Source organism: Pelodiscus sinensis, chromosome 9, assembly GCF_049634645.1.
Source record: "Pelodiscus sinensis isolate JC-2024 chromosome 9, ASM4963464v1, whole genome shotgun sequence".
NCBI lineage: Eukaryota > Metazoa > Chordata > Testudines > Trionychidae > Pelodiscus > Pelodiscus sinensis.
Window position 1 is genome coordinate 34064956 of NC_134719.1, and position 576716 is coordinate 34641671.

The 576716-nt window shown below is 42.4% G+C and overlaps 8 protein-coding genes and 3 long non-coding RNA genes across 28 annotated transcripts in view; 7 read left to right on the forward strand and 4 right to left on the reverse strand.

Annotated features, from left to right (window-relative positions):
• Positions 1 to 27106: 27106 nt before the first annotated feature.
• On the forward strand, positions 27107 to 89484 carry BRDT (bromodomain testis associated). Its single transcript, XM_075936524.1, has 20 exons — positions 27107 to 28151; positions 37248 to 37490; positions 44518 to 44655; positions 45799 to 45928; positions 49980 to 50158; positions 51010 to 51372; positions 52658 to 52786; positions 53011 to 53181; positions 55691 to 55872; positions 55944 to 56233; positions 56324 to 56437; positions 64203 to 64340; positions 66901 to 66962; positions 69475 to 69667; positions 70355 to 70467; positions 72055 to 72178; positions 77385 to 77449; positions 81384 to 81589; positions 85270 to 85450; positions 88586 to 89484. The coding sequence occupies exons 2-20, from the start codon at positions 37299 to 37301 to the stop codon at positions 88652 to 88654; spliced, it is 3039 nt and encodes a 1012-aa protein (XP_075792639.1). The 5' UTR covers positions 27107 to 28151; positions 37248 to 37298; the 3' UTR covers positions 88655 to 89484.
• A 1054-nt stretch (positions 89485 to 90538) lies between these two features.
• Positions 90539 to 129742, forward strand: EPHX4 (epoxide hydrolase 4). 2 transcript variants are annotated; one of them, XM_075936525.1, is made up of 8 exons: positions 90539 to 90740; positions 91195 to 91396; positions 99899 to 99984; positions 109727 to 109884; positions 112598 to 112726; positions 116583 to 116686; positions 119031 to 119179; positions 128645 to 129742. In XM_075936525.1, the coding sequence occupies exons 2-8, from the start codon at positions 91199 to 91201 to the stop codon at positions 128877 to 128879; spliced, it is 1059 nt and encodes a 352-aa protein (XP_075792640.1). In that variant the 5' UTR covers positions 90539 to 90740; positions 91195 to 91198; the 3' UTR covers positions 128880 to 129742. The 2 variants fall into 2 exon arrangements, with proteins under 2 accessions (XP_075792640.1, XP_006137385.2); XM_006137323.4 differs by having other exon boundaries at positions 90539 to 91396.
• Positions 129743 to 134818: 5076 nt separating this feature from the next.
• On the forward strand, positions 134819 to 214498 carry BTBD8 (BTB domain containing 8). Of its 2 annotated transcripts, XM_075936526.1 has the most exons (18): positions 134820 to 135512; positions 136861 to 137058; positions 156698 to 156978; positions 157856 to 157973; positions 171181 to 171270; positions 173981 to 174061; positions 176178 to 176274; positions 182941 to 183029; positions 183246 to 183348; positions 188575 to 188757; positions 189502 to 189639; positions 190676 to 190805; positions 204787 to 204848; positions 205929 to 206565; positions 206895 to 206979; positions 208279 to 208418; positions 210281 to 212671; positions 213998 to 214498. In XM_075936526.1, the coding sequence occupies exons 1-18, from the start codon at positions 135379 to 135381 to the stop codon at positions 214465 to 214467; spliced, it is 5427 nt and encodes a 1808-aa protein (XP_075792641.1). In that variant the 5' UTR covers positions 134820 to 135378; the 3' UTR covers positions 214468 to 214498. The 2 variants fall into 2 exon arrangements, with proteins under 2 accessions (XP_075792642.1, XP_075792641.1); XM_075936527.1 differs by lacking the exons at positions 156698 to 156978; positions 157856 to 157973 and having other exon boundaries at positions 134819 to 135512.
• LOC142830583 (uncharacterized) lies at positions 194904 to 203464 on the reverse strand. 2 transcript variants are annotated; one of them, XR_012905956.1, is made up of 4 exons: positions 201532 to 203464; positions 200527 to 200681; positions 195705 to 196029; positions 194904 to 195153 (listed from the first exon to the last, which is right to left on the reverse strand). It is a non-coding gene; the product is annotated as an uncharacterized LOC142830583 (long non-coding RNA). The 2 variants fall into 2 exon arrangements; XR_012905955.1 differs by having other exon boundaries at positions 194904 to 196029.
• An 11551-nt stretch (positions 214499 to 226049) lies between the features above and the next one.
• On the forward strand, positions 226050 to 238469 carry C9H1orf146 (chromosome 9 C1orf146 homolog). Its single transcript, XM_075936528.1, has 5 exons — positions 226050 to 226641; positions 229126 to 229219; positions 231793 to 231961; positions 236580 to 236658; positions 238200 to 238469. Exons 1-5 carry the CDS (start codon positions 226558 to 226560, stop codon positions 238317 to 238319), a joined length of 546 nt encoding a protein of 181 aa, XP_075792643.1. The 5' UTR covers positions 226050 to 226557; the 3' UTR covers positions 238320 to 238469.
• Positions 238470 to 239895: 1426 nt separating this feature from the next.
• GLMN (glomulin, FKBP associated protein) lies at positions 239896 to 285143 on the reverse strand. Of its 2 annotated transcripts, none has more exons than XM_075936533.1 (19): positions 285006 to 285143; positions 281740 to 281814; positions 280358 to 280483; positions 274460 to 274579; positions 273536 to 273644; positions 270395 to 270641; positions 269578 to 269680; positions 266547 to 266734; positions 265970 to 266023; positions 264642 to 264672; positions 264242 to 264331; positions 259952 to 259993; positions 259678 to 259751; positions 258204 to 258288; positions 253599 to 253708; positions 250492 to 250555; positions 243662 to 243785; positions 240836 to 240918; positions 239896 to 240690 (listed from the first exon to the last, which is right to left on the reverse strand). In XM_075936533.1, the coding sequence occupies exons 2-19, from the start codon at positions 281803 to 281805 to the stop codon at positions 240556 to 240558; spliced, it is 1851 nt and encodes a 616-aa protein (XP_075792648.1). In that variant the 5' UTR covers positions 281806 to 281814; positions 285006 to 285143; the 3' UTR covers positions 239896 to 240555. The 2 variants fall into 2 exon arrangements, with proteins under 2 accessions (XP_075792648.1, XP_075792649.1); XM_075936534.1 differs by having other exon boundaries at positions 285010 to 285056.
• On the forward strand, positions 285043 to 353928 carry RPAP2 (RNA polymerase II associated protein 2). 5 transcript variants are annotated; one of them, XM_075936530.1, is made up of 13 exons: positions 285043 to 285184; positions 288704 to 288749; positions 293092 to 293206; positions 294671 to 294769; positions 296725 to 296790; positions 299393 to 299481; positions 304504 to 304539; positions 305663 to 306620; positions 308514 to 308608; positions 309841 to 309921; positions 326194 to 326262; positions 352563 to 352712; positions 353211 to 353928. In XM_075936530.1, coding segments are annotated over exons 1-13 (1863 nt in total). In that variant the 5' UTR covers positions 285043 to 285126; the 3' UTR covers positions 353212 to 353928. The 5 variants fall into 5 exon arrangements, with proteins under 5 accessions (XP_075792645.1, XP_075792644.1, XP_075792647.1 ...); XM_006114167.4 differs by lacking the exon at positions 285043 to 285184 and adding an exon at positions 285212 to 285409; XM_075936529.1 differs by lacking the exon at positions 353211 to 353928 and having other exon boundaries at positions 352563 to 353165.
• Positions 353929 to 400765: 46837 nt separating this feature from the next.
• GFI1 (growth factor independent 1 transcriptional repressor) lies at positions 400766 to 417087 on the reverse strand. Of its 3 annotated transcripts, none has more exons than XM_075936535.1 (7): positions 416951 to 417087; positions 413085 to 413308; positions 412528 to 412734; positions 406177 to 406592; positions 405953 to 406090; positions 403582 to 403747; positions 400766 to 402154 (listed from the first exon to the last, which is right to left on the reverse strand). In XM_075936535.1, exons 2-7 carry the CDS (start codon positions 413197 to 413199, stop codon positions 401976 to 401978), a joined length of 1221 nt encoding a protein of 406 aa, XP_075792650.1. In that variant the 5' UTR covers positions 413200 to 413308; positions 416951 to 417087; the 3' UTR covers positions 400766 to 401975. The 3 variants fall into 3 exon arrangements, with proteins under 3 accessions (XP_075792650.1, XP_075792651.1, XP_075792652.1); XM_075936536.1 differs by lacking the exon at positions 416951 to 417087 and adding an exon at positions 416698 to 416939; XM_075936537.1 differs by lacking the exon at positions 403582 to 403747.
• A 17440-nt stretch (positions 417088 to 434527) lies between these two features.
• EVI5 (ecotropic viral integration site 5) lies at positions 434528 to 573202 on the reverse strand. 8 transcript variants are annotated; one of them, XM_075936541.1, is made up of 21 exons: positions 573019 to 573202; positions 569189 to 569267; positions 548080 to 548309; positions 544995 to 545184; positions 537266 to 537490; positions 533720 to 533794; positions 532727 to 532852; positions 532022 to 532165; positions 529567 to 529656; positions 529368 to 529465; positions 527921 to 527981; positions 524684 to 524737; positions 522114 to 522146; positions 521395 to 521541; positions 512461 to 512595; positions 509351 to 509491; positions 507820 to 507978; positions 500433 to 500579; positions 491907 to 492002; positions 465775 to 465870; positions 434528 to 435805 (listed from the first exon to the last, which is right to left on the reverse strand). In XM_075936541.1, the coding sequence occupies exons 3-21, from the start codon at positions 548226 to 548228 to the stop codon at positions 435494 to 435496; spliced, it is 2478 nt and encodes an 825-aa protein (XP_075792656.1). In that variant the 5' UTR covers positions 548229 to 548309; positions 569189 to 569267; positions 573019 to 573202; the 3' UTR covers positions 434528 to 435493. The 8 variants fall into 8 exon arrangements, 7 of the variants coding, with proteins under 7 accessions (XP_075792656.1, XP_075792653.1, XP_075792654.1 ...); XR_012905957.1 differs by lacking the exon at positions 569189 to 569267 and adding an exon at positions 462002 to 462157 and having other exon boundaries at positions 435681 to 435805; positions 573019 to 573151; XM_075936538.1 differs by lacking the exon at positions 569189 to 569267 and having other exon boundaries at positions 573019 to 573151.
• LOC112544285 (uncharacterized) lies at positions 446875 to 456081 on the forward strand. The gene is made up of 3 exons (XR_003087616.2): positions 446875 to 447009; positions 448391 to 448446; positions 455944 to 456081. It is a non-coding gene; the product is annotated as an uncharacterized LOC112544285 (long non-coding RNA).
• The window catches only part of LOC142830584 (uncharacterized), a 101354-nt gene continuing 31759 nt past the window's right edge, over positions 507122 to 576716 (forward strand). Inside the window, exon 1 of the long non-coding RNA XR_012905958.1 lies at positions 507122 to 507244. This is a non-coding gene — a long non-coding RNA (uncharacterized LOC142830584). The remainder of the gene's footprint in view (positions 507245 to 576716) is intronic.

A 576716-nucleotide genomic window follows, 5' to 3' on the forward strand; every position in this document is an offset into this window, starting at 1 on the left:
CAATATAGAAGTAGCTGCTAATATGATTCTTTTTTGTGCTAAGATGGAGGTGTTTTCTCAGGGAAGAGTGGGCTATAATTCAAATATATTTTTCTTTCATCATTGTGAAAAGGTCCCTTCAGTCCGAGCCTCTAGTCACTGCCCCCCCCCCCCCATCGGCTGCTGCAAATACTGCTCTTGTTACCTCAGATAAGGCGCCTTGGAGAAGAGGAAGGGGGACTTAGGCCCGCCTTCTCTCCGAGTCCCGATCCTGGGCCCTAAGGTTGAGGGAGCGTCATGGCTCCCATGAATGACCTGACTGGTGGGGCATACCTCCTTAACTCACCAGTCTGCGGGCTTACCTCTCTTGCCCTGCCCTGGCCCGCTTCCTCCCCCTCTTGTTTCACTGAGTTCCACCTCCGCACGGTGTTCTCCCTCCAGCGGCCGAGGCTTGCCATGGCCTTTTTATCCGGGCTCACTCTCTCCCCAGACGCTTCTGGTCCCACTCCCTTTCTAAGTCCACCTTCCCTCCTTTCCCTATTCTCTTCCTCTCTTGTCATGTCTTCCACCCCCTCTTGTATCTCCTCCCTTCCTCCTTTTATCCCCCCGTCCTCCACCCCAAGATGCCCTGTGACTCCTCCATTGACGTCACCTGACCTGCAGCAGGCCAGCCCGGCAACCCTGGACAAGGTGGCCCCTGGTGCAGCGCCGCTGCTGCCCACATCTCCCCGGCCGGCCTTACGCATGCCGGGCCCATCAGCTAGGATGGTGTCTAGTTGCCCAGCAACCCCGGGCTAACTGGTCCATGGCGCGGCACCACTGGCGCATGCGCCGTCCAGACGCTCTGGCATTGCCTCGCAAGGTGACGGCTGGCACCCCACCATGTCCTGCGGCTCATCCCCCGATGGGGGGGAGAGCTGCAAGTGCAGGGCTCTGCTGCCCCATCACACACCTCCCCCCCCTTAAGTTCACTCCCCTCTTGTCTTTTTCCCGGTGTGATAACCAGTCTGCATTCTGGTGGATCCTTCCTGGTCGGTGGGTCATCTCGAATCGATAAGGCTGTAGTGCAAGGTACCATCATGTCAAGTGGGATTTGTACCCTTCATAGACTGGAGCCCATTTCACAGCCAGGGCTTCTTTCTGAATGGTAGCGTAATTACGTTCTCTTGGGAATAGTTTTCTGTTTACATACAGTATAAGGTGTTCCTCTCCTCCCACCTCCTGGGACAACAATGCCCCCAGTCCTGACTCCAAAGCGTCCGTTTGGACCACAAAAGGTTTTGTGAAGTGTGGCTGTACTAATACGTGCACATTAACTAACCGGTCCTTCAGCGCCTGAAAAGCCCTGATGGCGGCCTCTGTCCATTTAACTTTCTGGGGTTGCCTCTTCTGCATCATATCCGTCAGGGGAGCCACTATAGCCGCAAAGTTCATCACAAATCGGTGATAGTACCCCACCAGCCTGAGAAATTGGCGTACCTGTCTTTTTGTACTCGGTCTTGGATAGTCCAGTACAGCACTTATTTTGTCGGCGAGGGGTTTCAGCTGTCCTCGCCCGACTGTGTAGCCTAAGTACGTCACCTCTTTCTGTCCAAACTTGCACTTCTTGGGGTTTGCTGTCAACCCTGCCTCTTTAAGGGCCCGCAACACTGCCTCCACATGGTTCTTATGCTCCGGCCATGTTTCACTAAATATGCTGATATTGTTGATGTACGCTGCTGTATAACTTTGGTGTCGTTGCAATATCCAGTCCATCAGCCTCTAGAAAGTGGCGGCGGCCCCATGGAGTCCAAAGGGCATAGTAACAAAGTGGCAGAGGCCGAATGGGTTCGCGAAGGCAGTTTTCTCTCTGGCATCCAGATTCAAGGGTATCTACCAGTACCCCTTGTTGAGGTCCAAGGTAGAAAGGTACTGGGAGTGCCCTAGCCGTTCTAGCAGTTCATCGATCTGGGGCATTGGGTAGGCGTCAAAACGCGAGTTTGCATTGACTTTCTGGGTGAGAGCCGCAAGTGCGGGGCTCTGCTGCCCCGTTACAATCATCCTTTATAAAAGAAAAACAATGTGAAGGTAAAGAAATGGATGAAAGATATAGATGGAGAAGAGCAGTTACGGTAGGATTCTGTTTACAAAGGGCAGCTAAGATATTAGTGATTGAGCAGTTCTCTTTTGTGACTACAACAAATGTATTTAACATTTAAGACAAGTATTACAAGTAAAAACTTAAGCCCCAACAGGCTTTGTGTATTTGGGTTGCTTTTCTAATTTAAAAAAAATACATATTCTGCACTTTTAATAGAATTTCTATGTTCCAATTCCAGTTTTTGAAATGTGGGTGTTTTACTGCTGCAAACTAAGTCCATGGTATCTATTAGTATTTTATTAACTATTCCTATATATACATTTTTACTGTAACCATATACATTTCCCATGGGGACATAAGCTAGGGAGCATGCTTAGCTCATGCTTGTTTTCCATATGCAGCTGCACATATGGTGAACATCTGTGTAAGTTGTAAGATTGTCTTTATATATTGCACATACTGTAAAGTATTATATGCACACAAATGTGTGTGAAACAAGATCTGAAGCACTTTTTTTAAAAAACATACACGTACAGATTAGGTTTTTGGTAAATAAAACCAGATACTTCCCTATAAAACCTAATATTTTGTTTAAAAGAAAGCAAATTATTCAGAAATACAGGTCTATCAGACCACAGTACGAGCAAACAATTTAACTAACCATTATCAAACTTCACAATCATCCTCTGTCAAAAGAAAATCAGTAATGGAACTTTGACTATGGTGTCATGACCAATTCCACCAGTGTGAAATACAGAAATGGAAAAGCAGACTTAGAGAAACAAAGATTGGAGAAAATAAATTCAATAAATAAAAATTAATGCCAGTGGAATCTGTGTCATAATTCAAGAGAAAAATAAGTACTTTATGTCTTTAAATCATGATTTGAGGATTTTGGTAACTCAGAGGGCATGTCAACACTACAGCGCTAATTCGAACTAAGCTAATTCGAATTAGCGCAGCTAGACTTAAAAACTAGTTTGAATTAGCGTTTTGCTAATTCGAACTAGCATGTCCACATTGAGTGGACCCTGAACAGAGGTTAAGGATGGCCGGAAGCAGTACCGGCAGGGCATCAGATGAGGACTTAGAGCGTGGAGCTGCTGTCTCAGGCTAGCCGAGGGCTGTGCTTAAAGGGACCCAACTCCCACCCCGGACAGACAGTTCTCAGGGTTCCCTGCTTGCAAAGCAGTCCTGGCTTGGAGTGCCCTGAGTGCCCACACTGGGCACATCACAGCACTCGGCCATCAGCCCGGTTGCACTTCCGGCCATCCTTAACCTCTGTTCAGGGTCCACTCAATGTGGACATGCTAGTTCGAATTAGCAAAACGCTAATTCAAACTAGTTTTTAGGTCTAGCTGCGCTAATTCGAATTAGCTTAGTTCGAATTAACTAATTCGAACTAAGTTAGTTCGAACTAGCGCTGTAGTGTAGACATACCCTGAGGGGGGATATGATAGAGGTCTATAAAAGCACGAGTGGTGTGGAGAGGGTGCATAAAGAAAAGTTCTTCATTAGTTCCCATAATAGAAGGACTAGAGGACACCAAATGAAATGAATGGGTAGCAGGCTTCAAACTAATAACAGAAAGTTCTTCTTCACAAAGCAAATAGTCAGCCTGTGGAACTCCTTGCTGCAGGAGGCTGTGAAGGCTAGAACTATAACAGAGTTTAAAGAGAAGTGAGATAAAGTCATGGAGGTTGGGTCCATGGAGTGGTATTAGCCAGGGGGTAGAAATGGTGTCCCTGACCTCTGTTTGTTGAAGGCTGGAGATGGATGGCACGAGACAAATGGCTTGGTCATTGTTTCGGTCCATCTCCTCCTGGGTCCCTAGTGTTGGCCACTGTCTGCAGACAGGCTATTGGGCTAGATGGACCTTTGGTCTGACCCAGTACGGCCATTCTAAGCTCAGGGCTCAGGGTCGGGGGGTCTCACTGGACCACCCTGATTTTCATGCACACCTGCTCCTGGGTGGCCAGGCTGGCAGCTTTTCTGCCCTAGATGGCCACTTTCCTGTGCCTAGTGCAGAGGTCGTGGATGAGGTCCACGATGTCCGCACTAGACCAGGTGGGCGCTCGCCTCTTGTGGACCCGTGCAGGCTCCCGGGAGCCGCCAGCCTGGTCCCGGGAAGAGGCGGAGGGCTGGGTAGCAACGGGTGGCTGGCTTGAGCCATGCCAGGTTCAGGGTCTGCTGGCTGGGTGCTGGCAGGCTTGCACCTGGCACGGGCACCGTAGCCAGCCCGTGCCCCTTTAAGGGCTCCGAGGCCGGGAGGGGGGCAGAAGAGTTTCCCTGGTGGTGCCCAGAGTGGCCACCAGGGCAAGCTGGGGAGGGCTAGCCTCCCACTAATTCGAATTAAGTGGCTACACAGCCCTTAATTCGAACTAGTTAATTCGAACTAGGCGTTAGTCCTCGTAGAATGAGGTTTACCTAGTTCGAATTAAGCGCACCGCTAGTTCAAATTAAGTTTGAACTAGCGGTTTGCATGTGTAGCGCCTATCAAAGTTAATTCGAACTAACGTCTGTTAGTTTGAATTAACTTTGTAGTGTAGACATACCCAGATAGAGGTTAGGGGTACAGGAGTGGGTATGTGAAGTTCTGTGGTCTGCAATGTGCAGGCAGTCAAAGTAGATGATCATGATGGTTCCTACAGGCCTTAAAGTCCAGGGCTATGTCTACACTGGCAGCTTCTTGCACAAGAACAGCTGTTCTTGCGCAAAAACTTGCCTGCTGTCTAAACTGCATGTGCATTCTTGCACAAGTAGATTTACAGTACAGCGCTGTAAAACAGGGCTTCTTCTGGAAGAATTATTCTTCTCCCCATGATAAATAAGCCCTCTTGCGTAAGAGCTCTTCCACAAGAGGGCAGTATAGACAGGCAACATGAATTTCTTTTGCAAGAAGCCCCTATGGTTAAAATGGCCACCAAGCTTTCTTGCGCAAGAGAGTGTTCCCACTGCCATGGATGCTCTTGCGTAAAAGCACATCTCTTGCACAAAAGCACATGCCAGTGTAGATGCACTCGTGTGGAAGACTTTTTGGCAAGAACTTTTCCACAAAACAGTTCTTGCACAAGAGGTCAGTGTAGACGTAGCCTATGAGTCTATGATAGTAAGAGTCTGATGTGCTGGAGGGAATATTTGGGGCTCAGAGGAGTCCCTGCTTTGTTAATACCAATAAACTATCTCTGATGGAAGTTTATGCTTTTTCTGGATACCAGCTATGTCATTCCTGCAAGAAATATCTTATATCCAAGGCTCATTAAATGTATTTGGAGAGTGAGTTGTTGGCATTTGGAATGGCCCACGCTGCACCATATAGGTTCTCTTTAAAAAAAGAAAGAAAGAAAAAAGCATTCCCTTGGTGGGTATTCTCAAATCCAACTAAGATGTCTTCAGAGCCACTACAAAAGACCAAAACATTTAATCCCATAGATCACATCTGATAAAGTGGGTTAGTCTTTAAGGTGCCATAGGACTTCTCATTGTTTTTGTGGATACAGACTAATATGGCTACCCCTCTGATACTAATCCTATAAATAATATTAGTATGTTATTCTCAAAATCAAAGGCTGGAGATCAGATATATGTAAATCAGACCAAAATAAGAAAAATATAAATTGATTTGCACAGTACATGAGTCCCAATTCTGCCAGTCTTCTTTATTGAGACCAATCAAATACCATTCAAAATGACTAAGGATGACAAAATCAGCTTTTTGAGAGCAAAGAATTCCCATTTTAAAATGTCTACGTGTTCATTTTTTATTAATGAACTAGTTTATTTAACCATTGCTGATTGCTTGAAGAGCCCTCTTCTTTCCACTCTCGGAGGATTTTCTCTAAGCTATCAAAATATCAGAATCAATTTTTGTAAATACATCGGCATTAGATTTTCTTCCTGCAGTCCTGACAGACAGATTGGGGTGGGCTGGAGAAATTAATATACTAAGAATATAACATGCAATAATGACTTAGAGATGTCAGATATTTCTATCATTCTTGCTCCAAAACTTTCATTTGCAACACTAGCAGCATGAAAGCTCTAAGAACAAGACTATAAAAAAGCTTCTAGTCTTCCTCAATCATTTGATTTAACAGCGTTAAACCAATCTCCAGTATTGAAAAAATTACTAATATATTTAATGTTGCATGTTAAAGTGTTTTCTTGTGATTTTATCACTGTTAAAGCAGTTTGGAAGTTTGGTGGGGAAATCAGGGCACGCTGAGGGGCAGGAACGACAGGAATTCCCCTGCCCACTGGTGGTGGTGGCACTGATACCCACCTCCCTGCCAGTTCAGGAGCCAGCCAGTTCTTGCCATGAACAAAGCTGACTGGACACTGCCAGATCCCATATTTGACTGGACTTCCTAATTAAAACCCTGGAAACCCCGTTTCATTACTCGGCATCTTGTCTGTTGGGAAACATCAGGAATGGATGTGGAGGAATAAGCTGCCTGCACATCGATGGTTTGCTGAGTGGGGAATAGGTGGGCAAGGGAAAAAGCATACCAGGAATCTCATCTCAAGCACAATCATATCAGAGGCAACCAGAATGTGGACCTAGCACACACCCTGGACTATTAAGCTGTTGGACCAGTCAGCAAACCTGTGCATCTCACCTCTAACAGGGTATAGTCAGCAGAGATGGGGGACCCTCAGGCAAGGAGGAATGAACACTGCATCTTCTCAAAGTTCTTAAGCCCTTAAGAGGTGCAGTGTGTGGGAGCTACATAGTTAATTACGTTACTGGGAGATACCTCAGTCTCACTCATCTCTTTGAAAAATTATGGCCAGCTGATTATAAGAAAAAATTAATGTTTTTCCTTTGAGTTGACATTAAGCTACAATGTCCCCATTTTCTGTAGTTATAAGATTAACTGATATAATTATATTTCCCCACCACCTCATGATAGAAGCCCAATTATCAAACTTGAATATCTAAGTTAAGTTGTCCAATTCTATGTTTGGATGCTCAAGTCAGTATGTAGTTAGTTAGAATGGGTATATGGTAGGAATGTTAACTTATGTGTTTTTGTGTAAATGTGTAACTGCTGGATTTTTTTAGTGGTTACACATTTACTCACAGGAAGGGGGGGGGCAGGAGCCAGTGCTTGCAGGACCCAGCTTTAAAGCTGGCTTCCCACAAGCACCGCTGCCTTGGATAAAGGCTGGATTTCCACAGGCACCAGCTTCTGTCTTCTTTCTTCCCTTCCCCCTCTCCCTCCCGCCCCACCCCCCCCCCCCACCTCTGATACAGAGGCAGCAAGGGGAGTGCATATAGTCATTAGGATAAGTCCAGGCTTGGTTAATCATGTAAGCAACTAACATCGCTATATATGGATACCTAATTGCTGATTTTAGGATCTAAATGTGGATGTGTGTCCCCTTAGGAGCCCAAATTTCAAAACGGAAAATTTTTGAATTTCCCTCCACATTCCATATGATGCATTTTGGTGAAGTTCAGAAAGTATTCTTTTAAAATAAGGTCTTATAAAAGAAATTCAGTTAAGACAGCAAGAATTGAACTATTTTTTGACATTCAGCAATTGTTTACCAGTCTGTTCCTGATATTCTATCCTTGATTTAATTTTTCACTTTGTAACAACCCCACCAGGAACAGCTGAGTGGAAGTTATGAGCACAGTCCAAAAAGCAGGTCCCCAAAAAAGGGGACAGAGTTCTACTCTCAGCCAAAGAGAAATAAACCATTCACAGGATAGGTCTTGTGCTCACCAGTCCAAATAAAACAGAACAAACACACAGACATTTCCTTCCACCTGGCACAGTTGCCACAACCACAGGGCTGCTTCCTTCAGCCAAGGATCCACTTGAAAAACAAAACAAAATAGAAGTGGTTCTGACTGTAGTCTGGCAATAGAACAGTCTTTCTCAATTAATTTCCCAGTCCCTCCTCTGTCTTTAACAGGGCTTGATTCAGTACAGAATAAAAAAGAGACTTGTAGATCTACTCTGCTCCCCTCTCTTCCTAAGGAATTCCCCTCAACTCTCCCCCATCAGACACCTCTAATTTTACCTCCAACTTCACCCAGCTAGGAAACAGAGTTGTCAGTTCCACCATCCAACATCTAACAAGACACAGACACTAGCTCCTTATTTTAGGTCTGGCAGCTCAAATCAGTCTTCAGGTCTTATCTGCCTCCTTTCTGTTCAGCACAGGGTTTCTCAAAAGTTTAACAAATGGAGAAGGGATACCAAAGATGCTCCTCACTGGGGTGCCATTTAGTCTATGGCCAGCCTGAGGCTATGTCTACACTGCGCTGGTCTTGCACAAGAAATATGCAAATGAGGCTAAGAGTAGCTAAGAATATCACCGAGCCTCATTTGCATAATTAACGAGTGGCCACTTTTTGCACAAGAGGCTTTTACGCAAAAAGGAGCCATCTACACGGCTCCTCCTTGCGCAAAACCCCCCTCTTGCACAAGATCCATTCTTCCTGAAAAAACGCAGAAGAACATCTCTTGTGCAAGAGGGGGGTTTTGCGCAGGAAGGAGCCATGTAGATGGCTCCTTTTTGCGCAAAAGCCTCTTGCGCACAAAGCGGCCACTCCTTAATTATGCAAATGAGGCTCAGCAATATTCCACGCTTAGCCTCATTTGCATAATTCTTGCACAAAACCAGCGCAGTGTAGACATTGCCCCAGTGAGAACTGAGAACTATGAATTTCTGGGGGGGTTACTATGTTGCCCAAATATAAAAAGATTCACTGTTATAAAGAATATATTAGATTTATGCCAGCAGAACACTAGAGGTTCTCAAAGTCTTTGAAGCTGATGATGTTCACAACATGCAATATTTGATGGCAGCAAGTGAAATTATCTCCAATGAAAACAATCAGTGTACTGTTTCATTGTGCTGCAGAGACAATTTTGCTGTTATATCATGGCAGTAATAGGACTGGGAATGGGTACATAGGAAGTGCCACACTAGATCTGATCAGTCATCCATGTGGTGCAGAATACTGTCACAGAGTGACCAGAGGTTTCATAGGAAAGGGCAAGAAAATTTTCAGTAAGCACTTACGGAGTAACTTGTCCTAGGGAAAATTTCTTCTTAGTTCCATATGTTAGAGGTTGGTTTATGCCAGGAAGTATTAGGATTTATATCTCTTTCTTTTTTATTTTCTTAATATTTATCATTACAATTATGGAAAATTTAGTTATCAGTATTAACATTGTGATAGGGAGTGGTCACAGAGGATCCCTTGGGATTATTCCTTGGTGTGCTGATTATGCCATTGATACCTACATTCTTGCTCTCTGGAGTGCCACACCACACTGTCCTGCTGGACCAGATCCTCTGGTCTCTCCCAAAACAAGGCACAGAGTTGGGGTTACCAACCTCCTGAAGAGCAATCCAGGCACTGAACCACTTCAGCTCTGGGAGAATGCAGTTCTAGGGCATAGCACCCAGGAAATCAATGTCTTATTCTGTGTAAAAGTTTTATACAAGGAAAGCCCATGAGGATGTTCAGCCTCTTTACTAATGACAGAGAGTTATGCACACTGGTTGTTCCCCCCAAGTAACAGTTATTTACACTGGGTCTGATAATAAACAAAAGTGTTTTTATTCAATACAAACAGTAGTATTTAATTAGTTGCAAGTAAAAACAGATAGATCAAAGTAAGTTACTAAGTTAAAATGAAAAAACATAGCTAGTGTCACTAAAAAAATGTATTGCATGTGTGGTGGAGAAACTGCCCCCACACTGGCCAGAAGGGGTTAATGCAGGCTGGAGGTAGTCTGCACAGAACCCTGGCCAATGCGGGAGAGGCTTTCAGCAAACCAATCAGGGTGTAGCTTGCAGAGGCAGCCGTGTATATAAGGAACTGCCCAGCAGAAAAAGACAGTTAGACCCTGACTGGGAAGGTACAGGGCCTGGTTCTGGAGAAGCATCTTTGACAGAGCAGTGCTGGGCAGGCTCAGGGGGATTAGCAAGGGAGGCTCCTGCCTGAGACCTGGCAGGCTGCTGGCCTTGGCACTAGGGTCAGGAAGGTGCAAAGGGCCCAGGGAACAGAAGGCAGCAGAAGGGAGTACAGGAGGGCAGTTCAAGGCTGCTACCAGAGTGTTCATGGGTCAGGACCCAGAGTAGTGGGCAGGCCTGGGTCCTCCCCTTCCCTCTTGCATGTCTAGTCACTGTTGTTTTGTGGCCTGGAAGGACTGTGGCTTGCCCCTGAAGTGAGAGGGTAGGCTTTGAGGTCACTGTCAGCCACTATGGCAGCAGAGTCACAGGACTGCTGATCAACCCCCGGAAGGGGGATGAGAGATCATTGTTGTGAGCACTGCTGGAGGACAGCGTCCTGCAGAGGATGCTGTGGTCAGGGAGCAACATGGGTCTGGAACAGGAGTATGGAGTGAAGATGGGGGAGACACCAGCCAGAGGGAGTTGCTCTGCAGACAATGGAACTAATATCTAGTGTAACCACCAGTAAGCATTTTGGTGGTGAGTCCTATCCATGGCAGCAAGAAAATTCTTACCCTAAGTAGCTGTTCTAGTCCTAGGCATAATCTTCAGAAACTCTTTTGTCTTGACTTGGGTATCCAGCCTTTTATATATTTTAGGGGGTTTTCCAGGCCAAAGACAAAGGGCTGTTAGCTTCCCATTTCTTAGTCTTTCCCTCAGGCGAGAACCTTTTGTTCTATATCCTCCATTCCATGGAAATCTACCAGGGTCAAAAATGTAATCTCAGTAGCAGGCAGTATGGTCATATGTATTACTAGTCCAATCACCATTGGACTTACAGGACAAACAAGGCTGTTTACAAGTTGCTAGGTTGACCACCAACTTGTTAAGGCTTCCGGGGCAAGAGGAGTAACCACTAATAGCTCTCATTAGCACATTTAAAATTATAAACAGTCTCATACTTTATATTTTAACTTTTCATACAAGAAGGCACCAAAATAGGATACAAGATCCATCAGACTGTAACATTAAAAATGATAGGTTACATGAGGTACTTTGTCCAAAGCATCTCTGAGTTACGCATATTCATATTCATAAGTCAATTTTCATAAATCATGGGAGGGACTCTGACAAATATATACTCATTTTTAAAATCTTGCTAAGCTCTTGGCCTCAGTGATATCTCACCCTGCTCCTTCCTCCTGAGGCTCTGTCCCCTCCAGGAGCATGGCGCCACCCCTCAGTCAGTATGTTGGCTCGCCTGGGTGCATACTGCTATTAGTCCACCTGGCTATGTCTACACTGGCAGTTTGTTGCGCCAGAAGTATGCAAATGAGGCTAAGCGTAGAATATTGCTGAGCCTCATTTGCATACCTAATGAGCCACCATTTTTGCGGAAGAAGCTCTTGCGCTAGAAGGAGCTGTCTACACTGCCCCTTCTTGCGCAAGAAAAACCCTCTTGCGCAATGCCACTATGCTGATTCTTTTCAGGAATAATGGCATTGCACAAGAGGGTTTTTCTTGAGCAAGAAGGGGCAGTGTAGACAGCTCCTTCTAGCGCAAGAGCTTCTTCTGCAAAAATGGTGGCTCATTAGGTATGCAAATGAGGCTTGGTGATATTCCACGTTTAGCCTCATTTGCATACTTCTGGCACAACAACCCGCCAGTGTAGACATAGCCCCTGAGTCTGAACTACAGGGTATTGTAGGCATGCCAATAGACAGAACTACAGTTCCTATTCTGAAATAAATATTGCAGCAAAAAGAGGGCCAAAGTGTGTTTTTTCCCTGAAAATACACATAAGTATTCATTCTAGCTCCTCCCCAATAATATCTAGAACATCTGCTACAACTGGAACATTCAGTTATAGTTAGAAAATAGAAATATAGGCTCACAGTGGCACATTAAATCATTTTGTTTATACTGCTAACCCCAGAGCTCAACTGGATAATAATCAATTACAGTAATTTGATATCTTATATTTCTATTAGTTTGCATGTTAGCTGAAATTTTAGAATAAAAAATGTTAATGAAGTGACCTCTACTTTTCTGTTTCAGCAGTTTTCTTACTGAAAGAAACAGCAAACCAAGATCTACAAATAACATTTGGTATTTGGCTAATTGAAAAGGGTTTACTAAAGCAAGTTTTATCATGTTGAAGCTACCCAGAAATTATTTTCTCCAAATAATGAGTAAATTTTATGGCCTACATTTGTCCATTTTACTTCACATTCAATATTACTTTTACCTGAGTAAGGACTATAGGAAATCATAGGTCTGAACCTGCACCTATTATCTTTAGCGAGAGATACATTTCTTCCTTTCTCTCAGGTAGTGCCTGTGCTTTCCTAGAGACAGAGACACTTTTTTTTTCAAATTCTGCTATTTTAGCACCTTTCACAAACGCTGCACTATTTTTAATTTAAGAAAAGCAAAAAATAGTTTATCTGTGCCAAATATGGGAATGGATTATGAAGCAAATATATTATAGGGTTATCGCCTGCTTTTTTTTTAAATACAAGACTGATCCTGAGAAACATTGACCCCCTACAACTGTCATTGTGATCAAGAAGTTGCGGATATTCAGCATTTTTTGGGATCAAAGCCTAAGGCATGTAAGATTAATTTATCATATGTCTATTATTTCGTCTCTGTCACTAGCATTTGATGAGATATTAAATGGCAATAGCTACCAGAATAACTGAAAATATATTAAGCACTGAGCCAAATTCTGTGTGTGTGTGTGGGGGGGGGGGTTCTGCTACACAGGTACCAGAGGCAGTGGAACTGCAGTATTGCACTAATATAATGGAGTCAAATTTATCTTCTTGCATACAATGCTTCTTGTTCATTGTGCTAACGGTCACAGCATGCTAATAAGTCACATCAATTCCCCTCTTCACAGCCACATTTAGATCATTCTAATTTTGGATGAATATTATAGTGGATTTACGTTTGGATGAATCACCTACAAAAGGTAGAAGAAGAAAATGAAAATGAGTTGCACAGTTTGTTACTCATAGAGGAAGAAAAGCTGTCTAGAGCAATTTACTCTTAATGGCTATGTTAGCTCAAAAGAAGCCCTGAAGTGAAGAATAAACAAACTGTCAGAGCAGAATGGAGAGATAGTCTCTTAAGATCAGGGTTAAGGTTCATTGGTACAACAGCTCTGAGGCAAAACATTACCAGATCTTGGATTAATCCTGGCATGGAGATAAATGTAAAGGTACAGCAGTAGTGCACACAGTGCCTTTTGTGTAACTGCTGCACTTACACTTATCTCTATATGCTTAAAAGAAGAAACCGTGGAAATGAAAGATGAGTTTTGAATGTATTAAAATGTAGTTTCTAAAATCTGATAAATATAGAACAGTATACAATAAGTAGATGAACCTTTCCCAAATAGCATAACTCTTATTTGTGTTAATGTAAGTTTGGCTTGAACAGAGACTCCAAGCTAATACCTCACCTCACAAAAAATAGCCATTTTCTGTAGACAGCATAGCAATTTCTTTCCCTTCTAATATTTTATTTTTGGTTTAAACAGGTCTATTTGCCATGTTAGGATTCTTCCCACAAATAAAACCTCGTGTGCATTGTGCAACAGTGTTTTGAAGAGACAGCTTAAAGAATCAAAGAACATGTATATGTTGCCTTTCTCGTATTTGTGCACAGACTGCATTCATGAATGTATCCTTTAATATTTAATTAAACCTTATTTTAACACAGCTTTTACAGCAAACATTCAGTTCAGCATTAGATAAAATATAAGCCATTGAAATATCTGGCTTTCTCTTTTTTAATATCATTTAATGCACAAGAGGCTAAGCTGTCCTCTTCTGGCGTAGGTATGAAATCAGAATGGGAGCATCAGCTGTACATCTTGATCTTTGAATCCATTGAGCTGCAGCTAGTGAGACACGCTCTTGGATGCCATCATCAGAGAGTCAGAGATATTTCAAATAGGTCTGATACAATGAGGTGCTGCAAATCCTCAACTCTCTTTCTACCTGCTCCCATTTGTATTTGAAAGTTCATCATTACTTAGTATTATTCTGTTTACAGTTCTGATATACTTTGCAATGCAATGTTACAATAATATTTGACAATGAGCAGAGAAACAGGCAAAGGAGAAAAATAGCCATCTGCAGTTTGAATACATGGTGAGGTGATGAATTGGAGAGATGCATGAAGTCTATTCTCAATGGTAGCTTGGAAGGCTTTCATACGAACATAGGAAGCTTGAGTGAAAGGACAAAAAAAGGAAGACTAATGCTTGAAGAGCTTGTGAATGAGGAAGGTGAAAGGTGGTATAGAGGGAGGGAGAAACATTCTCTCTGTCCTCATTCACTTCTTTTCTGCTGCTCAGGTAACACAAAGTAAATGGATACCTCCTGGCTCTCCTTTTCAGGATACCCCTTGCGTAAGGATAACATTGGGAGTCTGTGATGGATTCAGTCATAATGATTCCCTTGAGATTGTCACTTGATGGGCTGATCATACCTCTGAGCCCACCTGTCTGCTCTCTGCAGCACTCCCCCAGCAAAGGCACAGAGCTGGCCTTACAGTCAACAGCAGAGCAACAGACACTGAGAGCAGCTCAGCTCTGGGAAGGCTCAGTCACAGAGAGCTGACACAGCAAGTTCACTGCCACAGTAGCACCAGAACTCCAGAGAAAGCCATCTTACTATACATAAAAGTTTTACATGGAGCAAGCTTATAAGTTCGGTCCTTTCATCAATGAAAGAGAGAAATAAACAACTGTTGCCTCCCCTTCCTGAAGGTAACAATTATTTACTTTGGGTTAATAATAAACAAAAGTGATGTTATTAAGTATAGGAATAGGATTTAAGAGGTTGCAAGTGATAACAGACAAATCAAAGCAAGTTACTAAGCCAAAATAAAACAAAACATGCCAGCTAAGCTTAATACTAGTTGAAACTAGTTACATGTAATTCCTCACCAAAACCATAGTTTTAATTATCTTTTCTCACAAGCCAGGCTTGGGCTCAATCCTCCCTTCAGTCTTAGAGGTTTCCAACAGTCATCTTGGTGGTAAGCAGAGAGTGTCTTGGTGTCTCACAACTGCCAACTCCTTTTTTGTCTGGTTCCCTACCTAGGAATAGATTTTGTGCAAGGTGGGAATCCTTTGCATTCAGCTTCAAACCCATACCCCATGGAAAAAGTATAGCATTCAAAATGGGTTTCACCATCAGGTGGCATGGTTATATGTCTTTGTAGAACAAATCCTAGTCCAGGCTTAAAGGAAAAACAAGGCTGTCATAGTCTTGAGAACCAGCACATTAAGTTCCTTGAGTACTGCTAATGGCCTTCACTAGCACATCCTGCTATATAAAATGGGTTTATATTTCATATTTCTAACTTCACATACACGAATGATACATACATACAAAGAGAATATACAAAGCAGATTACAAGTTTTTCAATGACAGGTTACATGCCACATTTTGCATCAAGCATATTTTAAGTATCAGGGGGGTAGCTGTGTTAGTCTGAATCTGCAAAAGCGGTGAGGAGTCCTGTGGCACCTTATAGACTAACTGAAGTGTAGGAGCATAAGCTTTCGTGGGCAAAGACCCACTTCGTTAGATGCATGTAGTGGAAATTTCCAGAGGCAGGTATAAATATGCAGGCCAGGATCAGGCTGGAGATGACGAGGTGGATCCAATCAAGGAGGATGAGGCCCACTTCTAGCAGCTGATCTGGAGGTGTGAATTCCAAGAGAGGAGAAGCTGCTTTTGTAGTTAGCAAGCCATTCACAGTCTTTGTTTAATCCAGAGTTGATTGTGTCAAACTTGAAGATGAACTGTAGCTCAGCAATTTCTCTTTGAAGTCTGCTCCTGAAGTTTTTTTGCTGCAGGATGGCTACTTTTAGATCTGCAATTGTGTGTCCAGGAAGATTGAAGTGTTCCCCTACAGGTTTTTGTATGTTGCCATTCCTAATATCAGATTTGTGTCCATTGATTCTTTTACATAGGGACTGTCCAGTTTGGCCGATGTATATAGCAGTGGGGCATTGTTGGCACATGATGGCATATATTACGTTGGTAGATGTGCAGGAGAACGTACCAGTGACAGTATGGCTGATCTGGTTAGGTCCTGTGATGGTGTTGTTGGTGTATATATGTGGGCAGAGTTGGCACCGAGATTTGTTGCAAGGATTGGTTCCTGAGTTCGAGTTATTATGGTGCGGTGTGTAGTTGCTGGTGAGAATATGCTTCAGGTTGGCGGGTTGTCTGTGGGCAAGGACCAGCCTACCTCCCAAGGCCTGTGAAAGCGAGGGATCATTGTCCAGGATGGGTTGTAGATCACTAATGATGCGTGGGAGAGGTTTTAGCTGGGGACTGTAGGTGATGGCCAGTGGTGTTCTGTTGGTTTCTTTCTTGGGCTTGTCCCATAGCAGGAGGCTTCTGGGTACACGTCTGGCTCTGTCAATCTGTCTCCTCACTTCCTCGTGTGGGTATCGCAGTTTACAGAATGCTTGTTGAAGAATTAGCATTTTGCTAATTCGAACTAGCATGTCCACATTAAGTGGACTCTGAACAGAGGTTAAGGATGGCCGGAAGCAGTGCCGGCAGGGCATCAGATGAGGACTTAGAGCGTGGAGCTGCTGTCTCAGGCTAGCCGAGGGCTGTGCTTAAAGGGACCCGAACCCCAGGGAAGAGGGGAAGGGCTGGGGGGCATCGGGTGGCTGGCTCGAGCCGTGCCAGGTGCAGGGTCTGCTGGCTGGGTGCTGGCAGGCTTGCACCTGGCACGGGCACCGTAGCCAGCCTGTGCCCCTTTAAGGGATCCAGGGCCGGGAGGGGGGCAGAAGAGTTTCCCTGGTGTTGGCCAGAGTGGCCACCAGGGAAAGCTGGGGAGGGCTAGCCTCCCACTAGTTCAAATTAAGGGGCTACACACCCCTTAATTCGAACTAGTAAGTTCGAACTAGGCTTAGTCCTTGTACAATGAGGTTTGCCTAGTTCAAACTAAGTGCTCCGCTAGTTCGAATTAAGTTCGAACTAGCGGAGCGCTAGTGTAGCGCCTATCAAAGTTAATTCGAATTAACGTTGTAGTGTAGCCATACCCTAACGGATGTGGCTAGCCCACCCCCCCGTTTCTTTCAGTTTTCCTCAGTTTCTCCACCGCTTCCCTTTTGTTCGCTGTGTCAATCTCGGTTTCCTCGCGAATGGGGAACAGAGGGGTCCGGGCCCACCCTCTCTCCCGGACCCCAGCCCAGGGCCCTAAGGACAGGATCACTGGATCCTGTCCTGCCAGTGGGGCGCTGGCCCGAAACTCACCAGCACACAGGCATCCTTTCCCTGCCCAGGGCTGCTTCCTATTCCCCTCTTTCCGCGCCGACCCTCCGTCTCCAGTTCCCCCATGACTCCTGTCTCGGTCCCAGACGTGTGGGTCCGTCCGCTCTCCTCCCTCGCCTGTTCCCACTACCACCTCCACTCTCTCGTCCTCCGTACCATCTCTCCCTACTCCTACCCCTGCTAGGTTTTAAATGTCCGCGCCGGCGTTCCGACGTGATGACGTCGGCCGCCGCGCAGGTTAGCTCCACCTCTTCCTCCATCCCCCAGCTCTCTGTCGGCAGCGGGCCTATCGCGCCGCTCCGCAGTTGGGCGGCCACGGCTGAGCATGCGCCGCACGTTGCCCTTACTCCTCGGGCTGTCCCGAGGAGCGTTAGGGCGACTGCGGGTTCAGTGTGGGGTGGGTCCGCGTCCGCGGGGTGGAGGCGGTCCGCCCCGTCACACGCCTCCCCCCTTAAGGTTCGCCCCGCCCTGCCTTGAGTCTCTTGTACTTCACCGGTCATTCTGGAAAAGAAGTCCGCATTCCCGTGGGCTTTTCCCACCCGGTGGCTGACCTCAAAACGATAAGGTTGCAGAGCCAGATACTACCTCAGGATGCGAGGGTTGGAGTCCTTCATGGCCAGGAGCCATCAAAGGGGGGCGTGGTCGGTCACCACCTTGAACGCGCTGCCTAGGAGATAATATCTTAATACGTCAATGGCCCACTTAACTGCTAATGCCTCCTTCTCTATTGTAGAGTATTTTTGTTCCAGCGGAAGCAGCTTACGGCTCACATATACAATTGGGTGTTCCTCCCCTCCTTCCCCCTGAGACAGTACGGCGCTGAGCCCCCGCTCGGAGGCATCTGTCTGCAAAACAAAGGGTTTGGTAAAATCGGGCTGTGCTAGTACTGGGGTCTGTGTCAGTTGCTGCTTTAATGCCTTGAAAGCCCTTTCGCATTCTGGGTCCCATCGTACCTTTCTTGGGGCTGCATTCCGGGTTAGGTCCGTTAGTGGGGCCGCCAGGTTTGCGAAGTCCGGCACGAATCGCCGGTAGTAGCTGGCGAGTCCTAAAAATTGCCAGACCTGACGTTTTGTAGTCGGGGCTGGGTAATCTCGTAAGGCCTCGATTTTTCCTATCCGTGGTTGTATTCGGCCCCCTCCTACCGTATATCCTAGGTACGAGACTTCTCATTGGCCGAAGTGACATTTTGCCGGGTTGGCGGTCAGCCCGGTGTCCCGCAATGAGGATAATACTGCCTCTATTCGCTGCAGATGCTCGGACCACGTTGGACTAAATATGATTATGTCATCTATATAGGCCGCCGCATATGATTCGAGGGGCCGAAGTACTCGGTCCATCAGCCTCTGGAACATCGCAGCGGCCCCATGGAGTCCGAAGGACATCCGTTTAAACTGGTACAAGCCAAAGGGTGTGGAGAATGCTGTCTTCTCGCAGGCATCTTCCATCAGTGGGATCTGCCAGTATCCTTTTGATAAATCAATCGTAGATAAGTATCGGGCCGCTCCCAGTCTTTCCAACAGTTCATCTATTCGGGGCAACGGGTAGGCGTCGAACACGGATATGGCGTTGACTTTCCGGAAGTCGATACAGAACCGGATGGTGCCATCACTGTTGGGGACCAGCACGATGGGACTCCGCCATGCGCTGTGAGATTCTTCTATCACTCCCCAGCACAGCATTTTGCCCAACTCTTCACGCACCGTCCCCCATAACTTCTGGGGAAGCGGCCTGACCTGGTCCCTTACCTGGCGGCCAGGTTCGGTCACAATGGGGTGGCTGACTACGCTAGTCTGCCCTGGTGTTTCTGTTAGGACCTGAGGGAAACTGTCCAGGATACCCTGGAGTTCCTTACCCTGTTCTACCGTAAGGCTTGGGCCCAGATGGGGTCCGGTGGTCACCCCTCCATCCCTAGGTTCTCCGGTCCACCCCACCAGAGCCTCCCATGCCCGCCAGGCCTTAAGTAGGTTAACATGGTAAATGTTGGTGGCTTTCCTTTTACCGGGCATCCTAATCTCGTAATTTACCTCCCCTACCCTCTGAGTCACCTCGAAAGGACCTTGCCACTGGGCTAATAATTTGGACGACTGTTCGGGTAACAACAGGAGGACCCTATCCCCTGGCTGAAAAATGTGCAATTGGGTATTCTGGTTGTAATGCCGGGTTTGTCGCTCCTGTGCTTCTTGTAAATTTCATTTGGTGAATTCCCCCACTTGCCGTAACCTTTCCCTTTGCTTAAGGATATATCGTACTGTCCCCTGTACCCGAGTCTCCTGTTCCTCCCAGGCCTCCCTCACTACATCCAAAATCCCCCGGGGTTGCCTACCGTACAGGAGCTCAAATGGCGAGAACCCCGTACAGGCTTGGGGTACTTCCCTTACTGCGAACATTAGCGCTGGCAGGGCTCGGTCCCATTCTTTGGGTTCCTCTTCCACGAACTTCTTGAGCATCCCTTTGAGCGTCCAGTTAAATCTTTCAACGAGGCCATCGGTTTGGGGATGATAGACCGATGTCCGCAGGGTCCTTACCTGCGGTAGGCGGCATGGTTCCTTCATGAATGTTGAGGTGAAGTTTGTTCCTTGGTCCATGAGGATTTCTTTGGGTAAGCCTACTCGCGAAAAAATCTTAATCAATTCTTCCGCCAGGGTGGGGGCGGTGGTATTCCGGAGCAGTATGGCCTCCGGATAGCGGGTCGCGTAGTCGACTACTATGAGGATATACTGGTATTGGTTCTTTGTCCATTCTAGCAGGCCGACTAAGTCCATTGCTGTCCTTTGGAACGGGACGTCCACTACTGGCATCGGGATTAGCGGTGCTTTGGGTACCCGCCCTGGCCCCATCCTCTGACACTTGGGACAGGAGTCACAGAAAATCTTTACCGCATGATAAATACCAGGCCAATAGAATCTTTGTAATAAGCGGCGCACGGTTTTTTCGTACCCCAGGTGCCCTGCCCAGGGGTTACTGTGAGCCAACTCCATCAACCGCCGGTGGTATTTACCCGGCACTACCAGCTGGGTAACCACCTCACCATCTTCCCGCCCCTCGTTGATTCTATAGAGGCAGTCGTCTTGAATCTCAAAGTGCAGGTAGGGCGCGCCCCTCCTAGCGGCTCCCTCTACGTCTGCCTCCCCGCCCGCATTTTCCCAGGCCTGTTGCAGGCGGGGATCCTCCCTTTGTTCGCGCACAAAGTCAGGGGGCCATTCCTCCTCCTCCCAGACCTGGTCTTCTCCTCGTGTCCCCCTTGCTTCCCCCGGAGTAGTCCCCACGGGGTCAGTGGCCAAGACTGCCTTCCGCCCTTGCCAGTCACGGAGGGCTTGTTCAAACCCTTGCCAGTCTCGGCCGAGGAGAACGGGGTATACTAGCCCCGGGACAAGAGATACGTAGGCCTACCCCTCCGAGTCTCCGTCCCTAAGATGTACCCACGCTGTGGGGTACGGTTCTACCCGCCCATGAACGCATTGAACGAGTACGGGTGGTCCCCGAGGTTCCCCTGCTGTCACTAGGTCCGCCTGCACCAAGGTCTGGCCGCACCCTGAATCCACTAGGGCAGTGACTACCCGGCCTTCTACTTCTACCTCCCTCAGTATCCTCCCGGCTGCCGATGACCCGGCCTCGCTTTGTCCCACCATTCCCTGGCTATAGGAGCAGTCCATATACGGACAGTCGCGTTTGAAGTGCCCCTCCTGGCCGCATTGGTAACACGCTCCGCTGGGGGTCCGCGACGGGAGTGGGCTATCCTTCCGTTCCTCCCGGATCACTGGTCGTGGCGTGAGGTCTTCCCTCGCGGGCCTACTCCATACAGGGGCTAAGCGCCTCATCCCGCCTTTCCCTGGGCTGGGAGGGGCAGCCAGGGTCCAGGGTTCCCCTTGTCACGGGAGGGGTTGGGCTCCCCTCTCTACCCCCACGGGGTGTTCCTTTCGGGACCCGCTCACTTCCCTGCCCCCTTCGGCTGTCAAATAATCTTCCATTAGAGTTACTGCCTCACCTAGCGATGTGGGGCGGTGCCGCCGTACCCACCGCTGCCCTTCCCCTGGAAGGATGTGAATACATTGCTCTAGCACCACCTTCTCCGCCACTTGGGGCCCTGTTTGCTGGTCTGGCTCCAGCCAATGCCAGCCGGCCTCTCTCAGCCACTGGGCCATCGCCCGAGGCCGAGCCCCGGGGAGGTACTTTTCCTGCTGGAACCGCTGGTGATACATCTCCGGCGTGACCCCTAACTGGTCTAGGATAGCCTCTTTTACTTTAAAATAACATAGGGCGTCTCATGGGTCTAGACTCCGGTAAGCCAGCTGAGCTGGGCCCGTGAGGTACGGAGCTAGCAGCGTGGCCCAATGTTGCTCTGGCCACCGGGCGGCAGTGGCCACCCTTTCAAAAGTGACCAAAAATGCCTCCGGGTCATCTGTGGGGCCCATTTTGGTCAGTCTCATGGGGAGTTGGGCCAGGGCCCCGCCTTCCGCCCCTTCCCCCCCGGGTGCCAGGGCCAGGCCTCTCCCCATGCTCCCCCATTGTCTCACCCAGCGGTCCTGTTGTGCTTGGAATTGCTCTGTCACATCTCGCAGAAGTTGGGCCTGCTGGTCTCGTTGTTGGGCGGCCAGTTGTTGGATAAGGGCCGTCTATTGTTGTTGCTGCTGGTGCTGATTGTCCGACAACCATTTGAATACGTCAGCCGCATCCATCGTTCCGGGGGTCTGCACCTTCTGTCCACTCAGCGGGTCAGCTCGTTCTGACCCGCTCTCCGCCCGCCTCTTCCTTTTCACCTTTTCCAGTTTTTCTGTGTGTGTGTGTGTGTGTGTGTGTGTGTGCGCGCGCGCGCGCGCAGGTAACTGGGGTTCAAAACGCTGCCCATGTTCTCCACCACGTGTAACAGATGTGGCTAGCTCGCCTCCCCGTTTCTTTCAGTTTTCTTCAGTTTCTCCACCGCTTCCCTTTAGTTCGCTGTGTCAATCTCGGTTTCCTCGCGAATGGGGAACAGGGGGGTCCGGGCCCACCCTCTCTCCCGGACCCCAGCCCAGGGCCCTAAGGACAGGATCACCGGATCCTGTCCTGCCAGTGGGGCGCTGGCCCGAAACTCACCAGCACACAGGCATCCTTGGCCTGCCCTGGGCTGCTTCCTATTCCCCTCTCTCCACGCCGACCCTCCATCTCCGGTTCCCCCGTGACTCCTGTCCCGGTCCCAGACACGTGGGTCCGTCCGCTCTCCTCCCTCGCCTGTTCCTGCTACCGCCTCCACTCTCTCATCTTCCGTACTCCCTCTCCCTACTCCTAGCCCCGCTAGGTTTTAAATGTCCGCGCCGGCGTTCCGACGTGATGACGTCGGCCGCCGCGCAGGTTAGCTCCGCCTCTTCCCCCAGCTCCTTGTCAGCAGCGGTCCTATCGCGCCGCTCCGCAGTTGGGCGGCCATGGCTGAGCATGCGCCGCACGTTGCCCTTACTCCTCGGGCCGTCCCGAGGAGCGTTAGGGCGACCGCGGGTTCAGTGCGGGGTGAGTCCGCGTCCGCGGGGTGGAGGCGGCCCGCCCCGTCACAGGGACCAACACAAAAAAACTGGTGCACATGAGAGTATGCAGCTTCGCACAACAGCTCCACATCATCCCTAGTAGAGAAATAAGCCCTAAAAGCACCTGCATGGTGCTCTGGCAGTAAACGGAATCTGCAAAGGGGCTAGTAACCCCAACGGAAGAATTGTTCCAGTGCAGGAATTGCATACAGCCAATATATGCCAATAGGCACTACATTGCCCCATCACAGTCTTTAATACAGAAGTCCAGGAGTATTGTGGATAGGAAGAGGAGAAGCTATAGTACTCGGCGCTACAGCAACATGCATGTGGCTATAGGGAGGCTACCTTAAGTTAGTACCTCACTCTGGGCAGAGTGCATACTGTCTTGAAAAATTCCATTGCCTTGAAACGCTAATCTAGGCAGCAAGCCCTGGCATCTGAGTATGCAGGACTGGGCCTAGCATCCAATTTTTCAAAAGTGCTCTTAAGGTTACACTTATATAAGAAGTAGTACTACCTGATGAACGTAGTTTGTTTTTCTATCAAACCTCAGTTCAATTTGAAGTACCCCTCTTTTTGGAAGAAACTGTAAAACTAATTATAATGTTATGTTTCTAATACCAATACCATGTTCACTGATACTTGGATCAAAAAGATACAAAGTGAATCCTGATTGATTTATTTTAATTACTTTCCAAATGAGCGAAAAGGAGTTAGAACAGTTATGAGCTGACATCTACTGGTAGAACATTGTAAGTTTATGGTCAATCTATTTTACTGAGCTTCTCTGAGTGAAATCTGGTTAACTGAATTAGATGCACATGGAACAACCCAAATGTCAAAGAAAGCAAGGCCTAAATTTTTCAAAGGAGTCATTAGTTTTGATGCCTGAAGTCTAACTTGAGACACCTAAAACATAATTTGCAAGGATGCTGAACACCCATGAAAATCAGGTTTTATTATTAGGTAGGCGTAGTGGTATCTGAAATGAAGTAACTAACAGGTCTAATCTTCAACAATTAAATGTTCTTTCCTTTACTCATTTAAACAAACAAAATCTTTGGCCTTGTCCACATGTGATTTTTGAATCAATGTAGTTAAACTGGTGCAAAAGGCTATTTGTGGATGCTTTTCTTTCCATATTAGCCAGGCTATCTTTTATTTTGGTTTAGTTTAAATAATTGAGGAAAAAGAGCATCCATATTGGGTGAGGTCAATGGTCCATCTAGCCCAGTATCCTCTCTTCCGGTAGTAGCCAGTGCCAGATACTTAAGAGGAAATTAAGAAAAACAGGCTATCTTTTCAGTCCTCTTTAGGGCACAGAACTCCCCTGGAATCTGAGCACAGGTTTAATGTCAATGTAGAGATCTAGCAGTGCTCCCGGAGCAGCATGAAGTGCTCAAGCAGGAATCAGAGAGAGTGAGGAGCCAGACGGATTTTGAGAAGGCAGAAGATGTGTAATATGGTGCAGAGGGCAAAAGGAGGAGTTTGATAGGGCTAAAGATAGAACGGGGGAGCATGTAGCCTGGCAGTGGGGAGAGTTAGCTAGGAGCTGGACCTATCTACTTGCCACTACTACTAAAAATGGCCCTAAGCTATCACTGGTGGGCACTCAAAATTTGGTACACACTAGGCAAGTGGACAACTTTGAAAGAGTTGCTTAAGTAGGCATTGATGAAGAGCTCAGGAAACAGGCTTTATTTCAAGTGTGAAGTAAAGGAGGCATTGGAAGGGATGCTACCTGCTCAGTTTCCAGATAATAACAAACTGGTGTGTGGACGCTGAGCTATTGAGGAAGGGACAATTTGTTTAGTTGGTTGATTGTCAGAAATTATTGTGAATGTGGCAAAGCTGATTTTAGAAGTATGTTTTCAGAAAGCAAGCTATCTACTTGCCACTCCCACCACTCCCACTAACAATGGCCCTCAGCTGTCACTTGTGGGCACTCAAAACTTGGTACACACCAAGCCAGCAGATAACTTTGGAAGAGTTGTTTAAGCAGGCATTGATGAAGGGCTCAGGAAACAGGGTGAGAGAATATAGTGGAAAGTGGTTGACTTACATTTGTCACATGACTGGTGATTTACTGGTGTGTGGTAAGAAGTCATCCTGCTTCTTTGTAAGATTTCATATTTTTTTCACACCCACTTGGTGGTGTTTTTAAACCACTGGGGCTATTTCTACACTTGTGTCTTCTTGCGTGAGAAATATGCAAATGAGGCTAAGCGTGGAATATCACTGAGCCTCATTTGCATACCTAATGAGCCGCCATTTTTGCAGAAAAGGCTCTTGCGCCAGAAGGAGCTGTCTACACTACCCCTTCTTGCTCAAGAAAAACCCTTTTGCGCAATGCCGCCACCGATTATTTTTAGGAATTTCTTGCACAAGTAGGGGCAGTGTAGACAGCTCCTTCTTGTGCAAGAGCCTCTTTTGCAAAAACGGTGGCTCATTAGGTATGTAAATGAGGTTCAGCGATATTCCACATTTTGCCTCATTTGCATATTTCTTGCGCAAGAAGCCGTGAGTGTAGACATAGCCTTGGAGTTTTATTTGCACTCTGGTGTGGAATCTTGGTTAGATTAAAATCTACATAAATAAAATATATTTTTACAAATAGCTGGAATATGTTTTAATACTTTCTTTCATTCAATGCTCATGTAAATTCAAAGCAACAAATGCTGAAGTCATAGGCGTTATTTACATTGGCGTACGTGAAAGTCAACATTTTTTAGGACAAAGTCTATGAAAGAAACAGAAAATTTCAGCCCTGGTGTAACTCAGTGTCACAAAGCATTTATCTTTGTTCGATGCTTTTGAAAGGATAGCATACATTTTAAGATGAAAGGTTTTAGGTGGCTCATTCTGCCCTCAGTTACACCAGTGTTACCACAAAATGACTTTGTGGAACTTAAAGGATGTGTAATTTCCAATCCCCATGAAAAAAAACCCCTAAATTTGGCCTTTAACAATCTTAGTTCACACATCCACAGGTTTTCAAGTTTGCTAGCTAACTTCTCCACAGATTCCATCTATACTAGGCATTCTCCCACCTGTGAATAGGCTGATAATGTGCCATCTCCACATAGTTAGGGTGCATCTAGACAGCGGCGCTATTTCTGGGTACTTTGGGTATCACAAAATACCGTTTTCCACATCTTGACAATGCCTGTTATTTCAAAATAGCTTTTGGAATAATGAGCGTGCTATTCCAACATCCCTGTAAACCTCATTGAATAAGGATTAAGGGACATTTTGGAATAGAGGTTTATTTTCAAATTTGGTACTGTGTAGGGGGGAGGAGGAAGGGATGAATATTAAGTAAAATACAAATCCAGCACAATGAATAAAGATATAACCAAAAGGTGTTTTGTTGCTGTAAACCAAGTAGCAGCAGCATTCTGCCAGCCCAGCATATGAGAAATACAAAAAACATTTTAAGCCCTGTTCTCAATATGTTTAACTGAAAACAAGTATTATTGCAATATTGTCCTAGTTAACCCTCTTTTAACATCAACAGTACATCAAAGCCATTATAATTTCAAAATACAGTTTTCCCAGTGACTGTAAATAAACCAGTATGATTTTCAAGTACAGTGTTTCCATAGTCACAGAATGGCCTGGCAAACTAAGCTGACTAAAGACAAACACAAGCAATTACAAAATGGAAAACTTGAGGGCAAAAGCTTAGTGAGAAACTCGAAAAGGTCCCTTCCTTTGAGGGCAACTTGTCTCTGGTGTAACCATTGAGAAAGTTTCTCCTTCTTACCTCAATGACAAGAGATTAATTTCTAAGTCTCTGCCAATGAGGGAGCCTTGCTCTCCACTACCAGGGAGAGTTTCTATCTTACTCCAATTATAAAAATCCCTCAGACCCACAGTTCCACTGCACCTTGCCACTTATAAAGTTTTATAATAGTGCTTATCTTTTTTATATAGCACTTCTCACCAGTAGATTTCTAAGGACTTCAAAATATGTAAGGGAATTCCCTATGTTACAGGGTATTGTGAGGTAAGTGTGATTATTTCTATTTTTACAGATGCAGGAGAGCTGAGGCACAGAAGCTAAGTGACTTGCCTAAGGCCATGCAGGAAGTATGTGGCAGAGCAGAAGACTGAATCTCGGCTGGTGCTCTAAACACTGGGAGGATTGCCACCCTTCTCATTGAGGCAGACTTCTTCCTTTCCCCTCTTTTTCAGAAGTGGAAATCTCTGACACCCTAAAGAGGGACTCTCCTTGGACCATGCCCTCCTGCTGCCTCTAAAAGATTCTCCCTTATTTCTTCAGCCCCATTCCAGTAAGATCTTTGCAGGGGCAGCAACTCTCAGCCATTTCACCTTACCTATCTACCTGCCTGCTTTGAAAAGATCACACTGATTGTGATCAGAGTAAAAGCCAGGATATTGCTGGATCCTGTAGCTTTTTAAGTTCAATCTGCATAGTTGTAATGTCAAAATGGAGAAAAAGTTCAACTTCCCTTACAGCCTAAGTAACTCAGTAACTCAGACACTGACACACTCCTGTGCAGCAGAGTAGCAAGAACACAGACCCAGTACTTAGTTTTTTCTGGATCTAGGGACTTTTTTACCCCAAACCCCAAAACAGTCAAATGCAAATAGATACAGAAGACACATTTTAATTTTTGCAACTTTCTAAAACCATAGTGTGTTGGGGCCAGATATTTTTAGGTGCAGCATTAGAAGCAGTAGTTGTTCTTTAGTTTCATTTACAATTGCTGGCTCTTTAGCCAAATTTTGGAAGGATCCAGATACTAGATCTGATAGCATTGTTGTTTTAGGATCTACATTTTTAAGAAGACAGCTAAACTTGTTCTTTATTCAGGCTATAGATTTTGAAGGATTGGGGGCAAAAACTGGCTAGATACAGCAGGGTCCAGATGCTGGATCTAGGTTTTTTCTGCTCTGTTCTACCAGGATGCATCATGATTCAGGTTTAATTGATGGGAAAAGGAGCAAGTTTTCTCAGGCATTAGTTTGGAGAGGTAGGATATAAAAATTGTCTGACTCCAGATTTTACTTTTTCCAGTTAGTTTGTGGCCAGCTAATGACTGGATGGGCCTGAGTATAAACAAACAGGTGGTGACCATTGCCTCCTTCCAGCTGCTTCCATTTTATAATGATAAATGCCTCATTAGGAATGCTGTTGGAATAGAGATGAATGCTCTATTCTGGGTTAGGCTGGGGAACCGATCCCTTTACTTTATATGAGTGATTATATCACAGAAATAAAGCAGCTGTGGGAAGAATTAAATAGCCTCCCCCTCCCTGCTCTGAGGTTCTGGTCTTCCTCTGTAAGCAGGGAGGTGCTGAATTGAGGCTACTTCCCTGGGGCCAAGGTAAATGGATGTCTAGTTTAAGAGAGGTTGCACTCAGGCTTTAAGTTGGCAAGTGGGGATGGTTTTGGGTCTGGCTTATCTCTGAGAGTAGATGTATGTTGGTGCCATTTCAGAGCTAACATGTCTATGGTTAGCTTTGCTGGCTGATGTTTAGTGAGCTAATGGTTTTGATGATAATATAACAAGCCTTTTGAGAAAGGAGTCTAATCTACTGATGGAGATTGGGGAGGCTTTGAGTCCTACTTTAGATGTGTGTTTTTAAGTACTTGGGTAAACATTTTTAACAATGAGCATCAAGAACATAATACCTCCTTGTTGGTTGGAGGGACTAATGCTGCTTCTGAACACAAATCTTGGCAGCCTATCTGTGTTCACATTCTTGAGTAGCAGCATGCTACAGGGTACAGAAGCCCGTATGTCCTAACATTCCTATTCATTTTATAAAGGGACCCTTCTATCTTTCCCATACTCCTTCTAGCAGATAACTGTTACCTGTGAAATAACCTATAAGTTAACATCTCATGTGACTGTTTCAATCTTATGACTTTATTCTGACTCTTGCTATATCTTTCTTAAAGCACCAGCTCATGGAGTGATGTGATTATGTGAGAAGCTCAGTCTTCACTTGAACAAAACCTTACTATTTTCTAAAATCTCATGACTTTTGAGGGTTTGCCTCCTGAACTTTTGATTGCTTGGGGGCGGACAAGAATTAAATTTCAAATAACTTGCTTGGATAGAAATTGCTAAACTCTTTGGTTTTGTGTACATAGACAGGAACTTAGTTTAAAATAGGGAAAGGGCTGTTTTTAAAAACTTTTGTCTTTCAAGTGAATGGTTAAACTGTCTTCTGTTTCTACTAGCTGTGCAGATGTGGAAGTTGGGGATCCCACAGTATTCTCCCAAATGATGAGTATTAGCTACCATTCCTTTAATTAAAACATTCTAGGTCTCAAGTGCCATATAAACAATTGTAAAGCTGTCCTGATGAATTGCTTACTCTGGTACTGCTACTTAATTTTTTCTGCATTTTATAACCTTAACCGTCAAATACTTCAAATTAAATTTTATCAAGTTTCCTACACAATCTTGTAATTCTTACCATCTACAAGTTTTCCTCTTATTTTTTTAACCTATATTCTCTGGTTTCCATGCCTAATCCAAAACCTACCTACCAATTTTAAATGGTTCATACTCCAATTAATTTTAAAAATTAAAGGGAAAGGAATTACACCACTTCTAAAAAATGGCTTTTATACCAGTGGCTGAAAAACAATACTCTGCTTAACATTGCCTCACAGCAGAAAGATTGCTAAGAAATGGCATTTGGCTGAAGCCTGTTAGGCTAGGACTGAAAAGCTTTCTTTTTTATTTTATCCTCAGCTCTGTCACGTGCTTCCTAGTTGACCTTGGCTAAATGCCTTTATCTGTTTACTCATTTTGAGCTCTTCTAATGCTATAGCAGTTATGTATTATTAATGGAACTATCCTAATGAACACTTCTTGTAAATACTAGTCTGAAGTTCAATTTAAATTATGCAATGGGTAATAATTCTGTCTTTATCTATAAATTATGATTGGTGGTACTGGGCTATACTAGCATTCAGTGCTAGAAACTTGATACTCAAAGCAGCATGCCCTCCGTTCTACATTGTTTATGTAGCAAGCAACCGAGACTCCTAAAACGTGCTCTGTCCTTCCTGTCCACTGCTTCTTATGTACTAAGATGTCTGATCCTTCTATGCTGTGCACATTGCACTCAGCTGCCATCTTTTCCTCTTGTGTGGAGTGCAGAGTAAATTCCCATGTACCCTTCAAGGAACTGGACCTTAGAAGTTAAAGTTGCAAAAAAGCTGAGGTACAGAAGGTCTGCAGCAAGTTCAGGTAAACTAATTTGAAGCTTCTAATAAATCAATAATAATTAATCCTTAATGAAGTCAATGATTTGACCCAAGAATAGAGCAGTTAAAGGCTAAGAGTTCAAGCTACTGCTACTCTTTTGGCTCCTGACTAAAGTCAGAATGCAAGGATAGAGCAGTGAGACTCATAGAATACTAGGACTGGAAGGGATCTTGAGAGGTTGAGTCCAGTCCCCTGCCCTCATGGCAGGACTGAATACTGTCTAAACCATCCCTGATAGACATTTATCTAACCTAGTCTTAAATAGCTCCAGAGATGGGGATTCCACCACCTCCCTGGGCAATTTATTCCAGTGTTTGACTACCCTGACAGTTAGGAACTTTTTCCTAATGTCCCACCTAAACCTCCCTTGCTGTAGTTTAAGCCCTTTTGCTTCTTGCTGTATTCTCAGAGGCCAAGCTGAACAAGTTTTCTCCCTCCTCCTTATGACACCCTTTTAGATACCTGAGAACTGTTATGTCCCCCCTCAGTCTTCTCTTTTCTAAACTAAACAGACCCAATTCTTTCAGTCTCTTCTTTCATAGGTCATTTTCTCGAGACCTTTAATCATTCTTGTTCTTTTCTGGACCCTCTCCAATGTCTCCATCTTTCTTGAAATGCGGTGCCCAGAACTGGACACAATACTCCAACTGAGGCCTAACTAGCGCAGAGTAGAGCGGAAGAATGACTTCTTGTGTCTTGCTCCCAGCACACCTGTTAATGCACCCCAGAATTGTTTTTTTTTTCTTTTCAACAGCATCACACTGACTCCTATTCAGCTTGTGGTCCACTATAACCCCTAGATCCTTTTCTGCCGTACTCTTTCCTAGACAGTCACTTCCCATTCTGTATGTGTGAAACTGATTTTTCCTTCCGAAGTGGAGCACTTTGCATTTGTCTTTATTAAACTTCATCCTGTTTACCTCAGACCACTTCTCCAATTTGTCCAGATCATTTTGAATTATGACCCTATCCTCCAGATTAGTCGCAACTCCTCCCAGCTTGGTATCATCGGCAAACTTAATAAGCGTACTTTCTATGCCAATATCTAAACCGTTGATAAAGATATTGCAGAGAGCCGGTCCCAAAACTGACCTCTGTGGAACCCCATTTGTTATACATGTCCAGCAGGATTGTGAACCATTAATAACTACTCTGAGTATGGTTATCCAGCCAGTTATGCATCCATCTAAGTTGTATTTGCCTAGTTTATTGATAATATCATGCAAGACGGTATCAAATGGCTTACTAAAGTCTAGGTATACCACATCCACAGCTTCTCCCTTATCCACAAGACTCGTTATCCTATCAAAGAAAGCTATCAGATTGGTTTGACATGATTTGTTCTTTACAAATCCATACTGGCTGTTCCCTATCACCTTGCTACCTTCCAAGTGTTTACAGATGACTTTTCATATACATGGAGTAAAAATCAAAACCCAATAAATTACACCTGGCATGACTTCTGATATTAATTCCTCTCCAATAAAAGAATGACCTGTTGCAAAGTCCAGATATCAACCATTCTTGGTTCGGGCAAAAATATTAAACCCAATTTATTTTATGCTTTCCTATTCTTTCAGTGTACATAATGCAACCTTAGGTCACGTCTACACAGTAGGGCTAAAGTTGAAAAGCTATGCAACTTAAGTTACACAATTGATGTAGCTCGAGTCAAAATGGCTTACTTCGGCTTTTGGTGCTGTCTATACTGCAGGAAGTCTGATGGAGCACTTTTCTTCTAACTTCACTTTACTCTTGTCATGAGTTCCCCCACCCATTGTGGGGTCGGGCACCCCGACTGAACCGGGATTTTGAGTGTCTTTACACGGCCCCTGGTTAGTCTGACCCAGACTGGGCCGCCTGCCGTGAGTGATCCTTTTATTCCTCCTCCACTTGCGGCAGGAGAGAGGGGAAGGGGGTCCGGGCCCACCCTCGCTCCGGACCCCGACCCAGGGCCCTAAGGTGAGGTCAGTGTCCTCACACAATGGAGGGGGTATCTAACCCCAAATCCTCCATTCACAGGTTTTGTGGCCCTGCCCTGGGCCACTTCTTCCCCTCCTGTGGGCAGAGACTCTAGCCTCCTGGTCCCTGCCCGTTGGAGTCCCTTACCCGGCTCGGCCTCCGTTGGCCACCTCCGTCTCCCTCCGTGCCTTCTCCTGAGGGCCTCCCCAGCCCTCTTTTAAATTACCCGCCGTCTGCCTCTGGCTCCGCCCCCCGCACAGCGTCCTTGGCATCCGGTGGCCCCGCCTCCGGCATGGAGACATCAGTGACGTCATCAGCCGGCGCCGGGGTTTGTTCTCCCCATTCTTCCCCGCCTGTGCCAGCGTTGCTCCCGCCCGTCCGCATCTCCGGGGTCGGTCAGAGTGCGGGGCGCGGCCGCGCCGGACGCCGCCCCATCACAACTCTTCATTAAAAAGAGGCTTTCAGGAGTTGGAGTAACAAGTCTTCCAGCCCGACATTATTTTGACAGTAAGTCAAGATAATGGCTTGCTGTGTAGACAAGGAGTATGTCAGAAATTATTCTGAAATAATGCTGCTGTGTAGATGTTCCTTTAGTGCCAAACACCAAGGTGTTTTGAGGGCAGGGCAAAGCTTGAAGTGTTGACTGTATGGGACGCAACTGGGGATTTAACACACAGGAAAGAGGCTTATGGTGCCTTTCATTTTTTGGGGGGATATATAGAAGATGAGGATTAATTTTCGTGGCCTCCCAAACTTTTCCATGGAGTAGTATGGCTTTACAATCTGAATGCTTTTGCTACCTCCACCATTCAACGCTTGACAGCAATTGAGTATTCAGCTCCATGCTAACAAATATAGCCAAAAGCTCTGAATAAACTTCTGCTAAGTTGGTCAGCTGTGATTATGGTCAACACATCTGTCAATCTTCAGAGTTTACATGGGGTTGAGATAAATGCGGCGGTTCACATCTTTCTTAGAGATACTCGCTCAGGATATGTCTACACAGCAGAATTATACCAAAATAACTGATGTTATTTTGAAATAACAGTGCATATCTACACAGCAAGGCATTATTTCAAAATAATGGTGAGCTGGAGGACTTCTTACTTGACATGAAATGTGGGTTACAGTAGTCAGAGTAAGGGAAGTCGAAGAAAGAGTGTTCTTCCTGCTGTGTAGACAGCACCAGAAGCGAATTAAGCTATGCAATTGACGTAGCTGAAGTTACATAGCTTAATTGACTTTTGCCTTGCTGTGTAGACGTACCCTCAGGCTGTCTGCAGCAAGCCTCAATCAGTTCAATTTAAAGATGGAATGTTTAAGAAAACTAGATGCCCAGCTTCCCACTGGCTTTCAGTAGTTGCTTTACAATAAGCCGAGATAGACACTATGGAATACAGGTTTTCTAGAGAAACTAAACACGTTATTCCACATTTTAAAGGGAATTATGTAGGTACTTCAATAGCTGCATAATCACATCTAAAGGATTCTTATACCTAGGCATAAAATATAAATTTTCCCTTTTAAATTTGTACAGTAAATTTGTACAGCATTGCTCAGAAAAATAAATACAAACATTTTACAGGTATTTTTTTTTCAATTATCATTATTGGATCTGTTTGTAAAATCTATAGATCATTGTTTAGCCTGACAAAGATTATCAGCTTGTCTATTAAAATGCTTGACTAAAAAGTAAATTGAAATAGAGTATATTTTGACATTCTAGCTCTTGAATGAACAAGCTTGCAAGTTTTGTGTATTTACGCAATTTCTGACTGGGTACAATTGGCTGATGTGAACATGGCTAGGCTAACTCCTTAGTTGTAAGAAATCAGCTGAAGAAACTGTTTTGGATATTATTGGCATTAACCTATTACAAAATTATCTGATATGTAAATAGATGGGAGAGAAATCAGAACCGTCTTGTATCTACAAGCATAGCTATAGAGGACGTTTCTTCTTAAATGGAAAATTAAAATAACAGATCAAAATGTAAGATGTAATATTTCATGTCTGACAAGATGCTGTGCTAATTATAAGAGTTTAAGATGTTAGACTTATTTTAATTAATTTGAAGTTAAAAATTGTGCATTTTATTTCTTTAAAATTTCACTGTGCACAGTATGATCAAAAGTATAGGGTTTTTTGTTTCTCTTGGTTTACAAATAAATTGGGTAGGATTATTTTAAACCAAACATTTACTTTAGCAAGGTTAGCAGAAAATGCCAGGCTATAGTTCCTAATATTACTCGTGTTGTAACTTAAAATCTAGCTTCTTCTTGGGTAAAGCCATTTATAACGTTTATGGTCTAATTTCATTTTCTAACAATTATCTGGCAATATTAAGAAATAAGCACCTTAAGTAAAAAAAGAAAAGATTGAACTCCTGTTTCAAGTATATTCTCAGCTCTAAACTTCCGGTAACTTATACTACACAACACTTTTAAAAGAACCTTTTAGTCCTACTCTTAAGAGAATTCATATTTGCCTTCTAATATGCCTAAGACTGATCAACTTTATCACAACAGCAGTGTCTACTGGAAGAAGTCAAATGGTGACTAGCAACTTCTAGTAATGTCCTTAATTGATTTCATATGTCTTAAAATGATGTCAAGGTAGCATTCCACAAATCTGTTGCATCCTTGTTTGTATGTAGAAAGATAATATAAAGATACAAATAATTATCTTGTGCATATGGCCAAGTTTGAAAAACAGGTAATCCAAATTCAGGTTTTATTTTAATATGCAACTTGATATGGTTTTCAGTGTCAATCTTTGTCACTTCTGTGCCAAACCACTTCAGTTATTAGGCCTATTCTTATATTCTGGGTCAAACCAACACATCTATGAAGCTGCACCTTACTGTCCTATAGAAATGTCAAACTAGTGTCCTGAAAATCTTGATCTGGCTACACTAAAAATCTGTACAGGCAGTCCCCGAGTTACACGGATCCGACTTATGCCGGATCCGCACTTACGAACTGGGCTTTTCTCGCCCCGGAGGATGCAGGCGGCGGGACCACCCAGACGCGCCGAGGTCCCGCCGCCCTCGTCCTCTGGGGCGAGAAAAGCTGCTCTGCATCTCCTTGGTCTGCTGGGGGGAGGGGAGGCCCTAGCAGACCAGGGAGACGCGGAGAAAAGTCGCGGAGGACCCAGGCGGCGGGACCGCAGCGTGTCTCGGTCCCGCTGCCCGTGTCTCTGTGGTCTGTTGGGGGCGGGGGACTGCAGCTAGTGCACCCCCACATCTCCCAGCAGACCAGGCTTTTCTTGGGACTCCTGGGGCAGAGCAGCTGGGGCGCTGCCAGTTGGTCCCGCAGTGCTGCTCCTCGGCGCTACTGAACCAACCCGGCAGCACCTCAGCTGCTCTGCCCCAGGAGTCCTGATTCAGCCGCTGCTGATCAGTTTCAGCAGCAGCTGACTTGGGGACACCTGGGGTAGAGCACCTGGGGTGCTGCCGGGTTGGTCCCCGCAGTGCTGAGGTGCGGTGCTGCGGAGACCTACCCAGCAGTGCCCCAGCTGCTCTGTCCCAGGCGTCCAGATTCAGCTGCTGTTGAAACTGATCAGCAGCTGATTTCAGGAAGCCCGGGGCAGAGAAACTCTGCCTCAGGCTTCCTGTAGTCAGCCGCTGGTCAGTTTCAGCAGCGGCTGAATCTGGATGCCAGTTCCAACTTAAATACAAATTCGACTTAAGTACAAACCTACAGTCCCTATCTTGTACGTAACCCGGGGACTGCCTGTGTTGCATATCAGCTGAGATTTCTAACCTGAGCTTCCAATCTAGGAGAACATCTCCAACTCCCTTTGAATGGAGGTATGCAGTGCTGTAGCCATGTTGGTACCATGATATTAGAGACAAGGTATGTGAGGTAGTATCTATCTTATTGGCCCAAATTCTGTTTTTGAGACACAAGCTGTTGAGGTTATACAGACCTGGAGAAAAGCTCTGTGTAAGTGTGAAAGCTTGTCTTTTGCACCAATAGAAATTGGGCCAATGAATGAGTAGAAAACTAGATGTCTGAGTTATCCAGACCATTAACTGAAGGTTTTTCCAGTATTCTGTCTGTCCATGGCTTTGTAAATACTCTTTTGTGCAAGAACAGCTGTTCTTGCGCAAAAGTTGCAGAGTGTCTACACTGCACGTGTGTTCTTGCGCAAGTAGATTTACAGTAAAGCATTGAAAAACAGGAGGAATAAGCCCTCTTGCACAAGAGCTCTTCCACAAGAAGGCAGTGTAGACAGGCAACAGGGGTTTCTTGTGCAAGAAAGCCCTATGGCTAAAATGGCCATCAATGCTTTCTCGCACAAGAGTGTGTCCACGCTGCCATGTGCTTTTGTGGAAGAGATGTAATTTTGTGCAAGATCGTCCATGGCACAAAATTACATCTCTTCCACAAAAGCACATGGCAGCGTGGACACACTCTTGTGGAAGACCTTTTGCACAAGAACTCTTGTGCAAAATGGTTCTTGTGCAAGTAGCCTGCAGTGTAGACGTAGCCTTCATGCATAACAGCACTTGTAGACTAAAGAAAAATGCCAGTGACTTTTAATGGCTTTTTGCCTGAGACATTAATGTTATAAAATGTCACTTCTCTGATCTCAAGTATGCCTTATATCCCCATTAGAAATGCAACCAGTGAACTGATTCATTAAAGGCACTAAAACCCAATGGGTGCGTCTAGACTGGCAAGTGGCTACTTTTGCGCAAAATCTTGCGAGCTGTCTAAACTGGCCACGAGAATTTGCGCAAGGAACACTGACTATCTAATGTAAGATTGTCAGTGTTCTTGCGCAAGAACTCTGATGCTCCAGCTCGGGGGGGGGGAAAAAGCCCTCTTGCACAAGTGTTCTTGCGCAAGAGGGCCAGTGTAGACACGGACAGGAATTTTTTGTGTAAGAAAGCTCTGATGGTGAAAATGGCCGCTGGAGCTTTCTTGCGCAAAACCGTGTCTATACTGGGCACAGATGCTTTTGCGCAAAAGCAAATCTTTTGCACAAAGGCACTTGCCAATATAGACGCTCTTTTGCAGAAATACTTTTAACAGGAAAAACTTTTCCATTAATAGGATTTCGGCAAAATCATGCCAGTCTAGACGCAGCCAATGTGTTTAGTATTTCATGTAGCAGTCTTTCATCTTCTATATTGAAAGCTTATACTTTTCCTGACCTGGTTTGTCCCACAATATTTACAATATAATATATATTAAAATTTGTTTATATTTTTTTTCTTCACAGGTTGATGCTAGAACAGACGTTGGAACATGTAGCTATAGAAACTTACTGAAGATGTCTCTTCCAAACAAACAGCGTCAAACTATTGTTAATCCTCCTCCACCAGAATATATCAATCTTAAAAAAACTGGCTGTTTAACAAATCAGCTTCAATATTTACTGAGGGTGGTCATGAAAGCTATGTGGAGGCACAACTTTTCCTGGCCATTTCACCAGCCTGTAGATGCTGCAGCACTAAACCTTCCTGTAAGACTCCAATTGGGTATTGTATGAAAACCTTATAATATGTTGAAGAAGCAAGTGAGATCTTAAAGGTGAACTGAAATTCTGGTTTTAAAAAACTTAATCTGCAGCGGTTATGGGCAGTACTGCACTTTAGGCCTCCAGCACTGTCTAAGTTATGCCAGAAATATCTCCGCCCCCAAAGCAGCTCAGGAGTGGGAGAGTTTAAAGGGGTCTTAAATCCCTTCATCTACCCATGAGCTACAAGTTTTGGACTGAATTTTTAGAGGGGTAGCAAAGAGTCATAGCCCAAGCCTTTACTCCTTCAACACTGTAGTATGATACGATTTGTCAGGAAATGTTTGTAAATGTGCTTTTTTTTTTTTTTTTTTTTTTTTTTTTTCTTAAAAAAAAAAGTGCTAGTACTCCGGGGGGAAAAAGTTGTTGAGCTCTGACTGGAGGTGCTGGTACTGCATCTGGAGGTGCCGGTACTGTGTACCAGGCAGTACCATCACCAAGTCATGCCAAACTAATCTGATAGCTTTCTTTGATAAGATAACGAGCCTTGTGGATAAGGGAGAAGCGGTGGATGTCATATACCTAGACTTTAGTAAGGCATTTGATACGGTCTCACATGATATTCTTATTGATAAACTAGGCAAATATAACTTAGATAGGGCCACGATAAGATGGGTGCATAATTGGCTGGATAACCGTAGTCAGAGAGTTGTTGTTAACGGTTCTAAATCCTGCTGGAAAGGGATAACAAGTGGAGTTCCTCAAGGGTCTGTTTTGGGATCCGTACTGTTCAATATCTTCATCAATGATGTAGATATTGGGATAGAGAGTACGCTTATTAAGTTTGCAGATGATACCAAACTGGGTGGGGTTGCAACTTCTTTGGAGGATAGGGACATAATTCAAAATGACCTTAGCAAGTTAGAGAAATGGTCAGAGGTAAACAGGATGAGGTTTAATAAAGAGAAATGCAAAGTGCTCCACTTAGGAAGGAACAATCAGTTCCATACATACAAGATGGGAAGCGACTGTCTAGGAAGGAGCATGGCAGAAAGGGATCTAGGGGTCATAGTGGACCACAAGTTGAATATAAGTCAACAGTGTGATGCTGTTGCAAAAAAAGCAAATATGATTCTAGGTTGTATCAACAGGTGTGTTGTAAGCAAAACTCGTGAAGTCATTCTGCCGCTCTACTCTGCACTCGTTAGGCCTCAGCTGGAGTACTGTGTCCAGTTCTGGGCGCCACATTTCAAGAAAGATGTGGAGAAATTGGAAAGGGTACAGAGAAGAGCTACAAGAATGATGAAAGGTTTAGAGAACATGACCTATGAAGCCAGGCTTCATGAACTGGGCTTGTTTAGTTTGGAAAAAAGAAGATTAAGGGGGGACATGATAGCGGTTTTCAAATATCTAAAAGGGTGTCACAAGGAGGAAGGAGAAAATTTGTTCCTCTTGGTTTCTGAGGACAGGACAAGGAGTAATGGGCTTAAAGTGCAGCAGGGGAGGTTTAGATTGGACATTAGGAAAAAATTCCTAACTGTCAGGGTGGTCAAATATTGGAATAAATTGCCAAGGGAGGTGGTGGAATCTCCCTCTCTGGAGATATTTAAGAACAGGTTAGATAGACATCTGTCAGGGATGGTGTAGATGGAGCTTGGTCCTGCCTTGAGGGCGGTGGGCTGGACTCGATGACCTCTTGAGGTCCCTTCCAGTCCTATTATTCTATGATTCTATGATCACAAAAAAAGCACTGGTTGTAAATATTATTGTTCCCAATAAGTAATTATCAGGTCTGAGATCTTGCAGTTACTTTCTCCAGAGTAGAGAAAATAGTTTCTACCACTTGAAATCCGATGCAGTTTAACATTAAATCAGGATGGTATCTTGATATGTAAGGACTTGTTTGAGTTTCTTGTGGGAATGCTTCAGTGACCTGATGTGCCCAAGAGGAATGTTGGGGGGGGGGGGACCCACAGATTTCCCATTAGAATAAGCTTTCTTTTGGGGCATGCAAGTAGGGTACCCTTCTAAAGACATCTGCTCTTAAAATAGTAGTTTCCTGACCCCTCTCAAACTGTTTATAGAGCATTATGTGGCCATTCAAACTTTAGTTCATGCTTCAAAGAATAGTGTCAACACAACTAATGCATCCCCAAGAAGTTGATGCTTCATAATCTGAAAGTCCGCCTTTTGGAACATTCAGCTCGTATCTCTAATTTAAATCTGCTATGTTGATTTTTCCTGCATGGAATGCAGGCATTGAGATTTAGAAAATGTAGACTTTATTGAAGATATATTTCAGAGACTACTTTTTGACAATTGCTCTTGTTTGTGAAATAGCAAAGCAATTAACCCTTTATATCACTAAATAGTTTCATCACCTTCCTGTTTGAGAGATGTGGTGATTAGTGGGGGGGGGAGGAGTAAACCAACTAATCATAAACTTCTTTCTCTAATAACTGAAGTGATCCACAATCCGCTACACTGAAGACACCAATTTTTTTTCCTACACTGCAGAGAAGATGAATACAAATACTAAGGTTTGGTTTATAAAAAAAAAAAAAAACCTCATGAGACTTCCTCAACACCAGATGCCTCCTGTAGGACTGTCCCTCACTCTTCTGATGTAGGAGTAAGCTGACAATTGTTAACAAGTGGAGAAAGAATAAAGAATGTGTGGTCACTTTCTCACTAAGCTCTGGCATATACAAGGTAATTATTTGAAAATAACTCCCCTTAATTCAAAATAACAAGCAGAACAACCAAGCCCATTATTTCAAAATAAGGAACTGTTTATTCTGAAAACTCCTGCTTTCCTTGGGGAAAAAGTTTATTTTGGGAGTTATTTCAAAAAAACTTAGGTTGAAATAATTTCCTTTTGTAGACATACCATAGTCCACACTAGGATAGTATAGTTTGGTTTCTGCCTATCTGTCCCATGGGAAAAACTCCTGTTCAAACACTAAACATTATTAGTTGACCAGAATAACTCATTATAATAATTCTAAAATTGTCTTGATTTTTAAGTGACTGAACTCTTAATATTGTCTTTTTTTCCTATAAAGTGCTACAATTTAATAGCAGGCCCCTTTAAATAATCTTTAAGAAACTTAAAAAGGCAATACAGGCAGTCCCCGGGTTACGTACAAGATAGGGACTGTAGGTTTGTTCTTAAGTTGAATCTGTATGTAAGTTGGAACTGGTGTCCAGATTCAGCTGCTGCTGAAACTGATCAGCGGCTGATTCCAGGAAGCCCAGGGCAGGGGCTTCCTGTAGTCAGCCACTGGTCAGTTTCAGCAGCGGCTGACTTGGGGACGCCTGGGGCAGAGCAGCTGGGGTGCTGCTGGGTTGGTCCAGTAGCGCCGCCGCTCCTCGGCGCTACTGGACCAACCCAGCAGCACCCAAGCTGCTCTGCCCCAGGCGGCCTGATTCAGCCGCTGCTGAATCTGACCAGCAGTGGCTGAATCAGGACGCCTGGGGCAGAACAGCTGGGGTGCTGCCCGGTTGGTCCAGTAGCGCCCAGAGCGGCGCTACGGGACCAACTGGCAGCGCCCCAGCTGCTGTACCACAGGTGTCCGGAGCAAAGCCATGGAGCACAGGGGCAGCGGGACAGCCCAGACGCGCCGTGGCTGTCCTGCTGCCCTCTGGCTCCGTGGCTTTGCTCTGCTTTGCTCCCCGTCCCCCTGGTCTGCAGACCAGGAGGATGGGGGGGGCGGCAAAGCAGAGCCAAGCCGCGGAGGAGCAGGAGGGGGGGGGGGCAAAGCAGAGCCAAGCCTCGGAGTGCGTGGGCAGCGGACAGCCCTGTCCGCTGCCCACGTGTTCCGCCGCTTTGCTTCCTCTCCCTGGTCTGCTGGAGACCACGTATAAACATATGCATTCTCCATAAAAGAAGGCTAACCACAATTCTCAGCCTGGAAGTCCTGGAGATATGAAGGGTTATTTCTAAAGATGTGGTTCATGCTTATATTATAAACTCCATCTCGAGTACATTCATGTCCAGTCACAGAATACCCAGTAGCCCAGGGCTAAGGTTGCTCAGTTGGAATGTGGGAGACCTAGATTTGAATGCCCACTCTACTTGATTTGCAGCAGGGATTTGAACCAAGTGTCTCAGGAAAGTGCCCTAAATGCTGGGTTATAGTGTCAATCTCTCTCTAGACCAACTGAATACTTGCAGGAAAAAAAAATTAAATTGGAAACTAACTAGGCCTAACCCCTTTCTAATATCTTGCCAAAGAAGATTCAGAAACATAGCCCCCTGCCTTAGCCTCACTGTGGCTCTGAGGCCACAAATGGAGTATTGTGTCCAGTTCTGGGGACCCCATTATAGAAAGGATGTGGATGCATTGGAGAGGGTCCAGCAGAGGACCCCCCAAATGATTAGGGGGCTGGAGCACATGTCCTGTGAGGAGAGGCTGAGGGATTTGGGTTTGTTTAGTCTGCAGAAGAGAAGAGTGAGGGGGGGATTTGATAGAAGCCTTCAACTTCCTGAAGGGAGGTTCCAAAGAGGATGGAGAGAGGCAGTTCTCAGTAGTGATGGATGGCAGAACAAGGAGCAACGGCCTCAAGTTACAGTGGGGAAGGTCTAGGTTGGATATTAGGAAAAACTATTTCATTAGGAGGGTGGTGAAGCGCTTGGATGGGTTACCTAGGGAGGTGGTGGAATCTCCATCCCTAGAGGTTTTAAGTCTCTGCTTGACAAAGCCCTGGCTGAGCTGATTTAGTTGGGATTGGTCCTGCTTTGGGGCAGGGAGCTGAACTTGATGACCTCCTGAGGCCTCTTCCAGCAAGGACTCTAAGAATCTATTTAACATTACCAGTGTGACATGCATAGAATCATATAGGTGTAACAAACCCTGACGTGATTATGGGATCATTGTCCCCAAAGAAAGCTTTCTCCTAACTCTAAATAGGTTTTGGCATATGCACTGAAGTGGCCCCCAAAAAGGGGCAGGAAGGAGGTGGGGCAAGTGTGTTTGGGTTTGAGGTAGATCCTGGATCTTACTTAAATTCAAAAAGTTATCTCATGCTTAAAAAGGTTGGAGACCACTGCAGTAGGGTCTGTATGAATGCTGCTGTATCTCTTTAAGGGGGTGAGAGGAGTGGAGTATGTATTAATCTAGTCTTGTCAAGGAACGGGGCTTCCACCACAACTGCCTTAAGACTTTCAGTATGCTGAAAGATGTTGCTCTCAAGTTTATAATGTCTTAATTCTGTCAAGTTTCTCCTGGTCATATGATTGGATTACTCTTAAACTTGCCACTCATTAGTCCTCAATTTAGAAATTGTTTCCTCTCTGTTACTTAACCAACCTCTGTTATAAATGCTTGGCTCTTCTAACATTTTTCTCATAAATCAGTCCCTCCAGACAATTGGTTTTATTTGGAGCAGCAGACAAAACCCTTTATCCATATCTGTTTCTCTTGACAAACTCATTTGGTCAGCATATCCAAAAGCACTGTCAAAGTGACTGTCGTCTGTGTTTTGTTTTTGTTCTTTGGAGAAACTGTCACTTAAGGTTAATATTGTAGGTTGTTCATTCAGAGTTGTGACAACAATTGTAGTTAGCCTTAGGACAGTTCTGCCTCTTCATATTTCTAAGGCAGCCACTTAGAATTTAACACATACTCTCAAATAGTGCAGCTTCAACCTTTGCATAATCAACGGCAAATTCTGTCTGTCTTCATTACAAGGACAGTGAGTATCTAACTTCCCTCTTCTGACACGGAAAGGGGACAGGAGGTGGCGGAAGAGATCAGTATTTTGACAATAGCTTTTATTTTTAGCTATGCAGTTCAAATGTTCTTCTAGTCATACTGTTGAACAGACACTTAAAAACATTGTTGTGTTGTAGCTTTCTGTTCTAACTAAAGTGGATAAGTTGCTCTAATTAGGGGCGCTTCAGAGGTAGTCATTACTAATTTAGGGTATGTCTACACAGCAACATTATTTTGGAATAATTAGTGTTCTTTCAAAATAACTTAGTCTGTGTCTACATAGCAGTCAGTTATTTCAAAATAATGTTGAAATACTGACAAGCTGGAGGACTTGTTACTCCTCACCCAATGAGGGCTCCTGGAGTCAGAGGAAAAGTGCTCTTTTTGGAAATAAGTGCTGTGTAGACACTCTGAATTTTGAAATAAGCTACGCAATTGATGTAGCTCAATTTGCATAGTTTTTTTAGTTAAGCCCTGCTCTGTAGATGTGCCCTTACATATTCTTCAGATATGTAACCTAGTTATTGGGGTGTAAAAACTACCGAATGCTTCTGATTTCTTCTAACCTAGAGATTGTCTGCTAATCCCTAGAGGTGGAAGTAAGCAATTCTACTAGGATTCTTTTAATTGGTCAATTAGCTAGTCTTTAGGGGAGCACCTTGGCCTAATGGAAAAAACAAGGAGTCCTGTTTCACCTAAAAGGCTAATTTTAGCCTTTAAGATGCCACAGGACTCCTTATTTGTTTTTGTGGATACAGATTAACACAGCTCCCTCTCTAATATATGATCTAATGAATAGTGTCCTGGACAGATATCAAGAGGACTAGACTCTCTTCCCAGCTCTGCCTGCAATTTTATGAGTCTCTCTGCTTCCATTTCTCCATCTGGGAAATGGGAATGCTTATTTTCACTTGTAAATTGCTTTAAGATTAACAGATGAAAACTGCTATACAAGAGAACTATTATTCCTAGTACAAGTGCCACTTAGCCACATGGTACTAATACTACTGAAATGAATATCTTAAAAAAAAAAAATCTGTTCATGCAAGGGGAGGAATACAAAGAAAGTAATTTCCATAATACCTCTGATGTTGCACTTAAGATGCTTTTACTGGTAACTTTAAACCTGAAGGTAAGCTTTCTTTTCATGGAATATTCCTATTCCAAATTCAGCAACACAGTAATTCTATTCTCCTGTAAAATTTAACAAGTTGTTCTCAAATGTACAAGAGTACTCAGGTGCTAGTAACACTTATTTATCTTTCATTAAATTAACAAATTATATGGCTTTTAACCATCTCTTTTCAAAATTGCAGGATTATTATAGTATCATTAAGAAACCCATGGACTTGAGCACGATTAAAAAGCGTTTGGAACATAATTATTACACAAAAGCTACAGACTGCATTGAAGACTTCAAAACTATGTTCACAAACTGCTATGTATATAACAAGGTATGTAGAATCTAAAAAGAGAGTATTGCAATCTAAAAGAGAGGATGTGTCTGTTCAGTAGGCCATATACCCAATTCTGAAAGTACCTGTTACAAGCAACAAAATGCATCAACAGAAAACAAGTAACCGAAAGTGTCTCTGAATATTAGTTGAAAACATGCAATTAAATAGGCTACTAATATTTGCTCAAATTTACAAAAAATCATCTAGCCAACCTCTAGCCATCTGTACAATTCATTGAAAGAGTAAATGTCCCCACACAAGGATTCTAACAACAAAGTCATTAAAACACTACAAAAGAGCCTCTGTAGTGATACAGCACACTCATATAACAATTAAAAGGTAAAAATAAAAATTGTAAGTAAGTGGGCATCTACATAGCAACACTATTTCAAAATCACTAGTTATTTCAAAATTTAGTCTGCATCAAAATATTGTTAAACTGGAGTAACTCTCATTGTACGATGAGTAAGGGGAAGTTGATGAAGAGAGCTCCATTTTGAAATAAGTGCTGTGTAGCTGCTCCCAATTTCAAAATAAGCTATTTTAAAAAAAGTTACGCAATTGATGTAGCTCAATTTGCATAGCTTATTTCGAGGTAAGCCCGGCTGTGTCTACACAGCCTAAGACACACACCCCCTACTCCTGATTATCCTGAATCCTACACTCCACTCCTCCAGGAAAATGGATGAATAGATGAGCTTTGCAATGTATAATGACGGACAAAATGTGTGACAGATGAAGGGAAGAAGCAACTTTTAAAATGTTTCTTTTATGTGGCAGACTCAAGTGGGTTTTGTTCTAATTCTTGAATGTCGTTCCCTCTGGAGTTGAAGGTTGCTAGAGTGAATGGCTTAAAATTTCTCAGTGTACGGGTGAGATGTTTGTGGAAAGAAGAAATAGAGAATGGGACATTTAACCTTGTTGTGGAACAGGTGGGGTGGGTTATGTAACCCTTTTTAAGGTTGAACTGTAATAAGATTGTTTAGAAACTCTGGTCTGACATCAGATTGGTAGTAAGCTTGTAATGCCTGATAACACACCCATGTTCTGTGGCATAATGCTACATGAACTTAATATTCTTGAATTACTGATTTATATTGCCTATATTTTGTGGCTTACAAAAATTATTATATCGTGTAGCCAGGTGATGACATTGTTTTTATGGCAGAAGAATTAGAAAAAGTATTTATGCAGAAAGTGGCACAAATGCCTCCAGAAGAGAAAATCGTGATCGTTAATAAAGGGAAAAGAAAAGGAAAGAAACAAGAAGGTAAATATTAGACTATATTCCATGTTAATATATTAACTTGTTAACCATTCAAATTCTAATTACAAGATTTTTGTAAACATCAGATTGTGGGAAAGATGTATTCTTGATAAGCCTGTAGAATGGTAACATTTTATGATCATTGGAAGCAATTTACTACTTAGACTAAAACCTAATGCTACTAAATCAGGGCTTGGCAAGATATGGCCTGGAGGTCAGATGCAACCTGCCTAACACTTGAATCCAGCCTAAGGACTACATCTCGCTACTTTCTATTTATATCCTGCTTCCCGTGCCGCTGAATTTCCAAGTGGTGGTGGCTCAGGCAGCAGGATCCTATTTAAATGGTTGTGAAAATTATTTCCCACCCCTGTACTAAACAGTGCTGTGAAGAAGTTGGCGTCAGGGTTCTTGGTTTTACAACATGACAACTGCCTCTTGATTTTCCTGGGCTTCTGCAGACAGGCAAAAAATCCTTGCTTTGAGGCTTAAGCAGTTTCAGTGTGCCAATATTACCTCTCAAGTTCTAGCTGATTTACCATTTTTAGTCCAGTTTTGACATGACTGTTAGGTTTAGCTCATTCTCTGCATTAACAGTTATCAGCTATAGGTAAAATCATTTATCCATCTGATGTAAGCTGCTACCGAAAAGGAGCAGAAGTACAATGTATTCCCATTTTTTTAAACACCGAAACTAAACTAACTAGTATACTTTTAAATTAGTAAGTTACAAGTAAAATATTAAGTAGTTGAATGGGAAATGCAAGTCTGTGCTTCAGCAAAGGTGTGCAGATCAGGAGCTATACGTTTTTCTATTCCTGTCACTAAATTGGTGCTCATCATTAATAAAATTGTTTAGTATTCTTGTACTTCAGCTTCTCTATCAAATAAGATGCTTCTGAGCACTTCACAGAAGTGTCATCTGTTGACTAAATTTTTCATAAATGTTAAACATTCTAATATCTTAGGGAGGTAGGCACTAGCCCAATCTTAAACATGAGTAAAGGAAGATAGAGTAGCTTATTTGCTTACATAAATACACAATAACCTGTCCCTCATTCCCTTGCACAAAGATATAAATTTTAGTCATGAACTGGATATCCTTTTGGAGACCTGATTGTCTCAAAATAGCATCATGCTAATCAAATAAGTCCCCTCCCCCCCCCCCCCCCCCAACTGTACTTACCTTGAGCTTGAGAGAGACCTTTTTAAAATGTTGTACATAATGTTTATCGCTGTTTAAGGCGTTTGCTTGCCTGTTTTCAAATGGCTGTACATAGCCAGAGATGCACATTTATCAGGAAAGATCAGCAAGAATATTTACTCCCAAGTAAATTATGTTGAATTTGCATTGAAACTACAAGTTAAACACATGATGAGACAGGTGACAATGCTTAAGTCTGTGCACTTGGCAGCAGACCAGTAGTCTTGAGCTGTTACCTCTGACAAAGAATGCTGTGTGCTCCCTTTATAGGAGCAGCAGTACCCTATACCCAGTTGCCTCCAATGATCTTTTTGCTTCAGACTGTAAAGGGGCACAGCTGTCAGTTGCTCCTACAGTATCACCCTGTTTGCTTGATGGCTTTCTACCATAACTTGTGTATATTTGTCATTGGGGTCCACTGTCTTGGCTGACTTCTTTTTTTAAAAAAATATTCCATTCCTGCTGTACTTATCGGGTAGGCCTCATGGCTCCATGGTCGAAAACTAGTCTTCTGTCAAACACTTTGCTTTCCTTTTCAAAGGAGTAAGACTTGAGTTTTTCCCAGTTTTTCCTTTTTTCTCAGGTATTTCTGAGAAATATTCCAAAGAGAGGACCTAGCTGTTCTAATGCCTGGCCCTGTTGCAACCTACCCCTTGAGCAGCTGAGCCAAAAATGAAAAGGTCAAGCTAATTGGGAGCACAGCCCAAAAAAAACCCCCACAAGTAGCACTGCATTTTGGCATGTCCAAGGTGACTGCCCTATATGCCCATTCCAAGAATTGACTCTAAGCACCCCTGTGGTGTCTTTAAAGCCTCATGTAAAGATCCATTGTTTTGCTTCACTACATTGAGTGTCTACATGGATGCCACACTTCTCCGCTTCCCCAAATGTATGTGCCACCACGCTTGGCTATCACCTAACCTAGATACTAAGTGTCCTTGGAACACTTAGATATGTAAACTTTATGGTACATTTCTCTCCCACTTGTGCTGAGGACACTGATGAACTTGCTACAAATGGAGTTAATGCTGCCCAAGCAAGCATGATAGCATCAGCATTGATCTGCCCCTGCCTTACAAAAAGGGGGCATCAGGTAGGGATGCCATTCAGGATTATTATTTTTTATTCTTGTTTTCATCTTAGCTGGATAGAAAGATAACCAGTGATTCTTGTTCCTCTATGAACTTCCCTAAGAAAAAGGTTAGTTTCTCTTTAAGAATAGCTTATTCTGATTTTTGGTACTGAATAGCCAGGGAGGCCAACAGACTTGCTGGGCCCTTAGGCAAAGTGGGGTGGGGGGGGGGGGGGGAGCGGTGGCACTTCTATGCTCCTGGAAAAGGTGGGGCCTCGGGCAGAGCTGGGGCAGCTAGCCCTCAGCGCCACTCAGTGCATATGGTGCTCACCTTGGCCACCTGGAGCATACCACACAGCACTCTGACTATTTAAAGGCTCTGGCCACTGCAGCAGTCAGGAACCCTGGATGCTTTTGAATCTCTGGACTCGAGCAGAGCAACTGTCTTTCATGACTCCCTCTCCCCTCCTGTCAACAGGCCTATGAGTAGGGCATCTTGAAATGCTTAGATAGGACTAGGGTAGCAGTGAAAAATCACCATTGTTGGCAGTAGTCTCGCTATCTTGGCAGTCTATACTAGTGGTGGCTAGGAAGAAAGTTGGCTTCTAGGGATAATTCCAGCTTTTGTTTCCATCCTATTGGAGAAGATTGACTCATATTCCTGCACTATTTTGTGTACATAAATGATTCCATCTTATATTAAATTCTTCATCAATGGAGTGATATTATAAATACATCTTACTACTTTCAGAGCGGTGGTGTCAAGCTACAATTTCAATATTATTCGTACACCTGTATCCCCATCCCATGGAGGTTCTCTTCTACAGTTTGTTTAAAATTAAGGATTTCATGTGAAATAACTAATGTCATGTGATAAGCTACTTGACCTTTCTTGCCAATTACTACAGAATATGTCTGAAAACCATACCTTAATGTTTGTCCGAGTGAATATTTTATTGTCACATCTCTGGCAGGCCTTTGGTGTGTGGGTTTTTTTTTTTTAAGAAGGGTCACATTAAAGGTGTGTTTCCTTCCACAGTTCTAGGTACATAATTATAAATCACTGCTTGGCTCAAGTTAATTATTAACTTGCGGAACCATTTTTCCAAGTTGAGTGACTAAGCTCTTCTCCAAATTGGTAAACTAGTCTTTAGAATATGGAGCTCTTAATAGAACTTAATATTAATAGAGAGGATGTGTATTGTCATTCTTTCTATGTTCAGTACTACTTCTATTTCCATTTTTTAGCTCAAAATGGAGAAATTCCCTTTCTGAGAATAGGGACCTGAAAAGATAATATACCTCTAACTATTGCTTTCAAAGATAACTTGTTCAGATTTTTTGCCAAGGCATTAATTTGGCTGAGGACTCTTGAGGGCACTATGGGTCTGCTGATGAACTAGCCTTCAGATCTGAACTAAGCAAATCCCCACCAGGGCTTCCATTAGAGGCATGGATGCAAGAATGGTAATTGTTGCACTTATTCATGGCTTCAGAAAACGCCAATTGCAAGTAAGTGTCTGGCCAACTGAAAGTTAGACAATGTACCCTTTGGGGCTCTGAATAGGAGCTTTGTGAAAGGAAGTGTTATGGCAGTAATGTGAAGACCGTTTGATACATTAATCCTATGAGATTATGGGTGGGATGCCTGCATTAACAGGAGACAGGACTAGATGACGTTGGAGATCTCTTCTGTAAGATCATAAAACTGGAATTGTTGGGGCACCAAAATATACATCTCCATGTAAAGTGGGTTGATTTTTTTTTTTTTTTAATAGGAGCTCAGCAGCCTGACATAGATGTTTGTACCACTAAGCAAAATCAACTGCAGAAGCAACTTGAAAGCATTGCTAAGCAGCCTCATGCAATGACTCCACTACCACAGCAGGCTGTGCTAGCCCCTCAGTCAATGGCTCAGTCAACTACCTTAATGGCAGCCACGCTACCTGTAACAAAAGTAAGTTACCTCTTAAATAATGGCTTCTAGATGAAAGTAGGTTGATTTTTTTTTTAATATCTCTAAGGTGCTGCAAGACTATTCATTATTTAAGTTTTTTTTTTTTCCATGTATAGGGAGGATCTGTAATGGGGCATCTGCCCTGCACTGGCCCTTCAAGGGTTAATCGCAGCTCTAGGGAGGCTGTACTGCAGGAAGCCAATAGGGGTCAGACCTGAGGAACAGCCAATCGGAGCCAAGCAAGCTCTGTATAAAAGAAGCAGCAGGTTGTGGGGAACTCAGAGCCCAGGGAAATGGAACTAGATGCCAGTAGAGGCAGCCGTGGTGGGCAGTTAGGGAACTGGTGGACAAGTGTCCAGAGGCAAGGGCAGGGACGGTGTTAGGGGCTACAACAGGAAGTGGCTCAGGAAAACAGAAAGGAGGGAAGAGATAAAGGGAGGCTGCTTCTAGAGGCTTCGGTGTCTGGGCTCCCAGTAACAGGTGAACTTGCCCACTCCCCTTCTCTCCACACTTGCCAAGAATGGCCTCAAATTAAGACTCAATATTAGAGTGAAGCAATCTACCTATTCACTTGTGACTTTTATGTGAACTTGATGATTTTTTCGAAATTTTACCATAGATAAGTAACAGATTAAACTGTAGTACGCTTTCCTTCCAGCTCTAAAGGAGACAACCTTAAACTGGATGCTAGATTGTAATAATTTGCAGTTTTATATTAATGAGTCCTTCACTTCTGAAGGAAAAAATGCAGAAGCTTTTCTTTCAAAAACTACACATTTCTCTGTTGCTGTTTTATACTGGAATTGTGCCATTCTAGTCAGTTGAAATATTCTCTGTAATTTTTTTTCTAGGTTAAAAATGGTGTGAAAAGGAAGGCTGATACTACTACAATATTCACAGGAAGCTCTGAGTCCTCTCCAGCACTTAATGATCCCAAAGTTGCTAAAATATTATGTAGAGAAGAAAGTAAACGTAGTCTACCAGAAAGTCATCCAAAAAAAGATTTACCAGATTCTCAACAGCCACCTGAAGCTGCCAAAAATGTTGAATTATCAGAACAACTAAAGCATTGCAGTGATATCCTTAAAGAAATGTTTGCAAAGAAACATGCATCATATGCTTGGCCTTTCTACAAATCTGTAGACATTAGCGCTTCGGGGCTCAATGACCACCCCGATGCTATGAAATGCCCTATAGACCTGATAACTATTAAGGTAAGGAGTCTTAGCTAGATTCACAAATGATTTATTCTCATATTTAGGGAATTTAAGTCCTAAATTAAATACCTTTTTAAATGGAACCTGAAAAGATCATGAAGACTCTGTTTAAAGAAAATCAGCATAAAGACTTCATATCTTGCTGTATATAGTATCCTATGGGTTTTTTTAAATTTCCAGTTATCGATTAAATGGTAAAGTAATGAGTTTATTGCACTGCACCTACAGCAAGCAATCTCAAATTAGTAGCTTGCTTGAGTTAAAGTCTTAAGCCCACTTGTAGTTGTGGAACAACCTTTTTAAGTTTCTAGTCTGTTTCTGTTATAAACCCATTTGAGCACATGTCAAAGTACATTTTGGGTTGCTTTTTATATATGCTGACAGTTTAGTATATAAACAAGTGATGGTCTCTAACACTTTCCCAGTACTTAAGCATCACTATAGTCATTCAAGGCTCAGTCTCATGATGCCATCTGAAACCTCAAACCAAAATGTCTCAACCGTGTGAGCGCCCTACCTTGGCATAAACTTAACTGTTTCCCTGCCTTCAGTGATAGGGCCATAATTCATCTTTTGTCTCCATTATAAGAAATAAGTCCTTAAGATAGTGTAGCCAATGACTGACAAAATGGATACTTAACTTGTTGATTCCTAATGCTGGGTTCCCAGATCTAATTAAGGTACCTAAAGAAGTGGCTTTAGAAAAACTGAGCACCTAATGTCTCCAATTGACTTCAGTGAAGCTGTCAGTTCTTTTGCAAATTAGGCCATTTATTTAGATAGCTAAATTAGGATCTGGAAACTCAACTTTAAGTGCTCATATTTATCCTTTAACTTTCAAAATCTTTGTCCTGTATTGACTTAAGAGTATTTCAGTCCTCTATTTGAGTTACAGTACAAATTAAATTAAAGAAGAGACTCATGTAGAATAAATGCAGATTCCTTGTAATCTGTAACTAAACATTAGTAAAGGTTTTTAGCTGTATAGCAGACAGTTTAGTTATTCAAACCTGTTATTATCCATAGCTTTATTTCAATAAAGTTATATTGCTGACAGTAGATACTTAGAACATACATACTAGAGTCTCCTCCGTTGCGTCTGTGTTTTAAATAATGGTTTTGGAGCTTCTGCAATAGGGTAACCTTACTGTCCCATATTTATTCTGATGCTGGGAGTTTCCCTTCCTCAACTTCTGTATTTTTGGCAGAAGTTCTACATAAATACTCTGTAGCTTAAAACTTACACAATCTAAAATCATCTTCATTTTTCTGTTATCCATAGAAGAAAATGGATAATTATGAATATAAAGATATACAAGAGTTTGCTGCAGACATTAGATTGATGTTTATAAATTGCTACAAGTACAACTCTCCTGACCATGAAGTGGTTGCTATGGCAAGAAAACTGCAGGTGAGTTACCACTTAAAAAATGAAACTGAATTACCTAAGGTTCCCACTGTGCAGCGGTTCTGGTAAGCTCTTGGAGAATTACCTTGTAAGAGAGGAGCAATCATTGGATGCTAGGTGATCTGTAATCACTCCTATGACATCTAGATCAATAAAAAGGGTATTATAGGTTGTGAAATTCTTTTACTCTCCTTTGCAACCTCTTTCATAACTTTTTATTTTTTTAGGATATCTTTGAGATGCAATTTGCCAAAATTCCAGATGAACCCAAGTCACAGCCCAGAACAGAAATAGCAAGCACTCTTTCTAGTGAAAGCAGCAGTGATGACTCCTCTGAAGAAAGATCTGAAGATTCAGAAGAGGAAAGAGCAAGGCGCCTTGCAAAGCTTCAGGAGCAGGTAAGCAGCAGTGCTCTGCAAAGTACATGACTATTACAGCTTTAGATGGCTCATTCACACATCTCTTCCATTCTAGAACCAGGAGCTGTCTGTAAATGTTTTAAATGTGTATACAAAAGTGTGCATTCAGAATTCTTTTCCTGAGTGGTAGCCTACTGAGCTGTGGTTACACTGTGGGAAATGACAAATTCTCTAACAGCAGGCTTCACTTTCTACATACTGGCAGTGGCTTCAGAGCCTTGAGTAGGCAGATGTTGTATAGCATCTGCTACCTGTTTTTAAATGCATTGGCTAAAACTTCCACCAGTGCCTAAATGCAGTTGGTATAGCCTTGTTCTGAAGCACTAATCCCATTGGGTGCTTTGCACCTCTTAAGTAGCTGAAAAGGTAGCCACTTAACATTTAAGACCAGTCACTTAATTTCTTTTGTTCGCTCTCCTACCCTTATGGGGCTGTGGTTCTGTCTCTGGCTACTCAATTACACCTTCCTTTTTTAACTGTGTCCTTCCCAGGACTCTTTCTTCATGGATACCCTTGCTGCTTTTATGTGCCTTTTTTAGATTCTCTCAAAGATCCTTCACTTCACAAATTATCACTCTCCTATGTTAACTACTTTCTGAGAGTACTGACTTGGACTCTTAAATGCCTAACATAATACTGATAGAAATGTAGCCGTGTTAGTCTGGGGTAGTTGAAGCAAAATGCAGGACAATGTAGCACTTTAAAGACTAACAAGATGGTTTATTAGCTGATGAGCTTTCGTGGGCCAGACCCACTTCCTCAGATCAAATAGTGGAAGAAAGTAGTCACAACCATATATACCAAAGGATACAATTAAAAAAATGAACAAATATGAAAAGGACAAATCACATGTCCTGCATTTTGCTTTAACATAATACTGAAACTCCTTCATGCTTTCATTCCTATTATAAGTCTACCCTTTATTTATATAATATAACTATTCAGATATATGTTGGGAAAATAACACAGCTGGGCACAGACTAGCCAATAAGTTCTTGGACTGCATTGGAGACAACTTTTTTGAAAAAGCTACTGGGAGGGGAAGCTGTTTTAGATTTGATCCTAACGAATAGGGAGGAACTGGTTGAGAATTTGGAAGTGGAAGGCAGCTTGGGTGAAAGTGATCATGGAAATCATAGAGTTCACAATTCTAAGGAAGGGCAGAAGGGAGAACAGCAAAATAGAGACAATGGATTTCAGGAAGGTGGATTTTGGTAAGCTCAGAGAGCTGATAGGTAAGGTCCCAGGGGAATCAAGACTGAGGGGGAAAACAACTGAGGAGAGTTGGCAGGTTTTAAAAGGGACATTAAGGGCCCAAAAGCAAGCTATTCCGCTGTGTCGGAAAGATAGAAAATATGGCAAAAGACTGCCTTGGCTAAACCACAAGATCTGCAGCCCCCTCTGATTACCTGTTAATTGGAATTGGTAAGCTTAATCTTTTAAGAGGACTAAGGAAGATGTCCATAAAATTGTGGGATAGTTCTGTATGACTTCCAGGCTGCATCTACACTGAAAAATAATAGGCCTTAGATCCTTGATCTCATCTTGAATTAAGGTTGGACCCCTAGTGCTGCAGTGTCCTGAGACCCTAGGTCTGGGATCAGGATTAAGGTAATTGCAGTATAGTTGCATGGGGGGCTTCTATAGTTCCCAAACCCATCCCTATTGGTAGAGGACAGTGGGAGGAGTTCAGAGGAGTCACATGACACCCTTTATTTCCAGTCACATGTACGTCTTGACCCCAGAAGTACTACTCCCAGGGGAGGGACTTCCTCTGGCAGGTGAGTGGGGCCTACCGGGCCAGGGGGCATAGCTAGCAGTGTTAAGGGGCCTGGTTAAGGTGTCCCTATTTTTAGTTTAAAAAATATGGTCACTGTACACGTCTCAATGTAGGCAGCTTAACCATCCTTTCCTTTCTTAATCTCCCTAATGTGAACTGGTCCCTTTTTTGTTGGACAAAACACGAGTGTCTCTGCAGGTGTTCTATAGTTCAGATGATCATAATGAAGTCAGCACTTTTTTGTCTTTGTTTCAAGATAATGGTCTAGCCAGATTCCAAGACTTAACACAAGTTCCAACTATTTTAGAAGATTCTGTCTCCATTCTCTCTAGACTGCCTCGCACAGAACCTTCTCATTGGAGGTGGGCAAGTGGTGCACTGGGACACTTGAGCCCCAAGTTCCTCATGCTAAAGAAGAGCTTTGGGATCCTCCTGCAGGAAGGAAGACCTGCCATCCTCCTCCCAGACTTGGAGGAAAAAAATGCAGTTCTCTCTCTGTGCATGTGTTACAAATGTCCCCACTCCCTAAATGCAAGCTCCCATTTTCCAAACCTCCTCTCATCCTGTCCTACTTTCTTGTTATACCACTGAGTACTCTGTCCATCCCTGCCAAAACTCTCCCATAGCCTTCAGGACCAGTTTCTCCCTACCTAATATTTTCTCCTGTAATGACTATCAAGATTCTTAGTGTCTTCTCTTCTTTCATAGCTTAAAGCTGTTCACCAACAGTTGAGGGCTTTGGCCAAAACTACCTTGCCCAAGCTGAGGAAGAAAAAAGGAAAGTCTAAAAAGGAGGAAAGAGGCAGAGAAAAATCCAAACACAAATGTGTGAATCAAAAGAAGAAAAAGCTAAAACAAAAAAAGTCAAAGAAAAAATGGTCTTTAAACACGTAAGTGAGAGTTATGTGGGTGACAAACTATTTTACATTGCTCTCAATGAAGTAAACTCTCTCTTTTGTAGCCAGTCAAAGAAAACTAAGCAGCAAGTGTCACTGACACATAAGTCAGAAGATGAGGATAGTGCCAAGCCTATGAATTATGATGAAAAAAGGCAGTTGAGTTTGGACATAAACAAACTTCCTGGAGATAAGCTTGGAAAAGTAGTATATATAATACAGTCAAGAGAGCCTTCCCTGAGAAACTCTAATCCTGATGAGATAGAAATAGACTTTGAAACTTTAAAAGCATCGACGCTTAGAGAATTAGAGAAATACGTGATGGCTTGTTTAAGGAAAAGACGAAGAAAACATGGTGTGTATAAACTCTACACAATATGTTTAGCCAGATCTATTTTGGATTTGGGGGTAACTTTGTCTTTTTTTTTTTTTTTTTTCTATACAGCGAAGAAACCAGAGAAGTCAAAAGAAGAACTTAATTTTCAGAAAAAACAAGCTTTGGAAAAGAGGCTGCTGGATGTCAATGGGCAGTTAAATCCTAAAAAGCAAAACACTAAATGTAAAGTGACCATTAGTTGCACTGCTCTGTTCTCTATAGTGAGATTTCCTCCTGACATCTGCACTCTGATGTGACTGCTGAGATTTCTCTCTTAAACTGTTAGAGAGACTAGAAGTTTCCAGCCATTAGCATTGTCTTACCTGTGAGAATAAGGACTCTCTCGTCAGTATTGGCAAACCATGAGTTTTGGTGTAGTTGAAACTAGGGATGTTAAATTTTGATTGATCAGCTAATTGCTTTGATTAATCACTTGCTATCCCGGCTGTGGCTCTGCCTTTGAAATGTAGCAAGAGCCACGGGCAGCTCTTGTTACCTTGGCTGCGCCTGTGCCTTTGAAATGTAGTAACAAGAGCTGCCTGTGGCTCTTGCTACATTTCAAAGGCAGAGGCACATCAGGGAACCCACTTGCACAGTTTCCCACTCCGCCTTTGCTTCCCCTACCATACACCCTGTCCCCTGCAGAGACCGTGCTGGGGGGAACCTGCTCTTAAGCTGGCTCCCCCCCCAGCTCCTGCTCCTTTCCCTTGCTGCCTCTGTATCAGGGGAGTGACTAGTTAACTTGACTACCCCGTAAGCCTATGCTTATCAGGTAGTTGACTAGTCACTTATATCCCTAGTTGAAACCAACTATCTCTTTCTTCTGTCAAGACTATATCTGTTACATAACCTTTTCTGTAGCTTTTGTTAATATTTTTAGAAATGTTTGTGCTTTGGGGGGTTAGCATCTCTCTCAGGCAATATAGGGTGTTAGCCAGACCACAGTAATTGTCAGTTGCACTAGATTCAACCTCTTTGTTGTGTGGCATCCTACATCTGATAATGGCTAATAGCAAACTGTAGGGAATAATACCGGACACACTGGGTGCAGGTGAAAACAAGCAGAGGATTTATTGGTTCACAGCGCTGGTGGAGTACCCATCAGGTGGTTAGCCTGGTGAGCATTAACTTACACTAGATTATATAGGTAGCAGATGGACGGAGGAGAAGTGATTTGATAGGTCTAGCAGTGGAAGTAAGAGATGCACATAAGGCAATGAACTACAAGAGTTATACAGTATCTCCACCCATTGCCAATTAAACATGTTATCACTAATATAGGTAGAATAGTGATAGAAATGTAGCCATGTTAGTCTGGTGTAGCTGAAACATAGTAGTATGCAGTGCTACATATGTAGTGCTACATAGTCCTGTTTTTTGTTTCTAATACAGGTAGTTATTCCTAATGAGCTAAATGTGCCAACATAAACAGGATGGAAGCCCCAAAATGGCTAATTGATCATTTATGTTGCTGAAATTGTGATGTCTACTGTGAGATGACTCCTTCCTTGTGTTTGCACAGTCCTTGGGATCCAAGCTGATTAATCTGAAATTAAAGGAAACAGTGAGAAAATCTCACAGCCTGGCTGGTACCAGCCAGGCCTTATCAGAGTGAGGCCCTTTTGGAATGTAGTTGCCAGGGGAACCAGAGTCATGGTAACTGTCTGTGTGCTTCCCAGGCCTACCCTAATAATTTCGGATTTGAGTTGTCAGTTCTCAGCAAGATACCATGGACTGCCTCAGTTTACCGTACACAAATGCTTCAGAAAAAATTTCACATAACCATGTGTTTTTTTTTAAATCCTATTCTGTTTTGGTGGTGTGCATATTGAATTTCTTTTCCATCTTCATCTCTTCTTTCACTATGGTAAAGACACAGGCAAGTACCTGCAAAAAGTGTGCAGTTAAAGGCCTCTAAGAAATATCTTGATCATTATCTGTACCCAGCAGTCTCACAGCATTGGGGTCCATGGAGAGGGCATGAGGCTCTCTTGAACACCAGTGTCAATGGATTAAATTCAATAGGAAACGCTGCTCTACAGCCAAAATGCTTCAGAAATAAATGTAGCCAAACTTTACTAATTCTGGGTCACTGAGAACTAAAATGATGCATAAAATTGTTGATTGGCTCTAGTTTTCAAGATATGCTATTGGGTCAGTATATACAACCCTTGACTTGCGAATGGCGGAGGATAAGTGAGTTATAAAGGTAAGGGATCTCAATTTAAACCAGAAATGACTAAAATACATCTTTGACTGGATCTATGAATAAATCTGACTGGGTTTGGACAGTACTTGCTTTTTAGGCAAAACAATGAAGGATGCAATCTGAAGCTGGTATTGCGTCATACATGATATGAATTTCATCATGTTATTCCTAGAAGTCATGGATGATGCAATCATAATGAAGCTTACATCACTCTGCTGAACAAATTGCCCTATATCCGCTCTAGAAATCATACAGTGTCGTGCTCTCTTATTTGTCAATATTTAATTTTGCAAAGGGACACATTTCTGTTTAGCCAAAGTGAGCAGAGATGCCTCGTACTTGTGTGAACAGTGCAGATAACTTCTGCTATGTTTGTGGTGAAGTGACTTTTGCACCACAAAAGTGCAGTATAACCACTATGGTTAAGAAATCCCATCACCTTTATTTTGGCTGCGAAATTGGAGATCAGGACAAGAGGTGGGCCCCACACATATGCTGCAACACTTGTGGAAAAAATCTTCGCCAGTGCTTTACCAGGAAAAGGAAATCTATGCCTTTTGCAGTGCCAATGATTTGGAGAGATCCAACAGATCATACCAGCAATTGCTACTTCTGCATGGTGCCTCCAGTTGTGAAAGGTGTGTCGAAGAAAAAGTGGACTGTGCATTATCCAAACATTCCATCAGCTATACACCCAGTATCCTACAGAGAAGGACTGCTGGTTCCTGCTGCACCAGAATCATTCTCACTTGAGTCAGACGAGGAAGAGGATGAAACTTCTGGTCCTGAACCATCAATGTCACAGGACCCACATTTTCTCCCATCCTCCTCCTCTGAACCACACCTCCTAACACAAGGTGAACTGAATGACCTTGTCAGGGATTTGGAACTACTCAGAGTAAGGCAGAGCTGTTGGGCTCCAGACTACAGCAGTGGAATCTCCTGGCAGGTGGTGATAGGGTTTCCATGTTCCGTGACCGTCAAAAGGATCTTGTCCCATTCTTCTTCATGGAAGGTGATCTTGTAGCCTGCAACAACATCGATGGTGTGATGGCAGCCCTTAACATCGTTCACAATCCAGATGAGTGGAGACTGTTCATTGATTCATCGAAGACGAGTCTTAAAGCTGTTTTGCTGCATAATGGCAATGTTTTGCCATCAATTCCAGTTGGTCACGCAGTCCATATGAAGGAAACCTATGACAACATGAAACAACTTTTGAGGTTCATAAACTATGACCAACATCAGTGGCAGCTTTGTGGTGATTTGAGGGTTGTTGCTCTCTTGCTTGGTCTGCAGACTGGATACACAAAGAACCGCTGTTTTCTCTGCGAATGGGATAGTCGTTGTCAGCCGATGGTCAGGGCTGTGTGTGTGTGTGTGTGTGTGTATGTGTGTGTGTGTGTGTGTGTATATATATATATACTTAAAGGACCACATCCAGGTAAAATTTTTACCCCCTTCTGTGCCTCTCGACTCCAGCGTGTCAGGCCAGGGTCGGTCCCTCAATTCCTCGGAAAGACGAATACGAGGTGGGCGTCCCCTCTGGAACCTCGGGAGGTCAAACACCAAACCCGACCAGCAGATAGGTGGTAGATTGACACACAGAGTAGGTGTGCTGCTGGACTCATCTTTATACCCCTGGGGGCCCGTATTCTCTTTCTTATCTTAAGAGGCCAAATTGTACTGGTCCGTTTTGTGGCACCAGTTCTTAAAAACAAATTTCAAGTTAATTTACACTTGTAAGAGAGGAAGATAGCTAAATTAGGAGTGCCGGATATTCTTGTTGGGTGGGAGATTCCTCCCCCTGCGAACTGCTGTGCGTTCGTATCAATATGGATTAAGTCAAGGGCACTTTTGTGCAGCCTCTTAGTTTGACCACCCTCTTATCTCTGCTTACAGTTGTCCATGGTCACTGAGCCAGCATATCTGAACCTCCTGCTCCAAGGTTTTCAAAGATCATGCTGTTTTTCTGCTTTGTGTGCCCTGCATGCTTTCAGGCAGACAAAAATGGATGTTAAAATGGGGGTTCAGGTCTGGCTACAGTAGTGCAAGAGATTCCCACTACATCAAGACAGATTGGCCACTCCGACAGTCATTGGAGCCTGGGAGGAAAAGTGTTCAGCGTCCACCACTTGTTGAATCAAGGAAGATATTGTTACCCCCCTTACACATCAAGCTGGGTCTGATGAAGAACTTTGTCATGGCCATGGACAAAACACAAGCAGTTTTCAAGTACCTCCATGGAAAATTTCCAAAGTTAAGTGAAGCTAAGATGAAGGTGTCTTTGTTGGTCCTCAGATTTGTGAACTTCTTCGAGATGATGCATTTGACCGTGCACTGTGTGGCAAGGAAAAAACAGCATGGAAAGCCTTCCAGTTAGTGGCAATAAATTTTCTCAGAAACAACAAGGCAGACAACAACTACAGGTTGTTGGTGGGAAAACCTCCTCAAGGCCTACAAAAGCCTTGGTTGCAACATGTCACTAAAGATACATTTTTTTGCACTCTCATCTAGATTTTTTTTTTTTCCTCCACCAAACTGCGGAGCAGTGAGCGAGCACGGCGAGTGATTTCACCAGGACATTGCAACAATGGAGAAATGCTATCCGGGCAAATGGAGCCCATCGATGCTTGCAGACTATTGCTGGACAGTGACAAGAGATGCTCCATTTAATAAATACAAGAGACAAGCCAAGAAGCGCCAAGTAGACACTGAATAGGACTAAACTATGTACATAATAGTTTTTTGCCTTATTTCATTATTATTTATATAACCCTTTTGCTGATTTTTTTTTAAAGTGTTACATGAACAGGACAGGTGAAATATTTTCATGTGTTAATGGTTGCTTTACATGATAAGACCTAGGTTTACAATTTATGATTAAAACTATCTACACAATATACATAGATGTAAAAACTTAAATATCTTGGAAACAGCCAATCAGTTGTTTTAATTGTCATATTTTAATTCAGTACATCAAAATCCATAATAAATAACACATTTTATCTCCGAAGCAGACGACTTCTAAAAAATTGTAGACCAGTAAAATCGGCACAGAGGGTCTAATGCTTCTGGAATGCATTGATCAGAGGCCATGGCTTGGGCAAGGGTACATCTAAGCTTATAGCCCTGCAGGGCACTGCTACAGTACTCTATGAAGACTATAACTAGGCTGACAAGTGCTTTTCCAGTTGTCCACCTCTTGGGGAGGTGGAGTATGTCCATGGAGAAGCCAGTCTAAGCCGGGAGTTAGGTCATTATAATTGCGTTGCCCAGAGGTGTGGGGTTTCCATCTCCCTGAGAAATGTAACCATTCTGGCATAAATTAGTAGTATAGACCAATCTGCATCAATGCCAGGCTCTCTAGCACACAGTGCTGGATTTGGTTGGAGTTATGTGTTGATCCCTGCAAAGCACTAAGCTATGTCAGTTATGTAGGATGTGACCAGATGCTCTGAGGCACTTGCTACTTTGAGGTGAGGTAAACTCTATTGAAATTCTGCATCTAAGATGAGACCTCTAAACCCTCAGTAAAATACACTTCAGGGCATGAGTAAAGAAACTCTTGCTTAGCAGTCCTGAGCAAGGAAGAGCTAAAAGGGGGGAGGGGTTATCCAGAGGTGCCAATCAACTTTCACTCAGTTTTTTACAGTACTGTGATGAACATAGCACTGCTGGTTCTGTCTCTGGTTTTGAGGCATTATCCTAGCATAATTAATACAGAACTTCTACACTGTGTGGAATGACACCAAGCCTATATCTTAGTCTTCAGCACCTTCTTTTTTCCAGAAGAGCCAGAGATTATGCCTAGTCTATCATGGCTCGCTTTGAGGCAAATCCCTTTTTAAGACTAGGTAAACCATGACTGTATAGCCAATTGGGGAAAAGTATAGGAACACTCCTGCACCAGAAATGGCCAGGGTAAGTAATGTATACCCCGGTGGTTGCTTATAGTGACTCAGGTCTTGCTATACAACTCTCTTATGGAAATTCAGCTACATTAGAAGCAAAAAAAAATCAGTATACACAGTCCTGCTTCTTCTTCCCCAAACCCTCATTTTAGATAATGTGGAATGTACCGTCTTCCCATTTAACATGTCTTCTGTGTGCTGCTTGCATTGCAGACTATAAGTCCCATAGTACAAACACCACAAATGAAACTCTCTATAGCTTACTGCATGGGAGATGAGGAGACTTTCCAGTTTAGCGTCCAACAGCGAGACAACCATGAGACCGATTTCTTGAGCATGGCAGCAATTAAAAAGCATGATAGAATAAGAACATATGCTTTTTTTAAACTTGGTTTTCAAGTTCACTCTAAATCTTGATTTCCCCCCCCCCCCCCCCTTCCTGGATTCTGTAGAGAAAGACTGCATAGTACAAAATCAGTGCACACTCTGAATCTTGTATTTTGGAAAAAGGGTAATGAACTCTGGAGAAGAAAAAGAACCATGAAATCTCTGATCAATTTACTTCAATGGCCCTTTACTGGTTCCTGGAAGAGGGAGACAAGCCTATTTGCATTCACTTCGGAAAGTGCAATATGATTTTCTTCCTTATTTTAAGAGTGGAAGAAAACATTAAATATGGTTAGATTTTATTATTTATTATTAAAAAGGGTTGTGTCACTCTGCATAGTCTAGTGGAAGAAAACCAATACCTGAACTGGAATTCTGTTGTGTGGCTGGCTATTTTTGTTCTTTACCTTGATGTGTCTTCTGTCCAGGAACACTCTTACAAACTTAGGGAAATCTAAATTGCCGTACCGGACTGGTGGTCGGTCTAATCTAGGATCCTGTTTGACTGGCTTCAGTACCAAATGTGACCGAGGTGTAATAATTTCTGTAATAGAAATGTGTATCTCACATCTACCTTGGGGGCTATTTCATGCTTTTGCTTGTGTATCTTATTCTGTGAGAATATGTATGGTATGCAGACACACATTTTTCCCCAAAATCTATTGCTGATGGTGCCATATCTAGCCGGTAATTGCAGCTTTCTCCTTAAAATAGTTATTCAGGAGTTTCAGCCTGCTAAAACAAGGACTGTTGTCAAACTCTCTCCAAGTCTTTATCAACTGAGCTAAGTTGTTCTTCCCATCCTTTTTAATACCAAAAAGATATTTCTACTACCCTAAGGAGAGAGTAGGCTGTCTCTAGACTGGCATGATTTTGTGTGAATACTTTTAACAGAAAAGTTTTTCCATTAAGTATTTGCGCAAGAGAGCGTCTATACTGGCATGTGCCGTTGCACAAAAGATTTGCTTTTGCGCAAAAGCGTCCGTGTAGACGCTCTTTTGTGCAAGAAAGTTCCGATGGCCATTTCATGCTCTCTTACACAAGAAATTAGCGTTGCTGTCTACATTGGCAAGAATACTTGCGCAAGAGGGCTTATCCCTGAGCGGGACTGTCAGAGTATTTGCGCAAGAACCACTGATTTTTGTATATTACAAAGTCAGTGTTCTTGCACAAATACTCATGGCCAGTGTAGACAGGCAGCAAGATTTTACGCAAAATCATTCCAGTCTAAATGCAGCCCAAGGGGCCAGAGTTCCCAAAGCAATGTCAGACACAGATTATTCTCCTTGAAGAGTGAATAGATTTAGCAAAGGTTGTCCTTCCTGACAGTCACTCAGCTGGAGCAAAGACCTGAATGTAGCAATCTTAATCTTAACATTTATATTCATAAGACTTTCAGGGCTCTATGTATTTTTAACTTCCTTTTCTCATCTTGTAGCTGAAGATAACGCTGTACCAAAGATGATTGGCAGACCAAGCCGATTGAGTGAGAGTAGCCCCAGTAGCTCCTCTTCAGACTCTGGCAGTAGCAGTAGCAGTGATTCTAGCTCCTCAGATACCAGTGACTCGGAATCAGGTCAGATAACCTCACTGTATAGCATCTGTCTCTTCAGATACAGGACCTCATTCTTCAGCTGTTACAAAGACGTTTCAGTTTTCATATTTCTTGCCCTGCTGACTTATTACATGTTCCAGGATGCCATCGTCTGATTGAATGCTATGAAGTAGAAATACCTGAAACACTTTTTCTAAAGAAGTTTTAGCTGTAAAATACATTTATAAAAATAATTGAAATTAGGAATGAAACATTTTGCTACTAGAAGTTGTCTGCATTGGAGCTTGTCATAAACTATACACTAGGTTATTTAATACCTTGAAGTACTTTTAAAAGCCTACTATCATCTCATTCATATCGGTCTAAAAACAGCCTTGCCTAAGTGTTGGTAACAGCATGATGATTATTATCATCAGCGCTATAGAAATATTTTATTTGTGTGTAGGCCTACCACACAGCAGCAAAATTCTTTTTAAGAAATAGAAAAATAAATTGATATGGCGGGATAAGGTCAAATGTAGAATCTAAAACTCTTACCCATAGAATTTCTAATGCTCCTACTTCAAGTTGTTAAAAACTCTTTAGTATAAATGTATATGATGGGATTGTCAAACTCTAGCAAAAGCATAGCTCAATATTTAGGGCCTGTTTACATTAGGGAAAAATAACACTTGTAATCTTTTCTCCAATGATGCACGTTTTAGCATCTTACATAGAAGGGAGGGTTATCCTTATGGTAGGAGTTACCATAGCTCATTCTTCCCCCTTGCCTTACGCTTTCTCAGCACACTGATTTGTAGAACTAACTAATAATTATTCCCAGACCAACTAGCTACAGTATTTCATCTTACAGCTAAAATTAAATGTAGGAGTTAGGTATCTGTCACTAATTTAAATGTCTAATTTCATATATACTGAATTACCATCTTTAAGTAAAAATAGAAGTATTCTAAAATCATACAGAATGTATTCTGAACTTGGAATCATGGTGTTTGAAAACTGACATGAGGCTTACTGGTACAACAAGTTTTTCTGTTAGAAATACAGCTGCTTTTCACTTAGTTTCATACATTAATTTTAACTTGATTTAGTATAGGTGTTTTAAATCATTGGCAGCATATTAAATATTTATCTGCTTTTGTAATGTTTAGTATATGTTCACCTACCATTTCAGATTAAATAAAAATATGAATGTAGTTAATGAAAACTAAGGGCATATCTATACTTTGAGCTGGAGATGATCTAGCTCAAGGAAACATTCCTGTGCTAACTCTGAGCTAGTGCACTAAAAACAGAACATACCTATAGTAGCAGGAGAGGCTACCTCTCCTGAATATGTACCTATGGTCTTGTATTGGTGTGTACTGAGACAGCTAGCTGTATAGGACTGATTTAAGTTCATATTAGGGGCTGTTCCAGACACAGGAGCATGTCAGGATACCATAACTTATCTTTAACTTTGTGAACAGGAGTAAAATCTCTGGGACAGGGAGGTCTGTCTGTTCAGTGCATATAATAAAAGGTGCTACTGCCCAGATCCAGCAAAGGGCTCAGGGTGATTTAAAACAGTGTGTGGGGGGGCTGCTGTAGACCTCAGTACAGTAAGGCTAGACAGGCTTCTTGCCTGTCACTCCTGGAAGTGGCTGGTAGGTCGCTGTGGTCCTCAAGACCTTCCCCACCCCAGGGTCTCCATGTGCTACCCCTTCCTCAAGTGCAGACTCTAAAGCTTCCTATTGGCTGGGAACTACAGCCAATGGGAAGTGTGAAGGAGGTGCCTGCATGCAGTAGTGTGCAGAGACCCCCCTGGCTCCACCTAGGAACTGCTGCCAAACAGATGTCAGTCACTTTTTGGGAGCTTCCCTAGGTAAGCACTGATATACACACGCACGCACACACGCCTTGTACTTCAACACTCAGCCCAGAGCCTGTGCCCTCTCCAGTGCCCCAATGGTGAGACTTTGAGGGAACAAGTGTTAGAGGGAGGAGTTATAGTGACTGGATGTGGGGCCTTGGAGAAGGGACATGGCCTCAGGGAAGGTGTCGCGCCAGAGGTAGGGCCAGGGTCTTTGGGTTTGCACAGGGCTGGATTACCCAATAGGCAGACTAAGCATGTGCTTGGGGCACCAAAAAAAAAGGAGATTTTTACAGTATAGTATTTTTATTTTGAATTGCATATCGGGGGGGGGGACGCCACCATAATCTTTTCAGTGCTTAGGGCCTCTAAAGGTCTTAATCCGGCCCTGGGTTTGCATGATTACAGTCGGCAACCCTGCCAGGTGGCCATGTGGAAGATCTGGCTGTGCTGGTTAACAGCGCCTAGTCGTGCAGCTGGCATCTTGTTGGGTACTAGCCAGCACAGGCGCAGCACCACCCAAATATCAGCAGACTGTGTCCATGTGGGCACAACTTGTGAGTGCCTGGGAGGGATGGGGGGCCCATTTACTGTTCTGCCTTTGGGCCCAGAATTGCTGTTGGCAAGCCTGCTACTGCAACACCAATTTAAAAAAAAAAAATCCTAATGTGAATCGTACAAAAGATGTGAATACCTGACTTTTCATTTCACTTTATTTATGATTTATAGAAATAAGCTCAAAACCAAATGGAACCAGACAGAACAGCCTGACTTCCAAAGAACAAATGGAGGTAAATTCCTATTTCTCTTGAAGCTGTAAAGTTATATGTATTCTAACATTTAAAAGACATGCCGTTGACTTTTGCTGAAATCACTTACATAACTTTATTCTCCAGCTAGCAAACAAAAAAATCTTGAACATTTCAATTTGATTCTAATTTGGTTGACCTCGCCCCTAGGGAGGAACAAAGTTTGTTTGCTGCGGAAATTCAAAGTTAAGATATTGCTGAAATCTATCCCAGCTACTGGGGTGGGAACAGCATTTGGGAATCCTCTTAGTTCACTGCAGATGGCGGAGGGGAATATCGGGGGCTTAGGAGAAATATGGACACAACACTTAACCTTGTTAACCATTACTTTATTTTTAAGGTATTTTAGCTCAATATCCGCATTCATACCCTTTACACTGAGAGCTAAGCCCCCCAGATCCACCTCTCTGCATGCCCTGCCTCTGCTTTGCACTCCACTCAGTGAAGCCTCTTACCTGAGGTTACAACCTCCTCTCAGACGATGCACCCCATCCTTCCCCAGGTTACAACCCCTCCCAGACACTGTACTCCAGGGGTGAGCAAGACAGACTTTGTTGGCCGGATCCAGCCCGCCCACCCTCTAACTTAAGAATGTTAAATACTGATGAATTTACTAGTCAATTACTTGATGGAAATTCCATCAACTAGTGGATAGGCATTTCCTCATTTCAAAGTTGGAACTCCACGTACAGCCCAGAGTCAGTGGGACTTCCCGCTGGCCCCAGGCTGAACGTGGTATACCGGCTTTGAAACGTACAAGAGTCCCTGGCAGGGGCTCTTGTGCACGTCAAAGCGGAAGTGCCTGCATGGAGTCTGGGGTCAGTGAGAGATTCCCCAACTGATCCTGGGCTCTGTGCGGCATTTCCATAGAACTCGGGGTCAGCTGACCCCGGGCTCCACACAGAGCTGCCCCTTTGAAATGCCACAGCTGCATTTCAAAGCAGCAGCACTGCACGGAGCCTGTACCCGGTGCTGCCATTTTTGGGGAAAAAAAACCCTTTCCTCTCTGCCCCCTTTGCTGCGGCTATCTGATAGAGGTAGAAAGGAGGTGGGGGAAGTGACTAATCGACTAGTCCTTAACATCCTTACTCTGATCCAATCCGCTGCCACTCTGCTGCTCCCCCGCTCCCAGGCCAATGGAGACCTGGGAATGGGGGAGTGTGCAAGGTCTTTTCCCCACTGCCATGGGGGCATGGCACTGGAGGGAACCGCCAGCTGTTCAAAACAGCTGTTGGTTCTCTCTAAGCATTGTGCACCCCTGGCAGGGCAGGGGTGGGGGCCAAAGACTTCACATGCTCCCCTGCCCCCAGACCAATCAGGGTCAGTGGGCAGGGGAACACACAAAGTCTACCCCTTCTGGGGTGGCCCATGACCATTTCTGAAATTCATGAAGTGGCCCCCTTCCCCCTTCAAAAATTATTGCCCACCCCTTCTTTACACACTAAAGTGAATCAACCTAATCAACCATGCTACTAAGCACGTTAAGATTTCAACTTTGCTGTAAGCGACTTGTATGTCTGCACACATCTTAAAATATTCAGTCAAATATAGTGACAGATGTGGGAAGTATGTAAAAAGTTACACACACTATGAAAAAGGAGCAAAATTTTAAGAGGAAATAGTTCTATATATTTAATTTCATATTAGGCTCTTTTTTGCTCTTTTCCGATAAATAAAGCATTTACTCCACTTCTGTGAATACCCATTTTACTGTGAATACCCATTTTACTGTATATACCTGTGCAACTGGTTGCCCATTCTGCAATATGTACTCTGAAAGATCCCAGATGGGAGGTGAGGAGAGGTGGCAGCTAGTATTTCAAAGTATGTAATCAAGAAAGAGTTCATTGTGGGCATTGGAAGCTGTTTCTCTTCCTCACCTCCCCTTCGCCCGCCTCCCCCCCCCCCCCCCCAAAAAAAAACTTTCCTGGAAGAGTTTGAGTAGTGCTCCTGTGCTTCAAATATACTGCTCCTCCTTTCAGAGCAGAAAGCTTAGCCGGATAGAAAAATCAGGTGGCACGGTTAACTGTCCATCTTGATTCAACTGCTGTTTGTTTGCCCACCATTGTAGAGGGATTATGCAAGACCTCTTATTTGGAATATGCCTTGCACCAGGTTGGGTCTTAACTTTAAATCTGGCTTGATGTCTCTACAATTTTCCTATAATACACTTGTTAGCTTAGTCAGAATATAGTGTATTTACCAAAGTATGTACCAGACAGCAGGAGTTAATGCCACTTAAGTTTAAATTGTGAGTCACTGTGAATTTAACAAGTACAATTTTCTGTTAGAGAACTAAAAAAAAAAACCACAAAAAAACCCTACTATAGGCACTAGCAACAATGGATATTCTTTGTACTGCATTTTGAAGTAGAGTAAATCCACTTCCAAATGCCTAGGTAGAAAGGAGAGGACTTGTACAGGTATAAGGAGGCTACTTTATAAAGTAAAGGGAAATACTTTAAAAAAAATGACATTTTAAATCTTCCAGCAGCAAATACCTCTGTCTTCACAAAAGCCATCGTGCAATGCTGTTCCTGAAGTGCAGACCTCCTTTTCTTTTACTAGTAGCTTACACAATCAAAGATCATCAGAAATCCAGCCTTCTCATAAAGTGCTACAATGGCCTCAGCTTTTGCAAGATAGTCCACTTAATCTACCAGACCAAAGTATGCTGTTACCTTCAGGTAAAATCTTTACACCAGAAAATGAAATAGCTGCTCTTGATATGAGGCTATCGTACCATAGGAAGAAAATTATTTCTTAGAAAATTCCTGGTTTGGTTTTTGGAGTTTGCTGGAAGAGGGGATGGGAGAAATGTTTAAGTTAAAAGCCTGCACTAGCTTCCCTGTGTAGTGTTGTTGTGCACCCTTTCTTCTGGGTCATCATGGCAGTCGAGAGACAGCAGAATGCTGGTTGAAGTGTTGGCGGACTGCATTCCAGCAGACACTGCAGTTTTTAATAAGTGTCGTTTTACTATTCACAAGCAGCAAAACATAAGAATCATTTGACTATAACAAGAGACTCAAGATTGAAACACAAGGGTGTAATGCTGCATTGGTAAAACTAAATTTAAAGGAAGGAAGATTGAGTCTCTCACCTTAAAGCTATATTGCAAATATTTAATCATATTCCTAACAAAGTCTAAAAGTTCATCATCCTTCTCAGCTGTGGTGTAAAATTGAATGAGCTGCCACTGATTATCCAGATGGGAAGCTAACTAAAAAGATAACTGTCCCCAAAACTAGTTGTAATGTACACTTGGCTATTCTCAGTCTTAAAATATTGTTGAGCTAAATTTGAGAAAAGCATACATGTTTGCTAACTGTATTAGGAGTTACACATTTTAATTTACTCTTTTTTTCTTTGCTCAGGTGTAATTACAGTCATCTCTCCACTGCATTCCACACCATTACAGCAAAGACCACAAAATATTCCAAAGACATGCCAGCCTTCTGGCAGCCAGCCTACTTGTGTTGCCACAGAGGTAAATAGTCCTTATTCTAATTTATCTACAAATAGATTTCTCAAGTATCTTCATCTAATTAACCTTTTGTCCCTTAGAATAAGTAGCTTTAGTATCATAACAAATTAGGCTTCTATTCATTACAATACTGGAGCAATATAGTCTGTGTTCCTGAAAATGGTATTTGAGCATGATTAGCACTTCAGAAGTTCTGTATTAATCTGATCCCCACTAATCAAATAGTGACTTAATTTCCTTTAATGGCAGTTGAATTGTGCTTTTTATGCCATAATGAAAAGATTTGCAACTGTAGGGGGTCTCTAGAATAACTGTCTCTCAGTGACTGTTAGAGTGTACATATTAAAGTATAAAACTGTCAGAATCACTTTCACTTACAGAAGGCAAAGAAGCACTTTGATATAATCATAATATCATCTTCATCTAGTTCTTATTTTGCTTCTTCCCCTGGAAATAGCCATGTTGGTCCCTGCATATTAGAGAGAAAAGGTGGGTGAGGTAATAGCTTTTATTGGACCTGTGTGAGAAAAGCTTGCAAGCCACTTAGAACTCTTTCTTCAGGTTTGGGAAAGGAACTCCCAACATCACAGTTAATTACATTGTCCCTCTTCTGAGCTGGCTTTTTGTTCTTGGACATACGTTCCCTTTCTCTCCTTGGACATACGTTCCCTTTCTCTCCTGCACTGAGTCTGGTGCATGGTCAGTAATACCTTCTCTTATTCAGTGCATTTGTGAAAACCCCGGCACAGTGTAGGGGGCTGCTTTATCTTCTGCCAGTTTGACCTCTACAGAAACATAGCTGTGAATGAAGGTAGTGCAGATATGCTCCATCCTGCCTCTTACTCTGGGGTGGGTTAGTCTCTTAGGAGCCAGTGAAACACTTTATACAAGGCCAGCTGAGCTCCCTGTGCTGGGTGAGTTTTCTGGTGGCCAGTTAGGGCTTGATTCTACCACTTAGTGTCACTCGGGTGGAGCAAATTTCTGAAACAGGAAGAGGGACTCTGAGCCAGAGTCACACAGCCACTCACTTGATTTCTTTCAGCTGTACTTGGCGCAGTCCCAGTACCTGTTTATGTAGAACAGGGCCACTCAGCTTTGGAAGCCCTTGGGGACACAATTATACCCACAGCACATGCGGAGGGCTGCAACTTAAAGTATAGTTGCATATACATGCAAATATATATGCAAATAGCTTATCACATTGACAGGAATGAATAGAAAGATTAAGGCAAGACTACACAACACACAGGCCCCATTTAAGTCCGTTCTACTAATATTAATAAATTGTAATATTTACCCAATTTCCACCCATATGACAGCATTTTTAATGAGCAATGAAAATCCAGGAATTTAACTACTAAAATACATATCAATATTATATTGACTACTTTTTTGTTTGGGCTCTCACCCCCTGGCCGCAAAGAAAAGGTCCACATGTTGAGTAGCCTGATGTAGAATTTACTTTAGATGCCCACAGTATGGAAAGAATCTGTTGCTGCAATTCCTCTTTTTCTGTTACATAAATATTATAGCACACTGCACATAGTCTTCAAAATGTACTCATCAGTTAATATCTTAATTCTCTCCTAGGCATCCAATTTATCTTCCCTGAATATGTCAATGAGTGATGGCAAAGAACCTGAAAAATTAAATATTCTTCAGAACAATGTCGTTGGGGGAGTTGCTGACTCAAAATCCATAAATCAAGAACAAAGTATGTATAGTCTTATTAGAAATGTAACTGAGATCAGGGGCATGCACTTGGAATAAATGTATGTGAAAACTTTCAGATTATACTGGTCAAAATAAAGTGTTACTAAATGTAATATTTGTTTACAAGTGAATATCTAAATAGTATTAGTGTAACTATTTTTCCTTTACTCTTTTGTTGTTGTTGTTGTTCTTTGATTCACTTTTCTATTTGCATTCAGCTAAGTAAAATGGATGTCCTCTTCTAGTTGTATCTGATACCAAGACTGCACAAAGCCAATGACTTCAAATTTGAAAAGGCTTAGCTTTCCCTGCATTTTACTTGTGGGATAGAATAGTTAGACGGCATTAATGCCATATTACATAATAGCAAAACTTGGCTGTACTTTAAAAGGATTCTGTACTGATGTTCCCTGGAATGTCTCCAGGTGGCTGCTTCTTTACTTCCCCTCCCCTTAAGCCAGATAACAGATTTGTCAAAACAGATGCCAAAAAAATTCCCTACTGTAAAAACAAATTTGAGAAAATACTGCTTCAATCTTGCATAACTATTGCAATAGCAGGGACTACAGGATGCAGTGGTACATTTATTCCTTTCTAAAATTCTGCAATGCAGCCATGAGTAAGGGATTCTGCTATAAAGGGTGATCTGAAGGCTGCCAATTTCCTTGAGCAATATATTAAAAGTAACGCATACACCCAGGCCTGCTGATAGGAGTAAAGGGGCAATTGACCCAGAACCTGGAGATTTGAGGGGGTTGGAACTCTTAGCTGCTGCCACAGTGGTAGCCTGGAGCCCGGGGCCCCTCTGAAGTGCCACGGGAGTGTCTCTGAGGGCTGGGGGAAGGTACACTGTGGTCTGGGCAGAGGTAAGGGCTGACTGCCATAGGCCCTGTTCCTTCCACCTGAGGCCCAGCCCCTTTAGAGGGGCACAGAGGTGCCCCACACCCATCTCACCAGGGGCTGGTGGTGGCTGTTGGCCCCAATACATAGACCACTGAACAATTAGTATGGTAGAATTAATGGAGGGTCCTGCTAAAGAGGTCTGGAAATAACCTGTCACTAGAACATAATTACATTTCAGGCTTTCCAATAGTTAAGCTAGGTATCCGTTCTCTCTGCAGCATGTGGTTTAACATCTCTTGAACTGAGTCCCCACTACAGTCCCTGCTTCACCCTCCCTAGAGCACCAATCCACCTCCCTTGCAGCTAACTACTTCAAGATCAAAGCCTTGACCTAGACCTGTTTGTGTGGGAACAAGAGTTGAGCTAGGGGTAACCCTTGAGTTGAAACCCCATGCTAACAATGCAGTGATCACACTCTCTCAGGATCTTCTCTTCCTATTTTGTCTGGCTTACATTGGTTTGAACACAGATAAAACAAATCTCAAAACGGCATGGAAACTGAAAAGCATACTTACTTCCAAACTCTTAACAATTAACAGTGAAGGTTGTTAATGAACAGTGTTGGAAATTTAGGGTTAACTATTAAACTTAGCAAAACGATTCTTTCAACCTGAAGTCTTAACTCAACCCTTCTGTACTGCAACATTTATTTAGTACCAGTAACATAGTAGGTTCTTTCTAGTGTACATAAAGCATTTGCAACACCTGGTATCTGTTTGATATGAATTACAATTCGGAACAATCTTGACTTCTTGTTCTTTAATTATTGCATACTGTTTTGCCTGTAAACTTCAAGGTAAGCACCTTGCTTTAAATGCATTTCAAAGTGACAGGTACACCTATAGCAATCTCTAAATATTATTGGGAAAACATTGGTTGGTCTTTCTCTCCTTCCATTCCTGTTCCCATCTTTTCTTTGTCTGAATGGTTTGTTCTTCCTTTTTCCTGCCTATCTCCCTACTTTTTCTCTCTTCTTCTTAGTTCTGTCCTCTTCAATCCTTCACTTGGTAAATGGGAGGGGGTGGTGGGATGGTTCCTCTCATCTCTAGTGTTGATATCACCAGAGTTGGGATGCTCCATGCCTGGCCCTAACAAGGGAGCAATAAAGCTGGAATTCTTGTACATAACATGGTTGCTGCAGGAAGAATCTTAAGACTAAAGGTAAGAGAAGGTTTTTGCTCTAGGGCGTATTATGAGTTACTTGGCCTCTGAGCCATGGTGCATGCATTAGTTTGCACTCTGCTTATGTCTCTTCAGGTTTGTGTTTATTTAAAAAAAAAAAAGTTGCTTGGAGGAGTGACTGGCATGGGAGCTGTTTTCCCAGTCACCTGCTTACTAAGACAATGAAACTTCATTTTTTTTTATTACTAAAACTTGGGGGGAAAATGGTTTTTCTTGAATAAAAGAAGGAACTTAGACAAGCTTTTGTGTGTGACTTAATCCTCAGATGAAAGAGGCTATATAAGTTCTAAGAACTACTATGGGCTTCTTTACTGAGCTCCTTAGACCTAAAACTTGCTTTAAAAAATTGCATTCTTGACTAAACCACTCATCAAGATCTTGCAGAAAAGCAAATTGAATTAGGAATTCTTGTATGGTCAATGATTTCTTAGAAATACTTAACCACTTTCCTGTGCTCCAAGATTGTACTCACACCGCGCTGGTTGCTGCCTTGTTGGCTATTCTATAGGCCTAGTGGAACTGCCTCATAATGTACATGAGCACTCCACACTACTGAGTACAAAGTACTGGGCTCCTGAATGCACTTGTGGCCTGGGACTCATGAGACTTGTTGGTAATGAGATTCAGCCCCTCTGCTCTCCTGACCATGGCAGGAAATGCCAAGTGGGAGCCAGCAGCTCAATCTGTAGTCCCTGACAGCAAGCAGTTTGCTTTGTTACAAAGCCTGAGTTTCACCATCATACGTTCGTGCTCTGAAAGTGGAACAGAAGATGGCTTCTTGGTGCCTAGTCACTGCCACAAACCCCTCCTGTCTGCTTTGTGAAAATCCTCACTGCCCATCATAAGTCTTGCCAAAGCTTTCAGGATTGTCAATTACTTTGTGCCAAGACAAATGCCTAAAAGTAAACACTCTTGTGCATGGCATGCTGCTTTAGGCTTCAGGCATCCTATCCCCTTGACCATTTTAGCCACTTTTATGGGACAGGAGTCAGCAACATGTCCAACCATGGACTCTCATGCCTGTGGTTATAAAAAAAAAATTGAGGTCCATAGTAATTTTGTCTCACAACTGAATGACCTAACTCCCTCTCCTCCCCCTTAATATCCATCACTATATATGGTCAGCTTGTGAAGTGTCCATTATGCAATGGTACTGACCCCTGGTGTGGGGGCAAGGTGAAGAACAGGGTGAGGGACACAGTGGGATTGAGAGGAACTGTAGGAACACCTAAATGCCAAATAAATCTCCATGCAGCAGAAGCGTGGAGGTTGAGAAGTAGAAAAAGGTCACTTAGAAGCTGTCCAAACAAGTCTGAGTTGAAATGGGTACAAAAATTTACAAGGGTCATCAGTGAGACATACCAGGGCTCAGACCCCTAATCATGTGGCTGCCTTTACTTGTTATACTATTTTATGTGACTAGTCAAAACTCTTGCTCACTTTAAACAATTACATGCTCCTTTTTGTGACCTGTTTGTAAAGATTACTTGTGATGCCTGCCTCCTATAAGTTGCTTTTGGAAAATCTCACCTGCAGATTAGTTTAACATTTCAGAGGCGCTTCAGTGTCTTAATGTGTTCTCTATGTTTGTGAGCTGGGGATACTCATGTAACTGCTTGCATAATATTTTATTCTGTAGCTATCAAATCTGTTAACCATTGAGAAAAATAATGTTGAACCCTAGTTTAGTAACCCGGAGTAGATGATGGTGAAGTTTTGTCACAAAGGTACAAGAGTACTATACCTGTCCCGTGCTAGATCAAAGTCTAAAGCAGTATTTTGGGGGGAGGAGGAGAAAGCTTTAGCTTCCATCCCCAAAGCACTCTACAATCTAGATATACAAATATTTTCTGAGCACTAAAAGGCAGTGATATCTGGGATAAAAGCAGCATAACACTACATAATGCTTTTGTTACTATGTGGTAATTCTGCCTATTGTTTCAGTATGTTTTGCCTGAAATAATGGAAGATTTATAGTTATTTGCAATGCCAGATACTTGTAAAGATTTCTATTACTCTAAGTCAGGGATGGGCAATAAAAACACTGCAGCTTGCAGGGTTATCCCTGACAGCCTGCTGCTGCTACATTTACCTGCACCTTTGCAGGTATCAGAGAATCGCAGCTCTGGTTGGCCACGAATGGCGATTCATGGCTAATGAGAATTGTAATAATTTGGTACCTGCAGAGGCACAGGCAAACGCTGAAGTGGGGGGCCTACTAGGGACTAATCCTGTTGACCGGAGCTGGCCCATGGGCTGGAATTTGCCCACTCCTACTCTAAGTGCACAATTAAAGTTTTTGGCAGAAACATAGATGAAATTGAGGTTGTGGTTTTTTTGTGTTTTTTTTTTTTTTCTCTTGCAGTGTGTGTGGGTGTACATACATAAAATATTCATTCCTCTTAACTATATAAAATGTTGAAATGAATGCTATTGAAATGGAATTTCTAGTTTGCCTTTCAGATGAATTTTATCATCAGTGTTACAAATAAGATGATCACATATATTATTTCTTAAATATCCTGTACCCTGGAGCTACTGGAAGTGGCAATGGGTTTATGCGGCCAGAAGACCTTACTGACTGACCTACTTGTTTAAAAAGGTGGAAACTGGCAGGAGAAATGCACTTATGCAGTATGTGAGGTTACTAAGTAACTGACTCCTCCCTCTCTCTAGAGGAGGCTGAGAACAGCACAGGAGGGATGTGGCTCAGTCAATCTTCTTTAAGAGGGGGAGGGGAAAGGAGATGAGTAATGCAGGGGTGGGTTTTTCCATGCCAGTAACTAGAAATAGAAAGTACTGCAGGGCTTTCTAAGAGGTTTTCTTGTCTTGCCTACATTAATTTTCTACAGGGAAAGTAGGGGCTCTAGAGAGCCTTCACAAAATAAAGAATGGTGGAACAAAACCTACAAACCTTATTCAAACTATTTAACTCGGAAGTGAGAGCATTTTAGGTGTATTTTTCTTAGTGGGGACTGCTGAATTCAGGAGCTCCTCTGCCACAATGATAAAAGCAGAGATCAGCTTGTAAAGGATTTTTTTCAGTGGGTTTGCATTTGAGAAATTGAAGCTTCTTTCAGATGGTCAACACTTTACTCATAAAGTTCATTCTACTCCAACAGGTTATTCTGACAGCACCGATGGTAAAAACACACTAGATCTTAAACTTCAAATTCTTCCTGAAAAGGTAGGAATTCTGTCTTTCTGGGTGTTCCTCTTAACACTTCAGAAAATAATTTTGCATATCTTATTTGAAGATATTTACAGCTCATTATAAAGCAGGAACACCTGATCTCAGGAACTTCTCTTGCTTATGCATTCATTGTGTCTCAGACCTTGGGAGCTATTGAAATCCATCTCCTAAAGATTCATGCATATGTTTTTCTATTGGTTTGTGCTGTTCTATGTCCTCTTGTACTGTGACCAGATGCTTAATACTATTAATGTTCACAACAAAGTGGAAAGATCTCAAGCTGGGATAGGGAAAGGACATACTAAGGTAAGATAGATCTATTCAAGTAAGCAGGGCCTCATGAAATTCACCCCAGAGTATTTCCTTATCTTGGAGAGCTCATGAAGGACAGAAGAGGCCCCAGAGAACTGGAGAAGGACAAACATCTCACTTCAACAAAAATGTAGAAAAGGAGGCCCTGGGCAATTAGACAAGTCATCCTAATTGCCATATCCAGAAAGATACTGCAACATTGCTTAAATTACTTATTCAAACCTAGAGTGTAACTGAGTGATGAATAACTGCTAGAGATTTGTCAAGAACAAATCATGTCAACCCCATCTAATTCCTTTCTTTGACAGTGTAACTGCCCTAGTGGCTTAAAGGGGAAGCAGCAGCTGATATGCATCTGGACTCTAGTAAAGCTGTTGACACAATCCCACGTGATAGTCTCATAAGTAATATATAGTAATGCCATTTAACTATATTTCTTTAAAGCAGGTTCATGGCTAAATTGAGAGTAATTGTCAAAATTGGTATATGTACAAGAAGTGGTCTGTCCAGAGTCAGATAAGAATGTTACAATGTCCATACTGGATCTGACCAAAGATCCCTCTAGCCCAATATCCTGTCTTCTGACTCTGGCCAATGCCAGGCGCAGTAGAGAGAATGAACAGACTAAGCAATCAAGTGATCCATTCCCAGCTTCTGACAAACAGGGACTAGGGACCGCATCCCTGCTCATCCTGGCTAATAGTCATTGATGGACCTATCCTCCATGAATTTAACAGTGTTCAAAAAAGAACTTAAGTCTTGGCATTAACACCTTGCAGCAGTCTCAACAATTACTGTATTATGTGGGGGGGAAAAATACAGTAAACTTCCTATAATCTGGCACCTTTAGGACCCAGGGTGTACCAGATTATCAAATATGCCAGACTATCGGAAGGGGGGGCTATGAGGGGTCTGGGGTGGAGTGGGGGGATGCATCCCTTGGCGTTCCGGGACCAACCTGGCAGCACCCCAGCTGCTGTGCCCCAGGCGTCCCCAAGTCAGCTGCTGGTCAGTTTCAGCAGTGGCTGAATCTGGGAAGCCGGGGGCAGAGCAGCTCCAATTGTCCGGCTGCCCAGAGCACTTCGGGGTTCCAGATGGTGCCAGATCATCAGGAGTGCCAGATCATTGGATGCTGGACCACTGGAGTTTTACTGTACTTCCTTTTTGGTCTAACCTGCTGTCTATTAATTTCATTTAGTGACCCTTAGCTCTTGTTTTATAAGACATTACTTATCTTGCTTTTCTACTTTCCCCACACCAGTTATGATTTTATACACCTCTATCATATACCCCAGTAGCTGCCTCTTTTCCAAGCTGAAAAGTTTGTTTTATTACTCTCCTCATATGGCAGCTGTTCCATACCCCAAACCCTTTTTGTTGCTCTTATGAATCTTTTCCAGTTCTATAGATCTTCACACAGTATTCAAGATGTGGATGTGCTCTGGATTTATACAGAGGCAATGTAGAATCATAGAAGATTGGATTGGAAGAAATCTCAGGAGGTCATTTAGAGCAGTCTCCTGCTTGAAGGATCAACCCTAACCAAATCATACTGATGTTTTGTGTTCTATCCCTTTCTTAATTTCCAACAATATTTGCTTTTTTTTCTTTACTGCCCTGCACGTTGAGTGGATGCTTATAGATAACTAGAAGCTTCGGGGGTAGCTGAGTTAGTCTGTACAGGATAAACTTAAAACAACAAAACCTGGTCTGGTAGCGCTTTATAGATTAACAAAACATCTAGATGCTATCACGAGCTTTTGTGGGCACAGCCCACTTCTTCAGATGACTAGAGTTTTGAGTTGAGGTTGTGCAGACCCAAAATAAATAGGGGAGAAGAGGGTGGGGGGGGGGGGGGGGGAAAGAAGGGGGTGTGGGGAAACAAGGAGCAGAGGTTATGAAAAAATCAAAGGGAACATAACCTCTGCTCCTCATTTCCCTCCCGCTTCTCCCCTAGTTAGGTTGTACAGACCCAAAATAAACTCAAAACTCCAGTCAACTGAAGAAGTGGACTGTGCCCACGAAAGCTCATGATCACATGTTTTGTTAGTCTATAAAGTGCTACCAGACCAGTTTTTGTTTAAGTTTATAGATAACTAGTCACACACATTCCTGGATATTTATTGAAAGATAACATCTCATTTCAACCCCATTAGTTGATATGTATAGTATGATTGTTTTCTAATGTGCTTTATTGTGCATTTATCAACCTGAATTTTATTTGCCATTTTGGTGCCCCATCACTCCATTGTGTGAGATCCGTATATTGCTCTTTGCAATCTGCTTGAGACTTAACTATTGAGTAGTTCTGTATCTGCAAAATTTGCCATCTCAGTTTATCCAATTTATGAATGTGTTGAATAGGACTGGTCCCAGTACAGACCCCTGAGGAACACCATTATTTACCTCTCTCCAACCCGAACTGACCATTATTCCTACCATTTGTTTCTTAACTTTTAACCTGTTACCAATACCACAAGAGTTACTATGTTTAAGAGCCTCTGGTGAGGGACCTTATCAAAAGCATTCAGAAAACATCTAAAAGCACTACACCTACTGGATCCCCCTTGTCCATTAAGCTGGGCATGTTGCAAGGACTTTTGTGGAGAGGATTAGAATTCTAAATAACTTTGACCAATAACTAGTCTAAAATCGATAGTATTATATTCAGCAAAGAATAGTACAGATGCCCAACTATATAATGGGGAATAAGTGGCTAGGCAGCAGTATTGGTTATAGTGGATCACGCACAGATTGCAAGTCGTCAATGTAATGCTATTGCAAAAAAGCAAATGTAATTTTAGGGGATATTTTAAAAGACTCTGATAAGGAGGTAATTGCTACATTCCCTCTAGCACTGGTTAGGCTTCAGCTGGAATATTCCAGCCTATTTTGGGTACCACACTCCAGGAAAGATGTGGACAAATTCGGGGGATGAGGGGAGACAGCAGAAAATAGTAACAAATGGATCCATTCTGATTCAATTAGCATTTATGTCAAATATCCACTTCTGTCTTTTATTATTATTATTTTTTCCTCTTCAGCACCTGAGGTGGTGAGTGGTAGCTCAGAAAAACTTATGTACTAATAAATTTGTTAATCTTTTAAAGTGCATTGACTAAATTCCCTCTGAGAGAACAAGGATATCTCTCACATCCACAAGCACCTACCCACTTCTCCTTTTTACTATTTTTAGAAAATTGCAGGGCTGATTGGAGATATAAAGGAGGAAAAAATTGCCAATATGCTGGGAGGGGGGGGGGGGGGTTTGAATGCATCTTTCTGTGTCTAGAAAATCTGATGCATACATCCTAAAATTGAGGATCTAGGTCCGATATTTAACAGATATATTGGTGATCCATTTTTTTTTTTATAATGTGGTATTACTTGATAAAGGAACACTTAGAATATCTGCAACAATTTTGAAGGGTTATCATTTAAAATATTCCTATTGGGAAAACCACACTGAAAAAATTATGGGCTTGTAGCTGAGTGAAAGTATGTCCCACGAAAACAAAGTGTTTTCTGAGTATAAGGACTAAGTGACTTATTTACAAAAAATGCAATTTAATACCACAAATTATTTTTTGAATTACGATCATTTCTTAAATTTCAGGATCGCCAAGTCAAGAATGCAGACTCCTGGATAACTTTGTGTAAAAAGATGGCAGTTCCAGTTCCCATAAAGGCATCTCTGGAGAACTTCCAACAGTTCAGGAAAGCAGCACTAGAAAAGGAAAAAAATGAGCGAGCACAAGAATTAAGGCGACAACTGGAACAAGCACAGAAGAAGGGGAAAAATCCCTGTCAAGAAAAAGAAAGGTTTGATATTCCTTTTAATTGAGAGGGAGAAATGAAGTAGTTTTGTATGTCCACTTTATTTATATCAAGTGTTGTCTTTGTCTTTTTGGATGTTTGTGTAGAATTAAGTTAATTTCTATTTTAAAAAATACTTAAACCAGTAAGGAATCAGTTTATTGATTAAAACATCACATGACTGCTTTGAAATATGCAATGTTGGCTTGTCCATGAAAGTGTGAGGCACCATGAAAGTGTGAGGCACCAAAGTCATTAGATAAGAAGATGAAACAGTTATTTAAGTATATGCAATGAGCAAATGCATAAGAGAATCAGTTAAAACAATTTAGTACTTGTCTATATTGCGGGACCTATATGGAATAGTGGATGTATTTTATTTTGGAATAAGAGCATCCATGCATGGGGTTAATCAAGAATAGCTAATCTGCTTTAAATCTGGGACAACTGTATTTTTGTACTTACACTGCTGTAACAGAAAACAACCTGTAGGCAGAGCTGTAACGAATTTCTATTACATTATAATTTTATAAAGGTTAAATACAAATTTTTGATTGCCTTTTTGTAAAATCCTGAACAGAAGTGAGAAACCCACACACGCATCTCTCTGTCTGTGTCTCATTCCCTCAACATTTGTTGTTATTTTAAACGTACTACTGCAGGACTGCAGTGCAAACAAAACACTCTACATTGCAATGAGAACTCTATCTGTAGAATACAGAATGGGACTTGGTTTGCAGTCTATCAATGTCTCAAATGGCCAGAGGAATAAGCCAGTGTTTGAATTTGGTATTCAGGAAGCAGTTCATGCACATATGTCGCCTTCATTTTTAAAAGACACATTCTTATTGTTGCCCCTTTGGCTTAAGCAGCTAGCCAAAATTCAGAGCAGGATTGATTATTAAAAAAAAAAAAAAAAATCAGAAAATGGTGAAATGATCTATGTGTATTTTTGTATAATCTTGTTTATCCACCAAAATGTATATGGTAGAAATAAGCATACCTCTTCATGCTTGCCCTGTGCCCAAGTTCTCTCATTACTTCCTCTCAGCTTCACACTCACACTATCTTCTGCTGCCTTGCTCCCTTTTGTGATCACAGCCTATTGCCAATAGCCGAACCTCCTGCATCTGTTAGCAGGAAAACTTCAGTCTGTATAGTCTACTCCCTTGCACAGTATCCCCATTGACTGCAACTGTTGTTACTAAATAAAGGGGTTTCACTTTTTTTCTTCCTCAATCCTAAAAGTGTTTGGCATGCCCATTGGCTTTAATGAGAACTGTAAGGCTCTGTCTACACTCACGGCTTCTTGCACAAGAACATCTTGTGCAAGAACTCTTGTGCAAGAAAACATCCACACTGCCATGTGCGCGATGTTCTTTTGCGCAAGAGTGCCCATGGCAGTGTGGACGCTTTCTTGTGCAAGAAATCCCTGCTGATCATCCACACTACCCTCTTGTGCAAGAGGGCTTATACCACGCTCTTTTTTGACATCTCTTGCGCAAGGAGCCTTCTCTTACCACGCTGTACTGTAAATTTACTTGCGCAAGAGCGGGCGGGCAGTGTGGACGCTCTGCAGATTCTTGCGCAAGAACGACTGTACTTGCACAAGAAGCTGCAAGTGTAGACATAGCCTAATTGTTTTTGAATTAGCCCTTTCCCCTCAATGGCAACTACAAGCACCTCACAGCATGAAACTGTATTAAATATGTGCTAATGCAAGGCTACTCAACTTTGGAAGCCCTGGGGGCCACCATGATACTCACGGCACATGTTGAGGGCCCTAACTTAAATGTGGTTGAGGGCCCTAACTTAAATGTGGTTGAGGGCCCTAACTTAAATGTGGTTGCATATATATGCAAATAGCTTCTTTCACACTGGTGGGCATGACTAGAAAGATTAAGGCAAGACTACACAACACACAGGCCCCATTTAAGTCAGTTCTGCTGATATTAATAAAATGCAATATTTACCTGATTTCCACCCATAAGACAGCACTTTTAATGAGCAATGACAGTCCAGGAATTTAATTACTAAAACGCATATCAACAGAAGACCATTATATTGACTTTTTTTTTTCTCCCACCCACATGTTGATTCCCACGTAAACCCAAACTGTACCACAGGCCACATGTTGAGTAGCCTTGTGCTAATGCAATGCAACTATCTACTTGTGAGGCTGTCATTAAATAAATAATCCAACAATCAAGTGAAAAATCAATACTACTATTCTTACTTTGCCTGTTTGGCTTTCCAGAAAACTTTCTCTTTTAAAAACTTCTAGTGTCTGATTTCATTTTTTTTAAGAAGTGTTACTGCTTTGATTTTCTTCTGAGGTAGTGGTGAAGTCCTCTGAATAATGTCTTTTTCTTTCTGCTTGTAGCATTTTAAATTTATTGGAAAGGGGATGGTATTTGTGGGATAATTATTTAACCTGTTAAAGTAGAATGCAACATTCAAAGCAGTCTCCATCGCTGCCAGGTTTGTCCCTCTTCCCCCCAGCCCCCCCACATTCCCTAGTCAGTGAGGAATGCAGCAAAGTATGTTCTTCATCTTTGTCAGGGAATAAGGGGAAACCGGTAGCAGTGTCCCCGTACAAACTGGGGTGGGGAAGATTCAACCTCCCACCTTTCCTAAAAGTGCCTGGGAGGGGAAGGAAGGCTCAGGGCTAGGGCAGAACTGGATGAAATGGGGGTATGCCCCAGCCAACCTCTTCCACCTGCCTAGTGAGTCTGACTCTGCTTCTCATAAAATCATACAGAAAATTCTCATTCTGGGCATATCCTGTTTTCCTGGCACAACCAACCCTTAGCAGTGCTTTATCTTATAAGAGGAAGCTATATACCAAATTTGGGGGTCCTAGCTCTTACTATTTAGGAGGCGTTCTTGAACACAAACTCTCAAATATATAGTAGAAAACTTGCCTCCACATGATTGTTGCAGTTGATTTTTTTTGTAGAGGCAACACAGTCAATGTAACTTGCTCCTAAAATGTCTAGGAGTAAGTTCTGCATCTCCATTGAATCTGTGCCAGTGCTTTGCATCCCTCTTAACATGCAATCAGTGCGTTGTCAACTCTAGACAGCTGACAGCACTGTTGGCAATCCTCCCTAATTTATGGGCCGACAACTTCTCTCCCCTATCTGCCCCTCAAAATGCCTCTCTCCAGTTCTGCAAATCCTCAAATAACAAGCCACTGACTGGATAAGACTGTCTACCCCTTGCCATATCACTCCCTTCCAGTAGTAGAAGAGAGGAATTAGTGGGATAAGTTGTTGGCGTGCCCTATTTTAGGTGGCAGAGAATCATTTGATAGTTTTTTCTATCGGATGAGCAAGTCAGAGGAAAAGTGCAGAAGCCGTGTCTCCTAGACTGGCTTATATCATCTCCTTTACCTTACTTACAGGTAAGCTATTTTATATCCTTGGTTTACTAAACTTAACTTTTTAGAAGAAATATAAAGTCACTTGTATAGGATTCTGGTGGGGAATGTTAAAGGCTTATCCTGCTGCTACCCATTTAAGAAAAAAAAAAGGCCAAAAAATGCTTATATAAAGCTTCCCCCAGTATAATTGACTGTAGGTGTATAATACATATTTTGTGTGTGCTTTTGTCCAGTTGATATGTGTAAAAGCTACAGGGATAATGCTGAAGAAAAGAATCAGACATTTAATTTTAATTTTAAGGACCTATGAAGGAGTAGAACCGCAATCTACTGGGATGGAAATCCATGAAGAGCCACAAAAAGAAAGGCCAACTAATGAACAGCAACAACCACCAGAAGTTCAACAAAATACGCAGGAAGGTCTTGTCAAAGACCGTAACCTAGCTAGAAAAATGGAGCAAGAGCGCAGGAGGAAAGAAGCTGTAAGTTGTGGAACCTTTTTCAACTATTAACTTTGCTTTACTTTCAGTTGGCACAAATTTGCTGCAGGATCATAACACATAAGAAGGAGAAGACAGAGGGAACATAGCGGTTTTCAGATATCTAAAAGGGTGTCACAAGGAAGAGGAAGACAAATTTTTCTCCTTGGCCTCTGATAGGACAAGAAGCAATGGGCTTAAACTGCAGCAAGGAAGGTTTAGGTTGGACATTAGGAAAAACTCCCTAACTATAAGGGTGGTTAAACACTGGTATAAGTTGCTCAGGGAGGTTGTGGAATCTCCATCTCTGGAGATATTTAAGATCAGGTTAGATAGACATCTATTTAGGATGGTCCAGAGAGTACTGGGTCCTGCCATGAGGGCAGGGGACTGAACTCGATGACCTCTTGAGGTCCCTTTCAGTTCTAGTGTTCTATGATTCTATGAAATTGACTAGATCCTCAAATGGCAAAAATCAGTATGGATTAATTTGAAGACAGTGGGGTTACACTGACTTAAAATAGTTGAGGATCTGGTTCAGTAAATAAAATCTGGGATTTAAGATTCTGGGCTACATCTCAGGGAGGGTATGACACAGGAAAAGTTAATGGGGAAAGAGGTCAGAGGATCAAAGGTGGCTTATGGTACTTTAGTTGCTTTCCAATTTTGGATTTGTCCAGAGACTCGTGGTAAACACGGGGGCTGCCTATAGGTTACTCTGTTGCCCACAGCAGCAAGAAATACCCATAGTATTTTGTGCCATGGGGATTCTCTTCCTCCCCACTCCAGCTTTCCTGCCTATCCCCAGGATTATGCCTATCCCTCCCCTAGCTGGTTATGGTGCTTTTATGGTAACATACAGGGCTCACAGCAAGTGGGTGAATTTTCTACTTACTGTTCTTTTGCATCCTAAAGTAAACTGACTATAGTTGATCCAAGAACTGAAATTGCTTTTACCTCTAGGGTACACTTAATTTACTCTTAGCTTTCACTTATCATGGAACAATAAACGTGATTGATTTAGGATATTTGTCAGTGCTGTTAATCTCATTCATAACTTGGCCTCTGCTGACTATTATTTCTTGAAATGCTTCAGAGGGGAAGCTGAGTTAGTCTGTAAGTGGAAAAACTTACAAAACAATGAATAGTCTAGCAGCACCTTAAAGACTAACACAACATATAGATCAGGGCTTCTCAACACATGGCCAGCAGTGCAGTTTGTGTTTACATGGGGCTCAACATGTGGCCTGCAGTGGGATCCATTGAACATGGCCTGCAGTGGGAACATGCTCCACAACAGTGAGGCATCTCCCAGGCAGGGTGAGCACTGAAAGACACAAGCAGACAGGCTGGCTGGAACAGACAGGTACAGGGTGTTGGTGTTTCTAGCCCCCAGGGAGTAGGTGACAGGCGCGCTGGGGCATTGTGGGAAGTGATGGCTGCTTAGCCTTGTGGGTAGAGCCTGAGAGATGCTGACTGGCTTACACTGGTCATATTTGCATCTGGCACTGCAGCTTAAAGCTTAGTCTTTGTATTCATGCCCCTCAGTGTGAAAGAAGCTATTTGCATATATTGTTGCATGTATATGAAACCGCACTTAAGTTGCAACCCTTGGCACGTGCTGTGAGTATCATGATACCATCTACATGTCTAGCACCACCTTAAAGACTAACAAAACTATTCATTGTTTTTTAGAAGTTTTTCCTCTTACCTCTTGAGATGGTCACTCAGAATACATTGAGTCACCCAGGAAGCCATAAAAGCTTATGCAGCTGCTGCCCATGCAAAGTTCCTGTTCCAAAGAATGTGCTTCATAAACACTTATCAGCTCTAAAAATAGAAACACTCTATCTGGCATGCTTGAGTTAGCACTACATTAATTTACAATTTAAGTAACCTATTTGCAAAGTTTTTCAAAATTGGAGCCTAGATCTTCGTTACATGATAGAAGTTCTGTCAGGATATATTACTTTTCAGTCACTAACTCTGTGATTTTAAAAAAAAAAATCCGTTTAGAAAAAATGTAGCTTGGTTATACCACAGCTGACATTCCTATCTGCGAAATGCTTTTCTCTAAATTTGGCATTGCGTCAATATTTCAATGAAGTTTTGGATAAGGTGATGTCACTTAATCTTTTTCTTAAAGGCAAATGTCATTAGTCTCGTTTTGAGAGCCTTTTCCAAAGACAACTGAAGTTGATGGAAAGATGACTCCTATTGACTACAATGGTCTTTGGATCAGTCCCTTGGTATCTGTCAAAATTCAAGAGTTTCCAGATTAGTAGTTGTACCTATTCCAGACTAGTTCCCAGGGTAAATGCTCTAATTCTGGAATAAGTGTGTCCTTCTCTAATTTAGGTTAATCCAAAGCAAATTAGTGTGTCCACAGGGAAAACTACTCTGGAATAGGGTGTGAATATAATCTGAAATTTACAAATGTTGACAGTCATCAGACTCTTAAAGGAGATCACATGAACCTACATGCACAAAGCAGACAATGACATCAATGACTGGGGGAGGGGAGATAACTTTCCCCATAGCTGAAGATGTGTGTACATATACCATACAGTGCCCATCAGACCAGACTATTGAGGCAGCAGAATTAAGGTTACAAGACTTCTGCTCAGATATTTAAAGATTAGAATTCTTGTAAGTTGTCGCTTTATGCTACCTTAATATGTATGTTTTGATCTGTAATACCAAACATAGTCTGCTTTTTAAAAAAGAGAGATTCCCTCAAATCTTATATTAAAGTAAGTAAATAACCATCTTGTCTTTTTCTCCCATCACCACTGGTTATACATGTCTTTCTAATTTGTAAGTGCTTGCCTTTTTCAACTTATGTCAAACTATCAGATTCTTTAAAAATAATGCAATCTCATGAAGTGATTGGCAAACTATGGGATTTAGGCTGACTTTTTAAAGTTGACCTGCAACGATGAGAAAAGGAAGTGGACAAGTTACTTAAAATCCCTTTTAATGCAATCTGGATAGTGCCTATTGCTACCAATGTGGATGCCACTATTTATAAGCAATAGGTGTGCTGTTTCTTTAATTTAGAAAAGGTGACTTTTCATTATGATATTCCTTTTGTCTGTGATACTCAATTACAAAACCTGTTAAATCATTTCCCTATAGATGATCCATACCATTGACATGAACCTGCAGAGTGATATAATGGCAACTTTTGAGGAAAACCTTTTGTGAAATTTTGGACACTGGAAAAAGTTACAATCTCATAATAGTCCTTGAGTGACATTGTATTAAATGCAATGTACAGTAAACTGGACACAAGTGCTAAATACATATGTGCTACTCATGTATCAGCAGTGTATTGTTTAGACCACTTTGAAGAGCCTGTAAACTGTTTAATTTGCATAGCATTGTTAAATATTAAAATTATGCATTGACACATAAGATAATGGTATTTTTGTTACTTGCATTCATAATGTCAAATCTACTTGTTAGCTAGTCATAAGCAAAGTCATGTTTGCATATACATGTGACTTCTTAAAATACACTGTAGTGCTTGGAATAGCTGTGTATTAATTTAGAACTTTTAAAAAGCAATTATCTTTCAGAACCATTCTAGAACCTTTATCTAAAATATACTGGTCTAAGATTTCTTGTTTTCACTTGCTGTTTCTGGTTAAACACTGCATTTACATGGTGTTTAACTAATACTTTGGAGAAATTATCCAAACAATAATAACCTTTTGAAAGTCTTTTTTGAAAAGTGTTTTATTTTGATTAGTGAAGATATCACTTTTTAAATTAACACATGTGGTATTTAATAAAACTTGACTGTGCAAACACCTTGTAATAGTGACGATATATACTATCTAAATACAAATTAATTTCCAGGGGTAATCACATTTGGAACTTCTTTCATTTTCTGTACTTGACCTATACTTTCATTTGCCAAATTCTCTCCATTTAAAATGTTTAACCAAGTAGAGGCAGGGTAATTTTTTCTTCATATATGTTGATGGTACAGATTGCTTGAAAGAGTAAGTAAACGGGTGTTTTCTTTATTATTCATATGTTGTATGTGAAATTATTTTGAACTAAAACACTTGCCTTTTCTGGGTAGCATTTAAAATTGGTATTCTACCAATCTACTCTATCATAACCTTTAAAATATTCTGGTTCATTTAAGTGTGCCCTACTCAGGATCAGAGTATGATGGTATTATTTTAAGTCATTTCCCCTCCTCCTCCCCCCCCCCCCATGCACCTTCATTTGTACAATCTAAATCAGTAGTTCCCAAACTTTTTGACCCCTTTTTGATTTTTGAGAGAGCCTACCCCCCTCCCCTCCCCCCAAGAGCAATAAAACTTGTTGAGCAAAAGAGAGAAAAGGAACTGACCAAAAAACAAAAATAGCAGCAAAAATTGAGCCAGGGGGAGGGAACTTTAGTCACCTCATTCCCCCTCGAATTTCTTCATGCTCCCCAGTTTGGGAACCCATGATCAACTGTTTACGAAGTTGCTATTAGAATTTAGAAGGTAGTATCTTTCACCAGCCTCTACCTGTGTCTGCTCTAGCAAACCACACACTCAGGTAGGGAGCTGATACCTATTCTGTCATTATGGACCCACTGTCTCATTGCTCCTATTTACCAGTAGTTATTGTTTCAGATTTCAGGTTTAATATCACATTCAGATGAATGCAGAGCAGCTCCCTTACTTGAGGCTGCAATTAAATAAGAGTTCTGTTCTCCCAGTACTTTATGGACCATATATTCATTACAGCTAGGTTGGGCATTTTAATATCTTAATGAAATTAAATTAGCAGACCTATAACCATTTACAATCCTCTGCACGCTGATGCAGTAACTGCTGCTTCTGTGTTCTAATCCGAGCCATGCTTGCTTGCTGCACGGAGCTGTAACGCAAAGGTGCTGCGGGCTTGGGGGTGGCTAAAGCACATCCAGGAGTGGGAGAGTGAAGTCAATTTCCATCTCTGCCACTGAGTGTCTGCGTGACCTAGCTAAGGTCACTTAATGCCGCAGCTCCGCCGCTGAGGCTCGAAGATAATACTTACCCTGCCTCAGCAGGGGGGTGCAGGTGGGATGCTCAGCCTAGGGGGGAGGGGTGACTCGACTGAGGTAGTTCTTTGCAGCTGCCCTAGCCTAGATGAGCCCCCTAGTCCAGCCTGGGGGCTCGGGGCGGAGCTGTCCTCTGGCGCTGGGTGTATAAAACCCTGCACTTACCCGCCTGGGCTTGAGCGCTGCCCGCTCGGCAGACAGGGGCTGGGGGGCAGGAGGTGGGGTCGGGCTGCCTCTGGCCAGGTAGCTGCGCAGCGGCTGGGCCCGGGCGGGCTGGGTTGTGTCGGGCCGGGGGCTGCAGGGAGGCCTCTGCGCCATTCCCACTGTAAGGGCCGAGGCTCCCCGCTCCCGGGCTGCCCACCCCAGGGGCGCAGGGGGGGAGCCGGGCCACCTCCCCCCGCCATCTCCCTCCCCCCTCCGGCGCGTAGTGCTGGGAGCAGGGGGCTGCCCTGCCTGGTTGCTCTGGGTCACGCCGGCGGCTCTGGCCGGTCCCGGCTCCCTGCGCCGGCGTGAGGCAGACGCGCCGGCCTCTCTTCGCCCGGGCTGGGCTCCCGGCGCTCCGGGCTCCTGCCGGGTGCCGCGCTGCTCCTCCTGCCGCGGAGCCCATCCCCTGACGCTGACGGGGAGGGCGGATTGCGAGGAGCAGCCGCCGCCTAATGGCGAGCCCCGCTGATTGTTTACCGTGGCTCCCGGGCAGGTTCATGGTGAGGGTCAGGGCTCTGCTCTTCTGGGCGCTGGTGTACGGCTACTGCGCGCTCTGCGCCTGCATAGAGCTGCTCAAACTTTTGTGGAGCATAGGAAGGAGTCCGGGCAAGACCTTCCAGCGGGTCATCCGGGAGAACCCCCCAGCCTGCCTCAGCGATCCCTCCTTGGGCACCCACTGCTACGTGCGAATTAAGGTACCGGCTGTGGGCGTCTGTGCGGGGCGGGAGGGGGGAACCTGGCTGCCACTAAACGTAAATAACAATGCAGCGACTCGGTCTCTGTGCCTGTCAGACCCGAGGGAGTGGGGTGGGGACTGGCTGGTCTCCTCCGCTCGTCTTTTCTCTGCTCTCGGAAGAGCTGCGCTAGAGCTGTTTTGTGCCTGGGTTGGTGCTGAAGGGAAAGCAGCTGAGTGTAGTTGTTTCATTCACACGAAGAGGGATGGACCTGGCTCTCTCTTGGTTTCAATGGGCGCTGGGTAGTCACATTTCGAACCCGTTCTGCGTGCAGCACAAAGATGGGGCGTGCAAACGGTAATCCATTTTGAACAGTCACGTTGTGTGCATGTCGGGTCTTTTGTTTCTCTTTGCTCCTATTTATTTGTTGCTTCATGGATTTTTCTGTGCAAACCACACAGAATCCTTGCAGGTCACCTTCTTTCTTAGGGTGATCCGCTCGCCCTGCGTAAATCACTTCTGTTCAATACAGTGAACGGTCTAACCTCTACAGCCAAAGCTGTAGCTAGTGGGGAGGGGATTCGGAAATTTTATGCAAATAACCATTGTGTATGATGAGCCAGGTGATGTGTGTCAGAGTGTTGAGGGAATTAAACTTACGCCACCATTAGCCATTACTTTCAGAAAGTCATGGAACACTAGAAGGAAGTGGAAAACCATGAGAAATTGAAGGTAGCACTAATCCCTGTTCTTTTTCAACTGCTCCTTCAAACGTTTCACCGGCATGCCCAAGGCTAACTGGTGTGATCAATCATAGAACACTAGAACTGGAAGGGACCTTGAAAGGTCATCGAGTCCAGTGCCCGGCCCTCATGGCAGGATCCAATACCGTCTAGACCATCCCTGATAGATGTCTATCTAATCTGCTCTCAAATATCTCCAGAGATGGAGATTCCACAGCCTCCCTAGGCAATTTACTCCAGTGTTTAACCACCCTGACCGTTAGGAAGTTTTTCCTAATGTCCAATCTAAATCTCCCGTGCGGCAGTTTAAGCCCATTGCTTCCTGTCCTATCCTCAGAGACCAAGAAGAACAATTTTTCTCCCTACTCCATGTGATGCGCTTTTAGATACTTGAAAACTGCTGTCATGCCCCCTCTCAGTCTTCTCCTTTCCAAACTAAACAAGACCAATTCTTTCAGTCTTCCTTCATAGGTCATGTTCTCTAGACCTTTAATCATTCTTGTTGCTCTTCTCTGGACTCTTGCCAACTTCTCCACATCTTTTTTTGAAATGTGGTGCCCAGAACTGGACACAGTACTCCAACTGAGGCCTAATTAGCGCAGAGTAGAAAGGAAGAATGACTTCTCTTGTCTTGCTCACAACACACCTGTTAATGCATCCCAGAATCATATTTGCTTTTTTTGCAACAACGTCACTATGTTGGTTCATATTTACTTTGTGGTCCACTATGACCCCTAGATCCGTTTCGGCAGTACTCCTTCCTAGATAGTCGCTTCCCATTCTGTATGTGTGTAACTGATTGTTCCTTCCTAAGTGGAGCATTTTGCATTTGTCCTTATTAAAATTCATCCTATTTACCTCAGACCATTTCTCCAATTTGAATAGATCATTTTGAATTATACCCCATCCTCCAAAGTAGATGCAATCCTCCCAGCTTCGTATCCTCTGCAAACTTAATAAGCGTACCCTCTATGCCAGTATCTAAATCGTTGATGAAGATATTGAACAGAACAGAACCCTGGGCAACCCCACTTGTTCTGCCCTTCTAGCAGGATTGTGAACCATTAATAACTACTCTCTGAGAATGGTTATCCTGTCAGTTGTGCACCTGCCTTATAGTAACCCCATCTAGGTTATATTTGCCTACTTTATTGATAAAATATCATGTGGGACCGTATCAAATGCCTTACTAAAGTCTAGGTATATCACATCTACCACTTCTCTATTATCCAGAAGATTTGTTATCCTATCAAAGAAAGCTATCAGATTGGTTTGGCATGATTTGTTCTTTACAAATCTATGCTAGCTGTTACCTATCATCTTATTACTTTCCAGGTGTTTGCAGATGAATTCCTTAGTTACTTGCTCCATTATCTTTTCTGGCACAAGTTAAACTGACTGGTCTGTAGTTTCCTGGTATGTTCTTATTTCCCTTTTTATAGATGGGCACTATATTTTCCCCTTTCAAGTTTTCTGGAATCTCTCCCATCTTTCATGATTTTTCAGAGATGATCACTAAAGGCTCAGATACCTCCTCTATCAGCTCCTTGAGAATTCTAGGATGCATTTCATCAGGCCCTGATGACTTCCAGACATCTAACTTTTCTAAGTGATTTTTAACTACTTCTTTTATTTTGTCTTGTAAACTTACCCCATTCTCAGTAGTATTCTCTATATTAGGCATTCCTTTATCATCAGACTTCTTGGTGAAGTCAAACAAAGAAATCATTAAGCACCTCTGCCATTTCCAAATTTCCGGTTACTGTTTCTCCCTCCTCATTGAGCAATGGGCCTACCTTGTCCTTGGTATTCCTTTTGCTTCTAATATATTTATAGAAAGTCTTGTTACCCTTTATATCTGTAGCTAGTTTGAGCTCATTTTGTGCCTTTGCCTTTCTAATCTTGCCCCTGCAATAATTTATATGACTCCTTTTTTATTTTTATATCATGCAAGATCGCCTGGTTAAGGCAATGTGGTCTTTTGTCATACTTTCTATCTTTTCCATGCAGTGGAATAGCTTTCTTTTGTGCCCTTAATAATGCCCCTTTGAAAAACTGCCAACTCTTCATTTGTTTTCCCCCTTAGTCTTGGTTCCCGTGGGAGCTTACCTACCAGCTCTCACCAAAATCTGCCTTCCTGAAATTCATTGTCACTATCTCTATCATGCCTATTGTATAGTTGTGCACTGTTGAGGATTCCAGAGACAACTCCATCGGCAGACTGTTGTTAACTCTCCACTTTACCAGGATCTGAAGCTAACTGTTGCCAGGTGAGAACAGAACTGAGATAAATTGGCTGATTGTGCCCCACCAGGATGGCAAGACTTGTTCAGCAGCTGGGCTATCATTGTCCTTTATCATTAGCCTAATTTGCCCACATGAACGATGGGATCTGAGGCTGATGGAATTCCTCCCACTGCTTTCTGAACGTTGGAGATATCCTGCCATTCACGGTAAAAAGAACCATCTTGTTCATCTCTGAGAGACAGCATTGTTCTTGCTGTCTGCCAGTAGGTTGGTGGGCTAAATGGTGTCTCCTGAAGACACATGAATCAAATTCTGGATAGGTCTGAGATGTGATTGTATAGTCCTATCTCCTGGAAACCTCATCTGAGTTAAAGGTAGAATCTCCTGTTCAGTAGTCATTGGGTTGCTGGGCTCTCCAGGTCTCCAATATGGTGGTAATAGTTTTTATTCTTCTCTGCCATCTTTTTTTCTTCTTACTTTATCCTACTTTGTGCAACATGCCTCATCTTTCTCCAGCTCTCCTTCCCATTTTTTCCTCTGTTATTGTTATTACTGTTTGAGTAGGAATGCCTAGGAGCTCCAGTCACAGATCAGGACCGTATTTTCTTAAGTGCCTCACAAACATAAAACAAAACAACAACAAAACAGTCCCTGCACCCAAAAAAGCTTACAATCTAAGTCATTTTTTTAAAAATCTCTCTTACCTCTGGTGACTGTCCTTCTGTGGTGCATTTGTCTAATAAATAAGCAAATGAAATAATATAGAAATGGTTCAGTGTACAGTAAGTGCATAGAAGATGTATGATGAGTTTCATATTTAATAAAGCATTAGACTTAGTTGACTTATTTTGCTATTTGTAGGTAGTATTTTGAAAACGGGCAATATTCACTAAGTGTAATCTCAGACTCTTGTAAAATAATGGAAAAAATACTGAGAAGAAACTGGTAAGCATCTAGAGCAGTGGTTCTGAACTCGTGGGCTGTTTGCAGCCTAATCAGCACAATGCTGAAGCCCACTTAACCTCTTCAGGGGCATAGAATGAGTGAGAGTGTGAGTATGTGTATTCCTTGGTGGGGAGAGATCATCCATATCGTACACAGAGAGCTGCATATATGCCCCCCCATGGTGAATAGGTTGAGAACCACTAGTATAGAGAATAACAGAAACACAAGTAATAAACCACATAATATCAATAGAGACTAATACTGGCAAATACACTTCATCACTTCTTTTTAGTTAGAATTTGAAAATACATTTCTACAAAAGAGATAATTAATCAACAATACAAACAGTATATGACCAGTATAAATCTCAGTTAATATATTCCTTTAAATCATGTATTCAGCTGGTGAATTAAATATCTGAAAGCCTTTGACAACTCCAATGAAAGTAAAATATTTATATTTAATTTATCATTAAGGAGAAAATGTATATGTGGAGAAACTTTTAAATTCAGTTACAGTGTAAAAGAGTTGGTTTGACTCTTCAAATATAAAGGTTACTTTCTTGTACTAGTTAATATTAAGGGAGTTACAATTTGTAACATGTTTTTCTAGGTTATTTACAAATATTTTATCTTCTTTCTCAAGAGACAGTCTGTCATTCTGATCTAAAAGCTTCCATGCCACTTTAAAATAAAATACATGGTTGACAACTAATAATAAATGGAAACATTTCTGTGAAAAATACAGAAATTTGTGTTCCAATCAATACCGATGCAGATTTTTAAGGATTCCAGTTTCTTTTATCTGAGTTGTTTTACTTACTTCATCTAGGTCATGAAACATGTGAATTCTTTATACCCATACTAGAAGACTTACCTGGTGTTGAGTGGGTCCTTCAGGGCAGGGGGCTAACAGGGAGGACTGGTGGGATCTTTCACCGTCCCCCGCACCTCCTCCCAAGGTTTGGGTGGCTAGTAGGATCTTTCACCCTTCCCCCGCTTTCCCCTCCTGGGGCGGGAGGGGCCTCCCTCTCTAGCTCCTTCCAAGGTGGGAGGGGACCAGCATGGGCTATCCTCCTCTCCCCTTTAGGGCATGGGGGCCAGCGAGGTATGTCTCCGAGGCATGTGGGCCCCACTTACCAGGTCTGGTGGCAGGCAAGATGGGAAGCCCCAACCCTGCTGGCCATTCTGTTGGTGGGATGGGTGCTTGCAGTCACTCTGCAGTATTGATCTTATCTCACTGCCCCCAGGGGTGACTTTTGAGTATCACATCCCTCCTCTTTTTGCCTCCTCCCTTTCCATGTTATGGAAAATAGTCCCATTCCCAGCACTTACCTTTTTTCTCACTCATCTAAACCCCGACCTTGCTTTAAGTCAGGAGAAGAGGAAGCTGCATACCAAATTTAGTGCTACTAGCTCTTATAGTTTAGGAGCAGTTCCTGAACAAATGGACTCCCAGACGGACAGATAGACAGATGCAGATTTCTAAAATATATAGATATAACATTTTCCCCCATTATATCAATACCGTATTTGAACTGGCCATGCTGGAGAGGAGGTAATCATTGCAGTAAAAATATTGTGGGACAAATGAAATAATTGACTATATCTTGAATGTCCATTTCTCTCAAGAAATTGGAACACCTTTTCAGTCAATAACAGAAGGCTATATAAATGTATTATTGTTGTGATCAGTATTAGAGTATTGCTTACCAGTACCAAGTAAAATGGCAAAGATGAAAATCTGGATCTTGAAATATTGTGATAAAAGGGGCAACATTTCAACACAGCCTGGATGTGCAACTTGCTGAGGCCCCAATTACAGTTTGGAGGACTGTGCAGATGATGTCAACAGACACCGAAAAAGAGGGGAGAAGAGAGGGCTCAAGAAGGTAGATGAGATGCTTAGTTTGGGGCATATTAAGTTTAAACAGCCGCATGAACATCACTTAGATCATTTCAGGGAGACAGGACAGTTTTGGATGAAGAAAGAGAGGTCAGGAAAAGAGAGGTAAATATAAGAGTCATCCGCATACAGATGAAGATTGAAGGTGTGTGACTGGGATATTGTATGAGAGAGAGAGGGAGAGACAGATGAAGAATTTGAAGACAAAACCCTATGAGTCATCCATTGAAAGAGAGGAAAGGAGGAGGACTCGCTAAACAAGACATTGAAGAGAGCAAGGAGGGAAAGGAGTCAAAAATAAAAAGAGGGTGTGATTTTTGAGACATATAAATGGGTATAAGACAGCAATGCTCAAAGTGCACCATGGGCCTGCTTTTGGAAAGCCTCTAGCGGGTTGCTCTGCCTTGTTTATCTAAAGGCTCCATAGCCATGGAGCCTCACAGCTCCCATTGGTTCCAGTTTGCCATTTCCAGCTGAAGGGAGTCGCGAGGCTCTGTGGCTATGGAGGCTTTAGATAAACATAGTGACATGTCCCGTTAGCGATTTTTCCAAAGCAGACCAGCAGCCCACTTTCAGAAACACTAGCATAAGAGACAATGGTGGCCAAGATAGGGTTGCCAGATGGTTTAGCCAAAAATACCAACCACCACCCCTGCTCAAAAAAAAAAAAATCACCAGGAAAATTTCTGTTGAGGGGAAAAAAAGGGGGAGACCAAAGTTGCTGACCAAAAAAAAAAAAAAAAAAAAGGACCCTGACAGCAGTTATAAAGCATGACAAAAAAACAAACAAACACCCCAAACTTAAAAATCAGCATGGCCCCTTTAAGAAGAGACTTTTTTGCTGGCAGCCATTTTGTTTTTATGTTCCAGCCACAAGACAAGCCCCTGTGGAACCAGGTAACGGGGAGGGCTGGCAGGGGGGTCCGAAAGGTCCAGAGGAGTCCGGGGGCTGGGCCTCAGTTGTTGTGTGTGTCATAGGGTTGCCATGTGTCCAGTATTTTCACTTCGTGGCAGAGGAAAAAACACAGAAAATACCAGACATTTTAGGTGTCCAGTATTTTCTGAATTTTTTTTACTGGACAGGAGGCGAAAATACCAGACTGTCCAGGTCAATACCGGACACCTGGCAACTCTAGGCCAAGATGATATCAAGGATGGTGAGGTTGGAAGAAATGCCCTGAGCTCTGACTAGGAAGAGGCCATTAGAGACTTTAGATAATGTCACAAATAATTTCTGAATACTACTCCCTGAACTTCATGCTTCTAAACTTTCTTGAATTCATTTTCTGTCCTCTCTGGAGTGATAGTGGATAAAAGTAGTGTAATAGGAGGGGGAAATCAGGCCTAAATTCTTCATAAAATCCATAATGAGTATGAAAAAGAAAAATATTTATCTTCTAGAGTCTTGGTGCTAATAAAGCAGTTGATGCCTTTTCAGCTCAAGGAAGTTCAAGCAGAAACAGCCGGGAAGATCTAGCTACTATATTTTCACCATCATGGAGCGCATCAGCCCTTGAACCAAAAGCAAAAGCATTAATTGGTCAGGCTGTAAAGAGAAGGCAGTTATGGCTCTGTTTAATCTAAAAAGAAATACACTCTTTCCTCATCTGACACCCAACCAACAGACTAATTCTTCAAGCCAACTCTTTTCAAAGTCCCATATCCCCTTGTCTCAGAAAGATCTTCCCCAGCTGTATCTCCTCAGATCTACCATACAACTGCTTTCTATGTGAAGACATTGTACAATCTCATAGGCAATATCAAAGTATATTAGTTAGCTCTTTACCTGTAACCTTTTGGATCACTCTCAAGTCCATGGCTGAGCATTAATTTTCCACATTAGGGAGGCTGGAACCCATCGAATCTATTTGGCTATCATGTCAGCCCATTTAAATTCTAATCAATCTAACCTTCAGTTGGTGTATCTCAGCATAGCTCTGTTAATTTAAATAGAGCTATGTTAATTTACACTGACTCAGCTTCTGGCCTACTGACAATAAAAACCTGGTAATTTTCATGATGATGATAATTCTGAAGGGGCTCATGACTGAGCCAGTTACAGTAAATAAAGATGGGTAGGAGACAACAGACACATTAACAGACTTCGTTTCCAATCTCTCTGAGAAATAAAAATGTTTTAAACCTTGTGGCATGCATAAAGGACAAAAATATATTTTTTACAACCTTGATTAATTGTGATGAATTTTCATTTTTAAAATAAGGTCTGCCAGCTCTATACCTGTTTTCAATGTGATATACTTTTAAATAACTGAGAATAGCATCATCTGACTCACAAGATGTACAATGGATATAAATTACTCTTGTCGTGATACTTTTTATCTGGTGGTTGTTTGGTGCTCTATGTGAACTGAGTAGGTGCTAGTCCTTAGGCCTAGTCGAATTCATATTACCTGGGCATCAGCCAGTTAGTGGTCTTGTTGGAAATCTCAGCAGAATCACATGACTACACAGGCACAGAAATTGAACCACCTTATCACCTGTTTGGAGGCCCTTCCAGAATACAGTTGTGGCACACTGGGGTAATTGAAGTTTGTACGCTACCTCTGCCACTTATATCATCTCTTAGAATACCTTTGAAAATCATATTAATATTCAGATTCTCATTGCAGCAGTACTGGGCAGCAATCAGGTCACAATACTTGTATTTTTCTTTCCCTTCCAGGATTCAGGGTTAAGATTTCACTATGTAGCTGCTGGAGAACGGGGTAAACCACTCATGTTGCTGCTTCATGGCTTTCCAGAATTCTGGTAATACTCTCCACTTGTTCTTATTTCATTACATAGTTTATATATTATTTAAATATATTCTGCTATCCTCCATAAGTATGTTCATATAGCCCAGAAAGGGTAGGTTTCAGGACTGAACAAACCGCTGCAATTGAGCATGCATTTATTTTTTTCCAATTGTACCATCCAGAAAATAATCTCTAAATGTTCATCTAACCCCAAATACCTCCCCTTTCATTCTAGTTCTTCCTGTGTATAAATTTTTTCAGCTAACTATCAGTAGTGTCATTTCAGGGTTGTCAAAGAATAAACATTTAGAATGAGTTCAGATGGTATGGTACGGGGCATCTACAAGAACCTAGGCAGATTTTTAAGTGCAAAATGTATCATATACTTATTAATAAATAATAGCATAGCATACTATATATTTTAAGAAATACAAGGAGGGAAATATTCATTTTTAAAGGCTTAGAGTCTATTGAGTAGCTTAACTACTATCAAGAATCACTACAGCAGGGATTGGGCACCTATTGGTCAGATCCAGCACCCTGGCTTACTTGGATCTGGCCTGCGGTGAGACTTCAGGCTTTCCCTTGCAGTGGGGCAAACTAGTGCTTATGCTCCAGCCCTGTGGCAAGTCTCTGAGCCTTGGCAATCTCCCTTGGGGCTGGAGTGTGAATTCCAACTCATCCCACTTCAGGGGCAAGTCCTGAGGTTACTGGGAGCAAGGTTGAGTGAGGTTTTGTTTGTTTGCGGGATGAGGTTTTTTTTATTTTTGCTTCTCACTTGTTTGTGGCCCCAGGGGTGGCCCGTGAGCCTAGGCAGACTAGGCGGTCGCTAGAGTGCCGCTGACCCGAGCACCCCGTGATTATGTCATGGCCATTGACGGCTGTGCAGGCGGGGGCGCCAATCGCGCCTTCTGCCTGGGGCGCCAACTACTACAGCCGGCCTCAGGCCGCTCCTGTGTGGCCCCCAACTAATTTTTCTGTGGGCCAGTGGCCTCTGACCAAAAAAATGTTCCCTACCCCTTCACTAGGGGAAAAAGGCTCTATTATTAGTTCACCTATGGTCACCATATTTCCCTATGCTGAATACAAGACACTAGGTAAAATTATTCAAATTAAAGCAAATTCAATGGCAGCTATGTACTGTTCAGTACAAATTGTGACGGACCCGGCGGGGTCCGCACTTGAACCTGCGGGGGAAACTGGAGCCGAGAGCGGGAGGTGGGGCAGAACACGAGCGGCTAGGAAGCGGCCGCCCCTGCCGCCCCGGCTGATGCTCCAGCGGAGGGCCCGGGAGTACGCCGGGACAGCTGCGAAGGGAGAGGCGCGGTGGGGGCGGAGCTTACCGCCCCGACGTCATCCCTCGGGGACCATAAAGGCCGGGAGCGTCCCGGCAAGAGGGGGAAGAGTGCAGCGGCAGGCGCCCTGGCGTCCAGGAGCACCAAAACCCCAGCCCTTGGGGCAACCCGGCGAGACGGGCTCGGCAGCTAGCAGCTCGCCCTGGGACGCGCTCGACGACTTCGGCGGGGTGAGTGACCCCAACCTTGTTCCGCCAGAGGAGCAAGGCAGAGGGGAGTGGAAGGAGCCCGAGGCGGGACCCTTTTGGCGCCCGTGGGTGGACGAGTTGAGGGCCACAGCCCCGTCCGCCGTGGAGGGCGACTACAGGTTGCCGACCTCCGCTTAGGGCCTCGGGCTGAGACCCGGAGGTGAGGGAGGGCCCGGGTCCCCCCACTCCCCTCCCTTTCTCCCACCGCAACCCTCTTCTACCCTGCCAAATCGAGGAGAAGGGAAGGCGGACGAAGGGGCCGCCGAGCCCCCTCAGTGCTTTGGGGGGGGCTGAGGGGTGATCGCCCCCGCAACCAGACACTACTACTAAGACCCCGGGTGGGGCGGCCGAAGAGCTCAATCCAGACGGTGGGTTCGCTGGGTCCCCCCCCCCCCCTCCGGACTGGGACCGGGATCGGCGGAGGGGAGGGGGCGCGAGGTGCTCGCACCCGTAAATCCCGTCACACAAATGTTCAAATTAATATCCAATTGAGTGTGCTCCCATTAAAAAGAAATACTGCATAGCTGGAGTTTTTTTATTTACTGCTTATCTTCAAGGCTTTAGGGTTCACAAAGGAAGGGATGACACACACACACACACACACACACACACACACACACACACACACACACTCCCCCATATACCTCTCTCACACAGGCTGATCCTCCCTGCTCAGCACTCTCCACCCTGCATGCCTGGCAGGGACCTGCGCCTCGTAGTACTTGGCACCGCCTTTTCCCAAGGCAACACATGAGGGGATGCAAGGTCACATTCCTCCCCCTCAATTTCTGCCAGAGTTACTTCCAGCCACAGGGAAGGAAGGGAGGGATGACCTGACCCATGTCTTTTCAGAGTTCATTTCTTCTTCCACCTCACCTACCCCATCCCTTCGGGACTGGAAGCAGGTTGTCCCTTCCTGCTGACACAGTGTTGAAAGGCAGGTAATATCTTGTAATGGACAGGAGGAGTGCTGACCAGCACCTGGCGACTAAGGGTTAAACTCAACTAGCTAGCAAAGGTTGGCCGGGAGAACCAATTGAGATAGTGTTGAAATTTGAATTGGATATAGATTCCTTTCCTGCTTTCTTTGTGTGGGAGAGTAAAACTAGGAGTTGAGAGACACAGAATGATTTAAGCACAAGCAGTACTATCATGCCTCCTGGAAATTCAGGGCGTGGAAGTGGATGGAACCAAGAAAAGATTGGAAAGTATGTAAAGGGGGGAAAAGTGAATCTAGTCACGTGCAGGGTATTTTTTCTTTATTTTGTAGTGTGGTTTGAACTGCTGTGTGTGAATCTATGCCTCCCTTCCCCATTTACCATCTAGTGTTGTGCCCAGAGACTTTTCTCTGTGTTTTAATTTGTTCTCCTTAGCTGCTTTGTAACATCTAGCAACTAAGTATGCTTTATAAAGTTTATCTTTTGATTTGTAATAAAAATCATTTTTTAAAGGTGATGATTTCATTCTTGTGTCCTAGAAGGTCTGTCTGTTAGGGTATGTCTACACTACAACGTTAATTTGAACTAACTTAGTTCGAATTAGTTAATTCGAACTAAGCTAATTCGAACTAACGGATTCAGACTAAAAAACTAGTTCGAATTAGCGTTTTGCTAATTCGAACTAGCATGTCCACATTAAGTGGACCCTGAACCAGGCTTAAGGATGGCCGGAAGCAGTGCCGGCAGGGCATCAGAGGATGACTTAGAGCGTGGAGATGCTGTCTCAGGCTAGCCGAGGGCTGTGCTTAAAGGGTCCCGACCCCCCACCCCGGACAGACAGTTCTCAGGGGTGCCCCGCTTACAAAGAAGTCCTGGCTTGGAGTGCCCTGAGTGCCCACACTGGGCACATCACTGCACTCGGCCATCAGACCGGCTGCACTTGCCGCAGGCTGCCATCTGGGGAGAGGGGGCAATTGGGGGGCTGCAGGAGAACTTCCGCCCCCAGAAGCCCGCAGAGCCAGCCCAGTCCTCCCCATCGGGGGCTCGTACCCCATTCCTCCCTCACCTCCTTCCACTTACCCTTCCCTAGCCCCTCTTCTTGATTAACAAAATAAAGATAACGTGTCTTCCAAAATGGAATCTGTCTTTATTGAACAAAACTGGGGGAGACTGGGAAAAGGAGGTGGGAGAGAAGAAGAGAGAGGCTGGGAGAGGGGAGGGCAACTAAAATGATCAGGGGTTGGGAACAGGTCCCATATCAAGAGAGGCTAAAGAGACTGGGACTTTTCAGCTTAGAAAAGAGGAGACGGAGGGGGGACAGGATAGAGGTCTCTAAAAGCAGGAGTTGGGTGGAGAGGGTGCATAAAGAAAAGTTCTCCATTAGTTCCCATAAAGAAGGACTAGAGGACACCAAAGGAAAGGAATGGGTAGTGGGCTTCAAACTAGTAACAGAAAGTTGTTCTTCACAAAGCAAAGAGTCAACCTGTGGAACTCCTTGCTGCAGGAGGCTGTGAAGGCTAGAACTAGAACAGAGTTTAAAGGGAAGTGAGATAAAGTGATGGAGGTTGGGTCCATGGAGTGCTATTAGCCAGGGGGTAGGAGTGGTGTCCTTGGCCAAGGTTTGTGGAAGGCTGGAGAGGGATGGCATGAGACAAATGGCTTGGTCACTGTCTTCGGTCCATCGCCTCCAGGGTCCCTAGGGTTGGCCACTGTCGGCAGACAGGCTACTGGGCTAGATGGACCTTTGGTCTGACCCAGGACAGCCATTGTAAGCTCAGGGCTCAGGTTTGGGGGTCTCAGTGGACCCCCTTGATTCTCTTGCACACCTGCTCCTGGGTGGCCAGGCTGGCAGCTCTCCTGCCCTAGCCGGCCACTTTCCTGTGCCTAGTGCGGAGATCGTGGACAAGGTCCACGATGTCTACACTTGCCCAGGAGGATGCCCACCTCTTGCGGTCCCGGGCAAGCTCCTGGGAGCCGCCAGCCTGGTCCCGGGAAGAGGGGGAGGGCTGGGGGGCATCGGGTGGGTGGCTCGATCCGTGCCAGGTGCAGGGTCTGCTGGCTGGGTGCTGGCAGGCTTGCACCTGGCACGGGCACCGTAGCCAGCCCGTGCCCCTTTAAGGGGTCCGGGGCCGGGAGGGGGGCAGACGAGTTTCCCTGGTGTTGGCCAGAGTGGCCACCAGGGCAAGCTGGGGAGGGCTAGCCTCCCACTAGTTCGAACTAGGCTTAATCCTCGTAAAATGAGGTTTTCCTAGTTCGAACTAAGCGCTCCGCTAGTTCGAATTAAGTTCGAATTAGCGGAGCACTAGTGTAGCGCCTATGAAAGTTAATTCGAACTAACATCCGTTAGTTCGAATTAACTTTGTAGTGTAGACATACCCTAAGTGTGTATCTGCATGCCTCTAATTGGGAGGTCAGCTACTAGAGACTGCAGCTTGTTTTCCCTTTTTCAAGCTCTTTTAGGGCAAAAGAGCTTGGGGTACCCTGGAGATGGGTTTGAGTATTCACCCCTGTTTTTTTAGGGATAAAAATCACTTGACAGTGACAGCAATCCCCCCAAATCCATGTATTGTGATTCTGGGGGAAGGTTTTTGTAACCAGTGCCTGTAGAGACAAGTTTTTTAAGCACTCTTGCAGGCCCTCACCTTCTGTACTCGGTGTGCCAGAGTGGGGAACAGCCCTGATATACCTCCAGGCTGCTGTTGTCTGCCAACATAACACAGCCACCTCCTGTCCCCCTGGCTACCGTGCTCGCAGGAAGGGGGTTAAGCCCAAGGAACCATTGTGTACCAGGGCCCAGGGAACCTGGCTGCAGGGGTGTCAGCACCAATGGACCAGCAAGGGAAGCGGTTGAGCCCCTTTGCTGCAACTTCACCCTGTCACCAATCTTGCACATCCACTTCCATTGTTGACCACTAGAGCCCACCCTCCTGCTCACCACTGGATACCCCTCACTGTTCACCAGTACAAAAGGATGACTGGTGAGCAGGGATCCAGCCAGCCGTTGGACCTGCCAATACTGATGGGGGGTGGGGGGGAGAGACCGAAAATATGGGACAGTTTGCCCTTTTTAAAGAAAAAGTTGGAACTCCTGCAGGAGGGTTTAAATATAGGACTATCCCTTTAAAAATGGGATGTCTGATCACCCTAGTTTACCAGGAGATACATGACAACATCTGCAGGCACACGAAGAAGTCTTGTGGATCAAAAGAAAACAAACCTTAATATGTTTATTTAAAAATGATGGAAGGACCAAGTTTCTAACATTTTGGCCATATCATTTAGGCTATGATTGCCAGATTTAAGCTAATGAGGGGTGATCCCACACACAGTATTGAGAGAATATGCATCCAAAGAACAACTAGGTAATTCACAACAGACGTTGTGCTCTTGGCAATGCAGTAACTCTCTCAAATATATAGTAGATGAATAGTCAAGAAAATTGAATATTATTTTAGTAATCACTTGCTAATTTAATTGGATAAAGAAATATAAACAAAGAACAAAATCAGCTGATTGGATAAAATATACATCTTTAATTTGTGCATATTCTAGTCTAGTTAGATATTTGAGACTGTGGAAACCTTCCCAACTAACCGCCTATTAGTGTGAGTGTTTTTTTTTTTAGAGTTACAGATTAGTGACAATTGATAAAGTAGGAATAATTTGCAAAGTTTATAATTTTAATATTAATTAGAAAATTGTGGGCATCTTCTATTTAAAGCCTCTAGAGTTTTATTAAATCAAAATTGACAAGCCTTTCTGCAGTTACTAAAATCTTTGTAGATCATGCAACATTTGTTAGCAACTTTCTGTGTATTTTCTGACTATTCAAATGGAATGGAATATTGTAAAAAAAAACAAAACAAAACCTGCTAGATAGGTCATTGTTAACACCAATAATAATAAGCTTATACCTGCTGATTTTAAAAGCAGACAACAGTAAAGAAATGCTTGAGAATAAAATATGTACACAACAAATATAATAGTTGGCTTGTTCTAAATCTATTCAAAATTTTATGAATGAGCTGAGATTTTCTTTTCAAAGTGGGAGATAAAATAATAACAATTTTAAGAGTAGTTTAAAGCAGCAGCACACCTGTACTTTTAAGACAGTAATAGGAATGGAAGTAACCTCCACTATTCTATTACAAAGCTTAGTTGCAAAATCCACTAGCTTCCAATATCTCATGGTTATAACTAGGACACGTGAAATAACCAGTCAGTGCTGACCTTAGTGAGTAACTGAGGGTGTATATTGACAAACGGTCAATCAAGATATATATAATGCACCACTGACATTAAGTTTCTTGTATGCAAAAAATATTAAAAATTGGACTAAGGTGTTCAGATAGCTGATATGTGTGAGCTGCTGATTTTTGTATAAACTGCCTTTCTGTATAAACAGAAATAATATAATCAGAAAAACCCAGACTAGCTCCAGTTATTCAGCCTTGAGAAAACAAAGGTGTTTACTAATATTGCAAAATGCTTCCCACAAAGCAGATGTCTCATTAGAATCTTGTGACTAGATAAATACTTTAGACATAATAAAAGGTATTGTATGCAAAGACCAGCAATACATATTGAACTTACAGAAGTTGGTGACAGGATATTTTTATTGGATGGTCCATGCCTCTGAGATCTGCTTCTTTTGGTGGTCTTCTGAGGCTACAGTTCGGCAAGCATCAGGGTGCTGTGCAAGACCTATCTTTCATCAAGCCTTTAACTGATAGATGGACCACCATGACAGCAGGGAAAGAGAATAGAAAAGTGCTGTGTCATTCAAAAACAAAATATTTACTGTGTCATGCTGTTTCACTTCAATGAGGTATTTGTGATAGCCCATAATAGTTACCATGGTAAACCTGACTTACTGGGTTGTGTAGTTGAAATTTTTAAAAAATAAGTCATTTATAGAGGCCTGTATTTATTAAATCTTGTATTTATTTGCATTAATGTAGGGCACCCAGGTGGAAGTGTGATGGGTGTTACGATATTTGACTCCCAAATGCTTCATTTATGTTGTTTATTTAAGAACTTTGCAATAGGGCTACTAGTAAATGTTAGCAAGCAGGAGTCCGTTTTATATTATATGTGGTTAAAAGGATCATAACATTGTTCATATTTCCTTACTTACCTTAAAGGAAATTATATTAGAATATAGGAACTAAGCTCTTCCCTTGTTAATGCTCAGTCCAATCACTGAGGCAGTTTTTTCTAGTGTTGCGACCTTTTCTTCCATGCTTTCATGTTGGTGTGAAAGGAGGGCGACATCGTCAGCAAAATCAATGTCCTCTAGCTGTTTGAAAAGTGTCCACTGAATGCCCCAATGATGACTATCTGTTGTCCTGCTTATAATCCAGTCCATTGTGATCAAGAACAGGAAAGGGACAATAGGCACCCTTGTCGTACTCCTGAGAGTATGCTGAAGGATTCTGTCAAGACACCATTGTGAACAACTTGGCATGTCAAAGGTTCATAAATTGAATGGATCAGGTTAATAATTTTGGATGGGATGCCATGGTAATGCCACGGTGTACCATGAAAGCATGGAAGAAAAGGTTGCAACACTAGAAAAAACTTCCCCAATGATTGGGCTGAGCATTAACAAGGGAAAGACCAAGACAATGAATATCAACCAGTCCAACAACAACACCATCACACTGGGAGGGGATGACCTGGAAGATGTGGAGCAGTTCATCTACTTGAGTAGTATTATGGGCAGAGACGGAGGAACAGACAAGGATATCAATGCTAGGATAGGGAAAGCAACAGCTGTATTCAAGACTCTTCGTGCCATTATGGAGTTCACAAATAATATCTGCGAAGACGAAACTGTGAATCTTCAACACAAATGTGAAGAGTGTGCTCTTGTATGGCATCCTAAAAAGAGAGACCTGGCATCCTAAAAAGTCTTCAAATCACAAGCTACAGACATTCATAAACAGATGCCTGAGGTACATTTTTCACATCAAATGGCAAGACTTTGTCAAAAATAATGAGCTTTGGAACAGAGCGGGACAAGAACCACTTGACGTTCAAATCAAGAGAAGAAAGTGGCTAGGCCCCATTCTCAGAAAACCATCATCTAGCATAGTCTGTCAAGCTCTCACATGGAATTCGCAAGGAAAACGCAAGAGAGGAAGACCTCGGACAATGTGGAGAAGATCTACTGAGACTGAAAGACAACAACTGGGGTACTCCTAGAGTCAGCTAGAAGTTTTGTCTCAAGACAGAGTGAAGTGGAGGAGACTTGTAGATGACCTATGCTCCACTTGGTGTACAAGAGTTTAAGAAGAAGATAGAACCTAAGCACCCCCTAGAAGGTGTTGAATACCCTCAATGTAAATTGATTTTGATGAGTGGAGGGGTAGGTAGCACCTTTCAGAATAATGTCCGCAGTCTTTATTCACTTTATATCATTTTTATCCAGTTATAATCTATTATTTCTAAACCCAAGAATAACCCAAATCTGTCTCTTAATGCTTATTAAACTCTTCCTCACTCTAGATTTCCTTTTAAAGTAAGTAATTTCTATCTTTATTCTCCATAGAAACGCAAGCAGTGAAATACCATGTACAGTACTGATGCACTGACAGCTGTTAATCTTCATTGTTCTGCAAAGTTTAGAGTGACTGAATAAGGACACATTGATAAATATAGCACAGAGGAATAAGACATAGAACATCAGTTGATCAAATTAACTTGTAACATATTTTATTAATCCTTTGCTTTACATAGTGAATGAGTTATCATTCTTCCTCCCCTCCCCAAGAAACCTAAAGCTGTTCATCTTGTCATTTGAAGCATAACTTGCTGCTCCATTCCAGCCCTACCTGGTGTAGGAAAACGGTGACGAAACATACATTCTGAGATCAGTTGTGCCTTCAGAATTTCGACAATCTGAGAGATGTTCTCATTTTTGACAGCTATTTATGGTACCAAAGAGTCATTCCATAAATCATGAATAACAAGATCATAGAGACAGTCTGGTTAAACCTACATTCCCGTGGCTATGCTCCCTATCTTAGGGGTTTCGAGAATATGGCTGTGTAGAATCACTCATGTGAGCTCATTTCCCCACTTCAGATTCCCTTTCTAGTGGGAATTCCTAGCCAGACAGAATCACCATGCTATGGCAAAAAGGGGCCAACCATAACAGAATATCAAGCCAACAGAATTTAACATCACCTCATCATAGAGACAGTACTACTCATTGAATTCTAACATTCTTCAATGTAACCTTTAATTAAAACTTTTTTCTCCTTTATTAGGTATTCTTGGCGCCATCAATTGCGTGAATTTAAAAGTGAATATCGAGTTGTGGCACTGGATTTGAGAGGTTATGGAGAAACAGATGCTCCTCCTCAACAGGAGAACTACAAGTTAGATTGCCTAATTACAGATATAAAGGATATTTTGGAATCTCTAGGTGTGTTAGCAGAAGCTAAATTGCCAAAGTTGTTAATTTTTTTCCATTTGTCGCAGAATTATGACGAGCTATCCTTAGATTAAAAACAATCTGAGATGATTGGTTTTCTTTTATTATAAGTAGATAGCTGTGGATACTGTCTAAGTAATTTTGATTCAAATACATTTTGCTTATTTTATGAATTTTTCGCCTGATCCTGTAAACCTCATTTTACAAGGCATAAGGGATCAGCCGACAAAGGCTTTCTTTGTCGCCTGATCCCCATCTTGACAGCCGCTTTTTGCCGACAAACTGCTGACTTGGCAAAATGCAGTAGCCATTTTTATCCAAATGACGCACGAGAGATTTAAATCCCCGCTTCATTTGCAATGTGGTTATGTCTAATTTACATCCATCTAGCGTCATTATCCCTCCCAAACTGCAGTCAGAGCAATGCAGGAAACACTGGGCAAATTGTAAAACGATAATCTAGCCCTATAGTTTTAATTTAGAGCTGGTCTGAAAATTCTGAATCCCATCAAAAGACAGGGCATGGTATCACAAACTTCGTTATTAAACTCCCTGACAATGCCATAGTTGTGCTCTGTGAAGGTCTGCACGCTCTATTATAAGTCCTGCTTCACAAATGGCTACGTCTAGACTGCAAGCCTCTTTCGAAAGAGGCTTTTTTCGAAAGATACTTTCGAAAAAGCTTCTTTCGGAAAAGATCATCAAGACTACAATCAATACTTTTGGAAAAGCAAGCTGCTTTTTCGAAAGAGCACCCAGGAAGACTGGATGCTCTCTTTTGAAAAAGCACAGTTTGCATTACATAGCGCCTTTTTTCGAAAGAGCACTTTTGAAAAAAGGCGTTATTCCTCGTGAAATGAGGAGTACCGCCGTCGAAAGAAAAGCTGCATTCTTTGATTTAATTTCGAAAGAACGCAGCTGTAGTCTAGACGCAGGTGAAGTTTTTTCGAAAAAAGGCTATATATTTTTTTAAAAAACCCTGCAATCTAGACACAGCCAAAGGGACTTAAAAGTTTCTAGAAAAAATTACTTCCTCGGCTCAAATTTCATCTGCTTGTTCTTACTCAAGAGATGAATTATTTTGGCAAGTCGGCTAAATCAAAATTGGCCAGTAGATAAAAGGTGTTTGTCAGTCTTCAACATTTCTCTCTTGCTTTCTGTCAAAGAATCCAAATTAATTTGAATCTTACACATCTGACTTGGCATGTATGTAGAGTGCTTTGTAAATAAGCAGGGATTTTCCAATGTAGGACTGCCTAGATTACGGAATAAAAGGTGAAATTTCCAAAAGTACAGTCTTGGACTAGGTCTTCTGTGAATCAGTGGTCAAATTCCTACTGATATCAGTGGAAGCGGAGTTGGGCCAATGCTTAGCACTTTTGAAATTCCCACCTAAGGAGAATATGAATCAGAAGTGTTCTGAGCCTGTGCAGTACACCATCATCCCTATCTGTTTTAAATATACAGTAAGTTTAGCTATCTGAGTATATAATTCCACCTTTATAATGATGTAGTATTACAATTTTGAACACAATGTGGCCAACTTAGCCACATTGTACATAGGTATTAGAAGACATAAATGATCTCATACAGTACCATGACGTATGTCACATATGCGGGGGCGAGGGGCAGGGAAACCATTACTTGTAATTAACTGTTAAAATTTCAAGCATAACACTCACTGATCTCCTTTTAGTGTTTAATGAAGGAAGTGTTACCACGTTTTTCATAGAATACTAGGACTGGAAGGGACCTCAAGAGGTCATCGAGTCCAGTCCCCTGTCCCCATGGCAGGACCAAATACTGTCTTCTACCATCCCTGATAGACATTTATCTAACCAACTCTTAAATATCTCCAGAGATGGGAATTCCACAACCTCCCTGGGCAATTTATTCCAGTGTTTCACTACTCTGACAGTTAGGAACTTTTTCCTAATGTCCAACCTAAACCTGCCTTGCTGCAGTTTAAGCCCATTGCTTCTTGTTCTATCCTCAGAGGCCAAGATGAACAAGTTTTCTCCCTCCTCCTTATGACACCCTTTTAGATACCTGAAAACTGCTATCATGTCCCCACTCAATCTTCTCTTTTCTAAACTAAACATACCCAATTCTTTCAGCCTTGCTTCATAGGTCATGTTCTCTAGACCTTTAATCGTTCTTGTTGCTCTTCTCTGGACCTTCTCCAATTTCTCCACATCTTTTTTGAAATGCGGTGCCCAGAACTTGACACATACTCCAACTGAGGCCTAACTAGCAAAGAGTAGAGCGGAAGATGACTTCCCGTGTCTTGCTCACAACACCTGTTAATGCATCCCAGAATCATGTTTGCTTTTTTTGCAACAGCATCACACTGCTGACTCATATTCCTTCCTAGACAGTCGCTTCCCATTCTGTATGTGTGAAACTGATTGTTCCTTCCTAAGTGGAGCACTTTACATTTGTCTTTATTAAACTTCATCCTGTTTACCTCAGACCGTTTCTCCAATTTGTCCAGATCATTTTGAATTATGACCCTATCCTCCATTTTATTTACATTTTATTATGGCAATGTAAAAAATTCACTAAGAAAAAGTGAAGAAGCTGGAGTACTATTAACAAATACGTTGGGACATTTATTTTTGTTTAACTGTCGTTACTTTATGTGATAATTCATTTTCATATACCTGTCAGTAGGCAAATGTAAAAATCTGTTTTTATGTGGCAGGGTACAATAAGTGTATGCTGATTGGCCATGACTGGGGTGGAATGATTGCTTGGTTAGTTGCTATTTGTTACCCGGAAATGGTGACCAAGCTTATTGTGATTAATTTCCCTCATCCCTCTGTATTTACAGGTGAGTTTTATGATATTTTTATATTAACCCCAAATATTCACATTTTCATTAAGTAGGCAGATTTGGTGCTTATTTAAGGGTACATCTGGGGAGGCACTACACACCTAGATACATAAGGGGTGCCATGAGAAAATTACAAGCACTTCTTGGAATTTGTCCCATATTTAAATGAAAGCCAAAGCTGTCATATTTTTCATTAAAATATAATTTTGCAATATTCATGAGGATTCTAGCCTGCAGATATATTGGCCTGATTTTCATTTACACTCAGGCTGCTTTACATGACTCTGGCAGTTCAAAGGTGACTTAAGGTGGAGGTAAATGACCTATTAACACTGCCATAGTTGTGTAAAACAAGAGGTGGATTATGATTTTTTAGGACCCTGGGCCTGAGAAAGTAGGGACTGCTCCCCACCCTTCTGCCTGAGGTACCCCCTTCTACCCGCTAGATTTCCTTGCCGGGTGCAGGGGTTTGCACAACTCCACCTGCCCAGCACTCCTCCTGGGGAGTGGGGTGCAGGGATTTCCCCCAGTGCCAGATGGGCGAAGGGGGGCAAATCTCCACACCCCAACCTTGCCCAGTCCAAACAAGGTCCCTTTACCCAGCACTATACCCCTTGATATATTGCTTTTTCCTTTCCCTTCTCTAGTCATTGCGCATTGGCTGAGCCTCTCTGTTCTCCCCTGACTAAGGACATTTATCCCTGTTTCAGTCTCTGCTCTCTGAGGATACAGGGCGTGGCCTCCCATAAACAACCTGCACTGAGGATGGAGACCATAGCTCTCAGTGACCCTTTGTTGGCCAAGGACAGGTGTGTGGCTCAGTTTTCTCCAGTTCTCCTAAGACACATACTGTTGGTCCCAGCCCACCTTCATGGTTGTTGAGCTTTGGAGTTGCCATGGTAATGCCCTTCTGACATATTGGGCACCTGCTATTGTTCCCATAGTGCTCTAGGACAATGAAAGCCCTGCCAGCACCACAAAGGGAGTAGTCATGTCTGTAATCAGGGTCCCAGATATGACCATGATCCACTCACATCAGCTCGGAGGGGCCTGGAAATGCCTGGACTCTGCCAACCGCTGAGGAACAGGGCCACACTAATTCAGAGATGCCTGTGGCTCTTCAGACCTCTGTGGAATGGCAAGACTTATTGGTGACCTGCAGCTTCTTTGTGGAATTGGGGCGTGTTGATGTGGAGAAGTGGGAGCCATTAAAGCCCTTTGTGGGTGGGGCAAGCTTTCCCCACGTGCCTCCCAGTGCTCCTGCTATGGAATGTGGAAAGCCACAGCACTGTGACTCAGGCAGGCATAGCATAGCAAGACACTCTGCCCCAAACTTGCTTCCTGACAGGAACACTGGGCAGGTAGATCAGGGCAAGCTCCTGCAACCCAACCAGACTCCCCGGCAGGAGTGCCAAGTGGGAAGAGCAGGTATGGGCACAGGCGCAGCCATTTGTCCTGGGCCCTTAGGCATAAACTAACATTGTGCAAAGCAGCCTGTATGTAAATGAAAATCAAGCACCTACAAACTAATCCTCATTTAGGCAACAAGTGAAATTGAGTTTTATGATATTATATACAGTAGGCCACATTGTAATAAAACTGCTTAATAGAGGCCCGTGACTGTAATAGCATAGAGTTGAAGGTAAGGATATCGGTGGATTTGTAGAATTGTGTGGTGAGGCATGCACAAGAAATATCTGCTATATACTTGGCTCTAACCAGTGCTTCTTGCGTTATACTCTCCTGTTCGTTAAATGCACATACAATTTTTAAATGCCCATTAGCGTCCTATTACATTTCTTTAATTGCAGATCTGTTTTTGTTTTCCATTCAGAATCTTATGGTCTCAACATACTCCTTTAGAAATATTTAACGGAAGAGTACTTAATAAAGGCTTGATTTTTATCCCAATTGCTGTGAACAAGTTTAAGTCAGTAAAGTAACACTGGTGTAAAACCAGCATAAATGAAATCAGATCCAAGCCCTAAAACATAATTATTCTTACAAAGTATATACTCAAGTAGTATTTCTATACTACTAAAGGTTATTTTAATGAATTATAAACCACACTTACAAAAATAAGGGCTTATCTTGTACCATTGGAGCCAATTCAAGCTTCATCAGTAATTCCCTTTGGAGCAGGAGACAGCCTCTGTAATAAAATACACTTTGTGATGCCATAGATTTTTTGATATGTGTATTTGTCTGCTTGCTTAGTAGTTCACACAATCCACTCTGTAATTTTCAGTGGCCTTGCCCCAGTCAATAGCACGAATTAATTAAGTTCGCCTGTGCACTGAATAAAAATGTTCAAATTATAAATCAAGCGTTCTGTTAGCCATAAGCATCGTTGTAATGCCCAGTACGTGAAAAGTCTGACATCTTCCTCACATTTTTATTCATAAATTGTATTAGATACCAGTAAGATACTCTGAACCATGCATTTCTAAGGAACTTTCAGGCTTGTGCTATATAATCTGGACTTGCTATAATAACTTCATCACGTACTGCATACCATTTATTGTTAAGTAATAGCAATAAGAGATATTTGGCAGTTCCCCAAAGTTTGACTTCCCATAGCATTCACATGTCCCAACATCAGAGGACTAAAAGTACTACTAATGATTAGTGCTGAAGTCTGCCTATTATAAAATGTTAACTTTTTTTCCAATATTGATCAGATCTCTAAAGTCCTCCTTGTAAAATTATAATATTTAAATTTAAACTTTAGCGATCAGTCAATACTGAAAATATGTTAGCTTACCGTTGATTTATATGGCTGAAAGGTCAGGTGACTTGTCAAACAAAAACATAAGAGGTGATAGAATTTTAGAATTTACAAAATAAGAATGTCTGAAAAGATTATTTGGGACTTTAGCCATTAAATACAATTAGTCTTGTTTTAAGAGCAATCCCTATTCATTTATAGTGACTGATATTCATAGATGAGCTCCAATTTTTTAGATACAGTTTTGCATCTCTAAATAATTGTGTATGTAATGTTACATCTACAATTGATAACCTTTAGATTTTTACCCAGGCCTGCTGACTGGTGGGTGTGGGTGAGGCAAAGGGAGCAACTGCTGTGGGGCTCAGTGATTCTATAGGACCCAGGAGCTGAGCCTTTCTAGACCCTTTAAATCACTGCTAGAGCCCCAGGCAGTGCACTCTGGGCAGTGATAAGGGATAATTTGTACTTGCAACTCATTACAGACATAGAGTTGCACCTGCAAAAAATGGAGTCTTGCTTAAGATCCATAATATTAAGTCAGTTATATTGTTTTCTTTGCTGTGTGTATTTCCAATGTGCTACGGAAGAGACTATGCACTATTTTTGTTACAATTTTTGTAACAGCTAAGAAAAACAACTATTCAACAGTTTAATCCTTTCATTAATAGAATTGATGCTATATTTAAAAACATAATTAAATTTTTGTCTACAGTATTTGTATACAGCACATTTGTAAGAGGAGAAATATTTTAAGAGGAGAAATGTTCTTTTAAAATTGTTTTTGTAAAATTAAAAGATCTGTTTTTATTAGTCAAAACTCATTTTAATTAAAATGATCCAAATACTGAAATCCTCGATTTTTTTTTTAAATCCCCTTTTCTTAGCTTTTTATTAGGTCTTATTTTTGTTGCCTACTTAAGATATACGTAAGAAGAAATTGCAATAATCACATTTTAATGTCCAGTACATATGCTCAAATACTTACTTTTAAACTGTATTCATTCCTTGTCACATAACACTCTCTAAATTAATACTTTTAAAACATTCCTTAAATTTTTAAAAATATTGATGACAGTAATTTTATCAGCTTTCATTTTTAATTCATGGGCATTTTTGTTTCAGAATACATTCTGCGACATCCTTCACAATTGATTAAATCTGGAAACTACTTCTTTTTCCAAATGCCCTGGTTTCCTGAATTCATATTTACAGTAAATGATTTCAAGGTAAGCAAAATGAATACTCTTATTTATGTTTAATGTGCTAATGATGGAAAAACTGCCACCTGTGTTGATCCATTCTGACAGTATGATGGTTATGGAAACATTAAGAATAATTTGCCTATAATTCTGGCTTTTATGTTGCTTTATTTTAGGGCTAGTATTTAATAGACTAGAGGTCAAACAAACATCATGAGTCAGACTGAAAAAACATTTTAAAAACAGAAGACTACATTATGGGTTCTTGGTCTATCTTCTAATGTTTTTTTGAACTCCCACTGCCTATCCTCAGTGTTTTTTGACAATGTTGCCAAAGGTGATTTTGGCCACTGCTAAAATCACATTGTCTGGCCAAAATAATGAAACTGGTGAAAAAAATGTTACATTTGGCAACAGAGAGAGTTGGGGTTGTGTACACAAAGTTATTTACATAAGTTTCAGCCTTGCTCTTGGCTTTCAGGTAGGCACTTCAATATCTCTTGACACTGGTTACTTCCAGTGCCATAGTATACATAAAAGTGTGACTGCAACTCATGTAGACATACCGAAGCTAGCTAGGTGAATACAGCTTGGGTATGTTTATATGTACTGCAGGCACACACCCTAATTGCACAAACCCACCCTGGGCCAATAGCCAGATTCTTTGCACCCAGAACACCCACTGCACACATAAATGTCCATGGAAGTCAATGGAACTAGGGTTGCCAGGTGTTCAGTAGTGACCTGGACAGTCCAGTATTTTTGCCTCCTGTCTGGTAAAAAAAAATTCAGAAAATACTGGACACCTAAAATGTCTAGTATTTTCTGATTTTTTTTCCCTGCCAAGAGGCAAAAATACTGGACACCTGGCAACCCTACGACACAGTCAGCAACCAGGCCCAAACCCCGCCCCCCCCACCCCACTTACCTGGTTCCGCAGGGGCTTGTCTTGTGGCTGGAAATAAAAACAAAATGGCTGCCTGCAAAAAAGCTGCTTCTTAAAGGGGCCATGCTGATTTTTAATTTTTTACAGTTTTTTTGCTTAATAATTGCTGTTGCGGTCTTTCTCTCTCTCTCTCTCTCTCTCTCAACAGCTTTGGTCCCCCCCCCCCCTCCTGTTTTTTCCCCTCAACAGAATTTTTTCCCGGTGGTTTTTTTTTGGGGGGGGGGGTGTCGGTATTTTTGGTTAAACCATCTGGCAACCCCAAATGGAACATCCTCAGAAATGTTAGCCTTTTCTCCCCTATGATCCAAAGACAAAATATTGATAGTTTAACTTCTTTCAATTACAGAACAGTAGCCTCTAAAGAAGTGTGATCATTTGAAAGCAAGAACTTCTGATAGCCTGGAATATGGAATGTTTTCCTGTAGATGTGCGCTTCCTAAATAACCTATAAAGTCAGACCTAAAAAACAAAAACAAAATAAATTTCAATTAGTTTAAAGGAAACTTAAAAAAACAGTGAATAGTCTATCAGCACCTTAAAGACTAACAAAACATGTAGATGGTATCATGAGCTTTCGAGGGCACAACCTACTTCTTCAGATGACACTTCTTCAAACTAACTCAGCTACCCCTCTGAAGCTTTTAAAGGAAACGTAATACTGTCTTTGAATCAATTTATTGCATTTAAAAATGTTTTCCCTCTATGGCAGTAGAAATCTGCATCTGGAGTTTGTGTTTGCTTATGACAGTATAAAGGCCCACTTTGAAGGAATCTTGCCTTATTTACATATATTTTAATACTCTGAAATGAGATCTCACCAGAAATAAGAATGTTCTATATTTCATTATTTATAGTTGCCTATAAATAATGGCTTAACCATTTATCACACTTCAAAGGGCAAAATAGCATTATCACTGAGGCTACGTCAACACTACATGTTTCTTGCGCAAGAGGCCTTTTGTGCAAATTTTTGCACAAAAACTTCTTGTGCAAGAGCATATCCACACTTCAAAGCACATCGCAAAAGTGATGTGCTTTTGCACAAGAGAGCATCCACACTGCATGGATGCTCTTGCACAAGAAAACTCTGATGGCCATTCTGTGAATGGCCATCAGAGCACCTGTGCTTTTTCCTGTAGGGGTTTCTGGTGCATGAAACCCCTCTGGAGCATCCACACCTGCCTTCTTGTGCAATAGCTGTAGCGCTAAAAGCAGTTATGCCACGTAAAAGGACGGTTTACTTAACGGCAGAAAAAGCCCTCTCTTCTGCTGTTTAACTGTTGATTTACTTGCACAAAAGCGCATTTGAGATGTGGGCGCGCCATGGGTTTTTGCACAAAAACCTTGTAGTGTATATGTAGCCTACTATTTTGCTATCCAGAACATCTAGATATTGTAGATACTTTCTCTCTTTTTTTTTGGTAGATTCTGAAAAACTTATTTACTAGTCGGACTACTGGAATCGGAAGGAAAGGCTGTCGGTTAACAGCAGAGGACATTGAAGCTTACCTTTACATCTTTTCTCAACCTGGGGCACTCACTGGACCCATTAACCACTACAGAAATATTTTCAGGTCAGTATAATGTTCATAAACCAAGTAAAACATCTCAGACAAATCTTTGGAATCCAACTATATTATTTTATCTTATTATATTATTGCTCCCACGGCAGAAGAACAGGTAAATCTGTTCTCAAACCAAGCTCCTTTAGCAGGCAATACCACTGATTCAGCGTCAGTGTGATGTAATATAAATCACATAGCATGGTCATACAATGGAATCAAACAGCGAACTTATTATGGAGGAAAATCTTTATGTCTAAAGCTGATAAAATTTTTCTCCCAATAATGATAGGCATGGCAAACCAAAGATTTAGCCTTTCTATGGAATATTAATGATATCATAAAAGCATAGTATCATACAAATATAGTACTAGAAGGGATTTTGATAGGTCATCTAGTTCAGTGTTTCTCAACCAGTGGTATGAATACCCTCAGGGGTACTCAAGAGAAGTCTGGGGGGTACATCAACACAACTGAAATTTGGAGAAAACGGAATTTTTGTTTTAAGTTTTTTGTTTTAAGTTTTACAGCACTTTATTATTTTTGTACTTTTTATACCCAAAAACTTCATTGCCCACCCAGCTATGATTAAGTTGTTTAAACAAACAGTAGAAAAAAAGGGTGTGTGCATGAAAACTGTAGGTACTGGGGGTACTTACTTTTTTTTTAAAAAAAAGGGGTACTTTATAAAAAAAAAAAAGATTGAGAAACACTTAACTAGTTTAGTCCCCTGCACTGAGGCAGGACTAAGTATTATCTAGCCCAGTGGTTCCCAACCATTTTTATAGCACGGACCAGCAAACTCATTCAAAAACTTTTGGTGGACCAGCACTGAAGGATTTGCATACTGAATATGGTAATTAATTTATTTGCATATTTGCATAATTATAGTAATTGATTTTAAGCGGTCATGTTTTATTTTACATTGCTCCTGTATATATATATATATATACACACACACACACACACACACACACACACACAAAAGTATGGGCAGTGCTTTCTTGTCAAAAAACATTAATGACAGCACAGGATGGTCCTCATGTCAGCAGCATCCAGCCAGGGAAAGAAATGAAACAGTAGTATGAATGCATGCATAAATGAGTGACAGCTTTGCAGATCCTGGGTTGACAGGGCTGGGATAGTCATGTGGACTTTATCAGAGGAATAAAGATGGTGAAATCTTGAATTATAATGTCAATATAATGAGCTCTTCAAATATACAAAATGCAGATGTTGGGATAATTAAAATAAATGTAAAATGCATGTCAAAGACAAGGAAGTGACTTGCTTTTTGGATTTCTTGAACCCTGTTTTCCCTTACTTCCTATACATGAGAAGCCCCGAAGAGAGAAAACAGTTTTTTCCCCAGAGAAAAACTATTTCCAGGCAATAAAAACTGAGGAAATTGCAGGTGGCAGCACTAGCAAGACTATTAAAATGTGACTAAAGCCTCACTGACTCAGCTTCTAAAGTTTTTTTTAAAAAATAATCATTTTCTGCAATACCAGCATTTGTTTTTTGGTTTATCAGACTCCCATTTACTCATGAGAAAATGTGGATTCCTGACCCTTAGCCAGCAGCTGAGTTTCCCCATCAGTTAGGGAACCCTATCATAGCAAAGACCTTCACTATGACTTCAATGTTTCCTGGATTCACTATCCTTCAGAGCAGAAGGGTATTGATTGCCTTGGTTATTTGCATCAGCTGCCACTGTACATTTCACCACTCCAAGCTGATTCCCAACTGACTGGTAGATGTCTGGCATTGCAATCTTCCACAGGGCAATTGCCATTTACTTCTCTGCCATCAGAACGGATCTCATTCTGGTATTCTTGCACTTCAAGGCAAGGGACAACAATTTGCAAACTTCCATGAAAGTAGCTTACACATGCAAAAGTTTTCCAGACACTGCTGATTATCCCATAGCAACTTTACTATGTGGTCCTGTGAGAACCAGTGTTCTGCTGTGTCCAAAGGGTCAAATGCTGGCAGCATTTGCCAGTTGCTCAACTCAAGTGCTGCACAGAAGACTATGTTCATGGCTTCCCAATATTCTTCCTCATTCCAGCAGACTCTGGGATACATTCTGGATATACTCCAGCATAAGGCACACCATGGTTAATATGATTGCCATAATATTTTTATGCTGAATGGCTTCCAGGGTTTTATGCGTACCCTGCTATGGTGTGTACGTGGAGGACCAAGGGAAAAAAGGGTGCAAAAAGACTGTTTGCCATTGCTTTCAAACAGAGGAAGAGGGAGGAGATTAATGCTTTATGGGATGCTGATGACATGTACCCAGAAGCACCTGCTGCCCCGTTTTAGTTTTGGGGAGCATAACCGAGAATGCAAAGGGATGCAGGAACTGTGGGATAGGCTATGTCTAGACTGCAGAGCTTTTCTGGGATACCAGAGGTATCCCGGAAAAGCTCTGCCACATCCAAGGAACACATCCACTTTTTTGGAATAGTTTCTGAAAAAGTGGACATATTCTTTCAGCATCTCTGTATTCCTCTCGGCGAGGAATAAGAGATGTTCTGAAAGAGGACTTTTTTTCTGAAATTTGGCCCCGTGTAGATGGGCCAAATTTCAGAAAAAGCTCTTTTAGGAAAAAGAAATAAGAAAAAGATATGTAAATTACAGTTTGCAATTTGCGTATCTTTTTCTGACTTCTCAGCAGTCTAGACATAGCCTTAACTACCCACAGTGCATCTCTCTTAAAGCAGTAACTGGGGTGCACTATGTCGAATTCTTATGCACTTTCAGCTTAACAAAATTGGGTGCTGAAAAGTCAGCTTAATAAATTTGACCTTATTTCTCAGTGTAGACAAGGCAACAAATCTTTATAAGGAGAAAAAAGCAATAATTCCATAAACTGCACTTAAACACAATCTTTTTTTGAAATATATTTTAGCTTGGTAGTTACTTGACTTCTAGTATATACTGCTTAGGAGTGATATACTGACAGGCTGTCAAAGTGAACTTTTGAATTTGAGTTTGTGGCACATTGTACTTTGTGTACAAGCCTGTTGTATCTTCTTTCAAAACATGAGGTTTTTTCCCTCTTATATTGGCTGGAAAATGTTTCAGCATTTTGTATGCGAGCAAAATTGCTGTGGATGATATTGGATCTCCTTTTCAAAAAGTATTGACTTCACACCGTGAACTTCCTTTTCTAGATTGCAAATCTGCATGCTAATCTTTGTTAAAAAAATTATTTTCTATTTGGAACCTTGAAGCACAATGATACATACAATGTTTCTCATGCAGAATATATTCTAGTTTCTAAAGGTCAAAAATGTTTCTGACTAATCAAATCTCCAAAATAACCATTATCTAACTGGGCTTGAGAGTAATATATTGATTAAAGACAGTGAAATAAGTAAAGAAACTCAGTTTTCAATTATGATGATGATTAAATTATGCATATGCATAAACGAGTAAGAAATCCCAAAGAATTTTCATAATCAAGGCTACAAATGTTTAAAAGTAAAATAAGAAAAATTTGCATTAGTGAAAAAGCATAGTTTATAGATTATGAAGAGATCATGCAAGCTAGCAAAGTGTCGCACTGAATGAATTGAATCCTCATCAGATTACCAATACTGAAATAATACTATAAATAACCTTTAGTTCATTGAAGGTCTGTCAGTGAACGTAAGTGTGTAAAGAGAAAGTGGATCTAAAACCAGTGCCATAAATTACACTCTAGATTTTTCTAGTTCATCACTTGAATTGGAAGTAGCGGAGTATATCATCATCTTTGCTTCTACACCGCTAGAAATACCAAATATTAAGAATTCATCTTAAAAACCAGTTCAATCTCAGGAAAGTCTGCCAACCAAAAAAGCATCAGTAACATAATTAAAATTAAACAGTTTTCCTTTCACAAAACAAACATGGTATGGAGAGTCAAAAAGTGTTGTGGAATTAATAAGTATTAGAAAACTTCATAGCACCATTGCATAACTTCATAGCATGTTCCAAGAGTCCATTCCTGTCTGGCATGTTGTTCAGTATAGTCCTTTGAACCCCTGGGTCTCATATCCATCATATTTCCCATTACATGCAATCCAGTTCTCAAAAATGCATAAATAGTTAATTTAATACCATTAACCCCAAAGATTTGTAAACTTAATTCAATAAGCTCTCTTCAAGAATACTGCAGGATATTGCCATGTCTGTTACAAATACAGCCATTGAAAACACACATTTTTTCCCCCATCAAGATCCATTCATGGCTTGCAACTCCTGTGTTCTGATGCAGCAATATGCAGTATAGGCCTATATGGATATGTCTACACTGGAATTATTTCGGGATACCGGAAGTAGTATAGTATTCTGCATCTATTGACGCATCCCATTATTTCAAAATATATTTCGAAATAATGGGTAGTTTATTCCGGCATCCCGGTAACCCTCATTCAAAAGGGGAATTTTGGAATAGCAAGTTATTTCAAAATTTGGCGCAGTATAGACAGCATCAAATGATGAAATAACCAATCTCAAAATAGCATTGAAATAAGATATGCAATTTGTGTAGCTCGAATTGCACATGTTATTTCAAATTATGGTGCAGTGTAGATATACCCTAAGAGGTCAGCATTAAAAGTAAATGTTATTTTATTACCTCTATGGTACAGTTTTGAAAAGCAGCATATAAAATTATAATAAGGAAATGTATAAAATCACACCACAGAGATGCAAAAAGAAACACCACTTTTTGGAACTCTTCCTTCCCTCAAAGAGGCCAGATACTACAGTGGGGTTCTATGACAGCTATGAAATCATCAGCATGAGAACCAAAACCTGATGGACCTCAAAACACTTCACAAGCTGCAGGCCTGCTCTTACAAAAAACCCACTATGGAATCGTTAATGTCCATTGTGATGCGACAGACCCTCTACTTTTAAGATTTCATCTAAAGAAGTATTCTAAAGTATTGATTCCAGGTTTGCCCATACATCACTGGCAGTCCACAAAGACATCACTGGTCACATGATGTGGGCTAGCTTACACTCCTTAATTTAGCTGCTTCTCCAGGTGTTCAGGCTCTTCATTGCAGGAGGGATGTTGAAGTCCTAGAAGTGAAGCTGGAAACAAAGGGCAGGATATCGCCTAGTTGTCATTACTGTGTATGCTCTTTGGGACAGGAACCATCTTTTTATTCTGCATTTGTACAGAGCCTGAGGAATCCTGGTCCATGATTAGGATTCCCAGATGCTAATACAATGCAAATAATAAATAATAATAATAGGAGGAGAAAGGGAAAGAATAGATGGTGTCAGGGGTTGGAATCACTATCCAAACAGGAAGTCCAGGGAAGAAGGGACTGAAGGTCCTGAAGGGCCTGTCCAAGGGAGTAAGCAGTCAAGAGATGTTGTATTGAAATTCACTTACTCAGCTGATGACTAGCAAATCTTTATTAAGTCAAAACACTCAGGAAGTAGTGCTCAATTATTCACAAATAGGAAACTCATCAAGACAATCTCATCACAGTCACCACCACACCTCCAGGCAATATAGCTTCTACCTGCCTTTGTTATACATATTTATCACTTTTTTTATCTTTTATATAGGTATGTATTAGTCTCTTATTTCCTTGTTAACTGTCGTCCTGTGCCAGTAGAGGATTAGTATTATTTAAGCCTGGTCTTTTCTAGCTTTACAGTTAACTTTATCTTTTCTTTTTCTCACACACATGATTACTCTGCAATTCCTTATACAGACACTATTCTGCTTATTTTTATGCTGCTAAACATTATCAGAACAAACTTGTAAAATCTACACCAGGCGTCTTTCTTTCAGGCCTAAATATTTCTTCACTCCCAACAAGAGGTGGAGAAATATGCCCAGGATAAGAAAGAGAGAGACATAACAGATTTTATTCTGATTTATAAATATCTGGAGAGAGGGAAAACAAAATGAAGAGCAGAAGTGAAGAGTTTAATGTATGTCAAAAAAGCAAAATATATTAAAGGCAACTTAAATGCCTAAGAAGTGTACTTTTCCATGTAAGCAATTGTTGTAGCTGCCACAGAGATATGAAATTACTGATTGGAGAGAAATGGACTTTGTAATGGTGAGTAGGAAAGGGAGATTTATAAGATGTAGTCCATCCTGCAGTAACATTTGGAAAAGCCTATGCTAGATAGGAAACTATTCCCACTTCCCCGTGCAATATTCTTCTGTATTTTGTCGTGTAATAATTTCACTCAAATTAACCTTTATTTTATCACTCAGGGTGCATCTACACTGCACCCTTATTTTGAGATAACTAGCGTTATTTTGAAATAACAATGCAAGTGTCTACACAGCCATTCTGTTATTTTGAAATAATTTTGAAATAATGGATGGCTTATTCTGAAATTTATAAACTTCATTCTATGAGGAATAATGCCTATTCTTAAATAGCTATTTCAAAATAAGGTACTCCTCACCAGGGCCATTCTAAGTTATTCCTCCCCAGTGCCTCCTGGGGCTTTAAATCAACATTAGTGAAGCCTGCCTCAGACTAATTTTGAGGCTTCCTTGCAGTGTAGATGTGCTATTTTGTAATAACTATTCTGGAATAGTTTATTTCTAAATAAGCGTGCAGTGTAGACATACCTTCAGTGAACAATAAAACCAAGAAAGGACAGAGAGAAACTCTCCCTGAGGATATGTCTTCACGATACAGAAGATCAAAGCTGCCACTGTCAATCTTTCAGACTTCAAATTAATGTTTCTAGTGAAGACACACTTATTCGAATTGAGAGGGCACTCCGGTTGATGCTGGTAGTTCTGCTTCCACAAGAAGTAAGGGAAGTCAAAGAGGTTGAAGCGAGAGTGTTCTCCCTTCAACTTCCTGCAGTGTGGACAATGCCAAAAGTCTATTTAAGGTACTTCAACTTCAGCTACACACAATTAATGGAGCTGAAACTGCGTATCTTAATTTGACCTTATCCTGTATGTAGTGTAGACATAACCTGAGAGTGCAAAGTATGGGCTTCCTCTGTTAGCAGAGTCCCGAGAACAACAAAATGGTTGCTGAAAACTGTATGCCCAGAGTGCTAAGAAATTTAAAACTGCAGTAAAAATACACAATAAAAGGCAGCCATTTTTCTAGCCACTCTACGTACAAACCATCAAAATCTATATGGGTTTATAATTGCTTTTTTGTTAAGACTTTGATAGGGCTACTTATAACTGGAGGTAACACTCTCAAATTCCCCATCTCTCCCTCTCAAACAAAACTTGTCAGCACCACAATCTTCCTTGTCTTCACTGGTCTAGGATGTGGGAGTCCTCAAAGCAACTCCTAAGGTTCCATCCCATGCTGTTTGCTCATAAAAGCTTGTCTAAATAAAACTATTACAAATATTCTATTGGTTTTAAAGAATCATATTACATTATTGTTAACTGATTAAATGTCAGTGTACCTTGGTGGCTGTTTTTGAGCAACTGGAGTTAATTTGTAGTGCTATATGCAACAGTTTAAACTTAAACATAAGCATGGATGAGCTGGTCAGCATCTATTTGAAAAAGGATGATTTGAAAAAAATTCTGATGGGTTAATAATGCATACATTCAAACAATTTTCTCACATCTGTCTACCATCTGTCATGGCTTACTTTTGTAACTTACAGTTCTATTAATATCAATAAAAATCATTTCAATATTCAGAAATATTTAATATAAAATCAGTTGTATAAAGAAATATTTTATGTATAAGGTTATGCAAATTTAAGTGGGTCATTTAAATGTTATGAAACTTTTAACCATTTTACTTTTTCGAGTGTCTTTTTCAATGTGCTAACAAAGTGTTTGAAAATATTTTCCCTCTTTTAAATCTCTTGGAAATTTTTCCAAAGCCCTGAGTTCTGATGTTGAGGATTTAAGCAATTTTTACCCAGTGCTATGCAAATTTGGGGTAATATTCATCTCTCAGTGCATAGAGATATATGTATGTAGCTCCTAGTACTTATACAAGTAACTGTACCCCTTTGTACTGTGAATTCTGCTGTTTTTTAATGTTTTTCTGCATTCTGCAGATCTCTTTGAATGTAACTGATTAGATTCGGCATTACAGAGATCAATATTCAATTGAAAGCCTTTCTACATATTTTACTTATAGCTGTTATGTACATTCGTTTTTCAGTAAGTCTGTTGCTGCTCATCTTACACAGTGTTTATGAAAAAACAAAAGGAAATAAATTGTAATCTATTGGCATCATTTTAAAATGCAGTTTGGCCAACCAAATGTTTAGATACTTGGAAAATATAATTTTAATCATGGTATAAAGTACCATATTTCAATTTAGCGTAGTTACAATTAAAGTCACAGACAGAAACTTGAGACGGCATTCATCAATACAGGAAAATACATCAGCCTGTAAGGTACAGATTCTTTTTTTATTGTTGTAACTGAACTCCTACGAGTAGATCAAGGGGAAACACTATTTAAATGCAAGAAGGAAAATATCCTTTTCAACTTTTTCCAGAATCACTGGTACAGCTGTACATTAAAACAGAGCAATGTAACACAAAACATTCAGACACACAGCTGTAGAGCCACATTCTCAGCAGTCCCATGCACCAGTTCAAACATCCATGGATTGCTGGAGTGCACAAGCCTATCAGTCCCACTTCTTTTTTTCTGAGCGCACTCCCATGCTGGGTTCCAGGAAAGACATTTTCCATCTCTGTGCCTCCTGTAAATCTGTTTTTCACCAGAGAACTACTGCAAAGATAACTTAATGGGATTTAGAATCTGACTCGGCCTCATGTTACTTCCTTCTGCTAATTTCTTATGTGCTCAAACACATTTTTACAATAGGGATATAATTAGAGTTGCCAGGTGTCCAGTTTTGAACCGGACAGTCCAATATTTGAGCTTTCTGTCCGGGAAACATATTGAGAAACTATAAATGAGAAAATATAAATGAGATGTAATGTAGATTGTGATGTAATGTCAAGTGTGTCCAGTGTTTTTGTTGAAACCATCTGGCAACCCTAGATAGTGATAGTTCATATAAAACAAATATGTTCACATAAAACAAAAGCCATTTAGAAATTATCTGCAAATACCTCCTGCAGAGTCCATAATCTATTATGTAAATATGAACAAACTCAGATATCAATGTTGAAAAACTGACAATGTTACCTTCTTTTTTTTTTTAATAACAAATGAGGCCCAAATGTGCAGGCCTGCAGTATTGTTTCAATGAGTTTTGTCTGAAAAAGCAACTGCAGGATTTGAACTATAGTAAATTCCATGTTAGCATAAAGATACTTTCAGAGGACATTGCTGATATGAGATAAATGAGAAGGCTTCAGTGATAATTAGTAATTTCTTGGTAATATAGTGAATAGGTTGGATCATAGAAATCATGCAACTAATCCATAATGTATTTTGAATTGGAAAGTTAAATGTACTGATATCTGACATGATGACCTTTAAAAATAATTAAACATGTATTTTATTTTTTAAGTTGCCTTCCTCTGCAGCACCATGAGGTCACCATGCCTACCTTGTTGTTATGGGGAGAAAGAGATGCATTTATGGAAGTTGAGATGGCAGAAATTACTCGGATTTATGTTAAAAATCACTTCAGATTAACTATTTTGTCTGAAGCCAGTCACTGGCTCCAGCAGGATCAACCTGACATAGTGAATAAGTTGATATGGACCTTTCTAAAGGAAGAGACAATAAAAAAAAGAGAGTGACTTTTCCTACATGTTGTTTTAAAGATCTACATAAAAGCGCTTATATTTTAAAAACTAATTATTAGCAGGACCATATTTCCAGCCAATCTTCTAATTTGGGTTCTGTTAGAAGTGTTTTCAATGTACTGTACGTATTGACACTGATGTTATTACTAAATGAAGAAGATAGTGAGAAATGTTAACATTGGTTTTACATGTATTCTTGTATTTTGCACATAAAAACGCCTGCCTTAAAATGTATGTGTTTGTACAGTAAGGAAATCATGGAACATTACTTGGTTCTGGTTTCTCACTTGCTTTACAACTGTAATATATGGTGCCTTTCACAAATTTATAATTAAACACTGGCGGGTTGCAGATGAAAAGGAAGCCAGGTATCAGTTGGACTATCAATTTTCATTCAGCCAATTTTTTGATGTATTGCACCATTAAAAAAATTACCAAGCATTTTATTGTTTACATTTTATCCGTATAAAGAAAAGACATTTCTGGGCATATCTGTAGTCTTCAAGTGATCACACATACCTTGTACTGTGAAATTACAGCTGTCCTATGTGGTATATTTTCTTCTTAATTGAAACTGAAAAAAAATAATTGAAAAATAGGGATCTGTCCATACGTAACATGTCTGGACAAGAAGAATAGAAAATGAAGAGCTATATATTCATGATTTATATATGAAATCCACTCCTATCTAATAAAATGTAATTGAAATTGTGCCCTCTAACTGACTCTGTACAAAGATATTTGTTACTGCAGCTGAATACCAGTTTTGAAAAGTGATGTGTCCATTTTGATTGTGCAGCCTCCCTCATGCTAGCACTGTTGAGATTTTTTGCAAATAAAGCCATTCATTCATCCTCTCATTTGGCAGTTATTCTTCCCTCCAGGAAATAGTGCCAGGTCCCTATGCATAGTGGAGAAGAAAGACTCAATAACTGACAACCCAGAAGAGAGCAGCTGTTTGAAGATGGATTTCACAAGCTATGGGGAGGTTAGAGAGAACAACAGGCTGTAGGTTGCTAGCAAAGGAAAAGATGACATTTGAAATTGGGATGTCCAGCATTACAAGGGAGAAGGAAGTTACCTCCATATACAGCTCTTTCTTGAAGACCTTCTTTTCAAAGTGAAGACCTTCTACCTTCACTCTCATTTTATAGCATAGCATTTCCGCAAGAAGCACTGATTTCAGACAGTAGGAAGTCAGTGTTCTTGTGGAAATTCAAGCGGCCAGTGTAGACAGCTGGCAAGTTTTTCCGCAAAAGCAGCTGCTTTTGTGGAAAAACTTGCCAGTCTAGACACAGCCTAGGAGAAAAGTACAAGGGGAGGTAAACATGTCATGAAATGTGCAAGATGATACCTAAGGTGTATCACAGATTGTCTAAGTCTATAAATGTTGGGATACCTTGACTATACCTTTGTCCAGCCGAGGGGGCAGTGGAAAATCTCACCATCAACTGAGCTGAGTCCATTGTAAAAAGCCTTCCTTTGTTAGTGTACCTATAACCATTGAGCCAGGACACTAGGGATGTACTTCATTGACCATAAATCTGGCATGAGTGCCTTCATATCTTATCTGATCTTGTGGACCCTGGGGTTCTCTTGGAATCTACTGTAGATATAGACTTGAAAGAATTTTGATTTTTTAAAAATATTTTTGAGAGAGATTGATATTTATTTTAAGATTAATTTGAATTAAGTTTGCACTTGTGTGTAAGGTTATGGGGTTTGAACATTTTTAAATTGGTCTAGAAATTTAAAATTTCACAGGTTCAGTAAATTACTTAATGACCATAAACACTGAGGTTCAAAAAGTTAAAACTTTATAAATTATTAAAATAAAAATTGTAAAAATCGCATGACAATATATGCAAAATAAATATCCTTAAATCCACAAATTATATGTTTTTACTGTTCACCCACTAGTACATTTGTTACAAGCCTGATTCAGACTTTTGAGTATTGATCTTGAATCTAACAGGCTATCAAGCAGCATTTTTATTTGCCTAACTGTAAGTTTCTATTATTAATGGAAATTTTTGTGACCATATATATATGTGGTGAAATCAAACTTTCTGACACTTTCCAAAATATAGCTAATCCTTATAATCCTGAATATATACAATTGATGGAAACTGTGATTAAAAATAAACTTTCCACCAACTACTTAGTATTGCTTATGGACAAGTGGAAAAGCTCTTAAGAAATGATTAAATGTTACCTATTATATTGCCATTCAAAGCTAGAGGCATATAGATTATCTTTATATAAACATATGTGACTCTGGTCATAAGAAAAGAGGCCCAATTTTATGACTACAACTTCCTTAAAAACCCTTTAGGCCTCACAAATAAGAGATATAAGTAATTAAAAGAATAAAATAAAGAGTTTTTAAAAAAATTGAGAGGATTTAGTCACAAGTCAGAAGAATGCTGAAAGGTCAAGAAAACCTGCCTTGTAATAAGGAGTTAAACAGTAAGGGGTAGCCCGTGTTAGTCTGTAACAGAAAACAAAAACAAAAATTGGGTTCAGTGGGTATCTAATGCCATCTTCCAAAGCAGATACATTCTAGAAAACAAGTTCTTTACCTTCTAAGTATATAAAGCTTGAATATGTTTTGGGGGAAATTGTCCCTTGTGATTCATAAACCAGTTATGGATGACAAAGGCAGGATCAATGCTAAAGTCACCTACTCTGCATTTGCCCCCAATTATGTGGGTATGAATGACATATGTTATGTTCAAAACAGATTTCTTCCTTATTAGGTTAGTTTTGTTTATTCTCAAGATACATCTGCATTATTGTATATTTATATTATTTATTACAATAGAGAAAAATGGAAAGAGAAAGCTAAGTTAAATTAATCTATTTCATATTACCAGTGAACAGAAGTTCAGCTGCAGCTTAAATTGTAGTTGAAGCTATGAGATCCAGTTTTGCTGGATCCTCTGGGCCTTGCTCTTCCTATTTTGTTGCTCTTTTATGTCTACTTCATGTAGAGATTTTTTTTTACTGTAGTTTACTGACAAAATCAAATTTATAAAAAAGGCTTGTTCTTGGGCATTCTTTCCTTCAGTGTTTTCAGACCTGTTCTCAATAGAGGGATCTAAGTCTCCTTCTTTGCTCCCCAAAGTACTATTTGAGTTTGATATGTGACCCTCATACAAAGAAAAAGAGAACATAACTCATTTCTATTGATGGCTAAAACAGTGCTAACTACAATAACTACATTTATTTAAGAATAACTGGAGAACTCTCAGTACTAGGTTCCTGCTGCCTGAAACCAAATATATGGCCATCCTTAGCTTTTTCATAGTTCTGTGTGAAGAAAGATGTGTACATACTTCAAGCTTTCTTATTTCCATGAAAAGTACAGCACAATTGCAAAGAGGAGACATATCAGTCTACTTGTCATGGCTGGATAAAGGGAAACCACAGAAGGATTTTATGAGAAGTCTAATATGCTTGTCATTAAGGGAAGTAACTGGGAAGATCAGTTTCATCCTTCAAAGCGGAAAGTTGGAATCATATTTAGGAAAATGTTGGGAGTAAGCAGGATCCCAAAAGTACACAACCCTGTTTTGCTGCACATTTGGCACATGAGAGAACAGACTGATATTTGGAGCCTAGAAGGAATGAGGTCTATTTTAACATAGATCTTGTATGTGAACTAAAGGTGGGTGGACTGATAGTAGGCAATTTATCTATTTCAACAAGAAAAAAAATTAAATTCTGTTTTTAGAACCACAGATTTCTGCCATGGCAACTGTCAAGGTGAATGCTCATCCTGAAGGCTGTACAAAACCACTGTAACCTGTTTAACTTTTTATTGTATAGGAAAGACGCAGAACAAGATGTTCCTGACAGATATTGATTGTGACTGCTGCATGAACTAGACATGTAGTGGTGATTCAATTCTCAAGCAACTCAAGTCTTTATCCTAATAACGCTAGTGCACCTCTGTATTGCATGATGCTTTCTTATGGCCCTAGAAATAAATTAGGGAATTTATTTATTTGACATTGTTTTCTGAGAGTTGTGGCTACACAAAATCAAACTCTTTAAAACCATTTAAATCTGTGGCATGCAAGAAAAAAACACCCCTATGTCACACCGTTGTGTTTATTATGCCCCAAATGCTGATGCAACATGTCTCAACAGGTTCCTTTTTGGGAACGCAGCAGAGGTAAAAGTAATGTGGTCCCAGTGCACCTAAAACCTGACTGGGGGTGCAATGCGGCAGATGCGTCGCTTGTGGTGCTCTTTCCCAGTCCAGGCTCCCACAAGATCTCCTGCTGCAGATTGGCGGCCCTGTATGCCAGTGTAAGTGGCAGCCAGGATGGTGTGAAAGGGGGTCCCTGGGAGTGTACAACAGATGTGCACAGTCCCAGCCAGATTCTTGGTGTGCCTGTCCTATTGCATTTTTTACTGGATACTGGGCAGCACACATGCAGTTCCTGGTATGCACTGCTGCCAGTGGCCCCAGGAAGAAGCCAGGGGAAGGAAACAGCATCCCAGGGCATCTCTCACGCTGCTACTGCACATTTACCTAAAGCAGCAGGCCCGCACACAGTAATTTCAGGGTGTGCACGCTTTTTTGTCAGTGTGGACTGCGAGGATGTGAATACACCCTCTTGGTCCTCCAGGTAAGCCCCAGCCTTCCCGAACATGCTTACTTGGAGGAACCATGGGGGTTGCTTTCAAACCCTTTGCATCTTCTCTGCATAGGGGCCTAAGCAGTGCACCAACCTTGGTACTGAACAGGAGCTGCAGGCCATGAACCAGTCCACCAGTCTCTGTAACCCAGCCTCAAGCCCCCTCCCCACACACTCCCTCAGCCTCCTGTTCTGAACACTGTACCTCCCCTTAACCCCACAGCCCCCTACCCCGAGTCTCTTCCCAGGTCTTCAGCCTCCTTAGGGTTGCTAGGTTCCGGTTTTGAACCAGACAGTCTGGTATTTGAGGGGTCTGTCCGGGAAAAAAATTAAGAAAATACCAACACATAAAATATCTGGTATTTTCTAATTAGGTAAGTTTTATTATTATTAGGAGTATCAGTACATAGTTGCATACTGCCTGGCTGGTAGACATGCTCACACTGCGTGAGTGTTTATTCCAGCTAGGCAGTACGCAACTACGCAAGGGGGGGGAGCGGGACTGGGGCGGGAAGGAATCCCTGGGGCTAGACTCGCTCGTGCTTTGCTGGGACCGTGCACGGGACAGGCAGTGCCCCGGGATCTGCGTGCGCCTGGGTCAGTCCCACTCCTCGCCGGCCAATTCTCTCTCCCACTCCTCCCCGAGCCAGCCCTTGGCTCCCTCCCGGCCAGACCTGCTTCCCACTGGCTGGTCTCCCCTCTCTCATGGCCCCCGCTGCCCCCGACTCCGCCGCCAGCCCTGCTTCCCGCCAGCCGGTTCCCCACACCCCTCCTCCCCCACATCCTCCCAGCCAGCCCTGTTCCCGGTATTTTTTTAAGCCACCTGGTAACCATAGCTTCTTGCCTTAAGCCCCCCATCCCACATTTTGATTTCTTACAGGTACTGTTTTATGGCAACCCCCACCCTGAGCCCCTCCCAAACGGCTGTGTGTGTTTAACAATACAACAGTACCTGTAAGAAATGAGTTACTTATACCCTCCCTCCCCTCTCCCCCCCCCGTTCTGGGATTGATGGGCCCAAGCACAGAACTAGGGTTGCCAGGTGTCCAGTATTGACCCAGACAGTACGGTATTTTTGCCTCCTGTCCAGTTAAAAAAAAACAGAAAATACTGGACACCTAAAATTTCCAGTATTATTTGATTTTTTCCCAGCCAGGGTGCAAAAATCCCAGGCGGTTACCTGGCTCCACAGGGGAGCTGTCTGGCCAGGAGCAGGAAGACAAGACAGTGGGCCAAAAAGCCACAAAAGGATTTCTTAAAGGGGCCACAGTTTTGTTATTTAATTTTTTTTCCTTATAGCTCTCAGGGTCCTTTTTTTTCCCTCAATAACATTGGTCTCCCCTTTTTTTTCCCCAACAGAATTTGTTCCCCATTTTTGGGGAGGAAAGGGGGGTGTTTGGTATTTTTGGTTAAACCATCTGGCACAGAACAGCTAGCGGCCACTGAGGTGGTTACAAGCCGCAGCCTCGCACAACGTGGTCAAAGCCGCCTCTCCAGGCTACAGCCCACGTGCCCCTTGGCCCCGCTGCAGCCGGCTCTCAGAGGCTGAGCCCGCGCAGCCACCACTCCGCCCTCCACCTGACCGGGTAAACAGGAGGAGGCGGGGCGGAGTGTGCAGAAGAGCAACTTCGATTGGTCAAGGTCGTTTCCGGCCGCCCAATGGGAGGAGGGAAGGGCGACGCTTCGTCCAATCCGCCGAGGTTTCCGGTGTGCAGCGGGCGCCCGACAAGTTGTTTGGCGAGTCCCTGGGCGGGCGCCGAGAGCAGCAGCGGTGTCCTGGAGGCTGCGTAGGGGCCGGCTGTCAATCATCGGCGCTGCCGCCTCAGGGGCAGTGGCCCCGGCACATGGCGCGGTGTGCGGGGGCCGTTGCCTCGCAAGGACCCGGCGCGGCCCCGCCGGCAGGTGGAGGGAGGGGGGCGTGGGAGCGGCGCAGGCTGAAGGAGATGGTGGCTGAGCAGCTCCGTCAGGATCTCGGCAGGTAGGGCGGGGGTCAGAGCGTGGGTATGGGGAGCGGTGGGGACCCTCGGGACAGCGGCCCGCCCCGGCGCTATCCCGGTACTCGGCAGGGGGGCGGGGGTCCAGGCACAGCATTGCCATGGTGCCTCACCCCCCCCCCCCCCGAAATGTGAAACAATCGCTGCCATGAAACTGACAAGCATGTCAATTTCACTGCTGCTAGGGACAGGGAGAGGTCTCCCACTGGGAGCGCTGTGTGGAGTTTACAGCCAACAGCATGTGAGTATTGAAGTTTCTGCACAGATACACTCTGTTGCCCTAACTACATTGATTTTTTTTATGCATAATACTTCTTGGGGAGGTGTAGCCCTTCAAGACAGGGACATCTGTTATAATTTGTTTTAGTATGCCCAGTGGTTACTATTGGGGATCTGCCCAGTCCTACTCAACATTCAGCCCTGTAAGTTGATGTCTGGATACTGCAATTGAGTGTAAGCAGATCTTGGATAGAAAATGTGTCACTTTTATGAAGCACCATACCTTTTTCATGTCTGCTGGAGCTGGTATGTGTCTGTTTTGATCCCGTTGGGATCTGCTTTCAATCCCTTTGCTGTAAGCAGATGTCCTGTATGTGTCGCCTCATGTTACTGAGTTGTATTTATGTATTTGGGGCCTGGCAGGGCCCATGGCAGGTGGGGAGCTGCTACAGCCCCTACCAGTTAACCAGAACCAGTAAGTATGGCCCATTAAGCCCCTGTGATGTGTCTCAGGTTTTGTTCTGCTTTGGGGAGCAATAGTTCCCCAGAGCTCTTAGTATTGCTGGTGAGCCTTGGGGTGGTGCAGACCTCTCTTCTTATTCCTCAGTAAGGTAAAATAATATTTTGGCTTTCCTGCTATTGTTATGCTATTGCATGACCAGCTCTCTACAGCTCTAAATCCTCCTTTAGCTGGGTCCATCATTGGACTGTTTGTGTCTGCAAAATCTGGAGCTTTGTGGGAGCTTCAGACCACATTTCATGGCTCATTTTGCAATCTGCTGCCCTTCAGAAAGCTAACAGCTCAGCTGTTGCCATCATGTTTCATTTTTAGACTGAAATTGCAAGACTAAGCTGAACAAATGGAACTTTATTAAATGCTATCCACTCTGTCCAGGTGTCTGAATGCTTATAGCCTAGCTTCCTGCTTTTCCTGGTGCTACCTTAATAACAGTCCTTCTAGGGAACATGAGCCCTTTGAGTACTTCCACTAATCATGATGCAGTAATAGCATCACCAGCTACGGGTCTGTATGCCATAGCAGTGTATCACAGTATTTAGAGTGGGTCTTCTAGATCTGAATTTAATTTTATAATGATTCCTGTCCTCTAACAGGCTTCTTAAAGAAGAAATCTGTGCAGATGTCACTTTTTGTGTTGGTCATACCCTATTCAGAGCACATAAATCAGTGCTTTTAGCAAGAGTTCCAGAGTTCTTCATATACAGTACTGGAAAACAGTCAAGTAATCTGAAAGACCATGAAACTTTTCATCTGGAGAACTTCGAACCCTCTGAATTTAAAACATTTCTGCAGTAAGTTTTTCATTATCTTTCTTTGTATTTTACTGTCTAAAAATTAAAATGGCGTTTTAGTCAACAGTTTTTGTGCATATTCTATATTGTCTTGGGAAAGAATTTATTCTACAAAACTTTAGGTCCTGCTTAAAGTTATTGGATCTAATAGTGTTCCAATTAGCATTAATGGATTTCAATAGGAGCAAGACTGGGCCCTTTGTTTAGGGGAGAGAGTTGCCAGATGGCTTCAACAGAAATACCAGACACACTTGACAGTACATCACAATCTACATTACATCTTATTTAGAAAATACTGGACATTTATATTTTCTCAATTTGTTTCCCGAACAGAAAGCTCAAACACTGGACTGTCTGGTTCAGAACCGAACACCTGGCAACCCTAAGAGGAGTTTGGGACAGGAGAATATTTAATACTATATCTTAAATAATTAACCCACCCCTACCTACTCATACTAATTAATCCGTTCTTGGATGATACAATTAACTGTCCTCTAAGCTGAAATGAACATTTTGAAATAAATCCCTTGTTTTATGGGCTCTCTGGTTGCTAAATGCCAGTGTGGTTTACTGTGGCTGCTTAACATATCATCTGGTAAAGACTAAGTCATAACAGAAATGGGAAGTAATAATCTCCTCAGTGTTTATTTGTAAAGAAATAGGCTGCTTGCACTGACTACCTGTTGGTGGTTCATTATGGAAACATTTTCTATTTTAAAGGGCTAGTAATTAGCTTTCAGATTTGTAAATTTAAAACATCAAGGGTATGTCTACACTAGCCACCCTAGTGTGAACAAGGGTGGCTAATGTAGTCATTTTACTTGCAAGTGAAGCCCGGGATTTAAATGAGGAGTAACGATAGTTCGAATTAGGAGCTTTAATTTGAACTACCTAGCCCATGCCACGTGTAGCTGCGGGCAGGTAGTTCGAACTACTGGGCATAAAATGGCGGCTCCCGGGAACATGCAAATGAAGCCCGGGATATTTAAATCCTGGGCTTCACTTGCAAGTTCGAATGACTACATTAGCCACCCTAGTTTGAACTAGGGTGGCAGTGTAGACATACCCCAACAGATCTTAGACAAGGGTGATGTAATATCTTTGAGATCTTTCATCAACAGACTTGCTCCAATAAAAGGACTCGCTGTCCTATCAGTTACATGGAAAAATTGTTATATAGCATCTAGGAAAGAGGTCCTAATGGTGAAAATATTGAAATGTCTTTGTATGGTATAAAAGCTAGCGGCTGACTCACTGAATTTAATACTAGGCTGCCACCCTTAAGGTCTCCTTTTTTGGGGATGACTGTAACCTATAGGGTGAAAGTATGGGCAGATGGTTGAAAACAGATAATTAATTTGCTGTAAATCACTAATTAGTATGGAAGCAGAAGATTCTTTTAAAAAAAATCCAGAAAATATCGTTTAAAACATGGTATTTATGGGACACTGCTGTTTATAATGCAGTGTAGGATTTATCATTTTCCTACCAAGATGTTAACAGTATTATCTTCAAAATAATATAGTACTGTTTGTAATACTTCAATGACAACTTTCATTGAGAGTATATTTAAAAAATACTTTACTCAAAGTAAAGTATATGCATTCTAATTGTGCATCAAAACAATAATAGTGTGAGTTAGTCATGGTGCAGTAGGTTCTCATACTGAAGCATAACTTCCCGTGTCTTTTAATTAAACATTTGGACTTATTACTTACTGTTTAGAAAACAAAGGCTCATATACCTAGAATTCATGGCTGTGTATCACTTGCTTTCCAATGAACATGAGTTAATTCAGAACAAGTAAAAATCCTAAGGGTCCAGCAGGCTCCCCAAGGAAAAATATATGGTAGTCTTACAAACAACTCCTTCAGTTTCAAAACTCTGGGTATGTCTAGTCTACGTGCCTCTGCTATAAATTAGATATACCGACATAGTCAATGAAGTGGTGATTTAAATATTCTCCGCTTCATTAAAATAAGAATGGCCTCCGTTTTGTGCCGGCTCAGCTGATCATCAGCAGAGCGCGGCAGTCAAGACGCGGATCGGTTGACAGGGAACGCCTTTGTCGTCTGCTCCCTTATGCCTTGTGAAGCTACATAAAGGAGAGGTTGACAAAGGTATTCCCTGTCGACCGATCCACGTCTTGACTGCCGCACTGTGCTGACGATCAGCTGAGCTGGCACAACGCAACAGCCATTTTTATTTTAATGAAGCAGGGGATATTTAAATTCCCACTTCTTTGACTATGTCGGTATGTCTAATTGACATACCTCTGTCAGCAGAGGCATGTAGTCCAGACATACCCTCTATGTCTAATGTAAATCATTATCTGCACCTCTCTGTTTTTTAGATTATGTATGAATGCATCTGGGGGAGAGGGGAGAAACCCCACCTCTGCTTTAGTGCTGAAAGACTAAACAATTGAATGTATAGCCTCCTAATCTTCCATCTTATCAAAAGTCTGGAAAAACAGATGGCTTTTAAAAGGCAGTAGAGGTTTACAGCCCTGAACTTTATTGGACCAAGTGAGGTAAGCAATATTCAGAGCTGAGCAGCTCTTCACTGAACAGCATTCAAGCAGTCCCCTGTCAGTTAAAGACAGAATGTGTCAGGTTGAGTGCCTCCACTAATCTCAATGATAGAGGTTTCACATGGGGAAGAAGTGGTCTTTCTGTTAGTCAGGACTGAAACTAGTTAGGATTGTCTAGATCAGAAACAATGTTTTGAATTATACCTAGAAATGATATGTTGTAGGTCTTGGTGCACAGATATAATGTGGTCCCTGCATGAAGCTCTGGTAAGTAAGGGTGGGGCTGCACTGTACATTAGATAAAGTTCTGGATTGTCCTCCAATGTAGCACTATGTAAAGTGCATTTACTCTGGAGTAACAAATATATGGATAGACGTATTATACCTAACATCTGAAAAGTAAGGTTGTTGTCTCTTAGCCAAGCCCAAATTGAAATAAGCACATCTGGTCATTGATGAAGCCTGGATGTCTAGAAACTGCTAAGGACCCTCAGTTGCAATCGTGTGTGATAAGTAGTAAATTGCCCTCCAATAAAGATAACTGACCCAGCTTTCCCGTAACAACCCAGAAGTCTTCTTCAAAATTAGAAATGGTCCCTCAGCCTATCTGCAATGAGTTTCAGCCAGATGTACTTCCAATCCACAATCTTATTTCAGCAGAGTCAGTGAACTCCTGAATAGGGCAGATGAGCTGGAGAAATAAAACTGGGTATAATTTGCATACTGAACACAATCAGCTCATAAGTCTCAGTAATCCTCCTAATAGCTTTGTATAAAGTTTGAGCCTGAAGGATGACAAGATGAATTCTACTTGAGAGAAACATTTAAACAAATGAGCCGTTGCCCAGTACTACCTGTGGTATCATTTAATCGTCATCTTATCTACAGCTGCTAACGTCTGCCAGGAATGTGCTAACATCTGTCACAAAGACACCCTCAACTGATACAGCCATTCCATTCTCTGTACTTTGGGTACAGAATAAGGCTCACGAAGACATAAAGAAGCCACAGTTTCATGTGCTTTTTTTTTTTTTTATCTCCATCATCTCTCTGGCAGAAACATGGACCATGAACAACTCAGTGGAATTCTCATAAGTATTGCTAATACAGGACCCATGATTCTTCTGTGTTTGCAGACCCTGAACAAGTGAAGAATATGTGGAGATATTCAAGCACAATAACTGGATGCTGATTGATACAGGAGGGGAAAAAAATGCCAGGTTGCTGTTGGCATTCACAGAGAAGCGTCATGTGATGGATTGCTGCATCGGGCCAGAAGTGAGAACTGATTGGTGGGATTGCATTGTAATGAAAATTTGGGATGACAAGCAGTGTCTGCAGAACTTCTGGATGCAAAAGGCCACATCGCTGGATCTGTGTGCCACCCCTTCAGAGATGCCAAACAGAGAGCTGCATTGGGGGTGGAGAAACAAATAACGATCATAATCTGGAAGCCTGCAAAACTAGATTGTTGCCAGAGTGTGGGCAATCTGTTTGGAATTAGGGAAAACCCACAATGGAAGTGGGTGTGATCCACACATGTGAGTTGTAAAGCTATTAATCATTTCCAGTTATGCAGGATTGTGACTCTGGATTGGCAGCAGTGGGATTCCTGAACTGTGGTGTAGTGTGATAGCTGATGCACACATCCCTGTACTGGCCTTGCTATTGAATACATCAACAAAAAAGGATATTTTCTCATTGTTTTGTAAGTATTGGCGAATTGCTATGGATGTTTCACTGACATTAGTGTAGGCTGGTTGGGGAAGGTGTGTGATGCTTGCACTTGTAGGAATGCAGGATTTTTTTTTCAGGAGCTGCAAGCAGGGTCAGTCTTCCCTGAACTACATATTACCAATGGTGGCATTGAAATGCCACTAGTGTTTCTGGGGACACAACCTACTTTTTGTCCCTGGCTCATGAAACTCTACAATGGCCATCTTGAGAGCAACAAAGCAAGATTGTTATCCGCTCAGAAGGTACAGAATGATTGAATGTGCTTTTGGTAGATCTAAGTATTCCTGGACATTACTATTGGCTAGATTGCATCTCAGCAAGACTAACATCACTTACTGTTATGTAGTTCACAGCATGCAACTGCAACATCTGTGAAGCAAAGGGAGAAAAATGGCTGCTACAAGGTAGGGGCGAGATGGACCATGTTGTCCAAGGAACACTTTTTATGAAACAGTGTTTATGGGTCAGTGCCAACTTTTCTGAATCTGTACTGATTGCACGGATAAAGATACTCCGTTTCCAAAATCAGAACTTGTTTGTTCCTTGTTTCTTTGTACACGAAGTGCAAAAATAGGTTAAAATAGTCTAGCAACACTATAACTGAGTGAACCATCCTTTAATAACCTAAAAACAAAAAGGAAATAAACACAAGTATTGTCTGATCTGGTGGCTTTTCATAGGTTCATATATGTGTGGATGTTTTCTTACTTTTCCTTGATATCGGGTGGCAGGGGTGTGTATGTGATGCCACTTGTGTATGAGGTGGTATAGGAAATAGTGACCATGGAGCTCTTTGAAGGTTGGAAAAGTTAGAGTCAATAATCTCTCGGCAGATAGGTCAGTCACGTACTGCAGCATTGGTTTTTTGCCTGACCAAACTCATGATGCTTTGATGCATTTCTCAGTGCATCTCTCAGTCCTTCCCCTTCCCACTTTTTTTACAATAGATAGTTCTTCCATTCTTGGTTCTTATCTATGATTGTGATCATATGGCCCCCTCCAATCTCCCTCTCTGAGAACATAGGGGAGAGGGAGATCTCACTGAACATATTCTCTTCTTTTTCCTTCTGATGAGAGTAAGATGCGGTGGGGACCGCTCAAGGCAGTCATATCAGAGGCTACTGACTTAATATAGACAGATACACCATTATATTTAGTCACAATGGAAGGGGAAAGATAAGATTCAAAACTCTTTTATTAGTCCCATAAATACTTTTAATAAGAAATGCTAATGGTCACTTTAGCCTTGGAGAACCTTGTCACATCCTTGCTCTGTAGCTCAAGCCCTGGTGAGTACAGCTTGGATACAGGGAGGAGGAGGTTTTCTGTTGCCTTGTAGCCTTAAAAGCTGGATATGAATATAGGGCAAGTGCAATTATATTAGCAATATTTTCTCAGGGTGGAATGATCTTGGCTATATGAGGGTGATCAAGACACAGAACCAGCTGCTACTGGTATCCCAAAGCTGCCTGGTCCCATATGCTGCTTATCCCTTCACTACAATGGTGCCGGTGGAACTCATCACAGAGTGGCATAGGAAATTCTCCTAGTGCAGGAAGAAACAAAGCTACTATGTGTATACAAATGCAGGAGAGAATTGCACCATATTTTCATGAAAGTTTCATCAAGATCTCTCAAGAACAAAAGGGACATCCCTATTTAGAAAAATGAAGTGCTCTGCGTGACTCGCTGCCAAGCTGGAAAAACCAAAGAATTGAAAAGCAGAGGCTGTCTGCACCTTTGTTTCATCTACCTCCACCTGAGCACAGGATACTGATCTGATGTGGATTGTGTAACTAGATTACCATACTGTTGTTTGAATTTATTCTCTATTGGCATAACGTTAAGACAAAATATTTTAAAAAAAAGTCAGTGCCTCTGTTCTCTAAAGTTGTGGATGGCATGGCATCATTTTAAATATGTAATGTTGTGCTCACAGCATGATTTAAGTCCTTTGCTGTGTACTCTCCTTCCTCTTCTTTTTCACTGTTAGCAGCAGTCTTTGCTTTGGGCTCCTGCAAAGTGTCCACAGTTGTAGATGGGTGCTGCTGGGAACTCTACCAAGAACTGTGTGCAGTTCATTGTAAAAATGGCAGGTTTGTGAGGCAGCACTAGATTTCTTGTTATCCTGCCTCACCTTTTGGTATGTCTGATGGAGTTCCTTTTGCTTTCTTGCAGCACTGCTGCTGAGCCCCGTTGTGCTTCTTTGCCCCATGCAGTCTTCTTGCAGATGTCAATATTTCTATGGCTGGCCTGTAGCTTTGCTTGCAAAGCCTCTTCGCCCACAGGTTGAGGAAATCCAATACTTTTTGCCTGCTCCAGGCAGTTATGTATGTATGGGTGGGACCATGGTCTGGTTCCCTTGGGACCTGAGTGGTGCCAAACCACAGAGTTTGCTGGACCAGGGGAAGTCACAGCCAAGTGGGGAGCCTTAAGTTCTGTTGCTGGCGAAAGCTGCACTCCCTACCTTTGGCCCCTCTGCCTCTAGCTCTCCTCTATGCTATTTTTGGCATGGGCTGCGCCTCCCCCTCCTCCCACTGCACCAGCCCCATCTGGGAGCCAGTCCTGCTGTCTCCAGCCTCTGCTGGGGCTGCGCCTCCTACTGCCAGCCCTGGTTGTGGCTGAACCCCCCCCCCTCCCCATGGTGCCGGACTAGGCTGTGTGCCCAGTCACCAGCCCTGCTACCTCCAGCCCCAGCTGAGCATGCAGTCCCCACCACACCAGCCTGGCCCAGGCTGCACTTCTGAACCTGGCCAACCGGGGCGCTCTGGTCCAGCAGTATCCATGGACCTGCTTGACTACAGCTGTTGCTGTAACTCAGAACCCACGTTAACAGAGATGCAAAAAAATTAATCAATTTTTAAAGCAAATTTGATTAAGCAGACTTCAGACACATCTTATGTTGCTTGCTTTTTTTCCCTTTCATTTCATTTACTCTCTCAAAACCCTCTCATTTTCACTGATACATTTCTTTACAGACTGAGAGAATTTTCCTTTTGTGTTCTCCATCTTCATCCATTTGTCTTGATCTTTTTCTGTCTTTTCTCCCTTGCTCTCTCCTTTTTTCTTCTCTTTGATTTCCTTTCTTTGCTTTTCTACTGTTCATGTTCATTCAGGTATTGTTTTGTTTATCAAATACCCAATTTATATTGAAGCACCTAAAGGGAATTTAAAAATCTAGAATTGATAAATGATGAAACTTCTCATTACCAGGTTGTTAACATTATGAATAAATGAATCTCCTTGCCTGTTTATATTAATTTGAGTAATTTTGTTGTTAATAAGCTTTTTTCTATCATATGCGCTTTGATCACAACATGAAAAATATTGCCTTGTCTTTTTTGCCCTGTGATAGTGCTGTTTCCAACCATTTCAACATGACTTTAATGCCATGCTATTTTGGTATTCATTTTTACAATGGAAAAACCATAGGTTTATTGAGACTGGAAAGGAGAGCTTATAAAGAACCAGACCAGTGGTTCCCAAACTTTTTGAGCATACAGACGCATTTTCAGTCTATTAAAATTTCACAGACCCCCACATGATCCATTTTTGCTAGCCCACTTAAACCCTTCCCACTACCCTAATAGCTTTGAATGATTAGAGCAGGGTGATGGATTCAAAAGAGGAAAAAACAGTAAAAAGTGAGTGCTGTATTTATAAACTGATTCCAGAGCACAGTCGCAGCATCTCAGCTTCAGCGAGGGCTAAGGGATATGCAGATTGCAGTGCACGGAGCTTTTCATGTCCCATCAGCTGCTGCCTGTTGCGCTCTGGATTGCGGCTTGCTTTTGATCCTGTTCCCCAGATGCTAAGGAGTGAGGGGAAAGCGCTTGCATCCTGTGCATGACTCACACGCCAGCCAGGCAGGAGAGGCATGCATGGCGTGCAAGCACTTTCCCCATGCTCCCTTAGCTACTGGAGAATGGGATCAAAAGGAAGTCGCATCCCAGCGCTCATGGCTGCTGCCCTCTCATGCTTTGGGAAGGTGGAGGGGGAGAAGAAAAGAAAAATAAGGATGGTCCCTATCTTTACTTCTAAAAACTTTCTATAGCCCTCCTAAAGTACCTTGGTGGACCCTCAGGGGTCCACGGGCTACAGGTTGGGAATCACTGAACTAGACTGATGGATTGTTCTAGATAAGGGTTGGCAACCTATGGCTCGCAAGCCATGTATGGCTCACTTAGGAGCCAAATATGGCTTGCTGCACGAGTTCAGCTCCCCACTTCGCTCCCTCTCCCCCTGCAATGGGGAGTCCGTGCTGCTGCTGCTACAGCTTCGTGTCCCTTGTAAGATTGGAGCCAGCGCTGGCTTCCTGCAGGGGTGGGATGTGCGTGTGTGGAAAAAGCCCTGAACCTCGCTGCACGATTGGTGAAAGAGCTGGAGCCACCGCACATTCTCCCTCTCCTCCAGCTGGAGGAACAAAGAAGTGCACAGATTTGCTGCCTGCAGGCTTTTTCTGCTGCTCCATTGGCTAGAATCCAGCCAGTGGAAAGGAGAAGGGGAAAGCCATGCTTGAGACAGGGAGCATGAGAGCAACGCGGGGCTCAAAAGCAGACCCAGCCACCGTCTTGCCCATGAAGGACCGGCTGTTGCCATGGCCGTGCCCCCCCCAAGCACGCCAAACACTCGTACCCTATGGAGAGGCCCATAGGTCTGAGTACCTTCTCCCTGGTGCCAGAGGGCTGGATCCTGGCCAACCTGCCTAGACCTGCCAGCTGGACTCCCTGTGCTTCGGGCAAGGAGTGGGCTCCATTCCACACTTGGCCCATGGGCCACTAACTTATTCTATGACCTGTGTGGAGCTGCCACTTGGGAATGACGGTTACAAGGAATACACCCTGTTACAGACTGGGGGGGGGGGGGGGAGGAAGTAAGTGCTGTCCAGACCCGGCACCCCCTGGTCCCCTTCCACACTGAGACCCTGCCTCTCCTCCTCCTGGCCAGACACCTAAGCACATCCTGCTCCTGCACCCTACCTCCCACCCGGAACTTGTACTCCCATCCCTATGCTGCTCACTGGCCTCTCTTTCCTGCACACTGGACCCCTCATTTTTGGCTGTACCCCAGAGCCTAGAGAGGGCCCACAAAATCCACTACTCCTGGAACCGCAGAAAAGTTAATCTGGCCTGAGGCATTGAACCTTAGTCTTCCCTGCCCCTCACCTCCACAGGGGGCTGGAGCACCAGGGGAGTAAAGGTGTCTCGGGGTTAAGTCAGTGAGTGTTGGGGCTTTTTGGAGAGGTTGGGTTTTTTTTACTTCTCACTTGTATGGTCCCTGACTGATTTTTCTGTGGGGCATTGGCCTTTGACCCAAAAAAGGTTCCCCACCCCTGCCATAAATAAAGACAATGTTGAGACCTTTTGTGTTGGGCATAATATTTTACTTTATTTAAAAATAAAGCTGGGCCAACAAGCCCCCAATTGGGGCCCAGCCCCCATAACACTCCTGCACTCCCCCCAGTCCTAAGCCCATAATACACGTGAACCCCTGCTCTGAGCCCCTCATGCCCCCACATCCCCAAAGTCCTGCACCCCCATATCCCCAGCCTCATGCCATAAGATTGACACAAGACAACCTGAGTGTATGCAAGCTCAATTTGACCAGTTGATGTAAACTTCAAAGAAATGTGTGAAAAGATGCAGCACCAGAAGTCCCATTAAATCAAGTCTGTGAGTACAATGTTTCATTTATGCTATTATTAATCATTATGTCAATTATCAATAATATTACAGTGTATATTTTCAGTCATGCAAATGAACATTCTTATATGACTCTACTGAATTTTGATGTAGTTTATCTCTTTGGTTTGAAAAGGTTGCCAATTCCTGCTCTAGATACATGAAGTTCCTGTTCCCTTTTTCTTAAGCCCCATTAAGTGAAATATGGGTATTGAAAGCCATTATCATTGAAATTAACGGGCAATAAATTTAGATCAGATAGAAGGAAACTCTATTGGCATTGTGAAACTCCTCACCTCTATTGGCATTGTGACACTTTCTATCATGGGTGTTTGAACCGGATTCTGATGCTAGATGAAAATACATGGATTAGTAGGTTGATTTTTCTATTGCAAATGTTGTTCTTAGGGGCCTTCATCCAGCATAAGGACACAAAATCTAGTATATAATTGGAGGCAGTAACTCCCTGAAATGAAATTTCTCCCCCCAACCATGGGCTAGAGTTAGCTAATCTTTTGGATACTGTAGTCCTAGGACAATCTGTCTCTTTTTGTAAAATTGGCATCAGGCTACTGCTACTAACTTAGAGAAATTGCCCTACAGCATCACTCAGATTTCATTATCCATCAATTCTTATTGTACACACACCTTTTCAGTTCACTCTTCATGCCTTTCCTAACCTTCCTTGTGCAGAGGAAAAAATAAAACAACCACAAGGTGGAGTGTCTGTCAAAACTACAGACCATTAGATTGATATTACAGAAGATGAAAATTGTCTCTGTTTTTGGATTTAGCTAACATTCCCTTTTGCTGCGCACATTTTTGAAAGGTAGTTGTAGCAAATGTAGCACATCCAGAACTGCTTGTGAAAACTTGGATTTAAGGACTGAATATTTTAAAATAGCAGAAGTCCTAACTATCAATTCCCGTTCAGTACATTTTGGATTATAAAAGAAGTATTATTGCAATTTAACAGATTTCCCATTTTCACTGTTATCTTGAAGAATTAGTGTGTAAAATGGTTTAATTGCATATAACTTAATAACTCTTAGTAGCCAATAGGTTAGTCTGATAGAGAGGCATATCTGTTTTTAAACAAAATAAATCCTCCACGGATGTCCTTGTAATATTCACAAAGCCAATATTTTAGAGTGTCTATTCATGGAGTCAGGTATCAGAGGGGTAACCGTGTTAGTCTAAATCTGCAAAAGCGGCGAGGAGTCCTGTGGAATTTTCCACTACATGCATCTGAAGAAGTGGGTCTTTGCCCACGAAAGCTTATGCTCCAACACTTCAGTTAGTCTATAAGGTGTCACAGGACTCCTCGCCACTTATTCATAGAGTATAGGTTTTAATATTTCTCTTTCTGGTGGTAATAGTTAACAATCCAGGCTGTTGTATATGAGAGGGAATAATGTATTTGGACCAGTTTGAGGAGATAGGACAAGGAAATCTTACTGTATATTTTAGAAATGTGCATCTGTCTGTGAGTCTGTTTGTTCAAGAACTCCTCTAAAACAGTAAGAGCTAGGACCACCACATTTGGTATGCAGCGTCCTCTTATCATAACTGAAAGCAAGATAAGGATTTGGTTTGCCAGGACAATAGGATGTGCCTGAAATTTGATTGTTTCTTATAAAATGGAGAGGGATCTGGCAGGAGGGACAATTATACTGCAGAATGACCACAGGGCAGCAGCAATGGGACAGAGAGAAAGACCAGGATGGAGTGGGGGGATGTGGCGCAGGAGTGGAGAAAGGGACAGCTATTTACTATATACTTTGGATAGTGTGTCTGTTTGTGTATCTGTCCCCCAGCTGGGGGATATGCACCTCCTCGCCTGGCTGTGCCCGCTGCAGTGGCCATGAACAAGTCTGGGGTTGTCCCCTCATCCCAGGGCAGCCTGAATACTGAACCCCTCATCCTCAGTCCTGCCCCTAGAATAATTATTTAAATGAAGAAAAACAAAATTTATATGAAAGCAGCACCAGATAAATCTTCTAGTGGGTTACAAGAAGCGCTGGGAGGTGGTGAGTCCTTTCCCTTCTCCTGTCCTGTCTTTGTGCTTATTTAGCTACTAATGCAAGAGAGCAGGATGCATCTTTTTAAGTATTATCAGTTCAAGTTACCCAGATATTAACTCTGTTTAAACATTTACCATGCACAATTCGCTCAGGCTTTTGCACTTCTGCAGTATTTCTGCTTTGGTGCTGATCTCTTTTTCTCACTGTTAGGATTGTATTGGGTTATGAGCTGAGGTAAGAAATCTGCAGTGCAGTACTAAATCATGTGGTGGGGTATCACACCAGTGCTGCATGCTGTTTTCTATTATTTGTAGTTTGTTTAGTTGGCATGTGAACAACCTAATCCTATTGCCATTAGATTAGTACAGCAGTTACTGTTACAGTGCTCAGACACAAAAAGAGAAGCTGCATTGATCTCAACTGCTGTTTACTAATCTATTTGACTACAAAAGAAATGATGCAGTGGCCATGTTCTCAATAAGGTGCAATAATTCAGAAGATCCCGTGCAAGTACAAACTACAAATTACTTAGGGTATTATTAAGCAGTCTGTCTGCATTTTGTTTTGGAGTAAATGCTGGTATCAATTATTTTTCTTTCTCTGCACAACTCCCGTTTTTTCTTTTTCTCCTTGCTTTTGTACTCTCAATAGTTGTTTCAGAATGGCAGATAAGCACTTTACTTAATACTGTGAGATTCTAAAATTATGAACTTTGTGGATACTTTATATTTAATCACTGTCAAATGTTATAGAAGTAGAAAAGAGCCTAAAATTAATTTGAATCTTCTGATATCATTGCTGAAAACATTCTTCTTGCTTCTAAATAATTTTGTGTGGTTGGTTAACACAAACTGCTTTATGAATATGGGGTGGTTAAACTTTAAAACCTCATTCCATTCTTATTGATTTTTTTTTTGAAGTCAAACCATTATATAGACAGTGTTAACTGAAAAATGGGGAAAATGAGAAATTAAATTATCTATCATAAAAGGGGAAATCGGGTTATTTTGACATAAGGTGTAATGTGTGTTTTTAAACTATCTTTTCAGAAGCTTTGATAGCAAGCTTAACCAAACTCCTTTAAAAAGGGGAGAAATATGAGAAACTGTACGGAGCTTGGATTTGCTGTAAAGTGTCTAATAAAAAAGCTTTTGGCTCTTTTCTTAAAGAAAATAAACTTTTTAAAATAAATGGCCTTTTAAAATGAGTACAGAATGCCTAATTTTGTGAGATGAGAACATCTCTGTTCTATTTGCACGTAGGCAGATCTATAAGGAAAATATTAATTTGCTTTTCTTCCGTGCTAGAATTGTCTATCTTATATATTTACTTCATGAAAAATAAACATGTGGATTTAAACATATAAAAAAAAGGGAGTGTAATAGAAAGATTTGTTGTTAAAGCTTCATATTTACACTTTTGTATTTGAAATACTCCCGATTTTTGAACTGAGCAGTATACATATGACATTAAAGTTTTGTTTGGGAAAATTCAGTGACTCAGTGTCATAGGATTATTGAAGAGATACTATAAAGAATCCATAGACTTGTAATAAAAATATTAGAAATTGACAGAAATGTTTCACTGGGAAAGTGGGCTAGAGGTTGCTCAAGGGCTGAATCTTATACCATTTGTTTCAGTGGGAGTAACTCATACTGATTTCATTGAGAATTGAACTCAAACCCAAGTGAGGAATAGAGGCAGCTGTTGTCTCATATTATTTAGTGAGAAGGAATTTGAAGAACACTTATAAGAAGTCAGACTGTCCTCTGAGCCATAAAAGCTGGCCAAGTGGCCAGTGGCTCCTTTTAGTGTACTGTAGCAGGGTCTACAGTAGGACTTTACATCCTACCTACCTTTACAGTAACTTTTAGTGTACACAGAAAATGTTAAAATTGATTTTGGTTGGCAACTGGATAATGTGCACTAGAAAAAGTTTGCTGGTATAGCTGTTTCTGCAGACTATACTAGCAAAGCAGAGCTTTTTCTGGTTTAGCTTACACTGGATCACCAAGAGAAATATCTACTGCAAAAAAATGCTTTCATGTTTATATAACTATATCTACAATATGACTTTTACTGGCATAAAAATGACTTTAAAGAATTCACCCTTCACATTACCGTACTAGTAAAAGTTAAGTGTAGAGCTGGCCTCCGTATCAGACCCCCCGCGAATAGGGGCTGCTGCCACCCCACACTGCTGCCTCTGTATTTAGCTCCTTCCTGTAGACTGGCTGGCTGCTGCTCCAGGCTGTGGAGGATCCGAGCTCCCTGAGGACAGAGATTGCTCTGTGGATCGTGATAGTCATAATCTCAACATTAATGCAATCAAAAGATCACTGTTTTAATTATATTCTACCTGTTTCAAAATTGCAAGAAAATAAGACAAACCAAGGCATATGCGTGACACATAAAACATAGACTAGTTCTCTTAAAAGACAAAATGTGACCCTTGAACTTAGTAACTTAAAGCAATAAACATTCTAAACATCTGCCCATGCAGGGACTGACTGCTCACTTACACTAAGGTATTTTTATTTATTTTGACACAATCACCCCTGATACTCACTAGTGTAAGAACAAAATGGGGCACTTTGTGTGTTAAGATGTAATATGTTGATGGTGTATTCTACATCATTCCATAACTAGGTCAACCATAAGTTGCCTTGCTTTGACCTAGCTATGGAAGCATCTTCACTTAAATTTGGTTCCCACCAACATAATTTACCCTCTATGCCAATTTAGCAACTTCATCTTCCCAAGTAGTGTAAAATCATGTTAATGGAATTTAAAATGTCTAGTTTGATGCAGTGTAAACAATGCAGTCACCTAATGTCAGTCGACGGTCAGGGCAGTGAGTCCCTTATGACCGGCTGAAGTTCTTTTAAATTGTGCTTGGTTCTGTTACAGCAACTGAAGGAGTCAGGTTAAAGCTTAAACAGTTACTATTTTATTGTTACAGGGTAAACTTAGTTGTTAAATGCTACTGCTGTGTTACAGATAACACAGACACTACGAAGGACAGGACAGAAATTACACTAATAAGTCACTTACAGGTACCATGAAACCCTTTTGGTTCTCTGAGCTCTTATTAAATGCATGCAAAATAGACACATAGCAGGTATATATTCTCACCCCTGCGTTCCAGACTTGGCGTGGCCAGCGTCTTTCTCTCAATCCCTCGGGAAGAAGTAGGGCGAGGTTGGGCGTCCCACAGACCTCGGGAGACAATCAATACCTGCCAGCAGGTATAGATGATTGGAGCTCAAATTGGGCGGGCTGCTGAACCTCTTTTTATACCCCTTGGGTCATGTAGGCTTCTTCTTGGTTTCAAGTGGCCAATTAGGAAAAATGGCTTTGAATGCCAAGTTTCCCACGAAGGGTGCAAAGCATAATTTACACCTGGGAAAATGCAGACAATGGGCACCTCTGGTATGTGATGGGCGAAGATTCCTCTCCTGGGACAGTGCAGGCGTGTCAATTACTGGTACTAGCCATCAGGGCGACGGGAGGCCCCGGGTCATCAGCTAGCCCATTTACTGTCTGGTTTCTGTTTATGGTAGAGTCAGGGACAGGCAGCAAACCTGTGTTCCCAGGGCATCAAAGGCTGACTGCCTTTCTCTTGCTCTCTGGGGGGGGGGGGGAATAAGATGGGGCTCGTGGAAAAACAAGATGGGGTTTTTGTGTCTGGCTACACCTAAGCAATGTTACTAGCGTGCAGGAACCCTCCCATAGTACCCCATGCTCAGAGTGGAATCATATAAGTGCTCCTAGTGAATACCGGTTCACACAAATGATTTAACTACAGTGGTATCAGAATTTTGTAGTCTAGACATGGCCTACATTTTAAAAATGCAATATCAATTAGTTTATGACTACAGGCAGTCCCCGGGTTACGTACAAGATAGGAACCGTAGGTCTGTTCTTAAGTTGAATTTGTATATAAGTCGGAACTGGTACATATTGTAGGGGAAACTCTAGCCAAACATTTCTCCAGAGCTCAGTTTTATTCTCCCACACCTCACTTCCCTCCGTCCTTTATTCTCAAGCTGAGGTGTCTGCTGAGAAAAGCCGCTCCGCATGTCCCTGGTCTGCTGGGGGGGCCCGCTAGCTTCGCGTCTCTCTTGTCTGCTGGGGGGAAGCAGCTAGTGCGGGGTTGCCTCACCCCGTTTGTAAGTAGGGATCCGATGTAAGTCGGATCCATGTAACCCGGGGACTGCCTGTATTTTTCTGCCTCTTATAGCCTACAGCAAGTATTTTAGGGGAGGGACAAAGTCATTGTAGTTTCATTGTACTCCTGGTTGCTGTCTTGTTAGCCCTTTGAGTGATTATCAACATTTTGGTTGTCAACATAACCAAGCTCAGGAAAGAAGACCTTCATAAAAATTGAGGATATGCCTGACTATTAAAAGCAGGTGCTAATTCACAGATAAAAGTCTCAACCAAAATATTATTTTAGGATTTCTGGAATTAAATGATTTCTGATGAACATATATATGTTTTATGTGACTCCAACCGATAGTTTAAAATGTCTGGAGATCATTTTCAAATCAGATTTAAAGTGTTTGTGCCTCCAAGGAGAATGCTTATTCTTTAACACATCATAAATTAATGTATTGACAATGTATAGAGCCAAACAAGAGCTTCTGAGGTGGATTTTTTAAAGAGCTTTCCTGAAAGATTTAGCCTAGTGACCTGGATAATAGAAGGAAATACTTCTGCGGGATGAGTTTAAATTAATTAAAAAAAATACTGACTTTATAGAAATCCTGATCATATGTCACTTTTGTTCACATTGTTGCTTCCAAATATATTTTGCCTAATATTTGAGGTATTATCAACGCCTACTTTTCCCTTAAAGTGCATCTGATTAGTTATATATGTTAACTACCTGGGTATCTATGATTCAAGTAACTTGTGCTACATAAAGCTTCCAGAAAATTATTTTGACTGCAATGAGCATTATGTAGCCCACACTCTTAGATAAGCAACCTCAAAAAACAGAAAGCAAAGTATAGTTCGATGGGTGTTAAGAGCTGACAAATTGAGAGGACTGTTTCATTATTCATAATATATTGAACTCTGAGGATTGGTCAGCCTTTAATAATATTTAAACATAATGTAAATCAGCCCAAAATATTGCCTAATAGAATGTAGTGTTTTAAAACAATCTGTTACAGTTTCTGTGCTTGGCTGAATTGGAATAGTAAAGATTTCCAATCCGATCATGGATATTCCCTATCAAGAATCCTGTTCTTTATCTTTGTGGTCCAGAAGAATTGGAATTCTTGAACAGCAGTGTTAAGAGGATGAATTAGGTGTGTCACTGATAAAGGATGTATAGCATTGACTCCCCATTTTCCTACTGACTAAACTAAGGAACAATACATCTCTCATCTGAACTAAAGAGGTTTTGTTAATTTGACTGTTTGTACAAAGCAGCTAAGATAACACACTGCATATCTGATTTTACTTTTTCAGATATGTATCTTCTGAATTAAGGATTTTACAAAGGTAACTTTGCTACAGTGGATCTTAGAAAGATCCTGGAATGCATGAGAAAAATGATTAGTAGTCACTAACAAAGGGCAAGAGATTAGCAACAGCGGGATCTTCCCTCCTGAATAGAGCAACTAAAGGGACTGAGGTAGCCATAATTTAAGATACAATTAGCTGACAGCTGATTTAGTCTCTACAGATAATCTAAGAACAAAGAGTACCTTTAATGATTGATACTAGAGGAGAGTAAATCTAGATGCTATAAAAATAAATGATCTTATGAGGTACTAGAAGATTTACCCAGTGTTGCTTGGGTCCTTAATTCAAATAAATTTTATATTTCCTCATTTAAATCATTGTTCTGGGTGGGACTGGGCAGGAGGGTTACTCCAGGGAGATGAGAACAACCCCAGCCCTTTCTTGCTGCAGCAACTTGGGGCCATGTGAGAAATACCATTGTAGAATATCATGAAATCCAACACAATTGCAAAAGATAATTGGGCTTCTACTCTTTAAAGCTCCTAAATTGTACTGAAGCAGAGCTGTAGATGTTAGGATCTGGATAGTACGGTGTACTGGGGAAATATATAGAGGTTAAAGATTCTAACTTCTTGTAAAGGTATAAGGCATCCAACTATAATTCTGTGAAGTTGGAAGAAAGCTCACTTTATTCCATTAGGAGTTGCTAGCTCTCCATAGTCAACCCTTTAGCCTTGGCATTCTTTGAAGTATACAGGGTTCTTAGGATGTTTCAGTTTTTCTTCCATCCTTGAGCCCATCCCAACCGAAAGATAGAAAACTCTGTAAATATTGGGACCTTCAGAGTTTAGGAGCTCTGCAAGCACCTTGAGGTATGAAGATTTTTAAAAATCCATGGGAGAAGGGTTTGAAGTCATAATGACCTTTTAAAACCTGGGTTCCCAAATTGGGGGGGGGGTGAAGAAATTCCAGGTGGGACATGAGGTGACCCAGCCCCACACATATACCCATCAATCCCACCCCAAGTTTTGCTGCTATTTTTTTAGGAGGGGGGCACGAGGGTTTCTCAAAAATCAAAAAGGGGGTGTGATGCCGAAAAGTTTGGGAACTACTGTACATTTAAAAGATCTCTGGCTGTAACCTTGATTCATCCAGACACTCCCTTAATGCTAGCTGCTCCCAGTATCACTTTGCCTCCTCCACTTTCTTTTCCCCTTCTGCAGTGTTTCATTGTTTAGGGTACATGTCAGTCAAGTATAATAACTTATGGAACTGTCAAAAGGAGAAATGCTCTGCCTGCCACAGGACATAGGTGATCTTTAGACATAGGCCTTTTCCTAAGAAGAGTCGTTTTCTGTTCCTAAAGGCCAGGCTATACACAGTTTGCAGAAAAGTGAAGTATCTCAGGTATGTACTTTAGACTGTAAACCTATACAATCTTTCATCTGAAAATAATGTTATACAGAGTAGGTTTGAAGAGAAAATGGGAGGTTGATATTGCAAAAAGAAGGTGTTTGTGTGATTATTAACTGAATATTTACATAATCTTCATTTTCTTTGAAGCTTAAATTTAACTCCTAAATTTCAAGACTTTCTAATCATTTGTGTTTTAGTAACCACCATGTTCCTTGGACTCTTTACTTTTCTGTTTCATAAATGTTATGATGAGATTAATATGAGTGAGTGCATTTGTTTGTTTGGTTCTGCTAAGCTGCACAGATAAATCAGCCATCCTTAATATTGACGATTAAGAGTGGCCAGTTTGTATAGCCGGAGTCTCATCTTGATAATGGATGATAGGGACAGACCGGAGATACTGAGTAGTCTTAACTTTTCTTTTAAAGGTTTTTTTCTCCCTGAAGCAAGGAAAGTAATTTACCAAGAACATTAGAAAAAATGCAGTGCTCAAGCCTTGCATCCTGGTATTAAATTACGTGATATACTGATGCTCTCTTTGAAGACTGCACTAATTATAGACATTTTTCAAACTTACTTTTACAAAGTTTGCATATTTTCAAGTACTCTCTTAATTACTAAGGTTTTTTATATTCAGTATGCCATCAGAAGTGATTGTTTTCTTTCCTCTATGTAAGTCTTGTTAGGCATGACATATAAATGTGTTTTTCAAACAGTTATTTTGGAACATTTGAAAAATTACATTAGTAAATTTCAGTGTCTTCTTCTAGGGCTGTCTATTCATCTGATAAAAACATTAGGGAAATCGAGGAAGAGACTCTGAGGAAAAGCGTATGGGAGCCCAGACAAACACAGGAAGATGAAAGCCTTACATCTGGTAGTCTTCAGAACACTCAAATATCAGGTGTAAAATGCATTGGATGTGAAAAAAGACCATCTATTAATCAGCATTTTCTGGATGGAGCCAAAGATGCAGAAGTTGTTTATTCACTTAATACTGAAAAGGAAACTCTAGAAGTCAGTGATCCTGAAGACAATATAACTAAGCAAGGTGAAGTTAGAATTGTGTGTTAATTTTGCTAGTTACCTAAACACCAGTGTAGGTTTGATCAAAAATTTGTGGTAAAGTTATGGTTATTACACTAACAACCAAGATGAATATTCCTTGCTTTGGCCAGATCATTCCCTGATGTCCTGAGTAAATGGCTGTGATAGGAAGCATAGAGGAATGTGATAGAAACTGTATTCCTTGCACTCAAGGGAAGGGCAGTGTTTCAGTTGCTGCATTACATTGTTGCTAACACTTTTTATGAGCTACAGATGAAAACCCAAACCCTTTTGGCATAGTGCTTCCATAGTGTGTGGTACCTCCTTTTCTTCACCGCAGAACTCACTGGTTCCACTGCATTTCATGTCCATGTAGTGAGTGGGATGTGGGCAGGGCCAAGTCAGTTCCATGTCACTCTGCAAGTGGAGAAATGTAAATATCAATTTTTTCGTTTTCTGGGCAGATCAGCTTTTCTCTCTTATGGCAGATATGAACTTGAATTTCTTCAGAGACCAATCTCTTTGAAACTGCACGTATGGTTTGTGCAGAAAAGGGAACAAACATACATCTTCATATACAGCAATAATAGTGGCACTTCTCTTCCACTGAGCTCAAAGTGCTATGAGCTGGTAAAACTCCCAATAACTCAGTTAAGACTAACACATAGAAGTTATTTTGCACTGCTAGTAAGTTTATCTGAAAAGCCTTTAATCAAATGTGCATTCTGGAAAGGAATTAAATATCCCATGTGAAAGCCATGGCATGGATATAAAATACATTCTTTTTAGTATGACAGATCCTTTTTCAGATGCCTGAAATTGCAACATCAACATAATCCAGTATAAATTGGAAGAAAATGACTATTTCCTCCCATTTACAGGTAATTCTGAACTAGAAACTGCATCTGGGTTAGGAGAAGACCTAATAATGCTGTACAAGAAATGTTGTTGTCCAGATATTAATATTTGGATAGAAGGCAAACAGTTTCAAGCTCACAGGTATTTAAATAAGTAATGAATTTAGAATGTAAATTCTTTCACTGTCAGTCCTTCTTTATGTATAAAACACATTAATGCTACCTACCTGTATTGCTCTAAATGTTTAATTTAATAAAGTATTCTTAGCGTGATGTTTTGTTTTGTACTATTAGAATTACTATAATGGCTTTGCTGGTTTCACCAAAAGACTGGTAGTATTTTTGTATTAAGTGAATTGCACTCTCATTTTTACAGCTGCTGTCATTCTTGTGATAACTTTAAGTCCTGAGAGAAAATATAATATGCTTTTAATATTGCAGGTTTTTTTTTACTTTAGGCATTCTAATATAAATTGAAGTAGAAATAAGCTGCAATATATTCATTGCAACAGAAACAGTTAATGAAACTAAATACAGCACAGTATTGCAACTTGAAATCTTGTAACCAAATCTATCCTATCAAAATAAATAAATCTATAAGTAAACTGATACTTATACTGCTTAAGAAACATTTAGGACTATCATATTGCAGTAGATAAAGCCGAGCTGACTGTTCTCTTCTGTCTTCAGTCAGTTTATAACTTTCTGAAGAAAAATTTCAAGCTGTAGCTACTGGACTTTCTCCCTGATGTTCTGATTGTTAATTACACACAATTTGGGAAATCCCAAGTTAGGTTAGGTTAGATTCTCTTGTAGGGCCCCACTTTCTGCTAGAGGTTTTCATGTAGGAAGCTGGAAAAGAGCTAATTGGTGTGTTTTAGAAATCACCAACCTCCGTGAACATTAGGGATGTTAAATATCGGTTAATTGAATAGTTGATTAACCTCATGAATTCTTATTGCTGGGGTAAGGCCAGCAGCCAGTGCTCTTCGGCCCCACTCCCAAGGAGCCCCCTGCCACTCCGCACTGCTGCTTCTGTACCAGAAGCAGCAGCATAGGGTACCAGGCAGGAGCTGGTCTGTGACGGGGAGCAAGTTTAAAAACCAGTTCCCCTTATGGACTGGCTGCCAGTCACCTTGCACTGCTGCCTCTGATACAAAGGCAGCAGCTCGGGGTGGCAGCAGCTTCTGTCTGGGGGTGGGGAGGGGGTCTGAGCTGCCGAACCTTTGTGAGTCGAAACTGAGCCTGGCTGCCTACCCACCTGGCTCGTAATACACTTTAAATGCAGAGCTGCAGCAGGAGTAGATCCTGGACCCAGCTCAAGCTAGGACTGAACTGGGCTGCTGGCTAGCCTGCTAAATAATGTACTGGCAAGAGAGGGAGGGGCAAAATGCGTATAGTCTATAGCATTAACTGATAAGCTTTTGCTTATCAGTTAATCGGTTAATTGACTATACTGTTACATTGCTAGTGCACATTCCTGGCCTTCCCCCATAGCAAGAGGATGCAGGAAAATTGAGGTAGCATAGGAGACATGAAAATTAAGGTACGCTCTATGCTGATGAATTCTGCTTCTTTTATGGCCCCTTTGCACTGCCAGAATGGGGTAGAAGAGTTGCTGGGATGATATAGAAAATACAGGGCAACCTGAGTTCTGAAATATGTGAATGTAAAGCTATGTCTGCATTTCACACCACTAGCAGCAGCATGAATGTAGGTGTAGGTACGTACTGCAGGGAAAAGCAAGCTGTGTTCTCACAACAATACATAGCTACCTGTGTCTGGGAAAGTGTATAGCAGGGGAAAGCAGGAGCTTTTCTCCAATGCGTCTCCTGTCAGAGCCTTTCACATGCTGCTGGAGTCTTTCGCTGCAGAGAGAGACTCTGGCTGCTCCCTGTGGAAGAGAACTCACCAGTAGGGAGCTGCCAGAGCTTCCCTGCTGTTGAAGTCTTTCCCTGCAGTGAAGAAAAATCTTGGCCAGCAGGATACTATGCTGCCAAAGACAGCAATGCAGATGGGGGAGGCACTGCTTGTACCCATTGGTTCAGGTTTCTTTATGCAGCTAAACAGTGCCACATCATTTACACTGCTATTTATACCCATGTTAGGGGGACATGCTGTGTAGTGATACCCTAAAGTTGATTGAGATAGGAGCCCCAAGTTTGTTTACCCATTATCTACTATTATAGAATATCTGTGTAGAACACTGGTAGGCCAGCTGTTTACCTTGTTTACTAAGTCAGTATACTGAGCTGCATACTATTGGCCACAGTTGAGGATTTCTTTAAAACAGAAAACTCTTTGTATGCCTGTCATGCATTTTTACATTTTCGAATCTTTTTCCAATGTAAAATGAAAAGTAGTAAAGTGAACAAGGTGACTTTTTTAATATTCATCTTTCTCACTGGTATTTGAAAAACCCAATAATCAGGCAGTATCTGTCTCTTCTGGTTTGTCCTGAAAATAGGCATAAATCCAAATAATATTTTTTAGCTTTAAAATAGATTTTCATTTCCTTGCATTTCATAATACTTAACATATATAATTGAGAGAGCACGGATGGAAAAAAGTCTTGTGGATTAGTGGAAGTGGGGGAAATATTCATTTAATGTAGAAAGTCTGGTTATTTATTACAGATGATATAGGAATGTAGGGTTTTTTTAAGTTACATTGGATAATACATAAATGGAGTTTAGGTAGGTTGCTTCTTTTTGGATGATGTAGAACTGAGAAAAAGACATGTTCTCAGTTTCATAGCTGGATAAATAGAAATTTTAATGCAAGGACTATTACCTCCTGCCTTCGAAAAAAATCCCATCTGCAAGAACTGTTTCAGTTCAGGCTGTTATTGTGCCAGGAGCAATGTATCCAGCCAACATTTGAAAATATTGCAGTGCCTCATATTAGCAGAGAAAGGGGGGGGGGGGGGGACTGTTACTTACTGTTTATAACTGTTGTTCTTTGAAATGTGTTGCTCATGTCCATTCCAAACAGGTGTATGTGTGCTATGTGCACAGTTATTGGAAGGTTTTTTCCCTTAGCAGTGCCAGTCAGTTAACTGTGGAGCCCCCTGGAGTGGTGCTGTTATGGTTCTGAATATAGTCCACTGCCAGTCTCCCCCATCTGCCTCTGCTCAGTTCCTTCTTGCTGGATAACACCGACAGAGCGGAGGTGGTGGTTATTGGAATGCACACGAGCAACACATCCTGAAGAACAACCATTGTGAGACGTAACTAATCATTTTTGTATGTGTAGAGGCTTGTAGGGGCAGTGTGCTGGGAGAGAAGCTGAGCCCTGGTTAGAGGGCGGGGCCTCACTGATTAGGGGTCCTATAAAAGGTAGTCTTCCAGTCAGGCAGTGGCACAGTCAGCAGCAGCGACATAGGCGCCAGCAAACAGAGCTGTAAACAGGGTCGTTTGAGTGGGAGTTTGGATTGTGGGACTCATTTAGGGTTTGTTTTTGCCGTGGAGGGGTGTTTTGATTTGTTTTTGTGTTGCTGGACTAACAGGATTTAGGTGAGAAGGCTGATTAACACAGAGATAGCAGTGGAGGACACAATGAGAATGAGTGGATGTGGCAGCTGTGGTATGTATATGGTTTTGGAGGGGATACTTGAAAGGAGTTTTGTTTGCATGAAGTGCCGCCTAATAGAACTGATGGAAGAAAAGATCCGAGGATTGGAGATGCAGGTGGAAACTCTGGTTGAGTTTAGAAGGGGGTTCGAGCAGATGATGGAGCAAAGGCATGAGGTGGCTGAAGGGGAAAGCTTAGACATGCAGACTGAAGCAAGATCAAAGGCCTCTGAGGGGGGACTGCTGGGCAAAGAAAATGGACAGTGGAAGCATGTTACTATGAGAACCAGGCAGAGGAAAAGATGGGCCAGTGAAGGAGAAATAGAGCTCAAGAACAGATATGTGGACTTGGAGAATGGAGAAGGGATACAGCAGGTGGCCACTGAAGGTGGAAAGGTAAGGAAGAAGAGAAGAGTGGCCAGTCCCATACGTAAAGGGGAAGAGTCAATGGAGACAACACCAATAATGAGCACCAGGGGGATACAGGATGGGTTGAAAAAGATTACAAGGGAAGATAGGAATGGAAAGGACTTGCAGCCAGAGGAAACAAGGGATAGACCAGAGAATCGCACTGTCACCAGGAAAAGGCAGGTCTATATGACTGGGGACTCCTTACTGAGAAGAATAGACAGGCCTGTAACCAGAGTTGATCCAGAGAACAGAAGGGTGTGCTGTCTGCCAAGTGCTGAGATACAGGATGTGGAACTAAGGTTGAAGAGGATCCTAAAGGGAGGGGGAAAGAATCGATTGATCATCCTTCATGTAGGAATAAATAATACGGCTAGATTCTCGCTGGAACGAATCAAGGGAGACTATGCCAGGTTGGGGAGGACATTTAAGGAAATCAAGGCTCAGGTGATCTTCAGTGGGATTCTGCTTGTTCCTAGAGAAGGGCAACAAAGGTCTGATAGGATTATGAGGCTCAATAGGTGGCTCAGGCAGTGGTGCTATAAGGAGGGCTTTGGGATGTATGGCCACTGGGAATGCAGTGGATCTAATCTACCTTGATTTCAGTAAGGCATTTGATACAGTACCACATGGGGAATTATTGGTTAAATTGGAAAAGATGGGGAGCAATATGAAAATTGAGAGGTGGATAAGGAACTGGTTAAAGGGGAGACTACAGAGAGTCATACTGAAAGGTGAACTGTCAGATTGGAGAGAGGTTACTAGTGGAGTTCTTCAGGGATCAGTTCTGGGACCATTGTTATTTAATCTTTTTATTACTGACCTGGGCACTAGAAGTAGGAGTGTGCTAATAAAGTTTGCGGATGACACAAAGTTGGGAGGTATTGCCAATTCAGAAAAGGATCGGGATATCATACAGGAAGATCTGGATGATCTTGTAAATTGGAGTACAGGCAGTCCCCGACTTACACGGATCCGACTAATGTCAGATCCGCACTTACGAACGGGGCTTTTCTCACCCCGGAGCTCACGGGCGGCGGGTCACCACCCGTGTCCTCCGGGGCGAGAAAAGCTTCTCCCGGTCTCCCTGGTCTGCTGGGGGGGTCCAGCAAAGCCGCTGGACCCCCCCACTAGACCAGGGACACCCGAGCAAAGCAGCGGCTGAATCAGGATGCCTGGGGCAGAGCAGCTGGGGTGCTGCTGGGGTGCAGCTGCTCTGCCCCAGGCGTCCCCAAGTCAGCCGCTGCTGAAACTGACCAGCGGCTGACTACAGGAAGCCCGAGGCAGAGTTGCTCTGCCCCAGGCTTCCTGGAATCAGCCGCTGATCAGTTTCAGCAGCAGCTGACTTGGGGATGCCTGGGTTTCTTAAGTTGAATCTGTATGTAAGTCAGAACTAGCATCCAGATTCAGCCGCGGTTGAAACTGATCAGTTTCAGCAGCGGCTGAATCTGGATGCCAGTTCTGACTTACATACAGATTCAACTTAAGAACAAACCTACAGTCCCTGTCTTGTATGTAACCCGGGGACTGCCTGTACTAGTAATAGGATGAAATTTAATAGTGAGAAGTGTAAGGTTATGCATTTAGGGATTAATAACAAGAATTTTAGTTATAAGCTGGGGACACATCAGATGGAAGTAACGGAAGAGGAGAAGGACCTCGGAGTCCTGGTTGATCACAGGATGACTATGAGCTGCCAATGTGACATGGCCGTGAAAAAGGCTAATACGGTTTTGGGATGTATTAGGCGAGGTATTTCCAGTAGAGATAAGGAGGTGTTAGTGCCGTTATATAAGGCATTGGTAAGACCTCATTTGGAATACTGTGTGCAGTTCTGGTCTCCCATGTTTAAGAAGGATGAATTCAAACTGGAACAGGTACAAAGAAGGGCCACTAGGATGATCCGAGGAATGGAAAACCTGTCTTATGAAAGGAGACTCAAGGAACTTGGCTTGTTTACCTTAACCAAGAGAAGGCTGATGGGAGATATGATTGCTCTCTTTAAATACATCAGAGGGATAAATGCCAGGGAGGTAGAGGAATTATTTAAGCTCAATACCAACGTGGACAGAAGAACAAATGGATATAAGCTGGCTATTAGGAAGTTTAGACTCGAAATTAGGCAAAGGTTTCTAACCATCAGAGGAGTGAAGTTCTGGAACAGCCTTCCAAGGGAAGTAGTGGGGGCAAAAGACCTATCTGGCTTCAAGATTATGCTAGATGGGTTTATGAAGGGGATGGTTAGATGAGGTAACATGATCTTGGTAATTAATTGACTTTTCACTATCAGTGGTAAATAGGCCAATGGTGGGAAGATAGGAGTTGCTATAGAGAACTTTTTTCTGGGTGTCTGGTTGGTGAGTCTTGCCCACATGCTCAGGGTTCAGCTGATCGCCATATTTGGGGTCGGGAAGGAATTTTCTTCCAGGGTAGATTGGCAGAGGCCCTGGAGGTTTTTTGCCTTCCTCTGTAGCATGGGGCACGGGTCACTTGCGGGAGGATTCTCTGTATCTTGGGGTCTTTAAACCATCGTTTAAGGACTTCATTATCTGAGAGATAGGTGAGAGGATTATTCTAGCAGTGGGTAGGTGAGATTCTGTGGCCTGCATTGTGCAGGGGGTCAGACTAGATGATCATAATGGTCCCTTCTGACCTTAAAGTCTATGAGATTTTTCTTCTTTGAGTGATTGCTCATGTTCATTCCAACCAGGTAACTCCGAAGCAGTTTTCTGGTGGAGGGGTTGGAGGTAATAGTTGCCGTCTGAAGCACTGCTTTACTGAATCTGGCATCATCTCTGGCCTGCAAGTGAACAACATAATGAGAAGTAAACGTATGAATGGAAAACCAATTAGCTGCCCTGCAAATGTCCTGGATTGGTACATGCAGTAGGATGATGATAGAGGATCCTTGCGCACATGCGCTGTGAGCCATCTGGAGCGGAGCCAGGATCTTGGCAAGGTCATAAAAGACCCTAATATAGGCTGGGATCCAGAGAGATTCTCTGGGAGTTAATTGGAAGGCCTTTCATTCTGTCCGTGATGGACACCAAGTGGTATCCACACACACACACAAAAACAAAACAAAAAAATCCAGATTACATCAAACATTGAGAGAATGGAGCATTTGCTCCTTGTTGGTGTTATGTGGCTTTGGATAAAATACCAGTAGAAAAATATCTTGGTTGGCATGGAAGTCTGAAACCACCTTAAGTAAAAAGGCCTGGTGAGTTCTAAACTGGACCTTGTCCTTATAATACACTGTGTAAGGGGGTTCCGATGTCAGCACCTTGAGTTCAGCTGATACTATTACTACTAGAAAAACCACTTTGCACGATAGATGCAAGAGGGAGCATGTTGCTAAAGGTTTGAAAAGTGGTACCGTTAATTTAGATAATATTAAGTTAAGATCCCATTGAGGGACCAACTGCCTCACATGAAGATAAAGCCTGTCCAACCCCTTCAGGAAGCAGGTTACCACTGGGTCCATAAACACAGAATAACCAGATGAGCTGGGATAGACGGCTGAGATGGCTGCAAAGTGTATTTTTACTGAAGACACTGAGCCCTTGCTGATTTTTAAATAAAGGAGATATATTAGGACAGTGTTTCTCAACCTTTTTTTGCTCATGGCCCCCTTCTGAGCCTCATTCATCATACACCTGGCAGTTAAGTTTGGGTGGCCCCCTCAAAAACTTACTGTGGCCCCCTAATGTTCTGTTTTTTCCATGTGGCCCTCTAGAAGTAAGGTGTGCCCCCCTGGAGAGCCATATGGCCCATGTTGAGAACCACTGGTCTAGGACAACTGGAATAGAGGCCTCTGCTGGATGTATGCCTTCTTGAAGGGACCAGACAGAAAACCTCTTCCATTTGGTGATGTAGGTGGCACGCATTGAAAGTTGTTCTGCTGCCCAGGAGAATCTCCTTCACCACCAATGAACAAGCTATCTCACAAGGGTTTAACCTGAGAGCATCCAGGCTATGAGATGGAGTGACTCCAGATTGGAATGCTGCAGACACCTGTGATCCTGAGTGAGCAAATCTGGAAGCATGGAAAAGAGGAAAGATGTGTCCACTGATAGGTGTGGAAGGGTGGAAAACCAACGTTTCCTGGGCCATGACAGGACTGCCATGATTACTGATGCCCTGTCCTGACATATTTTGAGCAGGACCTTGTGAAGGAGGAGCAGAAGCAGAAAGGCCTAAAATAGGCCTGAGGAAAGTGTCTGGCAGGAAACCTGGACTGTGGCCCAGAAAGGAACAAAATCTGTGGCATTTCCTGTTCTGATGAGTTACAAACAGGTCCACTTGGGGTAACTCCCACCTCTGGAAAATTAACTTGGCTTTGTCAGGATGAAGCAACCACTCAAGACAATGGAAAACATCTGAGGTGATCGGCCAACTCGTTCTGGAAACCTGACAGGAAGCCTCCAGGTGTATTTCATGAGCGATGCAAAAGTCCCACAGCTTGATGGCCTCTTGACACAGGAGGAGATTGGGCCCATTCTCTTTGTTTAGGTAAAACATCACTGTGATGTCGTCCATTAAAACTGAAACGCAATTGCCCTGTAGGTGAGCACGGAATGCTATGCAAGACAGACAAACTGCACAGAGTTCTTTGACGCTGATATGTGTCAGAATGTCTGCTGGAGTTTGGAGGCCTTATGTCCAGAGATTGCCTAAGTGGACACCCCAACCCATTGCCAACATGTCCCTGACTAGGACTAGTGTCAGTTGCAGTGTAGAAAAAGGAACCCTGGTGCAGACATTCTGTGGATCCAGCCACCACTGAGGAGAAATGGTGATTATAGAGTCCAGTCAATCCTGATTTGGTCTGTACATTTGGGCCAGCTATGCTTGCAGAGGCTGGAGGCAAAGTCTGACATGTTGCACTACCTAAGTGCAAGCTACCACGTGGCCTAGCAGTTCCTGGCAGTAGTGATAGGACAAGTGGAAAGGCTTTATATTAGTGTACTCATCATGAGGAAGTGAGCTTGAGGAAGAGAGGCTCTGTCCTCTTTGGAGTCTTTGGCTCTGTCCTCTTTGGCTCCCAGCCGTGTACTGTTTGGATGAACCCAAACTGCTCTGTGGGCTGCAAACAAATGGCCTGTGTTGAGTAGCCCTGATATACAGAGTCATAACAGCGCCATTCTTGGGGGCTCTGCAGCCTACTGATGGATATGACTAGAGGAAAACCTTCCAATGACTGTGTACGCAGCACATGCACAACTGCTTGGAATGGACATGAGCAGTCACTTGAAGGCAAACTAGGATGTTCTGAAATAGACATAAGAAAATCAGCTGATTGTTTCAGTACCACATAGTGATTTGAGCAGTAGAGGTGTATTAAAGTGAGTTGCAGAAAAGTAACTTTGGGTATGATTGCATTATTAATAAGCAATTAATTTTATTTATCATCCCAGATTATAAGAAGTCATGTCCTCAAACTGCAGGTAATTTCAAGGCCCATCGTGCATTCCTTACCCATGAGAGTATTCCTTACTCACTCAGGAACAAATTATGCTGCTATGTGATTCAGATCATAGTGGCAGGAAACCATGGGCAAGTTTAGATTCTGTATCAAATGTATCTGGAACCTATACAAATGTACACTATAACACATGCAAAGAGACACCAAAATAGATATCATATATGCTAGTTTTCACTAGGTAGCCATTTTACTTAACATGAGTTATTTAAATGTTCAGTATCCTACAAAACAGAGCTTAGCATTCCAGTTGATCTGTTCCTGCTCATTGATGAAGCATATTTAGAGAGGAAATGACAAAAACAAAGACAACATATTTTGCTTGCAGGAGAGTAACTGGAGAAGGTCACATGTTCAGAATTCAGGGAACTATCACTTTCACATGCCCACAGCTATATACTGCAGCATACTTGTTGGATCTAGGGTTTGACATATTTAATTCAGATTAGCAAGATTCCAGGAAAGCTTAATTATTGCTGGCTGGTTTGTGAGAGGAATGGGAGAGAGATTGGACATTTTGGAGAAAAAAGAAACTATATGAAATACCAGTATATAAACTGACGGGGAAAAGAAGGCATATTGTATGTTGCTTTGATCTTTATCCCATACAAGAATAAGAGTTTTTTAATGTATTTTAAAAGTCAGTAAGTTATAATGTGTATATAAAAGGAAATACCATTCTTCTATAGTATGTAACCTATTGCATTTTCTGCAAAATATATAACTGAAGCAAAGTAACTTTCAAACTTGAAGCTTAATGTCAAACTGTAAGAAATTAATATGAGTGAGAAAATCATCTGCAATTATACTAGCTAAGATAAAATGAAAAAAGGCTAGTCCTTGTGCTTTAGGGAGTACCCTAATCATGAGTTGGGGTCAGGAAGCAATTTCCACTCCCTTATCTCTCGATAGTTCTGCCTCTCTGCACCCACTCACATAATCTAGTATTGCACAACTAATTATATTATGGGGCTTTTTATACTCTTCTCTGAAGGACCTGGCATTGCTGGAGATGAATACTGAATTGGATGAATGATTTGGTTTGTTTTTTTTTTTTAATGGGATGGAGTGGAATAAATCAAATAGGCTGATTTACTCCCCGTTATTCTTCTGAGCCTAGGAAAGGAGGCTGCTATAGGCTAAAAGGAAATAAAGTAGGCCTTTTCAATTAATTTCAGTTAATTCATATGATTAAATGAAAAAATTGTGATTTGTCACCGTTTTAATCACATTGTTTAACAGTAGAATACACGTTGACATTTATTATATATTTTGGGATATTTTTCTACGTTTTTCAAATACATTAGTTTCAATTACAACATATAGTACAGCATACACTAATATGTACACTAATATGGCCAACATACCAATATTTACACTGTAAAATTGATGATAAATAGTATTTTTCAGTTATCTTCAGACAAGTATTGTAGTGCAGTCTCTTTATCGTAAAAGTTTCCACTTACAACAAATATGGCCAAGGTACAATATTTGTACACTAATGTACAATATGTTGCAACTTACAAATGTAGATTTTTTTTGTTTGATAACTGTACTAGAAAATAAAACAATGTAAAATTTTAGAACCTGCAAGTTCACTCTGTCCTACTTCTTGTTCAGCAAATAGCTAAGAGAGAGAAATTTGTTTACATTTATGGGAGATAATGCTGCCTGCTTCGTATTTACAATGTCATTATAAAGTGAGAATAGGCATTCACATGGCACTTCTGTAGCTGGCATTGTAGGTATTTACATGCCAGATATACCAAACATTCATATACCCCTTCATGCTTTGATCACCATTCCAGAAGACCTGTTTCCATATTGATGATGCTTATTTTTTTTTAAATTAAATTTGTGAGTGCACTCATTGTGGGAGAATTGTCTGCTTCCTGCTCTGTTTAACCCACATTCTGCCAATTATCTCATGTTATAGCAGTCTTGTATGATGACCCAGCATATGTTGTTCATTTAAAAAATATTTTCACTAGAGATTTGACAAAACACAAAGGAACCAATGTGAGATTTCCACAGATAGGTACGAGTTTCAATTATAGCACATAGTACAGCATACACAAATATATACAGTAATATGGCACTTGACCCAAGAGCTGACAACGTGAAGTGCCTTCCAAAATCTGAGTTGGGGGCATGCTTTCAGATGTCTTAAAAGAGCAGCACTCCAATGCAGAAACTACAGAACCAGAACCACCAAAAATGAAAATCAACCTGCTGCTGGTGGCACCTGACTCAGATGATGAAGTACCCTAATCATGAGTTGGGATCAGGAAGCAATTTCTACTCCTTTATCTCTCGATATTTCTGCCTCTCTGCACCCACTCACATAATCTAGGATTGTACAACTAATTATATTGCAATTATTTGTACTAGTGTACAAATATTGTACCTTGGCCATATTTGTTGTAAGTGGAAACTTTTACAATAAAAAGATTGCACTACAATGCTTATATGAAGAGAACTGAAAAATATTATTTTTTTATCAATTTTAGTGTAAATATTTGTACCTTGTACGTTGACCATATTAGTGTACATATTAGTGTACACTGTACCATATGTTGTAATTGAAACTAATATATTTGAAAAATGTAGAAAAATATCCCAAAATATTTAATAAATGTCAACTTTATGTGAATATGCGTCAGTCAGCACTGCTTTGGATCATTATTGAGCAGAATCCATCATCAGTATGGACAGATGTCCTTTGGAATGGTGTTTGAAGCATAAAGAGACGTATGATTCTTTAGTGCATCTGGCACGTAAATATCTGCGACACTCGCAACAACAGTGTGTTGCAAATGTCTTTTCTTACTTTCAGGTAACATTGTAAATAAGAATCAGGCAGCATTTTCTCTGGCTTATTTAAACAAATTTGTTTGTCTGAGCTGACCAAGAAATAAGACTGAGTAAACTCACAGGCTCCAAAGTTTTACTTTTTTTTTTTTTTTTTAAAGCAGTTATTTTTTTGTACATAGTTCTACATTTGTAAGTTCAATTTTCATTATAAAGAGAATACAGTACAATATTTGTATTAGGTACAGTACAATATTTGTATTGAACTGAAAATACTATTTGTTTTATTTTTTTACAGTGCAAATATTTGTAATCAAGCATAAAATGAGCATTGGACACTTTGCATTCTGTGTTGTAATTGAAATCAGTATATTTGAAAATGTAGAAATTATCAAAAAAATATTTAAATAAATTGTATTTTAATATTGTTTAACGGTGGGATTAATCATAATTAATTTTTAATTGCTTGACAGCCCTAAAATAAGGTATAGCTTTTCTTGTATTCATGTAGGAAGCACGTCCCATTTTATTCGAACAATATTAGAATTGTCTGAAACATACCTTTTGATAGAAGATAGGTCGATACTCTGGATTTACTGAAGCTTTAGCTATATCTTTCATAAACATTTTTATTAAAATCAATTTTCAATGAGTATCTGCAAGAGGTACCAGACCTAACTGCCAGAAGTATTGTTATATAAAGAATTTGAATTTAGTGTTATGTTGTAATATATTACAAGCTACAAACTTGTGCCTTTAAAAGATCTATCCCACTTTCCCTTGTGGAAGAACAGATAAATCATGTGGCAATAATATTAATATAAAACAGAAGAAATCAAAAGGTGTACTAGAAACTAACTTTAATTGAGAATTTTCAGTGTGGTATTAATTTTCCTCATTATTATAAGATCCTGAGATGAGTTGCCAAAGATACTGGGAGAAAAAGGTATGTAAGGTACAGAGAGATCTTGATGTGTAAGGGGCAAAGATCTAAATCAATCTCATCTAAGGTTTTTTTCTTGTAACGAACATTTGTATGTAGTGAAATACTGCTTGTTTTTTTTTCCTCTCAGGGCCATTTTATGTGCCAGGTCTAGTTACTTTGCTGCTATGCTGAGTGGAAGTTGGGCTGAAAGCTCCCAAGAGCACATCACTCTTCAAGGGTAAGCATAGCTTTTGCAAGTCATATGGGAGCAAAGGTAGGCAATTTAAAATCACTGCAAAAATGCAGCAACCAGGCTGCATACAAAGCAATCTATATTAATCTGCTGTGGTACCTTTTTTTTTCTTCAATGTGATAAATATCTGGAGTAATATTTTGACTTGTTTAGTAGAGTGGTTTTAATGTTTGTCCTAAATTTATCAATGGGGGGGAGGGAGTTACCCTTTCCATAATACACATTTTAGTGTCCTACAGCACTCCTTCCCTGTTTAACCTCCTTTATGTGTCAAAAATGTATTCTATACAGCTGAACTGTCACATACATTTTCATAGCTCTTTGTATGTTAAAGCCCGATGCACACTTTGGATATAAAAGCAAATCAATTATTCATTTTGTAGGTCATTTTTAACCAATATGATTCAGGATCATTGTACACTAGGAAATTGAATCATTCATGGCTGGAAACATTTTGTCCACAAATGCTCAGAACAACATTGCTGCTAGTGTAGAGCAAGTAAAACTCTTCTAGAGTCTTGTTACATATTGTATAGATAAATCAGGGACTTTGGTGTCTCTGGGAATGTCTGTTCTGTTCCCTTTAACACCTCAAAATTTATATAATATATATAATTGTTTAAGATTTCCATAAAATATTAGTAAATGTTATCACAATATATAATGAATTACAAAGTGACCCTAATATTCATTAACTTCAATGCTCTATAAAATATTGGAAAGTGAACTGGAATTCAGGTCATTCAGATCCACTTTTCTTTATAAACAATCATGTTTATTATACAATGTTAGAATATGTATATACTTTGCCTTGTTATAAAATGGCTTAACTGAGCAATTCTCCACTGGTTTTTCCTCATTTTAGTTTCCTATTTTAATAACATTGCTATGATATCACAAAGGAGGTTTGTTCTGACTCTTTTTATTTTTTAAACCTACTAAAGCAGTTGCTATACATTTATCGGAAGTATATCTTTTATGCTATATAGTGAATTGTTTAAAAAAAATCAAATGACAAAATCTTAGTTTTGTACTTTCCCCTCACCCTGCTCCCTAGTAATTGATCTTCATCTTCCTGGATAGCTAAGGAATTTCAGTCATTATTTTTCAGTATTCTCCTGAATATTGTTTAATCTTTTTACAAGCATGTTCATGTCTAATTAATATCTCATGGTTTCCAGGTATTAACATCTAACTAGATCTTATTGTACTACTACTACCTTTTCAAGTTCAGTCTTCTGCTTTGTGCAGATTTTCATGTTGTCTCTATAAACACTTATGAATAAGTGCATATGGCTTATTCTGAAATAATACAAATGCTGCTTACGATAACAGCTGTCAAGACAGCAGGGAAATCTTTTCTTGCTGTTTTTATGGCTATCTTGTGTGCTAATGTAGAGACAGACAACTGTGTTGATTTTGCTGCTTAGCATGTTGCAACCAATTTTTTCCTTGTTTTTAGTCATCACTGTCTGTTGCTTCAATATGTCTAATTCTTAAAGAAATGTCTCATTAACATGTATGAATTGTTCCCATTTATACTAATAGGCATGGCACCTGGGTGTTTTGGGAATTAGATTTTAAGATTAGGATTAATATTCTGAAAAATGTGTTCACCAATATAAATTATGTTACCATTGACTTTAACAGTAAAATTTCTGTTGCCTGCAATGGCAGAAAATCAAGCCCATAGAAACTTTGAGTATTTTGAGATATGTGTACTGTGGTACACATAATGAATTTTTATGAAAAGTAAAGTTTAAATATACTTGTAGATTTAAGAAACCCATAAAACAAAATTGTTATTCTGAAATTCTGTTAAATGTGTTCAGTTAACATTATAAATGAAGTGTTGACTAGTGATATGTCTTAAGGATGCTTTGCATACAGGATATCAGTATACATAATTTCTAGTTTAGAGAACTAGAGGCTGAACATCTCTAGTCTGGAACTCTCAGGACCTGACCAGTGTTGAACCAAAGAATTTGCCAAATCACAGGAGGTCAGTATTGTCTAGCAGAATTACCAACACTTCCACTGCTTAGTGAGCTCTTAGAAGACATTAAGTGATAAATTAGAGCTAAATAACAGCACAGAACACTGAGAGCCAAGACTGGTGACTGTAAACAAAATATGGGACCATGGGAAACTTGGTCACACCCATGATAAGTGGACATCCAGCTAACTAAAATCATGTTGGACCATGGATATAGATGGACCAGATAGTGCCAGACTTGGGAAGGTCACCTGTGGTATGAATCGCAGTAAGAAGTAGTTTTAAGATGGTTATAACTTTAGTCACAAAGATTTACAGCATTGTGAAGCTTCTGTTGGACTGCTCACATTAGTGAAATTACTCACAAGTTGAAGTGTCATCGACTGTTGTTCAGAAATAATGCGTTTTTGTAGCTGTGTTAATCCTAGGACATTAGGCAGACAAGGTTGGTGAGGTTGTATCTTTAATTGGACCTGAAAGAAGAGCTTTGGGTAAGCTTGAAAGCTTGTTTCTCTCCCCAGCGGAAGATGGTCCTATAAAAGATATTACCTTACCAGCCTTGTCTCTCTAATTTTATTATTTCCTTTCCTTTCCATGTTTTTTTAGAGATGATGCATCTTCCTTCTGATTTATAAAATGTCAGGAATAGATTTTCTTTTGAACATGTCTCTTGTAGTGATTTTTCTTTCTATTTTGCAGCATAACCCATGTAGAAATGAGTGTCATATTGTATTTTATATATGGAGGAATGCTGGACTTCCCACACAAAGCTGATGCTGGGTATATGTCAACTTTTATTATTTTTAATTGAACTTTGTGCCTATTCTGCTTTTTCTCAATTCAGATTCAAATAGGAAATGCATCATGTAGTATAAATAAAACAAAGGTGTCGAATATAATCATCATTGCACCTAAATATATTTTGAGGAAATTACAAAAATAATGTATTTTTAGAGAATATCTTGTTATTTATTCAGTAGCCCTGTAGAATATTAGATGGAGAGAAAAATGTTTGGAAAACAAAGTATAGCCTATTATGCTAAAATAATATGACACTTTGTGCTGTACATTCTGCTTTTACTCAGCTTTCAGTGATCTGGACAACACAAAATGATATTTTGTAACAAATATTCAGAATGTAATATTGAAATAACTTTTTTAATTAGTGAGAGATCTCATTGTTTGTAAAATAATAGATCCACAGAAAGTAGTTGAACAGCAACATGAAATACTTGCAGGCAATCTTTTAAAAATGTTTGGTCTAAACCCTCTCTTGAGTAGATAGCTGGACAGCTCTAGGAAAATTTTTAGATATTTAGAATGGGATAGAACCCCTCCATTAAGGTAACAGGCTGTATTGGAGCCACTCTGTGGCTGGTAATTCAGGAGGCTTTTGGCATCTGCAAAATCATGGATGCACTGGATCCACTCCCAAAATGTTCCTCAGTTATTGCACTGATTGGAACTATTTTCCATAGCTCTCAGTGTGCAAGAGAACACACGCTGTGGGTTAATTTTCTATGTTATCTCCTCTTTCCCAATTTTTTTCTTTAGAATTGCACTAGTTCTGTTACTCATTGGGGATTATATGTCTTTTGAATTGTAGTGGAGTGGTTTCAGGTAGGTAAGGTTTGTTCACAAACTTAGATACATGCTTAGTTTACTAAGCATTACATTTTGTTTGGATGTTACTGAGTCCTGGTCTACACTAGAAAATTATTTCAAAATAGTAACTTCTGCTTTCTGAGACTTAACACTTATTTCAAAATAGTTATTTTGAGATAACGGTAGTGTGGACACTCCATTGCTGCAGTTTCAAAATAACTACTCCCTAGAGTCATCAAACTAATTACTCCCCGTTGCTTTCTGGGGCTCTTTGTTGAGATAGCATGTCCACAATAGTGGAGCCTGCCTTGGACTAATTTTGAGGCTTTCCTGTAGCATGGACATGCTATTTCAAAATTGTTATTTCAGGAGTTATTATTTTGAAATAAGTTATTTCAAAATAATTTCCTAGTGTATACATGCCTTAACATACAATATTACAGCATTAGGATCCCATACAGTAAATAGGAGTTTCGGGGTGTTCATTGTAATCTGTTATATAAGAGCCATTCTTAAGTGTGTTAATAGATGTCAAGAACATAATTTTTGAGTGGCTTAAATCATTTGTTGTTCAAAGTTTTATTCCCCCAAGATTACATGAAAATGTATTTAAAATGGCCCCTACAAATCCTTGCGTGGAATAAGCCGCCACATAGAGATATTAATTATTTTACAAAATTAGTAGTTTTATAGTTTGTTCACTATGCTTTTCTGTTGTTTGGAAATAACTCATTACTGATGTAATACTCAGATGCCAGACCACATCCATAAGGTCATATATCACCTTTGTAGTGGGCAGCCATGAAATGCATAATCATCCTACTGCAGCAGCTAGAAAAGAGAACTTGCCCTCGAGGGGTTCTGAAAGCCTTGTAAAAATTCAGTGAGATTCAGCAAGCAGTTCTAGAAGCTCACTCTATGTTGTGGGTATTTTATTTTATTTCTTAGCTAGCTTCTGTTTGAACACTGTATTTTGGAGCATTCTAGAACAGTGATTTTTAACCTTTTATCATTTGCAAACCCTTAAAAATGTTGAATGGAGACATTTCTTAGACATAGTCTGCATACCCGGAATGGTCTGCAGACAACAGGTTGAAAGCCATTGTTCTAGACAAGTACTGTGTGCTTATACTTAATCTCTATACAATGGTGTATAGAAACTTCTGACTAGGAATAAGAAAAGGGTAGGGCAAAAGTAATTTTGTTTGTAAACTATTTTGTAAGCAAAAAATGTGGACATCCTGGTTGATTAGTGATATTATTAATCCTATCATTACTGCTTTTACTTCAGTCGAATACTGAGAATTGCTGATATGTATGGGCTTGACGGACTGAAAGAAGTAGCTATCTATATTCTCAAACGAGACTACTGCAATTTTTTTCAAAAGGTACGTGTATATCTTTCAGCTTTCACACAACTTTGTGAACTAAAATGCCTGGGTTGAGGGGAAAGAAATTTTTATAAGTAAAATCATTGAAATGTTTAATAACAAAGAATCATTCTGTTAACAACAAAGGTGCTAGGCTGGGCTGTACAATTCCTACACTCTTCTTCATAATTCCATCAAGTTAAATGGAATTACTAATGAAATAAGTACTGCTGGATCAGGTACCTATTTGTGTAACAGCAATGAAGTAGGCACAGTTTGTAAACTGTAGCAGAAAAAATGTAGTATTCCACTGTTATCAGTTAAACATATACTAAATTCCTTAGAATGTTTCTCATTGACATGTAGCTTTATGTTGTTGGACAGTGGTCACCAACGAATAGATCGGGATCTTGGAGCCTCTGACAGGTGATCCTGACTGGTTTGGCCACTATCAAGTGCTGGCACTTAAGCTGCCCCTTCACTCCTACTGTTGCGCATTTCCTGCCCTTTGCTTTAGATCTGTTTACCCGGGAGCCTCCTGTTTGCTGTGCAGGGGAAGGAGAGGAGGGTGCTGATGTCAAGGTGCCCCCTTCTCCCACCCTGTATCCTAGCTCTACAGAGCAGAGAGGGGGCACAACAGGAGTAGAGATTTGTTTGCTGCTTTTGAGAGTGGTGCCTTAGCCCCACTGCTCCACCACCCAGGAGCCACCTGAGGTAAGCAGGATGCATCTGGAGCCCATATCCCAAACCCCTACGCAAGTCATGAACCTCCTCCTGCACCTCAAGCCCCTGCCCTAGGCCTGAGCAACCCTGCATCCAAACGCCCTTCTGGAGCCTGCAGTTAGAACCTCCTCTAGTACCCCAATTGCCTGCCCCAGGCTCAACTCAGAGCCCTTCTCACACTCCAAATCCTTTAGGCTAAGGCCAGAGTCTGCACCCCAATCCTCTGCCCCAGCCTGGTGAAAGTGAGGGAGGATGGGGGGAGGGAGGGAGAAGGTGCACAAAGGAGATGGGGCAAGGGTATTTGGATTTGAGGTTGCTCTTGGATTGCACTTAAATTCAAAAAATGATCTTGTGCTTATAAAGGTTGGAGACCATTGTTGTTGAGGATTGTATACAGATGTGTTGTATACTTGTATAATACATTTCATGGACATATATTTTTCAAGTATTTCTGGTCAGCTTTTGAAAGTTGAAAATTCAAGAGTTTTGAGATGAACATATTAAGTTAATGTCAAGTTATATAAAGTTTGCAAATGATACCAAAGCAGAGAGGGGTTGCAAGTTCTTTGGAGATTAGGATTATAAATAAAAATGTCTGGACAAACTGGAGAAATGGTCTGACGTAAATAGGATGAAATTCAATGAGGACAAACGCAAAGTACTCCACTTAGGAAGGAACAATCAGTTTCACACTTTCAAAATGGGAGACGACGGTCTAGGAAGGAGTACAGCAGAAACAGATCTAGGGGTATCAGAGACCAGAAGCTAAATATGAGTCAACAGTGTGACACTGTTGCAACAAAAGCAAACATTCTGGGAGTTTTGTAAGCAGGAGTGTTGTAAGAAAGACACTTCTGCTGTACTCTGTAATGATTAGGCCTCTACTAGAGCATTGGGTCTAGTTTTAGGTGCCACATTTTGGGAAAGATGTGGACAAATTGGAGAAGGTTGAGAGAGGAACAACAGAAGTGATTAAAGGTTGAGAAAACATGACCTACAAGGGAAGATTAAAAGAACTGGTTTTGTGTTGTTGGGAAAAGAGAAGACTGAGGCCATGTCTTCACTATGAGAGAAAGTCAGATTTATTAAGGTGAAGTTCTTGCCACAAGATTTTGTAAAGTTGAAGGTCCATGTCCCCACTGTGCACAAGAATTCAACATAGTTTGAAGTAGTGTATCCCCACTAGGACTTTGAGAGCGATGCACTGTGGGTAGCTATCTCACAGAGCCTGCACTACTTTGCATTCTGGGTTATGCTCCCACTGCATGCTGAGACCAAAACTGTGCAGCAGGTGGTTCCGGGTTCATGTTGTCTGCGTCCCATAATGCGCTCGTCTACTCCTTCCCCCTGGCTTAAGATCAACAGGAAACAGACTTTTTGCACCCTTTTTGGCCCAGGTACCTATGCAGTCACCATGGCAGTGCAAACATGAACCCCTTGGTCAATCCTATTATGCATCAAAGCATTGTGGTGATGATGTTCACCTCGGCATGCCTAATGGAGGAGTACGTTGAGAGCATATGCATGGTATATCAGCAAGAGGACAAATCTTGGGAGACTATGGACATGCTGTTCGTGTAAGCCCTTGAACTGAGCGAATTGGAAATGATGCCGGCATTCGATCCTATAGATACAGTGGAACGACCGTTCTGGTGCCATCAGACAAGCACAGACTGGTGGGACCATGTAGTGATGCAACTATGGGACGATTAGCAGTAGCTGCAAAACTTCCATATGCACAAGGCCGCTTTTATGGAACTTTGCGAATGACTTTCCCCCCACTCTGAAGTGTAGGAACATCCTAACAAGACCCGCTCTGACAGTGGAGAAGCGTGTGGCAATTTCCCTGGGGAAGATTGCAATGCCAGACAACTACCAGTCAGTTGGGAATCAATTTAGAGTGGGGAAATCTACAGTGGAGGCTGCTGTGATCCAGGTAGCCAAAACAATCAATACTGTTCTGCTACAGAGTTGCTGATGCAAACTGGAACTTTCTTTACAGACCAGAAAATTAGAATTGGAGAGGTGGAAATACCAATAGTGATCCTTGGCGACCTAGCCTACCCCTTGATCCCATGGCTCATGAAGCCATACGTGGCCACTTTGGACCACAGTAAAGAGCAGTTCAACTATAGGTGGTGAAATGTGTTTTTGGACATTTAAAAGGAAAGTTTAGGAGTCTTCTGACTAAATCAAACCTCAGCAAATGCAGCGTTACTTTTATGGTAGCAGCCAATGGGAAATTATCTGTCAGGGTGCGGGAGGGACAGAATGAGGCAGAGCTCCTAGCAAGAGATTTTGAGCAGCCAGACGCCAGGGTAATAAGGAGAGCACAGCGTGGGGTAGTGCAATTCAGAAAGGCTTTTGAAAGAAAGTTTTTTGAATGGTCAGTTTTTAGAGTTATGCAAGTTGCTCTCAGTGTGTCCCTGCATTGTGTGACTGTAATTTCTCCCCCCTCCCCCACATTTCTGCAATACAAGCAATAAAGAGACTGTTGTTCAGAAATAATGCGTTTTTATTTAGGGAACACAGCAGGGACAGAAAAGGAGCCCATGGTGGGATCCTTTGGGGGAGGAGGATCAGAAATGCAAGGACAGCCTTTTTTCTTCACAGCACTTCCCTGCAGGTTGAGTGTTAGGCTGTCCTTGAATTCCCCCCACCATGTCCTAAGGTCACTGGGGAAGGAGGCAGTTGGTCCACATTGTGGGCGAGAGAAGCCAGTCCAGTTACGCATTTTGGAAAGCTGCCATGCAGTCCATCACACCTGTCAAGGACAAGAAGACAGTCTTGTGGTTCTTTACTTGCAGTTCCCTGCATGCTTGCCTTTCCTGACGCTCTGCCTGCATCTCCTCCAGTATTGTATTTTCCACTTGGTTACGCGCTCCCTGTCCAAATGAGTGGATTGCATTTACATAAGAACATAAGAACGGCCGTACTGGGTCAGACCAAAGGTCCTTCTAGCCCAGTATTCTGTCGACTGACAGTGACCAGCACCAGGTGCCCCAGAGAGGGTGGACCGAAGACAATGATTGAGTGATTTGTCTCCTGCCATCTCTCTCCAGCCTCTGAAAAACAGAGGCCAAGGACACCATTTTATCCCCTGGCTAATAGCCTTTTATGGACCTAGCCTCCATGAAATTACCTAGCTTCTCTTTAAACTCTATTATAGTCCTAGCCTTCACAACCTCCTCTGGCAAGGAGTTCCACAGGTTGACTACATGCTGTGTGAAGAAGAACTTTCTTTTATTCGTTTTAAACCTGCTACCCATTAATTTCATTTGGTGTCCTCTAGTTCGTCTATTTAGGGAACTAATAAATAACTTTTCTTTATCGGCCCTCTCCACACCACTCATGATTTTATATACCTCTATCATATTCCCCCCTCAGTCTCCTCTTTTCTAAACTGAATAGTCCCAGTCGCTTTAACCTCTCCTCATATGGGACCCGCTCCAAACCCCTAATAATTTTAGTTGCCCTTTTCTGAACTCTTTCCAAGGCCAAAATATCTTTTTTGAGGTGAGGAGACCACATCTGTACACAGTATTCAAGATGTGGGCGTACCATAGTTTTATACAGGGGCAGGATTTGCTCCTTGAACATGTCTTCCCCTGTCTGTTTACACCTTTGGATTTGTGCAAGGTGGACACCTGATGGAGCCGAAGGAGTGTGAAGCTGGCTTACCACTGTTACAAGAGCACACGTTATATAGGAAATATATTGTGGAGCTTAAAACTTAATCTGTTAACTTGCAGTGAAGGTCTCTCTGAAGACAATAGGGATGTGTTCTGTGCAAGTCCACAGTTATGCTTTAAAGCAGCCACTATATAGCAGATACACAACAGAGTTTTCAAGGCTCTGTTTCGTAGCAGGCATAGTAAGGGACCTTCCAGGGCATGATTCTGCTGATGGTAGGGTGGGCAGGGTCTGGGTGGTTGTGCCAGGGAGACAGGATGGCGGCTCATGCAGCACTCCTCTGTGTCTGGCATACTCCACTTGCCAGGAAAATGCTACTTTCCCCTTTCCCACAGGAGCTTGTGGGTGGGAGGACAGAAAGCGGGGCAGGGACTGAAGCCATGCTTCACTGGGGATGGACAAAGAGAGGTTAGCAGAAGAGGCAGCAACTAATAGCTTCCCCTTCTTCATCCAGGTTGTCATGTGAGATATCTGTCTTTTCCAAATCTCTCACACAGAGATGGGGAACTGATGCTGACTGAATGTGGCCAAAAACCTGGTCCTTGTGCTGCCAGGCTACATTCTGGTGCCTTGGTGTGGGAAGGTGTCCCACCATGCAGGGTGGAATAAGGCAGGCCTCCCCAGAAACCTTGTGAGAAGGATTAAAGAGTTCCTGTCTGACCGGTTTATGGAGATGTGCAGGGAGGATTCCCACTCCATCTCCAGACACGTTAACAGTCTTTTCCGGGCCCCCTTCGCTGTATAGGCATAGAGTACACCACACATCACACCTAACTGCCTTATCCCAGTTGTAGCAAGATAAAGAATGTGAACTCACTAGAAGTGCTCTCCCTGGGATCAGTGCCCGATTGTGAGATGTCCTGGGAGAAAGAGACTGTCTCCAGGGTTATAAAAAGTTCTTGGCTCTCTGTCACATCAGTTGCCCCATTCGCCTGTTGACCATTCTTCTCTTCCTGCTCCACCACCACTACGCTCCATGTAGCTGCCCTGCATGTCTTGGGAGGAGTCTATGATCTGGCTTGGGAAACTGGTTGGGTCCCCCCAGGATCGAATGCAGTTGCTTGCAGAAGTGACATGTTTGTGGCAAAGCTCCAGACCATCCATTTGCCTCCTTTGTCTTTTGGTAGGGCTGGCTTGGCTCCTTTATTTTCGCATGGCACTGCTGGATATCCTTGGCGTGTCCTTTCTCCACAATGGACTTTGCAATCAACCTATAGATATCTGCATTTCATTGCTGATTCAGAGCAGTGTGTGAACAGAATCCTCTCCCACACGCCAGTGAGGTCCAAGATCTCCTGCACGCTCCATGTTGGTGCTTGTCTGCACCCATGGGAACTGGAGCTCATATTGCTCACGGAACTCATGCCCAGGTGTGCTGCCTGCTCTGAAGTGTGCTCACCATACTTCAAAGTTTCCAGTGCTTTTTCTGTTTACCTGGAGAGCAGTAGAGATGCAAGTCATGGCCAAAGCAGTCACATCGGGGCATTGTGGGGTGCCTCCCAGAGGCCAAGAATGTTGACTTTTGCCTGTTGATGTCTACAGTACCATAAAGTCGACCATGCAAGGTCAAATTTATCATTACTCTTCGTGAAAAGCAGGAGTACCTAAACTGACTTTAGCAGCCCTTAAAGTTGATGGAATGGATTTAGTAGTAAGTACTCATTGGTTAGAAAATTGACCTTATGCGGGTAAATTTGTCCTAAAATCCTAATGTAGACCAGACCTGAAAGGGAACATGGTAACAGTTTTCAAGTATCTAAAAGGTTGTTACCAGGAGGAGGGTGAAAAATTATTCTCCTTGACCTCTGATAATATAGGACAAGAAGCCATAGATTTATATTGCAGCAAGGGAGGTTTAGGTCAGACATTAGGAAAAACATCCTGTCAGGATGGTTAAGTACTGGAATAAATTGCTTAAGAAGGTTGTGGAATCCTCCATCATTTGAGGTTTTTAAGAGTAGGTTAGTGAAACATCTGTGACGGATGGTCTAGATGGTGCTTGGTTCTGCTGTGAGAGTAGGGGACTGGATTTGATGATCTCTTGAGATCCCTTCCAGTTCTAGTATTGTGTCCTTAAATTAGGCCCAACCCTGCACTGCTACCGCTATTTCAGTGGAAACAGGAATAGGCCCATTGAGCATAAATTTCCACAAATGTAAATATTCTATCACTGACAATATTTCAAATTAAACTGAAGACTTGTGTATCTGCATGGTTTCTATAAGTAAGAATGTACAATAAGTGTGATTTATTTTGTCACAATTTTAGCCTATTCCTGGAAGGCAGCAACATGTGCTAGAATGCTTGGCTATTGCTCATTCAGTGGAAGTTGAGAACCTTTATGCTTCTTGCATGAAGTAAGTGAAATTAAATGCACTATTGCTCTACATTTTCACTGTCCATTCCTTAAATTAATGTTTTTCACTGAACATAACTTTGGGAGGAACTTATATTTCATATTTAAATCTAGGTTTTTCCATTTATGTTAGCAGAGGTGAAAATATTATAACAATAGTTTTATAAAATTTCCTCCGTGCTCTTTATTTAGTTAAGTAAAGCTCTTATTTTCACAGATGGATAGGAAAACATTTTGTGAAATGTTGGTCAGAGAGGAGCTTTGCCAGTTTACCCACTGAGCTTCAGAATAACTGTCTTGCTATGATGATTCAGTCTTTGGTAAGTATGTACACAGTGAGTGTATATATACTACTTTGAAATTGTGCTTATTTAGGAACTAAACATTAAACGTGCCATATTGTATTGTATGTTAATCATACTAAATAAAAATCATTATGTAAATAAAAACATAAAATCAAACATTGACATACAAATACAGTCATGCTGATGTTTCATGGAACACATGAAAATGCAAATCTTAAACCACTCCAAAATATAGCTATTTCAGAGGTGTTTATCAAATTCAATATTCTGACAGAATAGTACATTGTTATATATTCAGATAGAGAGAAGGAGCAATTGTAGTAATTGCCCTGTTTATTCTTATACCAATAGTGAAACACTGGCTTGATTGAAGTAAATAGGAGTTGTACCACTGACTTAATGGATTCAGGAGGATTTTACCACAAATTTTAATTTGGAAACTTATGCATAAATAGGGTAGTGATTGTTTTTTTCACACTTTAAGTGAAAGTGTTTGGCTATCAGTGTGTGGTCACTAGCCTTCTACTTATAGGTAGGGTTCCCTGTCCCTCTCAGAGGTCGGAGAAGTCTGGGATTCCATGATGTTCCACAATTTCCATGACTTGCAGTGGCTGGTGTGGTTGACCTCAGGCAGCCCTGGGGACAGTCACATTGATTGCTGCTGGAGTGGCCTGTCAGCCAACTGCATCAGCTGCTACTGGACTTGTCCCAAGGCCAGTGGCACCAGTTCAGATAGCCCATGGCAGTGGCCCTGAGGATCACCTGAGCACTGGTCCTGTGGGTGGCTATCTAGTTGGTAGCTAGCACTGCTGGCAAAGCTCCCTCTGAGCAGCAGCTCCCCCCAGTGCATACCAATTAAGATTTAGTCAGGGATATTTATAATAAAAGTCATGGGCAGGCCACGGGGCCATGAATTTTTGTGTACTGCCCATTATCTGTACAGGCAGTCCCCGGGTTACGTACAAGATAGGGACTGTAGGTTTGTTCTTAAGTTGAATCTGTATGTAAGTCGGAACTGGCGTCCAGATTCAGACACTGCTGAAACTGACCGCCAGTTCTGACTTACATACAGAATCAACTTAAGAACCCCAGGCGTCCCCAAGTCAGCTGCTGCTGAAACTGATCAGCAGCTGATTCCAGGAAGCCCGGGGCAGAGCAACTCTGCCTGGGGCTTCCTGTAGTCAGCGCTGGTCAGTTTCAGCAGAAGCTGACTTGGGGACGCCTGGGGCAGAGCAGCTGGGGTGCTGCTGGGTTGCTCCAGTAGCGCCGCTCCTGGGTGCTACTGGACCAACCTAGCAGCACCCCATCTGCTCTGCCCCAGGCGTCCCGATTCAGCCGCTGCTGAAACTGACCAGCAGCGGCTGAATCAGGACCTGGGGCAGAGCAGCTCGGGTGCTGCCGGGTTGGTCCAGTAGTGCCCAGAGCGGGCGCTGCAGGACCAATCGGCAGCGCCCCAGCTGCTCTGCCCCAGTGTCCAAAACAAAAGCCTGGTCTGCTGGGGGGGGGGGGGAGCACACTAGCTGCGCCCCCCCCCCCCCTCCCCAGCAGACCAGGGACACGGGGAGCAGAGCCTCTGAGGCTTTGCTCTGGCAAAGCCTCAGAGGGAGGGACCCCGCCGCGGCTGCGGCTTCAGTCCGGGAGCCTGTGGTCTGCTGGGGACGGTCCCCAGCAGACCACAGGCTCACGGACTGAAGCCGCAGCCGCGGGGGGGGTCCCGCGCCTCTGAGGCTTTGCCAGAGCAAAGCCTCAGAGGCGCGGGGAACCGCCGCTGCTGCCGCTTCAATCTGGGTGCCTGTGGTCTGCTGGGGACCGTCCCCAGCAGACCACAGGTTCCCGGACTGAAGCCGCAGCCGCGGGGGGGTCCTGCGCCTCTGAGGCTTTGCCAGAGCAAAGCCTCAGAGGCGCGGGGAACCGCCGCTGCTGCCGCTTCAATCTGGGTGCCTGTGGTCTGCTGGGGACGGTCCCCAGCAGACCACAGGCACCCGGATTGAAGCGGCAGCAGCTGCGGTTCCCCGCGCCTCTGAGGCTTTGCTCTGGCAAAGCCTCAGAAGCGCGGGAACCCGCCCGGTGCCCCTGGTCTGCTGGAGACGGTCTCCAGCAGACCAGGGGCACCGGAGCAGCTTACGAACGGGGCTTTCTCGCCCCGACTTCCGGGGCGAGAGAGCCCCGTTCGTAAGTGCGGATCCGACGTAAGTCGGGGACTGCCTGTACATGACGTTTATTAAAAATATCAATGACTAAATCATAGCCTTACCAATAGGCAACTAATCAGTCAAAATTGTTAGTGTCTGTAACTTTTGGTGGGCCTAACAACTTAATTAAGCTATTTCATCTTCCATTTAATAAATAGTCCACATTAATATGATCTCTGAATGTATCCATCTTCAGACCTTGCCAGTAGTTGTTAGTGTTGTCTGTTTACATTCAGTTCCAAATTGGAACTGTTCCAATTTGCAGGTTTCCTCCTCTGGTATTTGTGGAATGAATATCTGGACTGACTTAGTGCTTCAAATTCAGATCAGTTATGCCAGCTGAAAATTTGATCTAGAACTGTATCACAGTACAAAGAAAAACAGATCATTTTCACTCTGAAAGCAATCTTTCTGTCAAAGTTAAATGATACCTAGGATGAGTTTCTCATTCCCACTCTAGCTTCTTCATGCCAGCTAAAGAGGCTGAAACAGTATTAAAGAGGCTCTGAAAGGCTGATTGGATATTTCTTCAGTGTAAGCAACATATTCAGCCTTAGGGCTATCCTCTGATGACCCCCACATAAGTCCTGATTTAGGTTTGTGCTGGGGACAAGGTGGGAGGGGTGGAGTTGCAGCATGAAGTGCTACAGAGATTCCAGGCAGTGCTAAGGCCCAGAAGGTGATCCTGGACAGCTGACAAGCCTGTGAGGTCCTTGTCAGCCCATGAAGCAGCCAGGATTGAGAGGACACAAAAACAGCATAAAGCTATTTTGCCCCAATCCTGTTCCTCCAGGGCTGAAAGTTCTGGGCTGTGCCTCTTGGATGAAGCCTAGTAAGGTTTCACAATCATGGAGTTGAAAAATAAATCAACATGCCTGAGACTGAAAATTCCCTAGTGGCTTATGGGGTTTTGCATATTTTAAAAACTGCAAAAATGTTAAAGCTATTTGCCAAAACAGTTGAATATTTACAGATATTTATTTTAATTTAACTATTATATTTTACAAAAAACTTTTTTATACTGTGCATAATACTCTTTAACAATCAATAAAGCCAGTCAATAAATCTAAGTTTGATTCTTTCATCTGCCAATAGTGGACATTTTTAGTTTAAAAGCCAATTAAAAATATCACAATGGAATGCTTTCTTCTGATATGCACAATTTTCAAATTGTACAGGTGTGAGCTTAAGGAGAATTTTTGTGAGCTTTCATTGAACAGTATTAAAGGCAGTATAGAAGCAACAAGTTTTCCAGTTTACTGAGCTGTTTCTCTTGCTCCTGTATAATAAATCTTGAGAGGAGCATGCAAGAAGTAGACTTGCAGTGAGTGGAAAGACTTTTTGATGGAAAGCTACAGACTGATACAAGAAGTTATAAACTGCTAAGCATGAATGCCATTTAAAACCACAATAAGGTGATTATCCTGGTATTAGAATACAACCATTTTTTTTAGAAAAGAGGAACTTCCTCCTAGAACAAAACTATAGTTATTTACAGATCTCTCTTACCCTAGAGAAAGATTGTCTAAAGGAATAGGGTGCAGATAGGTCCAGAAGGTATTTCATAATTTACTGGAAGTAATTAATTATCATTGAGGGCCCTCAGTATCTTGGAAGAAAAAAGTAGGTGATCCTCATTTTGTGAGTAAGAACTTCATTTGCCACCATTAAAGACGCTTCTAATTGAGCCAGTGGAGCGGGATTGTACCCTAAGTGAATTTACTTTTATATACACATACAAAAAATAGATTTTGCTCATAACAAATGTAAAAACAATTGAGCAAGGACTTGCTGGAACTATATCCTAGCTGGAGTACAGAGAGAAAATCTTGCTGTTTTTCATTCTCTGAACTGAAGGTACTCGAAGTTTCTTGGTAAGTGTGAATTTGAACCTGTAGCACTTTTCTGTCATGTATTTAGTTGCACTTACTGCTTTTCTATATCATTCTAACCAAGATTAACTAAACTTAAGCTTCTGAAACCATCAGTATCTTTCTTACATTGTTTTTTCACTAATTAGTCTTTACTTTCTCATGATTCTCACTTATTCCATAACAGTTAGAAAATTTATGAAGAGAACTAGAAATTTTGATTACTTTACAGGTTTACGACAACATTTTGTTTCTATTAGGAAGAATACAAAGGACCTTACTTGCAGAAAACACTGTTTACGTTGGCAGCATTTTTAAACCAAGATAATAAGGGAAAATAATAAAACTTTCTGGGCATATTATATAATTTATCAGTTGACCTAGCAAGTCACATTTAATAGATCTTTTGATCCATTTTACTTTGGTGCATAGTGATAAATTGTAAGTCACTTTTAAGATGTTAGCAGATGGTGAGATGGGCATTGTTGATGAGGCCTGTGTAAATGCTTAGATTAGCAGTGAAGCATCAGTCACAGTATAGGTGAATTAAAAGGGAGGGAATATTAGGAAAGTAATTATGTTTAATTAGTTTGATGCCATCTGGATTGGATCACTCCTTCCTATGGAAAACTTGGAGATGTGGTGGCTAAGCGAGGATAAAATTTTGAGAAGGCAAAAGTTGCTTCATTCGGTGGGGGGTAGGAGGAGAGAGTCCTAAAATGTTCCCCAGACACTAGAGCTCTTTCTGCCCCTTAAGTCCATATGGCTATTACACTCTCCTATGACTTAATATTATCCTTTCCATTTAACTTTTCTCTGAGATTCTTCTTACTAGTTTAGTATTTAGCATTTGTTTGTGAATGTGAATCTGCCTTCTCTGTAGGCAGCAAAATATAATGACAAAAAGAGGAAAACATAATAAAATCTCATCAACAGAGAACAATAAAAATAATTAAGCACACCAGACTTATTAACCCAAAAGTTTTTTTAAAAGCTAGTGGAATATGCAAATATTAAAATCCAAATACAATTAAGGTAAGTGAATTGAATAGCTTATTTAGTAGGATACAGTGTAAGTGTTCAATAATGGAAAGGAGCTATTAGAGAACCAGCATTTTCTTGGATAATTACTCTATTGCATAATTATTCTAATATCTATTAATTGCTTTTATTTTAAGAACCACAAGAATGCAGCTTTTCTTTTGATGGAAAGTGACCAACTGCTCAGTAGTCTTCCTCAAGTGAAATGGTCTGAAACGGCTCTGGCTTTGGCAACTAGGCTTCAAGAAGAATGCATAGAATTTATTGTGACAAACTTCCCTTGTATAATAGAGTGTGAAAGTTTTCATACTTTCTTGCAGGTAAAATGCTCATGAGTTATTTTCTGTTTTTTTTTTTTTTCAAAACAATAACAATATAGACTCTTAACTAACTCAGAATTATTTCAATGCCACTTTACAAATATGTTACCCTATTTTAAATTTTTATATAAGTTGACAATTAATTTGAAGAAATTAAAGCCCTGCTTCAGTGTGCAGGTATGTATTTAAGTTGGGCAAGTGTGAATAGTTCTATGAATTCAAGGGGGCTACTCTTGTGTGTAACATTTAAACACTTGAATAAATGCACCATAAAGTATGCACAGGACCAAAGCCCAAGGTAGCAGCATGTGTTGTAACTGTGCAGTGCTCCTAAGGGCTCGGGTATTAATTGAAAAGAGTTCCATGCAGCATTTCCTGGTAAGTACTTTTGTAGTTTTACCCCGCACTGCATTTCCCTAATAAAACAAAGATTTGGCAAGGTGCTCTGTTGAATCAACAATTAAAAATATATATACCAAACTGTCCTTTTTTTCTTCAGATTTGTATTCAGCTGTAAATTCGGTAACAGCTGTTTTTTTCCTAAGCTTTTGTTTAACCACAAAATAAGATCTTAAAAAAAAATTGTAGCGTCTTTTTGTGTGTGGAGAGAAAAGTGGAATGAATAAATAGGATACAATTTAGGAGAGGATACCAAAGTTAGATTGATTACTTTCTGTTGAATGATGTTTTTTAATTGGAAATACGTATTTATTAAAAATGACTCCCGTTTCATTGTTTCCACAGGCACAGGCAATGAGCAGCAAACCTGATCTTCTAGAACAAGTTTTAAAAGCAATCGAGAAAAACATTAACATTGAAAACAGTTGCTTTCTTATTATAGCTGTGGATACTTTGTTGAGCTCCACAAATGTGAAGGAAATGGTAGGTTTTGCTGTATTAATAGGAAAAGAATAGGTCACAGTACTTATACTTTTAAAAATGGTAGGTTTTTGTTAGTGTACACGTGTAGGAGTTCAAATCAAATTAGGCAATTTGGGTTCTGTCACCTCAAATTGCAGTTGGACACATGCATGCAGTCCCTCACACGGGCTTAAAATCCTTTTGAAAACACAGGACCTACAGGCATTTATGTATAGCAACATTTTTTTAAATAAAAAGAATTACTTGGCATTATCTGTGGCAACACTAATGTTTTACAGGCTAGCAGCACTGTCTAATAATAATCTGTGTGAGAAAGCACTACTAATGTGTACTACCATTGTAAAATATATGACCAAGAAAGAGTATTTAAAAATTAAATGTTTAAATTATTTCTGGGGGACAGAGTTTATTTTTAATTAATTTACTTTTTAAAAACACTTGAATACAACGGTAGTATTTGCTTTCTTTGGAGCACGGTCTATATCTTATGTTTCTGGAAAGTGCCAATCTATCATGCGGTAGATGCACCACAATCTAAATAATACATTTTAAATGAAAATTGACTGTAATGTGTCATGAGTGACATGTGAATGATAGAAGACACTGATTAAAATTTATAATATTACATGCAAAAAAATGCAATCTCTCTTTAAACTACTGCAATCAAGTGCTATTACAGATTTAGTGTGTGAAAATTTAATCAGATACATTTTTGTCCCCAGAGAATTTGACCTTGTAGTGACAGAGTTGATAGTAAAAAGCTCTGAAAGGATTAATTTTAAAAAAGAGAGAGAGACTGTGGTGGCTTGTGATACATTAGCTTATATGGGAGTGGCTTATTTTAAAACTCAATAAAATTATGGTGGAGGGACAAGCAGCCCTCATAAGCAGCATCTACATCTACTAGGTTATTGTAAAATATAAATGATGACATCATTGATCTAGCTTAGGGAGTAAGTAGATTCTGACAGGAATAATGACTGGTTGCTATGACAATGTGCCTCTCGCCAGCTGCTGATTTGTTACTTGAACACAGGGTTTTACGTGCAAGATCCAGGCTCTGCGTGATAAGCTGTGGATCTTCCTGGTTCAGTCTTTTTATGCTGTTCGTCATACAGAAAGCTGGAAGCTGATGAGACCAGATCATCAAGAGAAAATACAAGCAGGTATGTAAGCAATCAAGAACTGTTATCACTGCATAATAATAATATATTTAATAATAAGATAATATTGGTAGCATTGGGAGCTGGTAACAAATTACAGCATGCTTAAAACTGTGATGTTCTTGCTTTTAAAATAGTATTTTTAAATGGAAGCAAAGATACTATGTTGAGCCAGTTCCATGCTTGGAAATTATTTAACTATTTTCTGTAACTATTTTTCCTGGCTTTTATTTATTTATATTTTGTTTGCAACTGTTCTAAATTATTACAAATATTGCAATAGGTTTAGAGACCCCTTAGCTATCTCCATTTTTAAGCAGATAAGCATTATACAAAATTGAAATCTGCACAAATCTGATTACAGATTCTATGAGTTCAGTTTCTTTAATCAGTTCATATTAATGTATAAAGCTTATATATCTTTTGCATAGTATCCATCTCATGTGGACTGTGAATTAATGGAGATGGCTTGACTTCATAATTGATAGGTATTGTGATACCGTAAGTGTTACTGCAGAGAGCTCCCCCCCCCCCCCAGGAGCTTCCTAGTGGTCTCTTAACATTTTAAGATGCAGTATTTCAGCTTTTAAACAAAATGAGTTCGTGCTCTGAATGTTTCATTGTTTTCAAATATGTGGAATGATATTTTGAGGGTGTGGAAGTGAAAATGGCTTCAGGGCCTTGGCTATATTTGCTTTGTGATAATGCAGTTTTATAAAGGGGGAAAAAAGTAAGACTCGTTAAAAAATTTTTTTAATGAGATCACCTTTGATTCAAAGTAAAAGGTAAAACATCTTAAATGTCTTAATGAAGACATTAAAACTGACTCTAATGAAAAATTGTACATGATTATAGGAATTAATTTTTTGTCTCTTAATAACATGTTGGTTGAAATATGGGTTTATATTAGTCTTTACAAGCATGATGTAAGGGTGTTACTATTTGCTATTTTCTGAAAAAAGACTCCTGATTTCATTCTTTATTATATTGCTTGGCGTGAAGAGGGTTGCTTTCAGAAATAAGAGGCATAATTTTTTAGAGTGTTTGGCAAATGATGTTCTTCTGCACTAAGGCTGCAGAGTAAAGTAGTACTTAGACCTGTGTTCATAAAGTGGGTATCATTCAACTCTCCATCTTAATAGATGGAAAGTTATTTTGTTTTGGGTTTTTCGAGTTTATATAGCATTAATTCAGCCCTGATAGACTTGATTTTAACTCTTAAGTTATGGAAAACATTCAGTGTATGTTTTTGTTCTATAATCAAAATGATGGTATTTTCCTAGAAGCATCTCAATTCTTACATGAGATTTGTTTAGGATCACAGAGATCAAATAACTTTCATCTTGAGAATTTCAGGTAGTACTAAATTCTTAAAAAGACCTAACCTTTGTAGATTAATATATTAAGATAGGAAATACACAAAATTAAAAAGAAGGTACTATTTTTTTCTCCTTCACAGCATTTCTGTGTTCTGCGGGGCACAAGTTTATAGGGAAAGTGTATGAATATGTTGGTGTATATTAATGTGCAGAGTCATCACTGAAAAAATATTATATCCCCGGGGTGCCATTTTCAGCATCTTGCCTTTTATCAGGATTTCTATACAGCTAAATAAGGATGCTTTGTAGAACCCAAAATCTGTTGTTATATTGTATGCTTTATACATATAAATAGTATGTAATATGTGAATAGTGAATATTTAACCCATTTTTCTCAGAGTAGATCACATCTATCAAGCCAAAAGAGCCGTATAAACAAAAATAAATCTTTAGCTCTTTTCTCTAGGTATAGTATTTACAAATATTCTTTCTATATTGCACAAGCTCTACAGATTTAAAGATTTCATTTACTATTTTTATATTTATTAAATATAGCTTTATTAATTCAATTACACAGCTTTACAAACATGGATAAGCTGCATTCCTTCTCCTGAAAAGCTTACATGATGACCTCCAGATAACTTTAAAACTGTTATGTATTGTCTCAATAGGTGGTGTGTACATAATGCTTTATATAAATATATAGAGACTAAAGAGAGAACATGAAAATGGCCATGAGGGATCAGACCAATGGTCCATCTAACTCAATGTCCTGTCTTCTGACAGCAACCAATGCCATCCTCTATCGTTCAGTCCTAGCTGTCTCAGGTTTAGGGACACCCAGAGCATTGGGTTGTAGGCCTGACCATCTTGGCCAATAGCCATTCATGGACCTATCCTCCAGGAAGTTACCTAGTTGGATTTTTTTACCACAGTAACGGTACATCTACACAGCAACATTATTTCAAAATATCTAGCATTATTTCAAAATAACTTAGTCCGTGTCTACACAGCAAGCAGTTATTTCAAAATACTGTCAAGCTGGAGGACGTCTTACTCTAACTCCTGTAACCCTCATTGTATGAGGAGTAAGGGAAGTCGGAGGAAGAGGGCTCTATTTCGAAATAAGCTATTTAAAAATAAGTTATGCAGTTGACGTAGCTCAATTTGCGTAGCTTATTTCAAATTATGCCCTGCTGTGTAGATGCACCCTTAGGCTGTGTCTAGACTGGCAAGTTTTTCCGGAAAATCATCTGCTTTTCTGGAAAAACTTGCCAGCTGTCTACACTGGCCGCTTGAATTTCCGGAAAAGCACTGATGATCTCACGTAAAATCACGAGTGCTTTTCCGGAAAAACTATGCTGCTCCCATTTGGGCAAAAGTCTTTTTCCGAAAGACTTTTGCGCAAAAGGGCCAGTGTAGACAGCATAGTACTGTTTTCTGCAAAAAAGCCCTTATCATGAAAAAGGCAATCGGGGCTTTTTTGCAGAAAACCGCGTCTAGATTGGCCACGGATGCTTTTCCGCAAAAAGTGCTTTTGCGGAAAAGCATCCTGCCACTCTAGACGCGCTTTTCCGAAAATGCTTTTAACGGAAAACTTTTCCGTTAAAAGCATTTCTGGAAAATCATGCCAGTGTAGACGTAGTCTTATTGTTTTGGTCTTCACAACATCCTTGGCACTGAGTTCTACAGGCTGACTGTAAATTCTGGGAAGTATTTCCTTTTGTTTGTTTTAACCTGGCTATTGATTGCATTAGATGAGCCCTGGTATTTGTGTTACCTGAAGGGGTAAATAGCACTTCCTTATTTACTTTCTCCACACCATTCATGATTTTATAGACTTCTATTTTATTCTCTTCAATCATATCTTTTCCAAGTTGAACAGTCTGTCTTTTGAACCTCTCATCATGTAGAAGCTGTTCCATACCCTTAATCATTTTTGTTGCCCCTTCTCTTTACCTTTTCCATTTCTAATACATCTTTTTTGAGAAGAGGTGACCAGAACTGCACACAGTATTGTAGGTTTGAGTGTCGTGGCATTATGATATTTTCTGTCTTATCTATCCCTTTTCTATTGTTCCTAATACTCGAGATTTGACTGTCACTGCACTTAGTGGATGTTTTCAGGGAACTATCCACAATGACTCCAACATCTTTCTTTAGTGATAACAGCTACTTTAGACCCTATCATTTTGTACATAAAATTGGGATGATGTATTAAAATATGCTTTTATTTTGCATTTATCAACACTGATTTTTCATCTCCCATTTTGTTTTCTAGTTTTATGAGATTCTTTTTTAACTCATTGTAGACTTCTTTGGACTTAACATTCTTGAGTAATTTAGTATTGTCTGCAAACTTTGCCACCTCATTGTTTACCCCTTTTCCCAGATCATTTATGAATATGCTGAACAGCACTGGTCCTAGTACAGATCATTGGTGGCATCACTATTTATCTTTCTCCATTGTGAAAACTGACCACTTATTCCTACCTTTTGTTTCCTGTTTTTTAACCATTTACTAATACATGAGAGGACCTTGTAAAAGGTTTTCTGAAAGTCCAGGTACATTGTATCTACTGGATATACCCTAGACTGTTTTTCATTCACTACCACCACCACCAAAGAATTATGATGAGGTATGATATTTCTTTATAAAAACTGTACTAACGCTTCTCCAACATACCATGTTCATCCACAGATCATTCTTTTCTATAGTTTCAACCAGTTTGCCTAGTACAAAAGTTAGGCATACTAGCCTGTAATTGCCACGATTGCCTCTGGACCATTTATTGAAAATTGGCATCACATTAGCTATCCTCCAAACATCTGATAGATTTATTTAAGTGATAGGTTATATACTACATATAGTAGTTCTGCAATTATGTATTTGAGTTCCTTCAGAAAACCATCTAGTCCTGGTGACTTTTTCTGCTTGATTTATCAGTTTGTTCCAAAAGCTCCTCTGATGACACCTCAATTTGGGACACTTCCTCAGGCTCGTCATCTAAAAAGAATCTCCCTCACATTCTCTGTGGTAAAGAAATGAGAATTCATTTAGATTCTCATCAATGTCCATCTTTAGTATCTTGATCATCCCCTTTCTGAAGTTAAATGCTACTGTGATGGGCTTTTTTTCATTTCCTCCACCCATCCCCAGGACATTAAGAATGTTAAATTTAATTATATTATGGTAATTGTTACCAGTTCAGCTATAATCATTTCTTGGACCAGATCTTTTGCCCCACATAAGACTCTCCTTTTGAGGGTTCCAGGACCAGCTGCTCTGTGAAGCAATCATTGATGGAGTCTAGAAACTTTGTCTTTTCATCCTTGAGGTGACATGTATGCAGTCAGTATGGAGAGTCATAAACTCATAGATTTTACAGCCAGAAGGGACCGTCATGATCATTTAGTCTGACCTCATGCACATTGCAGGCCACAGAATTACATCCACCCTCTTCTGTAATAGACCCATAGTCTCATCCATGCATTGAGACTGCATATATAACTGTCCCTGCACATGGAACTGGAAACATTTCAGGGACCGCTACCATGGAGGTCCTGGTCTTTAATCTCTTACCTAGAAGCCTAAGTTTGACCTCCAGAACTTCTCTCCCTGTGTCACTGGTACCTGGCTTCTCTCAAGCACTGCATATAAGCCTGTCCAGATGTTTCAAGCATTCCACAACTACTACTTTGTCCCTGTGGGTGCTCCACTGTAGGTGTCGGGCTTGTCCTGGCGCCACAAGTCGGAGATTCGTCAGCCGTAGTTTGGCCAGACCGCGCATGCACGGCAGGCGTCGCATGCCTTTTGTGCCGTTTCTGAGTGTGCGCGCGGTCCAGCTTCCTCCAGTTCCTCCTAACCGTCCATGGTCTCAGGTGGCACAAACTGCTTCTCCTCAAGCCTGAGGAGGGGAGAGTCTAGATTTAGTCAGAAAGTTAGTTATTTAGTCATAGTTTTAGTCAGTAGTTCAGAGTTACAGTTGTAGTTCTTCGTTCTTTAAAAAAAAATTCTTTTCTAGTTGTTGTTAGTTCCATTTAGATTAGTTGTTAGAAATGCCGGGGTCTCCTGGTTTTAAAAAATGTGCTGCATGCCATGACCTGATGCCTGCATCGGATGGCCATGCGAGCTGCATCAAGTGTTTGGGCGAGGGTCACATCCCTCAGAAATACCCGCACTGCTCCAAGTTAACGGCACAGGCTAGGTGGGATTGCAAAATCTGATTAAAAATGCTACTCTTCAACAAGGCCCTGAAGCCTATTGAGACAGAGTCTTCCAGATCCCCGGGATCCCCAGAGCGGACAAAATCCCATACTGACCCAACCTCAGCAAAGAAAAAGTCATCTCCACCCCGCCACTCATCATCCAGGCGGATAAGTGTGGGTGATAAACCGGGGACATTGGGAACGGCCCTTAGTCATCATGCTGAGAGGCATAAGACAGCACATCGGTGCAGAGCCCAGCCCTTCCATGGGAACCAGCACTGGTGACCTCCATGGTGCCTAGGGAGGATTCAGCACTGGTGTCGGTGCTGAGAAAACAAATGCCAACAGCGGCACCACCTAAGGCAGCACCGATGGAGTCGTCACCGCATATGAGACTGGTACCGAGCTTGCCATCACCGACGGGTAGCTCGGCACCCAGCCCGATGGCACCGCATACGTCATCGGCACCAGGGTCACCTGCCACATCGGCGGTACCACCAACATCAGTAGCAACATGGGCAGCGCTACAAGACATGCCACCATACCGCCAACAACCCTCCCCGACAGCAGAGAAAGCTAGACACAAGTCTAGGATATTGATCGCCCCCTCTCCTAGCCTGGAACTGGCTTGTTTCTCCTCAGAGCCTCAGTTTCTGGCTTCTCCATTCTCTGTGTGATTGGAGCACGAGACATGCACCATCCCGGCTATGCAACTTCACCGCCTCTCCCTGCACTACTCACCATCGCCACAGAGCTACCATGGACGTTTGCAGTCTCCAACACGCTCACTGGGTAGATCTCATTCACCCAGATCACCCACATACTCCTCTTACTCGAGGCATTACCGCACGATTGGGAGGAGGTACTCTCCTGAGTATTCCCCAAGGAGGTATTACTACGGTGGTCATCATGAACATTGTTATAACTAGGGCTCGACAAATAATGTAATCTACTCGCGCATGGCGAGTAGATTACAACCCGGAAGAGCCACCGCCTGGTGAGCCCTGGTTATAACCATCGCCGACATCATTATTCGCTGGAACATTCTTGCTAGATCTCCTCAATATCACAAATGACAATGCTTGAACAGCAGCACTAGATTACCAACACTTTCCAAAGCCGCCATCAACAGCACACCAACCTGAGTCGGAGGGGATGCAAACATCAGAGCGGAGCCAGTTGCAGGCAGAGTCCCCAACAGATCAGTCCTCCTCCTCCCCGGACGACGCAATCTTCTCAGGTGACTCTTTGCCAACAGATGATATTCAACAGTTTCACGAGTTATTCAAACAAGTGGCAGAGACACAAGAAGTGCAACTTGTCAAAGTACAACAGAAGCAACACCGGCGTCTGAAAAACCTCCAGCTGTCACAAAAATAAAAAATGGTGCCATCCTTGAGATCGCGGACGAGATCCGGCAGTCTCTGGCTTCCTCTCAAGCAACGAATAAAAGGGCAGATAAAAAGTATTTTGTTCCCTCGAAGGAAACGGATTTTTTGTTTGCACATCCGCAACCTAATTCCTTAGTCATGGATGCAGCCTAATAAAGAGCTAAAACACCCCAATATAAGAACTCTTCTTCCGACAAAGAGGGCAAGTGTTTAGACTTGTTTGGGAGGAAAGTTTGTTCATCCACCACATTAACCTTGACAATGGCAAATTACACAGTCCTCCTGTCCAACCATAATTTTGATAATTATACAAAATTGATGACACTCATAGAACACCTACCTGATAAGCGTCAGATACTGAAATCAATAGTACAGGAGGGCTACACTGCTTCTAGGGCAGTGTTACAGATAGCCCTGGACACGCTGACATGGCGGCGCAGACCACAGCGACTTCAGTGGTGATGCGCTGATTTTCCTGGCTCCAGATGGCATCTGTTCCTAAAGAACTACAATCAAAAGTCGAGGACTTACCCTTCGACAGACAAAGCCTTTTTGCCGAGAAGACAGACCAAGTATTGCACTAGGGTAAAGATTCAAGGATGACCCTGAGGACCCTCGGCATGTACACACCACCTTACCGCCATAAACATTACGCACCATATTACAAACAAAGGCCTTTCTCTTATGCCACACCAAGATACAGACCATATGACCCACAACAGCGCCCAAAGCCACGACAACAAAAACGACAGGGCGCCCAATCCACAGAACAACCGACAGCCAGTTTGATGGACTGGTCGAGGGACTACAGACCACTCCTCTGAAATACCATCCAGAGTCGCAGAAGCTATTTCACCACCGATTACGGCCGTACCAACACAGGTGGTTCACCATCACCACCGACCGTTGGGTCCGCGAGCTAGTAACATCCAGTTACACGATTCCCTTCCTTTCTCTCCCCCCAACCTCTCCCTCCCTCCCCTGTCCCTCTTCAGGGACCTCTCACAAGGCCCTCCTAATGCAAGAAGTCCTGTGTCTTGTACATATTGGCACCATGGAGAGAGTGCCAGAGCAATTTCAGGGCAAAGGATTTTATTCTCGATACTTTCTCACTGAGAAAAAATCTGGGGGATGAAGACTTATTCTGGACCTTCGATGACTCAATCGGTACCTCCAGAAGCACAGGTTCAAGATGGTGACATTAGAGTCTATCATCCCAGCATTCAACACAGGAGATCGGTTTATGTCCCTTGACTTACAGGATGTTTACTTTCATGTGACGATACACCCGGCACACAGGCGTTTCCTCAGATTCCTCATAGGTACGGAACACTTCCAATACAGAGTCCTTCTGTTCGGCCTGTCATCAGCACCCAGGGTTTTCTTAAAGACTCTTATCGATGGTGGCTGGCCATCTACACTAGCACGGCATTATGATATTTAGGTACTTAGACGACTGCCTAATCAAGGCACCTTTGTTCAACGATGCAGGGCGTGCTACCGATGTTACAGGAACCCTGTTTGAAACTCTCGGGCTCATAATCAATCTCCTGAAGTAGTTTTTCACTCCCCAAAAGTCCCTCAAGTTCATTGGGGCACGGTTAGATTCTACAACGGCTAGGGCTTACCTTCCTCTAGCCAGATTTCACACAATCCAGAACCTTGTTCACACTCTTTCCATCAGTCTCAAAGTTCCCATACTTACCTGCTTGCAGCTCACGGGACATATGGCAGCCACAACTTACATAGTGCAACACGCAAGAGTACATCTCAGATGCCTCCAACACTGGGTAGCTTCCATCTATTGCTCAGGCAACCTCAATGTTCACAGATCAGCATCAGTACTTACGATAGTACGAGACTCCCTAACACGGTAGGCTTCTTCCACCAACATGCTTACCAGCATTCTATTCCATCGTCTACAACCCACGATACAGATTATGACAGACGCCTCTCTTTTGGGTTGAGGAGCCCACTGTGCGGGATGTCACGTTCAAGGTCAATGGACCGCACAGGAATCTCTCCAACATATCAATTTCCTCGAGCTGAGGGCGGTATTCAATGCCTGCAAAAGGTTTCTATCCACCATTCATGGTCACACTATTCAAATCCTTACCGATAACGTGACCACGGTCTATTATATCAACTGGCAAGGGGGAGCCCGCTCCAAGTCTCTCTATGCAGAGACAACGCGATTATGGAACTTGTGCATTCACCACGATGTCACCATGGTCGCTACATACCTCCCAGGAAAGGACAATACCATTGCCGACACGCTTAGCAGTCATTTCTTTCTTTAGCACAAGTGGGAACTCAACCACGACATAACACAGCATCTTTTCCAACGATGGGGGTACCCCATTATAGACCTATTTGTAACACATCACAATGTGAAGTGTCTTGAGTACTGCTCCAGAGTGGGTGTTGGACCGAGGTCCCAGAGGATGCATTCCTACTGGACTGGAGCCACCATCTACTCTACGCTTTTCCAGCAATTCCTCTTCTCCCGAAAGCACTGGAGAAAATCTCAATGGACGGAGCCACAGTCCTACTCATAGTCCCGTTTTGGCCCAGACAGACATGGCTCCTACTTCTCTTCCAAATGTCCGTATGCCCTCCATACAATCTGCCAGAATAACCCAACCTTCTGATACAGCGAGGGCTGACCATAAAGCATCCTCAAATCGATCGACTATATCTCACAGCGTAGCTCTTAGCTGGTTCCAACAGGAGGAAGTTGACTGTTCCCAGGAGGTAAAACACGTGCTAATGCACAGTAGATGGGACTCCACACAAACTACTTACCTGCATATATGGCATCGTTTCCACACCTGGTGCACTGCTAATAATCTCGACTCATTCTCTGTTCCTATCCATCGTATCCTCAAAGACCTGCTGCACCTCCAACACTAGGGCTCGGCGTTACCATCCATCAGAGTTCATCTCACGGCGATTTCTGCCTTTAGACAACCGGTAAAAGGTTACTCAATATTCACCCATCCCATGACCAAACGATTCCTAAAAAGTATCTCCAGTCTATACTCTCCACAGAGAAAACCCCCGGTTTTATGAGACCTAGAGCTGGTTCTGGACACTCTGACATATCCCCCATTTGAGCCTCTAGCCACCGGTGACTTGGCAACACTCACGACGAAGCTTGTCTTTTTATTAGCGATTACATCTGCACGCCGGGTAGGTGAGTTGGCGGCTCTTTCGGACACATCACCATACACCCTGTTTACCAATCATGGGGTCATATTACCCCCCGACCCAAACTTCTTACTGAAAGTGAACTCAGAGTTTCACATCAAAGAACCCATAATTCTCCCCAGCATTTTACCCCAAGCTGCACTCCTCTAACCATGAAACCCAGCTGTATATCTTGGTCGTACTAGAGCTCTGGCCTTCTACTTGGAGAGAATATGTCCGTTTCGGGAATCTCAACACTTACTACTCTGCACGGCTGAACAATCTAAGGGCCAACCTTTAACGGCACAATGTATTTCCCAGCTGATCTCGCATTGCAACTCTTTGAGTAATAGGCCCCTTCCAAACACAATGAAGGCTTACTCTACCAGAGCAATGGTGACGTCAATGGCCTTCCTCAAAGGAGTTCCCTTGCAAGATATCTGCCGCACAGCAGCTTGGTCCTTGGACATTACATTCACAAAGCATTATGCCATTGACGCTCTTGTGCATGACTCATAATTCCGATTCCCACCTCCATATACCAGGCTACTGCTCTGTAGTCACCTACAGTGGAGCACCCATGGGGACACTACCGAAGAAGAAGAAAAGGAAGTTACTCACCTTGTGCAGTAATGATGGTTCTTCGAGGTGTGTGTCCCTGTGAGTACTCCACGACCTGCCCTCCTCCCCGCTTCAGAGTCTCTTTCTGTCGTTCAGATGTGGTCTGATTAGGAGGAACTGTCGGGAGCCAGACCACATGCACACTCAGAAGCTGTGCGAAAGGCACACGATGCCCGCCTCGCATGCGCAGTCCGGCCGAACTATGGCTGTTGAATCTCTGACCTGCGGCACCGGAACAAGCCCGACACCTACAATAGAGCACCTACGGGGGGACACACCTCAAAGAACCGTCATTACTGCACAAGGTGAGTAACTTCCTTTTTCATACTTGCTAAGCAGTTCATCAGTAGTTCTTCTGGTCATCACTAACCCAGCTATTTATATTCCTAATGATCAAATCCTGTATTACTATTACCTGTCTCTTCCTAATAACTAGGATTCCTCACTGTTACCTCAGTCCCTATATGTCACCCTTCTCCCCAAGAGGTATCCTCAGTGCAAGAGAATACCATGATGTCATTTGGAAGAACTTAAAAAACTACTAATAGTCTAGCAGAACCTTAAAGACTAACAAAATATGTAGATGGTATCATGCGCTTTTGTGGGTACAACTCACTTCAGAGTGTTCTGAAGAAAAACTATTTGTTGTTTTTTAAGTTTTTTTCCAATTACAGACTTAACTCGGCTACCCCTCTGAACGAGGGCCCCAACTATAGGATTGTTTCTCTCCACTCCAGTTGGATGTTCTCCTTCTTGGGGACTTTCATCCTCAACAGCACAGAGACTGTCTGTAAAGGAGGGGGGAGGACATCCACCCCCTCCCTAGTCCCAAAAGGTTTGTGGGGTAGGGCTTGCCCGCGTTCACTCCACGGAGGGGCTCCCCGCTACCCCTTTCCCCTTTACTCTCGGCCAATAGGGCGTAGTAGGGTTCCCTTATGCCAGGGTCACCCCGTTCTGGCTGGAACCCTCCTACTTAGACCCTGGGGCCCTCCAAATTCCCAGTCCCCGCGGTCCACCAAGTCCAGCTCCCCCTGATCCAGTGGACCCACCTCAGGCGGGCTCCCCACCCTGGGGTCCCACATCACCTGTTGGCTCCTCGGCGGTTGGGGTCGGGCCAGCTCAGGTGCGAGTTCTCCCCAGCGGCCCTCGGTTCGCTCCTCCGAGCCTCGGAAGGTCATTGGGACGCTCCTGAGTCCGTCTGTCGCGGACACCCCTGGCGCAGTTCGTCGGCCGCTCCCGAGGCCTCCGCGCCCCCTCCTCGGCGTCTCCTGCCCCGGTCTTCCGCCGGCAGCGGCTGTCTTCCACCCGCGGGTGGGTCGGTCCCCCCCCCCCAGGTGTGCTGGCGCCGCATTTAAAAGCGGACACCGGCTTGCTGTGCATACGTGGCAATACAGCCGGCGCTCCTCCGGCTCTCCGCTCACAGTGCGAGCTGCCGGTGCTAGTGACGGGGCCGGCCCGTCACACACGTTCCCCTCTATGTCTCGGTTTAGGTTTTCCTCTCCTTCTCCTTCCATCGTTCTGGAGAAGAAGTCTGCGTTGTTATGTTTCCTTCCTGGTCAGTGGGCTACCTCGAACTCATAAGGCTGCAGGGCCAAGTACCCCACCGCATTATTCGGGGGTTCATTTCCTTCATTGAGTTCAACCATCTTAAGGGAGCGTGGTCCGTGACTAGGAGGAAGGGAGCTCCCTGGAGGTAATACCGGAGCGCATCGACCGCCCATCTTACTGCTAGAGCTTCCTTCTCGATTGTCACATATTGGCGTTCTCTAGGAAACAGCTTGCGACTTAAATAAAGTATGGGGTGCTCGACAGCACTGCACCCAGACCCACCTGAGGCATCAGTCTGTAAAATAAAAGGTTTGGAGAAGTCGGGCTGCGCCAATACCGGAGGCTGAGACAGTCGGAGTTTCAGTGTCTGAAACGCTCGTTCGCAGGATTCAGGATTCAGACCAACTGACCTTCCGTGGTTGGTTATTTCTTGTCCGCTCTGTTAGTGGGGCTGCTATCATTGCGAAATGGGGGACGAATCTCCTATAATAGCTAGCTAGCCCTAGAAATTGACGGACTTGCTTCTTAGTGGAAGGGGCTTTGTATTCTTGTAGCGCCTGTACCTTTCCAACTAGCGGCTTCACTCCCCCCCCCCCCCCCCCCCCCAACTGTGTATCCGAGGTAGGTTTCCTCGTGTTGCCCAATGCAGCACTTACCCGGGTTGGCCGTCAGCCCCGCTTTTCCTAGCTCCCCTAATACCGCTCCCACCTGACGCAAGTGATCGGCCCACGAACGACTAGAGATGATAATATCATCAATATACGCCGCCGCATACTCCTGGTGATTCCGCAGCACTTTGTCCATTAATCTTTGAAAAGTGGCTGCGGCTCCGTGTAATCCGAACAGCATCGTGACAAACTGAAAGAGGCCAAAAGGCGTCGAAAAAGCTGTTTTCTTGCGGGATGCCGGAGTGAGTGGGATTTGCCAATACCCTTTAGTGAGATCTAAGGTGGACAAAAATCTGGCCTGCCCTAGCCGTTCCAACAGGGTATCCACTTATGATTAGAACTAATTGAGACTGGTTGTTTTTGCCCATTCTTGTACACCGAGGATCTCAAAGTATACCCTGAACTTTTAGAGTGTGTCTACACAGCAGGGCTTAACTCAAAATAAACTACACAAACTGAGCTATGTCAATTGCGTAGCTTATTTCAAAATAGCTTATTTCTTAATTGGGAGCATCTACACAGCAGTTATTTTGAAATAGAGCACTCTTCCTCCGACTTCTCTTACTCCTCATACAATGAGGATTACAAGAGTCAGAGTGACAAGTCTTCCAGCTGGACAATAATTCAACTTTATTTCAAAATAACTGCCTGCTGGGTATATGCAGTTATTTCAAAATAATGTTGTTGCATAGATATACCTTAGTGAGCTATGTACATCAGAGGAATGGAAATATTATTATTTTTGTTGATGGGGAAACAGAGAGATTGAGTAACTTGCTTAAGGTCACACAAAGAATCTGTTTCTGAATTCATTATAGATATTGGCTCTCCTAATTTTGAATCTTGCATTCCAGACCCCCATTTGCTACTTAATGTTTTCCATTTTGCCAAAATAAATCTCCCCTGACAAGATTTAGGACCACTAGCATTCTTCTCTGGCTCAAAAAGATAGTTCCAAGAAAAAAAGTTTGCTTTTTTTCCTGTCTCTCTTACACTGTCTTCCCACTGGTAATAGAGATCCTTTTTTCCCCTAATACAGCTGCTTTTGACAAAGGAGATGAACGAAGACTTGGCAAAAAACCTGTATTCACTAGTTCTCAGGTAAATACTTAGATTCTTAGAATTTAAAAAAACACAGTAAAATCCTGTAAACACAACTGCTCCTTTTTACGGTTTATATTTTCAAAATAATGTAATGTTTATGATCTGTTTACAGTAACGACTGGTAGTTAATCTTCAGCAATCACATTTTCCTTGTAAATCTAGTTGATCCAGTATTTTATCCTTAATCTGTCTTGTATTATAGTATTTCAGATTTTGATGTGAGTTAGCAAGAGTCCGTGCTTTCACAAATAGTTGGGGCCAAGCAGAGGCAGGAATTTGTGTTGAGAAGTTATTGCACACTTTCCTGTTGGTATATAATAGTAAAGCGGTGATCTCAGGTTTGGAAAACAAGTGGTCTGCTACTGAGTTAATGGAGCTATTCCACTAGCTCAAGCCACCACTTAACTCAGTCTGTTATGCTCCCCATTAATCTGCTTGCTGTGAAAGCCATCAACAATCTGTGTATTTGAGACTCACGCCCAAAGTGACATTGCTGTTTTACAGAAAAGGTATTGTTACATAAGGATTAATGTCCAAGGATATAAATTACCATTCACTTTGTTACTACTTAGATTACTTTGTTATAGGCTTAAATCTTAATGCTAAAAAAATACCTTTAGTTGGGAATTCTGAACCCTTATTTGGAAGATATACTGCCATTGTGTCCAACATGCTGGCCACTAGCCATATGAGGCTAGTTCACTATAGCAGTAGCCATGATAGTGGTTGGACACTTTAGAACTGGTTGGACACTACGGCTATACTGTAATATAATGGTTGAAAGCTTCCTATGTTGTATGTATTTAAAAATAATGGCAGTCTTCATAGGGAATCATATACTGAATTCCCAGTGAAAGTCCAAATATGATGGGAACATAAAGGGAACTGGATTTAGTACTTAAGAGTGCTTGAAAGGCAGCAATTTGAGATGGAAGACTTGGAAAATTATTATTATTTCTTCCTCTCGAACTCTGTTTTAGTGCTAGATTCATGCTAAATTCCCTGAGTACCAATGTTTCAAGACTTAAAGATTTTGTATGCTTTATTGTGTTGCTAAGTGTCTTCTCTTCTTTCCAGCTAAACAGATGCATTACCAATTCTATTGATATAAGGCACACTTCCTGGAAAGTAAAAGGCAAAGGAGATTATTGGGGCAATTCCTTCACTAACCAGGATAAAATGAAATCTGATGGATTAGGAGCATCTGGACATACATCAAGTACCAACAGAAACACCACTAATAAGACTTCAAAATATGATGAATTGAAGGGAAAAGATAGTAAGAAAACAGTTTCCAAGATTACAAAGGATTCAAAAACTGGGGAAAAAGTTCCTTCACCAAAGGCTAGAGCTGTCATAAAGCCAAAAATAGAAAGTAATGGAAATGCTAAGGCTGAAAGTGTGATTACCAAACAAGATTCAGAAAGATCATCATCTGCAAGTGGGCAAAAAAATTCAGGAAGTGGTAAAGGAGTGAAAAATCAGGAAGGAAAAAGTTCAGGTGCCAGACCAAAAGTACTAACTGGAAGTGCAAGTATTCAAATCAAAACAAAGCCATTGAAAAAAACCACAGGGAAGGAATCACCCTCTCTGGTAACAGGGATGGGAACTTTCAACAAGTCAGCAAACTCAAGTACAGATTTACAGAATTCCAGTGAACAACTGGATGAACCCAAAGAGGATAAACCAGTAGATGAAGGAAAAAACCATACTGGTAATAAGAGATCACCTTCTGACTTGCTACAGACAGGTCATATGCTGGAAAACAGCCTGGAGTGTTCCAAAAGTTCTGTTCTAACACAAGCTTATTTTTAAATCAATATTAGTTATAAAAAGAAATGCTAACATACCCCTGCACTAATGGCTCTAACTGAAATTTTGTGTGCTTGAAAAAAATACATGCATATTAAAGACAACACTAAAAAACATCTATGCTGTTTTCAGTAACTGACCATTATACCTTGGGTTGTTGGGGTGATTTTTTTTAGATATTTGTATATCATACATTTTATACTATAACTAAATCTTTAATTTTGCTTATAGCAGTGAAAACAAAGTCTGCTTTGAAGATAACCAATGGAACCACCAACAAAAAAGCTAATGAACTTGAGACTGTTACAACAAATAGGTTTGTTGGATATCAAAGTATTACTTATATATTGGGTTTTCTAATTCTAATTTTCATTTAATCAACATTTTTTTAGGATTTTTAACCTAAGGATTTTTCAGAACAGTATTTCATATTGTTAGTAAGAAAGCAGAAATAATTATGGACAATATTTTTGTAAAGATATAATTGTTTTTGCCTATAGATTTGGGCTGCTTTGTTTATTTGTTATGCTAGTATTGTTCCCATAACTCTGCAGATATGAACAATTATGTGACTGAATCCCGCAAAATGCTGAGAACTTTCTATAACCTCTGTAATAGTTTAGATGTAGCTGAAAAAATCTATAGAAGATGCGAAGATTAGTACTTTTAAGAAACAGGCCCCTAAATATATTTGCTTATTTTCAGAAAGAGAAAAGTCATTTTACATGGCATATATTGTGCTTTCTGTTACCCCAATAATATGTTCTCACTGGAGACCACCCAGGGTTACACTAGTATGGGTTTATTTCCACTAAGTAGAACTAAAGAGGAGAAAGCAGCCACCAAAGGTTTAAGCTAAAGAAGATAGAACTCTCTCTCACACAGACAAGCAAGCAAGCACACACCCCTTCACTCATTCACACCCATTCATTCCTGCCCTCAAGCAAACACACACTTATACAGACATATGGGTTGCAGAAGGAGCCAAGGCATGTGGATCCTGGAGGGGTCTGTCTGCTCATCGTGGCTGGGGAAGCTGGTCAGGAGGAAAGACACTGGAGGGGAGCTTCTCAGGATCAGTGGAAGGAAAAAGAGAGAGTCTCACATGTGCTCCTTCTCTTTATATAGTATCTGAATGGCTCCTGTGACTCATTCACCTTGTCATCAGGGAGCATGCCCAGACTTCCCTTTATCCAGCAAGCAGCATGCCCAGACTGTGATGACTCTTTGCCATGTGGTCCATTGTTCCAAGCCTTCTTCAAACACACTCACTCTCTCCATTCACTCAGGGGAGAATGCATCTTAGGGAAAGTTACAAGCAAGGTGGCTGCATGTTACAAAGATTACAAAGTTGCAGTTTACATTAAGTTTGAGAGTTACACAGATTACAAAGGTTGACATGAATCACAATAAGTTGCAGTTTAAAACCTTAGACCTTACAGTTTGGTGTAGCTTTAGAAAATTCATGTATATAAATCTAGTGAGCTCAGGCGGAGGCTTTTTTATGCAACATCTTCCATGTTAAAATCTATAGAGTACTACTGACTGTTTTAAATTGCTCATTTTTAGAACTTTAATTTTCAAGTAATACAAGCAGTATCATTTTCTCTCATAGTGTGACAAAGAAACCCTCTGGAAAAGGATACAATGAACAAAGTCCTCAAGCTGTTTTAAAGAAAAAAGGAAATGTTAGTGGCAATTCTATAGCTCAGCAGAAGACAAAGAATGCACCAGCTCATGTTGCTAAAAACCAAGGTAGAACCACATGGCATTAAACTAAATTATACTTTACTATTTGAATAATTTTGCTATATTGTAACACAGATAAATAATTCACTGAACAACAGAAAAATCCTGATGATCTTGGTGTATTTGCCGTATTTCATTTTTGCCAACAGATCTCAGATGTATTTTTCTGCTTCTCTAATTCTTATGAGACTGGTGTATATTTATTTTTTAAAATCTGGCCAGCCATCAGGGAGAAACTTTTTCCCTATTATGGTGTGTGGATCTTTTGTCTTGCGTTGGTATCTTAAGTATTCTGCACCTAGAACTTCCATTAAGTTCAATAGAAATTCTGTGTCTGAAATAAAGTTCACAATACATGTTAGTGATTCATTCTGCAGATTGGATGGAAGATATTTGTCTTTTTGTCTACATAATACATTTTTTATATTTAACACTGGTATCTGCCAGTGTCCATCATTGATTAATATTGTTTTTCATACATGCTGTACCACATGGAGTAAAATTTCAGAATGATCTTTTCCTTTTGTAATAATCTCTTAAGCACGTAAATAAGAACTGAGAGTCCAAAATATAATCATTTCAGTTTGATTGTAAGACCAGAGAGAGTTAGTGATTATAAGGAAAAGGAAGTAGAAAATCAGAACTGCAGATGATTGAAATTTCATAGTCACCCAAATATGCAGGGAGCAAGTGTTAGAAATGAACAAAAAAACACTATCATAAAGGCCTGTGATATTAAAATTAACAGAGAGAGCTCTTTAGCCACCTGCCAACATTATTTTTAATTGGTCTCATAGTCACTGTCCCAAAGTTATTGACTTGTCACACAAGCCAGTGTATTCTAGGATGCACTGAACTCTAGATGTCAGTAGCGCTAATCATCAGTGCAGGAGCACAGGATTGCCATTGGAGAAAAGGTAAGTAGACTTTTACTCATTACTCTTGAGGATGTTGATGTAAAATAAGAATATATTAAGTGAAAGTCCAGAGTCCTCAGAGTATTAAGTAAAATCTAACTTACCTTTCTTTAGAAAATTGACACTCTTCTCCATTATTAAGCATCAGTATAGAAATACTGTATATTCACAGACATGAAAAAAGTATAGTAAGGCAAGGAGAAATGTGTTTAGGGCATGGAGACAATATGCTCTGTCTTTTAAAAATCAACATTTTAACATCTTGGCAACCTATTTTATAACTAGCAAAAAGCATAGTACAATATAGCTGTTCTTATAGCAAGTAACAATATGTAATAAAACCTTCACCATGTAGAGATCTGGCTGTGCCAATGCACAAGATGGAAGTGAAGGGTGGAGTATTTGTAGCTTTAAAACTGCATTTCCTTATTGATTAAACTAGAACCTGAGTGCTACTTGAATTCACATTCAGATAGTACGTAAAACATAGATTCTGTCCATTTATGGTCATTAAAGATCTCACAACAGTTTCTGAAAGAATAGTGGTATTAATACTGGTATTCTGACCATATTATGACTAGAATAATTACCTTCTGCTTACTTAAATTTCCTATGAAATTTAAATTGGATATAGTACTCATCACTTCCTGTGTTAAATAACTGAGCAGTAATTTTTTGCACTATTGGCTAGCTGCTGCTTTCCACTTTATTAATGGCTACAGTAGTAGATAAAGTGATTCCTATGTTTACAATTTGTAAAGTGCTTTGGATTCAAAGGTCCTATATTAATGCAAGGACATTTTTTAAATGTTTGTATTTAAGATAATTTAATTACATTTTAAAATCACTTGATTGTCTAAAATATTTAATAATCTATTCTTGAATTATATATGTCTAACTTATCAATAACATAGTTCTCTGACTAGAATGTATTTTTTACTTTTTTGTTAGATGCAAAAGGAGATTCACAAAATTCATTAAAATCTGGAATGTCTCTGAAACAAATTGAAGAAAAAAACATGACAAAAACTTTGACTCAGACAATACTTTCAGAAAAAAAACCTTCATCAAATAAAAAGAGCATTAAACCATCACAAACATCAGCAGTTAAAGCCACTGCAAAAATAATAGTACCCAAAAATCAGATCCATTCAAAGAAAGGTGAGACTATAAACAGTAAAGACCCAAAACAGAAAATAGTTGCTGGGCAGCCTACATTAAAAACACAGTCTTCAACACAAAGACATTCAATAAGTGAATCTCCTGTTGTCCAAAAGAATGTGCATAGTCCTGAACACAAAAGTTCAGGACAGAAATTTGAACAACATGCTGCTGCTTTTGCAATTCAGTCACATGACGACAACAAATGTAGTTCTGCAAGACAAAGTAAGTGTAAACAATCTATGATAGAATGTAATAGAGAAGACCAACTCATGGCATCATGGCAACCTGATCCAAGAAAATTATTGGATCCTCTTGAAAATGGGGAATACAAAGTAGAAAACAAACCTGTTCCTAAGCTGAATACTCCAATGCAAAATAAAATGGAACCAAAACCAGCTTGTGGAGATGAAATTGAAATTAAGTATCCAGTAGAGAAAAACAAAGATGATGGTAACACAACTGAATTTCATTGCTGTGCAGAGCTTAATAGTAATTCATACTCAATCATTTGTGAGAATACAGACCAAAGCCCCCCTACTTCAGCTACAGAAGAAAGATCAAAAAAGTGCAAAATTGTCTGTGATTCAGCTAAAAAATATTTGGACTCTTCAGGAAACAGCAAAGTACATTTAATACAAGCAGTAGAAGACTATGCAGAACAAAATGATACCTGGAGCACTGAAATGGGCATTAATTACAGAGAAGATCACTTACCCAGCTTTTCTAAGGTAACAAATGCCTCTAATTCAGAACAAGATGAAAGAAAATCCTCTAAGACTCATGTAAAGGGATGTGCAAGTGCTGATCAATCGCCTGATAAATCAGTCTTGACCGAATACAGGTCTGCTACAATAGACTCAGATTCTACTTCAAAATATTTCACGGGACAAGTTAAAGAAAAATGTTCACCTAAAGATACGGATACTACAGAAACACCAGAAAGCCATGAAAATTTAGAAATTCCTTTTGTCGATCATTGGAATTTGAATACAGGTGAATTGGATCCAAAAGAGAGTCCTGAATCAGATACTGGCAGTGCAACAACATCTTCTGATGATATTAAACCAAGATCAGAAGACTATGACGCGGGAGGCTCTCAGGATGATGAAGGCTCAAATGAGAGAGGGATTTCTAAATGTAGCACTATGTTGTGCCATGATTTTCTTGGCAGAAGCAGCAGTGACACAAGTACACCTGAAGAATTAAAAATCTATGACAGTAGTTTAAGAATAGAAGTGAAAATGAAAAAAGAGGGTTCCGATCTTTTCCGTGTTAATTCAACAAGCGATGATGAGATACCAAGAAAAAGACCTGAAGTGTGGTCACATCAAAGTGTATTAAGGGGCAATGCTAGGGAAAGTCAAAACACTACTTTTGGAAATCCACAATTTACTCAGGAAGCTGACCAAGTTTCCTCTTCTGCAGATGAAACAGAAGATGAAAGATCTGAAGCAGAAAATGTAGCAGAAAGCTTTCCTCCATCAGACCCTCCTACTCAGCCATTCCAAGGAATTGTTAATTTAGCTTTTGAAGATGCAACAGAGAATGATATTGAAAGTCAAGAGTTTTCTAAAACTAAAAATTTTAAGAGATCTGTTTTACTTTCAGTAGATGAATGTGAAGAGTTGGGATCTGATGATGGAGAGGCTCATGGGCCCCATCAGCTTTCCACAGATTTCCCTATTCCTTCTGATGTTTTTGATAATGTATCTCATGGAAAGACTTATTATTCAAAGTGTTTACTGGAAACTGAAGATGGATTCCTGGAGTTCAAACATCAAGAAAAGGACAGAAGTGAGTGCTTTTTTGTAGCTCCTTTTGGCACAGAAATCAAAGAAAAAGATAATCAGGGTACTTCAATGACAGAAAAAAATTGCCCAGAGAAAGTACTCTCATTACCAGATACTCAGTGTTTAATAGAAGAGAAAAAGGTAAATAGTAAGAATGAAGAAATCAGTGAACTTCAGCAGTGCAATAAACTTTCAGACAATGACATGAAGTCTCAAGAAAGACCATGTCATTTGGACCTTCATCAAAGAGATACTAATTGTGACATGCAAAAGAACAGCTCTGCAAAACCTGTCAAACCCTGTAAGAATCAGTTACTGACTCAAGAAAATCAAGTGAAAGAGAATCAGCGAACACCTACTGAGTACACTAATACTGATTTACCTGCAGGTAATGTACAGAAATAGAAATGTTAAGTCCCTCAGAAAATTAAGGTAATAGGCAGAATATTGGAAATTTTATATTTGGAGTCAAATCATGAACTTTTAATTGGCTCCAATTTTTTCAACAAACAAATGTTTTTAAGCATTTATTTATTGAATGCTTGTCCATTTTGGATACAAATTATATAACTTAATGTTCTACGGAAAACTTTAATATTTATACTAGGCAGACCTATTCAGATAGATTTTATGCAGTACTCAAAGGAAAGATTAGGAACAATTCCTTGCATGATAATTATTTTGGACCAATTTAACATTGGTAGCATCAGCTTTTGGTGGGAACTTTTGTATGTTTTGTCTCCTTTAAAACTTATATCTAAGTGGGATGTGCAATAACTATAGTAATAACCTTACTAAAGCGCACTGAACTGTTTACTTTTGCAATTTGTTGATGTATTATATTTTACACTGAGATACAAATGCTGATACTTCTCCCACTGATTTCAGTGGGATGTTTCCATAGACTTCAATGGGAGCAGGTTTGGACCTAAAATTTGCAGTTAATAAGATTATAACCGTTGTTCTAAATTTCACCAATGAAAACCAGTTTCCTAAAAGAGATATCATATTTAGAACTAGCAATGATCAACAAAAAGTTCTAGCTTTGATTCACCTAGTTAGATGATTGTCTAGTTGTTTTATCTGTTTTGTCTTTTAAACCAGTAATTCAAATTATCCCGTTATAAAATACACAATAGTATGACTATAACAACTGTTGTGTATTCAAGAATCATATTCAGCAGAACCACAGAAGATGATCTTTAAAAGTTGTATTATTTTTAAGTTTGCTTGTCCTTGCCTGCAGCTGCCCTTATATGTGTAGTATAGAAATAAGCCTGTGAATAAAACCATTTTGTTTTCCCTTCTCTTTGGAGTTGACATAGCTTACATCACCATTCAGTGATCATATATTCTTTATTTTTCCTTCCTTCCCACCCACCTCCTATTCCAACTTTAAGTTGTTATAGTGAATTAGAAATTCCATGTGTATTAAATGTTTGTTTAATAACTTGTCTTTTCTGTATCAGAAATTTCCTAATTATGAAGGTTTATTGTTAATTACCAGTGGTGATTGCTGCTTTAACTTAATTTGTAAACCAGACTTTGTTTTTTACACAGAAAATAATGCCTGAATTTTGTCAATTTTGTATACATTTACATGTTTTCTTACTTGTTGGATTGTCTCTGCTGCAATGAATGAAATTTTGCTCTACAAATCCCTGAGTGGGAAACGTGCAATTTTTACATTGTTTAGTATTATGAATTATTGCAGGAGACATAGATGATTGTGACACATTGGCACAAACCTGCATGTATGAGCATCGACCTTCAAAAACCCTTTCTCCAATATATGAGATGGATGTTGGAGAAGCTATTGAGCAGAGGATGGAATCAGAAAGGGACATTCTAGATATGGATTTTGAAGATCAGCAATTTGCAGAACAGGACTGGACTCTTCTCAGGCAATTGTTAGCTGAGCAGGACTTAAACATAGATTTCAAAAACTCTGTTCCTGAAGACCTTAACTTAGCACAATATCTTATCAACCAGACACTATTTCTGGCACGAGATGGTTCAGAGCCTCAGGGTAAATCACACATTGATACTTTCAGTAGATGGACTGAACTAATGTCGCCACTTGATGATTCTTCAGCAAGCATCACAGTGACAAGCTTTTCCTCTGATGATTGTTCTTCTCCTCAGGGGGAATGGACAATTCTTGAACTGGAAACCCATCATTAAAGTGATCAAGTGTTTGAAAATGGACTCCAAACCCTGCCCCATCTATTTTTGATGCATTCTTTCTATATAATAATGAAATACTGCATCTGTTAAGAACAGCCAATTCTTGATACTGATGCAATCTTTTCAATATATTGAGGTAAATACTGTTAATTTATAACTTAGTTTAGCCACAATTAGAATAATTTTTCAAAGCTGAAATAGGTGTTTTTCTAAAATCCACTTTGAGCATGTATTTTCTAGCATTGTTAGAAAAATTAGAAAACTTTAAAGAAAAATCTTTGTTTAAACTGCATCTTCTAACCCAATTTTTGTCATCTGTTAATATATTCTTTATTTGGCATGGATTTTAACATGTGACTGCACAAGAAGTAGTACCATTCTTTTCCTTTTTTGCTCTTCATACAGTGACTTGGCAATTTTTCAACAATAAAAGATTGGGTGGTTGTGTTGAAAAGTATTGTGTTCCAACAGTAATTTTAATATTAGAAATGTATACCTGCATTTACAGAATGTAAAAAAAAATATTAGATTCTGTAAATATAAGCCTCTTGTTTAATTTATTCCCTCTACATTTAATAAGTATATATTTGTTTGTTTTGAAAAATGTCAATAATTATTTTTAAGTTGTCATTTATTTAAATACGGGACTGCAGAGATGCTATTGGAAGGATAGTTTTCTTCTCTTGGGAGCACAAATACATCCCCTTACTTTAGTAAATAATGGTCTGGTGTCTGAATTAGAATGCTAAGCTTGTTGTAAAATACTGTATTAAACAGCTCAAACAGTAGATTCAGTCTGAAGTTTTAGAAGTGGCACTCTTGCCTTCTTCACTTTGAAAGTGAACTGAATTTAAAGTTGTACTTAACTCAAGACATGTTTGTGCCTCTCCCCTACTGTCTAGTCATGTCTAGTTTATCAAGATTTTAAAATCCCATTGTGTGTCTTGTATCTTTGTGAGAGCATTAGGATTCTTGCTGTCTCTTTTAAATCTCCTGAATCCTTTAAAAATTTCCATATGGAGGCCCAGTGTCTTCTCATCTTTATTAAGGGAGAACTGGGAAGGAAGTGCTTCTCAACATGTCTGCTCTGCTCCTTCTGCTGCTAAAAAGATGGCAGTTAAATGACATAAGCAGGTTTTTTTGGGGGGGGGCAAGAGATTAATAAGGGGGAATAGTTTCCAGGTGAGGAGTATTAGACCATATTCTTCATGCCATACTGAGGCAAAACACAGCAATAAGGATGGTCTTTTGTAAACAATACAATATTGATTCTGCAGATGCCCTCCTGTTGGTCATTAACAGGAGACGTGCCTTCAAATGGGAGTGTTACACTGCAGTAACAAATTACTAAAATGGTGACTTTTAAGCCTAACTTGCACTGGTTATAGCCAAGTATAATACAAACGTGTTCTGAACGCTTTTGCACAATTCTGCCAATGCACCTTAATCCTGGTCTGCAGGTATTCCTGTTGTCTTAATTCTATGCTGTTTTAAATTGTAGATAACACAAGATCTGTAGAGATGTGGCTGAGCAGTGACTGCTGAATTTCACTTTTGACCTAATCAGCTTTTGATCTCAGATCTCCTGACTTGGAAAGGCTGCTACATTGATTTTAGTGTCTGTCAATACAATCAGCATTTTACTGAAGAAGAATTATAACTTGATAGAGGAAGAATTTTACCTCATTTTTAGAGTGTTTAAAAGGGAAGACATTAATCTCCCCTTCACATCTGTGCCCATGATTCTTAGAAGGGAGTTCAGCCTTGGCTGCATGTGCATCCCCAGCTTTCTTATCGAGGATCCTCCCCAAGAGTTTCTATGAGGAGGCTGTGATATCCTATCCTCAGGTCACAAAGGAATCAGCATAAATACAGCCCGAGTATGTGCAAGCTCAGGATTTTATATATTGTAGGCTATCTTTGCACATCTAGTGTGTGGAGGGTGGGAGAGTTGCTGCAATTAGGGGATCTCCCAAAAGCAGAGCATCCCCATTTACCTCCTCCAGTTCTAAGAGGAGCACAGACATTGGAGAATCTGTGAATTAAGGGGAAACCACTACTGTCTTCTACAGAAGGCTGAACCCCATAACTCTAGGTTTCAAAAAACTCAAAATAGAGATGAAACTCAGGTTTCTTGTTCCCAGCATGGTTATTCCTGTGTAGGAGACAATAAGGAACATGGGAAGGTATAAAATAAAAACAATACTTTTTAAATTTATGAAGGCTCAAGAGGGTATTAATTTTTATACAAAATGAAATGGGAGAAGAAAAGGTAAGAGATCAGGAGAGTAGACCGAATGAAAGAGAAGGATTGTTCTACATTCTTTCCCCCTTTTTTATATTTTGTGTTCTTTAAGTGCAACTCAAATCTGAAAAGTGACTGAAAAATTGTGAGTTTCCTTGTGTGTGTGTCAGACTCCCAGATCAAATATGATTAAATTAGCATTAAAATTTTGTGGGTTTTCCCCTAAATACCCAGCTCTTATTTCTCAGGCTAGGATTTAAAAGTCAAGTTGTATTATTTTCTCAGGTCCTCAGTGATATAGGTGCAACTTCTTCATTGGATTAGAGCAAATATAACAGAGTGAAATTTAGTACAAAAAAATTGTCATTCACAAGAGAATAGAATCCAGCTCTCAGCCATTTTAGCTCTGCAATAGCAGTAAAAAGTAAAAGTAGTGTTCATTATTTGTACTACCATAGTGCCTAGGAGCTCCTATCAAGGACTGGGACCCCTTTGTCCTAGGTGCTATACAAACACAGAACAAAAAGATGGTCTGTGTCTCCAAAGAACTTACAATATAAGACAAAAGACAACAGATAGAGAAATTCAAGAAAACAATGAGACCAGATAAGAAACTTCTGTCTCTGAGATGGGGAGAAAGAAAATTGTAGGAGGAGAAAAGGAAGGCAAACTAAGGGGACAGGGAAGGTCATGTATTTCATCAACTTTTTCTTAGAATACCTTACTGTAGCATCTGACATAATTACAATAAAGTCAGCAGATATGTCTATGATACTCACTGGAAATAGATCTGAGTAAGATGGTCCTCCTTTTTAAGTGCTTTGGAGGCAAGTTGTAAAAGAAAACAATACTGATGCTGACTGAGAAATATGTCCAGTTTGCAAGATGATAGTTCTGGGCTGCATGTGGCTTGGCTGTACATCTTGAATAAATGTGGACTGTATTTTTATTTTTGAACTCTGCTTCAAAGTTCCATTAAATTTTTAAAATTCCATAATTCTGTTTTCCACTGACTTTGGGATCTGGCCCAGTTAAACTTGTTATGTAATAACTTTTTCCAGAAAATACAAACAGTAAATTAAAAGCCTCCTCTAGCTATACATACTGCTGGTAGCATAGACTATTGTAAACCTTTGACATAATGTTGTTGTTATTCATTACCAACGTGCTTACTGAATTTTGTTCTAAAAACATGTAAAGCTTCTGTTTGAAGGTGTTAGGACTTATTACTATGTCTTTCAGCATTGCTTGCCATAGAATATAAACAATTAAGAAGACACAGTCTTGCTCCCATTAAAGTAAAAGGTAAAACTCCCATTGATCCCAATTGGAGCAGATTCAAGACCTATATGACTGAAATGCATGTAATATAAATGCTATTTTTTCCAGTATATGTACTGTATAGTTCTATATCTCTAGTCTGCTTACTTCCAATATTTTACACATAGGGATGAATTATGGTTAAGAAAATTTCAGCTTAACTAAGTATGATTGTGTATATGTTCATGATTGGATGATTAACCATTGTACCTGGGTATATCACTCTTTTTCCAGCACTAAGCTGAAATGAAGTGGGGGGGGAGGGAGAGGTGGGAGAGAGGAATTCAGGGCAAGCAGCTCTGTAACAGTGCTGGTGGTAACGCAGAACAAGAGGTGGGAAATGGGTTTTTTAAATGACTTCCATTATGACTAGAAGCTTTTTATCACTTGCAGAAATTTTGTGACTGTTTTCATGAATCTCTGTTGTTGATGACAAGCTGTGCCAAAGGATTCTACAGCAGAATTAGAAACACTTCTGTTTAACTGCAGAAAATTCGGTACCTGCTTACGTTAGTATCCAGACTCAGGTCAGTTGGGTAGATCGGTGTATTTCAGGGAGCTGAAACTGGTGCATTGGAATATGAACTTTGTTAGAGCGATAATTAACTTGAAAATTAAAAAAGAATTTTAAAAATCCCACTTCCAACTGAAAAATGGCTGTGGAACTCAAAAGTAGATGTAATACCTGAAACTTTTTTTAATGCACAATGGGTCCTTGATCCTGATTGGACCCTCTGGGTACCAATATAGTATAACTATTGAATAACAATAATAACAAAAATAATGGAACTGCATGCTGTATTCCTGCTCTCCCTGGTTACGGCACAAATAAGAAATCTGCCGCCTCACATGAGCCTATTGGTGCTTCTACTGTTGCAAATTCAAAGATGTAAGAAATGTAACTTTCAAGGCGGGAAGCTTGAAAACAGCAAGGATAGAAATGTTTTCAGATTCTATTTCCATTCCATTTTCAAATATAAATACGGTCTTGCAGCTCTTGAAAAAAACATTCAGGCTTCACTTATTCAAGGGTTTTGTTCTATATTTAGTAAGATTCTTACATTGATTTAAGGGGTCAAAATAGTTTGTGTTAACTTAAAAGGCTGAAAGGGAAGAAAATACATGCATGATCTATTCAATTAAGGCAATAGGCCATATGTACCTCTTGGTGCTTAAAGTTTGTACCCATCTCACTATTTAGGCATATGAGTGGCCAGATTTTTTTCAGAAATGTTGAGCCTTTACAGCTCCCATTAAAAATCAGGCCACTTTTATGTAAATGCCTATATATGGAGATGGATGTCTAGCTTCAGGCACCCAAAAATGAAACTTTTAGCCAGCGTTACTTGAAAAATTTTTTCACTTACATTCTATGATTAATTCCATAATGCTGAGTTTGGCAAAGCTGTGGCTGAGCACTGTTTAACATACTACATAATGTCAAGGCTACAGCCCGCTAGTGTTCTTTGAGTGTTTTGTGCTGGCAGACAAATATATGATTGTCAGACTTGTACTAGAATATTAAATAACATTGATTTTGTTTGTTTATAAATCTCTGAGGGTAGTACAACATTCTGACTCAGTACAATATCATCAGTGTATATAATATTGATATGTCAGGGACAGGCCAATTTATACATTAGATCCAAAGCAGCAGTGTAAAAATCTCTATATTGTTTATATTTCATGCAATCTTAAAACTATCAAGTAACCAGCAGTCATGTCATATTCTCATACTCCAAAGGTCCACTGGTTCATAAACAATTTAACTGTCAGACCTTTCTACCTTCTACTTTTTTCCTTCCACTTCCTTCTACATTTTTAAACTGAAAAATAAAAAATGTTAATCCCCATTTTCTGGACTGTCATGCTCCAGTTCTTGATAGATCTACATATAAACTAGGATGCACTATGAGAGAAGTACCGTTTCACTTTCAACAGCTTTAAGTCCTAAAATACCTAATCACCCAGTGGTTTCTAGTTGTTTGTTTTTTAAGCTATCAATCTGAAAACTTGCATGTTTTCTACGTGTTAGCTTTTTAAAAACATTTAGCCCTTATTGTAATCCTAGGGATAAGTATCTGCATCTCCAAATGATGAATAATGAATGTGCACTTCTGTTTCTAAAATTGCTGTACAGTTTTAGTCCTACAAACCTCCTCCATCTATGACACATGTTGATGATATTTACTGATATAATTTATGTATAAAAAGGAAAATAATAAACCCTATATGTAACTGAAATGCTGAGTCTTTGTACTTCATTAATGAAAGGGTAGCTGGACCCACCTAATTTTTTTTCTGTATTGCTGAAGCATAGATTTCCTCAAATTTCAGCTAGTTTGTGGCCCATGAATTTTGTTGTTCTGCAAAGGGGGGAAGCACCATCATTTCCTGGGTGTTCATTTTTTGTGTCATTATGTAACAAGGTGGAAGAGACAATGCAAAGATAAGTGGCCAGGTTTCTAATGAAAATGCATAGAAAGTGGAGATGGGAGAGCTTGTGCCTATCCTAAGAATCCAAATCAAGAAATTGTGACTACCCCAGAACAGGTGAGAACTGGCCTGGGGACTGAGAAATCAATGTTTTTGAGAGTATCTTGCAAAGCCATTTAATCTAATTTATGTGATCATTTATATCATGGTCATCTTTTTAATATCTGAGAGTAGGAGCCCCAAGATCCTTAGACAGAAGTAACGGGGTTCTCGGCTCTGCTCAGGTTATTTGATCAGTTGCCATGTATGAACCTCCTTTCTCTTCCACTATAGCCTTCTTTACGTGCGGGAATCCAGCTTGGTGGGTGAGAGGCTGGAGCTGGTGAAAGATGCAAATGTAGGCCTGGTAAAATGTCAAAAAGGCCCCCAGGAACAGAGCCAAGTGTTACCAACACAATGACTCTAGCTAAGCTTCAATGTTTGTGTCCAATTATTCTCCACAAAGGAAAGCTTAATTCCCCAAAATCAGTTTCCTTTTCACTTGTCTCGCCAACAGTTTGAATCTTTGTCAGAGAGATCAGTCAGGATATATGGTACCTCTGTTAAATCCACAAGGTTCAGAGTCCAGAACCGTAGCTAAAACTGCTGCTTCTCAAATAACATCAGATACAACATCTTGTACACGTCACTCAGAACATGGAGCATTTTCCATCCTGGTAAAACACCCAGATCTGTCTGCAAAGTTCAGTGAGGATAAAATTTTGTTCGCCACACATTTCCCCATGTGTGCTTTTTCCTGTTTTCTGAGGGGCACAAAGGGACCCCTCTTCTTCAGCTACTGGAGGCCCCACCTGAGATGCAGTTCCAATGGGCAAGTGAGGCAAGATTTGAGAAGTCTGTGAAGGGAGGGCCTTACATGTTCCTAAAAGTTTGGGGTTCAAGGAAGGACCTGGACTAAGGGCAGTGAATCCACCAGTGTATGGAACAGATAGCAATTGCCATTTCTTCTCTCCTGTGTAGTAAGGTCCAGCAGTAGCAGGGGGCTACTGTCAAGGAGTGGCTCTGCAAACTGGAGAGGGATGAAGGAGAAGGACTGCTCCTCTCTTTACCCGTTGCTCTGATCCTGTCACATCAAGCTATTCAAGCTTGGCATAGGTATGATGTGGGGAAGGATTTAGCCCCAATGTACTAATTGTCACTGAATTCCTCAAAATTTTGACACGAGTTATAATACTTCGATCTCATTTCAGTTGTTGGGTTTAGTGTGTGGATGCTGGGTGGTTTTGATTGCCTGTGATATATAGAAGGTCAGAATAGATGTTCTAATGGTCCTTCTGGCCTTAAACTCCATGACTCTTGGGGAAAAATAACATTCTTCTTGAGGCTTTCATGGTCCAAGATAACACCATTTCCTTTGTTCGCGTCTCTGTTTTAACATTCCTTTACTATTTATGTGGAGATATCATACTTTATATCACTACATTAGTGCAAATATGTCCTCCTCCCAATACTCAAAATGTGTCTCAAATCAACATTTAAAAGTGCCATTTGTATCTGTTGTGCCTGCATGCTTTTAATATACGTTTCAAGGAAGAGGTTCCCATCTGGCCCAAATTCAGCTGGAAATATTTTTGTGAAAACCTGTATCTAGTTTTACATGGAAAAAAATCATTTCCTCTTGGTTGCTGAAATGAAAGGCCAAAATTATTTTAGGGTTAAAATTAATATGCTTTTAGTGGATTTTTCATTATTACTAATTGATTAGGATACTTTTCTTTAAGTTAATTCTAAGTACTTTTTAATCCTATCTGGGTTTTAAAAAATATATGGTAGATTAGTTTTTATTGTGTTAAAATAGGAGATCACAGATTTAAATTGTCATAGCAGTCTGGGGAGGTTTAATAATGTCAAGGTGAATGAGGTGGTGACAAAGGAAATGAAGATTATTCTTAATTATCATTGTACCTGATTGTGGAAATGCTACAGCATATCAGTGGATGAGCTTTTAAAAATGAAATGGAGGCATACAAGGGTCATACTTTTACACATTTATACCATTTCTTGAAGCTTCATAATATCCTTATGAGGGAACTGTTAAAGATCTTTAAGTCCGGCACAGAGGTTAAGTAACTAACCAAGGTCACAGTATGAATAATGAGAAGAGAAACTCAGTCTATTGCCCTATTAAAATGCTGCCTGTGTAAATCTGGATCAATCTTAGTCCTTTTTTTCCTGGAAGAGGGTTTCTTTATAACACATTAAAATGGGAAGACCAGAGTTGCTTAGAATGCAGAAGAGCTGGGGAAAATACTGAATGGAAAAAACTTACCTACATTCTCTTCTTTATCCACTTATATTTTAAATTTTAACAAATGCAGTGCTTTCAAAGAGATTTTAAATTACAGCCACTGCTGATCTTAGAAATCAAAACAAAATCATAGATGGTTGTTTTTTCTAGTGCAACAGCCTGGCCTCACCTCTCCGAGGACATTTCAATCTACCTTTGCACAGACTTTCATTCTTTGTTTAACATGGAAGTGTGACACTCTGCATTTACTAATGCAGTGGTTCCCAAACTTTTTGGCATCATGCCCCCTTTTTGATTTTTGAGAGATCCTCATACCCCTCCCCCCAAAAAATAGCAGCAAAACTTGAGCAAAAAAAAAAAAGAAACTCACCGAAAAACAAAAATAGCAGCAAAACTTGCAGGGGTGATTAAGGGAAGGGGAGGGAACCTTGGTCGCCTCGCACCCCCCCCCCCTGGAATTTCTTCACGTGTCCCCCAAGGTAGCACCCCCCCCCCCAGTTTGGGAACCCATGTACTAATGTATTTTCATTTTTTTTTAATTCTTCAGATTTGAAGTCCAGCAACATAGCAGGCAGTGATATAGGCAATTAATTTTTCATTATAACTTTCTGGCATTTGAAGATGAGAGACTGATACACATTAGTAATGCAAGGTGAAATAAAATTATTACTGTAAAGTTAATGAGGAAAACCAGCCAGAGTTGAACTGCTGCTTGAACTCCGAACTTTTACCATGCTTTTCAGCTGAAGATCTCTACGCTCTCACCCAAGAAGGCAAGTATCTTTTTCCAGGTAGGGAAACTGACCATTAAGGATGGGATGTACAAAGGTACTTTGGCACTCAAGTCCCAGTTTTAGACCCTACTGCAGTCCACAAAACTGCCAATTACTATAGATGTTTAAGTTTACTTTGCTCCTAATTTTTTCACGATAAATTTCCTTAGGTGATTGTTTCTATTTCTGGATTTGCTTTCTGTTCTCTCAAACTGTCCACACATTTCTTCTCCTAGCTGAGCTCTTAATCACTCCACAAACAGGGAAAATAGACATTTACTTACCTATCTCATGTGTAGTACCTGATCTGGTAAGTGTCATCTGAGCACACCTATCACACTACGTCCTATTCAGAATCTGGGGAGAGGAAGAAAAGGTGTCCACCTTACACATTTTAGCTCAGTGGTTAGAGCACTCACCTCTGTGGAAGACCCAGGGTCAGTTTCTCCCTTTCCTCAACCAGGGAAAAGAGGATCCGAGTGCTCTAACTACTTGGTTATTCCAATATGAGCCTCCTACAATCTCTTCATCTGAAGTTATTCCACTGTGGATAAATAATGAGTGTGTGATTGGAGCAGGAGGACTGGATCCTGGGTTCTTCCACCACCCATGTGGATGATCTAACTATCAACATACAGACTCATTCTCCGTTTTTCCCCTTTCTGACCCTGTGACAGGTTACATCACAGTATAGACTGAGTCTTGGGTTTATAGAGAAATTTCTAGAGTGGTGTCTAAAGGCTCAGAATTTCTAGCAATGCCTCACCCAGGGCCATGGTCCTCTCAAATCAGAAAGCAATGTTGAACAGACAAGATAGGAGTAGAATGCAGACAGAGCACAGAGAAACAGTTGTGTTCCTGAGCTCCGCCATTTTCTCATTTCATATACAGGGAGCGGTTATCTTCTTGGTGATAAAAAGTTTTTGCTTTTTTCTTTTGAACTTCCCAAATCACAGAGACATTGATCATCTGCGAGGAAGGTCTCAAGTTACTCCATGACTTGGTCCCTATGCCAATGGCTGTGGTACCAAAAAGAGGGAGGAGCCCTCAAACACAGGCCCAAATTCTGCCTCCTCTACACTCGCTTCAGTAGCAGTCATGCTGCTGGGCCTTTCAAAAGGGCAGGATTAGTTAAGTCACTCACACGTGGATTTGATCTGAGGAAGTGGGTCTGGCCCACGAAAGCTCATCATCTAATAAACCATCTTGTTAGTCTTTAAAGTGCTACATTGTCCTGCATTTTGCTTCAACTACCCCAGACTAACACGGCTACATTTCTATCACGTGTATTCCCTGAGGAGTTACATGGCTCAAACTTTCAGTTAATCCCTTTCTTCCTCTGACTCCCCTTGAGAGACTCAGGAGCTGGCTCTTGCTCAGTGGGCCAAGAGCACTGTGGTAGTTCAGCACTGACTCTTCTGACGTCTCTGTGCAAGGAGTGACAGCCAATTTTCAGCTGCCTTAGACACCTAAGTCCCGCCTTCCGAGTGCCTTCTGACAGGCAAAGTAGTGGAGGTGGGGGGAGAGTGGCTGAGAGGCCTCACAGGGGTATGTGGTCTGTGCCTTGTTTGTTTTAAACTAGCAGGTCGGAGGGTGTCCTCTAGAACTGGGAAAGGTAGGCCCAGAAGTAGCCTGATACCAGCCCTCACAGGGGACTTGACTTGAGCTTACTCAGAACTTTATAAAATAGGCCTGACAGCCCTTCTGTGAGGGAAAGCAGCAGTCTCACCTCCTTTCCCAGATGGAAGTGAGGCACAGAGTGGTTCAGTGACTGGCAAAAGTGTTACAGCAGCTCGATGACAGAGCTAGACTGGATGATTGAGTCTGCGTAGGCCCCTCGCCCTCCTTCTAGCTGCGCAAAGTTCTCCAGGTGAAGAAGGCACCGTCTATTAAATGTAGACGGGCCTAAACATATCTTTCAAAAACACAAATGGGAACAACAAAGAAAAGGAATATGGGTCACCTTAGAAGCTTGATGATCTTTGCTTGCGATGGAGGAGACTTGAGGTAACACTTTCAAAAGCACTTAAGTAAAAATGGCCCAAAATGGCAAAACTGCCTTTGGAAAATAAGATTTAGGCTCTTAAATCATGTAGGCCCTTCTGACAATTTACCCACTGAATCATTGCAGGATGGCCTCACTCTCTGGTGAGTCATGAAAAGGGAAGCACACACAGCCCTGTTATACTCTCTGATGTGTAATTATTTGTGATTATTTTATAAAACATCAGGAAATCCTGAATTCTAAACCAGGCTCTGCCAGCAATTCACTGCGGTTTTTGCCAAGTTGCTGAACCTCCCTGCAGGTTTTGGGAGGTAATTAAATTGTTCAGGAGAAACATTTTGTTTGACCTGTTAGAAATGCTGCTGACACATTTCAAAGCTGCGTTCGCTTTAGTCTTTCTCATCTCAGCCACTGGAATGATAGAACAGCTGCAACAGGAAAACAGTCTTAGGTGCAGAAAATTCCTTAAGGAGCAATATTTACAATATTAACAACCACATTTGAGCACGTACAGAATATTTATATGACTGTAAGAACATTTCTCCAAAACAATTCCTTAGTTTGAACAAACTGGATTTAAAAAAATAGTTCAAAGCTGACACATTAGAATTTGGATTGTGACATTTTTAGTCAGGTAGACACAGACTTTCTATATGACCTTGAGCAAGGCAGTGGATCTCTCTCTGCTTCCACTCCCGATATTCTGATGATAGCTCTTTCTTCAACCCATGGCCTGCCTTGTGGATTTAGATTGTAAACTCTTTAGAGAAGAAACTGTCTTATCCTGTGTGAAATGATTAGACACTGTGGCCCTGATTTCAGTTGGGATCTTTAGGTACCGCTTGTGCCTTGACCAACCACCATTAATAAGTGTCTTATATTTCACTTTTGTGTTCTCTTAATTTGGTGGCTGATATTTCTGTTCTCACTCGCTCTCTGTTGCTAATTTTCTTTAAGCTTTTTGGAAAGTTTTACCAGATATTTCACTGCTGAATTGTTAATGACTGCAGTGACAATGGCAGAAAGTGGTGGACAGGAAAATGCAAGATGGATCACAACAGTTATCATGAGTTCATCTCTCCAGGTACAGTATACCAGTTATTGGTCAACTGTAGTAACTGATTCACTAACACTGAACCAACTGTCAAATTCTTCCAAGATTTAATAACAGCAGAATATGTTATAGCATGTCTAGCATACACACTAAATACAGGAAAACATGTCCCTTACCTGGGAAACCTGCTGCTGCCATAGAAGATCTACCTTTTTCTTCATATTTTCTCTTATTCTGCTAGCTATTTCCCCTTGTTGTTGGTACCAATTTAGTATGCCTACCACATACTGTTTTACTGCGTTAGAAATATTTTCCTGTCATTCTTTTTGTGTTGCATTAAGACTACTGATTTGATACTACTATATGAATTTTTTTCACCTGATCAATGTATTCCAGCAAGGAGGTTGTCATCTTCTAGGTTCCTCTCTGAAGGCTTTGTCTTTTCTGTTATACAATGTTAATACTTTAAATAGATTATAGTAATAAGTTAAGAGATTCAAACATGGCTGCACACATTTTTGGTTTAAAATTCTGGCTGTTGAAGAGATTGAAGTCTGATTTTTGCTTTTAAGTCACAATCCAGAATCTCTGTATGTCCAGCAGAATGAGAGAGTGTCACTCCAGCGTCACAAAGACAACAGTGGCATTTAAGTATTGGCTGTTCAAGCATCTCCAACCAGAATGAGTTCTAAGGAGGCTCTCAACTGCTGGCCTTAGTGATCTGGGTTTGGGTCAGTTTTATTTGCTCTTCATTCTGGGCTTTGTTTTTCCCCTGTGTAACCACCCCTACTTTTATATCTATGGCATGTATTTACACATGGAACCACCAGTATTTTGGCATCTGTAAAGCCAGGCATTTCCCTCCCCTTCACTCTCCCCAGATTCTAGTGATACTTCATAACCAGAATACCCAGTGAGCATACCCTTTTCACACACAATTCAGAACTTTTCCAGTCACTACCTTCTCCATGCTACAGTATCTTAGTTGTCAGCCCATCAGCTGGCTCTTCTTGGACTTTGCACATTTACAGCTGATGTTCAATCTCATGTTGTACTGGCATGATTTTGTTGTCCCGACTCTTGATTTAATAGCAATTGCTGTATACAAGTAATAGTCATAATGACAATCAGGTGACAGAGGAAAAATGTTATGTATGCTTTACTTTAATTAGCACAATGATTAATCTATGAATAATTTTTTGGTGTTTCATGACTATTTCACATCCATGGTTTGTGAATTTATTTCTCTTTTTTGGAAATATCTTACATGTATAGTACCTTTTATCAAAGGGACTGGAAATCATTCTACAAAGCAGGAAAAAGATGGTTATTATCAATTGACAGGTGAGGGAACTGAAGGTCAGAGTAGAGATTTACTCAATATTGCACAGGAGGTCATTATCAGAGTTGAGAACATATCTAATGCTTCTTTATTCTGTTTGTGGCACTGCCCCTAAGTCAGGGGTGGGAAATAAAAAAATGGCAGCCCAAAGGGTTAGACCTGGTGTGCTGCTGTCGCTATGTTTACCTGTACCTATGGCCAATGTGAGTGGCGGGAAGCTTCAGGGACTGGAACACCACATCCTACCGCTCACATTGACCGCAAATAGTGATTCACGGCCAATAAGAGCTGTGATCCTCCATACCTGCAGAGGCACAGGTAAACATGGAAGCCCACCAGGGACTAACCCTGCAGACTGGATCTGGCCTGTGGGCCAGAATTTGCCCACCCCTGCCCTAAGTATTATCACCCTCCAATACTGTATTTACTAGGCTGGTTGTAGTCTAAAAAGGTAGACTTAAAAAAATCTAGTCCAGCTGTAAATGCGAAAATTCATTGGTCGCATTTGCACAATGTATGGGATTGTTTGAGACTTTTTTCTAGAATACTAGAAAATTCAAACTGCAGGTTGAAAAATATGTACAAGTCCACCCCATTCAGATGAAGTTGCATGGTGCTTTCATCTTGCTTTCCTAAGCAATTGGTATTCTACCATGAAGCTCCCATGTTAAGTACGTTGACTAGAGCAGTCTTTTCTGACCTATTTCCCTTCAAATCAAATGCTGACATCCTCATTATTTCAAACCAGCCTTCTTAATTGCAGGCAGGAAATATCTAGTGTGTACATTTCTACTGTCTGCACGTCTTCCTTTTGTACATCACTTTTTAAAAGAAAGATTTAACTATAAAATGTTTGTCAAGCTTCCTTGTGCATTACGCAAGTGTGTCCGGTGACAAAATTAATGCCAACAGGTTGGTTATAATGGTAAAAAAATTTCAGATGGTCACCCCATTATTTTACACCTAAATCAGTGTTGCAGCTATGTGAATATTTCATAGTCTCAATCAGTTACTCAAAAGGTCAGTTAAAATGTTTAAAATTATTACTGCTACTGGAGTAAAATTATTTTCTAAACTAAGGTACTAAAGAGCTTTTAACATTCAGACTCTGTTTTAAGAGTCCTGTTATAATCTCAAACACATTTTAAAATAATGTTTTAAAATTTATTTAGAGTCATGAAGTTTCAACTTCTCTACAGAGTCAACACCACAGAGTTCGATATTCAGATTCAGTGGCAAATGGATCCATTATTTTTTCTCTTTCTGGTACAGTAAATTGAATTGTAGCACATATTTCTTAAAATAAATCATCAGAAATTCTAACGGGGTATAGGAGCAGCTCCCCCTGCAGTAGCACAGAGTTGACCTAAGAAACTGTACAAAATCTACACTGAAGAAATGTCAAAGTGCCAAAGCATTTTCTCTTTCAAGAGACCAATATTATAAAAGAATAGATGAGAGGAGGGGCTAGGGACAGAAACCAGATACTGGTTAAAATGCAGTTGTACTCTGAAAGGTAACTATAGAAAATGTCATCTTGACAGAACAACTCCTTATGTGTACTAATAACTTTTGCAATTACAAAAATCTATTTAATCTTGTAAGCTTTATATGAAGCCCTTCATCTAAGAGAGAGTGAATCGGATTCTGTTCATTCTGTGCATTAATCAAACTATTTACTAAATCTCAACCACACCTGAGTGAACTTCACTGAGACAATCTCTGAAAATACCACCAAAGCGTAATATAGCCAGCAGAACCTTCACCTCTGGTGACAATGTGTGAAAAGAAAACCAGATTGATCTTCTCTTCCAGGTTGAATTTGCTGAGCTGGCGGTTACAAAAAATTGTTTCTAAAATGAGCAGATTTGACCAGGAAATCACTGAGGCAACAAACATGAAACTCCATATTATTGTTTATATAGTTTCTTTTCAGAGTAGACCAGCAGTTGAAACAATTATAAAGTGACATTTAGACAAAATAGTTCTGCTTATTTTGAATCTGAAACCTTTCTGTTCAATCAACATTGTGTGAGATGTGAATAAGTTTCCATTTTTCCTGTCTAACCTGAGCTGCTTTTTGCATGTCCTCTACATTAAGTCTCATAGGCTACGTCTACACTGCAGGCTTCTTGAGCAAGAACAGCCACTCTTGCGCAAAAACTTGCGGAGTGTCTACACTGCATGCCCATTCTTGCACAAGTAAATTTACAGTAAAGCATTGGAACAGAGGGCTTCTTCCGCAACAGTTATTCCTCTCCTCACAAAGAATAAGCCCTGTTGCACAAGAGCTCTTGCACAAGAAGGCAGTGTGGACAGGCAACGGGTTTCTTGCGCAAGAAACCCCTAGAGCTTTCTTGCACAAGAGAGCTTCCACACTGCCATGGAAGCTCTCGCACAAAAGCACATGGCAGTGTGAACGCGCTCTTGTGCAAGATCTTTAGCACAAGAACTCTTTCACAAAACAGTTCTTGTGCAAGAAGCCTGCAGTGTAGACGTAGCCATAAGGTTTTCCCTGTCTGAGGACTCCTTCAGTTGGCTCCTTTAGCATGTTCCTTAAGGTGCCCAATAGCACATCTGCCATTGTGGATGCTCTGTCTTTGTCCTTAGGCCTTTCACTACATACTTCTAATTTCTTTTCTGGATAACTTTAGAGATGAAAATGAGAGAGAGGTAGCTGTGTTAGTCTAATCTTGGTAAAACAAAAAAAAGCAGTCATGTAGCACGTTAAAGACTAACAAGATGGTTTATTAGGTGATGAACTTTTGACTGCTTTTTTTTTAGAGAGAGATAAAGGTTTGCTGAAGTCTGACATATTAGCAATTGTTATAAATTCATTCAATTTAATCAGGACCATCCCTACTGCTGCTGATGTCCTTGCCCTACACCGGTATTCCTCCCGACCCCACGTAGCCATGCCACATGAGGGGGAAACTGAAGCTGTGGGAAAAGGGGTCGCCAACTCTTTTGGACTGGATGGACCAGACCCTGTTTACTGCAATGGTGCTTGGTCTATCCTTTTCGGGAGAGTTGGCAGCACTGGAGCAGGGCTGGGAGGGAGCCGTGGGCTGGAGGAGCAGTGGATGGCCACAGAGCCGGCCAGAGAGAAGCTGCACTTTTTAGGGGGAAAACACTGCTTTTCACCTGCTCCATTTGAGACATCTGTCCAAACAAATGCTGATCACTGCTGCTGGTGAAGTCGGTGTGGGCACTGAGTCCTGAGGGAACAGTTGGGACTGGGAGTTGCTGGACTAGCATTGAGCTGGGACGAGTTGCTGGGGATGGGTCTGGGGGCCTCTGGTGCTTCTGGGGAGGGTTGGCAGGAGCCAAAGCACTGAGCCTGTGGGGAGGATGGGGATGGAGGCTACCAGAGCCCATAGGCAGCACATAGCTACAAGGGGCACCATGAAATTTGGGGCAATTTGGTGAGCCATGCAGCTGCATGTTTTGAATATGAGTAGGGATGGCCCTGCATTTAATACCTAGTGTTTGTATCTTTCACAGATTTCAAGATTTCCCGCCTATATGTTATTAGGGAACTAACATTAAGTTGAAAACTCATAGTTTGGTCTTAAATTGTAGATTTTTTTTTATGATCAAATCTTAAATTGGTGACTGCAGCTGCTCTCTTTCCAATTTGTGACATTTCCTACTGGCCACCTGCATTGGCTTGCACATAATTACCAAGATATTCATATTGACTCCCATTTTATATTCCTTTGCCTTCTAAAATAATGTTTGAGGTGGGAGTGCTACCTATTAATGACTTTTTAATAGTTGTTAGAAGGCTAACTTGAAGTAACAAACTGGGCTTACATTGTAATCAATTTCTTCTTTAGGTATTGCATTTCTATTGGCAGACACCCAAGACTTGTTAAAGACAGGAGAAGAACTGTTTTTAGACAGAATTGAGAAGTTCATAAACATTCATCGGAATAGTTTTTTGCTTTTGTCGGCTGCTTTGCATGGACCAAAAGAATGGGATTTAATGTTCAGGATTCAGAAAAGGTATGTTTTTAATTGAACCAGTGTTTTTATTATTGAAGGAAAATGAGATGTAATATTAATGAATAATTGCACAAACGTCCTACAGAGTTTCAAAGGTTCAGTGAAACTGGATACCTGCCCAGTTGCTTTGAAGGGATCCAAACACTGAATCCTCAGGCATTTTAAATCTCTGAAGTCTCAACAAAGCCAATGCACTGTCTATGACTTGGGGTTCCTAGTCATATGCTCAGGGTGCAGACCTCTGTCTAGCACCTGCCAGCTGCAACCTTACAGCTCACTACTCAGTCCTTGGAAATGGTTCTAAGTCCCTTAGCCTTCAAGCCAGAATTTAAATTCACCACCCTCCAGAACTTTAGCAGCATGGGTCTCCTGGGCTTATAGCAGTGGTGGGCAACCTACACCTCATCAGGGTCTGTGCATGTCCCGCAAGCCATTTTATTTACTGTTGCTGCTGAGCAGGGTTGCCATACAGTGCTGGTTTCTGTCCCTGTCCCACTGGTATAACTGAAGTGACACACATGTAACGCATCTCAAGTAAGGTGCATGCTGACTGCACACAACACTGACTGACTGTAAGAGTCATGCATTCCCTTTGCATCCAATCAAAGCACTGCCATGGTTCATCTGGCACACTCCGCAAATTCTAGCTACACAAGCACAGTTAGCAAAAAGCCCCTATCCTGGGAGACTGTCATGGTTACAACAGTCTTGCAGACCACTGAGATGGAAGCCACTCCTGTGGCCCACTCCCTAGCCTAGATTGCCCGTTGCTGGCCTACGGTGTAACAAATAAAGCAAATGGACACTTTGCGCACAATTCTAACACCATTGCTTTTTTTCCTGGTCACATGAGAAATACGCAGCTCTATCAAAAAATAATAAACTGTATCTGCATTTCCCTGGTTCCTCACCACTTCAGAGCAATTTTGGGGCTGGAATCACAGTTGTGAGGGGAATCCAGACTCCTACTATTGCAGTGCATGGCTTGCATTCTGAAACATGGACCCTTCTGTCCCCCTCAACATTTTGGCTGCTTCTTCATCCTACGTTTGGGAATTTTCCCATCATCCAAATGCCAGCCCTGCCCTTGCACTTCAAACTAGGGGAGAGGTTGGAAACTAGTTTCTCCTAATATGCAGTAACTCTTTTGTTCTTCTCAGGTAAGACCTATTCAGATGCTGATAGTTCTTAATGAACTTCTAGGCTGTGTCTAGACTGGCCAGTTTTTGCGGAAAATCAGCCGCTTTTCCGGAAAAACTTGCCAGCTGTCTACACTGGCCGCTTGAATTTCCACAAGAACACTGACTTCCTACTGCCTGAAATCAGTGCTTCTTACGAAAATACTATGCTGCTCCCGTTTGGGCAAAAGTCCTTTTGCGCAAAGCTTTTGCGCAAAAGGGCCAGTGTAGACAGCTCAGATTTGTTTTGCGCAAAAAAGCCCCGATCGCAAAAATGGCGATCGGGGCTTTTTTGCGGAAAAGCACGTCTAGATTGGCACGGACGCTTTTCCGCAAAAAGTGCTTTTGCGGAAAAGCGTCCGTGCCAATCTAGACGCTCTTTTCCGCAAATGCTTTTAATGGAAAACTTTTCCGTTAAAAGCATTTGCGGAAAATCATTCCAGTCTAGATGTAGCCCTGAACTATGGTATGTCTATACAACAGAGGAAGATCGAAGCTGCCACTGTTGATCTTCCAGGATTCAAATTAGCAGTCTAGGTAAGACAGCTAATTGGAAGTGAGAGGGTCACTCCGGTTGATGCCGGTAACCTTGCCGTGACGGGGTGCGGTCACAGACAACCTCTCAGGGCTGACTCCAGGGGTGCTGACACGGCTACTGCCACTCGCTTTCCCACTCTCTGGGGCTCCTCACCGCCCGGTCCTGCTGGGCCAGCTCTTCTGGTCTCCCCCAGCCAAGGCCCCGAGCTGAGGTCCCTGCCCCCACTGAGAAGCAGTACAGACTCTGAACCTCTTCAGGTCCAAGGAGAGTGCAGTTTAGGGCCCAGCTTCCTGAGATGCCACTCCCCAGACAGGATCAAACCCTAAAGAATTAGATAAGAGTAAGCCACCTTTAACAATGAAAGGGGGAATGAACGCACTAGTTGCCCCCCTCCCACGATAACAATAATTTACACTGGGTTTGATAGAAAATAAATATGATTTTATTAAGTAGAAGCAGTATTAAGTGATAATAAACAAGAACAGGCAGAGCAAAGTAGGTTACAAATCAAAAGAAACAAAAACACTTGGCTAATTCTACACTGAAACCTCAATATAAACTCTTCAAACTCATCCTAAATCCTAAAACCTCTTTTCCAGCTGCCCCTCCAAACCAGGGTTATCTCCCCACCCTGGGGTCTTCAGCTCCTTCCTTCAGGTGTGGTCCAGCCAAAAGACCAAGGCCCCTGCTTCCCTGTTCTTTTTTGTTAAGAAACTGAGGCCACTCCCTACCAACCACTGCTAGGACTGAAGGACAAAAGAGATTAACAGTTGCTCATAAAGATTTTGAAGGTAACACCCTCCATGTGTCTCATTCACACATTTGAAACCCACAAAGTATTCCCCACTCCCATATGTCTAATTTCACACACGCAAATGATACATACATTGAAGTAAGATACCCAGAACCAGCAGATGGTGACATGAAGATTGATGGGTTACACGAAATAATTTGCTCAAAGCACTTTTGAGTTATGTATATTCATGACCGTGAGTTAAATTCATAAAATATGGGGAGATGTCCATCACATCTGCTTTCATGAGGAGTAAGGGAAGTTGAAGAGTGTTCTTCCTTCGACTTCCTGCAGTGTAGACAGTGCCAAAAGGTGAGTTAAGCTACTTTGACTTCAGCTATGCAATTAACATAGCTAAAGTTGCATATCTTAATTTGACTGTGTGTCATAGCGTAGACGGACCCCAATTGTCCTTGGTCTGGGAGATGCTTAAAGGATTGTCAGCTATCACAGATACTCTGACCTAGAGGCATTCCATGATATAGCAATTTTACATAGTAACAATTTTGCATCATCAACCGGAATACATAATTTCTACAGACAGATTTCCCAAATCATCACATAGGTGAATTTGATTTTGCTTATCTAGTGGAAAACTAGCCATAGGCTAATGTTTGTAACACACTGATTTGGCTTATTAATGGAGAATGTGCAAAACAATATTTTCAGAATCATTTTGACATGACACAGTCAATTTGACATGGGATGCTCTTAAAAGCATGACACTTCCTTTCATCACTTCATTGCTATGTAATATATGTAGTGATTTTTTTTTTCTAGGAAAAAAAACCCAACAAATGGTAGCACTTTATAGACTAAAAAAAAATGTAGATGGTATCATGAACTTTTGTGGGCACAGCCCACTTTTCCAGGTTTGTAATAGAATGGCCATAACTTCCTGTATTCATCCCTAATCACTCTTCCTTGAAGGAGTAACTGCAGCTTTAGGGAAGGATTTGATAAGAAACATTTATTTTGAGGCTTTAATGGGAGCCTAGTCAGGTTTCAGAGCTACAGCTCACCTTCTTCAGTGGAAGTCGGGGGAAGGATGAGAAAGAGATCTCTTATCTCCTGGATTTTTTGTTTTTTTCCCCTCCCTTTTTAGCCTTTGTATATTTTAAAATATCTGTTTAGTGCACTTTGGGGAAACAGAAGTTCTGCTGCGGCTTTGGTGAAGCCTGTGTGTCTTGCCTTTCTTAGGGCCTAGAGCCTTTGAAATCTTTTAAAATCCTCTAAACCGGGTGGCTGGGAGAACTTCTTGTTAGAGCCTTTCTGGTTGCTTTGGGAAGGAGGGAAGTGGATTAGAAGCCCTGCATTTCTCCCCGCAGGCACTCAGGACTCACTTGGAAGGTTGGGGACCTGTGGCCCTGAAAAATCTCCCTTGTTTTTCAAGGGTCCCCAGGCTGGACTTATTCCCAGAGCTGACTGGCTGCAGTCCTCCTTGTGGTTGGAGCCTTTCCCTACTCTGCACTGGGGTTCCTTTTTCCCCTGCTAGGTGGGATAGGCAAGTAGGGTACCCTACCCCCAAGGCAGTCTGACTCCTAGCCCTTTTATCTAATGGAGTTATGGACAGAAGGAATAACTCTCTGTTTGCCGAGCCTGGGAAGGCAGTCTCTCACACTGAGCATCACTTGGATTTGATCGGGTGCTTTCTTAGCTGCCCTGTCATGTCCATAAAGGGCAGAGGAGGAAGCTGGGGGATGCTACAGTGAACACACACACCCCTCCCCTGCAGAGGTTAACTGATCCAGGGGAAAAGAGGAGTGCTGAGGAGAGAGAACACTGCTTCCCACCACCCAAAAAATTGGGTAAAAAAGTTACAATTGAAGTAGTAAGGGCATGAGGCAAAGGAACTTCCACTGTCTGCTGCTGTGGAGGCAGATAATCTGGCAGCAAGCTAGAGCAGAAGGGACATAGCCAGACCATGTTGGACCAAATCACTGCTTCCATGACATGCTCAGAAAGTACAGCAACCCAGAGGTCCAGAATTGTGGGAAATGCTCAGATGGAGAAAAATGATTTGGATAATGTGAGAGAGGTTTTTCAACCTTAAGTTGTCATGTACTGTAAATATATACTTTGAATGTAACTGATTATTCTGATGTGCAGATTCCTGGGCAGTAATTTACGTTTAATTCCAGTTCATAACACTGCTGAAACAGTTAAACTCATGCTAATTATAGCCAAGGTAAGTCTTATGGTATATGTTAATAAATATTACCTATGAAGCTTTTTAAAAAATACATCAAATCAATAAAAGCAATGAATTACAAAATGAATTTGTTGTTGTCCTTAACTGAGCTTGTAGCTTACTATTAGATTGACCATAGTTCTGATCAAACCTACTGTTCTAGGTACAAGAGGCTGCTGATGTGGTTCAAATGTTTTAGAATTATAGTAAACTATAGTTTTAAAAGGTCTTACTAGCATGTATAAAGATGAATGACAGATCTAGGGCAGTAAATTGGGAGTGACTCCATTAATTTATTAGTATAAAATTAGTATGAAAGCAAAATCAGGCTGTAAATATTGACTATCATCTTAAAGTAAATTATTAATTAACCTAAAGACTATAGCAGCTTGTGAACTTCAATCAATGACGTCTACCTATATAAATCTGTTCTAGACACTAGCAACTACAGTGCCATCCATATATGTCCTTTCTATCTGTGCAACTGACACACTCTATATGCATAAGTAAACATGAATTTTCTTTGACAAGGCTAAATGCACATGCAAGAGCTATTTAATGATTTTTCTACAGAAATGCTGATTCAATGTTAATTATAATAGTAGGAACAGCACTCCAATAATGTACCAAAAATAAAAGGAACAAACTTTAAAACTAGATATTGGTTTGTATTTTATCCCTTTCATTAAAGATCACTATATGAAAAAATCCAGTATTTATCAAGCTACAATATTCTGATATAAGGTATTGTAGTTATTTTCTCTCCTAGAGTCTATAAAACAAAAACATCTCAAGGACTACAGTGCCACAACTATTAAATATTGACATCTTAATAGTAACCACTGTATGTCAGACTTCTAGCTTTTCATTAAATCTGTCCATATTAACTGCAAGGATGCTAAATAAAATTAGGCCTACTGCTTATCTTATAAATTTAAGGCTATCCTGCACTTGAACTGCACTAATGTTCAAGTGACTTCAATGGAAGTTCCATGGAAGGGACGATGTTAGCAGGAGACCCAGATATATTTGTGGCCATTAAAAAATAGTTCTAAATCTTAAGGCCACAACCTAGCCTCTGTTGGGGCCAACTTGCACTAGTTCACAGTGCAAAGCAGTCACTAGCCAGCTGAATAAGCTACTTCAAAACTCCCCCATTTGGGGAATCCCAGCTTGAGTAAAACATGTATAATAGCTGCCATTTCACTCTTCTGTTCCCAGTGGAGGTGTGGCCAGGGAGCAGCCATATTTATCCAATCCTTGGCAGCTGAACAACCCTTTGTTGGGATGTTATCAAAATATGAAAAAAGCAGTCCTACACCTGCTTTAAGTTGTGTTTTAGGATCAGCCTGATATCCCAAGATAGACGATCCAGTTACCTTTGTTTCTCCTTCACTCCCAGATATCCAGTTGAGAATCTGTTCTCAGTCTCTTGCTATAGTACAACTGGAAATTACTCAGTATCATCTTTACCCAAACTATCTAATTTTCTTTTAATTAAAATATTTGTAAGTAAGTCACATTTCTTTTCTTTTCAGACCACTTGCAAACCACACATAGACAATATTCGCGACAGAATGCTAATGGCAAAAGCGCAGATCACAGACCAGAGTCCAGTTTGGAAAATGCTTCACAAGAGCCAGTTGGATTGTAACTAACTTTGTATCAGTTAGATTTATTCAAAAGTTCTGGAGTTACCTTTCTAAGCAAAATACAAATGCTTTTCTTGTCTTTTCAAAAGCAGCAACTGTACAAAAACAGTCAGTTAAAATATTTGCATGTAATTGACGCATTAAATTAAAATTTGCAATGCCATATAGTGTGAATTATACCAAATTTGCTACCTTGGAAGGAAATTAAAGGATTTTTAAAAAAGCTCTATGATGTTTTGTTTTTATAATGTGGACAATTTAAATATAACTGCATTAAAAAGCATGTTCCCTACCTTTAGCTTGATTGCAAAGTTATTTGTTGTTGTTCAAAATATTTAAACACTTCTTTGGAAGATTCTTTAGAATAAGAAAAATAAAAATAATCCTAGAATAGGTTCCCCCATGTTCATATACTTTAGACCTTATTTATGCCTTAACACTTTAGGCACTGAATTGCATTATTGTTTTTCTTTACAAAAATATGTCTACTGTCTTGTTTACTATATAACCTTTCACTGGGGAAAGTTCTAAATATATCTGGTTTTGTCCCAGAGGTGCTTTTAGAAGCATGGATTCTCCTTGTCTTCAAATCTCTACGCTCAGATCACTGGTATGCAGAGTCCTAATTTACAGTCACTCTTTATTAATCTACAGGCAGTCCCCGGGTTACGTACAAGATAGGGACTGTAGGTTTGTTCTTAAGTTGAATCTGTATGTAAGTCAGAACTGGCGTCCAGATTCAGCCGCTGCTGAAACTGATCAGTTTCAACAGCGGCTGAATCTGGATGCCAGTTCTGACTTACATACAGATTCAACTTAAGAACCCCAGGCATCCCCAAGTCAGCTGCTGCTGAAACTGATCAGCAGCTGATTCCAGGAAGCCCGGGGCAGGGGCTTCCTGTAGTCAGCCACTGGTCAGTTTCAGCAGCAGCTGACTTGGGGACGCCTGGGGCAGAGCAGCTGGGGTGCTGCTGGGTTGGTCCAGTAGCGCCGCCGCTCCTCGGCGCTACTGGACCAACCCAGCAGCACCCAAGCTGCTCTGCCCCAGGCGTCCTGATTCAGCCGCTGCTGAATCTGACCAGCAGTGGCTGAATCAGCACGCCTGGGGCAGAACAGCTGGGGTGCTGCCCGGTTGGTCCAGTAGTGCCCAGAGCGGCGCTACGGGACCAACTGGCAGCGCCCCAGCTGCTGTACCACAGGTGTCCGGAGCAAAGCCATGGAGCACGGGGGCAGCAGGACAGCCCAGACGCGCCGTGGCTGTCCTGCTGCCCTCGTGGCTTTGCTCTGCTTTGTTCCCGGTCCCCCTGGTCTGCAGATCAGGGGGACGGGGAGTAAAGCGGCGGACAGCCCAGACGCGTCTGGGCTGTCCGTTGCCCGCATGCTCTGCGGCTTTGCTCTGCTTTGCCCCCCCCGTCTCCCTGGTCTGCAGACCAGGGGGATGGGGGGGGGGGTCAAAGCAGAGCCAAGCCGCGGAGCGCGCGATCAGCTGACAGCCCAGACGCGTCTGGGCTGTCAGCTGGCCGGGCGCTCCGCGGCTTGGCTCTGCTTTGCCCCTCCCCCCCCCCCCCCGTCTGCAGACCAGGGGGACGGGGGGGAGGGGGGCAAAGCAGAGCCAAGCCTCGGAGCGCGTGGGCAGCGGACAGCCCTGTCCGCTGCCCACGTGTTCCGCCGCTTTGCTTCCTCTCCCTGGTCTGCTGGAGACCAGGGAGAGGAACGGCCCCGTTCGTAACTGCGGATCCGACGTAAGTCAGATCCGCGTAACTCGGGGACTGCCTGTAGTAGTATGGTTGGCAATATTAATTGCCAATTAGTAAGCACTAATATTAGAAATAATAGCTAGTATTTACATATCTGTGGCTCTAAAACTCTCCAAACATTATACCATTGGGTTCTAGGTAATGCAAATATACCATATTTCTATACACCAAAAACATCCTCTCATCTTCAGAGATTAATGAAATATTATAATTATGCTAAGCTGATGAGGCTTCCAAATTCTAGCAAAACTGCAGTAAACTCAATGCAAGGATACTTGCAGTATTTTATTGAAATCAGTAGATTGTCTATCTCCATTAATCAGATTTTACAGTAAAGACATGTAACTGAATACATAAAGAACAGAAGCCTTTATAAATAATCCTTCAAAAGACTTGTGTAAAGCTTGAGAATGTCTCTTTCAAGTAGTCATATTAATGACGACCAATGTCTTAATGTATTGCAAAAGTTAAACAACCACTGGGATTTAGGACATTGAGTGCTTCATTTGACCCCCAATATTCTTATCTGCTACGGTTTTTATTTTCAGTTCGATGAGTTCTTCTACTCGGGCCAGAACACTTTCTATTAAATCAAATGTGAAAAGAGCTGAGTGTAGAACCTGAAATGTCAAGAAAAATTCATGTTATTTATATTAGCAAAATGACATTTTTTTCCTGTCAGCTCTAAAAGAACACTTGCCTTCAGGTAAAAATAAAATCTGTCTAAACGTATTTGCATAACTTTGGAAAAAGGTACGAACTCACCTGAAGCTGCATTTCAGTGGTCATGTTAGGCATCTTTTCCCCCCCAACTGTTAGGGAACAAACTGTTTTACAATTCTGAGATGCTGCAAAAGAAAAGAACATATTATTGAGCAGCAGGATTTCCATCTAATTTTTAAATTATCATCTTCATTCTATTACAATTCTAAATTGTTATGTGTGTATCTAGTGTCTGATCAAGAAGTAAAAATGGAGGATACTGAATTCTAGCAGAGGATAGACCTGAGCTGGCTCCTATATTTTAAGTTTCCCATACAGCAGGTCACTGCCTTGGGCTGTCTTTTATACAAAGTGTTCCATATAGACTATAATTAGATGGATTTCAAAAGATAAATCTTGTACGATAATAAAATAGTTGCAGCAACAGATCTATTTTATTGTAACAGAAGTCAATTTTATGAAGCTGCAAGTCACATAAAATGGAAAAGTACAAGAGTTCCCCCAGAACAATCCTATCATCCATCTTTTAGCGTACATCTACACAGCAACATAATTTAGAAATAACTAGCCTTATTAGTCTGCGTTTACACAGCAGGCAGTTATTTTGAAATAATGTCGAAATATAGTCAAGCTGGAGGACTTCTTACTCCAACTCTGGTAGCTCTCACTGTATGAGGAGTACAGGAAGTCAGCGGAAGAGTGCTCTATTTCAAAATAAGTGCTGTGTAGATGCCCCCAATTCCGAAATAAGCTCTTTCAAAATAAGCTATGCAACTGACATAGCTCAATTTGTGTAGCTTATTTCAAGTTAAGCCCTGCTGTGTAGACACACCTATATACGACAGATTTTTTTTGAATAATGGTTTCACATGTAAAAAGATGGCAGGAGACAGTTCAATGATATGATTTAATGTATCCACTACTTAGCTATTAAATGTACAGTTTAAGGAAAGACTGATAGCTTCTTATTTTAGCCATCCTGCTTGCTTGCTTTGCATTGCTTCTAAAAAAACAGCAAGCAAATGGTCTGGTAGCATTTTATAGACTAACAAAATATGTAGATCGCATCATGAGCTTTCGTGGGCACAGCCCACTTCAGATGACCGGAGTTATGACTAGGGGATAAGAAAACTTGAAATAAATAGGAGAAGAGAAAGGGCGGGGAGGAAGAGAAAGATGCTCTGTCGCCCACCCCCCTACCTCTATACATAAAGTATCAGGAGAAAGGGTGCTAAACCTGAGTAGATAAAGATCAAAGTCAGTGGACAGATTGGTAAAGCTGCAACTGCAGTTCCGGAAGCTGAGGAAAATTGTGTCTCTTTTTATACTTAGCACATATAACTTACCAGAACAATGTAGTCTTACTTACAGAATCCTGGTAATGGTTTAGTTTTACTATCTCTGTGACAAAGTGTACCAGCCCTACACTGGGGAAGCAAGGCTTAACCAGGCTCACCTGGCTGAAGAAGTCCCGCCCCTGCAACCCTGCTGGGCATGCTCAGACTGCAGCCTAGGTATAAAGGCCTGGAGAGAGGCTCAGTCTGGGCTGGTTGCTGAGGAGGAAAAAGGTACTGCCAGGGCTCCTGGAGGTGAACCACCAGTGGAACTGGACTTGGAGACCAGCCAGCAAGACAGAGATACTGCTGAGGATCTGGAGGAAGGACCCTGGAAGGAGTCTGGTAGAGATGGGTAGGAAGTAGCCCAGGGTGGGAGGTTAAATCCCAAGGAATTTGGTGTGTTGCAGAAGGATTCCCTGCCAAGTTAGTTGTGGACTGCACTACTACTGTCAGGGCCCTGGTCTGGAGGTCCCAGGTTCCCCTATCCCCTTCTTGATTCCCAACCCATGGAGCCTGCATCTGCTTCTGTTGACTCTTGCCGTTAGGCCACACTGCCCCAGCAAGACAGCCAGGTTGGCACCTTAATTACTGGACGTGCAGGGTTGGGGGCATGATTTCAAAAGCTTCAGGGACTTGACAGCTCCCCTGACGGGGGAGGGAGCAGGCATACAACCTTGCAACAATCCTACTGATATTATGGGAAAAATATTCATTCCCACTTTGGCCTTTTCATACCCAGTGAAAGGGTCAGAGGTAAAAGGGTGCTCTCAAATGCCACATAGTGCTACACCAAGGAAACCTCTTTTAGCTGAATAAGGAAGACAAGCTGCCTTTAGAGGGCATACAAGGTGAAACCATAGCACTTGTGAGATTCTGGGCAGCACTGCAAGCCATGGGCACCCAGGGCTGTCTACACTGCATCAGAAGCCATGGAGCATTGCAAGCTCAGAAGTGCACAAAGGCAGCTTAAAACCACCTTGGTTTCCCACTCCTGCTTCTCTAACAGAATCTCACCATGTGTGTCAAAGCAAAAATCGAAAATGTAATATTTCAGGACTTAAGATTGTACCCAGTAGTTCTCATAGCTCCTTTACTGCTCAAAGAAAGAGGGAACACTAAGACAAATAGCAATGCAGAACAAGTTTTGAATGTCTACATGACATCATTCAAGTTGAAACAATCTCTGAATCACATGTATTTTTCTATTGGCTTCTGTGAGGCGTACATATGTGCACTTGGAAGTAAACAGACCCTGAATAAAGGCTACTTTTAATTGGATGAAAAATTGGAAGAAAGCATAGTAATGAAAACAAAGCCCACAAATTTGGCTTCTGAGCCCTTTAACTACAGTACTATGGAAGTAGATCTTAATGATAAATATAGTATCTACAGGTTAAGTTGTCATTTCAAACCTAGAGTATTTCAAATATTTTATCTCAAATACAACCTACTTAGTGCTCGTGAACTTTCACTTTTCTCACACAATTTCCATATCTGAAGGACACAAATGATAGTAATGGATATAACCAACCTTGTCTATTTTCCTTTTTACTCTTTATTTCTGCTTCATAATGTGCTCTTGACATATTAAGTCCTGTGTGCAAAGGCTTTAAGAAATTTTGCTTGATCTTGTTAAGTTCAGTCCATACACCAGTCTGTTCAAATTGGGAAAGAAAAAAATGTCAAATCAATTTTTATTGAAAAAGTGCAATGCTAAACCCTAGAACAGTTTCTGACTATTTTTACACCACCATTTCTGGTCCAGGAAGGAAGAGGATTTACACTCTTCCCTTTTGTGCTGACCTGCATATTTAAGCTATTGAGTCCCCATGACTTCCTTTGCTTTCTTCTAGCAGCATTTACATTCTCATAAACCAGTCTTGAAATTATTCTCAAAATGGTGCCATTAGCAGTGCACTACTAAGACAGAAATGCATCATATGCTATACATATGTAGCCAACCCTAAATAAACCGGTACTGAAGTCTGTAGCAAGCTTTAGGTAAACTAAAATAATCTTTTACTGGAATCATATGCTACATTCTGGCTATGTCTATATTACACTCTTCTTGCACAAAAGCCTATCCAAAAGAATCATGGATTAGCATATTGCTGTGCTTCATTTGCATAATTAGGGGCCGTTTTTGCGCAAGAGGCTTTTGCACGAGAAGAGTGCAGTATAGATGTAGCCTCTGTTATGAAAGAAAATGTAGCCAACCCTAAATAAATAGGTACTTAAGTCCATATCAAGCTTCAGGTAAACTAAAATAGTCTTTTACTGGAAAAAAATACAATCAGCACAGTATTTCTTGTTTTATTTTTGCTATATCTGCATTAATGTTTATCAAAATTAGCAAGAGAAAACTAAATGCATAAACCGCTGGAAAAGAAGAAGGTTGAGCTTTTGGCATGTAGGTTGAGGATTATAGTACATGGTGGATGACGCATATTCTTTCATTCCCTCCTGCAAGCTAAGTTGGAAGTGACTTGATATTTTTGTGGGTGATGAAGAAGGCCTAGACTTCTATTGCTGTAGATGATGATAAAAAAAAATCATGTGGTGGGAGTGGGGCCAAAAGGTTCTGAGTGTGGGATGGGGGCTCAGAGCTGGGATAAAGGGTTGGCACACCCGAGTGTGAGATCTCCACAGTAGTACACAAGAACTCGTTCTGCTCAGGGATGGAAAAAAATAGAGGGAACACTGTTCCCAAATCTACTGAAGTGTTAAATATTTACATGCTAACTTTTTTTACAATTTTTTGCTTGTGTATAGTATATACTTGGTGAATTGAACATAACATAAGAACAGCCATACTGGATCAGACCAAAGATCCATCTAGTCCAGTATCCTGTCTTCCAACAACAGCCAATGCTAGATGCCCCAGAGGGAGTGAACAGAACAGGGAATCAAGTGATCCCTCTCCTGTTACCCACTGCCAGACAAACAGAGGCTAAAGGCACCATTCCTACCCATCCTGGCTAGTAGCCATTGATGGACCTAACCTCCATGAATGTATCTAGTTCTTTCTTGAACCCTGTTAAAGTCCTGGTCTTCACAACCTCCTCTAGTAAGAAGTTCCAAAGGTTGATTGCACTGTGCACCGCGTAAAGAAAAACCTTCTTTTGTTTTAAACCTGCTGCCTATTAATTTAATTTGGTGACCCCTAATTCTTATGTTATGGGAATTGGGTACAAGTAAATAACTTTTCCTTATTCGCTTTTTCCACACCAGTCATGATTTTCTAGATCTCTATCATATCCCCCGTTAGTCTTTTTTTAAACTTGAAAAGTCCAAGTCGTCTTAATCTCTCTTCATATGGGACCTGTTCCAAGCCCCTAATAATTTTTGCTGCCCTTTTCTGAACCTTTTCCAATGCCAATATATCTTTTCAGTTGAGGTGACCACATCTGTATGCAGCATTTAAGATGTGGGAGTACTATACTTTTATATAGAGGCATTAAGATATTCTCTTAGGCTACGTCTACACTGGCCCCTTTTCCGGAAGGGGCATGTAAATTTCACGAGTCGTCGTAGGGAAATCCGCGGGGGATTTAAATATCCCCCGCGGCATTTAAATAAAAATGTCCGCCGCTTTTTTCCGGCTTTTAAAAAAGCCGGAAAAGAGCGTCTAGACTAGCCCCGATCCTCCGGAAAAAGTGCCCTTTTCCGGAGGCTCTTATTCTTACTTCAAAGATTGTATTCTTTTCAGAGAACTATCTACAATGACTCCAAAATCTCTCTCAAGTAGTTGTTGCTAAATTAGTTCCCATCACATTGTATGTATATTTGAGATTATTTTTTCCAAATGTGCATTACTTTACATTTAACAACACTAAATTTCGTTTGCCATTTTGTTGCCCAATCACTTAGTTTGGTTAGATCTTTTTGAAGCTCTTCGCAGTCTGCTGTGGTCTTAACTATCTTGAGCAGTTTAGTATCATCTGCAAATTTTGCCACCTCACTGTTTACCCCTTTCTCCAGATCATTTATAAATAAATTGAATATCACTGGTCCTAGGACAGACCCTTGGGGACATCACTAGTTACCTCTCTCTATTCGGAAAATTTACCATTTATTCCTACCCTTTGTTTCTGTCTTTTAAGTAGTTATCAATCCATGAAAGGACCTTCCCTCTTATCGGTATGTAGATTTTGGAGAAGAATGTATGAAGAATGAAAAAATTGAATTTCTTAAGATTATTTATGAAGCTATCAGAGAAGATGCCCACCCATGCCTCAACACTGACATATACATAACTGGTATCAATCTAGCTCACTTGTGGGTGTTTAGACTTTATTGAATGCTTGTGATTTCACGTATAACCTCTGTATCCCATGTTGTAAGGTAATGTTTGAGTGGTTGTATTATGAGCCTCAGACTGTGCAAATCACAAGATAGGAGAAAGATGTTAATTAGCGTAAAGGGCTTATAATCAACAGAAGGCATTACATCCTTCCCTAATAAGCAAAGTCCAGAGACACCAGATGGACTATTGTGACATGTTAAAGTGGATAAAAGATGATCGTTTTTCTGTTCTCACCCTTGCCCATCTGTGAAGATGGATTATGCAAGTGGATTCCTCCTATCAGCTGAGGTTGCATCTCAGAGCTGGGGATGTGAAAAGTTAACCAATAAGCATCACTCTTAATGGGTGATGCATACGAGTTCCAGTTAACTGTTAATCGGTGGGGGCTGGAGCAACTCCCTGCCTGCCATGACAGAGGACTGCTCTGACCATGGTGGGGGTACCCCGCTGCAGACAGAAGTTGCTTCGATCATCTGGAGCAGCCCCCGTCCATGGTGGGCCTCGGTGTGTGTCAGAAAAGGGCTGCTCCAGATGACCAAAGCAGCATCTGCCTGCAATGTGCTCAGGCCTACTGCAGACAGACTCAAGCTGGAGTAGCCCTTACTTGCAATGGGGGGCCACAGGCAAGGACCGCTCTGGCTGGGCTGGAGCACCCCCTGCCTGCAGCAAGTGGGGGGCACTTCAGCCTGGCCTTGGCAAGCAAGAGGGTCACACCAGGGCTGGATCAGCCCTACCCGGCACGTGCCCCTCTTTAGTCAGTTAAATGGTTAAACATCACCTTTAACCGGTAAACCAATTAAAAGGGATTTTACATCCCTACTCAAAGCATATGGAAAGAGTGGGATAAAAATTCCTAACAAGACGGAACTGATTATTTCTATTCTGTTCGGATGCCGAAGATCCCCAGCTGCTTAGCCTGGGTTAGCCCTAAAAAGCACACACATCTTGCTGATTAGAGAAGCTTGTATTATCTTTAGGGTGGTAACTCATCTTTGTACATGTTTACCTGCTTTAACCTTGTAAATAACTCTGTGGTCTTTTCTACTTTATAAATCTTCATGTGGATTGGCTACAAGCATTGTCTTTGATGTGAGATTAAGTAGCAATTGATCTGGAGCAAATGACTGTTCCTTTGGGACTAGCAGTCATCTGAATAGTGCTGTGATTCTTGCTGTAAGGGACCATCTAACACAAAACAGCCTCACCAGGATGGTGAGGGACAGTGTCTGTGATTCCATATTAAAGCTGTTACAATGCCTTAGAGGCTTACACTAGTTAACTGATAGCTAAAAACTAAGCATAAATTTAAAAACTAATTTGGGATTTGTGCCTTGGTTCCAAATAGTCTGCCCTGAGGTTGGCATTCAGATTCTTGAATCACTACGAGCAGCATTACAGTCATGTCCCTTTAATCATATACAGGCAGTCCCCGAGTTACGCGGATCCAACTTATGTCGGATCCGCAGTTACAAACGGGGTTTGCTCCGTGTCTCCCTGGTCTGCTGGAGACCAGCAGACCAGGGAGACGGGGAGCAAAGCTGTGGAGGACGCGGGCAGCAGGACAGCTGCGGCGCGTCTGGGCTGTCCGTTGCTGGCGTTCTCCGCGGCTTTGCTCCGGACGCCTGGCACCCTGATTCAGCCACTGCTGGTCAGTTTCAGATTCAACTTAAGAACAAACCTACAGTCCCTATCTTGTACGTAACCCGGGGACTGCCTGTATGGAACTAATTTAGAATCTGCAAAGTAAGCAATAAACCTTTCCCCAACTATAGGGGCATTAAGAAATGAAGGAAACAAGGAAAACTAGTTTGAAAATACAAACTTTACCCTGAGACGTGGTTGATAAAAGCTTCTTGTTTTAGATTAATTTTGGAAATGTTGGTGCCTAATGACTTGTGGGGGGAGGGAAGGGTTAGTAGGATCTGCCTTTTATTATGGGGATAAGTGGCCTATTTCAGTAAGAAAATTAAACATGTAAAATTGCAATGTCTTTTCAATACTGTATCTTAATGGTGCGAGCTATGGCATTTAACAAAATCATAGTTCAGCTGCTCAGAAATGCAACCTGATGTTAAGCCAGTTGTGAAATGTTAATATAAATTGCTACCTGGGCTATCTAAGAACATTTGTCCATCTAGATGTAGCTGGATGGGAGTGATTGCATACAAAAGCAGATCAAGCAGTCAGAAATATTATACTGAAAAGCTGCTATAGCAGTTGAATAATCATGGTCCAAAGTTGATCAGAAATAGCATAGCCAATAACAAATATTGGTGACAGCTTCAGATGAGATTGGAAAAATAAGCCAAAGGCCTGCTGATAAAGCTAAACACTTTATAACATTTCTGACACTAAAATCTTACTTTAAGTTGAATAAAAACGTCTGTTACTTATATAAAATTGTCAAGTGTCAGAATCCAGCATATAGAGGTGCATTGTTTGTCTTTCAGGCTATTGGCTAGGAACATGTAGAGCTTAAAGAGAACATGTCAAAGTTGATAATTCCAAACACCCCGAGTTAGTGATGAAATGGCTATAAAATATGACAATTTATGCTGTTTTTCTCCATTTTAGATAACACAGTGCAATAGGCTAGAGAGTTTCACTTGTCTATAGTAACAATTTCCAGATTATTTGCACTCAAACATCAAAGCATATGAAAAATGGGAGACGTGTATGGATGCCTTGCTCATATATACATAAGATATAGTGTTTTATCCAAAATTGCAGTGAGTTAGTTTTATAAATGATCTTCATGCATGAAACATTCTAGGCCATATCTGGTAAAGTAATGAAGTAGCCAGCCAGAAAAATGTACAGGCTATGCAAAAAAGAGAGGTCAATATGAGAACAGAGGTATAGATTAAACCCAGACTATAGCTGTCTGTCAGTAAAACTGATGTGGAAACCCTGCCTGCAGCAGAGCTACCCACAAAATCAGAATGGCGTACAATGTTAAAGATGGTCTCCTCAAGAGGAAATAATGCGCTGTTTTTCCCTCAGAGAACAAAATGTATACTAAGAAAGTAGCTCAATAAAACATATTTGCCACAAGCAATTACAGTACTATAATCTAGTACTATTTCCCTCCCAATCCCTTTTTACCAAAAGATTTGTTTGCAAATCTTCATCTTGACAAGGGGAGTTGGGATTTCACAGGATGATATATTATGCAAAATACATTAACACTGCTGCAGGGTCTTGGAGAACAGAGAAAGTACCAGAAAGCTATTTCATATTGTTTTACTTCACAGATTCAGAAATCTGAGGAGACTATATAACTCCTCCATTGTGAGTGTCTTTATTTTTTATGTATATGTATGCCTATTGTTTAAAATATTCTGCATTTTTCCTAATATAGGACAGGTAAATTAATCTTTGTTACTTCAGTAAGGCAGATCTTTCTTATAAGCACTGATCTGGCTTGAATACCCAGAGGAGTTACTGACACTTACCAAAAATGGAATTACAGAAGAGGTTGGATACAATGGATTTTTACGTGTTTAAAAACAAAAGCTATTCAATGCAATAATCAAAATGCTTAACTATGCACTGTAACACTAAAATAAAATCTCTTCTTGTATCCTATCTCTTTATCATTTGGCTTTAAGTGAGCCAAATGATAAAAGATTTCCTTGAGTAATGAAGCAATACTAAAACTTCAGAGGTTTGTAGAGACCCCATCTAAACAGCTGTACAATGCTTGGGAGAATTTAGGCCTTACTAGGTAGCTGTATACAAGTAAAAATATATTTACTCTTTTTGGAATACCAGCTATAGACTTTATTTTATTATGAAAACATCTGGAATTATAAGCACTGACCTGGATTTCTGGTGGAGGTAGAACACACTCAAACTTGATGAAAAAATAGTAAGAGAGCTTTTAATTTTCTCCAATAAAAATGTCAAAATTCTCTAAACACCATTCACAAAAACATTTTCACACTGGATTACTGAAGAAAGGGTTTGTTTGTTTGCAGCACTATCTAAATTGGTCATGAACTTGCCCAGATACTATTTTTAAACTGAAAACATAGCTTTTCATCATTACTTACTTGATTGATGTGTTCATTATCCTTAATGACTAAATATCTCAGTAGATTGAGTGAGGCCATAATCCTATGAATTAGACATGTACAAATCATCACTTAGAGTGCAGATTTACATTAAGATTGACAGTAATTTAATTTGTTTAATAGCCACATATTCTGAAAAAACACCAATGGTATAAAACACAGCAGTCCATCTGTTTAATACAGGTCAATCTAGCGCATCTCTCTGCAGTGTCTTCCCATTGACTAGAATCCAATTCAAAGACTGTGTGGTGATATTCAAAGTTCTCCTTGGTATGGCCCAATGAAACCTCCCACAAGAGGCTTGACCACTCATGAGGCAGGCAGTTTTTCTCCAAATTCCTCTGGAATTGAATGTCTCAGTACTCACTACCTTGACTCCTTGGGTTCAGACTGCAGTAACCCCTTCAAGGCCTGAAAGGGGATCTAATATTGAGGCTACTGACAATCCTTCTGCATGTTTTTCTACTGCTTGATAGCCTATACCAATATTTCTAATTGTCAGTCTAGAATCACATTGAGATACCTTTGACACCTTCAGAGATTAGTCTGGTAAGCGCCCTACTTGTATCTTGAGACCTCCATCAGATTCCCTCACATCAGATCCAGAGACTGTGGAAGGATCTTTTAAAGGGTTGTCTTCAGCAGTCCATGTGGCCCTATGCACAGGACTCTGTGAAAGCTCTGCATGAGGGTGAGATACAAGCTCCGATACTGGTACTGAAGATAGAGGGTATCTATTCCAGCATGGTGCCCTCCCTCAATACTGATACCCTCATAGGCATCTAGTTCTCATCTGGTGCCAATTTAAGCCTCCTGCAACACTCCAAAAACACTCTGAGAAAAGGGATGAGTTTCCTTCAGAGGAGCCATGAGAGTCCCCTCCGGAGAAAATCTGTAGCCCTTCACCTTTCTGAGAAGAACATGAATAGTCTTAGATAGGAAAAGGTTTCTGAATCTATACAAGCGCTGCTTGAAACTCGTGGAGGCTATTCCAAGTACTTCATAGATGGAGACAACTGGAATAGACCACTGTTTCAAACGAAACACCAAATGCCAAATACACACAAAGATAAACATTCTCTTCGCTGTGTTCCTATATCTTCTCTTCCATTCCTGATACCAAGTATTCTAAAGCAGATCAGGTTGGACAGAGCCAACATCCTATTAATAGCTCCAATGTGACCACCTTATCACTGGAAGCCACATCTTCTGCAGCTGGTTAGACAACCACTGTATCTACTGCCTCTCACTCCAAACCTCATATCTCAACAGTAAGGAAGGATTTTGCACTCTAGCACAGAAAACATACCACTTGCATCCTAAAGGATAACCTGATGGCTAATAAGAAGGCTCATAAGAATATTGTGTGAACTATTAAGGTCTCCACCCTACTTTAAACAAAACTGGAACCTGTTTACTATGTGGGACACTGGTAAATAACTGACTCCATCCTGAGCTGGGGTCCATGCAGTCCTAGAGCACTTTATAAATTTAAAATTGGCTTAGGTTTAACCTCCTAAAGGTCCATATCTGCTCATCAGTTACATTAAGGAGAATCCTATCTTCCATCCTAAGGTTTCCAGATTTTTTAAGGCGTGGTAAATAAGTTCCCCTGACTAGGGAGCCTCTGTCTTTATGGAACCTAAATCTGACAGGCCCTTATTATAAGCCACTTGTGCAAGTCCCTCTTACACATTTACTGATTAAAATAGCCTTCCTAATGGTAATTACATCTCCTAGGAGGTTGAGATTAGTGCTTTGAACATTCCAGTTTATACTCTGGTCCACAAGGAGAAAGTCCACAATTTCCCATACCAGCTTCATGCATAAGGTCTCAGATTTCCACCCATCTCTATGTATTTCCCTCCCCGTGTTCTTTCCCAGACCTCATTTCTCCCCTTGGGAAGAATTTGAGCCTATTGTGGGATGATGAACTTCCTTTTATACAGTAGAACAGTGAAACCACCCTCAAATGAGCTCTCTTGTGCTGAAGGAGTACTATTCAAGGTAGGTCTGCAGCTCAATGCTAGGACACCATATTTCACAAAAAGGGCTAGTGAAGAAGTGACACCTGAAGAACAATAGTTATTAAGGTGAGAAATATAGGGAAATTGACCTGTTCGAGGGAAAGAGGTACAGGAGAGCAGTAACCATGAGCTGCTAGTTAAGAGATCTCAGGAAAATTGTTGAAGAACTGGCAAGAGCTAGGGAAACTGCTGAGTTACAGAAAGGCTTGTGCAGGGGCCCCTAAGAAGATGGAAAGAACCAGCATGGTCATGCAAAGTGGGATCAGAAACAAAGGACAGTTCTTTCAGCAGGATTCGAAGGCCAGGAGGCCTAGGAGTGTAACATTGCAGGGAGCCCTCAGCAGAAGACTGAAGTGCAAAGCTATTGGAGGAGTTCAAGAACATAAGATTTTTCCCTGAGGGAGGTTCCTTTGAACAGGGATAGGATTCACAAGTCAGGAGATCTGGTGGAATAAAGCACTGCAGGAAGTCCTCTTGCAGGAGATCTGATCTGGGGACTACTGGAAAAGACTTGAGAGTTCTAAGACCTGCTTCTCAACCACAGGTGGATGGCCTGCATAGTGAGGCCTGCAAAGGGAGTTAAAGGAAGGGAGGCAGAATGATTAACTCTCAGGGAAGAATGAGGGGCTGCATTGTAACCTTGTTTTATTATCCGGTGTTTGTGATTCTTTATATAAACAAAAGGATTTGAACTGTAACTAAGAGAGACAATATCTGTTTGCATGGATAGATTCCAAGGTGAAACTGAGGCAGGAATGCATGTTATGATATGGCTTATTATAGGAAGGTGCCCTAGGTTGGAGGCACTATCACAGGGAACTAGTTTATTTAACTAATCATTTTCATCTTTGGCTTCTAAAATTGACACAAACTGATCATGCAGCAGGCATTTGCTTAGTTGCACTGATTTTGTCATTAAATACAAATATGGGCAATCTTAAAAATACTTCTTGCTTACTACTCTTTGTAATTAGATGATTTGTAATTTTCTTTTTAATATTTCTCACACATGCATACCCACAGAGAGTTCTGATTTTTCTAGTTCTGATTACATCTTACCTATCTGAGTTTTGGAGAAGATCTGTTTCAGCCCCTTCAGGAAGCAAGAGCACTAAATCTAGAAGTGAAACCAGGTGAGGTCCAGTAAACCATTTACAGTCATTTGCTCTCTGAAAAGCAATACAAACATTGAAAAGTTTAAATTCACACTTTGCATAATCGTATAGTATAACAATATGACCACTGGGCTGTGTCTGAAAATGAGAAAAATCAAGTTATGAAAGATGTATACAGATTCCCATAAATGATCAAAATATACTAATCTGTCTCAAGATCAAACATTCCCACTCTCTCTCTCCCCAGCTCTTCCACTCCAAGCTATTTATTCTATTTTTATCTGAACGAGCAGGCTCTCTCCACATTTCTACTCTTCCCTGCCCCACCTAACAGCACCACCCTTTGAGCCTGTTAATGTGACCTTTAAATCAACTGGCTCAGTCGCTGTTGAGCAATGTGAGGCACTCTCTCCATCACATGTGTCATGACCATGAGGGTTAGGCAGCAGCCTGGGGACTAAGAGGTTAACTGTACCTAAGCCAGGTAGCAGTCAGCCAATAAAAATGCAGATAGGGATTTCAAACTGGAACAAAGGAATTTTTGGGTTTTTCCCTCCTTTGTCCCTGGGGAGTTTCTCTCCAGATACTGAGTGAGACAGACATGTCTCTCTCGCCAAAAAAAGACTCTTCACTATCTGTAAGTAGGGAAAAGTTTAGATAAATCCATTAGGTTTTATTGTTTTATGGTTTGGGAATGGGAATCTGATGTCTGAATTTAAAAATGGGTTTTCCTCTCCTTTGAAACTAAACTTTTGGCCCATGGGAGTTCCCCATGAGTGTATTAATTGGTGACTTTCCCATCTAGTCATTATTCTTGTAACAGGAGTATTGTGGTGATAAAAAAAAGTTCTTTTTTTTTTTTTTTTATTAACCTGGTATTGGTTAATTTTTGTGTCCTGGTTTTACTTTAGGACTGAGATTTCCCAAGTGATCGCTTACCTTGTTTTCTTACCATTACTTGGGTGGTGATAGAGGATTTTTATCCCCCAAAATCTAGGTTTTTAAGATTTTGGGTGGAGAGGGAGTTTTATACCAAAGCCTGGAAAGATAAGATTTTGGGGTACTTTTGCAGGCTCCCACTTCCGCATTCATCGTGCCAGAGTGGGCATTTGGTCTTGACAACAGGATTCAAATGTGCTGCTATCACAGGACTTACAGTTCTCAACAACCTAACAAACTAGACTGGGTCTGGAACAAGGAATCAAACACAGATCTCCTGTACTACTGGGACCTCACTTGGCCAGTCCTAACTCTTTAAATTAAAAGCAAAAAAAATCAATGCAATGTTACAAATGATATTTTGAATACATAAACCAGGAAAGTTAATGTTTTGGTTCCTATAAAACTAACTTTACCCCCTTGCCCGAAGTATTTTGTCTTATAAAAATTAAAAATTTCTATTAAATATGTGTTATGTGGCAGGACTTATGGGTATTGTGGGAAATGTGGCTTTCATTTTTTTTTTTTTTTTTGCTGAGATTTTTACACTCATAATATTGAATTAACCTGAATTTAATACTCTCATTTGTTTTTGTTTTTAAGGGTTTGGTTATGTACAGTTAAATCACACTTTCAATGTTATGCACCAGAAGCATAATAGCAGTAATTACAGGCTCATAAGGTCCCAAAAGATGCCACCAGACCTTCTAAAATTCCTTGTGCCCTCTTACGGTAGGTAAATAATGCATAGATGGGAATAGTTGATGGGAGGGATCTTACAGTAACTGTATGGCTCCCACCAACAATGCAGAATCCAAGTATTTCACAACTTTAATGATCATACAAAGTAATATCACCATTTTACAAATGAGAAACAGAGAAATAGAGCAAAACAATGTTTCAGACTTAGGTGCCTCAAAGGGAGGTTCATAAACCTATAATAAAGACACAAAGTTAATACAGGTTGAACCTCTCTAGTCCAGCACTCTCGGAACCTGACCAGTGCCGAGCTAGATAATTTGCTGAACCATGGGAGGTCAATATTGTCTAGCAACACTTCCACTGCTTACTGGGCTCTCAGAAGACATTTAGGGATAAATTAGAGCCAAATAACAGCACAGAACATGGAAAGCCAGGATTGGAGGCTGTAAGCAAACTTGATGGGACCCTGGGAAACTTGGCCACACCCATAAGTGTCCATCTAACGCAAGAAGTCTGTGGCACGGTCAGAAACTGAACCCCAATCGCCTAAGCCCAGTCCAATATCTCAGTCAAAAGAGCATATTTTCTCTGTCCCATGGATAAATAACAATGTAATGATATACCAATATCACTAAGGAAAATGACATACATTTAAGAGTAAGTATGAAAAACTGCTGCCAAAAAAGTAATCTTAGGAGACGTCATTGAAAATATTTTGGAATGAAACAGGCATCTCAATCATAAATTCTGTTATTACTGCTGTGATGCCACAAGGAAAGTGTCATGTCACAGCATGTGTGTAGGACAAAGAGAAGTGGCTAATTATTCAGATGGTTATTAAGATTACATACACATAAAATTAGAAAGCTATCTCCAACAATGACCCAATTCAGTATAGCATCCTGAATCAGGACACAACCGAATGGGATGTTAGCATGTAATGAATTGTTTTCCTAAATCAGGGCCAGAAGAGTGATCTTTAGAAAGCCTGATGTGTATACTAGGGATGTCAATCTGTAGTTGACTACACGATTAACCAGGAAGCCTCAGCTTATCAAAATCCTGTTGACTATACACATGCATGCACACCTCCTTTTCTGCCTCAGGTTTCAAGCCGGTTACCCACATGTATCAACTCCCACAGAACAACCTCCCCTGCCCTTCCCCTGCATTGCTGCCTCTCTACCCAAGGCACCAGCAAGGGGTGGGGGGCACACAAGAGCCAATACTCTGGTAAGCCAGCTCTCTTCACATGCTGGCTCCACAAAGCTGCCTTCCCCCACCTTACCACCTCCCACAGAGGCCCTATTGCAGCTTCCCTACCACCCCCTCTCTCACAGAGCTTACAAGCCAGCTTCGCCTTCCTCCTCCACCCCCGCACTGCTGCTTCTGTGCACGGGGAGGCTCTGTCCGTGAGCAGATACAGAACCAGCAGCTCAGGTAGCAAGGAGCTCTCCGGAAGTGCGGCCGGAGCACATTGGCTGCTGACCCAGCCCCTGGGGACTATTGAATAGTCATGTAACCGCTAAAATTTGATGCAGTTACACTATTATTCAGTTACACAGTATCTAATATCCCTAGTGTATACAGGCAGTCCCCCAGTTACGCAGATCCGACTTATGTCGGATCCGCACTTACGAACGGGGCTTTTCTCGCCCCAGAACTCGCGGGCGGCGGGACCACCCAGACGCACAGTGGTCCCGCCACAGTGTCCTCCGGGGCAAGAAAAGCTGCTCCAGGTGTCCCTGGTCTGCTGGGGGGGTCCTGCGCCTCCAAGGCTTTGCTCCGGAGCAAAGCTGCAGAGGCGCGGGACCCCGCCGCCTCCGCGGCTTTGCTCGGGGTGTCCCTGGTCTGCTGGGAGGGGTCCCCAGCAGACCAGGGACACCCCAAGCAGACCAGGGACACCCGGAGCAAAGCCATGGAGGCGGCAGGGTCCCCGCCTCTAAGGCTTTGTTCCGGAGCAAAGCCTTGGAGGCGCGGAACCCCGCCGCCTCCGCGGCTTTGCTCCAGGTGTCCCTGGTCTGCTCGGGGTGTCCCTGGTCTGCTGGGGGGGAGCGGGGGATGCAGCTAGTGCGCCCTCCCCCCACCCCAGCAGACCAGGCTTTTGTTGTGGACGCCTGGGGTAGAGCAGCTGGGGTGCTGCTGGGTTGGTCCTGGGGGGACCTACCCGGCAGCGCCCCAGCTGTTCTGTCCCAGGCTCCAGATTCAGCCGCTGTTGAAACTGATCAGTGGCTGATTCCAGGAAGCTGGGGGCAGAGCAACTCTGCCTCGAGCTTCCTGTAGTCAGTCCCTGGTCAGTTTCAGCAGCAGCGGCTGAATCTGGAGCCAGTTCCGAGTTACGTACAAATTCAACTTAAGAACAAACCTATAGTCCCTATCTTGTACGTAACCCGGGGACTGCCTGTACTAGTGTAGTGGTAGCATAACTTGCTAACACTGCCCAACACCTCCCATTATCAGAATTTATTTTCAGATACTTGTATAAATGTGCCAAACTTTAGCCATTTGGGTTCTTAAACAGTTCCATGCTGGGTATCTACGTCAAGCCTTTTTTAAAAATTTCAATTGAAGCAGGATGGCAGCTAGGGGGAAAAATGTCTTGCCCATGTTAAAATTGGTAACCACTTCTTTGGAGAACTCCGGGGTACTCCTGCTTTATAGCACCCACAACAGATCGTCAGACTTCATCCCAGTAAATGGAATAGTATGTAGGTCTATAATTATAGACTGCAGCATAAACATAACCTTAAGTAGATGAAATTAAGGTTGACAGGCAAATTTAATTCTCGCATTTCTTAATTTTGAATGCTTGATTTTGCGTATTTAATCTCCTGTTAGCATATTTTCATATGCAATATATAAATAGTATGGAGCTAAAACTTTTTAAAGTAGGAACTTGCAATCTCACCTTTAATGATAAATCAATTTGGTTTTTGATATTTTGAATAACATAGCCTTCTACGCCAGCATGGTTGCTTGTCTTCAATAAACACCTTTAAAGTAAAATAGAGAAAGACAGCATCTCCTGGATATTGCATTACATTTCATTAAAATCTAGATGAAATTCTGGCTTTATTTTACTACATATTTTAGAAATGTGCATCTGTCTGTCCATCTGTGAGTCTGTTCAAGAACTCCTCCTAAATGGTAAGAGCTACGACCACCAAATTGGGTAGTCAGCTTCCTCTTATCATAACTTAAAGTAAGGTAAGGGTTTGGTTATGCCAGGATAATGGGATGTATGTGGATTTTGATTGTTTCTCATAAAATTGAAAGGGAGGGGTCTAGTAGGAGGGAGTTAATACTACAGAATAACCACAGGGATGCAGCAAGGGCCAGATATGGGGACCTGGATAACTATAATCCCTTGGAGCCTGCAAGGAGTAGGGGTGGTGAAAAGGACAGCTGTCTACTATATGTTTCAGAGAATTTGTCTGTCTGTTCCCGCAGCAGGGGAACATGCACTTCTCCCTTGGCTGTGCCTGCTGTAACTGCAGCAACCTTAAAAAGGCACGTCTCATTTGGCCCCTAGCTGCAGCAGTGAGAGAGGGCTGGGGTAGTCCTCTCTTTCTCAGGAAGCCTGCATAATGAACCTCTCCTCTCCAGCCCCCCTCCCCCCTGAGCAATGATTTAAATGAAGAAAAACAAAAATTAACTGAGTTAAGGACCTAAGCAACGCTGGGATAATCTGCTAGTAGGAAAAAATGGGAATTTTAGCATCAACTTCAAGAGGGCCAGAATTTCACACTTAGGGTATGTCTACACTGCACGCTTATTTTGAAATAAATTATTCCGGAAGAAATATTCTGAAACAGCTTATTTCGAAATAGCACATCTACGCTACAAGGAAACTGCAAATTTAGTCTGAGGCAGGCTTTCCTAATGTGGACGTGCTACCTTGATTTAGAGCCCTAGGAGGCACTGGGTAGTAACTACTTTGAATGGCCCTGGAGAGGAACTATTTTGAAATCGCAGCAGTGGTGCAACCATACTACTGCAATTCTAAAATAGCTATTTTGGAATAGGCGTTATTTCTCATGGAATGAGGTTTACAGAAGTCGGAATAAGCCGTTCATTATTTCAAATTTATTTCGAAATAACAGAATTGCTGTGTAGATGTTCATTGTTATTCTGGAATAATGGCCGTTATTCCGAAATAATGCTGCTTGTAGACGCTCCCCTAGTCTTTGGAGTTCATAAATGGACTAGCTTCAGTCTCTTGTTTTTTAAGTAAGAAAACTAAAATCAATTACCATGATCATAAAATGAACATGGTGGAATTAATGTGAGCTCCTAAGCAATAAGCATGATTTCTGAATGAGTTACTAAGCAACTAAATTGCATCAAGAGCTGTTTTTCTATGTTTTATACAGGATGCATACCTGAACAAAGTGTATTTTCCCTCTGCATCAAACTTGTCTACATACAACTGCAATATCTTTAAACTCTTCTTTCGCTAAAAGAAAAAGATTTTATGAATCACAGAATCATCAACAGTAGAACTGTAAGGGACCTCCAAAGGTCCCTCCCAGCAGGACCAAGCATCATCTAGATCATCCCTGAAGTATGTCTATCTACCTGCTCTTGAATATATGCAGTTAATTAAAATAAAACAAATTTAGCTCTTGTAACCCACAGAATGACTAAGTTACGTACCAGATGCTCGATAGGACAAAGGGTCATCACTTTCACCAAATCCTGCAGATGGAGAGAAGTACATAAATTTTGGTTGTACCTAGATAATTGCATGTTGCACAGAGCTGACTACATTCTAGTCCAATATGAACATAAAATCAATACATGTTTGTATAAAAAGGATAAAACTTACAAAAGGATCTAATTCACAAAATCTAGGAAATTCAGAGCTGTTACATGTCGTTGTCTTTAAGCAGAATACTACACATACTGGAATTAAAGGGGTCTCAGGCAGCAAGGAAGGAAAAACAAGTGATAAGAGCTACAGTAAGCGCAGAGCAGTGAATCAAGGACAGAACAGCTGAGTGTAGGAGTCAACCTCAAATTTAGTACTGATGGGGGATAGCCATGAAACTATATCAACTAATAAAGTGGTATCAGTTTTGCCTTTCATAGGGGAACTTTTTCTGTCTTGCTATAACAGAAGGGGTCATTATAAAGATTAATTAGAATACCATTCTTTTCTGAATATAAACTAACAGATGTTTGTAGGTATTAAGGAGGAATAACTGAAAATACTGAAACAAAAGTAAACAAAATAACAGATAGTTATGACCTATATCCGTGGATGATCTAAAACTGAGAATCAAATAGGTGAACAGTTAATCAAATTTAAAAGCAAAACTTGAAATCTACTATATATTTTAGAATAGTGATAGAAATGTAGCCTTGTTAGTCTGGTTGTGGCTATTTTCTTTCACTATTCGATCTGAGGAAGTGGGTCTGGCCCATGAAAGCTCATCATCTAATAAACCATCTTGTTAGTCTTTAAAATGCTACATAGTCCTGTATTTTATATATTTTAGAGTGAGTGTGTGTGTGTCCCCATGTCTGTCCACCAGTGTGAGTCTATTTGTCCAAGAACTCCTCCAAAACGGTAAAAGCTAGGACCACCAAATTTGATATGCAGCTTCCTCTTTTCATAACTTAAAGCAAGGTCAAGGTTTGGTTGTTCCAGGACAAAGCGATGTCCACAGAATACAACCCTTTCACCTCAAACAGAAAGGGAGGGATATGAAAACAGGGACAGTTATGCTCATGTATAACCAAAAGGGGGCAGCAAGTGCCCCAACCCCAGGGAGAAGCCACTAGCTGGCAGCACAGCCCCCACCAAGCTGGCCTGCCCCAGGGAATAGCTGCCAACTGCTGCACAGCCCCTGCTGTCTTGGGAAACCATGGCATGTGGCCCTGTCCTAGGAAGAAGCTGACAGGTGGCCTACGTGGCCTGCCTCGCTGGCAGGCAAGTTGCATAGCCCCTGCCACCTCCAGACTCGGGCCACGCTGGGTAAGTTTTCTAGTACTAAATAACTGAGAATATAGAATATAGTTTCCAAACTTAATAAAGGTTTACCACTATCCCTGTAAGTGAAATCTATTAGGACAGAGCAGCCAGCTGTTTTGAGCCTACCTTGCTTGCCTGGTAGGGCAGACTATGTGCTGGATCAAAAGGTATGGCGGGCCAGATGTGGCCTGTGGGCTGGATCTTGTCCACCCAGTCTAATTTCAAGCCTAAACTTGTTGATGGCCAGTTGTATCCATTCGTTCTTGTGTCCACATTGGTCCTTAACTTAACTCTGTTCCCTCCCTGGTAATTATCCCTTAGCTGAATTTACAGAAAGAAACAGTCTCTCTCTTCATCTTTCTTTTGGTTAGGCTAAACATGCCAAGCTCTTTGAGTCTCCTCTCATAAAACAGGTTTTCTATTACTTGGATCATCCTAGTTGCCTGTTTCAGCTTGAATTCGTTTTTCTTTAAACATGGGAGACCAGAATTCCATTACCTTCCTAAAATGACAATGAATCCACAGAGATAAGACTCTCATAAGATTTATTATCTGGATTTTCCAAACACCATTCAGACTGCCATCATGTGAAATGTCAAAATTTACTAAACAGGGCTTAGGTAATAAAAATAAGGTAAGTAAAGATCTGGCTAAAAGGCAGAAAGAAAATGGATGGAGTTAAAGAGACACATTCTTAGTGGATGTTGGTAAGGAGTGGAATCAGACAGAGCTTTACATTGGTAATGGACTGATATCCAGTACTTACTTACACAAAGCTGTATCAAGATCGCTAAGTTTACCATGTGATCTAAAATAGGGCAAGGGCTCAAGACTTCACGGATGAACTATTCTGCAAATATTCTTGATTAGGCTTAAAGCAGAGTATGATTTAAGAAGTACAGATTGGACCTCTCTGTTCTGACACACTCAGGACCTGTCCAGTCCCAAACAAGGGGATTTGCCAGACCAAGGAGAGGTCCCTTCCATAATGGCCCATGTTGCCCTGCTGCCTCTGGGCTAGGGTTTGAGCCGGGCCCTGCTACTGCTCCAGTGCCCTGGGGCTTTCTAGCTGCCGTGGGCTCAGCTGCTGTGGGGGCCAGAACACCACAGCCGGAGCTCCACAGCCACCTGGCTCCGTGGCCAGGCCCAGAGCTCCCTGGCTGCCACTGGGGCTGGAGCTCCCCAGATGCTGGGGCCAGAGCTCCATGGCAGTGGTGCTCCAGCCCCAGTGGCAGCCAGGGAACTCTGGCCCTAGCTGCAGAGCCAGATGGCTGCAGAGATCCAGCCCTGTTAGGTTGCTCCAGACCTGTTCTGGCCCCAGCAGCAGCCAGGGAGCTCCGTTCCAGGCCCTCTGGCCCCAGCTGTGGAGCTCCGTCCCCAGATGGGGCCAAAGCTCCGTGGCTAGGGCCAGGGCAGAACTCCCTGACTGCTGGGGTCAGAATGGAGCTGGAGCTCCATGGCTGGGGAACTCCAGCCCCAGCGGCAGCCAGAGAGCTCCGCTCTGGCTACAGAGCTTTGGTCCCAGCCGATGAGCCAGGCGGCTGTGGAGATCCCCTGGATGCCACGACCAGAGCTCCCTGAACATGGCTGAGCTGGAGCTCCCGTCACTGGGGCCAGAACTCCCTACCATGCTGTGTCGTGCCACCTGCTTCTCCAACACGAGACCCCTGGCTGAATCACCAGCTTCCCCTACCATGTTTCTGCCCCATCGCCAGACCTCCTTGTTCCTGGGCTCTCTGGTCCAGGAACATCTGTGGTCCGCCAGACCAGAGAGTCCCAGTTTAGGGAGGTACAACCTATATAAGGCAAATGCATCTGCAAAAAAACAATATTGAAACTAGGAATAGTTTAAATGTCATTGAAATAACTGCTGTGGTAGATGGGGTAGGGGAAAACATGTATTTCTAGACCTTATGCTGAAATTCTCAGTCCAGTGTGCCACAACTGTGGAAGAGGATAACAGAATATTGTTTTCTATCAAAGCAAATATAACTTAATATTGTGTGCTCTCACTTTGGTTAGACTGGAGTAATTTTACTTATATTTTAACATATTTGTAGAATATAATGTATATAAAAATGCAATCAATAGGGCTTAGATTCCTGTTTGACGAGAATGACAACTGAGATTGAGAGAAGACTTAAGAAATGGTAATGTTGTTTTTAAACTAGCCATGAATCATTTTAATTTAAGATTGCCATATCTGAAATGGAGTATCTATTGAACTATGGGTCACGGGTTTAAAACTGAGGGAAATACATATTTTATTTAGAGAGTAGCAAACTGTTAGAGTGGACTTCTAGCACTCCTCTGGCATAAAATTATTTTAAAATTTTTAAAATATTTCAAGTTAAATGTTTAAAAAGCATAAATTTCAGACACAAGGGCATATGTCTTGATTGCGATCCTTGACAAACATATAGTAAATTAAGATGCAGAAATCCAAATTCATCACCAACATTTTATATACAAAAATGTCACTGCACAATTGCATTAACAGTGTTCACCCAACTAGCTGGGATGAGGCAGTGTTTTATATATCCTCCTTCATTACCCACTTGGCAGTTGAAAGTTGTTGTTTAACTTTTCTTTTCCTTTCCTTTTCCCCAGTCTGCAGGGTAGGGGGAAGGTACAGGGACATGAGAGTCACATGTTGCACCTAAATCCAATCTCTGGTTTGTCCTGCCCACCACTACTGCTATTGGATGGCAATAGGATATGAGAATCTTGCTTGGTGGTAAAGAAGGGGGGTGATAAAGTTTGCTTCCCGGGAGGGTAACCATTGCAGGCTCTCTGTTCCAGCTAAAGATTCTTAATAGCAAGACACTGGATGGTTTCAAAAGCAATTAAATTTCTATGTGAGGCAATATTTGTATTCTCTAAATTCTTCTCTCTCAAACCACCTAGTGAGCAGTTAGATATGACACTGTAAGTTTAAAAAAAAACTAGTTTACATTGCATCCTAGTACCTGAGGTGCTGTAATGAAGCCTTTGAATTCCAAATACTGATGGTGAAGGCTATCATCTTCCATTCTCAATAATGAGTTTTCAAGCAGGTCCTACAATCAATAAAAAATAATTTTAAAGACAATGTAATTTTGTACTTGTACAGCCCATTAGTTCAATTTCCTCAAATCACTTCACAAAAGCTGCAAACATGTATGCATTTAGTTAAGATTGTATGCATAAATTTAAATAAATATGTAAAATGCTTTCAGGATTGGGGCTTACTTAAGCCTCAATAACTCTATATTTATATTATGCAATATTATCCTCATCTTTTCCAGCCAAGGAAAATTGACACTTCTTTGAAATCTGTTACAGTACAGTGTTAAATGTTTTTATTTAAAAAAAAAAAAGGAAACTTACAAGTCCTTTAGTTAACACAGATTCTTCTGTCCTACAAGAAATTAAGAAAATTATCGAAGCATCAATTCCAAAATGTTTGCTGAAGTGTAAGAATTAACTAAGTAGTAAAGGAATCTGGCTACTGACCGTTCCTATTCTGCTTCCTTCATTCTTTCTTATGAATTATTTAACTATATGAGCAGAAGAGTTTGTAGATTTGACTGCTTTTGTGATCAAGAGTTAATATTCCCATTTTCTATTTACAAGCATTCAAATGCAAGAGCTGAAGTCTGTCAGATGCCTTGGTATTAAGAGGAAGAAAATGGTGCTTTCCCAATTGCAGAACTCTAAGTTTTCCCCAAAATGTGTGAAAGAGAGGTTGAAAAGTTTAGGCCAAGTGGTAGCAAGGTACAGTGCGGTTTTCATCTTACTTGATGATCTATGAAACATTCATGCTTTTACATTAGTACTTGGACTTATTCTTTGTAGTCTGCAAATAATAAGGGAGCAAATGACTACAACTCTTAAGTAGGTCTTATGTTCTATTTATTGAGGGCCATAACACAAATGAAGATAGCATACCATCATAGGATAGGGTCATGGCAACCTCCTTCATTTTCAAATGTGTAATTTTAGTTACAGAAGTATTAAAGATTGAACATCTCTAGTCTGGCACTCTCTCATCCAGCAACATCCATGGTCTGACATGATTTTAGTTAGACAGATGTCTGCTTACAGTGGGTGTGGCCAAGTTTCTGTGAGCCCATAAAGCTTGTTTACAGCCACCAGTCCTGCCTCTCAGTGTTCTATGCTGTTATTTAGCTCTAATTTACCACTAAAGGACTTCTAAGAGCTCAGGAAGCAGTGGAAGTATTGGTAATGCTGCTAGACAATATTGACCTCCTGTGGTTCAGCAAATTCTCTGGTTCGGCACCAGACAGGCCCAGCGGGTGTCGGTCTATAAAGGTTCAATCTGTACTACATATTCTAATTCAGAAAACTGGAATGTTTAAAATATTTTATAGTTTGGGTTTCCATAAATGAATAAAACACAACTGTAAAATTAATATAATAAAAACACATTTGAAAAATTTAAGAGAATCTCACATAAAAAGTTCTCCTGCACACAATACTTTTATAGCTCTTTGGAGGGGAAGAGGCATCATCTTCTGCTGAACCATGTCATATTAACTTTCAGCCTCAAAAGACTTTTCCCCACAATTTGAATTGTGAATTTAAAGTTTGATTTCATAAATTACTACCACAGAACAGAAAGCAACTGTGGGACAATTAAGCCAGACGAAGAAAAAAAACCAGAATCTGAAATGTCAAATTTTGTAAGATCTTACCTTTTCAATAGGAGCTCAATGTGTGTCATGTTGCACTGTAGAAGATATGATGGACTAAAACAGAAAAGTTATTTATAAATACAACTACATGGACCACACAGCCTACATGTTGATATAAAATAAGCTCCGTGGAACTATACATAGGAATAAAAACTTTCATATAAATAAGAGAAATTTTACTTTAAATGAATTCCTTTGAAATAGATATGCACTAAAAGTCAGATTGTCTTCCTTAACCCTAGCACACTTGTTTATCACCACACTAAGGTCTCAATCCTGCAACACTTACATGCTTAATTTTAAACATATAGGTAGTCCCATGGCACCTTCTGTTGGACTACTTGTGTCTAAATTGAAGTACACACTTAAGTATCTGCAGAATTGGGGCCTAGAAGAGAAGACACCTCTTCACACATTCCATATATTACAAGGCAGTTGCCCTAAAATGAATGCTAATGCAACACAAAGGCCTACAGAATAGTGATTAATATTAAAATGCTTTCTTACTGCTCCTGATAATACTTTTGAAGAAGCTCAAAGACCTACTAATTATAAATGGATGGAAAATAGCTCTTACCTGAAGACCATTGGAAAACAATCAATACCAATACACTGAACAAACACCAGATACGACAGACATGCCAAAGAATCTGCAGAATGCTTTCTATCTTCATTCAAAAAATCCTGATTATCCCAGTTCTGACTTCTGCTTCCACGGTATGAGAACATGGTTGGTATCAACTCTCCTATATCGATTAAAATGCCCTGTTTAGAAAAAAAAAAGTCAACTACACATATCTATTTTTCCTGTAATAAAGCAGCTATTAAGTTTTAAATCAGGATTCACATTTTAAAATGTAAACCATAAAATCTCTACCTACCACAGATACAATTATTCCTGAAAATATTTTTGTAATTAAGTGTATAATTACACACAAAACAATATTTAAGAAATTATTAAGCTGGCATAGTCAAGCACTCAAATATTAGGTAATGTCTAAATTAACATTGCCTATGCAACCTTTATTTGGCAGCTATGATATTGTATTTAATTACACGCTTTTTTTCTCCACAAATTTTTGCTCATTTAGGGCATGTCTACACAGTAGGGCTAAAGCTGAAATAAGCTGTGAAACATGAGCTATGTCAACTAAGTAGCTTAAGTTGAAATGTCTTATTTCCGCTTTTGGTGCTGTCTACACAGCAGGAAGTCTGAGTTATAGCACTTTTCCTCCAACTTCACTTACTCCTAGTAAAATGAGGATTACAGGAGTCAAAGTAAGAAGTCCTCCAGCTCAACATTATTTTGACATTGTCAAAATAACTGCTTGCTGCATAGACATGGACTATGTTATTTTGGAATATCAGTTATTCCAAAATAACGCTGCTGTGTAGAAATAGCCTTAGGTTGCGTGCTACACAGCACCCTAAACTTGAAATAATATATGCAATTTGCACTATGCAAATTGCATATCTTATTTCAAATCTATTTTGAAATAGCTTATTTTGAAATTTAGCACATCTACACAGCGCCAAATTTTGAAACAATGTGCTATTTCAAGACATCCCTTAATAAAATACAATGAAAAAATTAAGAGAATCTCACATTAAAAGTTCTCCTGTACACAATACTTTTATAACTCTTTGGAGGGAAAGGGTATCATCTTGTGCTCAACGAGGGTTACCGAGATGCCGAAACAGCGCACCCGTTATTTCAAAAAATGCTTTGAAATAAGGGGTGGCTTATGTAGACGCGGAGTAGCAGGCTCAGTGGTGTCTCAGCACATCAGGGATGTGTCTAGACTACATGCCTCCGTCGACGGAGGCATGTAGATTAGCCAGATCGGCAGAGGGAAATGAAGCCGCGATTAAAATAATCGCGGCTTCATTTAAATTTAAATGGCCGCCCCGCTCTGCCGATCAGCTGTTTGTCGGCAGATCGGGGCAGTCTGGACGCGCCGCGCCGACAAAGAAGCCTTTCTTGATCGGCACAGGTAAACCTGGTTTCACGAGGCATACCTGTGCCGATCAAGAAAGGCTTCTTTGTCGGCGCGGCGCGTCCAGACTGCCCCGATCTGCCGACAAACAGCTGATCGGCAGAGCGGGGCGGCCATTTAAATTTAAATGAAGCCGCGATTATTTTAATCGCGGCTTCATTTCCCTCTGCCGATCTGGCTAATCTACATGCCTCCGTCGACGGAGGCATGTAGTTTAGACGTACCCCAGGTGACAGTCCCAAGGGGGTCTTGACCTAACACACTTATTCCCATTCCCTCATGCTATTATAAGAGGACCTGCTATGGGATCCCAATTCAATTGCAGGGCTCTAGTTCATAGGTCTCACATCAGGACATGGCTAATCCATGTGTTTAAGAACAACTGAAATCGCCGGTACTGAAGCACAGGTTTAATGTTAATATTATGCTTAACTAGGTGTACTGAATAGAAGACACACTTCATTTTATCCAAAATGTGATACACTTGGATTTTTAAAGTGCAGCCTTACCCACTTTTATTTAAAAAGGCAAGGTCGCACTAAACAGAGGGACAAACTTGTTTAAAAAAACAAACAAAGAAAATATGGAATGTTATGAGTTTCAGTCATGTAGGAACTTCACCTAATTATCATCTTTTAGAAGTCTTGAATATCACTAGGGGATGGGACCAGTTGCAGAAGAAAAAGAGCCTCTGATAATTCAGAGACCAGCAGCCCAAAGATATACCATGAAGGCTGAATTTGGTTTATTAAATGCAAGGTTCATTGATCTAGGAATCTGATATTGTTCCAAGATTTTACCTTCCTTAGCACTAGCCTATAGAATATCACAAACCATGTTTTCATGGGGCTATCCATAATTCTTTTTGGAAATATGCTTATGAGTGTGCATACCTGGAAAATATATTTCCTGTAAAGTATCATTTGAAAAGTTGTAATCTGCTGAATGTGGATATTCTATTTCTGTGCCTGTATCATTCCTGTATTTGAAGTTAGAAATATGAAGTATAAACTTGTTGTACTAATATAGACGTGCTAAGTGAAAACCATTTAAGAAACTTTATGACGTGTGGATAAGGGCAAGGATCTGTAAGTGGTTTTGTTTTTCCTATGGAACTGTCAGTAGAAAGGGCTGAGAGTCCCCAGAAAGACTTGTGTTTAAGTCACCTGACTCTGGGACCCATCTTGGTCCCTATACTTTTCCACTGAAGGTGACAAAAAGTTTAAATTGAACACAAAGGATTCCCACCCTTGGGCAATAGAAAAGTAGGAAGCCAAACAGGGAGCTGCTGCCAGGTGACAGGAAACCCCTGCTTACTACCCAAGATGATTGCTGGAAGCAGCTAAGACAGACAGTGGGAGGGATCAAGCCTAGGCTGGGAGGCTTTCCAGCTTGTGAAAAAAGATAAGAGCTACTGTTAGGGTAAGATATGATGTTTGCTCAGTGGTATTTCAGCACATCAAATGACAGTCTCAAAAGGATCACTATGACCAAACCCATCACACATCTAACTAATCAAATCATACAGTCAAATAATTTCCCTGACAACTGAATACTGCATTGTAGTGACTGATTTTGCAAGTCACTATCATTCCTTTTAACTATACTTACTAGAATTTCAGCTGCAAAATGTCTTAAGGGATCTTCTTCAATGTCTTCATGCAGTTGATCAAGCTGTGCTATTAATAAGGGGTATTTGAAGCTTTTCAAACAACTGAAACAAAGAGAAATCATTATAATTAGAATCTTTTAATAAAAACACTACCAAAACCACCAATAAGGAATACAGACATTGTCTCCAGGGGGGTCTGAAATTGTCATGTCCCTTAGCGCTGCTGTTGCTCATAATAGATCAAAGGAGAGTCTCCAAACTCAGGGACTGGTTCCACTTCCTGTTTTTCATCCCTATATTCTTATGGCTCAAGGCACTAATGGGATACTGATAACTCCAAAGAGGGATGTCCCTTACCGTATTGTAAACACAAGTAAGGAGTAGGGGCCATTGGCTGGGCTTCCCACCCCACATACAGGTTCTCTCCTGCTATTAAGAAAGGGAATGAGCATTGCCCGTCCTCTCATAGTCCACAAACATGAAAGGATAAACTTAACAACAAATGGTCTGGTAGCACTTTATAGACTAACAAAACACGTAGATGGTATCATGAGCTTTTGTGGGCAAGCCCACTTCTTCAGATGATCAGAGTTTTGAGTTTAGGATGTGCAGATGCAAAATAAATGGGGGAGAGGAAAAAAAAAAGAAAGGGGGTGGGAAACAAGGAGCAGAGGGTTTGTTTTGTAAAGGATTTGTTAAACAGTTTATTTGATAAACAGTAAAATAATAACAGTGTATTCACTGCTGGTGCATGCAGTCTCTATTGCTCATTGTATTTCTTTACACATGCATTTTAAGCAGAAATAAGATACTCACAATTTTAGCAATTCTTGTTTGAGCTCTTTACCATCACTTTCTGTTGAAGCGTCCATATTTTTAACAACTTGATCCACAAAAGGTTTAGCAAAATCTACTACTGCACTGCAACACTGGCAGAGTCCAAGTTTATCTTCTCGTATTTGTTCTTTTGTGTAAGGTACAGGCAGAAGAGAAAGTTGATTTAAAATGGTAGACAAAGATAAGCCCACTGAGTATGACTTCTTGCTATGAAGTTTCAGTAGAACTGAAATAAAAAGAAAATTTAACATTTAGGCTATGTCTACACTACAAAGAAAAGCAAGAAAAAGATACGCAAATTGCGAATTGCAATTTGCGTATCTTTTTCCACTTTTCTTTCAAAAGAGGCTTTTCTGAAATTTGGCACATCTACACAGTGTCAAATTTTGGAAAAACCTTCTCTTTCAGGCCATCCCTTCTTCATCATGAAACGAGGTTTACAGAGACAGCAAAAGAACACGTTCTTTTTTTCGGAAATATTTCCAAAAAAACCAGACATATTCCTTAGATGTGGCATAGCTTTTCTGGTATACTTCCGGTATCCAGGATAAGAGCTGCAGTCCAGATGTAGCCTTAGTTATCTCCTATTCTCCCCTCTCTCCCCCATAGAGGGGTGGAACATTTTTATTTCTTCTGATTTATAAAATAAAAGCCTTTTTCCTGTGAAAATGCAGTAGATTCTGTTTCAGAAAAAAGCAAAGAATAAGATCTGTATCGAGATAGGTGACTGTACTGAACAGCCTTTGGATTTAAAAGAAACAAACCTGCAATATGTCAAACTGTCAGGGTGGTCAAATACTGGAATAAATTGCCAAGGGAGGTGGTGGAATCTCCCTCTCTGGAGATATTTAAGAACAGGTTAGATAGACATCTGTCAGGGATGGTGTAGACGGAGCTTGATCCTGCCTTGAGGGCGGGGGGCTGGACTCGATGACCTCTCGAGGTCCCTTCCAGTCCTATTATTCTATGATTCTATGAATATCATGAACAAGTGCAGTAATACCCGGGATTCTGCACCTGTTAGTTTTGGGATGGTATAACTACCAGCATCATAGAGTTATGATTTTTTTTTTTTTGCAATACAACATCCAGTGCGCCTATCTATATATTTTAGAAATGTTTGTCTGTCCGTCTGAGTCTGTTTGTTCAATAACTCCTAAACGATAAAGAGCAAATTTGGTATACAGCTTTCTCTTACCACAACTTAAAGCAATGTCAGGGTTTGGTTATGGCAGGAAAACAGAAAGTGCTGGGAATGGGGCTGTTTTCCATAACATGGAAAGGGAAGGGACACAGGAAGGAGGGATGTGATATTGAGAGTGGCCACGGGGGGCAGTGAGCACAAGGAGGGAAGCCGCACCAACAAGAGTGGCCAGTAGGGCTGGGGCTTACCATCTTTCTTACCATAAGGTCGGGTAAGTAGCCCAACGTCCCAAACCCTTCCCCCACACCAGCCCTTGGATACAGCACCCCAAGGTGGGATGGAGAGAAGGCCCCGTGCTGGCTTGGAGGCACTGGGAGAGGGGGGAAAAAAGACCTCTGCCAGCTGGAATGGGCTGAATAGGGGAGAAAAGATCATGCCAGTCGTGGGGGAGGAGGGAGAACTGGGGAAGGGAGAAAAGGTCCTGAGAGCTGAGGGGATTGGAGGTGAAGAGAAAAAGGCCCTCCAGGATGCGAGGGCTGGTGGAGGGGGAGAAAGCCCTGCAAACTGGGGGAGGAGGCCGAAGGAAGGGAGAAGACCCCAACGCTGGGGAGGGAAGGCTCTGTTGGCCTGTTGCCTGAGGGGACAGGGAGGAGAAAAAAATGGCCTCTCTGGTTGGGGGATGGAGAAGGAGACCCCATGGGCTGAAAGCAGCCTAAAGGGAAAGGCCCAGAGAGCTGGTGGGGGGGGGGGGGGAGGAAGGCCCCTCTGGCTGGGAGAGTCTGGAGAAAAAGAGGAAAGCCCTACCACATCGACTTTCTGTCCTGAGCCCCTCCTCAACCCCCAACCCTGATTTTTGCACCTCCTATGTCCTCAGCCTCCTGCCCTGTCCCTGTCATATCCCCCAAGCTCTGCCCTGACTCCTGTACCCCCCACACTACCAGCCCCCTGCCGTGAAGGTGAGGCCAGGTCTATAATACACCTGGAAGGCCGGGTTAAGGTATGCAATTCTAGCTATATAAAATATGTAGCTGCTTGATTTAAGCCCAGCTTGGCGCTGTCTTCACAGAGGGAGACCGATGGGAACAAACTCTCCCGTTGTCTTCCTTAATGCCAGCTGACCGCCCGGGCTCCACGCGGTGCTGCTGCTTTGAAACTGTGTGGCGGCATTTCAAAGAGGCAGAGCTGCACAGCCGAGCCCAGAATCAACTGTGTGGCACTGCCCCAACACATAGAGCTGACCCCGGGCTCCATGCAGTGCTACCCCTTTGAAACACCGCGGCAGCATTTCAAAGGGGCAGTGCCGCACAGAGCCCAAGCTCAGCTGTGCAGCTCTGCTGCTCTGAAATGCCAAGGCGGCATTTCAAAGCGGCAGCACTGCACGGAGTCCTGATATGGGCTATGCGGCACTGCCACTTTGAAATACCCCGTCTTTCCCCTTCCCCCCGCTGCCTCTATCTGATAGAGGCAGCAAGGGGAGAGGGGAGAATTGACTAGTTGACTCAACTATCCGATAAGCATTTGCTTATCACATAGTCGACTAGTCCTTAATATCCTTAGTTACATTCTGGCTTCCAAGTACACAGGTATTTTTTAAAGCAAATATGCAGTTTGGGGCTTTCACTGATACACAAGAATTAGTTAACTTTCAATACCTATAAAGGGCATGCAAATAAAAGCCATAAAAATGGATGACTGGTTCAGGAGCAGAAGGATGGCAACTCACAAAAAGTATGAAGGATTTTTAAGCAAAGGCTGAGTATTGCATTTCAACAGATGCCGATTTGAAAAATTCTGCATTTAACCATCTCTTGTGTCCTTAGGGACTCTTAATAACAAGTCCCAGTAAGTACTGAAATTATACTTTGCATACTCCCCAAGAACACTAGGCATTCAACAGCACTACTTGAAATACAAGTAATAAAACATTCAAATTAAAATACAAGTAATGTACATTCAGATGGGAAAGTGCTCATTACCTGTCTGCAGAGGCTGAAGCAAGAGCAAAATAGTTTGGGATATCTGTTCCCCAGAGGTCTGCTCAATCCGTTCAAGTAAACCCAATAAAAGTTCCTTTGGATTACAGAGCTGCAAGAAAGGGTCAAGCCACTGTATTGTTATCTCTAAAGTACATTTACAACAATAACCATACTTCCAAAACTGTGACACTGTTTTTGCATGGCAATGACAGAAGATGTAAAACATCGAGGACATTATTGTTGCAAACAATCAAAATCTAAAAATCCCCAAAAGCTCGTGTTTTCCTCACAATAGTGATTTTCAAACTTTTAAAAATGAGCTTCCCCTTTGAGTTACAATTTTTGGATGTGATCCTCCCCCGAAGGCATTGACACTGACTGAATGGCTGTATTGCTTCTCTGAAGCTCTCAGCGTGGAGCTGGCCCAACCGTCCCTCCTGACCATACCTCTGCACCCCTCTAAAGGGACATGCTCCACAGTCTGAAAACCTCTGCTTTAAAATATGCATTTAGAATAAAGCTATATGTAAGGAAATTTAGATTGCTTAAAATTTTATTCTACGTTGGTGTCAGACCACTTTAACTGATAGAGGGTAAAAGAAAAAGCAAAACTTCAGCATGTACTCTACTATAGATTGAATCTCTCTAATCCAGCACACTGTGGTCTGTCAATATTCAGATATCCACTTATCATGGGAGTGGCCAAGTTTCCCACAGTCCCGTAAAGTTTGCTTACAGCCACCAGTCCTGGCTCTCAGTGTTCTGTGTTGTTGTTTTGCTCTAAATGTCTTCTAATAGCCTAATACCAAATTTGGTGATCCTACCTCTTACCATATAGGAGGACTTGCAAACAGACACAAACCTGAGAGAGAGAGAGATAATATATGAGATTTACCTTTATTAAGACTACATGGTTGAACATACCTGTACCAACTGATTTAGTATTTTCAGACAATGTTCTCTCTTCTCATCTTCCTGCTTATAACTCAAAATACACCTAACAAGAGGGCAAACAAGATTCCATCCCATGCTCTTGACAATAACCTGTAAATCAGATATACAAAGAAACAGTTCAAAATTTAGCATATTTAAAATACAATAATAAATGAACACATATATAAATCAGAGAGTCAATATATTATGGATGACAAATGGATGAATGATGAATGACATCAAGAAGGCTGAGGTGTTTAATGCCTAGTTTACTTCAGTCTTCACAAAACGAGTTAATTTTGACCAGATGCTTCATGCAACTTGTCACGTAGCAGGTCCTTTTGACCACGGCCTCGCACATATTGCCCATACTGCCACACAAAAGCCCCTCACAAGAAAAACACAGGCCCTGAGGCAGATCCAGAGACAGAGCTTGAAGTCCCTCAGGTGCTCAGCACTGTTCTCAGTAAACGGAACTTAACTTGGCAAGCACCTGGGCCAAAAAGATAAGAGCAGGGACACAAGCTGTCCCATACACTAAGTTAATGAGCACTAAAAAACAGGACAAGATAGGAATAAGAGAAATGAGCTGTCGTATACATCTGTTAACAAGCACCTGGAGCAGGGAAGCAAAAACAGCTAGCTTTCACGTGTGCCAGTCATGTCTGCATCAGGCACTGACCCCAATGCCTTGAGACAGACGTCATGTCACAAGGAAGGAACCCTAATATGGTACCGGATGTCAAAATTATAGTATAAAGCACCCTGTGCCCTAAGCTCGGGGAGATTCCGTATCAAAAAATAGAAGGCAGGTATTGTCCAGCCTGGCTGAGGGGTTGATCACCCAAGGCCGCCTCCCACCCACCGAATCACGAAAGGGTCTACTAATCCAGAGCATGCTACACATTATTTTGTGTCTGTGCATTGTAATTATTTCTGGGCTTGTGAGTATTGCTTACTATATTGTATTAACCATTTCATATTTAGAGGTTGTTAAGTATATGTAGATTAATGACTAACTCCACCAGCTGTTCAAAGATAACCATAGAAGGACTGGCTACGGGAGGAGTTTTTATTATTGATGTATTGGTTTTATTTGTTATATTCTTTTCTTTCATGCTGTGCTGTCTAAGACAAATCAGAGACAGTGATTTAATATAATCAAATTGTAGTAATAAAGTTTGTAATTGGTTAAGTGCATTTAAGTCTCGGGCTTTCCTCCTTCGCAGCCCCAGTCCCTTGCCACAAAAAACCACCCATAGACAATCTTCAAACCTCTGGTTCATCACAACTACAGGCAGTCCCCGAGTTACGCGGATCCGACTTATGTCGGATCTGTACTTACGAACGGGGCTTTTCTCGCCCCGGAGAATGCGGGCGGCGGGACCACCCAGACGCACCGAGGTCCCGCCGCCCGCATCCTCCGGGGCGAGAAAAGCTGCTCCGCGTCTCCCTGGTCTACTGGGGGAGGGGGCCCCCAGCAGACCAGGGAGACGCAGAGCAAAGCCGCGGAGGACGCGGACGGCGGGAGCGCCCAGACGCGCCGCCGACCGGGTCCTCCGCGGCTTTGCTCCGCGTCTCCCTGGTCTGCTGCGGGTTCCCTCCCCCCCCCAGCAGACCAGGGAGATGCGGAGCAAAGCCGCGGAGGACCCGGGCGGCGGCACCGCGGCGCGTCTCAGTCCCGCCGCCCGCATCTCCATGGTCTGCTGGGGGAGCGGGGCCGCAGCTAGTGCACCCCCTTCCCCCCAGCAGACCAGGCTTTTCTCGCGGACGCCTGTGGTAGAGCAGCTGGGGCGCTGCCGGTTGGTCTCACAGTGCCGCTCCTTGGCGCTACTGGACCAACCCGGCAGCACCCCAGCTGCTCTGCCCCAGGTGTCCCCAAGTCAGCTGCTGCTGAAACTGACCAGCGGCTGACTACAGGAAGCCCAAGGCAGAGTTGCTCTGCCCCGGGCTTCCTGGAATCAGCCGTTGATCAGTTTCAGCAGCAGCTGACTTAAGGACACCTGGGGTAGAGCACCTGGGGTGCTGCCAGGTTGGTCCCCGCAGTGCTGAGGTGCGGCGCTGCGGAGACCTACCCGGCATCGCCCCAGCTTCTCTGTCCCAGGCGTCCAGATTCAGCTGCTGTTGAAACTGATCAGCGGCTGATTCCAGGAAGCCCGGGGCAGAGAAACTCTGCCTCAGGCTTCCTGTAGTCAGCCGCTGGTCAGTTTCAGCAGTGGTTGAATCTCGACGTCAGTTCCGACTTAAGTACAAATTCGACTTAAGTACAAACCTACAGTCCCTATCTTGTACGTAACCCGGGGACTGCCTGTAATATTAATAAGGAGAAAGGAACACAAGTGAGAATAAAGAGAGATTCAATTAAACAATTTTTAGATATAGTAAATATATTCCAGTTGGTAGGGTCTGATGAAATGGATCCTATGGTACTTAATTTCAAATAGTAGATTCAGTACAGTACTTCCTTATCTTCGAGAATTCATAGAGGATGGGTGAAGTCTCAGACAAGTTGGTGAAGAGCAAATCTGGTATTTATCTTTTTAAAAGGGGAACAAACAGGCCCCATGGAATTATAGACCAGTCAGTTTAATTTCAATGCTTGGTAAAATACTAGAACAGATTATCAAACAATCAATTTGTAAGCATCTAGAGATCAATAGAGTAATAACAAACACCTAATATGGATCTGTCAGAAAAAAACCATGCCATATCAACCAAATTTTCTCCTTTGGCAAGGTTACTGGAATAACAGATAGGAGAAGACATAGAGGCGATGAATATTGATTTTAATTCGACTTATGACACAATCCCACACGACACTCTCATAAGCAAACTAGGGAAACGTGATCTAGATGAAATTATTATAAGATAGGTGCATAAATATTTGAAAGACCAAATTCAAAGCATTCCTTGGATTGTAGTTCATTGTCAAACAGGGAGGATGCATCTAGAGGGGTTCTGTAATGGTATTACTAAATGTTTTCATTAATTACTTGGATAATGAAGTGGAAAGCATGCTTACAGAATCTTTAGACAATATCAAGCTGCAAAGGGTTGCAAACACTTTTAAGGACAGAATTAGAATTAAAATTTCTTTGACAAACAGTGGATCACAAATTGAATATGAATCAACGTGATGCAGCTTCAAAAACGGGTAATAACATTCTAGATGTATTTACAGGAGGGTTGAATTTAAGGTACAGGAAGTAACTCTACGGCTATGCTGGGCACTATTGGCAATAGCTGGTGGTGTCCAGTACTGGGAGTCACACTTGAAGAAAAATGTGGACAAAGTGGATAGAGTCCAGAGTAGGGAGAAATAAATAATTAAAGGTTTAAAAATCAAATCTATGAAAACAAGTTTAAAAAAACTAATTATGTTAAGGCTTGAAAAAATAAAACTGAGAGAAGCTCTGACAATTGTCTTCAAGTATGTTAAAGAGCAATTGTACAGGGAGTAATTGTTCTCCATATCCACTGAAGATAGGATAAAAAATAATCAGATTAATTTGTAATAAGAGAGATTTGGGTTACATAGCAGGGTGGATAAAAATCAGTGACTTTTCATAAAAATTAAAAGATTTTGTATGAAAATGGGATTTTTAAGATCAATAAAATATTACATTTATTTAAAAATAAGTTACAATTAAATCTCATCATAAACATATAATTCTTACACTTATAGTGTCACAAAAATTAATTAATGGCTCTAGTCTGTCCAGCCTAACAACCAGCTCTTGCTCCTTGAAAGTTCTGGGATTTCCATTTCTGTTAGTATGCTGAGAAACATATGCAAAGACACACACAGGCTGGATAGAATTGGTTTTGTTCTGAGTTTATGTGGTGATGAATCTAGGCCAAGCATGGCAGAGTTAGTTAAGACACTGTCTAAAGACAGAGACACAATGTATAGGAAAGGACAAAGACTGTATAGAAAGGGACATTGGAGTGGACTGGAAAGGAAAAGGGAAGACCTTATTCAGCACACTCAAAGCTTCCTATATTCCCCCATACTTGTGCCGCAAAAAAACTGTCATGGTGTCTGCATGTAAAGGAGATCCTACCTGGAATATTTTGAGGAAATGTATTTCCTTGGTAAAAAAGGAAAAATGTGTCAAGTGTAAGCAGAGAAAGAAGATGATGCCGGACCAAGATGCGAGTTAAACACTGGAATAGGCTTCCAAAGGAGATTTGTGAAATCCTTGTCATTGAAGGTTCTTAAAATAAAGTTAGACAAACACCTGACAGGGATGGTAAAGGTAGACTTGGTCCTAACTCCATCCCCAAGGCTGAACTAAATAACCTCTTAAGGACCCCTCCAACCTTCCATTTTGATTATTCCAGGGGGTGCGGTGCTATGGAGAGTCCTGAGATTGAATGCAAAGTTTATCATTACAATGTTCCATTATGGGCATATGTTAGGCTCTCTTTCCTCCTTCCCTATTTAGCAGGATAACCCTTAAAGATTGCCACTGCTTTTCAAGTAGGGACAGGCAGTGTTCTCACTGTTTTACTGGATGTTAGGAGCAAAATTCCAAGCAAAAATTAGAGAGAACACATTATTTGAGGAAGGAGGTAAACCAATCTTTGCAGATTTTAAATCCTTATTCTAAAATTCAGTGGGGTCCAGCGGCTGACTATTTCCCATCTTTCCAAGAAGAGGGGCAATATTGTTTCTTCCATCACCTTTTCTGATTTCCTATCTACCTCTGTATCCCATGTAAGTATGCTTTCCCAGTCTCCCAGACTGATCATATACTTCTCTGAAATTTCATTCTCTTACTTTCTGTCTGCTCATTTCTTCTTAGAATCTTGGCCAATTTTAGTCCATCCATCTGGAACTCTCTCCACCCCAACAGAGTCACACTCACTTCCCCTTTTTAAATTTTGCCTCAATCTCTCTCTCTTCTTCCATTTATCTCACTGGAAAACATTAATGAAAGTGTTTATTAAGAATATTATGCCTTATATCCTTGGTTACAGCTAAGTAAAGTACTGCTCAGGAGGAAATGCACAAATCTGGCTTTATGACACTGTTTCCACTCTTTCTATCCTGGAACAGCTGTGCAGCAACCTGACTCCCCAACATAAAACAATGCAGCGTGAAGGCTGCTCTAAAACACTCTAGCCAACAATAGCTCTAAGGGGCTAATCTAGGAGCCAAGAATTACTGTAGGACAAGAAATCCCCTGCTTCCTACACTTACAGCATTGAATGGTCATATATAGTAGCCACTAGCATGGCTATATGACACAAAAAGATCCCCCCTGCTTTTAGGTGACTCTTGTAGTTGGCTGTATTTGTTTCAGGTCCAGTCCACCATTGTAAAAACAAGAGATGTGAAAGAGTACATGGTTACACACAGGCTCCTGTCATGCACCAGCTCCTGGGGAGTCACATTACACACACACACACACACACACACACACACACACACACACACACACACACACACACACACACACACACCCCACGCTGCTGCCTCTGTATCAGAGGCAGTAGTGCAGGAGGGGCAGGCTCATGGTACATGCAAGGAGTATCAGAGGCAGCAGTACAGGACAGTGGGGGGCAGGCAGAAGCCACCTGCCCCCCTGCGTGTAACTGCTGAAAATTTCAGTAGTTTCATGATTAATTAAACACAATTTAACATCCCTAGTCAATACAGCTTCACACGAAGAATCTGGGTCTACATAAACAGTATATATCTGCCAGTGTATACCTGGAACAGTTTCCTGAAATAGTACATCCTTGTGGATACTATATGGAATATATAGCTTATAAAAATACTCTCAAGCAATGTATAAACAAATGGAGTATACAAAATTTAATCTATTTTCTCATATGTTTAAAGTATACTGCAAAAACACACACATGCAGATTTAAACTCACCTTATTTTTCTCATTTTGAATTACTTGTAATACTTCTTGTACATAACCTTCTTCTAAGCACTTCTGGCATGCTACTTGAAAAAGATTAAAATCTTCTCCTTTGAAATCTTGTTCTTCTAGGATTTGCTGCAATAAAAAATTATCTAACTTTACAAATCCAAATTTGAGTTTAAATCCAAATTTTAATGTAGCTGAAACCTTAGCTTTTACAATATCTATCATTTACGTATTAGAATATTCCTGAGGGAATTCTGTGCCAAAAAAATTACAGACGGCCCCCAACTTGCAATGAGATCGATTCCTGGGGAAGCGTCGCAAGTTGAGGACATCGTAACTTGAACCCGCATTTATGATAGGTGCCATGCGCTGTCATAAATGTGGGCTGAGGATGTAAGTCGGGGGGTTTCGACTCCTTCTGCACTTACAAAAATGGTCATAAGTGCTGGGGGTCGCAACTCAGGCCATGGTAAGGCAGGGCTTCCTGTAAAAATTCTGAACAAAAAATTTTAAATTCTGAAAAATTAATATTTTAATTTATTTTGTAATATATTACCAAAATAATTAAACATGGTGTAATTATGTTGTTATTGTATTTCTGCATTATTTTGATAAATAAAATATGCAGAACTTAGAAGAATTTTTTGAAAATATATTCTGGGTGGTGCAATCGGGGTGCAGACAACTTGATGCAGGGCTCTGGGTGAAGAGAGAATGGGACACTGCAAGGAAGTCCAGGTGAAGGTAGTTAGGGATCAGTGAGAGTCTGGGGGTACAGGGTTTGATAAGGTTGAGAGGGTCAGGGTGTAGCTGGTTGGAGCTCAATGAGGTCCAAGTGTGAGGGGCTGCTCATGCAGGGGATGGAAATCAGCAGGGTGGAAGTTGGGGGGTCTTGGTAGAGAGGTTCTGGGTGCAAGGCAGGGGTTCAATTAGGGGTTCCAGGCGCATGGATGGGAAGACTGATCACTGAACAGGAAGCTGCTCCCCCGTCTATCCAACCCCATGCATCCAGATCTCTCCCCCAAACACACACACTCAAAACCCGCACTGAGCCTTACCACCCCACACCTAGAATTCCCACTCAGACAGGCCCCTTCCCACCAGCAGTGCAGAGCTACCTGCAGCTTAGAGTAGTTTCTGGGGTTGATTTGACACAGACCCAACTGGTCTGGGCAGGGGAAACTCTGTCTTCATCCTCTTTCTTCCCTCCCAGCCCACCCAGCTGAGACAAACATCCCTGGGAAGCCAGGGCATCCCCAGGCACCCCTTTCCCCAGAGATTTACCTCTCCCCAGCTGCTCAAACAGATATGTCTGTGCACACAAATTTAGGCAATGCCAGTTTCTCTAACAGTTAGTATATTTTTACAGAAAGGAAGTTACTTACACATCGTTGTATAACGGCTTGAAGCTCCTCAGTTGCCATTGTATCCTGATTTTGTTCTTCTGACATTGAAAAGCTCTATCATAATTTAGAGTATAGTAATGAGTCACAACTATATTATATTCAATATTATACTGGATTTAAAATGGAGATTAAAAAATTATCACATTTTAGCAAGTCCCAAGTGGTAAAACATCTTACAGAAATTAAGGAGGCTGCATAAAAGAACATGAGACAAAACAGAAGAGAAAAGAGTTAAAAAATGCAGGGTATTTTTTCATTCCATCTCCTGTGCAGGCACTGCTATTGCTTGTTTATAGGAGACAGGAAAGAGCATGAAAACTATATCTAAAGAGGGGAACTGTCCAACTACAGTAAACTTCTGATAATCTGGGAAGCCCGGGGCAGAGCAGCTGGGGTGCTCTTCCCCGGAGTCAGCCGCTGGTCAGTTTCAGCAGCGGCTGACTTGGAGAAGTCTGGGGCAGAGCAGCTGGGGTGCTGCCGGGATGGTCCGGCAGCACCAAGGAGCAGCGCTACGGGACCAACCCAGCACCCCAGCTGCTCTGCCCCGAGCGTCCCCAAGTACTGAAACATCCAAATCTGAATTGAGATAACTAAAAGAATGTGAAAACTAATTTTCTTTTTATTATACTGAAATCCTACTTACATTTTATTTCACTGTTTTCCACACTTGACAGTGAATCCACACTTGACAGTTTCACTTTGCTGTTCTCATTGCATTAGCACAGGGATGGGCAATAATTTTTGCCAAGGGGTCACAATGGCAATGGCACAATGGTTGGGTATTGGTAACCAGAGCTCATAGCTCCAGCCCCTGAAGAAGAGCCACAACTGGGCACTATTTAAATAGGATCCTGCTGTCCGAGCCACCACCTGAAAATTCGGTGGCATGGACAGCAAGATATAAATAGAAAACTGTCAGACACTGTCTGTGGGCCAGATCAAAGTTTTAGCAGGGCAGAGTCTGCCCCAGGTGGCATCTTGCCCATCCCTGCACTAAGATGTACTTTTGAGTTTGAGTTAGCACCACTGCAAGAGCAATGGCGACATTCCCCCAGAATCAGTGTTCCCTCTAAGCTGCGAGGCAGCACAGTTTCACAGGTGAATAGTCAGCCCTGCCCAGTGAATCAGCTCCACATGGAGCCCTGAGCTTTTGACTGGGCGGGGCTGATTAATCACCAGTTAAGATATGAGGCTGCACAGTTTAGAAGAAACACTGCCCAGAACTACTTTAATTTGTTTGAAAACAAATGTACAGTGTTACCTATTTGGGGCCCAAAGTAACTTGGTATCATCAATAAGGCTCAAATCATATACTGAGCTCCGTAGTGTACTGGTTCTGAGCTCATTGCACGTATGTGGCCCACATGATTAAGTCAGTGATATATTTCCCTGACTTCAGTGGGAACTGTACCGGTCCTTAAGTCATTATGAAAGAAAATTATATATTAGCTATAATTGGCAAACACCATTCATTAAGAATGTTTTTTTCCACCCATTTTGATTTCTTCTTATAGGATCTGAACACCAATGAAGAATGCATCAAAGGGAGAATGTATTCTAAATGCATGGAAGCACCTAGCATCCTCCATACACTTTTGTCAAACACTTGCCATTAGCCATACTTGGGTGAAAACAGGCTGTAGGGGTGGGTAGAGCCCTGGGTGGATATAAAATCTGTATCTGCATCTCTATCAGCACAAATAAACCTGTGACTATAAAGCAGACATCCACAGATTTACAAGGCTCTATGTATGCCCTGAGGCTACGTCTACACTACGTTTTTTGTGCAAAAACCAGCAGTGTCCACACCTCAAGCACGTTTTTACACAAGAAAATCTACAGTCAATTGACAGAACAGATGACTTTTTGCGGTGCAGATATACCTCCTAAGAGGAATATCTCCTTTTTGCGCAAAAAGGCATGTGTGGATATTCCGCAGGGGTTTCTTGCACAAAAAGAGCCAATCCGAAAAAGCACAGGTGTTCTGATGGCCATTCTGTGAATGGCCATCAGTGCTTTCTTGCGCAAGAGTGTCCATGCCGTGTAGATGCTCTCTTGCCCAAAAGCTCATTGCAAAAGCAGTGCATTTTGAGGTGTGGACGCGCTCTTGCGCAAGTTTTTGCACGGGAACTCTTCCTCAAAAAACTTCTTGTGCAAAAACCCTGGGCTGTGTCTACACTGCACCCCTTTTCCAGAAAAGGGATGCAGATGAGACAAGTCGGAATTGCAAATGAAGCGGGGGATTTAAATATCCCTCGCTTCGTTTGTATAAACATGGCTGCCGCTTTTTTCCGGCTCTGGGCTTTGCCGGAGAAAAGCACCAGTCTAGATGGGATCTTTCGGAACATAAAGCCTTTTCCGAAAGGTCCCTTATTCCTCTTAAAATCAGGAATAAGGGACCTTTCAGAAAAGGCTTTATTTTCCAAAAGATCCAGTCTAGACTGGCGCTTTTCTCCAGCAAAGCCCGGAGCCGGAAAAAAGCTGCAGCCATGTTTATACAAACTAAGCGGGGCATATTTAAATCCCCCACTTCATTTGCAATTCCGACTTGTCTCATCTGCATCCCTTTTCCGGAAAAGGGGTGCAGTGTAGACACAGCCCTGCAGTATAGACCTAGTCTTTCAAGGGTGTATAAGGGCTGAGGATAGCAAGTGATAGAGAGAACAGAGAGGGCAGGGCTTCAAGGGGGGAGGGTGTCTTGGGGAAGGGATGGGGTAGATCTTGGCTTGTCCTGGCATTTAAAAAGTGATCTTGGGCGTAAAAAGGTTGGAAACCACTGATGTCTGGGATCCTCCCAGTCGAGGGTTAGCACAGTCGATGGGATTAGTACTGATGCGCTGAGTCACGTCGGAGGCTGCTCTACACCCCGGGGCCTACAGAACACACCTCCTGTCTCTCAAAGCAAACCAATAAGCAGGTCGCGGAGAGGCTGTAGCGGCTTCGCACGGAAGGAGGGGAGAAGAAGAGGGAGACCGGGCGCGTGGCTCACAGCAAAGCCCGCAGCCTGAGGCTGTAAATACGGCTGCTGCGAGCTCCACGCCTCCAACAAGGGGGGCTGGTCTCAGCCGGCGCCCGGGACCTTGTCTGAGGAGCCCCGCGTGGGGCGCAGCGGGCCAGCCTCGTTACCCCGCCCCCAAGAGAACGCGCCGGGGGAGGACTATCCCCGTCGCAGCCGCCCCACAAGGGGGCTCAGAGCCTCCCTCCTTGGACGCGGGGGCGAGGACTGCGCGGCGCCCGCCTCCTACCTAGCGTGCGTCCGCACAGGGCCGCTCCGGATCGAGCCCCGCGTGCCCCTCTCAGGCTCCGCCTCCCCCCCCCTCGCGCCGCGGCGGGTGAGAGGTCAGGCGGGGGGCGGGGCGGGCGGCGATGGCGGCGGAACTTCGGCGCGTCGGTGCGAAGGCGAGAGGCAGCCGGAGACGCGCGGGTAGGATCAGTACAATCCCCCTCCCCCCCCCCCCGAACATACCCCCCGTTTCCCGGCCTAGTGGGCTCGTCCTCCCCACCCCAACGCAGGGGACTGACCCAATCGTCCCAGCCGGGGAGGGGGACGGGAGTAGTGCTGGGCAGGTAGCCGTGTTGTGCGCCCCTCCGCCCCCCGTTTGGAGCATTGCTGGGGTACCCGGAGGGGGAAGCAGAGCCGGCACCATGCGTAAGCGGAATGAGCAGCGGGCCCATTCCTAGGCCGGGGTATTCCAGCTTAGGGCAGGGCGCTGGTGTGCAAGACGGGGTTCAGCTGCAAGCTTGGGAGGGGGCTCTGGGCTGGGACAGTGTTGGGGTGCTGGCTCTGAGAGGGGTCAGGGTGTTGTAGGTGCTGGCTCTGGGAGCGGGCTCAGAGCTGGGGCGGATTCAGGGTACAGGAGGCGTATGGGTTCTGGCTCTGGGAGAGGGGGCAGGGCTGGAGCCAGGTGCTTGGGGTACAGGAGATGGTTGGAGGGTGCAGGAGGAGAGATGGGGTGCTGGCCCTGGGAGGGAGCTCAGGGCTGAGGCTTGGAGTGCAGGAGGTGTTTGGGATCTGAGGCACTTGGAAGAGAGGAAAGTGATTAGGAATAGTCATCAAGGGTTCACAAAGGGCAAGTCGTACCTGACCAATCTGATCAGCTTCTATGATGAGGTAACTGGCTCGGTGGACATGGGAAAGTCAGTGGATGTGATATTCCTTGACTTTAGCAAGGCTTTTGATACGGTCGCCCACAATATTCTTGCCAGCAAGTTAAGAGAATGTGGATTGGACAAATGGACAGTAAGATGCATAGAAAGATGGCTAGAAGGCCGGGCCCAGCGGGTAGTGATCAACGGCTAGATGTCAGGATGGCAGTCGGTTTCTAGCGGAGTGGCCCAAAGTTCAGTTCTAGGACCGATTTTGTTCAATATCTTTATTAATGACCTGGATGAAGGGATGGATTGCACCCTCAGCAAGTTTGTGGATGACACTAAGCTAGGGGGAGAGGTAGATACGCTTGAGGGCAGAGATAGGGTCCAGAGTTACTTAGACAAATTGAAGGATTGGGCCACAAGAAATCTGATGAGGTTCAACAAGGACAAGTGCAGAGTCCTGCACTTGGGACGGAAGAATCCCAAGCATAGTTACAAGCTGGGGACCAGCCCGTTAAGTAGTAGTTCTGCAGAAAAGGACCTGGGGGTTACAGTGGATGAGAAGCTAGATATGAGTCAACAGTGTGCCCTTGTAGCCAAGAAGGCTATTGGCATATTAGATTGCATTAAGAGGAACATTGCCAGCAGATCCAGAGATGTCATTATTCCCCTTTATTCGGCTTTGGTGAGGCCACATCTGGAGTATTGTGTCCAGTTCTGGGGCCACCACACTACAAAAAGGATGTGGACGCACTGGAGAGGGTCCAGCGGAGGGCAACCAAAATGATTAGGGGGCTGGAGCATATGACTTAAGAGGAGAGGCTGAGGGAGTTGGATCTGTTTAGTCTGCAGAAGCGAAGAGTGAGGGGGGATTTGATAGCAGCCTTCAACTTCCTGAAGGGAGGTTCCAAAGAGGATGGAGAGAGGCTGTTCTCAGTAGTGACAGATGGCAGAACAAGGAGCAATGGTCTCAAGTTGTGGTGGGAGAAGTCCAGGTTGGATATTAGGAAAAACTATTTCACTAGGAGGGTAGTGAAGCCCTGGAATGGGTTACCTAGGGAAGTAGTGGAGTCTCCATCCCTAGAGGTGTTTAAGTCTCGGCTTGACAAAGCCCTGGCTGGGTTGATTTAGTTGGAATTGGTCCTTCCTAGAGCAGGGGGCTGGACTTGATGACCTTCTGAGGTCTCTTCCAGCTCTATGGTTCTGTGATTCAGGAGATATGGGATGCTGTCTCTGGAAGGAGGGTCAGGTTGGGGCAGAGGATTTGGGATGTGCAGGAAGAGTTTGGGGGTTGGCATGTGGCCTGCCACCAGGCAGCACTTGTCATTGTCCCAAGCAGCAGCACAGTGAGGCTAAGGCAGGCTCCCTGCTTGTCCTGGGTCCACAGCACTCCTGGGAGGGGTCAAAGTGCCCCTGTCGCCCAGAGGTGGGGGCCAATGTTCACACTAATTTTTTCTGTGTGTGAAATAAATGTTATGATGTACCCTGAGGAATGTGAGTTTGTGAACCACCAGTAGAAACATGCTACCATCTGTGGGCACTCTGCTAATCAGTGGAGCAGCATTTGAATCTCCTGGGCAACTGCCCAAGCACTCAGATTACAGGGAACACTTTTGGGGGTGGGTAGCACGTGGCTCTGTGTGCTGTCCCTCTGCTAATGCAATAGTTCCCTTTTTCTGGCCAGTTGAAGCAGTGCATGCAGGCGGCAGGAGTAGCATGCTGAGACTCTTGCCTCCCTATCCCTCCTCACACACAGGACCATGCTTGCCAGTTTTGGGAACAGGCTGGTGACGGGGTAAACAGGAAGCTTGCTGATCGTAATTAATTGGGAGACTCCCCAGGATTCACCAGTTGATTGCAATCGATCGGTTGGTGACCACCACTACACAGATTTCCAGGGAGAGCCCAGCCTTTCTCAATCTGAGGGTTGTGATCCAAAAATGGATGGATGGGTGGGGGGCAAAGTAATTGACTGGGGGATTTTGGTATTGCCACCCTTTACTTCACTGCTGCCTTCAGAGTTGAGTGGCTGGAGAGCTGTGGCTGCTGGTCGGACACCCATCCCCGAAGGCAGTGCCCCACCAGCAGTAGCACAGAATAGGGTACCCCTACTCCTGTGCTGCACCCTTCTGATCTGGGCAGCCAGAAAATGGTGGCTGCTGACCAAGGGCCTAGCTCTGAATGCAACAGTGCAAACCATGCCAAGATATCCTTACTTCTCTGTTGAAGCTGGAGGCAGCACTATCTTGATGGTGGAGCTCCTGGCCAGCAGCCACTGCTTTCCCGCAGCCGAGTTCTGAAGACAGTATTGGAGGAAGTGTTATTTCACCTGCTCAGAGCAGATTTCAGCCAACAGAGGAGCAGGAAAAACAGTGCCTTGTAAACATTAGCATTTCCACGCTTGCTATCACCATTGGCGCTACAAGGGTGCAAAACATTGGGGGGGGGGAACTCTAGGAAAAACAGTTGATACAAAATCTTCAAGAAGAAATGACACACCAGCATCCCCAATTGAGAGTGTCTCCTAAACTTTTTTCTTTGAGGGGGAGGGACAATGTAAAGGAATAAAATGATTTATTCCGCCCTGTCCTGTGGTTCATTAGTAGGTATTGTGCTGACTTATTTGGTCTTACTGCTGAATATTTAGCTAAAAACCGCTGGAGGCTTTCTATTTAGACCCCTCCAAAAGCATAGATTTTTCAAGTAGTTGCGTGTCTTAATAGTGTGTATGGTACGGTTTGTGTGCAAATACTTCTGAGACTTAATGTTTAATGGCATTTATATATGGAAATATTAGACAGAAATGGATGTTATTTTGAAAGTTAAAAGGTTGATTTATATATTTTATTAGGAAATAAACAATCAAGTATTTTGAAAAATGAAGATGCAGCACAAAGGTATGATAACTGTTTTGAGGAAAGTTTTGAGGAATTTCAATAACTGTCTATAGGAAATACCCAGTATTCTAATCATATCTAGCAAGTTTGTCTGCTGTTCAGTTCTGTAAAATGATTTAAATAACTCAGGAAAAATTTGTCAGGCTATCATATATCCATGTTATCCTAAGGCAGGGGTCTCCAAACTACGGCCCGGGGGCCGGATGCGGCCTGCGAGGCCTTTTTGGATTCAAAGGCAGAAGAAGTGAGATTGTTTCAAAACCCATTTGAAGCAGATGTGGCCAGTTGCCCAGATGAACTGCAGCTGGAAGTCATTGAGTTGCAAGCAAATGACCTCCTTAGGGACAAGTTCAAAATAGGACTGGTGGGTTTTTACCAGTTTTTGCCCAAGGAAGACTTTCCTAATGTCAAAACTTTTGCATCAAGGTACCTTTCAATCTTTGGAACAACATACCTGTGTGAACAAACATTTTCAAGAATGAAATACGTGAAGAACAATTTGAGAACAAACTTGTCCGATGATAATCTCAGGTCACTGTTGATGTTAGGGACAACAAATCTAAAGCCAGAAATGTCTGCTATTTTGGCATCCAGGAAACAATTTCACCATTCACACTAATACAGGTGTTCATGTGTAGTGTATGAATGTGTTATTAAATAATAACTGAATAAAATAATATTAAATAAATAATTAAAAACAACATCCATGTTTTGATTGTTTTTTATTTGGACCTCAAGTGTGTAGTCGGCCCCCGAACTGCTGTTTGATAGTTAATGCGGCCCTCGGGCTGAAAAGTTTGGAGACCCCTGTCCTAAGGTAACGATTAGTTACGCACACAAATTTAAGTGCGCTGAGATTGCTAAGTCAAGCATTCAGGAGTTAGGAAATGCCAGTGTTAGGGTTGTCTGGGCAACCTTGATTTGGCCTCTGTGGATATATGATTTCTAGGGATGCTAAAAATTGTGTAATAGGGTAATCATTTAACCGCTGAAAATCTCAGCAGTTACACCAGGGATGGGCAATAATTTTTGAGGTGAGCCAGGGGAAGAACTTGATGAATTTTGGAAGTGGTCGTGGGTCAGCCAAGAAGGAGCGGGGCCAGGAGACTTCACCAGTTCTGACCACAGACACTGAAGGGGTGGAGGGAGAACATGAAGTCTTGCCACACCCCTCTGGCTGCAGGAGGAGATTTTGCACATTCCCTCTGTTCCTAGGCCAATCATGGTTTGAACAGGTGGTGGGTCTTTCTAGGCACCACGTGCCCTTCCCCCATCCCCAGGTCTTGCTTGGCCTGGAACGGGGGAGCGGCAGGGTGGCCACGAGCCAGATCAAATGGCTTGATGGACTGGATCCAGCCCGCAGACACTGGATCCAACCCGCAGACACTATCTTGTCCACTGCGGGATACATGGTGACCCTCATTATAAACCTTAGCTTAGCTTTATGCTGCAGCAAAGCCTCCTCTCTGGGAATGTAGCTGGCAGCAAAGTCTCCTCCCCAGGAGTGGAGTGGGCACCTCTTGCTTACCTGATTCTCAGGGAGGCGGCTTGCTTAGTGTGATGGACACCAGTAACGGATAGGTATCCGCTTATTGGTTAAACGGTTTATCGTTTACACTCAACATCCCTAATGATTACAATGCAACCTTTAATTACATGATTACTTACTGTTTCCACAGGACTGTGCACTGAATGAGGCAAGACAGTGCTCACACAATGAGGAATGGTTAACTATTTTGTTTTCTTCCCATTGGTGTGTTGTTTTAGGTCTTATTTATTGCTTGTTACTTAAAAATTCTGTAATCAGAGAAAAATTTAACTTCCTTATGGGCTTTTCTGTGATGATAATCACTGAAGTATCTGAGTATTTCACAAACAATTTATTTTCGCAACACCCCTCAGCTCACAGAAGGTTTTATTTTCTCTATTTTTCAGAAGGGGAAAATGAGGCATGGGCCATACAAAAGTGTCCATGAATTTGCCCATTTTTAGAGTACTTAGAATTATATAGTGCCATCTATGTCCAAAGCATGGCTTAAAATGATTTCAGTTCTAGTTATGACTATTCAGTGCTTATGCAGAGTTGCAAATTAGTAACCCAGAAAATGAGAACATGTGATTAGGTTGTGTATAGGTAATCTCACTCCTAGCCCTTCTTAACTTTTGAGAGCTTGACTTTTCAACCTTAACATTCTTTTTACTCAGCTTTTTTATGTGTAATTTCCTAAGTTTTTTAAAGAAAGCAAACTGAAAAAACAAAAAGTTCCATCAAGTAGAATTTCCAGCAGCAAGGTTATAATTAGGCTTGGATTTTTACTGGTAAAGTTGATAAACATTGATTTCACCGGTGCAAAACAGCAAACATATTTCCATTTATGCTAACTGAAATTTACAGCTAGGCAAAATAAGAAAAATGCTGTTTAAGCACTTATTTGAGTTTGCTGTAAGGATATGTCAACTTTGTCAATGTCAAAATACACAGTTTGTGTTTTAATGGTTGCAAAATTTTAACTTTTGAATTTGATTGTCTGCTGTCATTAAATAATTATTGTCTTACTCCCCATCTTGTGTAACCTCCATAATTTCCCACACTTGTGAATATTAAAATAGATAAAAATAGAAAAAATGTTAAAGTACATCATTTTAAAGTTCATCATTTTTGTAACTGAAAATATAAATCTATAAAAATTGAGAAGATGCTCAAAATACACATTCATATTATCTATTGAGATGATTCAAAAATCAAACAAACCCCAGACCCAAGGCTGATTGTAACTAGGGATGTAAAGGGTTAACCAGTTACCTGGTAAGCATCCTGGTTAATTGGTTAAACATAATGTTTAATGGGTTAACTTTGTAACCAAGATTTTACATCCCTAATTGTAACCTTCAGATTTATAGCACAGACTTCTGTCTCTTGAACTATGGAATAATTTGTAGGAACAGTATGTTGTCATCCTCAACATGGTTCAGACACTAGAGGAGAATGAAAGGATGCTGTGCCATTGAGCTTCACAGGTATTTGCTGACAGAGGGATGGCGAGACATGGGGCGTTAGGGTTCCATTTCAGTCTCTGGAAGGGGCTATGCTTGGTGAACAAGTATTCTTCTGTCCTAGTTGTTTCCAAATGGTCTGTCTGAGTTCTTTTTATCATTCTCCTAAATTCTTCATCCCAGTCCCAATCTTCTTGTCCAGCTAGTTCCATGGTATTCCATGGTATTCCACCCTGGGTCCCAATCCCCAAAGGTGCATCTAGACTGGCAAGATTTTGCGCAAAAGTGGCTGCTTTTGCGCAAAATCTTGCCAGCTGTCTAAACTGGCCGCGAGAATTTGCACAAGAACACTGACGATCTAATGTAAGATTGTCAGTGTTCTTGCGCAAGAACTCTGACGCTCCCGCTCGGGAAAAAGCCCTCTTGCGCAAGTGTTCTTGGCCGCCGGAGCTTTCTTGCACAAAGGCACTTGCCAATATAAACGCTCTTTTGCAGAAATACTTTTAACAGAAAAACTTTTCCGTTAAAAGTATTTCCGCGAAATCATGCCAGTCTAGATGCAGCCCAACTGTTCTACCTAAGGGCATGAAGAATTTTGCTCTTAGAAGAAAAATCTCATCTACTAACTGGGGTACTTTTGAGAAAATGTTTGCAAGTTGCTGACTTCTCAATCTTGTGCTTTATTTATTTGCACATTGGTTCAAAGTTTTAATCCTGTGGCAATGATGTAATTACTTCCCAAGTGAACTGTGTTCTCCAATGAAGATTGTTCAGGGCTTCTCCCACAAGCAGTCTGAAACTTCTCCAGGAACTTAGCAGAATGCCACACCAGGTTTGGAAAACTCACTTAATGGTTCTTGGCTGCTACAAAATTCTAGCATAAATGAATGCATTGCTGTGTGAGGTCACCATAGCACAGAGTTTCTCAAAGTGGTCTACGGACCCACTCTGGGAAAGCTGCTACCAGGCTGCTCCAGTTTATTTATTTACCAGTTATGCAGCCACAGAGCCTCATGGATCCCATTGGCTACGGTTCATCGATTGCAGCCAATGGGAGCTTCAGGAAGCAGCATGACCTGGGCTGTGCTTCCCACACTTCCCCTTGACTACACATGGTGAACCACAGCCAGTGGGGGCCACAGGCTACGTGGCTGCAGAGCCCATAAATAAACAAACCTGAGCGGCACAGTAGCAGCTTTCTCAGAGTAAGTCCGTGGACCACTTGGAGAAACACTGCCCTAACAAAATGCATATTAGATCATTAAAATACTACACTTCCTATAATAGAAAGAAAGAATTGTGTACAGTAAAGTGCTATCTATGTAATAGAATATTTATTTTATTTTAGGAAAGCAGCACTTGAGGCTACTATTAGAAAGAAGATTGAATATGAGAAAAAAGCTCTGCATGTTGTTGAACAGCTTTTGGAGGAAGATATAACAGAAGAATTCCTTGTCACTTGTGTATGTTTTTCTTTTGCAAGTTCTTGTGCTAAATTATGTTCCTAACTTCTGTTTGCTAGAAACTGTGGAAGGATGACAGGGAATAGATCACTTGATGGCTTCCTGTTTCTTCATTCCTTCTGAAGCATCTAGTAATAGCCACTGTCTAAAAAAATTCATATTGAGCTAGATGGACCTTTGGTCTGACCCAATATTGCCATTCTTCTGTTGTTGTTTTTATCATTCTTGTAACAAATTTGTTAGGATAATGACCATTCAGTTATCTAGGGGTTTTTTTCTTCAGTGCTAATATACAGTCTCTTTTTGTTTTTAATATTTCCACTGTGAAAATATATATGTCTTGTTTTTAAAAACTTAGTTTTGCCAGCCTTGGTCATGATGAGTATTGCTGGCTTAGGTAATTAATCCCGCTGCCATTAGAGGTTTATGGATTCAAGATTGTGTGGTATAAAAAGTTAGGATCATACCTTCTGTGGGAAGGGGCTTTGGTAAAGGCCCCATTCCACCACCTTTTGGGTCCCCCACCCCCATATGATTTCCCATGGCTTCTTTAGAACAATGCAAAGTCTACCCCTGTTGTGGTTGCCCTAGCCTAGGTGAAGCTCTGTGGGGGAAAAAAATGTAAATCGTGCCCAGGGACATAAGCACAGTTATTTTACTCGGTATTCATCACTTAAACAATAGTATAAATGTGAAAACTTAAAAAGTGTCACAGGGTTGATAATGTGTACTATGTAAAGCATGTCAATTAAGCTATAAACTAGGTATGTAAAAGTGTAATTGTGTAAGTGGTTACACGCAACCCCCCCCCCCCCCCCCCGCTGCACTGCTGCCTCAATATCAGAGGCAGCAATGCAGAGGGGAGGGATCAGGAATCGGTGCACGGTAGGAGCCAACTTTTAAGCTGACTCCCTGCATGTACTGGCTCCCACAGAGCCACCTGCACCCCTTCTTCTCCCGCGCTGCTGCCTCTGATAAAGAGATAGTAGCATGGAGTGGAAGCAGACAGGTGGGAACCAGTGCTCGTGAGGAGCAGGCTTAAAAGCCATCTTCTGCCTGCCTCCTCCTGAACTGATGCCTTTGATACGGTATGTGTGGGGAGTACCCCCTGCATGTAATCCTGTAACCAACCACTGAAATTTTCAGTGGTTATATTTTAACGCCCCTAGTATAGACCCAATGGAAATATTAGCCATTTACTCAACTTTGTAAAAGTTATCTAAGTAAAAATATAAGATGTTTATAATTTACATAGTACCTTGTGTATATACTTTCTTTTGTTACTGTGTGTGCTCGCCCTATCGCCATTTTTATCTTTTAACTTTTGCTTTTTAATAATAGTGGGTTTATTAATTTTTTTATGAACAAGCTTAAGCATTCATGTACTTCTGAGTTTTGACAGTGATGATATAGGGAATGCTTTTAAAATAAGTCTCTTGATGTACTGTTTTCTAATCATTTTAGGGAAATTGTATTACCCCATCTCACTATAAGGATGCTGTGGAGGAGCGTTTTATCATCAAACTATGTGGCTATCCCTTATGTCGAAATAGGCTAGAAAATGTAAGTTCCTTTTTAATTAGCATTTTGATGTTAAGAGCTCTTAAGCCTTTCTTTCTTTTTCCATTCTTTCTTCATTCTAATCACATGAGCAAGAATCATTCTATGATACTTCCACCAGGTAAAGTAACATCTGTCACTTTTCCCCCTCCCCAAATCTTTCTAATCAAGGGAAAAGAATTTACTCATTTGGTTATCAGTACTACATGACTGAATCCTTTGTCATCTTTGTTAATTGACAAAGAATAATATGGATTAAACACTATGGATTCATGACCTCCAGCTGTGCAATACGAAAAGCTTATTTCCCATTCTAATGGTCTTTCTTTTTAGTGCAAGCACATATCTCCATGTAGGCCCACCCACAGGGGAGGGAAGGAGGCTGTTGTCCCAGGCCCAAAGCTCCTGGCTGCTGCTACTGTGGCAGTGATCGAAGCTCTGGGCCCCTTTGAATTGCTGCCAGAATACCACTCTGTGCAGTTTAGAGGGCTAATTTGGGGGAGGAAGGGTGCGTGCTGCAACCTGGGCAGTACTAACAGCTGATTGCCCTTAGCCCTACCTCTTACACCCGTAGCCCCATCCCTTCCAGGGGCACAGAGCTGCCCCACCCACCCACACACCTTGCCCTGGGGCCCATGGCAGCTGTTGGCCTTCTGTCTCCATGGGAAAGAGAGGATTATGTTTAAAGACTGTATTTCCCCATATATATGTTTTAGAACTCCTTGTCACTTGTCTGGGCAGCATGACTTCATAGGAGCCTCACTACTGTGGGGTTATGTTGGGGGACTCAGAGCTATAGATATGTGTTCCTAGGCCCCAAGAAGCATAAATGAAACTTCTTAATCTGAAATGACCTTACATAAACTGCGTTGTAATGCTGTCTGCAGTGTAGTAGGTAACTAGTTAAATCTGTGTAATGCGTCTGCTAAAAGTAGAAACAACACTTCCTAGATTTTAAAAATAACATTAATGACCACAGTCCCTGAATGTGACACTTTTTAAGTAAATAAATTTCCATTATACTGGTATTTTGACTCTGACATTTAGATCTACTTGTTTCTAGAGTTTACTCTGTATATTAAATCTTGCAACACAATATAGACTAGGACTAGCCTCTGTTGTCACTAGACTTCAATTTTACAATAGTATCAATTTAGTAATCTGAGTATGGCAAATGTGATCAGAAAAGGAAAAAAAAATCTATGTTCTCCTAAAACTAAAGTGAAAGACCCGTGTCTTGCTTATTTCTAAAACTCTTATTTGCATAGAATAAAAGCTCTAATTAGCACAAGATTTCCTAGATCTAAGATACTGCTAATTTCATGAAGATGGACACTGCATATAATCATTACCTCTAATTCATGCTTTATATCCTACAAGAAAGTCTAGTTTGGTGGGGTTTTGAGATGCAGTTTCTGTTGCCTGGTTGAAATACTTCCATTATACTGGTGATAGATGATCAGGTTGTGTCATCCAATACCTTCATACAGAATGGGGGATGTTCTCTGTGTGGTTGCACGTGAAGAGGAGTGTCCAACACCTTTAGCATTATTGTCCCCTTTCCTAACACTGCTCTCTACTTGGGTTGGGTTTATATGTTAGAAAGAGGGAAATCGTACATGGCCTTCCACTGTCCCCCCAGAGATTTCCTACGTTACTTTCTCATGTGTTCTGTGGAGCCATCTCTGTGATGATCAGAGGGTGTGCCTTGTAGGACAGCTTTATAGGCACCCCACCAATGTGGGGTTAGATTGGGGGACTCACAGCTAGAAGTCCATGATCTCCTGCAGAATTTTGTACAACAGTTAGTTACACATAAGTAATGTTACTCTTGCAGGGTAGTCCCATTGGCTTATCCATAATACAAATTAGGTAACTGGAATATGTAACTGTAATTTTTATCATGTGGCTTAAAAGGAATAATCTTGGTCTCATTGGTAAAAATATCTCTCTTTTAGGTTCCTAAACAGAAGTACAGAGTTTCAACAAAAACAAACAAAGTTTATGATATTACAGAAAGAAAGGTAAGGTTTAAAGTCTTCTAACGTATCTAAGTTTGTCTTAAGTCTCCTACATTTATTTTTGGAACAGCTTTCTTACCAAACCTTGTTTAATCACCAATACAGATACATGTGTGACTAGGTGGCTTTCTCAGCCTCCTCCCAAATTAAAGACTACATAGTTTTCATAGGATCAAAGTTCATCCCCATCACATAGGGGTTTTGTCAACAAAAATCTAACTAACAGCAGCATAGCACAAATTGTATCCTAAACCCTTCCCCAGCTTGACTATTCCTAATTACCCTGCTGCTTAGACCTATTTCTAGGCAACTGCTCCCTTATACTAGGTACTGAGTTAATAAGCCATTTGCAAAAGTGAATCAAAGGCATCCCTTGCATTTTCCAGCAGGATCTGTCTATGCCAGCTTTTCTCTTAGATCTGAGCTTGTCTCTGTCTCTGTCTCTGTCTCTGTCTCTGTCTCTGTCTCTGTCTCTGTCTCTGTCTCCTTCCCATATATAATGGCCATACTAGGTCAGAGCAGTAATCCATCTAGCTCAGAATGCTGTTTTCTGACAGTAGCTAGTGCCAGATGGTTCAGAGGAAGTGAACAGACCAGGGAATTTCTAATGATCCATCTCCTGTCAGCCACTCCCAGCTTTTGGCAGTTTGAGGTTTAAGGGACACCTGGAACATGAGGTTGTGTTCCTGATCATCTTGGGTAAGAGTTATTGACAGTCCTATCCTCCATTAACTTATTCAATGCTTTTTGAAGTTGATTATAATTTTGGTATTTATGCTATCCCATAGCAATGGGTTCCTCAGGTTGACTGTGCATTGTGTGAAGAAATATTTCCTTTTGTTTGTTTTTTAAACCTGCTGCCCATTAGTTCTTTGGATGACCCTTGGTTCTTGTGTTATGTGAAGGGATAAATAACACTTCCTTATTAACTTTCTTCATACCATTCATAATTGTATAGACCTATATCTGTTATATACCCCCCTTAGTTGTTTCTTTTCTCAGATGGACATTCCCAGTCATTTTAAGCCCCCCTTACTTATTAGGGAAGCTGTTGCATATCCCCAATCATTTTTGTTGTTCTTCTCTGTACCTTTTCCAATTCTAATATATCTTTTTGAGATGGGGTGACGAGATGTACACACAATACAGGCAGCCCCCGCACTTACGACCTAGTTGGTTCCTGGAGAACTGTTGTAAGTCGAACCCTTTTTTCCCATAAGTGCAGTGATAAAAATGGGGGTTCCGTTCCTGGCCTACTTTGCCTCCTGGGAGTTGTAGTTCATGGCACTAGCTGTTCCCAGAGCCAGCTGGGGGTTGTCCCAGGGGAAGGCAGCATGGTGCAAGCTCCTCCCAGAGCCGACTGGGGTCTGTGCCGGGTGGAGGCAGCTGCCAGAGCAAGATGGTCATAAATGCAGGGGGTCATAGGTCAGGGGTCACCTGTATACAAATGTACCTGGATATATAGTAGCATTATATTTTCTGTTTTATTGTCTATTTTTTTCCTAATTGTTAGTTCTCTTTTTTGACTGCTGCGGCACATTGAATGGATATTTTCAGAGAACTATCCATGATGATTCCAAGATCTTTCTTGAGTAATAAATAATAGCTTATTTAAACCCTATAATTTTGTACATATAGATAGGACTATGCTGTCCAATGTGTGTGATTTTTCCACTTATCAACATAGAGTTCATCAGCCCTTTGGATTTCCGGTCACCCATTGTTGTGAGATTCCCTTTGTAACTCTTCGCAGTCAGTTTTGGGCTTAACTGCTTTAAGTAATTTTTGTATCGTCTGCAAATTTTGCTCTGTGCTTTTCACCCTTTTTGCCAGAACATTTATGAATCTGATGAACCACATTTTACACTTTTTTTCTTTCATAGCTGTGAGTTGTCAGTTCTCTTTTAGATAGCAGTCTTACTACTACTGTAAAGAGTGCCGGATTTAGCCTATCATTGATGTCCAACTGCTTCTTCAAAGTTCAATGCTGCCATATTTAAAAAAAAAAAAAAAAAAAAAAGGGCTTCTGTATGTGAATTGTAGTGCATGTCTATAAACTGTGCAGTAAGCTATTTGAGACAAGAACCATACCTTCCTCTGTTTCAAGAGGTCTATGTTCTCTGTTTTTTGTATTGCCAAGCAATGTTCCCTATAACTAAGAGCTTGGGTGGCCACTCAGGAGAGATTCATCTGCCGCCCAGCTGATTAGCAGGGTGCCCACAGCCACCCACAACCAGTAGCAAGTGTTTCTATTGCTGGTACACATCTGCACTTGTCTTGATGTGCATAACAAAATTTATTCTGAACATAAATGGAAAAAATTAGAGGGGACACTGTTGCCAAGGTCGGTGTTTGTGCTTTATACATAATAAAAGTACAAGGAGAAGCCCTATAAAGCTGGGGGGGGGGGGGGGGATGTGGTGGGGTTGTTTTGTTTTTTGAGGTTTTTCTGCATGATAATTTTTTAAAGCTCTTGTTTAGTTTAGTAGAAGCCCATTACTGGCTATAGATTTCATTACAAATGTGCATTCTGCTATCTAAGTAATAATAATGTAAATGAAGTTTATTCTTTTAAACCAAAATAAGATTCTGATATATTTTCCAGTGTTTTTGCAGCAATTTTTGTTACAGAGCATCTAAATATTTTGAAGCTCAGATCCCCAAAAGTCCAGTGTGGATGCGAGAAGAAGAAAGGTAATTAGATCACGTGTTCTTTTGGTTTATTCTGTGTAAGTTCAGGGACAATACAGCTACGTGAGAGACCATAATAAATGGTTATACTGAAACTGAAGAAAATCTAAAACTGTAAAAGACTAATGAGATGTATGTTATAAAAGTTGTGTATATAATCAAGATGGTAACTTCACTGTGTTAACATGATTGGCAGTATAGGTATCAGTTAACACAATTGTTCAGGGTCTGATGTGGAGAGGTGCTGAGAAACTACGATTCCTATTAACTTCAAAAAGTCCTTCTTAAGAATGGCATAGGCATTTTTATAAAATAAAATAAAATGAATTCTAGTTTTAGTACATTACAAGAGTTCTAATCTTAACAATTTACTGATGCTGGCTTTGAAGTCAAGACTTCAAAATATACATCAGAAAATAGAATTCAGGACTAAAATATAAAACAGTACTGCATCTTAAGCAAAATTCTAGTTTTACATTATTTTAAGCAATGGATATGGGGAAATAGGCAACATGAATTTTGTAAGGGTGTAATTTTGTCCTTTCTCTTGGTAAATTGACTGCCTCGCTAAGTAGAGAAAATAAGTACTTGAAATTAACCAACCAAACCACTGGATGTCACCATTTCACAGTACAAATACCTGCCTGGAAAAAGGTCATGCAAGCTTATTTAACTTGCTTCAAAAGTATTCTTTAAACCAGGGGTCTCCAAACTTTTCAGCCCGAGGGCTATTAGCTATCAAACAGCAGTTCGGGGGCCGACTACACACTTGAGGTCCAAATAAAAAACAATCAAAACATGGATGTTGTTTTTAATTATGTATTTAATATTATTTTATTCAGTTATTATTTAATAACACATTCATACACTACACATGAACACCTGTATTAGTGTGAATGGTGAAATTGTTTCCTGGATGCCAAAATAGCAGACATTTCTGGCTTTAGATTTGTTGTCCCTAACATCAACAGTGACCTGAGATTATCATCGGACAAGTTTGTTCTCAAATTGTTCTTCACGTATTTCATTCTTGAAAATGTTTGTTCACACAGGTATGTTGTTCCAAAGATTGAAAGGTACCTTGATGCAAAAGTTTTGACATTAGGAAAGTCTTCCTTGGGCAAAAACTGGTAAAAACCCACCAGTCCTATTTTGAACTTGTCCCTAAGGAGGTCATTTGCTTGCAACTCAATGACTTCCAGCTGCAGTTCATCTGGGCAACTGGCCACATCTGCTTCAAATGGGTTTTGAAACAATCTCACTTCTTCTGCCTTTGAATCCAAAAAGGTCTCCACGGGCCGGATGAGAGGGCCTCGCGGGCCGCATCCGGCCCCCGGGCCGTAGTTTGGAGACCCCTGCTTTAAACCATTGTTTTCCAGAATCTCCTGTATTTAGCTCTATTTTTAAATGGGGAGAAAAGCTAGAACTAAATTTTGATTCTAACAGGGTTTGCTAAGAATTGTCTAGAGTGTAAGCACTTCAAGATTTGGGGTGTGTCTCAATACTAGCATTCCATTTATAATATATACAAATAATTATATGTACCGTATTTTCCGGCATATAAGGCGACTGGGCGTATAAGACGACCCCCTAATTTTCCAGTTAAAACATAGGTTTTGGCCTATACTCGCCATATAAGACTACCCCCCCTTCCGAGACAACACCATTTAATAACACCAGCCTGCTGGATATGCCCTAATACAGTACTGTAGCTTCGGCTACATACAGAACGTCCCTGTGCTGATACTGTATGTACCGCGCTGAGCCAATCCCGGCAAGCGGTGTATTCTATTAATGCATACAAAGCCTGCTCGGATTGGCAAAGGTGGTAATAGCCCGCCTCTCTGACTCAGCAAATCCGAGCAGGCTTTGTATGCATTAATAGATGACACCGCTTGCCGTGATTGGCTCAGCGCGGTACATACAGTATCAGCACAGGGACGTTCTGTATGTAGCCGAAGCTACAGTATGTTTATACCCGGCGTATAAGACGACCCCCGATTTTTGGGGGATGTTTTTTAGTATAAAAAGTCATCTTATACGCCGGAAAATACGGTAAACATGTAAAGAATGTTTTTTTTTAAATCTTTTCAAGAGCAGAAAAATTTATCCCATTTTAAACCTGCAAATGGAGTATTTTGGGTGATACTACAGTATAAAAATGTTTTTGAAATATTATATAGTCATCTTGAATTTTCAGACTTAAACCATTGAAATGAATGGTACGGTTCACATCCATCAGAGCTGTTGTTTCGGACTATCTGTGGTCTGCATTGGTTTTCACCTGGTTCATGTTTAGAAAGTTTCCTTGCAATTATAGGGGCAAGAAACAATTTTAAAATTAGTTTGGATATTTATTTATTTTAAAGTCCCAATAGAAACTTTTTGGAGGGCGGAGATCTATTGAATACTTAAACCGACAAGAATTTCCAGGGGATCTTTCTAAAATCAGCATTCATTTTGGTTATATCTACATTAGGCAATTATTTTGAATTTACTAAGTTCAACTTCAGGGCACCTGATTTTACAAATTCCAAGTTCTGTGTCCTCACTATGGGGAAGATTTGAACATAGCTAGAGATAGAGTGTTCACATTAATGGACTCTGTCTCGGACTCAGACCCCAAGGAAGTACTTTGGGGAGCTGTGGGAGGCTTTCTGGAGGCCAATTAGTTCAAGTTAGCGGCACCAGAGCATCAACACTAACGTTATTTTGGACTTACAAGTTCGAGAATAGTAGTGTTACTCCTCATGAAAAGCAGGACTACAGAGTTTGAATTCCGCAGCCCCTTATTCCAGAATAACAGGCTTGATAGTGTGGATGCATTGGATCAAATTTTGCACCTCATCTGTGTGCAGCCCCCAACTGATTCTTCTGTGGGTCAGCAGCACCCCACGCAAAAAAGGTTCCCCGCTCCTGCATTAGATAACCAATCATGGGGAGTAAATTCAGATTAAGGTCCTAGTGTAGACCAGGCCTTAGATTTATAATAAAAATATGTATGTTAAATATTGTATATGTTGATTGCAAAACTTTATTTTAAAACTGCTATTGGTTAGAATAAAACACAAGATGGTTTAAAAATGAGTTTTAAGGAAGTGCCTTAAATGACTGCTTAAATGATACCTTAAATAATTGCTTGTTGGAGCAGCTGGTTCTGGAATCCACAAGGAGAAAGGCAATTCTTGATTGAGTCCTAAGTGGAGTCCAGGATCTGGTCCAAGGGGTAAATATAACTGGACTGCTTGGAAATAGTGACCATAATGTAATAAAATGTAATATCTCTGTGGTGGGAAAAACACCTCAGTAGACCAACACTGTGGCATGTAATTTCAGAAAGGGGAACTATACAAAATGAGGAGGTTAGTTAAACAGAAATTAAAGGGTAAAATAACAAAAGTAAAATCCCTGCAAGCTGCATGGAAACTTTTCAAAGACACCATAATAGAGGCCCAACTTACTGTGTTTTTTAATTTGGAGTGTACCTGTAAGAGAACCAAAAAAGTGAAACCGTGGCTTAACAACCAAGTAAAGGAAGCAGTGAGAGATAAAAAGGCATTGTTTAAAAAAGCGGAAGTTAAATCCTTGTGAGGAAAACAGAAAGGAACAGAACTTCTGTCAATTAAGTGTAAAAATATAATAAGGAAAACCAAAAAGGACTTCTTCACAAAATATACACTCAACCTGTGGAACTCCCTGCTAAAGGATACTGTGAAGGCCAAGACTGTAACTGGGTTCAAAAAAGAATAAATTCATGGAGGTTAGGTCCATTAATAGCTATTAGCCAGTATGGGTAGGAATGATGTCCCTAGCCTCTGTCGTAGGCTGGGACTGGGTGACGGGAGAGGGATTGTGTGAAGATTCCCTGTTCTGTTCACTCCCTCTGAAGCATCTGGTATTGGCCACTGTCGGCAGACAGGATACTGGGCTAGGTGGACCTTTAGTCTGACCTAGTATGACCATTTTTATGCCATAAAAACTTCCTCAAATCACGATTGTGGAAATCCTATTCAGAGTTGCTAATGGTAGGTTCCTGTTACTCACCTGAATGAAATTTCTTATGCATGTATTTAGTCCTCTTTACGTTCTATGGGACTATTCAGAAGACTAATGTTACTTCCTCACATAAGTGTTTGCAGAGTTCAGCTCTAATGCCGTAACAGTGATCTCAAACCTTTTTAAGCACAAGGTCACTTTTTTAAATTTAAGTGCAATCCAGGATCTACCTCACATCCAAATACCCTTGCCCTGCCTCCTTTGTGCCCCTTCTCAAAGACCCCACCCCTGCTCGCTCTTTCCTCCCTCACTGCCCCATCCTTTCTCCCTTTCATCAAGCAGGGGCGGAGGGTTGGAGTGCAGACTCTGGTCTTGGGTTAAGGGATTTGGAGTTGCTCTGATCTGAGCCTGGGGCAGGGAGTTGGGGTGAAGGAGGAGGTTCAGGGTACAGGTTTTGTAAGGGACTTTGGGTCGGGGGGCGCTTAGGGATTGGGATGCAAGAGGAGGTTTATGACTGGAGCAGGGATTCAGGATGAAGGCTCGAGCTGGACACTGCTTACCACAGGTGATGCAGTAGGGCTAAGGCAAACTCATCCCTGCTCTTGTTAGCTCTCAAAAGGAGCCAGCAAACTCCCTCCATCTCAGGCCATGTTGTATCCCCTTCAATCTGTGGAGATAGACTACAGGGTGGAAGAGGCACCCTGACGTCAGCGTCCCCTCCTCTTCCTTCCCTGCCCAGTAAGTGGGGGAAGGCAGGGGTAGCTCCAAGGCAAAGGGCAGGAGATGTGCGGGGTGGGGCAGCTGAAGTGCCAGCATTTGACAGCCTCTTGGCCAAACCAGTCAAGATCACCTGCTAGAGGCTCCAAAATCTACTAGTAGATCCCGATCGACTGGTTGGTGACCACTGCAGTACAGAATAGCTCCAGTTCAATTTTCATTATCAGTTGTTGGAAAACTTCAAAAAAGATGTTTCAAAAACACTTCTGACATTCCTTTTATTAAATTCTTAATCTTTTTCTTTTTTTGCAGACCACCAGACATAGAACTGCTGAAAAAAGGACAAAGGTACAGTTGAATCAATGATTCTTTCATTTCATATATTCAGAGTTGGAAACGTTAATAGTAGACCAGGTGAAAGGAAAGTCTTTGATTTCCTGTGTTGCTGTTTTATATAAGGTACCATTATTGCAGACTACACACAGAATATTTGCCTTGTTCAGCTTTCCTTTGTGATGCTAAAGAGAATATTTGATCTGTATGATTTAGTGTACAGCTGCTCATAGCCTATAGCTCTTAATTGAACCTGTTGAAACCTGACACAAATATAATGTTTGTACTCTGCATATTTTGTACCATTGATTCTTCATAAGCTAAATGATACCAATTATATGTGGTGAAAGCTAGACTAAGCTACGTCTTAGTATAAAACATTTATATCTGCAAAATATCCAACAACTCTTTGTTTGCTTCCACCTCTTTGTCAGTTCTGTAAATTGTGATTTTTTTTCATGTTTTCCTCTACAGAATTTGGCCATTAGGGGGCAAAATTTGCATACTCCTGCAAAAACAAATAATCGACTAGCCCCTCTTTCTTGATCAGCACACTGTATTTTATTCATGTAATGGAAAAATGTCCTAAGATGCCTGTGTGCACTCTAGAATTTTAAGGTGTAAAATTTGGCAGTGTAAGTCTGACCTTTTGCTGTTTTTTCTTCTAAATTGTGTCAAAGCAAATATATTTTGTTTTTTCTTTTTCCTCCTTAGCCCTTGTTTTCGAAATAAGATGTCCACTGTATAATATCTGTCATAGTCTATTGATTACTAAACACTACAGCTCTTTAAATTTGAAAAAAATGTTCTTAGCAAACAAATCTTATGTAGATCCCTTATTAAGGGTCTAATTATTATATGTTAAGTGAAATAATACACCTTTGCTAGAACAAAATTAATTCATTTTTTAAATATATGCTAATTAGGGATGTAAACTGGTTAAACTATGTGAAGCAGCCCGCAGTGCAAACACAGGAGGGGGGGGCTGCACTGGCCCAGCCACATACCATTAACCAGTTACCTCTAGGCATGTACCTGTTTACATCCCTAATGCTAATCCAAATTGTTCAATTTGCAAAAGCTATTTCAACCGAAGTCTGTCCTGTATTTTAATGACAGTCAGTTTCTTCTGTTACAGTGGCCAGTCTGGGGAAGAAGTAAAACTTCATGATGAAGTCATTAAAGTCTCAGATATTGAAAATCCTAAGACATCAACAAGCCAATGTGACTCTGGTTCCCATGGTACATACAGTGACAGCAGTAGTGATACTGAGCAAGAATTTGTTTCCTCTATTCTACCAGGAAGCCAATTAAATGTAACCACTCAGGTGCAACCATTGCACAAAAAGAATATACTCACAAACAAACATGGTCAGAATATAAATTCCATGCATAGAGATGGAGACCATAGGGTGATAAATGTCACCAAACAATTAAGTGAGTGCAAATTAGATATCAAGGAAAAAAAGAGTATTAGTCCTGTTAGCATTCAAAATAAAGTAACTGACATTTCTTCAGACACTATAATGTCTGCAAATTTAGAAAATACAGAAAACTGTGATAATAGCTGTAGTGGTTCACAAGTAGTTTTGCTAGGTGTGAGCAAAAAGGGGGCAGAACAACTGAAAAAAATACTTGCTAAATCAAAACATATCAAACCTGAATTGAATGCACCGATTGATTCTCTTGCTGCTACACGTAATTTGTTGGATGTGCTTAAGCAGACTTTTATTGAATGGAGGACTGAAGAAACTTTAAAATTTCTCTGTGGTTCCAATTATACTGCTCTACACTTACTGGAACACACATCAGCTGTTAAATGTGAGAGAGAAGAACTTGATGAGGATGACTTAGAAACAGCAGATGACTTTTATGATGATGCAGCTGTTGCAAGGGAATCTAAACTCAGTTTGAACCAGTCTTTGCCTTTTGGGGGCTTAGGTGCAATAGCTAAACCTTTGCCTAGCTATGGAAAGCTAAAAGAAGAAACAGAACTATTAGGACTAAGAGTAAAGGAATTCTATAAAGGAAAGTGCCTCTTGGCTGAAGAAGCAACAACACAGGTGAAAGAAGTGGAGCATCCTAGCAGTGTTAAAGTAAGTATCCTGGAAAACTGGGGTGTTAAATCTGCTATTTAAAAATACTGTTGTAAGCTGTTGAGTTTCATATGTTTATACAGTACTTAATTTAGTGGGGTACTGATGTACATGGCCTCTAGGTGCTACCAAAACATGAATGTTGATAATAGTTTATATAATAAAATTTCAGCATTGTCATCTTCTGTATTAGACACCTCTTTTATTTAGACCAACTTCTGTTGGTGAGAGAGACTTTCTGTTTAGCCACAGAGAGCTCTTCTTCAGGTCTAGGGAAGGTAAACCAATCATCACAATTAATTCCATAGTGGAACAGATTGTTAGGCATAAGTAGTTAGCACATATTCTATGGGGCTGTTCCAGGCAGAGTGGCCCATTGAAACCTCTGCTGTCATAGGACAAAAGACAAGGGTTAGTATGTTACTGATTGTTGTAATATCCACCGTAAATCCAGTGTCTCTATTGAATCCATGGTTTTTAGTGTCTAGCAGAGTTATGAATTTAACATCCCAGGCTCACCAGTGTGAAACAGTGGAAACCACTACAAGCATGGCTGAAAGCTTTTTTTCTCTAGAATATCACCAGTTTGTCATCACTTGGATTTGCCATCTGTTCCCATATGTACTGTTAAATGGAGGCACACGACTTTATGAATTATTCCTGTGTGACAGAACAGGCTTTCAGCAAGTAATAACAACAATGGTTAAGGATGGTCCGCTCCTGAGCAATTGCCTAGGTTTTGGCTGGCTCATGTAATTAATTCTCATGTTCATTTTCAGTAGCTTCTTGTCAAATTACAGAATACCCTGGGCTAGTCAGCTGCTTGTGTGCTTTAACTTAAAGCACAGAAAGGAAGCATTGCTAAACTGAACTAATGTAAGAATGTTAAAGATTAGATTAATATAATCTGGCCATTGTATAAATGCATAGAGGGAAGAAAGAGTGGAAGAAGGTGGATGAGGTGGATGGTTCTGTCTGCATGAGGGCCAGACAGAACCAACATCCCTGCTCTGAGTCCTGGAGCAACTGCTTCCCTCTGAATCTCCTTTAGGATCACAGAGATTTCCTTTTATATTTCAAGGAACCATATAGCTTTGAGAACTTTCTAGGTATGAAGGCTGCATGTCACACAGCTGTGCGTTTCTTCCTGTCTGTCTTCTGGTAGGAGGATTTATAGGCACCAAGAAATGCATAATATATGAGGTTTCTCCTTTTCCAAGTCCAATTGGCCAGCTCTAAACATCCGGTTCCTTTTGTCTCCATCATATGGAGACACTATTCTGGCTAATTGGGTTACACATTTTGTGTTTATGTACATATTTCTGAGTTTCTTTAACTTTTAGGAAGTTATCTATGTGAGAAGGCGTAATTTTATGAACACTTATTTTCATTAAATAAAGTTACTATAGTGTGCTTAAAATGAAAGCGGTTATCTGTCTTAGGTAATATCACTATAGGTCTCCTCCCCCCATTAGTTTTAAGATACCCCTCATAATAGCTTCTGAAGAAAGGAACAAAATTAATTAGTAATATAGGCAGGCTTGGCTTAACATGGAAGTCCTCAAAAGTAAGCACATTATTTTTAAGGCCCAATTTAAATAGCAGTTCAGTTTTTCAGAAGCTCATACAATTCCTAACCACTCTTGTCCAACTACAGCTTCCACTATTCTGAAGCCAGATGTTTATTTAGAAAATCTAGCCCTTTAGGTTTGGAGTCCCTGTTACTTTCAAGTATGTAAATACTTGTGCCATTTTTTTTCTGTTTAGAAACAAACAAAATTTAACCATAGGGAAAACACACATCAATAATTAGCCACAATATTGCTTTGATGTATTGACTTTAAAATTCAGATTTCTACCATGTTTTTATTATGTTTTGGTATTGTAATATAGGATGACCAGCAGGGTGATCCCATTCTTCCACTTGTAGATTCTCATGCCCAAAAGCAGATTCGAAAGCAGATTGTACTGGAAAAATTGAGAAAAGTGTGAGTATCCCTCTTACTCTTTAAGTGCTTCTGTCTAAATTAAATCTCCAGCTCAAATTAGCACAGAACGTGGGTGTCCCGCTCATTAATCAGTGCTTCATATTAGGCATGTAATAGCTTTTAAGCCGACTCCCCCAGCGCTGGCTCCTGCTTCCCCCCGCTTGCTGCCTCTCTCTGATAGAGGGGGAGAGGAGCGACTAGTCGAGTCACTAGTTGACTACATCCCTAATCTGTATTGCTGAGGCAAGCTACCTTCTCCCAGATCCCCCACCTATTTTTTTAAAGGTTCCACTAGCATTTACCACTCCATCTCATGTATTTTAGTAGAAGCGACAGACATAAAAATTGATCAGAAGTGTGTGAACAAAATTGATTAATATTAACCAGTGATCCTAAGAGAATTTCCTGGTGTTTCTGACAGAGTTAATGTCATTACAGCTACCAAAAATGTCATTTGAAGCGGTATTATTACATAATAAATCCATGGTCTCATTTTCTCATAAGTTTCTCACATTTGTGTCAAACCTTCTCTTACTTGTAGCAAAAGGTGAATATTGTCTTTGTGCTCTGTATGTGATATGGGCTTTCAGCTACTAATATGCCTCTATAATATTAAATCTCCTAGGTATGTTATCTGCACCTTGATGCTAATTTAGTTGTGTAGTTTCCTTTAACTACTGCTGTTGAACTCAAATAAAATTACGTGGGTAGGAATATTACTCACTTAGCAACGAAATCAATTAAATAGATGTGAGCTGGGTGCTAATTTTTTAAGGGGAGTACAAATACCATTTCTCTCTTAAGTAGGTACATTTTGAGTGTGTGTGTTCTCTTCTCTGTGGAGACTTAAGAACATTTAAATTATTTCACTTCCAAAGAAATCTAAATATTGCAAATTTGAAAAAGTTTTGATACTTACAATTGCAGTCATCCATATTGTAAGCCTAATTGCTTTTGTAAGAATGACTTACCATAACTGAGATTTGAAGCTAATTAATAACGTAACTTGCTAAGCAGCGAATATATCCATAGTCTAATCCTATTATGCTCTTCTACAATAGCTACTGTAAAATGCAGTGATATTACAGTAATGTCTATGTGGCTGGACTAATGTCAATACATATCTTTCTAGTGATTTCAGTGAGCTTTGGATAATGCCCTATTTGAGGAGCAAATGGTTGCATAAAGAAAGAAAAAAACTTTAAAATAACCTAATATCCTTTTGTTTCCAGATTGCCTGCAGTTTTGGGCCCTCTTCAGATTACACTGGGTGATGTTTACACGGAGCTGAAAAACCTTGTCAAAACTTTCAGGTAAGTGTTGGTCTTTTCAGGGCTTTGTGCTGAATGAGTAAATAACATCTAATGTAGACCCTCATGGACTTGAATCAAAGGAATCCCAGTGAAGATTTGCCCTGCTTCTTTAGTAGGTCAATGTGTGTTACATCAGGTTTCCTGTGGACTGGCAAGGCAGCCCCATCCCTTCCTTGCTCCACTGACTGTGCTCAGGTCACTATGAGTATTTATATATTTTTAAGAACTAGGCCAATGGTCTCAGGAGGATGACAGTGAGTCCTTTAGAGATACTACTGCCCTGTCATCTCCTGTTAAACATGGGCTTTTGAAATCTGTCACTTCGTCGGTGCACCCTACAGCAGGGCAAATGAGGTTATGGGGTGTGATTAATGTTGGTTGCTGCCAGCTCCCTGAGCAGAGAGGAAAGTCAAGCTTGGCCCACTCTGCTCCTGATTGCAAGAGAGAGGCTAGAGGACAGAGCTAAGAACCATGTTAATTCCCTACCACGGAGCCAGTGATCCTTAATATCTCCTTATGGCCTCAGTGAACCTGACTCTCAGGAGCATGCGGAAGATGGCAGTAGAGACACCAAAAAGGGGGGCAGTAATGTTTCTAAATGCCTCTTTGTTCCTCTTCACTGACACAATACAGACCCAACACAGGCTCCATGCCCTTGAACACCAGCAAGAAGAGGGAATGGTAGCACTTGCTTATTGTGAGTGACTTAGCCATGTTTCAGGATATTGACTTTTGGAGTTATCTTTGCTGTTGGCCATTCAGTGCGACACAAGAATTTTAACAAATACTTTCTTGTAGCATTTATATTAGCAAAGGAATAATTGCTTAGTGAGTAGATTGTCAGTTCCATTTGAACCCTTAATTTTGGCTAAAATGTTCAAAAAATAAGTTTAAATTAAAAAGCTGGTAGTTGTAGAGACTGAACTTTTTTTTATGGTGATGAAGGTGGTATATAGGGTTTTATTTTTTTCGTTTAATTTCTATAATTGCTAGTTTTTAAAAAGAAATCCTGATTAATGCCATACTTTCTTTTGGCAAGTGTGCTTAGGGAAGAGCTGCTTTTCATATATGCTAGAGTTGCAGAAGTGTATCCCAAAAACATGGCATGCAAATGCTCTAGGTTTACAGAAATGTAGAATTTTTAGTCTGCCTGTAATGCTAAATTCATAAGACTCCCATCAGCCTGGCTGAAGTCATTGGATTGCTGAAATGGGCATGGATTCTGGTGTACTACAACCATGTGCCTTTGTAATAGACGCATCACAGTACAGGTTGAATCTTTCTAGTCCAGCACCTTGGGGACCTGACTGGTGCCGAATCAGAGAATTTGCCAAAGCATCGGAGGTCATTGTCTAGCAGCATGACCAACACTTCCATTGCTTACTGGGCTCTTAGAAGACCTTCAGGAGTCAATTAGAGCTAGAGAACTAGGACTGGTGGCTATAAACAAACTTTATAGTACTGCGGGGAAACTTGACAACACCCATGATAAGTGGACATCCAGTTAACTAAAATCATGCCACACCAGGGATGTTGCCAGACCAGAGAGTGCCGGACTAGAGAGGTTCAACCTGTGTTTGGAATTTGTCATTGTTGCTAAGAACAAGATTATAAAAAACAAGATGCATAATGTGGGCCAAATTGTCTACTTTAGTTACCCATAGAATAAATTCAAGTAAGCCTACATTCATTTTTCCTTCCTACTGCTTCTAGCAAGAAGAAACAAATCACTGGGTCTTTTCTCCATTCATACCTGGACTTTTGCTGCAGCAGTGGCTGGTCACAAATACTGCCTCATGGACATGAGGATAAAACCATGCATTGGACTCCAATTCTGTGATCACTTGTATGACCAGACTTAACTTTACTCACATGAGTAATCTCACTGATTCAACAACATACAAGGGATAGTTAAACAATTTGCTGAAGTACTTGGAAGATTCAGGTTTTTAAAGTATCACTTGATATGTTATGGGGATTAAAATGCTGAATAAAAGAATAAGTGGGCATCTCTGATAAATATAAGTTCTTATGCTTTCTGCACTGGAAGTACTTCAGTCTGAAAAACTGCTGGAGGTCCATTATGGAGGATAAAACGCATGGTCATAATGTGGGAGAGTTTAGCTAAAGGAGGGTAAAAGAAAACGTGAACTGAGCAACAGCTATTTTCTGCTCCATTGGTTTTTAAAGAAACACTTGCAGTTCAGCCTCTTTTGAGCAGCATTTTGTTCAATCACCACTGCTGAAAAGCGCTCTAAAGAGTTCTCTGGAGACATTTCAGATGTTTATAGTTCTTCCCAAGCAAAGTCCCTCAGTGTCTGCAAGCCTTTGTTATGAAAACTGAGATGTCAAATAACTCTCCAGAGTCTGTCAGGGCACTTTGTTAAAGTCCAAGAGGAAATGTAGTTATTTACATAGAAATCTAGGTTGAATGATTAAGGGAGTAAAATAAAGGGACCTGATGGGAGAGGTAATATCTTCTATTGAACCAATTCTCATAAAACTGATATAAATACTTTTTCATCCAATGCACAATCAGCTCATAGAATTCATTGTCCCGAGTTACCACCAAAAACAAGAGCTTAGCAGGATTTTTTTAAAATTATCGGAAAATTTATACAGATAATGAGACTGTCTAGAATTGTTATAGTATGGAAACAAAATAGGCATTTGGATATAAACATTTATGCTCTTCAGCACATAAGCCAGTCCCTATCGGAGGTAGGAAGAAACTTTTCCAAGGGCATGTTATCCAGTAACTGCCTATTGGAGTTTTCTTGTACCTTCATCTGAATTACCTGCACCTGGCCACATTTTGAAACGGTGTACTGGATCTGATTCAGTATGGCAACTCCTATGTTTCTTGGCAGTTAATCTGTAACCATTTCCTTTCAAGGTGACCACCTAACTCTCAGCGTAAGGGGAGGCAGTACATTCTGTCCCTGGGATAAGCTAGCCCTGGTATTGTTTAAAAGAGCGTCCTTTCTGAAAATTCTGGATTGTTGTCTGAACCAAGTTTTGGCCCAAAAGCATGGTGAATGTGCTTGAATCTCATCTCCCATTTGTTGTACCCTACTCCTGTTAAGAGGCAAGGATCAAGCATTATACCATTTCTTGCCAGAGGTGTATCTGATCATTAATGACTCAGGCAGATGACCCTGATTTAATAAAAAAAAATGTACCAAAGTAACATGATAGATGATTGGCATTTTGATGCTAAAATAAGGTTCCCAAACTCCTGGCCAGTGGGTCATTTATGGGCCAAAACATATTTGCAGTCCAGACTGGGAAACCTGGCAGCTAAGGGCAGGGCAGGCAGGGGCAAACCCATTTCCCCAAGCCCCACTCCTTCCTGCCAGTGCCCCACTCCCCATGGCACCCCATCCCCGGAGGGACCCAACCTTGGTAATGTGGGTCTGGTGCAGTGTGATAGCGGTGGTCGCCGCTTGCTTCTCTCCCTCCCATGGCAGCAGGAACCAGAGGGAAGCCACTTGCTGGGGGAAGGCCCAACCACTGATGCCGCCCCACACCAGGGCCCGTAGTAATCCCTGAGGCCGAGTCCCTTGCGCAGAGAAGGGTGCATTTACTCTAGTTGGGTTATTGTGCCATATGGGGGAAGTGGTGATGGCAGGAAGGGTTGGGGCCTGGAGGATCACACCTCCCTGGGCCATCATGTCTCCTGGGCCAGATTGTGAATATGTTTTAGGGATGTGAATGGTTAACTGGTAGGGGCTGAAGCAGCTCTGCACCTCCACCCATGGGTCCCAGCCACAGACAGGGGCTGCTCTGGCCAGCTGGAACAGCTGTTGTCTGTAGCAGGGGGGCTGCTCCAGACTAGCCCCCTGCTCTCCCTGCCTATTTCTGCTTTAATCAGTTAACCAGTTAAAACATAACGTTTAACTGGTTAACCAGTTAAACAGGATTTTACATCCTTAATATTCTCTGGCCCATAGATTGCCTGTGAGCCAGGAGTTTGAGATCCTGTGCTAAAAGATATGATTTCCTGTACACCATCTCCTTTCCTTGTATTTTTTGTTTAACCCAATTGTTATCTAAAGTTTGGGCTTCTTTATTGCTCCTCGAACTTCCCAGACCAAAATTAGCTTTTTCTCTGAGTAATTGTCTCTGTGGCTACTCTTTGTTTCAGATGTGCATGTGTGCTTCTGATCAGAGACTTTTGGTAGGAGTGTTGCTGTGGTCCATGCATGTGTGTTGTATGTTCTTGTGTTCTAATTTGAAGATGGATAAGGCAGGCTGGGCCTGCCACTGCTCTGCTTATATCTCAACTGCTCATGGCATGAGACAGGACTCTACAGTATCTATGAATTAATACGGACTCCTAGTCCTAGCTAACTTTCTTCACTTTAACTTGAAGGTTTTGTTTTATTTTTTAACCTGCCTTGCTCACTTTTTGTGTGTTCTTTTCTTCCCTTTTCCCTGCCCTTTTTATTTTTGTTTTTCACCAAAGTCAGGGTTCTAAAACTGTTAGACCTGTAGAAGGTCTTTTTCCCCCTCAGCATTGGTCACTCCAGCTATCTTCACATCTGGTGGAGGGACACATACTGTCGAAGCACAAGATCGTCATCGGATTTGAAAGCGGACACAGGAATCAAATGGAGGCTAGACTTAAGTTGCTTCCCATGGTACATTTTGTGCAATATTCTTCCAACTGAGGGCCCCCCAACATCAGGGACAGCCAACCAAAGTTCGCCTTCAACTTCTATGGCTGTGTCTATGGCGTAGGAACCATGAGACTGCTCCAGAGACTAGCTCAGAGGCTTCAAAAATTCAAGACCTTAGTCTGTTAATAGTCATTAAAGAAAGGGGTTACTTTGCCTCAGAAATTGAGATATTTCGTCCCTAACCTTCCTGTACTAAGATTCCTGCATCAACTAAAAAGAATTCTACTGCTACTTGCACTGAAAACTTTCTTGGTATGCAGCCCTATTTGGTACTGATGGAAGTACCTGGCTCATAACCATCCAAGCAAAAGAGCTCTGCCACTTCAAAGAAATTAGCACTGGCACCAGCTGCCCCAGTCCCTGCCCCTCCAGCAGGTCACATACCAATCATGAACCTTTGCTATCTTCGGTTCTGGTAGCTTCAGATACAACATCCTCAGTTCTACAGTGTCTTGCCTCCTCTGTACTGAGCAAACACCTGTTCCTAAAGACTCTCCTACTCTCTGAGGAGCCCCAGTCTTCCCTTCTGATGATACCAAAGGAAATCATAGGGGCCTACCGTCTTCTCCAGAGCACTCTCTGGTACCACTGAGACCAGATCCTGCCTTCAATAGAGGGAAACACTTCTCTTCTGACTCCAGAAATCAAAGGGTTCCATCATCTGCCTGGTAAGCTCTCCCTCCTCAGAAGTCTGTTCTGAAATATTTTCATCAGGATCCAGGCATATGTAAGCCCCTAAACATCCCTCTTGGTATGACCATCCTTGGGGTCCTCAACCGTTTCCATTTGACCCATCAGAAGGGTTCTTCTGGAATCCCTGAGCCATATATGGGAAGGCCAGTACTACAGAGTGCATACTATACTTCTATAGGAGAGAGAGCTGCCTGCTTCACAGGACCATTCTCAGTTTACCTTTTGTCAGGAGGAACCCTTTGGGGAGCAAAAGCAAAGGGCTGATTGGGAAGCTGCATCATCCCCTGATAAACCTCCTTTCTCTCCATATGGAGCTGTAATGCTGCCTGTTCCCTCTCCTATGCAGACAACTTCAGATATTTTCATGAAAAGGATAGTTGAGTCTCTGCAAATCCCTCTGGACGAGGGTAAATTTGTGAGGAAAGCCATCTTGAACAAAGCCTATCAATTGCTAATTTTAGACTTTCAGATGCATGTTTTCACTTTTATTTGCTTGTTACCCTTTCTAATTTTATTCCTTGTACTTGGTGTCACTTAACCTATGTCTTATTGTTAATAAATGTGTTTTATTTATACTATTCACCAGCTCAGTGCTGTGTTTGCAGAGAAGGGTGCATTTACTCTAGGGCTGTGTCCAGACTCAAGGGTTTTTTCGAAAAAAGTAGCCTTTTTTCGAAAAAACTTCACCTGCGTCTAGACTACAGCTGCGTTCTTTCGAAATTAAATCGAAAGAACGTGGCTTTTCTTTTGACGGCGGAAAACCTCATTTCACGAGGAAGAACGCCTTTTTTCGAAAGTGCTCTTTCGAAAAAAGGCGTTCTTGAATGCAAACAGGGCTTTTTCGAAAGAGAGCATCCAGACTGCCTGGGTGCTTTCTTTCAAAAAAGTGGCTTGCTTTTTCGAAAGTACTGCTTGCAGTCTAGACACTCTTTTTCGAAAGAGGCTTTTTCGAAAGTATCTTTCGAAAAAGCCTCTTTACGTCTAGACTGCAAGTCTCTTTCGAGCCTAGTTGGGTTATTGTGCTTTTGTGTCTCTAACAAACATTATTTCTCTGAACTTCCCAGGTGGGGGCTGGATATTGCAGAGCACACGGTTTTGGGAAAACTTGGATCTAGGAGTATGTTGGGATCACCTGGTTGGTTGTAACCAAAGCTGGTGGAAGGCAGAGTGCAGCTGTGAGGCTGGGGCCAGAGCTGCTGAACCAGGGCTGGCTGCATAGCACCCAAACTCTCAAGGTCTGACATGCTTGCTTGTTGCTGACTGAGCATCCCAGGCTGGGAGCTACAGTACTAAAGCACTGTGAGGCACTCCGTGTTACAGGGTGACAGGTGACATAATCCCTTAGTGATCTGGATTGCATCCCAATCCTCATGACAGCCATGTATCTGGTTACAGCCCTTTTTTGTACAAAAAATAAAAACATGTATTAACTATTACTCAAATTTTATGGAAAGTACCAGTGTCACTTTATTCAGTGCAGGCAGTCTCACCATCTTGGGATTGATTTTTGATTGTGTGTCATATTTACATAGGTGAACATACTACAGTAAACTGCTTCAGCAGCATATAGGGGTTTATGTTCTAATGTCTCTCAAATTTCACTTCAGCCTCCAGATGTAAATGAAATTATAAAAGGCCACTATACATCTACATTAACCAGGACATTCAGTTATCTGTCTTTTTAACCCTAAAGTGCACAACCCTAGGGTGAAAGCTAGTCTACACATTCTGAGTGTTAGAACACTAGTATTCTCCCCAGAAAGAACTAGATCCTTCAGAGTCTCTCCTAGATTCTTTATTTCCTTTGTAGACAGAATGAGCGGAATTTCTGTTACTACCCAAAGACTGTCCATGGGGGTTTCTGGATGCATTGTGTTCTGTTATAAACTCTCTACAGTATATCCTTCCTTAAAGGTGACAGCCCATTCTACTAGAGCACAGTTTACTCTGTGGCTTTGCTCAAAAATGCCTCCATCGAAGACAGCCCCCTGATCATCCAGTTACTCCTTTTCCCAGGAGTGAAAATGTGTAAAACATACAGGGATTTTTTGCAAAAGATCAATAAATAGTGAAAACTAAAGACTGTAGCACAAAAGCTGTATATGTTTCCAATTGTGATGCAGTGTGACTTGAGTGTGACTGTTCTCCAATCTGGGCTAAAGAAGTCTTCTCAACACCAACCCCAGTAGTCTGGGCACTGCAGGAGTCCCACCTGTAGTGGAACTCTCATAGAGACAGTTACCGAAAGAAGGAGAAGTTACTTACTTCAGCAGTAACTTGAGTTCTACAAAATATTTTGTCCCTATAAGTGCTCCATCTTCCTTCTTCTTAATTTGGACTCCCAGCATTAGGCCAGATTTCATAGTGGTGAAGGAACTGGTGCAGCGGTGAATCCATATGCCTTATCTGCCCTCAGATCAAAGCACAGGGTGTACAGAATGCAAGCACAGATCATGTGGCCACTGCTAACAAAAATCTCTGATCTGAGGCACATAGGTACACACTGATACCTGAAATGGAGTCTCTGTAGCAGGGGTAGGCAAAAAAAAAGTCCACAAGCCGGATCCTGCCCTCCAGGCTGGTTGATCCGACCCATGGCCACCCTACCACTCCCCTACACCCAAACTAATCAAGTCGTGGGGATGGGGAAGTACATGAAGTCGTCTCCCCCTGCCAGGCGGGTATGACACCTAGGGTGAACCATCAGCTGAAGCAGCTGGCAGTTCATTCTAGGCTCCGCGCACCCCTAGCAAAGTGGAGACGCGGGCAGAGGTTTCACATGCTCCCCTGACCCAACCCTGATTGACCTGGGGCCTAGAAAAGTGCACAAAGTCTTCTCCCACCCTGCAAGGGGTGCGCATACTACATGAAGCAAACCTGCTTCAGTACTGTCTGGGGTTTGACACCAGACAAGGCATCAGAACGACAACTTGAAATCTTTTAAGATCTTGGATGCATCCTCTTAGTTCCTAGTCATCTATACCTACTTGCGTTAAGCAAGCTTGCTGTAGTTTCTGTCTATAAAAATCTTGTAGGACTTTGTCATACTTTTTAATACAAAATTAGAATTCTGCAAACCCAAATAGTAGGCTTAAACTTTTACTTTAAAAAAAAAATTTTTCCCCCCTGACCCAGGTTCCCTCTTAGCCAGTGGTCTCCAACCTTTTGGGACTGCTGGGCACCTGGGGGCGGGGCCGTGCATGTGCCTGGGGCTGTGCATGTGCCGGGCGCCTGGGGCACAAGAATGGCTTGGGCTGGCCCTGATCACTCAGCGGGCGCACATAAATGTCCCGGCGGGCGCCATGGCGCCCACAGGCACCACGTTGGTGACCACTGCTCTAAACTGTGCAATAGCACAGCCCCACAGCTGCTTAATGAGCCCTACCCAGTCGGCTTAGGACTCATACATGTTGCTGCCTGGCTTGGTGAGGAACACTTCTCCCTCAGCAACAGCAGCAGCTCCCTGCTGAGGACCGAACAGTGAGTCTCTCCCAGTGCGTAGGGACACGTTGGGAGAGACTCACTATTCTGTCCTTAGCAAGGAGCTGTTGCAGAGGGAGAAGTGCTCAGATTAACCTGTTAGGCAGCTCCTTGCGCAAGTTTGGAGACCCTTGCTGGATGGGGCTCATTAAGCAGCTGTGGGGCTGTGCTGCCATGCAACTTAGAGGGAACCTTGCCCATGACATATGTTTTGAGAAATAATTGGACTGGTATTTTTCTCCTCTCTCTTGTAGATTGTTTTGAAGTAGCAGCTTTGGCTAAAGATAAGACAAAGGATTAGTATACCAGTTTTAGTGAGGACTTGTACTTGATTTTTTTTTTTTTTAAGTTTTAGTCTTCAGAAGCCCTGGTGTTGTCACACAACTTGTTTTTTTAAAAGGATTGTCCTTTCACTGCTCATATTTTTTAAGGCTTCACAGCTATAGGTTGCATGTTTTAGTCTGATCATCCTAAAATGGCTTTAATACAGTTGTACAAGCGCTGTATTAACAAAAGGTTACTAGTTGTGGAGTCTTGACCACTCTTCCAATCCAGTAACAGTAGTGCATCAAGAGATCTGTATTACTGCATCCAGCAGATTATCTATGTCTTCTGACTACCTCTTCTGTAAATAGCATATTGATGGCAATGACTAGTGTTGAGACCTTGCCAATCAATACTGACATTGAATAAGAGTTAATTGACACAAATAACTACATCTCTTAGTTTGTGTACAAGAATGACGCCTTCTTGTGTGCTAATCAATAATGGTTCCTTGTAGAGCACTGAAAAAAAAGCTGCTTTCTCTGTTTGACAGCGTTTTCCCAGATGATTTAGAGCTGTCTTTTCCATTGTCTCTCATCAGAGCAGATTAACTGGAATGTTACATATGAATTGCCTGTCAAAATGATTCCATCAGGCATTTCTTAGTAGTTTTTATCAATGTCATCAGTATTGAGTTCAAGACCTTAAGTCCTTGTTTTGTCTCATATTCTCTGAGCAGAAAAGAGTAACAGTTTAGCACATTTTAACTTTTTGTTCCTAGACACTGTCTTTATCAATTTCACATAGTAATCAGTACATGTTGATATGTTTAAGAGTTCAGATAATCCATGTTATTTAACTGAAAATACTGGTTATATTACATGCTATGGCTATTTCCTTTGTGCTTAATTTTATTATAGGACAGGAAGGAAATAATACAGTAAAACATAGGAAGGAAATAATACAGATGGAGATGCACTGCTTCAGTAGTTATGGCTGATACTTACAAAATTGGTATTCAAACCATAATCACGTACTTACTTTGGAAGAATCGCACAGATTCCTGAGCGATAGGGAGAAATGACACTGTATTAGTTTTTTTCCTACAAAAGAAATTCCCTGTTTCTACTGCCTGCTCAGGCAGATAAAGAAATATGAAGTTTTTATATATACAGAGTGGTTTTTGCTAAATATGAATAGAAAAGGGTTAGGTTTACAAACCCATAACCATAGGTACTTGTGATGCCAAGAATGCGGAGGTGGTTAGTTGAAATTAATTGCTGTGCTAAGAAAATAAAGCAGGAAAGGGAAGCAGTGAGGTTGTCTTGTTAGACTTATTAGTCAGATGAGAGAATCTATTGAAACCAGGCTAAACAATGTTTATGGATTGCACTGGATGTATGTGTTTGTTTGTGTGTGATTATTTTGAACCACTGTATTAGCTGTTGTTTTCTGGAATTTTACACAAACTTAGCAGATAACAAGATGGGCACCTTATACATGATGAAGTGTCAAATGCTTGGATCTTTCAATTTATTTTTTTGTTAAATCTAAATTCTTCTTTTGGGGAGTGGGATCATTTCCTTACAGGGGAAAAAAGGATAACTTTAGAGCTCAAACTGTTATTTTGGTCAGATAGTGATAAAAACAAGTGGTATATATTTCTGATTTAAAAGTGACTATCTCTGTAATTTAACCTTATTGCTTGGGAAATGATTTATGAAATTATATGGTTTGTGACGTTCTGCTAATGTAGTAGCTATCCTAGTATGTAATGCATTTGTAACACCAATAGTACTATGTCCTGCTGCTGAAACCAGTTTCGATAATTGCCCAGAAGTCTATAGTTTGTGATTTTTGTAACCAGTTAGAAGCATGGTGACATTTTAATCAGTTACAAATAATACAGTTTAGTCTCTGTCGCACAGCAGATTTTATTGTCACAACAGTGGACATTTTGAGAAAATCTCTAGACAGTTATTTCATACTGCCTCTGCTGGGTAAAGGCTGCATGGATGTCATGCACACAGCATAGGAACAGCAATCTGGAGCAATGAACTTTGGGGTAATCTTAGCATACAAAACTGGCAGGGCTGGCTGGGAGAGATGAGGGAGGGTTGGGGATAGCGGGGCTGGCCAGGGGAGATCAGGGGGGCGGGTAGACCGGCTGGAGGGAAGCAGGTCTGTCCGGGAAGGGATCGGGGGGAGTGGAGCTGACCGGAGAAGATCAGGAGAAGGGTGAGGGGAGAACCGGCCAGCGGGAAGCAGAGCTGGTCGAGAGCAACAGGGCTGGCTGGGGGAGATCGGTTGAGGGGGACCGGCTGACAGGAAGCGGGGCTGGCAGGGGAGGGGGAATGGAGGGGGAGAGAACCGGCTGGCGGGACTGACCCAGGCGCACGCAGATTCCGGGACTCAGCCCGTCCCGCGCACAGTCCCTGTGAAGCACGAGCGAGTCTGGCCCCAGGAATTCTCCCCTTCCCCCCATGTAGTTGCTTACTGCCTGGCTGGTAGACATAGTCACGCAGCATGAGCGTGTCTGCCAGCCAGGCAGTACGCAACTGCATACTGATACTCCTAATAATAATAAAACTTACCTAATTAGAAAATACTGGACATTTTGTGTGTCCGGTATTATCTTAACTTTTTTCTGGACAGAACCCTCAAATACTGGACTGTCCAGTTCAAAACCGGACACCTGGCAACCCTATATGCTGATCACCGAGGCACTCAAGGCCTAGAATTGCAGTTTGTCATTTTTTGGATAAATGTGCTTCCTGTGGAAAGAAACATTCTGGTCTGTGCCTCAGAGTTGACAGTCTGATGACATTGTCCCATACGCTTTCTATCTCTCATGCAATATTTTTTCCCACCCCAGCAGCTGCTATATTACCCACAGTTATTAAAATTCTGTGAGCTCCCAAAAAGAGACCAACAACAGACATTGGTGTCTATCAATTCCTATATATTTGTCTGTGGGAGTGACTTACTGAGCTACTACTTCAACAACCAGCCATTAGCATTGCCAGTGTAACTGTTGGTGAATGTTAGTTGTGATGGTGGCCAAGAAAGAAAACCCAACTTGTGATACAGATTCCAAGTTGAGATTGTAGGCCTTGCAATTTAGAAAAAAAATTACCTTGTCTTGTAAAACATGTTTGATACAAAAATCAATGAGATGTAAGAAACATGGACCTAAGGACTAGATTATGCTGATGCTCAAATTGATGTAGCTTATGTCACCCAGAAGATGGAAAACAATCCCATACAGTCCCAGACAGTGTAGCTTACATCACCCTAATGCAGTGTTTATACCGAGCTACGTTGGCTGGAGGTGCTTTCCCACCAATTTACCTTTCGCCACTTAAGAAGGTGGAGTACTAAAGGAGCACTCTCCCATGGAACCACTGTTGCATTGATCACAGTGGGCACCAATTTAGTGTGTAGTGTCCCTAAGGGTATGTCTACACTACAAAGTTAATTCGAACTAACGGACATTAGTTCGAATTAACTTTGATAGGCGCTACACTAGCACTCCGCTAGTTCGAACTTAATTCGAACTAGCGGAGCGCTTAGTTCGAACTAGGTAAACCTCATTCTACGAGGACTAAGCCTAGTTCGAACTTACTAGTTCGAATTAAGAGGTGTGTAGCCCCTTAATTCGAACTAGTGGGAGGCTAGCCCTCCCCAGCTTTCCCTGGTGGCCACTCTGGCCAACACCAGGGAAACTCTATTGCCCCCCTCCTGGCCCCGGACCCCTTAAAGGGGCACGGGCTGGCTACGATGCCCGTGCCAGGTGCAAGCCTGCAAGCACCCAGCTAGCAGACCCTGCACCTGGCACAGCTCGAGCCAGCCACCCGATGCCCCCCAACCCTCCCCCTCTTCCCGGGACCAGGCTGGCGGCTCCCGGGAGCTTGCCCGGGACCGCAAGAGGCGGGTACCCGCCTGGTCTAGTGCGGGCATCGTGGACCTCGTCCATGACCTCCGCACTAGGCACAGGAAAGTGGCCGTCTAGGGCAGGAGAGCTGCTAGCCTGGCCACCCAGGAGCAGGTGTGCATGAAAATCAAGGTGGTCCACTGAGACCCCCGACCCTGAGCTCTGAGCTTACAATGGCCGTACTGGGTCAGACCAAAGGTCCATCTAGCCCAATAGCCTGTCTGCCGACAGCGGCCAACCCTAGGGACCCTGGAGGGGATGGACTGAAGACAGTGACCAAGCCATTTGTCTCTTGCCATCCCTCTCCAGCCTTCCACAAACTTTGGGCAGGGACACCACTCCTACCCCCTGGCTAATACCACTCCATGGACCCAACCTCCATAACTTTATCTCACGTCCCTTTAAACTCTGTTCTAGTTCTAGCCTTCACAGCCTCCTGCAGCAAGGAGTTCCACAGGTTGACTCTGCTTTGTGAAGAACAACTTTCTGTTACTAGTTTGAAGCCTGCTACCCATTCCTTTCCTTTGGTGTCCTCTAGTCCTTCTTTATGGGAACTAATGAAGAACTTTTCTTGATGCACCCTCTCCACCCCACTCATGCTTGTATAGACCTCTATCCTATCCCCCCTCAGTCTCCTCTTTTCTAAACTGAAAAGTCCCAGTCTCTTTAGCCTCTCTTCATATGGGACCTCTTCCAAACCTCTGATCATTGTAGTTGCCCTCCCCTCTCCCACCTCCTTTTCCCAGTCTCCCCGAGTTTTGTTCAGTTAAGAGAGATTCTATTTTTGACCACACGTTTTCTTTATTTTGTACATCAGGAAGGGGGGCTAGGGAAGGGTAAGTGGAAGGAGGTGAGGGAGGAATGGGGTATGAGCCCCTGATGGGGAGGACTGGGCTGGCTCTGCGGGCTTCTGGGGGTGGAAGCTCTCTTGCAGCCCCCCAATTGCCCTCTCTCCCCAGATGGCAGCCTGGGGCAAGTGCAGCCGGTCTGATGGCCGAGTGCTGTGATGTGCCCAGTGTGGGCACTCAGGGCACTGCAAGACAGGACTGCTTTGCAAGCGGGGCACCCCTGAGAACTGTCTGTCCGGGGTGGGGGTCGGGTCCCTTTAAGCACAGCCCTCGGCTAGCCTGAGGCAGCAGCTCCACGCTCTAAGTCCTCATCTGATGCCCTGCCGGTACTGCTTCCGGCCATTCTTAACCCCGGTTCAGGGTCCACTTAATGTGGACATGCTAGTTCGAATTAGCAAAACGCTAATTTGAACTAGTTTTTTAGTCTGGATGCGTTAGTTCGAATTAGCTTAGTTCAAATTAACTAATTCGAACTAAGTTAGTTCGAATTAGCGCTGTAGTGTAGACATACCCTAAGAGTGCTGTTGTTCAGATTCTCTGTTTAGAGTAGAGCACTATTTTATGCAATACATACTTTAGCGTCTGGCACCAGAAAGAGAAGGGCATCATTTTGGCTCAAGGGTAGTTAGTTTACAGGGCACAGGAATAGTCTTCTGGCTTGGGTTAGCAGGCAGAGAACATATTTTACTCCTTCCACCGATGTGAAAGGCTTCAGCCTATAGCCAGCAAGTTGATGCCCTTTGGGCATCTAAACTAATGATACTTGGGCATACTAGACTAATGATATCACTAGCCATACCTGGTCAGACCAAAGGTCCATCTAACCCAGTATCCTGTCTCTGGACAGTGGCCAATGCCAGATGCCCCAGAGGAAGTGACAGAACAAGGAATTATCAAGTAATCCCTCTCCTGTCACCTATTCCCAGCCCCCTGCCCAAAGTATAACCAACCCCAACTAAACCATCCCAGCCAGGACTTAGTCAAGCCAGGACTTAAATACCTCTAGGGATGGAGATTCCACCACCTCCTTGGTAACCCATTCCAGTGCTTCACCACCCTCCTCGTGAAATCATTTTTCCTAATATCCAACCTTGACCTCCCCCACTATAACTTAAGACCATTGCTCCTTGTTCTGCCATCCATCACCACTGAAAAGAGCCTCTCTCCATCCTCTTTGGAACCCCCCCTTCAAGAAGTTGAAGGCTGATATCAAATTTCCTCTCACTCTTCTCTTCTGCAGACAAAATAAGCCCAGTTCCCTCAGCTTCTCTCCCATAGGTCATGTGCTCCAGGCCCCTAATCATTTTGGTTGCCCTCTGTTGGGCCCTCTCCAATGCGTCTACATCCTTTCTATATTTGGGAACCCCAGAACTAAACGCATTACTCCAGATGTGGCCTCACCAGTGTAAAATAAAGAAGAATAATTATTTCTCTAGATCTGCTGGAAATGCTCCTCCTAATACACCCTAAAATGCCATTAGTCTTCATGGCTACAAGGACACAGTGTTGACTCATATCTAGCTTCTCATCCGCTGTAATCCCCAGGTCCTTTTCTGCTGAACTGCTGCTTAGCTAGTTGGTTCCCAGCCTGTAACAATGCTTGGGATTCTTCCATCCCAACCTCATCAGATGCCGTTTGGCCCAATCCTCCAGTTTGTCTAGGTCACTCTGGACCCTATCCCTACCCTCCAGCTTATCTAACTCTCCCCCTAACTTAGTGTCATCCACAGGAAGCCGGGTGCGTGGCTCGGCTGGGCTGCATGCAGGGAGGGGAACCTAGTGCACAACCTGAGCTGCCTGGGGAGAGCCAGGAAGCCTGGTGAGTGGCAGGGCAGAGAGCAAGGCCAGAAATGACCTCCCCTGGTCTGGCAAAATTCCTGATCCAAGATCAGTCAAGTCTCAAGGGTGACAGACCAGGGAGGGCCAACCCGTATTACAACAGAGGAAAAAAGGCGTGTTAATAGTATCTGTGAAAAGCTCAAATAAGAGAGTCTTGAAAACCAAAAATTTTAAAATAACTAGGTATTGTGGAATATTGGTAATAATATAACGAACCAGATTCTGTTATTAGCTACTCCATTGTAACTCTGGAGAAATTCAACAGCCTTACTCTGCTTTAACACTGCTGTAATGGGAACCAAAACCTGATTTCTTTGTGGGTGTCTATAATTAGGAAGGAGATTGGAAAATCTTTTTTTAAAGATACTTGAACAATAAAAAACTTGCACACAGTTCTCAGGTCACAGTGATTCTCAAAATCTGGCCTTAAAATTCAGCTCCTTATTCTTGCTTAAACTTAAATTTCAACTATTCTGATCTTATTTGTGTTCTAAAAAATACCATTTTTGATATTTCCCTTATTGTTTTTTAGGTTAACAAATACAAATATTATTCACAAAATGCCGGAATGGACCCTCATTGCTGTTGTGTTGTTATCAGCGTAAGTACCAAAATTATTCTAAATACCATATGACATTTATCAAGAGTAGCCTTTTTTTAAGAATTAGAAAAATTATATAAAACATGAGTGTTTTTCTTTAAATCTGATTACAAATTATGTTAGGCACTGTAGGCAAGTATATTCAAGTCAACTCAAGTGTTTCTTTTGTGAGTAGTTTTTCTGTGGTGGAATACTTTACAGCAGAGATTTTGTTATATTTTGATCTAGTTATCTGTTGTGAACTTTATAAAAAGTATCCTTTGTGCATTATAATAGATGTTAAGTGTTCAGTAATAGGCTTTTTCTGAAAACTTTTCGAATGGAAGAAAATATAGTGGAAAATACTAACGGATATTTTCTGTTTGCATTTTGTAAGGAATTCGTCTGTTTATATCTTAAAATGTGCAATACATTAAAATGATATACTTGAATCACTTTTCAGTGCACTGTTGAATAAACCATTGTATTTTGAGAGAGAAAAATTTGCATTTCTTAATTCAGACACATTTGGATTGGGATAGTTAATTCTCTTCTTCACATTTGAATGGACTTAAAATAGCTTTTTATGTAAAATGTTGATAGTAAAATGTCTAAACTCCTATATCATTTGTTTGCATGTTGTAAGATCTGGTCTTTTTTCCTTATTCATAAGCCTGATTTTACTTATTCTTTTTCAACATAATTCTATAAGAATTCAAAGTCATTCTATACACTATGGAATCTATAGTCTATATTATAATCGAGTAATTTCCCTCATTTTTATTCTAAAAATTAATGTACAGGTTTAAAGTTAAATAAAGACAAAATGTGTAAACGTTTCAGTGTTCTAAAATAGGCAGTTCTTTTCACAAATTCATATTAAACATTTAACATCATTTCACCTTTTAGGAAATCACTGGTGGTTTCACACAGTGTCAGACTTTGCCTTGCAATAGGGTTAAAACCATCAAGCAATCTTTGTATGTCTTTCAGCTTGAATTACAAGATTGCAAAAATCTTATTGCAGAGACTGTTTATTACCGCACTGATGCTTCTTCTTTTGGGCTTGCTGGGTCACTGGAGCCTGTAGGACAGAGAAGTACTTACCAGACATTCACAGGTCAAAAAGTGTTGTGGGCCAACCTCACAGCGTCCCCAGTACTGCACTTACTTTCTTTGATATTACTTCAGTCTGACACATTGTTCTGGCATTACTGTCCCAAGGAAGACTATACCAGTAGGCATTAGGGTAGGCTTCAGCGAGCTCTACATCTGTGTCACCCAGTCAGATACTGTGCAAATGATTCATTAAATCAGAACACAGAAAGTAACTTTACTTGAATGCCTTGGTATAAATTTTTTATCAACTGTAAGAACAAATCTTTTGTCATTTTTACTATACACCCTTATGGTTGAATTGGTAATTTGTGAAACAGATCTTATGAATTTTTCAGGCAGTTTCTTTACATTTAGTGAAATTATGACTTTTGTTCACAAGTAAAATATGTGTGTCTTTGGTCATCTCCTACTTGCTTAATAATGAGCTATTAATATTGATAAATGTAATTACAATTTTACAATTGCTTTAACATGTAGCCAACCTAAAGATGCAGAAGTAGCCAGCAGTCTGTTCTACGCAAGTCACAAGCTCAGAATAGGAGCTTATTCTATTCTTCTGCTTTCTAAGGGCTCAGTTCTGAGACATAGGCTTCAGAATTGGGCCACGCAATAGAAGAGACGAGAAAACATTCTTAATTTATTCCAATGACAGCAAGGATCAAAACTTCCACTGATTAGGATGGAAGCTGGAATGAATATTGGGTTTGTTATAGAAGTCAGGGTCTTTGGTTTCTAAAGGGTAGCCCAGTTACCACCTCCTCCTGTAGAGACATGAGTGTAGATAGAGGAGGAAAACTTGAGGACTCCCTTAGAGGAAATGGGAGGACATCCTACCTCTGGAGGAAAAGTATTGATTCGCTTCTGGAAAGAAAGGGAGTTCAGTTTTCAGAACTATGGCTTTTTGGAAATCCATGTGGGTATGTCTACACTACCACCCTAGTTTGAACTAGGGTGGTTAATGTAAGCAACCGAAGTTGCAAATGAAGCCCGGGATTTAAACTACCTACTCCGTGCCACGTGTAGCCTCAGGCATGGAGTCCGAACTACCGGGGATTTAAAAATGGCGGCGCCCGGCAAGATGCAAATGAAGCCCAGGATATTTAAATCCCGGGCTTCATTTGCAACTTCGGTTGCCTACATTAACCACCCTAGTTCGAACTAGGGTGGTAGTGTAGACATACCCTGTGGAACTCTGGGAAGTCTAGTGTAGGCCAGGACATCCATATGGAAGTCCTATACATCTGCTCCAGAGCCCCAAACTCAGCTTCCTGGTAATGCTGTTCCTCCTATTCCATAACAAGAATTCCATGGCATGGGGGGCTCCACAGAAAAACTTTAGGTTGAATTAATTCCCCTAAATATTCTGAGAGGTCTAGAGGAGGATGATGCTTTTCACCAGCAGAGCCACAAAGAGCTTTCTATTGGGTCTGAGTCAAGAGGTGGCTGAAACCACTTACACTCGCCTCTTCAGCAGAGGGAGATCTGTATATGGAGGGCCTCTTCTGCGTGTGCAAATATCAACAGGGCATGATCTGGCCCCAGGGACTGGTGGTATCTGTGTTTTTCCTAGAGCCAAGCAATGGGGGTAGCATAAGCAATTACTTGAAAAGAAGCTTATTGCACATTTCCCCAGCTTGACTGAAAGGCAATATGATGGAAGCTCTTGATGTACAAATAACCTGGTGGATCAGAAGGGATAAGAACATGGGCTAAAACGGAGCGAGCAATGGGATTTGAGGACTATATATCATCATAAACCACCTGTTTCATTTTTCAGTTAAAGAAGACATGACAAACAAGTACCCTTTCTCCGATTTGAGGACCCACAGTGTTAGGTTTTTTTGAGGTAGCAACTGTCAGACTTTGCTTGCACCCCTCTTCTTAGGCACAGATTCCACAGCTCATCTCTTTCCTGTCTCATGTGTGTATCATGTGCTTCAGAATGGTATTAAGAAAACAGCCGAATGTATTTTCAGAGTATCCTGCTTCACTGCTGGCTGAAGTTACTGTTTCCATTAGTGATGTTTCAAATTTAGCAGGGTGTGGTTATTGCTTAATAGTTTGTATTACCATGGCACAAAATTGTCCTTCATTCCTTAGTAAAGTGAGTGTAATATATAGGTTTTCTTTCTCTCTAAAATATAGGCTAGTAAAATAGTAGAGCTACCTGTCCAGCGAACATCCAGATTAACACAATACAGGTTAACACAGTCATGAGATCAAAAATGAATCTGAGCCCTTGATGAAAATCTAACCTGAGGCATTTCCAGAGATCTTTTCAATACATTCGCACTTTGCATATTATATACTGTGCTTTCCTAGATAGCCTTTTGACATCCAATGAAGAGGCTATACCCAGACATGACTGAATTGTGACCTAAGCTTGGCAGGGAGTGGCAACAGCTTTAAAATGATGCACAGGCTAAATGTCTTCTTTGCTTGACAATTAGTTCTAGAAAGTTCAGTGATGGTGGTTTGCAATAGCTCCTTTGTGGAATGTTTAGATTTTAAATTTGATAATTCTAGTTATATCTGTGTTATAATGTAGTATAAAACAAAATCCTAAAAGATATAGCTTTTCCCCAAAGATCTTTGCTTGATATCAAATGAAGCAGATAAATATACATATACACAGTATTTAAAGAAAGAGGGGATCAGAAGGTAGGGAAGATTGTATACCCCTGATACGGCCTAATGGAAAAGCTTTCAAGATATTCTCAAGAAATGTCTGCTTTCATTTTATTTATCTGAACTGGCTGGTTCCAGTGAACTGTGGTCAGTTTCATCTTCAAAGTCCATGCAACAGTTTTTTCCTCTAAAAGCTTGAGAGCATTTCAAAACGTCGTGGGATTAGTGGATAAGCATTAGGACTCAGTATTTAAACAAACTGAAAATGACCATGATCACTAAACAAAAGCCTACATTAGACATGTGCAGCCACTTTAGGTAAATGTGTCATGTGGAGATGTACTCTAGAGGTTTAGGCTCAGAGATGACAATGCAGGGACTGAAGAATCTGGATATAAGTGCTTGTTTTTATTTCAAGGCAATATTTATAGCATACCTATTATTCAAAAGAAAAGACATAAAGAAATCTCTTTAGATTGTTTCAAGAGCAGTTTGGTTTTTTTTCAGACATTTCTGTTGCATGTGTTTATACTAAATGTTGCACCCTTGATATGTAAGAATTAAATAGGCCTATACCAGCTATAAAAATATATTCGACTGGCACATTTAGTTGCTCAGGTCTTTGAGGGTCTCAGGGCAGGGGACTGGAGGTATGGGGGTGAAGGAGTCATGGCTGGGGGGTGATGAACAGTGTTCCCGCTAAGCTGCGCAGCAGCACAGGTGATTAATCAGCCCTGCCCAGTCAGTCAGCTCCCTGGGAGCCCTAAGCCTCTGAGTGTGGGGGGCTAATCAAACACCTGTGAAGCTGTGCTCCCCTGCAGTTTAGAGGGAACACTGGTGATGAAGTGCCCTGGGCAGTGAACCTGGGTGGTGTGGGGGGTAGGGCTGAAGGACTCCCCCCCTCGAGATTTTAGAACATTTTAAAACATCTGGGATTAGTGAGTAAGCAGATTTTTACCAGGGCTGCTTGCTCTTCCCCTTCCTGCCCCTGTGAGGGAGTTCGTGCCCCCTGTGCTCCCTAGCCAGAGTGAGGAAAGCAACAAATTGTGCACTTTCCCCTTGCTCCCTGACAAAGGGGAACAGCCAGCAATGTGTGTCTCCTCCTTCTCCCCCCTCCCCCCCCCCCCCCCCGCTCTCCCTACAGAATGCCTGGGGTGTGGGAGGCTTGTGACTGGAGCAGTTTCAGGTGAGTGAGCACACCCCCAGACAGCCCCTTTCACCTGCCTGGTGATTGTCTCTTTTCTGTGTGTTTTAATGAGAAGCAATCCTATTTTCCTGGCACAACGAAACCCTTATGTTTGTTTAAGTTAACATAAGTGGATGCTGTATACCAAATTTGGTGACCTAGCTCTTAGCCTTTAGGAGGAGTTCTTGAACAGACAGACAAATTCTCTCATATATAGTAGATGTGAGTTTACTCTTCAAAGTAACAATGTAAAAATGTCACTCTTAGTACAACAGATCTCTGCTTCCTTTCTATCCTGTCTGTATTGTCAATTATGTCTATTTAATAACTAAAATAAGCATTTACAGTACTTCTGTTTCCCCAAGAGAGACAACATGCTTTGGAGAGAGTCAGTTGGATGCTCTTTTGGCTAACAATTCTATTGGTAGGTAATGCCAGATTTCAGTTGGAAAGTCTTTATTACAGCTAGAACACAAACTGAACATTTTTCTGAACCCAAGATGTGTTTGCAAGGACCAGCAGTTAGAAAAATCTTCAATTAATTTGTAAAGAGGGAGCTCTAAACTGAGAGCCCATTTGATCAGGAGCAGTAATACTCAAACTGAGGCTTGGGACCTCAAGAAGTTCTTTAATGAATCTTTGCAATACAGGATATTAAAACACTGTGATTTTATCAACCAGTCAGGATATTTTTTTCATTGTTATTAGCCAATTATAGAACACTTGGTCAGTCATTTTGCTGTGAAAGAGGTAGCATATAGGTGTAGAGTAAATGGGGGGGGGGTGGAAAGACTTCACACTACTCTTTTGGGTAATATTGAGAGCTAATTTGACTCCAGAATCATTGAAATTTGAATATCAGTGATCTGGAGTTCGTGACAGTGTAGATCTGCAATGCCATCTTTACAGAGCCATGTTTGAAATTCCACTTTATAATTTAAAATGCAAAGAATCTAATTTTCCTCCAAGTTACACTACACAGGATTGTACTATATTCCTTTTTTTGTGTTTTTGTTTAATAGATCACAAATGTTAAAGTACAAATGAAGTTTTCTGCTAAACAGCAAGTTTTAGCACTTATTTTTAAAGCATATTCAATTCTTCTTCTTAGTATAAATAACTATTTATTATACTAAGTAAACTAGTATTTATTGTATTATAATATACTTCTTCCTAGCACCATTCAGAAGTTACTTGGAAAATGTATGTGGTACAGTAATTTTGTGATTGCCTAGTTCAGTCACTACCTGCACATGTTACTGACTATGGAAAAAGTCCACCATTACTTGAAGCCTACCTTACTGCCTCATCACTAATAGGGAGCATCAATATATAATGCTCTCAGAGGTCCTTGTTACATGGGATGAGCATTCCACATCCTCTGCACAGTGGAGGAGCAGATGAGGGTTATGGCCCCCTTTCAGGTGTCTTGCACCTGTGAGGTGGTTGTGTGGAGTCTGTGTTCTGTTTAGATAGGCATGGTATTGCAAGAACTGCCATCAGCACAGTTTTGAGGGGCGTGGGCAAAGTAATTGTACACAAAGAAATGTAGTGTTTTCTAGTCTTTGGACCTGTGGGTGGCCAGACATAATCTGGCCCTTACTTTGCCCTCCTTTTTGCCTATCCTAAAAAACCCACTATACCAATTAGATAAGAATTCTATATAAACACATTTTAGAGCTTCTGGAGTGAGTAACCTCATGGAAACTTGCATTTTATTATACACACACACACACTTTCTTTTTTCTTTTTTCTTTTTTCTTTTTTCTTTTTTCTTTTTTCTTTCTTTCTTATTTTGAATCCACAAATACATATGGAAAACTATTATGCTTCCCCTACTCATTTCTGTCCTTTGTATGAATAAGATGTAGTTCATATTTCACTCCAACTCAAGCTCTGGCCCTCTCCTAAAGACAGCACACACATTATGGAAGGTAGGTTTTTTTCATGTTGACTTTTGTTGGGGAAAGAGGTGTCAGCAAAATTCACATTACTTTGCATCTTATGCCGCAGTTGAATCCTTTTCACACAGCTGAAAAGCCTATCCAGCTTTACTTATAAAATACATAGGAGTCAATAGTTCAGAAACTTTAATTGTTTAATTTTTAATTTCAAAATATATTTGATTCATTTAATTGAGTATCTACTTTTTAGTTTTATTTCCTTCTCATTGCACCTCACACACATTAGCATGCATAATAGCCCAAGAATAAATCAAAAAGTGTTTCCACATGACTCAAAATCTTTCCTTGCACTTATGTAAAGGAAGAATAAGTTGCACTAGTCCTGTATGACAGGACTCCTCGTTTTTGGCAGATACCGACTAACACAGCTAGCCTTCTGAGACTGTAGCCTGGGTGATTCTGAAGAAAAACAAGATGTTGATGATGTTACATATAATACAGTGTATTAAATAGCTCGGTAAGGTATTAGCAACAGGATTTAGATATAAAGTCTTGTCATTGACATTATTTTGGGTTCACCCACTGAGCAAACCTAATTGTAATATATATATCATCAAAGAGTGAATTACATAGCGCAACCTTTGAAATGGAAATGTGCCTTTGAAAATATGCCTGCTTCCTTATTAATAGGTAATCTTTATACATTAAATGCAAACATTTTTATCATGAAACATAAGCCATCTGTTAGACAAATAAACATATCTTTCTCTTTTATCACAATACTTTACATTTAAAGCTTTAATTTTAACTCAGTAAACTTTCAATAGAATGGTCCAAATTCATTGGTGACGTATCCTGTACAATCCTACTGACTGGAGTGAGATGTCACAGGGTGTAAATCTGTGTTGAATTGTCCCATTGTTTCTTAAGCAGGCTGGAAGAATCCTTGAAAGCTATGCTTGAGAGAATTCAGAAAGGTTGCTGAAAGCCTGGTATGCACACACACATTGTACCTGCATAACTATTTCAGTTAGGGGTGTGATTTTTTTGGGGGGGGGGGGTCAACCAAAATAGTTGTACTGTTACAGCCCTTAGAAGGTTCACTTATATCTCTATAGCTGTAAAAAGCTGCACCGGTTCAATAAGTTGGCTTCTCCCTGTGGCGTTCTGCACCATGCATGGCAGGGAGGCCAATAGGAGCTGAGATTGTTCTGGGGGCAGGGGTATTGTGCAAAGCCTTGCCCCCTCATCCAAACCTCCCCCCAGAGTAGAGAGCCACATGGAACAGCCAGCTGCCTGCAGGTCCTGATGGGCTGCTGGCTAGAACTGCTTAATAAGTGCCTCCTGGCCAGAGCCTGCCCGTGGCACCCTACCCCCTCCTGCAACCCAACTCCCTCCGAGACCCTGAACCCCACTATACCCCTGGCTCAGGCCAGGAACGTCTCCTGCATCCATGCCCCCGTCCTCACCTTGCACCCCAATTGCCTGCCCCAGGTACAACCCTCTTCTTCACCAAAACTCCCTCTCAGACTCGACATGCTTTCCTGCACCCTACTCCACTAATTTGAACTCCCTTCTGCACCCAACCTCCATCCCGGACAACTCATCACCTCCCTAGAAAAGTCCACTTACCAAACACCTTAGAGTGGCCCCTCATCAAAAATTATTGTTCTGAGTTAGAGTAAGCAATTGAGAATGGCAGAGAAGCTCTCATATTAGTAGAAAATTTACTGCAGAATTAAAGCTGTTTGGTAATGGATAGAGAACAGTTAATCTTTTTGTATTTTTAAGCCGGTAAGCTTTGATGAGGACAATTCAAATTAGTGTGTAGTATATTTTGCTTAGCTGAAACTAATGCTATCCCCTAGTATTTGTTTACTTCAAATATTGGGGCTATTGCTAATTCTGTAATCTGTTGTTTTATCTATCATGTTTTAAAATAACCAAGAGCTTCAGGGAGTAGCCGAGTTAGTCTGTTACAGGAAAAAACAACAAATAGTCCAGTAGCACTTTATAGACTAACAAAACATGTAGATGGTATCATGAGCTTTCGTGGGCACAGCCCACTTTGTCAGATGACAGATGATTCCGGTCATTTATTTTTAAATAACCAACTACCCCTAACATTTTACATTAATTTTACATAAAAACATCAGGAAAAATCTTTCTTAATATAGGGAGAAAGAATTGGAGACATTTGACTTAGCAGGACTGTGCAAAGACATAATGAACCCATACTTTCATACTTAACCAATACTTTGACAATTATATCCCAAACCTTTAAAGTACTTCAGCATGTTTGTCACCTTAGTTTCCATTGAACTGTTCATGTGAGCAATGAGACTACAAGCTGAGCAGAGCTATGCATGTGCACAAGTGCTTGGAGGTCTAGGGCCTTAAAGTACTATTTTAATAAATCCACTTAGTATTTATACTCTCTAATGTCCTCCCCAAAAACGGGGGTGGGGGGAATTATATATATAGATAAAGATTGTCTGGTGATATGTAAGTCACTCACAGCAAAACTGGAATGTAGTTTCTGGGAAGTAGTTTATGATCTAATATTTTTAGAGGGATGAGCATAGGTTAATACAACCAAATGCCTGCTTTTATAAAGTTTAGTGTTCTGTTACAGATCTGGTCTCCAACAATATCTAGTTTAATGTAGCTTTATAAACAAGAGTTAGTCGCATTCCCCCCATTCTGTAGATGGAGAAATTGAGGCTTTCAGCAGTGAGGTCACTTGCCTGAGGTGTCACATTATCAACAGCAGAGCCAGGACTATATATATTAAACAGTAAAGCTTTTAGGCAAAAATGTGTATATCTATACCTATTCTGAGCAGGGTTAGGAAAAATAGTGCATAAAAAGCCCAGAGCCCCCTCTGCATTAATGCTCTTATTGCTGCTAACAGCACACGGACTGTAACAACATTAGCAATGCAGGGGAATTCTTTCCAAATGAAAATCCCCTTTGAGAAGCTTAGGAATGGAATAGCAGGGGTTTTTCAAATAATGCAGTTTAATCAGAAAAAATATTGATGTGCTTATCTTTCAATTCTTCTTTTAAGTTTGAACATATTTAGTAGCAGCACATCTATTCCTGGCTTTACTCTTTACTCAGCTGCATTTTTCCAAGTGTTTGGATTTTATATTAGACTGAAAAGTAGATAATCATATTATTGTGTTAGAAAGTTCTAAAACTAAACTATGATCAGTTTTATGGTAAATAGTTTCCATAGTAACTGAGTGCAGGTGGGTACATTTATAAAATATTGATAAGTTATTTACCTAGGTGGATTGGACTGTAGTTTTTCCACCTGCGACACACTGTATATCTCAATCAATCTTTACCAGAGTTTTTCCATTGCATTTACATAGAGTACTGACAATCAGTAGCAAGTAAAGACTTGCACTATTTATTAGTAAACTCATTCATTTGTGATAGTTGTTTATGAAAGTGGGTTTCCATTTTATTTATAAACTCTTAAGTGCAAGCCATACACGTATCCAAATGATCTGTTGCCCATTGAAATAGAATGTTTGTGTTGTTTTACAGATTGTAATCTTATAGAACACTTATAAGCTCTGAAAAGCTTCCATTCTAAGGCCTTAGTCTTAATAAGACTTAGACATGTGTTTATCTTTATATATCTGAGTAAACACAGTAACTTCAGTGGGACAAACTCACATGTGTGTTTGTAGGATCAGATCTTAATTCTACCCAATGTAAGTTAAGACATATTAAAAAAAACTCAGAAGATATGATCAATGAAGAGATCAGTGAAACAAAATTTCATAAAAACAAGACTTAAGGAGGTATTGGAGAAGAGGACATTTGATTCCAGAGGAACTGATCTGAGAATGGGAGGTGGAATGAAACAAATGACAAAGTCAAAAGAGAAGTAGAAAAAAGCAGTAGAGCATAAGGAGCAAGAAAGATCTGTTGATCTGGTTAGCAGAGGTGACTTACTTCAAATAAATGGAATCCTTAAACCAGATCTCACTTTGTGATACGTATCTAGAGAAAAACCTAGACTTCTGAGAAGCAGTGTTATTTATAGTAAAAAATTGATACTTGATTCTTCTGGGGTTTAACTAACATTATTTAATTATAAACCAAGTGAGTGAAAATCTTTTGGAACAGCTCCCAATATACATTTAAGGCCTTAAATGCCATGAAATATTACAAGCTTTGGTACATACATAATCATATTGACAGCTCTAATACACAAATGAGGTATCGTATCCTAATTTGGTTCTGATTAATGTATGACTGTATCATGTTTCTGATACAAAGCAGTGATCCATATCATCTGGTCTGGGTGATCTGTAATTGGAATAGGACCTGGGAGAAGATATTAAAGATGGCTTTAGCCATCTTGATGCTTCAGTTACCTTACTGCCTGGCTGGGTCTTCAGCAGGGGTGGGAAACCATTTTTGGGTTGGAGGCCACTGACCCATAGCAAAATCAGTTGTGGGCCGCACACAAATGAAGAAAAAAATCAAAATAAAACAAAAAACCTCACTGATGAGACCCCCGACTGAGATGGAGAAAGACATTTCCCTTGTACACCAGAGCCTGGAGGGTGGGGGGCAGCTTAGTAGATTTTGTGTGTGCCAGCCCTGTGGTGGAGCAGTGGGGGGAAGGGGCAGGAGCTCCAGCCTGGGCTCCCCAATGATGAGGGAGGGGCTAAGTTTTAGGGGCAATATCCAAGCAAGCTGGGGGGGGCCACATTTGGCCCCTGGATCTGAGGTTTCCCACCCTGGTCTACAGTGAGTTACAGCAACCTCATGATTGGTCTGTCTTGGACTTGCTGCCCAAGAAGTTATTCTCGGTGTTCTTTTCCTTGGGACTTTTGTAGTGATATTTGGTGTTTTAATGATACAACTCCTGGGGTCATGTGATTTTATGAGAATTATAACTTTAAATTTAAAAAATAGTGTCTAGTTTTCATGAGCTCCAAAGAAATTGGAAAATGGCTCAAAAACTTATAGGTAAATAAATTGATTCCCCCCCCCCCCGATTATTTTTAAACCTAATTTTTAGTCTAGTCTTACGATTTTTGAATGTGTAATATTGGCGATCCTGCAGTTAGACATGAGGGTTTACTAGTGTAGGCCTTTTATTTTCCCCTTCTCCCTCCCCCTCCCTAATTCCATGGGCCAGGCCATAGTAAAACAAGAGAATTTCCAGCAACCTGGCTAAGCTGACTTCCCAGGTGTTTTGTATCACTGGAACAGCATGAATCAGCTAAGTAGTATGGGAAGATTTGACCTGTCATCCATATCTGCTGAATATCCAGAAATCTGATTTTTCTCTAGAACAATTACTGTGGGAACTGAATTGGCTATACATATATAGCAAGGAAAACATTCAGAAGAAATGTTACAGGAATGATGTTGTATCACAACAAATAGTGCTGACACTCATTTTGCACAGGTTTAAATGATTATGTATGACCAGATATTCAGGCCTGGTCTCTGAACTAAATACAAATTAATGTTAGTTTAGTACATAACTCTCTGACAATTCATGGGGAGCTGAAGTGTTACGTAGTAGCATGTCATTTTTACAGTCACTTCTCAGAAGACATTGCATTTTAATATATCACTCTGTACAGAATGGCAAACTTTCATGTTGCTTTTCAGACTAGAAGTTTGCTTGTTAATTTAATATTTCAAAGAAGTTTCACATCAGTTAATTTAACTTCATTTATGCTGATACTTACACACATCCAAATTCTGTCTTCTTACACCCAGGCTGTGTCTACACTGGCATGAATTTCCGGAAATGCTTAAAACGGAATACTATTCTGTTTTCAGTTTTTCCGGAAAAGGAGCGTCTACATTGGCAGGCTGCTTTTCCGGAAAAGCCCTTTTTCCGGAAAAGCATCTGTGGCCAATGTAGACGCGCTTTTCCAGAAAAGAGCCCCGATCGTCATTTTCGCGATCGGGGCTTTTTTCCGGAAAAGACTACTGGGCTGTCTACACTGGCCCTTTTCCGGAACAGTGTTCCGGAATAAGGACTTATGCCCGGGCGGGCACAGAATAGTTTTTCCAGAATAGCGGCTGATTTTGTACAGTAGAGCGTCGTTGCTTTTCCGGAAATTCAAGGGCCAGTGTAGACAGCTCGCAGCTTATTCCGGAAAAGCGGCTGATTTTCCGGAAAAAGTGGCCCAGTGTAGACATAGCCCCATAGTGCTCAATGAGAATGCAGGGGTGAAATTTGTCTTACTCTATTTTTGTCTTTAGAAATTGCAATGCAATTCTAAAATGCATCTTTCATGTTTTTTTTGCATTTAACATTTTGCTTTGGATGCAAAATTCTTATTGAATAAATAGTACAAGAAAAGTGATAAATAGTATAACATTTTGAGTATTAATATAAAAATCTCTTAATTTTTTTTGTCTGTTATCAACTTTAATTCAGTGACTACTAGTTTCCATTCTGAGGAAGTTAATGGTATAAAAAAGTTCTGGATTTTTTTCCTCCCTCCCCAACACACATTTTGTGATCAATAGTATCTCATTGATACAACTCCATTTAACTAATCTGGATGGCTGTTATCTGTAACAGCTGGCAGATGACAAAGTGAAGTCTTAGTTTGCAGAAAAAAAAGGCCAGGTGTAGTCAGTACATCCTGCTTTTCATGCTAACCGCTTTCTTTGTTAGTAAAAAATCTTAATCTTATTGTCAATATCTACCAATTTTTTAAGTGAGCAATTTTTTTAATGTGTCAGGTAACTACAGACCCAGGTTATCCTAACATATCTCCCCTAAATAGTCAGTTACAATGAGAACCAGTGTAATATACAGCTGAAAGAATTATGGAAAAGCAGTTTCGCATGTATTCACTTCAGGCTCCCAACAACTTTGTGAGGAAAAATAATATTGCTGTTTTGCTTATGGAGAAATGAAGCATTGACTGGTGACTCAGTCTGCTACAGAGCGAAGAATAGAAATCCACTTCTGTGGGCTAACCCCAGGAACATTTTTCTGTATAACAATGTTTTTTTGTTCTAAATGAGTTTTAAAGACATCTTGTAATTAGCATAGTATATCAGGAGGCTACCATATCAAGTGTAATGTTGAGCAGAGCAGTTCATATACACAGATTATTTCACTAAATAGTGTGTGGTTTTCCTTTCACTTTTAATTGAAGTCTTTTTTTTCCCATTTATCTTCATTATGGATGAAAACCCGGCCCCCTTGAATTTAGTGTCAAACAATTTTACCATGTCTGTGGATATCTGATCACTTAAGAAATAAAAACGGTTAATAAAGGTGTTTTTATTTTAAAGAAAATAAAATATTTATATGCTGAAATATTTATTTGAGCAAGTCGGTAATTTCTGGAAGCTGCAGGTGAAGAAACTGACAGTAGTGGGAGCAATGAACACAGATAAGTTTTTAATGAATTCCACCTCCTGTGTTCAAGCCATTGGTTTTGAATCAGTTTTTGTAGCCTTGATTTAAATGCAAACAAATTAAAAATATGAATAATTTATCTTCTGTTGCTATCAAGGGATTAAAATAATGTGCAAGGCAACTATCCTTAATTTTGTGAACAGGTTAGAATGCAATAGCAAAATGACAAATAATAAATAAAATGTAGACAGCATTTTATTTACCAAATTTTCTTTTTTTTTAAATAAGAAAAGGGCTTCAGATTGCACTTAAAAATGTTGGGTAATTTGTTCTTTTTATTCACCCAAGTAAATGCTAGTGTCTCTTCTCCCTGTTTTAAAAAATGAATTTTGGGGATTCAAGAAAGAGCTTTGAAATACTCCCTTTCCCTCCTCTTTTTTTAATGTAACCCAATAGGATGGAAGCTTTAATTATGGAACATTTTTAAGTCCATAGTTGCAAATAACATTAGTTCTGATCAAGTTATTTACCTAGTAGCATTTCATAACATCAAAAATTTAATTCTGGAGGTTTCTTTAAACACTTTTGCATGTTGATGTTTGTAAGTTATGTTTTCAATTCAAGATCATCCATCAAATATTAATGTGTTCTAATGGAAAATCTTCACTCTAGAGGCAATCTCTTGCTTTTAACAAGGTTTTTTAGTATTTTTTCTTGACCTTGTTTTAAAAACTTGAACTGAAATTAAGCAAGACTATTTTAAATCTTACCTAGGAGCATAACAGCTTAATATAAGCGAGGGGAGGGGAGGGACAAGTATTAATAATAATTTAATACCTAGTCGCATGTATAGTTGTTTGTAACACTATGATTATGTAATCATTTAAATATCACACACAGGATTATACTTCCTACCTGTACACCTGTATCATTAGAGTGAGTTGTAACTAATCTGACTCCATGTCTGTACTTATTTGGTATCATGTTAAAATAATGATACCAATGTATCACAAGGCATAAAGGACCTGCCGATAAAGAGTTCTGGGGTCAGCAGATCCCCATCTAGACTGCCGCACTGTGCCGACAATCAGCTGATCAGAGCAGTGTGGTGGCCATTTTGATTTAAATGAAGCGGCGATTATTTAAATTGCAGCTTCATTTCCCTTTGCCGTCCTGCCTAATCTACATGGCTCCGTCGATGTCTAGACACATATTTAAACACCATATGATGCAAATTAGCTTCTTACAATTACTACCAAACATGATTTAAAACTGAAAATAACGCATTCAGATAATGGATTATCTTGTGTTTGACTAAATAGAGTGAGAGTCTCTGCTGAGCCTCTAAAGAACTTGGGCTATGTCTACACTGAACACTTATTTCGGAATAAGCTATTTCAGAAGAAAAACTCCAAAATAGCTTATCTCAAAATAGCGAATCTACACAGCAAATGCCCATCGAAATAGCGTTGAGCTGTTTCGAAATAGAGCATCCACACGCATTGGAGCCACAGTCACATTTAAGGGCCTCCCTCCTGGAAGCACTTCAGGCTGGACATCAGGACAACAGTCACTTCCTGTAGCTGCTTCCTGAGGCTATCTGAGGCTCATGCTTAAAGCAACCCCCCTCTATAGCCGTGTCTCAGGCTCCTCTCTTTTTCCTAGCTCCTTAAGGGATAGCAAACACATTCCACTGCCTGCTCTAATTGCCCTTGCAGACACCACAGCACTTCTGCCGTGGAGCCGGACCTGCTGGAAAGCAGTTGCCAGCTCCTGGATCTCATGATACACCCCTGGTGCAGTTTTTACAGACTGCTTTTGTGGCACTGCAGAATCTGGACCTCCAACTCCATGTGGGACACCACCTCACCTCTCTCCGTGTGCTGCTCATACAGCACAGCCCCTCCTGCCCTCCTCTGTGCACTGCTGCTTCTGGTGACCGGACACCAGTTCCAACTGGTGGGACCGGATTGTCGTGGAGCGGTGGGATGACCAGCAGTGGCTCCAGAATTTCCGCATGCAGAAGGACACCTTTCTGGAGCTCTGTGAGTGGCTCTCCCCTGACCCCCAGCGACCAGACACTCACATGCGACCCACCATCCCCCTGTAGAAGCAGGTTGCCATCTAGAAGCTCACTACGCCAAACAGCTACTGCTCCATTAAAAACCAGTTCGGCATGGGGAGATTGACCGTCAGGGCCATGGTCATGCAGGTATGGCACTCTCACTAGTTATTGGGAGGGACGTAGACTGCTGAAATGGGGTTCTCTAAGAAGGGGGTGCTGGTGGTGATGGAAGCTCCCTCCCTGGAAGGTTTTTCAGTCCCGCCTTCACAAAGCCCTGCCAGGGAATGGGGCAAGCTTGGACTTGGTCCTGGGGGGAAAGGGAGTTGGGCTTGGGGACCTCACCAGGGCCCTGGCCGCCCAGTGATTCCCTGTTTGTCTCCTTCTTCAGGTAGTGAGGGCCATCAACACCATCTTGCTGTGCCAGCTCATCCTCCTGGGCAACGTAGACCCCATCATCACTGGCTTTGCCACCATGGACTTCCCCAGCTGTGGGTGGGTCATTGATGACACCCACGACCCCATCCAGGCCTCCGACCACCGGATGTCTGACTACAGTAACCACAAGGGGTACTTTTCTATGGGCCTGCAGGCCATTGTGGACCCCGAGGCAGCTTCATGGACATTAATGTCAGGTGGTCAAGAAAGGCGCACTACTCCCACATCTTCTGCTACTCTAGCCTGTTCCAGAAGATGCACATTAGCACATTTTTCCTTGACTGTACCATCAGGGTTTCGGACATGGACATGCCGATGTGCATACGCCTTCCCCTGGCTTAGGAAGTCCCACACTGGACCCCCACAAAGGAACATTTCAAAGGCAGGTCAGCAAGGCCTGCATTGTGGTGGAGGGTGCCTTCGGGCATCTCAAACGGAGGTTCCACTGCCTCCTTCACCCAGCTGGACCTCGATGAGTAGAACATCCCCCAAATGGTGTTGGCCTGCTGTGTCCTGTAAACTATATATGAAAATAAAGGGGAGACATTCCTGCCATGGTGAGGGGCAGAGACCGAGTGGCTTGCCAGAGCCTCTGACCAGCTGCGCGTGGCTGCCATCTGGCAGGCCCGTCGGGCTGTGCACATCCGAGAGGCCCTGAGGGAGTGTTTCACACAAGGACATCTGTAAGACACTCCCCTAGGCCTCCCCACAAGGGGCCTCTGCAGTACCTCAGTGAGCCTTTCCTCCTTCCCCCCACCCTTCCCCTGCCCTTTCTTCCCCTCCCTCTCTTCCGCTAATAAAATAAACCAGACCTTTTGTTTTCAAAGAAAAAACTGTTCTTTTTGTTTGGAGTAAATGTAACGGGGGAGGGACGAGAGAGAACCTGTGAGGGATGAAAGGGGGAAGGAGAGGCTCAGAGATGGGGCTGGGACTTGTGCCTACCTTGAGTGGTCCCACCACCTCTTGTGCAGGGGCCCTCAATGCCCATGATGGGGCATGGGGAAGGAGCAGGAAGAGAAGCTGGAGGAGCAGAAGCAAGGGGAAGGGGTGGCTGCTGGACCGTTCTATGGCAGCAACCATGCAGTCCATGGCAGCTATGTATGCCACTCGCATGCTGCAGGCCTCTTGGGCAAGCTCTCGCCAGGTGTTAAGGCACAGCTCCTGGTCCACTTTCCACTGCTGGTCCAGAGAGCGCTGGAGGCCTACGTAGGCAGTGTTCCTGCTCCAGGTCTTCACGGGCTCATCTGCAGTGGCTGCTCCCATGGGGTCAGGAGGCTGGCACAGGACATGTTGCAGGTGTAGCTGGAATCAACTTACCTTTTTTCACATTTCCCTGCAGTCCCCACAGTGGGAGGCCGATGGGAGTAAACTTTCCCATCAGCTTCCCTTATTCCTCGCTCAAGCAGGAGTACTGGCAGCCGCAGGAGCACCTTCTAAGTTCAATGTAGCAAATCTTAACTAGACTCATTAAATCGACCTCCGGAAGATCGATCAAGGCAGCATTGATTTTCCATCTAGCGAAGATGTGGTCTCAGACAACTTTAGAGACATGGCTAACATACCACAGCCTCCCTGGAATTGCCCTGAGGGCTGTATTGCTTCCCAGAATCTCTGCAGTGCTGACGTCTGTGCCCCCATCCCTAATCCTGTCTCCATGTGCCTCTTACGGTAGGGTTTGCAATGGGGTCTTTAGGCAGGCCTATGATTGCCTGCCTCAGGGGAATCCTCCACCAGCTAGCTATAGGGCCTTATTCAGCTTGAGCCCTTTTACTTGATATAAAACAGTTGAAGTGGGGTGAGGATCTTGCCCATAAATGCTTACAAAAGAGTGCTGAAAAGAGTGATTTGTTTAATGTCAGCTAATATTGATCCTAAGTTTGTCAAAAATTGTCTGAAATAGTAGAAATAATCTGGTTTTTTCTGCACTGTAATTTTTCTAAAAGGAGCCACTTTTGAAGACAATATGTTACTGTCCTGGATTCATACAGTATTTTCTAAGTTTCATCTTAATTCAGTTTTGAAGCGGCCAAAGTATTTTCCTCTTCCAAAGTGGACTTTCAAATGGAAATACAGATAGACCTCTTAATTACTTTTTTCATATACGTATAGCACATTCAGTAGTGGATGTCACTGGCTTATGAAGTAAATAACTACTCTTGTACATAAAGCAATCTAAATATTTTACAAATGTTCAAATATTCAGTCATTCAGCTACATATAGTACTGAAAAGAGCAAGAAAGCTAACATATCTCATAGGTGGCAATTTATACGTCAAACACAGACACACCTTTGGCCACTCTTATTTCAAGAGTAGAATGGATATGGACTTTGAGGGTTTGTTGGGCAGGGTGTTTTGTTTTTGTTTTGTTTTTTAAGAACTGACAACTGTGGCTATCTCATAACCCGCTGAGGAAGTGGAGGAGCTTCATAAGGGTAGATGAGAAGAGGATATCATTTAAGATGGCTTTTGATTTTATTAATTTCTAATGATGTCCCCACTACATTTTGCGAATGAGGAACTTTTAAGACCTTATCTGGTTTCCCTATCCATAGTCTACCTTCTCAGTCTCCAGAGCTTCCCCCAGATCTACACAGACTCTACTCCATATATGGTCTCAGAAGAGTGCATGGAGCTTCAAAGGGAAAAGTAGTTTCTAATTATTGAACAAGGCAAATTATAACATCTGTTACAATGATAGAGCCATGGGGTAAAAGTCTGCTGTCTTCATCAGTGCGCTGAGGGAGGCTTCTAGCAGCCATCATGGTGTCAGTTTTAGTATGGAAACATGCATTTTAATTAGACAACTTTCAGACATGTTCTCTGTGCTAGAGCACAACTGTTGACTAGAAAATTATTTATGTAAGCTCTTGAGCAGTGAACATACAATTAACAGTAAGCAATGCACACGGGCTTTTATTCAGAAAAGGTTGTTGAATTCTTTATATGATATTGTGGTTGACAAGCAGAGATAAATGCTGTGCTCTGTGGGTGGGTGTGTTCTACACAATCAAATTTCATTAAACTTTTAGCATTATTTCTCCTAAATCATAGTTCTTCTTGACAATGCAAATGGCTATATTCTGCAGTACTGCTACAGATTAAAACCCTTAGGTTTTAAGTGTAACTTAGTTGGAGTAACTGATTAGTTCTTCTGATCTCTAACATATCTATCTTAATTCATTTTGAGCATTTAAGATTTATGTTCAGTTTTATTTAGATTTACCAAAATAATACATTTTGACAAGTGACACAAAAAAAAAATTCTGAGATTATAGGACTATAAGATTTTATTTGACATAGTACATTTTGTGACCTTCAAAATGGTAAGCATTGTAATTAGTGATAATATTAATGAAACCCGCAGCTTTCCAATTAAATGTGAATTAATTATCTGAGATCCTTCCTTTCTTAAAAACATGAGAGTTTCATAACATAAACAGATCTCTTTATTCAGGGCTTTTAAATGCATTGGACATTTACCTAGCCTTGGGAGAGAAGTCCTTTACAAAAATCTCATTAGCAAAGAGGGAAAATAATAGTGAGAAATAGCAGCCAGAAGAGAAAGAAATAGAAAGGTAGACTATCTTTATCTACATGGATATGTTCACCACTCGCCCGTAGCCTGGAATAGAAGGAGATCTCTGCACTTACCAGAGTATGAGATGGATGGGAAGAGAGGATCCTCAGCAGTGGATAGTGGGCACAGTGAGCCCACATTGGTGGTTGTCTGCAAGGTGTGCAGATTGTGCTGCCTTTCAAGTGTTACTAAGTCTCTCAGTGTCTTCATATTTGGTGGTGTTTGTAAAGACCCCACTTTTGAAATCAAATTGTGTGATTTTTGTTTTTTTTAATAGACTCAGCTGGCATGAGCCCAAATTACCTGGCATGGACCAGCCACAGGTGTCTCATTGCAGTGTAGACATACCCTTGTAATTAGACAATACCAATTGACATTTATTCTCTAGATCCTGGCTTTTTTATTATTTCCAAAAAACATTTCAGTATGGGCTACCTACAAAGGTAGCCATTCTTCTAAATATACTTCTATACTTCTTGGTGTAAGAAAATTATTAAATTGCTTGTTTTTTAAGTAGAGCTGAAATTATGAAAACATTTCATGTTAACCAGATGTCATTTAATAACTTGGTAATAATGTGTTAGTGGTACTTGTCTTAACAGGAATTTTACTAATTCTTTCATGTGCAGCATATGTGGAATAGCCAGCTTAACAATGTTTTATCATAAAACGTAATTTGACATTTTTGGCTTTTTTTTAAATGTACAAAGACCTGTTTGCCATATGGCATAAGTGGGTATAGAGGAAACCACATTATCTCACTAATTCTGATGTATGCAACACTGCTTTTCCAGAACTGAGCATGAGAGTTCACATATCGCTACATACTAAAGTGGACCCTTTCAAATGAACTACTGACAAGCACACGCATGTAAGCTCTAAATTCACATTAAAGCATCTAAAGCAGTGGTTCTGAAACTATGGGTTGGGATTCCAGAGTGGGTCCCAACCCCATTTCAATAGGGCCACCAGTGCGCCCTTAGACTTGCTGGGGCTGAAGCCTGAGGCCCACCTTACAGGGCAGAAGCCAAAACCTGAAGGTTTCAGCCATGGGCAATGGGATTCAGATTACAGGCCCACTTGCTGGGGCTTTGTCTCCCTTTCACCCCCATATCTTCATCTGGGGCAGTGGGACTCAGGTTTCCATTCCCCTCGGAGTAGAGTAGTAAATTTTGTTTTCAGAAGGGGTCACAGTGCAGTAAAGTTTGAGAACCCCTGATCTAAACAAAATTGGCATGACTTCAGAGGTGCTAAGTGTCTACAGCTCCCGTTGACTTTGGTGGGAAGTCACTTGTTCAGCGACTCTGAAAATCACACCACTTTTAGGCACAATCTAAAAAGTTTTGACTTTTTTTAAAATGGTATTGTATATCTTAATTAAATGTCTGTTGTTCTCGTGATCAAGTCACTGTTCATTTTTTAAAAGGTCACGGTCACAAATTAATAAAATTAAAAATGCTCCAACGGATGATTTAGTGCTCTGTAGCTCAAAAGCTTGTCTCTCTCACCAATAGAAATTGGTCCAATAAAAGAGATTGCCTCTCCCACCTTGTTTGTTCACACCAGTAATTCTCTGTCACCTCTTAATGTTTCTGTATGTAAAACTAGGCAACCTTAAAAATATGAATTTTAAAGGTTTCCCTGTCATGTCATTTGTATAATCAACAGTTTTCATTGTCTACAATGGTGCTTCCTTCCACCTTAATTCCAGTTTAGGTAGCAGTTCTTTAAAAATGTTAGAGCCTATGGAGCTTTGAAGTGTCACTGCATCTTTGAATTGAAGCAGTGAAGGTCATTCGAACTGAGCTGAACTGTGGCTGTTCGGTGTTTCAGTGACACTAGGACAATAGTTCCAAATCCTGCTCTCAGGTACTTGCCTGCCATTCCTATTTAATTTGAGTGTCATGCCAGTATGAAGTTAGCATGAATGGGTCTTCATGCATCCTAAGAATAACACATTTTCCTTATTATACAGCCCCACATAGCAGTAATGCCTTTGAAATAATGGTGACCAGAAACATGAAGCTTCTTATTACACAGTGCAAGCTAAAACCCTGATCTCATTTGAAATATGTTGCATAACTCCCATTGGCTTCAATAGTGCAAGATCCATCCCTGTATTAGTAATTGCTTAAAAAAGCAGCTTCTAAATAACCGCTTTTAAATGGGGGGTGAAAGTAGAGGCAGCTGTTAAATGTCAAAAGGACCGAGTCTGCCAACAGAAAAATTGTGTGTTCTATATGTGCGCATAAATATGTTTAATATGCTGCATTGAGTCAGAATTTCTTTTCCCAAAAATCATTTCAAATTTGAAAATAATGCAAAAAACTAGAAACAAATAATAAATAGCTGGTTGAAATTGTAAGACCAAATCTCAAAGTATTGCTGATAAGTGTAAGGTTTGGCTGCTTCTTCAGGTCAGATGTGGCCAAACTATTGCTCCAATACTGAGTTTCTATGCAAAGTGTTCTTCCCTCCTGCACACATGTAACTACTGTTCTTGGGAGCAAGATTCTGAAAGTAAGAGTAAGGGAAACTATGCCACTCAGAAGGCTAGTTTCTTGACATAAACATGTTGAGTCTTTAGGAAACTGCAACTAGTTTAGAAGTATGTGCACAAGTCTCCTGCCTTTTTAAAGTAAAAGTTGTAGCCCTCATAATTAGAGCACAACTTAGAAAAAAATCCTGAGATGAAAAAATCTAATTCTGCAGCATTGCAGAGATAGCATTTTGCAGTGTGTCACAATGTGCCACTGCACTGGTCAGGAAATTGTGACCACTGGTGCCAGGGGGTAATTATCACGTACATTCTCATTAATCCTGAGAGTGGTATATGCCTCTCCAGACCCATCTTCTGAAATCCTTATCTCCAGCCTAAGTCTAATTCTTGTTCTATCCGTGCTTCCTCTACTCCCCTGCTGAGCACTTATGTTCTTAGTACAAAAAAATACTTCCAGATTTTCAACTCCTGTCTGACATGTTCAGGATCTCTCTGCTTGGTCTTTTAAAAAGAGTTGTCATTGTTATCACACAAATAATTGTTCAGTTCTATTTTTATATTGGTTGGAGCAAACACTGTTCACCAATTGTGAACATTGCTGTCCTACCAGAGAATGGTGTTTAGCTGTAGCAAGCGGAGTGCTGACCTCATATTTTTAGTGCTGTCATTTTTAACCATTAAAACTGTTCAATCAATCTCATACATTAAACTCCAGAAGGAAATGAAAAATAATCAAAATGTCATACTAGTTAGATACCTCAGTAATGCACCTTTTACTACTTTTCTGTTCTTTCAGTAAATCAAGATTTTTTTTTAAAACCCTTTAAAGTAATAATTTTGTATTCATAAACAATGTTTGATTTGTTTTATGGAATCTTTCGTGTGACCTACCACTCTTTTGCATAATGAAAGGCTCCTTTTGTTTTACTTTGTATTTCTTTTAAATGGAGAGTTAGTCCTGTGTTCAGTTTCCAGAAAGGGTCTGATGTCAGAGTAATTACCTACAAGTAACACTCCCCTTAACTGCTGCATTTGTAGGCAGGTGTGTAATGTTCTGATTTTTTTTTCCTTTATATAAATTCAGATATTTAAATGCATTTTGCAAAAGTTGCCTTCAAAACAATCAAAGTAAATCTTTCCACTAGCATTACTGACATTTCTTGTTTTCCTGGATGAACATATTATAGGAAACAGCATGTACTTGATACCCACAATGGCAGTGAGGGGAAATGTTCACTCTTTATGAACAGATAAAATGTGAACTTTCCTTACACTATTGACCACACGGCTTTTGTGTAAACACTGAAATTAAAACAGATAGGAGGGTAAAACATAGTTTTAAAACTAACACAATCTCTTTTTTATACAGACTTGCAACATACATTGTAATGACCACTTTGATACTGGGAAAGCTTGTTAGTATCACTGTTCTTGGATCCACAACAGAGAGCACATTTGTCCACCATTTATGTGTTAACCTAAACACTCAATAAATATGGACAATACCTGTTTGGGTACTATTCACTTCAGAGGAGTACTAAAAATCCTTCTGAGGATATTAAATAGCCCCAACTTAAGCTTCAGAACCTCTGGTGTGAGGTTATTGGGTTTTTTTAATGTCAGCATCTTCTAGCCTTCATTTAAGTATTTGATCCTGTCTGATGTGAAGTACCCTCATCTCATGAAAAACATGCGTGTCTTCAGTACTACTGATGTTTCAGCCTCATAACAAACACAACAAATCAGCTAGCTCTCAAATTCTCAAGAGTTTAATCTCCTTTGGAAAAACAAAATTTTCAGACCAAGGAATTGAGGGGGTTCTGTTCTGCTTACCACCTTGGAAAAAATGGGGTCTAATGAAAGTGTTTCTGCAAAATTTTGTTTGCAAACAGCAGAATTTTAAAAAATACAGCATGACAGTGTTCATTTTTATACAAACCATTTAGGCATTTAAAAAAGCCAAACAGTCATTTAAAATTTGCTTTAAAGTAGGGATGTACGAGTGTAGCCATGTAAACTAGTAACCAATAAGTCTGAGCTTATCAGTTACCCAAAGGGTTACACACGGCTCCTGATCTGTCTCCCGAGGAGCCAGGTGCCACCCCACACTGCTGCTTTTGTACCAGCAGCATGGGGCAGCAGATGAGAGCCATTACACATGGGGAGCCAACTTAAAAGCTTGTTCCCAATGTGCAGCAGCTCTCAGGGAGCCGGCTGCTGCCCTGTAATGCTGCCTCTGATAGAGGCAGCAGCTGGTACAAACCAAGAGCTAGCTTAAAATTTTCAACGGTTACACAGTTAGCCAATCGCCTGCATTTTAACATCCCCTACCTTAAAGATGAAATCTGAGGATCACTGAAGCCAGATTTACTCGTTACAATTACACTATTGAGCTCTTTATGTGTTACCTTAAATCTTTACAACTGTTCCAATTTAGTTTTGCTACAGTGTTCACTTCTTTAAATTCATACTGATTTTTGTTATGAAAGAAGACAAGGGTACGTGTAAAGAGTTTTTGTAATAAAATAGAAAACATAAAAAATTGAAGACTCTTCATAGCTTCTCAGAATCTAATTATGCACTTTGTTAAACATATTTTTCTAACAAACACACAGAGATTCTTAAAATAATTGTAGAGTCCACTGTAAAAAGTTATCCGAGATTGCTTTATGGGAACAGATGCACTACTGAGGAAATGCAGTGCTCTGATTACTTGCCTACTTGCATTGATCTGCAGCTTCTGAGTGTTATTTTATTCATATTTCATGTGCCCAGTGGCAGTGAGTGAAGTTAAATTAAATAATAATCTGAAAGGCCACTGTGGTAAGATTCCAACTATTTGGAGGAATCTTGGCTCAGAAGAGTATTTACTGTCTAAAAGCTTTTTCAGTTATTTTTTAGACCTTTTTAAATAGATGTTTTTCACTACTAAACTGTCTAAACAGACCCTAGTTCTCTAGAAAATAATATGAAACTCTGTTGTACCTGTGCCTTGTTTGTTACTAGGCAGAACTTGTGAAAAAGGTGGTTTGCTGTTAATTTTAGTTGAAAATGCTTTCTTCAACTACCCTAAAGTAGTATTTTCTACAGTTCTTATAGCTGTTTATTTGTACAAGGACCTGCATAACTTATACAAAAATGAATAATCATGCTTGTGAAAACAATACAAAATTTATTATACGTTCTTGATTTTTTTTAATTATATAAAACTTTAATCTTCAAAGCACATACATTTGATGTAGCCTGTTATGTAAAAACTAAGTAGATTCGCTGCTTATGAAACTAATCTCTTTCTTGATTGCCTTTAATTTTTAACTAATGGAGATTTGGTAAAAACCAATAATATTTCACATTTTAATACTCATGCTACTTTGTAAATCTGTAAACAGACACTTGTAATGCTATAAAATGGATGTCTCCTAGTAGTATCTTTCTTCTTTGGCAATTGTTTAATAACTGCTAACTCTGTATAAAGTACACCAGGCTTGTTCAGACATTTAACATTCTATTATGTATTCAATGTCGTCTTCTAGGTTGTCACAGATTATTCCAGTCTTTGAAAATTCTCAGCAGAGTCCAGTATATACACAGTTCCTGTCCACATTACTTGAAGAATTGCATTTCACTAAAGAGGATCTTGAAAGTTTAACAAGAATATTTAGGAATGACAGCATGCCTGAATGGTCAGTCATCTCAAAACTATGGTACCTGGCATAAGATTTTTAAATGAAATGGTTTTCTTAAAAGCAATTGCTATGATAGCAAAGTTAGAAAATGGGGAAGGTATTTTCAAAAGGAAGAAGTCTGGAAAATGAAGGTCACCATTCTAGTACTCAGTAAATTATAATATAATTTTGTAATCTTTTTGCAATATATAGTAATTTTCTATGGAACTTTACTAAAATTCCATTAAATATAAAACAAACTCTGGTTTATGAGTACAGCATTTGAATATTATTTGGTTATAGCCAGTTACCTTATTAAAACGTAACTCTTCAAAAGATTATATTTTGTTTGCTAGAACCCCCATTTTTGCTTATTAATGAGGTTATTTTTACTTTCTGGTTGGTGGGTTAAAGCAATTTATTTTTTTTATTAGAACTAGCATTAGCCACATTTATTAACTGATATATACTTGTGTTTTTAAAGTTACTGATCACATTTTTCTCTGTTACCTACAGAATGATGATGATCTCAAATCTCTTCTTTTGCACTTGGAGTCAGTATTGAAGTATTGCTATGGTGAACAATTTGTTGTGGGTTTTTTTTGAGAATTAAAGTTAAGCATTTTACTTTGCATCCTTTACTTTCATGTCTGTTTCTTTTGGGAGGCTCTGAAATCTTTTTGGACAAGCTAACTAGCACAGCATTTGTTCAAGTTATAGATAAAGGCAAAATAAGTTTCTGAAAACTGTCTGTTTGGAAATAATCATAAGGATCTCAATTTTTGGTTTCATTGATAAATCTTAAGATAAACTTTTCCCACAAGACTGAGAGGAGGGAAAAAGAAGAGGGAGCATGTACCAGAAGGCAGGATACCATTACTGGTGTCCTTTCTGTTGTTCCCCTGCATTCTCAAAGAGAGTGCTGAGACGAACAGCAAAAACTTCTGGTCTATAGCCTCCAAGGTGGCCTACTTATCAATTTTTGTTACTTATGAAGATTGGTTTGGGTTTGAATTTCTGTAACATTTGATCATGTAAAACTTATTGTGTAGCTCTTTATAGTTTGTCTCGCAATAAATAATTCATGTTTTTGTTTTTGAATAATTAAAAAGACATAATTTTGAGCTTTTTCAGTAGTTATTAAATTTATTTTATGATTGTTGCACTGTTTAGACCAAGAACATCATGACATACTCAGTCTTAAGCTGATTAATAAACATGCTTTGGAATCAAACTACTTGTAATTCTTTGTGCTGTCATAAGATGGTGTGTTGTGCCATTCATTACTTAGTCTGCTGCTGACTTCATAATCTAACTGAATTTTGACAAACCCCAAAAAGTGACTCAAGATCATCTCACCTGAAGAAGTGGGTTTTGCCCACAAACGCTCATGATACTAGGGGTGGGGTGGGGCAGCAAGCACAGGGGACAGCTGTACTCCAGAATGACTAGCAGAAGCAGCTGCTGGCTGTCCCTACCTCCTGCCCTGAGCTCCCCCCACCTCCTGCCATGACTCCTGAACCCCACAATCCCACCACATGTTGATCTTTCCCCACCCCCAACCTCTTGTCCTGTCTGCTGCACCCCCCACATTTCTGCCCCGAGTCTCCCTACCCCCTGCCCAGATTCATGGACTCTGCACTCCCTCCCCTTAGCCTGCCCATCCTTCCCAGACTCCTGTACCCCACCCTCTGCCCTGAGCCCCTCTTCACCCCCCCCAAACAGTCCTGATTCCTGCACTCTTGACATCTCCAAGCCCCTGCCCTGACTCCTGACTCCTGACCCCCTCCCCCCCCCCCCCCCCCGGCCCGGAAGGACTCAAACAACACTGGGTAAATCTTCTCATGTTTGTGTGTGTTTGTGTAATATATATAATGGTTATTATAGTTATTTCTTGTTTATTGTTAAACCAGCTGCAAATGTAGTAAAGAGTCTTCTGTTGCATCACACTACACACAGCGCATGGCCTGCTCAGATGTTGAAAAAGGTGCAGCAGTATGGTTAGAATTTTTGTTTTATTTAAAAGCAATCTATCTTCTGGATTTGATTAGGACATCTAAGAAGGGGAATGGATGGAAGTGGCTCATTACTATTCAGTTCAAAAGGGGGTAAATCTCGAAGGGGTTCCACTTGAATCTAAAATGTTGAACTTACTTGTTAGGCACCCTGTCAGTTACCTTAACCTATCCACTGCCTGGTCCATTCTTTTGTAGAAAGATCCTCTGAACTGTGTGATGCTTTTTAACCATGGCTCATCTTGTGCATAAGAGAACTGGGAAAGTGGGAGAGAGCTGCAGTCTTGTTAGTTGCCACAATATCTAAAATTGTCACTTACTCTGACATCTCCATCAAACTAGAATCAGATGCATTAATCCTATAGAAATAAACAGTGTGCACAGCAGTAAAGCCACTAGGAAATGTATCAGACAAAATCACAGCAAAAAGAAAGGCTTTCCTAGGTTATGCTATTTAAATCATCATAGTGAATGCAGCGTGCCATGGGGCAGGCTCAGCTTCAACAGAACCATCCCACTCCCTCCCTCCCCCCACCCTTCTACTTTCTCCAGTACAGGCAGTCCCCGGGTTACATGGATCCAACTTACATCAGATCCCTACTTACAAACGGGGTGAGGCAACCCCGCACTAGCTGCTTCCCCCCAGCAGACCAGGGAGACACTAAGCTAGCACTCCCCCCCCCCAGCAGACCTGGGAGACACGGAGTGGCTTTTCTCAGCAGACACCTCAGCTTGAGAATAAAGGACTGAGGGAAGTGAGGCGTGGGAGAATAAAACTGAGCTCTGGAGAAATGTTTGGCTAGAGTTTCCCCTACAATATGTACCAGTTCCGACTTACATACAAATTCAACTTAAGAACAAACCTACAGTCCCTATCTTGTACGGAACCTGGGGACTGCCTGTATGTGAAATCCATGATGGAGTTCAAGAAGGAAAATTTCTTAAAACATGCTACTGGAGATTTATTTTAGCATTATTTGAACAGTTTGCTCTTCAAACAATTATTCAACTCTGGGATTACATGCTCTAACATAGCGGTTCTAAAACGTGGTACATGTAGCACAGGGGATACGCAGAGGTCTTTCAAAGAGTACATCAACTCCTCTAGATATTTTCCTAGTTTTACAACAGGCTACATAAAAAGTGCTAGTGAAGTCACTGATGACGTGTTTATACCACTCCATATATTATACACTGACATGTCAGTACAATATTTATATTCTAATTGATTTACTTTACAATTATATGTTAAAGGAAGAAAGTGAACAATTTTTCAGTACTAGTATGTGCTGGGACACTTTTGTAGTTTTACTTCTGAGCTTGTAAGCAAGTAGTTTTTGAGTAAGGTGAAACTTGGGGTACACAAGACAAATCAGACTTATAAAACAGGAACAGTAGTCTGGAAAGGCTGAGAACTACTGCTCTAGGAAACATGAACGAACAACACTTTGTTTATAACTGTCCTACTGGTGACCTGTTATGCTGGTTCTAGGGTTATAGCATTGACCCCAAACTACCTACATGAAAAGTCTCAATGGCTGTAATCAGTGGAAGTTTCTTAGGCTATGTCTACACTGCATGCTTATTTCAAAATAACTCGTTATTTTGAAATAACAGAGTGCGCATCTGCACAGCAAGCCCATTATTTTGCAATGATTTCAAAATAATTAGCTTGTACTCTGACTTTTGATACCCTCGTTTCACAAGGCGTGAAGGAAGAATGTTCTTCCTTCGACTCCCTGCAATGTAGACAGCGCCAGAAGACGAGTTAAGGTACTTCAACTTCAGCTACACAATTAACGTAGCTGAAGTTGCATATCTTAACTCGGCTTTAGCCCACAGTGTAGACATGCCCTTTAGTAATTGCGTTGGCAATAGCAAGCAGTGGTGAGCATATAGAGCTGATGTTTCTCCCTTGAATGCATTAGGAGGCTAAAGACAGCTCTGCAGAACAGCTCAGGCAGATTCGTCCACAGAACACCGTGAAACAATTCCTTGAATGGCTCAACTTAATCATGAGCTAAGAATCCTGGGGTATTGCCCCCAGAAATCCAAGCACCTAACGCTGCCTATTGCTGTCAGTGTGGATCTAGCTACACAGGTTTGAGACAAGTGTGGCTCTGCAGTGTGGACAGGTAAAATCTGCAGAAAAGATAAAGTCTCTGTTCTTGGGCTGGCTGGAAAGGCTGAGGATATATGGACAAATGCATTATAGGTGTTCACTTGCTGTAGAAACTCCTCACAAACTGTGTGGACGAATTTCATGTGTGATAATGTTGCTAGATGCATTCAGTTGGCTTCTGCTTTAGATTGCTTCAGACTAAGGCCACACAGTGAAGGAAAGTGTAAAAATAGAGCTTAGCAATATGTTACTCTCCTTTAATGACACATGAAGCCTTTCTGATGCTTGGGGACAATGGGAATATGTGCAGCTTTCACCCTGTTTGAATGTTACATGAATCACAAGGAGATGGAGAATTGGTAATGGCACCTGCTACCTCAGTTCAGTGGTATGAAAGCCCTGCTCTTGTACTAGAACATTTCTAAGACATTGTGTTGAGGTGATGCCAAAGCACAAAGGTCTCTAGCTCTGCCTTCACCCAGTGATTATTGGAGAGATCCACCCCCCCCCCCCCCGCACCACCACCTAAAAAGGTCCCTCTAAGCACAGAGCTGTGTGGGAACTGTGAGGTCTCCCCTGTAGACAGCAAAAGATTGAAGTTCTCTTTTTGCCCTTAAAGAAGGGGAACAAAGCTAGTGAGAGGAGCCTTCATTCCCTCTGGGCGTGGGGAAGAAGAGTTAATTGTATTTCCCAGCAGGCAGAAGGGAGAAGTAAAAAAAAAACCATGGAGACTTATTTATTCAGAACCATTGTGGGTGACATTAGTGGCAGCTATCATGTTCTGTGATTAAACAGGCCTCTTGAAGCCCAAGAGCTATATACTCATTAAAAGCGCAAATGTTTCCACTAAACAGGGCTGAACAGTGTGCCTAAAAATAACAACAACAAAAAAATCACACCACTGAGCTGACAGGAAATGTAAAAACGTTTCAAAGTGAGAGCTACTGAAGCTGACGAGAGTCATTCATAGTACTGTGCACATTCATAGCACCTTTAATCTCACCACACAGCTGTAAGATCTCCAGGGCAGAGACTGTTAGCATTAAGTGTTTGTGCTTACTTCCCAAAGGCTCTAAGTTTGCTACTGTAACACAAACAGGTCTTTCCCCTTATCTTCCAGACACTAAGAGGATGGGGAGTGAAGATCACAAAACTGGAGTCCTTACACATTGGTGCGGTGGCCAGAAAGCGTTAGAAGAGTCCAGCAGCTTCCTTGGCATTTGAGCTAGACTTCCTGTAATAGCAATGCCCAACACATGGACGTCCCCTGGAGATTATTAGCTTTTCCTATGCAGAAAAAGCACCTTCAGTAGTTCTACAGAGTTCTTGCAGTGGTTTCACTATGACATGCAGTTGTTGAAAGACTAAATTGGCATATGGTAATCATTTACCTTGTAGGGATGGTCACCATAGTCCTTAAATTTACTTCTGCTTGTGATAAAGGAAAACTAGTCATAGTTATTTGGCCAGGCCAACTGCTACCCCATGGCTAGAACATAATGCCACTCATGCAGATTAGGAGGGGATGGATGTAGGGACTCAGAAGACCAGGGGAGAGCATACAAAATTGGTATGTGCGAATCTATGCCCTTCACTTTAAATGGTGCTCCACCATCCCCGGTTCATGCCAACTTTAACATTACCCAATTAGAGGATTTTATGTTTATTTTTTGAAAAGGTCTCATTGCTTGTCAACATTCCTTGTAATGTGTTAGTAACTGATAAGAACTCCTTGTTACAAGCTGCTGTAGCTTCTATCCAAATCAGAGTTTGTCCTCAAACACTCTAATCTTTAAAAAGATATTTTTCCATTGTGTACTTTAAAGTTCATATTTCAGCCAAGCACACAGCTCTCTCTCCAGCCTCAAACCCAACCATTTGGTAAATAAGCTGCATATATGTTCCTATCTAGTGTTAGCTTAGAAGTAGTTTGTAGGCAGTTGTGCACTTATGCACCAGGTCACTTTCTAGGAAAAATGTTAAACAGACTTATTGTTAAGGAAGACATATTCCTGCCTATTTCTTTAGTGTCATGAAGGAACTACTGAGCAATAGCTAATCAAACATGTTTTTCCCTTTAGGAGACTGGTTACCGTCACAAAACAAATGAATAAACTCTACTTGCAAATTGAGTTACTGTACATCAGTCCGAACAAACACTGCTGCAGTTTTAACTAATTGCTATAAAGTGGTGATATATCAGTTGGAAGTGAGAAGAGGAGCAGATGAATTTAAACTGGCACAGGTGCAGAAAAGAGCTTTGGGATGATCTGAGAAATGGAAAGCCTACCTTATGGGAGGAGACTCAAAGGCTATGTCTACACTCGCGGCTTCTTGCGCAAGTACAGCCGTTCTTGCGCAAGAATCTGCAGCGCGTCCACACTGCCCGCCCGCTCTTGCACAAGTAAATCTACTGTACGGTGTGGTAAGAGAGGGCTCCTTGCGCAAGAGCTATGCTCTTTTTTGACAGGTGTAAGCCCTCTTGCGCAAGAGGGCAGTGTGGACGCTCAGCAGGGATTTCTTGAGCAAAAAAGCCCTATGGCTAAAATGGCCACCAGATCTTTCTTGCGCAAGAGAGCGTCCACACTGCCATGGCTGCTCTTGCACAAAAGCACATCTCGCACATGGCAGTGTGGACGTTTTCTTGCACAAGAGTTCTTGCACAAGAACACTTGCACAAGATGTTCTTGTGCAAGAAGCTGCGAGTATAGACATAGCCAAAGAGCTTAGCTTGTTTAATGTAACCAAAAGAAAGTTTAGGGGAAGGTATGATTGCTCTATGAACATATCAGAGGGATAAATAGCCTGGAGGGAAAGGAATTACTTAGTGCTAATGTGGACATTAGAACAAATGGCTATAACTGGCCATCCAGAAGTTTAGGCTTGACATTAGAGGAAAGTTTCTAACAGTCAGAGGAGTGAAGTTCTGGAATGGCCTTCCAAGGGGAGCAGTGGGGTGAGGTCAGATTGGCAGAGACCCTGGGAGTCCTTTTGCAGCATAAAGCAGGGGTCACTTACAGGTTTAAATTTACTGTAAATGTAACTTCAAGTCTTTAAATCATTATTTGAAGTCTTCAGTAACCAATCCAGAGGTCAGCACTCTGTTTCTGTGGCTTGCAATGTGCATGGGATCAAACTAGATGAAAATTATGGTCTCTTCTGACCTTAAATTCTACAAGTCTGAATCTAACAAGGACTTTTTGAGTTTACTGCAAGTGGTGTTTAGTGAACTGTAGTTTTTAGGTCTCAGCGGGGTAGGCATGTTAGTCTATAACAGTGGTGGCCAACCTAAACCTGAGGAGCCAGAATTTACCAATGCATGTTGCCAAAGAGCAACAGTTCTATGTCATTAGCCCTGATCATTTTCCTACTGCCACCCTCAGCACATCCCTCCCACTGGCAGCCCCACCGGTCAGTGCCTCCTTCTCCTTTTCCTCCTGCCCACTGTGATCAGCTGTCTCAGTGGGAAACACTGGAGGGAGGAAGCATAGGTTTGGCAGGCTCAGTGGAGAGGGTAGGAAGTGGCAGGATCCTAGGGGGAAAGGGTAGAGGGGGACAGTGCCTAAGGCAGAGTTGGGGGTTGAACAGTGAGTACCTTCCGGCCCAATGGAAAGTCAGCACTTGTAGCTCCAGCCCTGGATTTGGTACCTATGCAAGTAGCCGCATATTAACTTCTGAAGAGCCGCATGTGGCTCTGGAGCCACAGGTTGGCCACCCCTGGTCTATAACTTTAAAAATGAGTAGTCCTGGGGCACCTTAGAGAGTCATCAGCGACTTCACTAGCACTTTTTATGTAGCCTGTTGCAAAACTAGGAAAATATCTAGAGGAGTTGATGTACTCTTTGAAAGACCTCTGCGTATCCCCTGTGCTACATGTACCACGTTTTAGAACTGCTATGTTAGAGCATGTAATCCCAGAGTTGAATAATTGTTTGAAGAGCAAACTGTTCAAATAATGCTAAAATAAATCTCCAATAGCATGTTTTAAGAAATTTTCCTTCTTGAACTCCATCATGGATTTCACATACTGGAGAAAGTATCAGGGTGGCGGGGGGAGTGGGATGGTTCTGTTGAAGCTGAGCCTGCCCCATGGCACGCTGCAGTCACTATGATGATTTAAATAGCATAACCTAGGAAAGCCTTTCTTTTTGCTGTGATTTTGTCTGATACATTTCCTAGTGGCTTTATTGCTGTGCACACTGTTTATTTCTATAGGATAATGCATCTGATTTCTGTGCACACTGTTTATTTCTATAGGATTAATGCATCTGATTCTAGTTTGATGGAGATGTCAGAGTAAGTGACAATTTTAGATACTGTGGCAACTAACAAGACTGCAGCTCTCTCCCACTTTCCCAGTTCTCTTATGCACAAGATGAGCCATGGTTAAAAAGCATCACACAGTTCAGAGGATCTTTCTACAAAAGAATGGATCAGGCAGTGGATAGGTTAAGGTAACTGACAGGGTGCCTAACAAGTAAATTCAACATTTTAGATTCAAGTGGAACCCCTTCAAGATTTACCCCCTTTTGAACTGAATAGTAATTAGCCTCTTCCATCCATTCCCCTTCTTAGATGTCCTAATCAAATCCAGAAGATAGATTGCTTTTAAATAAAACAAAAATTCTAACCATACTGCTGCACCTTTTTCAACATCTGAGCAGGCCATGCGCTGTGTGTAGTGTGATGCAACAGAAGACTCTTTACTACATTTGCAGCTGGTTTAACAATAAACAAGAAATAACTATAATAACCATTATATATATTACACAAACACACACAAACATGAGAAGATTTACCCAGTGTTGTTTGAGTCCTTCTGGGCCGGGAGGGGTGGGGGTCAGGAGTCAGGGCAGGGGCTTGGAGATGTCAAGAGTGCAGGAATCAGGACTAGGGGGGGGGGAAGAGAGGCTCAGAGCAGAGGGTGGGGTTCAGGAGTCTGGGAAGGATGGGCAGGCTAAGGGGAGGGAGTGCAGAGTCCATGAATCTGGGCAGGGGGTAGGGAGACTCAGGGCAGAAATGTGGGGGCTGCAGCAGACAGGGCAAGAGGTTGGGGGTGGGGAAAGATCAACATGTGGTAGGTTTGTGGGGTTCAGGAGTCATGGCAGGAGGTGGGGGGAGCTCAGGGCAGGACGTGGGGACAGCCAGCAGCTGCTCCTGCTAGTCATTCTGGAGTACAGCTGTCCCTTGTGCTTGCTGCCCCACCCCATGGTCATTCTAGAAAAAGCACATTTTGCGGAAAAGCGTCTGTGCCAATCTAGACACGCTTTTCCGCAAAAAACCCCCGATCGCCATTTTCGTGATCTGGGCTTTTTTGCGACAAACAAATCTGAGCTGTCTGCACTGGCCCTTTTGTGCAAAAGCTTTGCGCAAAAGGGACTTTTGCCTGAACGGGAGCAGAATAGTATTTCTGCAGGAAGCACTGATTTCTTACAGTAGGAAGTCAGTGCTTTTGCAAAAATTCAAGCTGCCAGTGTAGACAGCTGGCAAGTTTTTCCGGAAAAGTGGCTGATTTTCCGGAAAAACTGGCCAGTCTAGACATAGCCCTGTAGTAATGCTCCATTGTAGACAAACCCAAAGACTAGTAAAGACTTCTTCTGAGTACAGATGAAGAGGTGCTGGCAGGTCTGGGAAAGAGACTTAAATATCATTGTAGGTATGTACCAGTAACAACTCCAGTCTGGGAGTGTCTCCATATAGACTTCTTAGCCTCGTCATTGTTTCTGCTCTATTGTCCCACTGTTCTGTATGCACACACACTGAAACCAAACCTTTGTGGCATTCAAAGAACAGCTGATTTGCAAAAAACATTTTTTGGAGAAGAGCATCAGCCCTTTCTGTCTTGCTGTTTAACCTGCAGGTGCCCATCTCCTCTTCCCTAACATGAGCAAAAACCTTCGGCCATACAAGTGAGGTGAGGAGGCCATCCCGGTATACTGAATCTCCCTCGTCAGAGTGTTTACTAACCATGGTGAATGCATGTTCTGCCAAGCAATGCGAAACCATGAAGAGAGCAACTGTTCAGTGACTCTGTAGGAACTGCAGACACATTCTGATCCTCTAATTCCATTATTTTGATAGCTACCCCACGAGGGCTTAAATAAACAACCCACCGCCTTTCAGAGCTGCCTCTGTGGCTAAGGAGAAATATGAGTGGCAAACAAGACTGGCATATTCCTAAGGCATTGTACAGTAGTGCTGGCATTGTCCATGAGATTTCCATCCCTGCCATTTACTTCAGTGACTCCTTAGGATTTCTTAGGAGTAAGGTTCCCTCCTCAGCAGTAGAAAGGGTTAGCTGACCTGATTGTCATTCCAAAGAGACATTAAATATTGACAACACAGAGTCATCCTGTCTTTGGCCAGTCTTAAGTTTCCATAAGTGACAGATGGTGTATGAGGCAGGGCCAGGCACATTGTAAAACCCTGTATATTTCTCAGTCAGCATGTCTCTGCCAACCGACAGCCAATCCTCCTCTGCCTTCACTGATTAGATTTAGAGGAAGTAGGGTGTGCCTTCAGTTGGCAAAGACAAAGTAGAAATGCCCGAGAGAGGTTTTTCTTTGTGGTATTTCCTTTTGAACTGAAGGGGCTTACACCCCGGAAATAAAGTTCTGGCAGGGCCTAGGGCTTTGACCACAATTAAAAGGGCCCAGAGTGCTGGCTGATACTGCTGGGCCCCAGGGCAGTTGCTCCCTTTGCTCTCCCCTGTTGGCAGGGGCCTGCACACCACAGAACTTCCCCCAAATAATCCCGAGTAGATCTCTTAGAAGAACATCCCATCTTGATTTTAAAATTGCCAGTGACGGAGAATCCGCCGCAGCCCTTGCTATGTGGTTCCAATGGCTAATGACTCTTCACCATTAAGGATGGATACCTTACTTCCAACTTTGTCCAACTTTGACCTCCAGCCATTGGACCATGCTGTACGTTTCTCTGCTCGACTGAAGAGCCTATTATTCTAGCCCAAGCCTCTACAGTGCTATTTTTAGCCCTGCAGCATGAGCCAAGGCTCTGGGACTCTGTCATTGGGTGTTTTGGTTGGGGGTGGGATTTTTTTTTTATTTGTAGGGTAGATTTACCTATAGCCTAAGCCCCTGTCCACATTTAAAAGTTTAAAGTGCAGCCACAGCAGTACTGCCATTGCAGCGCTTTGAGCTATAAGGGTGGCCACGACATGAGTGCTGGGATAGAGTTCTGCCAGCGCTCTGTGTAAACCACCTTCACAAGGGGAGTAGCTAACAGTGCAGGGAGCTCCCAGCACTGTAGCCTGGTTCACTCTGGCCCTTTACAGCTGTTGCTTGCCGCTCTCAAGGTTTTTTCACATGCCTTAGCCAGAAAGTTACAGCGCTATAAAGTACCAGTGTAGACTTAGCCTAATCAAGTCACCCCTTAGCCTCTGCTGTGTAAAGCTAAATAGATTAAGATCCTTGAGTCCATCACTGCAAGGCATGTTTTCTAATCTTTTAATCGTTGCTAAGGCTTTTCTCAGAATCCTGTTCCAGTTTAATCAATCTCCTTGAACTGTGGACAGCAGAACTGGACAGACTATTCCAGCACCACATACAGAGGTCAAATAACCTCTTTGCTCCTTCTTGAGATCACAAAGTGGCACAATGATCTCATATGAGTAGCCCACAGTGACCCCTCAAAGAACCATTGCTTTCCAGGATATTGTTCCCCATCCTGTTCGTAGGGCCTACATGCTCCGTTCCTAAATGTGTACAGTCACATTCAAGCATATTTTAAAAATACACACACACTGTTTGCTTATTCCCAGATAACCAACTGATTCAGATTGTGGCCTGTCCTCTTCATTATATACCCCTCTCCACATTTGTGTATCAGTCGCAAGCTTTATCAGTGAATTTGTTTTCTTTCAGGTCGTTGTTAAAGATAGTAGCTAGCACAGAACCAAGAACCGATCCCTGGGGAACCTAAATAGCAGCACAACACTTGAGGATTCTCTGTCTATATTTTGGGAGGCCTCACAGAAAACCATGTTTTAATCTCTGGAATGGGATTATGGCATTTTAATTACATATATGTCTAGTTTTTTAAACAAAATATTGTATTACCAAGTCAAACACCTTACAGAAGTTTAGGTCTTTTACATCAACACTACAATCTCTGCAAGCCAAATTGGCATCCACAACTCTGCGAGAAGCTACAATTTAAGATCTTTGGTAGGAAAAAAAAGTACATGTTGCCCCACAGCTGCTCCTAAGGATATGTGAGCAGGGTAATCATGTGCATCAGTTGCATTCAGCAGCTAAAGCACGGAGGGTGGGGCAACACAACAGAGTAGCATTTCTAGAGCCATAGAAAATAGATTAAGTATGAAAGTGATAGGAAACCCCTGAAGAAACTGGCACTCTCCGGCTTGATTTTCCCACTTCCTCCACAGGTAAGAGACTGGCCAATATTACCCTATGCCCTTTGGGCTCAGCTGCAGTGAAAAATTAATGACATTCTCCCATCATTGCATTAGCTCTTGTGCAGTCTCACCTATGCTAGCAATGATGTGGAGACTAGCCAGCAGCATTTTAACCACAATGTTGATGGCATCTATTAGCCAAGTGCATCCTCCCACTGACTTTGCCACCAGGCTTGAACAGGCAAAGGTTGATTCTCTACTGAAGAAGGCCTGTTACTGAGGCTGCTAGTGCAACAAGTGTGACACATGAGGTGCTTTTGCATTTTCCCAGCTAGTGTTTTTGGTGCAATGGCAGTATGGATGCTTACATCAAGAAGTACAGCTCTCCCCACAAGCACCTTTGTCATTTCTCTACACACTTGCTCTTTTTGTAATAACAAAGTCTCATGATAATGTGGTTGCCTTCACAGTGAAGTGAAAACCTGTGCCTTTAGAAGTCATTAGAACCATTGATTTGAGTAACCTGCCTTCGTGTTTTAAGCAGAAGCTCTGAATATGTTTTTAAGTTCTGACTCATCTCCAGACACTGCTCCCTTAGTTCATCATGACCCACAGTGAATCAGAGCCAGCTGTGATTCACTTGTCACAAAACTAGATGATATTAAGTTGCATGAAATACACTGTACATGGAGAGCTGCTGCAGCAGCTGTCCTGCAATTCCTACAAATCAGTTAGAATGAATGTATAGTCACAAATTAGGAGAATTTAGATAATATCCTATTACTAGGTTTTAACCGCTTGAATCATGATTATCTTGCCCATCATAAATCATGTCTTTTTGTTCTGCTCTGTTTATGGGAGTCTTTTCAAATCAGGTTGATATAATAAAACAATATAATGGTTAAGAAAAAAGATTAATACAATTATCTAAGAAGCCAGAACCACCATGCTTACAGGTGGCAACTAAGGGCTGACTCATCCAAGGTGTTTTATGGCAGCCATATGCCGGGCATGTGTGTATATCACTTTTCATGCAAATATGATAACATTTCCTAATCAGGATCTGAGACTGACCAGGATTTTCCGTAAACTTTTTAGTATAGCAAACTCCACCTTTATAGTCAGAGGGAAAGTTTTTCAGACATTTGTGATTTAGTATTAAAGCTCAGAATAAACAGCTATAGGTCAATAACAATCCTAATACCAACAGTGTCCATATGCTAAAGTGTAAGTGTATTACTATATTTATATAAATGTACATAAAAGATTATGATCTGGAAGACCCAAGTTTGAAAGTAGTTTCAGGATTCCTACTCTTGTGGGTAATGGCAGCTGGAAGGAAAGTTCACATTGGTGACATGCTTTGGAAGGAGAAGATAGGTACGCGTGAGATAGCGATTGTCTCAGTAGAGTGAGAGAAAGATGGCCTTATTGTGAACACTGAAAAGTGATGTGAACACATTTATATGTGTAGAACAAGATTTTCATGTGCGGCCAGAAAGGGAAGGTGCACCTAAAAACTGATGCACAGCATAGATTACTACAAAGCATTTGGAAAGGTATTAGATGAAGGATGTAGCATCTCACAATAGTTATCTAGTAGTAAAATATACACTAGCTAGCAACATGTTGTAACAGACTGACAGCATTTGCCTGTAATCCCTGCCCTCTTGCTGAAAAACAATGTGGTTTTTTTCTTATTCATTGAATTTCCCAACCTGGATATAAAGGAGTGACCCTTCGAGAGAAGGGACTTAGAGTGTGGGCTGACCAGAGAAGCCAAACCAGGTTGGATTTGATGTTTGCTATTGAGATCTGAGTTCAATTCACCCTGCACAAGGCCTATGAATCGCCTAAGTCACACATGACTTTCATATGTTGTTTGTCTTTATCCACATACACAGATACAGGCCAAGGGTTAGATCCACAAAAAGGCTTAGGCAGCACAGTGCCTCACTCATAGGTGCTTTGCCATCCAATGGAATCCACCACCTCAGGGGCTCAGCTCCCCCTACAAGGCACAGGCGGGCAAGCCTGCTGGGTGGTGAGCCACCCACACTAGACAATAGGTAATGCTGACGAGAGGGGTGTGGCTTAAGTCCCACTGCTCAGCGGGTATTTAGTTGCCTTAAGCCCAAGCTCTATGGGGACACTTACCTAAGCACTTTTTCAAGAAAACCAGAGGAGCTGCATCTCCTACCACATCACTTTGGCCCAGGGATCAGTGTGTTCACGCATGATGTGGGACACTCAGGTTCTGTAACCTCTCTTCTCTGCCTGAGTTGGGGGAGGGACTTGAGTTTGAGTCTCCTCTTCCCAAGAGCATTCCCTAACCACCACACCATGTTTGTAGTGACTACATCAAGTATTGGGAGGAACTGAACCCTGGTCTTCCACATCCTGGGGGAGTGCTCTAACCAGTTGACTCAAAGTTAGAAGAGGAGACACCACCTCCAGATGTTTTGTGTTGGTTTAGGCAGACTGAAAATGCCTACCAGAGACCAAGGCCCACAGGTGAGATGGGGTAGGGTCAGACCACCTCAGGTATGACGGGGCATCTCAATTTAAGCAGCTGTGTGCATGCTCACTTCCAGATATTTAGGTATCTTGGGGACATTACTAGCAGAAATGTGTGTGGTGGCTCAGCAGGAGTCTTGAGGATTTTAACAGTGCCTATTTATGTTGGATTTAGGTGCCTCACTGCCATTTTAGGCCTATATTCTTGTATGAATCTAGCCCCACCTGTTTTAGGAATGCCTAGGCCCTCATTGAGATAGTAGCTGAATATTGACTTCAGTGGCCATGAAAGTCTAATCTGTGTTAATTATAAATTCAAGCCCTTTTCCTACCCAAAGACAATGGAAAAACTCCCCTTGACAAATGAAAGCAAGCTGGTGCCCTAAATGTATATTTCATTTGGGAACCTTCATTTAACAGGGTGTCTCATCTTTGCAGTAAAGAGGTCTTCAAATAAGGGAGATCTTTTCTGAACCCATTTTCGCCCATACTTCAAACTCTGTACAGTAAACTTCCGATAATCCGGCACCTTTAGGACCCAGGGGGTGCCGGATTATCAGCTATGCCGGACTATCAGAAGGGGGGCTATGAGGGGTCTGGAGTGTGGTGGGAGGGGATGCCACCCCAGACCTCTCATAGCCCCCTCTTACGATAGTCCGGCTCTGCCCCAGGCGTCCCTGATTCAGCTGCTGCTGGTCAGTTTCAGCAGTAGCTGAATCGGGGATGCCTGCAATAGAGCAGCTGGGATGCTGCCGGGTTGGTCCCGCAGCGCCGAGGGGTGGCGCTATGGCACCAACCCAGCAGCACTCCAGCTGTTCTTGGGGACGCCTGGGGCAGAGCAGCTGGAGTGCTGCCGGGTTGGTCCCGCAGCGCCAAAGGACGGCGCTGCGGGACCAACCCGGCAGGACCCCAGCTGCTCTGCCCCAGGGGTCCCCGATTCAGCTGCTGCTGAAACAGATCAGCGGCTGATTCCAGGAAGCCCGGGGCAGAACTGCTCTGCCCGGAGCTTCCTGGAATCAGCCGCTGATCTGTTTCAGCAGCGGCTGACTTGGGGATCCCTGGAGCAGAGCAGCTGGGGTCTTGCCGGGTTGGTCCCGCAGCGCCGAGGGGCGGCGCTACGAGACCAACCCGGCAGCACCCCAGCTGCTCTGCCCCAGGCGTCGGGATTCAGCCTGCTGGTGAAACTGACGCTGCTGGTCAGTTTCAGCAGCAGCTGAATCCCGACGCCTGGGGCAAAGCAGCTGGGGTGCTGCCGAGTTGGTCCCGTAGTGCCGCCCCTCAGCACTGCGGGACCAACCCGGCAGCACCCTAGCTGCTCTGCCCCAGGAGTCCCCAAGTCAGCCGCTGCTGAAACAGATCAGCGGCTGATTCCAGGAAGCCCGGGACAGAGCAGCTCTGCCCTTGCTGATCTGTTTCAGCAGCGGCTGAATCGGGGACCCCTGGGGCAGAGCAGGTTGGGTCCTGCCGAGTTGGTCCCGCAGCGCCGTCCTCTGGCACTGCAGGACCAACCCGGCAGCACTCCAGCTGCTCTGCCCCAGGCGTCCCCAAGAGCAGCTGGGGTGCTGCCGGGTTGGTCCCGTAGCCCCGAGGGGCAGCACTATGAGACCAACCCGGCAGCACCCCTGCTGCTCTGCTCCCGGCTTCCCCAATTCAGCTGCTGGTCAGTTTCAGCAGCAGCTGAATGGGGGAAGCCTGTCCGGATGCCCCAGCACTTCCGGGTTCCTGATGGTGCCGGACCATCAGGAGTCCCGGAGCATTGGATGCCGGACTAATGGAGTTTTACTGTATTTAGGATGTCTCTAAATGAAAAGTGTAGAACATAAACTAATTTATTCCTTTAAGGTTTTTTGCTCATTATGCATTTTCACTATTTGGAAGTGTCTTACTGTAAGCTGTAGTTTCTGTGGCAAGCATTTCAGAACTCCGAAAACGAGTAACTTTTACAGATACAGCCTCTTAGAGTAGCTCTAGGTCAAAGATATGTTACCTCTGCCAGTTATACATTTTCAAGATCCTCCCAAGCTATGCATTAAAAAAAAAGACAACCAATCTCTGGTGTATCTTGTTTTTCTTCTATAACCACAAAATGTGCCCTCTTCAAAAACTCAATCTCAAAATACTAAACTGTCAAGCTGAGTGTCAAACCACACACCCCAAGCAGTGCTACAAGAAAACAATCACATTTGAAAGAAGAAAAAAACCCAGAAGAAATCAAATTATTTCCAAAGAATGAAGAATCTGAATAATTTTTAGCTTCAAATGGGCAGCCTTGAATGTTAAGAAAGAGTGACAAGATGGGTGAAATAATGTCATTTATTGGAGCAACTTCAATTGGTGAAAGAGACAAGCTTTTGAGTTATATGTGGAGCCACGTATAGCTCAATAGCTTGCCTCTTTCACCAATAAAATTTGAACAAATAAAAGATATTCTCCTGGAACCACCTCAGCTACAACAACACTTTAATAAGAAATTTAGTGAAACTGACAAGACTTTCCTACACTTTAACACAGTTTCAACACAGTGTATCTATCCCATTCATAAGCACAGTGTGCCTTGTGCAAGCAGAAAGAGCATAGATTTTGCTAAACTTGTTTTTGTTTGTTTGTTTTATTATTTAGGGACAAAGCTGGCACCCACTGGACACAGTTGCCTTTGCCATTAACTTCAGTGGGAACAGGACAGATTATAATACTTCTCATGTGTAATTATAACAATGGAGAGATTTTCGGAGAAGGGTAGATAGTGTGAGAGTCTGTTGGCTCTTGCTGCTATAGACCTAGCCCACATCTGCTGTGGCATTCTAACATCTAGGTGCAGAAGTGCCTATGAAGTGAATAGAGCTCAGTGAAAGAAGATTCCTTCTCCACATCTACCTTCTACTCCACACACTTAAGGCATGATTCATGGAACTATTTCAGGACCTAAGTCCATGTTTAAGCTCTCACAATGCACAAAACTCCAGATGAACCCTGGCGGTGCCTACACTCATTCAGCACCCAAGTTTTAGGATAAAGGGCTCCCCCTTAATGACTTGGGCTATGTCTATACTGCAGGTTTCTTGTGCAAGAACTTTTTGCTCAAGAGTTCTTGTGCAAAAAGTTCTTGTGCAAGAGCGCATCCACACTGCCATGTGCTTTTGCGCAAGAGTGTTCATGGTAATGTGGACGCTCTCTTGCGTAAGAAAGCTCTGATGGCCATTTTAGCCATAGGGGTTTCTTGCACAAGAAACCACTGTTGCCCGTCCAAACATGCCTTTTTGCACAAAAACTCTTGCACAAAAAAGGCTTATTCCTCGTAGAAAGAGGAATAACTCTTGTGCAAAAAGCCCTGTGTTCTTATGATTTACTGTACTTTTTCTTGCACAAGAATGTGCTTGTAGTGTGGACAGCTCTGCAGTGTAGACGTAGCCTATGTTTCAAATTCTGGGCAGATGCACTGCTACCTTTCAGTAGATATCCAGGTTCAGCTTCCCACTGAGTTCCAGAGCAATCCATGACCTGGAAGAAGATAGGGGTTCATATGAGTTGCAAAGGGGAGCCAATCAGAGGGCACCTACAGATGTGGTCCCAATAAAAATCCAGCTATTTTGCTGGTAATGTTATCATCTGTTTTCTAACTTTGAGCTCAATGGCTAAAGGGTTCAGTGAGGATGCAGCAGACAGGTTTGATTCCCTCTTCTGCTTGAGAGGAAGAAGGGATTTGAACAGGGGCCTCTCTGTTTGGGGTACTGCTTTAAACACTGAGTTATGGGCTACTCTGGAGGGGGAGGGGACTTTCAAACTCTCCTCAGGAAGCAGTTCTGCTATTGAAGCTGGGGAACTAGACCCTAGGTCTCTTTTAGCATTTGTGACTCATGTTTTGTTGATACTTTTTTAAAAGTCTGTGGCATAGTTAAAAGTGAGAACATAAAGATGACTATTTAACAGCCTTGAAAGCTCTGTCAGTGCAAATAATAAGGGAGCCTTCTGCGTGTATTTTCAAATATCCACTGAAAGAAAGAATCTCATTTACCTTTCAATGATCTGATAAATCAGGAAAATAGTCCGTACCTAACTTCTCATCAGCTAATAAAAGCTGGGAGCTGATATTTTGGGATATATCTTACAAGACTCTTTTGGAACTTTAACTGGTTTTTTTTACCTTCATATAGATCACTAATGTTAGATTCTGGGTCTGTTTATATTGTCAAGAGTTTCATCAACAAAACTCTAAGCTAGATTTCTTCCTAGTTCACCCCAAGTTAATTCACCACTATGGGGGAGACAGTCTCTGAAATAAAGCTGACAAAGCCACCTACCTTGCTTTGCACATAGAGAATGAAGTGTGAGAACCATTTTAGACTGATATCTTCACACCCCTGCTTCTTCGGAAACCATAGGAAAAGGAGTTCACTAGATACTTGCCACTTATAACACGTTGTCAAGCAATCAAGATAAACTCCTAATAGCTCTACCAGATTATCTCCAAGCCTCATACAGTGGCACATTACTAGAGCTGTACTTCAGAAGTTATACTAATATAGTAAGTTTCTTATTCAAGTATCTAAATTACTATGAAACTTGTTTGTAAGAACAGCTTTGAATCATAAAAGGCAAAGCAGTGCTCCTATTAAAGCAGAACATACATTTTTTCAAATGCATGTTTTTATATCAGAAAATGAAGAATCATCAGACCCAAAATTTTTCACAGGAAAGGTTTGGTTTCAACAAGTTTCTTGACTCAAGATTTTTTTTTTAAGTTTTGAATGTGTCAAAAATATTTTGACATTATCTAACTGAAAAAAATTCTACTTGAGAGGAACTGTTTGAAAATGTAAGCTAATCATAGTAAAAAATTAGCAAAAATGGTTGAAACTCAAAAAAAAACCATTTTGATTGACAAACCAACATTTATTGAGGCTGGAGGGAAGTCAGTTTGTGAAAGTTTGAGATTAATTTTGTCCTGAATTGGGTTTGGAATTTTTTTTTTTAATCTTGGGGGTTTTTTGTTTGGTTTTTGTTTGTTTTGTGTGGAATGGACAAACTGTTTCCCACCCAACTCTGTGCTCATGTATTTGACTTATGGCGTAATCTTATATATTAAATGAGCTTTTTCATAGATTTATTTGAAACCTATTGCTCTACAAGATCCAAAGAGATCTGTGTGATATTGCCATCTGATCCTTCAAGAGTGGCCATCATCTAGACCAGGGGTCTCCAAACTTTTCAGCCCGAGGGCCGCATTAACTATCAAACAGCAGTTCGGGGGCCGACTACACACTTGAGGTCCAAATAAAAAACAATCAAAACATGGATGTTGTTTTTAATTATTTATTTAATATTATTTTATTCAGTTATTATTTAATAACACATTCATACACTACACATGAACACCTGTATTAGTGTGAATGGTGAAATTGTTTCCTGGATGCCAAAATAGCAGACATTTCTGGCTTTAGATTTGTTGTCCCTAACATCAACAGTGACCTGAGATTATCATCGGACAAGTTTGTTCTCAAATTGTTCTTCACATATTTCATTCTTGAAAATGTTTGTTCACACAGGTATGTTGTTCCAAAGATTGAAAGGTACCTTGATGCAAAAGTTTTGACATTAGGAAAGTCTTCCTTGGGCAAAAACTGGTAAAAACCCACCAGTCCTATTTTGAACTTGTCCCTAAGGAGGTCATTTGCTTGCAACTCAATGACTTCCAGCTGCAGTTCATCTGGGCAACTGGCCACATCTGCTTAAAATGGGTTTTGAAACAATCTCACTTCTTCTGCCTTTGAATCCAAAAAGGTCTCCACGGACCGGATGAGAGGGCCTCGCGGGCCGCATCCGGCCCCCGGGGCCGTAGTTTGGAGACCCCTGATCTAGACCACAAATTCAACAAGGAATTTACTATCTAAAGCAGGGCTATGCAACTTTGGAAGCCCGGGGGCATAAGGATACTCACAGCACATGCCGATGTCCGCAACTTAAGTGTGGTTGCATACACATGCAAATATATACAAATAGCTTCTTTCACACTGACAGGCATGAATACAAAGATTAAGGCAAGACTGTACAACACGCAGGTCCTACTTAAGTCAGTTCTATCGATATTCATAAAATGCAATATTTACCCGATTTCTATCCATATGACAGCACTTTTAATGAGCAATGACAGTCCAGGAATTGAGCTACTAAAACACATATCAACAGAAGACCATTATATTGACTCGTCATTGTGGAGCATGTTCCCAGTAGAGGTCATATTCAAAGGATACCACCCGCAGGCCATGTGTTAAGCCCCGCGTAAACCCAAAGAGATGGGCTGCATGTGGCCCACGGGCCACATGTTGAGTAGCCTTGATCTAAAGAGAATGAATGAAAGCCCTTCTGTTTTAATTTTTACATACAAGAACTTACTTTGCTGGTATTTTCCTCTTATTGTCCAGGAAGTTTCAAAAGCAATTTTTTCCTTCAAAAGATGCACTCTATGGCCATTTTTATTTTGTGCAGAACGAGTCACTGATACATGTACATTACACCAGGTTTTATGCTAATCTCACAGCCTCAGTTAATCATCCTCTCATGGTATTTATTCACATTTAGTTTGATGAGCTGTTTGAGGTTGGAGAACTTATTTCAAACAATAATAATAGATCCTACTTCTCACCACAGATCTCAAAGCATTTTTTTTCCAAAAGTGAGTAGTATTGAATCTATGCTACAGAAAAAGAAAGTGAAAGGCAGAATTTAAATGATTCATCCAAGCACATGGAGTAAGTCAGAGGCAAAGTCAGAAATAGATGCCAGGACTCCTCGTTCCTTGACTAATCCTCAGGCCACTAACCAACACTGCCTCCTTCTCCTTTAAAGAACCTACAATGGACAGTTTATAGATGTTCCTAACAAGAGAACCTTTTACTTGTATTTTAGGCATAGAGATTTCAGGTGGAAGATGCATTTGAAATTCAAAGCATAAAAAGATTTCATTTTGCTGATGTATTCAGATGTATTTTCATTAAGATGTGTGTTCAGTTTGAACTAGTTGTATAATATGATGAACTAGTTCCTATTCTGCTCAGGGTTGATAGATAAAACCAGAGGTGCAGCTGGGCACATTGTCTGCTACTGGTGTCAAATAGCTAAGTCTTGATGTCAGTAATTGATAGTGTAGGCTTGGTCCTGCACCTAATACAAATGTTGTTTTAGCCAAACTAGGTCAGATTTTCCAAAACACTCAGGGCAAGATTTTCAATGACTCAGCACCCCCAGTTGGTGCATAGATTTCCAATAGTGCTCAGCTCACAATTAGCCATCCAAATCAGGGCCAGATTTTCAATAAGGGCCCAGGAGCAACTGTTGTGCCACAGCCTGATTTTTCAAGACCACTAGGCATGTTTGTACTCAGGACTTTTGAAAAAGTGCATCCCTATTTCAGTACCTAAATGAAAGCTAGAAATGATGGTGCTTAGGTCTTTTGGAAATCTGGGCCGCTATGTATATATGTATATCTCACTATAATACCTTGTAATTCTAGACAGGTATTTAAAAAAATCATAGCCAGCACAGGACTTTAACACAATGGATATTCAAGCCTAATGTTACGTGAGAAAACAATCTTTGGATTTGTGTAAAAAATAGTTATTAAATCAGATTGGCCACTTTTTACATGGCTTTCTGAACTCCAGTTTGCACAAAGGTTAAGATTTGACAAAGTCATAATGACTTAGTCCTCTGCCCTCCCATGAGAGCTGCAATAAATAATCAATCAATAATACAACAGAAACACAGAACCCCACTTCAGCTCTTTCCAGGATGGAAGCACTGGAGACATGTCTTTTTGACACAAATGCTTATTCTGAGGTCTTCATTAGTAGGATTTCCAGTAAAATAGCCATAGGCAAAAAAGCACTTAATCTGATTGTTGCATTAGGCTGGAGTTCCCCTAAAATCACATGATGGCACAGCTTTGAGTGCAGACACAGGAGGATAAGTTGTCCTCATAAACTTCAAATGGAAAGGATAGAGGGTTACTTCTCACAATATCTAAGACTGACTACATCCTGGACTGTAAACTTAAAGGCTCTGTTTTAGTATTTTATACAAGATTTGCATGACTGTTGTGCTCCACTGATAGTGTAAAATTCATATAAGACACAATCTTTCTCTTAGAAAGTCATCGTTCATTGTAAACTGTTGCACTCTTAATCAACAAGTTGTCCTGTGGCACCTTAGGGTGCATCTAGACAGCACCAGTAACTCATTGCATAGCTTATTTTGAGTTTATTTTGAAATAGGCTATTTCAAAATTTGGCACTGTCTACACAGCACCAAATTTTGAAATAATGCATTATTTTGAGCCGTCCCTTAACCCTCGTACAGCAAGGTTTACAGGGATGGCGAAATAGCGTGGCACATTCCTAGGAAGTGGGGTAGCTATTTCGGGATACTTCAGTATCCTGAAATATCACTGCTGCATAATAATACCTTTAGAGACTAACCAAAATATGTAGAATCATGAGCTTTTTGGGGTAAAATAATTCATCTGATGAAGTGGGTTTTACCCACGAAAGCTCCCGATTTTATATATTTTGGTTAGTATCTAATGTAACACAGGATTATTCGTTGTTTTTAAAGTTACAGGCGATCATGTATCATTATTTAATACAACCCCAGCAGAGCATATAAACATGTCCTTTTTTATTTTAAGCATGCACATAGACCCATCGAAGTCAGAGTACTTGCATGGTGGGGGGGGGGGAGAGAGAGAGTTGAGATTAATGATGTAAATTGCTGGATCAGGGACAGGCTTTCCAGACTGGGCCTTAAGGGTATGTCTACACTACAGGACTAAGTCAAGTTAAAATGCGCAACTTCAGCTATGTTAATTGAGTAGCTGAAGTCAAAGTAGCTTAACTCGACTACTTATTCTTCAGGAAAGCAGAGTTACCAGCATCGACCAGAGTCCCTGCTGTGCACTGAATAAGAAAAGTGACACGTGGAAAATATTCTATATGATGTCATTAGAGTCTTGTCACAAGGGGCCTGAATTCTGGTATTTCTCGAAGTTTTGAGCACTTTGCAATTTTACTGCTCTACCAATATAGTTTGTGTCTAATGTACTGGGTTTTTTAAAAAGAGCAAACAAAGGACAAATTCCATCATATGGCATCATATTGACACTCACCTAGATCGTCAGCAGGATGGGATCCTTAGATCCACCACACACACAGCTCATGTGGTGGAGGAATAGCTGATAACAGTGATAGGTGGGCATCCTCTGTAGACCAGCATCAGAGTGGGGAATGCTCTCTAGGAGGCTGCGTCACTAGGATTGTTTCTGGTTCAGGGCTTCACAATTATCTCTGTAAATTCTTTGACAAATATTGACTTGGAAATCCACCTGACTGAAAATATTTGGTTTGTACCAGATGTGCCGCATGTACAACTTTGAAACATTGGCTCAAGGAGTGATTTGGGAAAATAAAAGTGTGAGGCTGTTTACTTTACAAAACTGTTTGCTTTGTGCGCAGATCCTGAAAAATGAATGTGGACGTTTTGACAACTGCTGCATAGTAAAACACAGAATGAGCATGTAGAAGAGAAGAGAATGGTTGTTTGGGTACATAGATCAATAAAGCAGGTAGTCTGTAATGGGGAGCTCTTTGTAATTACATTACTAAAGCATCTGGTCATTAGTAATAATGAGTGATACTTTGAACTTTTGAAGTGCTTTTGTTTTCTACATGAACTTGAGCTCTGACTCATCCAACTCTGTAAATTTTACTCACTGAAGAGCAACTGGAAAAATCTATCAGATGGTTCAGAAGTGATCTTTGTTCACTCTGAGAGCCAGATTTTCAAAAGCACTCAACACCCACTAGTGAGGAGAGTTTTCAATGTAACTCAACACCTCTCAGCTCATTTTGAGAGTAGCAGGAGCTGCTTTTGAAAACTTGGTCCTAAATATGCTAAATCTTTTGATCACAGCTCTGAATGGTAATTACCTGCTCTTCTGTCTTCTACTTACCTTGCCTGATTTGGGTAGCTAATGGACATCAATTCCACTAATGACAAAAACCTGTAAATAAAGAACACCACAAGAAAAAATGGGAATCAGTGGAAGGCAGTTTGAGAATATCTAAAGCTGTTTTTAGTAGAGTAGCTATTCCTTTTGTATCTACTCTCTCCCACCAAGATCATCATTTGAGTGTGGTTTTGGCAGCATGACAAATAGCATTGCATTATGGGGACAGAAGAGGTGAAAAAAGCAACAGGAAATAAAAAGAAATCAGCTTCAGTTACACTTGAGAGCCTATAGTCAGTGGGGTTTTTGGGGGGGAAAAGAGGGGTGTCTAATTGTTAGTTTTTAGCTGGGGTTTGTGTTTCATTCGTGGCAGAAGGCAGACATCAGTAGGCATTTTTTTTCCACACTCCCGTTAGCCAAGTACCCATGAAAGAGAAAAAAAACACTGGGGCAGCAAGAGTGGGTCACATCCTGCTCAGCCTGTTCACAGGAGAAGTCCCAACAAGGTCAATAGGTCATATATGAGTAAGGCAAGAAAGATTTGGCCCAGTATAGAAATTAGTTTAAACACTATCTGGAAGTAAGTTCAAAACATAGAACAAACTTACACCAGAAGGGTAAAAACAAGCTAACACTTCTGTTTTTAAAACCACCTTTAGAAGAAAACAGAATATTTCCTAAGACTGCTTCCTCATTGAATGAGCTCATTAGTAGTCTCCTAATAAGTGCTCAAAAGTACAAGAGAATGAGGCTTAGGTTTTGAAATAATCACAGATAAGTACTTTCCTATCACTAATATCTGCATCAGATACACCCTAGTACAGAACCAAGTATGAGATTGCTGTCACTTCAAAAAACACAGCAGCCCTTAACTAGAGTGGCACGGACTCTTCTGTCCTCCCCTGCTCCTATGAATTGTTTCAGGTTTTATGCCTTCCCTGCTCATGAAGCACAGCTGTCACCTCTACTTTTCAGCTAACTGAGGGACAACAGCTGTCAGCCCCTTCCCCCAACCCTAACACTGAATGCAGTGTCCCCATGGGCTGGGCTTTTCTTCTCAGCCTGTAAGGGAATTTAACACTCTGTATGCTTCAGTTGAGAATGAGATACATACACTTTGTCACCATCAGATGGTGACTCCAGCAGCCTTTTGTGGCCCTACCTTCTGGTGCCCAAGTCCTGAAGTCCTTACTCAGGCAAAACTTTCTCCGGGACTGATCCTGAGAGGTGCGAGATGCACCTGCAGTTCCCATGGAACTCAAAGGGAATTACTGATTGACTTGAATGGGCTCTTTGCCCAGTTGTCCCTGTGAGTCCAAAGCAGGGCTGGGTGGCACTCCCTTCCCACCCTCTGTAGGGGCTGACCAGGCCCCTGCCATGCCCCTGTGCACCTCCCTAAGGGTTTGGGGAGCCACTGGATTTTTTGGGGAGCCATTTAATTTATATCTAAATTACACTCTGAAATTAAGTAAGCATTCAAAGGGAGGTTCATGAGGTAACTGGTTTTCACTGGAAAAGTAGCTATGAAATGTGTGTCACAGTCAATATGCCTAATTCATGTGTAAGGCTATTAGACCCTGGTTGTCTACAGGCGTAATCAAATGTGGGCCCTCTGGAGCTTAGTGTGTGAGCTTCTAGGCCATGAGTTAAAAACCAACTCACTATTAGCTAAGGCTGTAAGTGGGCTCAGTGCCACTAGATGGGACAGCACACCAGACCCAGGAGGTTTGTGGGGTACACCTGGAAGGGTCTGTAGAATGTGATGTTGTCCAGTACTTTAATATGGTATCACACCTGTACATATGATTCCTACAATCCACTAAGATCCAAAATGGTCTTGGTGTTTTATACACCCATCTCTCAGCTGTCTCCCTGTGGAGCTACTTGAGGATTTTTAACAGATGTTCTTTGAGGTGTTCATCCCAAGAAACATATCAGTCATTTATACAGGAAAATCAAATAATTCCAAATGTATTTTATTCATTTCTTCACCTAATTTTTCTAGCTGTGGCTTTTGGTTGCCTGGGCTTGCCAGGCCAGACAAGCTCTCACCACACACGTTTTTCTCTGAAGACAATTCTTTTTTGCAAATGTCTGAAGTTTCCTCTGCCTGTTTGCCAATCCAAGAGTCCAAAATTCTACCTAGTGCCACATTAGTGAGATATTCAATTAGCCAATTTAAAGTTCCTTTTTGAATTTCACAAGACTGCAAATGTTATAAATATTCTCACCAGCCCCGAGAGCAAACCATTTTTATGAACACTAGGGGTGCAGCATTAAATGTGAATGGGGTATGGCTTTATAGCACCAAGACAGAAGACAGTATTATCATTCATTAGCCCTTAGAATAGCTACTGCTAAAAAGACACATTTCAGTTTGCTATTTCATAGCCAAAAAAAAGGAATTTCAGTACACCTGGCATTAAAATGAGATGATTTACTCCCTTTATACTTCCAGAGTAATGTAAAACAGTCTTAGTGTAACCAAGAATCAGACCGTTTCACTCTTGTTTGTGGTGGCCACATATTGTTATGGTGGAAGTTAGATGTATCTTGTCGAAGCTGATAGCCATAATAGCCACCCTTCATTCAGGGTAATTATAATATGCAGGTAAGCGACTTCTGATGTAAGATGGAAACCTCCCCCAAAACATTGGCCATGGATTAGGCCAGTTCAGAGTTGGGCCATGTGGACACTGGTGCTTTACTAGGGGCTGGATACAAATGGTGGGGTTGGGTGTAGATTGGTGAAACTGTGTGGACATGAGCAGAAGCACCCATAAAAACCACAGAAGCAACAGAGAATGCATAAGAAAGTGAAGGACAACTTGTAGAGTGACCCTGGGTATGTCTACACTATCCTCCTAGTTCGAACTAGGAGGGTAATGTAGGCATACCGCACTTGCAAATGAAGCCCGGGATTTGAATTTCCCGGGCTTCATTTGCATAAGCGGGGAGCCGCCATTTTTAAAACCCCGCTGGTTCGAACCCCGTGCAGCGCGGCTACACGGGGCTCGAACTAGGTAGTTCGGACTAGGCTTCCTATTCCGAACTACCGGTACACCTCGTTCCACACGAGGTGTACCGGTAGTTCGGACTAGGAAGCCTAGTCCGAACTACCTAGTTCGAGCCCCGTGTAGCCGCGCTGCACGGGGTTCGAACCAGCGGGGTTTTAAAAATGGCGGCTCCCCGCTTATGCAAATGAAGCCCGGGAAATTCAAATCCCGGGCTTCATTTGCAAGTGCGGTATGCCTACATTACCCCGCTAGTTCGAACTAGGAGGGTAGTGTAGACATACCCTCAGAGAGGAAGCTAAAAGAGAAAGCTGTTAGGTAGTGTGCTGGCTGAGAAAAGAGGCTTCAAATTCAGAGCACGGAAATTGGCTCCTATTGTTTGATCTCTACCGTGTTCAGGGAAACAAGACTTTGTACATTCTTTGTAAATAAACAGAATCACATAGAAGAAACCTGACTGCATTGTCAATTTCTCTCCCTAATGAAAAGAACCCACATGACCACAAATATAGGCTAACTGCTCAGGTTAATGGGGGAATCAAGATTGACACAGAGGGCTTTATGTACACTGGTAGAACTCCTTTGTGTTAGCCTACTCACTGCTCCGTTTACACTGAGAGGTTTAAATGAAAGGTAAATGAGGCCCAAAGGCCATATAACATAGATTGAATATGAAGTTTTTTCTATATACTGTGACTAAATTAATCTGTGAGAATAACACCAATTGCCAACATTCTCAAAACAATGTGACTACATTGCTATATGGTGTTTCTTAACAGAGAAAGAGCACTAATTCATTTCCCATCATTAATTTAGTCTGAGTTAGCCTAATATCAGTAGATCAAAGTGGCTTCACCCAAATGCTATCAAAGGCAAAATCAGGGCATTAGATTGCAAAGCCTTTACATCAAGAACTGTGTCCTCCTACTTAGCTTTCCACAGCACTTAGCACAACGGGACCCTGAATCTGACTGAGGACTCTGGACGTTACTGAAATATAATTAATAGTAATAAATATGATTTTTATGTCTCAAAATTAGTCGGAATAGCTGTAACAAGCATTCTGGCAGCTACAGCGCTTAAACTGTACTCCACGGAAGAATTGCTCAAACATGACATTTCAACAACTGAACAGACATCCAAAATGGCCAGTGGAAAAAAAACCACAATGAAACCAAACCACAACAATCTCAAAAGAGAGAAGTAGTAGCCATGACATCTCTCTCATGTGAATTGGGCGATATGTGAATCAATAACAATCAAAGGTATAGTGGAACAATCATGGGAAAATGACAAAGGACAAAACTTACTCCACTCCACTTACTCCATGAGCAAATGAAGGGACAATTCCTTCCATAACATAAAGACAACTATTCTACTCCATTCCCTGCAAGAGAATGTGATGCAATTTAAATTGGGGAAACTGGGAAGGAAGTACACATTGGAACATAGCACCACTTAACTGGAATCAAAGAAGGTAGCAAACTGACAACTAAGCAATCACACTCTCTCTACTGGCCACAAAATCAATCCAGAGGTTGCCAAACCCATAGGAAACAAAACGTAAATGGGGCCTCATACACTTAACTGTACCCAACTTCTTTTTTAAAAAAATGCACAAAAATAAACTGACTCCTACCACAGATTGGCTAATTTGGCTGAGAAATTTCAAATGATGAAAAATTGCTCAGGAATAGACCTCTTTATATGCAGCTAAAAATTGAAATTAAGGTTTTAGCAGGACAAACAAATCTGCCACTATTCCACTATAGGGCTATCTGCAGAATGATATGTTGGCACAGATATAGCTTTAAGGGTACGTCTACACTACAGCGTTAGTTCGAACTAACTTAGTTCGAATTAGTTAATTCGAACTAAGCTAGTTCGAACTAACGCGTCTAGAACTAAAAACTAGTTCGAACTAGCGTTTTGCTAGTTCGAACTAGCAAGTCCACATTGAGTGGACTCTGAACAGGGCTTAAGGATGGCCGGAAGCAGTGCCGGCAGGGCATAAAAGGAGGACTTAGAGCATGGAGATGCTGTCTCAGGCTAGCCGAGGGCTGCGCTGAAAGGGTCCCGACCCCCACCCCGGACACACAGTTCTAAGGGGTGCCCCGCTTGCAAAGAAGTTCTGGCTTGGAGTGCCCTGAGTGCCCACACTGGGCACATCACACCACTCGGCCATCAGCCCAGCTGCACTTGCCGCAGGCTGCCATCTGGGGAGAGGGAGTAATTGGGGGGCTGCAGGAGAGCTTCCACCCCCAGAAGCCCGCAGAGCCAGCCCAGTCCTCCCCATCGGGGGCTCGTACCCCATTCCTCCCTCACCTCCTTCCACTTACCCTTCCTTAGCCCCCCTTCTTATTGATGTACAAAATAAAGATAACGTTTCTTCCAACATTGACTCTGTCTTTATTGAAAAAAAACTGGGGGAGACTGGGAAAAGGAGGTGGGAGAGGGGAAGAGAAAGGCTGGGAGAGGGGAGGGCAACTAACATGATCAGGGGTTGGGAACAGGTCCCAGATGAAGAAAGGCTACAGAGACTGGGACTGTTCAGCTTAGAAAAGAGGAGACGGAGGGGGGACAGGATAGAGGTCTCTAAAAGCAGGGGTTGGGTGGAGAGGGTGCATTCAGAAAAGTTCTTCCTGAGTTCCCATAAAGAAGGACTAGAGGACACCAAAGGAAAGGAATGGGTAGCAGGCTTGAAACTAGTAAGAGAAAGTTGTTCTTCTTCAGAAAGCAAATAGTTAACCTGTGGAACTCCTTGCTGCAGGAGGCTGTGAAGGCTACAACTAGAACAGAGTTTAAAGGGAAGTGAGATAAAGTGATGAAGCTTGGGTCCATGGAGTCCTATTAGCCAGAGGGTAGGAGTGGTGTCCCTGCCCAAAGTTTGTGGAAGGCTGGAGAGGGATGGCACGAGACAAATGGCTTGGTCATTGTCTTCGGTCCATCCCCTCCAGGGTCCCTAGGGTTGGCCGCTGTTGGCAGACAGGCTACTGGGCTAGATGGACCTTTGGTCTGACCCAGTACGGCCATTGTAAGCTCAGGGCTCAGTGTCGGGGGTCTCAGTGGACCCCCTTGATTTTCATGCACACCTGGTCCTGGGTGGCCAGGCTGGCAGCTCTCCTGCCCTAGACGGCCACTTTCCTGTGCCTAGTGCGGAGATCGTGGACGAGGTCCACGATGTCCGCACTAGCCCAGGAAGGTGCCCGCCTCTTGCGGTCCAGGGCAAGCTCCCGGGAGCCGCCAGCCTGGTCCCGGCAAGAGGGGGTGGGCTGGGGGGCATCGGGTGGGTGGCTCTGTGCCGTGCTAGGTGCAGGGTCTGCTAGCTGGGTGCTGGCAGGCTTGCACCTGGCACGGGCACCGTAGCCAGCCCGTGCCCCTTTAAGGGGGCCGGGGCCGGGAGGGGGGCATAGAGTTTCCCTGGTGTTGGCCAGAGTGGCCACCAGGGAAACCTGGGGAGGGCTAGCCTCCCACTAGTTCGAACTAAAGGGCTACACAGCCCTTAGTTCGAACTAGCTAGTTCGAACTAGGCGTTAGTCCTCGTAAAATGAGGTTTACCTAGTTCGAACTAAGCGCTCCGCTAGTTCGATTCAAATTCGAACTAGCGGAGCGCTAGTGTAGCACCTATTAAAGTTAGTTCGAACTAACGTCTGTTAGTTCGAACTAACTTTGTAGTGTAGACATACCCTAAGTTACTGACAGCAAAAGTAACTATGGCCAACTAGCATCATTTGTATAATGTATTACTTATTAATTATTAATTTATTACACACAAACGACCCCTATTATTGTACAAAGACAGGATCAGGACCTCATTGTACTAGATACCGCACACACAGGAAGACACTGTTCCCTGGCCTCCAATCCTTTCAGTTCAGACTCAAACTTTAAGGCCTTACTTTTAATATTACTCAGTGTAAGGTTATCACAATCTGGCCTTAATTAGTTGCCAGCCAAGCAGTGTGTATGATATACATCATGTATCCACAGTCAATGTAATAATGGTTCAAAGACCGCTGTTTGAAACAGGATATACGAAGCAGCTCAATTTTCTTAATCTTCTTCTTCCCTTCATCTTTGTCTGTCCGAGGCAGCACTAGGGTACACCTGCTTCTTTGATGCAATCCATCAGCTGCTTCCTAAACTTTCCTGTAGGTTTCTTTTCTACCACCAGCTCCTCCATACTCGTTTCATGAGATCCTTTCAATCAGACTCTTCATGTGTCCGAACCAGCCAAGTGGCACTGCTTGGATTTTGTCAGCCATATCACTGATATTAACGTCTATCCCAACACTTTCATTTCAAAATCTGCCTCTTATGGCATGGACACATCTCATCTTGAACACCTGTAGTGTCAAACCTAACATCTCTTGGTCATCCATGCTTCTGCATCATACAGCATTGCAGTATGCACCATGGTTCTGTTCAATTAGGGTTTTAGGCTCAGTGGCATATGCTTGTCATACAGAGCCCTGAGATGTTATCCCACACTCTTCCAGCTCTCCCCAGTTTAGACGGCATCCCACGTTCAAGCTCACCATCTTCCACAACTCTCCTAAGAAGGTACATGAATGAATCAGTCTGGGTCAGTCTCACTACATCAATCTATGTGTCCAATTTCCTGTGGCACCTTTACTGACCACAACCTCCTTCTTAATTGTGCTCATTTTCATCCTGTGCCATCTTATCTGGGCATACCACAGGTTTACTATTTCTTCCTTATTGCTATATCATCTGCAAATAGTGGCTTCTCAGCTTGTCCCATTGGGATCTTTCTGCTGATTCAGTACATCAGTAAGACAAACAGAAACAAACTTATGGCCAACCTCTAGTACAGGCTGACTTGCTCTTCAAAGAGACTTCTCATTCCAAAATATGTCTGGTTCACTCTTTTAGGTGAGCTATACAGAGCATTCCCCAGAATCATTAAAACCTTAGATACTCAACTTTTATTTTCTTAATATTTATTTTTATTTTATATCATCATTTCATCTGGTGTCTTTTTTCCCCCAAACTTCCCAAGATATGTGTCCATTAATTCTATTTTATTTCATATGAAAAGGCAAAAAACAGAAGTAGTGACAAAAATGTGAAAAGTGGGGAATTCAACAGGTGAGGATTTAAATGGCTCAGAAGATAACAGGCCAGAGCCTCAGCTCATGAAAAATCAGTGTGGATTAAGTGATATAATAACAACAATAGTTCACACTAGCTGACTAGGATCCATACCATTTGCTTCTTTAACTCCTGAATTTGAGTGATTATTTGAGTCTCTTTACAGCCATGCATATGCTTTCTTCTCAAGCAGGTATTTCCATACTAACAAATACAATTGAGGCTGATTCATTTCCTCTCAAGTTAACTTGTCTACTTTCTTGTCTACTTTTTTTTCTCTTTAAGCTATTCAGATATTTCAGGCTTTTCCCCTATTACCTTGTCATCTGGCTGTCCCTGTGTTTGCTTGTCAGTTCAATCTGGATGTATTTATGGATAAGAAAGAAAGAAAGAAAGAAAGAAAGAAAGAAAGAAAGAAAGAAAGAAAGAAAGAAAGAAAGAAAGAAAAGGTACTGTAGCACACTGACATGTATATCATGTCAGAGAATTCCAGTTTCAAAATCTAGCAGCTGGCATCAGGGCAACAAAGCCAAGGCAGTGTGCCAGATAGATGGACATAGATAGAAAGCCTGTGTTTATGTTTCATCTGTCCTATATATCATTCACTTGTCAAAAGCTGAGTGAGGATATTTACAGGGATCGGGGGTTGGGATAGGGAGAATTCACAATACCCCAGATTACTTTCTAGCATCTTCCTTTGTTTACCTGTATTATGGTATCTTCTTCATTACAAAACAATAGCTCCAGCAAGATTGATAATATAAGAGCAATCGCATACAAAAAGTGTTTGCTTTCACTATTCTGGAAAGATTGTTTATGAACTCCAGGTTAATCTTTGTTAAACTATGCAACATGGTTCAAACAAGGTGTGAGGAGTAGTTTTATGATTCATAAAGCTTTTTTCCAAACGTTTATACTCTCATTATATAGAGTATAAATGTTTGGAAACGTTTATACTCTCATTCCGGTTGGCAGAGCGGCATGCTACCTGGCATGTCTGCAGGTGGCAGATAGGAGGGGGCCTCTTTTTAGAGGTTTGCTGCAAAATAAATGCGCTTTGTCATGCGAATATGCAGCTGCGGACCAGCAGCGGAAACATTACCAGGGTGTAGACAAGTTAACTTGAGAGGAAATGAACTGGACATTGGGTGGTATCCGAAGCTCTGACTAAAAGTCACAAGTGCCCAATGACGATATCGTGACATGGTGAGTGCAGCCCGCCATTAAATAAGGCTGCCCTACCCCCTCACTCTGCTGGTTGAGGGTCTGAGATACTTGGGTCCCTGGATTACTTTGGATAATCCGATTGGCATATGAACCATGATTGGTCACTGGCATCCAAGGGATAGTGACTCCTTATGTCACCCCAGGGAAGAGAGCCCTGACAGAAAATTCCCCACTGCCTTGTGTGTAGGTTTGGGAGATCCAAAGGCTGTGGGAGTAAACCCAGACAGATAATCCGGAGTGGAGACCCTAAGGTGGTTAACAGTGAGGTTTCGTCCAATCTGCTTTTCCGGCATTTCCTGCAGTCACCTCAGTTCCTAACGTAATGGCTCTTGTCTTTCTTTTGGATCTAACTGGGGCGACCGAGAGAGGGATAGTGCCACTTGGGCAATGCACTTTCCTCAAACGCTAGCCCAGGCAATGCAACACACAGCAGTAGACACTTACCCACACATAGCTATACACAGATACTACAGTTGATACAATAAACTAACTTGCCTCTGGCTTGGTAGCTGGAATGTGCAGATAATGTGTCCTGGACTTGAACCTGATCATGATCTTACAAACATGGATTCAATACATAAAACAGCACTCATAGACCAACAGTTACATAAATTGAATGCTGACATTGCTGCTCTCCAGGGGTGTGTCTAGAATACATGGCTCCATCAACGGAGCCATGTAAAGAAGTTTACTCAACATAGTCAATGAAGCGGGGATTTAAATAATCTCCGCTTCATTAAAATAAAAACGGCCACTGTACTGTGCTGACAATCAGCTGATTCAGCAAAGCGCGGCAATCTAGATGCGGCGCAGTCGACAAGGGAAGCCTTTGTTGACCACTCCTGTAAACCTCAGGCCTCTTCTTGAAGAAAAAAACAAGGCTTTTCTGAACAACATAAAGAATCCATCACAAAGTTCAAGAGATCAGCTCCGCCATACAAGATCTGTTCTTCAGAGAGAATCCAGGCAGTGTGCAAACAAGTATTGAGCCGATCTATGTTCTGGAATTCAAAAAGCATTCGATATGGGTGACCTGAAAATCATGTATGATGGACTGAAGAAAGCACTTGGACCAAATGTTACCAAAGCTGCTTCATTGAAACATCTAAATGGACAGGTGGATCATAGATAAAAACCAACAGATGTCCCGATGGGTGGAACACTACTCAAGTCTTTACTCTCATGAGCATACAACACATCCTGAACTTGATAACCTCATTCCAACTCTTCCAGAAATGTTATAGCTAGATGTAGAGCCAACAGTGGAAGAGCTCTCTCAAGTACTTGATGCTCTCTCCAGTGGAAAAGTACCAGGTAACAATGGAATTCCAGCTGAAGTCCTGAAGGCTAACAAAGCTGTCCTCATCCCCTTCCTCTATGAGGATATGTCTACACTACCCCGCTAGTTCGAACTAGCGGGGTAATGTATGCATACCGAACTTGCTAATGAAGCCCGGGATTTGAATTTCCCGGGCTTCATTAGCATAAAGCCGGCGCCGCCATTTTTAAAAGCCGGCTAGTGCGAACCCCGTGCCGCGCGGCTACACGCGGCACAGGCTAGATAGTTCGAACTACGTAGCCATTCCGAACTATCTGTACACCTCGTTCCATGAGGCGTACAGATAGTTCGGAATAGCTAGCTAGTTCGAACTATCTAGCCCGTGCCGCGTGTAGCCGCGCGGCACGGGGTTCGCACTAGCCGGCTTTTAAAAATGGCAGCGCCGGCTTTATGCTAATGAAGCCCGGGAAATTCAAATCCCGGGCTTCATTAGCAAGTTCGGTATGCATACATTACCCCGCTAGTTCGAACTAGCGGGGTAGTGTAGACATACCCTGACTTACTTATGAAATGTTGGTGATCAGGAGAGGTCCCTCATAATATGAGGGACGCAAATATCATTACTCTCTATAAAAACAAAGGAGATGGGGGGACTGTAACAACTACAGAGGCATCTCTTTGCTAAGCATTACAGGTAAAGCATTTGCCCATGTCATTTTTAATCGCCTGCAAAAACTCCCAGATCGAGTCTATCCAGAAACATAGTGTGGCTTCAGGGCTGGCAGGTTAACAATGGACATGATTTTTTCTCTTCTACAACTACAAGAAAAATGCAGAGAGCAAGGAAAGCCACTGTTTATAGTATTTGTGGACATAGCAAAGGCGTTCGATACAGTCAGTAGATCAGGATTGTACAAAGTGTTAACTAAGATTGGCTGTCCACCAACTCTACTCAAGCTCATAATATCTTTTCATGAAGATATGAAAGCAACAGTGTACTATGATGGATCTGCATCTGAACCCTTTGTGGTGAAGAGTGGAATCAAACAGGGATGTGTCCTTGCGCCTACGCTCTTTGGTACAGTCTTCTTAGTCCTATTAAATTGTGCATTTCTAAACTCACATAGTGATGTATTTCTCCACACAAGGTTAGACTCATAGACTTTAAGGTCAGAAGGGACCGTTATGATCATCTAGTCTGACCCCCTGCACAATGCAGGCCACAAAATCTCACCCACCTCTCCTAGAATAACCTTCTCACCTATATCTCAGATATTGAAGCCTTCAAATACTTTGAAGACCCCAAGATGCAGAGAATCCTCTAGCTGTGATCTGTACCCCATGCTACAGAGGAAGGCGAAAAACCTCCAGGGCCTCTGCCAATCTACCCTGGAGGAAAATTCCTTCCCGACCCCAAATATGGTGATCAGCTAAACCCTGAGCATGTGGGCAAGACTCATCAGCCAGACACCCAAAAAGTTCTCTATAGTAACTCCTATCATCCCTCCATTGACCTATTTCCCACTGATAATGAATGGTCAATTAGTTACCAAGATCATGTTATCTCATCAAACCATCCCCTTCATAAACCCATCTAGTTTAATCTTGAAACCAGATAGATCTTTTGCCCCCACTACTTCCCTTGGAAGGCCGTTCCAGAATTTCACTCCTCTAATGGTTAGAAACCTTTGTCTAATCTCAAGTCTAAACTTCCTACTAGCCAGCTTATATCCATTTGTTTTGTGTCCACATTGGTATTAAACTTAAATAATTCCTCTCCCTCCCTGGTATTTATCCCTCTAATATATTTAAAAAGTGCAATCATGTCCCCCCCTCAGCCTTCTTTTAGTTAAAGTAAACAAGCCAAGCTCCTTGAGTCTCCTTTCATAAGACAGGTTTTCCATTCCTCGGATGATCCTAGTGGCCCTTCTTTGTACCTGTTCCAGTTTGAATTCATCCTTCTTAAACATGGGAGACCAGAACTGCACAGAGTATTCCAAATGGGGTCTCACCAATACCTTGTATAATGGCACTAACACCTCTTTATCCCTACTGGAAATACCTCGCCTAATACATCCCAAGATCGTATTAGCCTTTTTCACGGCCATGTCACAATGGCAGCTCATAGTCATTCTATAATCAACCAGGACTCCGAGGTCCTTTTCCTCCTCCGTTACTTCCAACTGATGTGTCCCCAGCTTATAACTAAAATTCTTGTTATTAATCCCTAAATGCATAACCTTACACTTCTCACTATTAAATTTCATCCTATTGCTATCACTCCAATTTACAAGATCATCCAGATCTTCCTGTATGATATCCCGATCCTTTTCTGAATTGGCAATAGCTCCCAACTTTGTGTCATCTGCAAATTTTATTAGCACACTTCCACTTTTGGTGCCAAGATCAGCAATAAAAAGATTAAATAAAATTGACCCCAAAACTGATCCCTGAGGAACTCCGCTAGTAACCTTCCTCCAACCTGACAGTTCACCTTTCAGTATGACCCGCTGTAGTCTCCCCTTTAACCAGTGGCTTATCCACCTCTCAACTTTCATATTAATCCCTATCTTTTCCAATTTAACCAATAATTCCCCATGTGGTACTGTATCAAATGCCTTACTAAAGTCGAGGTAGATTAGATCCACTGCATTTCCTTTATCTAAAAAATCTGTTACTTTCTCAAAAAAGGAGATCAGGTTGGTTTGGCACGATCTACCTTTTGTAAAACCATGTTGTAATTTGTCCCAATTGCCATTAGCCTCAATGTCTCTAACTACTTTCTCCTTCAAAATTTTTTCCAGGATCTTACATACTACAGATGTCAAACTAACAGGCCTATAGTTACCCGGGTCGCTTTTTTTCCCTTTCTTAAAAATCGGAACTATATTAGCAATTCTCCAGTCAAATGGTACAACCCCTGAGTTTAGAGATTTATTAAAAAATTTTGCTAATGGACTTGCAAGTTCATGTGCCAGTTCCTTTAATATTCTTGGATGAAGACCATCTGGGCCCCCCGATTTACTCCCATTAAGCTGTTCAAGTTTGGCTTTCACCTCGGATATGGTAATATCTACCTCCTTATCCTCAGTCCCATTTGTTAACTTACCATTATCCCTAAGATTTTCATTAGCCTCATTAAAGACTGAAGCAAAGTATTTGTTCAAATATTGGGCCATTCCTAGATTATCCTTAACCTCCACTCCATCCTTAGTAATTAGTGGTCCTACTTCTTCTTTTTTTTGTTTTTTTCCTATTTATATGGCTATAAAACCTTTTACTATTGGTTTTAATTCCCTTTGCAAGGTCCAACTCTACCTGACTTTTAGCCTTTCTCACTTTATCCCTACATGCTCTAACCTCAATAAGGTAGCTTTCTTTACTGATCCTTCCCATTTTCCACTCCTTATATGCTTTCTGCTTTTTCTTAATCACCTCTCTGAGATGCTTGCTCATCCAGCTTGATCTAACACACCTGCCTATAAATTTTTTCCCTTTTCTAGGAATACAGGCTTCTGACAGCTTCTGCAACTTTAACTTAAAATAATTCCAGGCCTCCTCCACTTTAAGATCCATAATTTCTTTAGTCCAATCAACTTCCCTAACGAATTTCCTTAATTTACTAAAGTTAGCCCTTTTGAAATAAAAAACCTTAGTCTCAGATTTATTTTTGTTTATCCTTCCATTTAATTTAAACTGAATTAGCTCATGATCACTCGAGCCAAGGTTGTCTCCTACAACCATTTCATCTATGAGGTCCTCGCTACTCACCAAAACCAAATCTAAAATAGCATCTCCCCTTGTTGGTTCAGCAACTACTTGATGAAGGAATTCATCAGCTATCACATCTAGGAAAATCTGAGCCCTATTACTATTACTAGCACTTGTTCTCCAGTCTATATCTGGAAAGTTGAAATCTCCCATGATTACACAGTTTCCATGAGTATTTACTTCATTAAAAACATTAAAGAGGTCTCTATCCATATCCAAATTGGATCCTGGTGGTCTATAACACACCCCAAGCACTATCCCATGGGAGGATCTGATAGTTTTCTTCCCCAATGTGATTTTTGCCCAAACGGACTCTGTCTTCTCCATTCCATCACTTTTTATTTCTTTACAATCTACCTCATCTTTGATATACAGTGCGACTCCACCACCTTTACCCTTATTTCTGTCTTTCCTAATCAGCACATACCCTTCAATACCTGTACTCCAGTCATGCCTAGTATTCCACCATGTTTCTGTTATTCCTATAATATCTGGTTTCACTTCCTGGACCAATAGCTTCAGTTCCTCCATTTTGTTACCTAGGCTCCTCGCATTGATGTACAAACATCTTAATTTTTGCTGTTTGGCCTCATTCACGTTCTTTACCCAATTTGGCACAGATGTTATACCTCCAATATGACCTATTAGACTAGTATCCACCCCACCCTTCCTCATGTTCATTCTCCTACCCCCAGCTATATCCTTTCTTACTTCGTTTTCCTCCCTCTCAGTGTTAAAATCTGGTGTAGAGATTACCTGGTCATCTCCCAACCGTCTCCCCCAAATTCCTAGTTTAAAGCTCTCTTAATAAGTTGAGCCAGCCTCCATCCTAGAAGTCTATTTCCCTCCCTACTTAGGTGAAGTCCATCTCTAGAGAACAGTCCTCTGTCCATAAATGCCTCCCAGTGACCATACATCCCAAAGCCCTACTTATAGCACCACTGCCTAAGCCATCTATTGATCATCATAATCCTGTCACATCTTTGTTGCCCTTCTCTAGGAACAGGCAGAATCCCACTAAAGATCACCTGAGCCTCAATTTCCTTGAGCATCCTCCCCAGCCTAGAATAGTCTCCCTTAATTCATTCCAGTGAGAATATAGCCGTATCATTTGTTCCTACATGAAGGATGATCAATGGATTCCTTCCTGCTCCCTTAATAATTCTCTTCAACCTCAGTTCCACATCTCATATCTTAGCACCTGGCAGACAGCACACCCTTCTATTCTCTAGATCAGCTCTGGTTACAGGTCTATCTATTCTTCTCAATAAGGAGTCCCAAATCACATAGACCTGCCTTTTCCTAGTGACAGTGAAATTCTCTTGTCTATCTCTAGCTTCCTCTGGCTGCAAGTCCTTGCCATTCCTATTTTCCCTTGTAATCCTAATGCTCATTATTGGTGTTGTCTCCATTAAGTCTTCCCCTTTATCTATGGGACTAGCCACTCTTCTTTTCTTCCTTACCCTTCCATCTTCATTATCTACCTGCTGTACCCCTTCTTCATTTTCCAGCTCCACATACCTGTTCTTAAGCTCTATTTTTCCTTCACTGACCTATCTTTTCCTCTGCGTGGTCCTCTGAGTCACATGCTTCCACTGTCCATTTTCTTCACCCAGCAGTCCCCCCTCTGAGGCCCTTGATCCTGCTTCCATCTGCATATCTAAGCTTTCCCCTTCAGCCACGTCATGCCTTTGCCCCATCATCTGCTCAAACCCCCTTCTAAACTCGACCAGAGTTTCCACCTGCATTTCCAGTCCTCGGATCTTTTCTTCCATCAGCTCTATCAGGCGGCACTTCATGCAAACAAAACTCCTTTCAGGTACCCTCTCCTGAATCATGTACATACCGCAGCTACTACATCCAATCATCCTCTTTGTGTTCTCTACTACTTGGGCCATGGCCACTAATGCCTCTGGGTATGTCTACACTACAAAGTTAGTTCGAACTAACAGACGTTAGTTCGAACTAACTTTAATAGGTGCTACACTAGCACTCCGCTAGTTCGAATTTGAATCGAACTAGCGGAGTGCTTAGTTCGAACTAGGTAAACCTCATTTTACGAGGACTAACGCCTAGTTCGAACTAGCTAGTTCGAACTAAGGGCTGTGTAGCCCTTTAGTTCGAACTAGTGGGAGGCTAGCCCTCCCCAGGTTTCCCTGGTGGCCACTCTGGCCAACACCAGGGAAACTCTATGCTCCCCTCCCGGCCCCGGACCCCTTAAAGGGGCACGGGCTGGCTACGGTGCCCGTGCCAGGTGCAAGCCTGCCAGCACCCAGCTAGCAGACCCTGCACCTGGCACGGCACAGAGCCACCCACCCGATGCCCCCCAGCCCACCCCCTCTTCCCGGGACCAGGCTGGCGGCTCCCGGGAGCTTGCCCTGGACCGCAAGAGGCGGGCACCTGCCTGGTCTAGTGTGGACATCGTGGACCTCGTCCACGATCTCCGCACTAGGCACAGGAAAGTGGCCGTCTAGGGCAGGAGAGCTGCCAGCCTGGCCACCCAGGAGCAGGTGTGCATGAAAATCAAGGGGGTCCACTGAGACCCCCGACCCTGAGCCCTGAGCTTACAATGGCCGTACTGGGTCAGACCAAAGGTCCATCTAGCCCAGTAGCCTGTCTGCCAACAGCGGCCAACCCTAGGGACCCTGGAGGGGATGGACCGAAGACAGTGACCAAGCCATTTGTCTCGTGCCATCCCTCTCCAGCCTTCCACAAACTTTGGGCAGGGACACCACTCCTACCCTCTGGCTAATAGGACTCCATGGACCCAACCTCCATCACTTTATCTCACTTCCCTTTAAACTCTGTTCTAGTTGTAGCCTTCACAGCCTCCTGCAGCAAGGAGTTCCACAGGTTAACTATTTGCTTTCTGAAGAAGAACAACTTTCTCTTACTAGTTTCAAGCCTGCTACCCATTCCTTTCCTTTGGTGTCCTCTAGTCCTTCTTGATGGGAACTCAGGAAGAACTTTTCTGAATGCACCCTCTCCACCCAACCCCTGCTTTTAGAGACCTCTATCCTGTCCCCCCTCCGTCTCCTCTTTTCTAAGCTGAACAGTCCCAGTCTCTGTAGCCTTTCTTCATCTGGGACCTGTTCCCAACCCCTGATCATGTTAGTTGCCCTCCCCTCTCCCAGCCTTTCTCTTCCCCTCTCCCACCTCCTTTTCCCAGTCTCCCCCAGTTTTTTTTCAATAAAGACAGAGTCAATGTTGGAAGAAACGTTATCTTTATTTTGTACATCAATAAGAAGGGGGGCTAAGGAAGGGTAAGTGGAAGGAGGTGAGGGAGGGATGGGGTACGAGCCCCCGATGGGGAGGACTGGGCTGGCTCTGCGGGCTTCTGGGGGTGGAAGCTCTCCTGCAGCCCCCCAATTGCCCCCTCTCCCCAGATGGCAGCCTGCGGCAAGTGCAGCCGGGCTGATGGCCGAGTGGTGTGATGTGCCCAGTGTGGGCACTCAGGGCACTCCAAGCCAGAACTTCTTTGCAAGCGGGGCACCCCTGAGAACTGTGTGTCCGGGGTGGGGGTCGGGACCCTTTAAGCGCAGCCCTCGGCTAGCCTGAGACAGCATCTCCACGCTCTAAGTCCTCCTTTTATGCCCTGCCGGCACTGCTTCCGGCCATCCTTAAGCCCTGTTCAGAGTCCACTCAATGTGGACTTGCTAGTTCGAATTAGCAAAACGCTAGTTCGAACTAGTTTTTAGTTCTAGATGCGTTAGTTCGAACTAGCTTAGTTCGAATTAACTAATTCGAACTAAGTTAGTTCGAACTAGTGCTGTAGTGTAGACATACCCTCTGTGTTTTATCTACTTTCTCACCAAAATCCTATTAGTCTGGTGAACACAAAAACAAACCAGAACACCCTCTCCACAGCAAAAACAAACTCCAAACAAGTTCCAATATCCAAACTCCCCTTACAAACTCCCACTCAAACTCCCCTGTTTACAGCTCTGTTTGCTTGGCTCCTGTGCCGCTGCAGCTATCTGTTAGATGAGTCTCTTTACAACCTAACATGACTCAAGGCTAAAACTAAGGTCAAGAAAGTCCTCATTAGAGAACTCCGATTTGCAGATGATGTACCGCTTGTCGCATATAATGAAAACATGCTAAAAGCACTGATGGATTCTCTGTCCCGAGTTAGTAAACTGTTCTCTCTCGACATAAGCATGAAGAAAACTGTTGTGTTTGCTCAAGGTGTATCTCAATCACCCTAGGTCATTCTGAATGACAGTCCATTAGACGTGGTTCAACAATTCTGTTACCTTGGGTCTACTGTCACCACAAATCTCTCCATGGACGAAGAACTGAACATCAGAATTGGGAAGGCAGCTACAACATTTGGCAGACTTACGAAATGAGCATGGAACAATCCCAAACAGACATTGAAAACAAAGATACTGATATACCAAGCATGCATATTAAGTGTCTTGCTTTATGGATCTGAGACCTGGACTACCTACTTGTGCCAAGAGAAAAAATTGAGCAGTTTCCACCTTCGCTGCCTTTGCAGAATCATGAATATTAAGTGGCAAGATAATGTTTCAAATGTAGATGTCCTAGCAAGAGCTGGCATACCCAGTCTCATAGCGATCCTTAACAACAGAAGACTCTGGTGGCTTGGCCATGTGAGGAGAATGAGTGATAAACGCCTTCCCAAAGAAATCCTCTTTGGTGAACTAACAAGTGGAGCAAGGGCAAGAGGAAGGCCAAAGTTAAGATTCAAGGATATATGTAAAAGCACTATAAAAAGGTTTAACAACAGTCCATGCTCTTGGGAATCTACGTCATCAGATCATAACATCTGGCGATAATTATTACAACAGGGCAAGTCATTTTTCGATAGGATCTATGCAAGTCATGCAAAAGAAATCCGTCTCAGAAGGAAAAATTCTCAGACTCATGAAAACAGAAGTAGACTGGCATGTAGCTATTATAATCAACTGTGCACATCCAATATTGGACACATAAGCCATGAAAGAAATTGCATATCAAGGGCACAACTCATAGATTATCACTGTTTACCACCATCTCTCATTATTTACATTCAATATATTGTATATACAGCCTGCGGCTGTGAAAAAGACCCATCAGATGTACTAAGATTCATGGCCTGATTTTAAAGGTACTTGGTACAGATACAGATTGGCACCTAAAATAAAAAATATTTGAGGCACCTAAATTATCTTTTAAAATCAAAACCTTTCTCCTTATATTCCTTACAATACAATTATTGTAAACATGGGCTTGTTCCTCATTTGGGTTGTTCTGCTGCTCACATTGACCCAGTCACCATATATAGTGGGAATAATAACTATTTACCTGGTGGAAAATAAAAAGATAATTACATTTGCCATTCTTGGTGCTCAAATGCCACCTTACTAAGGCTATGTCTACACTGCAGAGTTTTTCTGGGGTAGTTATCCCGGAAAAGCTCTGCCACGTCCAAGGAACATGTCTGCTTTTCCAAAAAAAATTTTGGAAAGGCAAATGCGTTTTTTTCAGCAGCCCTGTAAACCTCGTTCTACGAGGAAGAAGGGATGTTCCAAAAGAGAGGTTTGTCCAACATTTGGCCCCGTGTAAATGAGCCAAATGTCGGAAAAGCCTCTTTTGGAAGAAAAGCAGAAAAAGATACACAAATTGAGGTTCACAATTTCCATATCTTTTTCCAACTTTTCTTTGTAGTGTAGACATAGCCTAAGCACCAAGATTTGTATAGCATACAGAATTTGGCTCTTAACTATCATCTGATCATAAATCAGGCTTTGATACTGAAACTCTTTCAGAATCTTACTTGTGTGGTCTTCCCCTAGGAAAGGATTTAAGTTTGGGTGTAAATCCCATTGACTTCATAGAAATGTATGCACATTCTTAATACTTTCCTGAATCACAACCTAAAGCAGAACCTCTTAGAGGGCTCTCTGCTGAGTTATACTTCCGATAAATCCAGACTGAGATCCAAATTCAAAAATAAGTGCCAGATCCATCTCTGGTGATATCATATTAAAATCAATGAGGCATTACCAGAAATTAATTTGGTCCATACAATTCAAAAGGCATCACATTTAATTATTTTCTTATTTTATGGATTCTTTATCTTTAATCAGAAAGAAACAAAACAAAACAAAAAAGATGGAGAGCATTAATATATCAGCAAAATACTACGAATACTCTTACATTAGTAATCTAACTAAAGTGCAGTTTTCAAACCCTTACTACTCAGGTTCTGCAGGCTTTTAACTAGTACACATTTAGGAACCCCATCCCCACCACTGGCTTAAATGAAAGTTTTGCCTCAGTAAGGCAAGACTTGGAAGAGATGACCTTATACTTACATGAGAGAAAATAAAACCTAAGTATTATCTTCTGCTTTTGGGAACTGGTCATATTAGAAAACATAGATGCTATTTACATATTTTCCCTTCTAGATATCCTAGATGACAGGGTGGAACCTAACAAAAGTTTCTTCATTTCCTTCTGCTGAAGTAGTTGATCCTGCTAACTGATTTGGTTAAAGCATTTTTAACCCCAAGTAATTGGTGTGAGTTCCGGTCACTCAACACAGCTTTTAGTGTCTGATTACGTAGTCAGGTAACTTGCCAGAAGTAAGTATTTTTTAATATCGAACAGAGGCGTTTTTTTAACTCAGTTGTTCCATCCATGTTTTTTAAATCAGTCAGATAAATTCACCTTGTTTCTAATGGCCTGAAGCCTGATAGTGTTGCACATTTGATAAGTAATTTAATCATCACTGGTGTGGATGAACACAAATGCAAAGTAACTGCTGAAAGGGTTAGGCGTCCCTTAGACAGCTCTGTCTTTCCATTTTTATGCAGGCACTGAGCTTCACCAACTGGTTAGCTGGAGGTGTTATTAAAAATTTAGAGAGAGAAACAAAGGTGTGCTCTGGTGTCTCCTATTACCCTTTCTACTGTTACGTGGGCAGACAAAAGGTATGGAACCTGCTTCATGAATAATAAAGCATGTAATATGCATAATGCATTTTTAATGGTAGTAATAACATTAAGACAGATATTTACAATTTTCACATTTACACTGTAACAGAACCAGTAAATTGTTCTGATTCTTCACCAGTTAGATTATCACAGCTATTTGTGACCATTCATTTCAAATAGCTAACTTTGAAATTGTCATTCTTTATGGACTTGAGCCTGAACTTCTTAGATGTCAAGAGCAGATCTCCTATTGGCATCAGATCCAGCGGTGTATGCACTGTACAGTGGAATTTTGTCACTATTATTAATTCTGGTGACCTTGCTCAGTTTGAACGTGGTCCTTTCACAAGTAAAACCCACACAGCTTTCAATGGGCAGCACGCCTGAGTAAAGACTGAATAAGAACGCCTAGATTTGGTCCATTGGTTGCAGGAAATTTTAAACAGAAACTTATTTTTAATCAGTTCATCGTGTTTCCTTTTGACTAGCACACAAACACCCTGGACTTGTTGGGCCCTTGGATTAGCCTGCCAGGATTGACCTTCTTACTTCTCACCTAGGCTATGCTAGTGTTGGGTCAACATTAGTCCCTTGCAAGCTATTGTTCAGTTAGAGCTCCTGCTTCCCAGTTTAGTGCTGCAGCCTGGTTCCCAAAACTTCACAGATACCATCAAGGAAAGTGCTAAAGGTTCAGGCTGCCTGAAGCACTGGAGAACTCTAAAGTGCTTAATTTGGAGTCATCTTTCTGATGTCAGTGAGTCTGGTCAAGAGTGAAAAGAATCTTTCTGAAGAGAGAAGGTGGAGTGTATTTCTGTTGGGATCTGAAATCTGAGGTCAGCAAGGAAGTCCCCTCTGAATTCACGTCTCAGTATTCCAGCCTCCATTCTGCTTACTGTTTTTCCTGTAGAGCCCATTTAAAATATTTCCTTGTCACCTCCATCCTGCCAAATCCTCATCCCTCATAGCTTCATCTCTCACTGGTGCTGCCTCTAGTGTTCCCTGAACTATCCTCTTGGACCCCATATGTCATGTCGCTTCTTTCTCTCTTTCTTCAAATGCCTTCCCAAACCCCACTTTTCCTCTAACAATTACTTACTCTCTTGTGCCAAGTTTATTGACTATCCCTCCGTACGTGAACTAATACCAAAATGTACAATTACAGGATCTTATTGTGCATTTCTCTCTCCCCATCTCCTCCTGGCATGCTGTTACCTTGTTCCTTTGTGTCATGTCTTGCTACGCTTAATAAAGGAATTTGATGTGCTTGATTGAGTTCAGTGGGCCTACTTGTGTGCAAATTTACTCACGCACATAAGTGCTTCAGGAGAGGGCCTTCATTTGACAGCTCTGTGAGAAAGGGTTCATGGGTGAAATTTTCAAAGTGACTCAGTACTTAGGTGCAGATTTTTAAATGAATTCAGGCATTGCTGCACTTGCTGTGGCAAGGCCCAAGATGAGAGCTGAATGCCTAAATACCTTTGAGGATATGGGCCTAATTCCTATTGACTTGCAATGAGAAATATGCTCCTAAGCCCCTATCTTTTAGGTTCCTAAATCATTATGGTCCTTTTGAAAAATCTGTCCCATGTATAAAGTGTCATGCCCACCTATTGCAATATATATAATGTTGCATAATAATAGTAAATTTTCTAATTTTGTTAAGTTCTGTCCTTCAATAAAAATAACTGTACAGGATCCTCAATACTTTATTAATTTAAAACGTTATTCCAATAAATATGAACCAATAAACATAAGACACTCCGTAAAATCAAAATAAAGATATTTACAAGCCTGCCAACAAAGTAAAAACAGCATATTTTTCCACTGAGGTACACACAAGGTCATGTAAGGCAAATTCAATTGATTACATGTTCAAAACGATCCCTGCCCACCCAAGCAAGGCATGATAGCATTTAAATTTTTTTTTAAATCCCTAACATACAAACAAGTCTATTAGGAACTTGTTAGCAACTTCCCAGTTACTTATAATCAAACCCAGAATGCTGGTGCTGATGGACATTTGGGACAGAAAGCCTGTGCCTGCTATTTGGTACTGTCTTTTTCAGTCAGGGCAATCAGTTGTGCTCAGGAGTTCCTAGTTATGAGGCATTAGTCTGTGCTTTGGCTTTTCCTATTAGTTCTTTAATAGGCCTCTCCTTCCCTAACTACTATAGAGCAAAATCCCAATCTTTTCAGACAAGAAACCCCATTCCTAACACACACAAACATTCATGCAACCAGGCCTTGTCTATACAGACAGACAAAGCTGGAAGGACAGGAGACATGGGCCTGATTCACTTCTCACACTAGTTTTACAGCAGTGTTAAGTCCTGACTTACACCAGTCTGAGTCAGATCAGAACCAGGCGCAAGTTGATCCCTTGGTGCTGAAAGCAGCAAAATATCCAGTGCAGCTCTTTCACTGCAAGCCCTCCTGATAGAGAATGGTCAATAAAGCTATTTAGCAGTCAAACTCCACAAAAGCAAGCACTTTTCATAACCTTACCAAACAGCTCGGTGTGTTTATCATGTAAACTCTGTTTCCCTGCACGTTAATTTCAGAAATAAAAAGGTGAAAGAATTCATCTCGCTGTGGGTGAAGGACTTCCCAGCTCACAGATATGTTCTAGCTTATCCACACTTGGAGCTTAAGGTTTCAGGTGGAAATGTTTATTTTCCAGTGTTGAGAGAGAGAAAGAGGGAAAGCCCAGCCTTTCAGATCCACTTTCAGGGTCCTTCTGGTTGAACTTTCAAAGCAGTGTCCTGTCCTGTCCCTCCTGAGCTCCGGTCCCAAAAGGTAATGTCAGAGTCTGTGCTAAAGGGCATGACTCAGGGTCATCAGGGAAGTATGGGAATTTGTTCACATAGTGTTGTAGGTGCTTTCTGTATCACAGCTGCGTCTCATTTCAGACCATGTTGTGTCTCCCGATGTCTCCTTAAATCCACCTTCCTCTGGAAGCCTTTGCCACACAGATCACAGCCAAAGGGCTTGAAACCAGTGTGCTTACGACTATGGGTGATGAGGTTGGAGCTCTGGCTGAAGGCTTTCCCACATACCTGGCACTTGTGGGGCTTCTCACCTACAAGGAAAAGGGGGTAAAGAAGGCAGGCCCGATATTAGACAATCGGTATAGCACACAGGCAGAGCCAGGGCAAACTAGCCACAGTGGATGTACCCCATGCTTTCACGTGATGACAATGTTGCATACAATCATCCCTAAGTGATCACAGAGCACAGACACTCTCTGGGACAATACTGTGGGTGAAACTCTGCCCCACCCAAGTTAATGGCAAAACTCCCATTGCTTTCAGTAAGAACAAGACTTCAATCTATGTTCCGTTTCAGTAATGTATGTTACCAGATTTTGGTCCAGCTTGTGTCAGTGTCACTCCAGAGTATATCTATGAGCTGAGTTAGAATCTGGCCAAAGATCTGGCCGATAACGTCCAATTTAAAAAAAAACGACTGGCTTTTCAATTCTCTTCCTCCATTCCATTTTACCATTTAAATGGTTCAACTGAACCATTTTTTTCAAATGTCACCAGTTTAAAGTATAGGTACTCAACTTGAGACAAACTGTAAGTGGCTTTACTCTGAAGTTTCACTAGAGTAAGCGAGACCAAATTTATAATAATAATAATAATATGTAAGTTCGTTTCTCAAAACCACTTGTGACTCTTAGAAAATCAAATACTTGGACAAACAGCACTTATTTTCTATATGTATATTCAGATCACTATTATTTTCTATGATTTAAACACATGATGCTAGCAGTTTGAAAGGGAAGCTTCATTTTTAAAGATGTCTGAGAAAACCTGCTGCCTCTTTCTAATAACATTCTTAGAAAAATGGCTTCCTTGAGTAATTTATCTGCAGTGTATTAATTTCTATATGCATTAGCACCAACAATGAAACTTGAGAACTGTGCACCTTTCCTCCCATTATATGCCAGACTGCAACCATTTGATTGGAAAATCCGGGTAGAAACCCAATAGAGAGATAATCACTGAGTAAATATTTAGAATGAGAGTTGGACCCTGGGCCCTTGAGTTTAGTGTTTAATCTAGAGGAGGAGGCTGCTGCTGCTGCTATTGTAAAGTGGCAGGCTCTGCAGATGGAGATGTTGCAGTCAGATTCACCTGTCATTTTCCAAGAGCCCCCAGCTCTAAATCAAGGCCATATGAATATATTGCTTTACAAGTCATTTGACTGAGAAGCCCTTCCAAATAAACACAGGGTGGATCCTATTAAAGCAACACTGATTGGACAGTGAGGATTTCAGTTATTAAACAGAGGCTGCTCATGAAACCGAGGTCAAATTCCGCTTTTTTGCACCATTGCTCTGCTTGGGTTTCCATAGTGTGAGCTACCCTTCTGGTGCAAGAACCCGGCAAAGGGAGCTGCAAGGTCTAGCTGAAGATAAATGGATTGGTGGGAAGGAAAAATCTCCATTTCAGAATCTATTTTAATGAATAAGGCATGAAAACCAGCTGCTGCAGGACTGACCTGTGTGAATGAAAGTGTGTTTCTTCATGTCAGATTTCTGGTGGAACCGTTTCCCACAGTACTGACAGGGATAGGGCCTGGTGTCTGAGTGGATGAGCAAGTGGGTGGACAGGGTGGAAGATCTCTTAAAACTCTTGCCGCAGATCTTACAATCAAAACTGCGCTCCTGCAGAAAGAGTGAAAAGACATCCCATTATGCCACAAGATCGCCAACGATGCAGTCTGCCTGTCAGTGCATTAACAAACACCCCTAGGAACCACATCATCCTCCGCAGTACACACCAGGCCCAGTGGACACACTAACCTAGGCATTACTCCCACACTTGGTAAAACACCTCATTGATTCACAGAAAAATTCATTTTCCTCCCAATTCTAATCACTAGTCAGACCTAGTTATTGAATGGAACGGCTCTTCCAAAGGAAGGGGCTGTGTGTGGGAGTAGCTACTTGGGTGCCCCAGACTGTGCGCTACACAGGGGGCTCCAAGAAAGGAGACATGAGACTTTGCTAATTAGCCCAGCTGCCCCATCGTAGCCTACGGTGGCATTTGGGTAATGACTTTGGCAAGGTACAGGACCCTGCCTGCTGAGGACTGTGGGAGGGTAAGGCATTGAAAGGAACTTTTGGATTGGGTTGAATTGTATTGGGCAGTTGATGTTTGCTGCTAGATTTGCTTTTTGTCGCAATTCAAATCAAAGGTGCCAAGGTCTTTAACAAAAGAGCCCTTTGATTGCTAATATTTTCACAAATCAAAATACATACACTTGGAGTCACCAGTGCCTCTCCCTCCACACCTCTTCCCCTCAGACCTTTAGACACCACACCACACATTCCTCTTCTCCCTTTGCATACACTCCTGTGCTCCCTCTTAATTCCCCATCACAAACTCCTCTGATTCTTCAATCTTGTTCCCCTACCAGGCACTCCTCTCTTCCTCCAAGACCTTGCTATGCTTTACAGACACATCTCCCTGCTTTAGGTCTGTATTTGGCAGGCAGCATTTGCCTATTGTGTTTTCCCCCAAATCTTTTTTCCTCACATTTTTAATACAGTACGTTGCTCATTTGTCCACTGTTTAACTGGTGAGATTTCCCTTTCTTAGGGGCCCTGCAGTTGCACACTCATTCACATGTAAATAAAACAGCAAAAAAGGTCTGTTTGTAACTCTGTCCTCCTGAAGCTGATCTTAGGAAGGAAGATTTGCCAGGCCAGGTGGGTGGGCGAAGGGAAAATACAGTACAATATCAGCAAGGTGGAAAAAGTTACAAATCCTCCTACCAACATTAACGACCATATTCTTCTTGTGACTCAGCTCACACTGAGATGGGTGAAGTCTGCTTTCTACAGACAACTGGGTATTCGGATGCTCCCTGCACATACACACTAACTAAAAAGGACGGCAGATTCGCTCCTTTTGGGGGAAAGCTGGCAAGATGGGGACAAACAGTTCCTTTAACTGCTACAAAAAGTCCATCATCTCTCCCACACAGTCCTGACTTTGTGTGAGAGTGAGAGGCAAATTCATGACATGAATGGCTGTTTTATTGTAAAGTGCCATCAATGTCCATAGCTCCTTACAGAAAAACAGGGGGCCTGGGACCTTTGGAGGGAATTTGGTATGTATACTGTTTTGTTGATTCCATTACTCTATATAGGCTACATCTACATTGCAGGCTTCTTGTCCAAGAACTGTTTTGCTCAAGAGTTCTTGCTTAAAAGATCTTGCACAAGAGCGCATCCACACTGCCCATGTGATTTTGCGCAACAGATGTGCTTTTGTGCAAGAGTGTCCATGGCAGTATGGACACTCTCTTGCACAATAAAGCTCTGATGGCCATTTTAGCCATAGCCTGTTGCCCTTCACACTGCCTTCTTGCACAAGAGCTGTTACTCAAGAGGGCTTATTCCTCGTTGGGAGAGGAATAACTCTTGTGCAAGAAGCCCTCTTTTCTGATACTTTTACTGTAAATTTACTTGTGCAAGAACATGCGTTCAGTGTAGATGCTCCACAAGTTTTTGTAGAAGAACAGCTGTTCTTGCACAAAAAAGCCTGCAGTGTAGATGTACCCTATGTTTATAGTGCCTGAATCCCAGATACCCACATGTCACCCTGTTCTCCTCTACCTTCCACTGTGCCTCCATCATTTCCAGCACTCTCCTTCCTCTGACAGCCACTATGCCACTCAGATTCCTTACCCTGAATGCCTTCCTGCCACTCGGCCCGCTCACCCTTCATGCCCATCAGCTCTATCCTCTCACCTCAAGTGCCCATCTACCACCATCCAGTTGCCTCTGCTGCCTCTTTAACTCTGCACCCATGGCCCTAGCAAGCTTCCTTGGCATAACACCCACCCCTGCCTTGGCTCTTACTTGGGAGTGCACAGTCTTGTGCTGCTCCAGGCTGACCGCATGGCCAAAAGTCTTGCCACACATGTCACAGGCAAAGGGCCTGGTGCCACTGTGTGAGCGGCGTACATGCACCTCCAAGCCATGGGGGGTGGAGAAAACCTGAGAGGAGAGAACACACAAGGGTCAGGCAGGTTAGAATGGGGAGTCAGAGGTTTGGGTAGGAGCGGAATGGAGGAGGTTCCTACCTTGCTGCATTTGACACACTTATAGGAGCCAGTGCTGATCAGCAGTGGGCGGCACAGAAGCTCTGACTCCACCTTGATCCCACCTGGGCCTTTCTCCTGCTGCAGCCCAGACTGGGACTCTGCATAGAGGCCTGGTGTTGCTGCTGATGGCCGCTCAAAGAGTCCTGGCCCAGTAGAGCTGAAGTCACCATAAAGTCTCAGGGCTGAGCCACACTCTGCCCTGAATAGGGCAGACTCTGAGCTCCGCTCACAGAAGAGCCCCAGGGCTGAACTATGCTCCAGAGTTGGGCAGGGCCTGTAGTTCTGCACCAGATGCCTGAGCTCTGAACTGCCCAGGGTGCTCCATGCATATGGCTTGAAGGGCACTGAGAAAGGGGGCGCCTCATCCAAGGAGGGACAAACAGAACGCTCAGATGCTGTGGAAACACAAGGGGAGGGAATGATTAGTGGGGTTCATAGCACAGCTACCACCCACTGGGTGCAAAGCCCAACATAGGTTTCAAAATCAGACGCCTATCAGTACTGCACACTCACTCACAGGAGGGCTGCCTCCTAACCTCTCACAAAGGGGTCTGGAAGATGGGGGCGAAGGGTCACAGCCACACTGCACACACCTCCAAAGCCAGCTTTTCAAAAATGGACACTAGTTTGGGGTATCTCCATTTTTGGGTGGCCATCTTGGACCCTTCAACCTGATTTGCACAGATGTTGCTCACCTGCATTTCCCACTGACTTTGACTAGAATTTTGGGTACTCAGCACCAATGAAAAACATATCCAATATGTGTGTCAGACTGGACACCTAAAATTAATGGCTACATTTAAAATTTATCTAATTGGTTAATTAGTAATGTAAAGCACACATGATTAATTAATTAATTAATTAATTACGCTTGCGCTTCAATAACATTTTCCATATTCTCCTATGTATACCATTTTGAATGTGCCAGTAAGAGGTCCCTAGGTAAAAATGTGTTGTGTTTCCACTTTTAGCAGAACTGAAATCCTTCTGTTTGACAACTTAATGCCTGAATTAGTTTCCAGATTTGGCACCATAAGTCTTTAGAGGACAGTTAAATTGTCTCTCTAATGTTCCTCACTTTTCCAGAGGAAACATTTTAAAATAGTCTCTTGCTGAAAAGTAGCAATTTTACACTCTTATCTCTCTGGGTTCCTCTCACCAAACAAGTATGGCCCTCACAAACTGAATTTCACATACTCCAGCCCTCATAAACACAGTATGAAAACCTTGCACATAAGCCACATTTAAAATAAAAGACACAAAAGAGAGTTATTGCTCTCTTCCTGGTCATAATCTATATGAATTGCACCATGATGGACTGCTGGAGGCTCAGGTACCTCACTTACTGCTGTTTTTGCCAACAAAATGAAAACAAAAATGTTTGAAGTGTTTTGGAGTTTGTGCTTTGCCAAATGTTTCCAGCCAGTGCTAACCTGAGCCAGCAGTTCTGTTCATACCCCAGGTGAGGGAGACGAACAGCAGGGGTATAGAAATGGACTCTGGGAAAGAGCTTGAGCTCTGGAGAGCAGGGTTTGGAGGATGTGAGTTTTCAAATGCTTGTTGAAAACCAAAAGGGTTAACAGAGACGTTCAAGGGAGCGTAGGAGGCAGCTCAGAGTTAGGCCAAGAGACACAAAGAGATAGAACTCAGTTGATTTGGCACCAGCAGATTGGATCTTGAAGGGCTTCCACCTGGACTCCCCATTACACCAGCCAGCAGCACAGGGGCAGTCAAATGTTTCTGTGCTGAGGTGCCTGTGTATCAAGGGTTCCCCATAGCATAACTGCACTGTTGGGCTAAGAAGAAGAGGCAACAGTGGGGCGTGTTTAATTAACCCTTCTCACATTGATGCTGCTACAGAGAGCTATTGGGCTTCATCACTCCACCAGCTGCCTAAACAACCTCTCCTTTTGCTCAGCCAAAAACCTCTTCCAGAAACTCCCACTTTTATAGCCATAAATTACTCCCCTGGCTCCTTATATGCCCAGTCAATTCCTGGCTTCCAAAGGTAAAGTCACAACCTCTCAACACCCCCTGACCACACCAAGATGAGGGAGATGTGTGGCTATGTATGCAGTAAAGCAGGGAGCGGAGATGGAAGAGCACTGAATGATTTAGCTGCTTCTTTCCATGTAGGCAAACCCACACCTCACACTCACACACACACACACCATTGACAGGTAGGAAATGGGTCTGTAGTGCTAACATGATGGTGAGCAGGGGCCCAGCAGCTTGTCAGCCTGTCAGCTCTCTCCCTTCTTCACAGCCAGGGTCACAGCTCTTGTCATTTTATTTTGGCACAAGTCTCTGAGCATTTGTTGTTTCTCTTAAAGCCCCAGCTCCCGGAAGGATGTGATTTCATCAGCACTGCAGCTTGCTTTCAGCTGTGAACAGTAGCAGGCTCCCCTGGCTGGGTGTAAAACTAGAAACAGGCCCCCTGAATGCCCCAGTACTAATAGGCTCAATGAAAAGACCCCAACACTCTTGTCTGTAATGTCTCATGATTGTTAAGCCAGTCTCTGTGTTTTGGGGGGAGGGGCAGACTTATGCTTTGGCACCCTTGGAATAGGCAATGGGGACTGGCCCCATTGGGCTGTGAAGACCAGCCTTGTTGAGTCCCACCCCAACAGATACCCACATTTCCTGCCCTCCCCCTACACACAAACACACACTACCCCCTCACTAAGCGCACACACACCGCCCCCTCACTAAGTGTGCACACACACACACAGCCCTCTCACTAAGCACACACACACACACCGGCCCCTCACTAAGTGCGCTCACACACACACACACCACCCCCTCACTAAGCACTCGCACATAGATACACACACACACACACACACACACACACTGCCCCCTCACTAGGAGCACAACACTCACACACCGGCCCCTCACTAAGCATGTGCACACACACACACTTCCCCCTCACTAAGCGCACACACACCGCCTCCTCACTAAGCGCGCACACACACACACACACCGCCCCCTCACCAAGCACACACACACACACGCTGCCCCCTCACCAAGCACACACACACACACCGGCTCCTCACTAAGCGCACACACACACACTGCCCCCTCACCAAGCACACACACACATACACACACCACCCCCTAACTAAGCACACATACACACACCACCCCCTCACTAAGCACACACACACATACACACACCGCCCCCTCCCTAAGGGCTGGAGGGAGTCGCAGAAGCACAACACACACTACTCCCTCCCCTCAGCCACCACTACAGGGCAGAGTCATGTCCCGCCTTCCCTCCCCCCACCCAGCTCCGCCAGGCACGCAGGTGCCGCCGTTTTGTCGGGTTTTGCACAGGTCATGCAAGGGAGGGGAAGAACCCCTCCCCCATAAGGGCCAATGAGACTAAATGTCTGAGCTAATAAAGGACTGCGTTATACAACACTGCACACACCCCATCTCTCCGCCTTCCTGGGCAGAGCCTCATACCTGGGGCAAGGCATCATGCGAAGACAAGAGCAATGATTTATTTACTGGTGTGTATGAATGTGCTCGATACTAACGTTTTTATGGCCTATGTCCGGCCGGGTGTCATTACACACACACATGCACAGAGAGCTGATCGGTATTAGTGCATTTACAGACCATCGTCCTGTGGATAAATACGGTAGCTTTTATGCTACTTATAAGTGCAAGTAGTAATATTACAAATACATTAACCCTGTACCAATGGCTGTGGCACGGAAATAGACTGTTCACATTTTAGGCACTAGTGCAATGTGACTACATATACTCAGCCTGCGCATCCCATGAACCGGGCACATAAATGATCTTCAGTCCCGCCATTCGCGTAGCAGGCGAACCTCGTATCTTCGGTAGGTTCTGCCTCTCTACGCGCGCACGGACTCTCACTGCCGCTGCCCTGTCTGAGTGTGGTTGGGAAACGCCGTTTCTCTTTTCTTGTCCAGCACAGCAACGATCTTGCGGCAGGAGACTAAATCCCGCCGTGAAAAATCAAGCAGTTTAGCGGCACGTTCTTGGGGGCTAATTACCCCTTCATTGGATTGACGTTCTGGAGCAGGGACCTTAGCGAGGGAATGGGGGGGGGGGAGGAGAAAGATACGGGGGGAGGGTGCGACTCTCCTAATCCGGCTTGCCAGACAGTCCCTACCTGCCTGTGTGTTGTTGCCAATCTGGATGGACCATTCCGCGGATCGCTTGGAGCAGTCTGAGTAGGGGACACACCTGCCGGCTGGGATCAGCAGATGCCAGGGACGCTTGCAAGCCCCCTTCACTCCTAGGAGATGTTTGCTAAGACTGTAAAGGGCACAGATCCCATCGCATAATCCGTTTGATCTCCACACGTCTCTCTCCTTTTGTTAAGACCCTCGCTAGGAACGCACCTTCCCAGAGACTGGACTCACAATAAATGAATCGCTATAGGGAAGTTAATTCAGGAGGGGAAAAATCGTGTGTGTGGGGGGGAACTCCTAAGTACAGCTCTGGGGAAGAGATCTCTCTCCGCATTTTTAGACACACATGGCGGATGAGGACACAGGTGTTACCTGTCCAATTTTTGTTGGCGAAAGGGACACGCTTTCGAGCTTACACGAAACTGTTCTTCAGGTCCGTGTAAACAAGACAGCGTGTCTCTCTCGCCAACAGAAGTGAGTCCAAGAAAAGATCCCAGATCACCCTTATGCACCTCTAATATCTCTAGCTGGGACCAAAATGGCTATAACAACTCCCCTTGTGTGGACACACTGCGACTGGAGCGCAAACTACACTTCCCTTTCCAGGAGTCATTAGTATTTTGGAGAAAATAGTATTGTTGTTATTATCGTTATCATCATTATTATTATGCTTTTATTATTAATTTAGAATGCAAATCACTTTCAAAACTAGATCAAATTGCATCCCCACATTTTGTCTTTTGTACAACTTTATTTGCCTGGAATCAAGTCATGGGTTTTTTAAAAGAATTTCACTAGCAGATGAAGACATGGATAGGCAGAGACATTACAGGGACAAAGTAGGGATGAAAATGAGGAAGCGATTTTTGTCTGTGAGGGTTTGTTAATCTTGCAAAGCCGAGACTATTTTTTTCCTTTTCAGCGACAGAAATTACTGCTTTTTGTACCGAGTTTATGCACTCACACGCTTTGTCTTTTTTCAGCTGCAGCTATTTAACCCAAGCAATAAAAAGCTTTGTTATTTTTGTTATAAAACGACACGATTGTATTTTTAAACGAGATAGTATTCAAGCCAAAGTCAGGTCTGCATCTTCTCCCACTGCTCTGGCCACATCAAAGGCACAACCATGGAGCTAGAGACAGAGCTGTAGCTATAAATGTGAGCTTCCTGGATTTGGGGTGTTTAAATCTGACCGTCATTATTTTCATCTGTTTTTCAGGAGTGTATTTTTAGAAAAGAAAAAAATCCTCTTTTAGACAAGAAACAAATAACTTGAATGGGAACTATGAAAGTGTCTAACAGATAATACAAACACACCCACCCATCCTTTTGTTTACTCGAGGTGTATAGATAGCCGTGTAGCTACGTTTACTAGCTTTCATAAGACATATACCCTGGTACAATCCGATCAACCATATACGCAGGCACAGAGACCTTCAATCACATTCTTCGCTACACTGCAGCAGCCTATTATATTAGACACCAACAAAACTAATTTTACACTCCTGTTACTGGCATTCTTCAATATTTCAAGGCTTTTAAGTCAAATGATTCTTTTATTATTCATTCGTGTCCACGCTAAATCCGGGCTACATACTGTTCATTCTGAAACCAATGGGAATGTTGAACTAATCTTCTGAACGAAACCACCTCTATAGGTGCGTGTTTAAAACGGCAGTACCATGCACAGGGAAGCCCGTTTCCAACCCAAAGCAAGGTCCCAGGGTGGTCAGGAGTCAGTGTGACACATGCGGGGGCTCTCGTCTTAAAAGCTACACGAGCAGTACAAGCGGGAAAACAGCTGGCAAAGGCTGCATTTCTCTATCCCTCCCTGTTCGGTTTTCTTTTTTCTTCAGCATGCGAGGAAGTGAGTTGGAGCTCAGGAAAGCTTGTGCCCTAATGGATGGGCTAGTCTTTAAAGTACCACGGACTCCCCGCTGTTTTTGCATTTGCAGTGCTGATGGGGAGCGTGTATCTGGCAGGATGGTCTGTGGCCAGAGCGCCCCATATTCCAGCAGCACTCTCCAGCGGCTGGGACCTGCCCCGAGGGCTGGCTCCCTGAGAGAGGCCAGAAACCGAGACAGACCCTTCCCCTGAGCTCCCAGCCGCGCACGGGCCCCCCTCCCAGGCAGAGACCCCAGCCGGCGCGGGCCCTACCTGGCGAGACGGACGGGGACGGGGGTCTCCAGAAGTCCTCGAACTCCGACGCCCTGTCGCAGACGCTGCCCTCGCAACTAGGAGCCGAGTCTGAAGAGCCATCGACGGCCTCGCTCAGGTGGGATTCCGGGGAGGCGCGGCCCCGGGGGGGCTCCGGGTCCCGGAGGCCCGAGCTGCACCGATCGGTCTCTCCCGGGATCTTACTGTCTGTCGGGCACAGAGGCGAGAAGGGCCCTTACCAGGGGCAGGCGGGAGAGCAGCACCCGCGGAGCCCCTGCCTCCGGCCAGGGCAGTGGCCAGGCTGGGACCCCCGGGCCCCGCAGCCCCAGTTCAGCCACTTTCCAGGCCTGGGCTGGGGCCGGCTGCACGAGAACCGCATTCAGACACTAGGCGAGGGCACGGGGGGCTCAGCCCCCTGGACAGCGCCCCGGGCTGCTCTCCTCTGTATGGGGCGGGCGCCGGGCAAGGGGCAGGGGCATGGTCTCATCCGTGCCCCATCGATCCACGCTCCCAGCCCTCCGCGGTGCTCCCCAGTCCCTGGGCTGGGCCCTGCCTACCTGCACAGATGCGGGCCAGCACGCTGTCCAGCCGCAGGCTGTAGTCCTCGTCAGGCGCGCGGGGCTGGTGGTAGCTGTGCGCCTTCTTGCTCTTCACCAGGAACGACCTGGGCATGATGAGGCTGCGCCTGTCGGTCCCCGCGGCGGTGTCCGCGCCCCGGGCGCCCCAAGTCGCCAGCCGCGCCACCCGCGAACCTCCTTAAATCTCCAGCCTTGGCTGTGCTCTGCGGAGAGATCGGACAAGCCATTGGCTCGGGCTCTCCGGGGGGACCGGGAATCGGGACAGGGCGGGGCGGGGGCGAGGGGCCGGGGCGGGGGCGGAGCGTGCAGACGGGGCGGGCGCTGCTCACCAGGTGGCATTCAGACAGGTGGCTTCCAACCACCGCCTCAGCCAGAAACGCAGCGAGCGCCGGGGGCGGGGGAGGCTGTTTCTTGGGTGTCTCCAGCCGGCTGGGAAATCAAACCCGCAGCGCTGCGAAGCCCTGACCCGGCTCTTTCCCTCGGGTGTTACTCAAACCGGGTCGTTACGCAATGGCCCTCTCCCCTCCTATCTTTCATCAGCAGGGTGGGCTGGTGCGAGAGGTGTCGCTTGCAGTTTGTTGAGCAACGGGGCAGCCAACAGACCCGAGAGCGAAATAACCCGCCTTTTACACCAGCCTCCCCTGGAGTGTTCCCCCGGGAACAGGCAGGAGGGGTCACCGACTTACTGGGGGTAAACGGAGCAAATTCTTCACTCACACAGTCCTAGCAAGGGAGGGAAAAGGGAGACACATTCTTGGCCCCACAAATATCACGGTGCCCTCCTTTCCCCTGAAACAGCCAACAGCACAACAAAGCTGGAGACACTGGTTTCTAATGGAACTTTGGCAAAGCGGCCCCAGCTACTCCAATGTAAATGTAACAAACGTAAAATCCATCAGCTGCGATATTGTGCTCGGGCAAGTTCCGGGTAATTCGCAGCCTGGCAGGCTCTTCCCTCGCGCACACTAGCAATAGCTTGTATCAGGCGGACCGTGTGGCAGGTGAATTGCAAACAGAGCGGGGGAGGGGGAGTATCTTTGCTCTGTTCTGCTGCAGAGGAAGGTCCTGGATTACTGGGAGAATGGAAAGTTTATTCAAGCGCATCACAAAAGAAACGCCAACTACGCGCCTGCTGTCTGCTGCTCCTGGAAAAGAAGGAAAGCAGCAGCCTTCAGGTGGATACCTGCTGTCTGATCGCTAGATAATGAAGTGAGGTCGCCAAATGTTCATTTACCCCTCCCTCCGAACAGTGAACAATCTCTGCCAGACACTTGATTCCGCGTGGACAGTCTCCTCGTATTTACATTAGAACAATGAGTTAAAAACCAGCAGCGAAGCGTAGCCGCCTCCAGGACAACACATCTCAAAAACGATGTAACGATTGCATGCAACCTGGAAATACACCATATCCCTGACCTAGAGACCGTCTCCTAAAGGGGCTTCGCCTATATCAATGTAAATGGGATTAATTTGCTTAGGGAAAGAGCATAATGAAATCAACAAACTAAATCCAAAATCTGAGTTGTCGATTTTGTAGCGCCATAGTACACTTCTCCATAGCACACGCCTGTCCCCTTTCAAATATTCTCTGTTGAATAAACTAAAAAATAAAAAAGTGTAAAAACATTTTAACTGTCAATGAAAAACCGAGATCTCTCCACAAACTTGGATCGAAGAGAAATCTGGGGGAGAAAAGTGGGTCTGCAGGATTCCTTTGGGGTCTCTCTAGTTAGGGATTTAATGAACAGACCGAATGTGCTTTTCGGATGAGATTAGTTCAAACTCCGCCTCAGAGCTGGGCTCCCACAAGACTTTTACTCGGTACTTTGCTGAAGTCAAATCCCCCCTGTCTGAACTCTAATGTGGGTTTGTTTTCTACCAATGCCGGATCGCCAGTCGTGGGGTAAGGAGCCAGCCTGACCTTTTGTGGGTAAAGAAAGATAGATGCTGGATCTTGTCAGTACGGCCCATTGAATTCATACTGGGCTTCAGTTTGTTACGGACAGCTAAAAGAGGTCCTGCCTGATTTCATTTACGGGTGGGACCGGGCCCAGAGAAGAACCAATCAAGGTCTATATTTACATTTTTTTCAACTGGCAGCGCTGTAATTTACAAGACCAGCAATCAATCGATTTGCCTTTCGTTACCCACACAGGTGTTTTAATATTTATTCTGCCTCGTTCATTTTCGTGCCATCGAAAAAATGTAAACAAATATAGTACATGTTATCGAATGACACCATTTTAAATCCCCTGTAAATTAAAATGGATATTCTCTTTACAGGGTCGCTCGAAAAGCAGTTGTTCTCTTCGCTACCCTGTTTTCACGTCGTTCTGTTTGCTACAGACTGGTGGGAGAGTTTCTCCTCTGCTCCACCTGTTTCTCAATTCATCCTTGAGAAAGAGGCACAGTTAAGTATGAAAGGAAGGAGGGAAAATCAAAGTGGCTTGATAAATTTGTCGATATCTTTGTTGACATGTCTGCCCTCTGTTGATTCACTGAGACCGCAGCAGAAGGGCCTCAACATATTTCAAACACTTAAAAAAAATCTCCACTTCTGTTTTTTTCCCTCCAAAAGCCAGGCACCTCTGTGCCATGCAGTAGCCCTCTCCAGCATCGCTCCAATTGCGTGCCCTCCAACACGTGTGCGCGCGCAGTGCTGTCCACACTGCCCCTCTTGTCTTTCCACCCAATATTTGTGCACACGGCTGGAAAGGAATTCGTTGCCTTAGATCCAGTTTGTTAGAGCAACTCGCTGCTTTCCCTTGAACAAGACAAATCGATTTTCTTATCTCAGGTTCTGGCTGCTTGCTTAAATCTGCGCTCCCTGCTGAAACCCAAGGCCAGGTTTTGTTTTTTCCCCTGAGATCGCAGATAATCCCAGCCAGTAAATGTGGGAACCCGACTTCCCAAACCCAGCTGGCACGATGCGACCCACCAGTAAGGAGGCGAAGCATTTGGCAGGACCTCGGAGGACGTGTAAATAACAGCAGAGCTGCGCCCCAGGGAAATCAAGACCCGCGTTCCCCCAGGATGCTGGCGCTCAGCGCAGGCTTTTCAGACACATGGATGTCAGACCCCGAGCGGGGCGGGGGCGTCCCCGGGGTTCCCAGTGGGGGGAGAAAGGGAGGGGGCGGGAGCAGGCCTGGCTTCCCGACAGCCTGTCACATTTCGCTTCCCTTGTCTCGATTCATGACTATTATTCGCCACGTGCTTTCGTTTCATTTTCTCCCCGCGGCTCTTGCTAACTGTGACCCTCACCGCCTAGGAGGAGGGAGGGAGGCGGGCAGCGGCTCCGCCCGCCCAGCGGGGCACTTTCAGCCCTTCGCCGGAGGGCAGGGCCAGGCCAATTTCCTTTCCCCGCAGTGCCCGGGGCGCGCCGCAAACACGCACCGCTGCGACCCAGACGGCAGCCGCCTGCCCTGCCCCGCTGGGAGGGGGGCCGCTTTCCTAACGGATCTGCCAGCGTGTCTCCCCGCCCTTGACCAGCCCTTCGGGGCTTGGGCCAGGGCCGTCTCCCTTGGGAGCCGCTGGCTCAGGGGCTGAGCCAAGAGCAGCGCCGGTAGCTTTCCAAGCGAAGGAAGCGCCTTACCATTTGGAAGCGCGGAGGGCGCCGGGCTGCAGCCAGCTCTGTGCCACACACACTCCGCTAGCTTCGGTGACTTTAAATGCAGTCTCCCTGGAGCTGGCGTTTTGCCCTTTTTTGTGTCAGCTCCCTCAGAGCACGGCCCCCAAAACCACAGATTCCACTTCCTGAGCGTTAGGAGCTTCTGCAGCAAAAAGTGCCTTTCAAAGCCCCACCGGAGCAACCCCGGGCGCTCTCTCGCTCCCTGAAAACGCCCTACCGTGCTCAGCTGCGCGGGGCTGGTCGCGGTGACATCCCGGTGTCACTCGGTCCCAGGGCGTCTCATGTCCCTCGGGGTTCTGCTCTAGAAATGACACCCAGCGAGCTGAACTATTCTGGGATCCTCTTCGACTTCCGCAACGAGAACAGGTCACAGATTCAAAACACTGATTGACTCAAAGAAAAAAACAAGGCGCGGGGGGTGGCTTGGGGACTGTGCTCGCAGGAGCTGACAGCAAACTGCAGGGCTATTCAAACCTCTGCCCTAGGAGGGGGAAGAAGCCCACGGGGCAGGCTAGCCTAGTCGGGTTTAAGGCAGAGCAGTGTACAAAGGAGACCTTCCCTAGCCCAGAAATAACTTGTTGTGGAAACTCTTTTGGGACACTTACGCCCAACAGCGCTGAAAATACCTTGAGACCCAAACCTAGAGGCTTGCTCATTTCCCTTTGGATGCAGGGAATGGTTAAATATGGAAGAGGTAGGCGAGATTCCTCCGACCCCCCCTGCGCACAGAGGCGAGTGTAGCTACAGAGTGATTCAAACACCGCAAGCAAGAGACACACTCAGCTGAGAGGGAAACCAACTGCCTCGAGCAGCCTCCCTTACCTAATTTCCGGTGGTCAGCTTGCTAAATTAGAGAGGATCTGTGAGAAAGGCGCTCGCCGCACGCAGCCTGCAGACCTGAAGTCACCAGAGCTAGCGGGGAAGGGAACAGCTCGGCTACTGCACCGTTATTATCCAATTTAGCAGCGCTCGCCGCGCTTTGCGCATGAAAACGTCCTCTAAAATTAGAGAGGGGCTCACAGCTCAGCCCTGGCAGCCACAGTTCTCCTGCCCCTGGCCCCAGTGTTTGCTGGGTTTCAGGCTATTGGCTCCTCTCATTCTCACAGGGGAGGGATAACTGTGTCACCATTCTCATCCTGACCTAGTCTTGATGGTGGATACATCCCAGCACCCTCCAGCCAGGAGTCTAATATTCCAGGGGTTGGTTTGGCCCTTGGGAGGGACAGCATTTCTTTTGGGGAGATCAACAGACAGAGTAAAGACTCCCTCCACCCCCAAGGGAAAGGCTGGGCTGCTGCTCACTTCCCCAACCTGCACAGAGATTTTAGGGCTTCCTAGCCACTGACAGCTACTGCCAAGGAGAGAAGGTTGGCCTGGAAAGAGTCAAGGCTACACAGACATTGGCTGCACTACACAGAGGGCCCTAGTGCTTTGAAGAAGGGATTCAGAAACAACTGGAGAACTGGGAAAGCTGCTGAAGATGGAGGAAGCCAGAAGGAGCTTCCACAGGCCCTGATCAAAAACCCAAGGTAGTAAATAGAAAGACTCCCATGGCCTTCCATGGCATCCGAATGCCCTGAGTCCCCACCTGCTGGGACCTGACCTTTCATCCCTCCTTCTCAAACCCAAAAGCGCTCTTCTGCATTGCCCTGCGCACCCACAACTGCGGTTAAACGGGTTCTTTTCTACACTCCTGGCTGATCTGTGTAGGTGACGAGGTTGTAGAGTGAGGCTGGTTTGATGATTGTGATGTACTTAGAGATCCTGGAACAAAAGCTCAACTACAACCTGTGCAAAGTGTGGTGATTAACAATCACCAAAGGCCTAAAGACCAAAATATCAGACACATGAAGATGCTCAACCTTTTCACCAATGCGGAGGTTGTAACATAAGGAAATTCAACCTTAGGGCTGACACATCGTCCTTAACACTTTCACTGGTGCTGAAAAGCCTCAGGACCCCATTTTCTCTAGTGCATCCATGCGCCGATAGGTTATCAGGGCTTCTTTTCTCTTGCTTGATGTGTCTCTTGCCCTTGTAGATAAAGTTACAATGAAGACCACACACACTGACAATTTTATAAGCAAGTATTGAAAGCAACCAAGAGGAAAAAACCAAACTAGGTCAAGCCAGTGTGATTTTTAGTAGTTATAAAACACAGGGCCAGGAGACCGTAATTCTGTGTGGGCTGTGGGACTCATCATGTCTGATTTTCACCCAGACACTTAGGCCCAGATTGTTGAGGGGACTTTGCAATGCTGAGTGCAGCAGTGTCTATGCCAAACTGACTTAGAAGACTAGGGCTTCATGTACACTTGGAGCTACTGGCGTGTTTTCCAGCTCCTACTGCCATCATGGAGATAAGCTCTCATCAATTTACTGTGCTAAAAACAGGAATGTAGCCACAGTAGCACAGTCAGTAAGTACGCAGTCAACCTAAGTACTTACTCCCAGCATGCAGGCTGGTAGGTAGTTAGCACAACTAGCCCTTGGCACCCGTGACATCCAGGGCTGGCCCTACCATGAGGCGAACTGAGGCAGCTGCCTCAGGTGCCAGACTGTTGTGGGGGCACCACTAGGACTCAGAGTGTAGAAAATTGTGTCTGCTATTGGTGCATATGTAGGTAGCAGAGCAGTAACATGAGAGGATTAGAACAAGAAGAAGGCAGTATTGAGACTTTTCAAAGTTTTGGCCCAAGCCAGGGAGCATGGGGGCGTCATTTGAGCTCCCTGCTTTAGATGCCAAAATGTTGTGGGCCGGCCTTGGTGTTATCAGAGTAATGCTACTATTTTCAGTGCACTAGCTCAATGAGAGCTAGTGCCAGCATGTCTTCTGGAGTCACGAATTATACTCCCAGCTTTAGCTGTGCACATACACTGGCTCCATCTCAGATATGATTTAGGCCCTTTGGAGCTTAAATCCATAAAAAGAGTCATAGTGGGTCAGATCAGAGGTCCACCTGAGCCTGTTGACTGTCAATGAGTGTTTGGCTCTTAAGGCACCCGAAGAATCTCTTTTGAGAATGAGAGTTAGGTCTGCTCAATGAGTTAGGCCTTTGCCCCAAGCACTGCACTGCCTACATACTTTCAAAAAGCTAAACCTTGACATCTGTCCCTTTGTTTTCCTAACCACAAAATAGTTCCCTTGACGCTGTGCCATACCCACCCTATGCCCACTGATGCCCCCGAGGAAGGTTGGAGCATCTGGCACAGGGCCATAAATACAGACCTGGGCTAGTCAGGTGCTCGGAGGTGGAAATGTGGCCATGTTTAGAAACCGAGCTTACAAGTCCACAGCATGGCCTGCGCTCTTGCCCAGTTTGAATCATCATTACTTTATAAACATGGAAGAGCTATTCTATCCTCTCCCACAACGTGCCAATGCTAGAATCGTTTTGAAAAGGATGGAGGGAAAGACTGCATTTACAATACCATCCAGGTAGGTCTGCATTATGGATTCAAACCCCTTCATTCATGACAAGCCAAGCACTTGCATTTTTCGATACATGCTGGGATTATCCCTGATTGGGTAGAAGGACATGCACACTAGGGGTGTGTCTAGACTACATGCCTCCTTCGACGGAGGCATGTAGATTAGCCAGATCGGAAGAGGGAAATGAAGCCGCGATTAAAATAATCGCGGCTTCATTTAAATTTAAATGGCTGCCCCGATCTGCCGATCAGCTGTTTGTCGGCAGATCGGGGCAGTCTGGACGCCTTTCACGAGGCTTACCTGTGCCGATGAAGAAAGGCTTCTTTGTTGGCGCATCGCGTCCAGACTGCCCCGATCTGCCGACAAACAGCTGATCGGCAGATCGGGGCAGCCATTTAAATTTAAATGAAGCCGCGATTATTTTAAATGAAGCCGTCGAAGGAGGCATGTAGTCTAGACACACCCCAGGGGTCAAATGAGTGACTGAAGGGAATTGATTTACCTAACAGTACAGAGGAATAGCCTTTGCTTAGTGGCTCCTGATCATGTCTTTCATTTTAAATCATGGTTGCATGATGCGATGCAGTGATAGCAATAAACTTCCCTGATGACATAAAAGGCCTTAGTTGTAAATAATTGTTAAACAGTCAATGCTTGTCGGGCAGACCAGCAGCCATTGCAACATCCAAACACCGGTTACAAAGGAACATTTCCATAACTGAAAAGTACCTGAACCAGTGCAAACATGTCAGAAACACTCTACCACTTGCATGTCCCCAGGCTTCCCATTTCTTTTTCATATATTCCATAAACTTTATAAGAAAGTGGGGATGGAAGTATCCACAAGAAAGGATATCAAGAAGGAAGGCTACCCAGTATTTGGCCTATTCAGCCACTCCTGGGCCCTAATTGCCTGGGCCACCCACACATGGACTTGGACATGCTGTTTCTGCACTGAGGGTACATTGTAGGAGCATCAGTCTGTAATAAAGCAGAGGCAGCAAGACCCAGTCATCTTGTAGCAATGAATGAAATGAGCCATCCAAACAGTCCCCCCCTCCATCCCAGCCCTCAGCACCACCTGGGCCTCTGGAAGCAATTAAAAAGGCCTGGAGCCCTAAACTCTTTTATACTGCTAGGCCTTGGAGCAACTATCCCATTTCCCACCCCCCGCGGTGGCAGCCCTGGCTACGTAGTGGGCCTCAGCCTTTCTTCATGCTTCTTGGCAGACCTTTCCTACAGTCTTAAGTCCATCTGCTTCTGCACCTGATCCCACTTGTCAGACCTCTCAAGAACTTTGACCATAAGCTCATCACAGAAATGCTTCTTCTTGGGAAGGTACGTTGGGCGGGGAGGTTGTGACGGCGGGTTGGGGGTCCCCCGTCTCCTGCACCCCGAAATGGCACAAACAGACTGCACCAGCCGGTGGAATAGAGGAAGTTTATTGCCTCTCCAGGATACAGCACAGCACAGATGTAGTCTGGTCACAGAGCTGGGCTAGGATGCCTCAGGCCCCCTTGACATGGGGGAGACCGGGCCCCTAAACTCCAGCCCCTTTCCCTAGGCTGTCTCCTCCATGCTCTCAGACAGCAACTAACTAACTCTCTGGGTGTCTGGCCATCCTGGTTTGCATAGTGACTCATCCTGTTTTGCTGGGTCCTGGTACCCACGGCAGCCAGTGGGGGTTACCCCAGAGCCAGCAGCATAGAAACCAGCCAGGTACCCCCACTACGTCACAGAGGTACAGCAGCCAGTATAGTTCAAGGGATCTGAAAAGGACAAGGCAAAGAGGGTTATTGTTTCATGAAGCTCAGTGGAGGAGCTCAAATTAGTTCTTGTGGAATTTTAAAATAATAAAATGATACATTTCAACATTAACCTGCAATATACTGTCAAAGGGCTACTTCATACCACAGAATCTCCAGGCACACAGCCTGGTCAATTGCAGCCAGAGAAGTGCAGAGACAGTGGCAAGTTTAAAATTATAACCCGTTTCTAATTTACCAGGACTGCATAACTATTGAGATTGCCAGACGGGTGGGTGGGAGGCCATTGGCTTACAAAAGGCTTTTTCTGTCATTTCACACCTTTCACATTTTGGAAGCCATAACTGTTCTTGTGGTACCCTATTGGCAAAGGGATATGTGGGGAAACCGACAGGCTATGTCTACATTGGCAAGATTTAGCGCAAAAGTGGCTGCTTTTGCACAAAATCTTGCTGCCTGTCTACACTGGCTGCGAGTATTTGCACAAGAACACTGACATTTTACAGTATGAAATCAGTGCTTCTTGCTCAAATAATCTGACGCTTCTGCTCGGGGATAAGTCCTCTTGCACAAGTGTTCTTGCGCAAGAGGCCAGTGTAGACAGGCAACATTAATTTCTTGCACAAGAAAGCCCGATGGCTAAAATGGCCGTCAGAGCTTTCTTGCGCAAGAGAGCGTCTACACTGGCACGGATGCTTTTACGCAAAAGCAAATCTTTTGCGCAAAGGCACATGCCAGTGTAGACGCTCTCTTACTCAAATACTCTAACGCAAAAACTCCTTGCGTTTAGAGTATTTGCGCTAAATCTTACCAGTCTAGACGTAGCCACAGTGTACACAGCCCAAGTATTCTGAGGTATAATGACTGACCAGCACATCTGTGAGTGGAATGAGCTAGTCAGCTACCAAGGCAGACCTGCCTGGAAAGAAGCCTTTCCCAGTAGTGTGATTACCTGTCTGGATTTCCTGCTTCATGAAAAGTTTGCAGCTATCAGCACCCGGGATGGAGTCAGAATCCAAGAGGCTGTATTAGCCTCTGCCCTATTATGGCTAGATGTGAACATGCAGAACTCCACTATCTGTCTACCACTGGCACATTTCTGGACAAAAATTGAAACCCCACTCCTACTTGGGACAATGATTTTGCCGCCCACGGACTGTCTGTAACTGAAGGGAACTAGATTTGGAAATAGAACACATTTTCCCAAACACTGTTCACTATTTCCAGGCAGTTCAATAGACTGCTGAGTGGCTACAAAATGACAAAATTAAAGCCACAGCCATGTTATATTATAAAGAAAACAGGAATCACCCTAGTAAAAAGATGCGCCTTCCCACTAGAATACTCTTTAAAGCTGTTCTAGACTGTTTACATTTCCTAGTCACCATTTTGAAGGCTTCATGATGAGGGGAGGGGTGCCTACACACTGAGATGCACCCACCTTTACTGGCTATCCCAAGGGTGGGCAATAATTTTTGATGGAAGGCCACTCCAAGATTTTGGAAAGTGGCCAAGGGCTGCACTTTTCCATGATATTAATGGAGGAGGTGTGGGGTCTGGGATAAAGGTTGGGAGCAGAAGGGAGCTTGTGGTAAGGGACTGGGGTGTAGAATGGTGTTTGGGGTCTCAGAAGGAGTTTGGATGAAGGAGATGGTTGTGACCTGGGGCAGCGGTCTGGGGTGCAGAGGTCTGGGTCGTGAACTAGGGCAGGAGGGGGCTTGACCTGGAGCAGGAGACTGGGGTATAGGATGGGGTGTAGGGGTTTGGATTTTAACCTAGGGCAGGAGGGGATCCTGACTTGAGGCAGGAGATTGGGGTGCAGGGTCCGGGAGGGTGTACAGCGATATGGGTTGTGACCTAGGGCAGGAGGGTGTTGTGATCTGGGACAGGGGACTGGAGAGCAGGGGTTTGGGTTGTTGACCTGGAGCAGGAGACTGGGGAACAGGGGTTTGGGTTGTAACCTGGGGCAGGGGATGGGGGTGCAGGATCTGGGAGGGTGCAGGAGGAGAGCAGAGGGTTTAGGTTATGTGGAGTAGGGGGCAGGAGTGGGGGAGGGGAGCAGAAGGTTGCGGGGAGGGAACAGCTGAAGTGCCAGAGGCAGGCTTTGGCCAGGAGACTTACTTGGATGACTTCCAACCAGCAGCCCAGCAAGTTTCTCAGGCAGGCTCCCCCCTGCCCCGCCCCCATTGCAGGGGTCATGTGGGTCTCTGAATAACTGCAAGCCTAAGGGGCAGGGGGAAAAGATGCTTTGCACGCTGCCTATTCTTCAAATAGGCAACTCCCATTTGCTGGAAACTGGCCAATGGGATTTTGCTGGGGGTGGGAGCAGCACACGAAGCCTCTTTCCCCTTCCCTGTGCTTGCAGCTGTCCAAAGACAAACAGGGCCCCACAGCCACTTTTCTGAGCAACATACAAGGAGCTGGGCAGGCTAGGAGCCTGCCTACGGCTTCCTGCTGCATCCACAGGCTGGATCCGATGGCTTGGCAGGCTGGATTTGGCCCATGGCCCCTCTTTTACCCAGCACTGGGCTGTACTCTGGTAGTTGGAGCTTGTAACTTTTAAGCCATATTCTTTAAATTGGAGCCAGAAACTTAGAGCTCAGGAGTGGTTTCTGTCTCTGCTGGGTTTGCAGCAGGCTGTTCCTGGGGGAATGCAGTCAAGGAGCACCTCTAAGCAAGGGCCCCGACTTTGTTACTGAGTCTGTTCCAAAGCCTGTTCTGAGACAGGTTTCAGCAATGTGTGGGCTACACAGGGAGCCTGCAGCTGGCTCCCATCATCTGTCGCCATTCTGGATCCAGAGTCCAATTTCTCAATTTAAAAAAAAATTGGAAACCAGTACTTTTACTTTAAATAATTGGAACTAGATTCCACCCTCTTACCTTTGTTGTCCTGAGACTACGGGAGAAGAAGGTGCCACCAACACAAACTAATGGCAGAAGCTGACCCTTGTTAATTAATGTCATTTGTTAGAGCGGTCTTCTTATTTTAACATGGTTTGACTAAAGCAGATGAACTGTTGAACATGTCTTTTGCCTGAAGTGCCAGGTTCCGTGTGTTGTCAAATATGCCCATGAACTGGATGCATGCGACAAAAAGAGCTAAGTCTTCTACAGCAGTATTTCTCAACCAGTGGTACGAGTACCCTTAGGGGTACTCGAGAGAAGTCTGGGAGGTACATCAACACAACTGAAATTTGGAGAAAATTGAATTTTTGTTTTAGTTTTACAGCACTTTATTTTTGTACTTTTTACACCCAAAAATTTCATCGCCCACCCGGCTATGATTAAGTTGTTTAAACAAATGTGTTGCAATGATAGAAAAAAAAATGTTGTGCATCTGAAAACTAGGTACTGGGGGTACTTATAATTTTTTTAAAGGGGTACTTTATAAAAAATGGTTGAGAAACACTGTTCTACAGGACACAAGGACAACTAAATGTAAAGACAGAAGCAACCCCGGTCTGAGTTTTGCATCACTTCTTCCAAGGTATATTTAGCAACATCTCTCACTTCCTCAGATTGTGGAGCAAGTGTAAGTTCCATCCAACACAATTCTCCAGCCCCTCACTTACCCTGTAGAGGCCCTGAGCCTGCCCAGTGCCAGCCAGCCACACCTTTTACAATCAGCTGGACGTAGGGTGCTCAGCCCCTCTCAGCCATTGCCGATCACAAAGAGTGATTTGCACAAGGATTTGCACTGCCAGGATTGGTCCATAATCTTAATACCAGATTGCCATATGCAGGGAAAAATCCTTTACACTGTTAATAGCTATGAGCTAACATGACATCCTGTGATTTGAAAAGAAGAGTTATATGGTGCATATTTCCTAGTGCCAGGCTTGTAAGGACTAAGCACATTTTTTCAATTTTTCCTTTTTACCCTAGAATTACTATTTTGCATATTTTATGGCTGCAGCTTGTATTCTTGCTACTGCCATTATAAGGATTGGAGAAACCAGTGATATCAGTTATGTTATGCAATAGTGTAACATATACTGATTCATAGCAAATGCCTTATTGCTTTTGTATTTCAAGTTAATTTGGCATTTAGTTGGATAATTAATTCCTGCAAAGTAGAAGGTGTACTTGTTGTAGATTAGGATTGTCTCTTATTTATCCCCAACCTATGAAAGACAGACTGTGGCCAACTTGTGTGAGAGTTAAGCAATATTTCATTGCTCTAAGAAGCTGTTTATAGAAATTTAATGCTACTCAGATCATCTATTACAAATCAGACTGTTGCTGTTTTTGTGCTTCTTATTCTGTAGCATATGGTCTTTGATACTATGGGCTATTGGATAAACATGTTTCATAACTATTATTTTATATCCTGAACCAGTTTATACACTCTTCTAAAGCATAGTGTCCATTATTTAGGATAAAGAATGTCATATTTGAAAAATGTATAACTTTGCTTTAGATCTATATGTGAACTAACTCAATCCAGAAATCCATGACAACCAACTATAGGTTGAACCTCCAAAATCTGGGATTCTCTGGTCCAGCAACATCTGTGGTCTGGCAGGACCATGGAGATTGCTGGATCAGAGAACTCCAGCATCTGGGAGCACGAACCATCTGGGAGTCTCATCCCCAGGGAGCCCAGGCCAGTAGGACCGACGAGCCCCATTCCCAGGGAGCCCAGGTTGGGTGGGACAGTAGAGGAACTCATAAGTCCCATCTCTAGGGAGCCCTGCTGGGCGGTGCAGTAGCGGGGCAGTCAGTGGCAAAAGCAAGGCAGCTGGCAAGCCCCATCCCCAGGCCTCCCAATCAGAGTGCAGCAGAAGCAGGGTAGCTGGCAAGCCCCATTCCCGGGGATCCCCAGTCTGGCAGGGGAGAAGCAGAGCCGTGGTGGCTGGGATGTTGCATTCCCAGGGAGCCCAAGTCCAAGCAGGGAGAGGAAGCATCCGGGGACCTGATGTGGTAGCAGGGGACCTCCCCTGATCTGGCAAATTCCCTCATTTGGGATAGGTCAGGCTCCTAGCATGCTGGGCAAGGGAGGTCCAACCTGTATATGGTTTTTAACAACCAGTCTCACTATCGAATTTGATAGATATGTAGCCGTGTTAGTCTGGTGTAGCTGAAACAAAAAACAGGACGATGTAGCACTTTAAAGACTAACAAGATGGTTTATTAGGTGATGAACTTTGGTGGGCCAGACCCACTTCCTATTTGATCTGAGGAAGTGGGTCTGGCCCACGAAAACTCATCACCTAATAAACTATCTTGTTAGTCTTTAAAGTGCTACATCGTCCTGTTTTTTGTTATAGAATTTGAATCCATGTTATGAAAGTCTTTGGAAAGCCTTTGGATAGCCTAAAAGTTCAGCAGGCAGAACACAAAAGGAGCAAAACAGGAGAGTTTCCCTTCCAATATGCCAGGTCTACGGAAGATTCAGAAATGACTCCCTTGTTAACTTTGCAACCAAGACTTTCAACTTAATGCAAGACTAAAATCTGTTTTATACATTATTAACTGAATCTCGTCTGCAAAATCTGGCTCAATGACTCTTCAAGGGGTAACTGACTTTTCAAATTATTTCATCAATACAAAATTCTATAACTTTGGAAGAGGAATCGTTTAGACATGCTCTATTTTAAAAATTTGGACCTGCTTTTCTTTGGGGGTTTTAGCTGAAAAACACAAATATTTTCAGGGCTTCAAATTTCAACCATCAATTTATCTTCAGCACACTTCAGACTTAGGGTCTGTTTTCTTAAACAGAAAAATAAATGCAATTCTTGAAAATCTGTTAAACAAATGCAGGCCTTAGCTTCACGCAAACTTAGAGCAGTTTCATTAAGAACCTATGTGCACAGATGTTACCCCATTTTAAATCATTTCAAGAACTGATTTAGTCAAACTGGTATTGACCTCTTGTGTCATGTTAACTCTGATTTATATCAGTTTACTTTGGGGATATCACTATAATTCCAATTTTAAGCAGTGAGGTATGGACACATAGTTGCACTGCTTTAACAGTTTAAGAGAACTGAGGGCAGAGGAAAGTATTCTGAGGAGTCTGCAACCATCGCACGCTCATTTTTGATTGAAGTTTCACATCCACAATTGGTCAATTCAGTCAGCAGTCTAGGAGTATTCTTAGATTCCTCTGCTGACACTGGATTCTCATGTCACAAAGGCCAGGAACAAGACTTTTTAACCATCTCTGGTTGGCTAGGAGACTCTAGATAGAAAAAGACCTGACCTCAGTCATTCCTGCCTTTTTCACCTCTTGGCTGGCCCACAGCAACATGAAATACTAAGATATAAAACTTTCAACACTCAGGAAACTCCTACAATACGAATGCTACTGCACATCTCCTCAGCCACCCAAGCTACAGTGAGCTCCCTGAACTGGCTTCCCACAGAACAGCCAATCAAGTTCAAAGCTTTGGACTTAATATCAAAGTGCTCCATGACTTGGGCTCTGGATACCTAAAAGACAGTATATAGTTCTGTGCCGAAGACCTGGCTAATAACATCACTTCTCTGGTGCGATGGTCTAAGGACCATCATAAATGTAACAAGTTGTCCTGTGGCACCTTAGAGAGTAACAAAATATATCGTGTCATGAACTTTTGTGAGTAAGACCCATTTCATGTTACCCACGAAAGCTCATGGTACTATATACTGTATATTTTTGTTAGTGTCTAGGGTGCCAGAGGACTACTCGTTGTTTTTAAAGTTACAGACTAAAACATCTACCCCCTGAGACTTTTTTCATCATAATTCTGATCATTTTCTGCTCCACGTGCAAGACACATTTCTTTGACCATGTCTTCGCCAATACAAATATGGAGCAACAGATACAAGAATCTGCCAAGCCCTATCGAAATAAGACCCTGCTAACACAAGTGTCTCCCTCTGGGGTAAGGATGAGAACCAAATGCATGATAGATGTGCAGTCATATTGCTTGTAGCCTCCCCTTTTACAGGGAGCTGTAGAGGACTGGCAACCCGAAATCATGGGTGCTACTGTCCAGGAAGGTATGGGATGAAGGTGAGTGAGGAAAGTGCTTCCAACAGCCAAGCATAAAATAAAGTTATTTCACCCACACTGGCAGGGAAATCAAGTAAGGCAAGAAGTGACAACGCTTCTTGCCCTCCTTGGGCTACATTCCATAAGAGCACAGGTTGGTGGGATGTACATTTCATGGCTCCAGTTCTAGTAAATCTGGCCTATCAGCTATAAAATGAATTTAAAAGGCTCTGGAGGAGTCTCAGGGGATAGCTCCATGCAGTAGAAAATCTGCAGCATTGTCTCAAAGCCCAGGTCAGCTGACTGTGGTTCACAGGGCTTGGCTTATGGGGCTAAAAACAGCCATATAGGTAACCAGGTTTAGCAGGAGCCTGGGCTCTGAGACCTTCCTATCCCCCACTCCTGGCACAGGGTTTTGGACCTCAGGCACCAGCTCAAGCAAGCCATTAACAGTGCTGTTTTTGACCCAGCAGCCCAAGTCTGCTGACCCAGATGTGGCCATGCCACAGGTCTTATACTGCAATGTAGATGTGCCCTCCAATATCACAGCAATGAACATAAGAATGGCCATACTGGATCAGACCAAAGGTCCATCTAGCTCAGTGTTTCTTAAATTGTGTTCTGCGGCACACCGGTGTGCTGCGAGGCAGTCGGAGGTGTGCCACAGAGAACAAGAGTTCAAAATGGCCACCCTTAAAGGGGCAGGCTACCTTCCCCCCTCCCTCCAATAACTTCCCCCCTTCTCCCGCCCCCCCCCCCTTTTTCTGCTCAACAAAAAAAATCCTTGGTGTTCCTCATAAAAAAAAAATATTGTTTTGTGTTCCTCAGTCTTAAAAAGTTTAAGAAACACTGATCTAGCCTGTCTTCTCACAGTGTTGCCAGGTGCTCAGGGAACGAACAGAACAGTATAAATGAGAGTGGTATAAAAAGCTCACGTTTAGCTATACCAGTGTGTGAATAAGACCATTACAGAACATGAACACAAACAACTATTTGTTGATGAAAACAGATAAGTGTCATTGCTCATTAAGAACCTAAAAAAAAAAAGTATTAAAAAGTTTCTAGCCTCACAGTTGGGAAGAAAACCTTAAAGAAGTGATTCATGTCTAAAGCAAGACTTTCAAACCTAAATCCTAGAAAAGGAATAAAAAAACATATGCTGGGTGATGATGTTAGTAAAAAATTGACAGTCATACATTTAAAAAGTGGAGTAGGACACAGATTTTGCTACAATATAGCCCGGAGATAATTCTGCTCTAAAGTGTTAGATCTTCCACAGGAGAAACCTTTAAATAGCACTAAGGTTTTTCTGCACAGTGCTCAAAACTTTAGGCTTCCAAAGTTTCCCAACTTTATGTGGAAAAACCATAGATCTGGAAGGGAATCTCGAGAGGTCATTTAGTCTAGTCCCTGCACTCGCAGCAGGACCAAACACCATCATTCTAGACCACCCCTCACAAATGTCTGTCTAACCTGCTCTTAAAATGCTCCAGTGATGGGGATTCCACAACTTTCTTAGGCAGGAACGGATTATGGCATTCTGAGCCCCTCAGCTATATTACATTTAAGAGGGCCCATACCATTAAAAATGAAATTTTCACAAAAAAGGCCATTGAATATACAAACATCAAAACTTAATATTCTCACAGGACAAGAGAGAATATATAATTTTTTACACCATGAATAAGGAAAATCATCTTATTTTTCATATGAAATGAAAAAACCCATTTGATTCATTGTTAGGGAAATACAAAATTTATTTATACTATAAATACAATAAATTTACTAATGTTTATTCTGATTTAATTTTTGCTATGAAACAATGAATTGTTGGGATTTTTCTTTTGCCAGAGGAACACAAATACAAATGTATTCTACTTAAGAACCACTTGAGCCACGTCCATAAGATGACCATCTGCAAACTCATTCACATGAAGCACAGATAGTGCATGGAGCAAAAAGGTGGTGTGTGCACTAAAATACTCAACTGTATGTATGTACAGATCAAAAGATAAAAGAACACACTAACGTTTAAGAAAATCAGGAGTGGAGGCACTATACAACTGAACGTGCTGGACCGTAAACAAAAGATGGTGGCTTTCCAGCTGTTACCAACCAAGGGGGACAATATACATCAATCCTAGGATGAGTTCCCAGATGAGTATGAGCTTGGGCGGAATTGCTTCACAATTAGGGATTTTAAGGGGTAACTGGTTAACCCGTTACCAGTAAGCATTGCCTTACCAGCATGCTTACCCAGGTAACCAGTTAACTGGTGCCCAGTCCAGCCAAAGCAGCCCCCCATCAGTGGTGTGGTGGGCCTTGCCTGCCTAGGCCACAGCAGCCTCTTGTCTATGGCTTAGTGTGGCGGGCCCTTCCCTAGCCCAGCTGTGCCAGGGTAACCCCCTGCCTGCAGGGCACTGGTTAATGGGTTAAACATATAATTTAACAGGTTAACGTTTTAAATGGGATTTTACATCCCTATTCATGACACTGCCATCTCTGACCCCCTCTCCTGCAATTTTATCAGCAGTGAGTGAGCTTATTAATTTAAATAATTGATGCCAACATGGTCAGAATTTTACCAGTTGCAGCTGGCCAACAAAATGCTGACTTATAATAGCAGACTTACTTGGGGAAATACTAATTACCAATGCAATTATCGTATTTTTTCTGAGCCCTGACCACCTGCCTGACAACAATGACCAATTAGTGAAGGGTAAGGTTAGGGTAAAGGTATTTGTGTAGCTAAATGGGTATATTTTTGTCACGGTTGAAAGAAAAGGTCTATAGTTTGAATCTTTTCCACATATTTCCTTTATTAATTATAATAATTCTTTAATTTGATTTTTTTTCTTTTTTAGAGGCCTTAAATTGTGGCTGTTATCTTATGCCTAAATCTGGCATTTTTGTCACTAGGCAATTTATTCTAGTGCTTAACCATCATTGACAGTTAGGTCAATTATCCCAATGGCCACCCAAAACTGCCATTGCTGCAGTTCAAGCCCATTGCTTTTTGTTCTATTCCCAGAGGTTAAGGTGAACAATTTTTCTTCCCTTCCTGCAACAACCTTTTATGTACTTGGAAATGGTTATCAGATCCTCTATCTTCTCTCTCCAGGCTAAACAAATCCCATTTTTCAATCTTCTCACAGATCAATTTTTCTAAACAAACCCATGTTAGTTGCTTTTTTCTGGATTTTCTCCAATTTGTCCATATTGTTCTTGAAACATGGTACCCAAAACTGGACACAGTATGTGGAGCAGAAAAGAATTACTGCCTGGCTACGTCTACATTGGCCCCTTTTCCGGAAGGGGCATGCTAATTTTTCAGATCGTAGTAGGGAAATCCGCGGGGGATTTAAATATCCCCCGCGGCATTTAAATAAAAATGTCCGCCGCTTTTTTCCGGCTTTTAGAAAAGCCGGAAAAGAGCGTCTACACTGGCCCTGATCCGGCCCAATCCTCCGGAAAAAAGCCCTTCAGAGTAGGAATAAGAGATCCTCCGGAAAAGGGCTTTTTTCTGGAGGATCGGGCCGGATCGGGGCCAGTGTAGACGCTCTTTTCCGGCTTTTCTAAAAGCCGGAAAAAAGCGGTGGACATTTTTATTTAAATGCCGCGGGGGATATTTAAATCCCCCGCGGATTTCCCTATTACAATCTGAAAAATTAGCATGCCCCTTCCGGAAAAGGGGCCAATGTAGACGTAGCCCCTGTGTTTTTCATAAAACGAGGGTTGCCAAGCCTCCAAGATTAGCCTAGAGTCTCCAGGAAATAAAGATTCTCCAGGAAATAAAGATTAAGTTTTAACTAAAGATTGCCATGCGATGTTGTGAATACATCCAACCAAAATTAGCAACTCTACTTACACCACTTCTAGAATGAAGTTTGCTTTTCTTTGCCAGTGTTATACTGTTGACTCATATTTAACATGTGATCCACTATGATGCCCCCTAACCTCTTTCCACAGTACTCTTTCCTAGCAGTCATTTCCCATTTTGTATTTGTTCCTTCCTAAATGTAGTACTTTTTATTTGTCCTTATTCAATTTATCCTATTTCCTTCTCCAGTTTATACAGATCTTTTGGAATTTTAATCCTATTTTCCAAAGCTCTTGCACCCCCTCCTGTCCCAGGTTGGTATCCTCCACAAACTTTGTAAGCGTATTCTCTATGCCATTATCTAAATCATTGCTGAAGATATTTAACAGAACAAGTCCAAGAACTGATCTCTGAGGGACCTTTCTTGATATGCCCCTCCAGACTGAATGTGAATCACTGAAAACTACTCTGGGAACAATTTTCCAACGAGTTATGCACCCTCCATATAGTAGCTCCTTCTAGGTTATAGGTCCCTAATTTGTTTATGAGATTATACGAGGCAATATCAGAAGCCTTTCTAACATCAAGATATACCACATCTACTGCTTCCCTCTATACACATGGCGCATTACCTTAAATAAACTATGTTAGGTTTGACATGGTTTGTTCTTGACAAATATACATTGACTATTACTTATCACCTTATTATATCCTATATGTCTGCAAAATGATTGCTTACTTACTTGCTTCATTACCTTTCTGGGTACTGAATTTAAGATGACTAGTCTCTAATTCCCCAGGTTGCCCTTCGTCACCTTTATAGCTTGGCATTATATAGGCATTTTTTCCCAGTCCTCAGAATCTCACCCATGTTCTATGCTTTTTCAAAGCTAAGAAATATCTCCTCATTCAGCTCTAGGAGTGTTCTATGACGTATTTCATCAGGCCCTGGTGAACTGCGGGCATTTAACTTGTATAAGGAATTTTTAACTTGTTCTTCCCGTTTTATCCTCTAATCCTACCTCATTTTCACTGGTGCCCCCTCCCCCGAAAAATGAGTTTAACCTGTCTTAAGTCCTCCTCTTGCTTCTAACACATTTGCAGAATGTTTTCTTTTTACATGTTATGTCTCTACTTAGTTTAAGTTCATTTTGTGACTTGACCTAATTTTGTCCCTACATACTTGTGCTACTCATTTATGTGCCCTTTGTAATCGGATACAATTTCCACTTTTTGTATGGATTTTTTAATTTCAGATAATTGAGGATTGCCTGGCTAAACAAAAGTAGTTTCTTGACACATTTCCAGAATGAGATTGCTCTAGTGCCCTTAACGTCTCTTTGAAAAACTGCCAAATCTCAGTTTTTCCCCTTAGATTGGCTTCCTAAGGGGTCTCACCTACCAACTCCCTGAGTTTAATAAAGTCTGCCTTGCTTTCTTGAAATCCATTTTCCTTATTATGTGGTTTTTCCTCCTACTATTCCTATCACTTCTTGATCACATTCACTGAAGTCATAGCTCCATTTTAAAGTAGGTGTGTCTTCATTAGAGGCCCAGACTAGTAGTTTTTTGGTTTTTAGATATCCTTGTAATGAAATTCTTCAAACTAACTACAGTTCCAATGAAGCATTTTTCAGTGCAGTAAAAACAGATCCCTATATTTGGTTATTTTAAAACCAGATAACAATACTTTCCATCTTTATCTGAACTACTCTCTGGATCTATACTGTGTAATCACCTACACAATCTCTAGGATACCGACAGTTATTTCTGAGCAGTAAATATTACCAATCTTGTTAAATCAAAAATTTATTAGTTATACATATATGGAGTTAAAAGTTCAGTCAATAGTAATTTGGAACAAGACATGAACCTGCTATAGTGTCAGTAGCTAAACAGAGATTAAATCTAAGATTAGTGTTTCGCCCTTATTTTGTATTTCACTACCAATATTTATATACAGAATTCATTTTCCTGTTAGAATGCCAAGTTTAGTTATTTTGCAACATTTATACTCATATAAAATGCATAATGTACATTTTCAGTTTGCTGCAGAGAGATAGAAACATGTACAAAATAAACTTCATAGTAAACATTCTTTGACCAGGTTTTAGCAACACATCCAAACTGGATACACAAAACTTAAAATTCAGAATGATTTTAAAAACATTTTGGACAGGTGTGACCATTAATTTGTATTTATAAGCGGAAGAAATAAAGGTGTGTGTTTGGAGCCTTTTAGGGGTCTCCATTGATTATTTTTAATTAAAACCAAACATATATCAAACAAAAAACAAATCAGACATGCATCGTGATCAACCTGTCTAATGTCCATTTTGATCACAAATGGGTAACAAGGTAAAAAGAACACATTTGTTCACTGAGCACAAAAATATTGCACAAGAGCAGTTTCTTTTGAAGAAAAAAAGATTTCCCAAGTTTATGAACTGCAAAATGGTTATTTTATATTTAAAGAAATTATATATTTGCATTTTCTAAAATAAGGAACATTCAGTAATACTGTTAGAACGGTCATCCATCAACTTCTGCCCAGTCTACTCTATGGTATGTCAGCGATGAAGATTTGGCAAAGGTAGAAGGCAAACAGTAAATTGTGTGTGTATACATACATATATACATATATTATATATAAAATGTATCAGACAAGCCACTATTCCAAGAGGTGGGCATCTTTAGTCATTTGACAACCTAACCCTTAAAAAAAAATCTAAAGTTTTAGATGCTAGTCACAGTGACGATCACACAGTAGTAGAATAGGAGTCCATTCTTTGCTGATTCTTTCGCTTTGGAATAATCTTGTCTGAATCCCCAGTATCCAGGCCACCTTCTTCAGTATCACTTTCACTGCTATCTACCACAGTTGGGTCCAAAGTCATCTGTCCAGTCCTAGGTAAATGAAAATGGATCCCACCCTCCTGTATGGAGTGATTTATAAAATCTTCATCAGAAGAATGAAATGACTCATCATCTCCTATCAAATGGTTGACAATGTGAATGCCATCAAAAGTGGGTTGGCCTGAGAAGCCTTTCTGTCCTTTTAGGCACCTGATCTGTAAAAAACAAGAGTTAACATTTAATCACAGGTGAAGAGTCAAGCAATACGAATAAAAACCAACATGTCTGGGAAATAAGTATCCTTGACATTCAATGACTTCTAAATGCAAGCAGGACCAAGACTGCCAAGAGTGACTAGAGTTTGAATGTCCAAGACGACACTCTAGAAAGAGGGCTGAGTACATGCTCTGCACTTTGGAAATAAGGCCCTTTTAAGGTGTACCAAAAAGTGAAGACTAATGCTACTAACATTTTTGGATTGTATATACAAATGCCTCTGGTTTTTGAGGATAAATCTGGTGTCTCTGGACATCCTCAATGAGAATATACAGTAAACTTCCGATAATCCGGCACTTTTGGGACCCAAGGGGTGCCAGATTATCAGATATGCTGGAGTATCAGGAGGTACTCTGGAAGGGGGGCTGTGAGGGGTCTGGGGGAGGGGAGGGGGTTGGCAAGGAACAGTGCAGCCTGGGGCAAACCCTCCACTGTTTTGTAGGGAGGCAGGGGAAGCCCCGCGCAGCTGCCAGCGACAGGCCAGCAGGGGCTGAAAGCAGCAGTGGTGACTTGGGGAAGCCGTGGGATAGAGCAGCTGGGGTGCTGCTGGGTTGGTCCGTCACCCCCCGCTTGGTGCTTGGCAGCAACCCAGCTGCTCTACTCCGCAGCTTCCCCAAGTCCGCCGCTCGTTAGTTTCAGCAGCGGCTGCAGCACGGAGCAGAGCAGCTGGGGTGCTGCTGGGTGCTGAGCACGATGGTAAGGGGCAGTGCTGCGGGACCAACCTGGCAGCACCCCAGCTGCTCTGCTCTGCGCCTCTTCCCCAAGTCCACCATGGGTCAGTTTCAGCAGCAGCAGCAGCTTTGGGGCAGCGGCACGGAGCAGCTCCAATTGTCTGGCTGGCCAGAGCACTTCCAGGTTCCAGTTGGTGTCGGACTATCGGGAGTGACAGATCACTGGATCCCGGACAACTGGAGTTTTACTGTACTACAAATGTGGAGTATTACTGGACAGTAACTACTTTTCTTTATTTCCTTTTATGTATCATCTCAGGAGAGGTATTTTGTGCAGGTCATTAAATTAGGAAACACAAAGAAGAAAGCTCTGTCAGGGGTGGCTGCCAATGTTTTGTGGAAGAGCAAGTAAACAGCATTCAAGAGCAATACAATTGAGTTTCTCCACCTTGAAAGATGAAGAACGTCTTTCCCTTCCATTCAACTTCCAATGAACATTGAGGTTTTAAATGGCATTCTTGCTCTGAAACTTACCTTTCCTCACATAGTATACCAGACTACTCTCCATTTAAAAGAGAAATATCTTACAAAACAAAACTGGTTGTAACACTGGTAAAACTTACTTAATATTTGCATTTCAAGTATATTCAACTGTTGTGATTAGCTTTTATGACCACTGTCTGAAGCTATTTTGAAGGAAGGAAAAAAGTGACTTGCTCAGCATAACTTAGAGAATCTAATCTTAGCTGTTGTAAAGTGTTTGGGAGGTTGGTTCTTAGAATTTTGCCAAGATCAGTTTAGTAAGTCAGTCAATATTTAGGGGTCAGTGACAACTGCAGAGATGGCTTCGTGCTCAAAAACCATGGATGCAGAAAGAGCATACCTGCTTTGTAGATATCTAGGGAACCTAAAAGGCTCCTAAACATGCCTCAAGTTTTGCTCTGTTAGACAAATAGTTACTTGCAACACAAAGGCCACGAGAATGGTGGGAGGGCAAAAATCTAAAAACAGAAGGCTTTGATTAGAAAGACTGAACTGTACAGAACATTGAACAAGCCCTACTTTAACACTGCAGAGATCTTGGGGTGTGTGGAATTCATCCTAGTGCAAAGATCCCACATTTTAGTGGGGAAGAGCAAACAGGGCACACTTGTTTGCAAACGGGATGGCGTTCTTCAGAGACACCACACAAAATGGCAAAGAGTGGGACTGGGAGCAGGCCTAGATCTTAAGATCCACAGTTACTTTAGTGGCCTGAACATAGAATGAAAACTGTGTAAAGAGGCTGCAGCTTTAACCTACAAAGTGTCCATAGTGTGTGGTGGAGAGAACGTATATGCTTTGGTTCCAGGCTTGTAGGTACATTTCACATCTTCTATTTCCCACTTCTTATCTGCAAAGAGTCCAACTGCTCAATAAAATTTACCCACATAAAGCCAAAACTTTGAGTGCATCTTATACTGTATTGCAGTTATACCTCATGTTGTGTCAAAAAGTGTAAAGAGATATGGCATAGACGAACATAGGCAGTATAATAAATTGGTAACTTTTTTCAAATACTTCTACCTAGTGAAAAACTGATTCATAAAGGCCTATTTGCATGTTAAGTGGCAATATTCCATAACATGGACAATCCCAAACATTTCCTGTATTTAACTACGCTGAATAGGACTAAGTAGCAGTATTTGCAAGCACTGGTGGTCACCCAGACACAAACTGTGGCTGGGCAAGCCAGTTGGTGGAAAATATAAAACTGGCCAAAATTTGTTCCATCCCAAATCTGGAACTCAAATCTGGATAAGCTGCCTCTCCTCAGGATCTTTCTAGCCTCTAATACTAACCAAACTCTGCATTGTGTATGAAACAGGCACTTTCAAACCTGGCAGATGGATTTCACCCTGAAAAGCTTAGTCTGCCATTCTGGATTCACTTTCAGCAATACAAACTTTGAGCTTCCAAAAGTCCCAAAGCCTCTTTAAACTTGTTAAAAATGTGAATATTGTGATGTGACCCCAAATGGCCTAATGTGAAATGTCACTGCACTAGTCTATTTCAAAATCTTCTAGATGGAATAAAACCCAGCAAGTTTTAATTGTGAAACAAAAAATATTTCAATATAATTTATTGGTTTTTAATTGAAGAAAGTAAGAAATCATCTGAATTGTACCATCAATTTCATTCTTGTCTAGAAGCGTGTGATTGTTAGAAAACTGAAATCCTGAAATCAGCTACTATTTAAGAGATAACCTTAAAGGTGTCTCTGTTCAAATGTCAAGGCTATGTATTTTACCATGCTAACAGAGTGCTTAGGTATTTACTACTCAGTAGGTGTACAAGCTATACGCCTATAGGTGTTTGTCATTGAGACATATGTTGCACAGCTCCTCCAGGCCTTTCCCACACCCAGTGAAGCTGCTATGGGCTGAGGGTTCACTCAGTAAGTGAAGGGATATTTAGCAGGACCTGCATGAGGTCTGTGGGGATCAGAGAGACTGGTACCAATTTAAAAACTTAAAATGTAAAGATACAGGTACTATCAGTTTGAGGATCTACAGACTCTTAAAGTTCTTTACAGGTATTGAACCGAGGCTCAGCATGTCTCACAAGAAAGCAATATTCTCTAGTTTATAATTTGGAAAAATGAAACAAATAGAAACTACGTGATTTGTCACGCTCACAAATCTGGGCAAGGAGCCAAGAATAAAAACTAGGTTTTCCAGTCCCATCTGTGACCATATGATCATTTCCTCTTGGAGGAAAGAGAGTGGGCCCTTCCAGGATAAGGGCTAGAGCAGTGTTTCTTAAACTTTTTAAGACCGAGGAACACCAAACAATTTTTTTTAATGGGGAACACCGAGGATTTTTTTTGGGGGGGGGGGAAGGAAGCTTGCCCCCTTTTAAGGGTGGCCTTTTGAACTCTGCTCTCTGAACCAAAATTAAGGAGACATTACCTACACGCCCTGACCTCTGTTTACTATGCCCCTGACTCTCAGGGTTAAGATGGACACATGATCAGAAGTAAAGTAACCCCCTCTTAGAACTTTTCCCACCATCCTCCTACTCATAGGGGATGAGTTTGGCCCCCACCGAACCCTCTCTCCTCTGGTGCTGGACTCCTCCCTGCAGATGTCTGCCCTTCTGCTTCAGCCCCAGAATCCTGTGGCACCTGCACCTCCCTTACTCCTGGTGCTTCCTCCTTCCCACTGCCCCCTTTCCCCCTGATGCCCATCCCCTCCCCACCCTTTGCCCCAGTTCCTCTCATGCTCCTCTGTGCCCTCATACATGACTTGCTCCAACCCCGCCTTCCTCATGCTCCTTTCAACCCTTCTCCCAGCACCTTCCCCTCCCCTTGCTTCCTCTTGCCTCCAGTGCCCTTCTCTTCTCCTCTCCCAACATCACCTTGTCCCCTCCACGCTCCTACCCCCACCGACACCTCCCCACACTCCTTCTGCCCTTTTCCTCATTTTATCCACTTGGCCCCCTGGCATTTATCTCTCCAGTGCCACCCTGTTCCTTGGTGCCTTCCCCTTTCTTCTCCTGCCCTGTCTCCCTCCCCTCAGCTCAAGCCCCTTCTTCTACCACCCCCTAGTTCTCTCCGAGCCCCTCCCCCACATTTTGCCTTCCAGTTTCTGGGGCTGGAGTCTATGGTTGGGCCCCAGAAGTCTCTGCAGCCCTGGCCCCAGCTGCTTCCAAGGCAGGACCGCTTGCTAGGCCTGGAGCTGGGCTGCCCCCGGTGCTAATGTTAGTGCAGCATTCCAGTCCCCGCACCAGCTTTGGCTGCCATTAGGAGGAGCATGGGGAGGGGAAACCTCACCCTCCCAGATCTGGCTTGCAGAGCGCGGCAGAGCAAGCGGGTCTGTGCACTGCCACTCCCCCAGCGGAGTGGGAAGGGGCGTGGGGAGAAAAGGCCATGCACAGAGCACACCGGAGGAGCCCGAATGTACCCCGCTCTGCAGCACTCCAGCTGGGCTCTGCACGGTGTCTGCCGGGACTCTGGTGGAAGCTCTCAGCAGCAGCTCACTGGCTCCAACCAGTGCCCTTCCCCCTTCGGCAGCAGGGACAGCCACCTGTGGATGGAGGAGGTTGGGCTGGCAGTGCATGGCAGAGGCAGTCCCGCAGCGGGATGGAAGGGCTATGGGGTGAAGGGAGGAGCTTGCCAGACAGCTGCCCGTGCTGCATGGGAGCTTGGAGCTCTGGACACTGCGTGTCACTGGGAGCCCCCCCTGGCTGCTCACACAAAGCACCAAGGGAGCCGCTTACATGCTGGGGGGGGGGGGGGGGCAGGGAGTTGCTGCTGCGCCGCGCTAGCACTGGGTGTCTTTAAATCCGGGACTGTTCCGGAAAAAAAGGGACGTATGGGCACCGTGTCTCTGCGGCACACCTCCAACTGCCTTGCGGCACACTGGTGCGCCACAGAACACAGTTTAAGAAATGCTGGGCTAGAGTTACAGCCTTTAGTATGGTACAGCCATTGCCAGTCAGTAAAGCCCTTCTTTGTGAGGAAGGGCACCACTGGTTAAATCCCAGTTCTTCTTTCAAGTGCTAGGATTGGCTTTCCTGCCTACAAAGGTGATAACAGGCCTCACTTTGCTCCCTCTCTTCTGCTCCAGCTGTATTTGTAGGACACTAGGGCTACATCTACACTGCACCCCTCTTGCACAACAGCCTATGCAAATGAAGCATGGATTAGCATATTGCCACACTTCATTTGCATAATTAATTAGGGGCTGTTTTTGCGCAAGAAGCTTTTGCACAAAAAGGAGCTGTGTAGAGGGCTCCTTTTTATGCAAAAAAACCCTCTTGCACAAGAGCCCTTCTTCCTCATTTTTTCAGGAAGAACGGCTCTTGTGCAAGAGGGAGGTTTTGCACAAAAACGCCCCCTACTTAATTATGCAAATGAAGTGTGGCAATATGCTAATCCGCACTTCATTTGCATAGGCTTTTGCGCAAGAGAGGCGCAATATAGACGTAGCCTAACTGTTTGCTTCATGCAGCGGTTCTGCAGGACTCTTGCCTGATAAGGCTTGGGAATACACTAGGCCTGGCAGACCCACAAACATTAGGAGAAAGGTCATTAAAATGCTTGGGGTGATAATAGCCTTACCCATACTTTCACTGCTGCCAAGACAGGGTGCTTGAAGAGATCTTAATCATAAGTGTGTAGCCATGTGACCATAAAAAGATTGTCTCCACCTTCAACCCCCTGTCATTCTCAAAGCTAGCTCTATCAAGAACCTCAGAAGGCTTATGTAAGCAAATATTGTCATCTACTATGTAAAAAAGCATGCATTAGAAACATTTTGAAAAAAGAATGCATGCTTTGTGTTAACCACTGGAATGCATCCCAAGGCCATGATTAAAAACAAACATCATTCAAGGCTAATGGAAGTTATATTTATGAATTCAGAGTAGTTGAGAGAAGACAGGCATGTAATAAGTAAGAATCATGTTATTGGACTTTGGCAATGTAATCTTACCTGAAGCTGACTGCCTCATCAAGCCATGCATGAAGAAAAGAGACAGCAAAAAGATTTTCAGGTTTTAGCACAATTCAGTTTTTTCCCACATTAAATGTAGCAAATAAAAGGTGCTGACAAAAGTTCTCTATAGATAATATTTTTAAGATGCCCTCTTTACATCTGTTTGAATCTATAAAGGAAGCATCACTCAACACAGTTAGAATGTCAGCCTACAGTTTTAAAATGAGAAGATGCAATGAAAAAAGGACTGATCAATCTTCTGATACTGGTAAGATCGTGATGAAGATTTTGACACAGAAGGGAAACAGTCATTTCTGTTTCTTTTGAAGACTTTAGAAACCACAGTCAAGAGCTGTACTTCATGTTAGAAATAAAAATGCTTGCCTAGCAGAGTTAAAACCACTCAACAGTGATTATTAATACAGCTCTACAGTGTTGAAATTGGATCAAAGCATGGACACTCTTTCCATTGTAGTTCAAGGTAGGAAAACAGATTATTCATATTAAATGTATATGGAAAAATCAATACTGGATTATGTAAATCTTAGTATGACAGGAACAATCTGAAGAAAAAAATCAAAGCCTTTTTTTGTTCTGGACCTGAGTAAGATTTCCTGATTATAAAACAGACATGATTAAAAAGAAAACTAAACTGTTACTGAAACTACATGCTAACCACTACATCTAATTAGAGCAGAGAACGTCATTAACACTGTAAATGAATATCATAAGACAATCTAACAGAAAGCTACCATTTTAGCAGTCTCATGAGGCAAATTTAGGTATTAAAAAAGAAAAATAAGATTCCATTCCATTTTTCTAGTGCAAGAAAAGTCAGTTAAGTGAAAATCTAAGAGGTATCAAGTTAAGTTAATCACTGGTAAAAGCAACTTAATCTGAACACATTTAAAATTTTAAAGTTTCCTCAACTTTAAAATTCTATGGTGTCTAATGGGTTCTGAATTCTTAATCCTCAAATTCATGACTGTTTGAAGCCTCTGCCTCCTACTAAAAGCAAAATACTGTTTAAGATGAAGAGTCCCAACTTAGAAACTGTCACTAAAGAGATACCGAAACAGTGTCAGGTCTTTAATAAAGGAGTTGGTAAGACTTTTTATAAACATATTCTTTGAGTAAAGATTTAGCACAAAGGAAATGAGAACTATTGTCTAACCATCAACAAAGAAACAGGCTTTTAAGTTTCAATTAAAACTTAAGTTCTTTTCCTTAAAGGTGTATTTCTGCATTGGAGTTCATTTCCACACCAAAACACCCCAACATTTTGAAATGAAGTTTGCAGGTACATATCAGCTCAGAGCGTACATTTTCTCTTTCAAGAAGGTTAAGCAAAGCACATGTCAGAACCCCCCCAAAATGTTAAGGTTGGACTTCCATAATAAGCCACACTCACTCTGAAAACACCATAACTTAAACTCTACAGCAGGCGAGAAGATATTCATGTCTATGAGATTTTGACTATCACCTAAAACAGGCCGCTACAAATATGGGTGCTCACAACATTGTGGTCCAAATGGAATTCAAGTTAATTCCCTATGCATTTCCCTATACATTTAGTTTCCATCTAAGTCAAGAAAATTAGGTTTGTCTTCTGTCACTGATCATTGGGAGGTCACTTGCTCTTTGAAGTTTGAAATGGCAGAAGCATGATACTCGCAATTATATTAGTTACTTCAAAGCAAACATTTAATATAAATAACAGAACATCACTTGAATACATCTTTCACTTTAATACATCATTTGCGTTTTAATTTGTAGACAGTTCTCTCCCATGCAGAATCAGATGCAAAAGATTAAGGATAGATGTTTGAAAAGAGCTGTACAAGTGGTCCTCAGATCACAACACTCCATAAATGACCCCATCGATGCATATTACACTTTTCTTCTATTAACTGACTTTCCATGCAAAGATACCAAATGAACAAATACTCTAATACCTATTTAAAGGAAATTGTAGAGTACTTTGATTCACTACAATTACTACATGTTTGCAGCTATACTGGACAGAGTTCATGCTGTGGCTTTTAATTCAGTGACTGCATTTCCTGTTTAACCTACTATTTAGTTAATATTAGCAGCTGCATCCTCAAGCCAGGATATTATGCCTGGAACTTGATCTTAAAGTTTGGAGGAATTTACTTAATTTTCAAGATGACCCTGTGGTCTGTGGGACAGGAGTCTTGTTCCTGCACACTCTAGATAGTCCACAAGAAAGGAGACCCTATTAAGCGGATCACAGAAGATGTCGAGGCAAGGGAATAACCCTTTAATATGCTGGTCACCATGGTCCTGAAGCACTGTTTTGTGGAGTGAGTCCTAATGTATCAGACTCCCTAATGATTGCAAGACAAGAGTGCTATTCCTACAAATGTCTAGGTCATTAGGATCTCTCTCTCAGATTTAGAGACCAGCTGTTCTCTTGCCCATTTCTAATGTTTGAAGGACTGGAGATCTCTTTCCAAGGTTCAAAGGATGGACAGATAGGGCTTGTTGGTGTATTAAGGAATGGGTGCCAGCAGAATCAGGGGAGGAGCCCACCCGCTGCTCCCCAGTTCCTATGGAGAGGTTTGTGGGAACGAAGACTCTTTCCCTATACACAACCTGTCTGCTCTATAGAAAAGCAGATTCCCCTTAGGAAGCAACAACTCTTGTAAAGCTTGTGAAGACTTGGGGTTGGCTCAGAAAAGCCCAGTGAACTAAAAGGGTCAAGAGAACTGGATGCCTTGTTGCAGAATCTGTGAGGGAATGTCTACACTTGCAGCCTAATTCGAAGTAGGGCTGCAAATGTTGGCATTCGGAATTGCAAATCAAGCCCGGGATTTAAATATCCCGCCCTTGATTTGCATCTTCCCGGCCGGGTGCCATTTTTTTTTTAAAATTTACAAGCCCGAAGTAACTGCCCGTGTCTACATGCGGCAGTGAAACGGGCGTTCAAAATAAAGCCCTAGTTCGAACTACCTGTTATTCCTCCTGCAATGAGGCTTAACAGGTAGTTCGAAATAGGACTTTATTTCGAATGCCCGTTTCACTGCCATGTGTTGACACGGGCAGTTACTTCGGGCTTGTAAATTTCAAAAATGGCGCCCGGCCGGGAAGATGCAAATCAAGGGCGGGATATTTAAATCCCGGGCTTGATTTGCAATTCCGAATGCCTACATTTGCAGCCCTTGTTCGAATTAGGCTGCAAGTGTAGACATACCCTGAGCTTTTCCCCTTTTACTGACTTCAGGAGTGGAAGGACATGTGGCCACCACTCACCTCCTGATTTATCCAATGCTCTATCTAGTCCCAGATTTAAAATCTGGAATAGAATTGTTTATGGGCGGAGGCCTGCATTGAGGAAAAAAACCCAGTGAGCTTTAGGAGGCACTAGACCTCTGCTGGAGGAATCCTATAGGCTAGAACTTTAACCTAACTATTTGTCACTTGCAAATGCACATGCACACACACAGACGCACACACATCCCTCTAATGTTAGGATGTTAAGGAACAATTTTGAGTCACTCCAAATTTTCTACCAAAAATCTTTTAGCCCAAGATTTAGCTAACTAGGGATGATATGATGATTTTTATAGCAAGGACCAAAACTGAGCTTACAATACAAACTGTTACACCTTTAACTAGGGAGTACAGTTGTGTGGTTGCTCCATATACTCTGTCCTTCACTACTTCCTGCTCAGATCTGAACACCCTCTAATTCCTGTCCAAAAATTTAAAACAAATTGTTTTATACAAACATTAGTAATCTGGATAGAATTCTCTGCATATGGCTGGAGAACTGAAAAGAGATAGTGGTAACAAACAGCTACAACTGACAATTTTCCCAGCTGTCAGTTGATGCGGGAGGAGATGTGGAGTAAAAGAAGGGAAGTGAAGACCTGCTATTTGTACTGCACCAAAAACAAAAAAACACAAAAGACAAAACAAGTAAAATATTTGGGGAAATTGAGGTAGCCATGACATCTCATAATTGAACAGTAAAAAAAAAAAAAAAAAAAAAAAAACCCACACAAAATCATTTTCCATTCAGTAATTAATCAAAAAACAAAAAGGGTCACCTCATCCCATTTCATTTTATATACATTTATATTCCGAGGCATTACATTTTCTTCCCTAGCATATGTTCAGGTTCTAGCTATGAGATTATCTATAGCTGACACCATGATGACCTGCTGTAGCTTTTTAAGAAGGGAAAGTTGCAATGCAATACCAAAATTTTAATCACAGTATCTAATTAATTAAAGTGTAGAATGAGTCACTGTGTCTAAAAGCAAATAAACAAAATAGAAGCTGCTGCTGTGACAATCTAATAGATAGGTATTGTAGGTTAAAGACAGGAAACTCCCTGATCATACACACATGCTGTGCAAGAGACTTTCAAAACTTGGGGTTAACAGTGATTAACACAGCACTAAACAGTGTTATAAGAATACAGCAAAAGCATAAATGACACTTTTTGGTTCTGGTTAGCATTAAAATGCTGAACTGCATTGTTTTGTCTTAAAAACTTACTCCCTAACAGAAGGAGTAAGTCTCATCTAGCAGTAAAATGGAAGCTCCTATTGACTGTTTTTATACTGGCCTTTAAATAGAATTGAGCAATAATATTTGAATATTATCCTACCTGGCTGTTTAACTGGCTATTGTGGCCAGAACCAAGTTGTTTAAAGACTGCAGCCAGACCCAAATTAGTATATTTAAACAGTTAATTGGAATTCAAGTCCAGTATTGTTGGCCTGAGAACCAAGCATCATCCACCATGAATGAGATACTCAGTGACAAACATTTCTAAAAACAATGAACATTCGTTTTAAGAGATATTTAGTAAATAAAACTGGCTAAACAACTGGGCACCAAGCTTCATGAATGAGAAGTATAGACAGTTATATACTACAGACTGTACCTCCCTTAACTGGACTCCCCCCTGGACCAGAGCCCAGGAACAGGAAGGTCTGGCGATGGAGCAGGAGCACGGTAGGAGGGACCGGCAACTCAGCTGGAAGTCGAATGTTGGGGAGGAGGGTGTGCTACATGGAAGGGAGTTCTAGCCCCAGCAGCCTGGGAGGATTGCTGATTGGCCTAGGGACAGGGGGAGCACACAAAGTTTCCTCCGCCTTACTCCCACCCTGTGAGGAGTGCGCAGCACTTAGAAGTGCCATGTACTCCTTGTAGGGCGAAGGAGGCTTTGTGCGCTTCCTCCTGCCCCCAAGCCCTAATTGGCCTGGGGGCGGGGGGAGCGGCAGGGCCTTTGTGGGCCAGATCAACCCGCTTAGTACCCACTCCTGCTCTGGGAGACCCCTTTGCCAATCCCTGCTCTGGGCAGAAGCTGCTGGGCAGTGGGGGGAGGGGCATCTGAAGTGACAGCACTTGATAGTCTCCCAGCCAAACCAGTCAGGATCACCTGTCAGAGGCTCCAAGATCTACCGGTAGATCCTGATCTACTGGTTAGTGACCACTGCTCTAGAGGGCTTCAGGCTGCGTGGCTGTTCATCCTTTTGGGGGGTATAAAATGATTTATGGAGTAGAAAAGTTCTCTGCCCCTCTCTCTCATTATCACAGAAAGTTTCCCCACCAAAGAAGAAGCAGTTAGCATTTCCTGATGGTGGGCAGACTCTGGATTTCTTTAATTCCTTCTGGACGTTTGTCCCATAACCAGATCCTCTTGACAAAGAATATTTTGTTCCTTGCACTCCCATGGTCATGCTGAACTTGCTGGTTTATAGAATGAAATGTAGTTTTTCGTGTGCCCAGAGCTTGATCCAATACATGCTTTGGCAGTTAGGACAACAGCAACTGACATGGCAACAAACTTAATGGTTGTCACGAACACAGCAAGCCCATAATACAGAAACAGCAGGCATCCTGTAGCAGCTGGAGCCTGTGTACTACTTCCACATTCCACTTCATATCACTATGACCGGTTCTCTTTAAAAATGCAAAGATGCTCTGGATTGAGATCATTTCAGTTTACTTGTGAACAGTGGGAGTGAAAAGAACAACAGTGAAAATGGAACTGCAATCACGATGAATGGCAAAGATATGCAGCTACGCCCTTAGTCTTGTGATCACCAGTGTGACAATTGCTAACCGCCCAATTCTCACCTGATGAAGGATGATCTAAGTAATTTTCTTTTCTAAACTATTAATTTGAAACAAATACACGTTAACAGCAACATACAAATGCTCAAGCAAAACCAACTTTGCTGACCATATCACTAGACAGAGTTCAAACCATAGCAATGCGTCATAAGCGAACAGCAAAACAGTAGCAACAAGTTTCCAAGATTGAGTCATTTCAGGCTTATTTTTATAGCACCTATTTAGAACATTTTGCCTTTTCATTTTGTATTCTCAGGTTCTGGAAATCCTATCCAGGCTTGCAATAAAGAGTGCTTTCCAGTGGCTATACAGGTAACAGGAATCTTGCAATTGTTTGTAAATTAATTACAACCATGACACTATGTAAGATTTAATGTACTAAAAATCTCATCTCCAGTTGCTGTCTAGTTTTATATTTCAGATTGTTCTGCATTTGTTTTTACAAATATGAATATGTGATTTTTTTTTATAGAAAGTGGTTTTACAGCTTTATCAGTTATCAAGGGCTCAAGAGCCAAAAGGAAACAAGATGCTAACTATGTGCTCTCTATCAGCTTTACCAAAGCCTAGGCTGCTGTATTGTAAACGTGACAAAGATTAAAACTAGTGACAAATGTTCAGACCAGAAGGTTTCCAGTGAATCAGAACAGGAAACCAATAAAGCGATCAATGGGAGGTCATGACTTCTTGATCACTACACTTTAAGGCTGAAAACTATAGTTTTGAGCCATTGCTATATAATCCAATTAAACTTTGAAATTCTATAGCAAATGTGATTGAAAATAGTAAAAAAAAAATCACTGAGGAAGAATATACTTTACTTTCAAACTGTCCCTATTCATAAGAGTATTGGTCATTACAAACTAGATTTAGTTCATTAAAGTTATTTCCCTAAAATCTGGAAAATTTGTAACAAAACAAGGATTTTTGAAAAGTTTTCAGCTGGTCTAGCTCTGGGAAGGTGCTATAAATAACTAGTGAGCAGATGAAAGGAAAAATCCTAGAATCTTTTCCTACTAGAGGTTCTAATGCAAATGTTTATTGAGAGTAAGGAAATGGCAACAAAAATATTTCAAACCATCATTAATTAATATTTCAAACCAGCATTAATTTCCTACTTCCTCTTTTCCTTATTTGGTGTTTGAATTCAGTGTGAATTCAAACACCAAAAGAAGGAAAAGAGGAAGTAGGAAATTAATCATTCCCAACTTAAAACTGAGCCGAACAAATCCTCTCTTCCCCACCAAGGACTTTTTGATTGAATTAGAGACTGACCAATCTTCACTTTTTACAACGAGGGATTGTCAATTAAATCTCACTCAACTTCAGTTTCAGTGATTTTGCCTTGTGTATTCTAACCTTGACATTTCCGCACTTGTTTGTCATGGTGCTAAGCAGGCTGAAGTAACTGTACTTGGAATCCTGGATTTGCTTAAGACTGTTAATGTGTCCCTATTGCTGTACAGCATTAACACCTTTGACTTTGGGCACACATTTCATCAACAGAGATGAAACAGATTCCCCATTTCCTTCCTGCAAAATAAAACAAAAATCAATAGAGATGGCCTATGATTTCCATGGATACCAAAAAGTCCACCTTGGGTACAAAGAATAATCGGTGATATTCAAGGAAGTCTACAATATTTTTAATCCCACCTATTTGTATTGTATATTTTTAATCCCACCTGTTTATATCATGCTAGGATTGTCTTGCTTATTTTTTTCCATATTGGAAAAACCATAACTCGCCTTCAATATTTCCCCACTCTCAGGCTAGGTCTACACTAGAGTTTTTTTGTAAAAACAGCCGTTTTTCTGGAAAAAAACCTCATGGAACGTCCATGCCTCAAGTGCATTTTTGCACAACAAAAATTGGAAGAACAGAGGGTTTTTTCCAGCAATCTCTTGCAAACAGGTGTGTGTGGATGGGGAAAAGGGGTTTTTTTTGCACAAAAAGAGGAAAGAAGAAAAAGCACAGGTGCCCTGGTGGCTATTCCGTGCACGGCAATCATAGCTTACTTTCGAGAGAGCGTCCATGCAGTCTGGACGCTCTCTTTCGCAAAAGCATATCGCTTTTTCACTGCGCTTTTGCCGTGTGGACGTGTTCTTACGCAAGAAGTTTTTGGGGAAGAACTCTTTTGATAAAAGCTTCTTGCGCAAGAAGCCTGCAGTCTAGATGTAGCCTCTTTTGTTTCAGATGGGGAGGAACGATAGGAACCCATGAGCCCAAATCCGAGCTAGGTGTATAGCCACCACAGATAGTATACTTCACAAGTTGTGTCAGTACTTTACAAAGATATGAAGCGAGCCCTATCAACACCTGCTGAAGGATCAAGTTAGGAAGACCTGAACAGTGATGTTGGAATTTGAGCTGCAGCTCTCACACACTTTCACTGGCCCTTGGTTGGGTGGATGGGAAACTAAAATCAAGACACAGCTTTCTGAAGGAGGAGGAAAATGAGAGTGCTATTTGGAAGAGTGCACTGGTTCTGTCTATACTGGTTTTGTCTATACTTACTTAACAGTGCACTCTACCAAAAAGATTTCTGCATCTGTGGCTGTTCATTCTGAAAACCATACCAAAAAAACAACCCAAACCAGTGAAGAAAAACATTGTCATTTTTGCGAAATGTCAATCTTGGCTGATAAAGGCTTTATGAAAAAATGGAATATTGTTCTTAAGCTACAGCACCCCTATCTCCGCTTTAGAGGACATTTATGAGGAAAACTGATGTTAAATGGAACAAGATTAATTTTTTAAAAGCAACGTGTGCCAAAAAGGGTTTACCAGAAAATATTCCACAACCTATATAATCATGGCAATTCCTCAGCACTTTTCTTTACTCATTCAATAAACAGCTTTATGTTAAATTGATGAGAACCCAGTTGGATGGTTTTTAAAAAAATTTCATATTATATAAACACAGGACAATCTTAGTAAAGAGGGATGCGGAAATATACAGCATGTTCTCTTCTGCATGCACTTTGTATCTAGGATGCAGGGCGAGTTGCAATATGACAAGAACGGAGGTGTTTTGACCTGCTAAGATGGCTATTTAGGACTATCAAAACTAATGTCCAAGGGCTAATGAACTCCCCTGCAAGTTCCTCAGCTCTCAGATGTGGTAGATTGAAAATTCTGTGGAAATGTCATTTCACAGTTAAAAAATAGAGGTTTCTAAAAATAAAAACAAGCACAGTAGCTTCTGTTTTACTGCTAAAGCCAATCTGAAATTGCCATTGAGATTAACAGAGCAGTCCATAATGCTCAGTACATTCTGCAGACAGCCTGAAACACTCAGGAAGAGAACACATCACATCAGTTTATACTGCTTGTATTTTAAGGTTTTTCTTCAACCACGAGTGACGGAAGGTATTTTTTGTTCAAAAGTATTAAACTCAGGAGTATGATTCTAAGACAGACTCTGTGACCAGAGTTAGGTATTCTGCTAAGTAATCCCTGGATGCCAATTTGTGGTAGTTATGGAGACAATTAAGACCATTAACTTTTATAAATACAATGTCTTAGTTCTGCAGTAATGATTTTACCTTTATTATCTGGTAACATCAAACCCAGACAGATGCTAAAATTCCCAGCCTCAAAATATATTTCAGCAAGGGCAAAGTAAAAGGGTTAGAGATGTAATGCTCCTTCTTCATCTTTAGTTTATGGTTTTGAGAATGGCACTGATCTCCATTTACACCTTCAACTTGGTAACCATCTTTATACTTATCTAGTTTGTAAAATGTCCCTATTTGAGGATGTACAACTAAAGAGCACAGTTACCAGATAAACTCAACTTTATAAACATATTTTTTATATTATACACACACACACGGTAGACAAAGCTGCAGTGTTAGATTGGGTGCTTACAAACCACATGACCTCACGAATGCTATCTTATCACATCACAGGTTCCTCAGACTGACCACAACCACTTAAATCAGACTCCGCCAGCATAGAGGCTCTATCTTTGACATGTTATAGTAAAGCAACAGCATTTTTAGCTGGCCAGCAACCTTGCAAGAGTTCTGCTTGTGGGAGGGCAAATCTGATGGTCTCTTGTCCTACTGTGTTTGCAAGATATGGTACAAGAAAAGCACATGATTTATTGCACTATAAACTTCAACCACAAGTTGAAATGCTTACTCTTTGTAAATCTGAGGGCCAACATATTTCCTTTTAGCGACAGCACTTGTTATCAAGTAGAAAAACATTTAAATGCAACCACTTATTTTGAAAGCATTCATCTATAGTAAACAAATTCAAACAATGAACATTACATTATATTTAGAAGGTTAATACTTAATGCAAACAAATTTTACTTTGCTTTGTTTAGAAACATTAATAAGAATCTTAAGCATTAATAAAAATATGGTAGCTGTCCAAACTTATATACAATAATAAAAGGTGCAAATTTACAGCTTACTTGAAATAAAGGCATTGAAAAGAACTGGACCAGTGTCATGTCTAATGAGGGGCTGATAATGATTATGGTGATAATGGCAAACTAGAACTGCCAGGAGAATACATGCAAGACAGACAAAATATACGTCTACTGCACACGTTCCAGAGTGCCTACAACCACAACCAACCTTGTATAATATACAAGGCAAATAGCACTCCTAAAAGTAATCTTCAATAGGAATGGAGATTCAATCAATGAGTCAGATCATCTAGGGCAGGGTTGATCTGGCCTGCAAAGGTCCTGCTGCTCCCCCACCCCCAGGCCAATCAGGGACTATGGACAGGGGAGTGCGCAGCATTTAGAATCAACCGCCAGGATTGACTAAGCACTGTGCACTGGAGGGCAGGAAGCAGGAGACTTTGCATGTTTCCCCTCTCCCCCAGGCCAATCCGGGTGAGAGAAGCCCGCAAAGTCCCTCCTGCCCTGCAAGGAGCATGCGATACTTCTAAGCACCGCACACTCCTTGCAGGACAGAGACGAGAAGAGACTTCGCAGGCTTCTCCCTGCCCCCAGCCCTGCAAGGGGCTCAGCACTTAGTCAACTGGCAGCTGCTGCTCAGCTGGTGGGTGACAAAACGTGGTGCTCCCTTGTAGGGCAGGGGTAGATTTTGCGTGCTCCCACTGCCCCATGGCCCTGATAGCCAGGGGCACGGGTGCCTAGAGTGAACCACTAGCTTTTCAGAACAGCTAGCAGTTCTCTCGAGGGGCTGGGGTAAAGACTTCACGCATTCTCCCACCGACAGACCAACAGGGCCTGTGGGCAGGGAAGCATGGAAGTGTTTTGGCTCTGCCCCTTCCAGGGCAGCCCAAGTTCACTTCAAAAATTTCTGAAGTGGCCTCTGATAAAAAATTATTGCCCACACCGGATCTAGGCTGACACGTACAATAGTACATAAACTGAGAACTTACTGTGGGATAACCTTTCAGATTGATTATACTCTCTAGACCGGCTGCAAGGCCAGTGTCTTGGGCTTTTGTCTCCAGGGTACCTAAATATCATAGATAAACCAAATCCAATACTATCCCAAAAGTGACTGCCTGCATTGCTTGATCTACCTGCAAGCCAAGAAATACAGGCAAATAATACTCTGAGAATAGCAAAAGCTAAAACCTTATTTCTAACAGGGTTAGGTTGTCACTTTTCAAAGTAGTAGATATTCAAAGCTTCATACTTTTAAAAAAATAATTCAAAGTGTGTGCAGTTTACTTGTAACATTCATTAGATAATAATTAAACAACAGAGTCCCGTGGTACCATAAAAGCTAAACAGATTTATTTGGGCATAAACTTTTCGTGAGTTAAAACCACTTCATCAGATCCATGCGTCTTGATGTAGTTTTTACCCACGAAAACTTATGCCCAAATAAATCTGTTTAGTCTTGAAGGTGCCATGGGACTCCTCATTATTTTTGAAGATACAGACACACAAAGCTACCCCTCTGAAACCAGTATAGATTCAGACTTCAAGGCCAGAGCCATAAGATTGAGTATAATCTCTTGTAACACAGAGGCTATTACGTTTCAATTTTATCTGTGCAATGCACCAATACACAGTTTCTTTAATCCTTTACGTTGATGTTTAGTTTAATTTTCCTTCATTGCATCTTTGATTAGGTTCTCCAGGTTTCCATTCCTGAAACTAAAAGTTACAGGATGACCTCTTATCCACAGCTTTACACACACTCCAAATTACTCCTTTGGTGATATCCTATGCATTATTTATCCCTCGAAGTAATTACTTAAGGATCTGGAATTTTATTTACACAAGCAGAATTCTCTAAAAGCATTGTATTTAATCTCCAAATTTTATGTCTGTTTTCATTAAGCCAATCTTAAAAGTGTTAGATCACAAGGAACATGATCTAACCAAGAGATAATCCCTGTATCAGAATGTTACTGGTTGCATTAGGTTCTTAGAATATATCATCAAATCAGTTTTAGGATCAAATGCATGCAGGTGGCAGTAGAAAGAACAAGCTGAAGGATCTGAAAAGATACATTTTTCAGATACTGAAAATGAGAAATATTTTAACTATTTTTCCACCTGCTTCATATGACTATGCCAGGATTTAGGGTACAATTAGCCTCCCTCAAAAATTATTTTCCCAAGTTATTTTCTAAGAGCTCACTAAGACAGTCTATTCAAGGCTGATTAGGGGAACAATGTTCTAACTGTTGCATCATTTTTTCCTGAAAGCTTTTTTTATAATAAAAAAACCTTCCATTCTGATTTATCTTTCAGTTAGAAAGACTTAAAATTAAATTACCCCACTTAGTTTCTGCTGAGAAGAGTGTTTGATTTCATGCTCACTTCTAAATGTTTTCTTGCCTATATTCTTTCATTTCCAATGAAAGAACCAGCATAGATGAAGTATGGAACATTTGCTCTATTATTGGACAGAATTAACAACCTGAGCTATTTTCCTTCCCATGGTTTGTCTTATGTTACTCCTTTTCCATGGTTCTGTACATAAGTGTTGCTAGTGAGTATATATTTCCAACAGTTTGGAACAGGATGGCACAAACAGCATGACTTCCATTTTTATGAGAACCACTTTAGAACGTGTTGAGGACTTTGAAGAGCTAAAAACAAGAGCTCTCACCCTTGGTTCTTCCTCCCAGGACTTATTTTTGCAGGGAGGATGTAGGGCATAGGTGAACAACATGAGACCCATGGGCCTCATGCAGCCCATCAGGATTCTACATGTAGCTCATGAGAAATTTTGTTTACCACTGTCCACACACAGGGTTGCCAGATCCCGCTTGTTTCTTTCTGCATAGTTTTTTTCCTACCAGTATTACTAAAGTGAAAGTCACAAAGCAAGAGACACATTAAGTGCATGCTGATTGCACACAATATTGACTGAGATCCATGTCCTCCCTCTGCATCCAACCAAAGTGCTGCTATGGTTCAACTGTCACCCTACAAATTCTAGGTAGGCAAGTGCCATTGGGAGGCCATCTTTGTCACCACAATCTTGCATCCCAGTCACTAGCCTAGGTTGCCCATTGCTAATGTGAGGTACAGTATATTCCAATTGGTGCCAACAGAGTAGCATTAAAAACTATTCACTTTGGACCTTGACAAGTTTTACTAATATGGGGCTAGACAAAGTGAGGTGGTAAGTAATTCTCCATTCTTGTGGACCACATGCTGTTTGCAGAGAATGCTCACACAATAATTGGAACAAATGTGTGGAACAGAAAAAACGTCATCTCAAGGAACCAACCAACATGTTTCAAAACCTGTACCTTTTTTCAGTTGCACTCTCTAATACTTTGACAGTTAATATTTGCTTTGAGAAGTTACATTCATTTGCTCATTGTTTTGTTTTTCATAGGACTGCCCAGGACAGAAAATCTCTAACTTCAACATTTCCAAAAAATAGTTCATTCAATTTTAAGATGATGGATTTATCTCTAGCTGCTCTTCTGTGCTCCTACAAAATATAGGAGCTACAAAGTCTTCAATCTGGGCATATTTCTTAGCCTAGGAATAAAAATCCAAAAGTTGCCTCAACACAAGACACACACTTTTTCTACTTACAAGGTTACGGCTGTCAAGTGACTTCCTGCTTCCAAAAATACAACTGCACTGAAATGAACTGGGGATATAAGCTTTAAAAATATACCTTTAGAAAAGGTGCAAAAATCTTCTTATAAGTAAAAATAACCAAACTCATTTCAGCAAATGGTATTAAACTGCTCTCCACTTAAGAATAAATATTGGATATCCACCAGCCTAAGGAAGTGTGTTTTGTTTTGTAAGAAATTGTCTTTGAAAAGTTGTTTCCAATAGTAATGTTCACCATCAACTACAGCAGATGTAAAATTTCTAGCTGTCTTCATTGAAATCCTGGAGTTATGAAGTGAAGCTGGATTAGAGGGTCTTTAACGGTCTTCTAAATTAAAATTTGTTTGGCATATAGGTTAAAAGAACTACATGACTGACAGGAATTTAGAATATTGCCTTGACAGCAAGACCACAGTGTCCCCATTATTCTTACTGTGTAAGCATCTGCATACATGCATTTTTGCATAGCATTCTAAAAAGCCTACCACTCATTTCTACATTGTAGGTAATGTGTGGGGGAGGTGCAGACATGCAGCCACATCACGCCTACTGCCACTTTCCTTTATATAGTACTGCTTAGTACACCCCATGCAGCCAGCAAATTTTGTAGACCTATGTAGGTGCAGGGCATGATCAAGCTCTCTGGAACATTATGCACCCATCAAGGAGTAGGGACAGCAATTCTCCCTGGCTTAGCCATGCAGGCTTGCATACAGGCCAGGCATAATTTGCCTCAGTGTAAACATAGATATAAGAATAAAACAAACTGATCCATTTAAGTTACCACATTAGTGTACACAAATGCTGGCATTTTCTACTATGTAAGAGATTGCATTCATTAAAACAGCAAAATAAAGCACTTGTTCCACTCCATTAGTATAAAATTCCTTTTGCAATATTTTTAGTTAATTTCACACAAGTTTTAAGCCGTTCAGTCCTAAATCACAAAACCTGTAAGACTAGAAACCACTATTCTTAAAGCTTGCTTCTGTCTCCAAAGGTATCTTGTGGTCTGTCAGTGTAGTTTGCGGGCACGCATGTCAATGCTAATCTTTCGTACCACTCCTGTAATCTAGGTAACACATTTAAGCCTTGCAACATCCAACAGGAAGCAGACACAGCTGCTGTGTAATACATACAAAGTGACTGAGTATACTGAGACCGTGCATAACATACACTCAGGAGTTAGGTAGTTTATAAATCATTTAATTCCATTCAGTTTGAATTCAGAGTGAACAAGGGGTAGCAAGAATCATTGAAACACTGGCCAAAGTGTACACAGTATAGTCCATAGGTATTTTATGAGAGACTGGAGGACAGCATCCAGGTCTAGACATTTACTCTGCTGGTTTTCCTTAAACCCTCAATTTTACTAAAGTTGCTCAGAAAAACCTATACTAGCCCACTCTTTTCATGCATCATTTCTCAATAAATGAACTATTAAAGTACAAGGCGCCAAAGAAAGCAACAGCCACTAATATCAGGATTTCCTCTTGATTTGTGAACATATTTGCAAATGTTGCATTCACATGCCATAATCTTAGTGTCAGCCCACTGCAAGTCAGGGTGGCCAAGTATTCTAATCTTAGTTTCTACCTACTGCACTATTACGGACCCTACTGAGTCAAAGGGTAGCTTCCAAATGGCCCTATGGCTTACATGATATCCATCCCCTATGTTCCCTCAAAACTACATAAAGTCCTATCCAGAGTTCTGTAAGAGAAGAGAGGATTAATCTGAAAATGAATTTTAAGAGATTAGACACATTTCATTGTTAGGGTACTGGTGCCTTTCAAAATACATTGCCAGAAATAGCGTAACCTAACATGGCGTGTGTTGCTGGAGTTCAGAAGCACATTACTTACGTCATTTCTTTTTGGGAGGCAGGAAAGGGGAGTCAGACCTGTGTGTGTTTCCCCTCCCCCGCTACAGCCAGGTGAACAAAAGTTTATTTTGTACATTGTAGCACAGTAGGGTCATACAACACACCACAAAAAAGTCCAAGGCTAGAATATTATGTTTATCACCCACTAAGCTAGCAGAAGTTGGAACTTCTGTAGAGAGAGCTCTGAGAACAAAGAAAATGGAAGCTTTTTGCAGAGAGAAGTGGCTTGGATCAAGAGAAGAAAAATGGCATATTGGTAAAGAGTGATATCTATTAGTTAAATCAAGGGGATACTTATCAAGGGATACTTACAGCTCTAAAGAAAGCTTGGTTCAAAATTCCAGTCTGACAGGAAAGTGATAAAGTCCAAAATGCCTCCAGATTTTTTACACTCTCCAAACCTTCAAATCTTTGAGAAAAGTGGTCAAATTAGGCGACCATTGAAGTGATCTACTCCGCAAGGATAGAAGAATCGCACCCACTGTCATCGGACAATGTAAATTCAGATGTTTTTCACTGTCAGTGTTCCAAGCAATTTTAAAGTATTTTAAAAGTGGAAGGCAGAAAGTCTTTGCTTTGGATAGTAGAAAAAAAGTCAGTGACCCTTCCTGGGATTCTGTTGTACAGAATAATCACAGTCTGTGTTGCTGGAGTTTAGGGGGATAGCTTTCATTCACAAAGTCAATAGTTGGCAATATGTTTTTACTGTAAATATCAAAGTAATTCATGAAGGAAGCTTTTTTACATTACAGATTGGTAAATGATTTCTATATTAGTGAACTCAGTTTAAGTAATAAAATGTTAGTTGCTGTGAAAGAATTTAATGGAAATTTCAACATATATCCAACCTTTTTATTATAATTAACAGTATTGTACAATTTTCAACTGCAGGTTGAACCTCCCTGATCCAGCACTCTTGGGGCCTGAGGTGTCCCAGATGAGAGAATTTGCCAGATCAGTGGAGGTCTTACACCGGCTCTCAGCCCCCACTGCCCTCTCCTTCGGCCTGGCTGAAGTGCCTGCTGGTCAACGCCAGCCCTACTTCTGGCCAGGTGGCACACGGCCCTGACTGGGCTGCTGCAGCCCCAGCTCCACTGCCAAGTGGCACGCAGTCCCAATTGTACTGCTGCCGCCACCTGGGCTGCTGCTACCCCAGCAAAGCTTCCCCTCCTGGGCTGCCGTGGCCATGGCTCCAGCCCCTCTGCTAGGCAGCCCTGATCACACTCTGCCGCCACCTGGGCTGCCCTGGTCCCAATGCTGCCTAGGCTGCTGCGGCCTTGCTGCCATCAGACTGGCCAGGCTTTCAGCTGCTGTTCTGGGGCTCTCTCATCCAGGAACATCTGTGGTCTTGCTGGACACAGATGTTGCTGGACAAGAGAGTCCCGGTTTAGAGAAGTGCAACCTTTATGGAGTTGGCGCTGAGAAAAAAACAGCGCATGCGTAGATTTTTTTGGTGAGAGAGTAGGGCATAGACAAGTCATAATACTGACTTTGTCTCTAGTGCTCTTGTACTCCTGGTCTCTAGTTTGCCTTCGTAAAATGTTGAAGGCTTCCAACTGAAGAAGCCAAATTATTTTAGAGCACAAGGTGAAGACTATTGGTTACTAAGAGGAAACACAGGGAGATTGGCAGCTTATAAAAACTGAGAAGTGATTTTTAAAATAACTTTACTGCATTTGAAAGACTAGAGAAAGAGGCATAAACTTTGAGTATATTTACCTCATGCATTTAACAGTAATGTGTACACATTTCCTATGCATGCTGGCAATTTCCTGAATGTGGGGGTGTTTTACTCAGCAACAGGGGAGGACAGACAATTTGAATTTACCGCAAATAAATCTTTTCAGTCTAGACCAGAGATAGTTTGTGAACTTTTGGTTACTATGCCCACCTAAGTTTCAAAAGCAAGTGAAACTCAGCATCACTAAGGCCAGCCTTGGAACTGCATCACAGCCTCAGTCAAGACACTTATGTTTTGAGCTCTAGAAAAAGAACAGTTAAAAGATTTATGTGCAGTAATTTCAAACAATCCATTCTCAAATGTCATTAAATCTTCTGGTCTAGAGAGACTATTTACTTCTTCAAAACAGTCCTCCTAAAGAAGACAGTAGAGAGAAGAGCAAAGAAAAATAAGGCAGCAGATAAGGGGAAATGGAAGACTGTAGAACTGGGTAAACAAATGCAGTATTTCAAGATGTCACAACAAGCTGTTAGGCTCTAGGAATGGTATGTAGATTGCCTGTTGAATGCTTTGCACATCTCTGCGTTGGAAGCTATATTTCTGCTTGAGAGGTAGACAGATTTTGTTGTGTGAACTCACAACTAGAGGTTTTCCAGCCTCTACTAAATATCTTCAGCAGATGTGAACCTTTTGGAGAGGATTTCAAGAGTTGCTGAGAACCCCTTAGTTTTTTTAACCACCATAAGCAACAAAAAGCATATACATTTTCTAAAGGACATAACCTAATCAAGCTGAATTTGAAGATTATCACATTTCTAGACGATGCCACTTGCCTTAAATCACCTCATCCTCAAGAAATCACAAAAGGAAGAAATTTTGTTCTAGTTAAGATGTGGGCAATACCACAGTAATTCTGAATATCTTGGGGGAGACAGACTGTAGGAAGGGCTTTTTAATGGACAAGACATTTAGTTCAATAACTCATCGGGCAGTCATAGCATTAAAAAAGTATTACGGTGATAATACTTAAATTAACCATTAATGTAAAGGTTTGGTTCTGAAGGTGATCCATGACTAAAAGTTAAAACTTTCAGTTACCAACAGGCATCTTAACAGAATGATAAAGTTTGGAAATTGCCTTTGGGAAACTGGTAATGCAAGAAAAAAAGATGCTAGATATGCACCTCTTAGAACTCCCCCAGGACAGCAACTTTGAATCAAGGGGTAGAGGCTCAGTCCTTTGATAAATACAGAAAACAAAAATTTAAAGTAGGATTTAGGGCTTACATTTTACCAGGTTTCCAGTGCCTAAAATCTTTAGAGAGCCAATCATAAACTTGAAGTCTTCTCTGGCTAAACGAAGAAATCCAGCAGGTCATCAGAATTTTCAAACTTTCTGGAGTTCTACACTCAAGTTCCAAGCTTTTAGCTGGATCTTGGCATTTCATTGGACCTTGCATCAGAACTCTGGGTACGTCTAGACTACATGCCTCTGTCGCCAGAGGCATGTAGATTGCCGCTTCATTTTACTATGTCTGGTAGCCTAATTTAAATAATTGCCACTTCATTTAAATTTACATGGCTGCCGCGCTGAGCCGACAAACAGCTGATCAGCTGTTTGTCGGCTCAGCGCGATAGTCTGGACGTGTGGGTGTCGACATCAAAGGTATTTGTCGACCACCCAGGTATACCTTATCCCAGGAGGCATACCTGGGTGGTCGATAAATACCTTTGATGTTGACCCCCGCGCGTCCAGACTATCGCGCTGAGCCGACAAACAGCTAATCAGCTGTTTGTCGGCTCAGTGCGGCAGCCATGTCAATTTAAATGAAGCGGCAATTATTTAAATCGCTGCTTCATTTTACTATGTCTGGTAGCCTAATCTACATGCCTCTGGCGACAGAGGCATGTAGTCTAAACGTACCCTCCTTCCAAAACAAGTAGTTCCTAAAAGGGGAGACAACTCTTGGAGTCAAGGGACCCAGGGCCAGAAAGTTTAAGGAAGCTATCAAGTTCACCCCAGCCCTGCCCAATCTTATCTTCTTGCCAGAATCATCAAGAGGAAGAACAGAAGGCAAGGAATACATCAGACAGAGTAGTTGTATGAGAAGGGTTGTGTCTTCCAAGTCTTTTCCTTCCTACACCTAGAACAGAAAAGATCCAAAGCTTTTGTTCCTGCAGAAAGCCCTATTGTTCCATTCTCATTTGCTTGGAAAAGGTTGTAATAGTTGAATCAATGCATTTATGTGTTGAACTTACCATTGACAGATTGCTGTAATGTAGAGTTGTTTCTTCTGTCTCCTACAGAGAAAAGTCTCACTTGGCCTCTGCCAGTTGAAGGAATCCTCTGCATTCCTGTTGTCTGCTCTCTGTTCCTGATGACTCAATTCAGGCAGCTGATGTTCTTTGTGCATTCTGTTGAAAACCTTCTCTTTTAGCAAGAGTATGATAGCTCCCCAAATCCTGAGTGTCATCTGTTCCAATTCTGAACCCAACAGAAACTGTACTTCTAGGCTTGTCTGCACAAGAAGTGCTACAGTTCTACTGCAGGTGAAAATGCACTATGAAGAAATCTCTCTCAAACGTATTAACATCTCTGCAAGAAGTGGTAGCTATGCTGGCAGGAGCAGCACTCTTGCTGACATAATGCTGTCCATACCAGAGCTTATGTCAGAGTAACTTATATCATTCAGAGGAATGGCTTATCCATGCCTCTCAGTGATATAAATGGTTATACCAAAGTGAGTGGTAGTACAGACCTGGCTGTAGTGGGGCTCTTACAGCTGAACACCTCAGCACAAATTCTTAGAGGTGTTTTAAGCTCTATTAGAAGCCTTATTTTATGAGGCGACACTAGAGAGGACCAAGGCAAATCCCAATGCAACTCCCAGGAGCCTCTAGAGTGGCAGGAGAAAGAAGCAGCTTGCTGGTCACTAGACCTGTGGCTGTGAGCACTCTCCATAATCTTTATAAGGGTTAGTTACATTAGTCACTAACCTGCTCAAGCATCTCACCTCTTTTAGGAATACAAATGTATGAGGAACTAGCACACTTTAGAAGTAGCCCTCTGTGGACCAGCTATTACCAGTGTTCAGTGCCTTGTGGCTAGAGGTGAATAACTATAAGAGAGGGTGGGGAAGGAGAGGTTCAACAGCTTGGGAGACTCAAAAGGCTCAGGTGGATCCCCTTTAGCCAGGGTCAGTCATACGCCCCCTCCCCCTCCAGGCCATTTTTCCATGTCATCCATCCATGAAGCAGAGCCACTGAGTTAAGTGGTTTCCTGTGACAAAGAATTAAAAACTAGAATGGTGATTCAGTTCTGGGGCTCATACAGAAGGAAGAGGATTCTACCGAAAAAAGTAGAACATGGTAATAATATGACAAAACTTGGAATGCCTCAATACCCCCATTCAGCAAGGTACTTAAGCTTCTGTGTAAGTCATATCAGCAGTCCTATGGGAGGCCTAAGTCTCTTAGTTAATTCTCATGTGAGACATTCCATTTTTAGTACAAATGAGCTATTCTAGGGCAAAGAAAGCTTTCAAAACTTCTTCCAGGTAAAGTATTTAGATACATAAGCTTCAGTTTAAAACAAAATTTGTTTCATAATCTGATCTACTGAATTGCTCTGTTTTAGATCAATTACTGCTGCGTAAAATGAACTTAACTAGATTTTCTGATGGAAACATCTCCATTTAGATGCTTGTATGAACGTAGCATTTTCCCCCCTCATACACAGCAACAAATACTTATGTCCATGCCGATATTCCACACAGAATCCAATCTACGCATTCTGGGCTGGAACATCAGTTGATATAAATTGGCAGAGATTCATCCATTGCAGAGTACCTATTAGTGACATTTTCCAGCCGCAAAGAACTTTCATTTTACAGCCAGCTCTAAATTTGTGCACCTGATTTAAAGATATGTAGCTATAATACATTAAAAAAAGAGAAACTTCACATAGATCCCATGAATTCTACTCAATACATGCAAGCCAGCTGAATGGCTGCAATCAGCATATCATGTACAAAACATTGCCTTATCTTCAGGAAGATGAATTTGCAGGTTTATTCTTAACGTTTCTATCAATTTTTGGAGAAGTAGACCCAAAGATCAGTTAGCTAAAGGAGAAAGTTTGTGGCCACTGTTGGGCCACACAGAAAGAGGACATCTCTTTTCAGTACAAAGTTGTATTACTATACTTTTATAGCTATCTGCTAAAATATATTAATCCTAAAGAGGAAAGATTAAAGAATGAGGACCTGAGCCAGCATATTTTTGCTTCATCGTTTTGTCAAGACACTCTTGCATTAAGATTTTTCCTGCAAAAACACCCGAGCAAGCAAAAAGATGATAGATTAATGCAAAATCATTTATTGTTGATTAATATCAACTCTTAATTAGCTAAATTCATTTCAATTCACCTACTGGTAGAAATGTAGGGCCTGTCTACATGATTTATTAGTCCGCACCAGAGGAGTGAAGTTCTAGTGCATACTTGCATGTTGCACATCAATTGGCTGATGTGGACCCTGGAGGTAAGCACTAAATGTTCCTTAGTGTTCATTCCCATAGTGGAATAGCTTTGTCAAAAAGTTTTGCTTAGCCATTTAGCTTTTGACAACAATGAAGTTTAACTTAATTGTTCTTTTTTCCAAAAATGATTGTGCTGAAGTTCCCTGACTTCTTTTGATCCTCTTCCATTTTCCCTGAAGTCCGTTGAGTCTCAGTTACACATTTAGCTGGTGAAGCACTGCTCCTTAGTTACACTATATTTTGCAAAAATGTTTATATGTTCCAAGATTCTGGAAGTAATTTACCATCTCTTAAAGAAGACTGAGGGCATAAGCGGGTTAAGTGTATCCATTTAACATAATAAAATTATTTAATGTAACATGACAGGATATTGATTTTTAAATTTATCTTTAAGTGAGTTTAGAGCGTACTAAAGGTGCTGCATTGATGGCCCTAGAGACTGAAGTCCTTTATCTACAGCAGAGGCAACAATTTAAGATTCTCTACTACACTGTAATCCTCAAGAGACAGGTCCTAAAAAGGTTGAGCCTTTTAAGATTGTGTTTACTACAGTAGTTTGTACATATTACAAGGACACAAATTGAAACATGGCAAGTAAGCAGTGTGATTATTTAAGAAAAAACACTGGAACAGGAAAGGCAAATAACTGAACAGGCTGCATCGCAATGCAACTAAGATTTCAATCAATTGTATCAAACCTCTATTTGGAAAAGTGAACAGAAGCAGTCTTAAAAGAAGCAAAGATGACTACCTAAACACTGTTCACAATGCAGAATAGCCACAAGCATATCTCCATAATGTGAGGAGACAAACAAATGAACTTTACCAGTCAGGGTTTTGGTTAGATAAGCCTTGTGTTTAAAATCCTCCAGAGTCTTTATAGTTAACAGAAAATTACTAAAATCTTGATATCAAGGAAGTCTGTCAGGAATTTCATCGGTTCAACGTTGTGGCAATTTTTAAAACAAAGAAATCTGTTAACTGACATTAAGCAAGCATCCTTTTTTAGCAATCTCAGTAATACTTCCACGAAAAGACCTTTCCTCTCAACGGTAAATACCACAAACCTGCACACAGGCTACATGCTAGCACAAGTGCAATTTAGTTTAATTTATTTCACCTTTAAAAGTGTAGCAAATGCAGAAGTTATTTTAATGCTAACAAAAGCTTCTCATGCAGTGCAGCAATTCAATACTTGGTCAACCAGTGCTCATTGTAAATCTTTCCTAAAAGCTCACAAGAATTTACAAAACATGCACATAATATTTTAGAGTTTTGGTCATTTTAGCACTAATGAAAAGATTCACAAAATGTTGATTCCTTATGTTTAGGTCAAAACTCACTAAAATTAGAATGTTATTTTTACAATGTTAAGTGAAAAACATTTTAACTGCAATTGTTACTCATAATCAGCAAGAACTACTTTGCTGTTACAAGATACTAGAACATAAGATATAAATGAGCAAGATGACAGCTTTTTTTTCATCACTTACCTCATGATTCAGCTCTGCTATCTGATCTTTCAGTTCTCTAATATACTGGTTAGAGTCAGAGTTATTAAGCTGACCTTGAATTTTTCCTTCTTCTTTCTGTTTTTTATAAATAAAGAAAGCATGTTCAAAATCATCACGCTTACAATATATAGTCTTATTTCAGAAGACTGTCTCAATCAAGGATTTAAAACCAAGCTTTTCACTTCTAGATCATGGATTTAAATCTGACAGATTAGCAGTAACTGAAAAAGGTGACCATGTGAAGATGGTACTATGGACTTTATGAAATGAGATAGTTGTCTGAGATTCTAGCGAGCAGCAATAATCCCCAGATAGACAGCCATCTATTCTCTACACAGACTGCTACTAACAGTCTTAAGGTTTACATGGCATAGTCTGAATTAGCACCTTCAGTATAGGGTTGAGGCACACAGGCCGAGCTCTGTGGGGAGAGTCTGAAGAATTGAAGCTTAGTGTGTGGAAGCCAGCATATATCAAAAATAAACCCTATGAACAAAGTATTCATACAAGTGTGATCTCTCTCATCGATGCAACTTCTTCAAAGTAAGGAATACCTAGTTATGGGACACTTGTTATTTGGGCATTAAGGTACAGCTAACATGATTCCTCTGATACTGAAAGTTCTGCATTATCATCAGGAACTTCCTTCTGCCTTCAACTGGCAAGGAAGTGTAACCGGACATTTGCCTGCATTTTTGGTTGTGTGGGGTTATATCACCTTTGTCAAACCTTAGCCACTTTAAAATAACATTTCTGATTATCGAACTTCACTGTTTAAGTGTAGGAGGGCTTCAGGGAGTATCAAGGAAACAGGAATGCCCCCAAGCCCTATGGAATATAGGGGAATGGAAATGTCTGAGATGGAGAGGTTGAGGACCCAAGTGTGTATAGGAGAGGTAAGTGTCTACACTGGTGTTTCTTTAACTGTATTCCGTGGCACACCCGTGTGCCACGGAGATATGGTGACCATATGTCCCTTTTTTTTCTGGGACAGTCCCGGACTTAAAGACACCCAGTGCTAGCGCACCGCAGCAGCAACTCCCCGCCTCCACCCAGCATGTAACGGCTCCCTTGTTGCTTTGTGCGGGCAGCCAGTGGCACGCAGTGTCCAGAGCTCCAAGCTCCCATGCAGCATGTGCCGCTGTCCCGCAAGCCCCTCCCCCCACTGCGTGGCCCTTCCCTCCCGCTGCGGGATTGCCTCTGCCATGCGCTCCCAGCCTGGCCTCCTCCATCCACAGGCAGCTGCGGAGCCGCTCCTGAGGGCTGCCACCAGAGTCTCGGCAGTGACCGCGCAGAACTCAGCTAGAGCGCTGTAGAGCGAAGTATGTTTGGGCTCTGCCAGTGTGCTTTGTGGATGGCCCTCTCACCCGCCCCTTCCCACGCTGTGGGAGAAGCAGCAGTGCACAGACCCGCTCGCTCTGCCGCACTCCGCAAGCCAGATATGGGAGGGTGGGGTCTTTCTCTCCTTCCCCCCCGCTCCTCCTAATGGGAGCCAAAGCTAGTGTGGTCACTGAAATACAGCACTAATATTAGCACTGCGGGCAACCTAGCTCCAGGTCTGGCAAGGGGTCCTGCCCCAGAAGCAGCTGAGGCCAGGGTTGCGGGGACTTCTGGGGCTCAACCACAGACTCCAGCCCCACAAACTGCCAGGCAAAAGGTGGGGGAGGGGCTCGGAGAGAACTAGGGGGAAGGAGGGTGGGAGAGGAAGGGGCTTGTGCTGAGGGGAGGGGGAAAGGGCAGGAGAAGAAAGGGGAAGGCACCAAGGGACAGGGGTGCAGGAGAGACAAATGCCAGGGGGCCAAGTGGAGACAATGAGGAAAAGGGCAGGAGGAGGGCAGGGAGGTGTCAGTGGGGGTGGGAGGTTAGAGGGGACAGGGTGATGTTGGAAGAGGAGAGGGGAAGGCACTGAGGGCAAGAGGAAGCAAGGGGAGGGGGAGGTGCTGGGAGAAGGTTTGAAAGGAGGGGTGGGCATGAGGAAGGCGGGGATGGAACAAGTCATGTGTGAGGGCACAGAAGGGTATGAGAGGAACTGGGGCAGCGGGTAGTGAGGGGATGGGCATCAGGGAGAAAGAGGGAAAGGGGGCAGGGGCAGAGAGGGAAGGAGGAAGCACCAGGAGGGTGCAGGGGTAAAGGAAGGTGCAGGTGCCAGAGGATTCTGGGGGTGAAGCAGAAGGGCAGACATCTGTAGGGGAGAGACAAGTACCAGAGGAGAGACGGTTCAGTGGGGGGCCAATCTCATCCCCTATGGGTAGGAAGATGGTGGGAAAAGTTCTTAGAGGGGGTTACTTTTACTTCTGGTCATGTGTCCATCTTGACCCTGAGAGTCAGGGGCATAAGTAAACAGAGGCCAGGGGTGTAGGTAATATGTCCCTAATTTTTGTTCAGAAAATATGGTCACCATATGCGGAGAGAACAGAGTTCAAATGGTCGTCCTTAAAAGGGGCAAGCTTCGCTCCCCCCCCCCCCCAACAAAAATTGTTGGTGTTCCTCAGTCTTAAAAAGTTTAAGAAAAACTGGTCTACACTCTTTTACTTTACTATGACCATAGGGGTGCTGGAAACGGGGGTGCTGCAGCACCCTTTATCTTGAAGTGGTTTCCATTATATTCAGAGTTTGGGGTTCAGGTCAATGGATCTCAGCACCCCTCACTATAAAATTGTTCCAAAACTCCTGATTTTGATGGTGCCACATTGGGGAGCTTGTCAGTAGCCACACTTACTCTATAGCTCAAGGACAAAGGTGTATGTGGAAGTTTAAAGGCCTGAGAGATCACAGCACTAGCGTTTGTAGCTTCTCTCAGAGGAGCTTCTTCCACCATGTCCCAACTGAGACAATTTTATGGCAAACCTATTTCGTCTCTATTTAGTAGTCCTAGCACAAGAGGGTGGCTCTCTCCCCGTGGGCAGTCTGTGCTTTCAATCCCATTAAAATGGCCAACAGTGACCATTTTCACTAAGGGGTTAGTATCCCTCATACAGCAGTAGCCATCTTTATTGAGGGCATGAGCATTTTAAATCCTATTATACAGTATGGGAAATGGCAGACATTTTAAATATGGAAAGACTGAATAATGGCAGACATTGGCCTCATCGTTATCAATGTTCCTGAGACACAATATGACCTCACATTTACATTTGAAGGTAGCAGCAGTTTTAACTATATGTAAACCAGTCATTTGTTAGAAAAAGTTTCCAAAAGAAGTCAGAGACAGGACCTTCTTGAAAGTCTCATTTTAAAAATAATTTTAACAGATTTAGTAAAAATACCTAGAAATTTGTATCCTTTTCTCACGGATCATGGATTATGAATAGGATGTAGCCATTTAAACTTTTTAATTTATTGAATTAAATTAGGTTGAGACTGCCAAAATAATTTGAAATTTGCTATTGCAACCTTAAATTATACCTTTATAATGAACTAAATTATAAATGTTGTTTATTAAAACACCACTGATAGCATCTATTTGAATTTTAATAACCTATAGGTAAAAAACAAATTGAAAAATTACACTCGAATTCTGAAAATTTAAGGAAAGAATCTTACTTTAATAGTCACGTGTTAAAAGTTAAGCACATATTTAAATGTTTACAGCATTTGGTACAAAAGCATCTTAGTTGCATAAAATACATGTCAGGGCAAAACTGACCCTACGTTAACTATTTTGGTGTGACTTTTTATATAGAGGCCAATTTTAAAAAAATAGTCTAATTTTAAGCTCATAAGTAGGGTCCCACCAAATTCATGGTTATGAAAAATATACCTCAGGTCATGCAGTCTGGTCTTGTGTGCTTTTACTCTATACAGGCAGTCCCCGGGTTACGTACAAGATAGGGACTGTAGGTTTGTTCTTAAGTTGAATCTGTATGTAAGTCGGAACTGGCTTCCAGATTCAGCCACTGCTGAAACTGACCACCAGTTCTGACTCACATACAGATTCAACTTAAGAACCCCAAGCGTCCCCAAGTCAGCTGCTGCTGAAACTGATCAGCAGCTGATTCCAGGAAGCCTGGGGCAGAGAAACTCAGTTTCAGCAGCGGCTGACTTGGGGACGCCGGGGGCAGAGCAGCTGGGGTGCTGCTGGGTTGCTCCAGTAGCGCAGCTCCTTGGCGCTACTGGACCAACCCAGAAGCACCCCAGCTGCTCTGCCCCAGGCGTCCTGATTCAGCCGCTGCTGAAACTGACCAGCAGCGGCTGAATCAGGATGCCTGGGGCAGAGCAGCTAGGGTGCTGCTGGATTGGTCCAGTAGTGCCCAGAGCGGCGCTGCAGGACCAACCGGCAGCACCCCAGCTGCTCTGCCCCAGGGTCCACAACAAAAGCCTGGTCTGCTGGGGGGGGGGGCACACTAGCTGCGCCCCCCCCCCCAGCAGACCAGGGACACGGGGAGCAAAGCCGCAGTGGCAGTGGGGTGCCGCGCCTCTGAGGCTTTGCTCTGGCAAAGCCTCAGAGGCGCGGGACCCCGCCACGGCTGTGGCTTCGCTCCCGGTGCCCCTGGTCCGCTGGAGACGGTCTCCAGCAGACCAGGGGCACCGGGAGCGAAGCCGCAGCCGCAGCGCGGTCCCATGCCTCTGAGGCTTTGCCAGAGCAAAGCCTCAGAGGCACGGGAACCCACCGTGGCTGCGGCTTCGCTCCTGGTGCCCCATGTCTGCTGGAGACCGTCTCCAGCAGACCAGGGACACTGTGAGCAAAGCCGCAGGCGCGGCGGGGTCCCGCGCCTCTGAGGCTTTGCTCTGGCAAAGCCTGAGAAGCGCAGGAACCCGCCGCTGCTGTGGCTTCGCTCCCGGTGCCCCGGTCTTCTGGAGACCGTCCCCAGCAGACCAGGGGCACCGGGAGCAGCTTTTCTCGCCCCGGAGGTCGAGGTGGTGGATCGCTGCCTGTGAGCTCTGGGGCGAGAAAGCCCCGTTCGTAAGTGCCGATCCGACATAAGTCGGATCCCCGTAAGTCGGGGACTGCCTGTATTACAAAGATTTCATGGGGAAGAACAGCATTTCTCAAATCATGGGTCTTCATCCAAAAAGGGAGTTAGAGGGTCACGGCATTGTCACTCTTACTTCTGTACTAACTTCAAAGTTGGGTGAGTAGCTCAAGAATAGTGGCTGTTGGCCAGGCACTCAGCCTGCAGGCAGTGCCCAACAAGCAGCAATGCAAAAACAAGCGTGCCAATACCATACCATGCTTATACTTTTGCACTTCTGCTGGTGGTGTCTCTGCCTTCAGAGCTGGGCTCCTGGCCAACAGTTACTGTTCTCCAACATCTCAGTTCTAAAGGCAATGCTGCTGCCAGAAACTGCACAGAAGGGTAGCAGTACCGCAATCCCACCTACATTAATCTTTCGATCCTCCCATTACTCCTTCTTGGATCAGGACCCATACAATTACAAACATCCTGAAATTTCAGACTGAAATAACTGCAATCGTGACATTTATGATTTTTAAAATACTTAAGACTGTGAAATTGACTAAAATGAACCCTGAATTTGAAGTCCCACTGAATATAGCCTAGCTGAAGAAATGCAGCTTTCTTGACTTGTGAAAAGGGTCAATGTGTGATGTCTGTTCCAAATATGGTGGTAGCCAATTGCATAGTAATTTATATGTGAATTTGTGTTCACACTGGATGCTCACATGGCTTTGGATTTATTTTTATTTTATTTAATCACAGATGAGCATTTTAAGTGTGAAGGTTTTTGGAACAATTTTATGTTTTCCATAGCCATTTCTCACTAATAATTACAAACTTAAGTGTATAAAGCATCCATTCTAGCAGCTTAAGACTAAAGTGGAAAGAAGCTAAACATGTGAATAAAGATCCAATTAAACAAGATTTTTAAAAATCCAATTTGGAGTTAAAAATTGCCTACACAGGCTACACATTTGATGAAGATTTAGTACTCTTCACACCAGCCAAGAACCATCATCTTCCTTCTTTAAGTGGAATAAATTGAATCTAGAATTAGAGGTCTGGTAGCATGTTGGTATCAAAACATACTAGTTATAGGAGGAAAACAGTGTTTCTTTTTTTCAAGAATTGCCATAAGAAGCATTCATGGAAAGCCTCTTAAGACAACTATGAAATAAAGTAACATTATTCACAAATACCATGAAATTAAGATTAAAGTTAGTGCCCTGACCTCTCAGGGTACTGTCTTTTAAACTTCATGGCATGAATTAAGGAGCATCACAATGCACTGAATTTTAATTCCCATCAGTTTGTCCATAATAATGACAGATACAATTTTTGTACTTAAAATATGTAACAATGATACCGTAAAAAGTATCCACTCCAGAATATATTACTAAACTAATGGCTAATCCATATACAACACTTATCTATCCATAGAATGAACAGCCATAGAGCACAGAAATAAAATGAAGTAGCAACTCCAGTACTTCCTGCATCAGTGCAGGGCTGTTTTAGTTTTAATGCTTTGACTTGTCTAGTTTTAGAGGCAACCTAAAGGATAAATAATGTAAAACTGTGTCCCCCTTTTATGGCAGCTTTAAAGTGTTCCTGATGTTTCTTATACAAACAAAAAAGTTTCAGATTTTTCCTTTCTTCCTTTGTTAGAGCACTGACCAAAGTAAAAGGAGTAAATAAACAGGTGGAAAGGTGGAAAAGATTCAGTTTAGGGTTTTTTTGGGGTTTTTTTAAGTAATGCCCAATAACATCACTCCCACTGTAGACCAGGAATATCCATTAGAATCAGGCCAGCGTATTTCTAGATAATTCTGTGTAATAGCAGGAATTCAAGGGAACATTGCTGGACCTCAATCATTTCTATCTTCTCAATCTAAATCAGTTTCAAATCTACAGAAAAGCCAATCTAGCATACAACAAAGCACAATGTAATTATATGGAAACAAAGCGAAGGCCATGCTATGAAAAATGAAGGTGTGAACGTGGCACTTTCTTCAACAAGTCTGCTTACTTCAGTAATTGAGTTTTTGCTGCTTCATTCCTGCCAATATCCCAGAGCAAACTCAGCTATGACAGAACGAACTGATTCTCATCCTTTGGAATTCAGTTGCCCACAGTTATACAGGTTAAACCTCTCTAATCCGGCACTCTTTGGTCCAGCAACATCCGTGATCCAGCATGATTTTAGCTAGCCAGATGTCTACTTACCATGGGTGTGGCCAAGTTTTCCATGGTCCATAAAGTTTGTTTAAAGCCACCAGTCCTGGCTCTCAGTGTTCTGTGCTTTTATTTAGCTCTAATTTACTCCTAAAGGTCTAAAAGCCCACTAAGTAGGGAAAGTGTTGGTAATGCTACTAGACACTTTGGACCTCCTATAGTTGGACAAATTCTCTGGTTTGGCACCAGCTAGGTCCAGAGGGTGCCAGACTGGAGAGGTTTAACCTGTATCTTTACACAAAACATACTAAAGGCACAATTTTGCCTGCAGAACCTTCATTGTTGGTGATACAAGGGAAGGAAAGATTCCAATTTATCTTTCAGATTTCATGGCATGTGTACAACTGGAAGTTAGGAAAAAATATTCTCATTCACCAAACACATTTGATGTTGAAGGAGTTGACATAGGGAACCCCACAAAGTCATTTTCAACAGTGTCACTGTTCAGAAAAAAGTGATGCAACTTCCCCTTGCACCACAAAGCCCTCGAAGTTTGATGTTATTGCTCTTAGTGACTGTAATGGGCAACAGATTAAGTCTAGCTTCAGCAGTTTATGAACTGCAAAGAGGTAGCACAGGAGAAAGAAAGCTGGTCTTAGGACAAGATATGAGAGACTTCCTTCAGGACTGCTGATCTGTCTACATAGTGATGGAGAATTTATTTTCATTAGCATTCTGGTCACCTCATAGATCACCTCATAGATCACTTAGTGAAAGTCACTAAAAAATAGAGCTATGAATATAAATATTTTGAAAAATAATAATTTACTAATATTAGGTTTGAGAGTTTACATCTCCTATGTAACTATTTAAATTTGCTATTTCAAAAATAATAATAAATAATAATATATGGAGATATACCTATCTCATAAAACTGGAAGGGACCTTGAGAGGTCATTGAATCCAGTCCCCTGCCCTCATGGCAGGACCAAGTATCATCCCTGACAGATTTGCCTCAGATCCCTAAATGGCCCCCTCCCTCAAGGATTGAACTCACAACCTTGGATTTAGCAGGCCAATGCTCAAACCAATGAACTATCCCTCCTCCCTCACCAACCTGTTGGAAAACATTTGGACATTATTTAAGAAATGCTAATAGTACAGTCTAAAGATTCAAATTTCTTACCAAAATTATTATCTTGCCTTGAAAAGACAGTAATAATGTAGTATAACTAATGAATCAGTGTCATGAATACAATTTTATATTTTTTAAAGAAAATAAATGTGATTTAAGACAGATATTTTAAGAAATTATTTTCTGTAACAAGTTGAGCTCAACTGTTTTCTAGTAACTTTCATACAGAAGTTTCTGATAAGCAGCACAGGGTGGAGAATGCAACTAATATTTATGAGGGACCTGATTTGAGATTCTATTTCAGACTAGCAGTTAACAAGCTTCCTATTTAAGAGAGCAGAGCTAGCGTCAATTAAACTTGGATAGAAGATTTTTAGTTTACCTGCATTAAGGATAAGACTGAGCTTTTGCATCTTAAGGTTTTTTTTCCCCTGAGTATCTTAAGAAAGTTTCATACAAGAGGACAAATGAGTCATTTACACAGCTGTAACTATCCTTGCGACTTTACAGTACTAAATTAATTGTTCTGCATGCATTCTGAAAATTCAGGGACCGTCACAAGGTCAAGCCAGTGCAGATAGTCAAATGACTTTTTCAAACTGCTTAAAGATTTACAACAGGCTATTTCTTCCTAAGATTTTCCTTCCTCTCCAGTCCCTCAGAAAAAAGTTAAGATTATCTGCATTACCTTCTATTCTGGTGATATCTATGTATTCTTGCCTGCTATCTTGATCAATATAAGGCTGAATTTTTCCACTGAATTGTCCTTTAGCATCAGCAAGCCTCCAAGGAAGATCTTCCATAAAATGGTTCAATTGTGAAAAAGCCCAACCTTAACTGTGGATTTTGTGACCACTCCACCATAGTATCTTAACATTTGACATTCTCCCCCTCCCCCCCAATCTCTTACACAGTATAACTACATATATTTGTATCTTCAGAGAACAGATAATTGGTTAAGTGTAACATAAGAGCAAGGGTTACCAGTTAACCAGCTACATCCCTACAGATAACCAGAGAAGGCTAAAACACACCAGCCATCGTGTACAGACTTCTGCTAACACACCATAATTTTAGATCGCTGTCACAGCCTAGGTGGTGCTATCTTGCTGCCACTGAGGAAGAGATTGGTAAAAATACCACTGCATGCCACAAAGATGGTGAAGCACCCTGAATCTCCAAACATTCATTGACCTACAGATGGAAGCTACACAAAGTCTTTTGTTTGGGTCTTTACCACAATGCTTTAAAGAAAAATATAATTATTTATCAGCTTTGGTTTTGTAAAGAGACCTTATTTTGGGGACATAATTCCAGTCTAGCCTTTAATACTGATCTTTCTATTTAGTTCCCAGACATGCTGAAAATGTATTGTTTGAGAAGTGGTAGCTGTACTAGGGACCTGAATTAATACTGAACTGAAATAGAGGGATAGGGAACTGATGAGGTTGAAAATGACATGGAAATGGACAGGAACTGAAAAAAAAAGTGGAGCTATAACAAGTACTGAATGGAATTGAAACCAAGTTAGACTCCAGATAGTAACATTTCATGAAATTTGATATGTAGGTTATTTCCCCCCACAATCCACAACTTAAATCTATTACAAGGATTTGATGCCTGTGTTTACTTGTGTATCCTCCTTAATTAGTTACCAGAAACAGATCTGGATTAAGCACTAGGCTCAAACTGGCCTGGGGCCTAGGTTTTTTATGGAGGGAATGGGGGGAGGACTATATAATGATGTCACCGTGTGCCTGAAGAAACAGACTGCCATCATGAGGCTGCATGCCCCTGTTGAAGGACGTTGCTTTACAGAAACCAGCAAATGCATGACTACTGCTGCCCCTATCTGCTACAAGCAGGGAAGAAAAGAATGCACAGCCTTACCTACTCCATACCAATTAGTCCAGCCTCCAGCCCCAGCCCCCTAAGGCATAATCTACCCCATAAGAGTCAAGTACCTGAAGATAGATGCCAGGAGCCATCACAGCTTCAGTAAGGTGCTCCCATCTACATCAGGACTGGAGACCTAAGCTGCTACCACAGCAATTCACAGGGAGAAGAGGACTCTGGGGCTACATCTATACTGCAGGCTTTTTTCGGAAGAAGCTTTTCCAGAAGAGATCTTCCAAAAAACAAAAACAAAAACAAAAACAAAAAACCTCTCCTGAAAGAGCATCCACACTGCCAAAGCACATCAAAAAAGTGATCTGCTTTTTCAAAAGATAGCGTGCACACTGTATCTTGCATTTCAGCTATGATTACTGTGGACAGGAGTGGCCACCGCGGCACCTGAGCTTTTTCCTCTTTCCTCTTCTTTCAAAAGAACTCTCTCTTCCCTGTCTACACATGCCTTTTTCCAAAAGAGCTCTTTCAGAAAAAGGCTGCTTCCTTGTAGAAAGAGGTTTATCAATGTTGGAAAAATCCTCCGTTCTTTTGATTTTTTTTTTTTTAAGAATGCGATTGCAGTGTGGATGTAAGTGAAGTTTCTCCGGGAAAATGGCCGTTTTGCCCAAAAAACTCTGTAGTGTCGACATAGCCTGGGTGGAGAAAATGACTGTAGCAGTCTCTGGCTCTTGTGGGGGGGGGGGGGGGGGGGAGGGACTGGTGAGAAGGAACTCACCCAGCAGTTTGCACTGCTTACCTCTGCCTTTCCCTCTCTGGTACGTCAAACTCTCCCTGAGCTACTACTGCCAACCTTCAGCCCACTCCAGCAGTATGAGGTGAGACACCTGATTAGTGTCCAAGCATGTAACACTTTGGAGACTGGATAGTGCCTAAAAGCCAATTGGGTATATTGTGCTAGGAAAAGAGAAGGCTTCTAGCCTCCAGGAGAAAGGAATAGGTCAGAGTCTAAGTTCGACTGGATGCAGCCCTTTCCCCTGCCACACCCTCTGACATGGGAATCTGCAGTGATTGATGGTGGTTCAACTACTGACATCCAAAGAAAGCTAGAACACTGAAGGAAACGAGGACAGCAAAAGCGTGGTGGCTTACAGTGCTAAGAACAAGAGCCGAGTAACACCTGTTCTCATCCGTTAGTATAGGATGCTCAAGAATGGTGTAAGTCCCCTGCACTCAATGTCTTTCAAAATAAACAGTTCCTCGATAAGATTTTCAAATAGAGATTTAAATTGGTGCATCTCCTCTGAAGTTGTGATACGAATAGCAGCCAACCTTCTGATTTCAGAGGAGCACTTAGTAAGACCAAAGAAATAAGGAACACTTTTGTTAGTTTAGGATATGAAAAAACAGAACACATGAAGAGGTTCTGTTGCTGAAGTTATGCTTGTTAGTATGCTTGCATTTGAGAAGTCTTCTAAGGCCAAAACACACAAAACGTATGCTGTTTTAAATGGTGAGAACAAAAAGAATGGCCATAATACTGGGTCAGGCCAATGGCTCACCTCGTCCACTATCCTCTCCAACAATGGCCAATGCCAGATGCTTCAAGGGGAATAAACAGAATAGGGCAGTCACCATTTCTAACAGTCAGAGGTTCAGGGACAGAGAGCATTGGATTGCATCTCTGTGCTGCAGAAGCTGATGCCCTATCCCTGAGTTCACTGGAGATCCCACTCCATCTCCCTACCTTCAGCAGGTCCCTTATCGTGCCTTCCAAAGCCTGTGTTGGCTGTCTAGTCAGGGTTGGCAGGATTTGAACCCACCACTCTGTGCTCCCCAGGCAAATGACCTGGGGATTTATCCTCCATGAATTTCTTAATTCTCTTTTGAGGCTCATTATGCTTTTAATCTTCACAATGTCCCTTGGCAAGGAGTTCCAGAGGTTGACTATGTGTTGTGTGAAGTATTTACATGAAATAGGGGTCAACCAATGAAATTAATAGGCAGCAGGTTTAAAATGTGTTATATGAAGGAGTAAACAACGGCTATGTCTACACTGCAGGCAAGAGCTCTTCCGCAAGAAGGCAGTGTAGACAGGCAACAGGGGTTTCTTGCACAGGAAAGTCCTATGTCTAAAATGGCCATCAGAGCTTTCTTACGCAAGAGAGTGTCCACACCGCCACGGACGCTCTTGCTCAAAAGCACATGGCAGCGTGGACGCACTCTTGTAAGACCTTTTGCACATGAACTATTGCGCAAAATGGTTCTCGTACAAGAAGCCTGCAGTGTAGACATAGTCTTAGGGTACGTCTATACTGCAACACTACTTTGAAATAACTGCCTGCTGTTAAGACATGGACTAAGTTATTTCGAAATAGGTTCAAAATACTGCCAAGCTAGAAGACTTCTTAGTCGGACTCCTGTAACCCTTATTGTACGAGGAATAAGGGAAGTTGGAGGAAGAGTGCTAGACACTCCCTATTATTTCAAAATAAGCTATGCAATTAAAGTAGCTCAATTTGTGTAGCTTATTTTGAGTTAAGCCCTGACTTTTGAGTTAAGCTTTGAGTTAAGCCCGGAGGCAGAGTAGGGGCTGACCCTTCCCCCAGGGCCATCAGCTGCATGTAGCCTAGACTGAGGAACTGCTCGGGCTGCAGATGGCCCCCAGGGCATGAGTTTGAAATACCTGGCCTAGACAGCAGACAAAGGTCTTCTATAAATCTGTAATGATATAAAAGGGATCTGGTTGCCTTCACCACCAGCAAGACCCTATACACATATTCAGCGACTGTCTGGCTGTGGGTTTTTGTTGTAGTACTTAAAGTTACATTTTTATAGCCCTATGTCTATAAAGCATCGGTTCTGGTCTGGTGCTGGTCCACGCACTGCTGGCTGCCACCGAAATTGAAGCCAGCTGTTTTCAGCAGATCAGCTTCAGCAGCCATGGTGGCTGATTTTGCTCAGTGGCAGTGCTGGGACTGAGGCAACAGCAGGATGCTGCAGAGCAGGAGGCGCCTCCATCCCTCCTCCCACCCTGGTAATGGTGGCCCAGCCAAGGCCCTGTGCTCCCCCCCACCTTGGCGCAGCCAATTTTGCTGGCAATAGCGCTGGGGCTGAGGTGGCATCAGGAGGTGCCTCCCTCCCACCTTCCACCCAAGTAAGATGCGGCGTGGCTGGGGCTCTGTGCTCCCTCCCCCCACCAATGGCTGATCCCTCTATCCGCATGGTAGTAACAACCACACTGCTTGGGGACAGCTTTGCTCTGGGGAGTGCGAGGGTGGGGTTGGAGCAAAGGGATGTTGACTAAGAGCATTGTGGGGGTCACAGGCAAGAGGGTATTGGCATCGGCTGTAGGGGTCAGAGGTTAAAGGGTCAGAGGATATGGGCTGTAGGGGTTAGGTTCAAAGGATGTTAGGCATTGATGAGCAAGGAGCTGGGCTGGGGCTAGGTGGACAGGCAATATTTTACTTGCATAATCAATATGCAAATAAAATGTTGCCTGTCTGCCAAAATTTTAGCAAATGGGTTTGCCAGTCCGCAGCATTAAAAAAGGTTGGAACCACTGCTGTAAAGAATAATTTTGAAATGTGAAAAGGGGACAAATTGTCTCCATGTGACTGCACAAAGCTAAAAGAGGTTGACAGCATTATCTCAATGGTGTTAACTCTGAAACCTAGATAAAGCCATTTAGAATGTCATTTTCAAAAAGATAGATAAGAAAGAACTAAATTTAAATGAGCTGGATCTCTAACTTCCTTTGGCTTCTTTCCTGCTCTCAGTGTGTTGTTAGCTACTTCACTAATTGGGCTAGAAGAAATATCCAAGCTAATGTGCTTATTAGGGATATTAAAATTAATCAACTAATCAAACAGTCGATGGAATTTCCATCAACTATTTGATTAGTTGATAAGAGAACCCTTGCCTTTCAAATGTAGCAAGAGGCCTCCCAGCTGTTGCTACATTTCAAAGGTGAAAGTGCTGCACAGCATTCCAGTTTTGAAATGTACATTGCAAAGATTGAAACACCACGTGGAGCCCCCGCCCCCTCCCATGGAGCGGGAGGGAACTGGGGGAGGAGGGGGGAGTGAATAGTAGACTAGTGTATCAACTATCTGATAAGCTTTTGATTACCGGATAGTTAACTAGTCAATTAGTCGCTTACATCCCTTGTGCTTATCCCACTTTCCCAAACTGCCAGTTAACCAAATAGTAGATGCTTTAAATTTCCTGACCTACTAAAAAGCATTTATGATTTGTCGAGAGAGAGCAGCATAATGGAAAATATTTTAAACAAGCTCCCTTTTGGGGCACAGATCGCAAAATATAAAAATACTGTGCTTACCAATCGTATTATTTATTTCCAATTTAGTTTAGAAAACTTTATTTTTAAATATACCTTAAAATGCGACAGAACCAACTCTATACCTCCTGGCAGAAGTAGTCCTCTGGGTTCTTTGTTGCCTTTCTTTTTAAGTCCCTGCCCTAAATTCCTATACTGTTGTTGCAATATTTGTGGCCAAGGAGGTTTTGATGAGGCTTCCTTCAGAACCTATTACCAGCTATGAAGCAGCTGGAAGAGAACATTCTCCATCCACCATCTTGCCTGATGCTAAAAATACCACTACTCACAGCTCTCAGTTCAGCTTCCCATAGCTCTGTTCTGAAATAAAGCCACAGTATTAAGTGCTAAGCATCTTCTTTTTAAGTGTTTTATTTTTAAGAGCTGCTAGTTTTATCTAACAAACACTATCTTTTCTTCAGTACAGGACTGTTTCAGAATTGAACTTGTGAATTCTAAATGGAATCTTAGTCTGTGTAAGGCAGAGATCACACCATTAAAGGAAATAACAGAAGCAATTAGTAATCTCTCTTTACATATAGGTCTAAAAAAATCTAAGGTTATACATAGGATGTGGGTTTTTCTTTGGGAGCACTATTACAGAAAATCTGTGGTGTTAGTGGAGGTCATGACACAAAGCAGAGTATCTGGTCTCTAGGCAAGTAATGAGTGTTATTTTAAACACTATTCATTTATAAGACAACTGAAGACTAAAATTTCCAAAAAAGACAAGCAGCAAACAATTTTGACAGGCAATATGCATGTTATCAGGACAGTGGTTAAGAAAATAATTACGCCTAAGCATTTTAGAATTTCAGTAGTGTTTTCAGATCAGAACGCATACTCAAATGTCAAACTACACCTATCTTGTATCGCAAGGATAGCTGAACGCCAATGAATGAATCCCCTTCCCACAAAAAACTATTCATAATCCTAAGTTTCTCAAGAGTGTTGCCTCTGCATGTTCACACTGGTAGGATGCAACCCCCAACACTTCCTGGTGCTGCTGATCTGGTAGAAGTCTAGAAAGGTATTGCAACAAGCATCCTCTTACAACACTGAATGTCAAGAGTCAATATTACAGGAAAGCCAAGAGGTCTCAGCCACCACAATTCCTTCCACTAAACACAGAGTTCCATTAAGGAAGTCTAAGGAGGAGGAAAAATATGCCTATTATAACATTCCAATTCTTGGAAAGATGAACCAATACTGTAAATCCCTGTGTGAATGGATCTCCGGCTCCAGAGGATATCTGATGCGCTTTGGCCAGATTTGATTGGAGCAGATAACAGGCTCTGTGTTTAGTTCAGTGTAAATAGCCAGCAGGTCAACCTACTCTACAATGTGAGAGTAGGGTTGCCAGATAGTTTAAGCAAAAATATTGAACACCCTTCCCCCTCAAAAAACCCCAAACCACTGGGGAAAAAATTCTGTTGAGGAAAAAAAAGGGGGGGGGATTAAAGTTGTTGAGAGGAAAAAAAAAGACCCCAAGAGTTAAGCAATAAATAAATAAATAAATAAATAAACAAACTGCATTAAAACAGCATGGCCCCTTTAAAAAAAAAGTCTTTAGGCTTTTTGCTGGTGGCCATCTTGTTTTCTTTATTGGAGCCAGAAAGCAGCTTGCCTGTGGAACCAGGTAAGCGGGAGGGAGGGGGGAGTTGGGGGACCTGGTGTGCCTGGGGGGGGGGGGTGTTTGGGGCTGGGCCCAGTTGCTAAGTGTGTCGTAGGATTGCCAGGTGTCCAGCATTTTCTGAATTTTTTTTTTTTTTAACTAGACAGGAGGCAAAAATACCGGACTGTCTGGGTCAATACCGGACACCTGGCAACCCTATGGGAGAGTATCTGTAGCATTGCCACCCTACAGATAATGGAGGACGTAGGCCTGGAGGCTCAGCGATCTAAAGTGAGACTACTGGAATAGTGTTCTTAGTGCTCACTTTCTGAATTCTTTTCTCTCTCACACCCCACTTTGAAATTACCATAGTTTAATCCACACCAGGTTTCTTTGTATATTGAAACCCAACACTGATGGTCTCCTTAAAAGCTGGATTCTGCCTCAGCACGAAGTTCTGATACTGGAAAGCTCACTTCTCAAGAAGTGCTGATGAAGACTCTGTGCCCACCCAAGACTTAGCCTGGGTTTCATATCTGAAAGGTTATATATTTCATCACTGACCTGCTTGTCTTTCAAGTTGAAGGTGCCTTTCTTTGTCCTTTCCCAGGGCAAGTGACAAATCTTATATTGGATCCTGAGAGCAGGATGGTGGAATAGGCACACAGACCCCACTACCTATTAGAGAGGATTCAAGGTGTGGAGATATTCTGCGCCACAAGCAAGAATCCAGCAAGTGGGTTTCCTCCAGGCAGAACAGGAATGCAGAGCCAGGAAGAAAAGAATACAAGAGCATGATGTAGGCCACTTACATGTACTCATATCTCCATCTCTGGACCCATTAAAAGGCCATGATCAAGATAGAGGGAACCTGGTACAAACAAAAACTGTGCTCAATAGTGCGAAGCTATCTAATACTTTTTTTGTTACCTTGTTTTAGAAAAAGTGAACTCTGAAAATTACTCTGAACTTGGAAGCATCCGATAACAACAGCTAACCATGGAAAGAAAGCAAGTGAGACACATGTGACCACACAGACCCTTTTAATCTTAGGCCTAGGTATTGTTGCCATAAAAGGATACCTGGGCAGTCACAAAATATTATTTTTCAGAAGGCTCTGCAATTGTCAAGGCCACCAGGATGCAATGTGTGCACTGCACAAGTAGAAATATGCAGACACCCCCCCTTGAAGAGAATAAGAATGTTTCCTTTTTTGCACATTTCAAATATAGAAGTTTAAGGGGAAAATGGTTTACATTGCTACCTGACATGATCAGAACACTACCATTCCTCAGGTCATTCAGAAATAATTGGATCAATAGAAGCCAAAAAGGAAAGGCCTTCTAAATGTTTTTACTGATTTACTGCTATGTAGACAGTTCTAATCTGTCTCATCCTGACTTTCACAGTCACTGCCCGAGCTTTTTAAACTCTTGCTGTATGGTTGAAGATACTTTGCATTAGAAAATGTAAATGAAGTTTATTCAGAAGGGTAAATGTGGTGATGAGTGGCCTTTCAGTGACTTCAGGGTGACTCATTCTAGACTTTCAAAACACACATCACAAAAAGCATGCACCGCTATTGATAAGAATAAAAAAGTTTCCTGTAATTTGAAAAAGATGGAAACAATTTATTTATTTTAAGTCAGTACTTGGAAAAGTTGTTAAACAGAGGTCACAGAAAGGCTTAATTCTAGAGAAACGACGTTACACGTTTAGACTGCAGAGGAGAGCTAGTACAATCATGGGCTTCCTTTACAACTGTTCTCAATTGTTTTCACATAGATCAGGGTAGATACAAAGTATCTGAACTGAGTGAAGTGAGCCAGGAGGAAACTATGTTACACATTATCCAAAGACATAGGAATGGGTTCTGACCACTAATTTTTTAAAACTCCGACTCAAACCTTAATCTCAGAAGCACCTTTAGATACCTCGCAAAATAGTTTATAAAGTCTTAAGGGAAGAAATCATTATCTAAATTTAAACTAACAAGTGGATGTCAAACACAAGAGGGGAAGCAGAGGTAAGAAGAGTAGCAAGGTGACAAAGTCATTTATTTACTGGTATGAACTTTGTTGGTTTGCCTTTTTAATCATTTCTTGGATTTAAGTTCACTATTGGTCAGGGGCTAAAATTTATATTTGTTTTCAGTTCTCTTTAAAAATTGAGTACTCTGAATTACGCAGACATGAAACAAGGAACAGGTTTTTAGGTCTTTGGCTCCAGAATCTCTGTGGAATGGATTATATTTGGCACGTTCACTCAGACTAAACCTCTCAAAACCTACCAAGATTAAGAGCTGAATGCCTTGAATGATCAGGGAAAGAATGGCATTCAATGTATCAACAATAATTTGTTAATTATTATGAAATTATTTTATATTGCATGGAAAAAGCTGCTGTTAGACAATTAGATCCATTATTAACTGTTAGATTTATGTGTTTCCTTTTATCTACCATTGTATTTAACCTAAACTAAAAGTGATCCAAAACAGTGATTTAAATTTAGCATCTGTGTATGTAGTCAGATCAGTGTTTGTGTGGGTGTAATGATACTTCGTATGCATCATAAATTTAAACACCAAGTGTCTTGCACTTCACCCATGAAAAATTTCACAGAAAACTGCATGATTTAGATTAAACCTGAGTATGGCCTATGTTGGTTGACACTTAATCCCTACAACTTCTTAGAAAAGCAACCCTCCCCCTCAAAAGGAAGGACATGTGGTAATTTGACTTCCCCGACACATTTATCAATGCTACAACACTGCCACAAGTGTAGCCATTTGTGATGCTCCAAGTGTAATCTCTTAGCTTTAGAGTGAGACACAGACATTCTATAAATGCCAGTTCCACAGAGTGCATTTAAAGACATTACTACTTGTATTTCAAAGCGAGTCAACCTGAAGGACCCTTTTACAGCCCTGGGCTAGGTCAGAGCAGTTATCACAAAGATGTAAATGACCATGCAACAGAACAATCTGAAAAGGACACAGAGGCAGATCCTCCTCCACAGAGAATTTGCATCCCTCTCTTACAAGTGGGGCAACAGCATTGCTTAGCATTGAGGCTACCTGACACTTCTCATTGTAAGGCCCTGTTTTCATATGCTTAAAAAATAGACATCAGCTATTTGGAATGAAATTTTCTAAATGGGTGCCTGCCTCAGACTGGAAAATTCTGGAAATTTTTCAGCCAAAACAGTTCAGCAGCTAAGGATAAGAGTAGAGAGAAATGCCAGATTTTCCAGTGCTATAATTCTGGAGGCCTTCAAAGCTCTAAAGCAAAACCACCAAACAGCAAGGATTTGTAGCTTGACAGGGAGTAGCTTGTGTGTCAGGAATGTGTCTTATCATCCTTGTGAAAATCTGCTCAGATTAGGCCAATGTATCAGACTTCGAAAAAACCTGCAGACCATATACGTGCAAGGGAGATTCACTAGAGGTTCACATCAAATATCTCAGAGGATTCCAGCTTCACTGAGCATTCTCCATTCCCTCACAGCCACTCATACTAAACCACACTATGTGCATCATCCACACAGAACAAATGGCCAGACATTGAAACTGAATCCGATCCAGGCACCAGAACTGACAGCTGGTGGCCTGTCTTCCCTGTGACCCTTCTTCTGGTACCCAGGCAGTGTGGAAGAGGAAGTCACTTGTCTCAAACAGATACGGAACAAAAAGCCAGACCTAAGATATTATGGGGGAATAGATTAGCACATTGAGCCTGAGGGAGGAAGCTGGGACAAAAAAGAAACAAGCAGGGCAAAAAGACTAGAATTTGGAAATAGTTTGGCGGAGCAACCTGAGATTTGACAATGAGCTAGGATGAACGTTTGGAATGGCTAGGTAGACTGGAACAAGGAGCAAGTGGAGGCAAGAAAACAAATCAGATAAAAAGCCTGGAGGTGGGCAGGAGAGGTCTGCAGTTGCTTGCTAAGCAGTTAACCAAGTTAGCTAGCCAAGGTGACTAGAGACAAGGAGTGAGGCGACTGGGATGGCTAGCTGAGCACACTGGGATGAGGAGTATGGAGAAGTAATATTAGGAATTACTAGGCAAGAAAATTGATGTGAAAGAGAATGGGATGAGGAGCCAGGTAAAAGTAATTTTTGGATAGGAAGAGGTCAAACACACTGAGCTTTCAGACTGACTGGTTGCTCAAGTTTTACTCTAGCTTCAACTTTACCGGTTATTTGAACAAATTGATCTTTAAGCTACAAGGCCAAGGAAATACAGTTCTGATTCTGCAGCAGGCAGTGTTTGGATTTGAGTCAAAATTAACTGTCTTCTTCAAAGATATTGAGATGGGAAGACTGGCACATTTTGAAAGATTAAGACTGTTTCATGATTTGGATCAGAAACAGAATCCAAATAACAGCCTTGATTTGCAGCAGCTTGCTAAGTTTGTTTGAGCTCCTGATGGCATTCAAGTCTCATTTTGCTGACTTTTGCAAACAAACACTGTGCTCTGTTTAAGTTTATGATTCGTCCACATAAAGTGTCCATTGAAGAACTGGATTTGACAGTCATTCCAGGCGTCTCAGTCAGCAATTTGGAAATGGAAATAGCAGATATCAAGGAGTCAGATATCCAGGTGGAAAAATTCGTTAATATGAATTCTGATTTAGAATGCCTTGCTTGACAACACACAGAACTGGCAAAACTGCAGAACTGGACTGACATGAAGAAATTGGAGCACAATGATAATCTGAATCTACAAACTTGGAAAAAACTTCCTGTCACATACACCACCATGCAGAATGCGACCTTGGCCTTACTTTCAGTGTTTGACTCCTCCTATATGTGTAAGCAGGCTCTTTCTCATTTGTATCACAAAGGTAATTTGCGCTCCAGATTGACGGATGATTCCCTGAATGCATGTATGAAGCTGAATTTGACCAGTTATGATGTAAAGAAATGTGCAGTAACAGAAGTCCCATTAAAGTCCTTGAATATAATGTTTCATTTATACTATTATTAATCTTGTCAATTATTAGTAATATTAAGCTATATATTTTTAGTCAGGGAAATGGGCATCTTGTACTAGCTCTTTGCTGACAATTTGTTCTGAATTTTTTATGTAGTTTGGTTTTTTGGTTTTTTGGTTGCCGACCCCTGCTGCATACAGATCTGGTCACCCCATCTAAAAACTATATATTGTATTTGGGAACAGGTACAGAAAGGGCAACAGAAATGGTTAGGGGTAAGGAACAGCTTCCATATGAGGAGAAATAAACAACACTGTGATTTGTCAGCTTGGAAAAGAAATAACTAAAGGGTAGGGGGGGATATCTTAAAGATCTAGAAAATCATGAATGGTTTGGAAAAATATAATAAGGAAATGTTGTTCATTCCTTCACTAACATAATACAAGAAACTGACCCAATTAAATTTATAGGCAGCAGATTTAAAACAAAATAGGCAACAAGGGATGGATCATGATGATTGCCTCTTCTATTTATTCCTTCTGAAACCCCTGGCATTGGCCACTCTTGGAAGACAGGATACAAGGCTAGAAGGACCATTGGTCTGACCCAGTATGGCCATTCTGATGTTCTTATATAAAGCTGACATGTATCTGCCCCCTGCTGTAACCAACTAGACCCAACCTTCCCTTCCTCCTGGAGCTCAGAGTGGCCAGGAGTCCTGATGGGGTCTGTCTTTCTCCAGAGTTACAAAGTAAGAATATATATTACAATTTTTAAGCTAACCGGTGTCCCTTAAGTTACTCACCACAAGATGTCAGAATATCCTAGCTGAGTGGGTCTAATATTTAATTGTCTTTTAGATAGGAATTAGATACAGTGCTCCTGTCAACTAATTGCTAAGTTGTCTGCCAAAAAAAAAAAAATAGAGTTTTCCAGTGCCTTAGTAGCCCTGCATAATGAGGATCTGCTGGGGGAGGGCAGATGGGGTTGGATCCCCACCCCATTTGGTTCATGGCTTGTACTGAGCATGCTCAGTAACGCTGCTGAAGCCTCTGACCTCAGTCCACCTCCTCTGTGCTCTCACTCTTCTTTCCCCTCCCTCCCCCCATTACAGTATGCAAAGCTCCCCTCCCCTGAAAAATCGGAAATGGCACCCCTGTTAGTCATGTCTTGTCATCCTCTAGTGCTAGTCTAGTTTGGTCTGAGTGGCAGATCTAAAGGGTCCTACTCTGCTGATGTACCATGTAGGTGTTAATATGATGCCACGATTGAATCTGTCTCTTCCTATTTGCTTTTTTCGCCCAAGGCTAGGAAATTATACACAAGCTACATTGAAAGAACATTAAGGTTGTAAAATCAAGCACTGGAAAGTTAAGATATAAAACAGTATGTAAGAATGTAGTCAGAGATTGCATCATCATACATATGCATAAACAGGCCAAATTAAGACTGTGCATGCAACAGAGATGTCAACAGATAACCAGTTACCCAGTAAGCATCACCCTTACTAGGTGATGCTTAACTAGTAACTATTGACTGGCACTTGGGAGCGGTTCCTGAAAGTGGCAGCCATGCTGACTGAGGGCTGGTCCAGGTAAGATGGAGCCATCCCCACCCAGGATCTTGCTTAATTTGTTAAACCTAACATTTAACAGATTAAACGGGATTTTACATCGTTAGTGTGCAATCTTAATTCTGACATTTCCTAACTTTTGAATGCTTGACTTTGCAACCTTAATAATGGTAATGAAAGGTTTACATATTATAAAGACTACAGATCTTCAACTTCATACAGGCACAGTTCACTAGAGGAAAAAATAATCATTTATTCTCCATTACTATTCTATTTTTTTATTGTTTTTTTTTGCTTAAGGTGTTCTGAAACTTGAAATATTAGCAACTCTAAAAGTCAGCCATGACTGAATGATTTAATACCATAAATAAATTATAAGCAGAGGACAACATTCACTTATTTTGGAAAAAAGTGAATGCATCTCATTGAACTCTAACAACAGACATCAAGTAGGCCCACTAAAACAAGGTCATATTTAACAAGTATTTTAATACAGCACAATGCAAAGTGGCTCAGGTAGGAACAAAGAATGTAGGCCATTCCTCCAGAATAGATAAATAACCTGGAAAAGCAGAGAATGAAAATAACTGAGGATGATAGGGGACAAACAACTTAACATCAATTCTTATTGTGATGCTGTTGCAAAAATGACTCCTGTGATCACTGGATGCATAAATAGGAATAATGAGTAGTGACAATGTATACTAGGACTCTGCATATAGTTCTGTGTCCATATTTTTAGAGGATCCTGAAAAATTCGAGAGGGTACAGAGAAGAGCCAGAAAAATGGTCTGTGGGCTGGAGAACATGCCTACAATGAGGCTTAGAGAGCTCAATCTCTTTATCCTTGCAAAAATAAATTGAAAAGTGACTTGATTATGCTGTTGAAGTATATGTTTTAATGTTTGACAACCTAACAAGGGAAGTGCTGAATTCTCCAACACCTAAAGTCCTCAGATTAAGACCAGATGCCTTTCTGGAAGATCTGCTTTAGTCAAACACAACTTATTGGGCTGAATACAGGGGTAATGGTGAAATTGTACACCCTGACAGGAGGCAAACTAGTCCAACTGGCCAATTGCTCAATGCATGCAACTGTGCAGCAGACCTGCTTTACAAAATGGCATTCTCCATGCAACATGACCCCAGTGCATTGTACAGGGGAGGTCATGCTGCACAAAAGATGCCCCGTTTTGTTTCTGTATGCAGCCTGGAGAGGGGTTGTACAACTACATGCAACTCATGTCAATGATCCAAAGGTGCCTTCTGTCCTTAAAATCCATTAACTAAGAGTACTGTGGTTTTACCTGCTTTTTAAATAAAACGTTTACAGTACTACATATGAAAAGTACGTATGAGAAGAGATTGGCCAAAACTCAGCTATTTTCTTGCTATCTTGCTTCAGAGATAAGCAATTCCTTCCCAATACTCATTTTACTTATCTATGCATTTCAAAAGGCACCTATCACTACAATATCTAAGCTCAATATGATAAAACAGATGATTGCTCTATCTTTCAATCATTTTTGTGCCTGCTGTGCTTGAGGAAAATATTCATGGTAAAGGACGCTTTATAAAAAGGCTCTGTTAATGTTATTTGTACAAGACAGCCTATAAAGTTGGTGTCAGCATTGCAAAGAAAATTAACAGATGCTGTATAACTTTCTCATTCTTACAACATGTCCAGGGTGCAGCAAAGGAATAGGTTGGGACTTCAAAAAGGAAAAGTTTGGATTATATAAGTATTGCTAAGGGGAACGGAAAAGCTACAATAGTTGAGAGAGCTAAGAAAGAGAAAAGTTTTGCCACAATAAATTAGACAAAGGTTTTGAAGGCAACATTTCCATAGACACAACTGGGACAATTTGGGAAGTCTGTCTCTAACTAGAAATTCTGGCTGATATTATGAAGTTGGTGCTACAGAACTGCAACATCGATGCCTCTTAGTAAATATGGGACCACTATGGGCTGGCAGAGAAGTGTCACTTCTCTACCAGCTCAGGGACAATAGTGACTTGTTAGATAAGAATTGTTATCTATCCATACGGAAACACCTGAAACTAGCTATTTCTCCAACTTGCTTGCAGGGATGGCAGAAGTGGAAAAAGTGGAAAATTACCAGCTGAATGACACAGGGGTAACAAGGGAGTTTAAAAAGAATTCATGGGAAGAGATCTGCACAAAGGAAGAGGGATGACAGATTCAATCAAAGCCAGAGAAGGTGAACTGGAAGAAGACAGCAAAACTTCAGAACACAAGCCTGGACTCCTCCTCTTCACCCCCATCCCAAAGTATACTTTGGAGTTTACTGAGGAAACTCAGGCAGGGAAATACACATACTTTTTTTTATTTAACTAGATCAATGTCTATCATGCAATTAAATTTAAAAAATGGTTTTAGAACACTGTGCAAATTATCAGTGAATTTCATGCATTGTGCCTACCACAGATTCCAGGGAGTAGTAAACTGTGGACTCACACCACCACCGGCTGGAGTTTTTGAAGAGTTGTTAAGCTGGGCAGTAAAGAGGAGAGTTTGAGGACTTAGCACTAGTTCCAGGGACTGGGCGGAGCGGCGTGTGGTCACTGCTCTCAGGAGAGGCATACTAAACAGAGGGTTCAGAGTCAAGAGAATGGGTGTAGAGATGCCAGGACAAGAGCAGTGCCTGGACTCTGTTCCAACTTTGGAGGCTTAGAACATCAAGGGGCTCAGTGTTTGGATTCCCTCAGCACTCTGGTGAGTAGGCAAGAGGAAGCTCTTGACTGGAGCTGTGTCAGCAACTCAGAGGGAAGAAAGATGTCCCAGTTAGGACAGAGATTAAAGGGTGAGGTTCACATATGAGAAGATGCAAGAAGGACAATCAAAAATGATACAACAGAGTTAAAATAGGAGAGTTGTAGGTAAGTAATGAGGGTCAGATTTTTGAAAGTAGAGAAATATCTAAAGGGTACATAATGGTCTCTGATAATCCCTAGAGTCCGCAAGTCATCAGGCCATGGAACTAGGCCCCAGGCCCCAGAAGTATGGATTGGAGTGAGGGAGTTGAAAAGGGAACCTAAAGGAAGCACATTCATATATGACAGGAAATAGGGAGAGTAGGACTATTATAAGGAAGATCAAGCAATATACAGCATTTACACTACTGAAATATGGATTTAGGCCAACGCCTACACATCTGGTCACTGGCAGTAGAATTGGTCCTAACAAGAAAGGTGACTGGAATCAAACTAAAACAGATTTTTTTTAAATCTAAGAGGAAGGTTTCCATCTTTGAAACATTCAGTGGTAGTTTACAATACCTAGATGAAATCAACAAAGGCAAATAAGCAAATTCGAAGCCAAGAGGAAATGCATGGCTCCAGGTAACCTGCATGGAAGCAGTAATTAACCTACCAGAAGAATATCTTGACAGAACATAAGGTTTTTATTTATAAAAGGAAATATTCAACAGTACAGCATTACCCGACATTACAGTAGCATAGACATTTCCTTGGGTGAGAAGGAAAAGGGAGCAAATAAAAGGGATAATGCTCAGTAAGGATGGGGACAATACTGTGTTACGCATACAGAATTTGTAAGTGTCATTTGTTACCTGGATTTCTAGTTCAGCGATGTGCTGCTGGAGTTCTGCCACAGCTGCTATGCTGTCTGCTTCACGGAGTCTGACTGCCATCACTTCTTCCTTGCTCTGAAAAGAGTTGAATGGGGCTAAGCTGTAAATTCAAGAAAACTTTCTCTGATATTGTGGGTTAGTGAAGGGGGGTAGGAGGCTCCCAGAGCCTAGGCTCTGAACATCTACATTTTATAACCCCACAGCCTGAGCCCTGTAAGCCCAAGTCATCTGACATGGGCCAACCATGAGTGTTCCACTGAAGCCTAGACATAACTGAATTTATTCCTAGCAAAAGAAACTTGAGATGTCAATCATCCTCCCTGGCCCCCTTCCTCTACTCTTTACTTTGGGAGGGAGGAAAATAAAAGCTTAAACACTTTTATTTAAGATTAACGCCCAGAAAAAGAACTAGATTAAGAGTACAAGTGAATTCTTCTCTTAAACTTCAGAAGCTTGATAAAGAATGGACAACACCACCACAAACCATTGTCTCACCTGTTGGCATGTAAAGCACACCCCTAGCTGTGAAAGGCTTAGGCCTTGGGGTTTTTTTTTTTTAAGTTGAAGGTACACGTTCCCACTGCATGCAAGAGTTTGATGAAGCGCATCCCCACTGGAGTGGCTACCATTGACTTTGACAGCGATGCAATGTGAGTAGCTATCCCATAGTTCCTGTTGCCCCTCTGCGTTCTAGGTTAGGCTCTCAGTACCCAATGGGATAAGAACAGGGTGGTTCTGGGTATATGTTGCCAGCACCCCATAATGTGCTTATCTCCTCCCACCTCCTCTGCTTGAAAGTAATGGCAAAATCTTTTTGCACCCCTTTTTTTCCTGGTTATCCGAGCTGACACCATAGCAAAACAAGCATGGACCCCGCTCAGCAGCAAAGTGCTGTGGTAACCATGGCAAACATCTTACTGCTTATGCTGCAGTATGTCCAGAGTCTATCCAGGGCCCGTCAGAGTGACAAGAAAATCAGGAGGCCATGAACAGACAACTGTTTGAAGCACTGCATCTATGCTACCCTACAGTTGACCATGCAAGGTAGAATTTACTGTTACTCCTTGTGAAAAGCAGGAGTATTGAAACTGATTTTTAACAGTCCTTAAAGTTGGCAGGATGGGTTTGGTCATGTGGACTCATTTTTCAGAAAAATCTACCTAATGCGGCTAAATTCTACTTAAATGCCTACTCCTGTGGAGATTCAGGCCTAGTTTACACTAATTAAAACATTGGCCTTCTTCCAGTGCTAACAAGAGACTCTTGTGAAACATTCTCTTTCTCCTGACTCATGTCACATAAGGCAACTGGCAACGTGGTACCACCATGCTGGATTATCTAACAATGATAAACAAGTAGAACTGAAGTCCTTTTAATCAAGCACCTGATTCATACATCCCAACAGAGTGTCTGAACTTCAGGTTAATAAAAAAAAATTAAGATTGTTTAATCTTTCAATTAAAACACTGTGTGTAATGGAAGTTAATTCTTACCACAAAGATCCCTAGATTTATATCATGTAAAATACCTTTAGAAGTCTACAGAATAAGTTTGCTTACATTTGGAGACTGTCACACTTTCAATAGTTTGATGCTTGACATTTCAGTTATTTGAAATCATCCAATAACTATGCTCTTTTTCTCTTTTAGTTATCAGGACTTGGTTAGGTAACAGTACTTCTTGTGTAAAGGTAGTATCAAAGTCAATCCCATTTAAATTTTTATGTTATTTTATTCCAGAAGAGTCATTACGAAAAGCTCATACTATCTACATGTTTTGTTAGTCTTTAAGGTGCATCTAGCCTATTTGTTGTTTTTGAAGTTTTTCCTGTTACAGACTAACTCGGCAACCACTCTGAAGCTTCTAAGTAATTTTCAAGTTGGCCTTATTTGGATCCTGTACACAAAGGACATCAGTTCTTCCTCTATATCACTGTTAGAGCACATTCCGTGGACTCATTTTCTTTCTCTCTCTTTTTTGTGTGGCTATTATATCATTTTTAATTGAACTGCTGTCTTTAGTTTTCAAATTTAGTTACTAGATTGCCATTTTTCTAGTCTTTGTACTCCCTCCCTATTTCTGATACAGTAAAATGATCAAAATTCACTCACAATAACTATGTATTTGTGCTACTGCATTAGTTAGCTGTATTTTTCAAAGTGACAAAAACCATAGCATCTGTCTGACTCTGACCTCATATTTTATTCAGACTGAGGGTCCTGTTCTGCCCCCAGTTACACCCACGAAATCCTATGGAGATCAGCAGATTACCTTAAAGCAGAATTTAGCCCTAACAGTACTAGTTAGAGATGTAAAATCCTGTTTAATTGATTAACTGGCTATGTTTAATCAATTAACTGATTAAATGGGGTGCAGTTAGGAGAGGGGGGCAACTCCATCACAGCCCCCACCAAGTACCTGCAGGGTGCCCAGGCCCATTGTGGATATGGGCTGCTCTGGATGACCAGAGCAGTCCCTCTCTATGGCAGACATCACCCCCTCCCTGGGCTGGAGCAACTCCCTCCCCATGGCAGGTGGGAGCTGCTTCAGGCCCCACCAATTAACTGGAATTGGTAAGCATCACCTGTTAAGGGTGATGCTTACTAGATAACCAGTTAACCATTCACATCACTAGTACTAGTAACTGGATTCCTTTTAATTTGACTATGATGAATACAAACAGTTCAAGCTGACTCATCATTTAGCCCATGAACTACTGATCAGACAACAGGAGGAACACGCTGACAGACATTTAAAATTCTTGATAAAGTATGAAGTGTTCAGAATAAGTGCGTAAGGTGAGAAGTATGTTCAACTTATTCAAAAACGAGACAAATACACTAATTGTTCATTCCTCAGTTATTTGCCATGAGACAGTACATTACTATGTACAATCGACCAGCTAATTTCTCAGAACCTGCTGCATGTTCCACTTCAGCAGTGGGAAATGTGTCAATAAACAGTAGCTCCCTTCATTAAGAAGCCTCTTCCCAGTATGATATGGCATAGATCAGTGAAGTTTGCTCAACATGACTTATTCTTGGCAAAATTCAAGGAAAAACTGCAAAGCAATAGCATCCAACTAGGAAACAACATTGCAATGGAGTTTTTTATTCCCACCTGACGATCAGGCCAGAAAAATTAGGGTTTGTGTGTGTGACTGAGTGTGAGAGAGTCAAGATAGTTCCTATCCTGACTGCATGACTTAGTATATACTTGAAGGACTTTACATTTGCTCAGATACACAGTTCTCTTAATTAACCCTAATATTATACATTTCTGATGCAATAAGTTTTAGATGAGAGGAGAGGATCTCAGAGAGGTGTATCCAGCTTAAGAACTTACATGCAGGGGCATTCAACTTTGTGAAGCACATGGTAGGGAGGGCCAGCTCTTAATGCTGCATGGAGGACAATGAAGGTAAAGATCAGCCCTGTTTGGTTTTGAATATTAATGAATGGTTGCCCAATGAAACATTTCAACTTGCATTTGGAGAATGAAGATCTGTCAGTTCAGACCCAAGACATGACACTCCTTGAGGACTTTCTGCAGCCTCTTTTATTCTTCTCCCCTTGCCATGGAGCCCCCACATGAACCCTTTAAACACTTCATTATACCTAGTGCTGAAAACTAACATTATTATGTTTATCATTCCCAGACACAGCAACATATTTCTTGTACCTTTTCATTTCCTAAACTGCCATCTTTTCTTTGACTCAAAAGCATTTCTGTTAGAACCATGCTTAGCAGGCCTCACCTATATTTTATTAGTTGGTATAAAATGAAAATATTTAAGAGACTGTGAGAAACTAGAGGCCCTGATACCACAATGGAAGACCTTTCATTGTATTCCAAAGGGGTTATTTTGATGACTAAATTGTGCTACTAAGAAAACTCCCAGATTTAGATTGTATGAAGACTTGAGGTTTTTCTGGTTACCCATGCAGACATTATAATTTTAATAGCTCTTAACTTGGTTCAAAGAGCCAACATACATGCCTGTCCCTCAGGAAATAAAAGAAAACAGTTTGTGTACATGGGAGACCCGTTCATTTCTCATCTGGAAGACTGAGGCCTTGGGGATATGCTGGGTGTTTACTGGAAAAACAGGAGGGGGAGGCAAATCCTAGCTCTCTCCACAAAAGGGAAGGCTACTGTGAAAACATTATAGTGCTTGGAGGACTTGCCAGTTTCACTTTTTCTGAAAGCATTAAGTTTTAAAATTAACAGAAAACACAGCAGAAAATGTAAGAAGCTACTTGCTATTACAAACTGATTCCAAGATGTTTGCTCCTACAAAATGCCAATTTAAATAGTTACTTGTATTCTTTTACCACCACTCAGGCTTTAACTTCTACTCAAAAACAAATATACACAGTGTGAGAAAGAAGGATACAATCAAGATTATATAAACAAGCACATAATGCATATTTTTAAAGATAACTACACCGAACTTCCCTTCACACTATGCATTATTAGTTAACTAACTTACAGTTAATATCATGGAGACAGTGGGTGTTGGAGGAATGCAAAAAGGCATGTTTGCCCTTATAGAAAGATCAGAAAGGGCATGCCAAACATAAAGCAGTGTGAAAAAGATATGAATAGCTGGAGATATAGGCATAGGATGGCATAGCTGGCAGAGCAGGAAACAAGAGGAACAAAATTGTGAATGGTTTTGAAAGAGCATACAAGAAGCTGAACTAAAAGCTGTGGAAAAGGGGGAGCTAATGGAAGTAATTAAAAAGGGGAGACAGATGTGTTTAAAACAAAAGACAAGGAAGATCCTAGCAGCTGTTTTGTGAATAGCTGTAGGGATGTATGAGGTTGTCAGGGATATCCTAGGAGCCACTAGGGGTGTCTCTATACTACAGGTTTTTGTTTGTTTGTTTGTTTTTTAAGTGGCCTTTAAAAACAAAAACAAAAAAACTTCCCCTGCATCTAGATTGCTGCCATGTTCTTTTGAACATAAATCGAAAGAATGTGGCAGATTTTTCAGCCACGGAAAATCTTGCTTTATGAGGAATAATGCCTTATTTTTTAAGTGCTCTTTTGAAAAAAAGGCACTATGTAATGCAAACTGTGCTTTTTTTAAAGTACTTGTTGTAGTCTAGACACTTTTTTCGAAAGAGGCTTGCAGTCTAGACATAGCCTAGGTGAGGTAGGAGATGAGGAATTGATCAAAAGGTTCAGCTATATCGACAAGAAAGGCAAATTCAAACGAGTTACAGAAAGCTCTTCATGGTGCCTGCTTATGTGGGACAAAGCAGAAGGAGCCTAACAAATATCTAGGTTAATGGGCAGTAGGAAAGATGACTATATTGTCAACAGTAATCAAAGGGTAAGTGGGCACAGTAGGGACAGTAAAGATACGGATTTCAGTTTTGGCTATATAATATTTAATTTGGTAGTGCAACATCCAAGATTATATCAGAAAGACATTGAGATGTGGGATACATTGAAAGAAGTGAATTAAAAGAGGAAATAACTCGCAAACCTACCAGCAAACCAGTGGCAGCTAAAATCATGCAAGAAGCCAAAAAATGTGTAAAAAGAGAACTTGGTCAAAGGAAGATCCTGTGTGTGACAGCCCATAAAATAGGAAGATCCACTGAGAAACAATGAAAACCTGATCAGAGGGTAGAAGAGCTAGGAGAGGGCAAATACTCACGGATGGACAAAATGTTAAGAAGGAGCAAGCAATCTGTTTTATAAGGAAAATAAGGTAGAGCAAGAAATTTTGGTCACAAAAGGACTCAGATACTGGTGAGATTAATTTCAATGGAACAGTGGGTGCAAGTAGGGCTAGAAAAGAAGAATTACAGGCAACAGTAGCATATGGTGCCTTGGAGTTTAGAGAGTAAAGGAGCAGAGATGAAGTAGTTGGAATGGCAGATGGAGTAAAGGGACTGTTTCTTGAGGATGGAGAGACCACAGCATGCTTTTATTGAGGAGAAGCAGCAAGAGGCAAATCAGGGAGGAGTGGGTGTTGGGACAATAATATGAGGACAGCAGGAAAGAGATTATATAAGTGACAGGCTCATGGAGGAAAGGAAGCTACGATGGGACAAGGGAAAAAAGGGAAAATTACATTAGAACAGTCCTACTTGAGCAAGTTAATCACGATTGTCTATTAAATATAATTTGCAAATAGGCTTATATGTATGAATGCCAATGTACTGGATTCTACACAAACTCAGATTTGGGCCTGTTTCAAGCTTACATTCAAAGTCACAGTTCACATAATGCACCAGAATTCTGAAGAGACTCAATACAATGTATTTGTACCAAACTGAGACTAACAATGTTAATATGAACTTGACAGATCTCAGACCATTATAAATGTGCATTTGTGAAACATGTTGAGATAGAAGCCTCATATACCTCTCAGGGTATGTCTACACTACCCTCCTATTTTGAAATAAGAGGGTAATGTAGGCATACCGCAATTGCAAATGAAGCCCGGGATTTGAATTTCCCGGGCTTCATTTGCATAAGACGGGCGCCGCCATTTTTAAATCCCGGCTGGTTCGAACCCCGTGCCGCGCGGCTACACGCGGCACGAACTAGGTAGTTCGAACTAGGCTTCCTAGTTCGAACTACCGTTACTCCTCATTCCACGATGAGGATAAACACAAGCCTAATTCACAATCTGGATTAGAGGATACTCAAAAAGTGCTCTCATTTTATGAAAAGAATGCAGATACACCACATTTTCAAATATTTAGAAAGGGCTTGGTATGATTATTAGTATTAAACCCCAAAGAACAAGAATTTACAAGTGGGGAAGTGCATTAATTATACACTAAGAAATGGCATCATTATATAGAACAAGTGTCAACACCTAATAAGGAAAAATATGGAAAGCAATAACTGATTCAGCATCAGAAACCAATCACCACAGAATGAAGTGAGGCTTTTAGTCAAGGGGACTAAGATCTGACATTAAATTAAATAATATTCAGTGGACAGGTCCCTAAAAATAAACTTTCAGTGGCTTGTTAAATTCCACTGTGCATTTACACACAATTGCACTTAGTTTTAGGTCATATTGTAAACAACAGAGGCTACCAATAGTACAATGTAAACAACTGGAAAAATGAAAATCATTTCTCAAGAGTTGTTGAATTTCCTAGGGGAGGAGGAGCACAGTATAGCTAAGAGAAGTGGCAAGCATTTCCAATTAAAATCAAATGAAGCTGAATAGAAAAAAATTCCTCAATTGCAGAATGAAGTTAATTAGGAGATTGGTTAAGAGTGCTGAATACACACACCACTTCATAGTTTAGGACTATTAAAGTTAGGTCAGCTCAGCTTAGTGTGTAGAACTTAATCAATTCAACCACATTATCCTGAAGAGAATACTGTGAAACATGCATGCATTTCAGTATTTATAGGTTTGTGTGATATTGCAAGAAAACTATACATATTAATAAGGATGTAATTTCACCTCTAGGGATTTAGTGACTGTGATAAACCACTCAAGCTTCACCCTCTTCGTTTATACTGTCATCAGAACCCTTTGATGGAATTACAGCCTTACATACACTTGGGTGCATGTTATTTCTTCTTATATGCATACACTTCAGTTAAATGAGTTTTATTTGAGAATTTTCTTCAACTTTGCCGGGGATGAATCAATTAATCTGGAAACTACTGGAATGCAAGTGTCAAAATAGCCCATTTTCACTTACTAAGGTAAAACTCATATGTTCACTTGATTTAGTATATGAACACAATCATATACAGCTGAAAGTTTATGGTGTTACCTTTTGTTTTCAGCTTCTGACAGAAAAAAGTACACACTTAATCTGGAGCAACTTTGGTGTAAATAATGTGATTTTTAGGTGAGGAACAATGAACATTTTGCAGTATGGGTTTACAAGAAATTCACTATAAGAGACTCACAAGACTCCATTTCTTATTATGTCTGATTGCCATACCAAAGTTGCAGTTTAGAAAGAAAAATAGTCTTTTTAAAACTACAAACACTGCCAACTGAATCTGGGATTTCAATAATATCAAATCACATTATTTTATTTTTATGCATTGCTCATAACAAAGAAGCCTGTTTTACCCAGCCTTCTTGTTTGCTGACTGATCAACAGTAGATACTCTAAAGAAAGACAGACTTCCACTGGACAATGATTACTGTCACAACTACCCTGATCCTGGGGGCATGTCCCCTTCCACTCTAATGTTATCCTTAGGACCCTGCACACTGCTATATTGATTCTGTTAACTCCGGGTTAAACAAGTTTGTTGTACCTTGTCATGAAAGCAATCAGATATGTCTGCGTAAGCTACATTTTGACTCTGGTGTATAAGCTGGAGCCTTTTATACAGAGTGACTTAATTTACAGGGTGGCTTTACTCCGAAAAGTTAGCCTTCACAGTACCACTTCTGACAGGGGATATCTGAAAATACAGATCTATTGTAGCAAATAAGAGAAGAATGTGAATATATACTTTGTACATGAATTGTGCGCTCACAATGTTGGTTACCTTGCACTCAGTCTCTGCTTGTTTACGTTTTGCTTCACTCAGCTGAGCAAGAAGTCCTTTGTTCTGCGCAGAAAGATATTGCACCTTTCCTTTTAGATTGATGACCTCTTGCTCCGCCCTTTGTAAATGGTTGCTGTTGATTTGGTTCTAACATTTATGAAAAAAGGTTTAAGAAGTGGGTCAGAAGAGGTCTTATCACACCTACTTAACTAGACAACTGAAGCACTAACATTTTCCCACTAGACTTTTTAAACAGTATTTACAAGTCAGTTTTATTTACGAATTCAGTAACTCAATAGTTTGCTTTATAGAGAAAGAAGCATTCCAAGATTTGCTGCAATTAAAAATTGCTCATCTTAAATGAGAAAATGATGCTACTACATTTTGATTGATAATCACCACACACAAAGTGTACTCAGATACCAGGTATTCTACTATATACAAAACACTAAGATTAGCAACTAAGTTACGCTAGATACCAAGACAAATTATGTTTTTGCATATAAATAGATTATATATTTTTATATAAACAATGATATATGAGCACATTATTGTTCAAATTGAAGATAACAGTATAGAAGCACTCAGGAAATACACTGAAGAAAGATTATTTGTGATTGTTAGTGAATGGCATTTGATAAAACAGGATAATTATGCCCCCTGCTGACTAAAGTTAAAAATAGGTTAACTGAAAAAATGTTTACAATGCCAAGTTAGCAACCTTAATGAAAATGTTAAAATACTTCAGACAAGTTAATTAACGATGGTTTTACTCAATCAGTGGCATTTAACAAGTTCTACCTAGTGACTGTAGGTCAAATGCTAAGTGCATGGTCAGTTTTTTCACACCACCTCACCATGTTTCCCCATCTTCTGCTACCTGCAACTAGAAGCCTTCGCAGATACATATTTGTATCCAGATCTGCAAAAATGATCCATGAGTATCTGCATCCACATGCACAGATGTGGAAACCTGCAGATACAAAAGCAGATATCTGCTAATTTGTAGGATCCTTCATACAAATTTTGTATCTGCAACAACAGAAATTTCAAGAACAATTAAGGGTTCAGTGAAGTGCACATAACACAGGTTTGTTTGCCAATTGATGTGTCCTCATTCCTTGGTTATAGCAGAATTTAAATGGATAAACAAGTCAGTTCTCTCTTCACAAATGTCAGATGGTAGGGGTATGTAACAGGGCAGCTGCCCTGTACTGGCCCCTTAAGAGCCAAACCCCAGCCTGGAGCAGGCCCGGGGAGTTCAGCCCAGCTGGGCGGCATTGGCCAATTAAGGCCCAGCTGGGGGCTATAAAAGGGCAGGGCTGCTTCAGCCATGGCAGTGTGAGCCTGGCTGCCGAGGGAGCAGGACGCTCTCTGGAGCTAGGGCAGGGCTAGAGAGTCAGGCTGGGCCAGGACGCTTGGACAGCCAACCGGCCAGCCTGCTAGGCCTGCGGCAAGGCTGTGAGCCTGGCTGCCGAGGGAGCAGGATGCTCTCTGGAGCTAGGGCAGGGCTAGAGAGTTAGGCTGGGCCAGGGTGCTCGGACAGCCAACCGGCCAGCCTGCTAGGCCTGCGGACAGGCCTGCTGGAGAGACACCAAACCCCCGGAAGGGGGGCTCAGAGCGAGTGACTTGGGCACTGCCGGAGGGCAGTGTGGCGAAGAGGGCAACGCGACTAGAAGATTCCAGAGGGGAAACGCCACGTGAGCGGAGGCCTGTGCGGGCGGAATGGACTGATTCCGGGGACAGATGACAGACCCCCGCTACGGTGGTGAGTGACCCCCTCACAGATGGTGGAGAATGTGGGTGCTTGAAGCTACGCGATCCCGGCCCTGACGTAAGGGCTCCGCGGGTGCCTCAGTGGACCCTAATCCAAAAAAAAAAAAAAAAAAAACCCTCACGCAAAAAGAGAGAAGTTTGTGGGGGTTCCCTCCTCTCCTCTCGGCGAACTCGGGCGGGAGGGCCTTGGAGGGAGAGGCAATGCCTGAAGGACTGACTAAGGGGCGACCGCCGCCAGTGAAGCTGCGAGCCCAACAATTGGCGGCGCAGCTCCGACAACAGCAGAGGCTGGTACAGCAGCTGGATGCCCAGTACCGCCAGGCTCTTCAGGAGGTGGCGGAGCAGGACCAGGCCGGTATGGGGGCCGCCCCGACTCCACCGGCTAGCTCCCCATCCCTGACCACGCGGGGACCCACGGGGGACCCCACGGTGTTTGCCCTCCTTGACTCGGGATGCAGCCAGACGCTTATCCGCCCCGACGTACTGCCTGACACTGCGGCGCCCGAGGGGGAGATGCAGCTGCGGTGCGTCCATAGGGATGTGAAGACCTATCCTCAGGTCCGGCTCCCCTTGAGTGTGCGGGGAGTCACCCGAATGATGCGAGTGGGCGTGGTGCCGCACCTACCATACCCTATGGTGCTGGGTCGCGACTGGCCAGGGCTTACAGCTCTCATTACAGACTCACCAGCGCCGACCGAGCCCCATGTGGAACTCCTAGGGGAGGAACTCCAGGCAGACCGACCGCCGGGGTCGCTCGACCGGGAAGGCCCCACCAAGCACGACGCATCTGGCCCGGCCGACCCAGGGCGCTCAGACATGGAGGACGTGCCGATTACACTGGACTCGGCAGACTTTCCCCGTGACCAGCGGGAGGATCCCACCCTGCGGGAGGCCTACGTCCAGCTTGCTTGTGTGGATGGGACGGTGGTGGATCCACAGAGGGCGGCTCACTGGCCCCGGTTTGAGCTACGAGCCGACCGGCTCTATCGGGTCGGGCGGAACCCGCAGACGCAGGAAGAAGAGGCCCAGTTGTTGGTACCCCGGGTCCATCGACGAACCGTGCTGAGGTTGGCGCACGACCTTCCGGCCGCCGGGCACCTCGGGCATGAGAAGACCCTGGCCCGAGTCTTGGCCCGCTTCTTCTGGCCCGGGGTGTACAAAGAGGTCAAAGACTATTGCCAGTCATGTCCAGCCTGCCAGCTCGCTGCAGCCCCCGGGGTGCCGAAGGCTCCCCTCGTCCCTTTGCCCGTGGTAGGGACCCCCTTCGAAAGGATCGCTTTGGACATAGTGGGGCCCTTTCCGCGGAGCGCGGCGGGATTTCGATATATTTTAACGATCATGGACTATGCAACCACGTTCTCTGAGGCCGTCCCCCTTCGAAACACCCGTGCCCGCACGATCGCGAATGAGTTGGTGAGGATTTTTGCCTGGGTGGGGCTACCTCGGGAACTACTGACCGACCAAGGAACGAACTTTACCTCCCGGTTGCTGCGTCAGGTCTGCGACCTCCTGGGTATTCACAAACTACAGACCTCCGTCTACCACCCCCAAACCGACGGGCTGGTAGAGCGGTTCAACCGCACCCTGAAGGGGATGCTGAGAAGATTTCCGCCACCGGACATGAAGCACTGGGACCAGCTCATCCCCTTGCTCTTGATGGCGGTGCGGGAGGTGCCCCAGGCCTCCACTCGATTTTTTTCCCCCTTCGAGCTCCTGTACGGCAGACGACCTCGGGGCGTCCTCGATCTGGTCAGAGAGACCTGGGAACGGACCCCCTCCTCCTCGGTTGGGCTTCTGCAGTACGTACTCCGGCTTCAGGAGAGACTCACGCAGGTGGGGGCCTTGGCTCAAGAAAACATACAGGCGGCCCAGGAAGCGCAGGAGCGAGCGTATAACCGGGGGGCCCAGGAAAGAGTGTTTGAACCCGGGGATCGGGTGTTGCTGTTACTCCCCTCAGAGGAGTCAAAATTGCTGGCCCGCTGGCAGGGGCCGTATGAGGTCTCCCGACGAGTGGGCCCGGTTTCCTATGAAATTCATCAGCCAGACCGGCGAAGGAAAAACCAAATCTACCACGTGAACCTCCTCAAACCTTGGCAAGGGCGAGAAGGCATGTTGGTCGCGCCCTACCCGTCGGAGCCCGTGTTAGGTCCCCGGGTCCCTGACGCCAAGGAGGAGGAGATACCCCCAGCTCGCGGATACCCTGTCTAAGGACCAACGGCGGGTAGCCCAGGTGCTCATCGAAATGTTCACCAGGACCTTTACTTCGCGTCCGGGCCGAACCTCGGTGATAACGCACACCATCCGAACCCCGCCCGGACAGGTTGTTCGCGAGGGAAACCGACCTCTTCCCCGACGGATGCGCGACGTCGTGGAACAAGAGGTTCGCACCATGTTGGAGCTGGGAGTGATCGAGCGATCCAGAAGTGAGTGGAGGAGCCCAGTCGTGTTGGTCCCTAAGCCAGATGGAAGCATTAGGTTTTGCATCGACTTTCGAAAGGTGAACGCGATATCGAAGTTTGACGCCTATCCGATGCCCCGGACGGATGAACTGCTGGAGCGCCTGGGAAAAGCCAAGTTCATAACAACCCTCGACTTGACCAAGGGCTATTGGCAGATCCCGCTGGATCGGGAGTCCCAGGAGAAGACAGCGTTCACCACCCCGTCCGGGCTCTTCCACTTCGTGCGCATGCCATTCGGCCTCCATGGGGCACCCGCCACCTTTCAGCAGATGATGGATCGCCTGCTCGCCCCTCATCTGGAATATGCCGCAGCTTACCTGGATGACGTGGTCATCTATGGTCGCGACTGGGAGGACCACATAAACCAAGTGGCGGCCGTGTTACGGACGCTCCGCGACGCTGGTCTCACGGCCAACCCCAAAAAGTGTAAAATCGGCGCGCAAGAGACCACCTATCTGGGGTATCGTTTGGGGCGTGGGCTAGTCCGGCCCCTGGTGGGGAAGGTAGAGGCCATACGAAGTTACCCCACACCGACCACGAAAAGGAAGGTCCGACAACTTCTGGGACTGGCGGGGTATTACCGCCGATTTGTTCCCCAATTTGCTAGCATAGCGGCGCCGCTCACCTCTCTGCTCACAAAGGACAAACCTCAGAGAGTGAGGTGGGACACAGAGTGTGACTCGGCCTTTCAACAACTTAAAGAAGTCCTGTGTAGCGAGCCCGTTTTGCTTAGCCCAGACTTCGATAAACCTTTTTGTCTACAGACAGACGCCTCCGCCACTGGGCTGGGCGCCGTACTCTCCCAGGAGGTCGATGGAGAAGAGCATCCGGAGGTCTTTATCAGCCGTAAGCTGTTTCCCCGAGAACGCCAGTACTCCGTAATAGAAAGAGAGGCCCTGGCGATCAAATGGGCGGTTGAAGCCCTAAGGTACTACCTGCTAGGGGGGGAGTTTACGCTATGGACAGACCATGCCCCGCTAAAGTGGCTACACACTATGCGGGACACCAATAGCCGCCTCATGAGGTGGTATTTAGCCCTTCAACCCTATGTGTTCTCCATACGCCACAGGGCAGGCAAGGCCAACGCCAATGCGGACGCATTGTCCCGCCTGGCCGAGGAGCCGGGATCCAATCCCGAGGTGGGGGACCTGGACTTGTGGGGGAGGGCAAGTAGCAGGGCGGACTGGCCGCCCACTGACCCAGAGGAGGAGGAACCCCTCAGGACACCCGGGTGGGCGGAGGCGGACCCCACCCCGTCACCTGGCCGGAACCCAGAGGGTGGGGCGGGGAGGATAAGAAGACGGCAGGAGAGGGCAGTCAGGGCCCAGCCGCTGGAGGAGCTGGAGGCAGACCCCAAACTCCTGCCCGGGGAGGCCGAGGTCCGGGCTGGGCGGCACCCAGCTGAGGTCCTGGAGGCCGGCCGAAATGCCCCAGACTGGGGCACGGAGACCTGGCCCAGACCAGCGGCCGGAGCACCCCTGGATCCCGAGGACGACCCCGATGGGCTGGACCAGCTAGATCCCCGATGGGTGCTGGAACGCCGCGGCCGACCCACCGGCGGGACCTCGCAGGACCCAACCCTGGACCCCTGGAGTGGGCCACCCGGACCCTACTAGGATGACTGGGCCAGCGCGACAGCCCGACAAGCCCTCAGAGGAACAGGTACCCGGGAAGGGGGGGAGAAGAAGGGGCCCAGGGATCGCTCAGGCGGGAGAGCCGCCACGGCCAGCAAGGCCCGGACTGAGCCAATCGCAGCGACGCGGCTGCACTCAGGGTCCCTGGGCCAGGGCGCAGAGAGACGGGTGGGCCTGCGCCCCCTCCCCCCCCCTCACCCCCGGCCGGGCCGTCCCGGGTTCACTCCGGGAGGAGGACTTGATATGGACACGCCGGGAACTGTGGCCTCGCCTCATAGCAAGATGGGGGCTGGGGCTTGCGGAACAGGGCAGGCAGCAGGGAAACCCCCTCCCCCCCCCCCCCGGAGATATTTAAGGGGGAGGGTGTGTAACAGGGCAGCTGCCCTGTACTGGCCCCTTAAGAGCCAAACCCCAGCCTGGAGCAGGCCCGGGGAGTTCAGCCCAGCTGGGCGGCATTGGCCAATTAAGGCCCAGCTGGGGGCTATAAAAGGGCAGGGCTGCTTCAGCCAAGGCAGTGTGAGCCTGGCTGCCGAGGGAGCAGGACGCTCTCTGGAGCTAGGGCAGGGCTAGAGAGTCAGGCTGGGCCAGGACGCTTGGACAGCCAACCGGCCAGCCTGCTAGGCCTGCGGCAAGGCTGTGAGCCTGGCTGCCGAGGGAGCAGGATGCTCTCTGGAGCTAGGGCAGGGCTAGAGAGTTAGGCTGGGCCAGGGTGCTCGGACAGCCAACCGGCCAGCCTGCTAGGCCTGCGGACAGGCCTGCTGGAGAGACACCAAACCCCCGGAAGGGGGGCTCAGAGCGAGTGACTTGGGCACTGCCGGAGGGCAGTGTGGCGAAGAGGGCAACGCGACTAGAAGATTCCAGAGGGGAAACGCCACGTGAGCGGAGGCCTGTGCGGGCGGAATGGACTGATTCCGGGGACAGATGACGGACCCCCGCTACGGTGGTGAGTGACCCCCGCACAGGGTATCACAGCTGAATGGGCAAAAAATTGGTACCAATCCCTTAAGTACTGGCAGCACTCAGCTGATCTGCAAGCATCCTCTGGCCAATTCAGGAGCCAGAATCCTGGGTTATGAAGGAAGGTCACCATTAGGCAAAAACACATAGGCAATTCCCAAAGGGAAGGAAAGAAGCAGATAGTGTTTTTGTCAGCTAAGGGATCATTTACACTTAATAGCTGATTTTAAAATACACTTATTACTATATAAAACTAGACCTGTAAACAATTGAGATTCATTATATTCTTCTGTAATGGAGAGTTCTTTCCACCTTTATATTAAGCAATGCTTAAAAAAAAGTGAGTTTCATATATTGCAAGTCATTGAAAAAGGAGGGAATAGACTGGTTAAGAATAAGACTCCAATTTTAACTGCATGAAAAGCAGAAGAGTAATTGTACTGTCTCATACTATTGTCATTAGTAAAGGCTATCCACAGTACCCCTAGATACCCGCATTCAGTTTGGTTCACAGTAATTTTCAACACTCTGCCATCTCAGTACAAGTTTTCAATAACATACCTGTGTTTCCATCTCTATCATTCTTTGCTTCATCTCTTTCAGATCTGCCTGACTTTCTGCTTCTTTCAATCGAATTGTCATCAATTCATCTTGCAGTTCATTCACAGTATTCTTTCTGGGTGGATCTTTCCATCTTCCAGTAGTGCGAGTTAGATGACGCTAAAATAATTTATAATGGTATTTTTTTTTAGATTATTTCAGGACTGTCCTAAAATACTATTACCTCATCTGCTAAAGAAGGAAGTGCTTCTCAGTCCTCTAAAACAACTTTGAAGTGTAAAACAGAAGATTAATATAACATTACAGTTCACCATAAGAACTACAAATGGTCACAAGGCTACATAGTTTTAAGACCTGAGACACAGTGGTTATGAGGCAGGAATTTTCAATTGGAACAAGCATGAAATTGAAAATATATCCTTATACAAGAAAACTGAGTATTTCAAAAACACCTGAATGACAAGATTTTGCTATGTTTCAACCTCTACTTCAGTGGTTACCAACCAGTAGATCGGGATCTACTGGTAGATCTTGGAGCCTCTGACAGGTGATCTTGACTGGTTTGGCCTAGAGGCTATCAAGTATGGGCACTTCAGCTACCCCTCTCCCTTACTGCTGTGCACCTCCTGCCCTTTGCTTTGGAGCTGCCTCACCCCACACTTAGGAGCTTCCTGCTTGCTGAGCAGGACAGGGGAGGAAGAGGAGGGTGCTGATGTCAATATGCCCCCTCTCCCACTCTGTACCCTCCCACAGAGCAGAGAGGGGGCATAACAGGATTTGGGATGGAATTTGCTGGCTGCTTTTGGGAGTGGTGCAGGGCCAGGGCGAGCCTGCCTTAGTCCCACTGTACCACCATCCAGGAGCCACCTGAAGTAAGCAGTGCCCAGTAGGAGCCCATATCCTGAAACCCTACCTCAGTCATGAACCCCTCCTGCACTCCAGGTCCCTGTCCTAGCCCCAAGCACTTCTGCATCCAAACACCCTCCCAGAGCCTGAACCTAGAACTCCCTCTGACACCTCAACTGTCCACCCCAAGCTCAGCTCAGAGCTCTTCTCACACTCCAAATCCCTTAATCCAAGATCAGAGCCTGCACCCCGACCCTCTGCCCCTGCCTGGTGAAAGTGAGGGTCTCGGAGAAGGGACACAAAAGAGGCGGGGCAAACGTATTTGGATTTGAGGTAGATCTTGAATTGCACTTAAATTCAAAAAGTGATCTTGTGATTAAAAAGGATGGAGACCCCTGCTCTACTTGCATTCACTGAAGTAGGTCCTTACTTTCACTTCGTGCCTGTCTACCTCCTACCAGAACAAGTGTTTTTGTTCACAGCACGAGTCAGAAAGCCCTAAGCTACAACTAGAGGATCCATTTTACATTTTTAAAGTAAAACACTTAGTGGCTCTCCCATTTAATATGTCATTTGTGTATAGCTCTAGTTGCCAATCTACTTGACCCCATTTCTCAGACTTATACATTCAGTTGTCCTGCTTTATTCAAATCATTTAAGTTTATCAAGAGGTTTACATCCATACCTGCCAGTGTTCTTCCAAATCCCTGACTTGCTGTCTAAGTTCTTTTAGGCCCATCAAAGCTTCTGCTTCTCTCAACTTCATTGCAATGAGTTCTTCTTGGAGTCTAGCAACATTATTCTCATCAGGTAAAGAACTGTTCCTCTGCAGCAAAGAAGACCCTCTTAAACATTTAAATTGAAGAAGTGTGCATTTAGGAAGTTTTGTTCCAAGATCACCTGGAGTGATCATTATTCTTTATCAAGCATTATGCATGATGCATCTTAAGATGAAACGACAGGCTCTAAAGCTAAATCTGAAACTAGCTAGAATAAAGTATGGTTTTAAAATTAGACAAATAACTTAAGTATGAACTAAAATTACATACCAAGATTTCAGAACACCTGGCTTCTAGATTTCTCATGCTGGAGAAGATGGCATCACTAAAAAGCAGGGCAGGGAGCTGAATTGCTTACACTGTTTCTGATATTAATGATGCCAATAAAAACGCATAGAAAACAATCCTGAAGGCTTTCAACTTTATTTTTGGTAAGAAAGTGGAGGAGGAATAGATTTTATTTTAAGGGTGATTTTGTCATTTGAGCCTACACTACTCGTTAACGAATAAAATCTCAGACTGTTTAATTTTTGGAAAGTCTGTTCATCTTTGAATAAGACAGAAGAAAGGAATATTGAAAAAGGAAGGGTCAATGATGATTCAGAATTGCAGTTGGACAAGGAAACAGATGAAAGAACAGTCAGAAACAGAACCTTTCAGAAAGGGAGGGGAAAAAAGAATTAGTATGGGAGAAATGAATCAAAGAAAGGCTGACCAGAACTGCTTGGAAAAAGTTAAAAACTAACATGGAATTACTGAAAAAAATATTAAAACAAGCAAAAAGTGGCAGGGAAATTAAAAAAGAAATCCACCTCAACCAGAATGATTTGGCCCTACGAAATTCGCAGCTATAGAAAAAGGAACCAAGGACTGTGAAATTTGATCTCCCATATGAAATCTGGCTACTGCAGGGGGGCCACAGTATTGTTACCCTTACTTCAGCACTGCCTTCTGAGCTTGGTGGCTAGAGAGTGGTTGCTGCTAACCACACATGAAGCCCAGAAAGCAGCACTACCACCAGCAGTGCAGAAGTAAGGGTGGTAGGTTATGGAATTGCCACCCTTACTTTGCTGCTGCTGGCAAGGGCACTGTCTTCAGAGCTGGGTTCCCAGTCACCACTCATCGGCCATCCAGCTCCAAAGTTAGTGCAAAAGTAAGGGTAGCAATACAACAACCCCTCTATAATAGATTTCCAAGCCCCCGCCTGATCCTCTTCTGGGTCAGGACCCCCATGGTTACTCCACCATGAAATGTAAGACTTAAATATATTGAACCATGAAATGTAAGATGTTTTTAATGCTATTTCTAGGAAATTTACCAAAATCGATTATGATTTGGTAGGGCCCTATATAATATTTATTTAAAACTTTGTGATTCAATAGCACAGTCAGAATTAAAAGATAGACCAACATCCACTTTAATAGATTCAAAAAAGGTCTCAGACTAAGTGCTATAGCAATTTACAAGTATGAAAACCTACAGTATATCCTTCAGGACTCCTGAATTGTTAGTGCATCAGTGGAGACCCTGGATAATGAATATGGTATTTTCCAGCCTATACTGTCTACTGCAGTAGTCAATGCAACTTTTGGTCATTTTATGTTCTCTCATCCATCCAAGTATAGTTGCTCCAGTCCAGAGATGCTGTATGTAATATTTTAGAAATTAAAACTGGGTTTGATCTGTCCTTATTGTTAGTGTTTCAGAAATATTATTTAAATTAAAAATTCAATATACCATGTCCATGTTTGAAGAGGCCTAAATATAGAAAAATGCTCATCTGAATTTTGGGGTAGGACCCACTTACCTTGAATACTTATTTAAACACGTTACATTTATCTGACCGTTTTAACTGTAATGTTTTATGTCTCACCTTACCAAACACCTGCCAACCCTTTCAGATTATTTTGATTTGTTATGAGTCAAGGTTTCATTTTTTAAAACAGTGTGCCCCAGGTCTCACTTTGCCTCAAATATAAGTTAGATCAAAGTCTTTGTTGTCCGGTAGGTTTGTTCACCAAACAGTCAGCCAAAGCCACCTCTGTTTTAGCCTTCTATGCAGGCTTTTATCTTCTGCCACACAAATACAAGATATATAGAAAAGTATCAGAAAGCTAGTCCTGACCTGGCCTGATATTGCTACTCTATACCTCAGTAGAGTCAGGCCCTCCCTTAGCCTCAGAGGAACCACAGACTCTGATAGGCATCAGAGTCAATCATTATCTGCTGGTTGGGCTGGTTCTTAATTCCTGCTGCTTGGCTTCTTTTTAGACCAAGGCTTGCCAGTCCCTGGCTCAACAGGCCCATTGAGGGGAAGAGTGCCATAGTACAGTACAGTATAGGTGGGAATGCCTCATCACCCAACCAATATATCATTATATTAATCGTTAGGAATTATTCCACTTTATTCTGCAAACTTTTGATGTGCTTCACATTTTTGTTCTGTTGGATATTTTGACAGCTGTAGCTTTCAATACCCCTAAGATGTGGGAGAATGGCTTTGGTTTTCACACACAAGAGACAGTTGAGGTTTTTGGTATGGTGAAGAAGAAGCATTTGTTCCTTACCATTCTGGAAGGCTTCCTGCCCAACAAGCACTTGAAATTTAGAGAAGGAGAACCTAATTTCCATCATACTCCATTCCAGATATCTTTGTCAGCAGTTAGCTATTGATACAGGGCATAGCTATCTACCAGTATATGAACATCAGAGGGGCACATTATATTGGAATTTGATAAAACGATCAATAATTAAACAAAATGTTTATACTACCCACCACTAGACTTAAAACTGATCACATTAAAATGAAATTAAAAGGAGCAGTTCACACCTGAACTATTGTTGCAACATCTCTGAAGGTTCAAGCACACATGATTGCTTTGATTACATTCATTTCAGATTCTGAAGGTTTGAGCTAGAAACCTAACAAGATAAATTTGGGAGCACAATCATTCAGCTAAACTATAGGGACTTGTGTGGTTGTTTATAATGCTATTTTATACTGGTTTTGATTTACCTTTTCCATCTCTAGAACCTTATCTTGCATCTCCTTCAGAGCACAATGGGATTCCGCTTCACTTAGTCTGGCTTGGACCAACTCTTTTTCCAGCTGTAGCACAAAGTCTTCGCTGTAACGGGAACTGCACTTATGCTATAAAATTTGCAAATATACATAATAAAGTGAGAACAGTAGTATGTAAAGGTTTTCACACACTTAAATTGACCTATAAAGTGTGCTCATTGAAGCTGACAGTGCAGCATATACTTCTGCCTACAGCTCTAGTGCACTTCCATCCAGACTTGTAAAAATCACACATCCTAGAACAGTGCCTCTCAACCAGAAACACACTAAATGCACTCAAATATACAGGGCTACATTGTGAGCTCCTTATTTCCATTGGGCTATTTATATATTTAGTATCAATGAAGTCACTAGGAATTTGTTACATAAGTAACTGATCACCAGTGTGAATAAGGGGTTACATCTGGTGCAGTGATTTTGTGATGTGCAAAACCAAGCATTTTATGGAATGACTAACAGCTGTCCTTCTCAGAGTGAGCCTATTAATAAGAAGCCTTTCTCCAAACCTAGAGTCAGCCTAATAGTCAGAAATTTTCAGTATCTTTCAACCTGAAAGATTACCACAGATCTTAGATCAAAAATCATTGCTTACTTCAGCAATATAAGAATTGTTTGAAGGAGTTAATCTGTTTCAACAAAAATAGAGAGCCCAGTTACATCTTAAAGATTAACACATTTATTTGGGCATAAGCTTTCGCGGGCTGGAACCCACTTCTTCAAATGCATGATGTCATCTTCATTCATCTGCCAAAGTGGATTCCAGCTCCTGAAAGCTTATGTACAACTAGAATTGTGTTATTTTGGGACTTCAGAAGAATCCCTTTGCCGTTGCTCCCTTCAGTTGACTTAATCCACCATATTTTTTTAAGCCTACTGATAGTTCTACAAAAGCCTAACCGACTCCATTAATAAAAGGTCAATCCCTGGCTTAGTGGAGACAAGCCTTACGAAGCTATGGCTGTGTTATTTGGAAAAGATGGTTGTTTAAGTCTCCAAGAAAGCAATGGTCTATGGAGTTCTCACATGGATAAGTGCTATAAAAATGCAATTTGACGGTCAACAGTTGAATATAGTTAATGATACCATACAACAGAAACTAGAGGGGGTCTGGAATTAAAACTTTGTATATTGATTTGTTTTAATTAATACAACATCAGAACTATTAATTGTAATACATACAAACAAAAATAATTCACATTTTGCTGAAGTTTTTCTCTAATGATTTAGTTTCTAGATTAAATAGACTTTGCACAGGTACTGAAGCATAAATATGGTAGCATCCTACACATGGAGTAGGCACTGTATACAAATAAGACCGCCTCTTTCTTGAAGAAAAAAACAAAACAAACTATAAACACACAGACACGTAGTACAAGGTAAGCATATGAGTACGTTTATTTTTTGTGTATCAATTAAGTTTGAGTTGCATAACCTTTAAATATAGTGCCTACAATTACCCTCAGGATATGTCTAACACCACACGACTATTTTGGGATACCAGAGGTATCCTAAAATAGCTGCCTTACGTTTACGCACGCCACCCAATATTTTTCGAAATAACAGGAGCGCTATTTTGCCATCCCAGTAAACCTCATTGCATGATGGTTAAGGGATACCTGGAAATAGCACATTATTTCAAAACCTGGCACTGTGTAGATGCGCCAAATTTCAAAATAAGCTATTTCGAAAGAGATTCAACGTAAGATATGCAATTTGCATAGTGCAAATTGCGTATCTTATTTAGAGTTTAGCGTACTATGTAGACATACCCTCAGAGAATAATTTTAATAAAATAGTTCCAATTACATGCCTGCAAGTTGAAAGAACACAGTTCTATAGTGATGGTTTGTATACAAACCTCAAGGACCAACTGTACACAGTTCACTCATTCAAGTGGTTCTGTTAGTTTCAGTGTGACTACTCATTTATTGCAAATAGGAGTTGGCCCTAAACAACTAACACAACAAATGTGTGCTGTAACATTTAGGAAACATCACAAGAACCTTACTGTGATTATCAGTTTTCCACTATGACCACACTAATTGCATTTGTGTTACCTTTCCAAATTTACACTTCATAATGGGCTTATTTCAGAAATATATATCCTATATAACATCTTAATGATACTTGGAACAAGAAATTTGTAACAGTCTGCCCAACTTGCTCCAAGTTCTGTTTAAAATAGGACATGCAAATGTGGCATTGTTCCTTTAGGCTGAAATCCCCATTTAACTTCTTAATGAAAGTTAGTTTACAATAATTCACTTTTTGAAGGGAAAATGAAGACTTGAAGAGCTACTTAGAACACTGACTACCACTTCAAGGACAAAATTTTAAAAAAACAGAAATTCAATAAAGTAGCTTACTTTCAATAAGTTCCTCATTATTTGGGAAGTTTCAGTTCCTTTCATACAGTCCCTAGCACCAAAATTATCCATAACATGTGTCAACTACTCTAATTTGTATGTTTTCTAACCAGAATCACAACAATAACTTAATGCAAGTTCATATTTCAACCCTTTATTTTATTTCACAGCTATTTGCAAGCCATAAATGTGCCTATAACATAACTTAACTTTATATTGATTGTTCAGCATAGTTAGAATTAGGAGCAGATTTTTGCAGAGTTAGAATAAGAATATAATGGAGATCGCCTATCTCCTAGAACTGGAAGGGACCTTGAAAGGTCATCGAGTCCAGTCCCCTGCCTTCACAGCAGGACCAAGTACCACCCATGATGAATTTTTGCCCCAAATGGCCTCCACAGGGATTGAACTCACAACCCTGGGTTTAGCAGGCCAATGCTCAAACCACTGAGCTATCCCTCCCCTCAACAGTACAGCTCTTTGCTTATCAAATGATCATGTATATCTGACAAGATCAGATTTTCCAGAATGAATGACCAGATCCAGCACCATTTTAGATAAACAATTAAAAATCTACTTAAAAGGCGTGATTTTAAAATTAAAAATTTTGCAAAATCAGCACAATTTTGATTTTAGATGCCAGTAACTTGTCCAGGTCATAGGGAAGCCTGTGGCAGAGGGAGAAACTGAACCCAGATCTCTTAGTCTCTGGCCAATGCTTTATCTACAGGGACTCTTGATCCTTGGGAGAGGTGACAAAGATGGATGCACGTACTAAAAATGTGCCTCCAAGTACAGCTCAAAGATATCTGGAGACAAACAAGTGCCAAAACTAGTGAGGTGGATTGTGCTACCGCTCATTTCCATCACAAAGTGGTTTGCACTGCAGTGTGGGTGTATAGAACCAATGAACCATACAAAATGTTCCAGCACTTGGGAAGGCAATCTCTAGTACTTTCCTCAGTTAGCTTCACAAATGGATACATTACTCTAAGTAACCCATTCATATGTTAAAAACTCAGGAACTGAATTTTAGCCATTATGAAATGTCTTTGGCAGCTGCCAGATTGTCACACATGGACTCATTCCACAGGAATGCCTTTGCAGTATTCTACGTTAAGTTTATTGGCTCAGTGAAATCCAGAGCTGCTCTCAGAGTTGCCCTTGGCCAGCAACTGCATACTCAGTGCCTGAGTCCACAAACCAATCTATAGTACTTTTCCAAGCTACTTAGTTTTGGATTCTCCTGGGACAAGTTACATTTTGTTTTAGGATTTTGTTTTAGGATTCTTCAATCAAGCTAAAAAGTTTGCCACTACAAATACTCTATCGTAATAAAAACGCTTTTGTGAATGAATCTGTATTTTTTTGGTCAACACTACTTTTCAGTACCACGTATTTTGGCAGGTGTTCCTGGAAAAAAGCTGCACTCTACAGAGTTATAAACATAATTGAATGCATGTGCATTAGTCACCTTTCAGGAAACATCACTATACATTCAAACGGAGCATTTGCTCCTTTTAATGTCTACTACAGTTGAAAGCAAGCTATGAGCATCTCAAAGACATTTAAAACCATTTCTCCCCAGCTGCACAGTTACATGATTGGAAGGGGGGAGGTTTATGCTGAATACACATTTTATGGTTTAATTCAATTAGACTATGTAATGCATGACAAACTTGCAAAGTCAAAGAAAATTTAACAGGAAATATTTAAAGATTCTTTCCTTTCTCATAAGGTTCAAGTTACTGTGCTGAGTCTAATAGTTGAGAAATCCATATAATGATCCCTAGCTTTTACAAAATAAAAAAAATTAAACACTGTAGCATTAATACATTTGGTTTATAAGGAAAAATCAGAAATGGCCTTATGAGACAGTCAGCTTACAGGATATTTGTTAGTATGAAACTCAGACTCACCTCACCCTCTCTCTATATGTAAAAAAAAAAATCCTGTGGGACGACAGAGTGATGTCATGAGTCACTCTGAGACCCACAGCCCCTCCCTCTGCTTGCAGCTCCTCCATCCACCATGTGGCCTCCCACCTCCACTGTGCTCTGGGGCTGGCGAGCCATGCAGCCTCCTTCTCCCCTCCTCCCCCCATGCTCGGAGGTGGGTGGGAGCCATCCAGCCTGGCAAGGGGCGGGGGGAGCCCACACCTGCTGCAGCAAGGCCTCAGCCCAGCCTCGTCCCAACCCCCTGGTGACTGGGGGGGCAGAGAGCCTGGCCCAACCCCCCCAGCTGAGGATCCTGGGGGCAAGGGACAGGAGGTAGAGCCAGGTCTGTCCTGGCCTCGCCTTCTCCCACCCCGGCAGCTGTGCCTGGCCTGGCCTCAGCCCACCTCAGCCTCTCCATCCTGGGAGGGGCTGAAGGGGGGTGAAGGAGAAGGAGAGAGAAGAGCCAGGGCTGGCCTGGTCTAGCCCCCCAACTTCCCTCCAGCCTTTCCCCAGCGACCTGGGAGAGCGAGGCCAGCATAGCTTCCACCTGGTGTTGCTTCACCCTGGCCCCTCCCAGCAGGCAGGGGGCAGAGGAGAATGACCAGACCTGCCGCAGGCCCTCCCCAGCAGCTGGGAGGAAAGCATGGGCTGACCTTGCCCCGACCCCCCTCCCCAGCAGCTGGAGCTGCCTTCACCTCTTGGAGGAGGGTAGAAGAGCTGGGGCCACCCTGGACCCTCCTCAGTGGCCAGGAGGAAGGGGAAGAGAGCTGAGTCCAGGTGTGCCTCAGCCCCGGGCCCCCCCCTAGAAGAGGGGGGGTTGGCAAGCATAGCAAGCAGGGGGCACAGCCCCCTAGTCCCCTTTAATCTTAAGTGATACTTTGTAAACTACTATCGAATTTTGCGCATAGTTTCCCCCATGCGTCCCATTAAACTTTAGTAAGTTTATGCTGAACTGTTTCAGATTTAATCTTTAAGTTACCCAAAGTTTAGAGAATTTTGACAAATTATTAATTTTTTGTTCTTAGAAATATATTGATGAAAATATAAAATCTGTTTTAATTATCTTCAGATGTCTTCCAGACAGTAGTACCAAAGGTGTGTGTGCTTTTTAAAAACTGTGTTGTATATGGTACAAATGCTACCTATAATCTTTTTATTTCCGAATATAACTACCTTTACAATGCATTTGCTCCATTTCCCCACTTGTCAATCTAATAAAACCTTCAGGCAGTTCATTTACTAATAGTTATCCTACATTAGGACACAAATTATTTCTCAGTCAAATTTTCATGCCAGACTCCTACCTTAATATCATCTGCTATACAAAGAAAAAGAAGATCTTGTTATCCTACATATACACAAACATCACATCTGACGATATTTTAATGAGTAAGATTTTTTAGCATGAAAAGTCATTAGTAATAGTTTCAAGTCAGTTCTGTAACTACTGCATGAAGTGAGTTTTAAGACATTTTCCCTCCTTCCAGAGAGAAGCATAAATCTACAAAAGCTGCCCAAAAAGAGTGTCAATTTTAAAAAAATAATTTATTTTTACTTTCAAATTCCCTACAAATACTTACACTACAGGTTTAAAAATAAACAAAATTAAGGCTACTTGAAGGTTGGGATTCTGGTGCCAACAGGCATGTTCAGGTAACACATACAGCCTTGTGTGTATTTGTAGACTTCCAGAGCAATTGTATAGAAGATACCTCTATAAAATACTTTGTCATCAGTATCTTTAAAAAAATGGCTAAAGGCCCTATAAGCTTGCAATTTCAGACCTTACAACAGACAGAATCAAATCTGGTTAGCATTTGAACATGAGCCAAAGCATCAGCCTTGCTAGCATAACTGCAATTTGGATATTATGTTCTTCCTATCTAAAACTTCTCCCATACTGTCATGTAGAGAAGTTCTCTTTCCCTTTTGAAGTCCATTACAACTGCTATCTAAAAGACCCCTATGTAAATGCTTTTGCTATTCCCTTTGTTATTCTTATGTTCAGTATTTATCGAATTTGGCCCCAATCCTGCAATTTGAGGCATACCGATGCAAATATGCTCCCATACACAGTCAACTGCAGCACAAGGGACTCAGACTCTAAAATATTAACAGCAGGAACTGTACTTTTGCAATTTATTCAAGATATACTATTCAAATATTTATTAGTGTATAATGCCATTCACTAACTTAATTTATCACCAGTAAAATATTCTTGAAACCCTCAGAATGAAGGGCAATAAAACAAATGAAATTGTAAGACTATACTGTCAACAACATACTAATACCTCCATGAGTCAGTCACATGAGTAAGCAAATGCATCAAAATGAGATTCCTCAAAATTTTCCTATGAAAGTTAGATTTTTTTTTTTGAACTTCAGATTTTAATTGTATTAACTTCCAACAGATGGTGCTCTACATACATGAAAATTTTTGCAGCTATAATCAATTCCCCATGTTAGAAAAATGTTTACCGTGTAAACCCCACAAAACAGAGTCATTAAAAAATCCAGAAAGTGCACTTGGTTAATGGGATCATTAGATGCAACATATGGCCAATGCATACCAAATTTCTTTACAAACACACAGTGCTTAATCTTAACTCCAACCACAGATGGATCAATGTTCTCTGAAGATGTACTCACACAAATAATGCACAAATCTGCAGGTGCGTAAGTGAAAGCATACAGCTGGAATCACGGTTGTGGGTATGTTGATTTAAAGCAATTTAGTATGTGCACAGAGATTACAGGGCATGTGCCTCTCCTCTCACTTCCTCTGATCCCCAGGCCTCATGGTCCCAGCTATATCCATCCCATTCTCCACCTACCAGCAGCCAATCCTATGTGTTTACTTCTCCAAGGTGCTCCTGCCCTGAATGCTGAGAGACTGAAGGGGAGTGAAAGCAGTGATGCCAGAGCGTGTATTTAATAAGGCTATGGACAAAGTCTGTTCACAGTGGCACCAGTGGGGGTGTCCTCTATGCCTACTATTCTTGTTGAACTCCTCCCTCCCCTGATGCCTAGAACACTAGAGAGCACATGTGCCAAGAAGACCCTTTAAACACTGTTTTAGAGAGGGCTAGTTTTTAAGTGTCCATCTGACTAGAAAAGTAACTGAATAATTAAATTCACGTGGCCCCCGCACAAGTGAATTTAGCCCTCACATTTAACAAAGTGAATTGCTAAAGATGGATTTTAATCCCACTTTAATTAGAAATTTAAATGCAACACTAACTATGGAGATGCTAGGATCTATCCAGAAACACATTCACATACAACCCCTTGTTTTCTGTTGGCATAAAAGGATATATTTTTGAAAACTTAACAAGTGGCCATATGTATAAAAAGTTTCATTTCACTGGAAAAGGTACTTACTAGAATGTTTTAAGTTAAAAGAGCCAGAAGAACTTCATTTCCAGGTTCCATTTCTTATTGTTTCTTAATGGGAAACTTGCCACAATTAAGCAAAGTGATATGTTACATGTCAATTAATCAGAGCTCTCTTCAGTATTCTATTCAGACTACATTTTCTTATTACAACTACTCTTAAATGCAATATTGGGCATTACAAATAGATATTGCCTATGCAGAATATGCTTCAATTTCTATTAATTTGTATTCCAACTATAGTTAGGGTATACAAATTTACCTCTCTCAGACTGAGGGAAAGCTTTCCAGATAACAGCAGCTAACATTTCCTGAGCTTTAGGGAAAGAATATAGTGCATGAAGCTGGTACTGGAAATAGAACTAGTCCTTTCTACAATTTGATAAGGTTTCTTATTGATAGTATTTGATTGTACAACTGTTTTAGACATGTGCCAGAAGTGTCAAGAGCTCTGGTACTTTGTGCTGCACCGTCTAAAGAGATAAGGGAGTTTATATGCTAGTACCTAACTTTCTTAAATGAAAATTAAGACTGCGGAGGCACAGCTATATCTTTCTGGAGAAAATATCCAATGCTCAGAGTGGCTTAGAGTGAAATGACACTTCAAATCCATTTTGTAGCAATGACCACTCAGTAAAACATTCATATTCTACACAAAAGCTTAGCTACAGTTTACACACCTACTTGATTTCTAAAAGTAATTAGCTAAAATATGCTGAAGCATAGTCAATATACTTCATTTAGTAAAGTGCTTTTGGTACAGCATAAAATCTTAGCATATCACTACACCTACAGATGACATTCTACTGACTAGATTAGAGAAAGCTAATCTCAGGTGGTAACAACATATTTAAGTAGATAGAAAAGTTAAATTTTAACAAGAAGCTAGGTAAAGGTAGTATCAATCCATTCTCATGTAAATTCTGGACTTCACATTTGAAGACCTTCAGAAAAATATTGAAGGAAATATAACAAGTTTATCTGATGTGTGCAAGAGAGACTAAATTAAACTTGTTTACAAGTATGAATTAACTCATAACCCATGCTATTAAATAGCATATCATTCTTTCAAGTTGAATTTTATATAATTTCATGAATGCACATAGTATGATTAACAAAATATTTCATCAGTGAATGAAAAAGATGAGATGAAGTGCTACCAGTCTTCTTACCCATTGTTGTTGCTGCTGGAGCTCCCTGATGGTATTCTCAGCTTGCTCCAGTTTAGTAATGGCCTCATCACTCTGCTGTTTGATGGTGGCTAGCTCCCGTTTTATGAGGTAGTTTTCCTCAGCCTCCTGGGCCCTTGTCACTTGTCCCTTAGGACATAATTTTCTTTTTAAAGCAGTTGAGGACAGATCCAAGACAGACTGCCTTTGTGATGCTTAGCCATTTACTTTGAAATATTAAATCTCAAACAGCACAGAACTTAGTTACAATTGATAATAATTTAGTAAAATGTAGCAGTTTAGTACTGCTCTAATTTGTGAAATTAAGCTTACCATCTTTTAGCAAGTTCAGTTGCGTACTTGCATTCAATAGAATTCAGTTCATGCAATATTATTCTGTTATACATGCAGTTTGCTAAGAGTTTTCAATGTACAGTTTAAGGGTAAGTGTTAATACAATGTCACAGAATCCATGGATTACAAAATTGCACTAACAATTTCACGTTAGAAAAAATATTACAACGTGCAGATGAAAGAATTGTCTATTTTTAGCACCTAAAAATAAAGAAAACTCTAATGAACTCTAAATATTTTATGTCCACGTTAAGTAGGTAGGATTACATTTAAAAATAAATGCATGTAATTATCCATGCATTAAATACAGAGTTTTCTGTTTTGAGGGTGAGGGGGAAGATAGAAGGTAAAATACTCAAGGACTATACCTGTATCAATCTATCTGCCAAGGAAGCACTTTCCTACAAAGGAAAAAATTTAGATAGGAATATAAGGGAAAACAAAAACAAAAACAGAAGAGGGGTAAAAGTGACAAATTAAGACTCAAGAAGGAGAAAGTCAAATTCTAACCACTTTCCACTACCTTTTCATACAATTAATACAACTTTGTTTGAAAGTCACTGCAAAGATTACCTTCTGTATCAACCTACAGCATTCCATCTTTAACAATATAAGGAGATCCTTGAAGCTAAACTAAGCATTTAAAAGTTAGCTAGACGAGATGGTTATTTTGATGAGGAACATTTTTTTATTTAGTCATTTACGCTAGATAATATACAGAATATTTCAGTGCACTAACATGAAGGTAGAGTACTTGACCGATCCTTAAAAGGAGGGCATAATCATTCAGCTATATGCAGACTCATTTGTGAAATACAAAGACTCCCAAAAGGTAAAAGTAAGAAAGTTAAATAAGAAATGTCAAGCATGATGAGCCAGTGACTTATTCTAAAACAGGTTTAGGAACTAATAGTTTGCATTAGAAACACTGTAACACTAACTTAGCTTGCTAGTTTAACAAAACTTGCTTAAGCTCTGCAATAAAAATCAAGTTAAGTACTCTAACAGGCTTTCTATCCAAGGAATTTCAGCTTAGCCAAAGAACCACATTGAACCTTTTAGGCAAGTGCCATTTCAAGCCTATTCTCCTCTAATGCACTTACATATTTTTCTGATTCTCTGTGACAAAGTATACAACCACATGCAAATTACTACTTTCACACAAAATATATAACTAACCTATCAAAAGAAAGTTCAGTCACATTAAGAGAAGGAAAAACATCTTTTCCCCCTCGCAACAGGTGCTCTACCTACTGGTTTACAATAGATTACTGTTGTACAGCTATTTCCCTATTAAGAGGGAATCACTCTCAAACTAACAGAATTGTTAGGAAAACCAAATACACTTAAGAGCAATCACTTCTATATGAATATCCTGTAGATGAAATGCTACAGCTATTGCTTGAAATACATAAATGCACTCATATTTCAATGTACAGAAAGCTCTGTTTTAGTAAACTTTTATTCAAAGCTCTTAAAAATTTCTTTACTTTTATTTGTAAAACAGATATTCAATAATGCAAAATCACTTCAAAGCCTTCTAGTGATTCATTGCAATCAACCTCTAGCAGTCTCAAAAATAGGCTTCACTTTTTATGCAACTGTTGCTGCTATGTTAGCAACTGGAAACATGTCCAGTCTTCTCTTGAAGCAAAAAAATTGGCAAGAAAATATTGTTTAATCTACATTGCATTCCTATTTGTACAGCATGGCTTTCTTGCAAGTTCATGTTCTCTATTGCTATAACAAATTAAAATTTGACACACAGAGTTAACACCATCTGTCAAAGAAACTGTCACATCAGTTTACCATTTGAAATAGATTACTTCCCTAAGGGAATGCAAAGCCCCAGGAAATTATTAGTGCACAAAGACCGCTCTACATGTGTTTCATTTAATCTGAACAATTTAATATTGCAAGGAAATATTGAAAGGAAAAACATTTAGATTTCTAAATCCACCCCCAGATCATAGATACAAATTTACAATCAGACCTAGGATCTCAGGATATGGACAGAGAGGTTATCCAAGAACAGCACCTGTATTTTTAGAGCCTTGCATAGATACAAAATTTTGTATCCATATCTGTAGCTACAAAAATAAGTTGCAGATATCTGCATCCACATCCACAGATGCAGATACCCACAGATACAAAGTGGATATCTGCAAGTTTGCACGGTTCTATGTACAAAATATCAGTGTTCACATCCATATCCACGGATTTGCAGGACTATGTATTCTGGCAGTACACCAATGTACTTTTATAATCTGATGTGCTTTCAAATAAAATAAAATGAAATCTAAAGAATCGTATTGAAGTCCAAGAGTTGAAGTCTACAATATTTAGAGCTATCTGAAAGCATGCCAAGTCTTCCTTGCTTAGGCCAATTTTCTAGTGTAATACAGGTCCATCCATCCAAGAGGGCAGAGTACCAGGCATCAGGCTTCCCAAACTGAATTACACTGTGAGCACTGCAACTGTTTACTAAACTTTTGGAAGTATAGAGCCTGGTGAAACCTGCATTCATCTCTACCCTTTTTAACTAGCTCATAGTGAACATTTGCTTGTTCTTCATTCAGCCCTCATCTGCAGCATCTAGAAACTTAAGAGTTTTGATAATTGAGGATCTCCCAAAACTTCATATGTACTCATGTCTGTATTTTGCAGAGATCCTTCTGATGCAGGAAACGCAGTTCCTCAGAGATGAAGTTGGGATTTTTAAGTTATATGAAATTCTACTCATTTAGTAACCTTTAAAAGCAGGTTTTAAACCTTTTCAGGAACAGGGCATTTGTAAGCAGCACCTATATCACTATGTTACTCCCGTTCTATTCAGCTAAGTAGAGTTAGCCAATACTGCAGAATAATGCAAACATTGTAAATGGGTAACAGTTACGAGGTACCCATATCACATATTTAAGTTTATGGACATACTCACTTTTTCTAGTGTTTCAATGCGCTGCTTTAAGAGCCTGTTTTCTGTCCGTAATCTCTGTAAAAGAAGATAGTTGTGTGTGTGTCAAGATATGAACTGAAAACAGACAAATCAAATGACAGCAGAAACACAAACAAGTTTACCAATTTCTTTAAAATATGTATCACCACACTATGAAACATATTATAAATGAATAGAAAAAGCTGTAGTAACAAATGTTCCTTTCACTCCCTCCCCTTTTATCTGAAATAACATGTCCTTGAAAATATGGACTCTGGTTTTGTTAAAGACAGCAAAGCATTCTAACAAAGGGCATTAAGTGTTAGACATACCATAAGCCACAAGAATGGTCTGCCTAACATTTTAAGAGAAAACTACTCAAGCTTCCATGGTAAGCAACACTAGCTTTATAAAATTAGACTGCATAGTACAGACAAGGTTAATAAAAACTGGTTAGCAGAATTTAAGAAAATTAGTGTTATCCTGAAAATATTTTCCATCATAACCAAAAGTAAAAACAGCCCCACCACTTGGAAAGAAAAGGAGTGAGTGGGGGTGGGAAGGATGGGAAGAACATTTCATGCAGGTCTCATCCAAAAACGACTAATGCCAGCCTCCGCTGTAGAGGGCATTTCACCAGCTTACAAAAATGGTCTATAACGGCTCTTCTAATCTCATCTGCAAATGCACAAGTGCATAGTTTGTTCATGCAGTTGCCACAATTGTATGTGAAGCAAATGTGGGCGTTTCAATGGCCACTTACACATGTAATCATGATAATTAACAAAGCAGTTGTTCAAAGCTACACAGGATCAAGTCAAATTTAGACTTACTAAGCAAACAATCTTCACATTAGGATTGCTAGAGGTTTGTTTGTGGTCTTATTTCAATTAGTATAGTACTGCCAAACCTCTTCCAGCACGCCCAATGGGCAAACAAGCCTAAATTTTCAGAAGTATCTAAATACAGAGAAACTCAGTTTTTGAGTGCTCATTTGGACAACATTTTAAAGAGGATTTGTCTTTAGGGAATGCTGAGCATCCACCCTCTCAAAGTCAGGCTCCTATAAAGAATGCGTAGTTATGTGCCCACAATCACACTCAATCTCTAGTCACTTGAAAATGTAGGCAAACATTTATAACAACTTTGCACTTCAACAGTGCTTTTTATCAAAAGGTCTCAACGTATTTTCAGAGTATTTATTACTTCCACATAATGTCCATATGCAGTAGACAACAAACCCTCCCTTTCCCCCATCCTCAGATAAACAGGCACAAAAAGTGACTAGCCAAGACCGCAAGAGTCTAACAGAACTGGGATTAGAATCCAGACCGCCCAGCTTCCAATCCTGCACTTTAGTCACAAGAGCAGCTGCTCCTTTCATTTACTATCCCAACCTGTTCTAAATCCTTGAGGGGGGAAAATATCTTGGCATCTATTTTGTTCTCCCATACAAACTAGTACCCTTTCTGTGATTTAAATATAGGCTTTAGATAGTTTGACAAAGCAGTTAGTCCAGCTGAGCTGTTATTTTGTTTGTGTGTTTTACTGGCATGTGAAAAATGACTGTTTGTAAGAGTATTATGGAGTTCATTTTAGAAATGGAGCAGCATCATGTCTGCCTATTCACTGAATGCTCAGCCAGCATCTGCAGCACATGTGCCTGTAGCGAGAATGAAGTCTGCAATGAATACAATACAGACATCAGGAAGAAGGGATTGAATAGATTATGCAATAAAGAATACAACAATTGGGAGTTTCACCTCTCTTTTCCAAACAGGAGTCTTGCTGGAAGCAGCAGGATGGATGCCTACCACAGAAGTGAAGACTTTTTAAAAGATGCCTTGTTTATAAGTATCAGAACTGTTTTATTCATGCTCAGCCTTTTCTCTTATTTCAGAAAGGACATATTACCCTAATACATGTTACAATAAATTAACATTACTAAAAACAGATTAAGTTTGTGCAGCCATCTGAAACAGTTTCAGTATTTAATCCTGAATAGCCTATCATAACCCAAGTTAGCAAATGTGTTGCATACCCCATGACATCTCCCATCACCACTTGGATTGTCCCCTAACACAATACTGGGAGTTGTTTTTAGAGCCAAAAGATGTGGCTCTCTTTCACACATCTCATTTTAGTGGTTGAAGGAAATGGACATGGATCAAACCCAAACCTAAGTAAAGGACATCAGAAACACGCAACTAGGCAACGTTTAAAAATCTGATTTTGTTATTGATTTTAACATCCACCTAATGATCTGCATTTAAATATTTGATCTTGGCAAGACTAAAGATTTGATTTTCTTTTCACTTAAGTATGTTCACATTTCTTATGGTTGGATTTCAAAAGTTGACTGCAATATTCCAAGTCTCTTACGATGATTTAAAAATATCTTCACCGACTCTGCTAAATTAGTGACAAGCAACAAAACCATGTGCCACAAACATGCAGAATTTGTATGTGTAGCTGAATAGAGATGGCAGTGAGAAATGAGATAAGTGTTTGTGATGGCCCATGAATGCAAGTTAATATATTGACACCAATGAAGAAATGGAATCTATTTCAAATTCAATACTATACTGTCCAGCCAATTAGGCTAAGCAGAGCACAAAAACAGCAAAAGCTTGTTTTTAAATCAGTAAAGCAAGCATATACAATAAATGAATACATATAAGAAGCCCGTCAGTTAGTAATAACATGCCATGTTTGCAACGACTTTTCAGAGAAGAAAGTTAATTCCAGAAATCAAGGATGAAAATGATCAGAGCACAAATCTGTCAATATTTTGCTTTTGATATCATGTCTCAATACATAAGAAATTTAATGTCTCACCAACAGATGACACACTACTCATACATCTCAGTTTTTTAAAATGAGTGTTAAGCTTCTTTCCTTACATTTACTTTTTCAGCAGACCCTCTCGAGGAACCACATGTAGATCAGCATGCTACAAATTTATTTGTAGCTAGGCTTTCATTGCCAAAAAAGCAGCATTTCATAACATTTCTATACTTTTCTTGTTTATAGAAAATCATAATGGATGTGTTTCCAAAAGAACTCCAATTAAGGGAAGAAATATATTACAAGCTTCATCTTCAAGCCCACAGCCCAAGTACAACTATTGTAATTTTAGTTGCTCATTAAATCCACCCTTGCAAATACCCCAGATCAGACTAGTATCCCACCCGCAAGCCAAGTCCTTTTCAGACATTTACATTGTTGCTTCATGCTTACTTTAATTTCAACTTGTTCTTCCATTTCTTTAGTTTTTATTGTAGTGTATTCCTTTTCTAACCTAAAAAATAAAAAATAGTAAGTACTTATTAGAAACATTACAACTGATGTACTTCCTGGAATACAGATATGCCCAACAAGTTACAACAGAAAAGTTTACATTATAGATGGTTGACATTTACTTTGTTTAATATAACTGCTTGAGAGTTGCATATAGGTTTTTCCTTAGAATAAACTAGCTGAAAAAAAAAATAGCGCATCCTCAAGTAAAATAAAAGCAGCTAAATATCTGGTGCTCAATCAAAACCCACTGAACTCAACAGATAGACTCACTGATCTAAATGGCTTTGGGTAAGTACTCTAAAGCCTACTTAATACCCCAGGATATTGACCATTCAACTGTTTTCATGGACTTGTGTGGTACAAAAAGACCTTTTTTAGAACTGGCACTCATTTGAATTTTTGCAGTTGATGAATTCTGAGCTGCCATGTAATTTATTAATATTGTATGTCAGAATGATTATGGGGATGTTGATTGTATAAATACACTGAGTTACCACAATACAAAAAGATGGCTGACAGACAATGCCAGAACTATTAGCTTTAACAATTTTGACTCCTCTCTGACCAATCTACAAAAATGGTCTGGATTATGAGGGTGGAAAGTGTCATGAATGCAGAGGAACAAAGGAACATCTGGTAGGATTCAGGGGTACTAGATTGAGACACACCCTTCTGAGGGTGTCTGAAAGGTAGGTAGGCAGGCCTAGGTTACCTTAAAGGAATGGGAGATGAACTTAGTCCGCATCTACATAGCAGGCAGTTATTTCAAAATAGTGTCAAAATACTATCAAGCTGAAGAACATCTTACGCAGCTCCTGTAAACCTCATTGTACAAGAAATAAGGGAAGTCAGAGGAACAGTGATCTATTTCAAAATAAGTGCTGTGTAGATGCTCCCTATTTCGAAATAAATTATTTTGAAATAAGATACGCAACTGATGTAGCTAATTTGCAGTCATCTTAATATATACAATCCTCACTGTTTCATGAAAAATTTTCTAGAGGTGAAGAATCCAAAGTCAGAAGTATGAATCCAAGACTAATATTTTTCAAACTGAATTTTATATTTGTGTACACTCTCCATTTACAGAAATCTATAATTTATGCAAATCTTGCCATTTTTAATAAGTATTTTTAGATTAAAATTATAATGTCATACAGGGGAAAAACAAGTAGTAACTGTAACCAATACAAATAGCAATTACTAGTTTTAGAAGAATTACTTCTAAACTTGATCAAACTTTGTACATGTTATGCACTAGATTGAACATATTTACAGTATAAAATACTAGAACTACTAAACAGGGAAAGCTCCAACTAACACATTCAGCAAGCATGTTCACAAAACAGGCACTCTTGGCAAAATCTGAAGATGTAGCACCTACTTTTTCATCTTTTTTGCATTGTATTTGACTTGGTAAGATGCTTGGATTAGTTTGTCTGGGCCACTGACAAACTGATGTGGAATGACCTTTTGAAAGTGCTAAAAAGCAATTCAGACAACATAAATAATTATTATTGGCAAATACATATATTCGTGGCTTTCAAATGAGCTTTTAATACTAGACTGTAAGTTTAATTTACCTGTAACATCCCTTCCATGTCAAGTTGCATTAATTCTGCTTGGTTCATCTGAAGAACAGCTAAACCTACACGAAATACTATTTCTAAACCCTGGAAATAGAAGTTTAAAAAAAAATAAAATCCAAGAATTCCTTAAGGCATTGTCAACCATATAGAACAATACCAGTTTACACAAGGGGACAGAGAGCTGGGCTAGCATCCTGGCCAAGTTCCAGATTAAGTTGTGACAATATGCTTTCCTAAAATACCACCTTAGTTAGTCTGCCTTGTATTTTTCACCTCACCCTAAATTAAAGAGTGAAGATTAACACTGCTAAAAAGTTACTATACCCACCTCAGAAGTGGCAGCTTTTAATTGGCTGGTGAAGTAAGCCCACAGAGACAAAGGGTATTAATGGCTGAATATGTATAGTAAAGCCTTGTATGAACCAGTTGGTAAAAATAGAGCACCTCTCTTTCAAAAAAGATAATTTATCTATATTATACCATTTCTGAAATAATTCAATTAGCTATTTCAGTAGTGGTTTGTATCTATAGGGGATGTTTGATATGTTTACAGCATTGATAATATGTGCATAGGCACATAATGGCTCTAGAAGTTGGGAGTCTGGAGAAGCCGCATTTAATGAGAGAAATGTTACCCCCTGAAGTATAAAAAGATCAGTTCCCACAGGGTTGTATCATAGGATGGATCATCACCAGGCAGCTGCTGTGCAGGCCTCCAACACTTCCTATGCCTCCTCAAGCTCTCTCAACTTTGACCAGAATACGGTATTTCTGCCCATTGAACTCCATTTCTTTATGGAAAAGAGTCTGACGTTCTAGCTGTTAAGTGGACACTTTTCTACTACAAACCACTGCTGCCTGTCATCTAGAACATGTGTTAGGTTTGGTTAACATTGCACTGCTTTCCCTGCTTTGAGACTTCTGCTCTGTGACATAAGCTCATCCAAAATATATTAGACTGTACAGGCAGTCCCCGAGTTACGCAGATCCGACTTACGTCGGATCCGCAGTTACGAACGGGGCACTTCCTCTCCCTGGTCTCGAGCAGACCAGGGAGAGGAAGCAAAGCGGCGGCGGAACGCGCGGCCAGCTGACAGCCCAGAAGCGTCTGGGCTGTCAGCTGGCCGCGCGCTCCGCTCTGCTCCCCCCCCCCCTCTGCAGACCAGGGGGAGGGGGAGCAGAGCGGAGCAGAGCAGAGCGGCGGAACGCGCAGCCAGCTGACAGCCCAGAAGCGTCTGGGCTGTCAGCTGGCCGCGCGTTCTGCCGCTCTGCTCTGCTCTGCTCCGCTCTGCTCCCCCTCCCCCTGGTCTGCAGACCAGGGGGAGGGGGAGCAGAGCGGAGCACGCGGCCAGCTGACAGCCCAGACACGTCTGGGCTGTCAGCTGGCCGCGCGTTCCGCCGCTCTGCTCTGCTCCGCTCTGCTCCCCCTCCCCCTGGTCTGCAGGGGGGGGGGGGGAGCAGAGCGGAGCTCGCGGCCAGCTGACAGCCCAGATGCGTCTGGGCTGTCAGCTGGCCGCGCGTTCTGCCGCTCTGCTCTGCTCCGCTCTGCTCCCCCTCCCCCTGGTCTGCAAACCATGGGGGGGGGGGAAGCAGAGCGGAGCACGCGGCCAGCTGACAGCCCAGACGCATCTGGGCTGTCAGCTGGCTGCGCGTTCCGCGCTCTGCTCTACTCTGCTCCCCCTCCCCCTGGTCTGCAGACCTGGGGGACGGGGAGCAGAGCAGAGCAAAGCCGCGGAGCCCGAGGGCAGCAGGATAGCCACGGCGCGTCTGGGCTGTCCCGCTGCCCGCGTGTTCCGCCGCTTTGCTCCCCGTCCCCCTGGTCTGCAGACCAGGGGGACGGGGAGCAAAGCAGAGCAAAGCCACGGAGCCCGAGGGCAGCAGGATAGCCACGGCGCGTCTGGGCTGTCCCACTGCCTCCGTGCTCCACGGCTTTGCTCCCGACGCCTGTGGTACAGCAGCTGGGGCACTGCCGGTTGGTCCCGTAGCGCCGCTCTGGGTGCCACTGGACCAACCCAGCAGCACCCCAGCTGCTCTGCCCCAGGTGTCCCCTAGTCAGCAGCTGCTGAAAATGACCAGTGGCTGACTACAGGAAGCCCCTGCCCCGGGCTTCCTGGAATCAGCCGCTGATCAGTTTCAGCAGCAGCTGACTTGGGGATGCCTGGGGTTCTTAAGTTGAATCTGTATGTAAGTCAGTTCCGACTTACATACAGATTCAACTTAAGAACAAACCTACAGTCCCTATCTTGTACGTAACCCGGGGACTGCCTGTACTTCACAAAATATATAGCAAGAAAGACTGGTTCCCTAACAAAACAATGAAATAAAAACATGCTTTCTTTCAAATCTACATGCAAGACTCCCTCAGAGAAGTAGAATTTATACCACTACCTAAATGACAGAAATTAATATCTCTTGTGGGGTGGTGAAAGTATTACAGATGTTTGCTTACCTCAGACATAAAGATATCAAATATTCTTGTTGCAATTGGTAGTGGAAAAGTTGTAAGAAAGATAGTTAAAAACCATGATGAAGCATACATAGAAGTATGGAAACTCTGAGACTGAAAATGCACATAAAGCTCTGGTAGTTGTTCCTGGTAGAGAAAATGAGAAAGTACATATTAAACAAGAGTTAATGCCATCTCCTACAGTTAATGGGGATAAAATTCACTGACATGCACAGAAGAATTCGTAAACTACAAAAAATGTATAGGTGTGTATACGGATTATGTACAATTACAAAGAAAAAGATTAAAAATAACAGGTACTCTATTACATGAGGATTTATACAAACCAGCTACTGCATGACTGGGGATAAGAAGCACATAGCATGCAAATTACATTTCTTGCATCTTTCTCTGAAACCACCCATTGTCAGCGACATTACACAAGCAAATGGACAAGTCTGATCTAGTATAGTCATTTCTACAGTTGTAAATACTAACAATTCCTTAGGAAAAAAAGTAAATCTCCCCCTTTTACCTGACTCATTCACTACAAGTTCCTTTTTCAGTTTTTTTATCTGCTTTAAGCACAGCTTATGATCAAAGCTTTTGCCCAATATCTGCAAAAATATTTTGTACTGAAAGTACACAACTGAAGTAGACAAATAACTATGTAAGATGCTATACATACATACCCAAACATACAGTTACCTGTATCATGCATTCAAACTGGTACATACAAAGGCCCAGCTCAGCCATACTCGGTTTAAAGAGTTCTCTAAGTCTGTAATCTTGCATTAATTTGACAAACACACAAAATGCTTCTTCTTCTGGCATCTATATTAGAAATAAAGTCACGATGAAAACTTTTGGTGACAAGCCAAATTTTTTGCTCAATTTTTTAAAAACATTTTAAAGGGGACTATAACACTTATTATGGTTTACCCAGAAAGACACTACATAACTACTTAAATTAGCCAAAAGAATTACATGTCCCTGTTCTGACAATGAACTTAAAATAATCTACATAGGAAACACATTTAATAATGGATTCTTCAATCTAGCAGAGAAAGACTGAAACAATTCAATGGCTGGAAGCTGAAGTAGACAAATCTGACTGGCATTAAGGTAAACATTTTCAAACAGTGAGAATAACTATTGGAACAATGTACCAAGGAATTACAATATTTTCTCCATCACTGATTTTTAAATCAAGAAGAAATTTTTCCTAAGAAATACGGCTATAGGCATTATTTTAGAGATGATCTATGATTAATATAGAAGGCCAGACTAGATAATCACAATGGTCCCTTCTGGCCTTCCAGTCTATAAAACCTGTTCTATTCTAGAGCAGTATGGCTCTAAGAATGAAAGAAACAGCTCTGAAGTTTGGTACATTAATAATTCCAATTAAACTTTGTGGTCACCCAAGTTTAGAAATAAATAAGTGTTTCCTCTTCATTGAAAAAGGTCACTTCTTATACAAAGGGAAGGACAGAAGCAAGGAAAGCAAAAAATAATTTGATTTTGTTAAATAACTTTAAATGTCCTTGACTAGTGAAGTATTTGGCAGTCCACTGCCATGACGAGGTTCTGGAAAAGGAAATCACAGAAAAAAAAATCCCATCTCATGGTACTGTGCCATGTTCTGCAGTCTAGTAAAACATTATAAGTTACAAACATTTGATGTAATTCTTGGTTTACCTGCATAAGCAGCAGCCCAACTATAAAAGCACTTCCTTGACAGTATCCAACCTCACGATCCACTAAAGAATAAGCCTAGAAGATAAAAAAATCTTTAAGATTTTGAAAGCATGCTTATTTTCACACCGGTTGCTGTTTTTCTACTTTTGTTTCTAGCTGCTAAAAGTAGGTCAACTTTTATTCACCCTTTTCAGTTGGCAGAATCTTAAAATGACAAGAAAAATGACTCGTGCTTAAACTGAACATAACACTCGACTGGTGAACCTCTGAAAGAAAACAGACATGGTTCTTCCTGTTGGAGCAGTCATCTGACAACTGAAGCTATTTTGGATCGGCATCTAAAGAGCAAGCATCCAAGGGTAGATTAAAGGTTTCAAAGATATTCATTCTGGAATGAATATTTTGAATATTGCTCTGTCTTTAATGGATTCTAGTGTAGCAAGACTAACTCCTATGTCAACCACACAGCTATTATATTTGTAAAGTTCTTGATTGTATATGGAAACAGTCACTCAAAGCTGTGCCCATGTTCAGGAACTAGATTCCTATCCTCAACTGAGTCAAAAAAAGGGCTCTCCGCTAAGCAGTTTCAAAATGTCTCCTAAATTAACTAACATTTTACTTGTGAAGTTGAAGACCAAAGCTTCATGTTTGCCAGGCTGTTTCCTAGTTGTTTGCTCTGTTCAAGGCCAGTTTACATCAATCATTTTTCCTTTAACTCCGCTAGGTATGACAGACGGCTGGAATGACTTCCGCTCCCCAGCTTGCCTAAAGAACATCATGATAGTAAGGTAGCAACATTCATGCTACCATAGCCCCTGCAGACATTTCAACAAATCTGGCCTTCAGAATACCCTTCCTTCTCTAAATTCCTAATCAATTACAGAATTTCTATTCAGACATCAAATGATCTAGTGTCAGCATTCTGTTTCAGAGAAATGAGCTGAAATGCTCCCTATGCCAGCAGAGAATAGACTCGTTTCATGTTATTTTTGTGACCCCCTTTTCAAGGGGATGCATGCAGTCTTCAACCAGAGGAATTTGTTAATTCTAGGAAGATATATCTGGGCAACAGGTTGCACAACACCATCACTTCTTCTCTTCCAGTCATCCGCAATGCCTACACTTGCAATCATAGGCATGCGCACAGGGTGTGCCCAGGCACACCCTAACGTCTGGGGCCAGCCAGCAGGTGCTGGAGGAAGAGGGGAATTTGTGACAGAGCGCCACAGCCCCTCACTTTAAATTCCCCGCAGCCATCTACTGGGCACTGTGGGGCAGAGAGAGCCCAAGCACAGCGTTCTCAAACGCCATGCAACAGGTGAGAGGGGAAACGCCGGGAACTTTAAAACCCAGCAGCCCAGCTCCAAAAGCAGCTGGGGCCTGACTACAGACGGCAGCCCGAGCCAATTTTGCAGCCCGGGCCCCGCCCTACAACACCGTGTGGCGCCCCGGGGGTGCCCCTCCCCGGCCCTGCAGCTTGGGCTGGCTCTGACTCCAGCCCTACAAGCTGTAAGGCAGAAGCTGAAGGTAAGGGGGGGGGGAAATAAGAGGAAGGGGCATTTGCAGTGGGGGAGGGTGGAGGAGGAAGAAAGGGGAAGAGGTGGAAGGGGCTTGTATGCAGAGGGAGGGGAGAGGGGGAAGAAAGGGGAAGGCACCAAAAGGACAAGGTAGAGGAGACAAATGCTAGGGGGTGAAGTGGAGACAATGAGGAAAAGGGCAGGAGGGGAAGTGTCAGTAGGACGGGGACAGGGTGATGCTGAAAGAGGAGAGAGTAAGGGCATTGGGGATTGGAGGGGGAGGTGCTGGGAGAAGGCTTGACAGAAGGGGAAGGCATGAGGAAGGTGGGGTTGGAGCAAGTCATGTGTGAGGGCACAGGGGCATGAGGGGAATGGGGGCAAAGGGTGGTGAGGGGGTGGGCATCAGGGGAAAAGGGGGCAGGGGCAGTGAGGGAAGGGGGAGGCACTAGGAGGTTGCAGGGGTAAAGGAAGGTGTAAGAGCCAGGAGATTCTGGAAGTGAAGCAGAAGGGCAGACACCTGCAGGGGAGGGACCAGCACCAGAGGAGAGAGGCGAGGGAGGTGTTAGACGAGGGGTGAGAAGGGGTAGCTCACATGATCAGAGTGGGGCTACTGGAGGAGTGGGCACAGGGGGGAGAGAAGGGCTGGTGGAGGGGGGGCAGGTCTCAGGAAGGCTAAGGGCAGTGAGAAGGGCAGGAGTTAGGACAGCAGAGGAGGGTGAAGGGTTGGGGGGCAGCAGGTACCAGGGGAGTTGATGGAGCAAGGAGAGTAGACATGGCAGCAGAGTGCAAAGGTGGATATTTATTAATAACTTGGGTGCCACAATGGCACATCCAAACAAGCCACATGAACTCAGTACTGGTGCACAACACAAAATTCATTCTGCTCATGGGAGGAAACTCTTACAGGGAACACTTCCCCCCCAGCCTCCACCCCCGCATTACTGTCACACACATTGGGTAAATGCAATTGCCCGATAGTTGCATATGGAGGGGGGAGTTGGTGGGGGCCAAACTAATCCCTATTGGTAGGAGGATGGTGGGAACAGTCCTGGGGGGGAAGAAGGAGGGAAAGGTCACATAACACTTCTTACTTTTAGTCATGTGCAAAAAAAATTCTTTGGGTGCACACCCTAATGAAATGTGCTGCACACGCCTATGCTTGCAATGACATAGCCTGGCCTACAGATAGACTGAGAGTAGCTTTTGTCTAAAGCACAGCTATTTTTGGGGGGACGGGGCGGGGGAGAGGACAGGCTCATTTCATTGAAGAGCAAATGCTATGGAGTTAAGGGGGGGGGAGGACAGGCACATTTCATTGAAGAGCAAATGCTATGGAGTTAAGAGGAGGACAGTTTTCATAAATTCTGTTGACTCTTTAGCTTTTATTTACAGAATCTGAGGGTTATTGGATTATGGGATTTGGCAGCTGACCAACTTTTTTGCTCAATAAAGACTTCATAAAACTAAGGCCTAGAAAATCTTTTCTAAATTAGGCCCTAAAATAATGAAGTCAGCTAATCAATGTCACAAAATTCTATCTTCAGGGTAACAATTTATCCAAAAGTCAACTTGTGCTTCAGCAATGTAAACTTCAGATCAGTATGGATGTTTCCCTTCACTTTGTGCAACACCTAGATTCAACATGATTCCTTGCAGACTAAATGGAACTTCTAATTTTCAAAGTTTTGTTAACCGTTCCAGTATCAGTGTTTGTTTTGCTTTTCAGCACAAGGTATTTTCAGTATGTTGTTAGTATTTAGTTTTGATATTATCTTAATCTAAGGTAATCAAGTAAATATTTTCTACTGCTAATAAATAGCTAAAAATATAAATATCTGCAAGCCGTCTTTGAAACTGCCCTATCCAGAGGTAACAACCATTTTTATACTCTGTTACAGCCTTGAAAGTCCAATTGCCAAAAACTAGAGGCTCTTAAAAATTATGCAAGTTTAAGCTCCATGAATATTTTTCAAGCCTCCATCCATGTTCAATACCATATATTCAAAAAGAACAATCATTAACTTACCTTCATAACATTAAATAAAACCTCCTGTCCAAGACTGTCTTTTTCTTTAAAAAAATCATGTTCAGGATATGTTCTAGCAATGTCCCTTCTTATCAGTTTTTCACAAGGAGATGTCATTTTCAAAAGCTCTGAATATTGATCCTTTATTGGCATGCTTTGAGCAGTGCATAAAAGCTGCCAAACTATTGCTCTAAAGTGATGAGGTATCCCTTTTCGAACAAGTTCCTGAAGCATAAGAAAAAGGAAAGGAAACTCATTATTGCTTCATACAGTATAAATACGTAAATTACTAAAACATTTCTAAACAAACATTTAACATATAATTTCATTGAAGGAAATTTCTCATGACCTAAGTGGGTTTATAAAGGAAAAGTAGATCATAAAACAGTTATAGTCTCCATAATATGCACTTTAATCTACAATTAAACATGGCCAGGTCTAAATTATACCCAACAGCTAGGTTTAAGGTACGCAACTCCAACAACGTATTCTATGGAGCTGGAGTTGCTTACCTTAAGCTGAGCTTGTCTGTCTCCACAGCAGAACTGATGGGAGCAAATGCTCGTCAGCTTCCCTTATTCCTGGCAAGTGCAGGAGTACTAGATGTAGCCAGGGAGCCCTCCGTTTGATTTAGCCAATCTTAACTCTAACTCCAGAAGATTGACCGCGGCAGCAGATCTTCCATTTAGTGTACACAAAGCCTTAGAGATGGATGGATGTTTAGTTGCACTGACATTTATACTCAGCTTTGTTTCCACTGAATAGCAAAAAGAAGGGAGTATTGACCAAGAAGATGCTCCGAGACTATGATTATTATGCAATTTAAACACTTTTTACATGTATTTTCAGGAGGGCGTAGACTCACGAATACAATTACTTCTCAAATTAGGATATCTATCTTATGAGTATCTAAGCAGTTGTACATACTTTCAAGCACCACCACATGGCTATTAAGTACCAGAACTTAACTGGCACCCTTATTTTAATGTTCCACAAAAAATGCCTTCAAATGACAACACCCTGTTGCATTTGTAACCTTTGATTCAGAGATGAGAAGTCTTCGGCTGCAATAATCCTCTAGGAGCTAACATTTTAAAAGTGTAATTAACACTAACAAAATTATTACATAGTATGATTAGCTAATAGTGTTATTTGCCAACCTTTTACCATTTTAGGCATGTTACGCTACAACATTAATATGGTACAAAAATCCTATTTTTATATTATTTAGATAAGAGGTCTGCTTGTCTAGAGTCAGTATCTACAGGAAATTCTAGATATTTTTATTCATTTCAGGTGTCAGTGCTTCATATATTTTTAAAGGTATTAGAAAATGAATTCAGAGACAAAGGTGAAGCAAGAAGGTTGTATGTTCAGGTTCTCTGACTTTTTTGGTTCCATGTTCTAGGACAAATTTTCACAAAAGAAAATTAGCTACAGACAGCTATTATACAATACAATCTTCTCTTGAATAAATTGGTATACATGAAACTTATTGGGTCCCTTAACAACTTACATACTCTGCCTCATTCCGTAGGCACTTTAGTATGGGACTAGTATTTCCAAATCTGTCAAGAAATACTGAGTGATAAGGGGTTTGGTTGCTTCATGCGCTTTTAAAACAAGATATAGGCTCAGGAAGTTTAAGAACTGCATGGATTCTTAAACCACAAACCACAAAGCCATTCCCTCAACATTGCAAAATAGTTTCTTTCATGTGCATTTTCTAGCACTTCATCTAATCTTTCTTGTATAGGTTCTTGAAACAGAATAACCTTTTACTTCAGTATGCCTTGCACTAATAAAATATCAAAATGATAAAAAGAAAAAATAACCAGTGGCTGTCATTGCTTTATGTAAAGAATTATTATGAAGAAGCAATCTTTTCATAGTTGAGGTTGAACGCATTATTATAATGCTGATTTCAAACACCCTTGCAGTTAACGCCCCATTAATTTAGAGGATAAATCCTGTGAAAGTTGAATAGGTACTTTTAATTTCCAGGTCTTCAATTTAACATCACATTACAGTTTTTGAATATATAAAAATCCCCCTCAGCACAGTCTCTTCTGGAAGTTTCCAAGAGCAAGGGCAGTTTTAAAAGTAACAGTTTTTAAGAGTTACACTGTTTCTTGGTGAAGTCCAGAAGAAAAGGAATGTATCTCCACTACAGCAGGAGCTGTTCTGAAGCACAGTAGCACTGAACTGAGCCCTTCAATCTCCCCAAAGGAGCCAGGCCTCTCTTTAGCTCCACTTTAGGAGTATCTTTGCAGCTCTGAGCCAGCTATGCTCCCATCAATACATGGAAGCCTTTTATGATACATCCTCACATCCTGCCCCCATGTGGTAACTCTGCCCCTAAACTTCCAACAATATTCTACCAGATCCCCTGGACCTCTACACCTTATGCTCAATGTGGCAGGGGAGGGTTATCTCCCCATGTCTCCTTGAATTAAGTTAATTATGTACGTACTCTCCAAGGTAACAAAGATTCACTTTTCCCACACACCTGAAGAAACAGTAGTAGCAGCTGGGTGTATATAAGGAAAACACTGCGCTAGGCAACAGGCATAGCATCTTTCTTTATGCACACTAAGGATACTAAAAGGTGGAATCCCTAAGGTCATCTTTCAGGGTTACCCCCAAGTTCATGCTTTGAAGTGGATGAAAGAGTCTAGGATACAACATGTGTCAACCTGCCTGAAAAAATAATGTACAATTCTATTCAGAGCCTCAAAAATGTATCCAGGTCTACAACTCAGTGTCAGCCAAATCTGAAGATTCTCTGCAGCCAAAATAATGCCCATTGGCATTAACGGGAAGCTGTTGCATACTACTATGCCCTGTATCTACATTAGCACAGTTTAACTTTACTAGTAGAGATGGGTGAAAAGCAAAAGAAAGCTCACTGAAAAGATATGCCATTAACACTCATTAAATCTGTTAGCCAGGTTCCCCACATAGTCTTTTGACCAGTTTTACGGCTAGTAAAAATACCAAAAAACCATGACATTAAAATGTAGCAGCAGCAAAACTGACAAAACTCAGGTCAGCTCTCTCTGGGAAGAGAGCATTGCATTGATTTATACTGATCGTAGTTGGCAGGTTATATTTGCACCCACAAAGTTCTAGAAATCCAATTTTGAGTCTGCACCTGCCAGGAAAAGATTCCTAGCTGCCCTCAGTAAGTGAGCTTTCTAACATTTTTTGACAGATGTTCTCTTATAGATTTGTAGTATCCTCATCTGCACAAATGAAACTCAGTCACATGCCCTTACATAAGTAAACCAGGGCTCTGAACATGAAGTATATTTTGGTTCCAAAATAAGAACTTAAGAAAAGGGAAAGTTACTCACCTTATGCAGTAACTTGAGTTTAAGGTGTATTCCCATGGGTACTCCACTTAAGTGTGTCAGCGCCACTGTGCACATGGCCTGCAGATCTTTGCTAGCAGCCTCCTGGCCGCCAACATGTTCTGCGCTATTGCACAATCACTCATAATGACCATTAGGCATGTGCCGGCGACTGTTCTCTCTGTTCCTTCTCTATGGCAGACTGTATTAGCCCAGAGCAGAGGGGAGGAGGATGGGTAGGTGTGGAGAATCCATGGGGACACATCTCTAAGAACTCCAGTTACTGCACAAGGTAAGTAACCTTCCCTTCTTCAAGGGCCCCCAGGGGTGCTCCACTTAGGTGACTACACGGCAGTATTTCTGCTTGGAGGTGGGCACGCCATGATGCAGGATTGGATGTTAGACAGTCTGGTATGTCCAAATATATTGTCTGAGTCCTAAGAGGACTGAATAGTGTAATGTTGTGCAAAGTATTGGCTGAGGCCCCTGTTGCAGCCCTGCAAATGATGTCTATTGGAGGACCCTTGAGGAATGCAGTTATCATAGATATTGCTCTCGTGGAGTGCACTCGGATAACTGTTGGTGGCTGTCTGTTTGTGGGAGTAAGCTAACTATATGCTTGTAAAACTCCATGTGGATATTTGCCGTTTAGAGACAGGCTGACCTCTGGACCTGTCCGCGCAAGACTCGAATAATCTGGTTGTTCTTTGGGAATCTGTTGTGCATTCCAGGTAAAAGGCAAATGCCCTGCATACATGTAGCGTGTGCAGTGCTGTGCTGTCCTTGTGCGGTTTCGAGAAGAACACAGATAGGTATATCGTTCGTTACAATGGAATGAGGTAGGTATGTTGAGGAGGAATTTCGGATTCTAAGAACAAACGTGTCCTTGTGGAATCCAGCGTACGGCAGGTCCGACATGACTGCTGCTATCTTTCCCACTCTCCTGGCTGATGTTATCGAAACCAGAACAACTACTTTCAACGATAGGTGTAGTAGTGAGCAGGTTGCAAGTGGCTTGAAAGGCCATTTCATGAGTCAATCCAGCACAAGATTCAAGTCTCATGATGGCTCCGGATCGCTCTGTGGTGGATACAGGTTCTGTACCCTTTTCCGGAATCTTTTAAGAACATAAGAATGGCCATACTGGGTCAGACCAAAGGTCCATCCAGCCCAGTATCCTGTCTACTGACAGTGGCCAATGCCAGGTGCCTCAGAGGGAGTGAACCTAACATGTAATGATCAAGCGATCTCTCTCCTGCCGTCCATCTCCATCCTCTGACAACAGAGGGTAGGGACACCATTCCTTACCCATCCTGGCCAATAGCCATTAATGGACTTAACCTCCATGAACTTATCTAGTTCTCTTTTAAATCCTGTTATGGTCCTAGCCTTCACAACCTCCTCAGGCAAGGAGTTCCACAGATTGACTGTGTGCTGTGTGAAGAACTTCCTTGTGTTTGTTTTAAACCTAGTGCCCATTCATTTCATATGGTGGCCCCTAGTTCTTACATTATGGGAACAAGTAAATAACTTTTCCTTATTCACTTTCTCCACTCCACTCATGATTTTATAGATCTCTATCATATCCCCCCTTAGTCTCCTCTTTTCCAAGCTGAAAAGTCCCAGTCTCTTTAATCTCTCTTCATATGGGACCCATTCCAAACCCCTAATCATTTTAGTTGGCCTTCTTTGAACCTTTTCTAATGTCAATATATCTTTTTTGAGATGAGACCACCACATCTGTACGCAGTATTCAAGATGTGGGCATATCGTGGATTTATATAAGGGCAATAAGATCTTCTCCGTCTTATTCTCTATCCCTCCTTTAATGATTTCTAACATCCTGTTTGCTTTTTTGACTGCCACTGCACACTGCGTGGATGTCTTCAGAGAACTACCCACGATGATTCCAAGATCTCTTTCCTGATTAGTTGTAGTTAAATTAGCCCCCATCATAACAGTGTGGGGGAAAAACAGGGTACCCTTGTATGGATGGCTGAATCGCTGCTCTAGCTGCTAAGTGTACCTTGATGGAACTAAATGATAGTCCTGTGTCCTGCAGGTGAAGGATATAGCCTAGAATGTCCGAAATCCCTGCCTTGTGTGGATCCTGTGTCTGAGCCAAATTCCAGACTGCAAATCTGGCCTACTCCTGCAGGTAAATTCATCTTGTAATTTGTCTCCTGGAATTAATTATGATAGTTAGGATGTCTCTGACACTGAGACAGGGTTAGCTCTTTGTGTGAGAGCCAACAAGCATCCAGGTTCGCAGAGTTAGTGTACGTAGCCAGGGGCGTGGTATATGCCCTGTCCTGAGTCAAGAGAGTTTGTATCGGGAGAAACTTGTATGGCTGACGTGTGCTGAGTTGGAGTATGGTAGGGTACCAAATCTGTCTTGGCCAATCGGGACTATGAGTATGACCCATGCTGCCCCGTTTGACCTGTATTACCATTTGGTGTATTAGACATATAAGTGGAATAGCTAGTGGGAAATCCCAGCCTATTGTAAACACATCTCCTAGAGATTGTGGTCCAATGCCCCTCTGGAATAATACAGGGGGCACTTGGAGTTGAAGTGCATTGCAAACAAATCTACTACCGAGTATCCCCATCTCCTGAAAAGGTAGTTATGATAGATTTGTTGATCACTCATTTGTGGTTCCGTGAGAATTGTATGCAGAGGGCATCCGCTAGTACACTGTCCTTGCTTGGCAAATGCATACAGTAGGTGCAACTTTGTGCATAATACACCATTGCCATAGTTCCATTGCTTCTGCACATAGGCTGCGAGTCCTCATGCCCCCCCCCGCCTGTTTATATAATATGTCATTGCAACATTGTCCGACAACATCCTTATGTTTTTTTGTTGTATGTGCAGAAGCAGTTTGGAGCATGCCCCCCTGACTGCTCTGGGCTCCAGCACATTGATGCGAAGCTGGGACTCCTTGCCTGTCCATTGCCCCTGTAATATCACACTCCCTAGATGGGTGCCCCGTCTCAGCAGGGACGCGTCTGTCATGACAGTGACGGATGAAGTCACGTCTGAAGTGGAAGTCCTATACCAACGTTGTTTAAGTCTGTTCACCAATTTCAGGTGGCTCTGACGCGGCTGGGCACATGGGTTGTGTGGTGGAGTGGGTTGTGCCTGAGGCAGTACATGGAGTGTTAGCCATGCCTGGAATGGCCTCATATGGAGATGGACGTTCAGGACCACAAACGTGGACACTGTCATGTGTCCAAGTATTTGCAGGAATGTCCGTGCCATGATATGCGAGCCACTCTGTATGTACACGATCAAGTCGCGCATTCTCAACCATCTATGGGTCCCGCAGTGAGGCTATGCCTTGAGTGCAGGCCAACTGTGCCCCTATAAACTCCCGACTCTAGGTAGGAGTGAGGGCACACTTTGCCAAACTCAGTAAGAGCCCGAGTATGTCAAATAACGCTCCTGGGGTCTCCAGTGATTGTTCTGTGTCGCCATAGAAGAGACACCATGAACAAGGTGAGGTCAAATGAGGCTGTGACTCAGCTCATTCAAAATACTAGTCTTTTACTCATTTCAAAATACTAGTCATTGTCCAAAATACTAGTCTTGTATGTAATTCTGTCGCTCTCTGAGAGCATGGGGAGAGCTTGTAACAATGCAGGCAGAGACTGGGAGGATGGTCTTGCCCTAGGCAGTGCAGGCACTGCTCGTGCCCATCTGCTGCTGCGATTGCCGTCCCAGGTTGTTTTGTTTGTTGGTTTTTTTGGTTGTCTCTTAAGCAAGCGGGACACAGCAAGGATGCCCATGCGCCGCTTCACCTGCTTTGCTTTCTGTTGTTATCCTTTTCCTGTTTTCTCTTCTCTTCCTCCCCCCCCCTTTCTGTTTCCTTTTGATGCTGTTAGGGAGACTGACTAATTGTGACCAATGCCGGCAGTGGTAGAGAAGGAACTGAGGGAATAGTCGCCGGCACATGCCTAACTGTCAGTCTGAGTGATTGCACAATAGCACAGCACACGCCAGTGGCTGGGAGACTGCTAGCAAAGATCTCTGGGCTGTGTGCGCAGCAGCGCTGACACACCTAAGTGGAGTACCCACGGGGACCCTCAGAAAAGAATGAAGAATCCTTTCTAGTTTGCAATCCATTTCCAATGGGAGATTTAATTTAAAATGCTCAATATTCGAGATGTACTGAATATATATATCTGGCATCCCATTAACACAGACTGGGAACATAATTTTGACAGTTACATAAATAGGATTGATGTTCAGAATGAAAAAATCGATTCAGTTAGAAATTTCTATCATTTTTTCCCTATAATCATGGAAGAATAAACAAAATAACACCAGTTGCATTGCACTATGAAAAGTGTCCTTCAACATGGACCAATACCTTAATTTGCTTTTCTTTCTTTTTGCGTACATCTTCCCATTCATTTACAATTCTTCCCCAAATCATCCAGGAATCTTCTTCCAGATGGCTGAGGTTGCTCGAAGCGGATGAACTAGATACAAGGGAGGAACCACTGTTTCTTCTTGATCCATTTACTGAACGCAAGGATTTGCTGTCTGTCTCCAACAGTCTGCAAAATACAAAGCTAGTTACAAGTCTTCTAACATTGGATTGCATAATTGCTGATAACTGGATTGTTTAAAGGTGGTACGTCAACTCTTTCACCTTCTCTTCATAGAATGTATCCAACAGAGACTTTCATTCAAACAGTTTTAGTTAACATGGTTTTGTAACTGTAAATGAAGTGACATAGCTACAACTGTTAATGGGGTTGGAGTAGTTAAGTCAACAGAACTCTCACATCTCTTCTTAGAGTGGCTACATTAGGGAGCTTGCTGAGCAGTGTGCCTGCACTGATGTGGCTGAAACACTGTAAACTCTCTATTGTGCCCATAGTCTCTGTCTGGCGAGGAACAGAGGCGCAACTACTGAGCTTAGATTGTTAGCTTTCTGATTTGGTGAAAAGTTCAGGGACTGCAGGTACTGGGTTTTAAGATCTACCTATATTCAACTAGCAATGAGCCTTATAATAAAAATGAATCCATTAACTTCAGTCTAAGTATTGATAGAAACGAGATCTGACTACATTTGAAAGTCAAGAGAATACGTAGTAGGTTTCATTTTCACTTAGCATTGGAGCTGTGTTTTTAGGAAAGGGTGATTATTATGAAAGCCAAAGACATGATGAGTTGAGTAAATTCTAATGTCCCTGTGCTAAAAAGTAACATCTAACCACCATATGAATGAGGTTGAGCTGTTATCAGAAAATTATAATTCTTGGACAGTGTTGACCATATATGTCCATAAATCTCAGTGCACCTACACATCTAGGTGCTCAGCTAGAAGAAACATTTAGTCAGGTATTTACACTGTCTTTCCACTTCTCTGTTCCTGCCCATTAGTATTTACAAAATATCCTAAGTACCTTGTAAACAAAGCATATATCAGAATGTGATTTAATCCATAAAAAGAAACATTTTACCACAAGTGTGACCTTTGCAGCTTCATTATTTTTAGTTATAATGTAACTTTTGAACAAAAGGCTTCAAGAAGCAGAAGTGTGTCCCTTTAAGTTCAATAGTTGCAGAAGTTTAAATCTGGACTTAGCCCCAAGAAAATGAAACAAGTCTCATCACAGAAAACCACAAAGTTGAGGTGAACAGAATCACTTGCCAGTTGCGCTGTGTATGTAAATCTGTAATAGAACATGGTAGGCTAGGTTTTAATGAAAAACGCACTCCTACCATGTTCCACTACTGACTTAAAACTAGAAAGGTTTCTCTAAACATACACCATACTAGCATAATCAAATTCCAAACAAGAAAAGCTACATGTTCTTTTAAAACACAGAATAACATTTTAAGATTGCAATAGCCTAATGGTTTTGACCATCTATATTTTCTTTGTCCTTAGTTTTTAACATTTCTACTCCACTTCTATTATAATTTGAACCTTACCTTACTGAATCCATCAGATTCGTAACACGTAGTTTCTTTATGTTGTAAGACAGAACACAAACTGCTTAGGTGCCTGTAAAACCCTATCAATGATTTACTATCTACAAACAAATCCTTTGGTACTCTGGACTGCACCACTCGAGTACACTTCGGAGGCAGCCTTCTTAAATTAGAAAAACTGTTTACTTTTTATACAAGTTAAAACCATATATTTGGTTGTAGAAACTTAAGTTTTTTGTGTGTCACTTCTCCTTTGGCTTCTTTCACTGTAGCCTGAACTTTTTACTCCATCTATATCCTCCATCTTCTTGTGTAGGTCAATTTTTCTCCGACACAGAGAAATCTGAATTTTTAAAGATTTCACCAGCAGCAATTTTTCTAGTGAGCATAAATAAGAATAGCTTCCTTGGTTCAGAGTTCAAATCTTTACTTCTAAAGAGCAGTTAGATTTTTTTAAAGCACAGATTCAAGGTTTTGTACAATACACAGCATTTATCTTGATGGCTGCAACAACTCTCTCCTTAGTGTAATCTTGACATAAAAAAAGCAGACTTGGTATAAGTTGTGTGAAGGAAGATAAGCAATGGGACCCCTTCTTGCCTATTGTACGATAACCAATCATAAAGATCTAGTAAAATGTACATAAATTTCACTGTAGATAAAATAAAAATGACCAGTTTTCAAGAAATAAGGAGAAATACTGCAATCCAACCTGTAAAAACAAGACACGGGGGGATAAGAGATAATTCCATTTATGGAAATTTTTTAAAGCCATCTGAAAATTGTTTGCTAAATTAATGTATCTGTGCTTTAATGCCCATGCTTTTACATCAGATGCTGAGAACATGTTCTTAAAATGTCACTTTAACAGAGTGTCTGGACCTCTGACTATAATTCACAGAAAAATGGATTAGAGAATTTAATAGGCCTGATTAAAACTAGTTAATCTCACAATTAGGCCTGAGGTGCTACTGATTACATTAAAGAGTCTTTGTATCCTGGCTCATTTAGAGGCTTCTCTGGACAAGCTCCAGTGAGCATGGGAGAAGGATAAAACGAGACTGCTCAAGAATCACAAGTCCTTTCACAAAGGTTTAAAAGCCAGCATTGGTATAATCAAAAACCAAGGAACAGGCCATATGAAAGCATTGGGATTTGAGACATTCCTCTTTAAACCATAACCCAGAATCTCATCGGCTCCAACATCAGCAGTCAGTGAAATTCTAGAAACCATGTTTAATTATTTCTATAAAGCTAGAAAAGTTAACAAATGATGTTTTAGAGGTTCATCAAAAGCAGATGCTTCTTGAAAATCCCAGATTAAGAATATTTAAAATGCAAACTTTCCCCTTCAAATAGCAGTTTTAAATAGAGTCAAATATTGGTCCAGGAAAAACCTTACTATTATACGTTTTAATAGGTTCTCTGTTGTAGTTTTATTAAGTCTATTTTAGTTCTCATTTTACAATTTCAAGAGCAAAATAGTAAAACCATGTTACCCAACTCACCTGTTCTGTTCTTCTAGTTTAGCCAATAATTCCAAGTCATCTGGACTCAACCGTGTTGGTGAGGATGGCGATAGTGCTGGAGTAGAAAGAGTGGTAGAGGAGGATGTAGTGTGTAAGGAGGCAGATGGACTTGCCACCTGACTGGCCATTTGACTGACAGTGTGTGATACAGTGTTCTTCACCCATGAGAGAGTAGAACTCAGCTTTCCTGCAACCTTGTCTGTCGCCACCTGCAAGTTACAAAAGGAAAAGAAACGGTGAATGTTATTTTTTGTAGCCTTTGATCAGAAAGCCACAAATAAGTAGAAAAAGTATTTTTTGTGGGATAGCTACAGTCTACAAAACCTGAAGTGCTTGGCATGTATTTTGCACCTTATAAAGACTATGACTAAAGGTTATTCTGTTTTCCAGAATTCCCAACATTGTTAGAAGCAGCCCAAAAGAAAAGGCACGGGATTGTTAAAATACTATGTGAGAACAAATTCAAAAAATGTTTTAGATTCACCAAACGTATACCAAGGAAATACCCAAAGATACCAATAGGGCTAGCCTCTGGATTCAGAACCAGCCTGTACCCGACACAAGTAGTGAGATTCCCCCAATATCTCCAGATAAAAATGGCAAAAAAAAAAAAATCAAAAGAACAGGTAAAATGCCACAGGCAATACTTTACCTGAGGACTGACATGCACAGAAGGGTGCAACTACACGATACAGCTTAACTCGAAATAAGCTACGCATATTGAGCTACATCAATTGCATAGCTTATTTCAAAATTGGAAGCGTCCACACAGCATCTATTTCGAAATCCAGCAGTCTTCCTCTGACTTCCCTTATTCCTCGTACAATGAAGGAGTTGGAGTAGGAACATTAAAATACTATCAAGCTAGAGGACTTAATTCAAAATAACTGCCTGTTGTAGATGTGGACTAAGTTATTTCGGAATAGCATTGCAATGTAGATGTACCGTAAGGGATTTATGAAGAAGTACCAAAGATGTTAAGTTTTCTCTTGCTCTCAGCACCCTCTCCAATCTCAAAGAGGGACTGGCTGGAAGTTTTGCTACAAGTCAACAAGAACCACAGCTATCAAAGATAAAATGATCCTATGATCTCTAACAGTGGGAATGAAGTAATCATTTTTTAATGAATCTAGATTATAGAATACAAATCTACTCCCACAAGTTACCCACATCTTCCATTGGCCCGGAACAATGAAGCAGGGTCCCAGGGATCTGCGGATGGCCATATCAGTTGATGGTCAATATAAACAAAATGTGTCTCAGCCTGCCAACAGATTACCCTGATGGTCTGCATGCTGAAGGTTGCCAACCCCAGTCTAATTTAAGAATTCCTTGAAGCAATACCACTGAAAGAAAACAGATTATCTTCCTCAGTATCTCACCTCCTCCACCACAGAATATCTAGACTGACTGGCAAGTAAAACCCTTATTCAAGTTGTCCACCAGAAGGAAACTTGGGTGGCATCCAAAATCACAGCAGAAAAATGTCTGGCACAAGTCAAGGGGCCCACCAGGGACAAGAGCTATTTCCAGTTATCTGGGTGCCCTACAGGCAGAGGATGCTCCATGGGAGCAGCTTCTGTCCATTGCAGGCCCCAGACAACTAGGGCAGCCCCTGCCTGTGATGCACCCAGACCCACCGCAGACAGGGCCAAAGTGGAGCAGCCTCTGCCTGTGGTGTTGGGGAGGGGAAGGTGGGGCTCTCCAGCCCAGCCTTTATTAGCCAATAAAACAGGATTTTACATCCCAATTATGAAGTCCACCCACAAAAGCAAAGCTGGGCACATTTCAGTCTGGCTCCAGGCACTAAAAAAGTTTTCCTATAGAAAATAATTCAAGTTTTACTATTGCTGATCTAGTTAGGAAAATGTTACATCATTACAAATGTCTAAGATTAACTTATAGAGAGGAAACATCTTGCACTGTTTTTGTTATTTTAAGATGTTACTTGTTACCTAATAAGAAAATTGGGCAACATAAGAATGTTTGTTGAAATAAGTTAAATAGAATTGATGAGCTCCATTTACTCAGGAAAAGCAAACTGAACTAGTTAGGAACACTACCATAATTCTCTGATCAACCCAATATTCCTTGTTAGGGGCTAGAATCAATTATTAAAACAATTCAACCTAGCAAAATTTGAAAGCATTCAAACTTTAGCGAGATTTAAGTTAACTTAGTTCTATAAGCAAAGGTGTATACAAATATTTGGAAAGACTATATTATTCCAGATAGGGATGTAATAGTGTAGTCAATTTAACCAATAAGCAAAAGCTTATAGGTTAATGCTACAGACTGCATCAGTGGTCCCCCAATGTGGTGCACGTAGGCGCCATGGAACCCGCCGGGCCATTTCAGTGCACTCACAAAGTGATCGGGGCTGGCCCCGCCCCCGGGCACACGGGCAGCACCGGCCCCTGGGTGCGCGGAGCATGGGCGCCCCCCCCCAGCTGGATGGGCAGCACATGGGTGGCACTGCCCCATGGCACACGGCACAGGGGCAGCGCCAGCCCCAGGTGCACAGCACATGGGTAGCAGCCCTGCCCCCAGGCGCGCAGGGAATGGTATGTTCCGGCCCTGGGCACATGGTGTATGGGTGGCTCCCTGCCCTGGGTGTGTGGCGCAGGAACGGCGCCGCTCCCCGGGTGCGCTGCACATGGGCGCTGCCAGCTCCTGGGCGCGCGGCATAGGAGCGGAGCCGGCCCCAGGCATGCAGCGTATGGGCGGCCCTGCTCCTGGGCATGCGGCGCAGGAGCGGCGCCAACCCTGGGTGTGTAGTTTATGGGTGGCACCGCCCCGTGCGCATGTGCAGCCCCACCCCCGGGCACCCGGCGCATGAGTGGTCCCTGCCCCCAGGTGCCCAGCAACCCCAAAAGGTTGGAGACCACTGGACTACACTCATTCCTCCCCCCACGCTCCGGGCTTGCCAGTAAGTTTTTTTTAGCAGGCTGTCCAGCAGCCTGGCTCAGTCCTGGTTCACGTCGGGTTTGGGACTTATACACTTTAAATGCAGAGCTGCAGCGGTGGTTAGGAGCCAGGCAGCCCAGCTCAGTTCCGGATCTGGGAGCTCAGCATCGCCTCCCTCTCCCTCAGAAAGGGGCTGCTGCCACCACCACACTGCTGCCCCTGTATATGTATCAGAGGCTGCAGCACAGGGTTACAGACAGCTGGACTGCAAGGGGAGCAGTTTTTTAAACTGGCTCCCCTCACGGAACAGCTCCCGCCTGGCACCCCATGTTGCTGCCTCAGATACAAATTAAAGAACGTTAATGCTCAAAACAGTTTAGAATTGGCAGCACAGAATTAAAATATGATTTTAATTCCAAATGCATCTTCACAAGGACATTGATGTAGACAAGTACAGTAATAAAGTCAAATACTGCTTTAGTTGTTTGGACCCTAAAAGTTCCACCTAGAGAAGCAGAGTTAACTGCATTCTGTCAATGCTTTGTTATTTTAGGTCCACAAAAAATGAGGAGTAACGTTAGGGGGTTTGGTTTGAACTAACGCGTCCCGGCGCGCACTTCCTGGTTCGAATCAGCTGTTGAGCAGAGTAACACGCCGGCGAGATCACACTAATGAAGCGTGGGATATTTAAATCCCCGTTTCATTAGCAAGTTCAGTCGCCTACATTTGCATTCCCTAGCTTGAACTAGGGAACAAGTGTAGACGTACCCTAAGGATGCACCTACACTGCACCCGAAGCTCAAAATAAGCTACAAAATTTGAGCTACGCAAATTGCATAGCTTATTTCGAAACAGTTTATTTTGTAATGTGGCGCTGTCTACACAGCACCACATTTCAAAATAACCTGATATTCCTAAACATCCCTTACTCCTCATGTAATGAGATTTATGGGGATGTCGGAATAGTGAGCCCATTATATTTCAAAATACATTGCTGGATTTGAGTCTCATTTTGTGTTTCAGATGCAGAAGGAAGATTTGCTAAATACCATAAGGCAGCAGGAAATAGTTATTTGAGGCCTTACACAAACTGGATGAATGCATATTTTTACCTATGCTAACAAAATGTGCAGAAACCCTCCTAGTGTGCTTTGAATCCCCTATTCTCTCAAATAGATACTCATTCCAAAAACGTGAGCAGCTCTTGCCAAGCCCCACAAGATCTCCAAAGGCAGAAGTACCAAGGTGGGGATTCTAGGACACATGGGAACAGCGAGGACCTAATTTAAGCTTGAGAAAAGGTTCAAATCCATTTACCTTAGCTGAATTTGTCTGCCCACCTCTGGCTCAGAAGTCTCCAAAAAAAAATCTATGTTTATTTAAAGATCAGCTTTAAGAAACCAGTCTGCTTCAAAATCAGTGTTTGGGTAACACCTTTCATAGAAAAAGATCTGCTAAATGGGGTTCTGAAGACTAACATATCTATGCATGTACCATACAGGTAGCATCCTCTATGCTCTCTTGCAATGAAGGCATACATTATTGCTGCTTCAGTTTAAATAAAAAGCATTACTGTAAAGGTTAATAACGTACCTCAGAGGATGTTGTAGCAACTCAATTTGGTAAAGGCTCTGAACTGCTTCAAAAATACTAAGTATTGCAACTAATTCAAATATAAATAGACAGATTATATAGACAGAACCAGGTTGATCTTAAAGAAAAGAACAGCTATTATGATCACTATATAGAGACTGTCTCAGTGCTACTGAATAGCATTTCCAAAGCAAGCAAACATTGGAAACATCTTGGCATGGAATGATGAGCTTGCTGCAAATGCCTGAAGGAAGAAGAAAGATGTAACCTGTTTTTTGGGAGGAAGTAGAAATTGTGAGGAAATCAGTCTCACCCACTCTATAAAGTCAAAAGAAAATAAAGCAAAATTACATAAACACAAACAAAAATCAAAACTGGAGATACCAAGAATCATAATTTTATTCTAGTAGTTATGCAATAATACCCCACTTCAACAACCAATCATATAATATGAAACAGAATTTAAAGAGCATTAACACCCTATTTGTGCCATCTCCTAATCACCCTACCATAAATAAAAAAATTCAACAAAATTCCAAAACATGCAATAAAAATCAGTCTGTCACTGTACAGGATTGCCAAAAGAGAGATTATCCCTTAGATTGTGTGCGTTTTGGATTGTATGCCCCTCTCGTTGCAGAGATTGTATGCATGTTTATCCTAATTCTGGTCTTTGCACACTTATACTATAAGGCTACGTCTACATTGGCACGATCTTGCGCAAATGTTCTTTAATAGTTGCGCAAGAGAGCGTCTATATTCACCGGGACTCACCGTAAGAACGATGCACTTTTGCGCAAGAGAGCGTCTACATACGCAAAATCAGGAGCCTAGAACCATTTTGGAGAGGGCAAAAGGGCACCAGCCCTTTCCGGGGGCGGGGGCTGGAGCTCCTTTGAGACACGTGCTTAAAAGGATCTCCCTGGACAGCCGTTTCTCTCCTGCTGCGAGCTTTAGGACCTCTTGCAGGAACTGACAGCTGTAGCAGCTCTACTTGTGGTTGCCCTCTGCCTTGTTGGACACCACAGCTTGTGCCTTAGTGCCATTTGCTGATTTTTTGACCTCAGCTCTCTTCTTGTGCCATGGAGCCAGGGGTGGCCTTGTGCCTGCTCTAGCCCCTTCCGGCAATTTTGGAGTGCCTGCTGCTGCTGCTACACTCCTCGTCCAGGACCTCAAGGCGCAGGTCGCTCTGGACTCCCTCACCAGGGAGGCCATGGCGTCCCTGTGGCATCCCCACCCCACCATGGAGAGGCCCTTGTGGAGACTGGACACCAGTACCGACTGGTGGGTCCTGGGGCAATGGGACGACCAGCAATGACTCCAGAACTTTTGGATGCGAAAGCAGACGTTCCTGGAGCTATGTGCCTGGCTCGCCCCTACGCTCCAGAGAAGCACCACTCAGCTGCGGGCACCCATCCCCGTGGACAAGAGGGTCGCCATCGCACTCTGGAAACTGGCCACCCCGGACAGCTACCAATCGGTGGCACACCAGCTCGGGGCGGGCAGATCCACCGTCGGTGCCATTGTCATGCAGGTAAGTGCTAAGGGGTGGAGCGGGGAGGGGGGGGTAGAGGGTGCTACACTCCATGCCCAGGGGCAGACAAGACTCCAGGCTGGGGCATGCCCTGTCACCCAGGGGTTTGGGCCGTCCCTCCCTTGTACAGGCCTGCGGGGGGGGGGGCAGTGGCCCGTGGGGGCGTGTGTGTGTGTGTGTGTGTGTGTGTGTGTGTGTGTGTGTGTGTGTGTGTGTGGACAGAGGGCATCACAGAGGGGGTGGGAACCCCCCAAAGGAGCACATACTCACCCTGCCTTATGTGATGCTTTTCTCTGTGTTTCTATGCACCTTTCTGCAGGTCGTCCGTGCCATCAATGACATCCTGCTCCAGTGAGTCATTCGCCTGCGGGACGTGGAGGCTACGATGGCCGGCTTCGCTGCCCTGGGGTTCGCCAACTGCAGGGGAGCCCTGGATGCAACCCACATCCCCGTCCGTGACATTTATGCGGGCTGGTCCGGCAGGGCACACGACGCCCACATTCTAAGCAACTCCGGCCTGTTTGACAGGCTGGAGGCAGGCACTTTCTTCCCCCAGGGGAATTCACTGTCGGGGCCGTGCCCATGCCCACATGTGTTGTGAGGGACGCAGCCTATCCCCAGCTGTCCTGGTTAATGCGGCCCTACACGGGGCGGACAGACCACAATGTAGGGTAGGAGGGGGGAGGAGGCTCTGAACTGGGAGGGGGGAGCTACTGCTGGGAGGGATAGCCCCTGCGACTGCCTCTGCGAGGGCAGACCACTATGTGTGGTTCAGGCTGCATCGGGGCAGGCAGCACGGGGAGGTAGGCAGGATGGGGTACATCAGGAGGGGCATTGCGGGAGCAGGAGAGGCAGGAGGAGGGGGAGGCACAGGCATTGGTATGGGAGGGATGGCGGGTGCAAGACTCAGACCTCGTACTTCGTTATGGGAAAACACACCAGACACGTGTTTAACAGACATGTATGCTAATGCTGCTGAAGTCAGAGTTAAGGTTTTGCAATCTAGAAAAAGCATAAGGAATGTGCCATTTGTAGAGTATTGTTACTGTTTGTAAGAAAGGTGAATATAGAAGGGTAAAGTCTGCCACTGAAAGTGATCTATGGGAATGATGATCTATTCAAGGATAATAAAATAAAGACAGTTAGACAAGGATTTGTATGGGTGAATGTCCCCCTTAAGCAACTATACCTAGTTTTAATGAACTTCGTTTGGAAAAACATGCATTTCCTTTATCCGAAAACTGCTCTCTTCCTCAGTATGGAATCCTTTCAATAAATTTCAAGATTAGGATCTGTAAAGTCATGTTATTAAGTGATGTTATTAAGTTTGAGCTTTTTGGAAGTCTGATACCAGAGGGATGGGTTTGATATTACAATGTCTACAGAACATTGTTCACTGCAAGCTGTGTGCTTGTATGGCTGCTAAGGAGAGTTTTCATATGTCGCCCAGCTGATTAACAGAGCTCCCACAGCTGAAGGTTTTTCTACCGATTGTGCACATTCACACATGGCTCAGTGCACATAACATTATTCTGCACACAGATGGAAAAAATCTGCACATGGATGGAAAAGTTGAGAGAACACTGCTAGGCTACGTCTACATTGGCCCCTTTTCCGGAAGGGGCATGTTAATTTCAGCTATCGTAATAGGGAAATCCGCGGGGGATTTAAATATCCCCCGCGGCATTTAAATAAAAATGTCCGCTGCTTTTTTCCGGCTCTTAGAAAAGCCGGAAAAGAGCGTCTACACTGGCCCCGATCCTCTGGAAAAAGCGCTTCAAAGTAGGAATAAGATTCTCCAGAAAAGGGCGCTTTTTCCGGAGGATCGGGGCCAGTGTAGATGCTCTTTTCCAGCTTTTCTAAAAGCCGGAAAAAAGCGGCGGACATTTTTATTTAAATGCCGCGGGGGATATTTAAATCCCCCGCGGATTTCCCTATTACGATAGCTGAAATTAACATGCCCCTTCCGGAAAAGGGGCCAGTGTAGACGTAGCCCTACAGAATACAATTTGATTTTCACTAATGAGATGTAGTAACAAGGTTTTCACAGTAATCAATGTGATTGTGTTCCAATACCACAGAATCATCAGCTACTGTTAGAAAAGAAACTGAGGAATTATAATATAGCAGCTACTGGTATGAGTGCATTCTCATCAACTACTATCAAGTGTTGCATATATTTAACCAAAATTTAGAAGATATGTTATAACCATCACTCTGCATCATGTGTACAGGCAGTCCCCGACTTACGTGGATCCGACTTGTTGGATCCGCAGTTACGAACGGGGCTTTTCTCGCCCCGGAGGACACGGACTGCAGGACCTCGTGGTCCCGCTGCCCGTGTACTCCGGGGCAACAAAAGTTGCTCCGCGTCTCCCTGGTCTGCAGACCAGGAAGACGCGGAGCAAAGCCGCGGAGGGCCTCAGGCAGTGGGGCCGCCCAGGCCTGGGCTGCCCGAGCCCCTTTGCGGCTTTGCAAAGCCTCGGGGGAAGCCGGCAGCAGGACAGCCCAGAAGCGCCTGGGCTGCCCCGCTGCCCGAGCCCCTCCGCGGCTTTGCTCCTCGTCTTCCTGGAGACCCCCCAGCAGACTAGGGAGACATGGAGCAAAGCTGGGGAGGATGCGGGCGGGACCGCGGCGCATCTCCACGGTCCCGCTGTCCGGATTTCCCTGGTCTGCTGGGGGGCGCAGCTAGTACGTCCCCCAGCAGACCAGGCTTTTCTCGCCTGGGGTAGAGCAGCTGGGGCTGCTGGGTTGGTCCTGCAGCGCCGCTCCTCGGCGCTACTGGACCAACCCCGCAGCACCCCAGCTGCTCTTCCCCAGGTGTCCCCAAGTCAGCCGCTGCTTAAACTGATCAGCGGCTGACTACAGGAAGCCCGAGGCAGAGTTGCTCTGCCCCGGGCTTCCTGGAATCAGCCGCTGATCAGTTTCAGCAGCGGCTGACTTGGGGACACCTGGGGCAGAGCAGCTGGGGTGCTGTCCGGTTGGTCCCCGCAGCGCCGCCCCTGCGGGGACCTACCCAGCAGCGCCCCAGCTGCTCTGTCCTAGGCGTCCAGATTCAGCTGCTGTTGAAACTGATCAGCGGCTGATTCCAGGCAGCCCAGGGCAGAGAAACTCTGCCTCGGGCTTCCTGTAGTCAGCCACTGGTCAGTTTCAGCAGCGGCTGAATCTGGAAGCCAGTTCCGACTTACATACAAATTCAACTTAAGAACAAACCTACAGTCCCTATCTTGTACGTAACCCGGGGACTGCCTGTATCTGCAAACAAGCTATACTGCGTGGCAGTCTCAGACCCACTCCTGGGTCCCAGAGCCCTGCTCTGTCCACAATCTCGCAGTCTCACTTGGCCTTTCCAGTATTTGGGCTTCCGCCTCTTGGCTACACAGGCGCTGGGGCAGATGTCCTGGTCAGCCTGGGCTGAGTAACCCGTCCCCACTAGTCACCAGTCGGACTCTCACGCCACTTGGGGAAAGAAGCCCAAACACTCCTTGTCAGGGCCCTTACCTTCCTCGGCTATCCTGGCAGTGCTGACAGTTCTGTTTTTCAGCCTCTCTATCTTTTTCCTTATCAGCTCTCACTTCCCTCTGCCTCCTCCAAACTCCTCTTCCACTCTCTCATGCCCTCCCCCACAGAGAAGGTTTTTAGAGAGGTCTGTGGCAGCCTGAAGTCAGCTGGCCCTTAACTGACTTATAGAAGCCCTGTCTTAGCTGTCCCTAATTAGCTAGGGCCCTTGCTGTTTTTCAGAGCTGCCTCTCACCCCTTCCATCAAGCCCGTTAACCTGTCCTGTCACACTGAGTAAGAAGTGATTTAATTTATATCAGTTCCAAGTTTTAAAATAACATCAGTTAATTGCTATTGTTTTATTATACATAGCATATGTGATGTTAAGTTTAGGTTCTTTGAGTTTCTAATGAAGTATTCTAGAGATGGAACAGCACAGTGAAGGCTTTAGTAAAGAGGAACACTAAAAGGAAACCAATGCAGCACAGATTCAATACAATTACATGAAAGCTTTTCCCATAAACATCCAGGGAGCTGCTCGTCATTGCAATAACTAGTTAGTCATATTTTCCCATTTGTTAAACAGAGTAACAAGTTTATTCTTAGAGGGCCAGCCATGTTAGTCTGCATCTACAAAAACAATGAGGAGACCTGTAGCACCATCCATACAACAGATTTATCTCCAATTCATCTGATGAAGTGGGGTTTACCCAAGAAAGTTCATGATTCTATGCATGATAGTTTCTTTGGTACCAAAGGACTACTTATTGTTTTTAAAGTTACAGACTAATATTGCTACCTCTCGGAGATTTATTAGGGCATAAGCTTTCCTGGGTAAAACCCAGTTCATCGGATGAATTGGAGTGGAGTTAATAGAGCCATGGTGTGTGTACAACAAAAGAAAGAAGGTACTTGTATAAATAAGGCTGATCAAGTGAGGCTCATTCACAGCAACTGATGTGGAAATCAAGAGAAAGAAAATTGCCTTTGCATTAGGATTAAATAAGGATCTTAACTCGCTAAATTGATACTACAGGCAGTCCCCGGGTTACGTACAAGATAGGGACTGTAGGTTTGTTCTTAAGTTGAATCTGTATGTAAGTCGGAACTGGCGTCCAGATTCAGCCGCTGCTGAAACTGATCAGTTTCAACAGTGGCTGAATCTGGACGCCAGTTCTGACTTACATACAGATTCAACTTAAGAACCCCAGGCATCCCCAAGTCAGCTGCTGCTAAAACTGATCAGCGGCTGATTCCAGGAAGCCCGGGGCAGGGGCTTCCTGTAGTCAGCCACTGGTCATTTTCAGCAGCTGCTGACTAGGGGACACCTGGGGCAGAGCAGCTGAGGTGCTGCTGGGTTGGTCCAGTGGCACCCAGAGCGGCGCTACGGGACCAACCGGCAGCGCCCCAGCTGCTGTACCACAGGCGTCCGGAGCAAAGCCGCGGAGCACGGGGGCAGCGGGACAGCCCAGACGCGCCGTGGCTATCCTGCTGCCCTCGGGCTCCGTGGCTTTGCTCTGCTTTGCTCCCCGTCCCCCTGGTCTGCAGACCAGGGGGACGGGGAGCAAAGCGGTGGAACACGCGGGCAGCGGGACAGCCCAGATGCGCCGTGGCTATCCTGCTGCCCTCGGGCTCCGCGGCTTTGCTCTGCTCTGCTCCCCGCGGCGGAACGCGCGGCCAGCTGACAGCCCAGACGCGTCTGGGCTGTCAGCTGGCCGCGTGCTCCGCTCTGCTTCCCCCCCCCCCATGGTTTGCAGACCAGGGGGAGGGGGAGCAGAGCGGAGCAGAGCAGAGCGGCAGAACGCGCGGCCAGCTGACAGCCCAGACGCATCTGGGCTGTCAGCTGGCCGCGTGCTCCGCTCTGCTCCCCCCCCTGCAGATCAGAGGGAGGGGGAGCAGAGCGGAGCACAGCAGAGCGGCGGAACGCGCGGCCAGCTGACAGCCCAGACGCGTCTGGGCTGTCAGCTGGCCGCGTGCTCCGCTCTGCTCCCCCTCCCCCTCCCCCTGGTCTGCAGACCAGGGGGAGGGGGAGCAGAGCAGAGCGGAGCAGAGCAGAGCAGAGCAGAGCGGCGGAACGCGCGGCCAGCTGACAGCCCAGACGCGTCTGGGCTGTCAGCTGGCTGCGCGTTCCGCCGCTCTGCTCTGCTCCGCTCTGCTCCCCCTCCCCCTGGTCTGCAGAGGGGGGGGGGGAGTAGAGCGGAGCGCGCGGCCAGCTGACAGCCCAGACGCATCTGGGCTGTCAGCTGGCCGCGCGTTCCGCCGCCGCTTTGCTTCCTCTCCCTGGTCTGCTCGAGACCAGGGAGAGGAAGTGCCCCGTTCGTAACTGCGGATCCGACGTAAGTCGGATCCGCGTAACTCGGGGACTGCCTGTATTGGATTTACAAATGAATTCCGGTTCAGCTGTCTTACCTAGTTTCTTTACTCCCTCCAATAGCATGGGACCAAATCTACTAAGTCACAGCCCTAAAGCCCCAACCAGGAGTATTCTAACTCCTACCAAAGATCCATAAATCTGGAAATCCTGGACGCCCCGTCATCTCAGGCATTGTCACCATTACAGCAGGGTTATCTGACTAGGTGGACTCTCTCCTCAGACTCTATGCTACCAATAGGCAGGGCTCAACAAATAATGTAATCTACTCACCCATGGTGAGTAGATTACAACCCGGAAGAGCCAGAGCAGAGCGATCTGCGCATGTGCAGAACTGCGCGAAACCGCACAGCTGGCGAGTAGGGCTCGCCGCCGCTTGGCGAGCCCTGCCAATAGGATGTTAGAGTTTAACCAACTAACCATTTAACAGATACCATTAAGCAATAAACATCAGCGTATCTGTTAAACTCAGCCAGCTCCCAGGAAGATGGCTTCACTGCAGCAGGGCAGCGAAACCTCCTCCCTGGAAGTCAGGATGGCAAAGACCCACCTAACCCTCAGAAACTCCTTATTGATCTGAGGAAGTGGGTCTGGCCCACAAAAGCTCATCAACTATTAAACCATCTTGTTAGTCTTTAAAGTGCTACATAGTTGTGTAACCACTGAAATTTGATGAGGTTACACGACTATTCAATTACATGCTAACTAACATCCCTAATGAGGAGTTTAAACAAAAGGAAAAACTATTTGATAGTCGCCAGAGGCAAGGCCAACAGCCAGTGTGTTCCTCACTCCCGGGAAGAGCCCTGCCACCAATACAAAGGCAGCAGTATGGAGTGGCAGCAGCCCCTGTTATGGTGGAGGGGAGGGGGCAGAGTCCTCCGCGGACAGAGGCTGCTTTGTGGGATGCTGGAGCAGCCCCTGCCCACGGGGACCAAGGCGCTGCTCTTGCGGAGCAGCCTCTGTCTGTGATGAGCCCAGGTCATGGACAGAGAATGCTTCCCCTGCTGCGTCCCCCCAGAGGCAGGCAGCTCTGTAGAGCTGGTGCTGGGGGGGGGGGGGAGCCAGCTTTCAGCACCAGCTCCTGCCTGCCTCTCCCCGCCCCACTTAAAAGCCAACTCCCCACATATATTGGCTCCTGCCTGCCCTGCTCACCCTCCACGCAGAGGCAGCATGTGGGGTGGAGGGGCAGGTAGATCTGTTACTCTCCATGGGCACCAGCTCCCACCTTCCCGCCCCCTTGCTGCCTCTGTATTAGAGTCAGCAAGGGGGGAAATGCATGTAGTCCACAGGATTAATCAATAAACCTAGGCTTATCAGTTAATTGTGTAGTCGTCTACACGTTGACATTCCTACTAACTGTTTTTGCTGATGTAGACTAACACAGCAACTCTCCCTCCCCCCTGGATAGGGCTGCTGGCTCCACTCCTGGGGTGGTGGCTTCACTGCTGCAGCGAAGTTCCCTCCCCAGGAACCAGGCAGCCAAGGGCTGGTGGTCCCGCTCCTGGGGGGGAGGCGGAGCCCTCAGCATGTGCAACCACTAACTACGCAGTTACTGCATTAAACTCTTTTAACATTCCTACCAACCAATACTAACAGCTATCTTCGAGACACCACTGACTTCCTGAGGGAACTACAGTGCACAAGTCATCTTCCTAGAAAAAACAACACTAGGATTTTTAGCGATTACACAGTTACATTTTTAACTACATTTTTACATCCTTAATGGGTACCCACATGGCCCCATGTTTTTATGGCTGACCTAGAACATTTCCTCAGCTCCCATCCCCTAGGGCTCTCCTCTACTTACACTACATTGACAACAACTTCATTATGTGAACCCCATGGGAAGGAGGCCCTTGAAGAATTCCACAGGGATTTCAATTATTTCCAAACCACTATCAACTTCAGCCTGGAACAATCACACAAGATATCCACTTCCTGGATACAGTACTACAGTGCAAATAAATGATGGTCACATTAACAGAGCCAGATGAGTACCCAGAAATCATCTCCTCCAGGACAGGCCCAAAGAAAAACAACAAAGTCACTGATCACCACCTACAGCCCCTGCTAAAACCATTCCAGCACATTGTTGACAATCTTTCATCTATCCTGGAAAACAGGGGCAGATATAGGGCAGGGCGAGCGGGGCTGCTGCCCCAGGCCCCGCGCCAAGCCGCTGTGCGGGAGCAAGCAGCAGCACAAGCGGCTGTTTGGGCCCCGCACTCCCCGTGCAGCACCAGGGTGAGGCACGGGGCCCAAACAGCCGCTTGCGCCGCTTGCTCCAACGCAGCGACCCAGCTGAGTGGCGCAGAACTCAGCCGAGCGCCACGGCAAGAGGCAAAGGGCATGACAGAGGCTCCAGGTCCCGCCCCCTGGCCATGTACATCACCACCTCGCCTCCCGCCATGAAGCTCGGCTGAGTTCTGCGCCACTCAGCCGAGCCACCGCGCGGGAGCAAGCAATGCAAACGGCCATCTGGGCTCCACAAGTGAAAGGCAAGAGGGGGAGGAGACGGGAAAGAGTGAGAGGCAGGAGGGGAAGAAGAGCTGAGAGAGAGGGGGGAGACAGTAGGAGGAGGAGGAGGAGGAGAGAGAGACACAGACATGGAGGAGAGACCCGAAAATCCCGTCTTATGACAGGCTATTGGCTAGTTTTTTTAATAACGAACATTTAATATTGATATGTGAAACGTGTAATGAAGTAATGTGAATACGCAACGGGAGACGGATTGAAACTGATTTGTGCACACGCTTCTATGTGTCAGCTGTGGCCGTGGCGCATATGCCATGTCACTCACTCCATTTTTTACAGATAAGTAACAATTTTATAAGTGTAAATTTGCCGACAACCCCAAAATATAAAATGACTAGCAGAGCGAGAGACGAAGATAGAAAATATTTGTCAGGAAGCCAGAAATTAAAGAAAAAAAGAAAACTTGAAGAATGTAATCTCAGCCTAAAAGGTGCTATGGAAAAATTGATCCTAAAAGAATTACTTAAGATCTACTATGAGTCAAGAGCATTTTGTAGGTCTTTCGATTATATCAATTGAAAACGATCTGTATAAAGAAATGGACTTTAATGACATAATTGAAGAATGTGCTGCCAAAAGAGCTAGACAGCTATAATAGACTTAAATACAAATGAAAATTTTAATTATTAATGCAGAATTTTGTTTAAGAATGACTTACAATATAATTAAAATAAAAATTATACAACTAAATTAAGTTTCTATCAAATTTACCCAATTCACATTTAATACGAAAATAGCCTTCAATTTGCACATTTGACGCCTTTTTTCTATTTTTCTCCAAAGGGGGGGCCCCATGAAATTGTGTTGCCCTGGGCCCCGCAAAACTCTCATCCGCCCCTGCTGGAAAATGATCCCTCACTCTCAGACCTTAGGAGACAGGCCATTCCTCACCTACAGCCATCCCCACTAGGGATGTAATCGACTAGTCAAGTAGTCAACTACCCAATACGGCTTACCAGATAGTCGACTACTTGCTTCCCCCCCCCACACACACACACACACTGCTGCTTTGCTTTATCAGAGGCAGCAAGCGGGGGCGGAGCAGAAGCCAGTGCTGGAGGAAGCCAGCTCAAAATATGGTTCCTCCCAGCACCATCTCTGCAAGGAGAGCAGGGGAGGCAGAGCCATAACAGGGAACCCTGCAAAAGCAGGGACTCAGCAGTCCCAGCTTGCACCAGGTCCCAGACTGCTGCAGCTCAGCTTTTTAAATGCAGTAAGAGCCACGAGCAAGAGCTGCTTTTTAAATGTAGTAAGGTCACCCTATGCGGCTCTGCCTTTTAAATGTAGCAAGAGCCTCGTGGCTTGTACTATATTTAAAAGGCAGAGCTGCAACAGTTCCAGAGCCAGCGCAAGCCAGGACTACTGAGTCACGGCTCACACTGCCTCCAGGAACTAACCTCCTTATCAACTAATCAAGCAGTCAATGGAAATTCCATTGACCCCACCTCTGCATATGTTCTGCCACTGCCCCACTCCACCGGCATGGGGGAGGGGGTTGGGAGAGAAGGAAGCAATGAGGTGGGGGGGGGGTTGCCCCCAGTGCCCCGAGAGCCACACCGGCTCCCCATCTGCTTCCACAAGTAGCAGCATTACCCTGCACAGAACCAAGGATTGAGGTCCCATCCCACACACACAACTGCTGCTCTGCCCACCCTACATGTGCCTGCTGCAGGGGAATGCTTTAAGCTCCTTGGACATTTAGTAATAGATTTGAAAGTAGCCATTCTTCTACAAAAGAATTTCAAAACCTTGGGAGTCAGCTGAACTGGAATTTATTTGCAAATTCAATACCATCAATTTAGGATTGAATAATGATCTTAAAGCCACCTGCCCCTTCCCCCCCATGCTGCTGCCTCTGATACAGAGGCAGAACGTTGGGGAGGAAGGAGCTGGTACACATGGGGAGCTGATTCAGGCTCCTCAGTTAACTGTGTACTCAGCTACACGTTCACATCCCTAATGTAGATGTGCAAGATTTCCAGTGGTTACATGTTTACACAAATAAATGCACTTTAACATCCCTACTGAATACCATGAAATCTTACTTAAATTTCTGGTGGAAAGATTGAAGTCTTATCCATGTCCAAAGGCTTATCACAAATTATAGGGAGGTCCTTCAATCTTTACCACTCAGATATTTACAAAAATATAGTCTCTTCCCCCTTCTCACTCAACCACTAACTTCCATAATGCTGCTTCAAGTCAATTTATTTTTGAGACAGATGCAAGGATAACTACTAAGGGAATCAAGAATTTAGCAAAATATTGTCAAGAGTCACCAAAAGCCTAACTTATAAACCTTAATTACGTACCGTAAAAAAGAAAACAGCACCAAAGCATTCTTTGATGTTCTAAGAAAGCTTCATCAAACCAGAATTAAGATGGAGCATACATAATGGAAACACAGTTAAAGCATTCAAACACCTCAGTTCTACTGGGAATCTGAATAGCATATTAGTAACTATGAATCTTACAAAACAATCTACAGATCACAATCCATAGACTGAAATCAGAATTCTTACTACTTTACTGCTGAAGTGTGCATGTTTCCACTTCAAAAGTAGAGATAATTCCACTCACTACCTATCTAGTGCAAAATTAACCCAAGCACAGCACAGGTAGACCTTATTGTCGTTGAGTGCTCCTTTAGCACCTCCATCATCCAATGGCCTCACTGGTTGTTTAGCAGGCTTCCTACTTCTGACCTATTTTTAAAAAGTTTTGCTATTACTTTGAGTTTTTGGCTAGATGTTCTTCAAATCCCTTTTTGGCCTTTTTAATTATATTTTTACACTTCATTTGACAGAGTTCATACTCCTTTCTATTTTCACTAGGATTTAACTTCCACTATTTAAAAGTTCCTTTCATCTCTCACTGCTTCTTTTACTTGGTTTTTATGCCACAGCGGCACTATTTTGGTTCTCTTACTGTGTTTTTTAAATCAGGGTACACATTTAAGTTGAGCTTCTACTATGGTGTCATTGAAAAGTTTCCATGTAGCTTGCAGGGATTTTACTTTTGGCACTATACCTTTTAATTTCTATTTAATCTCCTCTTTTTTGTGTAGCTCCCCATTCTGAAATTAAATATCACAGTATTAGGCTGCTATGGTGTTCTCACCATAGGTATGTTGATTTTTACTACATTATGGTCACTATTTCCAAGTAGGGATGTTAAATATTGGTTAATTAATAGTCGATTAACCTCATTAATTCTTATCAGTTACTCAACTATTCTATAGTCCCTGGAGGTAAAGGGACCAGCAGCCAGTGTGCTCCAGCCCCACTCCCAAAGAACTCCCTGCCACTCCGCACTGCTGTTTCTGTATCAGAGGCAGTATTGTGGTGTGCCAGGCAGGAGCTTGTCCGTGAGGAGAGAATTTAAAAAACCAGCTCCTCCCGCAGACCTGTCGCTCTGTGCTGCTGCCTCCGATACAGAGGCAGCAGTGCGGGGTGGCAGCAGCCCATGTCCAGTGGGCTATTTGGCTAGTTGAGCGTGTCTTGTTTCCTATAGCAGTTGCCGCTACAATGGCAATTGCTTTAGAACTGGTTGGACACCGCAGCTATATAGCCTCTCATCTTTTTAGCATTTCATAGTCACTATTAGGGATATTAAATTTAGATTAATCAGCTAATCGAGTAGTCGATGGAATTAACATTGACGTCTCAATTAGTTGATAAGGGGGGCACTTGGTAGTCCACTGCACCTCTCACTTTGAAACATACAGGAGCTGCCGTGGTTCCTGTACATTTCAAAGGAAGAGAGGCAGCAGGAACCCATGTCAGTGGGGATCAAAGCAGTCCTTGCTGGCACAGATTCCCCTCTGTGCCCCCTTCCTTTGAAATGTAGAAGCTGCAGGCGGCTCATATATTCCAAAGGGAGAGGAGCAGCAGTGGGACCAGCGCAAGTGAGACTGTTTCAATCCCTGCTCACACCATTTCTCCTGCTCCCTGCAGAGATGGTGCAGGAATGGAGGGGGGGGAGGGAGGCCAGCTTTTAAGCTGGCTTCCCCAAGCACTGGCTCATGCTCCCCACCTTACTGCCTCTCTCTGGCACCAGGGGAGGAAAGGGGGAGAAGAGACTATTTGAGTTCCTACTCAACTACCCAATAAGCCTTCGCTTATCAGGTAGTTGCTTACATCCCTAGTCACTATCACTGTCCTGGTCAGATGGTTGTTAATATGTCTCTACTGCTATTTTCATATTATTAAAAGCATTTAAATTAAATTAAATTTATTTAAGATTTATTTATTTAAGATTTTAACTTTATTTTATTCTATATTTTCTTTTACAGATAGTACTATTCAGCATGACCTGTTCTCTCCTTCCAATATATTTTGTACCCTGGAATTACTGTATCCCATTAATTACTCCCATTCCACCATGTTTCAGTGATGCCTATTATATTAATATCCTCATTCAATACAAGACAGTCTAGTTCACCCATATTATTAAGACTTGCAGCATTTGTGTATAAGAACTTTAAAACAAACTGAGAACAGCAAGAACAATCTCAGGGTGATAGTAAAGCTGATTTATGCTATTTTTGGTGTATAACTGATTTTTTAAAAATTACGTAAAGCCCCAATCTCCAGGACACAATGACACAGCCTACAAATTCTGTAATACAGAACTCAGTTTGTACTGCACAATCTATAGGAGATTGCCTTTAAAACAACAACAACAAAAAGACTGTCCCATCTTATTTGTATTCCAGAATTTTCTGACCCAGATCTTTAATTTAAAAAAATTATCATGGTTTCCCACATTCCTACATCTAAAGTAAAAGAAGGAAGAACAGTAGAACAAAATTTTAAGTCAACTTCACAAAATCAAAGTTACTTAATTTGGATTTCCATTCGTCAGAGTTCTCTTGTTCAAATCTCCTCATAGTTTGATCATTCTCTATATATCCTCCAGGAACCGTAGGTGCCTTAAACATGCAACGCAACTTGCTGAACACCATCACTCATTAAGTTCAATATGTTTTACTAACAAGATCATATTAAGCTATTTCTGGCATGCCATCCATCTTACCACATCAGATACTAGAGCCTTTATAGAACCTGAGACAACAGCAATCCATTTTTAGAAGACCCTGTATACTGAAAAAATATGCAAATATAATTACTTAGGTGGTATCTTATGCTAGGCTATTTTTATAATACTTAGAATAAAATAATCAAACCTATCTAGGACATTGGCCAAATGAGCATCAAATTATCACCCTAATTCACATCCTGCCATCACACATTGTCCAGTAGGCCATATTTAAAAACTCAGAAGTCTTAATTCATATGAATTTAAACTCTGGTCATTTCATTTAGACACACTAGATCTTGTGGGAAAGTCCATTATATTTAGCCATTATCAAAATAAATACTTAATTGCCATTCATTTTTCTGAGTGATTCAACTGTGCAAATACAGGCAATAAAAAGATCAGATTACAAAATGCAGGTTTTATTAATAAAAGCTATTAGAGATGGTTCGCATGCAAGCGGAAATGTTCACAACTTAGGTGAGGTCTTGATTGCTTTCCAAATTAAAACCTATTTGCACAGAATGGGAACTATTACACAGATTAAATAACTTGACTGAAATCAGTCTTTGGCAGAGCCAGAAACAGCATGAAGATGGAACTGACTGCTAGTCTGATGCCTTACCCACAGAAGTATTCCCTGTACACCACTGGAAAGGATTGTCAAAGAAATCAAATAAAGTGGTTTAACTTGAAGAGCCACGAATTCTCTGCATTTGCAATTATGCAAACCAAAACAATATAAAAGTATTCAAACCTCATTCACAGCTTAACATGATCATCTGTACGGATGAGACACTCACGCACCCCTTTTATATGCAGGGTAAGGATGTTAAATTGCGGTTAATTTACTAGTCGAATAGTCAATGGAATTTCCATCAACTACTCGACTAGTAGATAGGCACTTCCGCATTCCTCCTTTGAAATGTACAAGAGCCCCCGCTGGGGGGGAAGTCTCACTAATTCCAGGCTGAAAATCAAAGCAGGGGCTCTTGTGCATTTCAAAGTGGAAACCCACTCATGGAGCCTAGGGCCAGAGGGGGGACACAGAGGGGGCCCCCCGCTGACCCTGGGATCCACGTTGTGCTACAGATTTGAAATGCCGTGCAAAACCTGCGGTCAGTGGGAGATTCACCAGCTGACCACAGGTTCTGCACAGCATTTCCCCACCGAAGCGGTGTTCAAAGCGGCAGCACCTCACAGCTGAACCGTGGATCATCTGTGTGTTGCTACGGATTCCCTCTCCCCTCCTTCCCCTTTGCTGCCTCTATCTGATAGAGGTGGGGGGGGGGGGGGTAAATCGACTAGTCGACTGACTATTGGATAAGCATTTGGATAAGCATTTCAGATAGTCGACTAATCTTTAGCATCCTTAATGCAGGGTAGGCACAAGAAGATAGGAACTTCATAAGATCCCCTCTGAAATATCACAAAGGCAACTGCTAATTAAAGAACCACTGTGTGGAAATGTCTCTTTCAATATATCCATTAAGTTTTCCTCGATGGAACACATTAAAAACAGTTAAATATTTAGGCAGTTCATACAAACTGGACATCCTGACACAAACACATTGACAGAAAATTTTACATTAAGGCTGTAACTTACATGAGGGCAGATTAGACAGAAGGGAAAAAACTTCCTCACAGTATCAATTTGACAACAGAACCAAGGCTGAGGGCAGCCACTGAAAAAGCAAGAACAATGTTTTAAAGACATTAAGTAAGTTATATAAGGAATTTCTGCATTAGACATAGGACTTCACATCAAATGTCTTCTCCCTTCCAGATCTAGTTTTTGAAAATGAATACATGTGCATATGAAATAGATACCATTCCCTCAAATTTCTCTCTGCACTATGCCAATTCATTAGTCTCAATCGCTATTACCCCTTCTATTCCATTTAACATTCCTCCAAAAAGGCAGATAGATTGTTATTTTATGCTGTGGCCAACAGCCACAGGAACCTATGATGAAACCACACTAGTTTTCCCCAACAAACTAAACCAAAATTTGCCAACTACACCCATAAATAAGAAAGAAATGTATTAACTCATAGTGCCATCTATAAGCCATGTGCTACATGTTCTTAGTTCTTGAACAGCAGAGAATACATCCAACCATTAATTATATTTTTCATTGCTGTTTATTTCAGGAAAAGTTGCCATTCATTTTGGATATGTTGTACATAAGATACTATTTTACCAAGGCTCCAAGAAGTAGGTGAAGGTGAATTAGAGTGAAATCGAGACATCTATTTAGCATAGGCTATTTCAGTAATGAAGGTTTATAATTTATGATTTGTTATGCTTAGCATACATGTGCACAGAATTCTGGATACAAGACCCTTTAAAAAAATAAATGAGCATTTTAAGTATGAAACATTTAAGAAAAAAATCTTACATAAAATATGAAGGTCTACTAGCAATTAGACAACTAAAGAAACAAGTACAGAATGCATATTTTACAATTACAGACCATAAAACTGAAAGAGAAAAAACGAAAGAACGAACGAAAGAACAAGGAATCCATCTAAATGTTTTACAAATGTCTGAGTGTCTGTTTGCTCAAGAATTCCTCAATGGTAAGAGAATCACCAAATTTGGTATGCCACTTCCTGATATCCTAATTTAAAGCAAGGTCAGAGTTTGGTTGTGCCCCCCAAAAAATATTAGTGCTGGCAATGGGACTGTCTTCCATGACATGGAAAGGGAGGAGGCAGAGAGAAGAAACATGAAAGGGAGGAACACAGAGAGGAGGAACAAGATACTGAGAGCGGCCACTGTGGGAAACAAGCACAGGAGAGAGATAACCTGCAGAGAGACCACTGCGGGCAGCTGCAGTATGGCCAGTTGGCGCTGGGCTCACCATCTTCCCTGCCACCAAAACAGATAAGTAGCTCCCCAGCCCCAAACTCTTTTCCCTGATGGGGGGAGGGGAAGCAGGAGAGTGCTCCTGGTGGGTGGAGGGGAAGCAAAAGGTCCTTGGTGGCTGGGGAAAGGGCAGAAGGCCCTTTGTGGCTGGGGAAAGGAAGAGAAAGCCCCACAGCATGGAACCCCTCCACTCTGAATCCCTCCTCATCCCCCAACCCTCACTCTTACACCCCCACACTTCTAGCCTTTTGCCCTCACCCCCCACACACACCTCCAAGGCCCTGCCCTGAAAGACACAGGCAATGCCAGGTAAGTCTTCTAGTATGTAATCAAAACCTGAGTACAAAATCTGATTTGATTTCTTTGCATCGTGCCTGCACTAACAAGACACGTTCTTACTTCCTGACAAAGGAGGCTTTTCAGGGCAAAAAAAAAATCATATTGGGAGGAAACTCCCCTGCAGTTTCATCTTGCTTCCAGTCTATTTACAATCACTGTTAACTGGTTGACTAAGCAACACATACCTTTACTGTAAGTCGCTGTTTTTTCCTCTTCTCTATTCCTCTGGACTTTTGGCAACTTTCCCTCCCCCTCCCCCAAATCTTCCCTTCCTGCATTTCAACCTTTCAATTTTTCTGCCACCACTGCCTGCTTCCTGTTCAAAAAGATTCAGATTTTCAACACCAAGGCAGCACAAGCTCCTGCCACCTCCCCTGCCCATGTCCCTCCAACTTCACTGCCTCCCTCGTCCTACCTCCTTCCAAACTCCTCCCCCATGTGCATTTCCCCTACCACAACATACTCCAGGCAGTAGTTTTGATCTGTGAAAGTACAACTAAGGCTGCAATGGCAGAGAGAAGAAAGGGGAAATGGAAAATAAAATATAGCACTTTAAAGGACACATTTCCCAGCACACTGCTAGATTAGTCAGTGAAATCCTGGCTGTCTTTATTCTAATCCAAACCTTCCTCTACTCCCAGCAATGTATATGGGGTAAATATATATAGCCCTTACATTTCCTAGTTCATTCTTGTATCATGATTCCTTAGATAAACTCAATAGGACATTTTCCTCTTTCCTTCTCACCCCCTCTCAACATTTCATTGGCTCAACATTTCATTAATGATGTTTTAATGAGGTCTTACTAAGCCCTTCCCTATATCTAGCAGAGAGCACCACAAGAAGTATTTATTTCTATTATGTATTTTACTTTCTCCACTGGCCTTCTGCTCACATACTTGAAATCATTTTGGAGCTGGAACACCTGAATTTTTGTAAGAGCAATCGTTTAAGTTTTCAGAACAAGATAATCCTGCCCTGGGATTTCTTCAAGAATACAAATTTTGCTTGAATAGTTGGAGGCTTTGAAGTTGAAATCATGGCAAATCAGTTTCAAAGTTCCCTCTGTTTCATAATAAACCAGAACATCAGGAATCATATGTAACTCAACAAATGTGATGATAGCAATACAAGTTAAAATACAGAGAAAAATCTGTCAAGGACTTTAAGCTGATCAACCACAATTAAGAGACTTCTTAATCTTCGATTCTGTAATCCATATTTAATACCAAAACAGTACAGGCCACGTTTGAAGACAATACTTTATAATGAATGAAATATTTGAAGTCCAAAAGTAAAGCCCTGTAAGAGTGAAACTCCCAAACCTTTTTGTCAACTCTATTTTAACAAGACAAATTACTCTCCATCAAGATCTCTTCTGGACCAAAGGTGAAAGCTCCCTAGGTCACCTCTAAAGAGGACTGACATTTTTGTGTGGGTGCTATTTTATTGTGAAGCTGCAAGCTAGCCACTTCGATCGACACAATCCACTACCTTTAAACATCACTAAATCCAAACAAACCATGTAGCAGGCAATCTGCACCCACGTACAATAAGACAAACGTGTCACAGCAGAATATATTTTGTGATTATGCCGCAGTGGAATCTCCTTGCAGGAGTCACTGGGATGAAGTCCTGGTGCTACCCTAGAGCATCAGTGCGTTCACACGGGTCAGAGAGCCAGGACGTGAAGCCCTTTCACTTATGATGCTTCTTGCCGTCGGGAAAGACCTGAGTACCCGATATATTTTAGGAGCCCAACTCATCCCAGTAGGGAAACACCACGACACCCCCGCCCAGCCCAGATCTCTCGGGGGCTGCCTCGCAGCTGGTTCCGAGCCCGAAACCGAGAGAGCCGCTCCCAGCCCCACGGGGCGAACCTCAGCTCGCCGCAGCTGCCGCCGCCGCTCCGGAGAGTGAAGGGCGAGCGGAGGCTGCTCCTCGGGCGCTCGCAGGGAGGGAGGCGGGTCTCCTGGCTCCGCAGGGCGAGCAGCCGGAGCCCAGCTCAGCGCCGGCCGAGGGAGGGAAGGGACGAGACGACCAGACCCGGCCCGGCCCCGGGGGAGGCAGGAACGAAGGAGAAGCGAGAGGAAGGCGGCTGGAAGCGGGAAGGGAGCGGGCACCAGGGAGGGCAGGTCCCCGGCCCGCCCCCCTCGGGGGTCCCCGCACCCTGCGGAGAGCGCGTAGGCCCGGCGCTGGGGGCTCTCTGCCCCGCCCGCGCCTCACCTTGGAAGCGTTGGCCGGGGGGCCGGGGTGCGAACATCGGCCTCCCGTGCAGCCCGGCCCGCAGCTCCTCGTCCGGCCTGTCCCCCCGCCGCCTGCCCCGAGCTCGCCGCGCCGCCCCGGCCCCAGGCAGCCGGGCCACGTCCCTCCGAGAGCCCGGCGCGCAGGCGCACACTCCCCACCCAGGCCGCCGCCAGCGAGCGACCGGCGGCCGCCAGCAGGACACCTCCCTCCGCCGGGCAGCAGGGCGCGCGGCCCCAGCGGGCGGGGGGCGGCTCCCGAGAGAAGGTGCTCGGCCGGGCCTGCCCTGATAGGGGAGAAGGGCCGGGCGGCCCCGAAGGGCAGAAGGATTCAGCTCTATGCAGCTGTGGGTCCTGGACCCCACACACACACTAGGAGGAACCGGGGGGGCTGAGATTTGACAGCACTGCCCCGCTGCCTTTGTGGAGTCCTCCCCTGACAGCAGCTAAGCCCCAGCCCATCTCCGGGCTAAAGGGAAGCACTGACTCCAACTCAGTGGCTGAAAGGACGGAAACTTGTGCAGAAGTGCGGTTCATGTTGGGATTCCTCTGACTTGCCCTTAATTCCACGCCAGCGCTCTGGTCATCTGAACAAGTGGGCTCTCCCCACCAAAGCTCATGATACCATCTACATGTCTTGTTAGGCTATAAAGTGCTACCAGGCCATTTGTTGTTTTTAAATTTATCCTGTACAGACTAACTTGGCTACCCCCTGAAGCTTCTGATTTTCTTAAGTAATTGCCAGTCTTATTGAAACCAACTCTCATTTGGAGACTAATTTGACTCCACCAACCACCCATATGCTAACAGCATTTGGATAGCTTCAGCAGGGTAGCCAAGTTCATCTGTTACTGGAAAATTGTAAACAACAAATAGTCTAGCAGCACCTTAAAGACTAACAAAACACGTAGATGGCTTTCGTGGGCTCAACCAACTTCTTCAGATGAATGGCATTTGGATAGTTATTGCCATCCCGATATTCCCCAAAAAGGCTGTGCCCTCTGTCAGCCCCAAGGTGGATTTCAAATACTAGTTAGTGCCTTCACCATTTCTAACACTTCCACTGGATTCCAAAGCTTTGCAGGGGAACCTATGTTAGTCTGTGCCTGGAAAAACTTAAACGACAAATAGTCTAGCAGCACCTTAGAGACTCACAAAACATGTAGATGGTAACATGAGCTTTTGTGGGTACAACCCACATAGAATCATAGAGCTGGAAGAGACCTCAGGAGGTCATGAAGTCGAACCCCCTGCCCAAAGCAGGACCAATCCTAACTAAATCAACCCAGCCAGGGCTTTGTCAAGCTGAGACTTAAAAACCTTTAGGGATGGAGATTCCACCTCCTCCCTAGGTAACCCATTTCAGGGCTTCACCACCTTACTAGTGAAATAGTTTTTCCAAATATCCAACCTAGACCTCCCCCACTAACTTGAGGTCATTGCTCCTTGTTCTGCCATCTGTCACTACTGTGAACAGCCTTTCTCCATCCTCTTTGGAACCTCCCTTTAGGAAATTGAAGGCTGCTATCAAATCCCCCCCTCACTCTTCTCTTCTGCAGACTAAACAAACCCAAATCCTTCAGTATCTCCTCATAGGTCGTGTGCTCCCGCCCCCTCATCATTTTGGTTGCCCTCCACTGGACCCCCTCCAATGTGTCCACATTCTTTCTATAGTGCGGGGCCCAGAACTGGACAATACTACACGTGGCCTCACCAGAGCCGAATAAAGGATAATAATCACGTCTCTGGATCTGCTGGCAGTGCTCCTCTTAATGCACCCTAATATGCCATTCGCCTTCTTGGCTACAAGGGCACACTGACTCATATCCAGATTCTCATCCACTGTAATCCCCAGGTCCTTTTCTGCTGAACTGCTACTTAGCCAGTCGGTCCCCAGCCTGTAACAATGCTTGGGATTCTTCCATCCCAAGTGCAGGACTCTACAGTAGGGGGTGTGGCTTGTGACTTGTCCTTTTTGAACCTCATCGGATTTCTTTTGGCCCGATCCTCTAATCTGTCCAGGTCACTCTGGACCTTGTCCCTGCCCTCCAGCTTATCCACCTCTCCCCCAGCTTAGTGTCATCTACAAACTTGCTGAGGGTGCAATCCATCTCCTCATCCAGGTCATTAATAAGGATGTTGACCAAAACCAGTCCTAGAACAGATCCTTGGGGAACTCTGCTAGAAACTGACCAGCAACCTGACTTTGAGCCATTGATCACTACCCATTGGGCCCGACAGTCTAGCCAGATTTCTATCCATTTTATAGTCCATTTATCCAATCCATACTCCCTTAACTTGCTGCCAAGAATGTTGTGGGAGACCATATCAAAAGCTTTGCTAAAGTCAAGGTATATCACATCCATGGACTTTCCCATATCCACAGAGCCAGTTACCTCATCATAGAACCAATCAGATTGGTCAGGCATGACTTGCCCTTTGTGAATCCATGTTGACTATTCCTGATCACTTTCCCCTCTTCCAAGTGCTTCAAAATGGATTCCTTGAGGATCCCCTCCATGATTTTTCGAGGGACTGAGGTAAGGCTAACTGGTCTGCAGTTCCCTGGATTGTCCTCCTTCCCTTTTTTAAAGATAAAGATGGGCACTACATTTGCCACACCACATCAATTACAAACACAACTGCTACAGTTCTCCTTACATAAAAGGCAGTGGCTACGTCTAGACTGGCATGATTTTCCGCAAATGCTTTTAACGGAAAAGTTTTTCCGTTAAAAGCATTTGCGAAAAAGAGCGTCTAGACTGGCACAGATGTTTTTGCGCAAAAGCACTTTTTGCGGAAAAGCATCTGTGCCAATCTAGATGCAGTTTTGCACAAGAAAGCCCTGATTGCCATTTTCATCATCAGGGGTTTTTTTTGCGCAAAACAGTTTTTAGCTGTCTACACGCGCCCTCTTGCACAAAAGCATTTGCGCAAGAGGGCTTTTTCCTGAGCGGGAGCAGCATAGTATTTGCGCAAGAACACTGACAATCTTACATTAGATCGTCAGTGTTCTTGCGCAAATTCAAGCGGCCAGTGTAGACAGCTGGCAAGTTTTTCCGCTAAAGCGGCTACTTTTGCGGAAAAACTTGCCAGTCTAGACGCAGCCAGTGTATCTGATGTGTCACACTTACCATGTAGGCTCTTTTACCTAGTGCTTTGTATATTTTATGCCATTTATAACAATACCTTTATTTTATGGTAGTGGCCAAAGACCTCATTCAAGATTGCAGCCTATTTTTATTTAGTATAACCAACTCAGGGGGCATTGGTCCTAGATAGTGTACAAACAACCAAGGGAACACTCTGTGCCCCAATTCTACTAATGCAGAAGTACCTTCACAATTGTGCTAAAAACCACACAAATACAGAAAGCTTCCATGTTATTTGTAATAAGTTCTAATACAAACCACCACATGGAGCGCTGTTGGGGGTCACTGGGCATGATCCTAGGTAACTCGGAGGAGTGGAAGATCAAAAGAATCAATGAAGTGCCCCCACTCTAGGCCCAAGCACCTCCCCCTTCTGCCCCTTTCCCCCCCACCCAGGCATAACTTTTCTCTGGCTAGCATTAAGGAGGACTCTACTGTTGGTCCATAAGTATGCTACAGAATAAGACAGAATAATTTGAAGAACACTAGCTAAAAGAAATATTCAGTTTAATTTTAACAACAAAAACAG

Bases quoted from the DNA above. Each gene is read 5' to 3' on its own strand.
- EVI5 (XM_075936541.1), bottom strand. From the start codon at position 548,228: ATGGCCAGTCAGGTGGCAAGTCCATCTGCCTCCTTACACACTACATCC. The intron at 545,185-548,079 runs GTGAGTTGGGTA...TGTATTTTGCAG, and splicing joins AAACTAGAAGAACAGAACAG to ACTGTTGGAGACAGACAGCA. The intron at 500,580-507,819 runs GTATGTTATTGA...CATAAATGTTAG, and splicing joins TGATAGAGATGGAAACACAG to AACCAAATCAACAGCAACCA.
- BRDT (XM_075936524.1), top strand. From the start codon at position 37,299: ATGTCTCTTCCAAACAAACAGCGTCAAACTATTGTTAATCCTCCTCCA. The intron at 56,438-64,202 runs GTAAAGTGACCA...CTCATCTTGTAG, and splicing joins TAAAAAGCAAAACACTAAAT to CTGAAGATAACGCTGTACCA. The intron at 66,963-69,474 runs GTAAATTCCTAT...ATCTTCCAGCAG, and splicing joins CTTCCAAAGAACAAATGGAG to CAAATACCTCTGTCTTCACA.
- RPAP2 (XM_075936529.1), top strand. From the start codon at position 285,127: ATGGCGGCGGAACTTCGGCGCGTCGGTGCGAAGGCGAGAGGCAGCCGG. The intron at 288,750-293,091 runs GTATGATAACTG...ATTTTATTTTAG, and splicing joins AATGAAGATGCAGCACAAAG to GAAAGCAGCACTTGAGGCTA. The intron at 326,263-352,562 runs GTAAGTACCAAA...GTCGTCTTCTAG, and splicing joins GCTGTTGTGTTGTTATCAGC to GTTGTCACAGATTATTCCAG.
- GLMN (XM_075936533.1), bottom strand. From the start codon at position 281,805: ATGTCAGAAGAACAAAATCAGGATACAATGGCAACTGAGGAGCTTCAA. The intron at 259,752-259,951 runs GTACGTAACTTA...TTTTTCTTTTAG, and splicing joins TTTGTCCTATCGAGCATCTG to CGAAAGAAGAGTTTAAAGAT. The intron at 250,556-253,598 runs GTAAGATGTAAT...TCTAATTCATAG, and splicing joins CTTCTCCAAAACTCAGATAG to GATTATGGCCTCACTCAATC.
- C9H1orf146 (XM_075936528.1), top strand. From the start codon at position 226,558: ATGACTGCAGTGACAATGGCAGAAAGTGGTGGACAGGAAAATGCAAGA. The intron at 226,642-229,125 runs GTACAGTATACC...AAATTTATTTAG, and splicing joins TCATGAGTTCATCTCTCCAG to AGTCATGAAGTTTCAACTTC. The intron at 236,659-238,199 runs GTAAGTCTTATG...TTTTCTTTTCAG, and splicing joins TCATGCTAATTATAGCCAAG to ACCACTTGCAAACCACACAT.
- GFI1 (XM_075936535.1), bottom strand. From the start codon at position 413,199: ATGCCCAGGTCGTTCCTGGTGAAGAGCAAGAAGGCGCACAGCTACCAC. The intron at 406,091-406,176 runs GTAGGAACCTCC...CTCTCCTCTCAG, and splicing joins AGTGTGTCAAATGCAGCAAG to GTTTTCTCCACCCCCCATGG. The intron at 402,155-403,581 runs GTCAGTCCTGCA...TTTTCCTTGTAG, and splicing joins ACACACTTTCATTCACACAG to GTGAGAAGCCCCACAAGTGC.
- EPHX4 (XM_006137323.4), top strand. From the start codon at position 91,154: ATGGCGAGCCCCGCTGATTGTTTACCGTGGCTCCCGGGCAGGTTCATG. The intron at 91,397-99,898 runs GTACCGGCTGTG...TTTCCCTTCCAG, and splicing joins ACTGCTACGTGCGAATTAAG to GATTCAGGGTTAAGATTTCA. The intron at 116,687-119,030 runs GTAAGCAAAATG...TTTTTTTGGTAG, and splicing joins TTACAGTAAATGATTTCAAG to ATTCTGAAAAACTTATTTAC.
- BTBD8 (XM_075936526.1), top strand. From the start codon at position 135,379: ATGGCGCGGTGTGCGGGGGCCGTTGCCTCGCAAGGACCCGGCGCGGCC. The intron at 176,275-182,940 runs GTACGTGTATAT...TCACAATTTTAG, and splicing joins ACTGCAATTTTTTTCAAAAG to CCTATTCCTGGAAGGCAGCA. The intron at 204,849-205,928 runs GTAAATACTTAG...TCTTCTTTCCAG, and splicing joins CTGTATTCACTAGTTCTCAG to CTAAACAGATGCATTACCAA.